The sequence below is a fragment of the Hyla sarda genome, chromosome 1 (genome assembly GCF_029499605.1).
Source record: "Hyla sarda isolate aHylSar1 chromosome 1, aHylSar1.hap1, whole genome shotgun sequence".
Classification (NCBI taxonomy): domain Eukaryota; kingdom Metazoa; phylum Chordata; class Amphibia; order Anura; family Hylidae; genus Hyla; species Hyla sarda.
Window position 1 is genome coordinate 148268413 of NC_079189.1, and position 567289 is coordinate 148835701.

A 567289-nucleotide genomic window follows, 5' to 3' on the forward strand; every position below is an offset into this window, starting at 1 on the left:
ATACCACGTAGGTGTACGTACAGTTTACACTTATGAGAGCTGGACAATGCGCTCTGCTTAAAACTGTATAAGGCTACAGAAACAAAGGTGTAGCTTTGGCTGGCCTTTCACAGTAACTAGGCCACAATTAGTTTTTCAGGGAAAAAACGTACACCACCTATGTATGCACAGGTTACACTTATGAGAGGACAATAAGCTCCCCTACGCAACCTGTATTAGGCACTGTAATCAGGTGACTATGGCTTTTCGTTCCCAGCCTAACTGGCCCCTGTTAGCTTTACAGTTGTTGTACACCCAACTGCAGCAGTACAGAATCGCTGTGTAGTAGAGCCCAGTACAGTATTATTAGACACTAACAGCAGATAACAATGGCTTTTAGTGCTCTGCCTAACTGGCCCCTTTAAGCTTTAGAGTTGCTGTACACCCCACTGCAGCAGTGGAGTCACTGTGTGTTACACCCAAATGTGTACTTTCTCTCTCCCTTCCCTGTCAGTGCTTTTACGCAGTGATTTGGGCTTGTGGTAAATCGCTGTAAAGCTGTTTTTCTGTGCAACACACACAATGCTCTATCTCTCCCTGCAGTGAAACGCTCTCTCTGAAATAAAATGCTGAAGTGACTGGCCGCAAGATGGCTGCCGATTATATAGGGTTGTGTCACCATAGGGGTGGCTGGCTGCTGATTGGCTGCATGCAGCATGTGATGCGGGGTTATCCCGTCTTCCCAGAATTCCTTGTCCCATGTCCTCACATGTGGATCCGCCATTTTAGATGCCCTGGAGCCTGGACCACACTAAATAGAGTTAATGAAGCAATTAGTGTGATCAAATCGTGGCGATATTCGGATTCGTTGCAAAGCAAATTTTTCCTGAGATGCGTAACAAATTCAGATTTGTCAGATTCGATTCACTCATCCCTACTCATGTCCATGCACAATTTTAGTTTTCCTTTTTTAATAATATGCTGAAATTTCTAAAATTCTGCTTTCACATTCTCCTTATGGGATATTGGCCGCAGATTGATGTCAGAAAACTAGATGTTTTTTATTTTAACAAAAGGCTGCAACATAACAAAACGTGAAAAACGTGAAAGGGTCTGAAAACTTTGCGAACACATTGTAATTTCTTTAATGTTGACTGGTAAAAATCATTGCAATATGTATAGTCACTTCTTACCTCCACGGGAACTACAGAGATTAAATTATGAAGCAAATCTAAGCTTTGAGGCCAATTTTATTTCATCTGTATTCCCTATTTTCAGCTCTTCATCTTTCCATCACAATCTGCATCATTATTAGCAACACCAGATTAGTAGCAAAGAATGAAAAGTAAGACATCTGCACTATAGCATTAATATATTCAAAATGTTTTGACTTTCATCTTGCAGGCATTAGCAGCACCAAGCAGCTCTACATAAGGACTGCTACTCACAGCATCATTGTCTTGCAATCGAATAAAAATATTCATAGATATAAAGGTAAAAGAAAAGAAAATTGTAATCACTGACATCCCACATGAACAGTAATAAAGTGGGAAAGATTGTTCATAAATCTGGTACTTTTGCCTATTGTTCTTCTCTACCTTTATTTCTAATTACTGGTACAATTTTAAGGCACTGAGGCAAGCCTCCAGCAGTGTGCTGAAGGTGTGTTTGTGCTGTTATGCCCTCTGGCTTTGCTGCCAGCCTATTCCCTTAGATCAGAGCCAGAAGCTAGACTGCTTTCGAATACCGATCACCTAACCCAGACCTAATCCTTTGAGTTCTCTCTGGCATCTATTCCTTCTGCCAGTTTCGTCTTCTGTTCCTATCTTTTCTTCTGAAGTTGACAACAAAGACATCCTCGGGGCCTTCCTTGATGTAAGACCACTCTTGATGTTTTTACAGTGTGTGTTTTTTTTTGTACCCTAAACTTGTGCTACTTTTATATTCAGCTAGAACAATATTTGTTCACTAGAACATAAAGAGAGATTGTGCCTGTTGCATTGATTTATAGATTTTTTAATTTGTTCGGCTTCATTTCGAGTTTTGTTGTCACGCCCCAGTCTTGTTCACCCATAATGCCTACACTGATCGCAGACTTTGGATTTTTTACCTATTAGCTTGCTTCCTTTATTTACTCTAAATTGGCGTGCCGTGCCATGATTAATTTTAAAAGCCGACTGAACAGGATGTGCATGAATATGGAATTTCTATGAAGCTAGAAACTTTTGAACAGCTCCTGTCCTTTGTGATAGTGAGTTTTAAAAGGGAAATCTCCAAAGAGCTAATTAGCAGACGAATGGATCTCGAGCTTCAACAAAGCTGGAGACATAGCAGATAACTAAAAGGACCTGGCCATGGTTGTTTTATATCAAAGCATGGATAGTGCACTGGAATGTAACCTTAGGCTGCTACCTGACAGGGACAATATTAAAGAAAAGCAAGGCAATGTGGAATTTAGTGACAGCCACATCCCATTCTGCTCTGTAGAGGATTCAGTCACATGCACAATGAGCTAATGATTGGATCTATAATAGTGGGCAGACATGTCTGGTCTCATTATCTGCCATTGATTTATTCTTACATGGATAGATTGTCTTTAAAGCGTTACATGCAAAAATCATATGTTGGTGACAATGTAAAACCTCTGTAAAAGGGAAAATAAATGTAAGATCACTAGAGGGCTGAGTTTTTGGAAAACAGGGGGAATATTATATTGTAATGTTTACATTAAATGACTGAAAATACTGCTACAAAAAACAGACTGAGACCATGTGAACATATTCTGGGCGTGTGTGCAATGCTGTACTGGAGCTGTCTCGGAACCATGGGCAGCACGGGTGGGCCGCCCCTAAAGCTCCCATTGACTTCAACGGGACCTTCAGTGCATAACTGTGTGGAAAACAAGTGACAATCGACACAGGGCTTTCAAAGTAGGCGACTCATGGTTTTTGGCACGGAAAGTGGAGTGGTTTCTGTGCCAAAAATTTTTTTACCATGTAATTATGCCTGGAGGGGGGTTTCCACACAGCTTTTTTTTTTTTTAGAAAATGGTGGCAGCTTTCCATTTAAATTTTTTTTAAGCCAAATACATTGGCTTATATGAAAGACTGTCCAAAAGCAAAAATTGCATAAAAAACTGCAGTACCATTTCCCAGAACATTCTGGGGGACATATTAAAACTACTGTAATTTGTGTTACAGCAATATCACATATATTTTTTTCCTCACATTTTCCCTTGTGCTGCTTTGAAAATATGTAAGAGTTTATTTTCGCGCCGCTTTTGTTTTTGTATTTTTTCAAGCCACTTTTGTTTTGAGTTAGGCATCAGATTGTAAACCTCTGACAATTTTGGTGGGAACAAGCTAATTTCCTCACATATTCCATGAATACACTATTAGTGCCCAGACAAGCAACACCTATGTACATGAAACATGTCTGAAGGCAAAGACATGAGGAAAAAAGGTATAAATATCAGTATTGATCATGATGACTAAAGGGTTAATGGCAGAAATCACTGATGCCAACCTTTTATGGCGGTCCGGCACCTGTTGTCTATGAGTCCAGCACAGCTCCAGCACTCACGTCATTGTAAACCTGCTGCAATGTACAAGAATGTTACTGTGCGCTAATTACAAGGGCCCAGCAACTTACATGTATGTTGTGTGTCCTCTATGAGTTAAATGTGAGTGCCGGTGCAGTGACAGTGTAGTCAGGTAATACAGCCTGGCCGGCAATTTTAACTGAAACAACCATGATGACAGATGGATGTGTTATTGCAATCCTATAAAGAAAAACATAGTCTAAGTCAGAGTTTAAAAAATAGTTTTTTATTATCATTTTAAAAATTTATATGTATATTGCAAATAGAGATGAGCAAATTTTTTTAAAAATTCTATTTGACCGATTCGACGAATTTTCAGAAAAAGTTTGGTTTGGTCCAAATTTATTCGCAGCGAATTGCTATTAAAAACAGCTACTTCTGGCCTACAGAGAGCCTCAATAGGGGTATAGTACACTTTGCCTTGCCGTAACACGCATAGAGAGTGTGCTGTGTTAGTGGCATAATACTGTTATTCAGTATTACATGCAGATTAGAGGCATCGCTATTAGAATCACTGTCGCAGAGCGACACAATGACAGAGCCTGGAGGTGACATCAGTATGAGACCAAATAGTGCCTGAATGACACAGCGTGGAGGTGGCGGCAGTATTTGGAGACCATTTAGTGGGTGAATGACACAGCCTGGAGGTGGCTGAAGCATGAGGAGACCATATAGTGGCTGAATGACCCAGCCTGGAGGTGGCAATGGCCTGACAAGACCATAGGGTCACACAATTGAAAAGATTAAAGATATTTTTTTAACATTTAAGTTGAAGATTTCAAATAGATGAACCTAAAATGTTTTATTTAAAGTGCCAGCAGCATGAGGAGACCACATGGCGGCATTGTGACACAGCCTGGAGGTGGAAGCAGCATGAGGAGACCATAATCTGGCAGAATGACACAGCCTGGATTTGGCGGCAGCAAGAGGAGACCATATAGAAACTGAATGACACAGCCTGGAGTTGGCGGCAGCAAGAGGAGACAATATAGTGTCTAAATGACACAGCCTGGAGTTGGCGGCAGCATTTGGAGACCATATAGTGGCTGAATGACAAAGCCTGTAGGTGGCAGAAGCATGAGGAGACCATATAGTGGCTCAATGACCCAGCCTGGAGGTGGCAACAGCCTGACAAGACCATAGGGTCTAACAACTGAAAAGATTACAAATATTTTTAAACATTTAAATTGAAGATTTCAAATATATGAACCTAAAAAGTTTTATTTAATGTACCAGAAGCATGAGGAGACCACATGGCAGCACAGTGACACAGCCTGGAGGTGGCAGCAGCATGAGTAGATCATAATCTGGCAGAATGACACAGCCTGCAGTTGGTGGCAGCAAGAGGAGACCATATAGTGGCTAAATGACACAGCCTGGAGTTGGCAACAGCAATATGAGATCGTATATTGGCTGAACGACACAGCCTGGAGGTGGTGGAACCATGAGGAGACCATATGGTAGCAGTATGAGACAGCCTGGAGTTGTCATAGATATTGTGGCAGAATGAGACAGCCTGGAGGTGGCATCAGCATGAGGAGAACATATGGTGGCAGTATGAGACAGCCTGTGAAATAACAGTGTTTGTAAGTGGAAATAAGGAGAGGTTCCTGTGTGGGGCTGCCCTTTATAAGGCGAGTAACACTTGCCAAGAAGGAAATTAATAATGCGAGAGTAGGGCCTTACAGGGGAAGTTTTTATCCCCACCGGTTACAATGGACCATACATTGTTCCCTTCCACCCTTTAGAGGGCTTTGCATCACGTCAATACTTGGTGGTGTAGGTATCACATGGTGTTTTTTGCACACATTTCCTTTTGTTTTATCCTAAGAAAAGTTAAGTTTTAGCTAATGCAAAACCTCAATACTTACTTGTAGTATGATGCGGAGGAATTTCTGTAACTGGGGATCAGCACCGTAAATATGTTTTGCACTATCCATATTTGTGAAGTGTTGGTGTGGTACCATGGTCAATCTACTCTGATGCATCAGGCATTGGTGGGTAGAAATCCTGGCTGATCCATGCCTGATTCTTCTTCACAAAGGTCAGTCTCTCCACATTTTTCATGGACAGACAAGTTCTCCTTGAGATTACTATGGCCCCCGCCGCACTAAACACCTGCTCTGATGGCACACTACTGGCCGGGTAGGACAGCTTTTCCAGGACAAACTCTGCTAGTTGCGGCCACAAATCAAGTTTGGCTGCCCAGAAGTCCAGCGGATATTCAAAGTGTGTTGGCTGGGTCATGTCAGGGTATGCCACCACCTGCTGGTTCAGGTCCTGCTTCAGGTCTACCTGCTGCTAATGAGTTGCTTCACTATGTGGGTGAAGAAAGCTACTCATCAGCAACTGTAGACTCAGGCTGCTGCTGATGGAGGTTTGTACTGCTACTGCCACCCCACCCCTCACCAGCAGCCATGGCACTGGAAGGTCAGCACAGAGGGCCTCCCTAGTCAGACCTGCAAGAGAATGGACGATGGCACAGATAGGCATCTGCCAAATGACTACGTAGGATGTCTAAGTAGTAGGTCAGTTTGTCCTCCCTCTCAGTGGGTGTAAAAAAGGCCTCCACTTTGTGCCAGTAGCGAGGGTTCAATAAGGTAGAGAGCCAGAAGTCATCCCGCTGCCAAATGGTTACAATTCAGCGGTCACTACGCAAGCAAGTGAGCATGCATCGTGACTCAGAGGGACTCCCTGCTACCATCTCCAGTGCATACTGCCAAGTTGTGTCTGGGTCCTCTGTCTCATCTTCCTCATAACCCTCTAGCTCCTCTGGCTGCTCCTGCTCCTCCTCTCCTGTCAGATGACTTTAAAAAACACACCCATTTCACGAAACCTAAACCATGCTCCACTGTCCCCCTCCTCTTCCAGTTCAGCCCCCACAGGGCTCATGTGGCCATGAGATATAGGTGTAGCAGTGGAATTACGTTGTTCATCCCGTAATCCTGGCTGCTGATTAAAAATGTGGCTTCCTCAAAGAGCCTGAGCAAACGGCAGGTGTCACGTATGAGCTGCTACTGGTTGACATTGAAGTTACACTGGGGAGTCCCCCAATCCCCTTGGATCATCAAGAACTTGGTGATGGCTTTTCTCTGTTCATACATTCTGTATGTTCGGTCCAACATATGGAGGGTGGAAGTCCAGCATGTGGAAATGTCGCAAACCACATTATGTTGGTGAATACCATTCTGACGCTGCAGCTCAAGGAGGATGTCCTTTGCGGTGTACGAGTGGCTGAAGTGCATGCAAAGTTTCCTTCCCATTGTTAGAATGTCTTGCAGATGGGGGGAACACTTCAGGAACCGTTTGACAACCAGATTGAACATGTGTGCCATGCAGGGCACATTGCTCAGGATTACTTGTCGCAGCGCATGCAAGATGTTCTTCCCGTTGTCGGTCACCATGGATCCCATTTCCAGTTTTCGTGGGGTAAGCCCTGATTCGATTTCTTGATGAATGACTTTTAGCAGTTCCTTCCCTGTGTGACACCGTTCGCCAAGGCAAACTATGTGACATCGCCGTGCCCTGCACACATGGTATGCTGGAGGGGCACTGAGACTTGTCTGTGCAGTGGAGGCTGAAGATACGTTGGAGGATGAGGAGGTGGAGTCGCACACTGTCACAGGACCAACGGCCTGAGAGCGTGGAGGCAGAAGCTGCGTGACCTGTCATAGTTGCTGTTGTGGCTGTGCAGTAACCACATTTACCCAGTGGGCCATAAAGGACATGTATTGTTCCTGACCGTAGTTACAGCTCCACACTTCGGCGCTGCCATGTACTTTGGTACACACTGACAGGCTCAAGGACTGGCCCACCATCTTTTCCACAAAATTGTGCAGGGCTGGTACTGCCTATTTCGCAAAGAAATGACAGCTTGGCACTCTCCACCTTGGCTCGGCACAAGCCATCAGTTCTCTGAAATGTGCAGAGTCCACCAGAGACTGCAGCACCAGCAACTTGGACAGGAGCCCATTCAGCTTCTGCGCTGTTGGATGAGTGGATGCATACTGTTGTGTCTTGGACATGGTTTCACCGATGGATTGTTGGCAGAATGACTGACTCGAATTAGGAGGAGCAGGAGCATCTGGAGTGACAGAAGATGGGTATGACAGACAGTTCCCTTTAGCTGTTGTGGTGGAGCCTTGGCTGGCTGAAACAGGGAGTGGCATACCACTTGGTGATTCAGCAGGCTGGACCATCGCATTGGACTCACAGTCCTCCCAGGCTACTTCATGGTTAACATCCTTCGGATGCTTGATGAAAAACCGCCACACCACCGAGTATCTGATATTTCCCCCAACAGTCTGATTGACTGCTACTACCGCCAACTCCAGGAACCCCTGTTCCACTACCTCACGGGAAGGTAGGCTGCCACAAAGCAGATGGTCTACCCGGGGCACGTTTTGCTCCAGACTTCCCCCTCTCTGCCACCATGCTGACTGCCAGCCATGCTACCACCTTGCTGGCTCAGCTGCTGCCTCACAGGCAACCTGCAACCCTCTTCTCTTGATGATGATGAAGCCGCTTCTGCACCCAGCTCCCAAGTGCGATCGGCTTCATTATCATCAAGTTGTGTCTGCACGTCACTGATGTCCTCAGGTTCCCCAACAGTGTCTGCTTCAGGAGCCTGAACGCTCGCAACACCACCTCCCATGCCACTCTCCTTATCATTACTTGCCCACCTAGCGGAAGAGGTGGCGGATGTCTCCTCCACTTCTTTGCCGGGCAGTAGCTGCTGGCTGTCCTCTAGTAGATCGTCCTCACTAAATAGTGGAGCCGAACCCACAACATACAATACTTCTGTGGGGGAGACAACAGCATAGGACAGACAATGGGAGGACAAGAACTGATCCCGGGCCATGCCAACTGAGGGTTGTGTCTGAGGAACCCACCGACTGTTGACTGGGGGTGTCAGATGTCACTTGAGATGAAGTGGATGACCGAGTTAACCAATACTGGGAGCTCAGGCCTCTTACTGCAACTCCTGCTGCCACTTGCCCCTAGTCTACTGCGACCTCTTCTTGCGCCTGATGAATTTAGGCCTCTGCCACTCCTCTGTGCACATCCTGGCACTACTCTGCCTGACATGATTAGTGCGTATATGAGGGGAGGACAATACGCTCCACTACGCTTTAAACAGTATTTGTCTAGAACAGCAGCAGATGTGTACATTTGGCTTGCCTTTCACAGTAACTAGGCCCTTAGGACTTTAACAGGAACAAAATGGAACACCATGTAGATGTAAATACATGGTATGCACTTATGAGGGGAGTACAATACGCTCCACTACACTTAAAACAATATATGTCAAGAACACCAGCAGGTGTGTACTTCTAGCTGGCCTTTCACAGTAACAAGGCCCTTAAGACTTTAACAGGAACAAACTCATACACCACCTGTGTATGCACAGGTTACGCTTAATAGTGGAAGATACGCTCTGCTACGCAACCTGTATTAGGCACTAATAGCAGGTGATTATGGCTTTTAGTGCTCTACTCACCCTAACTGGCTGGCTACTATTATCTTTTCAGTTGTTGTACACACCAGTGCTGCAGCACACACTTCCTCTCTCAATCTCTCTCTCTCTTCGCTATTAGTGCTTCTAGGATGGATTTGGGCTTGAGGTGAATTGCTGCTGTAAAAATGCTTTTCTGTGCAACACACACTGCTCTCTGTCTCTCTCTCTACAATAAAACACTGATGTGACTTGCCGCAAGATGGTTGCCAATTATATAGGGCTGTGACATCACAGGGGTAGCTGGCTGCTGATAGGCTGCATGCTGCATGTGATTCAGTGTCATCCGGCTTACCCGGCTTGCTGTCTTCCAAGAGTTCCTTGCCCCATGTCCTGACATGTGGAGCAGCCATCTTAGATGCCCTGGAGCCTGGACCACACTAAATGGACTTTTATGAAGCAATTCGTGCGATCGAATCGTGGCGATATTCGTATTTGTTGCGAAGAGAATGTTTCATGACATTCGTAACGAATTAGGATTTGTCAGATTCGATTCGCTCATCCCTAATTGCAACAACTGAGTAAATAACACTATTAGAAACAGAACAAAGAAAAACCCCAACCATCTTTGTGATTTTCATACTAACAAAGAAGCTGGTGTGAAATTTTCGATGTAAAATGGACTCTCACCCTTTGAAAATATCATGCCGAACATGAAATTTACATGACCACGCCCACTTTTGAAAAACCGATGAGCATAGTATAAACCTAGATCATTCTCATGTGAAACCCTTTTGAATATTTAGTATAAACATTTCATGCTAAAGTTTTGGCGTGAAAAAGTTTGGAATATGTCCCCCTTCATGTGTGACACTAGACTGAACCAGTAATGTCAGTAAATTCCTATTAAAATATAACCTTCCTGTAAAACCTTTACTAGTACTCCATGCATATTGATAAAATATAGTGGGGGACATAGACAGAGGTGTCAGTAGAGATCACTGTGGTCAGACTGAAAATAACTATATAACTTCCTCTGTAGCATACAGCAGCTGATAAGTACTAGAAGGATTAAGATTTTAACCTATAAGTAATTCACAAATCTGAACAATTTTCTGGCACTAGTTGATTTAAAAACATTTTTCTTCCACTGGAGAACCCCTTTAATTCACTTCTATACAAATATATTTTATCAATCTGTAGGTACTTCTCATGTGAGTAAGGGCCCTATTACATGGAGTGATAATCAGCCAAATAGGGTGATTGCTCTATGTAATTCAGCCAGCAATAAGCCATTGAATGACTTAGAAAAAATTGTTCCTCAATTACACATCTCCCTGTGTAATAGGGAATGTGTGGCTGACAAACAAATAAAGCAAAGGATCACGCAAATGATCCAGTGATTGTTCATGTGATCATCCAGCACGATAGTCGAGTCTTGTTAAATGTTCTTCAAATGAGTGCTTATCTTTGAAGTCGGAAATTTTTACAGTGGACATTGGGCCATTAAATAGGGCTCTAAGAATGATTAGTACAAAAGGTGTCTACCACAACATACACATCTCAAATAATTTTATGACGATATGTCACATACTATGCAGGTGGCTTGACCAGCTGTTGTCCCCTCAGTCCGGCCAGCCCCTAAGATGACGATAATATGTGATGTAGGTTACTGAGCTCTGATTCGCTGAGCAAGCTGAATGTCACAGCGGTAGGGAATGAGGGCTGGACAGGCCACAGTACATGAAGAAGGTGTGTGAGGAATCATGGGACATGTAGTCTTTAGGAAGCATGCCTATCCTTTGGATAGGGGATAAGATGTCTAGCAGCGGAGTACCCTTTTAAGCCTTACAATTCTATAAAATGATAGCTTATTTTAGTCTTCAAAGTTTCAATAATTCACTTCTTCTCTAGAAATCTGGCGTAGTGGACAACTTCTATGATATTAGGGCTCGTTCACACGGGCAGATCCAAAGCATATAATACGCTGTGGATCCGCCGATGATGGACCCCTACATTGTGCCTCAGATGTGCCTGCTCGGAGCGGCAATTCGATGCTGCGAGCAGACACATTGTGATGTGTGAGTCGTCGCACGCATGAGCAGTATACTCGCACACATTGCAGCTGCTCTCGGCCTAGCCCAGGGAGCAGGGAAAGCGGCCTCGATGTGAGCGAGTACACCGCGTATGCACACGGTGACTCGCACATCACAGCAGTGTGTCTGCTCGTAGCAGCTCCAAGCAGGCAAATCTCGAGGCACACTTTATGGGTGTATCGTGGCGGATCTTGAGTATAAAATATGCTGCAGATCCCTCCGTGTGAACGAGGCCTTAAAGGGTACTCTGCTGCCCTGCTTCCAGAGCTCCGCTCCCCAGCGTCCGGAAGTTTATTGTTCCGAACGCTGTGTGTGGGCTTCCTTGTTCAGGGCCGCCCCTTGTGACGTCACGCCCGCCCCCTTGTGACGTCACGCACGCCCCCTCAACGAAAGCCTATGGGAAGGGGCATGACGGCCGTCGCGCCCCCTTCCCATAGACTTTCGTTGAGGGGGCAGGCGTGATGTCACGAGGGGGTGGGCGTGACGTCACGAAAGGCGGCCCTGAACACGGAAGCCCGCACACAGCGTTCGGAACAATAAACTTCCGGACGCTGGGGAGGGGAGCACCGGAAGCAGGGAGGCGGAGTACCCCTTTAAGGTGTTTTTGTTGTGTTTAAACTGGTGTTCAAATGCAAAGGTCATCAAGATGGAGATACTTTGTAGTTGTCAGTAAATCTGCTTGGTATAAACAAGGAGGCAGATAAATAACACAGTGGGGGAGATTTATCAAAACCTGTGTGGAGGAAGAGTGGTGCAGTTGCCCATAGCAACCAAGCATCAGATTGCTTCTTTCATTTTTAACAAGGCCTCTGCAAAATGTAAGAAGCTATCTGATTGGTTGCTATGGACAACTGGGCAACTTTTCCTTTGCACAAGTTTTTGATAAATCTCTCTCAGTATCATATGAAACTAGTCAGTTATCAAAGTAGTTCAAATTGTTTGATAAATTTGGTGCATCTTTAGCCTGTGTGGTCTACAACTACACCACTTATAGGTTGGCTTAACCCCTTAAGGACTTGGCCCTTTTTCACCTTAAGGACTCGGCCGGTTTTTGCAATTCTGACCACTGTTACTTTAAACATTAATAACTCTGGAATGCTTTAAGTTATCATTCTGATTCCGAGATTGTTTTTTTGTGACATATTCTACTTTAACATAGTGGCAAAATTTTATGGTAACTTGCATCCTTTCTTGGTGAAAAAACCCCAAATTTGATGAAAAAGATGAAAATTTTTCACAAAATGTTCAAACTCGATATTTTTCAGGGACCAGTTCAGTTTTGAAGTGAATTTGAAGGGTCTTTATATTAGAAATACCCCATAAATGACCCCATTATAAAAACTACACCCCCCAAAGTATTCAAAATGACATTCAGTCAATGTTTTAACCCTTTAGGTGTTTCACAGGAATAGCAGCAAAGTGAAGGAGAAAATTAAAAATCTTCATTTTTTACACTAGCATGTTCTTGTAGACCCAATTTTTGAATTTTTGCAAGTGGTAAAAGGAGAACATTTTACTTGTATTTGTAGCCCAATTTCTCTCAAGTAAGCACATACCTCATATGTCTATGTAAAGTGTTCGGCGGGCGCAGTAGAGGGCTCAGAATGGAAGGAGCGACAAGGGGATTTTGGAGAGAACATTTTTCTGAAATGGTTTTTGGGGGGCATATCACCTTTAGGAAGCCCCTAGGGTGTCAAAACAGCAAAAAAAAACACATGGCATACCATTTTGGAAACTAGACCCCTCGGAGAATGTAACATGAAATAAAGTGAGCCTTAATACCCGACAGGTGTTTCATGACTTTTGCAAATGTAAAAAAAAAAAACAATTTTACCTAAAATGCTTGTTTTCCCAAAAATTTTACATTTTAAAAAGGGTAATAGCAGAAAATACCCCCCAAAATTTGAAGCCCAATTTCTCCGGATTCAGAAAACACCCCATATGGGGGTGAAAAGTGTTATGCTGGTGCACTACAGGTCTCAGGAGAGGAGTAGTCACATTTGGCTTTTTGGAAGCAAATTTTGCTCTGGGGGCATGCCGCATTTAGGAAGCCCCTATGGTGCCAGGACAGCAAAAAAAAAACCACATGGCATACTATTTTGGAAACTAGACCCCTCAGGGAGCGTAACAAGGGGTTAAGTGAACCTTTATACCCCCCAGGTGTTTCACGACTTTTGCATATGTAAAAAAAAAATTTTTTTTTTACCTAAAATGCTTGTTTTCCCAAATATTTAACATTTTTAAAAAGGGTAAAAGCAGAAAATACCCCCCAAAATTTGTAACACAATTTCTCCCGAGTACGGCAATACCCCATATGTGACCCTAAACTGTTGCCTTCAAATACGACAAGGCTCCAAAGGGAGAGCGCCATGCCCATTTGAGGCCTAAATTAGGGACTTGCATAGGGGTGGACATAGGGGTATTCTACGCCAGTGATTCCCAAACAGGGTGCCTCCAGCTGTTGTAAAACTCCCAGAATGCCTGGACAGTCAGTGGCTGTCTGGTAATACTGGGATTAGTTGTTTTGCAACAGCTGGAGGCTCCGTTTTGGAAACAGTGGCGTACCAGACGTTTTTCATTTTTATTGAGGAGGAGAGGGGGGCTGTGTAGGGGTATGTGTATATGTAGTGTTTTTTACTTTTTATTTTATTTTGTGTTAGTGTAGTGTAGTGTTTTTAGGGTACAGTCGCACGGGCAGGGGTTCACAGTAGTTTCTCGCTGGCAGTTTGAGCTGCGGCAGAAAATTTGCCACAGCTCAAACTTGCAGCCGGATACTTACTGTAAACCTCCGCCCATGTGAGTGTACCCTGTACATTCACATTGGGGAGGGGGGAACATCCACCTGTTGCAAAACTACAACTCCCAGCATGCGCTGACAGACTGTACATGCTGAGAGTTTTAGTTTTGCAACAGCTGTAGGCACACTGGTTATGTATCACTGAGTTTGTGACCTAACTCAGTGTTTCACAACCAGTGTGCCTTCAGCTGTTGCAAAACTACAACTCTCAGCAGTCACCGACAGCCAACGGGCATGCTGGGAGTTGTAGTTATGCAACCAGCAGATGCACCAATACAACTCCCTGCATGCACTTTAGCTGTTTGTGCAAGCTGGGAGTTGTAGTTATACAACAGCTGAAGGTACGCTTTTCCATAGAAAAAATATGCCTCCAGCTGTTGAAAAACTATAAGTCCCAGCATGCCCATAAGGGAATGCTGGGAGTTGTGGTGGTCTGCCTCCTGCTGTTGCATAACTACAGCTCCCAGCATGCCCTTTTTGCATGCTGGGAGCTGTTGCTAAGCAACAGCAGGAGGCTGTCACTCAGCTCCAACTGCTGCTCCACGCCGCCGCTGCAGGTCAGTCCCTTGCCGCCGCCACCGCTCCTGGGGCCCTGATCCCAACAGGGACGCCGAGGATCTGGATCCCAAGCTGCCGGGGTCCTTTTCCCGCACCTGATCACGTCCTCCGGAAGAGGGGCGGAGCGGGTTGCGGGAGTGACACCTGCAGCAGGTGCCCTGATTGATCGGCCGGTAAACCGGCCGACGAATCAGGGCGATCGTGAGGTGGCATCAGTGCCACCTCACCCCTGCTGGCTATGGCTGTTCGGGGCCGTCAGAGACGGGCCCGATCAGCCAGTAATTCGGGTCACCGGGTTCACTGGAAACCCGACTGACCCGGAATCGCCGCAGATTGCTGGGCTGAATTGTCCAGCGATCTGCGGCCATCGCCGACATGGGGGATCATCATGACCCCCCTGAGCGATATGCCGCGATGCCTGCTGAATGATTTCAGCAGGCATCCGACTCCGGTCCCCAACCGGCTAGCGGTGGGGACCGGAATTCCCACAGGCGTATGGATACGCCCTGCGTCCTTAAGGACTCGGAATGCAGGGTGTATCCATACGCCCTGCGTCCTGAAGAGGTTAAAGGGGTACGCCACTGGAAAACATTTTTTTATTATTCAACTGGTGCCAGAAAGTTAAACATATTTGTAAATTACTTCTATAAAAAAATCTTGATCCTTCCAGTACTTATCAGCTGCTGTATGATCCACAGGAAGTTCTTTTCTTTTTGAATTTCCTTTCTGTCTGGCCATAGTGCTCTCTGCTGACACCTCTGTCCGTGTCAGGAGCTGTCCGGAGCAGGATAGGTTTGCTATGGGGATTTGCTCCTACTCTGGACAGTTCCTAAAATGGACAGAGGTGTCAGCAGAGAGCACTGTGGTCAGACAGAAAGGAAATTCAAAAAGAAAAGAACTTCCTGTGGAGCATATAACAGCTGATCAGTACTGGAAGGATTAAGATGTTTAAATATAAGTAATTTACAAATCTGTTTAACTTTCTGGCACCAGTTGCTTGAAAAAAATGTTTTCCAGTGGAGTACCCATTTAATTTGCACCAGAAACGTGAGCCAAATTTCAGAAGCTATCTTGGCATAGGTTGCCACTTTATAAGCCATGCTCTTTGTCACATGAAAATCATTGAAGTCAATAGGGCAATAGAAGGAAAAAAAAAAGAAAAAAAAAACAGATGACATGAAACATTAATTGTAATCTATACTATCTACTAATTTCTATGGTAGAGAGTTATTCCGAGTGCATTGCTTAATTCTAATGTGCTAAGCCTGGGGGGGGAAAAGAACCCTACACGTTAGATTAAAAAATAAATCAATAACTATCTGAAATAATACTTTAACAAAAAATTGTGTCAAAACGCATGAAATGTGTCATTTTTGTCATGTTTTCTCATTTTTTGTATCCTGCACTTTAAAGATAAAAATACAGAGATTCTCTTGAGAGAAGTTTCCTTGCGCAGGATTATTTTCATTTTCTTGAGTCAAAAGAATGTACTAAGACATAACGTAACTAATGGAAACTGCACCCTTAAAGGGACGTATTTCATTTGTGTCAAATTCATTATATGTTTATTTGTGGATCTCCCTCGACAGTTTTGTTGTGCCAAGAAATAGGGACGTGGCTTAAAGGGGTGCTCCAGTATTTCTTTGTTTGTCTAGCATGCTTGTTGTTCTTTAAGCCCTTTTGTAATTGGCATGTTCTACAGACCTGTTATTTTGCCTGGAACTTAAATCGTTTTTTGTCCTGGGCCTTGTTGTTGTCCACACTCGCGGCCAAGTTTTTTTTTAATCTTTTGGACAAGACGTCAGGTCTGCGGGTGTTGCTGGCATTTTTTTTTCACCAAATGTGGCCAGCCTTTTCCCCTCCCCTGTATTAAATATTCATAATTGGCATTTGCTGATTTTTGCTGATTGGTTGGGAGTTTAGTCCTCTCCCTTCCTCCTTCTTGCTGGCTGCACCAATTGCCGTGTATGTCTGGCGCACTCGAAATTTGGTAGGAGTGTTTCCGCGACTCAGTGGTGGCTCGTCCAATCAGGCTGGTCCTTGTGTGCCTATGTCATTCACTTCTTGCGTGTGATTGGTGTGTCTTTCACTGGGTGTCTTGATTGGTGTGTCTTTCACTGGGTGTCTGATACTTGCCTCTGCGCATTGTTCTGTCATTTGCTTCGATTCTGCCCTTCATTGTGTTCTATAGTGTTGCTCGCGAATATTCGCAATTCGAATATTATTCGCGAATATCGCATATTCGCGAATTTGCGAATTTCGCGAATATAGCGCTATATATTCGTAATTACGAATATTCGTTTTTATTTATTTATTTATTTTTTTTTTCTTCACAGTACACATCACAGTGATCACCCCTCTCTGCTTCCAGCTTGTGTGGTGTAAAGAAGGCTCTAATACTACTGTGTGAGACTGGCGTGTGAAAATTCGCATATGTTAATTTTCGCATATGCGAATGTTCGCATAAGCGATTTTTCGCATATGCTAATATTCACATATGTTAATTTTCGCATACGCGAATATTAGCATATGCAAAAATAAAGCGAGAATATAACGAATATGCGAATATTCGCGAATATATGACGAATATTCGTCCATATATTCGCGAATATTCGCGAATTCGAATATGGCCTATGCCGCTCAACACTAGTGTTCTAGTCTCGTACTAAGGAATGAAATGCACCCAGAAGGCTGAACATACAAAACAGCAGGGCGGGAAAAGGGCGGGCAAAATAGAAAAGGTAGGCAGAACTAGGGCGGACAAAACCAAAACTGGGTGGAAAAACCAAATAACATAAACAGGAAAAAAAAAGAGCAAACAGACTACAAGGCATGCTGGGAGCTGTAGTTTCGGGACCATATGCAAAACGGAAATAAAAGACAAACAACAAATAGAGACTTGGGAACTGAAAGTAAATGAAAGACAACCAAGGGGGGTGCAAACCAAGAAGGGCGCAAGACACAAGGAAACACAAGGCAAGGGTAAGTAGAAAAAGCAGAAAACACATTGGCCACCCTATTCCACCATAGGGGAATAAGTAGGCTCAGGAGAAGGCGAAGAGTTGCACCAAATTCATCATTTAACATATGTTACATATGTGTTTTAAATCATCAACATTTCTAATTATTTGTCTTAAACTTAAAAAAAAAAATGAACCAAATGGTGAACAGGGGTGGAATGAAATCAACATAAAAAAATACAGGGGTCAAAGGTAAAAGTGGTTAAGAAAGTGTGCCCACACAGTTAAATATAGGGCTTATTATAATTATTTTTGGAGCTAAGATGGCGGCTTACAAAAAAATTGTAAAGAAATAAAACTAAACCTATACACAGATGTGTGGCAGGTTGTCAGCTGACAGCTTTCAGATATGTTAATTTTGAGAAGAGGCTGTCCATTAATGCGTGTTTTACACATCACTGTCACACTGATGATAAGTTCATGTTTTGTGCTTGCCAAGTCATTGTGAGATTCCAAATAATAAAGCAATGGGGGGAAATATTTATTTTATAGTAGGTTTTCAATTTGGTGAAATAATGTATATTTAAAGAAAATAACACAGCTAGAATATTCACAGAATTTTCTATTTCAGTAAATCCTTTTTTTTTTTTTTTTTTACAATAAAGCCATGCTCCTGGTTTGCCTACTGTCAGCAATAGCTGCCTCTTGTCATACTTTCCAATTTTTACATATTCTATTCCCTATTTGTTAAAGCTACTGAGTCAGTACAAGTTTAACATTCCTTGAGATGTTTCCGGTATACGTCTTTATTTTTACTGTCACCCATGCCAATCACTCATTATTCCATGACAGTATCAGTTACATACTGGCCAGCTGTTTTTTTATGTAAAATTCACTGCACACATTTCAGTCATTCCTGAACCTGTTTATTAAAATGCCAAGTAAATCACTGACATTTATGATATACTTAGTGGCAGCTACAGTACAGAGATGTAAATAGCTTCCCGTTCTCAATTTACACACAAGCCAAACGCCATGACAGTGAAAGATAGGAAACACAATTCAACAACCAGGTTAACCATATGACCTGTGTAACCTCAGATGTCTAGTCCTAGGATCTTTGTTTAATACACAAGAATTTGTTTTTATATTGTTTTTCCACTATTCTGTCCACTTCTACATGTATGTGATATTATTTTATTTGTACACTCAGAATGACAGAACTGGCAAACATGACTACAAGTTGTCAAGGTTTTGGACACCATTTTTAAGATTAGGGTTTCCCAGTAATGCTGGGTTCAAACGTATGGCAATCTAGCATTGTTGTCATCCAGTGTGCCCCATTTCAACCTATGGGACACCAAGGTAAAACAAATCCAGCTCATTGCATTTGGCTTTTCCATTCAGATTGAATCCAGATGTAGAACAATGAACCTGATCGAAGTTCTATCATTTTAGGAATCAGGACTGCAATCTACATTTACTCACAGCAGCAAAGATTTATCCATAGTCTTCTGGACTACATAGTTATAAACATATTGTGGTGGTCCAGTACAGTAGTTATACTCCTGTACCCTTGCTGCCCTGTCAGGCAGCCTCCCTGCAGTGTCCCCTGGACACCCGACACCTGTCCCCTTATGTATATATATTTTCTGCCATGTGTTATACTGTAAAATGTATATAAGAGTGTTATTGCTTTAAGAAATGTTAAAGGACAACTGTAGTGGAACACTTCTACATATTCCCATGTCCGGGCCTCAAAAATAAACAAAATAAACGTATACATACCTTCCTACGAGCCCCCGATGGTCCAGCACAGGCCTCACGGTCCGGCAGTGCTGACCTCATTCCACTTTCTGGGGATGCCTAGCCCCTAGCCCAGGATCCAGCGGTATACCTTCAGGTCGTATTGAGGATAAACCCCACCCTGGCGTCACAAATACAAGGGGTTAATGCCATCTGCCCCTAGGGTAATTCCATCTGCCCTGCATCACACCCTCTACCACAATATACAAATGTAAAGTAATTTTGAAATATTATGTGCATGAAATTATAACAAATAAAATCAGGCGGGTACTCAGCTAGTAACAAATAAAATCAGATTACTTAAAGAGAAACTGACAGCTAGTTCACCAGAGCTAAACTCAATATATAGGATTATAGTACGGGTGAACAATTTTAAAAAGAAGGGTTACTCGCATTATTTCTGCAGTTCAGGCCTTTTACATTTATGTAGCTATTGCACTCCTGAAAGCAATGGAGGAGGGGAGCTGCTTGCTGAGCTCCACTGCCTTCTCCATATTCACTGCCCAGACTGACCCTCTCATGAATATGCTTATTTATTCATTATCCTGCTGCTGGGGGTGAGCACTCTCCCCTTTGATCTTCCTGTACCCGAGAGGCAGCGGCACCTGTGCTCTGCTCAGCCAGGGAGTGAGGGACACGCTACTGGGCACTTCCCCTGGCTGTAACTTACAATCACAGCCGGTCTAAACGGTGAGGCCTGATGTGATATAAACTTCCTAAAATGTTTTTTTCAACAGTCTCCTTGTTATCATCACAGGCAGGATAACAATGACAGATGACACATACATAAGCATAACACAGGATCCACCATTTACAATAGGTGATGGTCACAGCTTCTCTTCACCCTCTCTTGGCAAAGTAACATCTGCACAGTTCAAAGGGCATGTCTAGAAGCTCTTCTATAGAAGCCAATAAGTTTAAAATATTGAATGTAGAGGACAACATTTTCTTGTCACACATGCTCACCCATGTAGTCATGGTATCGAAATTTCCCTTCCTGGACCGCTGGAAACATGCTCTTCCGCTGCATTTCCAGGTCCTGCAACGCCATGCATGCTACGTGAAGACTACATGTCCCATGATTCCTCAGGCATCTATGTTCTTTGACCCAATCATCCTCCCAGAAATCCTTCCCTTATTCCCTACCACTATGACATTCATCTTGCTCAGTGAATCAGAGCTTAGCAAGCTACTTCACATGTTATCGTCATCTCAGGGGGCTTGTCTGACTGAGTGAACGAGAGCTGGACAAGCCACCTGAGATGACAGTCTACTATGGGGGTCGACAGTAAATTTGTTGCCAAAAGAATTGGCTACTTCTGACCAGGCAGAGGAGGCTAAAAATGATAATACATGCACATGGCAAAGTATACTGACTTTGGATAAAGCTTTTAATGAGGGACAATTTTAATCTAGCAGACAATCCTTTTAAGTCCAGACAATTTTTTTTTATGGTCCATGATTACTATAATCCATGATGTGAAGCATCTATCTAAATGCTGCTATTAGAGCAAAACAGACGCTTAGACAGTATAGGTGGGTATAGGTTGCTCAACACCAGAAAAGGAAAAGAAAAGAATAGAATAGGACCAAACGAGGACTGGCACAGGAGAAAAAGTTGTGTACCTAATACAACCTGAAAAAATCTTTCTCATTTTGGGTGTTGCTGTCCTCTAGTAAGGCCTATGACGTCTACTGTGAATAAAGATGAGTAGGTGTTGTATGAATATGCTGTAGGGCCGAACGTGAGTCCAATTAGGCTAATGGTAAAAAGTGTTTACACAAAATCGCATATAAAATAAAAATAAAATGATGTATAAAATATACCGATATAAAGTATCGATTGTAGACTTAGAACCATCTATAGGGATATGTAGCAAATGCTCACATGCATAAAATCTTCCTTGAGCTGACTGCAGGGCCCTTGCAGTAGCTTTTGCTTATATACAGTTATATACTATAGACTTAGGATACATCAGTATATAATTGTTAAATAGCACAATTAGGAACCAGTATTCACACATACGTTAAATTTGAGCTGCGGAGTACTATAGACTCTAGGACTGTGATCTCTATTACTGCAAAAGTGGGCAATTAAAGGTTTGGACACAGTCTATATACTCAATTGCTGCTTATCCGTTGAAGTAAAAGTCCTGTTTGAAAGGCAAAGTACTTGAGAAGATCTAAGAAGCAGGAGGAAGTTTTCCACTTCTACAGAGTATAATATTACTGAGGTGCTATGCACCTCTCACCAGCTCCAGACGAAGGTCCCCTGGCACTCTCGCAACTTACCCTCTGTGGCTTCTACCAGCTCTAACGTCTGCTGCTGAGATGGGACTGCCGACGAGCCCAGGTAGGGAGAGATTTCTTCTCGTGGTCTGAGTAGGTTGGTAGCAGCAGCTGTGAGCGGCTGTGTTTTCGGTGGTGTCCTTGTGCTCTGTACGTGCTAAGTCTCTGCGGCCGGAGATGTCCGGTATATCTTTCTCGCTGTTAGTGGTAGCAGGGTGGCTCCTTAGTGGTGTATAGGTTCTGGGTTGGGTTAGACGTGTTTTGAGGCGCTCTTGGCCTCTTTTTCAATAGTATATAGTAAATATATATACTACAAGTATATATTAAGTATATAGACTGTGTCCAAACATACAATTGCCTACTTTTTCAGTGATAGAGTTCACTGTCCTAGAGTCTATAGTACTCCGCAGCTCCAATTAACATATGTGTGAATACTGGTTCCTAATTGTGAGATTTAAAAATTATATACCAGTACTGATGTATCCTAAGTCTATATAAGCAAAAGCTACTGCAAGGAAGATTTTATGCATTTGAGCATTTGCTACATATCCTTATAGATGGTTCACAGTCTACAATCAATACTTTATATCGGTATATATTTTATACATCATTTTTATTTATTTTATATGCGATTCTATGTGAATGAACACTTTTTGCTATTACCCTAATTGGACTCACGTTCTGCCCTACAGCATATTCATACAACACCTACTCATCTTTATTCACAGCAGACCTCATAGGCCTTACTAGAGGACAGCGACACCCAATATTATAAAGCTCAGACAGTATAGCTGCCTCCATTATAATGTCCAAAAAATGAATCAAAAATACAAACTCAGAAAATGGAAAAAGATTAGAGAAAAGAATATGGTTGAGTATCTGGCTCTCATCAGTAAAACACATATCTGAAACTAAGGTCAAGTTACACCCTGTGTTATATTCCAGAGCTACATTAACTGATTACTTATGAAAGTTCTTTAAAAGAACTTAAAGGGGTACTCCAGAGAAAAAAAAAGTTAAAAAATGTACTGGAGCCATCTAGTTTACAGATTTGTAAATTACTTCTATTTAAAAGTCTCAATCCTTTAAGTACTTATCAGCTGCTCTGGACAGACACAGCAGCCAGGAGCAGTTAGGTGTGTCTGGCTTCCTGAGTGTGAATCAGGTTTTCCAACAGCCTTTTCCCCCAGGAGGGTGGCAGACTCCTGGCAAGAGCCTCCTGCTATGGACCCACGGCCTTCCACCTCCTGTACTAGGCCGGCGGGGGTCGGGAGTGAGAGAGCTACGGCCGATTCCCAGGACGGGGTCAGAAGATCCAGCAGGCTCTGCAGTAATGTGGAGCCCACTCCCATTGTAGAGGGAGTGGGTATGTTTCAAGAAAAATGAAAAAACGAGGACCGCTATAAAATCATGCGGAACCCTGTGAAGGAGGAAGAAGATAGCCAGGGGGAGGAAGAACGACTGTGTGATACAGAGGAGAAGATGGAGGAAGGTGGTGAGGGAGATGGTGGCAGTGAGTGTGATGAGAGTGAGGGGGATGTGTGTGATACCCTGTGTACCCTTAAGACCTCTGTCACCCTGCCCAAGTCGCCTTACCAACCACGTCAGAGGAAAGCGACAGTAGTGATGGCAGTGACAGCCCGTCTGGAGAATTTCAGCTTTGGCCAGAACCTGGGCCCTGAGGAGAGTCAGAAGAAGAAGGCTGAGGAGCAAGTCATGTTTGTTTTCTCCCCTATCCAGCAGTCTGGGCCACCTGAAAAGTTGGTTCAGACTGCTGGGCCCCCACCCTGCCAGATCCCTTTTCTGCTGTGGAACGGGACCAGCACGGTGGGTACAGTGCTGCATCCAACATGGCCGCGGGTGCTAGAGTAACGCGTCCTGCTGGTAGGGAAGAGCAGGATGGGTTAATGGTGGGTATCTTTGGCGTTGTTATCAGCTATGCGGGGCACTCCCCTGAGAGGGGGGGGGAGTGTCCGGGCACCGGGACCCGATGCTGAGCCCCTGCAGTCAGGCGCAGTGTGTGGCATGGCCTCTGTAGGGATTTCCCCTGTGAGAGAGGGGGGTCCCTGCAAGTCAGTGGCAGGTAGAGGGGCAGAGGTGCGCTTGGAGGGGCAGCCTCGGCCTCGGGATGTGAGGTCTGCAGTGACATCCCGTATGGAGGAGGAATCAGCATCGCCGACAGAGATCCAGCTAAAGCACGTCCTGGCCAGCCCAGAGGTAGTGGGTGAAGCAGCGGCTGATCCCAGAAACACTGCTAATAAAACCAAAAGCAGTGTCATAACAAGGTGTGTGAATGATGGGAGTAGTAGTGCTGTAGATGAGAGGGGTGTATGTGGGAGTGATGGTGGAGTGAATGGGAGGAGTGGTAGAGGAGTGAATGGACAGGGTGGCAGTGGTGCAGATGGGAAGAGTGGTAGTGGAGTGAGTGGGAGTGGTGGTTGTGGATTGAATGGGAGGAGTGGTGGTGGTGCAGATGGGAGGAGTGGTAGTGGAGTGAATGGGTGGGGTGATAGTGGCCGCGGGTGCTAAGTAACGCGTCCTGCTGGTAGGGAAGAGCAGGATGGGTTAATGGTGGATATCTTTGGCGTTGTTATCAGCTCTGCGGGGCACTCCCCTGAGAGGGGGGGGGGAGTGTCCGGGCCCCGGGGCCCGCTGCTGAGCCCGTGCAGTCAGGCGCAGTGTGTGGCGTGGCCGCTGTAGGAATTTCCCCTGTGAGGGAGGGGGGTCCCTGCAAGTCAGTGGCAGGTGGAGCGGCAGAGGTGCGCTTGGAGGGGCAGCCTCGGCCTCGGGATGTGACGTCTGCGGTGACATCCCGTATGGAGGAGGAATCAGCATCGCCGACAGAGATCCAGCTAAAGCACGTCCTGGCCAGCCCAGAGGTAGTGGGTGAAGCAGCGGCTGATCCCAAAAACACTGCTAATAAAACCAAAAGCAATGTCATAACAAGGTGTGTGAATGATGGGAGTAGTAGTGCTGTAGATGAGAGGGGTGTATGTGGGAGTGATGGTGGAGTGAATGGGAGGAGTGGTAATGGAGTGAATGGGAGGAGTGGTAGAGGAGTGAATGGGCGGGGTGGCAGTGGTGCAGATGGGAGGAGTGGTAGTGGAGTGAGTGGGAGTGGTGGTGGTGGATTGAATGGGAGGAGTGGTGGTGGTGCAGATGGGAGGAGTGGTAGTGGAGTGAATGGGTGGGGTGGTAGTGGAATGAGTGGGAATGGTGCAGATGGGAGGAGTGGATAGTGGAGTGAATGAGAGAAGTAGTAGTGGTGTGGATAATAGTGACATTTGTGGCAGTGCAGTTGGTTTAGGTGGGGCCGTAAGGACAGGGTCTGGTCCGGCTGCCCCCTCGGTCGCCAGGAGTTATGCCAGCGTGGCGGCTGGGGGTTCAGTGTGATCTTTACCTCCTGGATTTGGTGACGGTCAGTTGCAACGGCGCCTCCTGGAGGCACTAAAGAAAGGAGAAAGGACGCTCCAGGTAGAGGGAAAGGAGATGGACCTATCTTTCTGGGTGCAGAGACATGGTCTGGGAACATTCCGACAGAGAAATATGGAGACCGTACGGTCCCTGCAGACACGCGGGCAGGAGGAAGGTCGCAGGAATGTGTCCCGTCTGGTCTTGAAAGGCAAAGATGCGTGCCCCCAAAGGGGCAAGGTGGTGGAGCTTCTCTTCCAGATGGGTTTCAGGGCTAGGGACATCTTTGCCCTGATCCACCCTTTCGGCTCCTCTGAGTTTGACGTCAGCTTTGTTAGGCCGGAGGGACTAGATCTCTTCTGGTCAAATTATGAGCTGGTGAAAAACGAGCCCGGATGGCGAGATTTCACTGTAAAAGCGCTATCTCGCCAGAGTATGGTAAAGAAAGTGACTGTTTTGACCCGTAACGAGTCACTTTCTTGTTATGACATTATGACCTGGCTGGGCAGGTACGGGGAGGTGACGGACATCCCCCGGAAGAACTTTGATGAGCACAATATATGGTCTGGGGCCTGGAAGTTTTCCATCTGTCTCAGGCTTTCAGGGAACACGGTCACCGACATTCCTTCGGCCGAATTCCTGGGACGCGACAGGATTCAGATCTTCTACCAGGGGCAGCCGAAGCTGTGTCACAGCTGTGGTGACCCAAACCACTTTAGTGCCAACTGCACTCAGCAGATATGCGCCCTCTGCTGTGGGGTGGGTCACCTGGCGGCCGCCTGTGGGCAGATTCGGTGTAACTTGTGTGGTGACTTAGGTCACCCGTTCAGCCAGTGTCCGCGCTCGTTCTCTAACGCTGTGACCGCCCGACTGGGGAAAGCCTAACGGTTGCCCCAGCGGGGGAGGGGACCAGTGGAGGAGAGGGGGCACCAAAGCCAGTGAAGGAAAAACATAAGACCCCCTCTATTCAGACACTGGCTCAGAAGGAGGTCAGAATAACTCTGAGGCTTTGGGTGAGGCCAAACTGGACGAGGAGATAGGGAGACTGCGTAGGGAAGAAGGTCAAGATGCTCCTTCCTCCAGTCATACCTCTGAATCCGAAACTGTGGATGAGGAGGAGGGCAGACAGTAAATGGTGGCCAGAAAAAGAAGAGGAGCAAGAAGGGTAAGAGTAAGGCGGCACCCCCCTCCTCTTCAGTTGTAGCCTCAGACCATAGAAGGAACAACTCAGTCTCCGACCCTCTGATCGTCCTTTCGAATCGATATGAGGCCCTCGAGGATACTATCTCCCCTCCTTCTCTCGAGGGTCAGGAGGTGGTGTGGCCTCCAGGAGGTGCCGAGCCTCCTTCCTCTGGGGCAGTTTCCTCAGGGGGAGAGGTAACACCAGGTGCCGGAGGTAAAGATCCTGGGATGGATATGTCCCAGAGTTTAAAAAGAAGTAAAGGGTCTTCCTCTGATTAAGATGGGGGTGGAGGGAAGGAGAGGAAGAAGGTTTAAGCAGTGAGGCCATCTAACTCAATCACCCAGGATGGCGGCACTCACCCCGCTGACGCTGGAATCTATTAACTGTGCCAGCATAAAGTCGGATACGGCTAGATTTGCAGCCTTTGATTTTCTCGGCCGTGTTGAAGCCGACATTTTCTCTTTACAAGAGACCAGGTTGTCAGATCTAGCCTCTCCGGTTAAAGCCAGGAGAGAGTGGAGGCACGGTCCCTCCCACTGGTCTCTTGCGTCTGAGCCGTATAGTGGGGTGGCGGTCCTTTTTTCCGCTCCTGTTGAATGCAGATGGGTTGTTGAGCTAGAAATGGGGAGGTGCCTGATCATTGGTCTTCATGAAGGGACAAGAGCTCCGGCTCATTAACGTCTACGCCCCGCAATTTAAGCGGTCCGTAAAGATCTCTTTATGAGGATTAAGCCTTTTCTTTTTACGAGTCGGCAGGTAATCTTTGGAGGGGACTTCAATAATGTCACGAGGTCCCAGGATAGGAGAGGCTCCAATTGTCCACTGACTTGCGATAGTGTGGCACTGATTAGCATAACTAGAGAAGCTCGCCTTGAGGATGCCCACATCCGGAGCCCCTCGGGCCACGCGGGTTTCCCCTATCATCAAGGTAGAATCGGGTTTGATCGGGTGAACCACGAGCACCTCTGGTCTGTCCTCCTGAGATATGGCTTACCAAGTACTTTTGTTAATTGGCTTAAGATCTTGTATGCAGGGTCAGAGAGTATCCCTCTGGGGAACAGGTGGTCTGGCCGCTCTTTTAAGGTGGGGTCCGGAGTCCGTCAGGGTTGTCCTTTGAGCCCGCTTTTATACATTTTTGCGATCGATCCCTTCGTCCGGAGGGTAGATTGTGGGACGTTGGCGGGAGTCGGGATGAGTCTGGCGGAGCTGGATGTCGCCCAGAGAGTGGTGATGATGTCACCTTTTCGTGTCGAGAGAGAGGAGGTCGATGTGGTGATGTCGGAAGTGGACCGCTACTCGGAGGCATCCGAGTCTAAGATCAGCCGGGATAAGTGTGAGAGTCTCTGGCTGGGAGGGGGAGATCCCACATTTGATCTCCCGGACACCCTTCAAGGGCCCCAAGAGTCAGCAAAAGTTTTGGGCATCACTTTCGGCCAGGATGATTATCCCACCAAAAACTGGGATGGTAAACTCCGGGATGCCACTCAGAGGGTGGACCAGTGGAAGGGTTGGTCCATTACCCTCAGGTAAAGGGTACACCTGATCAAATCGTACCTGCTCCCCTTGTTTATCTATCTGGGCAGTGTATGTATCTTGCCAGAGGCTTACTACACTAGGATCTACAGCCTGTTTTTCCAACTGTTATGGGGGAACAGGATGCACCTAGTCAAGAGGGAGGTTACGTACCGCACGAGGAGACTAGGGGGTTTATCTATGGTAAACCCTGTGGTGTTCTTAACAAACACCTTCTTGAAAGCTAACATCTCAAACCTCTGGTCAGAGAGGGCTCCTCCGTGGGTAATCTCCTACAGGGAATGTTTTTGGCCTTTCTTTCAGGAATGGGAGACAGGAGGGTGAGTGAAGGACCTCCGTATGCCACATGGATATCTTCCGGCTTATGCTACCCCGACTCTGAAGGCCATACATCGGTGGGGTCTGGGAGTGTGGGAGATCAGGACCCAGTCAAAGCAGTTCCTTGACAAACGGGTTCTGTTGACCCACTTCCAGAAGCCTCTGGTGCTCAGGGACTGCCCAGGTCGAGATCTGAGGGTGGGGTTGTACCTTTTGAACATGAAAAGGATCCCCCAGAAGTTTTGGGACTTGGCCTGGCGCTGCTTTCAGGGGAAGCTATATGTAAAGGACAATTTGAAGCACAGGAGCTCTGATGACCGGGGATGTCCCCGAGAAGAGTGCGGGGACACGCTGGAAAGCATGGACCACTTCCTGCTTCGTTGTCCTTTTAATATAGGGGTCTACAACCGGGTGGGCGCTTCCATTGGCTGGAGTCAACTTGCCGGCCTTACCTATCCGGAGTGGGCTTATGGGGCATTCAGGACACTGGGTGGCAGAGACCGGGGCACTTTATTTGTAGTCAGCTTAGTAGTTAGGTACTACACAGCGGAAAGTCCTCTCCGAGGTGGAGGTCTGTAGGAACATCACCCGGTGACCTCGGGAAGACCAGGTCTTTGGAGTATGGCAGTCTTGGTACCAGTAGGGCTTCTCTCCTGTGGAGAGGGTTTTCATTTGATGTGCCCAAGGTTCTAGACCTCTTGGGTAGAGTACCCCTGTTTCTGGTTAGGGATAGCAATGTAGGGACAGAGAGAGGGTGAGTGCAAGGTCAGTTTGTTGAAGGGATAACAGTAGGGTTAGTCGTAGGGAAAAGTTAGTTGAGAAAGTTTAAAAAGTAACATCAGGATTGCCATCCTTCTTCCTAGTGGTGGGCTATGCATGTACACCCTAGTCTTTTTGTTTTGTTTTCAGAATATGGATTGCGTAAAGGGCTTACAGGCGACCGAACTTGGGCCTAAGGTGGGTTGTATTGTTTTGTATTTGTATATGATATGTCATGTTATGAAGTTGTATTTGTATAGTTGGTTTGGGTATAGATTAGTTTGGGTAGGGGAATTGGTGGGTTGGTGGATGTTTGGAGGGGCTGGCATGGGTCAGTTATGGACTGGACTGGATATCCATGGACTATGGACTCTGACCCATGTCAAGGTGGGTGGTTGTGTGGGTTGTGGGTTAGTCTAATGTAGAATGTCATGTGTTTTGTAGGTGTATAGTTTGGTTTGTTGGTGTATATAGTTTATGTATGTATTTGCATTTAGGTTATGTATTTGTGTTTTTATATTTGTATTGTATATCTATGTATATAAAACTCAATGGGGGACATGTATCATTTCCAGTGTATAATAGAAGTTTTTTACCCCTCTGCCTCGGCGCAGCTGCATTAAATTTATCATTCTTGTGCAGCTACTTTCTTGAATTGCGTTTAAATTTAGAATTCTCCTCAGAGCATAAATTTACACCGCAGCTCTATTTAGTAGGAGCTTTGTTATTAGTTATTAGTTTTTTTCTTCATTATGTAGAGTTTTAATCTCACAATAATACCACTTTTTGCACCCAGTTATAACACATCAATTATACCAATGTCCTTATTCTTCATTTAACATCTGTGACACCCCTGTGCAAATCACCTCAAATGTACATGGTGCACTCTACCTTATGGGCCTTGTGCGCCCACAGAGCACTTTGCGCCCACATATGTGGTATCTCCGTACTCTGGCTAAATTGTGTCCCAAAAAATGGGGATCTTTTTTCCCATTTACCTCTTGTGAAAATGTAAAGTATGCGGCAACACCAGCATGTCAGTGTAAATAATTTTATTTTTATACACTAACATACTGGTGTAGACTCCAACTGTTCCTTTTCATAATGGGTAAAAGGAGAAAAAGCCCCCCAAAATCTGTAAGACAATTTCTCCCGAGTACGGCGATACCCCATATGTGACCCTAAAATGTTGCCTTGAAATACGACAGGGTTCCAAAGTGAGACCGCCATGCGCATTTGAGGCCTAAATTAGGGTTTTGCATAGGGGTGAACATAGGGGTATTCTATGCCAGTGTTTCCCAAACAGGGTGCTTCCAGCTGTTGCAAAACTCCCAACATGCCTGGACAGTCAATGGCTGTTCGGCAATACTGGGAGTTGTTGTTTTGCAACAGCTGGAGGCTCCATTTTGGAAACAGTGCCGTACCAGACGTTGTTCATATTTATTGGGGAGGGGGGCTGTGTAGCGGTATGTGTATATATAGTTGTTTTTACTTATTTTATTTAAGTGTAGTGTAGTGTTTTTAGGGTACAGTCACACGGGCGGGGGTTGACAGCGAGTTTGCTGCATCTCAATCTTGCAGCACTCCCTGTAAACCTCCGCCCATGTGAGTGTACCCTGTCCATTCACATTGGAGGGAGGGGGGAAACATCCAGCTGTTGCAAAACTACAACTCCGAGCATGCCCTTTGGCTGTCCGTACATGCTGGGAGTTGTAGTTTTGCAACAGCTGGAGGCACACTGGTTGCGAAACACGGAAACAGACTCAGTGTTTCGCAACCAGTGTGCCTTCAGCTGTTGCAAAAACTTCAAATCTCAGCATGCAGTGACAGCAGAGCTAGAACTTGTAGTTATGCAACAGCTGGAGGCATACTGCTACATCTCCCAGCATGCCCTTTGGCAGTCCGTGCATGCTGAGGGTTGTAGTTATGCAACAGCTGAAGGCACACTGGTTGCAAAACACTTGAAAGTTTTTTACTTAACTTAGTGTTTCCAAACCAGTGTGCCTCCAGCTGTTGCACAACTTCAATTCCCAGCATGCATGGTCTGTCAGTACATGCTGGGCGTTATAGTTTGAAGGCACAGCTGGAGGCACACGGGTTGGGAAAAAGAGTTAGGAAACCAACAATGTTTCCCAACTAGTGTGCCTCCAGCTGTTGCAAAACTATAATTCCCAGCATGGCCAGACATGCTGGAAGTTGTATTTCGGCAATATCTGAAGGGTCAGATGTTGACAAACTACAACTCCCAGCATGCTTGGGCAGTCTGGGCATGCTGGGAGTTGTAGTTTTGCAACAGCTGGAGGTCCACAGTTTGTAGACCACTGTATAATGGTCTCCAATCTGTGGTCTTCCAGATGTTACAGAACTACAACTCCCAGCATGCCTCGACAGAGTGGGCATGCTAAGATTTGTAATTTTGGAACATCTGGAAGAGCACAGATTGGAGACCATTATACAGTGGTCTCCAAACTGTGGCCCTCCAGATGTTGCAAAACTACAACTCCCAGCATGCCCGGATGGTCACATGGTAAGATGGCTGGCTATCAGTGATAGCCACCATCTTACCAGGCGCTGGTGAAAAGTATAACGGAAAGCAGTAAATTTTAAAAATAAAAGGAGAATGATCTACAGTGTTAAGTGGATTACAAAGCTATTTTAATGTGACGGAACTTGTTCAATGATAAGTAAGCTATCAAACATTTCCTATGTAAATGTATTAAATTGTTGGATCATAAAATAACAATATCAATATACAAGTGATCTAATGAATAACTGAACTGTAAACAAATATTCTATATGCAAATTATTTTAAAAGTGCTTTGGAATAACCAAGGAGTAAAAATATAAAGCAAACCAAATGAGGAATTGAGATAGGAAAGTTATAACATTCTGGTGGTTCCTTAGTAGAACTTTCCTTCAGAAATAGAAAGGATTGCTACGTGCAGTTAAAGTTGGCTTATATTTATGGGGAAAAAGACGCACTTGCGTCAAAATTTTTGGTGCAAAGGAAAAGAACGCAGGTAATAAATCCATGTGTACTATAGATGTCACTCCAAGGTACCCTGATTCAGCCACATCTGGAGGACATGCTCTACCAAAACGTGAGCAAAAAAATGGGGAAAAAAAAGGGCTTGCGCAAAATTTTGCGCAAAAAAATACACAAAACAGGGGTAAAATCTTTGATACATGTCCCCCAATGTGTGTGTGTGTATGTGTGTATGCTCCAGCATCACGTCCAAACTGCTAAAGATAATAACATGAAACTTGGCACACATGTTACTAATAAGTCAACAACATACATAGCATAGGTGATTTAACCCTTATTCACCCCCATTTGCCAGGGGTGGGGATTATGTTTAAAGTCCCATACAAGTCAATGGGAAATAATTGTTACTGCATAACTTCCAAACGACTGGAGATATTTCGATAATACTTGGTCACATTTTACTTATATGTCCACTTAAAATATAGGATAGAAAATTTAACCCTTAAATACCCCCATTTGTGAGTGTCGGGTTTTTTGTTTAAAGTCCCATGCAAATCAATGGAAAATGTATGTTTCCACATAACTTCCATACAGCTGGAGATATTTCAATACCTGGTACACATATTACGGGTCGGGATAGAAGGTCAGGATAGGAGGTCCGGATATGAGGACAGGATAGGAGGACAGGATAGCAGGATGGGATAGTAGGACGGGATAGGAGGTCGGGATAGGAGGACGGGATAGGAGGACAGGATAGGAGGGACGGGAAAGGAGGGCCGGGATAGGAGGTCGGATAGGAGGTCAGGATAGGAGGTCAGGATAGGAGGACGGGATAGGAGGACGGGATAGGAGGATGGGATTGGAGGTCGGGACAGGAGGTTGAGATAGGAGGTTGGGATAGATGGACTGGATAGGAGGACGGGATGGGAGGTTGGGTTAGGACGTCGGGATAGGAGGTCGTGATAGGAGGTCGAGATAGGAGGTCGAGATAAGAGGTCAGGATAGGAGGTCGAGATAGGAGGTCGAGAGGAGGTCGAGAGAGGAGGACGGTATATGAGGACGGGATAGGAGGTCAGGATTGGAGGACGGGATAGGAGGTCGGGATAGGAGGTCGGGATATGGGGTTGGGATATGACAACAATATATGAGGACGGGATATGAAGTCAAAAGCTTCCTCCTTTGTTTATTTTCCTCCCCAACAAGGATTAGGAAGGAAAAACCGGGCAACGCCGGGTATTAAGCTAATATTATTATATAGTATGAATTGGTTATTTTATTTTATGAGGGGATGGGGATAGGCAGTCGGATCAGATTTAGTTAGCATTTTTATATTACTTAATATATAATTTAATATTGGTTATATTATGGTAGTGTAGATAAAAAAAAAAGTGTGTGTGTATATATAGATATATGTATATATGTGTGTGGGGCAAAAAAATTACTTTTACCAAGTCTGGTTGTTTTTAGTTAAAGCTAAGTAAAGCTATTTTTATGTTTATGTAAAGAATGCGTGGGTATGTGTGTGTGAGTGATAGTATTTTTGATAATTTATGTGTAGGTAATTTATATGTAGGTATAATGTTATGTGTTTTGTTAGTTTAGTTAAGTTGGGCTGGCCAGTTAGGCGGGTTTTGTTGCGTTGTGTTTTGTTATTGCTAGTTAAGCTTGTTTTTCTATTTTGTTAAGTTTTATATATTTATAATAAAAAGAGTGTCAGCAGGGAGCACTATGGTCAGACTGGAAAGAACTACACAACTTTCTCTCGAGCATACAGCTCAGAAAACCAGAAGACCAGAAAAAAACTGTGCTGATTCTTAGAGAGAAAAATGGATGGGCCGGGGGAGAAGGAAGACCCTTGATAACAGGAGAAAGGAGTGGATTTTGTTTAATAAGATGAATGAGAAAGTTTCTTATATTCGCTTGTATTAGTGATCTAAGAAACGTTTGTTGAAATGACAGTGCATATTAACCCCTTAAGGACCAGGCCATTTTATACCTTAAGGACCGGAGCGTTTTTTGCAATTCTGACCACTGTCACTTTAAACATTAATAACTCTGGAATGCTTTTAGTTATCATTCTGATTCCGAGATTGTTTTTTCGTGACATATTCTACTTTAACTTAGTGGTAAAATTTAATGGTAACTTGCATCCTTTCTTGGTGAAAAATCACAAAATTTGATGAAAAAAATGAAAATTTTGCATTTTTCTAACTTTGAAGCTCTCTGCTTGTAAGGAAAATGGATATTCAAAATATATTTTTTTTGGGTTCACATATACAATATGTCTACTTTATGTTTGCATCATAAAATTTATGAGTTTTTACTTTTGCAAGACACCATAGGGCTTCAAAGTTCAGTAGCAATTTTGAAATTTTTCACAAAATTTTCAAACTCACTATTTTTCAGGGACCAGTTCAGTTTTGAAGTGGATTTGAAGGGTCTTCATATTAGAAATACCCCATAAAAGACCCCATTATAAAAACTACACCCCCTAAAGTATTCAAAAAAACATTCAGTAAGTGTATTAACCCTTTAGGTGTTTCACAGGAATAGCAGCAAAGTGAAGGAGAAAATTCAAAATCTTCATTTTTTACACTCGCATGTTCTAGTAGACCCAATTTTTGAATTTTTGCAAGGGATAAAAAGGAGAAAATTTGAAACCCAATTTCTCTCGAGTAAGCACATACCTCATTTGTCTATGTTAATTGTTCGGCGGGCGCAGTAGAGGGCTCAGAAGGGAAGGAGCGACAAATGGTTTTTGGGGGGCATGCCGCATTTAGGAAGCCCCTATGGTGCCAGGACAGCAAAAAAAAAACACATGGCATACCATTTTGGAAACTAGACCCCTCAGGGAACGTAACAAGGGGTAAAGTGAACCTTAATACCCCACAGGTGATTCACGACTTTTGCATATGTAAAAAAAATATATATTTTTTTTACCTAAAATGCTTGGTTTCCCAAAAATTTTACATTTTTAAAAAGGGTAATAGCAGAAATTACCCCCCAAAATTTGAAGCCCAATTTCTCTCGATACAGAAAACACCTCGCATGGGGGTGAAAAGTGCTCTGCTGGTGCACTACAGGTCTCAGAAGAGGAGGAGTCACATTTGGCTTTTTGAAAGCAAATTTTGCTCTGGGGGCATGCCGCATTTAGGAAGCCCCTATGGTGCCAGAACAGCAAAAAAAAAACACATGGCATACCATTTTGGAAACAAGACCCCTCGGGGAACGTAACAAGGTGTAACGTGAACCTTAATGCCCTACAGGTGTTTCACGACTTTTGCATATGTAAAAAAAAAATTTTTTTTTTACCTAAAATGCTTGTTTTCCCAAAATGTTTACATTTTTAAAAAGGGTAATAGCGGAAAATACCCCCCAAAATTTGAAGCCCAATTTCTCCCGATTCAGAAAACACCCCATATGGGGGTGAAAAGTGCTCTGCTGGCGCACTACAGGTCTCAGAAGAGAAGGAGTAACATTTGGCTTTTTAAAAGCAAATTTTGCTCTGGGGGCATGCCGCATTTAGGAAGCCCCTATGGTGCCAGAACAGCAAAAAAAAAACACATGGCATACCATTTTGGAAACTAGACCCCTCGGGGAACGTAACAAGGGGTAATGTGAACCTTAATACCCTACAGGTGTTTCACGACTTTTGCATATGTAAAAAAATATATATTTTTTTTACCTAAAATGCTTGGTTTCCCAAAATTTTTACAATTTTAAAAAGGGTAATAGCAGAAAATACCCACCAAAATTTGAAGCCCAATTTCTCCCGATTCAGAAAACACCCCATATGGGTGTGAAAAGTGCTCTGCTGGCGCACTACAGGTCTCAGAAGAGAAGGAGTCACATTTGGCTTTTTGAAAGCGAATTTTGCTCTGGGGGCATGCCGCATTTAGGAACCCCCTATGGTGCCAGGACAGCAAAAAAAAAACACATGGCATACCATTTTGGAAACTAGACCCCTTGGGGAACGTAACAAGGGGTAATTTGAACCTTAATACCCTACAGGTGTTTCACGACTTTTGCATATGTAAAAAAATATATATTTTTTTTACCTAAAATGCTTGTTTTCCCAAAAATTTTACATTTTTTAAAAGGGTAATAGCAGAAAATACCCCCCAAAATTTGAAGCCCAATTTCTCCCGAGTACGGCGATACCCCATATGTGGCCCTAAACTGTTGCCTTGAAATACGACAGGGCTCCAAAGTGAGAGCGCCATGCGCATTTGAGGCCTAAATTAGGGACTTGCATAGGGGTGGACATAGGGGTATTCTACGCCAGTGATTCCCAAACAGGGTGCCTCCAGCTGTTGTAAAACTCCCAGCATGCCTGGACAGTCAACGGCTATCTGGCAATACTGGGAGTAGTTGTTTTGCAACAGCTGGAGGCTCCGTTTTGGAAACAGTGGCGTACCAGACGTTTTTCATTTTTATTGGGGAGGGGGGTTGTATAGGGGTATGTGTATATGTAGTGTTTTTTACTTTTTATTTTATTTTGTGTTAGTGTAGTGTAGTGTTTTTAGGGTACAGTCGCACGGGCGGGGGTTCACAGTAGTTTCTCGCTGGCAGTTTGAGCTACGGCAGAAAATTTGACGCAGCTCAAACTTGCAGCCGGATACTTACTGTAATCCTCCGCCCATGTGAGTGTACCCTGTACGTTCACATTGGGGGGGGGGGGGGGAACATCCAGCTGTTGCAAAACTACAACTCCCAGCATGTACGGTCTATCAGTGCATGCTGGGAGTTGTAGTTTTGCAACCGCTGGAGGCTCCGTTTTGGAAACAGTGGCGTACCAGACATTTTCATTTTTATTGGGGAGGGGAGGGGGGCTGTGTAGGGGTATGTGTATATGTAGTGTTTTTTACTTTTTATTTTATTGTGTGTTAGTGTAGTGTAGTGTTTTTAGGGTACAGTCACACGGGCGGGGGGTTCACAGTAGTTTCTCGCTGGCAGTTTGAGCTGCTGCAGAAATTTTGCCGCACCTCAAACTTGCAGCCGGATACTAACCGTAATCCTCCGCCCATGTGAGTGTACCCTGTACGTTCACATTGGGGGGGGGACATCCAGCTGTTGCAAAACTACAACTCCCAGCATGTACGGTCTATCAGTGCATGCTGGGAGTTGTAGTTTTGCAACAGCTGGAGGCACACTGGTTGTGAAACACCGAGTTTGGTAACAAACTCAGTGTTTTGCAACCAGTGTGCCTTCAGCTGTTGCAAAAGCTACAACCCCCAGCATGTACGGACAGCGGAAGGGCATGCTGGGTGTTGTAGTTATGCAACAGCTGGAGGCATACTACTTTGGCTGGGGATGCTGGGGATTGTAGTTATGCAATAGCTGGAGACACACTGGTTTACTACTTAACTCAGTGTGCCTTCAGCTGTTGCAAAACTACAACTCTCAGCAGTCACCGACAGCCAACGGGCATGCTGGGAGTTGTAGTTATGCAACCACCAGATGCACTACTACAACTCCCAGCATGCACTTTAGCTGATTGTGCAAGCTGGGAGTTGTAGTTACACAACAGCTGAAGGTACACTTTTCCATAGAAAGAATGTGCCTCCAGCTGTTGCAAAACTACAAGTCCCAGCATGCCCATAAGGGCATGCTGGGAGTTGTGGTGGTCTGCCTCCTGCTGTTGCATAACTACAGCTCCCAGCATGCCCTTTTTGCATGCTGGGAGCTGTTGCTAAGCAACAGCAGGAGGCCTGTCACTCACCTCCAACGATCCTCGCCGCATCAGGTCAGTCCCTCGTCGTCTCCGCCGCCGCCGCTGCTCCTGGGGCCCCGATCCCAACAGGGGCGCCGGGGATCGGGGTCCCCAGCACCCGGGGTGCACGTCCCGCACCCGCTCACGTCCTCCGGAAGAGGGGCGGAGCGGGTTGCGGGAGTGACACCCGCAGCAGGCGCCCTGATTGGTCGGCCGGTAATCCGGCCGACGAATCAGGGCGATCGTGAGGTGGCACCAGTGCCACCTCACCCCTGCTGGCTCTGGCTGTTCGGGGCCGTCTCTGACGGCCCCGATCAGCCAATAATTCCGGGTCACTGGGTCACTGGAGACCCGATTGACCCAGAATCCGCCGCAGATCGCTGGACTGAATTGTCCAGCGATCTGCGGCCATCGCCGACATGGGGGGTCATAATGACCCCCCTGGGCGATATGCCCCGATGCCTGCTGAACGATTTCAGCAGGCATCGGGGACCGGCTCCGCTCCAGATGGTTGCGGGGGGCCGGTAAAACACATGACGTTCTCATACGTCATGTGTCCTTAAGGACTCGGAAATGGAGACGTATGAGAACGTCATGTGTCCTTAAGGGGTTAAATCATATTTACTTAAAGAAAGTTAAAAAAATTTTAAAAGTTGTAAAATAGCTTTAGCGCTAAATTGGTTATTGTTGTAATCACACTGACCCACCTAATAAACATAAAGGCCCAGATTTATCAATCAGCCTGAAACCCTTATTGTCCGGTGAGTCTAACAGTAAGATCCAGCCATGGATCCCGCTGAGGTACCTCTGCCAGAGGTTTCGGATCTACCCTCCATTGTGGTTCATCAGTTGCAGCAGTTAGCCCGTCAACTGCAGCAACTAAGTCAACTGTCCGCCATGATGCAGCAACTATTGACCATGCAGCAGCAGCAATCGCAACCTGCTCCAGCCTCTCCACGTGTTTCTGCAGCTCCTTCCGGATCAAAGCTTCATCTACCTCTTCCCACGAAGTATGATGGAGATCCTAAGTTGTGTAGAGGCTTTGTGACTCAATGCTCCATGCACCTGGAGCTCATGGCGGATGAGTTCCCGATGGAATGACCGAAGGTGGCGTTTGTGGTCAGCCTCTTGTCTGGAAATCCCTCGCCTGGGCTACTCCTCTCTGGGATCACAGATCGCAGATCCTCTAACCTCACAGCCGTCCTAGCTGAATTCCGCAGCGTTTTTGAAGAACCCGCATGGGCCTCTTCTACCAAAACAGCTCTTCTGAACCTAAGTCAAGGCACTTCCTCTGTAGGAAACTATGTTGTTCAGTTTCGCACCCTCGCTTCAGAATTGACATGGAATGACGATGCCTTGTGTGCTACATTTAAAAAAGGATTGTCCAGCAGAATAAAGGACACTCTTGCTGCAATTCCGCTGGCAACTTCATTGATGCCTCTCTGGTACATGAATATCTTCTTCCTGTAACTCGTCTTGCCAAGCCTTTGTTCATCTCTTCTGTCAATGGACAAAATCTGGACTGTAAGGTCCTATTCCGCACAGAGCCTCTCATCATGCAAGTGGGAGTCTTGCATAAGGAAAAAAAAATAATTCTATGTGCTCCCTCACTGTACTTCTCAGCTACTTCTTTGTCTTCCTTGGCTCCAACGTCATTCTCCGCAACTTGACTGGAAATCAGGAGAGATCACTCGCCGGGGACAGAGCTGTCAAAATCTTTGTCTTATGCCAGCCCAGCCAAGAGTAGTTTCTTCCTTTCCTCCTATGCCTGGTCTGCCTTCCCCTTTTCAAGATTATTCAGATGTTTTCTGTGAAAAGCAGGCCGGGACTTTACCTCCACATAGTCCTTACGACTGCCCCATTGATTTACAGCCTGGGACTATGCCTCCACATGGTCGAATTTATCCTTTGTCAGTTCCTGAGACACAAGCCATGGAAAAATATATCCAGGAGAACCTCCAAAAAGGATTTATCCAAAAGTCCTCCTCTCCTGCTGGAGCAGGGTTCTTCTTTGTGGGCAAGAAGGATGGTTCTCTCAGTCCATGTATTGATTATAGGGGTCTCAACAAAATCACAGTCAAAAATCGTTATCCACTTCCTCTGATCTCAGAACTTTTTGATCATCTCCGGGGAGCCAAAGTCTTCTCTAACTTGGATTTATGGGGGAGCTTATAATCTGATTTGAATCCGAGAGGGAGACGAATGGAAGATGGCCTTTAATACCTAGATGGTTTGAGTATCTTGTGATTCCTTTGGCCTTTGCAATGCTCCAGCTGTTTTTCAGGAATTCGTCAATGATATCTTCCGAGATCTTCTCTACACCTGTGGTGTCGTGACATCTTGATCTTCTCTTCCAACTTAGAGGAGCATCGTTCACATATTCATCTGGTTCTTCAGGGCCTCCGGAGGAATCCTCTTTATGCCAAACTGGAGAAATGCCTATTCGAGAAATCTAGTCTTCTGTTTCTCGGTAACATTGTCTCTCATCAAGGCTTGCAGATGGATCCTGAAAAACTGTCCGCAGTTCTGGATTGGCCTCTCCCTACTGGCCTACGGGTATACAACGCTTTCTGGGGTTTGGCAACTATTACCGTCAGTTCATCCCACATTTCTCTTCCTTGGTCGCTCCGATTGTAGCTCTCACCAGAAAGAACTCTAAGTCATGGCCTCTTGAGGCCAAAGAGGCTTTCTCTATCCTAAAGTCTGCGTTTGCTTCTGCTCCCGTGCTTTCAAGACCTGACCTGGACAGACCTTTTGCTTTGGAGGTTGACGCTTTGTCCGTGGGATCTGGTGCCATTCTTACCCAGAAAAATTCCAAGGGTAAGACTGTAACCTGTGGTTTCTTTTCAAAGACCTTCTCACCTGCTGAAAGGAACTACTCCATTGGAGATCGAGAACATCTTGCCATTAAACTAGCCTTAGAGGAGTGGCAAAATTTGCTGAAAGGGTCTTCTCATCCAGTCAGTATTTACTCAAAACACAAGTACAGCGTTTGAATCCAGGCAAGGTGGTCATTGTTCTTTTCCAGATTAAATTTTTTAATTCACTTCCGTCCAGCTAACAAGAATATCAGAGCTGATGTCCTTTCCAGATCCTCTGATGTTGTGGAATTGGACTCCACGCCCAGGCATATTATTCCTCCTGTCCGTCTGATTTTTGCTGCCCCTGTTGATCTTCTGCAAGTACCTCCTGGGAAATCCTTTGTACCCTCCAGACTGAGACGCAAAGTCCTGAAATGGGGTAATTCTTCTTTATTGGCAGGTCCTCCCGGAGTGCGTAAGACTTTACTTTCAATCTTGCAACACTATTGGTGGCCACATCTGGAAGGCGATGTCTCCGAATTTGTCCATTCTTGTCTCACCTGTGCATGTGACAAGACTCCTCGACAGAAGCCTGCAGGACTCTTACAGCCTTTGCCCATTCTGGAAACTCCATGGCCTCACATCGCTATGGATTTTATTACCGATCTTCCACCATCTCATAGTAATATGGTCATCTGGGTCGTAGTTGATCGGTTTTCCAAAATGGCTCACTTCATCCCACTACCTGGTCTTCCATCTGCTTCTCAGCTGGCGAAGTATTTCTTGCAACCAACATATTTTCCATCTGCATGGTCTACCAGAACATATCGTCTCAGACCGCTGAGTTCAGTTTGTATCAAAGTTCTGGCGTGCTCTCTGTTCCTGTCTTGACATCAACCTGGACTTCTCCTCTGCCTATCATCCTCAGTCCAATGGCCAAATGGAGAGGGTGAATCAAATTCTGGAGACTTACTTATGTCATTTTGTCTCCGCTCGTCAGGACGACTGGGTTGATCTTCTCCTTGGGCTGAATTCTCCTACAACCATGAGGATTCTGAATCCACAAGGAATTCCCCGTTCTTTGTTGTTTATGGACATCACCTCCGTCCTTCTCTTCCAGTTTCTGTTTCCATCGGTGTGCCAGCTGTTGATCTTCTGGTCCGCGACTTCTCTTTTATCTGACAACAGACTCAACATTTTTTGTCTCAGGCCTCCTCTGGCATGAAAACCCAGGCCGATAAAAAAAGAAGATCTCCTCCGTCTTTCTCTCCCGGTGATAAAGTATGGTTATCATCCAAGTATATTTGTTTCAAAATTCCCAGTTACAAATTGGGTCCTCGTTTTCCTGGGTCCGTTCGAGGTCCTGAAAAGAATTAACCCAGTCTCATATAAACTCTGTTTGCCTTCTTCACTTCATATTCCAAACTCCTTCCATGTGTCACTCCTCAAGCCTCCGGTAATTAACCGTTTTTCTCAAAAGAACACTACTTCTACTCCCATTTCTGGTTCCTCAGACGTGTTTCAGGTTAAGGAGATCTTAGCCATGAAGACTGTGCATAGTAAAAAATTCTTCTTGGTCAACTGGAAGGGATTTGGTCCTGAGGAGAGAGGCTGGGAGCTCGAGGACAACATCCTGGATCGTGTTCTCCTCAAACGTTTTCTTAGTCCCTAAAGGAGGGGGAGACCATAGGGGGGGGGGGGGTACTGTGATAACTTGCGCTCCGGCCACTCACTCTGGCCATGACCCCCTCTTGTCCCCTGCTTCCTCTCAGCTCCGGCGCACGTGCTCCCCCCTCCTAGGAGCTCTTAGATTTAAAGGGCCAGTGTGCCTGTAATTAGGGTTTGCACCTGAGTCACACTTATAAGTTTCTGCCCCTACCATATACTCCTGCCAGATCTTTGTTTGCCCCATTGCCTTAGTGAAAGCATTATACTGTGTTTCCTTGCCGTGTACCAGACCTTGCATTCCGTGACCTGACCGTGTGCCTTGCCCTCTGCCTACTGACCTTCTGCTATGTTCCTGTTTACGCTCCTGAGCCACCTGCCTTGACCTCTTGCTATCCAGACTACGTCCTGTCTCATCCCTTCTGTACCTCGCATCACCTCAGCTGCCTGTGTGGTCGCGTCGTGCCAGGGGTAGCGACCTGGGTGCCACCTGCCGCAGCAAGACCATCCCGCTTTGCGGCAGGCTCTGGTGAAAACCAGCGGCACCTTAGACTCTGCTCCCTAGTACTGCCTGCATCATCTACCACACAGGTTCAGCGGATCTACTACCTCTCCTGTTCCAGACTACTGTGGTCCAGCGGATTAACCAGAGTTCCAGTCGACTGCGGTGAGTCTAGCATAGGGTTTCAGGCTGATTGGTAAATCTCCCCCAACATGTCATGTTTACTACAAAATGAACCATATTAAAGCAAACCTCCCAAAAGATGCAACATCTTTTGGTTTTGCCCAAAAAATTGCCAAAAAGAGATGTTATTAAAAGGTACTATTAGTCCTACAAAAACAAGCCCTTACATGGCTTTATAGATATAAAAATAAGAGAGTTGTGCCTTTTAAAAGGCGAGGAAAAAAAATGTTTAACACAAAATTGAAAACTGGATGCATCCACAAGGGGTTCACAATTCTGCTGATCACTATGAACAGAAAGATTAACAGCACTGTTTTCAACAAGATTGTGGGTAGACATAACCTAATAGCTTAGGCCCCCACCCATACCATGCAATGTATAGTTACTGTTAGATAAATCACGTTACATAATAAAGTACAGTACAGTACATCAGTGCAACACCTAAACAAACATTGAATCAGCAAGAATGCCTGGATATTAAAGTACTGAAGTTGTAAATGTAGCTGCGGCTTTCATACAAGTAATGATACAATTCACAGCACATCCAGTTTACTATGAAGTTACAGATGGCTTAGAGGCATTATTGATATGGCGGATTAACTCTATGATGACCTAGGGTCCATCACACACAGTAAATATACCTTTTGGTTAGAGTGTCATCAAACAACACAATGGGGGAGATTTATCAAAACCTGTGCAGAGGAAGAGTGGTGTAGTTGCCCATAGCAACCAATCAGATTGCTTCTTTCATTTTCCACAGGCCTCTAAAGAGGCCTGTGGAAAATGAAAGAAGCGATCTGATTGGTTGCTATGGGCAACTACACCACTCTTCCTCTGCACAGGTTTTGATAAATCTCCCCAAATGGCCCTGATTTACTAAGACCGGAGTGCTTATTCTGGAGTGATTTCAATATCACTCGTCTTTTTTTTCAGGCTTATTTACTATTCTGTCGCACATTTCATTTTGTTTTCTGTCGCACATTTTTTTGTGTCGCACTAGTCAATTGTGTCGGACAAACTCTATGCTAAAGAAATTAGTTGAGTCAAAATGGTTTAGACTTGTTTGTTTAATAATGTTTTCATGAATCAAAAGTATTCATGTGTTATAATTTTTCAAACATTACAACAATTATCCTTGTTTATCAGCTTGGGTGTTAAATTGATTTAAACGTAATATTGCAAATGTGTTAAAAAAAATGTAACATTATCAATCACAAAAGCATTCAATATTTTATTCATAAACATGTTAAACTGTACAAAATGTTTTCAGGTTATAAATCAATTTACTTTTATACAAAACACAAGGGAAAACAGTCCCTTGTTAAAAATCCCTCCGATTTTTGAATTTCACTTGGTTTCTTGGCGTGAGGCAAACTCACACTTTTTCTAGAGTGATTTTGGAAGTACTCTGAGTACATTTTGTTTTTTGTCGGGAAAACGCCCATTTTTGCATAAAACACATTTCAGAGTAAAAAATAAAACACTCCGAGTGGTTTCTAAAGTGTCGGTTGTGCGGCGTAAAATTTGGTCGCAGAAATAGTCGCACAGATGTTGAGACTAAAATTTAGGCACAATAACCGAGAAAAATAGTCAGTTGGACTTTAGTAAATCAGGGCCAATGTTTTGAATCTTAGTTGAAATGTAGCCTCAGTAATCTTATATTGCACTTTTACAGTTAAAATCTGTGCAAGAGGCACCTGCTTCCAGTGGCGGATCCAGGGGGGGGGGGGGGGGGGGGGCAATGGAGATTGCTGCCCCTATTACTGAGGAGCAGGTGCTGTCCCCGGCTCCACTGTCCCCTCACCTTTCACACGCTGCTCCAGCTCCTGCTGCCCCTTTAAGAGAGGGAGCTGATGGACGCGGCAACTTAGTCCCTGCTCGTCCGACCCCTCCCCCGGCTGCTCACCGCAGAGCTGAAGAGAAGACACTCAGGCGGCCATCAGAGGTGAGGAGGTCTGTAGTTAGGCCCCAGTGTCCAGGCATGTCAGTCACTACCTGTATACCAGTGACTGCTGTGCCCTCTCTGGCCTACTACATATAGTATATGCAGTATGGGCCAGTCATTGATATACAGTGATGTGTTTCTCAAACAGGGTGCCTCCAGCTGTTGCAAAACTACAACTACCAGCATGCCCAGACAGCCAACCAGAGTTGTAGTTTTGCAACAGCTGGAGGCACCCTAGTTGAGAAACACTGTGGGGCTATATACATCAGCTGTGCTGTACCACTGCCCTGGCTGCTATAAATATATGCATGTATATAGTAGTCAAGGCTACAATTAATGTATATAGCCCCTCAGTATTATGTCACTTTATACCAATGTCTGTGCTGTGTTCTCTGCCCTGCCTGGCCCATATTACGTATATAAAATATATATAGTATGTGTTAGCCAGTTCAGAGGACACACAGCACGTATATAGGGACATAATACTGCAGGACTATAAACATCAGCTTATCTGTGCTGTACCCACTGCATTGGCAGCTATATATAGCCCCGGCAGCTGTATATAGCCCTGCAGTGTTATGTCAGTATATGTCACTGTATGCCAATGTCTGTGCTGTGTTCTCTGCCCTTCCTGGCCCATATTACGTATATGATATATGTAGTATGTGTTAGCCAGTTCAGCACAGACATTCGTATATAGGGACATAATACTGTTGGGCTATATACATCAGCTTCCCTGTGCTGTACTCACTGCCCTGGCAGCTATATTTATGCACATATACATATATATATATATATATATATATATATATATAGTAGCCAGGGTAGTGGGTACAGCACAGCTGATGTATATAGTCCCGCAGTATTATGTCCCTTTTCTCACTGGCCTATACCAGCCTATACATGGGGACCAAAAAAGTGTAAAAAAAAAAAAATGCATAAAAAAAAAATGTGATTTACCCCTTGCCTAATAAAAGTTTGAATCACCCTTTGTTCCCATTTTTTAATGAAATAATGTAAGGAAAACCCTATACATAAACCCTAAACATAGGTGGTAGCGCCACATGCACAAATGTGTGAACTAATAAAATATAATAGTTAGGTTGCACACTGAAAGGTGAAAGCATAAAAAAATATCAAAGTCCAGAAGTGCGTATTTTTGGTCACTTCAATAACTAAAAAAAAAGCAAATCTAAATAAAAATGGTTCTGACAAAAACAGATCACATCACAAAAAATAAGCCCTCATATAGTCCTGTATGCAGAAAAAGAAAAGGGTTATAGGGGTGAGAAGAGGACACTTTAAAGCATACTCATTTAATGCCCCCCTGTCATGTGCCACTCACTTATAATGCCCCCCTGTCTTGTGCCCCTTACTTAAAATGCCCCCTGAGGGTGCAGGACAGGGGGCATTATAACATTACAGGGGCATTATATGTGAGGGGAACATTACAGGGGCATTATATGTGAGGGGCACAGCACAGGGGGGCATTATATGCTAGGGGGACTGGACAGAGGGCATTATTATTATTATGAGGGAGAACAGGGTGGGTCATAGTTATATGTGGGGCACAGGATGGGGCATTATTACTATATATGAGGGGCAGAGAGTATAAGGAATTTCTGGGGTAGTAGGGTTTTTCATTAGCCACAATACATCATGGTATTGTATTCAGAGGGATATTTAGAGCATACAGTGTGTTGTAGTAATATATTCAGAGGTTACAGTGTGTGGTAGTATTATATTCAGGGGGTACAGTGTGAGGCAGTATTATATTCAGGGGGTACAGTGTGTGGCAGTATTATATTCAGGGGGTACAGTGTGTGGCAGTATTATATTCAGGGGTACAGTGTGAGGCAGTATTATATTCAGGGGTACAGTGTGTGGCAGGATTATATTCAGGGGTACAGTGTGTGGCAGTATTATATTCAGGGGTACAGTGCGTGGCAGTATTATATTTAGTGGGTACAGTGTGTGGCAGTATTATATTCAGGGGTACAGTGTGTGGTAGTATTATATTCAGGGGTACAGTGTGTGGCAGTATTATATTTAGTGGGTACAGTGTGTGGCAGTATTATATTCAGGGGTACAGTGTGTGGCAGTATTATATTCAGGGGGTACAGTGTGTGGCAGTATTATATTCAGTGGGTACAGTGTGTGGCAGTATTATATTCAGGGGTACAGTGTGTGGCAGTATTATATTCAGTGGGTACAGTGTGTCAGAATTATATTCAGAGGGTACAGTGTGCCAGAATTATATTCAGAGTGTGTGTGCCAGTATTATTTTCAAAGAATACAGTGTTTGGAAGGTTTCTAATCATACTTTTTTCATATAGAGGATGAGAATCCGCTGACATAGTGAGGAGCCATCTGGACGTCAAGTTCTGCAGTGAGAACATTTAGCTGGACCCGGTGGTATGTACCATCTGAATTAGATAAGGAAAGACTATAGAGAAGACGTCACCTGTAGTCACTGATACCATTGTGTATTGTCCTGACTGTCCCATCACTGGTAAGTTTTGCAGTAATGATGGGTGAAACAACAACTCCCAGCATCTCCTCACCACTACTTAGGTCATACTGGGAGCTGTAGTTTTAAATGGTAAAAACCTCTTTAGCTCTTTCCCATTCTGTGGTAATTGGTATATTTGATTATTATACTGGATACATTTAATAATATTGTAAGTTCCTTAAGCAACACCTTATTTTCTGTCCGCCAACACAAAATTCTCTAATAGTGCCCCTCCCGAGACTAGACTCTGGATCCGCCCCTGCCTGCTGTTACGCCTAGCGCTCCGGGTCCCCGCTCCTCCCCGGAGCGCTCACGGCGTCTTTCTCCCTGCAGCTCCCCGGTCAGTCCCGCTGACCGGGAGCGCTGCTCTGTCATGGCCGTTGGGGATGCGATTCGCACAGCGGGACGCGCCCGCTCGCGAATCGCATCCCAGGTCACTTACCCGTTCCCGTCCCCTGCTGTCATGTGCTGGCGCGCGCGGCTCCGCTCTCTAGGGCGCGCGCGCGCCAGCTCCCTGAGACTTAAAGGGCCAGTGCACCAATGATTGGTGCCTGGCCCAATTAGCTTAATTGGCTTCCACCTGGTCCCTGACTATATCTATCCTCCTCCCATGCACTTCCTTGCCGGATCTTGTTGCCCTTGTGCCTAGTGAAAGCGTTTTGTGTGTTTAAAGCCTGTGTACCAGAACTTCTGCTATCACCCCTGACTACGAACCTTGCCGCCTGCCCCCGACCTTCTGCTACGTCCGACTTTGCTTCTGCCTACTCCCTTGTACCTCGCCTATCTTCAGCAGCCAGAGAGGTGAGCCGTTGCTAGTGGATACGACCTGGTCACTACCGCCGCAGCAAGACCATCCCGCTTTGCGGCGGGCTCTGGTGAAAACCAGTAGTGTCTTAGAACCGGTCCACTAGCACGGTCCACGCAATCCCTCTCTGGCACAGAGGATCCACCTCCTGCCAGCCGGCATCGTGACAGTAGATCCGGCCATGGATCCCGCTGAAGTTCCTCTGCCAGTTGTCGCTGACCTCCCTACGCTGGTCGCCCAGCAAGCTCGTCAGATCGCCCAACAAGATCACCAGCTGTCGTACTTGACCACCATGACACAGCAACTCCAGTCACAACTACAGCAAGTACAGTCACAGCTACAGCAGCAACAACCATCTCCTCCGCCAGCTCCTGCACCCCTTCCGCAGCGAGTGGCCACTCCTAGCCTCCGCCTGTCCTTGCCGGACAAATTTAATGGGGACTCTAAGTTTTGCCGTGGCTTTCTTTCGCAATGTTCCCTGCACTTGGAGATGATGTCGGACCAGTTTCCTACTGAAAGGTCTAAGGTGGCTTTCGTAGTCAGCCTTCTGTCTGGAAAAGCTCTGTCATGGGCCACACCGCTCTGGGACCGCAATGACCCCGTCACTGCCTCTGTACACTCCTTCTTCTCGGAAATTCGAAGTGTCTTTGAGGAACCTGCCCGAGCCTCTTCTGCTGAGACTGCCCTGCTGAACCTGGTCCAGGGTAATTCCTCCGTTGGCGAGTACGCCATACAATTCCGTACTCTTGCCTCTGAACTATCCTGGAATAATGAGGCTCTCTGCGCGACCTTTAAAAAAGGCCTATCCAGCAACATTAAAGATGTTCTGGCCGCACGAGAGACTCCTGCTAACCTGCATGAACTCATTCATCTAGCCACTCGCATTGACATGCGTTTTTCTGAGAGGCATCAAGAGCTCCGCCAGGAAAAAGACTTAGATCTCTGGACACCTCTCCCACAGTCTCCACTGCAATCTGCGCCTAGGCCTCCCGCCGAGGAGGCCATGCAAGTGGATCGGTCTCGCCTGACCCTGGAAGAGAGGAATCGCCGTAAGGAAGAGAATCTTTGTCTGTACTGTGCCAGTACTGAACATTTTTTGGTGGATTGCCCAATCCGTCCTCCACGTCTGGGAACCGCACGCTCGCACCCAGCTCTCGTGGGTGTGGCGTCTCTTGATGCTAAGTCGGCTTCTCCACGTCTCACGGTGCCTGTTCGGATTTCTACTTCAGCCAGCTCTTCCCTCTCAGCCGTGGCCTGCCTGGACTCTGGAGCTTCTGGGAATTTTATTCGGGAGTCCTTAGTGAATAAATTCCGCATTCCGGTGACCCGTCTTGTCAAGCCACTCCACGTTTCCGCGGTCAACGGAGCCAAGTTGGATTGCACCGTGCGTTTCCGCACGGAGCCCCTCCTAATGTGCATCGGACCTCATCACGAGGAAATTGTATTTTTGGTCCTTCCTAATTGCACTTCTGAAGTTCTCCTTGGACTACCCTGGCTTCAACACCATTCCCCAACCCTGGATTGGTCCACTGGGGAGATCAAGAGTTGGGGCCCCTCTTGTTCCAAGGACTGCCTTCAACCGGTTCCCAGTACTCCCTGCCGTGACCCTGTGGTTCCTTCTGTATCCGGTCCCCCTAAGGTCATTAAGGACTCTGCCTGCCACAAGAAATGCCTCTCCCCCCCTCCCAGTCCCATCAGGCAAGCCCCTGTGTCCCCGCATGGCCCTCGTCCTGGTGTCACACTGCCCCGTGCCAGGTCTCGCCCTCTGCCCTCTCTCCCCATTCCTACTCCTGCTGTTCTGCCTGCCGTTGAGGAATCCCTCCATCCTTTCCCGGTGTCCTCATCCCAGGGGAGGCAGTTACCGGATAAAGAGAAGGGGAGACCTAAGGGGGGGGGTACTGTTACGCCTAGCGCTCCGGGTCCCCGCTCCTCCCCGGAGCGCTCACGGCGTCTTTCTCCCTGCAGCTCCCCGGTCAGTCCCGCTGACCGGGAGCGCTGCTCTGTCATGGCCGTTGGGGATGCGATTCGCACAGCGGGACGCGCCCGCTCGCGAATCGCATCCCAGGTCACTTACCCGTTCCCGTCCCCTGCTGTCATGTGCTGGCGCGCGCGGCTCCGCTCTCTAGGGCGCGCGCGCGCCAGCTCCCTGAGACTTAAAGGGCCAGTGCACCAATGATTGGTGCCTGGCCCAATTAGCTTAATTGGCTTCCACCTGGTCCCTGACTATATCTATCCTCCTCCCATGCACTTCCTTGCCGGATCTTGTTGCCCTTGTGCCTAGTGAAAGCGTTTTGTGTGTTTAAAGCCTGTGTACCAGAACTTCTGCTATCACCCCTGACTACGAACCTTGCCGCCTGCCCCCGACCTTCTGCTACGTCCGACTTTGCTTCTACCTACTCCCTTGTACCTCGCCTATCTTCAGCAGCCAGAGAGGTGAGCCGTTGCTAGTGGATACGACCTGGTCACTACCGCCGCAGCAAGACCATCCCGCTTTGCGGCGGGCTCTGGTGAAAACCAGTAGTGTCTTAGAACCGGTCCACTAGCACGGTCCACGCAATCCCTCTCTGGCACAGAGGATCCACCTCCTGCCAGCCGGCATCGTGACACCTGCTTCTCATCTTCTTCTAAATCTGTTAAAGTAGCTGTAGATCTTAAATTAAGCAATGGGTTTTCTGGGTTTTTTGTTTGTTTGTTTGTTTTTGCACTTTCGTTTTTCCTCCTTACCTTTTAAAAATCATAACCCTTTCAATTTTCCACCTAAAAATCCATATTATGGCTTATTTTTTGCGTCACCAATTCTACTTTGCAGTGACATCAGTCATTTTACCCAAAAATTCACGACGAAACGGAAAAAAAATCATTGTGCTACAAAATCGAAGAAAAAACGCCATTTTGTAACTTTTGGGGGCTTCCGTTTCTACGCAGTGCATATTTCGGTAAAAATGACACCTTATCATTATTCTGTAGGTCCATACGGTTAAAATGATACCCTACTTATATAGGTTTGATTTTGTCGCACTTCTGGAAAAAATCATAACTACATGCAGGAAAATGTATACGTTTAAAAATGTCCTCTTCTGAGCCCTATAACTTTTTTATTTTTCCACGTACAGGGCGGTATGAGGGCTCATGATTTTTGTTTTGATCTGACTTTTTGATCACTTTTTATTCATTTTTTAATGGTATAAAAAGTGAGCAAAATACGCTTTTTTGGACTTTGGAATTTTTTTGTGCATACGCCATTGACTGTGCGGTTTAATTAACAATATATTTTTATAGTTCGGACATTTACGCACGCGGCGATACCACATATGTTTATTTATATTTTTATTTACACAGTTTTTTTTTTTTATGGGAAAAGGGGGGTGATTCAAACTTTTATTGGGAAGGGGTTAAATGACCTTTATTAACACTTTTTTTTTTACTTTTTGTTTGCAGTGTTATAGGTCCCATAGGGACCTATAACACTGCACACACTGATCTCCTATGCTGATTACTGGTGTGTATTAACACGCCTGTGATCAGCGTTATCGGCGCTTGACTGCTCCTTCCTGGATCTCGGGGACGGAGCAGTCATTCGTCGATCGGACACCGAGGAGGCAGGTAAGGGCCCTCCCGGTGTCCTGCAAGCTGTTCGGGACGCCACAATTTCACCGCGGCGGTCCCAAACAGCCCGACTGATCAGCCGGGATACTTTCACTTTCGCTTTAGAAGCGGCGGTCAAAGTGAAAGGGTTAATACCGCACATTGCCGCGATCGGCGATGTGTGGTATTAGCCGCGGTCCCGGCCGTTGATGAGCACCGGAACCGACGCGATGTCGCGGGAGCCGGTGCATATCGCGGGAGCCGGCGCAGGACGTAAATATACGTCCTGCGTCGTTAAAGGGTTAAAGGGGTACTCCGGCCCTGAGACATCTTATCCCATATCCAAAGGATAGGGGATAAGATGTCTCACCGCGGGGTCCCGCCGCTGGGGACCCCCGCAATCTTGTATTTGCCACCCACCTGTTTGAGCTGCACGCCATGGTGCCAGCTCACAAACAGCCAGGTGGCAACCTCGGGGCCGGAGTATCAAGACATCACGGCTCCGCCCCTGTGTGATGTCACCCCCTGCCCCCGCTATGAAAGTCTATGGGAGGGGGCATGATGACCGAAATAAACTTCTGTCCCTGCAGTTTAACCCTTACAGCTGTGTTTAGAAGTGACCATGAGCTGTAAGTAGTCTCTCTGTCTCTCTCCAGCAGCACCCTGCAATGATTGTGGGGTGCTGCTTGTTACATTGGTAGCTCCAAGGTCTGCCTCGGTAACTGCCTGCCAGTGTAAAACTGATAGGCAGCATATTACTGCAATGCTTTGGAATACTAACTATTCCAATGCATAAAAAAATGTAAAAAAAGTAAAAAAAGATTAAAATACATTTATTAAATAAATAAATATAATAACTATAATAAAAAATAAAAATATATAAAGTGTAGATTCACACAGAGCTGCCCGTCAGCAGTCATAATAGTGAGCTCCCTGATGCTGCTGGGTAGCTCTGTGTGTCCACTCTTAGCGATGGGTTTCCCGTCGGCAGTCATGAGCGGACACACTGAGCTAACCAGCTGCAACAGTGAGCTCACTCTTGTGAGTGCCGACGGGGCATCTGCAGTGTGAAATACGCTGTGGATGTGCTCCGTGTAACCCTACCGTTTCTGCAGTATGTTAGAGGTATCCATCAGCATCACGTCAAAAAAGTGATGCCAAAATATACTGTAGCAGCTCCATTCATTTCCGAATGAGACTGCTACAGTATACTTTGGCATGCCTTTTTTGACATGACTCCAACAGACACCTCTAAAATACTGCAAAAATGCTGTATGAATGGGAACTATCACCCCACCCTCCCACCTCCAACAAAACAAACAAATCAGCTTTTTCATTTTTTTATTTTTTTTTAAATGCCAAGTCATGGATATATTTGCAATAAGCGAGTGCTTTTTTCCACAACATGACGGATATTTCCGTCAGGAACTTCAACTGTCACAGCTGTGCGACACGGCTAGCCAACACAGGAGCAATCAGAGCGGTCCCTGGTCCAGCTAATACATATTTCTATCTGAGAAAAAAATCTTGCAGTCCACATGGGGTCACTTGTAGGGGTGTGGTACCATTCTGCCAGCTCCGATCTTTTGCATGCATGGAGTAGGGTCCATAATTCGTATAATGATGTCCTGAAAGCCAAAGGGGCTCCTCTCCTTCTGAGTCCAACCAGGTAACCAGATATGGCCTAACTGGGGGTACAGCCCAGCCTTGGATGAACAGCCTAATAAAATATTGGGTGTATTTCCTCCATTTCAGAAGTGATGTACCAAAATGATGTCCCTCAAATAAAGCATTTGTGAAAAAAAGAAATGTACATTTTTTTCCACTGACTTTGAAAAAATTCCAGACACACAATAAGGGCTCAACCTACTCACTATTGCCCTAGGTGAATACTTTAGGGGTGTAGTTTCAAAAATGGGGTCACTTCTGGGGGTTAAGGATTGTTCTGACAGCTAGAATGCTTTGCAAGTTGAAGTGCAGCCAATAATTTATATAATGATATCCTGAAAGCCAAATGGTGCTCCTCTCTTTTTGGGTCCCACCATGTGGCCATGCAAACAGATATGGCCTAAGCGGGGGTATTTCCGAACACGGGACGAACAGTGTAATAAAATTTGGGGTGTATTTCATTCATTTCAAAAGCTATTTTTAAAAATGTATCCGACAAATGATGTGGAAAAAAGCGAATTAAAAAATGTTACACTGACTTATGCTAATAGCATCAACACAAAAAGGCCTAAAAGAATGCACTACTAACCCAAGTAAATACTTTAGGGGATGTAGTTTTTAAAAAGGGGGTCACTTGTGGGGGGGCAGTATGGATCTACCAGCTTCAATTTTTTGCAGGCATGGAGGGGGACCTATAATTTTTATAATGATATCCTGAAATCCAAATAGGGTTCCTTTTATTCCTGGTCCCACCATGTAGCAAAGAAAACAAATATGACCTAAATGGTGGTATTGCGTATACTTCCCTGATTTGAAAAACAGGCTTGGTCTTTAAAGGGGTACTCCGGTGGTTAATTTTTTTGACTATATGGCATCTTCTTTGTAAGTTTTGTTTTTTTGCAATATACATGTGTTATATGTTTTGGCAGCATGTGTGTGTTTTTCTTACCTGTTTGTTGGGCAGGAAGTTCTGTAGTTCAGAGGGTTTTCTTTTACTGTTGTCCACAGTTCTGAGTCTGTTGTGGACAAGATGTCACAGCTTTTTTTTTTTTTCTCTGTCTGCATGAGAAATAAGCCACGCTCCCTTATCTCATCCAGCTGAGTACACAGCTCCTCACCTCCCTCCCCCTGCTCTGTATTCTAAGGACACAGGTCTGCACAGGAGAAGGACCTCACAGAGAAGATAAATGTTATCTGAAGGGGAGGATAAGAAGGTACATGGGCTGGGGATGTATGGACTGCAGGGGAATAAATCTCATACTGGGAATGATCTCTATATGTGAAGGGGGAGGGGGGGACTCCTGAATGACACATGCTGGGAGTTTTAGTCCCTGCTTTGTGTGTATGCTAGTGTTTACAAACCAGTGTGCCTTCAGCTGTTGCAAAACTAAAACTCCCAGCATGCCCTGACAGACTTTGGGCATGCTGGGAGTTGTAGATTTGCAACAGCTGGAGGCACACTGGTTGGGAAACACTGTTCTAGCCTATTCAGCATACACATCATGTTACACCAGTGTTTCCCAACCAGTGTGCCTCCAGCTGTTGCAAAACTACAACTCCTAGCAAGCCAAAAGACTGTCAGGGCATGCCGGGAGTTGCAGTTTTGCAACACCTGGAGGCACCCTGGTTGGGAAACACTGGTGTATGCCCTATAGAAGTGTGGTGAACTACAACCCCCAGGAGACTACAGAGGCAGCATGCTGGTGTTATACCACAGACTGAAGACTCCTGAATGACACATGCTGGGAATTGTAGTCCCTTTTGTGTGTGTATGCCAGTGTTTCCCAACCAAGGCTGATTATATTTGTGTGCTGTGTATAAGGGGGCCGACCCGGAAAAATAGTAGGATGGGTAAAGGGCGGAACCAACAAACAAAAAAAAAAGGAGCCTCCCCAAACCAGCAAGGCATGTGGCATGCTGGGATTTGTATTTGTTTTCAGCACAGCAAGAAACAGGAAATAGAAACAAAGATAGGAAAACAAAGTGGGGGTTAAAAAGACAACAAAGAACGGAAATAGAGTCGCCCAAACAACAAGAATAGAAATGAAACAAAACAAATAGGGTAAGTAAAAAACGGAAAAACACGTTGACCACCGAGTACCCCTTTAGGTGTAGAGGCTTAAAGGGGTTATCCAGGAAAAAACTTTTTTTTATATATCAACTGGCTACAGAAAGTTAAACAGATTTGTAAATTACTTCTATTAAAAAATCTTAATCCTCTAAGTACTTATGAGCTGCTGAAGTTGAGTTGTTCTTTTCTGTCTAAGTGCTCTCTGATGACACATGTCTCGGGAACCACCCAGTTTAGAAGCAAATCCCCATAGCAATCCTCTTCTACTCTGTGCAGTTCCCGAGACAAGCAGAGATGTCAGCAGAGAGAATTGTTGCCAGACAGAAAGCAATAACTCAACTTCAGCAGCTGATAATTATTGAAAGGATTTTTTAATAGAAGTAATTTACAAATCTGTTTAACTTTCTGGAGCCAGTTGATATTAAAATTTTTTTTTTTTTTCCTGGAATACCCCTTTAACTGTCTTGGTCCTTAAGGGGTTAAGACTACCAGCAACTTGCAAGTGTTCAACTTGCATGGAACCTCTGGCAAATCAGTATCCTCATCACTTAGCAGTGGGCAAGTCTCAGGCTACAAATTTTCCGGGAAATTTAAACAGCTATCTTGCTGCCAGACTAACATTGGTGTTATGCTTTAACTTGTTCCCCCCACAAAATATGTACATTTTTAACATTTGATAAGTATAACAATTTAATACCTAACCCCATCCTCGCTGTAAGGAAAAGAGACCGAAGAAATGGACATATGTGAATGAGACCTGATACAGTTTAATTGTCAGTTCACACATCAGATTTGCTGCAGCACATTTTGTTACCCGTTGAAGTCAATGGAAGCAAAATCTAAGGGTGCATTCACACGCTAGTAACTAGCAGCAAGTTTCCCGCTGTGGGAAACCCGCTGTGAGTTACGCTACCATTCCTTTGAATGGGTCAGTGGACAGTCCGCAAATCTGACACTATTGCAGACTGTCTGTGGACCCAATTAAATCAATGGTTGCGTAAACCGCAGCAGGATTCCTACAGGGGAAAACACGCTGCTAGTAATAGCGTGTGAATGCAGCCTTAGGGTGTATTCACAGAGTATCCTGTGTTCAAACATTCACTTTACATTAAAATAGGCAGCCTAGAATCTGCAGCTTTAAATTTGCAGCATCAAATATGTGCAGGATACAGTACGTGTGAATACACCCTAAGGGTGCGTTCCCACCTGGCATATATGCAGCGTACTTCCCTATGCGCAAAATTTGCGGCAGCATCGTGAAATACGCTGAATATTCCTTGCTCACTATACACTCAGGGCTTTCCGGCGGCAGTACACACATAGGACTGCCGCCGGAAAGCCCTGTGTGTATAGTTAGTGAGGAATACGCAGCGCATTTCCTGCTGCTGCCGCAAATTTTGTGCAGTGTTAAATACGCTGCGTATACACCAGGTGGGAATGCGCCCTTAGGGTGTATTCACACGTACTGTATCCTGCACATATTTGATGCTGCAAATTTAGAGCTGCAGATTCTAGGCTGCCTATTTTAATGTAAAGTGAATGATTGAACACAGGATACTGTGGGAATACACCCTAAGGGTTGGTTAACATGTCCTTATCTTTGCTGCAAATTTGCTGTCTATTGACTTTAATGGGTGACTTTAATAACATTAGCTGCTGCAGCAAAAAATAAGACGATGAGAACTGACCCTAATGGTGCGATGACATGTGCATATTTTGTTGCACATCTTCCATAGCTAATTTCGCTACCCATTGGCTACAATGGATAGCAAAATCCGCTTCAGAAGATCTGCAGCAAAAATATGCATGTGTGAACGTACCCTAAAGAGGGAGTCGAGAGAAAGAGTGGAAAATCAGGCAAAGAAGCCATCTAGCCTGTAGTTCTGCAGCATAAAGAACCAGACAGGTTCTCTTTAAATATTTTTATTGTAAAGGGGGAGGGGGGTGATTGCAATACACAAAGAGTGTTTCTTCAGTACAGCTTTTTTTTAAAGCTTCCTAACTGCAATGTATTAACAAAAAAAACTTTATATGACAAATAATTTGCCAACTTCTTTCCACACAATAATTTTCAGCATCACCTATCTATTGAATCCATAATGTTGAATTTTTATTTGTTGTAAAATATTTCAAATGTAGAAATCGAAGGACAGTGTCACAATAGTAGTTATGTGACAAAAGCTGTAAACTAGTGCAGTTTGTGCCAGATAAAAGCAAATCATCCACTGACTGATCTACAGCAGTTATTTGTTTTCATATAAACACACTAGAAAAATATTGTCAGCGAGAACAGAATACAATTCATGTTTCAAAAATGTCTATTCCAGACCATAAATGCCGTGTCCATATACTGAGATTGGGAAAAGTCCGTGTCATGGCAATAAATGAAGGGCACCTTTTGCATTATCTAGGTGGAATGCTTTGCATGGTTTATAAAGCTGCATGGCAAACCTGATATTCCAGTTGTTGCAAGGCAATTTACAATGAATTAAAAATGTATGTATTCTACAGTCCTAGTTTAAACAACGTTACATTTTGGGATTTAAATTAGGAGTGACTGTCAAGAATACAACTTTCATACAAAACATGTTAATATTTGATTAAAATTGAAACTAACAAACCAGGAAATTATCATTTATTACAAATGAAGTCACTTAATAAATGGTGTAGAAATGAGTTGCGGCTGCTATTTTTAGGGCTAATCATTTTATTTCCATGTGAAAGCCGTGCACATTTATTTAATTATAAATCCCTAATCGACATAATTGTATGGCAGCAAGATTGATGCTGACAGTATTTTTTATTTTTGTCACATCTCCTCCAGAGTCCAAGATGTTTCCCTCAGCACCCAGGAAACTATTACTTTTTGAGTTAACTTGGAAACTTCTCCTGTCCTCGTGTGCACTGAAACTTTCTTCAGAAAGACCTTTGCTTTATTAAGCAGGAGTGCAGCTCCGAATCTGGAGAGGTTTTCTTTGTACATCAGACTGACCATAGGGTATTAAAGTTGCAACAAAGCAAAAATACCAGTTCACATGACACAACTATGCTCTGTAATTTATAATTCAGAATTTGTTTTATTTAACAGCCTTAACAATTAAACCAGGTTTTATTTGAAATTCGGAATTTTTGAAATGTTCTTGACCAATTAGTGAGGAGAACAACATTTCAGTTTCACGTCCCTTTTGTTTCCTTACTTTTAATTATGACACCATTTTGTCTTTCTTGACAGTTATTCTTGACATCATCTTGTGGTTATTGTTATTTATATTTTTTAAAGCATTACTGTGACCCAAATGTAGTAGAAAGGGGGCTACAAAAATGTAATTTTCTTTTCCTACCTAACAAAGGTTCATGTAAAAGACATTTTTGTTTTTGTTTATTTTTTAGAATATTTGGTGGTATTTTTATATTTTTCATCTCACTGCCTTTTTTTTCCACCCTGGCCACTAATAATAATAAGCTGACACTTTCTCTTCTATAAAGATCACATTTCATCAGTCTTACAATGAAAGGCAACACCTATATAAATAACCAAGGGTAAACCATTCACAATTGTGAACACAGTTCCTTTCCTCCCCTCCCAACACAGTGATATGTTCACAGGTCACAGAGCATGCCTAGAACACTCTCCCATAGACTCATCTCCAGACTACAGATTCCTATGGTCCAAGTGGCTGCTCTAAATGCTGTTAAAAGCAGATCCAGAAAGATGGCTATCCATATAATCATACAGAAAACAGAATAAACAATATACAATCAGAAAAGAAAAACATATTATTTATCATCTTTTAATTAGTGAAAAAAAGTTGTGATACATTCACTTAACCCCTGAAGGGCTGGGATATTCTTTAAGGGCCTAGGGCGTTACCTGTACATCTTACGGTATCACACTAGGGAGCGCTTCCTGCTCTGTTTTTTTCTAACTGTGGGAACATAGCCTTATACTCAGCGAACCCTGCAATAGATAAAGATACATATTTTAGTCTTTGAATATATAAAGAAACAGTTGGACAACATTTTTAAAGCTTTTTTTTACCTGCAACTCCAAGCTGTATTCAGGGCATTTGCTACATACTGACAATAATATGATTGGTCCATTGTGTAGAACAGAGTATTTCTGGATAACTACAGCTATTACATGTATAGGTGGCATGGTCACCAATGAAGAAAGTCATTGACAGACAAGAAGTAGGCTTTCGACCATGCAGAATGGACTACACAAGTGGAACATGGACAGCACTACGGGAAATTTTATTTTATACTTATACCATTACAGAAAAGTGAATTTAGGTTTTAACTGATTTCTAGTACATTTGCTAAGTTCTGACAAAATGTTGTAAGATCAAATGGCATCCTATTATAGAATAAATTGGAATTGACGAAATAAAAAGGTTAAGAGGTTTTCTTCTGCTGTCAAATTTTATGTATCTTTTTACTTTATTGCACGCTAAATTTCCTGGGCAGTAACATGTCTCTTTAACACTCTGACTTTGTCAAATGTCTCCTACAATATTGTATATGCTTTCCCATGAAGTCTTCATTACAGAACACATTGTTTTAATTTTTATTCTTGGCGAAGCAGAGTTTCCAGATGACTTATTTCCGCTGTGAAAGCTCATTTTTACACAAGGTGCACTTTTTCCTATATTATTGTTTAAACCGAACATTTTAAAATACAGTTAAAATTCAGGTTATTACAGTCATAGAAATACCCCGAGAGAAAAGGTGTAGATAGCCTTAAACTGCTTTCCCTGAAGCCATTAAACAGAAAAGAGGTCACTATGAACAAGTTGCTGCCAATTTTAGAAGGATTTTTATTGTACTTGCTTGTTTATATTATGCTTTTGGTAAACACATTATTTGAGTGTGCCTTCTTGCATTAATAAAGCAGTCAGTGTCCCTTGTGGATAAATCTCAACTTTGCATTCACTCTATCCATAAAGAATATGTATTGAAGGGTTTATAAGTATGTCCTATTCCTATTTTAAATGTGTTTTCTCTCTGCTGAGATTTATATCTGTAAAGTGGATTTTAAACCACTATGCTAGTGACACAAATGCAGCGGGGCCTGTTACTCTGTGTATATCAAGACCTACAGTACCAGGAAATTGATACTGACAGATGGATTTGCAAAATGTATCAAGGTTGTTTGTCTACCCCTACAATACAAAGAGTGTATTATTGCAGGTACAGGCAAGCTAAATGAAGTCTTGACTGTAGTATAAAACAAAAGAAAGATGAAGATAATACCCCTAGCAAAGACTGGTTATTAATAATTATAGAAAAGGTAAATAATTCAGTTGTATCAACTTTATTTTTTGCCAATATTGCATTAGAACAGCTTAGCATTTTAAGTTAATTATGATTGTATGATGTATCATTAATATTTTGGTTAAATATCAGCCAATTTTTGGAAAAATTCGATTTGGACGATTCGCCTAATTTCACGAAAAAATTTAGTTCCGTACGAATTTATTGCGGCAAATCGTTATTAAAAACAGCTATTTCTGGGCTACAGAGAGCCTCAATAGGGGTGTAGAACACTTTGCCTTGCTGTAACACGCATAGGGAATGTGCTGTGTTAGTGAAAGAATACTGTTATTCAGTATGCTATGCAGATTACAGGCATTGCTATTAGAATCACAGCGGCAGAGCATTTGGATGTGGCAGCGGGGCTCGGGAGACGATATGGCGCCACAATTGAAAAGATTAAAGAGATTTTTTTATAAAATTTTTATTTAATATTTTGTAATCCTTGTTTTGAGGACCCATTCTAGTGAGCATCGAGCTGGAGGTCCGCCGCGAGGCGAACTACCACCTGTTCCAGCCCCTGCCTCTCAGCGCCCCTCTCCGATTGTCTTATTCTGTGTGGAACTGCGAATGTTCCATTTAATCAGTTATGGTTCATTTTTATCGTTCCAACCTGTTTCATTGGATTCTTGGGGTAATTCCAGAGGTAATATATGATGGCGACCATAGGGCCTCAATCTTGAAAAGATTACATAGATTTTTTTTTAATTTAAATAGAAGATTTTGAATAGATTCACAAGTTTAACCCCTTAACGACGCAGGACGTATATTTACGTCCTGCGCCGGCTCCCGCGATATGAAGCGGGATTGCGCCGCGATCCCGCATCATATCGCGTCGGTCCCGGCGCTCATCAATGGCTGGGACCCGCGGCTAATACCACACATCGCCGATCACGGCGATGTGCGGTATTAACCCTTTAGAAGCGGCGGTCAAAGCTGACCGCCGCTTCTAAAGCAAAAGTGAAAGTGACCCGGCTGCTCAGTCGGGCTGTTCGTCCCGAACAGCTGGCAGGACCCTTACCTGCCTCCTCGGTGTCCGATCGGCGAATGACTGCTCCGTGCCTGAGATCCAGGAAGGAGCAGTCAAGCGCCGATAACACTGATCACATGCGTGTTAATACACGCCTGTGATCTGTGTAAAAGATCAGTGTGCACAGTGTTATAGGTCCCTATGGGACCTATAACACTGCAAAAAAAATGTAAAAAAAAAAAAAGTGTTAATAAAGGTCATTTAACCCCTTCCCTAATAAAAGTTTGAATCACCCCCCTTTTCCCATAAAAAAAATAAAACAGTGTAAAAAAAAAAATAATAAATAAACATGTGGTATCGCCGTGTGCGTAAATGTCCGAACTATAAAAATATATCATTAATTAAACCGTATGGTCAATGGCGTACGCGCAAAAAAATTCCAAAGTCAAAAAAGTGCATTTTTGTTCACTTTTTATACCATTAAAAAATGAATAAAAATTGATCAAAAAGTCAGATCAAAACAAAAATCATACCAATAAAAACTTCAGATCACGGCGCAAAAAATGAGTCCACATACCGCCCTGTATGTGGAAAAATAAAAAAGTTATAGGGGTCAGAAGATGACATTTTTAAACGTATAAATTTTCCTGCATGTAGTTATGATTTTTTCCAGAAGTGCGACAAAATCAAACCTATATAAGTAGGGTATCATTTTAACCGTATGGACCTACAGAATAATGATAAGGTGTAATTTTTTCCGAAATATGCACTGCGTAGAAACGGAAGCCCCCAAAAGTTACAAAATGACATTTTTTCTTCGATTTTGTCGCACAATGATTTTTTTTTCCATTTCGCCGTGCATTTTTGTGTAAAATGACTAATGTCACTGCAAAGTAGAATTGGCGACGCAAAAAATAAGCCATAATATGGATTTTTTGGTGGAAAATTGAAAGGGTTATGATTTTTAAAAGATAAGGAGGAAAAAACGAAAGTGCAAAAACGGAAAAACCCTGAGTCCTTAAGGGGTTAATGTGCCAGAAGCATAAGGAGATCACATGGCAGCACAATGACAGAGCCTGGTAATTGGAATGAGCAAACTTTAAATCCTTTTTTGAGGACCCATTGGAAGGCAAGTCTGGTGCCAGTAGCTGTGGTAATTCCAGCTCCAATAGTGTATAATTTCTGCAGTGTAAACTATGGCAAAGCTCCTAGATGTATCTTAAAATAGAGCTGGTGGTCCGCCGCAAAGCCAGTTACCGCCTGTCCCAGCCCCTGCCTATCAGCGCACCTCCATGCTCTGAGTGTCCACTTGAAAAGGGAGAGCCTGCAGTACCAGCAACTTGGACAGGAGCACATTCAGCTTCTGTGCCGTTGGATAAGTGGGCGCATACTGCGTTGCTGCAGTGAAAAAGCTTGTACGTGTATCTTAAAATCGAGCTGGCAGTCCTCCACCAGGCGAGTTATGACCTATTCCAGCCCCTGCTACCCTCCCGACTGTGAAACTATGAATGTTTCATTTAATCAGTTATGGGTCATTGTTATTGCTACAACCTGTTTTATTGGACTCTGGTGGTAATTCCGCAGGTAATATATAATGTAAGAGAGAGTGAACTACAGAGAGCACTGTCACTATAAAAACAATCCTTACAAATGCAGAAATTGCAACAATTCCCAGTCTTATTCAGTGACCATAGCTGATGAATTATATATAACTACTGACAGGGTGCTACACAGGTAATATATGATGACAACCATAGGGCCTCACAATTGAAAAGATTGAAGAGATTTTTTTAAATTGAAATTGAAGATTTTGATTAGATTCACAAGTTTAATATCCTGAGTGCCCAAAGCGTTTACTTTGAACTAATACTGTATGACCACAAAACCCAATATAACAAGGAGTCACATGGCAGCACAATGACAGAGCTTAGAGGTGGCAGCAGCCTGACGGGACCGTAGGGCCTCACAATTGAACAGATTAAAGATATTTTTTTTCATTTAAATTGAAGATTTTAAATATATTAACATTTGTAAAGTTTAATTTAATGTGCCAACAGCATGAGGAGACCATATGGAGGCAAAATGACCCAGCCTGGAGGTGGCAGCAGCCTGACAAGACCATAGGGCCTCACAATTGAAAAGATTAAAGATATTTTTTTTTTTATTTAAATTGAAGATTTCAAATAGATCAACATAAAAAGTTTTATTTAACCCCTCAAGGACGCAGCCTATTTGGGCCTTAAAGGAGAACTCCAGACCATAAAAATTGTCCCCCATAGTGCCGGCACTAAAAAAATAAAGATGTACATACCTTCCTCTGCTCTCCCGGGGCCTCCGGTGACCGCCTCCGGTCTCCGCTGCAATCCACTTCCTGGTTGCCTGTGGTCGGATGAATCAGCCAATCACCAGCCGCAGCGCAGTCTGACTCAGCCGGCGATAGGCTGAGCGGCAGTGTGCAAACGCTTCAGGACACAAAATTCTTCACTACACCGGCACTTGCGGCTGGGGCCGAAAACGTCACACTGCCGCTCAGCCTATCGCCGGCCGAGTCGGGCTGCGCTGCGGCTGGTGATTGGCTGATTCATCCGACCACCGGCAACCAGGAAGTGGATTGCGGCGGAAACCGGAGCCGGTTACCGGAGGCCCCGGGGGAGTGGAGGAAGGTATGTACATCTTTATTTTTTTACAGCCGGCACTATGGGGGACAATTATTATTGTCTGGAGTCCTCCTTTAAGGACGCAGACAATTCAATTTTTACGTTTTCGTTTTTTCCTCCTCGCCTTCAAAAAATCATAACTCTTAAATTTTCATCCACAGACTAGTATGAGGGCTAGTTTTTTGCGCGACCAGTTGTCCATTGTAATGCCATCACTCACTTTACCATAAAATGTATGGCACAACCAAAAATACTATTTGTGTGGTGAAATTAAAAAGAAAACCGCAATTTTGCTAATTTTGGAAGGTTTTATTTTCACGCCGTACAATTTACGGTAAAAATTACGTGTTCTTTATTCTTTGGGTCAATACGATTAAAATGATACCCATGTTAACATACTTTTCTATTACAGTTGCGCTTAAAAAAATCGCAAACTTTTTAACCAAATTAGTACGTTTAAAATCCCCCTATTTTAAAGACCTATAACTTTTTCATTTTACCGTATGAGCAGCGGTAAAACCATATTTGCTTATATAGAACTTTTAATCCATTTTTTATTAATTTTTAGGGGAATAAAATGTTATAAAAAAGCATCTATTTTGGATATTTTTTATTTTTACATTCACGTCGTTCACCGTATGGTGTCATTAACATTTTATTTTAATAGTTCAGATATTTACGGACTCGGCTATAGAAAATATGTATATAAAAAAAAATTAACACTTTTTGGGGTGAAATAGGGAAAATGGGACAATTTACGTTTTTATTGGGGGAGGGTTTTTTTCACATGTTTTTTACTTAATTTTTTTACTTTTTTTACTTTTATTTTTACACTTTAATACTCCCCATAGGGGACTATTTATAGCAATAACTCGATTGCTAATACTGTTCAGCACTGTACTGATCAGCATTATCGGTCATCTTCTGCTCTGGTCTGCAGGAAGGCAGATCAGAGCAGAAGACTAGTGTTGAGCGGCATAGGCCATATTCGAATTCGCGAATATTCGCGAATATATGGACGAATATTCGTCATATATTCGCGAATATTCGCATATTCGTTATATTCCCGTTTTATTTTCGCGCATGCGAAAATACGCGCATGCGAAAATTAACATAAGTGGAAATTCGCATATGCGAAAATTAGCATATGCTAATTTTCGCATATGCGAATTTTCACACGCCAGTCTCACACAGTAGTATTACAGCCTTCTTTACACCACACAAGCTGGAAGCAGAGAGGGGTGATCACTGTGATGTGTACTGTGAAGAAAAAAAACAACAAAAAAACGAATATTCGTAATTACGAATATATGGCGCTATATTCGCGAAATTCGCGAATTCGCGAATATACGATATTCGCGAATAATATTCGAATTGCGAATATTCGCGAGCAACACTACAGAAGACGTCAAGAAGGCAGCGGAGCCAGGTGAGGTGACCTCTGTCTGCCGTGCTAGATGATCGGATCGTCGCGGAAGCGATGCGGGCAATCCGATCATCCATTTTAGTGACCGCGATGCTGCAGATGCCATGATCTGTATTGATCACGGCATCTGAACGGTTAATGTCGGACATCCGTGGGATCGCGGATGTCCGCCATTACGGGCGGGTCCCTGGCTGTGATCAGCAGCCGGGACCTGCCACGCATGATCTGGGCATCGCTCCGATGCTCGCGGTTATGCTTAAGACGTAAATGTATGTCCTGGTGCGTTAAGTACCACCTCACCAGGACGTTTTCGTACATTTACATCCTGCATCGTTAAGGGGTTAATGGGCCAGCAGCATGAGGAGATCACATGGCCACGGTGTGTCTGGGTCCTCTGTCTCATCTTCCTCATCACCCTGTAGCTCCACAGTCTGCTCCTCCTCTCCTGTCAGATGACTATAAAAAAAACACCCATTCCACAAAACCTTGCTTGTCCTCAACTGTCCCCCTCACACTCCTCTTCCAATTCAGCTCCCTCAGGGCTCATGTGGCGGTGAGATGTAGGCTCCATGTCTCCAGTGCCCTGACCACCCATCGTTTCCAACACATGTTGTAGGAAATGAAGCAGTGGAATGACGTCATTCATCCAATAATCCTGGTGGCTGACTAATAATATGAGCAAATGGCAGGTGTCCCGTGTGAGCTGCCACTGGTTGACATTGAAGTTACACAGGGGAGTCCCCCTATCCGCTTGGATCATCAAGAAATCCGTGATGGCTTTTCTCTGTTCGTATAGTCGGTCCAACATATGGAGGGGGGAATTCCAACATGTGGAAATGTGGCAAATCAGACTATGTTGGGGATGTTATTCTGATGCTGCAGCTCAAGGAGGGTGTGCTTTATGGTGTACGAGTGACTGAAGTGCATGCAAAGTTTCCTTCCCATTGTTAGGATGTCTTGCAGATGGGGGGGGGACACTTTAGGAACCGCTTGACAACCAGATTAAACACGTGTGCGCATGGCTCAGGCTTCCTTGTCGCAGCGCAGACAAGATGTTCTTCCCATTGTCAGTCACCATGGTTCCCATTTCCAGTTTTTATGGAGTAAGCCATGATTCGATTTCTTGATGAATTACTTTTAGCAGTTCCTCCCCTGTGTGACTCCGTTCGCCAAGGCAAACCATGTAAAGAACAGTGTGACACTGCTGTGCCCTGCACGCATGGTATGCTGGAGGGGCACTGAGTCTTGTCCGTGCAGTGGAGGCTGAGAACACGGTGGAGGATGAGAAGGCGGAGTCGCACAATGTCACTGGACCAATGGCCTGAGAGCGTGGAGGCGGAAGCGGCGTGACCTGTCCAAGTTACTGTTGTGGCTGTGCAGGAACCACATGTTCCCAGTGGGCCATAAAGGACATGTATTGTCCCTGACCATAGTTACAGCTCCACACGTTGGCGCTGCTTTGCACTTTGGTACACACCGACAGGCTCAAGGACTGGCACACCTTCTGTTCCACAAAATTATGCAGGGCTGGTACTGCCTTCTTTGCAAAGAAATGATGGCTTGGGACTCCATCTCGGCTCGGCCCAAGCAATCAGTTCTCTGAGAGGTGCAGAGTCCACCACTTGAAAAGGGAGGGACTGCAGCACCAGCAACTTGGACAGGAGTACATTCAGCTTCTGTGCATTTGGATGAGTGGGCGCATACTGTTGTCTCTTAGACGTGGCTTTGCTGATGGATTGCTGGAGGAATGACTGACTTGAAGTAGGAGGAGCAGGAGCATCTGGAGCGACAGAAGATAGGTATGACACACAGCTCCCTTCAGCTGAGGTGGTGGAGCCTTGGATTGCTCGAGGAATGACTGACTTGAAGTAGGAGGAGCAGGGGCATCTGGAGCGACAGAAGATAGGTATGACACAAAGCTCCCTTCAGCTGAGGTGGTGGAGCCTTGAAACAGGGAGTGGTGTGCCACTGGGTGATGCAGCAGGCTGGACCACCACATCGGAGCTACGGTTCTCCCAGGCCACTTTATGGTGACGCTGCATATGTTGACGCAGGGCCGTGGTGCCAACATTGGGACCCTGGCCACGCTTCACATTCTGCCGACACATCTTGCATGTGGCCAGGTTAACATCCTCTGGATGCTTGATGAAAAACTGCCACACTGAAAAGTAGCTGATCTTCCAACCAACAGTCCGCACTGATTGACTGCTACTGCTGCCGACTCCAGGAACCCCTGTTCCACTACCTCCCTAGTGTTGCTCACAAATATTCGCAATGCTAATTTTATTTGCGAATATCGCATATTCGCAAATTCGCGAATATAGCACTATATATTCGTAATTACGAATATTCGTTTTTTTTTTTGTTTTTTTTCACAGCACACATCACAGTGATCTTCCCTCTCTGCTTCCAGCTTGTGTGGTGTAAAGAAGGCTCTAATACTACTGTGTGAGACTGGCGTGCAAATTTTCGCATATGCGAAAATTTTCATATGCTAATTTTCACATATGCAAATTGTTGCTTATGCTAATTTTGGCATATGCTAATTTTAGCATATGCGAATTTGCGCATATGCGAAAATAAAAAGAGAATATTACGAATATGCTAATTTAGCGAATATATGACGAATATTCGTCCATATATTCGCGAATATTCTCGAATTCGAATATGGCCTATGCCGCTCAACACTATACCTCCCGAGAAGGTAGGCTGCCGCAAAGCAGGTAGTCTACCCCGGGCACGTTTGGCTCCAGACTTTCTGCTTCTGCCACCATGCTGACTGCCAACCATGCTACCACCTTGCTGACTCAGCTGCTGCATCAAGGGCAACCTGAAACCCTCTCCTCCTGATGATGATGAAGCCCCTCGGCACCCAGCTCCCAAGTGCGATCGGCTTCATCATCATTAAGTTATGTCTGCAGATCACTGATGTCCTCCTCAGGTTCCTCAACAGTGTCTGCTTCAGGAGCCTGAATGCTCGCAACACCACCTCCCACGCCACTCTTCTCATCACTACTTGCCCGCCTAGCGGAGGAAGCAGCAGATGTCTCCTCCACTTCTTGGCTGGGCAGTCGCTGCTGACTGTCCTCTACATCATTCTCACTAGACAGTGGAGCTGAACCCACAGCATAAGATACAGTACAGACCAAAGGTTTGGACACACCTTCTCATCCAAAAAGTTTTCTTTATTTTCATGACTATGAAAATTGTAGATTCACACTGAAGGCATCAAAACTATGAATTAACACATGTGGAATTATAGACATAATAAAAAAAAAGTGTGAAACAACTGAAAATATGTCATATTCTAGGTGGAAAGTGTCCCCAAGTGCAGTCACAAAAACCATCCAGAGCTACAAAGAAACTGTCTCACATGCGGACCGCCCCAGGAAAGGAAGACCAAGAGTCAACTCTGCTGTGGAGGATAAGTTCATCCGAGTCACCAGCCTCAGAAATCACAGGTTAACAGCAGCTCAAATTAGAGACCAGGTCAATGCCACACAGAGTTCTAGCAGCAGACACATCTCTAGAACAACTGTCAAGAGGACACTGTGTGAATCAGGCCTTCATGGTAGAATATTTGCTAGGAAACCACTGCTAAGGACAGGCAACAAGCAGAAGAGACTTGTTTGGGCTAAAGAACACAAGAAATGGACATTAGACCAGTGGAAATCTGTGCTTTGCTCTGATGAGTCCACATTTGAGATCTTTGGTTCCAACCACGTGTCTTTGTGCGAAAAGAAAAGATGAACGGATGGACTCTACATGCCTGGTTCCCACCATGAAGCATGGAGGAGGAGGTGTGATGGTGTGGGGGTGCTTTGCTGGTGACACTGTTGGGGATTTATTCAAAATTGAAGGCATACTGAACCAGCATGTCTACCACAGCATCTTGCAGCGGCATGCTATTCCATCCGGTTTACATTTAGTTGGACCATCATTTATTTTTCAACAGGACAAAGACCCCAAACACACCTCCAGGCTGTGTAAGGGCTATTTGACCAAGAAGGAGAGTGATGGGGTGCTGCGCCAGATGACCTGGCCTCCACAGTCACCAGACCTGAATTCAATGAAGGCAAAAGAGCCAACAAGTGCTAAGCATCTCTGGGAATTCCTTCAAGACTGTTGGAAGACCATTTCAGGTGACTACCTCTTGAAGTTCATCAAGAGAATGCCAAGAGTGTGCAAAGCAGTAATGAAAGCAAAAGGTGGCTACTTTGAAGAACCTAGAATATGATATATTTTCAGTTGTTTCACACTTTTTTGTTATGTCTATAACTTTTGGTCTGTACTGTACTTCTGTGAGGGAGTGAACAGCATAGGACAGAGGCAATGGGAGGACAGGGACTGCTCCCGGGCCCTGCCAACTGAGGGTTGTGTCTGAGGAACCCACCAACTGTTGACTGGGGGTGTCAGATGTCACTTGTGATTGTTATGTTCCACCCTCCGGCGTCTCATGCTGGCCGAGAGCGCATTGCCCAGCCCAATCCATCAGTCGGTGGGGCTGGGATTCGCATTGCGGGACGTGCCCGCATGCAAGTCCCAGCCCGTCACTCACCTTGGTCCTCTGCTGTCTACCTTTCTGCTTCTCAGCTCCGGCGTGCATGTCCCCGTCTCCTAGGGTGCGCGCCTGCCGGAGCTTTAAGATTTAAAGGGCCAGTGCACCCATAATTAGTTTTGCACCTGTCACTCACTTATAAATTCCTGCTCCTCCCACACTTTCCTGAGGGATCTTTGTTGCCTCAAGCCATTGAGAAAGCGTTACTGTGATTTGCCTTGCCTTGTTTCTGACCCCTTGTTCTGTAACCTGACCTTGCTCCTGTGCTGCCTGCCTACTGACCTTGTGCTACGTTTCTGACTACGCACCTGTGCCGCCTGCCCTGACCTTCTGCTATCCAGACTACGAGTTTCTTTATCCCTCCAGTGCCTCAAACCTCCTCAGCCGCCTGTGTGGTCAAGTCGTGCCAGGGATAGCGACCAGGGTGCCGCCTGCCGCAGCAAGACGATCCCGTTTTGCGGCGGGCTCTGGTGAAAACCAGCAGCACCTTAGATTCCGCTTCCTGGTATGGCACGCGTCATCTGCCACACAGGTTCAGCGGATCAACTACGTCCGGTGTTCCTGTCTTCCTAACCGTGAGTGTTACAGTGATGAAGTGGATGACCGTGTTAACCAATCAATGACGGTAGATGGGTTGCTGGTCGAGACACGACCGCTAACTGATACCAGGAGCTCAGACCTCTCCCTGTGACCCCTGCTGACACTCGCCCCTAGTCTGCTGCGACTTCTGCCTGATGAATTTAGGCCTCTGCCACTCCTCTGTGCACGTCCTGGCACTTCTCTGCCGGACATACTTGCAAATATATATTGCATATATGAGGAGAGTACAATACACTCCACTACGCTTAAAACAGTATTTGTCTACAACAAATGTGTACAACAAATATGTACTTTTGTCTACAACAAATGTGTACTTTTGGCCGGCCTTTCACAGTATCTAGGCCCTTAAGACTTTAACAGGAAAAAAATGGTAAACCACTTAGATGTACCTATGTGGTATGCATTTATGAGGGGAGGACAATGCACTCCAGTACACTTAAAACAGTATTTGTCTACAACACCAGTAGGTGTGTACTTTTGCCTGGCCTTTCACAGTATCTAGGCCCTTAAGACTTTAACAGGAACAAAATGGTACACCACTTAGTTGTACGCTCAGGTTACACTTAATATGGGACAATATGCTTTTAGTGCTCTGCTCACCCTAACTGGCTGGCTCCTATTAGCTTTTCAGTTGTTGTACACACCAGTGCTGCAGCACACAGTCGCTGTGTACAACACCCAAAATCCACTCTCTCTCTCTCAATCTTACTCCTTTCCCTATTAGTGCTTCTAGGCTGGATTTGGGTTTGATGTGAATCACTGCTGTAAAAAAGCTTTTCTGTGCAACACACACTGCTCTCTGTCCCTCTCTGCAATAGAACGCCGATGTGACTGGAAGGTGAATCACTGCTGGAAAAATGATTTTCTGGGCAACACACACTGCTGTCTGTCCCTCTCTCTGTAATAGAATGCTGAAGTGACTGGCCGCAAGATGACTGCCGACATCACAGGGGTGGCTGGCTGCTGATAGACTGCATGCTGCATGTGATTCAGGGTCATCCCGCCGACCCTTGTTCCCGCCTTCCCAGGATTCTTTGACCCATGTCCTCACGTGTGGATCTGCCATTTTAGATGCCCGGCCCCTGGAGCCTGGACCGCACTAAATGGGGTTTAATGAAGCAATTTGCGGCGATATTCGCATTTGTTCCTGAAATTCGTAACACATTTGGATTCGTCAGATTTGATTCCCTCATCCCTAGTCATAACCTAATGGTGCTGACTGGTCTGGATGCAAGACCTAAGGGATCAAAGCAGACTTATCTCTCACTCCCCTTACAAAGATGTGAACTTAGTTGAAGTTAATCCCCAGGTTTGTGGCATCCAGAAGTGAGAGTAGAGACAAAGTGAGGTCAACAAGCAAGGGTCAGCTACATGAAGTCAGCAAAGGTACCAAGTAAGTATAGGTGAGCAGGATTCATTAACAAACCAAGGGTCGAATCCATAGAATTAGAAGTATCAGCAAGCCTAGGATCAAAACAGTATCAAAGTCAAGCATACAAGATACAAAAGGTGTACAGGTATTTAAATGTTGCCTATCACCAAGCAAAGACTAGCAGAACAGGAAATTGTTTTAAAGGATGCAGGCACTACTACTACTAACTAATAGGCCCTGATTGTCTCAGCAAACTTCTAAGAGTGGGACTGGAGCTTAAAAAGAACCAGATGAAAACTTGGATGTATACTTAAAGGGGTATTCCAGATAGCAAAAAGTATTCATATGTTGATGACCCCTCATGTCCAGACAAGCTGTGTTGTCATATACACTTATTTCATGCAGTGACAGGAATCCTCTGTCCACTTTGTCTCTTCTCCCTCCTCCCCAACTGAGACATAGATCATATGACACTTTGTCCTGGCTTCTAGCGTCATAGCCTTGTAAGCCACTCCCATTTCTGATGACAAGCTCCGACCCCTTTTTAACATCATCCAACCAAGCCACTCCCTTTATATCATAGCTCATCAAGCTATGCTCCTATGACATCATAACAGGAAGTCATGTCTCCTTTAGCTGGTATGGGCATTGAGGCCGGCTGAAAAATTTAGTTTGCAGGAGGAAGGAGCAGAGAGAAAATAGAGCAGTGGGCCAAAGATGAGGGTACATCAGGGAGCAGTGAATGGTGCCAGAAACCAGCCAGGGGGAAAAAGTAAGTTAATTCAACCACCATGTGGAGTACTTTTTTTTTTTTTTAACCCCTTAAGGACCCATGACGTACCGGTACGTCATGAGTCTGCTCCCGATCTATGATGCGGGGCCACGGCGTGTCGGGTCGGGCCCGGGCTCTAACAATGGCTGGGACCCGTGGCTAATAGCGCGCCGCATTGATCGCGGTGCCGCACGCTATTAACCATTTAGACGTGGCGTTCAAAGTTGAACGCCGTGTCTAAAGTGAAAGTGAAAGCATGCCGGTAAGCTCAGGGAGCTGTTTGGGATAGCTGCGGCGAAATCGCAGCATCCTGAACAGCTTACAGGACAGCCGGAGGATCCCTACCTGCCTCCTCGCTGTCCGATCGCCGAATGACTGCTCAGTGCCTGAGATCCAGGCATGAGCAGTCAAGCGGCAGAATCATCGATCACTGGTTCGATCAGTGTGTGCAGTGTTATAGGTCCCTATGGGAGCTATAACACTGCAAAAAAAAAAAGTAAATAAAGATCATATAACCCCTTCCCTATTAAAAATTTGAATCACCCCCCTTTTCCCATAAAAAAGAAAAACACAGTGTAAATAAAATAAACATATATGGTATCGCTGCGTGTGGAAATGTCCAAATTATAAAAATATATTGTTAGTTAAACCGCACGGTCAATGGCGTACGCACAAAAAAAATCCAAAGTCCAAAATAGTGCATTTTTGGTCACTTTTTATATCATGAAAAAATGAATAAAAAGCAATCAATAAGTCCTATCAATGCAAATATGATACTGCTAAAAACTTCAGATCACGGAGCAAAAAATGAGCCCTCATACCGACCCATACACGGAAAAATGAAAAAGTTATAGGGGTCAGAAGATGACAATTTTAAACGTATTCATTTTTCTGCATGTATTTATGATTTTTTCCAGAAGTACAACAAAATCAAACCTATATAAGTAGGATATCGTTTTAATCATATGGACCTACAGAATAAAGATAAGGTGTGATTTTTACCGAAAAATGTACTACGTAGAAACGGAAGCCCCCAAAAGTTACAAAACAGCATTTTTTTTTTTCAATTTTGTCTCACAATGATTTTTGGGCAAAATGACTGACGTCATTACAAAGTAGAATTGGTGGCGCAAACAATAAGCCATCATATGGATTTTTAGGTGCAAAATTGAAAGAGTTATGATTTTTTAAAGGCAAGGAGGAAAAAACGAAAATGCGAAAACGGAAAAACCCTCTGTCCTTAAGGGGTTAAACCTCATAGGGATGAAGCCCATTTTTACCCTAAGGACGAGAGCATTTTTTGCAAATCTGACCTCTGTCACTTTATGCATTCATAACTCTGGCATGCTTTTACTTGTTAATTTGATTCCGTGACAATTCTTGACAATTTAGAAAATTTAGCATTTTTCTAACTTTGAAACTTTCTGCTTGTAAGAAAAATGAACATGACAAATAAATTATATATTGATTCACATATACAATATGTCTACTATATGTTTGCATCATAAAGTAGACATGTTTTTACTTTCACAAAAATTTCGAAATCTGAATTTTTAGGGACCAGTTCAGTTTTGATGTGAATTTGAGGGACTTTATGTTAGAAATCACCCATAATGGACCCCATTATAAAAGGGCCAGATGTTGCAGAACTATAACACCCAGCATGCCTGACTGTCTGAGCATGGTGGGAATTGTAGTTTTGTAACATTTAGAGGTCCACAGTTTGGAGACCACGGTATAGTGGTCTGAAAACTGTGGCCCCTCAGATGTTGCAAAACTACAACTCTCAGCATGCCCAGACTACCCAGGCATGCTGGGAGTTATAGTTCTTTAACATCTGGATTATACAGTGGTCTCCAAACTGTGGACCTCCAGATGTTGCAAAACTATAACTCATAGCATGCCCAGACAGCCAAAGGCACCCAAGGACTTCCATGTGAATTCAAGTAGAGAAAACAGAGATGGTCGCACATCTACATTTTGTATTTTGATCAGCGTAAATTCAAAGACTAACAGGTTGTTAGTATACACTTTGATCAAAAGGTACAAGCCCACTCGCCACGTCAAGGCCACCTATTTAGAGTGGGTCCCTAACGTCCCTAGCATAAAATGGCTTACCACTGGGCGGGACAATGTGGGGACATTGCTTTTGGAGGGGGGGTAGAAGAGCAGCGCCCGTGGGTCACATATGATCAGTCCCCCCCCCCCCCTGCTGACAATTCATTCATGCCTTGATGTGGGGACTGTGGAGTGAGAAGCTGACAGTGAGGGTGGGAGGACTATACTAATGAGCAGGGCGGGGAAAGGGAGAGCTAAAGAGGAAAGAAAAAAAAGCTGGCCACAAACAGGGCTGGGTGGAAACGCAAAACCAGTTGGGCAGGGCACTGAAAGAGGAGACAGGCTACAAGGCATGCTGGGAGCTGTAGTTTCTAAAACAAAGGCAAAACAGAAATAGATGCTACACTACATGGACACACTTGAGCAAAGAAAGGAAAAGAAAGACAAACAAAGAGCAAGCACAAGACCAGAGATAACAAGAAAACTCACCTGTAAGGGTAAGTAGAAACTGAAAAAACACAGTACCCCTTTAAGGACTCAGTCCATTTTCCCCATAAGGACTCCTCCCCTTCTAAAAATCATAATGCGTTCAATTTTGCACCTACAGAACCATATAAGGGCTTGTTTTTTGCGTCACCAATTGTACTTTGTAATGACATCACTTATTTTATAACATAATTTCTGGAGAAACCAAAACAATTAATGGTGGGGTGAAATAAAATAAAAAAAACACCAATTTGCAAATTTTTAGGGCTTCCGTTTCTATGCAGTGATTTTTTGGTAAAAATCATACCTTATCTTTATTCTGTAAGTCCATATGGTTACAAGGATACCTAATTTATGTAGGTTTTATTTTATTTTACTACTTAAAAAAATGATAACTACTTGCACCAAATTGAGTATAATTTTTTATTAAAACATTTTCAAAACAGTTTATACAAAATGTAACAACAGTGGGCTTATGTGAGACAGTTTCTTGTATCTAAAGTATACAAAAAGAATTTGACTTTTTTTCCATCAGCCCGTTAACAAAAGATAAAATAAATAAAAGGAAGCATACATAATACATAAAAAGGCCCCGCATCATAGCGGGTCAGGCCCGGCCGTTGTTACGGCCGGGACCCATGGCTAATAGCGCACGGCACTGATCGCAGTGCGGCGCGCTATTAACCCTTTAGACGCGGCGTTCAACTTTGAAAGTGAAAGTGAAACCATGTCAGTTAGCTTAGATAGCTGTTCGGGATCGCCGCGGCGAAATCGCGGCGTCCCAAACAGCTGCTGGACACGAGGAGGGTCTCCTACCTTGCCTCCTGGTTTCCGATCGCCGAATGACTGCTCAGTGCCTGAGATCCAGGCATGAGCAGTCAAGCGGCAGAATCATCGATCACTGGTTTCCTATGAGAAACCAGTGATCAATGTAAAAGATTAGTGTGTGCAGTGTTATAGGTCCCTATGGGAGCTATAGCACTGCAAAAAAATTTAAGAAAAAAAAGTGAATAAAGATCATTTAACCCCTCCCCTGATAAAAATTTGAATCACCCCCCTTTTCCCATAAAAAAAACAGTGTAAATAAAAATAAAAATAATCATATGTGGTATCGCCGCATGCGGAAATGTTCGAATTATAAAAATATATTGTTAAAGTGCACAGTAAATGGCGTACGCGCAAAAAAATTCCAAAGTCCAATAAGTCCTATCAATGCAAAAATGGTACCGCTAAAAACTTCAGATCACGGCGCAAAAAATGAGCCCTCATACTGCCCCATACCCAGAAATATAAAAAAGTTATAGGGGTCAGAAGAGGACAATTTTAAACGTATAAATTTTCCTGCATGTAGTTATGATTTTTTCCAGAAGTACGACAAAATCCAACCGATAATAGTAGGGTATCATTTTAATCGTATGGACCTACAAAATAAAGATAAGGTGTCATTTTTACCGAAAAATTTACTGTGTGGAAACGGAAGCCCCCAAAAGTTACAAAATGGCGTTTTTTTTCCAATTTTGTCTCACTATGATTTTTTTTTCAGTTTCGCCGTAGATTTATGGGTAAAATGACTGATGTCATTACAAAGTAGAATTGGTGGCACAAAAAATAAGCCATTATATGGATTTTTAGATGCAAAATTGAAAGAGTTATGATTTTTTAAAGGTAATGAGGAAAAAACGAAAATGCAAAAACGGAAAAAACCCTGAGTCCTTAAAGGAGTTCTCCAACTGAAATGTTTTTTCTCCCGCTGTGCCCGGGCTGTAAAACTATACATAATAAACTTTCACTTACCTGCCTACGATCCCCCGTTGTTCCGATATCGCCGTCCCGTTCTCTGGTCCCGGTCTCTTCCACTTCCTGCGGGTCGGTGACTTCACTCTGCGCTCAGCCTATCAGCGGCCGCGACGGGACATTGCTGCAGCCGCTGATAGGCTGAGCGCAGAGTGAAGTCACCGACCCGCAGGAAGTGGGGCCCCATACCTCTTGACAAAGCTACATAGTAGCGAAACATGTCGGGGGGGGGGGCTGAGTAGGGTGTTTTTAAGCATATCAGAGCAGTCCCCGAAAAAACAGGGACGTAATGTAACATGCCAATGCACCCAATCAGTAATTGCAGTGGTTTGCATGTGGCTATAGATCCCCAAACACCGAAGCGCCACACAGAAGGAAGACTGGAGACTGACTACTGACAGCAGTGCAGGAGCAAGGAAGTTGTTCTTTTTCCATTTTTTTTTCTTTTTTAATGAAGCTCTCCCTAAGCAGATGTAAAATGCATTCTGTCTGGATAACCCCTTTACCATCTAGCATCCAGATTACTCCCCTTTTAGATGGCAATAATGTGTTGACCACTGACTGAACTTAATATCCTTCTTTGAATTTCAAGGCAATTTTAGGTTCACTAATCTTCATTGACTACATGTCCTATATATTTTTATACCAGGTGAAGTTGTTTTTTTTTAAATATGTAGTGACAAATCCTTCTAGCCAGGTACATTTTGGCTAGCTACATCCACCATCAGATGGAGTTTACTGCATACTATTTTTCAGTTTATTGTACAAAGTTTGCAAAAAATACATAAGCTGCCCCTAGTGGTGGCTATATGTCTAAACAGGAGATTTGACGCACTAAGTACAAAAAACATAGCTTCTGCTGCTACAAAGATATGTAAATAAATTAAACATCACAAAAAAGGTTTATGGGTGAACATTACTGCATATATATATATATATATATATATATATATATAAACAGTAAATGTTATATTCCCCTGGACACCATAGCAGTTCCTATTCTTTTACTTTAGTAGTTATAACTTAACATTAACTCAAGTTATAATTTAAGTTTTTAAGATTTAAAATGTACCTATCATTATAACTAACATTTTACTTGTCATTGGTATATGTGAGAAGTTGGCATCGGTGGGGGTCTGAGTGCTGAGACCCTACCGTTCGCTAGAATGAACTGGCAGAAGAGAGCGGCTGTACACGCTGTGCCCCTTCATCTAAGTTCTGAACATTTTTAACAAGCAGTATACGGATTAACTATGGATGTCTATAGGACTTCCAGCAATTCCGTATTCTGAAAGTCTCATAGACTTTAACTGTAGCCGTAAACCACTTGCTGAGTGGAGATGAAGAGGAACAGCGTGTGCAGCCACACTGTTCTGTTAAACATTTATTATAATGATAGGTACAGTTGAACAATGTTAGTTGAATAAGATAACCATATATATATATATATATATATAGATATACAGTAGATAGATATACACACTACTGGAAAAATAAAGGGAACACTAAGATAACAAATCCTAGATCTGAATGAATGAACTAATCATATGAAATACTTTCGTCTTTACATAGGTGAATGTGCTGACAACAAAATCATGTAAAAATGATCAATGGAAATCAAATTTATCAACCCATGGAGGTCTGAATATGGAGTCACATTCAAAATCAAAGTGGAAAACCACACTACAGACTGATCCAACTTTGATGTCATGTGCTTAAAACAAGTCAAAATGAGGCTCAGTAGTGTGTGTGGCCTCCACGTGCCCGTATGACCTCCCTACAATGCCTGGGCATGTTCCTGATGAGGTGGACGGATGGTCTCCTGAGAGATGTCCTCCCAGACCTGGACTAAAGCATCTGCCAACTCCTGGACAGTCTGTGGTGTCCATAGCGTTGGTGGATGGAGCGAGACATGATGCCCTAGGTGTGCTCAACCGGATTCCGGTCTGGGGAACGGGTGGGCCAGTCCATAGCATCAATGCCTTCCTCTTGCAGGAACTGCTGACACACTCCAGCCACATGAGGTCTAGCATTGTCTTGCATTAGGAGGCACCCAGGGCCAACCGCATCAGCATATGGTCTCACAAGGGGTCTGAGGATCTCATCTTGCTACCTAATGGCAGTCAGGCTACCTCTGGGAAACACATGGAGGGCTGTGCCCCCCCCCCCCCCTCAAAGAAATGCTACCCCACACCATTACTGACCCGCCACCAAACCGTTCATGCTGGGGGATGTTGCAGGCAGCAGAACATTCTTTACATCATCTCCAGACACTGTCACGTCTATCACATGTGCTCAGTGTGAACCTGCTTTCATCTGTGAGGAGCACAGGGCACCAGTAGCGAATTTGCCAATCTTTGTGTTCTCTGGCAAATGCCAAACATCCTGGACGGTGTTGGGCTGTAATCACAACCTCCACCTGTGGACGTCAGGCCCTCATACCACCCTCATGAAGTCTGTTTCTGACCATCTGAGTGGACACATGCACATTTGTGGCCCGCTGGAGGTTATTTTTTAGGACTCTGGCAGTGCTACTCATGCTCCTCCTTGCACAAAGGCGGGGGTAGCAGTCCTGCTGCTGGGTTGTTGCACCCCTACGGCTTTCTCCACATCTCCTGATGCACTGGCCTGTCTCCTGGTAGTGCCTCCATGCTCTGGAGACTACGCTGACAGACAAAGCAAACTTTCTTGCCACAGCTTGCATTGATGTGCCATCCTGGACGAGCTGCACTACCTGAGCCACTGGTGTGGGTTGTAGACTCCGTCTCATGCTACCACTAGAGTGAAAGCACTGCCAGCATTCAAAAGTGACCAAAACATCAGCCAGGAAGCATAGGGATGGAGAAGTGGTCTGAGGTCACCAGTTGCAGAACCACTCCTTTATTGTGGATGTCTTAATTGCCTATAATTTCCACCTGTTGTCTGTTACATTTTTACAACAGCATGTGAAATTGATTGTCAATCAGTGTTGCTTCCTGAGTGGACAGTGTGATTTCACAGAAGTGTCATTGATTTGGACTTACATTGTGTTGTTTAAGTGTTCCCTTTATTTTTTTTTGGGGCAGTGTATATATAGTTATTCTAAATAATGTTTCCATAAACATATACAACAGATGCAATAGCACAAATTTGAAATTCTTGGATTTCTAGTGCTGTTTGATGTTATTAATATTATACCCTGTACTTTTCATGCTTCCGAACTGTAAAGCTGCATAATTGGCTCATAATGCTGTATGTATTACAATATGCTTTACTGAAAGACCACATGCAGTGTTGCTGGTAGAATATTCAGCCACTGTGGAATACTACTTATTGTTTGTATACAAAACACATTTTAAATCCATTATCTTGATTCCACAATATTGTTTACTGTATACAATGTGTTACTGTACAAAAGAACAATTATTCATACATCTTACTACACTTTTGCTCTTGCAAATTTACAGCTTTGGTTCGCTTTCTATGGCAGAGTTATATCTGGCTTTTTTTCTACTCAGGAAATATAATGAGGGGAAATGAATGAGCTCTGTAGGGAAACCATTGAACCTGGAGACTTAAGGTATACGGATGATTGATGGCTGGAAATTACCATAAAACTACAATCAGGATCAGATTTTAAAATTAATTTTTAAGAAGCCTAAGAGATAGTCTTTGATTTGTAGTCTAGTGGAATGGGTAATGCCTCATTCAGGGTGTAAAGTTTCTCACTATGAAACATTCACTTTTTCTTGATCAGTGGGACTGAGACTAAAATAGAAGCAGAATCTCAAGTATGTCATAATATTGCACTTGGCTTTGTAAAAACTTCAAAAGAACCTGGAATATACATTGCATTACATAATTAGCAAATATAAATATATATATATATACATTTATATATATATATATATATATATATATATGTATCGATACATCAACTGTGTATACTGTCACGTATTCATTTTATTATGTGCACAAAAAAGGATTTCCAACACAAGGGTTTCCAACTCCAAACACACGAAAGTCACATCATGGAACATGGAGTGTGCAAATCTTTACATTTAGGCATCACCTGGCTTGAATTTCCCGGCATCAGATATACCATGTAACACAGTGAAGACAGTCACCATCAAATGGAAAAAATATGGCACAACAGACATTACCAAGAACTGGATGTCCCTCCAAAATTGATAAAACGAGAAGAAAACAGGTCATGGAGGCTTCCAAGAGGTCTACCGCGACATTAAAGAAATAAAAGACATTTCTGGCAAGTACAGGCTGTGTGCTACATGTGACAACAATCTCCCATATTCTTCATGTGAATGGGCTTTGGGGAAGGTTGGTAAGACAGAAGCTTTTCTCACAAAGAAAAACATCCAAAACCAGCTGATGTTTGCCAAAACAAACAGCAAGTCCCTCAAAAGCACATGGGAAAATGTGTTATGGTCTGATGAAACCAAGGTTGAAGTTTTTGGCCACAATTCCAAAAGTTATGTTTGGTGCAAAAGCAACACTGCACAATACCCAAAGAACATCACACCCACAGTGAAGCATGGTGGTGGCAGCATCATGCTGGTGGGCTGTTTTTTCTTTATCCAGAGCTGGGGCCTTAGGAGAGAATTATGAACGGTTCCAAACACCAGGCAATTTTAGCACAAAACCTTCAGACATCCTTTACAAAACTGAAGATGAAGAGGAAGTTCACCTTCCAGCATGACAACGACCTAATGCACACATCCAAAATCCCAAAAACATGGCTTTACCAGAAGAAGATTAACGCTGTGGAATGGCCCAGAAAGAGCACAGACCGTAATCCAATTAAACATCTATGGGGTGATCTGAAGAGGCAATGCACAGGAGATGTCCTCACAATCACTCAGGTTTGGAGAACTTTTGCAAGGAAGAGTAGATAAATATTGCTACTTCAAGATGTGCCATGCTAATAGACTGCTAAAAGCAAAAGGTGCTTCAATACCGTAACACTGCGGGTTGGCAACCACCAGCGTACCATGTGTCCAGGCTCTTACCAGCATCAGGTGACATTCTAGGTGCCCTGTGTTTGCTGTATTTCTTGGAATTCCTGCTCTGATGTGTCCCATGCTACAGTTTCCTCTCTGGCCACAAGGGGCCGTGCGTGAGCACTGGGTGAGTTTTTTAGAGCTAGAGTTCTGAAGAGCTCCCTAGTAGTTCCCGTCCCAATCCCTCACACATATTGCCTGTCTGCCTGCTAATCCTGTCTGCTGTTCCCTGCCTGTATACTGGACCTTGCCTCATCCTCTGGAACCTGTTGTGTCTCTCCTCTTATGAACTTGGACTATCTACCAAGATTCCTGTGCTGCACCTGTAGCCATCTTGGCTAGCTGTTGCCACAGTACCTGCTCTGTTAAAGGGGTACTCCGGTGGAAAACATTTTTTTTAAATGAACTGGTGCCAGAAAGTTGAAAAGATTTGTAAATGACTTATATTAAAAAATCTTAATCCTTCCAGTACTTATTAGCAGCTGTATAATACAGAGGAAATAATTTTCTTTTTGAATTCCTTCTTTCTGTCCACAGTGCTCTGTGCTGATACCTCTGTCCGTGTCAGGAACTGTCCAGAGCAGCATATGTTTGCTATGGGGATTTTCTCCTGCTCTGGACAGTTCCTTCCATGGACAGAGGTGTCAGCAGAAGTGTCAGTCAGCACTGTGGACAGACAGAAAAGAAATCCAAAAAGAAAAGAATTTCCTCTGTAGTATACAGCTGCTAATACATACTGAAAGGATAAAAAAAAATTATAGAAGTCATTTACAAATCTGTTTAACTTTCTGGAGCCAGTTGACTTAAAAGGACCTAAAAATAATTATTTCCACCGGAGTACCCCTTTAAGCCCTTAAGGACCTAGGGCGTACAGGTACGCCCTGGCTCCCTGATACTTAAGGACCCAGGGCATACCTGTACACCCATGGGAATGTCGGTCCTAGCATGCACTGGGCAGGGACCAGAAGGGAATGCCTGCTAAAATCATTCAGCAGGCATCTCCCATGCAAATACCTGGTGCCCCCCCCCCCCTTCCCCCCCCCACCATGTATTGGCACGGGAGATGCTTGCTGAATGATTTCAGCAGGCATTCCCTTCTGTCCACAGTGCTGACTGACACTTTTTTTTTATCCTTTCAAGATGGTCGCCGATCTCAGGACCCCCCCGGTCCTGAGATGGGCGATTTGTGGCGATTCTGGGTTGTTTGGGTCTCACCTCCTCCTATCCCCTGTGAGTGGCCGGTCTGGACTGACTGGCGATTCGCAGGGCAGGTGCATTTCCCCTGCTCTGCCCACTCCTGGAAGTCCAGACAGAGCAGGGGAAGATAGCGGTGACGGCTGCGGGGGCCAGCATGGCAAGGGGACTGGCGGCAGTTACCTGATCACCGGCGGCAGGCACCCGGGACTGGCGCAGGCAAGTGTCAGATGTGGCAGTGAAGATCGCCGTAAAGTGATCTTCACTGCTGCTTCTAGGTGTTTCAAATCTACAACTCCAGGCATGTCGAGACAGCCTTTGACTGCCTGGGCATGCTGGGAGTTGTAGTTTTGCAACATCTGGAGGGCCACAGTTTAGAATCCACTGCACAGTGGTCTCCAAGCTGTGCCCTTCTAGATGTTGCAAAACTACAACTCTCAGCATGCCCAGACAGTTCAGGCATGCTGTGAGTTGTAGTTCTGTAATACGTGGCCCTTCAGATGTTGCAGAACTACAACTCTCAGCATGCCTGGACAGTCTCGGCATGCTGGGAGCTGTAGTTTTGCAACATCTGGAAGGCGACAGTTTGGAGACTACTATACTCCCAGCATGCCCAAACAGCCGAAGGGCATGCTTGGAGTCGAAGTTTTGCAACATCTGGAGGGCTACAGTTTGGAAACCACTATAAAGTGGTCTCCAAACTGTTCTCCTCCAGTTGTTGCATAACTACAACTCCCAACATGCCCTTCGGCTGTTTGGGCATGCTGGGAGTTGTAGTTTTGCAACAACTGGAGGCACACTGGTTGGGAAACATTGTCTGTTACCTAACTCAGTGTTTTGCAACCAGTGTGCTGCCAGCTGTTGCAAACTTCAACTCCCAGCATACACTGACCGTACATGCTGGGAGTTGTAGTTTTGCAACAGCTGGAGGCACACTGGTTGCGAAACACTGAGTTAAGTAACAAACTCTGTGTTTTGCAATGAGTGTTCCTCCAGCTGTTGCATAACTACAACTCCCAGCATGCAAAGGGCATGCTGAGAGTTGCAGTTTTGTGACAGCTGCAGTTTCCCCCCCCCCCCCCCCATGTGAATGTACATTCACACGAGCGGGGGTTTACAGTGAGTTTCTCACTGCAAGTTTGAGATGCTGCAAATTTTCCGCTGCAGCTCAAACTCCCAGCAGGAAATTCCCTGTGTGAATGTACCCTAAAAACACTACACTACACTACACGCCATTGACTTTCCAGGTATGCTGGGAGTTTTGCAACAGCTGGAGGCACCCTGTTTAGTTAACACTGCCATAGGGTAATTTTGGTATTGGAGGAAAGTCTAATTCTTGCATCCAGGTCTGTCCCTATACAAATCCCTAATTTAGACCTCAAATGCACATTTGCGCTCTCACACTTTGGAGCCCTGTCGTATTTCAAGGCAACAGTTTTGGGCCACATATGGGGTATTTCCGCACTCGGGGGAAATTTCCTTACAAATTTTAGGGGGCTTTTTCTCCTTTCACCCCTTATGAAAAGGTAAAAGTGGGGTCTACTCCAGCATGTTATTTTAAAAATATGTAATTTTTTACACTAACATGCCCCATACTTTTCATTTTCACAAGAGGTAAAAGGGAAGACCCAGAAAATTTGAAAAGCAATTTCCCCTGGATACGGAAATATGCTCTGCGGGCGCACAAGGCTCAGGAGTGAAAGCGCTATGAACATTTGAGGGGATTTGCACAGGGGTGGCTGATAGTTACAGCGGTTCTGAAACCCACAAAGGGGTTTAGTAACCCTTACCACCCCACAAGTGTTTGAAGGATTTTCGTAAAAGTTGGACATGAAAGTGAAAATGTTTTCACTAAAATGCTGGTGTTATCCCAAATTTAAAATTTTCACAGGGGGTAATAGGAAAAAAGCCCCCCAAAATGTGTAACACCATTTCCTCTGAGTACATAAATATCCCATGTGTGGACGTAAAGTGCTCTTCGGTGCACTACAATGCTCAGAAGAGAAGGAGCACCATTGGGCTTTTGGAGAGAGAATGTGTCCGGAATCGAAGGCCATGTGTGTTTACAAAGCCCCCATGGTGCCAGAACATTGGACCCCCCCCCAAATGTGACCCCATTTTGGAAACTGCACCCCTCACAGAATGTAATAAGGGGTGCATTAAGCATTTACACCTCACAGGTGTGATTTTTTTTGAACAGTGGTCCATGAAAATGAAAAAAAAAAATTTTCATTTGCACAGCCCATTGTTCCAAAGATCTGTCAAATGCCAGTGGGGTGTAAATGCTCACTGCACCCCTTATTACATTCTGTGTGGGGTGCAGTTTCCGAAATAGGGTCAGATGTGGGGGGTCCACTGTTTTTGCACCATGGCCCCCGACTTCAATTCCAAACAAATTCTCTCTCCAAAAGCCCAATGGCGCTCCTTCTCTCCTGAGCATTGTAGTTCACCGGCAGAGCACTTTGCATCCACATATGGAGTATTTCCATACTTCAAAGAAATGGGGTTAAAAATTTTGGGAGGATTTTTCTCCTATTACCCCTTAAATTTGGGGAAAAAACTGCATTTTGGTGAAAAAATTTTAAAATCAACTTTAATGAAAAGTCGTCAAACACATGTGGGGTGTTAAGGCTCACTGTAACCCTTGTTACATTCCTTGAGGGATGTAGTTTCCAAAATAGTATGCCATGTAAGGTTTTTTATTTTTATTTTTTATTTATTTTTTGCTCTTCTGGCACAATAGGGGCTTTCTAAATATGACATGCCCCCCAAAAACCATTTTAGAAAAACTCACTCTCCAAAATCCCATCGTCGCTCCTTCCCTTCTGAGCCCTCTGTGCACACATTGAAAACTTTACATACACATATGAGAAATTTTCTTACACGAGAGAAATTGGGTTACACATTTTGGGAGATTTCTCTTCTTTTACCTCTTGTAAAAATTCAAAAATTGGGTCTACAAGAAGATGCGAGTGTAAAAAATATTCCTGTGAAACACCTAAAGGGTTAACACACTTACTGAATCTGATTTTGAATACTTTGAGGGGTGCAGTTTTTATAATGTGGTCATTTATGGGGTATTTCTAATATGAAGGCCCCTCAAATCCACTTCAAAACTGAACTTGTCCCTGAAAAATTCAGAACAATTGGAAAATTGCTGCTGAACTTCGAAACCCTCTGATGTCTTCCAAAAGTAAAAACATGTCAATGTTATGATGCAAACATAAAGTAGACATACTGTATATGTGAATCAATGTATTATTTATTTGGGATGCCCATTTTTCTTATGAGCAGAGAGTTTCAAAGTAAAAAAAAATGCCAATTTTTGATTTTTACAGAAATGATTCAAGTATCGATGAAAATTTACCACTAACATGAAGTAGAATATGTCACGAAAAAACAATCTCAGAATCAGAATGAAAAGTAAAAGCATTCCAGAGTTATTAATGCTTAAAGTAACAGTTGTCAGATGTGCAAAAAATGTACTGGAACGTCATGTGTCCGCTCCCGATCTATAACGAGGGGCCATGGCCGGGACCTGTGGCTAATAGCGTGGCTAATTGATCGCGGTGCCGCGCACTATTAACCCTTCAGACGCGGCGTTCAAAAGTTAATCCTTTAGTCGCCGCATCTAAAGTGAAAATAAAACCATGCTGGTTAGCTCAGTGGGCTGTTCGGGATAGCCGCAGCGAAATTGCTGCATCCCGAACAGCTTACAGGACAGCAGGAGGGTCCCTACCTGCCTCGCTGTCCGATCGCCGAATGACTGCTCAGTGCCTGAGATCCAGGCATGAGCAGTCAAGCGGCAAAATCATCGATCACTGGTTTCCTATGAGAAACCAGTGATCAATGTAAAAGATCAGTGTGTGCAGTGTTATAGGTCCCTATGGGAGCTATAACACTGCAAAAAAAAGTGAAAAAAAAAGTGAATAAAGATAATTTAACCCCTTCCCTATTAAAAGTTTGAATCACCCCCCTTTTCCCATAAAAAAAAAAACACAGTGTAAATAAAAATAAAAATAAACATATATGGTATCGCCGCGTGCGGAAATGTCCGAATTATTAAAATATTTAAAAAAATGAATAAAAAGAGATCAATAAGCTATCAATATAAAAATGGTACCGCTAAAAACTTCAGATCACGGTGCAAAAAATGAGCCATCATACCGCCCCATATGCACAAAAATAAAAAAGTTATATGGGGAAGAGGACAATTTTAAACATATTAATTTTCCTGCATGTAGTTATGATTTTTTCCAGAAGTACGACAAAATCAAACCTATATAAGTAGGATTTCATTTTAATCGTATGGACCTACAGAATAAAGATAAGGTGTCAATTTTACCGGAAAATGTACTACGTAGAAACGAAAGCCCCCAAAAGTTACAAAACAGCTTATTTTTTTTCAATTTTGTCTCACAATGATTTTTTTTTCCGTTTCGCCGTAGATCTTTGGGCAAAATGACTGACGTCATTACAAAATAGAATTGGTGGCACAAAAAATAAGCCATCATATGGATTTTTAGGTGCAAAATTTAAAGAGTTATGATTTTTTAACAGCAAGGAGGAAAAAACGAAAATGCAAAAATGGAAAAACCCTCGGTCCTTAACCACTTAAGGACCTAGGGCGTATGGATATGCCTTGACGTCCTGGTACTTAAGGACCCAGGGCGTATCCATACGCCCGTGGGAATTTCGGTCCCCGCCGCGCGCCGGGCGGGGACCGGGCCGGGGTGACTGCTGATATCAATCAGCAGGCACCCCGCGCAAACCCCCCAAACCCCCCAAACCCCGTTGGCAATTGGCGCAAATCGCAAGTGAATTCACACTTGCGATTTGCGCCGATTCCGGGTCATACGGGTCTATGGTGACCCGGAATATAAGGGGGATCGCGGTTGTCTAAGACACCCACGATCCCCCTGTAGACATAGGAGTGAGGTGGCACGGGTGCCACCCCTCCTATCCCTGCTATTGGTCTGCTATTGATCGTCAGAGGCGACAACCAATAGCAGACCGGGGGCGGGGGGTTAACTTTCGTTTTCCCCGTCCTGCCCACCCACAATAGGCGGGGCAGAACGGGGAACCGAAGGGGACCGGGCGCCGACGTCCACTTACCGATCCGGTGGCTGCGGCAACGGTGATCGGCGGGCGGCGTGACGAGCGTCAGAAGAGGACAGCTCCCAGGATTCTACGGAAGCCGGTAAGTTGATCTGGAGAGCTACAGTCTGAGACTGTGGTCTCTAAACTGTAGCCCTCCAGATGTTGCAAAACTACAACTCCCAGCATGCCCAGACAGCTGTTTGGGCATGCTGGAATATGTAGTTTTGCAACAGCTGGAGGGCTGCAGTTTGAGACCACTATACAGTGGTCTCTAAACTATATCCCTCAAGATCTTGCAAAACTACAACTCCTAGCATGCCCACATAGCTGTTTGTTGTCTGGGCATGCTGGGAATTGTAGTTTTGCAACATCTGGAGGTCCACAGTTTGAAGATCACTGTGCACTGGTCTAAAAACTGTAGCTCTCCAGATGTTGCAAAACTACAAATCCCAGCATGCCCAGAAAGCAAACAGCTGTCTCGGCATGCTGGGAGTTGTAGTTGGGTACCTCCAGCTGTTGCATAACTACATCTCCCAGCATGCCCTTCGGTGATTAGTACATGCTGGGAGTTGTAGTTTTGCAACAGCTGGATGCACACTGGTTGGTAAATACTGAGTTAGGTAACAGAACCTAACTGAAGGTTTTCCAACCAGTGTGCCTCCAGCTGTTGCAAAAGTACAACTCCCAGCATGCACGGTCTGTCAGTACATGCCGGGAGTTGTAGTTTTGAAACAGCTGGAGGTTTGCCCCCCCCCATGTGAACGTTCAGGGTACATTCACACGGGCAGGCTTACAGTAGGTTTCCTGCTTCAAGTTTGGACTGCGGCAAATTTTTCAGCGCAAACTCCTAGCGGGAAATTCACCGTAACAGTGAGCATGTACCCTAAAAACACTACACTACACTAACACATAATAAAGGGTAAAACACTACATATACACCACCTTACACTGTCCCCCCCAATAAAAAATAAAAAACGTCTTGTACGGCAGGGTTTCCAAAACAGAGCCTGCAGCTGTTGCAAAACAACAATTCCCAGCATTTCTGGACAGCCACTGACTGTCCAGACATGCTGGGAGTTTAGCAACAGCTGGAGGCACCCTGTTTGGGAATCACTGGTGTAGAATACCCCTATGTCCACCCCTATGCAATCCCTAATTTAGTCCTCAAATGTGCATGGCGCTCTCTCACTTCGGAGCCCTGTCGTATTTCAAGGAAACAGTTTAGGGCCATATATGGGGTATCGCCGTACTCGGGAGAAATTGCACTACAAATTTTGGAGGTCTTTTTTTCCTTTTACCGCTTGTGAAAAGGAAAAGTTGGGGTCTACATCAGCCTGTTAGTTTAAAAAAATTAAAATTTTTACACTAACATACTGGTGTTGCCCCATACTTTTTATTTCCCCAAGCGGTAAAAGGAAAAAAAGACCCCCAAAATTTGTAATGCAATTTCTCCTGAGTACGGAAATACCCCAGATGTGGGCGTAAAATGCTCTGCGGACGCACAACAAGGCTCAGGAATGAGAGCGCACCATGTACATTTGAGGCCTAAATTGGTGATTTGCACAGGGGTGGCTTATTTTGCAGCGGTTCTGACAAACGCAGCGGTTCTGGAAACTACACCCCTCACGGAACGTGACAAGGGGTATAGTGAGCCTGAACACCCCACAGGTGTTTGACGAATTTTCATTAAAGTTGGATGGAAAAATGAAAAAAAAAAAATAATTCACTAAAATGCTGGTGTTACCCTAAATTTTTCATTTTCACAAGGGAAAAAATCCCCCCCCAAATTTGTAACTCCGTCTGTTCTGAGTAAGAACATACCCCATATGGGAATTTAAAGTGCTCTGCGGGCGAACTACAATGCTCAGAAGAGAAGGAGCGCCATTGGGATTTTGTAGAGAAAATCTGTCCGGAATTGAAGGCCACATGTGATTACAAAGCCCCCATAGTGCCAGAACAATGGACTCCGGACACATGTGACCCCATTTTGGAAACTACACCCCTCAGGTAATGTAATAAGGGGTACATTGAGAATTTACGCCGCAGAGGTGTCTGACAGATTTTTGGAACAGTGGTCCGTAAAAATGAAAAATTTAATTTTTCATTTGCACAGCCCACTGTTGCAAAGATCTGTGGGGTGTAAATACTCACTGCACCCCTTATTAAATTCTGTGAGGGGTGTAGTTTCCAAAATGGGGTCACATGTGGGGGGGTCCACTGTTCTGGCACCACGGGGGACTTTGTAAACCCACATGGCCCCTGACTACCATTCCAAACGAATTCTCTTTCCAAAAGCTCAATGGCGCTCCTCCTCTTCTGAGCATTGTAGTTCGCCAGCAGAGCATTTTACGTCCTAACATGGGGTATTTCCATATTCAGTAGAAATGGGGTTACACATTTTGGGGGTCATTTTCTCCTATTACCCCTTGTAAAAATGTAAAATTTAGGGGGAAAACTGCATTTTAGTAAAAAAAAATAATTTTTTTTTCATTTACACATCCAACTTTAACGAAAAGTCGTCAAACACCTGGGGGTGTTAAGGCTCAGCGGACCACTTGTTACGTTCCTTGAGGGGTGTAGTTTCCAAAATAGTATGCCATGTGGGTATTTTTTGCTGTTCTGGCACCACAGGAGCTTCCCAAATGCGACATGCCCCAAAAAAACCATTTCAGCAAAAGCTGCTTTCAAAAAGCCAAATGTGACTCCTTCTCTTCTGAGCATTGTAGTTCACCCGCAAAGCATTTTATGTCCTAACATGGGGTATTTCCATACTCAGAAGAGATGGAGTTACAACTTTGGGGGGGGCATTTTCTTCCATTACCCTTTGTAAAAATGGTAAATTTGGGGGGAAAACTGCACTTTAGTGTGAAATTTCTTTTTTTCCATTTACACATCCGATTTTAACGAAAAGTTGCCAAACACCTGTGGGGTGTTAAGGCTAACTGGACCCCGTGTTACGTGCCTTGAGGGGTGTAGATTCCAAAATGGTATGCCATGTGTTGTTTTCTGCTGTTTTGGCACCACCATAGGGGCTTTCTAAATGTGACATGCCCCCCAAAAACCATTTCAGAAAAATTCACTCTTTAAAATCCCATTGTCGCTCCTTCCCTTCTGTGCCCTCTACTGCGCCCACCGAACTTGACATACACATATGAGGTATTTCCTTACTCGAGAGAAATTGGGTTACAAATTTTGGGGGCTATTACCACTTGTAAAAATTCAAAAACTGGGACTACAAGAACATTCGAGTGTAAAAAATGAAGATTTTGAATTTTCTCCTTCACTTTGCTGCTATTTCTTGTGGGGTATTTCTAATATGGAGGCCCTTTAAATCCACTTCAAAACTGAACTGATCCCTGAAAAATTCCGATTTTGAAAATTTTGGGAAAAATTTGAAAATTGCTGCTGAACTTTGAAGCCCTTTGATGTCTTCCAAAAGTAAAAACATGTAAACTTTATGATGCAAACATAAAGTAGACATATTTTATATGTGAATCAGTGTATAATTTATTTGGAATATCCATTTTCCTTATAAGCAGAGAGCTTCAAAGTTAAAAAAAATGCAACATTTTAAATTTTTTCATCAAATTTTGGAATTTTTCACCAAGACATGATGCAAGTATCGACAAAATGTTACCACTAACATAAAGTAGAATATGTCACGAAAAAACTATCTCAGAATCAGAATGAAAGGTAAAAGCATCCCAGAGTTATTAATGGTTGAAGTGACAGTGGTCAGATGTTCAAAAAATGGCCGGGTCCTTAAGGTATATTTGAGCTGGGTCCTTAAGGGGTTAAAGGGATACTCCCGTGGAAAACTTTTTTTTTTAAATCAACTGGTGCCAGAAAGTTAAACAGATTTGTAAATCACTTCTATTAAAAAAATCTTAATCCTTCCAGTAAAGAAATGCATTCCTCTGATGTCATGACCACAGTGCTCTCTGCTGACCTCTGCTGTCCATTTCAGGAACTGTAAAGAACAGGAGAAAATCTCCATAGCAAACATCTGCTGCTCTGGACAGTTCCTAAAATGGACAACAGAGGTCAGCAGAGAGCACTTTGGTCATGGCATCAGAGGAAATGCATTTCTTTTTTGGATTTCTCTTAGTATACAGCCCCTAAAAATACTGGAAAGATTAAGATTTTTTAATAGAAGTGATTTACAAATCTGTTTAGCTTTCTGGCACCAGTTGATTTAAAAAAAAAAAGTTTTCCACGGCAGTACCCCTTTAAGGTGAAAATGGGCTGAGTCCTTAAGGGCTTAATAAACACCTTAATCATTTCTGTTGTGTCTGACGCTATCTTTAAGTGCCAGTTTTCCCCATTCTGCCTGCTTGACCAGCTGCCACTAGTGACACAGTAGGTCCACACCAATGGGGCATTACAAGCAAACTATTAGTTTATGGGTGTGCAACCAGGATATAGTGTGTTATTCCCCCCCCCCCCCCCCCCCCTTAAAAGTTTGTTTTGCAATTTAATTGTTCCCGTTATTGGTCACATTAATGGTGGAAAAAGATATTATTTTGTGGCAGCCACGGGGTGTTAGTAAGTGTACCTGAACATTATCCTATACACGGTCCGAGGTTGAAGGCAGCTTCTCCTGAGCCAGTCACGATGAGCAAAGAAACACACCGAAGTCCGGTTACAGATAACTGTCTTTACTGGGCAGATGCAGGTGGAATTGCATAGACAACTGGCCTTTGGTGCGAGAGTTCAGCGTAACCCCTTGGGAGCCCTGTTGCCATTCTGAGACTTGTAGTAGTTGAATGAATAAATTCTGGTAGCTACAGTCCTTCCAATGTATTGTAGCTTTCTCTGCAGGGGCATGAATTTCCCACACACAAGTATTTTCTTGCAGGATGACCAAGATAAAGATTAGGGTATAAGTAGGCCTCTCCTTAGAGCACACGGCACACAGCACACCTGAGCCAAGCTGTTGCTCTGGAACCTTGCTGGAACTAGACCAACTAAAGACTGACTAACTACTCCCCTGTACCTCACTATACAGGGGAGACTTTTGGGGTCTCATTGGCAGGCAGAGTCACAAGGGGTTCACTGCAAGATCTAATGGGTTGCTCAATAACATGTTAAACATATTTACATGGAACAGTAATAAAAGAAATTAAAAATATATATTATTCTTACATTACAATATACACATAATTAATATAACAGTAGGACTCCAGTGGGTCCAACGCCAAGAGCTGCCAAGCTGCCCAAGACAGTCCAAAGCCACGGGGCAGCCTCTGGTACTGGGACACCGCAATTTATCTATGTCTCATTTTTTAACATCACAGGGTATTTTAACAGTGTTGTGTAGACTTTTTATATCTCTGAATCTAGTAATTGTTTATGGAACACACTGATTTTAATACAATTATATGTCACAAAGAAACTTAAAGAACAAAAGCTTTGTCAGTACTTGCACCTAAAAATTAAGTGTTAGAATCCGATTTTTTACATGGAGAAACTGTACATCATTGCATAATTATTAAAACTGCCTATCAAAAATATCTATAGCTATTCCTTTTATATGGTTGGTGGAAGTCTATAATGAAGTTATTTTTTCGGCAAATCTCATATGGATTATGTTCAAACATTTCTAATTATACTGTGGCAAATTCATTCATCTGCTTTTCATTAGGTTTTCTTACTCATCTGTTTTACAGGTGCAGCATAATGTTATTCATGGCCCTGTTGGAATTGTATTAATGAGGTAGAGTTGGCTAGTTTCCATTAAGACTTTCTACCAGATTTATATTTATTATGTGATGTTGTTCCAAATGGTCCTTCTTGCTTGGAGAAAAGGATGATAACTCCAGGAAAGGTAAGTCAATAGAAAAATAAGAGCCAATTCTGCAACAGATTAACTGATTTATTATTATACACTGTGGTGTGTTTATTCATGCTCAGAAAAGGCTTATGATAAAATCATTGCTGAAAAAAGTGTGGCTTGTAAATAATGATCTGCTAATTTATCCCAAGAGATAAAAAGAAAATATTACTTTTAAATACAGATTTCCAGGGCCTTCTTACAAGGTAGCCTAGTATACTAAAATGTTTATATTTGCTGGGGGTGATATAAAATCAACAAACAAGTGATACTTAAAGCGTACCCGTCAGATCCAACAAAAAACATGTTTTTAATACCTAATTAGTACCTAATCCTGACCATGTACATCTAATTTTTTTGTGTCTAGCACCTTTATTTATTTTTTTATTATACTTTTAATTTAGCTCACTAGTCTGAATTCCTCAAAGGGAGGGGGCGTGGCCTCACTGTGCAGGTCTCCGCCCCCTCCCTCAGTATGCTGTCTGCTCACATCTCCCCTAGCATTAGCAAAACTACAACTCCCAGCTTGTCCTCACTGACAGTAGCGGGACACAAGCTGACAGTGGGAGGATTTTTCCTACAGCTGTGAGCCCTGCGCTCACAGCTGTCAATCAAGGAAGTGTGTCCATGACATAGGTGATGACGCATGGACACAACAGGACTAGTATGCGTCCAAGTAGGTGGGGGGGCAGTTGTTTGACTGAATTTTCTAATGAAAGCAATTGCAAAACTTATTGTTTATACATGCTTTACAACATATCAAAAGTTTTTGTATCTGATAGTGCCCATTTAACTACCCCAAGCCCTTACAGCTCTCGATCCAGCAACTTCTGCTCCCCAATCACCCCCCCCCCCGCCCGTTCCCCACTGATTCTGAGACTAGACATCTCAGCAGTGAATAGCTGGGTGGGTAGGTCCTGCCCTGACATCGTCATTACCCCCATGGTGGAGTTCCAGCTAAAAGACAATTCAGCCTACTATCAAAAACAAAAAAGGTTTGTCCATAGCGAGAAACCCCTTTAAAGTCTGTGGACACTGTGGACATGGGGAAAATTTTAGGGGATACCTTGACTTTGAGTCTGTAATTTTAACTCATTCATTCATTTTTAACCCCTTAAGTCATGGAGCTTCTAGGATCAGATTCTTTCTTTGTGGATGTGTCATCCCAGTAATGCATGCTGCAAGTAATGCTTCTGTGCGTAGGGGTTTGCTGTGTGAGTTCAGCATTCTTCTACACTTGCAAGCAGACTGTGATTCTCTTCTGCAAATCACCTTTGTTTGCTTTCCTCCCTATCTAGTGGGTGCGAGCTGCCCTCTTTTTATGCTACTCAAACTCTCCACACTCTGAGCTGATGTGTATGACCCCCTCCCCATTATTTGTAACACTGAGAGAAGCGAGAAGGAGAGGAGATGCCCCATCAGAAACACACACAGCTCTTCAGAGTTCTTTTGTTATCTCTTTTAGATAAATAAACTACGAAGATCTCCTCAGTAGCAAAATGCTAACAAGAAGTATCAAAAAGATAAAACACTTATCGTTCACCCAGGGTGCACCAACTTAATACGCTTGACACTCCTTGTTTGCCGGAACATTTTCACCCACATTCGGGCATCCTGCAGCAGAAGTTCCTTCCTCTGACAAAGGAGAACAGCTGAGACCTTGTCAAGTATGTCCTTCATATAAGGATATACTGGCTAATGTCTCAATTTTAACATCAGTGTTGAGGGTTAACCTATGTCATTGTTACATCTACCACAGTAGTGCACCTAATCCCTGTATGTTATTATTCTAATTGTTACACATCCGCACCACTTATCTGGTGTAGGATGTTAATGTGGCACTTTTAGTCTGTTGCAGGCATCCCTCATTGTATGCATTTTTATGCTGGGGATCACCCTTAGCAACAGACCACAAGGGCAGGATCTGCTCCCCCAGTATAAATGCACAACCGCATGTGGGGTTGAGCATCTCCTGCCTGCCAGTTGAGACCATCTCTTTTTTGTTATTTGAGACCGTGTCGAACACTGATGACGTTTTGGAGGTCACGCCTCCTTTCTCAAGTAACCCTAACGTGCGCCCACTACTACATTACATAGAACATCAACTCTCACAAGACATCAATTCTGTAACGATAAATTCACATTAAAATCATACAGACTTAGATCTGCTTTATATAAGGTAACTTTCCAGTTCTATACATTATTAGCAGTAATAAAATGATGTTATCTCACAGAAAAACATTGAAGCTACAAACTTCATTCAGCCCATCCAGACTTAAGGAATTCAAAGTGTCAATCCAATAGACTTCTCTCTGAAGAAGCCTTTTCTTAACCCCTTCTTCTTTGTACCTCTGACCTCCAGGTACAACGGAGGAAGGGGTTAAGAAAAGGCTTCTTCAGAGAGAAGTCTATTGGATTGAAACCTTGAATTCATTAAGTCTGGATGAGCTGAATGAAGTTTGTAACTTCAGTGTTTTTCTGTGAGTTAACATCATTTTATTACTCCTAGTATTCTATAGAACTGGAAACTTACCTTATATTAAGCAGATCTAAGTCTGTATGATGTTAAAGGGGTACTCTGGCCCTAAGACATCTTATCCCCCCGCAAACTCGCATGCAGCACACACCTGTGGGAGCTGCACGCAGCGCTGCAGCCTCTAAGTCTGCCGGGTCATGACTACAGGGCTGGAGTATCATGACTTAACCCCTCCACCGCCATGTGACAACATCACGCCCTGCCCCCACAATTCAAGTTTCTGGGAGGGGGCGTGACAATGGCAGGACCCCCGCGATGAGACATCTTATCCCCTATCCTTTACCCCTAATACCCCTTTACTGTGAATTTCTCTTTACAGAATTGATGTCTCGCGAGAGTTGATGTTGTGTGTAATGTGGTGGTGGGAGCACGTTAGGGATACTTGAGAAAGGAGGCATGACCTCCGAAACGTCATCAGTGTTCGACACAATTTCAGCTATTCTCCTTCGTGAGAGGAAGGAACCTCTGCTGCAGGATGCCCGAATGTGGGTGAAAATGTTCCGGCAAATGAGGAGTGTCAAGCGTATTTAGTTGGTGCACCCTGGGTGAACGATAAGTGTTTTATCTGTTTGAAACATCTTGTTGATATTTATGGACTATGTTCATCTATTTTGAAGAAAGAAAACACTAAAAATGAACTGTGGGGGGGGGGGGGGGGAAGTGTTTTACTATTTGCTATATGAAGTTAATGGAGTGGGAGCCTCTAGTTTTATTCATACTCTAAACACCTGGGTGCAACTAAGTGTTCAACGTTATTTTTCTAGCAAAATGCAAAGACATTTTAATTAGAAACGTACTTGATTTATACACCAAACAGCCCTAGTCTACGGCCATATAGTAAAGAATACCACCATTGAATGACTGAATTATAACATGCAGAAGCTACATAACCCCAATGAAAATCTTTACACAGTATCATCATGCTGCAGACCATAAAAGAGAATACAGCACTAATCAGGTTCAGTCCCAGTCAGAATAAACAACAATTAAGTCCAAAAAGTAGACTTAAAGGGGTACTCCACTGAAAAACATTTTTTTAAATCAACTGGTGCCAGAAAGTTAAACAGATTTGTAAATGACTTCTATTAATCTTAATCCTTCCAGTATTTATCAGTTGCTGTTATGATCCACAGGAAGTTCATTTCTTTTTGAATTTCCTTTCTGCCTGACCACAGTGCTCTCTGCTGACACCTCTGTCCATTTTAGGAAATCTCCAGGAGCGAATCCCCATTGCAAACCTCTCCTGCTCTGGACAGTTCCTAAAATGGCACTGTGGTCAGGCAAAAAGGAAATTCAAAAAGAAAAGAACTTCCTGTGGATCATAACAGCAAATGATAAGTACTGGAAGGATTAATATTTTTTAATAGAAGTGATTTACAAATCTGTTTTACTTTCTGGCACCAGTTGATTAAAACATTTTTTTTCCAGTGCACAGTGCAAGAGTCACTCTTTGCTGCGGCTGTGCCCATTGGCTAATAGAGGGATATAAGTGAGTGCTGAGCCATTATAGGGCATAGGGATAGGGCTTGTAAAATATGAAACAGATTCCTTCTTTAAATAGCTATTACTAAGTAAGAGTTTTGAAGCTGTGTATTGTACCAACTCAAGTCTGTAACAAGTATTAGAACATACGTAAGGGAATTCTCATATTTTTCGCCGTATAAGACGCACTTTTTCTTCCCCAAAACTGTGGGGGAAAAGTTGGTGCGTCTTATAAGGCGAATACACACCTATCGCGGCGGTCCCTGCGGCCTTCAACTGCCGGGACCCGCGGCTAATACAGGACATCACCGATTTCTGCGATGCCCTGTATTAACCCTTCAGACACGGCGATCAAAGCTGACCGCCATGTCTGAAACCAAAATAACACTTACCCGGCTGTCCAGTCGGGCTGTTCGGGACCGTCGCGGTGAAATCGCGGCGTCCCGAACAGCTTACAGGACACCGGGAGGGACCTTACCTGCCTCCTTGGTGTCTGTTCCGTGCCGGGATCCCCTGCATGGCCGGCGCTCTCCTTCGTCATCATCATGTCGTCGCACACGCCATCCTGTCATCCAAAAGGAGCGGCGTGTGTAGCGGCGTCATGGCGGCGACGGAGAGCGAGGATACCGGGCAGCAGAGACATTCCAGAGCGACGGGGACACCCCGGGGACGCTGCGACAGCGATAGCGATGGAGAGCGACATCCAGGGCAGCGGTGACGGGTCCGGAGCGTAAGGGACGCGTGAGTACTAGCTCCTATACCAGTGGTCTTCAACCTGCGGACCTCCAGATGTTGCAAAACTACAACTCTCAGCATGCCCGGACAGCCAACGGCTGTCCAGGCATGCTGGGAGTTGTAGTTTTGCAACATCTGAAGGTCCGCAGGTTGAAGATCACTGTCCTATACTTTACATTGTATTTGGTTCAGAATCTTTATTTACTAGATTTTTATCCTATAAAATTAGGTGCGTCTTATATGTCGGAGTGTCTTATATGACGAAAAATACGGTATATTGCATGCTACGGTGGCATAATACACTGATTCATTTATATACATAACAAGCTGAATAAAAGATTACAAAGTGCAAAAATAAAATCTACTAGTCTTATGGATAGTCTACTCCTATTTATTAAAAATAGTTTTATGCAATGTAACTTATTTATACGCATGCAGGTTAACAGTTAATTGAATTCAATGCATATGCCATATTTTGGTTTGTTTATGACAAATGCGATATGGAAATTGCAGTTGAATTATCTTCCGTGCTATGTGGTTATTCCATTTATTAGTGTCAATGTATATGATCTATCCAAACAATACTTTTATTGCAACTCTCATTATTATTATTGCTGTTATTTTACACTAATTATGCTTCTGTAGTACATTCTAATACTGTGTTGGACAACAACATTACTAAAACATAAGCAAAATCCTCCCGGCATTTTATTTTAGAAACCTGCATTATAAAATTCATTAAAATTTAAGTAATGAATCCAAGTAACTGTGTTTGCACGGAGAGCGACCAAAACATGATCTATTAAGAAGACAACAATTAATTGCATCTGCCACAAGCATTTACTTAACAAGGAACATAGTGAAGGTTCTTGGGTGCAGAATGTTTATTAGTGATATCCAGACATTCATATTCTGAAATCTCTCTCTGGATCAGCCATTGCTGTATTTGTTCACCTCTGTGGCGTAATTATTTATTCTATATCAAAATCATCTAGGATAATGACTTAAATGAGGGCAATATATCTACACATGATAGTATTCATCTACATCTTACATCATGGTTTTAATAATGCAGCGGAAAGCAGTGGTAGCGGCTGAGGAACGGCAGCAAGTGCACTGGTCAATATCTGTGTCACTTTTTGTAAAGCAGCAGGACTTGTAGAGTGGGTAGGAATGGGTTCCCGATGCATTCTGGGTAGGAGCTAATTACATTAATGTCCTGTCAATCATATTTAAATAAGCAGACCAAACTGCTGCTGTTGTGGCGTTAGACTTGGAAAACAATTGGAACTTATTTGTGTGCCATTCTTTTTCTGTACACACTAGATCGCTAATGATGATTGTTTATGGAAAGATGCCTGTCCAATTATTTTTTGAAGAAACACAAGAATGCAGGATGACTGGAAGCATCAGGTTTTTGCCAGAGAATGCCTCAGGTAAGAAGAGAATGGCTAGAGGCTATAAGGAATCACAAGAGACAAGTCAGAGTTGTAAATTGGAAAACTGACATATCTCATCTAATATACTTGCTAACTAGGCCTTTAAATTCCTTGACGTTTAACTAAGTTTGTGCAGAAGTTGAATATTTTCTTTATTGCTCATTGCCTGATGTTTTTTTTAGAACCATTCTTCGCGGCTGATGCTGATTGCGCCTTTTTATGTCTTTTGATGGAGGAAAGCGCACTTTAGATGGTCACTATTTGAGTCTAATGTTCAAAAAGTGGATTAATGAAGGACGCGTGTAATATGTATGTGCATTCATAAAATATAACATGGTAGGAGATGTATACGTCCGTATCAGTCCCACATGAAGACGTAAAATAACTTGAAAGCGATAAACAATTATTAATTTATTCTAGATGGATTTCCCTCTGAAAGCCTGTCACAAGAATTGTTTTATTTATTTTTAGAACATATTGAAAAAATCTGTATTTATAGCATATTGTATATGATGAAAATGGTGTAAATAATAGCAGTGACTAATAAAAACACAACATTAATGTACCCAAGTTATGAGGTAATATGTCCATTATGCATATACAACATATATTGTAACTACATATTCATAATTAAATTGAACATGTGGTATTGTTATGAACAGAAGAAACTGTATATCTATATAATATAGTAAGATATTGATTGCATATGTTTTAATATAATGGTACAATAATAGTAATGTACATTATTAGTATTATTGTTCTTAATACAAATAAAGAGATCCATGACCAAGCAGGCCTATTGGAAAACTAAACTAAGTTCATCTGGAATTACAATGGATGTTTTTCCTTTCTTTGTGGTTCATAGAGAAATCAATGATGCTCAAGGAGATGTGTGTCATCGCTGATGGGAATGACCAGTGTTTTACATTTTAAGTCGGCCCTTTTGTAGTAACTGAGACATTTGGCACCTTAGATATTAGTGAATCACTCATGTTATTAGGTGACAAGCCCTCAGGCATCCAGGGCCTAATGCCCCTGTTTATACATGGCTTATGTCTGGCTGCTAAGACTTACCTTGTGTCAAAGTGGAATCCTTTACAAGTCACAGCATGTAGTAACTGGCAAGCTTATGACATACTCATCGTTGTGAAGCATAACAAAGAAATGTCAATAAGACAATTGTTATTTGTTAAATTAATAGTCAATAGCAGAGATTTGGCTAGATCCTGGACCTCAGAGCTAAAAGTTCTATACAAAATGCACAATTTCTTTGTACAGTTACAGTAAACCTATCTACTGTGTCAATATCAATATAAAATTCACCACTCAGTTGCCTCCCATCAATATGGCGACTCCATACGATTCAAACTGTGGAGGATTACTGTGGTTAGGAACAATGCAGAGCAATATCTGCAGAATGATTTTAAGTATAACAAAAAATACTAACGTTCTCAAAAAGCCCTGTTCAAGAAGAAAAGGGGTATCTGTCAATTGAATATAGTGGTCTAAAATAAGCCCAAGTAAGTCAAATAAAATAAGTACCTCATTCTTTTTTTTGGTATAGTAAATGGTATTTCAGATATATTGGGGTATATATATACATATATGTAAATAATTAAATGTAAGTACACAATTTATATATCACCCTATGAATATAAGGCTATATGACCTCCCGAATAACATATGCATATACAAAAAATTGAGTCATTTACAAAAGAAGTTTTTTTTAAATACATGTAAATCTTTATTGAACACTTATTGATTAAAAAGTAGGAAGGATTCCACCCAGAGGGGGAAGAAAAAACAATGGGTGTCGCTCAGGTTGCCATAAAAATGTCTATGCAGAAATTCATACTGACATCATAGATTGCTAAAAGTACTGTGAAACAAAATCCCAAGGTATAAAATACATATAACATGCTTTTTTGGTATAAAATAAGAAAAAGATAGTAAATACTAATCATGATAACAGTGAAAAGCCCCACTGAACACTTTCGATAACATATTTGATCAGAGTGATTATTAAACCCTCACAACCAGATAGTTCCTATAAAAAATCTTAAACACATTATAGGGAAACAGGTACCATCCTTAATGTCTGGACTAATGTTTTTCTGATTTATGTTCCAACTACACTTATATTAGTTATTTTTTATTAGGTTTGCATTGCTTTTTGAAGGCAAGAATAACAAGATATGCTACATTATCCTGTCCAGTAAAAAACAGACAAAAACATGACAGACCTATTAAGTCAATGGGATCTGTTAAAAGTGTCATTTAGGAGTAGAAAAACATGGCTGCTTTCTTCAAGAAACAGCCCCACTCTTGTTCTCATTTTGTATTGCTGCTCAATTCCATTAAAGCAAATTGAACAGAGTATACTCACAACCTGAGGTCAGGAATGGTCTTTGTTTGAAGAAAGGATAATCCCTTTACAGTGGACCTTTCAGAATAAAAATATGGGGTTAAATAAGTAAAACTAGAAAGGACCTGTCATCAATGTTCTGGACATACCTTTTTTTCTCCATATTCCTTTCCAGTGCTGAGATATAAGCCTTTTTGTTATTATGCAAATGAGGCTCAAAAGCCAAGGGGGTCTTCCCAACCATGGCAAGAGCCCAGGTAAACCTTGCCCATGTCTTCTTTATCAGAGCCCAATGGCTCACTTGCATCCGCCTACCCCATCAAACTGACAACCACTAGAAAGAGAAGACATATGGGTTGGACTTACCAGACCTCTTGCCATAATGGGATATGCCCTCTGGGCTATTGAGCTTAATTTTCATAAAAAGGCTCTCCAAAGAATCTTGCCATAGGAAAGGACTATGTAGATAAAATGGTATTCCCAGAATCCTGACGACTAGCGTCATCTAGCCATTGGCATATTTACATCCCTGTTGTCTTACAATAAGTGATCATGACAGATTATAATGAATGTCATATCAAGAATCCTGTACAGTACTGTACATGATACAGTATTAGCATGAACAGAATCTTATTGTTAGTCACTAACTTAACATTCTACAAGCCAGATGGGCATCCAAAAATATATAATAAAAAATATTTTCTAAGAACTTTTGTCTAAATTTAATAAGTATTTTATTATATAGTAGTCCGTGAAATATTTGCTGCAGCTAATATTATTACAAGATGTCACGTTTGTTGATGCTTTATAACAACCCATGTTATGCTCTTTTACTTGCACAGGGATAATTTTCCTATTTGAATCCAACTTCAGCTACATTATTGTGTTTGAAAAAAACAATGTGTCAGAAATATTACTGCCATCAATTATACGAAAGGAAAAATGTCAACACATCTTTTGTTTGTGAATATGTTTGTTTTTAATATACAAACACGGTTATGCATTAGAAGTCATCTGGGAAAAGGTCTTCTTCTTTCATCAGGTCAAGATAACAAGTACATACACTCCTATATACTCATTATGTATGTACATACTCATTCTTTTTGACCTAATGAAGCCGAATGCTTAGGTCCCAAACGTGTACTAATAAAAAATTAATATGGGCTCACAGGCAATGATGAGATATGTTTTTACTATAACTAGTGTGTTTGAAATTGCATTATAAAGAAAAGCATACCATTTTATAATGGGATAAGTGATCAAAGTATGCATTTTGAAAAATCCTGAAAATGTAGTTCATCTTATGACCTGCACTCTGTAAGAGCATCTCTATGCATCTTATTAGTTATAATGCCAAGACATGTCTGTCAGTAACAGTTTCTGTTCTGCTGTTCACTGGGCGACATCACAAATCCCAGGACCAAAGTAGACTTGCTTTTAATAAAGATTGCCCAACAAAATGTATTGCTTCCAAGGCTTCGCATAGAAAAAGTGCACCGAAACTTGAATGCAAATGTGTATGTCAAAAACCTGGTTTCCTGGTAAATTACTATATAATAAAAATAACACAAATTTCTATCTATTAACATTATTTCACTGACAAATGCAGATTGTGAAGTAATTTCATGTGCAGGTAATATAAAGTTATATCTAAAGAGGATTTTTTTTTGTAATATTAAAAAACTGTATACAGAGAGGGACGATGGTGAAATCTAAAAAATAAAAATCATCCAAGGTACTCTTTATACAGAAGAGACAGAGAAGGCAAGAAAGGAGGAGGAGTGGCCCTATATGTGAAAGATAGCATAAAATCTAACCTAATGCAAGTTAGTGAGGCCAACATAGAGTCAGTTAGGGTTTTCTTGCAGTTTGGTAATCATGCAGTAACTCGTTTAGGTGTTATATATAGACCACCTGGCCAAGTTAAATAATTAGAATTAGTGTTGCTCGCGAATATTCGCAATGCGGATTTTATTCGCGAATATCGCATATTCGCGAATTCGCGAATATTCGCGAATATAGCAGTATATATTCGTAATTACGAATATTTTTTTTTTTTTTTTTTTTAACAGTACACATGACAGTGATCACCCCTCTCTGCTTTCAGCTTGTGTGGTGTAAAGAAGGCTCTAATACTATTGTGTGAGAGTGGTGTGCGAATTTTCGCATATGCGAAAATTTGCATATGCTAATTTTCACACATGCAAATTTTCGCCTATGTTAATTTTCGCATACGCGAATTTTCACATATGCAAAAATAAAACGAGAATATTACCAATATGCGAATATTAGCGAATATATGAAGAATATTCGTCCATATATTCGCGAATATTCGCGAATTCGAATATGGCCTATGCCGCTCAACACTAATTAGAATATCTACTAGTTGAAGAAATAGCTAAAATGACAATGAAAGGCGAAGTTATCATTAGGGGAGACTTCAGTCTTCTGGATATAAACAGGGAAAACAAAAATGGCTAGTTCTGCCAGGAGTACAGATATTCTAAATTCCCTGCTGGCATTATCTCTACAACAAGTGGTTGAGGAGCCAACCCAAAGGGAGGCCATTTGGTATATACAAATGGGGATTTGGTATATGATGTTATTGTAGCCGAAAGCTTGTGATCTAGTGATCACCAGTCAGTGTGGTTTAATATAAGAACAGTGAAGGAGTCACACCACACAAAAACAAAAGTTTTAGATTTTAGAAAAAACTACTTTTCAAAAATGAGATTAGTCATAAATGAGTCCCTATCAGATTACATGGAGTCCAGGAGAAATGGGACCACTTAAAAGACTCATTATTGAAGGCAACAGAAAATTGCATTAGACTTGTCAGTAAAAGCAGAAAAAGGAAGAGACCACTGTCATACTCAGCAGAAATGCCCAAAATCATAAAAAAACAAAAAGCTAGCATTTAGTAATTATAAAACAACCCAGAGCAATGAAGATAGGGAAATCTACAAGACCAGGCAGAAAGAGTCCAAGCAAGTTATAAGAACTTCTAAAGCGCAGGCAAAAGAAAAATTAGCTCAGTCTGTGAAAAAAGGGGATAAGATATTCTTCACGTATATAAATTTAAAAAAAAGGAAATTAAAACAAGGAATAATTCAATTAAAAACAAAGGAAGGAAGGTATGTAAAAGAGAATAAATGGCTAGCCGACTGCCTTAATGACTACTTCTGTTAAATTTTTACAGAAGAAAAAGAAGGAAAAGGACCTCAATTAGGGAGGAAGACTAATGAATCGTTTGATGCATGTGTCTTTAAAGAGGAAGAGGTTCTCTTGTTTGCTGTCTAAAGTGAAGACAACTAAGTCACAGGCCTGATGGGATACACCCAAAATTATTTAAAGAGCTTAGTGGTGAGCTAGCAAAACTGTTAACAGATTTATTTAACCAATCACTGGTAAGAGGAGTCATCCCGGAAGATTGGAAATTAGCAAATGTCGTACCCATTCACAAGAAAGGTAGTAGGGAGTAATCCTGCAACTATAGGCCAGTAAGTCTGACATCAATAGTGGGGAAATGAATGGAAACCCTACTAAAGGATAGGATTGTGGAACATCTAAATTCCCATGGATTGCAAGATGAAAAACAACATGGGTTTACTTCACGGAGATCATGTCAAACAAATATTATAGCATTTTTTGACTGGGTGACTAAAATAATAGATGGCGGAGGGGCAGTAGACATCGCACATCTCAATTTTAGTAAGGCTTTTGACACTGTCCCACATAGAAGACTTATCAATAAACTACAGTCATTGAGCTTGGTCTCCCATATTGTTGAGTGGATTAGACAGAGGCTGAGTGACAGACAAGAGAGATTGTAGTCAATTGAGTATATTCAGAGCAAGGTCTTGTTACCAGTGGGGTACCTCAGGGACCTGCACTGGGACCAATTTTGTTTAATGCCACACTCAGGAATACCCACACTTACACAACTTGGCATGCTATTACTGAGGTTGTTAACCTGTCAAGGACCCATGGACTACTGGTACGTCATGAGTCCACTCCCGTTCTATAACGCGGGGCCACAGCGTCATAGCCGATCGGGCCGGGCCGAGCTATAACATTGAAAAGAAAAAGTAAGAAAAAAGTGAATAAAGATCATTTAACCCCTTCCCTATTAAAAGTTTGAATCACCCCCCTTTTCCCAATAAAAAAAAAAAAGTGTCAATAAAAATAAACATATGTGGTATCGTCGCGTTTGGAAATGTCCGAATAATAAAAATATATCATTAATTAACCCGCACAGTCAATGGCGTACGCGCAAAAAATTCCAAAGTCCAAAATAGTGTATTTTTGGTCACTTTTTATATCAGGAAAAAATGAATAAAAAGCGATCAAAAAGTCAGATCAATGTCACGATGCCGGCTGGCAGGTAGTGGATCCTCTGTGCCAGAGAGGGATTGGCGTGGACCGTGCTAGTGGATCGGTTCTAAGTCACTACTGGTTTTCACCAGAGCCCGCCGCAAAGCGGGATGGTCTTGCTGCGGCGGTAGTGACCAGGTCGTATCCACTAGCAACGGCTCACCTCTCTGGCTGCTGAAGATAGGCGCGGTACAAGGGAGTAGACAGAAGCAAGGTCGGACGTAGCAGAAGGTCGGGGCAGGCAGCAAGGATCGTAGTCAGGGGCAACTGCAGGAGGTCTGGAACACAGGCTAGGAACATACAAGGAAACGCTTTCACTGGCACGATGGCAACAAGATCCGGCAAGGAAGTGCATGGGAGGAGGATAGATATAGTCAGGGACCAGGTGGAAGCCAATTAAGCTAATTGGGCCAGGCACCAATCATTGGTGCACTGGCCCTTTAAGTCTCAGGGAGCTGGCGCGCGCGCACCCTAGAGAGCGGAGCCGCGCGCGCCAGCACATGACAGCAGGGGACGGGAACGGGTAAGTGACCTGGGATGCGATTCGCGAGCGGGCGCGTCCCGCTGTGCGAATCGCATCCCCAACGGCCATGACAGAGCAGCGCTCCCGGTCAGCGGGACTGACCGGGGAGCTGCAGGGAGAAAGACGCCGTGAGCGCTCCGGGGAGGAGCGGGGACCCGGAGCGCTAGGCGTAACAGTACCCCCCCCTTAGGTCTCCCCTTCTCTTTATCCGGTAACTGCCTCCCCTGGGATGAGGACACCGGGAAAGGATGGAGGGATTCCTCAACGGCAGGCAGAACAGCAGGAGTAGGAATGGGGAGAGAGGGCAGAGGGCGAGACCTGGCACGGGGCAGTGTGACACCAGGACGAGGGCCATGCGGGGACACAGGGGCTTGCCTGATGGGACTGGGAGGGGGGGAGAGGCATTTCCTGTGGCAGGCAGAGTCCTTAATGACCTTAGGGGGACCGGATACAGGAGGAACCACAGGGTCACGGCAGGGAGTACTGGGAACCGGTTGAAGGCAGTCCTTGGAACAAGAGGGGCCCCAACTCTTGATCTCCCCAGTGGACCAATCCAGGGTTGGGGAATGGTGTTGAAGCCAGGGTAGTCCAAGGAGAACTTCAGAAGTGCAATTAGGAAGGACCAAAAATACAATTTCCTCGTGATGAGGTCCGATGCACATTAGGAGGGGCTCCGTGCGGAAACGCACGGTGCAATCCAACCTGGCTCCGTTGACCGCGGAAACGTGGAGTGGCTTGACAAGACGGGTCACCGGAATGCGGAATTTATTCACTAAGGACTCCCGAATAAAATTCCCAGAAGCTCCAGAGTCCAGGCAGGCCACGGCTGAGAGGGAAGAGCTGGCTGAAGTAGAAATCCGAACAGGCACCGTGAGACGTGGAGAAGCCGACTTAGCATCAAGAGACGCCACACCCACGAGAGCTGGGTGCGAGCGTGCGTTTCCCAGACGTGGAGGACGGATTGGGCAATCCACCAAAAAATGTTCAGTACTGGCACAGTACAGACAAAGATTCTCTTCCTTACGGCGATTCCTCTCTTCCAGGGTCAGGCGAGACCGATCCACTTGCATGGCCTCCTCGGCGGGAGGCCTAGGCGCAGATTGCAGTGGAGACTGTGGGAGAGGTGTCCAGAGATCTAAGTCTTTTTCCTGGCGGAGCTCTTGATGCCTCTCAGAAAAACGCATGTCAATGCGAGTGGCTAGATGAATGAGTTCATGCAGGTTAGCAGGAGTCTCTCGTGCGGCCAGAACATCTTTAATGTTGCTGGATAGGCCTTTTTTAAAGGTCGCGCAGAGAGCCTCATTATTCCAGGATAGTTCAGAGGCAAGAGTACGGAATTGTATGGCGTACTCGCCAACGGAGGAATTACCCTGGACCAGGTTCAGCAGGGCAGTCTCAGCAGAAGAGGCTCGGGCAGGTTCCTCAAAGACACTTCGAATTTCCGAGAAGAAGGAGTGTACAGAGGCAGTGACGGGGTCATTGCGGTCCCAGAGCGGTGTGGCCCATGACAGAGCTTTTCCAGACAGAAGGCTGACTACGAAAGCCACCTTAGACCTTTCAGTAGGAAACTGGTCCGACATCATCTCCATGTGCAGGGAACATTGCGAAAGAAAGCCACGGCAAAACTTAGAGTCCCCATTAAATTTGTCCGGCAAGGACAGGCGGAGGCTAGGAGTGGCCACTCGCTGCGGAAGGGGTGCAGGAGCTGGCGGAGGAGATGGTTGTTGCTGCTGTAGCTGTGACTGTACTTGCTGTAGTTGTGACTGGAGTTGCTGTGTCATGGTGGTCAAGTACGACAGCTGGTGATCTTGTTGGGCGATCTGACGAGCTTGCTGGGCGACCAGCGTAGGGAGGTCAGCGACAACTGGCAGAGGAACTTCAGCGGGATCCATGGCCGGATCTACTGTCACGATGCCGGCTGGCAGGAGGTGGATCCTCTGTGCCAGAGAGGGATAGCGAGGACCGTGCTAGTGGACCGGTTCTAAGACACTACTGGTTTTCACCAGAGCCCGCCGCAAAGCGGGATGGTCTTGCTGCGGCGGTAGTGACCAGGTCGTATCCACTAGCAACGGCTCACCTCTCTGGCTGCTGAAGATAGGCGCGGTACAAGGGAGTAGACAGAAGCAAGGTCGGACGTAGCAGAAGGTCGGGGCAGGCAGCAAGGATCGTAGTCAGGGGCAACGGCAGGAGGTCTGGAACACAGGCTAGGAACATACAAGGAAACGCTTTCACTGGCACGATGGCAACAAGATCCGGCAAGGAAGTGCATGGGAGGAGGATAGATATAGTCAGGGACCAGGTGGAAGCCAATTAAGCTAATTGGGCCAGGCACCAATCATTGGTGCACTGGCCCTTTAAGTCTCAGGGAGCTGGCGCGCGCGCGCCCTAGAGAGCGGAGCCGCGCGCGCCAGCACATGACAGCAGGGGACGGGAACGGGTAAGTGACCTGGGATGCGATTCGCGAGCGGGCGCGTCCCGCTGTGCGAATCGCATCCCCAACGGCCATGACAGAGCAGCGCTCCCGGTCAGCGGGACTGACCGGGGAGCTGCAGGGAGAAAGACGCCGTGAGCGCTCCGGGGAGGAGCGGGGACCCGGAGCGCTAGGCGTAACAATCAATACAAAAATGGTACCGCTAAAAACTTAAGATCACGGTGCAAAAAATTAGTCATCATACCGCCCCATACGCAGAAAAATAAAAAAGTTATAGGGGTCAGAAAATGACAATTTTAATTGTATACATTTTCCTGCATGTAGTTATGATTTTTTCCAGAAGTATGACAAAATCAAACCTATATAAATAGGGTATCATTTTAATCGTATGGACCTACAGAATAAAGAAAAGGTGTCATTTTTATCGGAAAATGTACTGTGTAGAAAAGGAAGCCCCCAAAATGTACAAAAAGGCGTTTTTTTTCCAATTGTGTCTCACAATTATTATTTTTTCTGTTTCACAGTAGATTTTTGGGTAAAATGACTAACGTCATTACAAAGTAGAATTGGTGGCGCAAAAAATAAACCATCATAGGGATTATTAGGTGCAAAATTGAAAGCGTTAGGATTTTGTAAAGGTAAGGAGGAAAAAACGAAAATGCAAAAACAGGAAAACCCCAGGTCCTTAACCTGATAACGACCATGGACGTCTATGCTCGTCCAATGGCCGTTACCGGGGTATGACGCGAGCCCCCAGCTGATTCTTGTAGCTGGGGGCCGGCGTTAATAGCTGACTTGCGGTGGTCGCCGCGGCTGGCTATTAACCCTTTAGATCGCCGCTGTCAAAGTTGACAGCGGCGTCTAAAGGTGCCTGTATCTCGTCCCTGGTGGTCCAGTGGGGTGGATTGCCCCCCCACAGCGCGATCACGGGGGGGGGGGGGGGGGCTGGGGGGGTGATCCACTACTGAGGTAGCCTGAGGGCTTACCTCTCCTGCTGCGGCGGCTCCGGGGCTCTGAATGATACAGCCTGGCAGAGCCAGGCTTTATCAATCGAGCGCAGAGCACACAGATCATTGTGGTTTTATGAAACCATAATGATCTGTATGAGGAATCTAATGATTCCTCCTAAAAGTCCCCTAAGGAGACTAAAAGTGTAAAAAAAAAAAAAGTTTAAAAAAAGTTTCAAAACACACACATTAACCCCTTCCTTAATAAAAGTTTAATAACTTTTCCCAAATTCCATATTAAAAATATGTAACCATAATTAAAATACACAAATGTGATATCGCCGCGTGTGTAAATGTCCGAACTATAAAAATATATCGTTAATTAAAGCGCACGGTCAATGGCGTACCCGCGAAAAAAATTCCAAAGTCCAAAATAGCATATTTTTGGTCACTTTTCATACCATGAAAAAGGAATAAAAAGCAATCAAGAAGTCCGATCAAAATAAAAATGGTACCGCTTAAAACTTCAGATCACGGCGCAAAAAATTAGCCCTCACACCACCCTGTACGCGGACAAATAAAAAAGTTATAGGGGGTCAGAATATTACATTTTTAAACGTATAAATTTTCCTGCATGTAGTTAACATTTTTTCCAGAAGTACGACAAAATCAAACCTATATAAGTAGGGTATTATTTTAATTTTATGGACCTACAGAATAAAGATAAAGTGTAATTTTTACCGAAAAATGTACAGCGTAGAAACAGAAGGCCCCAAAATTTACAAAATGGTGTTTTTTCTTCAATTTTGTCGCACAATTAATTTTTTTTCCCGTTTTGCCGTAAATGTTTGTGTAAAATGATTGATATCATTACAAAGTAGAATTGGTGGTGCAAAAAAATAAGCCCTCATATGGATTTTTAGGTGCAAAATTGAAAGGGTTATGATTTTTAAAAGGTAAGGAGGAAAAAACAAAAGTGTAAAAACAGAAAAATTCTTTTCAGTTTTTGCACTTTCGTTTTTTCCTCCTTACCTTTTAAAAATCATAACCCTTTCAATTTTCCACCTAAAAATCCATATTATGGCTTATTTTTTGCATCACCAATTCTACTTTGCAGTGGCATTAATCATTTTACCCAAAAATTCATGGCGAAACAGAAATAAAAATTGTGCGACAAAATCGAAGAAAAAACGCCATTTTGTTACTTTTGGGGGCTTCCGTTTCTATGCAGTGCATATTTCGGTAAAAATGACACCTTATCATTGTTCTGTAGGTCCATACGGTTAAAATGATACCCTACTTATATAGGTTTGATTTTGTCGTACTTCTGGAAAAAATCATAACTACATGCAGGAAAATTTATACGTTTAAAAATGTCATCTTCTGACCCCTATAACTTTTAGATTTTTTGCACCGTGATCTGAAGTTTTTTTCGGTATGATTTTTGTTTTGATCGGACTTTTTGATCACTTTTTATTCATTTTTTTTAATGGTATAAAAAGTGACCAAAAATACGCTTTTTTGGACTTTGGAATTTTTTGCACGTATGCCATTGACCGTGCGGTTTAATTAATGATATATTTTTATAGTTCAGACATTTACGCACGCGGCGATACCACATATGTTTATTTTTTTATTTACACTGTTTTATTTTTTTTATGGGAAAAGGGGGGTGATTCAAACTTTTATTAGGGAAGGGGTTAAATGACCTTTATTAACACTTTTTTAATCCTTTTTTGCAGTGTTATAGGTCCCATAGGGACCTATAACACTGCACACACTGATCTTTCATGCTGATCACTGGCGTGTATTAACACGCCTGTGATCAGTGTTATCGGCGCTTGACTGCTCATGCCTGGATCTCAAGCATGGAGCAGTCATTCGTCGATCGGACACCGAGGAGGCAGCTAAGGGCCCTCCCGGTGTCCTGTAAGCTGTTCGGGACGCGGTGGTCCCGAACAGCCCGACTGAGCAGCCGGGATACTTTCACTTCAGACGCGGTGGTCAGTTTTGATCGTCGCGTCTGAAGGGTTAATATAGGGCATCACTGCGATCGGTGTAACCCCATTTCTTCTGAGTAAGAACATACCCCATATGTGGATGTAAAGTGCTCTGTGGGTGCACTACAATGCTCAGAAGAGAGGGAGCGCCATTGGGCTTTTGGAGAGAAAATTTGTTCGGAATTGAAGGCCACGTGTTTTTACAAAGCCCCCATAGTGCCAGAACAATGGACAGTGCCAGAACAATGGCCACACATGTGACCCAATTTTGGAAACTACACCCCTCATGTAATGTAATAAGGGGTACAGTGAGCATTTACACCCCACAGGTGTCTGACAGATTTTTGGAATAGTGGTCTGTTAAAATGAAAAATTTAATTTTTCATTTGCACAGCCCACTGTTCCAAAGATCTGTCAAACCAGTGGGGTGTAAATACTCACTGCACCCCTTATTAAATTCTGTGAGTGGTTTAGTTTCCAAAATGGGGTCACATGTGGGGGGTTCCACTGTTCTGGCACCACGGGGGGCTTTGTAAATGCACACGGCCCCTGAGTTCCATTCCAAAAAAATTTCTTTCCAAAAGCTCAATGGCGCTCCTCCTCTTCTAAGCATTGTAGTGTGCCAGCAGAGCACTTGACATCCAAACATGGGGTATTTCCACACTTTCCAAATGGGGTTACAAATTTTGGGGGTCATTTTCTCCTGTTACCCCTTGTAAAAATGTAAAATTCGGGGAAAAAACTGCATTTTAGTGAAAATTTTTGTTTTTTCATTTACACATCCAACTGTAACGAAAAGTCGTCAAACACCTATGAGGTGTTAAGGCTTACTGTACCCCTTATTACATTCCTTTAGGGGTATAGTTTCCAAAATAGTATGCAATGTGTTTTTTTTTTTTTTGCTGTTCTGGCACCATAGGGACTTCCTAAATGCGACATGCCGCCCAAAAACCATTTCAGAAAAACTCGCTCTCCAAAATCCCATTGTCGCTCCTTCCCTTCTGAGCCCTCTAGTGCACCCGCCAAACACTTGACATACACACATGAGGTATTTCCTTACTCGACAGAAATTGGGTACACATTTTAGGAAGATTTCTCTCCTTTTACCCCTTGTAAAAATTCAAAAACTGGGTCTACAAGAACATGCCAGTGTAAAAAATGAAGATTTTGAATTTTCTTCTTCAATTTGCTGCTATTCCTGTGAAACACCTAAAGGGTTAACAAACCTTTTGAATGTCATTTTGAATACTTTGAGGGGTGCAGTTTTTATAATGGGTTCACTTATGGGATATTTCTAATATGAAATCCCTTCAAATCCACTTCAAAACTGAACTGGTCCCTGAAAATTTTCAATTTTGAAAATGTTGTGAATAATTGGAAAATTGCTGCTATACTGTGAAGCCCTCTGATGTCTTCCTAAAGTAAAAACCTGTCAACTTTATGATGCCAACATAAATTAGACACATTGTATATGTGAATCAATATATAATTTATTTGAAATATTCATTTTCCTTATAAGCAGAGAGCTTCAAATTTAAAAAAAATTCACCATTTTTAATTTTTTCATGAAATTTTGGACTTTTTCACCAAGAAATGATGCAAGTATCGAAAACATTCTTTTACCACTAACATAAAGTAGAATATGTCATGAAAAAATTTTCTCGGAATCAGAATGAAAGGTATAAGCATCCCAAAGTTATTAATGCTTAAAGTGACAGTGGTCAGATGGCCGGGTCCTACACTGAAAATTGGCTGGGTCCTTAAGGGTTTAAAATGTATAAAAAACGATCCAAAATTCCTACCAAAACAAAAATGGTACAAATAAAAACTCTAGATCACGGCACAAAAAAATTTGCCCTTGTTACGCCGAGCGCTCCGGGTCCCTGCTCCTCCCCGGAGTGCTCGCGGCGTTCTCCTCTCTGCAGCGCCTCTCTGACCGGGAGCGCTGCACTGACATTCACGATGGGGATGCGATTCGCATAGCGGGACGCGCCCGCTCGCTAATCGCATCCCAAGCCACTTACTCGTCCCGGTCCCCGGCTGTCATGTTCTGGCACGCGCGGCTCCGCTCTCTAGGGCGCACGCGCGCCAGCTCTCTTAAGATTTAAAGGGCCAGTGCACCAGTGATTGGTGCCTGGCCCAATCAGTCTAAATTAGCTTCCACCTGCTCCCTGTCCATATAACCTCACTTCCCCTTCCCTTCCTTGCCGGATCTTGTTGCCTTGTGCCAGAGAAAGCGTTTAGTGTTGTCCAAAGCCTGTGTTCCAGATCTTCTGCTATCGCCATTGACTACGAACCTTGCCGCCTGCCCCGACCTTCTGCTACGTCTGACCTTGCCTTTGCATAGTCCTTCTGTCCCATGCCTTCTCAGCAGTCAGCGAGGTTGAGCCGTTGCCGGTGGATACGACCTGGTTCCAACCACCGCAGCAAGACCATCCCGCTTTGCGGCGGGCTCTAGTGAAAACCAGTAGCAACCTAGAACCGGTCCACCAACACGGTCCACGCCAATCCCTCGCTGACACTGAGGATCCACATCCAGCTAGCCGAATCATAACAGCCCTCCTACATATTTAGGGGTTATAGGGGTCAAAATAGGACAGTTTTAAAAGTACAAATTTAAGTACAAAAAGTGATAATTTTTTAAAAGAAGTAAAACAAAATCAAACCTATAAAAGTTGGGTTTCATTGTAAAGGTATGGACCTACAGAATAAAATAAGGTGTCATATTTACTGAAAAGTACACTGCGTTGAAACGGAAGCCCCCAAAATTTACAAAAGAGCGTTTCATTTTTTTCAATTTTGTCCCACAAAAAATGTTTTTGTTTGTTTTCGCCATAGATCATTAGGGGGTTAATTTATAAATATGAAGTAATACATTAACATGCACCAAGCAAAGCACTGAATAAAAACATCAAAATGTTATATTGTTCTTTGTATTATGGTTGAACATGTGGAAGAAAAATACACAAACCAGTAATACAGATTTTATTGAGGGTTTTAATCAACAGTAATCCAATATACTGCCTATAGGCAGTACAAATATACCCAATATTTCCCATAAACTCATAAAAAAAAACACTTGCTTTATTAGAAATCCTACACACTTCTTAAAATCAAGTGATATTTCACTCTAGTAGATCTATCCTGAACCCTCCAAGTTTTTACTAAGGGTTCTGTGCTTTTTTAGAATAGAATATGATACTCTGCGAAAATTTTCATTGTTTCAAGGTTATATGATTAATACCCAATATGTGTCTTATTTACTGTTATTAGGACAGGACAGAACATGGGAGTCTATTTTAGCTTTTCAGAGAATATTTGTGGCCACCATGTGATATTTGCCAAGGTACTGCAGTGCCATCATGCTAAAATTGACTTAAATTACATTACAATACATAGAATTTTTATATATACTTACTGTAAATTTTATCTGTTAAACTGTTCAAATAGATTAGCCCCTAAGACGTATTTTCTACAAACTAAATACCGCAAGCTTGATAACCTGTCTTGGTCCTGTAATCCTCCCATACTATAAAGTATCTTTGTCACCGTCCATTGCACCATCTCCAGTTCAGACATGTCCCTCCTATACAAAGGCGCCTAAAACTGGACACAATACTCCATGTGCGGTCTGACTAATGATTTATACAGAGGCAAAACTATGTCCTTGTCACAAGTTTCTATGCCTCTCTTGATACATCCCATAACTTTGTTAATCTTGGCAGAAGCTGCCTGGCACTGATCACAAAAGTTGAGTTTACTGTCAACTAGTATCCCCAAGTCCATTTCAGTAGAAGGTTTACCCAATGTCTTATTATTTAGCAAAAAAATATGTGTTATTAAAAAATCAAGAAACACTTATAGAAGGTTTTAGAATCATCAGAACAGTGAATCATCATAAGTATAGACCTAAGCTAAGTCTGCATGAGTGAAAAAGTAGGTAGATATCTGTCGTTTACAACTACACACAAGAAATGCCTATAGAGAGAGCAGAACCTAGTTATAAAAAAAAACACAACAAATAAGTAAACTGTGTACACTTATGGCCATTTTATTTTTACATTTCCTACTTTTTCTATAAGTTTTACCATAACAATTATAAAGAATAACTCTACACTGAGATGTCACAAGTGACAAGATTGTGTGGAATTAAGAGGCTGTTAATCCAACAAGTTTTCAATGGCCAGAAGCATTGAAGATAGGACACGTAGAAGACAGGCTATAATAATTGCTGTGTGCCCTGAGAGATGCCAGCAAGGCCAAAGCATTTCTGGCTCCATGCTAGCATATATTCTAATTATTAGATGAAAAAACATGTGTAGAGCCTGAGTGTTAATCAGTCTCTCTGAGACTTTAGTTTTATGATCTTAGCAATGATTTACGGAATATCTCTTTTTCCTTTTCTTAAAGCCGCTATCTTGGAATAAAAAGAAATGATTGAAAACTGTTATTATGCAAGATTATTCTAAGAAAGCAAGCTGTGACCTGATTCCCAAAGCATATCACATAAAACAAAAAGAATACATAGCTCAAAGATTAACCATCAATAAAAGGAAAACAAAGGAAGACTCAGACCAGTGTTCGCTACTCTTATTTTGCATCATTGCATCGAGCATTTGAAATGGTTAGTATACACAAATATATTTAAAGAATAATCATTATATGCTGCATATAATGAAGATATTGGGAGGCACAAACATGTCTTAGCAGCACTTATGTATCACCAAACTACTACTTTTCTATTTAATACTTCCACAAGGAATTATCTTGTGTGATTCACCATCAATATGGCAACGATTATCCTGGTTGTGTTCTCTAGTAAATTATCAAAATAAAATGGATGTCTGATGTGTACAGTAGAATCACTACACTAATGAAGAGTCCGGCTTCTTTAGTGCTTGGTGATCAGACAACACTGAAGGGAAGATTTATCAAAACCTGTGTAGAGGAAGAGTTGTGCAGTTGCCCATAGCAACCAATCAGAGTCCTTCTATTATTTTGAATAGGGCCTCTGAAAAATTAAAGAGGCAATCTGATTGGTTGCTATGCCTCTACACAGGTTTTGAGAAATCTCCCTCTAAATGTTTACTTCTGTGATTTCTGGGCACTTAATGCATTTATATGAAATGGGAAGTGAGGTAGTTGCCACGGCACAGCAGTTATGTCCGTGTGATCACTGGTGGGAGGTGGTGTGAGTAAGAACTCCACTCACATTCTTGCAAGTGAAGGAACCATAGGTTTTGGCCATTTCACCCTTTCGTTGCTGCAGTCAATATTCCAAAAATATAAGATAAGCTAAAGTCACATCCTTCAAAAGAAAACAACACACACATGCACACAAACACACATATGTACACACACACACACACACATATATATATATATATATATATATATATATATATATTGTGGCAGTGTGGCAAGGAAAGGGTGTATTTCCCTTGCTAACTCTGGAGAATCCTCCACCTGTGGCCTGATTAATGAGGTATCAGGAAGGGGAAGTGTGTTTAAAAGGAAAGGAAACAGAATAGTTGGGGCTCTCCCTGGGAAACAGCATGTCGCTGTAAGGGGAGAAACACGGACACTGTTGAGGAAGCACACAGCTGGAGCTGTGTGTGGTCCAAGAAATGGTGTGAACTGTGAGCAAAACAGGTTGCAGGGGCACATGTTTTATGCTGGCTGAGGGTAGCTCACCAGTTAGTAGTCAAGGCATGCTTACATGTGTAGTCAGTGACCAGACGGTCTAGGACTTTGGTTTGTTCCTGAGTTATGTTTTGTTTTACCTGCAACCTTGTTAATAAAGCTGGTGAGGTGCCAGACTTGTATGCTGAACGGTTGTCTGGCGAGTCATTGCGAGGAAACGTGTCCCGTGGCAAGTGACCAGGACGATCCCAGAGCTAATCCCCGAGATGGAATGTCACATTATATATATATATATATATATATATATATATACAGTCAGGTCCACCATAAATATTGGGACATTGACACAATTCTAAAATTTTTGGCTCTATACACCACTACAATGGATTTCAAATGAAATGAACAAGATGTGCTATTTTAGGGTAGATGGGATTTTGGTCCCATCTACCCCAAAATAGCACAAATAAAACCTGCAGATAACAGCACAATAAATAACCCAAACCCAATTTTATTGAAAATAAAAACGTTATGGATGTCAGGATATGGCAAAGGAAAGTGATTGTGTATACAGAGATAAGTGAGAGTTTGAGCTCACCAAACTGTCGGAAAATGTTTGTCTCACAACTAACAAGTTCTATGTAAATCCGCAATGAAATAAGCCTCAAAACACATGTATAACACTGCCTTAGAGCTCGAAAACCGTGCCATAGCACTGCTAGGGTCACCTAGGAATGTATTCAAGTAGTTTTAAAGTGGTATTAAAGGGGTATTCTGGCTTTAGACATCTTATCCCCTATCCAAAGATGGCAAGATGCCACGTCTCAGTCTAAAAAAAAAAAACTGCTTTTCTGAGACTGAAGTGCCAGGTGATGCACGGAGTTGGCGTGGGTCCCCTATCCTTAGAGGATAAGATGTCAAAGGCAAAAAAAAAAGTTAATAAAGATCATTTAACCCCTTCCGTAATAAAAGTTTGAATTACCCCCCTTTTCCCATGAAAAAAAACAAACTGTGTAAATAAAAATAAACATATGTGGTATCTCCGCGTGCGTAAATGTCCGAACTATAAAAATATATCATTAATTAAACCGCATGGTTAATGGTGTACATGCAAAAAATTCAAAAGTCCAAAATAGCGTCTTTTTGGTCTCTTTTTATACCATAACAAAATGAATAAAAAGTGATCAAAAAGTCTGATCAAAACCAAAATGCTAAAGTCTGATCAAAACCAAAACGCTAAAAAACTTCAGATCACAGCGCAAAAAATGAGCCCTCATACCGCCCCGTACGTGGAAAAATAAAAAAGTTATAGGGGTCAGAAGATGACAATATTAAACGTATGAATTTTCCTGCACGTATGAGTTTTTTCAGAAGTACGGAAAAATCTAACCTATATAAGTAGGGTATCGTTTCAACTGTATGGACCTACAGAATAAAGAGAAGGTGTCATTTTCACCGAAAATGTACTGCGTAAAGTTACAAAATGGTGTTTTTTCTTCCATCTTGTAGCGCAAATATTATTTTTTTCCGTTTCGCTGTAGATTTTTGGGTAAAATGACTGATTTCATTACAAAGTAGAATTGGTGGTGCAAAAAATAAGCCATCATATGCATTTTTAGGTGCAAAATTGAAAGGGTTATGATTTTTAAAGGGTAAGGAAGAAAAAACTAAAGTGCAAAAACAGAAAAACGCTCCGTCCTTAAGGGTTAAAGGGGTACTTTGGTGAAAAACATTTTTAAATCAACTGGTGCCAGAACATTAAACAGATTTGTAAATGACTTCTATAAAAAAAAAAAAAATCTTAAATAGTAGAGAAATTGTGGCTCAGGGTCTAGAATAATGGTAAATAAATGTATTAATATTTATATATGAATTTACACAATGATAGAAATTTAATATGTGTACCATGACTTACAGGGCCCTTGTGGGTCAGTGGAAACACAAATAGATAAAGGCAATATTCAATCAATATGGCAAAAATACATTGAAAATAAATCTAAATCTAATCTAAAATATGAAAATAAAATAGAATTAATAAAATAAAAAAATGGAAAAAATATAATGTAAGTATTACATGTTTAAAAAATGATCCCAATAAATATAGCAGCAAAAACTAGTAATGAATGAAATCTGTAATGGTAGGTATCTGTTGGTATTGGTAACAGCAATGTCCACAGTAATGGTAAAGTTCTGTTTTTAAAAAAATCAAAGCTCACTATTAGAGACTCGGCCGTCTCAATAGACACAGTGATGCTTTGAAGTAGATACAATGTTAGTGGTGGATACAGTGTTAATAAGTAACAGATGGACTGGAAATGATACAATGTAGCCCCGTTCTCAGAGCAGAGAGCTCCGCAGTCTCACACGTACACAGCGATGTGTGTGGGCTTTAGACAAGGGGACTGCAGCGCCTCAGAATGCCATCACATATATGGTGCCTTATTGGAATGCTAGTCCCGGCTCATATGAAGAATGAGATGGCTGTTAGAGACTCAGCCGCCTCAGAATATACAGCGGTGATATTGTAAGTCCGGTCTTTTAGGAGAGCTGTGGTGGTTTCATTCATTCAGCCCAAGGGCCGGCAATCTCCTCGTGGCTGTGGCGATGTGCACAGAATTTATCTGTGCCTGAGGAATGCCACAATGGGAACAGATAGTTGAATGCTGGATATGGCTGGATAAAGTGGCGATAATAGATTAAAGCTGGACGCGTTTCAAGTCCTATAGCTTCAATTTCAAATTGTTCGTTATGGGTACAATTTTTCATATACACATATTTTATTTTTATTTATTTTGATTATTATTATTTTTACCTTTATCATAATTAGGCTAGGTTCACACTACGTTTTCTCCCATACGGGAGCGCATACGGCAGGGGGGAGCTAAAACCTCACGCTCCCGTATGCCTTCGTATGCGCTCCCGTATGTCATTCATTTCAATGAGCCGGCCGGAGTGAAACGTTCGGTCCGGTCGGCTCATTTTTGCGCCGTATGCGCTTTTACGACCGGACCTAAAACCGTGGTTGACCACAGTTTTAGGTCCGGTTGTAAAAGCGCATACGGCGCAAAAATGAGCCGACCGGACCGAACGTTTCACTCCGGCCGGCTCATTGAAATGAATGACATATGGGAGCGCATACGAAGGCATACGGGAGCGCGAGGTTTTAGCTCCCCCCTGCCGTATGCGCTCCCGTATGGGAGAAAACGTAGTGTGAACCCACCCTTACACTTTCATTCACATTTGTATTTTTATTTCCATGTATAATTATGTTATTCTATTTGATTTTATGTTATAATATTTTATTTTATTCCATTCTACCATATTTTATTTTACTCATCTATTCATATTTTGTGGTTTTCTGCATCTTATCCGATTCCACCCTATTTTTTCCATTTTTTCATTATAGTCCATTTAATTGCAATTCTTCCTTTTTAAGCTCACTTCAGTCATGCATGTCTAAATTATTTTATATGATAAGTGTTGCATTACTCACTATTTATTTATTTTTATTCTAAAGTCTGTATTTAAATCAAATGACTTTTTTTCCAAGTTTTCTACAAAAATCCAATTTTTTCTGCTAATTGGTTGTGACGTCTCCCTAAAAGGGAGGAGCTACTTATATAAATATTATAAATTCAGACACAGATAAATTCTGTGCACATCGCCACAGCCACGAGGAGATTGCCGGCCCTCGGGCTGAAAGAATGGAACCACCACAGCGCTGCTAAAAGACCGGACTTACTACTATCACCGCTGTATATTCTGAGGCGGCTGAGTCTCTAACAGCCATCTCATTCTACATATGAGCCAGGACTAGCATTCCAATAAGGTACCATGTATGTGATTGCATTCTGAGGCACTGCAGTCCCCTTGTCTAAAGCCCACACACATCACTGTCTACGTGTGAGACTGCGGAGTCTGTAACAGCGAGCTCTCTGCTCTGAGAATGGGGCTACATTGTATCATTTCCAGTCCATCTGTTACTTATTAACACTGTATCCACCACTAACATTGTATCTACTTCAAAGCATCACTATGTCTATTGAGACGGCCGAGTCTTGATTTTTTTATTTTTTTTATTTTTAAAAAACAGAACTTTACCATTACTGTGGACATTGCTGTTACAATACCAACGGATACCTACCATTAAAGATTTCATTCATTACTATTTTTATTTTATCTATGCTGCTATATTTATTGGGATAATTTTTTAACCCCTTAAGGACTCAGGGTTTTTCCGTTTTTGCACTTTCGTTTTTTCCTCCTTACCTTTTAAAAATCATAACCCATTCAATTTTCCACCTAAAAATCCATATTATGGCTTATTTTTTGCGTCGCCAATTCTACTTTGCAGTGACATTAGTCATTTTACCCAAACATGCACGGCAAAACGGAAAAAAAATCATTGTGCGACAAAATCGAAGAAAAAAACGCCATTTTGTAACTTTTGGGGGCTTCCGTTTCTACGCAGTGCATATTTCGGTAAAAATTTCACCGTATCATTATTCTGTAGGTCCATACGGTTAAAATGATACCCTACTTATAAAGGTTTGATTTTGTCGCACTTCTGGAAAAAATCATAACTACATGCAGGAAAATTTATACGTTTAAAAATGTCCTCTTCTGACCCCTATAACTTTTTTATTTTTCCACATACAGGGCGGTATGAGGACTAATTTTTTGCATCGTGATCTGAAGTTTTTATCGCTATGATTTTTGTTTTGATCGGACTTTTTGATCACTTTTTATTCATTTTTTAATTGTATAAAAAGTGACCAAAATACGCTTTTTTGGAATTTGGAATTTTTTTGCGCGTACGCCATTGACCGTGCGGTTTAATTAATTAATTAAATATTTTTATAGTTCGGACATTTACGCACGCGGCGATACCACATATGTTTTTTATTTCATTTTTTTTTTTACACTGTTTTATTTTTTTTATGACACATCGGCGATGTGTGGTATTAGCCGCGGGTCCCGGCCGTTGATGAGCGCCGGGACCGACGCGATATGGTGCGGGATCGCGGCGCGGCTTCATATTGTGGGAGCCGGCGCAGGACGTAAATATACGTCCTGCGTCGTTAAGGGGTTAAACATGTGATACTTACATTTTTTACAAACTGGATAGCCACAGATGTGTGGCCTATTATTTGTTCCATTTTTTTATTTTATTAATTCTATTTTATTTTCATATTTTAGATTGTTTTCTTTTCAATGTATTTTTGCCATATTGCTTGAATATTGCCTTTATCTATTTGTGTTTCCACTGACCCACAAGGGCCCTGCAAGTCAAGGTACACATATAAAATTTTATTATTGTGTAAATTCTTATATAAATATTAATACATTTATTTACCATTATTCTAGACCCTGAGCCTCAATTTCTCTACTATTAATTAACAAATCTGTTTAACGTTCTGGCACCAGTTTATAAAAAGAAAAAAAAAAGTTTTTCACCGGAGTCCCCTTTAAAGAGGTTCTCTGGTGGAAAACTATTTTTTTCATATCAACTGGCTCCAGAAAGTTAAAAAGATTTGTAAATTACTTTTATTAAAAAATGTTAATCCTTCCAGAATTTATCAGCTGCTGTATGCTCCAGAGGAAGTTGAGATGTTCTTTTCTGCCTGACCACAGAGCTCTCTGCTGACACCTCTCAGTGTCAGGAACTGTCCAGAGTAGGAGCAAATCTCCATAGCAAACCTCTCCTGCTCCAGACAGTTCCTGGACAGAGGTGTTAGCAGAGAGCACAGTGGTCAGACTCAAAAGAACTAATCAACTTTCTCTGGAGCATACATCAGCTGATAAGTACTGGAAGGATTAAGATTTTTTAATAGAAGTAATTTACAAATCTGTTTAACTTCCTGGCACCAGTTGATTTAGAAAAAATGGTTTCCCACCGGAGTACCCCTTTAACGCCAAAATGAGCTAGGTCCGCATTGAACACTCTCCCTGATGCTACACTGGAGGGTGGATACAGTATCCCTGTTTGTTGACAGATGCCTGTTGGTTTGGAAATGCACACAAAGGTATCAGAAAACACAATGGATTTTTCCAAGCCTTCCAAAAATGTGCCCTTTTTAGGACTTGCAACAGAAGAGGATATTGAAGATGAATAAGCAGAAGACTTTTTGATATTTTTTTAGTTTGAAAAAAATCTACCTTCTTGGCCAGGGCTTGTGTTGCCTCTCCATGTGCTTCTCTTCTGCATCTCCATCAGGATGCCTTACAATATCACCACCTCGCCTACCAACTCCAGTCCCACTGTTGCTATGCTCGGCCATTGCTTTTACCTCCACCAACTCAGCAGCACCCTCCAAAGGCTGATTGTGACACAACTCCTCGTGGCTAATGCTATCCTTCTGCTTAGCACTAGGGCGAAGCAAAGAGAGATGATGGAACAGACAGTCTAGGATAGACAACTGTGTTGTTATTTTATACCCAGGTAAAAATACTTGGTTTGATGAAATTCTGGAGAAAAAAATACACTGCTCAAAAAAATAAAGGGAACACTTAACCCCTTAAGGACGCAGGACGTAAATGTATGTCCTGGTGCGGTGGTACTTAACGCACCAGGACGTACATTTACGTCCTAAGCATAACCGCGGGCATCGGAGCGATGCCCGTGTCATGCGCGGCTGATCCCGGCTGCTGATCGCAGCCAGGGACCCGCCAGCAATGGCCGACGCCCGCGATCTCGCGGGCGTCCGCCATTAACCCCTCAGGTGCCGGGATCAATACAGATCCCGGCATCTGTGGCAGTTCGCGATTTAAATGAACGATCGGATCGCCCGCAGCGCTGCTGCGGGGATCCGATCATTCAGAACGCCGCACGGAGGTCCCCTCTCCTTCCTCCGTGCGGCTCCCGGCATCTCCTGCTCTGGTCTGTGATCGAACAGACCAGAGCAGAAGATGACCGATAATACTGATCTGTTCTATGTCCTATACATAGAACAGATCAGTATTAGCAATCATGGTATTGCTATGAATAGTCCCCTATGGGGACTATTCAAGTGTAAAAAAAAAATGTTAAAAAATGTAAAAGTAAAAGTAAAAAAAAAGTGAAAAATCCCCTCCCCCAATAAAAAAGTAAAACGTCCGTTTTTTCCTATTTTACCCCCAAAAAGCGTAATTTTTTTTTTATAGACATATTTGGTATCGCCGCGTGCGTAAAGTTCCGAACTATTAAAATAAAATGTTAATGATCCCGTACGGTTAACGGCGTGAACGAAAAAAAATCTAAACTCCAAAATTCCTACTTTTTTAATACATTTTATAAAAAAAAATTATAAAAAATGTATTAAAAGTTTTTTATATGCAAATGTTGTATCAAAAAAAAGTACAGATCATGGCGCAAAAAATGAGCCCCCATACCGCCGCTTATATGGAAAAATAAAAAAGTTATAGGTCATCAAAATAAAGGGATTATAAACGTACTAATTTGGTTAAAAAGTTTGTGATTTTTTTTAAGTGCAACAATAATATAAAAGTATATAATAATGGGTATAATTTTAATCGTATTGACCCTCAGAATAAAGAACACATGTCATTTTTACCATAAATTGTACGGCGTGAAAACGAAACCTTCCAAAATTAGCAAAATTGCGTTTTTCGTTTTAATTTCCCCACAAAAATAGTGTTTTTTGGTTGCGCCATACATTTTATGATATAATGAGTGATGTCATTACAAAGGACAACTGGTCGCGCAAAAAACAAGCCCTCATACTAGTCTGTGGATGAAAATATAAAAGAGTTATGATTTTTAGAAGGCGAGGAGGAAAAAATGAAAACGTAAAAATTAAATTGTCTGAGTCCTTAAGGCCAAAAGGGGTTAAACAACACAATGTAACTCCAAGTCAATCACACTGTGAAATCACACTGTCCACTCAGGAAGCAACACTGATCGACATTCAATTTCACATGCTGTTGTGCAAATGGAACAGACAACAGGTAGAAATATAGGAAATTAGCAAGACACCCCAGATAAAGGAGTGGTTCTGCAGGTGGTAACCACAGACCACTTCCCAGTTCCTATGCTTCCTGGCTGAAGTTTTGGTCACTTTTGAAAGCTGGCGGTGCTTTCACACTAGTGGTAGCATGAGACGGAGTCTACAACCCACACAAGAGGTTCAGGTAGTGCAGCTCAACCAGGATGGCACATCAATGCGAGCTGTGGCAACAAGGTTTGCTGTGTCTGTCAGCGTAGTGTCCAGGAGACAGGCCAGTACATCAGGAGATGTGGAGGAGGCTGAAGGAGGGCAACAACCCAGCAGCAGGACCGCTACCTCCGCCTTTGTGCAAGGAGAAGCAGGAGTAGCACTGCCAGAGCCCTGCAAAATGACCTCCAGCAGTCCACAAATGTACATGTGTCCACTCAAACGGTCAGATACAGACTCCATAAGGGTGGTATGAGGGCCCGACGTCCACAGGTGGGGGTTGTGCTTACAGCCCAACACTGTGCAGGACATTTGGCATTTGCCAGAGAACACCAAGATTGGCAAATTTGCCACTGGCACCTTGTGCTCTTCACAGATGAAAGCAGGTTCACACTGAGCACGTGACAAACATGACAGAGTCTGGAGATGCCGTGGAGAACATTCTGCTGCCTGCAACATCCTCCAGCATGACCGGTTTGGCGGTGGGTCAGTAATGGTGTGGGGTGTGGTGTGGGGTGGCATTTCTTTGGGGACCACAGAGCCCTCCATGTGCTTGCCAGAGATAGCCTGACTGCCATTAGGTACTGAGGTGAGATCCTCATACCCCTTGTGAGACCATATGCTGGTGCGGTTGGCCCTAGGTTCCTCCTAATGCAAGACAATGCTAGACCTCATGTGGCTGGAGTGTGTCAGCAGTTCCTGCAAGAGGAAGGCATTGATGATATGGACTGGCCCGCCCGTTCCCCAGACCTGAATCCGATTGAGCTCATCAGGGATATCATGTTTCGGTCCATTCACCAATGCCACGTTGCACCACAGACTGTCCAGGAGTTGGCGGATGCTTTAGTCCAGGTCTGGGAGGACATCCCTCAGGAGACCATCTACCACCTCATCAGGAGCATGCCCAGGCATTGTAGGGACGTCATACGGGCATGTGGAGGCCACACACCCTACTGAGCCTCATTTTGACTTGTTTTAAGGACATTACATCAACGTTGGATCAGCCTGTAGTTTGGTCTTCCACTTTGATTTTGAGTGTGACTCCATATCCAGACCTCCATAGGTTGATAAATTTGATTTCCATTGATCATTTTTACGTGATTTTGTTGTCAGCACATTCAACTATGTAAAGACGAAAGTATTTCACACGATTAGTTCATTCAGATCTAGGATGTGTTATCTTAGTGTTCCCTTTATTTTTTTGAGTAGTGGATAACTGTGCTTTAAATGGCTAATGTGTGTTCACTTTCAATGGTTTTAACTGTGTAGTTATGTTAACCCCTTAAAGGGGTACTCAACCCATAGACATCTTATCCTCTATCCAAAGGATAGGGGATAAGATGTCTGATTGCGGGGGTCCCACTGCTGGGGACCCCTGCGATTTCTCCTGCTGCACCCCTGTACATCAGCAGCCTGGAGCTATGTTTGCTCTGTGGCTAATGAAGGGCGATACAGGGGACGGGGTATCGTGACATAACAGTACCGCCCCCTCGTGATGTCACGGCCCCGCCCCCCTCAATGCAAGTCAATGGGATGGGGCATGGTGACCGTCCCATAGGTTTGCATTGAGGGGACGTCACAATACCCTATCCCCTGTATTGCTCGTCATAAAGCCACAGAGCAAACATTGCTCCAGGCTGTTAATGTACGGGGGGGGTGCAGCTGGAGAGATCGCGGGGGTCCCCAGTGGTGGGACCCCCACAATCAGACATCTTATCCCCTATACTTTGGATAAGGGATAAGGATAAGATGTCTAGGGATGGAGTACCCCTTTAAGGACTCAGGGTTTTTCCATTCTTGCACCTTCGTTTTTTCCTCCTCACCTCCTTAAAAATCATAACGCTTTCAGTATTCCACCTACAGAACCATATGAGGGCTTGTTTTATGCACTACCAATTTAACTTTGTAATGACATCAGTCATTTTACCCCAAAAAATCTATGGCGAAACCTCCAAAAATTATTTGTGGGACAAAATTGAAAGAAATAAATGCCATTGCTGAAAATGTTGGGGTATTCTGCAGGTCCATACGATTAAAATGATACCCAATTTATCTAGGTTTGTTTTTGTTTTACTACTGTTAAAAAATTATAGCTTTTTCCATGGAAATTAGTACGTTTAAAAATGTCATGACCCATTTTTGCTTTGATTGGACTTTCTGATGTCTTTTTATACATTTTTTAGGGTATACAAAGTGAGCAAAAATACGCAATTTTTGATTTTTTTTTTTTTTTTTTTTTTTACATGTACAATGGTCCCTCAACATATGATGGTAATTGGTTCCGGGAGGAACATCATATCTTGAAACCATCATGTGTTGAGTACATATGTCTATGGAAAACTGGTAATTGGTTCCGGAGCCCCGAGACCATCATATGTTGAGTACATATCTCTATGGAAAACTGGTAATTGGTTCCTGAGTCCATGAAATTTCAACCAGGGGCCAGGCCTGAGGTGGGGGCTTTGGGCCAGGGCCGTGGTGAGGGTTTTGGGCCAGGCCTGGTGGGGCTATGGGCCAGGCTTGGTGGGGCTATGGTCCAGGCCTGGTGGGGCTATGGGCCAGGCCTGGTGGGGCTTTGGGCCAGGCCTGGTGGGGCTATGGGCCAGGCCTGGTGGGGCTTTGGGCCAGGCCTGGTGGGGCTATGGGCCAGGCCTGGTGGGGCTATGGGCCAGGCCTGGTGGGGATTTGGGCCAGGCCTGGTGGGGCTATGGGCCAGGCCTGGTGGGGCTTTGGGCCAGGCCTGGTGGGGCTTTGGGCCAGGCCTGGTGGGGCTATGGGCCAGGCCTGGTGGGGCTATGGGCCCGGCCTGGTGGCGCTATGGGCCAGGCCTGGTGGGGCTTTGGGCCAGGCCTGGGGATTTGTGCTGCGCTTAAGAGAGGGGGATTAACGCTACCGCTGCCATGGGGTGAGGGGTTAAGTTAACCCCTCACCCCATGGCAGCAGTAGCGTTAACCCCTCAACCCGCGGCAGTTTTATTGCTGCCATGGGGTGAAGGGTTAAGTTAACCCCTCACCCCATGGCAACGGCGGCGTTAACCCCTCACCCCGTGGCAGCGATAACACTGCCGCTGCCATGGGGTGAGGGGTTAATGTCGCCACTGCCATGGGGTGAGGGGTTAACGCCGCCGCTGCCATGCAAATGAGCACTCACCAGCTCCACGTCTTCCTCTCCCGGCGGCGCTCCTCGACTGAGGCGCAGGCCGGCAACGTCACTGTCATGTGACAATACATTGTCACATGACAGTGAGGATCCACGCGCCACAAAGAGGCTGCACCGGCACCACGGGGGTTAGCTGCACCGGCATGCACCGGTATGTACTGTAAACCTGCTTAATAGCCCAGCGGTAGTCCGGTGGCAGCTGCGGCAGCCAGCGCTACCGGAGGACCGCAAATTTTAATGATGGCCCCAACAAAAAGTATCGTATGTCAATACTGCTTTCAACCTACGATGGCCTCTGAGAGGTCAAGGCCATCGCATCTCGAGGGATTACTGTACCCCATTGACCGTGCGGTTTAATTAACCTGTTAAGGACCCAGGGCATAAACTTACGACCGGTCCCGGTCCGGCTTCACTATGACCCCACATCATATCGCGGTGGGCCCGGCGCCATAGTGAAGCTGGGACCCGCCGCTAATAGCGTGCGGCACTGATTGCGGCTAAAAATTAAAGTAAAAGTGCCCGGCTAGCTCAGGGAGCTGTTCGGGATCGCCGCGGTATAATTGCGGCATCCCGAACAGCTGTAGCACAGGAAGAAGGTCTCTTACCTTTTCCTGCGCTGTCCGATCACCGAATGAATGCTTCAAGCCTGAGATCCAGGCTTGAGCAATCAATCGCCGAAAACACTGATTGATCCATTCCTATGGGGATGCATCAATCAGTGTTAAAGATCAGTAAATGCAATGTTATAGCCCCCTATAGGAGCTATAATATTGCATAAGAAAAGTGTAAAAAAATCATTAACCCTTTCAATTATCCCTTCCCCTAATAAAAGTTTGAATCACCTGGCATTTTCAAGAATAAAAAAAACACAGTGTAAATAAAAATAAACATATGTGGTATCGCCGCGTGCGGAAATGTCCGAATTGTAAAAATATACTGCTTTTTAAACCACACGATTATGGTGTACGTATGAATAAAAAGTGATCAAAAAGTTTGATCAGAACAAAAATGGTACCGCTAAAAACTTCAGATCACGGTGCTAAAAATGAGACCTCATAGCGCCCTGAACACAGAAAAATAAAAAAGTTATAAGGCTCAGAAAATGACAATTTTAAACGTATAAATTTTCCTGCATGTATTCATGATTTTTTTCTGAAGTGATACAAAATCAAACCTATACAAGTAGGGTATCATTTTAACCGTATGGACCTACAGAATAAAGATAAGGTGTCATTTTTGCCGAAAAATGTACTGCGTAAAAACGGAAGCCAGCAAAACCTATAAAATAGTGTTTTTTTCATCAATTTTGTCGCACATTGATTTTTTTCCCCGTTTCACCGTCGATTTTTGGGTAAAATGACTAATGTTATTACAAAGTAGAATTAGTGACGCAAAAAATAAGCCATCATATAGAATTTTAGGTGAAAATTTTAAAGAGTTATGATTTTTTTAAGTTAAGGAGGAAAAATTGAAAATGAAAAAAGGGAAAAAGCCCGGGTCCTTAACCCCTTAAGGACTTAGCCTTTTTTCACCTTAAGGACTCGGCCGTTTTTTGCAATTCTGACCACTGTCACTTTAAACATTAATAACTCTGGGATGCTTTTACTTATCATTCTGATTCCGAGATTGTTTTTTCGTGACATATTCTACGTTAACATAGTGGTAACATTTTATGGTAACTTGCATCCTTTCTTGGTGAAAAATCTCCAAATTTGATGAAAAAAATGAAAATTTTGCATTTTTCTAACTTTGAAGCTCTCTGCTTGTAAGGAAAATGGATATTCAAAATAATTTTTTTTTGGTTCACATATACAATATGTCTACTTTATGTTTGCATCATAAAATTTATGAGTTTTTACTTTTGGAAGACACCAGAGGGCTTCAAAGTTCAGCAGCAATTTTCCAATTTTTCACAAAATTTTCAAACTCGATATTTTTCAGGGACCAGTTCCGTTTTGAAGTGGATTTGAAGGGTCTTCATATTAGAAATACCCCATAAATTACCCCATTATAAAAACTACACCCCCAAAGTATTCAAAATGACATTCAGTCAGTGTTTTATCCCTTTAGGTGTTTCACAGGAATAGCAGCAAAGTGAAGGAGAAAATTCAAAATCTTCATTTTTTACACTCGCATGTTCTTGTTGACCCAATTTTTTAATTTTTGTAAGTTGTAAAAGGAGAAAAGTGTTCGGCGGGCGCAGTAGAGGGCTTAGAAGGGAAGACGCGACAAGGGGATTTTGGAGAGAACATTTTTCTGAAATGGTTTTTGGGGGGCATGTCACCTTTAGGAAGCCCCTAGGGTGTCAAAACAGGAAAAAAAAAAAAAAAAAAAAAACATGGCATACCATTTTGGAATTTAGACCCCTGGGGGAATGTAACATGGGATAAAGTGAGCCTTAATACCCCACAGGTGTTTCATGACTTTTGCAAATGTAAAAAAAAATTTTTTACCTAAAATGCTTGTTTTCCCAAAAATTTTACATTTTTAAAAAGGGTAATAGCAGAAAATACCCCCCCAAAATTTCAAGCCCAATTTCTCCTGATTCAGAAAACACCCCATATGGGGGTGAAAAGTGCCATGCTGGTGCACTACAGGTCTCAGAAGAGGAGTAGTCACATTTGGCTTTTTGGAAGCAAATTTTGCTCTGGGGGCATGCCGCATTTAGGAAGCCCCTATGGGGCAAGGACAGCAAAAAAAAAAACACATGGCATACTATTTTGGAAACTAGACCCCTCGGGGAATGTAACAAGGGGTTAAGTGAACCTTTATACCCCACAGGTGTTTCACGACTTTTGCATATGTAAAAAAAATTTTTTTTTACCTAAAGTGCTTGTTTTCCCAAACATCTTACATTTTTAAAAAAGGGTAAAAGCAGAAAATACCCCCCAAAATTTGTAACACAATTTCTCCTGAGTACGGCAATACCCCATATGTGACCCTAAACTGTTGCCTTGAAATACGACAGGGCTCCAAAGTGAGAGCGCCATGCCCATTTGAGGCCTAAATTAGGGACTTGCATAGGGGTGGACATAGGGGTATTCTACGCCAGTGATTCCCAAACAGGGTGCCTCCAGCTGTTGTAAAACTCCCAGCATGCCTGAACAGTCAGTGGCTGTCTGGTAATACTGGGAGAAGTTGTTTTGCAACAGCTTTAGGCTCCGTTTTGGAAACAGTGGCGTACCAGACGTTTTTCATTTTTATTGGGGAGGGGAGGGGGGGCTGTGTGGGGGTATGTGTGTATGTAGTGTTTTTTACTTTTTATTTTATTTTTTGTTAGTGTAGTGTAGTATTTTTAGGGTACAGTTACACGGGCGGGGGTTCACAGTGGTTTCTCGCTGGCAGTTTGAGCTGCGGCAGAAAATTTGCCGCAGCTCAAACTTGCAGCCGGATACTTACTGTAAACCTCCGCCCATGTGAGTGTACCCTGTACGTTCACATTGGGGAGGGAGGGGGAGACATCTAGCTGTTGCAAAACTACAACTCCCAGCAAGCGCTGACAGACTGTACATGCTGAGAGTTTGTGACCTAACTCAGTGTTTCACAACCAGTGTGCCTCCAGCTGTTGCAAAACTACAACTCCCAGCATGTACGGTGCATGCTGGGAGTTGTAGATTGCAACAGCTGGAGGCATACCGGTTGTGAAAATCTGAGTTAGGTAAAAAAAACTCTGAGTTTCACAACCAGTGTGCCTTCAGCTGTTGCAAAACTACAACTCTCAGCAGTCACCGACAGCCAACGGGCATGCTGGGAGTTGTAGTTATGCAACCAGCAGATGCACCACTACAACTCCCAGCATGCACTTTAGCTGTTTGTGCAAGCTGGGAGTTGTAGTTATACAACAGCTGAAGGTACACTTTTCCATAGAAAAAGTGTGCCTCCATCTGTTGCAAAACTATAAGTTCCAGCATGCCCATAAGGGAATGCTGGGAGTTGTGGTGGTCTGCCTCCTGCTGTTGCATAACTACAGCTCCCAGCATGCCCTTTTTGCATGCTGGGAGCTGTTGCTAAGCAACAGCAGGAGGCTGTCAATCTCCTCCAACTGCTGCTCCACGCCGCCGCACACAGATCAGTCCCTCGTCGTCGCCGCCGCTCCTGGGGCCCCGATCCCAACAGGGACGCTGGGGAGCGGGGTCCCCAGCTGCCGGGGTCCTCTTCCCGCACCCGATCACGTACTCCGGAAGAGGGGCAGAGCGGGTTGCGGGAGCGACACCCGCAGCAGGTGCCCTGATTGGTCAGCCGGTAAACCGGCCGATGAATCAGGGCGATTGTGAGTTGGCACCAGTGCCACCCCACCCCTGCTGGCTATGGCTGTTCGGTGCCGTCAGAGACAGCCCCGATCAGCCAGTAATTCCGGGTCACCGGGTCACTGGAGACCCGATTGACCCGGAATCACCGCAGATCGCTGGGCTGAATTGTCCAGCGATCTGCGGCCATCGCCGACATGGGGGGACATAATGACCCCCCTGGGCGATATGCCGCGATGCCTGCTGAACGATTTCAGCAGGCATCCGGCACCGGTCCCCAACCGGCTAGCGGTGGGGACCGGAATTCCCAAGGGCGTATGTATACGCCCTGCGTCCTTAAGGACTTGGAATGCAGGGCGTATTCATACGCCCTGCGTCCTGAAGAGGTTAAAGGCTTAAAGGGGTACTCCGGTGAAAAACTTTTTTTTTTTAATCAACTGGTGCCAGAAATTTTAACAGATTTGTAAATTACTTATATTAAAAAATATTAATCCTTCCTGTACTTATTAGCTGCTGAATACTACAGCGGAAATTCTTTTCTTTTTGAAACACAGAACTGTCTGCTGACATCATGAGCACAGTGCTCTCTGCTGACATCTCTGTCCATTTTATGAACTGCCCAGAACAGCATATGTTTGCTATGGGGATTTCCTTTTACCCTGGACAGTTCCTAAAATGGACAGAGATGTCAGCAGAGAGCACTGTACTCATGATGTCAGCAGACAGCTCTGTGTTTCAAACGGAAAAGAATTTCCACTGTAGTATTCTGCAGCTAATAAGTACAGGAAGGATTAAGATTTTTTAATAGAAGTAATTTACAAATCTGTTTAACTTTCTGGCACCAGTTGATTTAAAAAAAAAAAAAAGTTTTTCACCGGAGTACCCCTTTAACATTATATTTATATACGTTTACACACGCGGCAATACCACATATGTTTATATTTTTGTTTCCTTTTTCTTTTAAATAGGAAAAGGGGGCTGATTCAAACTTTTTTTAGGGAAAGGGTTAAATCACATTTATTAACTTTTTTTCTCCCCCTTTGTTTTTTTTTTACACATTTATAGCCCCCATAGGGGACTATAACATATGCTATGCCATACATAGCGCTGATCAATGTTATCAGTGCTCTGCTACACAGCCTGGATCTCAGGCACGGAGCAATAGATCGCCAGACAACGGGGAGGAAGGTAGGGAACCTTCTTGCGTCCTCTCAGCTGATCGGGACAGCGCTATTTTACCTTTATTTTTGATGCAGCGATCAACTTTGATTCCCACGTCTAAGGGGTAAATACCGGACATCACCGCGATCGGTGACGTCCGGTATGCCGTTGATAGCCGCGGGTCCTGGCCGTTATCCCCGTTTCATAGCAGGGGAGCGGGCGTAGGGCGTACAGGTATGCCCTGCATCCTTAAGAGGTTAAACCCAGTTTTAAATACTTTTTTCAATTAAACCTAGGAAATACATGTAACTGACACTTGGCTGGAGATGCCCCATTTACTTTAAGAGTTGACACTCTTTGATCACTATGTGTCATTCAATCACGCTTTTTAACCAGTAAACACAGGTAGCTGACACTGAGATGGCGATGTTGCGTTCACTTTCAATGCTGTTAACTACGTTGTTATGTTAACTCCTTAACCCCTTCCCACAGCAGGCCTTATATAAATGTCGGGTTATGCAGCTAGTTCGCGCATCCCGCTGTTTATATAAGGCATTCAGTTAACCCGGCGATGCGCGGCATCGCAAGGGTTAACAGGCAGGAGCCCTGCTGTTACCGGCGGGAGACAACTTCTGCATGACATTACAGGATCTTCTGTGATTGGTCCTGGTCAGCGAGCTCTGTGCTTGGTCCCTGTGGACCTATCACAGTGTCTCACCTGCTTTGCTACAGTAACTCCAGCTCCGATGCAGAAGTAAGAAGATACAGTTTATAAAAGATAAAGAAAAAGTTATAAAAAAAAAGAGCTGTGGTGCCCCTTACCTCTGCTGCTGTCCTCCATCCATCCCTAGTGCTGTAGCCTGTGGATCTGACAGGCTGCAGTGAAGCGCTGCATTGTGACTCATTGTGACTGTCACTGCATATAACAGTGACAGTACAGTTATATAAAAAGTTATATAAAAGTGTTACAGTGTCAGCAGTGCCCCTTGCCCACTAAAGGCTGCCCTCACCCTCTTCTTCCCATTCATTCATTGCATTCATTCATTCATTCACCAGCTGCTGTAGCCTGTGATAGTGAACAGGCTACAGTGACAGTGAAGCACAAATAATAAACATTACTGTCAGTGCCTCTGAAGTGTCTGTCACCCTTTTATCCCATCACCACCTCGTACACCTCCATACTACCCTTTTACGTTTTTACCTAGTCTGTCACTGATTTGTGACAGCAGTGACAGTTCACCGTTGTTTTCATTTCTAGTGGCGCTACAGTTTTGCTTTTTATTTCAGTTTTTCCGTTAGTTACAAAAAAATATTTAAAAAAAGTTAAAAAAAAAAATGAAAAAAAAAAGATATATAACATTAGTTGTAGTGATTTGTCACTGATTTGTGATAGTAGTGATAGTTTGCTTCAGTTTTTTTGTTCCTATTAGCGTTACAGTTTGTGGGTTTCATGCCTTTTTTTCGGTAAAAATATACTTTTTAAATATATATATATATATATATATATATATATATATATATATTAGAGATCAAAAGTTTGGGCACCCCAGGTAAAAATTTGTATTAATGTGCATAAAGAAGCCAAGGAAAGATGGAAAAATCTATAAAAAGGCATCAAATTACAGATTAGACATTCTTATAATATGTCAACAAAAGTTAGGTTTTATTTCCATCATTTATACTTTCAAAATAACAGAAAATGGTGTCTGCAAAAGTTTGGGCACCCTGCAGAGTTAATATCTTGTACTGCCCCCTTTGGCAAGTATCACAGCATGTAAACGCTTTTTGTAGCCAGCCAAGAGTCTTTCAATTCTTGTTTGAGGTATCTTTGCCCATTCTTCCTTACAAAAGTCTTCCAGTTCTTTGAGATTTCTGGGCTGCCTGTCATGCACTGCTCTTTTAAGGTCTATCCATAGATTTTCAATTATGCTGAGGTCAGGAGATTGTGAAGGTGATGGCAAAACCTTCAGTTTACGCCTCTTGATGTAATCCCCCTTGGATTTCGAGGTGTGTTTAGGATCATTATCTATTTGTAGAAGCCATCCTCTCTTTAACTAATTTGCTGAAATTTTATTGAATCCATCTTTCCTTCTACTCGTGAGATGTTCCCTGTGCCACTGGCTGCAATACAACCCCAACGCATGATTGATCCACCCCCATGCTTAACAGTTGGACAGAGGTTCTTTTTTTAAAATTCTGTTCCCCTTCTTCTCCAAACGTACCTTTGCTCATTCCTGACAAAAAGTTAAATTTTTACCTCATCGGTCCACAGAACTTGTTTCCAAAATTCATCAGGCTTGTCTATATGTTCATTTGCAAAGTTCAAATGCTGATTTTTGTGGTGAGGACGTAGAAGAGGTTTTCTTCTGATGACTCTTCCATGAAGACCATATTTGTACAAGTATCTCTTTATAGTGGAAAAGTGTACCACAACTCCAGTGTCTGCCAGATCTTTCTGGAGGGATTGTGCAGTCAAATGTGGGTTTTGAATTGTTTTTCTCACAATCCTTTCTCTCTGATATTTTTCTTGGTCTTCCAGATCTTGCTTTAACTTCCACTGTTCCTGATGCCATTTCTTAATTACATTCCGAACAGAGGATATTGATATCTGAAAACGTTTTGCTATCTTCTTATAGCCTTCTCCAGCTTTGTGAGCGTCAACTATTTTAAGTTTCAGATTTCTAGACAACTGCTTAGAAGAACCAATGGTGTTGATTGTTGGGGCAAGGTCAGATGAGTCTGGGCATTTAAAACCTTGGAGATTGACATCCCCTGGTCTTCCCAGATGATGATTGAGAACAATCCATGACACTGGCAGGCCTCAGCTTTGCAAAGGGGGCAGGGCATGATATTAATTCTGCAGGGTGCCCAAACTTTTGCAAACGCCATTTTTTTGTTTTCTGTTATTTTGAAAGTGTAAATGAAGGAAATAAAATCTAACTTTTGTTGACATATTATAAGAATGTCTAATCTGTAATTTGCCTTTTGGAGATTTTTCCATCTTTTTCCATCTTAATTGGCTACATTAATACAAATTTTTACCTGGGGTGCCCAAACTTTTGATCCCCATTATTTGCGACGTTTCAACCACCTCTCGTGGCCGTCCTCAAGCACTGCAATTCATTTTGGTGATAAATAAAGTCACTATTATTCACTACGCTGGAGTGCTGCTGCGCCTACTTGTTTGCTGTATTTGATTGGGGCTCGAGGACCAGGGCCCATCCACAGCCTGCACCCATTACATTACATCTTCCTTTGAGTGCTGCTCTACCTGCTTCTTCCTATATACAGGGTGGGCCATTTATATGGATACACCTTAATTAAATAGGAATGGTTGGTGATATTAACTTCCTGTTTGTGGCACATTAGTATATGAAAGGGGGGAAACTTTTCAAGATAGGTGGTGACCATGGCGGCCATTTTGAAGTTGGCCATTTTGAATCCAACTTTAGTTTTTTCAATAGGAAGAGGGTCATGTGACACATCAAGCCTATTGGGAATTTCACAAAAAAAACAATGATGTGCTTGGTTTTAACGTAACTTTATTCTTTCATGAGTTATTCACAAGTTTCTGACCACTTATAAAATGTGTTCAATGTGCTGCCCATTGTGTTGGATTGTCAATGGAACCCTCTTCTCCCACTCTTCACTCACTGATAGCAACACCACAGGAGAAATGCTAGCACAGGCTTCCAGTATCCGTAGTTTCAGGTGATGCACATCTCGTATCTTCACAGCATAGACAATTGCTTTCAGATGACCCCAAAGATAAAAGTCTAAGGGGGTCAGATCGGGAGACCTTGGGGGCCATTCAACTGGCCCACGAGGACCAACCCACTTTCCAGGAAACTGTTCATCTAGGAATGCTCGGACCTGACACCCATAATGTGGTTGTGCATCATCTTGCTGGAAAAACTCAGGGAACGTGCCAGCTTCAGTGCATAAAGAGGGAAACACATCATCAAGTAGCAATTTCGCATATCCAGTGGCCTTGAGATTTCCATTGATGAAGAATGGCCCCCACTATCTTTGTACCCCATATACCCCACCATACCATCAATTTTTGTGTTCCAATAGTCTTGGAGGGATCTATCCAATGTGGGTGTCAGACCAATAGCGGAGGTTTTGTTTGTTAACTTCACCATTCACATAAAAGTTTGCCTCATCACTGAACAAAATCTTCTGCGTAAACTGAGGGTCCTGTTCCAATTTTTATTTTGCCCATTCTGCAGCACTTGAAACTACGGATACTGGAAGCCTGTGCTAGCATTTCTCCTGAGGTATTGCTATCAGTGTGTGAAGAGTGGGAGAAGAGGGTTGCATTGACAATCCAACACAATGGGCAGCACATTGAACACATTTTATAAGTGGTCAGAAACTTGTAAATAACTCATGAAAGAATAAAGTTACATTAAAACCAAGCACATCATTGTTTTTCTTGTGAAATTTCCAATGAGTTTGATGTGTCACATGACCCTCTTCCTATTAATATTTGTCACCATTAGGTAGATTCCCCCAGTAGGTAGGTAGAGAATTTCCCAATAGGTGGGTAGGTAGGTAAACCCCCTCCAGTAGGGAAGTAGATAGGTAATTCCCCCACCATAAGGTTGATGCTCCCAGTAGACAGGTAGGGAATCCCAATTGTAGATATTAGTATTAGTTATTAGGTATTAGTTAATTCCTCCTGGTGAGTAGGTAAAGGCCTCTGGTAAACAGATAGGTAATGGCCCCCTGGTTGGTAGATGCAGGTAGTTAGGTAGGTAGATAGATGGTGCAAGTAGGTAAATAATGCAAGTAGTAGGCAGTGACGGCAGGTAGATAGGTACATAGTGCTGGTAGGAAGGTATATTGGCAGGTTTATAGGGCAGGTAGGCATATAGTGCAGGTAGGTATACAACAGGGCAGGAGGGCAGGTAGGCATAAAGTGTAGGTAGGTATGTATATAGGGCAGGTAGGTTATCACCCCCTAACCAACCCTGCTTAAATAAAAAATCCTACTTGCCTTCCCTCTGCTTCAAGGTTGACACTGGGCCCCTTCTGGACTTCTGAGCTTACCCTGCTGATTTCTCTACCCCCACTCCATCTCCACTGCCAGCGTCCTCAAGCTGCTGCCTTATGGTAGCCCCGTCCCTGTCCTGATGCCCTGGTACTTGAAGCACCAGGATGTATATTTATGTCCTGTACATGAAAGGTCTCTTCATGCACAGCAGGTCTGCTGGTAATGGTGGACATCAGCTGGTGTCCGCTATTAACCCTTCAGATACCATGATCAATACTGATTTGAAGGATTATGGGGGGCTTTGTATGGATCATCGGACCACACACGACACGACTATACTATATTTTTACTTGGCATATCAGTATCATACTAGCAGAGTACACAGCAATGCCGGCTACTGTACTAATATGATTATTGCCAGAAGTAGTGGACACAGCTCACCCTTTAGCCCTCACCACAACATGGACAGGACCGGACCCCAGTCCGAGAAAGTAGCAGTAGACAAAAAGGAGTCCAGCGTGGTAGTTCAAGCAATACTTAGAAGTTTATTCAGCAATCAGCCAACATGGAAAACAGGTGACGCGTTTTGGCCAAAGTATGTAGCCTTAGTCGTACAAAATACAGACACAGGTAGATGGTATTTATAGGGGAAGAAGTGGGGCTCCCACCCGAGAATTACCTCAGGTGGTTAACCCCGTCTCTTCCTACCTTACAACCAAGATAACAATAAAAACGCTGGGGAAATAACCTGCAGTGTGAACATATAATACAAAAAACATTTAATAAAATCTTAACATATAAAATGTATACTTGTGTTATCTTAAATTCTTAATGTTACAAGGTCTAGAGACTCTTCTTAAATTCTGTCTTCACGTTGTTAATATAACATGTGAGTATGTCTGATATGATTATTGATATGATTATTATAACTATTGATCCTATTAGATTAAAACTGTGTATGATATCATAGGGGCAGCAGATCTGTCATTATAATTAAATAACCTTAGCATATAATCAATAGTGTTGCTCGCGAATATTCGCAATTCGAATTTTATTCGCGAATATCGCATATTCGCGAATTCGCGAATATTCGCGAATATAGCGCTATATATTCGTAATTACGAATTTTTTTTTTTTTTTTTTTTTTACAGTACACATCACAGTGATCATCCCTCTCTACTTCCAGCTTATGTGGTGTAAGAAGGCTCTAATACTACTGTGTGAGACTGGTGCGCGAATTTTCGCATATGCGAAACTTTGCATATGCTAATTTTCGTATGTGCGAATTTTCGCTTGTGCTATTTTTTCTATATGCAAATTTTCGCATATGGTAATTTTCGCACACGCGAATATTCGCATATGCGAAAATAAAACGAGAATATTACGAATATGCGAATATGACGAATATTCGTCCATATATTCGCGAATATTCGCGAATTCGAATATGGCCTATGCCGCTCAACACTAATAATCAAGCTCAACTGATCCCTGTAGGTCTGGCTTCTCTAACCTCAGTGTCTACATAATACTCATAGGGGGATATTTATCCAAACCTGTCCAGAGGAAAAGTTACTGAGTTGCCCATAGCAACCAATAAAAATGCTTCTTTAATTTTTCAGAGGCCTTTTAACCCCTTAAGGACCAGGCCAATTTTCACTGTAGGACCAGAGCGGTTTTTGCTGATCTGACCTCTTTCACTCTAAGCATTAATAATTCTGGAATGCTTTTACCTATCATTCTGATTCCGAGATAGTTTTTTCATGACATATTCTACTTTATGTTATTGGTAAAATTTTGTCGATACTTGCATCATTTCTTGGTGAAAAATTCCAAAATGTTATGAAAAACTGAAAATTTAGCATTTTTCTAAATTTGAAGCTCTCTGCTTGTAAGGAAAATAAACATTCTAAATAAATAATATTTTGATTTACATATACAATATGTCTACTTTATGTTTGCATCATAAAGTTGACATGTTTTTACTTTTGGAAGACATCAGAGGGCTTCAAAATTCAGCAGCAATTTTCCAATTTTTCACCAAATTTTCAAAATCGGAATTTTTCATGGACCAGTTCAGGTTTGAAGTGGATCTGAAGGGCCTTCATATTAGAAATACCCCACAAATGACCCCATTATAAAAACGGCACCCCTCAAAGTATTCAAAATGACATTCAGTAAGTGTGTTAACCCTTTAAGTGTTTCACAGGAATAGCAGCAAAGTGAAGGAGAAAATTCAAAATCTTCATTTTTTACACTCGCATGTTCTTGTAGACCCAGTTTTTGAGTTTTTACAAGAGGTTAAAGGAAAAAAAATCCTCTCAAAATTTGTAACCCAATTTCTCTTGAGTAAGAAAATACCTCATATGTGTATGTCAAGTGTTCGGCGGGCGCTGTAGAGGGCTCAGAGAAGGAGCGACAATGGGATTTTGGAGAGTGAGTTTTTCTGAAATGGTTTTTGGGGGGCATGTCACATTTAGGAAGCCCCTATGGTGCCAGAACAGCAAAAAAAAAAACACATGGCATACTATTTTGGAAACTACACCCCTCAAGGAATGTAACGAGGGGTACAGGGAGCCTTAACACCTCAAAGGTATTTCACGACTTTTTGTTATAGTCGGATGTGTAAATGAAAAAAAACATTTTTTTCACTAAAATGCAGTTTTTTCCCCAAATTTTACATTTTTAAAAGGGGTAATAGGAGAAAATACCCCCAAAATTTGTAACCCCATTTCTTCTGAGTATGGAAATACCCCATGTGTGGACGTCAAGTGCTCTGCTGGCGCACTACAATGCCCAGAAGAGAAGGAGCCACATTAAGCTTTTGAAAAGGGAATTGGTTTGGAATGGAAGTCAGGGGCCATGTGCGTTTACAAAGGCCCCCGTGGTGCCAGAACAGAGGACCCCCCCACATGTGACCCCATTTTTGAAACTACACCCCTCACATAATTTAATAAGGGGTGCAGTGAGCATTTACACCCCACTGGCGTTTGAAAAATCTTTTGAATAGTGGGCTGTGCAAATGAAAAATTACAATTTTCATTTTCACGGCCCACTGTTCCAAAAATCTGTCAGACCCCTGTGGGGCATAAATGCTCACTGTATCCCTTATTACATTACGTGAGGGGTGTAGTTTCCAAAATGGGGTCACATGTGGGTATTTATTTTTTTGCATTTATGTCAGAACCTCTGTAAAATCAGCAACCCCTGGCTGTCCGGAAATGCTGAGAGTTGTTGTTTTGCTGGAGGCTCTGTTTTGGAAACACTGCCGTACAATATGTTTTTCATTTTTTTTGGGAGGGGGACAGTGTAAGTGGTGTATATGTAGTGTTTTACCCTTTATTTTGTGTTAGTGTAGTGTAGTGTAGTGTTTTTAGGGTACATTCACACTGGCGGCGGTTTACAGTGAGCTTACCACTAGGAGTATGCGTTGCGGCGAAAAATTTGCCGCAGCCCATACTTGAAGCAGGAAACTTACTGTAAACCTGCCCGTGTGAATGTACCCAGGGGGGGGGGGCAAACCTCCAGCTGTTTCAAAACTACAACTCCCAGCATGCACTGACAGACAGTGCATGCTGGGAGTTGTACTTTTGCAACAGCTGGAGGCATACTGGTTGGAAAACCTTCAGTTAGGTTCTGTTACCTAACTCAGTATTTACCAACCAGTGTGCCTCCAGCTGTTGCAAAACTACAACTCCCAGCATGTACTGATCGCCGAAGGGCATGCTGGGAGATGTAGTTATGCAACAGCTGGAGGTACGCATCTACAACTCCCAGCATGCTGAGACAGCTGTTTGCTGTTAGGGCATGCAGGGATTTGCAGTTTTGCAACATCTGGAGGGCTACAATTTAGAGATCTCCAAACTGTGGACCTCCAGCTGTTGCAAAACTACAAATCCCAGCATGCCCTGACAGCACACTGCGGTTTGGGCATGCTAGGAGTTTCAATTTTGCAAAATCTGGAGGGCCACAGTTAGAAATCACTGCCAGTGATCTCCAAACTGGGGCCCTCCAGCTGTTGCAAAACTACAAATCCCTGCATGCCCTAACAGCTGTCTGGGCATGCTGGGAGTTGTAGTTTTGCAACATCTGGAGGGTTACAGTTTAGAGACCACTGTATAGTGGTCTCAAACTGCACCCTCCAGATGTTGCTAGGCAACTTACCGGTTTCCGTCGGATACAGGGAGCCAGCTGCCCGACATCGCCGGACTCTGATCTCCTCCACCGTTGGTCACCCGCAACCTCGCCTGCGGGTTAAGTGGACCTCGGCGTCGATCCTCTGTCGGTTCCCCGTTCGGCCCCGCCTATTGTGGGTGGGCAGAACGGGGAAACCGAAAGTAAAGGCCCCCCGATCTGCTATTGGTGATCTAGACCACCAATAGCAGGGATAGGATGGGTGGCACCCCTGCCACCTCACTCCTATGCCTTCAGGGGGATGGTGGGTGTCTTGGACAACCACGATCCCCGTTATGTTCCGGGTCACCATAGATCTGTATGACCCGGAATAGCAGCAAATCGCAAGTGTGAATTCACTTGCGATTTGCGGCGATCGCTGACATGAGGGGGTCTGATGACCCCCCTGGGCATTAGCGCGGGGTGCCTGCTGATAGATATCAGCAGTCACCCCCATCCAGTCCCCGCCCGGCGTGCGGCAGGGACCGAAATTCCCACGGGCGTACAGATACGCCCTTGGTCCTTAAGTACCAGGGAGCAAAGGCGTACCTGTACGCCCTTGGTCCTTAAGGGGTTCAAAAATGAAATAAACTATCTGATTGGTTGCTATGGGCAACTCAGCAATTTTTCCTCTGGACAGGTTTTTATAAATCTCCACCATACACCCTAAAATAATCACTTTCCTAAAACTCTAAATGCTGAAACAGACACAGAAGAGTCAGTGATTTTTCTTCAGTTTTCCTTCTTGCGTCATTGTTTACACCACAATAGCTCTTATTTTAGAATACAGAGAAAATAATTATGGCAGCTTCTTCAAACCTTATAATCCATATTAAAAGTGCTAGTCTATGTTCACATCATGCTGGGAAAAACCTCTTATTGTATACACCAAAGATCCAAGGCTCTCTTCACCCAAAGAAGGCTAAAAGAGTATCCTTTTGGAACCCATTGTAATAGTACATGTAGTGTACAATAGCACAGTAGTCTATGCAGCTCAGTAGAACATGTTTCAGACTTCTATCATTGGTATACATCGTCAGGGGACCCTCCAGACGTATGCCCCCAATGTGCACTGACAATGTGTTATGGCTTAAGCTTTAATCTGTATACAAAAAGTCACTGCACTCTTGGTCAATACAAAGGAATATACAGTGACCCCCTGACCTACGATGGCCCCGACATACGATCATTTCAACATACAATGGCCTCTCAGAGGCCATCGCATGTTGAAGGCAGCATCAACATACAAAGCTTTTGTATGTCGGGGCCATCACATAAATGGGTATCCGGCAGCGCAGACTGCATCAGCTGCTACTGGATAGCCGTTTACGGTGCCCCGTGTGGTCCGCTGACGATCACTTACCTGTCCTCGGGGCTCCGGCGCGTCCTCTTCGGGATCCTCTGCATCGTCGGCACTCTCCGTCATCGTCATCACATCGCTGCACATGCCAGCCCATCATCCAATAGGAGCGACGTGCCTAGCAACGTGATGGCGGCGACGGAGAGTGAGGATGCCGGGGAAGCAGAGGCCTCGCCGTAGCGGCATGGACATGCTGGGGACGCGGCGACAGCGATGGAAGGCGACATCCAGGGCAGCGGTGACAGTCCGGAGCGGCGGGGACACGTGAGTATAACCTCCAATACCAGTTGTCTTCAACCTGCGGACCTCCAGATGTTGCAAAACTACAACTCCCAGCATGCCCGGATAGCCGTTGGTTGTTGGCTTGGTGTTGTAGTTTTGCAACATCTAGAGGTCCGCAGGATGTAGACCACTGTCCTCTACTTTACATTGCACGGATCCCTCAACATACCATGGTTTCAACAAACGATGGTCCATTTGGAACGGTTTACCATCGTATGTTGAGGGACCACTGTATAATGAAAACTGCATTACTTAACAAGTGAATTAGACTGTTCAGTTGCTTAAAAGTGTATTGTGGTTTTATATAAAGCAGGTCACTGTATTATTCAGTGGCTCTACATGGGGAATAATGTGACACATTTTGAAGACTTTAAGGTGGATTAATCCCAATGTCATTGTATAGTCTAAGAACTAGGGATATAGTAAGTCTATTGAGTGCGTGATACATTGCCATATGTGATTAGAAGGAGTGATAGTAATCTCGTGATGGTCAGTTATGACCACTGACTGCAGTGTGACTTATAGCAGAGGCTGTAAATGCAGTAATGTATTCTATATAAGAGCCTATTCTAAAGATGCATAGCTTTTTACCTATTTAAGGAAAATCCTCTCTCATGATTTGTATTACATTTCCATACCTATTTCTTCTTATTTCTTCTTCCTTTGTGTAGGATTTGCCTGAGGCAGCAAAGATCTGTATGTACCTCATGCTCCCATAAATGCAGGAGAACACTTAGTCTTGTGGGAAATTGTAGCCTGTTTTACAGTGATCTCTGCTATTATGCACACTGTAAAATGTCAACTTGATGGATTGGTAATTCTATGATCAACATATTTCCAACAAAAGGAAATGCTTGTCATATCATCAGGCAAAGTATAACATAAATATTGTACGCCAGACAAAGAAATCAAATTGCAAATCTTTTTAAAAAGCTGGCTAAAAGTGGAGGCATAGAAATACAAACGTTTAATTTATTGAAATCGATGCAATGCAAATGTTATCTGAGGCTCAAGTTCTCAATAATATAATAATGACAGTGATCCTAAACCTGGAATCATATGATAAAATATATTTTGCTTCTTAAGAATGACAGCATAAAATCTTACAAGAGAATACAAGAAAAATAAAATAAAACAAAACTGGTTATTTTAATTTATATGTAATATAGTAATGCATCGATCGTGTCTAAATATTGGTTTAACTTTGCTGGTTACACAGTAAGGTTAAAAAAAGAATTCATGCAACTTATTACATAAAGCATGCAGTACAACAAGAATGTATGGTGGTGACGCGTTTCGGCAGGTAGTACCTGGCCTTACTCATACAATTGTAAGACTGTCATGTAATCCCTTATATGTGGGACTAGTCCAACTATGCCAAAAGAAATCCACCTGTAGTGCTGGACAGGTGAGACGTCCCATCGATATAGGGATTTGACAATGTGAATAGAAGAAAAAACATGTGAAATAAAATCATGTATAATACACAATATACAAATAAAAAATCCAAACTTAGAAAAATAAACAAATAGATGAATATTGTGCTGAATACACATTGTAGTTTGCACATATAGGCACAAATTCATGAGTGTTTTTACCACAGAGTGATTTCACTACAGCAACCAACCACAGCTCAGCTAATAAGCTCTGGTGAAGTGAAAGCTGAGCTGTGATTGGTTACCGTGAGAAAATCACTTCATTTTTTCTCCTACACAGTTTGATAAATCTGGGCCATAATGACTATAGGAGATATACTGAGATATACAGAGATATGTTCAACACACTCTATATATAGAGTGTTAATATAAAGACCTTAACCCCTTAACGACGCAGGACGTATATTTACGTCCTGCGCCGGCTCCCGCGATATGAAGCGGGATCGCGCCGCGATCCCGCATCATATCGCGTCGGTCCCGGCGCTAATCAACAGCCGGGACCCGCGGCTAATACCACACATCGCCGATCGCGGCGATGTGCGGTATTAACCCTTTAGAAGCGGCGGTCAAAGCTGACCGCCGCTTCTAAAGTGAAACTTAAAGTATCCCGGCTGTTCAGTCGGGCTGTTCGGGACCACCGCGGCGTCCCGAACAGCTGATCGGACACCGAGAGGGCTCTTACCTGCCTCCTCGGTGTCCGATCGACGAATGACTGCTCCGTGCCTGAGATCCAGGCAGGAGCAGTCAAGCGCCGATAATGCTGATCACAGGCGTGTTAATACACGCCTGTGATCAGGATGAGAGATCAGTGTGTGCAGTGTTATAGGTCCCTATGGGACCTATAACACTGCAAAAAAAAAGTTTAAAAAAAAGTGTTAATAAAGGTCATTTAACCCCTTCCCTAATAAAAGTTTGAATCACCCCCCTTTTCCCATAAAAAAAAATAAAACGGTGTAAAAAAATAAATAAATAAACATATGTGGTATCGCCGCGTGCGTAAATGTCCGAACTATAAAAATATATCATTAATTAAGCCGTACGGTCAATGGCATACGCGCAAAAAAATTCCAAAGTCCAAAAAAGCGTATTTTGGTCACTTTTTATACCATTAAAAAATGAATAAAAAGTGATCAAAAACTCCGATCAAAACAAAAATCATACCGATAAAAACTTCAGATCACGGCGCAAAAAATTAGTCTTCATACCGCCCTGTACGTGGAAAAATAAAAAAGTTATAGGGGTCAGAAGATGACATTTTTAAACGTATAAATTTTCCTGCATGTAGTTATGATTTTTTCCAGAAGTGCGACAAAATCAAACCTATATAAGTAGGGTATCATTTTAACCCTATGGACATACAGAATAATGATAAGGTGTAATTTTTACCGAAATATGCACTGCGTAGAAACAGAAGCCCCCAAAAGTTACAAAATTGCGTTTTTTTTTCGATTTTGTCGCACAATGATTTTTTTTTCCATTTCGCCGTGCATTTTTGGGTAAAATGACTAATGTCACTGCAAAGTAGAATTGGCGACGCAAAAAATAAGCCATAATATGGATTTTTAGGTGGAAAATTGAAAGGGTTATGATTTTTAAAAGGTAAGGAGGAAAAAACGAAAGTGCAAAAACGGAAAAACCCTGAGTCCTTAAGGGGTTAATATATCTCCACTGTGCTTAGATTAAAACCAATAATCGATGTAGATAACCAACAATAAAAAGCACAAGTGGTTTTACAATATCCCAGTACTGTGCAACCATTAATATGGGAAAAAAAGCAACATGTCTTATATGAACAATATCAAATATATAATATATATCAAAATTAGAACAAAAAAAAAATCACAATGCACAGCATATTGCAGTGTGAACGGGTCCTTAAATCTAAATGAATAGACCTGAGCAATCCTTGCGGTGCAGAGCGGCTTAGATATGTATTCCCATTTAAAAGGAGCATGACAACATAGATGAAAGGTATCGCAAAATTAATACTATTATAAATGAAATTGGAACAAATGGGCAGATAAGCTGAAATGTTTGTGAAATACGTGATCAGAGAGCTGGATGAATGATAGAGGTCTGAACAGGAGGCAAAGGACAAAGTGAATTGGGAGAAAACATATAATAGCTAAAATATAATCAATATTAACCCCCTAGTAATCCAAAACACTTCCCTATCTAAGAGCTTCTGTTTATGATTACCCCCAAGAGTTGGTGCATTAACTCTCTCTATACCTTGGAGCTTGAGAGTAGATGTGTTGCCAGCATGTTCTTCAGCACAATGTCATAAGACCATTGAGATATGTTTTGAGTTAAAGTGTGCAACATCAGATAGATGCTTACGCACTCTAATCTTTAATGGGTTAGTAGTGCACCCAACATACTGAGTCTGACAGGTTTCACATGATATTTAAAAAATAACAAAAGGAGTGTTGCAGTTCACATATTGTCTCATATTATAAGTCTTACCCGTGGAGTAAAACTTAAATTGAGTGCCCTTGGCCATGATCCCACAGAAAATAAATTTTTTATGTCCACACTTACCATATTTATCGGGGTATACCCCGCACCGGCCAATAACACGCACCCTCATTTTACCAAGGATATTTGGGTAAAAAAAGTTTTTTACCCAAATATCCTTGGTAAAATGAGAGTGCGTGTGTGTGCATGCGTATACCCTGATGCACTGTTTCTGACCCCGCAGAAGCCCCCAGGAAAGGGAGGGGGAGAGAGGCCGTCGCTGCCCGCTTCTCTCCTCCTGCCTTTCCTGGGGTCTAGAGTCCTGCTGCCGCCACTTCTCTCTCTCTGGCTATCGACGCCGCTGCCCCATTGCCGGCGCCACTTCTCTCCCGCTTGCTATCTGCGCCGCTGCCCACTCTCTCCCCATGACTATCGGTGCCGGCACCCCATTGCCGGCGCCGATAGCCAGGGGGAGAGAAGGGGCAGCGGCACCCATTGCCGGCACCGCTGCCCCGTTCCCTCCTCCATCCCCGGTTGTATAATTACCTGTTGCCGGGGTCGGGTCCGCGCTGCTTCAGGCCTCCAGTGTGCGTCCACTGCGTCGTTGCTATGCACTGCACGGCGCGGCGCAATGACGAGTGACGTCATTGCGTCTTGCAGCGCATAGCAACGACGCAGGGGACGCACACCGGAGGCCTGAAGCAGCGCGGACCCGACCCCGGCAACAGGTAATTATACAACCGGGGATGGGGGAGGCAACGGGGCAGCGGCTCCGGCAATGGGTGCCGCTGCCCCTTCTCTCCCCTGGCTATCGGCGCCGGCACCGAAAGTTAGGGGGAGAGAACGGGCAGTGGCGCAGATAGCCAGCAGGAGAGAAGCAGCGGCAGCAGGGCTCTAGACCCCAGGACAGGCAGGGGCAGAGAAGCCGGCAGCGATGGCAGGTCTCTGCAAAGCCGCTGCAGTTCATTGATTTAAAGCGGCCGCTTTAAATCATTGAACTGCAGCGGCTTATCGGCGTATAACACGCAGATAGACTTTAGGCAAAAAATTTGAGCCTAAAAAGTGCGTGTTATACGGTATATTATCCGATTCCTGGGACATTGAGCCACGTTGGCTGGGTCCAATTTGTTTGGAAAAGGGTGGGCGAGATGCTTTGGCCAATTGTAGGGGCACATCTAGAAATACATTTATAACCGGACTTAAAGGAGTAGTCCGGCAACCACTTTTTTATTTTATCTGGTCCGGCAAAAAAAAAAAATAAATTAACTTTTTCTTGCCAGCCTACACGCCCCCGATGCTCCGGTACAGGTGTTCGGTCGCCGGGCTGTTTGCTTCTTACTTCCTGTTAACCCGGCATGTCACACAGAGCTTCAGCCTATCACCGGCCGAGGCGGGACATCGCTGCATACTATCTACCCAAGAACATAGCCTCTCATTAAGGGATGCTATGCCAGCCACAATAGGAAGGAGGGGGAGGAAATGTATTTTTGTGTGTTTTGGGAAGGGAATGGAAAATGGGTATAACGGGGTCTGGAGGAAGTAAATACTCCACCTGTTTATGAGAAAAAAAACATTAGACACCCCTAAATGAATAAGCTTCTCCAATTCCCCTCTAAATTCATTAGTGGGATTTTTGGACAAGGGTCTGTATGTACTGGAATCATCTAACATGCATTTGTTTAACTTATAATATAGACCCTTGTCCAAAACCACGATAGCCCCACCCTTGTCCGCCTGGTGGAATATTACATCATCCATCTTCCCAAGCTGTTTGAGGGCTTTCCTCTCATTAGCTGTCAAATTCTGGTGAAAGGAATTACCAACATCCTCCAAAATAGTTCTTGATAATAACATCAAATCACATTCAACACACTCCTGAAACCAGTCCAGAGTGGAAGTACGGGACATGATGGAGTAAAAGGTGGGATTAGGAGTGTTAAAAACAGGTAATTGAGTAACCACAGATTTGTCTGCCATACGTTGGAAAAGTGAAGTCAAAGGCTCCATCGGATTCCAAATTAATATCACATAATGTCAGAGCTATTATGCTGCAAATCATTTATATTAGAATCATGGTTAAAGGGGTACTCCGGTGAAAACCTTTTTTCTTTTAAATCAACTGGAGGCAGAAAGTTAAACATATTTGTAAATTACTTCTATTAAAAAATCTTAATCCTTCCAGTACTTATTAGCTGCTGAATGCTACAGAGGAAATTCATTTCTTTTTGGAACACTGATGACATCACGAGCACAGTGCTCTCTGCTGACATCTCTGTCCATTTTAGCAACCATGCATAGAAGATGTATGCTAAGGGCAGCATGGTGGCTCAGTGGTTAGCAATGCTGCCTTGCAATGCTGGGGACTTGGGTTCAAATCCCACTAAGGACAACAATAGATAAAGTGTTATTATTATTATAATAATGTTAGCAAAGAGAACTGTGCTCGTGATGTCATCAGAGAGCATTCCAAAAAGAAAAGAATTTCCTCTGTAGTATTCAGCAGCTAATAAGTACAGGAAGGATAAAGATTTTTAATAGAAGTAATTTACAAATATGTTTAACTTTCTGCCACCAGTTGATTTAAAAGAAAAAAGGTTTTCACCGGAGTACCCCTTTAAGGACTCTTTCCGTTTTTGCATTTTCATTTTTTCCTCATCACCTTCTAAAAATCATAACGCTTTAAATTTTGCAAATAAAATTCCATATGATGGCTTATTTTTTGTGCCACCAATTCTACTTTGCAGTGACATTAGTCATTTTACCAAAAAATCCACGGCAAAATGGAAAAAAAATTCATTGTGTGACAAAATTGAAGAAAAAATTTCATTTTGTAAATTTTGAGGGCTTCCGTTTCTACGCAGTGCATTTATTGATAAAAATGACACCTTATCTTTATTCTGTAGGTCCATATGGTTAAAATGATACCCTAGTTATATAGGTTTGATTTTGTAGTACTTCTGAAAAAAATCATAACTACATGCAGGAAAATCTATACGTTTAACCCCTTAAGGACTCAGGGTTTTTCCGTTTTTGCACTTTCGTTTTTTCCTCCTTACCTTTTAAAAATCATAACCCTTTCAATTTTCCACCTAAAAATCCATATTATGGCTTATTTTTTGCGTCGCCAATTCTACTTTGCAGTGACATTAGTCATTTTACCCAAAAATGTGCCGTGTTCTGAAGTTTTTATCGGTATGATTTTTGTTTTGATCGGACTTTTTGATCACTTTTTATTAATTTTTTAATGGTATAAAAAGTGACCAAAATACGCTTTTTTTGATTTTGGAATTTTTTTGCACGTACGCCATTGACCGTGCGGTTTAATTAATGGTATATTTTTATAGTTTGGACATTTACGCACGCGGCGATACCACATATGTTTATTTTATTTTTTTACACTGTTATTTTTTTTATGGGAAAAGGGGGGTGATTCAAACTTTTATTAGGGAAGGGGTTAAATGACCTTTAGTAACACTTTTTTTTTAAATTTTTTTGCAGATCACACACTGATCTTTAACACAGATTACAGGCGTGTATTAACACGCCTGTGATCAGTGTTATCGGCGCTTGACTGCTCCTGCCTGGATCTCAGGCACGGAGCAGTCATTCGCCGATCGGACACCGAGGAGGCAGGTAAGGGCCCTCCCGGTTTCTGGTCAGCTGTTCGGGACGCCGAGATTTCACTGCAGCGGTCCCGAACAGCCCGACTGAGCAGCCGGGTCACTTTCACTTTCACTTTAGAAGTGGCGCCGCTTCTAAAGGGTTAATACCGCACATCGCCGCGATCGTTGATGAGCGCCGGGACCGCCGCGATATGATGCGGGATCGCGGCGCGATCCCGCTTCATATTGCGGGAGCCGGCGCAGGACGTAAATATACGTCCTGCGTCGTTAAGGGGTTAAAATTGTCATCTTCTGACCCCTATAACTTTTTTATTTTTCCGCGTACAGGCCGGTATGAGGGCTCATTTTTGGCGCCGTTTTTATTGGTACCATTTTTGTATTGATCTGATTTTTTGATCACTTTTTATTCATTTTTTTATGATATAAAAAGTGACCAAAAATACGCTATGTTGGACTTTGGAATTTTTTTTTTGAGCGTACGCCATTGACTGTGCGGTTTAATTAACAATATATTTTTATAGTTCGGACATTTACACATGCGGCGATACCACATGTTTATTTTAATTTACACAGTTTTTTTATGGGAAAAGGGGGGTGATTCAAACTTTTATTAGGGAAGGGGTTAAATGATCTTTATAAACTTTTTTTTCACTTTTTCTTTTTTACAGTGTTATAGCTCCCATAGGGACCTATAACACTACACACACTGATCTTTTACCCTGATCCCTGCAAAGCCATAGCTTTGCATGGATCAGCGAGATAGGGTCTTGATTGCTCAAGCCTGTAGCTCAGGCTTGGAGCAATCAAATGCTGATCGGACGTGATGGAGCAAGGTAAGGGGGTCTCCGCTCGCATTCTAGTTGATCGGGACATCACGATTTTATCGCGATGTCCCGATCAGCCCAACTGAGTTGCCGGGAAGCGTTAACTTTCACTTTCAGACGCGGCGGTCAATTTTGATCGCCGTGTCTGAAGGGTTAATAGCGCGCAGCAGAACGATCGGTGCCGCGCGCTATTAGCCCAGGGTCCCGGCTATGACTAGCAGCCAGGACCGACCCGCTGTGACCCCGTTTTAAACACTGGGACCGGGCTCAGGACGTACAGGTATGCCCTGAGTCCTTAAGAGGTTAAACATACTAATTTTGGTGCATGCAGTTTTAATTTTTTTACAGATGTAAAATAAATAAAACCTACATAAATTTGGTATCACTGTAACCGTATGGACCTACAGAATAAAGATGAGGTGTCATGGTCTCATGAAGTAGGTACGCCCTACAAAACAGCTGTCGCACTGTTTGCATTTGCTCTGGAGTCCGTGCCTCCTGCTGCAGCATGATATATGATGTGATTAAAAAACAGTATTTTTGGTGTTTGGTATTTTTTTTTTACATTTACGCCATTTTCCGTGCAGGATCATAAACATTATATTTTAACCCCTTAAGGACCGAGGGTTTTTCCGTTTTTGCATTTTCGTTTTTTCCTCCTTGCCTTTAAAAAATCATAACTCTTTCAATTTTGCACCTAAAAATCCATATGATGGCTTATTTTTGCACCACAAATTCTACTTTGTAATGATGTCAGTCATTCTGCCCAAAAATTAACGGCGAAACAGAAAAAAAAATCATTGTGAGACAAAATTGAAAAAAACACTGTTTTGTAACTTTTGGGGGCTTCTGTTTCTACGTAGTACATTTTTCGGTAAAAATGACACCTTATCTTTATTCTGTAGGTCCATACGATTAAAATGATACCCTAGTTATATAGGTTTGATTTTGTCGTACTTATCATAACTACATGCAGGAAAATTTATACGTTTAAAATTGTCATCTTCTGACCCCTATAACTTTTTTATTTTTGCGCGTATGGGGCGGTATGAGGGCTCATTTTTTGTACCGTGATCTTAAGTTTTTAGTGGTACCATTTTTGCATTGATAGGACTTATTGATCGCTTTTTATTCCTTTTTTCATGATATAAAAAGTGACCAAAAATGCACTATTTTGGACTTTGGAATTTTTTTGCGCATACGCCATTGACCGTGCGGTTTAATTAACATTATATTTTTATAATTCGGACATTTCCGCACGCGGCGATACCATATATGTTTATTTTTGTTTACACTGTGTTTTTTTATGGGAAAAGGGGAGTGATTCAAACTTTTAATAGGGAAGGGGTTAAATGATCTTTATTCACTTTTTTTTTCACTTTTTTTGCAGTATTATAGCTCCCATAGGGACCTATAACACTGCACACACTGATCTATTACATTGATCACTAGTTGCTCATAGTAAACCAGTGATTGATGATTCTGCCACTTGACTGCTCATGCCTCGATCTCAGGCACTGAGCAGTCATTCGGCAATCGATTCGGCGAGGAGGCAGGTAGGGACCCTCCTGCTGTCCTGTAAGCTGTTCGGGATGCCACGATTTCGCCACGGCTATCCCGAACAGCCCACTGAACTTTGAACGCCGCATCTAAAGGGTTAATAGCGTGCGCTATTAGCCACAGGTCCCGGCCATTGTTAGAGGCCCGGCCCGACCCGGTATGACCTGCATGGCCCCGCGTTATAGATCGGGAGCGGACACATGACGTTCCAGTACGTCATGTGTCCTTAAGGGGTTAATAGTTTAGACATTTATGCACGCTGTGATACCAAATATGTATTTTTTTTTTTTTTTTTTTTTTTTTGTAAAATGGGAAAATAAGGGTCATTTTATTTATTTTTTTTTATTAGGGGAGGGGGTTTCACATAATTTTTTTTTACACTTTTTAAGACCTCATAGGGGACTTTTATATGCAATTATTAGATTGCATTACTGTATAATGTTAATACAGTATGATCGACTATCCACTGATCTTGCTTAGCTAAGCCCAGGCTACATCAGTGAATCGGCGATTGGCAGAAGGAGGTAGGAAAGGGGACCCTCCTCCGCCATTTTAGCTCATGGAAACCCTGCAATCACGTCACAGGGGTTCCGTGAGCTCCACTGAGCTACTGGCAAGTTTCATTTTCACTTTCATTTTAGTTGAGTGCCTCTGTACCCCCTTCCAGCATGTTCCATTTTATTAACTGGTGCCCAAAACTGAACAGCATATTCCAGGTCATACCAATGCTTTATAAAGGGGTAGTATTATATCCATGTCACTCCACTCCAAATCTGGACTGTAGAGTGCTTTACCACACGGAGTCTCTTCCTTTGCAGGTTGGAGTCTCGCATAAGGAAAGGATTGAATTCTTTGTGCTTTCACATTGTACTTCACAGATACTTCTTGGTCTTCCTTGGCTCCAGCACAATTCCCCGCAGCTTGACTGGAAATCTGGAGAGATCACCCGCAGGGGACAGTGTTGTCAAAATCGTTGTCTAGAATCGTTCCAGCTTAAAATTGTTTATACCGTTCCTCCTATGCCTGGTTTGCCCTTACCTTATCAGGATTTTTCTAATGTTTTCTGCAAAAAACAGGCCGAGACTTTGCCTCCGTATCTTCCTTACGACTGCCCCATTGATTTACTGCCTGGGACTATGCCACCTCGTGGTAGAATTTATCCTTTGTCTGTCCCGGAGACTCAAGCCATGCAAAAATACATCCAAGATAATCTCCAAAAGGGATTTATCCGAAAATCCTCTTCTCCAGCCTGAGCCGGATTCTTCTTTGTAAGCAAGAAGGATGGTTCTCTCCTTCCATGTATCGGCTACAGAGGTCTCAACAAAATCATGGTCAAGAATCGTTATCCTCTTTTTTTGATCTCAGAACTTTTTGATCGTCTTCGGGGGGCCAAATTCTTCTCCAAACTGGATTTACGTGGAGCCTATAATTTAATTTGAATTCGAGAGGGGGACGAATGGAAAACTTCTTTCAACACCAGAGATAGACATTTCGAGTACCTCGTGATGCCTTTCGGTCTTAGCAATGCTCCTATCTTCCGCGAACTTCTCTATAACTGTGTTGTCGTTTACCTTGATGATATTTTGATCTATTCAAACTTGGAGGAGCATCGTACCCATGTTTGTCTGGTCGTTCCACGCCTCCAGAGGAATCATCTTTATGCCAAACTGGAGAAATGCCATTTCGAGAAATCCAGCCTTCCCTTTCTCGGATATATTGTCTCTCTTCAAGGTCTGCAAATGGATCCAGTAAAACTGTCTGTGGTATTGGAGTGGCCTCTTCCTACCGGTCTTTGGGCAATTCAACGTTTCTTGGGAACTATTATCGTCAGTTCATCCCACATTTCTCTTTTGTGGTTGCTCCCATTGTGGCCCTCACCAAAAAGAATGCTAACCTTAAGTTGTGGCTAACCCTAAGTTGGAGTGGGTGCCAAGTTGTGGCTAACCCTAAGTTGGAGTGGGTGCCATCCTTACCCAGAAAGGGGCCAAGGGTAGGACAGTGACCTGTGGATTCTTTCCTAAAACCTTCTCGCCAGCAGAGAGGAACTACTCCATTGGAAATCGTGAACTGCTTGCTATAAAACTTGCCTTAGAAGAGTGGTGACATTTGTTGGAAGGATCTCCTCATCCGATCAGCATCTATTCAGATCACAAAAATCTCCTGTACCTTCAGTCTGCTCAACGCTTGAATCCTCGTCAGGCAAGGTGGTCGTTGTTTTCCAGATTAAATTTTTTCATTAATTTCCGTCCAGCTAACAAGAATATCAGAGCTGATGCCCTCTCCAGATCTTCTGACGTTGTGGGTTTGGATCCTACACCAAGACATATTATCCCTCCTGATCGTCTGATTTCAGCAGCTCCTGACGATCTTCTACAGGTAACTATTGGTAAAACTTTTGTACCAGTCAGATTGAAACGCAAAGTCCTAAACTGGGGTAATTCTTCTTTATTGGCTGGCCATCCTGGAGTACGTAAGACTCTTCTTTTAATCTCCTGGCACTATTGGTGGCCTCGTCTGGAACATGAAGTTTCTGAATTTGTACGTTCCTGTGTCACTTGTGCTCGAGACAAGACTCCTCGACTGAGACCCGCAGGACTCTTGCAGCCGTTGACCATTCCTCAGACTCCATGGACTCACATTGCTATGGACTTTATTACCGATCTTCCACCATCACATAATAACACATGTTCCACTTCCCGGTCTCCCATCAGCTCCACAAGTGGCAAAGCACTTCTTAATTCATATCTTCCGACTTCATGGTCTTCCAGAAAATATTGTCTCGGATTGCGTAGTTCAGTTTGTGTTCAAATTCTCGCGAGCTCTCTGTTCCTGCCTTGGCATCAGTTTGGATTTCTCCTCTGCCAACCACCCCCAGTCCAATGGCCAGGTGGAGAGAGTAAATCAAATCTTGGAGACCTATTTACGTCATTTTGTTTCAGCTCGTCTGGACGACTGGGTTGATCTTCTTCCCTGGGCCGAATTTTCCTACAATCATAAAGATTCTGAATCCACAAAGACATCTCCATTTTTCATTTTTTTTGGTCATCATCCCCGGTCTCCTCTTCCAATTCCAGTTTCTTCCAGTGTCCCAGCCGTGGATGAACTTGTCCGAGATTTCTCTTCCATTTGGCGACAGACTCGGCAGTCATTATCTTCCTCCTCCCGCATGAAAGCCCAAGCAGACAAGAAAAGAAGACTTCCTCCATCCTTCTTTCCTGGCGATAGAGTGTGGTTATCTTCTAAGTACATTCGCTTCAGAATCCCAAGTTACAAATTAGGTCCTCGATTCCTAGGTCCATTCGAGGTCTTCCAAACAATCAATCCAGTTTCATGCAAACTCCGTTTACCACCTTCTCTACGCATTCCTAACTCCTTTCATGTATCTCTCCTCAAACCTTTGGTTATCAACCGTTTCTCTGAAAGAAAAAATTCTGCTCCCACTCCTGTCTCCAGTTCTTCAGATATTTTTCAAGTTAAAGAGATCCTGGCCTCTAAAACGGTATGTGGCAGAAATTTTTTTTGGGTGGATTGGAAGGGATTTGGTCCTGAGCAGAGGTCTTGGAAGCCCGAAGAGAACATCTTGGACCGTAATCTCCTCAAGAAATTTTTGTCCCACAAGAGGAGGGGGAGACCAAAGGGGGGGGTACTGTGAGGCATGGCGCTCCAGCCAGACATACCGGCCGTTAGCGCACCTCCCCGTCATTGTCCACCGCCGGTGGGGCTGGGATTCACATTGCGGGAAGTGCCCGCTTGCGAGTCCCAGCCCGTCACTCACCTCCATCCCTGTTCTCTGTGCCTCAGCTCCGGCGAGCATGCCCCCACCACCTAGTGCGCGCAGAGCTTTGAAATTTAAAGGGCCAGTGCGCCCGTAATTAGTTTCACACCTGCACCTCTCTTATAAGTTTCAGCCCCTTCCTATTGCCCTTGCCGGATCTTTGTTTGCCCTAGTGCCTTAGAGAAAGCAGTCTTACAAGTGTTCCTTGCCGTGTACCAGACCTTGCATTCCGTGACCTGAATGTGTTCATAGCCGCCTGCCTACTGACCTTCTGCTTCCCTACTGACTACGCAGCAAGTCCATCCCGCTTTGTTGCGGGCTCTGGTGAAAACCAGTGGCACCTTAGACTCCGCTCCCTGGTACGGCACGCGTCATCCGCCCCACAGGATCAGTGGATCTACTACATCTCCTGCTCCCAACCACCGTGGAAGTACGGATCTAATACCTACCTTCTGGGTACCCGCCGTCTGCAGTGTCTAACACTTACATGGTGTTTTTTACTTTTCAATTATTATGAATGATGCAATCATTACTGACTACCATACTCTACATAAATTGTGTTCTATATATAAAGATCAACATAATCTTTTTTGTATTGTATGTACTATAGTAGTTAAATGATAGTCATTATTACTTTTAGTTGAGGAAATATTAAACAAAGACATCTTTTTGTGGTGATGATTTTTAAATTCTTTATTCATAAAATATATCCTATTGCAAACTAGAGTAAGATTTCAGTCTACCTGTTTGTCTTTAATATTTCGCTGTGTATATATACTTTTTACTTTCATTCTAGATTTTTCCATCTCACCAGAAGCCCAAGTAGCTCTAGGCAAATTTCTTGTCACCGGCCTGAGGGTGCCATCAGATGAAGCAGCTTTTCTATCTTGCGGTGGAAATTTTTTTTTCTTACTTTTAGTGTCTAAGTGACAGCTTTCTGGTTTTGTGATCTTTTTTTTAAAGTTCTTTTTTGTCTGCAAGCCATGTTACAAAGACAAAAAATATGGACTAAAGATTCACTCAAATTTATGAACAAAGAATAATTGCTAATTTTAGATGTACCTATTTGATTTTTTGCTCTTATTTATGTTACTTATGAACACACACATTAACCCCTTCAGGACGGAGCCCATTTTGGCCTTAAGGACCGGAGCGTTTTTTGCACATCTGACCACTGTCACTTTAAACATTAATAACTCTGGAATGCTTTTAGTTATCATTCTGATTCCGAGATTGTTTTTTCGTGACATATTCTACTTTAACATAGTGGTACATTTTTGTCGATACTTGCATCCTTTCTTGGTGAAAAATCCGTAAATTTGATGAAAAATTAGAAAATTTTGCATTTTTCTAACTTTGAAGCTCTCTGCTTGTAAGGAAAATGGATATTACGAATACATTTTTTTTTGGTTCACATATACAATATGTCTACTTTATGTTTGCATCATAAAATTGACGTGTTTTTACTTTTGGAAGACACCAGAGGGCTTCAAAGTTCAGGAGCAATTTTCCGATTTTTCACAAAATTTTCAAACTCAGTATTTTTCAGGGACCAGTTCAGGTTTGAAGTGGATTTGAAGGGTCTTCATATTAGAAATACCCCATAAATGACCCCATTATAAAAACTACACCCCCCAAAGTATTCAAAATGACATTCAGTCAGCGTTTTAACCCTTTAGGTGTTTCACACGAATAGCAGCAAAGTGAAGGAGAAAATTCACAATCTTCATTTTTTACACTTACATGTTCTTGTAGACCCAATTTTAGAATTTTTACAAGGGGTAAAAGGACAAAATTTTTACTTGTATTTGTAGCCCAATTTCCCTCGAGTAAGCACATACCTCATATGTCTATGTAAAGTGTTCGGCGGGCGCTGTAGAGGCTCAGAAGGGAAGGAGCGACAAGGGGATTTTGGAGAGTACGTTTTTCTGAAATGGTTTTTGGGGGGCATGTCACCTTTAGGAAGCCCTTATGGTGCCAGAACAGCAAAAAAAAAACACATGGCATACCATTTTGGAAACTAGACCCCTCGGGGAATGTAACATGGGATAAAGTGAACTTTAATACGCCACAGGTGTTTCACGACTTTTGCAAATGTAAAAAAAAATAATAATTTTTACCTAAAATGCTTGTTTTCCCAAAAAATTGTTATTTTTAAAAAGGGTAATAGCAGAAAATACCCCTAAAAATTTGACGCCCAATTTCTCCCGATTCAGAAAACACCCCATATGGGGGTGAAAAGTGCTCTGCTGGCGCACTACAGGTCTCGGAAGAGAAGGAGTCACATTTGGCTTTTTGAATGCAAATTTTGCTCTGGGGGCATGCCGCATTTAGGAAGCCCCTATGGTGCCAGGACAGCAAAAAAAAAAACACATGGCATACCATTTTGGAAACTAGACCCCTCGGGGAACGTAACAAGGGGTTAAGTGAACCTTTATACCCCACAGGTGTTTCACGACTTTTGCATATGTAAAAAAAAATTTTTTTTTTTACCTAAAATGCTTGTTTTCCCAAAAATTTTACATTTTTAAAAAGGGTAAAAGCAGAAAATACCCCCCAAAATTTGTAATACAATTTCTCCCGAGTACGGCGATACCTCATATGTGACCCTAAACTGTTGCCTTGAAATACGACAGGGCTCCAAAGTGAGAGCGCCATGCGCATTTCAGACCTAAATTAGGGATTGCATAGGGGTGGACATAGGGGTATTCTACGCCAGTGATTCCCAAACAGGGTGCCTCCAGCTGTTGCAAAACTCCCAGCATGCCTGGACAGTCAACGGCTGTCCGACAATACTGGGAGTTGTTTTGCAACAGCTGGAGGCTCCGTTCTGGAAACAGTGGCGTACCAGACGTTTTTCATTTTTATTGGGGAGGGGAGGGGGGCTGTGTAGGGGTATGTGTATATGTAGTGTTTTTTACTTTTTATTTTATTTTGTGTTAGTGTAGTGTAGTGTTTTTAGGGTACAGTCGCACGGGCGGGGGTTCACAGTAGGTTCTCGCTGGCAGTTTGAGCAGCGGCAGAAAATTTGCCTCAGCTCAAACTTGCAGCCGGATACTTACTGTAATCCTCCGCCCATGTGAGGGTACCCTGTACGTTCACATTGGGGGGGGGGGAACATCCAGCTGTTGCAAAACTACAACTCCCAGCATGTACGGTCTATCAGTGCATGCTGGGAGTTGTAGTTTTGCAACAGCTGGAGACACACAGGTTGTGAAACACAGAGTTTGGCAACAAACTCAGTGTTTTGCAACCAGTGTGCCTTCAGCTGTTGCAAAAGCTACAACTCCCAGCATGTAGGGTCTATAAGTGCATGCTGGGAGTTGTAGTTTTGCAACAGCTGGAGGCTCCGTTTTGGAAACGGTGGCGTACCAGACGTTTTTCATTTTTATTGTAGGGGTATGTGTATATGTAGTGTTTTTTTACTTTTTATTTTATTGTGTGTTAGTGTAGTGTAGTGTTCATACTTACTGTAATCCTCCGCCCATGTGAGTGTACCCTGTTGGGGGGGACATCCAGCTGTTGCATAACTACAACTCCCAGCATGCCCGTTGGCTGTCGGTGACTGCTGAGAGTTGCAGTTTTGCAACAACTGTAGGCACACTGGTTATGTATCACTGAGTTTGTGACCTAACTCAGTGTTTCACAACCAGTGTGCCTCCAGCTGTTGCAAAACTACAACTCTCAGCATGTACGGTGCATGGTGTACGGTGACTGCTGAGAGTTGTAGTTTGCAACAGCTGGAGGCACACCGGTCGTGAAACACTGAGTTAGGTAAAAAAAAACTCTGAGTTTCACAACCAGTGTGCCTTCAGCTGTTGCAAAACTACAACTCTCAGCAGTCACCGACAGACAACGGGCATGCTGGGAGTTGTAGTTATGCAACCAGCAGATGCACCACTACAACTCCCAGCATGCACTTTAGCTGTTTGTGCAAGCTGGGAGTTGTAGTTATACAACAGCTGAAGGTACACTTTTCCATAGAAAGAATGTGCCTCCAGCTGTTGCAAAACCATAAGTCCCAGCATGCCCATAAGGGAATGCTGGGAGTTGTGGTGGTCTGCCTCCTGCTGTTGCATAACTACAGCTCCCAGCATGCCCTTTTTGCATGCTGGGAGCTGTTGCTAAGCAACAGCAGGAGGCTGTCACTCACCTCTAACGATCCAGACGCTGCAGGTCAGTCCCGCCGCCGCCGCTGCTCCTGGGGCCCCGATCCCAACATTAACGCCGGGGATCGGGGTCCCCAGCACCCGGGGTGCACGTCCCGCACCCGCTCACGTCCTCCAGAAGAGGGGCGGAGCGGGTGCGGGAGTGACACCCGCAGCAGGCGCCCTGATTGGTCGGCCGGTAATCCGGCCGACAAATCAGGGCGATCGTGAGGAGGCACCAGTGCCACCTCACCCCTGCAGGCTCTGGCTGTTCGGGGCCGTCAGAGACGGCCCCGAACAGCCAGTAATTCCGGGTCATCGGGTCACTGGAGACCTGATTGACCCGGAATCGCCGCAGATCGCTGGACTGAATTGTCCAGCGATCTGCGGCGATCGCCGACATGGGGGGCATAATGACCCCCCTGGGCGATATGCCGGGATGCCTGCTGAACGATTTCAGCAGGCATCCGGCTCCGGTCCCCAACCGGCTAGTGGTGGGGGCTGGAATTCCCACGGGCGTATGGATACGCCCTCGGTCCTTAAGGACTCGGGATGCAGGGCGTATCCATACGCCCTATGTCCTGAAGAGGTTAAAAATGTAAAAGCTGAGAGATGAGCCTATGCAATAAATCTGATCTTTTGGGCTTATACTTTGAATAGGGTGGCAGCAAGAATGTTCCACCGCTACTACTCCAATCTAAAAAGGACACATGGCACCAGGAGTGATCACTTACCACTTGTCCTGTGGACAAGAGTCTGCTAAATTCTTTGAGAATCTCCCCCAATGTGTATTTATTTCAACCTAAAAATGGGGTGGTGGGTGCTGAGGTCAGAAAGGGGGTTGGCTAGTAATACAAGCCCCCTGATTGTTCTGGGCATTGCCACAGCAACGCAGAAACATCAGCCAACCTCAGAAGGATTTAACCCTTCAGCTGGAACCAGATCCATTCATTACACACATGATGAAAGAATCACAATGCGTAATGAGAAAAATGCAGGGGAAAAATTGCTACATAAAAAAGTCTATACCAATACACACTATTTTGGGGAAAAAACAACACAAAAACTGCATCATGAATGAGAAAAAAATAAGGTAGGTTTTCTATGTGATGGACGTATGTCTTTTTTCGACCATACTAACTGTGTAACTATGTGGTCTTTTTTTTTTTTTCAAGCACCCTGCCACATGAGGGGCCACCGGACCTTTACAAATCTTAGAGCGTCTAGAGAGAGATAGACAATCGATCTCCTCTATCGTTTCCTCATCCTCAATACCACACCATTCATTTGTGTCATCTAGCTCAATATTATCCTCATCACAATCCTCAGACACAGGTTCAACATGAACAATTTTAGCTGGCTTCTTAGAACTCCCTGAAGATACATTAGTTGATACAACAGGCATATCAATTCCCCCCAGAGACAAATTGGCAGGTTTACATTTTTGGGAATCGGAAAATACCTGTGCACCCAAGTGGCAGCCACGATGACCACTTGGACACGGACACTTGGCACAGGTACTGATGAAATGAGTATCCTCTCCACAATAGAAACACAGGCCGTTGAGATAACTGAACCTTTTACGTTTTTTTGGAGTAGATATATAGTCAAGCTGCATGGGTTCCTCCTCAGACACCAGTTGATGATTGGAAAAAGAAGATGAGACAGGCAAAAATGGAGAGACAGAGGAGGAACAACATTCTCGTCTGCGTTCACGCAAACGTCTATCCAAACATACCGCTAAAGACATAGCTTGGTCTAAGGTGTCAGGAGAGGGGTAGGTCACCTGTATGTTCTTTAAGATGTCAAAAAACGCAAGTCTGAACTGGCAAATCAAAGCTGGGATGTTCCATTTGGAAGCCACACACCACTTCGTAAAATCTGCGCAATATTCTTCGACAGATCTACGTCTCTGTTTTAATGTACGCAGCTGAGACTCAGCATATGCAGCTCGGTCAGTTTCTACATAGAGAAGACCCAAACCAGCAAACAGAGAGTCCACAGAGGACAACTCAGGGGCATCAGGATCAAGAGAAAATACCCACTGTCTGGGACCTCCTTGCAAAAGAGACATAATAATACCCACTTTTTGGGCCTCAGTACCAGACGAATGGGGTCTTAACCAAAAGTATAGCTTGCAACTTTCAAAAAAGATTTTAAAAGCTTTCCGGTTCCCTAAAAAACACTCAGGAAGACTAATTTGAGGTTCCAAAGGAGCTGAAAGAGAAGTAGGAACAATTGAATGTGAAGACTCAAGCACCAAGATTCTCGACAACAATCTCTATTTCAGCTGCTCCTGATATTCAAGCCTCTCAATCAAGTCCTGGTTTATTCTAGACTGAGATTGAGATGACTCTTGTTGCTGTACCTTCTCAGCTAAACCCTGGACCAACTGAGTTAGGTTTACATCTGACCAACAAGAGCTGTCATGGGGTCCATGACTAACAACAAAACAGATGCAGTAGTTGTGCTTGTCATATTGTCACGTCTGGGCAGGGAAGGAGTGCACACTATTCTCGCCCACTCCCCTGTCCCTGCCTACTTACGTACCTGCCCTAAACGACAGGTCCGTAACCACAGTGACAGTTCCTTCCTAAATAAGTGAGGGACAGTCAAATAGTCAAAACAATAAACTACAAACTGACTGTTACGCCTAGCGCTCCGGGTCCCCGCTCCTCCCCGGAGCGCTCACGGCGTCTGTCTCCCCGCAGCGCCCCGGTCAGTCCCGCTGACCGGGAGCGCTGCACTGTCATGGTCGTCGGGGATGCGATTCGCACAGCGGGACGCGCCCGCTCGCGATTCGCATCCCAGGTCACTTACCCGTCCCGGTCCCCTGCTGTCATGTGCTGGCGCGCGCGGCTCCGCTCTCTAGGGCGCGCACGCGCCAGCTCTCTGAGACTTAAAGGGCCAGTGCACCAATGATTGGTGCCTGGCCCAATTAGCTTAATTGGCTCCCACCTGCTCCCAGACTTTATCTGCTCACTGCCCCTGCACTGCCTTGCCGGATCTTGTTGCCTTAGTGCCTAGAGAAAGCGTTACTGTGTTTGTCCTTACTGTGTACTTGACCTCCTGCTATTGCCATATTGACTACGATTCTTGCTGCCTGCCCCGACCTTCTGCTACGTCCGACCCTGCTCTTGTCTACTCCCTTGTACCGCGCCTATCTTCAGCAGTCAGAGAGGTTGAGCCGTTGCTAGTGGATACGACCTGGTTGCTACCGCCGCTGCAAGACCATCCCGCTTTGCGGCGGGCTCTGGTGAAAACCAGTAGCAGCTTAGAACCGGTCCACTAGCACGGTCCCCGCCTATCCCTCTCTGGCACAGAGGATCCACCTCCAGCCTGCCGAATCGTGACACTGACAAAAGGTTGGGAAAGGCTGGAGGTACACGACTAACAGAAAACAAACCTAAACACGCACACACAAAAATACATAGTCAGAGGGCCGAGTCTAAACCTGGAGAGCACGAAAACAGTAACAGAGTATCAAAGGGAAGTCAAAAGCCAAGCCAAAAGTCACAAAACCAGAATAAACAGAATGAGCACAGAGATAGCTAGGTAAGTTACTAAGAACTATCACAAGCAGAGAATGACTGAAAAGGGCCTCCTTATATATGCCTGAGCAGCAACCAGGAGGACTCTAATTGGCTCAGCAAGCTTAACAATACCCAGGAGCACAGAGGTGTCATCCCAGCAACCAAAACAAACAACAGGGCTAGAAATCATTAACCCTATGGGTTCTGGCAGAACCAGTCATCACAGATGTTTTGGTCACTTTTGAATGCTGGTGGTGCTTTCACTCTAGTGGTAGCATGAGTTTACAACCCACACAAATGGCTCAGATAGTGCAGCTTATCCAGGATGGCACATCAATACGAGCTGTGGAAAGGTTTGCTGTCTGTCAGCGTAGTGTCCAGAGCATGGAGGTGCTACCAGGAGACAGGCCAGTACATCAGGAGACATGGAGGAAGCCGTAGGAGGGCAACAACCCAGCAGCAGTACCGCTACCTCTGTGCAAGGAGGAGCACTGCCAGAGCCCTGCAAAATGACCTCCAGCAGGCCAAAAATGTGCATGTGTCCAGGAGTTGGAGGATGCTTTAGTCCAGGTCTGGGAGGACATCCCTCAGGAGACCATCCGCCACCTCATCAGAAGCATGCCCAGGCGTTGAAGGGAGGTCATGAAGGCACGTGGAGGCCACACACACCACTGAGCCTCATTTTGACTTGTTTTAAGGACATTACATCAAAGTTGGATCAGCCTTTAGTGTGGTTTTCCACTTTGATTTTGAATGTGACTCCATATCCAGACTCCATGGGTTGATAAATTTGATTTCCATTGATAATTTTTGTGTGATTTTGTTGTCAGCAAATTTAATTATGTAAAGACGAGAGTATTTCATACGATTAGTTCATTCATTCAGATCTAGGATGTGTTATCTTAGTGTTCCCTTTATTTTTTTGAGCATTGTATTTTTCCAGTGATGGAGCTATGTCAAGGTTGTTTTTGCAGCATGAGAGGACATTTTATATTGGTAACATATAACCTTTTGATCATTTTCTATTTCATATTTATGTGGTAAGATGAACAAAAAACAGCATTTTTTACCACATTCACTGTTCAGGTTAAATAATATGATCATTTTATAAACTTGGTTGAAATAATGGTGTTACCATTAGTGCGTAGTTTTATTTATTGTTTTACTTAAATATTAAAATGCATAACAAGGAAAAAAAAAAAAAAATATATATATATATATATATATATATATATATATATGTACATATATTGATAAAATTACTTTTCTTTCTGTCCCACTAGAGCACTTGACCATGCGAAAGGCTCATATAGTTATGCTGGCAGGATTCCTATTAGGTGCTGACACAAAGTAACAGTTGTACAAAAAAAAGAAGACCTGGGGGCCTTCACTAGGCCCCTGCCTACTATAATAGCTTATCAGCACCATGTGGTTATGCCAGTGGGGCTAATCTACCCACTTTTGTTGTTTGTGTTTTGTTTTTGTTGTTTTTTTTTTTTTGTGGAGTTGAAAATGATCGTTATATAGTTCACGTCGTTATGGATTTTGCAACGCCAATTTTGTGTACTTTTTTCCAGATTAAAACATTTTATAATGGGAGAAGGGCATTTTTTACTTACTTGCCAATTTTTCTATAAACATAATTTATCTTTGACTTTTTTAGTCTATTAAGAGACTTCTGTATTGTAGCGATATAGAGAGCCCCTTTCTCTGTAAACCACATTGCTAATAAGTGCAGTAACTAAAGGTCCATGCACACTATGGAATTTCGGAACAGAGAAATTCCCCTCGGAAATTCCAGTGTTGTAAAGTTTCATTGCTGTTGTAGAGTTTCATTGATGTGATTTTGCTGCACACACAGAATTTCTGGAAATCTCTGTCTCTGAATTTCACCTGAATTAACATTCTTTCAGCCGAATACAGAGTGGAATGCAATGCCAGCAGTGAGGATTGGTAATGTCCGTGCAGTCCTTGCACTGAATAATTCAGTTGGCGCTGGCCAGCTTCAGGATCTCATAGTGCTCATAAACCCAAAGGGCTCAACCATACTGCGGACATTCCGCCAGCAGACTTTCACTGAAGAATTCTGCTTGCAGCAGAGCCCTATTGTTTTCAAAATGATTCAGCTGCTCTGTTCAGACTGCAAAATCACCAAGTGGAATTTCACCAGCGGAAAGTGCTTCTTCATATTCATTCCTTGGGTGGATTTCCCCCAGGACTTCATTGTCATCTATGAAGACGGCAATTTCCATATAATCCTACCGCCAAAGTCCCTGGCGGGACCCCCTGAAAGCGGACAATAAGCAAGCGTAATTCCGTTGGGTAAATGCATGTAGTGCGGAAGAGCCATAAGGGTTAAAGCGTTACTGTCGTTACAAAACAACTTTTTTCTTTTTAATACTTCCTTAAAAACTAAGCATTTTCCTAAAATTCTTCATTAAAAAATGTAATTGCTAAAGATGTTAAAGGGGTTATCCACCATAAGGTGATTTTAGTACGTACCTGCCAGGCAGTAATGGACATGCTTAGGAAGGATCTGTGCTTGTCTTGGGGCTAAATGGCTTTGTTGTGAGATTACCATAATACTGTGACTAGCTTTTTGTGAACTGGTATTTCCTGTTTGAATTTCCTTCTTTGCCTACAAATCCCGGAATTCCATTTTCCTCCCTCCCACACATCAGCCACCCCACCCATTGAAACATAAATGAGCTGCATCCATTCAAAAGACCTGTGGTGTTTAATTAGGGAGCTTACAGCTGTTGCAAAAATACAATTAGTTGCAGATTGATCTCTCTCCCACCAAGCGATCGCTCCACCCATTGATGAAGACCAGTTCCCTGTCATCAGCTGAATAGTGAGTCGGGTCACGGCCACATTGCAACTTGGGAAAAATCTGAGACAACAGTCATTTTGTGTGCTGTTAAAAATAAATATTGGGGTAAAAATCACATATGACACTATATTATTTCCTTTTTTTTTTATTATTATTATTATTATTATTATTATTTATTTGGGATTTGACATCTACAGTAAACCAAAAAAGGAAAACAAACCGCAGCAAAACAAGACCTTTTAAGTTACTACCATGCGTTCCGAAACAGAATCCAACATTCATAAAATCACATCCAAATACTAACATTTCTCCTTCCATAATCCAATACTCTCTCTCTCTTCCCAGCCATGGCTCGAGTACAGCTCAAGTGATAGTACGGAAGTGCATTGGGATAATCAAAGATTTCCCCGAACTTCCGACATTTGAACTATCATGCCATATATTTTTTTTTAATACTCCAATTTTCCACTTAGATCGCTCTGATCTCTGCTATTTTCTTTATCCAGTAGTCCCAAATATTACAATTGCTATCATGTAATGTTGAGCTCTCTAGATTGTCCAATCTTAACCTTTCCACTGTGCACACATAGCATAAGGAGTTTAAAATTTCTATTATCTTTGGGGCATGGGGTAACTTCTAATTTCTTGCCAAATTGTCACGATTCGGCTGGCTGGAGGTGGATTCTCTGTGCCAGAGAGGGATTGGCGTGGACCGTGTCGGTGGACCGGTTCTAAGAGCCCGCCGCAAAGCGGGATGGTCTTGCAGCGGCGGTAGCAATCAGGTCGTATCCACCGGCAACGGCTCAACCTCTCTGACTGCTGAGATAAGCACGGTACAAGGGAGTAGACAAAAGCAAGGTCGGACATAGCAGAAGGTCAGGGCAGGCAGCAAGGATCGTAGTCAGGGGCAACGGCAGGAGGTCTGGAACACAGGCTAGGAACACACAAGGAAACGCTTTCACTGGCACAATGGCAACAAGATCCGGCAAGGGAGTGCAGGGGAAGTGAGGTATAAATAGGGAAGTGCACAGGTGAAGGTACTGATTAAAACCCATGCGCCAATCGGTGGCACAGCGGCCCTTTAAATCGCAAAGACCCGGCGCGCACGCGCCCTAGGGAGCGGTGCCGCGAGCGCTGGGACAGCACAGACGGGGCGCGAGTCTGGTAAGTGGATCGGGATGCGCATCGCGAGCGGGCGCGTCCCGCATCGCGAATCCCATCCCGGCTGGGAACATTATCGCAGCGCACCCGGTCAGCAGGTCTGACCGGGGCGCTGCGAATGGGAGAACGCTGTGAGCGCTCCGGGGAGGAGCGGGGACCCGGAGCGCTCGGTGTAACACTAATGCTGTATGCACCACTGATAATAAATGAAAACGTATTATTCTGTCCTTATAATGAAGTGCTTCTAATCCTACATTTAATAGAGCCACCTCAAGGCCACATTTTATTTGTTTCATTAATATAGTGTTTAACAGAATATATATTTCTTCCAAAATAACTGTATTGATGGACAAGTCCACCACATATGAATGAGTGGGCACTGTTCCTTCATACACCTCCAGCACAGAGCCCCACTGTTATTATTGGGATACATTTTTGCTATACGCAGTGGTGTAAGGTACCAATAGTACATCAACTTACAAGAGCTTTCCAAATGTGAAACACAATGAGATAAACTTGTGGGTAAAACATATATTTTAGCCCAACACTAGGGGGGGAATATGCATACCTAAATCTTTTTCCCATTTTGCCTGAAAGCTTGGGCTTGGGCCCTGAAAGGTAAGCTGGCAGGCTTAATATGCTTTGAAAATGGCGTCACTGCCTCCTTTTTCAAACAGTGTTTCAGGTGCTTGTGTCTCATCCTTATATGACCCTAAAAGATGTTGAATCTGTAGATATTTAAAAAAGTCATGTGGTGATAATTTGTATTTCTGAGAGATATGTTCAAATGATAGTAGAAGGACTTTATTGCTTAAAGGGAACCAATCATCAGATTTTACCCTATAAAATGCTTGGGGCTTACAGCTTGCCTCCCTCCTCCCATTGCATGTGTGCTCAGTCACGCTGGAGGGTATCTGGGAGGAAGTTGTGAGTCGACCGAATGCTGCCGTAATTGCCCACTGGCCCCTGTTTTGCTTATCAAGCACAGGTAGGATTAGCGTAGGTCCCGCACCATCTTGAGAAACCTCGGCATTGGTGTGCGGGCTCTGGTGTGTCCTTCATATAAGGATACACTGGCGAATGTCTCAATTTTAACATCAGTGTTGAGGGATAGCCAATGTCATTGTTTACATCTACCACAGTAGTGCACCCATATTCCTGTATTGTTGTTACGCCTAGCGCTCCGGGTCCCCGCTCCTCCCCGGAGCGCGTACGGCGTCTCTCTCTCCGCAGCGCCCCGGTCGGTCCCGCTGACCGGGAGCGCTGCACTGTCATGGCCGTCGGGGATGCGATTCGCACAGCGGGACGCGCCCGCTCGCGAATCGCATCCCAGGTCACTTACCCGTTCCCGTCCCCTGCTGTCATGTGCTGGCGCGCGCGGCTCCGCTCTCTAGGGCGCGCGCGCGCCAGCTCCCTGAGACTTAAAGGGCCAGTGCACCAATGATTGGTGCCTGGCCCAATTAGCTTAATTGGCTTCCACCTGGTCCCTGACTATATCTGACCTCCTCCCATGCACTCCCTTGCCGGATCTTGTTGCCCTTGTGCCTAGTGAAAGCGTTTTGTGTGTCCAAAGCCTGTGTACCAGAACTTCTGCTATCCACCCTGACTACGAACCTTGCTGCCTGCCCCGACCTTCTGCTACGTCCGACCTTGCTTCTGTCTACTCCCTTGTACCGCGCCTATCTTCAGCAGCCAGAGAGGTTGAGCCGTTGCTAGTGGATACGACCTGGTCACTACCGCCGCAGCAAGACCATCCCGCTTTGCGGCGGGCTCTGGTGAAAACCTGTAGTGACTTAGAACCGGTCCACTAGCACGGTCCACGCCAATCCCTCTCTGGCACAGAGGATCCACCTCCTGCCAGCCGGCATCGTGACAGTAGATCCGGCCATGGATCCCGCTGAAGTTCCTCTGCCTTATATCTCTGATATCACCACGGTGGTCGCCCAGCAATCCCGACAGATCGCCCATCTAACCCACCAGCTGTCGGAAGTGTCCACCATTGTGCAGCAACTTCAGTCGCAACTTCTGCAGCAATCATCTCCTCCGCCAGCTCCTGCACCCCTTCCGCAGCGAGTGGCCACTCCTAGCCTCCGCCTGTCCTTGCCGGACAAATTTAATGGGGACTCTAAGTTTTGCCGTGGCTTTCTTTCGCAATGTTCCCTGCACTTGGAGATGATGTCGGACCAGTTTCCTACTGAAAGGCCTATCCAGCAACATTAAAGATGTTCTGGCCGCACGAGATACTCCTGCTAATCTGCATGAACTCATTCATCTAGCCACTCGCATTGACATGCGTTTTTCTGAGAGGCATCAAGAGCTCCGCCAGGAAAAAGACTTAGATCTCTGGACACCTCTCCCACAGTCTCCATTGCAATCTGCGCCTAGGCCTCCCGCCGAGGAGGCCATGCAAGTGGATCGGTCTCGCCTGACCCTGGAAGAGAGGAATCGCCGTAAGGAAGAGAATCTTTGTCTGTACTGTGCCAGTACCGAACATTTTTTGGTGGATTGCCCTATCCGTCCTCCACGTCTGGGAAACGCACGCTCGCACCCAGCTCTCGTGGGTGTGGCGTCTCTTGATGCTAAGTCGGCTTCTCCACGTCTCACGGTGCCTGTACGGATTTCTTCTTCAGCCAGCTCTTCCCTCTCAGCCGTGGCCTGCCTGGACTCTGGTGCCTCTGGGAATTTTATTCGGGAGTCCTTGGTGAATAAATTCCGCATCCCGGTGACCCGTCTTGTCAAGCCACTCCACATTTCCGCGGTCAACGGAGCCAGGTTGGATTGCACCGTGCGTTTCCGCACGGAGCCCCTCCTAATGTGCATCGGACCTCATCATGAGAAAATTGAGTTTTTGGTCCTCTCCAATTGTACTTCTGAAATTCTCCTTGGACTACCCTGGCTTCAACACCATTCCCCAACCCTGGATTGGTCCTCAGGGGAGATCAAGAGCTGGGGTACCTCTTGCTTCAAGGACTGCCTTAAACCGGTTCCCAGTACTCCCTGCCGTGACCCTGTGGTTCCTCCTGTATCCGGTCTCCCTAAGGTCGTTATGGACTCTGCCCGCCTTAAGAAGTGCCTCTCCCCCCCTCCCAGTCCAGTCAGGCAAGCCTCGGTGCCTCCTCGTGGCCCTCGTCCTGGTGTCACACTGCCCCGTGCCAGGCCTCGCCCTCTGCCCTCCCTCCCCATTCCCACTCCTGCTGTACTGCCTGCCGTTGAGGAATCCCTCCATCCTTTCCCGGTGTCCTCATCCCAGGGGGGGCAGTTACCGGACAAAGAGAAGGGGAGACCTAAGGGGGGGTACTGTTACGCCTAGCGCTCCGGGTCCCCGCTCCTCCCCGGAGCGCGTACGGCGTCTCTCTCTCCGCAGCGCCCCGGTCGGTCCCGCTGACCGGGAGCGCTGCACTGTCATGGCCGTCGGGGATGCGATTCGCACAGCGGGACGCGCCCGCTCGCGAATCGCATCCCAGGTCACTTACCCGTTCCCGTCCCCTGCTGTCATGTGCTGGCGCGCGCGGCTCCGCTCTCTAGGGCGCGCGCGCGCCAGCTCCCTGAGACTTAAAGGGCCAGTGCACCAATGATTGGTGCCTGGCCCAATTAGCTTAATTGGCTTCCACCTGGTCCCTGACTATATCTGACCTCCTCCCATGCACTCCCTTGCCGGATCTTGTTGCCCTTGTGCCTAGTGAAAGCGTTTTGTGTGTCCAAAGCCTGTGTACCAGAACTTCTGCTATCCACCCTGACTACGAACCTTGCTGCCTGCCCCGACCTTCTGCTACGTCCGACCTTGCTTCTGTCTACTCCCTTGTACCGCGCCTATCTTCAGCAGCCAGAGAGGTTGAGCCGTTGCTAGTGGATACGACCTGGTCACTACCGCCGCAGCAAGACCATCCCGCTTTGCGGCGGGCTCTGGTGAAAACCTGTAGTGACTTAGAACCGGTCCACTAGCACGGTCCACGCCAATCCCTCTCTGGCACAGAGGATCCACCTCCTGCCAGCCGGCATCGTGACAATTGTATTCTAATTGTTACACATCCACACCGTTTATCTGGTGTAGGATTCTATTGTGGCACTTGTAGTCCGCTGCAGGCATCCTCCATTGTATGCATTTTTATGCTGGGGATCGCCCTTAGCAACGGACTACAAGGGCAGGATCTGCTCCCCCAGTATAAATGCACAACCGCATCTGGGCTCGAGCACCTCCAGCCATTTGAGACCACGTTTTTTGTTGTTTGTTTAAAGCGTTATATAGGATAAAATTGTTGTCCTCACCATCCCCGGGGGACGCTCCTGCCTCCAAGGATGGTGAAGATATGAAGTTATAAACTAGTCACCGCCGCTGCCGTAAGTAGTCCCCTGGACAGGGAACTCCACTCACCTATTCCCGTTCTTCGGCCGGCAGCGACGCCCCCTCCGCTTGATTGATGGGCCACGTCATTGTTCCGCTCACTGAACAGACAAAGCAGAGCGATGATGCTGCTCATCAATCAAGCGGAGGGGGCGTCGCTGCCGGCCAAAGAACGGGAGTAAGTGAGAAGAGCTCCCCGCCCAGGGGACTACTTATGGCGGCGGCAGTGACTAGTTTATAACTTCATATCTTCACCATCCCTGGGGGTAGGAGTGTCCCCCGGGAATGGTGAAAATAAATATTTTACCCTATTTAACGCTTAAGCGTTATATAGGGTAAAATCTGATGATTGGTTCCCTTTAAGTGGGCAATTTTAGTAATTCCATTTTTTGTCCAAAGGGAAAAATTTGTGCCTGGCAGTGAGTCCTGAATCAATTTTATAGGGATGTTATCATGTTTAATGAAATTTATGATGTGTTTTGATAGGGCATACAGCCAAATTTTCATGCTTACTTTAGCTGTTGGGCTCCTTGTAGGAATTGTTTGTTTGTTGAGTGAGATTTGACATAGGGCTATATTTAGAGATGGGGAGCTGGTTAGGTATGCTTCTGGTTAGGTACCCTATATTGATTAATACTGATTGTCTTGGAGAAGGACTTAATTTTATTCCAAAGTATGTGAGTGAATCATTCAACCATTTGAAAGGAAATTTTGTCATCAGTTTGTGGAATACCCCTTTAACACCTTGAGGGCATAGCGTTTTTCCGTTTTTGCACTTTAGTTCTTTACTCCTTTTAAAAATCACCTTTTAAAAATCATAACCCTTTAAATTTTGCACCTAAAAATCCATATGATGGCTTATTTTTTGCACCACCAATTCTACTTTGTAATGGCATCAGTCATTTTACCCAAAAATCTACGGCGAAACGGAAAAAAAAGTCATTGTGCGACAAAATGGAAGAAAAAGCGCAATTTTTTCTGTTTCTACGCAGCACATTTTTCAGAAAAAATTACACCTTATCTTTATTCTGTAGGTCCATACGATTAAAATGATACCCTACTTATGTCACGATGCCGGCTGGCAGGAGGTGGATCCTCTGTGCCAGAGAGGGATGGCGTGGACCGTGCTAGTGGACCGGTTCTAAGTCACTACTGGTATTCACCAGAGCCCGCCGCAAAGCGGGATGGTCTTGCTGCGGCGGTAGTGACCAGGTCGTATCCACTAGCAACGGCTCAACCTCTCTGACTGCTGAAGATAGGCGCGGTACAAGGGAGTAGACAGAAGCAAGGTCGGACGTAGCAGAAGGTCGGGGCAGGCAGCAAGGATCGTAGTCAGGGGCAACGGCAGGAGGTCTGGAACACAGGCTAGGAACAAACAAGGGAACACTTTCACTAGGCACAAGGGCAACAAGATCCGGCAAGGGAGTGCAGGGGAAGTGAGGTATATATATGGAGTGCACAGGTGAACACACTAATTAGAACCACTGCGCCAATCAGCGGCGCAGTGGCCCTTTAAATCGCAGAGACCCGGCGCGCGCGCCCTAGGGAGCGGGGCCGCGCGCGCCGGGACAGGACCGACGGAGAGCGAGTCAGGTACGGGAGCCGGGGTGCGCATCGCGAGCGGGCGCCACCCGCATCGCGAATCGCATCCCGGCTGGAGGCAGTATCGCAGCGCACCCGGTCAGTGGATCTGACCGGGGCGCTGCAGTAACGAGGATGAGGTGAGCGCTCCGGGGAGGAACGGGGACCCGGAGCGCTCGGCGTAACAGTACCCCCCCCCTTGGGTCTCCCCCTCTTCTTGGGGCCAAAGAACCTGAGGACCAAAAACTCAATTTTTTCGTGATGAGGTCCGATGCACATTAGGAGGGGTTCCGTGCGGTAACGCACGGCACAGTCCAATCTTTCATTGTTAACACAATTGATGTAGAGGGGTCTGGCGAGACTGGTCACAGGGACGTTGAACCTGTTGATAAGAGATGCCAAAAAAAAATTTCCTGCAGATCCGGAATCCAATAAGGCCATAGTAGAGAAGGAGAAGGTAGAGGAAGATATCCGCACAGGCACAGTAAGACGTGGAGAAGCAGAGTTGACATCAAGAACTGTGTCACCTTTGTGCGGAGTCAGCGTACGTCTTTCCAGGCGGGGAGGACGGATAGGACAATCCTTCAGGAAGTGTTCGGTACCGGCATAGTACAGGCAAAGATTCTCCATGCGGCGTCGTGTCCTCTCTTGAGGTGTCAAGCGAGACCGGTCAACTTGCATAGCCTCCACGGCGGGAGGCACAGGAACGGATTGCAGAGGACCAGAGGAGAGAGGAGCCGGGGGGAAAAAACGCCTCGTGCGAACAAAGTCCATACCCAGGCGGAGCTCCAGACGCCATCCGGAAGAACGCATGTCAATGCGAGTGGCAAGATGAATGAGTTCATGTAGGTTAGCAGGAGTTTCTCGTGCGGCCAGAACATCTTTAATGTTGCTGGATAGGCCTTTTTTAAAGGTCGCGCAGAGGACCTCACTATTCCAGGACAACTCGGAAGCAAGAGCACGGAACTGAATGGCGTACTCGCCAACGGAAGAAACACCCTGGGCCAGGTTCAGCAGGGCAGTCTCGGCAGAAGAAGCTCGGGCAGGCTCCTCGAAGACACCACGGACCTCAACGAAGAAGGACTGGACTGTGGCTGTGGCAGGATCATTGCGGTCCCAGAGCGGTGTGGCCCAAGACAAGGCCTTTCCAGAAAGGAGACCACGGCAGAGTCTAGAGTCCCCATCAAATTTGTCCGGCAGGGACAAGCAGGGGTTAGGAGCGGCCGGACGCTGCGGAGGAGTTGCAGGAGCCGGCGGAGGAGATGGTTGTTGCAGTTGCAGCTGCTGTGTCAGTGACAGCAGCTGCTGTAACTGTGACTGCAGTTGCTGTGTCACGGTGGTCAAGTATGCCAGCTGGTGACTTCGTTGGGTGATCATTAGGGAAATGTCGGCAAGACTTGACAGCGGCACCTCAGCGGAATCCATGGCCGGATCTACTGTCACGATGCCGGCTGGCAGGAGGTGGATCCTCTGTGCCAGAGAGGGATGGCGTGGACTGTGCTAGTGGACCGGTTCTAAGTCACTACTGGTATTCACCAGAGCCCGCCGCAAAGCGGGATGGTCTTGCTGCGGCGGTAGTGACCAGGTCGTATCCACTAGCAACGGCTCAACCTCTCTGACTGCTGAAGATAGGCGCGGTACAAGGGAGTAGACAGAAGCAAGGTCGGACGTAGCAGAAGGTCGGGGCAGGCAGCAAGGATCGTAGTCAGGGGCAACGGCAGGAGGTCTGGAACACAGGCTAGGAACAAACAAGGGAACGCTTTCACTAGGCACAAGGGCAACAAGATCCGGCAAGGGAGTGCAGGGGAAGTGAGGTATATATATGGAGTGCACAGGTGAACACACTAATTAGAACCACTGCGCCAATCAGCGGCGCAGTGGCCCTTTAAATCGCAGAGACCCGGCGCGCGCGCGCCCTAGGGAGCGGGGCCGCGCGCGCCGGGACAGGACCGACGGAGAGCGAGTCAGGTACGGGAGCCGGGGTGCGCATCGTGAGCGGGCGCCACCCGCATCGCGAATCGCATCCCGGCTGGAGGCAGTATCGCAGCGCACCCGGTCAGTGGATCTGACCGGGGCGCTGCAGTAACGAGGATGAGGCGAGCGCTCCGGGGAGGAACGGGGACCCGGAGCGCTCGGCGTAACAACTTATATAGGTTTGATTTTTTATCAAAATATAACTACATGCAGGAAAAGTTATACGTTTAAAATTGTCCTCTTTTGACCCCTATAACTTTTTTATTGTTCCATGTATGGGGCGGTATGAGGGCTCATTTTTGCGCCGTGATCTGAAGTTTTTTGTTTTGATCTGACTTTTTGATCACTTTTTATTCATTTTTTTAATGTTATAAAAAGTGACCAAAAATACGCTATTTTGGGCTTTGGATTTTTTTTGCGTGTACGCCATTGACCGTGCAGTTTGATCAACAATATATTTTAATAGTTCAGACATTTCTGCACGTGGCGATACCACATATGTTTATTTTTATTTACACTGGTTTTTTTTATGGGTAAATGGGGGTGATTCAAACTTTTATTAGGGAAGGGATTAAATGATCTTTATTAACTTTTTTGTTCACTTTTTTTTTTGCAGTGTTATAGCTCCCATAGGGGGCTATAACACTGCATACATTGATCTTTTACACAGATCACTGCAAAGCCATAGCTTTGCATTGATCAGAGTTATCGGCGGTTGATTGCTCAAGCCTGGATTTCAGGCTTGCAGCAATCAATCACCGTTCAGACGAGCAGGAGGCAGGTAAGGCACCCTCCTGCTGCGTCCTAGCTGATCGGGACATCACGATTTTATTGTAATGTCCCCATCAGCCCGACTGAGCTGCCGGGATGCTTTCACTTTAGTTTTAGACGTGGCAATCAACTTTGATCGCCGCGTCTAAAGAGTTAATGCCGGACATATGCCAGAACGGCGATGTCCGGCATTAGCCACGGCTCCTGAGCTCGCTTCATTACCCTCCTGTGCTGCAGAAACAGGTTTAGGGTAAATATATATATATATATATACATATATATATATACGGGTATAGGGTAAAGGAGGTTTCAAATAATAAATGGCCAAAAGGGGTCTCTGTCTTTTTAATTTTGCAAACAAACCCTGCAAATCCAGCCTTTTTGGTCCATCAAAGAAAAAAAGAAACGGACCAAAATATCTGAGGGGAGGGGGGAGGGAGTTGTGGTTATCTCCATTCTGTGCCTCAGAGCACAGACAAGATACAGACAGCCTGCTGTCTTTAAGAAGAGAAGCATTTACATGCACAGTGATAAGTAATGCAAGGTGCTAAACTATTATTTATATGCAAAATCTCTTTCGTCATTTTATAAAAAAAATTCTTGTGCATTTCCACCATATAGGTTCCACATGGCTGCTGTTAGGTTATAAAAAGCATGCACTTTGGTCACAATGCTGTGAAACTGTAAACATGTTTATTTTTTAACACAAAATGCAGGTTTTTCTTCTGTCCTTGCACCATATAGTTTCACATGGCTGCATTAGAGTTATATAGAGCATGCATTTAGGTAGAAATCTTTGCAAATGTAAACATATTTGTGCAGACCTCATGATAGGGGAGCGGGAGGGGGGAAAAGGGGAGCTTATCATACTCCATGGGAAATGCATCCAGCCTCTCAGAGAAATTCTGAAAGATTCATCACAGTAAGATATAGATCAGGTATTTTACATATTAACCCCTTAACCTCCCTGGCGGTATGATTCTTTCTGGAAATTTGTACCAAAAGCGGTACAATTTTTTGCACTGAATTTCACATCTCTTCCCCACCCATTTCACATCTCCCCCATCCCATTTCCCCTCCCTTGTCACATTCCCCCTCTCCCTTGTCACATCCCCCTGTCACATTCTCCCCCCTCCTTGTCACATTCTTCCCCCCTTGTCACATTCCCCCCCTTGTCACATTCCCCCCCTTGTCACATTCCCCCCCTTGTCACATTCTCCCCCTTCATGTCACATTCCCCCTCCCCTGTCACATTCCCCCCCCTTGTCACATTCCCCCCCTTGTCACATTCCCCTCCCTTGTCACATTCCCCCCTTGTCACATTCTCCCCCTTCATGTCACATTCCCCCTCCCCTGTCATATTCCCCCCCCCTTGTCACATTCCCCCCCTTGTCACCCCCCCCCCTTGTCACATTCCCCCCCTTGTCACATTCTCCCCCTTCATGTCACATTCCCCCTCCCCTGTCACATTCCCCCCTCTTGTCACATTCCCCCCCCCTTGTCACATTCCCCCCCTTGTCACATTCTCCCCCTTCATGTCACATTCCCCCTCCCCTGTCACATTCCCCCCCTTGTCACATTCTCCCCCTCCCCTGTCACATTCCCCCCTCTTGTCACATTCCCCCCCTGTCGTCACATTCCCCCCTGTCACATTCCCCCCCCCCTTCATGTCACATTCCCAGCCGCTTGTCACATCCCCCCCTCTGTCACATTCCCCCTCCCCTGTCACATTCCCCCCCTGTCGTCACATTCCCCCCCTGTCACATTTCCCCCCCCCTTCATGTCACATTCTCAGCCCCTTGTCACATCCCCCCCTCTGTCACATTCCCCCTTTGTCACATTATTCCCCCCCCCCTTGTCACCTTATCCTGCAGCAGAATACACTAGGTTTGCCGGCAGATTTCAAACCTAGTGTATTTGCTGCAGAACAAGCCCTTTCCCCTTCAGCCAATCACAGGCTTTACACCACTGCGGCCTGTGATTGGCTGAAAAGTGAAAGGTCCTGTAAGATGAATAGAGCAGGGACCAGAGCGCACGGAGGGGAACGACATCTTCAGGGACCGGGACTAGGTGAGCAAAAGTTTTTTTTATTTTACTACTTTTTCCTTTTACATTTAGCTCAGTGTTTTTCTAACAGGGTGCCTCCAGCTGTTGTAAAACTACTACTCCCAGCATGCCCGGACAGCCTTTGGCTGTTCGGGCATGCTGAGAGTTGTAGTTTTGCAACAGCTGGAGGCCCCCTGGTAGGGAAACACTGACTTATAGTATTTTTCTTTACCTGCTCTGGCCGGCCCCCGCAACGGGAGCCGACCAGAGCAGATAATCGCAAGTTTTCCCGGGGGCCGCATCGCTATATCGCACTGCTTTTGCGATATATCGTGCAGCCCGGCCGGGAACTCTGCAATTCTACCCCGAGCGTGACTCGGGGTTACCGATCCTGGCAGGGAAAATTAACCCCGAGTCACGCTCGGGAATACCGCTCAGGAGGTTAAGGACGCAGGACATACAGGTGCGCCCTGACGTCCTGGTACTTAAGGACTCAGGGTGTACCTGTACAACTTGTTCCCGTTTAGCAGGTTTAAACCAATTTCGTCAACGGAGAATGGGTTAAATCCGGTGGGTCCCGGTTGCTACGGGCAGCAAGGAGCAACAGCTAATGCCGGGCATTGGCCCGATCGGCGATGCCCGGCATTAGCCGTTGCTCCTTGCTGCCCGTAGCAACCGGGACCCACCGGATTTAACCCGTTCTCCGCTGACGCATTAAACCTTTAGACGCCGCATTCAAAGTTGATCATGGCATCTAAAACGAAAGTGAAAGAATTCCGGCAGCTCAGCGGAGCTGATCAAGACTATCCCAACAAAATCGCGATGTCCTGATCAGCTTACTGGAAGACGAGAGCGTCCTTACCTTCCGCTCTGTTGTCCGATCGGCGATCTGCTGCTCCATGCCTCAGCAGGCAGGAGCAGCAGAGCAATGGTAACACTGATAAATGCTATGCTATGGAATAGCATTGATCAGATTATGCAATCAGAAGATTGCATGTTGTAGCCCCCTATGGGGGGGGGGGGGGTGAAAAAAAAAGTGTAAAAATAAAAGTTAATTAACTCATTCCCTATTAAAAGTTTAAATCACCCCCCTTTTCCCATTTTTTTAATAAAATAATGTTAAAAAGGATAAAAATAATTATATGTGGTATCGCCGCATGCGTTACCATATGTCCAAACTATTAAAATACAAGGTTAGCCAAACTGTACGGTCGATGGCGTACACGTAAAAAAAATATCAATGTTGCATTTTTGGTCACTTCATATACCATAAAAATATTAATAAAAAGCGATCAAAAAGTCCCATAAAAACAAATATGGTACCGATAAAAACTACAGACCCGGGGCCCAAAAAATTAGCCCTCATATAGCCCCATATGCAGAAAAAGAAAAAACTTATAGGGGTCAGAAGATGACAATTTTAAACATACTAATTTTGGTGCATGTAGTTATAATTTTTTCAATGTAGTAACATAAATAAAACCTACATAAATTTGGTATCCCTGTATCTGTATGAACTTACAGAATAAAGATAAGGTGTTATTTTTACCGAAACGTGCACAGCCTAGAAATGGAAGCCCTAAAAAGTAGCACTTTTATTTTTTTCATTTCACCCCACACGTAATTCTTTTTTGTTTTGCTGCAGACTATGTTTTTAAGTTTGAATCACCCCCCTTTTCCCATAAAAAAAAACTGTGTACATAAAAATAAACATAAACATATGTGGTATCGCCGCGTGTATAAATGTCCAAACTATAAAAATATATAGTTAATTAAACCTCACGGTCAATGGCGTACACGTAAAAAGATTCCAAAGTCCAAAAAAGCGTATTTTAGGTCACTTTTTATACCATTAAAAAAATAATAAAAAGTGATCCCACATACCGCCCTGTACGTGGAAAACTAAAAAAGTTATAGGGGTCAGAAGAGGACATTTTTAAACGTATACATTTTCCTGCATGTAGTTATAATTTTTTCCAGAAGTACGACAAAATTAAACCTGTAAAAGTAGGGTACCATTTTAACTGTATGGACCTACAGAATAATGATAAGCTGTCATTTTTAGCGAAATATGCACTGCGTAGAAACAGAAGCCCCCAAAAATTGCAAAATGGCGTTTTTTCTTCGATTTTGTCGCACAATTATATTTTTTCCCGTTTCGCCGTGGATTTTTGGGTAAAATGACTAATGTCACTGCAAAGTAGAATTGGGGACGCAAAAAAAAAGCCATAATATGGATTTTTAGGTGGAAAATTGAAAGGGTTATGATTTTTAAAAGGTACGGAGGAAAAACTAAAATGCAAAAACTGAAAAGCCCTGCTTAAGGTGTTAAGGTGAAAATGAGTCCTTAAGGGGTTAACACATGAATATTATTATGCATACAGGTCTTAGGGCACATCACCATACGGGCTTAAAGGAGTAGTGCAGTGAAAAAATTACTTATCCTCTATCCAAAGGATAGGAGATAAGTTATAGATCACGGGGGTCCGACCACTGGGACCCCCCGCGATCTCCTGAATGAGGCTCAAGAAGTCTGTCGGAAGCCCGCAGGAAGCCGCAGCCAACACACCCCCTCCATGTATCTCTATGGGATACATGGAGGGGGCGTGTTGGCCGGCATCTCCCATAGAGATACATGGAGGGGGTGTGTGTCGGCCGCGGCTTCCTGCGGGCTTCCAGCAGACTGTTCAGGAGATCGTGGTGGGGTTCCAGCATTCGGACTCCCCGCAATCTATAACTTATCCACTATCCCTTGAGTGTGTTATTTTTCACCACAGAACTACTTCAAGCATTTTCTTAAATTTTATTACTAATGACAGTAACACTTAAAATAGCGGAAGCAGAAAGTTCTGCTGATCCTGGCTCCTAGCGCAAAAGTTTTGTCCGTGCTGAGCTTATTCCTCAGTGCCCTAAAAAAAAGGTGCACACAGCGGATTGAAGATGACTGATGCAGGCATATTTTGGGAGATTTATCAAAATTTGTGCAAAGGAAAGGCTGACCAGTTGTCTCAAGCAATCAATCAGATTGCTTCTTTTATTTTTTAGAGGCATTTAAAAAAATTATAGAAGCAATATGGTCAATTTGGCCAAATTTTCCTTCGCACAGGTTTTCATAAATCTCTCCAACTGACTTTTGTACATGGTTAAAAAGCATCCCTTTTGCTGTTGTAATGGATGATAACTTAGAATAAAATAAAGGGAGGAATTAATTTATAATTAATGCACCAATGCAGAGTGGCACAACTGTGCAAACGTTTTGAAAAAAAAAAAAAAAATTGTGCTAAACTAGAATTTTCACAAGATTTTTGCACAAAGATGAAAAGTTTGTAGTTTTGCTAATCTGCACTGGTGCAGGGAATTATGAATTCACCCCATAATCTTCATTTTTTGGGTCCCATTGCTATATTTTTTTTTTAAATGTAAATGTAAAATTCTATACATGATAAACCAGTCTTTAAAATAGTGACAATAGTTCATTTTACTAAAGCCTTACACATGTTTTGTCAGAGTTTATAAACACTGCTAAAAACACTATGGCAAATGCTTGAAATTGAACACATTTCAAGTAATTTTAGTGTATTTTTTAAAGTAATATATATAACCTATATCCAGAGCATGCTGAGCCCAAAATGCCACTGTTACGTTATGCGCTCCGGCCATACACGCTGGCCGTGAGCGCATGGTCCCGTTACCTGCTGCTGCCAGTAGGGCTGGAATTCGCATCGCGGGACGCGCCTGCATGCGAATCCCAGCCCGTCACTCACCTGGTGCTTCTTCTGCTCCCGCCTCTGCTTCTCTCCTCCGGCGCGCGTGTCGCCGTCCCCTAGGCCGCCTCCACGCCAGAGCTTTAAGATTTAAAGGGCAAGTGCGCCCATTAGTGAAGTAACACCTGGGGCTCATTGATAAATTCCTCCACCTCGCACACTTCTTTGCTGCCCTAGTGCCTGAGAGAAAGTGTTCCTGAGAGTTGACTTGCCATGTATAATACCCTTTGCTCCGTGACCTTGCTCCTTTGCCGCCTGCCTACTGGCCACTTCCTACGCCACTGTGCCGCCAACCCTGACCTTCTGCTATCCTGACCATGAGTTGCCTTATCCCACCTGTGCCTGTAATCTCCTTAGCTGCCTGTCTGGTCGAGCCGTGCCAGGGGTAGCGACCTGGGTGCCGCCTGCCACAGCAATTCCATCCTGCTTTGCAGCGGGCTCTGGTGAAAACCAGCGGCACTTTAGACTCCGCTCCCTGCTATGGTCCGAGTCATCTACCACACAGGTCCAGCAGATCCACAATCATCAGTGTTCCAGCCTACTGAAACGTGAGTGTTACATTAAGATCCGGACATGGATCCCGCTGAGGTACCCCTGCCTGAAGTCGTGGATCTTCCCTCCATTGTGGTACATCAGTCACAGCAATTGGCGCGACAGGCGCAGCAACTTACCCAACTGTCTGCTATGATGCAACAGCTATTGGCCTTGCAACAACAAAAGCAGCAGGCACCACAACCTGGCCCACTCCTACCACCAGTTCCTGCAGTGTCTTCTGGCTCAAAGCTATGTCTGCCTTTACCTTCTAAATATGATGGTGATTCCAAGTTGTGCAGAGGCTTCGTCACACAGTGTTTCATGCACTTGGAGCTCATGTCTGAACATTTTCCGACGGAACATGCAAAGGTGGCCTTTGTCATTAGCCTACTGTCCAGAAAAGCCCTGGCCTGGGCTGCACCCCTTTGGGACCGTGGTGATCCGGTATCCTCCAATTTGTCAGCTTTCTTGGCAGAATTTTGCAATGTTTTTGACAAACCCACACGTGCCTCTTCTGCTGAGACGGCTTTGGGGAACCTCTGTCAAGGGAATTCTTCTGTTGGTGACTATTTTTCTAGCCAGGAGCACTTCCTCAAGGACTGTATAGTTCGCCCACAGTGTCTGGGAAAAGCCCACACCTAGGGTACGTGGGAGAGGCATCCCTGGGTGTGAATATTACCTCTCCACACTAAGCTATTTCTGTACATGTCTTTGCTTCAGCCAAGTCTTCCTTCAGTGCTATAGCATTTTTGGATTCTGGATCAGCAGGTGACTTTATTGATGCTTCTTTGGTCCACAAGTATCATCTTCCTGTCACTTGGCTCGACTGTCTACGTGGTGCCAAGGTTTTCTCCAAGTTGGACTTAGGTGGAGCGTATAACCTCATTCGTATTCGCAAGGGAGATGAATGGAAAACGGCCTTCAATACTCATGATGGGCATTTTGAGTATCTCGTAGTGCCTTTTGGTCTCTGCGATGCTCCAGCCATTTTTCAAGAGTTTGTCAATGATATCTTCCATGATGTTCTCAACACCTGTGTTGTCGTATACCTAGATGACATTGTACTCATGTTAGTCTGGTTCTTCAGCGACTACGGAAGAACCATCTCTACGCTAAACTGCAGAAATGCCTGCTCGAGAAGTCTAGTCTTCCGTTTCTTCGCTACATTGTCTCTCATCGGGGCCTGCAGATGGATCCAGATAAATTGTCTGCAGTATTGGATTGGCCTCATCCTTCAGGCCTACCTGCTATTCAACCCTTTCTGGGATTCGCTAACTATTATCGTCAATTTATCCCACATTTTTCCTTCTTGGTTGCTCTAATCGTGGCCCTCACTGAGAAGACTTCTAATCCTTAGTCTTGGCCTCAGAAGGCTGAAGAGGCCTTCTCCCATTTAAAGTTTGTGTTTGCCTGCTGTGCTTACAAGACCAGATCCGGAGAGGCCCTTTGCTTTGGAGGTTGATGCCTCATCTGTTGGAGCAGGTGCCGTTCTTACTCAGAAAAACACCAAGGGCAAGACTGTAACCTTCTCTCCTGCTGAGAGGAATTACTCCATTGGAGATCGTGAACTCCTCGCTATCAAGCTAGCCTTGGAGAAATGGTGACATTTATTGGAGGGTTCTTCTCAGCCGGTCAGCATCTACTCGGACCATAAGAATCTTCTATACCTTCAGTCTGCTCAGTGTTTGAACCCCTGCCAGGCAAGGTGGTCACTGTTCTTTTCTAGGTTCAACTTCTTTATCCTCTTCCATCCGACAGATAAGAACATCAGGGAAGATGCTCTCTCCAGGTCCTCTGATGTCATTGGTTTGGAATCCACGCCTAGGCATATTATTCCGCCTGACCATTTGATTCCTGCCGCTCCTGCTGAAATTCAGCAAGTTCCTCTGGGAAAATCCTTTGTGCAAGACGCAATGTACCGAAATGGGGTCATTCTTCTTTGACAGCAGGTCATCCTGGTATACGTAAGACTCTACTTCTAATCTCCCGGCACTACTGGTGGCCCCATCTTGAACGTGATGTTTCTGATTTTGTTCGTTCCTGTGAAACTTGTGCCTGTGACAAAACTCCTCGACAGAGACCTGCAGGACTCTTACAGCCTTTACCCATTCTGGAGACTCCCTGGTCCCATATCGCCATGGATTTCATCACCGATTTGCCGCATCTCATAATAACACTGTCATTTGGGTCGTTGTAGATCGGTTTTCCAAGATGGCTCATTTTATTCCTCTACCAGGTCTTTCTTCTGCCCCACAGCTAGCGAAGTACTTCTTGTTGCATGTCTTTCATTTATATGGTCTTCCTCAGCATATCGTTTTGGATCCTGGTGTGCAGTTTGTCTCTAAGTTCTGGCGAGCCCTTTATAACCGTCTGGACATCAATCTGGACTTCTCCTCGGTCTACCATCCTCAGTCCAACGGTCAGGTGGAGAGGGTTAATCAAATTCTTGAGACTTATCTTCGGCATTTTGTTTCAGCTCACCAAGACGATTGGGTCGACCTTCTCCCCTGGGCTAATTTCTCATATAATCATAAGGATTCCGAGTCCAAGAGGTCGTCTTCCTTTTTCGTTGTCTACGGACTCCATCTCCATTTTCTTCTTCCAGTTTCCTCCGGTGTGTCTGCTGTTGATGAGCTGGTCTGTGACTTCTCCACCATCTGGCAACAGACCCGCCTCATTATCCCAGGCATCTTTGCGCATGAAGGCGCAAGCTGATAAGAGTAGAAGACCTCCTCCATCCTTCTCTCCTGGTGACATGGTGTGGCTTTCATCCAAGTACATCTGCTTCAAGATACCCTGTTACAAGCTTGGTCCTCGCTACCTTGGTCCCTTCCAGATTGTACGAAAAATTAATCCTGTCTCCTACAAACTCTGTCTACCTGCTAGGTTACATATTCCCAATTCCTTCCACGTCTCTCTCCTCAAGCCTCTTGTCATAAACCGGTTTTCTCAAAAGAATCTTGTCCCCACACCTGTCGCCAGCTCTTCTGACATCTACAATGTTAAAGAGATTCTTACTACTAAAACCTTGAGAGGTAAACTATTTTTTCTGGTCGATTGGGAGGGTTATGGTTACGGAGAGATCTTGGGAGCCTGAGGAGAATATCCTGGACTGTGACCGTCTCAGGAGTTTTCTGAATTGTAAAAGGAGGGGGAGACCAAAGGGGAGGCACTGTTACATTATGCGCTCCGGCCACACACGCTGGTCGTGAGCGCATGGTCCTGTTACCTGCTGCTGCCGGCGGGGCTGGGATTCGCATTGAATGTGAATCTCCCAGCCCGTCACTCACCTGGTGCTTCTTCTGCTCCCGCCTCTGCCTCTCTGCTCCGGTGCGTGTGTCCCCGTCCCCTAGGGCGCGCGTGCGCCGGAGCTTTAAGATTTAAAGGGCCAATACGCCCATTAGTGAAGTAACACTTGTGACTCATTGATAAATTCCTCCACCTCCACTTGCTATGTTCCTGACTACGCTACTGTGCCGCCAGCCCTGACCTTCTGCTATCCTGACCATGAGTTGCCTTATCCCACCTATGCCTCAAATCTCCTCAGTCGCCTGTGTGGTCGAGCCATGCCAGGGGTAGCGACCTAGGTGCCGCCTGCCACAGCAAGTCCATCCCGCTTTGCGGTGGGCTCTGGTGAAAACCAGCAGCACCTTACACTCTGCTTCCTGGTACGGTCCGAGTCATCTACCACACAGGTCCAGTGGATCCACTATCATCAGTGTTCCAGTCTACTGAAACTTGAGTGTTATAGCCACAAAGACAATCAGCTTCCTAACCTTAACCCATTAAGCCCATTTTGACCTTGAGGACAAAGTCAAGTTTAATATTAGCATTTTCATGTTTTCATCCTTCAGCCATAACTCTTAAATTTTTCCATCTATATACCCATATTATGATGGCTTGTGGTTTGCATGACCAATTGTACTTTGTAATAACACCTTCAATTTTGCACTTAAAGTGTACCTATCAGCTCCCACAAAAAAAACAACAAAAAAAAAACAACAACAATATTAGTACCTAATCCTGACCATGCACATCTAATTATTATGCATATATGACTCATGGACAAACTGATGCTGCTGCAGGATTGGTTAGAGTCCCAGTAGGTATGGGGACCCCTAGTTTTGGGATTTTCAGGAGTCATTTTCTTATTAAATATAAAAAAAAATTAACAACCATATTACAAAAGATCTTTCATTTTCATCAGTAACAACATATAACATATTTTTTTTTTATTCAGACAGTGCCCATTTAACAGTAAAACTGAAATATTCTATATTTCTTATTCTGTGGGTCAATACAACTAAAATGATAAGTCAAACTTTTTTAACAAAAATAACTATGTTAATTTCCCTACAATGACCCCTTATAACTCTCATATTTTTTTCATATACATGGCTGTATGAGGGCTTACATGTTGCACTGTGATCTGTAGTTTTTATCCGTATTACCTTTTTTATTTATCTATTATTATTTTTTACTTGTACAATGGGAAAAGGGGGTGTTTTCATTTTTTATTGGGGAAGGGCTTATTCACATAAAAAAAAAAAAAACTTTTATTTACTTTTTTTTACATTATAAAGTCCCTACAGGGCAGAGCTTTGCAAACTAAGTGCCGCAACACACTAGTGTGTCAGCGTTCACGCCCAGGTGTGTCAAGGGACTGTCCGCTCATGCATCAGTAGCAGCCCTTGTCAAAAGGCACTGTTCTAAAGTGGCTGCGGCCCGAGCTGCTTATCTTGGCAGGCAGGCAGCCGGCCCCCGCAGCGGCCAATTTAAATCAGTGAGCTGAGCTGCGGTGGCTGCCGTGACTGACAAGTGACGCCCCTGATGTCGCTCCGAGGAGCCGTGCAGGAGGACATCACTGGTCAGTGAACTGATTGCACACAGATGAAAGTGCGAGCAGCCCAGACTCCTGAGTGCTCCAGGCCTGGTATAAAAACAAAACAGCAGGGGAATCAGAGTGAGGATGAGAAAAAGATGTGGCATTGAAGGGGGGGGGGGGGGATCAGTTTGGGAAGGAGGGGGGAAAGTTGTTGCTCAGGGATTGATGAAGGGCAAAGGGATTAAAATGTCATGGGGGAAACATGGGGAATGATGTGGCATGGGGAGGATCAGAGGGGGAGGGAATGAGGCGGCATAGAGGCTGAAAAATGGGGGAATGAAATAGCCCCGGTTGGATAGCATCTGCATTTCTAATGCTAATACTGATATCACACCATACATCGTAGGACACACAATATGATACGTGCAATTGGTGGTACTGCGAAGGGTGTGTCACCAAACTATGCATGTCTAGAATTGGGGTCACCAACAAGGAAAATTTGGAAAGCTGTGACATAGGGGACTACTTATAGCAATCTTTTGATTGCTATTTCTGTTCAGTGCTAGGCATAGCACTGATCCATGATATCGCTATCTACTTCTATAGTCTGCCAGAAGGCTTTGGAGCAGGTGAGCTGAGCTTCGGCTGCCATCTTGACTCATTGGACCCCTGTGACTGTGCTGCGTACGTTCTGATGAGTCTCTTAGAGCCCCGTAATACTTCAGATGCTGTGATCAGTATTGAGCATGGCATCTGAAGGGTAAATGACAGGCATCAGTGTGATTGCTGATGTCCGCCATTACCGGTGGGACCCACGGTCTATGAAGCGAGCACATGTACATCATAATGTGTCAAGTACCGAGCAGCCAGGGTGTACAGGTAAGTCCTGCATCCTCTAAGATATTGATATGTGCTTGTATAATTTCATGGCTGCATAGTGCTCATTCACACAGCAGAAAATCGACCCAGAAAATTCTGGGTAGACATTCTATGTGTGAAATGCGGTGACAGAAACAGTCAATGCTAGGCCCGCACCGACATTCACCATCTTCATAGATGGCAAAGCACTCCAAACAGGGGTCAAGTCCTGGGTAAAAAAGTGTGGGAACTCACTCCAAATTTCCACTTAAAGGGGTACTAGTCATCTTATACCCTATCCAATGGATAGGGGATAAAATGTCTGATCCCGGGGGTTCTGACGCTGGGGACCCCCTCGTTCTCCCTGCTGCACCCGGCATTCCTTTAGAGCATTGGGTGCAGTGCCAGAAGCTTGTGATGTCACGGTCATGGTCCCACAATGCAAGTCTATGGGAGGGGGCGTGATGGGCGTCACGCCCCCTCCCATAGACTTGCATTGAGGGGGCATTACTGTGATGTCACAAGCCTCTGCCATGCATCACCAGTCATCGGGCATGGAGCGAAGCTTTCTCTGTGCACTGGATATCTGGGGTGCCACAGCCGAGATCACAGTGGCCCCCAGCAGCGGGACCCCACAATCTGACATCTTATCCCCTATACTTTGGTAAGGGGTTTGCAGAAAACATTGCAGCTAGAGGGTAGCTGGGAATCAGTAAGAAAGTATAAAACATGCCAGACCCGCATTATGCTTTTTTCTTATTTTGCCGTTAATTCACCCTTCAGTGGGTTTTCTTTTTTTCTTTTTTATTTATTTTATTTTTTTTGCGAAGGGCTAGTTTTCCAAAATCACAGCATGTTGAGGGTGTGGTGTTTTTGCAGGAATTCTTGGTGTTTTTCTTCCCATAGACTTCTATGGGAAGATAACAACACCAAAAAAGGCAAAGTGGACTTCAAATTAGCATTATTTCCCTGCTGTGTTTTCTCCTCCCCCAACTCTTTATTAAAAATCATTGAGACAAATGATGAAAGAATCACATGGCTTTTAATAAAAAAGACACAGAACCTCATTCCTGTGGTGACTACAATTATCATCTCTTGGCTACATTAATGTTATTTCACATATTTTGTCATTAGTTTTCTCTTTTCCTGAAGAAACCCTTTAACAGCAGAGAACTTCTTTTAGGGTACGTTCCCACACGGCGTATTTTGCTGCGTATTTGCTGCGTATTTGCTGCGTATTTGGTGCTGCGTATTTTCCTACCCATTGACTTCAACAGAGAAAATAAAATACGCAGCAGCAAATACGCAGCAAATACGCCGTGTGGGAATGTACCCTTTAACAGGAATAGTTACGCTAGTAAATACTACTGACACCAACAAAACAACTTTCAACTTTGTTGTCTCATTGTTCAGAAGCTTCTTTTCACAGAATTACCCACTTGGCAACACTTGAATTTGATCATATAAGTTAATAATGAGCTCTGTGAAAAGGTGCATTGTGGTATAGATTTAGTGGCCTTCAGTATCATAGGGTAATGGTGAAACATCTAGCGATCATGTCCCATTGCAAACCTACTTCAAACTCTGCTGAGAGATATTTATTTTGTTTGCCAAAGGCATAAAAAGCTTTGGTTTATCTGTGGGAATATACACAATGCATTATTGAAGTCTAAACGTAGTTTGGACCTAGTTTTTGGAACTATCTGTATGAAGAACTGCGGTGATCAAGGGAGATACCTGAAGGTAGCACTGTCACATTACATATGTATGTATTTTGAGTTATCTACTTCAATAACAGGATTAAAGATTCCTAGGATATTAAATTCAGATATAAAAAGGTGTGTGAGAAAGGACATAACAAGGAAAAGACTGAACAACTACTTTCTAAGAAGTTCTACTATACTTTGCTTCAAGTTCCTTTACCCTGTGAGACCTGAATGCCAAAGCGTGGTACGGGCATATTTCTAATGCCAAGCCCACTACTGAGAACTAGGGTTTTGTGACAATTTTCTTATAGTAAAGGATTAGTCAAGTTGTGTGTGGCTTTAACAAGAACAAACAAGAAAATAGTAAAGAAGCAAATTTAAGTGAAGATATGTGATGAGCAAAACAATATGATAAACATTATAGCTTCATAAAATGCAAACATGAAATTAAAATATTATACATTGTAGTATGTGTAATAAAAAGCTACACAATCCTTGGTTAGGTGAACACTGTCGGAATCAAACTATTTAAAGGTTGTACATCTTGGCAAAACAGTAACCTTTGTAAATTGTATCTCCTTTTTAGAGAAATCATGGCTTATAAAAAGACCACTATCATCCAGAACATAATCCTGTCCGGCTGCAGCATCATCTTTGTCCCAGTTGAAGCACAGGCTGGGACAAAGTCCAGGAAGTGAGGGTGGGGCTAACATTTCTCTATGCTCACTCCTGTCCTGTCTGTTATACCCCTGTCTGAAAACAGTGAGGAGTTGGGTTACAGAGCAGCCTGCGGTGACTGTATGAAGAGATCCAGCACAGCACAGCAGACTCAGGAAGAAAGTGAATGCACGGTGAGTGAAGACGGGCTCAGTTCTTGCCTCAAACATTCTTCTTCTTGAGCAGTGAGCAGCAGAACAGGGGAGTTTGTGAGCCAAATTAAGAAGCTAGAAACACAAAAAAGACATTACTTTTTTTTTTTTACATTTTCTCTGATATGACAAGTAGAAATTAAAAGGGTTATCTAAGAATAGAAAAACAGAGCTTATTTTAGAGCTGGGCGGTATGACCAAAAATGTGTATCACGGTATTTTTTAAAATGATGGCGGAATCACGGTATTTAACGGTATTTGGGGGGGGGGGGGCTTGTTATGTGTCAGAACATCAGGGTTTCCCCAACCAGTGTGCCTCCAGCTGTAGCTAAACTACAACTCCCAGCATGCCTGGACAGCCTGCATAGTTTTGCAACAGCTGGAGGCCCACTGGTTGGGGAAACAGCGTTGTACTGTATACTCCCCCACTGCTGTCTATCACAGCTCTGCACTACAGGGGATGAGGAGTCAGGGCAGTGAAAATCTCTCCATTCACCCCATCCTGCCCCTTTCCATTCACCCTCCTGCACCCATTAACCCCCCTACACCCATTAACCCCATCCTGTCCCTCATTCCATTAACCCCCCTGCTTCTATTACCCCCCTGCACCCATTAACCCCCCTGATCCTTTCATTTATCCTATCCTGCCCCTTATTCCATTACCCCCTCTGCTTCCATTAACCCCCTCCTCCTCACCTGTGCGCTGATGCGGCTGCTGGGAAGTGCCCCTGTCATCAGTGCAGTAACGTGGGCGCTTCCCGCCCGGACACAGGATCCTCTCTGGTGGAAGCGTTCAGCGCAGGATGCTGACGCTTACGCCAGGAGCGAATTTGAAATTTTGATCTAAAGTGCCCACTGCGCTATTATGAGCCACAGCCTCTTTAGAACAGTGAGCAGCAGCGGCGCAGCTCACGTGCGTTGTGTGAGGGGGCCCACCGCAGGCGGTCTGTCCGCCCCTGAAGCGCTCGCTCTCCTCGGTCCTGCGGCGTGCACTAGGGGCCTCAGGAGCGGGCGCCGGAACTAGACGAAATGCGGCGCAAAGCTTTGCCTTACGCCGCAGGACCAAGGGGAGCGGGCGCTTGTTATGAACACTCCCTGAAGTAGGCAAAGAGAGGGGAGAGGTGGACTGGAGCAGGGAGCCGGCTCGGGGCTCCGGGAAACATCAGAGCCAGGGGATGCAGTTTCTGCGCTTTCCCCTGACTCTGATTGCAGAGAGGAGCCGGCCTGAAACTGCAGGGGGAGCGGGGATGAGGAGTCTCATCCTGCTCTCCCCTGACAGAGCAGAGCCGTGGGCTCTGTAATTTATTCAAGGGTGGGGTATAGTGGTATGGGGCAAAATTCATACCGTCGGAGAAAAAAAAAACGGTATCCGGTATGAACCGGTATACCGCCCAGCCCCAGCTTATTTCTTTCAAAAAACACTTACTTCTGTATCCAGGTTGGGTGTGGTTCTGCAGCTTAGTTCCATTGAAGTAAATAGAGCCAAGTTCAAATACCACACACAACCTGGGGACAGACGTGGAGCTGTTTTAGAAAGAAATTAGCTCTGTTTTTCTAGTTCTGGATAACCCCTTTAAAGGGGTCATACACCATAAGGTGATTTTAGTATGTACCTGTCAGACAGCAATGGACATGCTTCGGAAGGATCTGCGCTTGTCTTGGGGCTAAGTGGCTATGTTGTGAGATTACAACTAGCTTTTTGTGAACTGGTATTTCCTGTTTGAGTTTTCTCCTTTTGCCTACAAATCTCATAATTTTATTTTCCTCCCTCCCACACATCAGCCACCACACCCATTGAGACATAAATGAGCGGCATCCATTCAAAAGAGCTGTGGTTTTCAATCAGGGTGCCTACAGCTGTTATATTAGTTGCAGATTGATCTCTCTCCCACCAAGCGATCCCTCCACCCATTGAAGCAGACAGGCTCCCTGTTATCAGCTGACTAGTGAGTCAGGTGTCGGCCGCATTGCAACCTGGGAAAAATCTGAGTCATTTTGTATGCTGACAAAAATGAATCTTGGGGTGAAAATCACATAAGAATTGTGAGAAAACCAGTGGAGTTGTGACCGGGGTGCGGGGGGTGCGGACCGCACCGGGTGACACCAGGCTGATGGGGTGACACCACTCTGCCAGCACCCCCACCCCCATGATGGGGGTGCTATTTCTGGGGGGGGGGAGGTGTTGCTGGTGGATGATGGGGTGCTATTGTTGGTGGATGATGAGGCTGCACCCCATCATCCCCCAGCACCCCCCAGCAGTAGCACCACCATCATCCAGAAGGGGAAGGGGGGTGCTGGTGGATGATGGGGGTGCTATTTCTGGGGGGAGGTGTTGCTGGTCACGGGGGATGATGGGGGTGCTATTTCTGGGGGGGGGGGGTGTTGCTGGTGGATGATAAGGCTGCACCCCATCATCCACCAGCACCCCCCCAGCAGTAGCACCACCATCATGCACCAGCACCCGCCCCCCCAGCAGTAGCACTCAACCAGCACCCCCCAGCAGTAGCACCCCCCAGAAGTAACACCCCCATCATTCACCAGCACCCTCCCCCAGCCGTAGCACCCCCATAATCCAGCAGCTGATTCTATTACCATAGGGGGAATGGGGGGGGGGTGCTGGTGGATGATGGGGGTGCCATTTCTGGGGGGGAGGTGTTGCTGGTGGATGATGAGGCAGCACCCCATCATCCACCAGCCCCCCCCCCCCAGCAGTAGCACCACCATCAACCAGAAGGGGGGGGGTGCTGGTGGATGATGGGGGTGCTATTGCTGGTGGATGATGAGGCTGTACCCCATCATCCACCAGCACCCCCCAGCAGTAGCACCGCCATCATCCACCGGGGGGAGGGAGGGTGCTGGTGGATGATGGGGGTGCTATTTCTGGGGGGGTAGGTGTTGCTGGTGGATGATGAGGCTGCACCCCATCATCCACCAGCACCCCCCAGCAGTAGCACCACCATCATCCAGCAGGGGGGGGGTGCTGGTGGATGATGGGGGTGCTATTTCTGGGGGGAGGTGTTGCTGGTCATGGTGGATGATGGGGGTGCTATTTCTGGGGGGAGGTGTTGCTGGTGGATGATGATTCTGCCCCTCCCCCTCTTGTCATATTCCCCCCTCTTGTCACATTCTGCTCCCCCTTGTTACATATTCCCCCCCCCCTTGTCACATATTCCCCCTCCCCCCCTTGTCACATATTCCCCCACCCCCCTTGTCACACATTCCCCCTCCCCCCTTGTCACATATTCCCCTCCCCCATCCCTTGTCACATATTCCCCCTCCCCCCCTTTGTCACATATTCCCCCTCCCCCCTTTGTCACATATTCCCCCTCCCCCCTTATCACATATTCCCCTCCCCCCCTTGTCACATATTCCCCCTCCCCCCTTGTCACATATTCCCCCTCCCCCCTTATCACATATTCCCCCTCCCCCTTGTCACATTCTGCCCCCTTGTTACATCTTGTCCCCCCTTGTTACATATTGACCCCCCTTGTTACATACCCCCCCTTGTTACATACCCCCCCTTGTTACATATCCCCCCCCCTTGTTACATATTCCCCCCTTGTCACATTCTGCTCCCCCTGTCACATATTCCCCCCCTTGTCACATTCTGCCCCCCCTGTCACAATCTGCCCCCCTGTCACATTCCCCCTTTCCCCCCCCTTCAACATTCTTCCCCCTCCACTCATTGTCACATATTCCCGTCACATTCCTCCTCCCCGGCAGCACACACTCTAGGTTTGTGTGTGTTTGCAGACCTTTGAGGACTTTTACCTTTCAGCCAATCACTGGCTTGACATGTGACACCGCTGCGGCCAGTGATTGGCTGAAGGTAAAGGTCCTACAGCTTGTATAGAGACACCGGGACCGCACGGAGGTGTACAGATGCAGGGATCGGTAAGAGGTGAGCATAATGTTTTTATTATTTTTAATCCCTGCGCCCTTTACTTAGATCAGTGTTTCTCTACCAGCTTTTGGCTGTCCGGGCATGCTGGGAGTTGTAGTTTCATAACAGCTGGAGGCACCCTGGTTGGGAAACACAGACTTTTAATATTAACATTTCTTTTTATCTGCCCTGGCCGGCCCGTGCTGCAGCCACACACGGGATCCGCCCGGGCAGATAATCGCAAATTTTCCCGGGGGGCCATATTGATATATGGCAAAAAAGCAAAAATCGCGATTCGATTGTTTTTGCGATATATCGTGCAGCCCTAGTGTATACTAGTTTATTATATTTAGAGGATACAGTGTCTGGCAGGTTTATAATAATAATTATTATTTTCATATAGAGGATGAGAATGCGCTGACATAGTGAGGAGCCGTCTGGGCGTCACATTCTGCAGAGAGAACATTTAGCTGGACCAGGCGGTATGTTCCATCTGAATTAGATAAGGAAAGACTATAGAGAAGACGTCACCTGTAGTCACTGATATCATTGTGTATTCTCCTTACTATAGAGAAGACCTCACCTGTAATCACTGATATCATTGTGTATTCTCCTCACTATAGAGAAGACGTCACCTGTAGTCACTGATATTATTGTGTATTCTCCTCACTATAGAGGAGACGTCACCTGTAGTCACTGATATCATTGTGTATTCTCACTATAGAGAAGACATCACTTGTAATCACTGATATCATTGTGTATTCTCCTCACTATAGAGAAGATGTCACCTGTAGTCACTGATATTGTGTATTCTCCTCACTATAGAGAAGACGTCACCTGTAGTCACTGATCTCATTCTGTATTCTCCTCACTATAGAGAAGACGTCACCTGTAATCACTGATATCATCGTGTATTCTCCTCACTATAGAGAAGATGTCACCTGTAGTCACTGATATTATTGTGTATTGTCCTCACTATAGAGAAGACGTCACCTGTAGTCACTTATATTATTGTGTATTCTCCTCACTATAGAGAAGACGTCACCTGTAGTCACTGATATCATTCTGTATTCTCCTTACTATAGAGAAGACGTCACCTGTAGTCACTGATATCATTGTGTATTCTCCTCACTATAGAGAAGACGTCACCTGTAGTCACTGATATCATTGTGTATTCTCCTCACTATAGAGAAGACGTCACCTGTAGTCACTGATATCATTGTGTATTCTCCTCACTATAGAGAAGACGTCACCTGTAGTCACCGATATTATTGTGTATTCTCCTCACTATAGAGAAGACGTCACCTGTAGTCACTGATATTATTGTGTGTTCTCCTCATTATGTCCTATCAGAGCTATAGTCACTTGTAAGTTCTGCAGTTAAGATGAGTGAAACTTAACTCCCAGCATAACCTCACCACTGCTTAAAGGGGTACTCAGCTGCAAATCATTTTCTTTTGAATCAACTGGTGCCAGAAAGTTAAACAGGTTTGTAAATTACTTACTTGAAGGATTCAGATTTTAACTTCCTGGCGCCAGTTGATTCAAAAGAAAATAATTTCCAGTGGAGTACCCATGGGAGTTGTAGTTTTAAATGGTGAAAACCTCTTTAGCTCTTTTCCTTTCTGTGGCAATTGGTATATTTAATTATTATACTGGAATTTTTCACAATGCACTACACCAGTGGCATCCGTCACAACAGGCTAAAAACTTTATTATGTGGAGGGGGGGGGGTAGGTATGGGGGTGACACCATTTTCTACCGCAATGGGTGACACCAACCCTAGCAACGCCACTGGAGAAAACCATCACACACAGGTACAGACACTATATTATGAATGACACTAACTTTACAGCCCCTGTAGCATAGTCAAATAAAAAAAATTCTTGGAATACCCCTTTCTATATTTTTTTTTTTTTCGTTTTTTTTTTTTTTTATTATAAAGATTGCATTTAAAACGTTTGTGTGTGCATAGTGACACAGAGTGTACAAAGGGACTTTATCCAAAAGAATTACAGCACTTAACTTTAACAATATACCTCTGGTTTGATGGCATGATACACAATTGTCTAATATATGATTATTTTGTTTACAGATGTCTGCAACTTATGGCACCAATCTTTCTTTTCGTCAATACAGCGTATTGGTGTTAAATTTGGGTCTGTTAACTTAGCTTACCATCAACCACTTATTATTCTACACCAGTTGTTTCCCAACCAGTGTGCCTCCAGCTGTTGCACAACTACAACTCCCAGTATGCCCGGACAGCCTACGGCTGCAACAGCTGGAGGCACACCGTTTGGGAAACACTGTTCACATCAATTTATAAATTTAAAAAAAGATTAGGTAGGTGTCCAGTTTCTGACATACTGTATATGCAAATATAATATTAGCTTATATTTACTGCACAAAAGTTTTATTTTGTATAACTTAATGCAAGTCCAGCAGGTATATAGTTCAGCCCCATACATAGCAATTATCAGGAGTATCATAATTTATTTAACAGCACATTTAGAGATGTCTCTGCAAACTTTTTCCCAGTTATAACCATCTGCGGAGTGTCCTGCAGATGGGTATTTTTCTAACATATTGACTTTTAATTTTATTCTTGCAATGTTGATTTAAAAGTGCCCCACGGGAGTGAAGCTGTAGGGTATTATGTGATGAGCTGTAGGTATGAAAACAAAAATATAAAAAAAAAAAAAAAAAAAACAACACCACACTTCGGGGCATATCTTTCTAGCTTTGAAGATTTCATTCAGCATTTCATCTATTTTACACTGACCCTGCCAATCTTCCGTGCAATTTCTCTCAGATCTTGCCAAGAAAAAAATATAAGTGGCGTAAAAATAATAAAGCGTAGAGCTCATTGCTTGTCTTCCTCTCTGAGAGTCAGCCAATATGCATCATATTTATCAGTACACGACTATGGACAGCGACAGATAAGTAACTTCATCATTAATGTGCACATTGCATACACACTCTGGGTGACACATTTTAATTGCTAGGGAAAGCTGGAAGAATGTGATCTCGCTGTATTTCCAGGCACCCAGGCAAGTTGTTTAATCTGTAAAGAAGGGTAACCTGCTACTGTGTAAATTGAAAAATCCAGCTAAGCTATGAGAGCATAGGTGGAACAAGCAGCTCCTGAGATTTGCTATAAAAGCCCTACATGCCTCCCCCCTCCCCCCCCAATGCTGATAAATTGTGTGCAACCATGTGAACCTATCGTATGGAGTATGAGCTATATACATAATACGTATTCCACACGTTTTAAATGAGAAATACTAATCAGTATTAAAGGAGTACTGTTGCAGAAATGAACTTATCCTCTATCGACAGCAGTTGGACCCCCCTGCTTTCTCCTGAACGGGACCGCAGGGGTCCTAGCAGTCGGATCCCCCATGATCAGCTACTTATCCCATATCCTGTGGATAGGGGATAAATTCATTTTGGTCCCTGTACTCCTTTAAAACAGCTTAACCCCCCCAAAGGGGTATTCCAGGATTTGTTTTTTTATTTGACTATGCTACAGGGGCTGTAAAGTTAGTGTAGTTCATAATATAGTGTCTGTACCTGTGTGTAACGGTTCTCTCACAATTCTTCTGTGATTTTCCCCCCAATATTTACTTTTAACAGCATACAAAATGACTGTTGTCTCAGATTTTGCCCAGGTTGCAATGTGGCCAGGACCCAACATCACTGGTCAGCTGATGACAGGGAGCCTGTCTGCTTCAATGGGTGGAGGGATCGCTTGGTGGGAGAGAGATCAATCTGCAACTAATGCAACAGCTGTGTCACGATGCCGGCTGGCAGAAGGTGGATCCTCTGTGCCAGAGAGGGATTGGCGTGGACCGTGCCAGTGGACCGGTTCTAAGTCATTACTGGTGTTCACCAGAGCCCGCCGCAAAGCGGGATGGTCTTGCTGCGGCGGTAGTGACCAGGTCGTATCCACTAGCAACGGCTCAACCTCTCTGACTGCTGAAGATAGGCGCGGTACAAGGGAGTAGACAGAAGCAAGGTCGGACGTAGCAGAAGGTCGGGGCAGGCAGCAAGGATCGTAGTCAGGGGCAACGGCAGGAGGTCTGGAACACAGGCTAGGAACACACAAGGAAACGCTTTCACTGGCACAATGGCAACAAGATCCGGCGAGGGAGTGCAGGGGAAGTGAGGTATACATAGGGAGTGCACAGGTGAACACACTAATTAGAACCACTGCGCCAATCAGCGGCGCAGTGGCCCTTTAAATCGCAGAGACCCGGCGCGCGCACGCCCTAGGGAGCGGGGCCGCGCGCGCCGGGACAGGACCGACGGAGAGCGAGTCAGGTACGGGAGCCGGGGTGCGCATCGCGAGCGGGCGCCACCCGCATCGCGAATCGCATCCCGGCTGGAGGCAGGATCGCAGCGCACCGGGTCAGTGGATCTGACCGGAGCGCTGCAATAGCAAGAGTGTAGCGAGCGCTCCGGGGAGGAGCGGGGACCCGGAGCGCTCGGCGTAACAGTACCCCCCCCCCCTTGGGTCTCCCCCTCTTCTTAGAGCCTGAGAACCTGAGGACCAGACTTTTGTCTAGGATATTGTCCTCAGGTTCCCAGGATCTCTCTTCAGGACCACAGCCCTCCCAATCGACCAAAAAAAAGGTTTTCCCTCTGACCCTCTTGGAGGCCAGTATCTCCTTCACGGAGAAGATGTCCGAGGAGCCGGAAACAGGAGTGGGAGAAACAAGTTTGGGAGAGAAACGGTTGATGATGAGTGGTTTAAGAAGAGAAACGTGAAAGGCATTAGGAATACGAAGAGAAGGAGGAAGAAGAAGTTTGTAAGAGACAGGATTAATCTGGCACAAAATTTTGAAAGGACCAAGATAGCGTGGTCCCAATTTGTAGCTGGGAACACGGAAGCGGACATATTTAGCGGAGAGCCATACCTTGTCTCCGGGAGAAAAAATGGGGGGAGCTCTTCTTTTCTTATCAGCAAACTTCTTCATGCGTGATGAAGCCTGTAAGAGAGAATTTTGGGTCTCTTTCCATATGGTGGAAAGATCACGAGTTATTTCATCCACAGCGGGCAAACCAGAGGGCAAGGGAGTAGGGAGGGGGGGAAGAGGGTGACGGCCGTACACCACGAAAAATGGGGATTTGGAAGAAGACTCAGAGACTCTGAAGTTATACGAGAATTCGGCCCATGGTAGAAGATCTGCCCAGTCATCCTGGCGGGAGGAAACAAAATGCCGTAAATAATCACCCAGGACCTGGTTAACTCTTTCTACTTGCCCATTGGACTGAGGATGATAAGCAGAAGAAAAGTTTAATTTAATCTTGAGTTGTTTACAGAGAGCCCTCCAGAATTTTGACACGAATTGGACACCTCTATCCGAGACGATCTGCGTGGGCAACCCGTGAAGACGAAAAATGTGTACAAAAAATTGTTTTGCCAACTGAGGCGCTGAAGGAAGACCAGGAAGAGGAATGAAATGTGCCATCTTGGAAAATCGATCAACGACCACCCAAACAACAGTGTTGCCACGGGATGGGGGTAAGTCTGTAATAAAGTCCATACCAATCAGAGACCAAGGCTGTTCGGGGATAGGCAGAGGATGAAGAAGACCAGCGGGCTTCTGGCGAGGAGTCTTATCCCGGGCACAGACAGTGCAGGCCCGCACAAAATCAACAACATCCGTCTCCAGAGTCGGCCACCAATAGAAACGAGAGATGAGTTGCACGGATTTCTTGAAGCCCGCATGGCCTGCGAGATGGGAGGAGTGACCCCATTTGAGGATTCCGAGGCGTTGGCGTGGAGAGACGAAGGTCTTCCCTGGAGGAGTTTGCCTGATGGAGGCTGGAGAAGTGGAGATCAGGCAGTCAGGAGGAATGATGTGTTGCGGAGAGAGCTCTACTTCCGAGGCGTCCGAGGAACGAGAGAGAGCATCGGCCATAATGTTCTTATCGGCAGGGCGAAAGTGAATTTCAAAATTAAACAGGGCAATGAACAGAGACCACCTGGCCTGGCGAGGATTCAGCCGTTGGGCAGACTGGAGATAGGAGAGATTCTTGTGATCGGTGTAAATAATAACTGGAAATTTTGATCCCTCCAGCAGATGCCTCCATTCCTCAAGTGCTAATTTAATGGCCAGTAGCTCTCGATCCCCAATGGAGTAGTTCCTCTCCGCCGGAGAAAAGGTCCTAGAAAAAAAACCACAAGTAACAGCATGCCCGGAAGAATTTTTTTGTAGAAGAACCGCTCCAGCTCCTACTGAGGAGGCATCAACCTCCAATAGGAAGGGTTTAGATGGGTCGGGTCTGGAGAGCACGGGAGCAGAAGAAAAGGCAGCCTTGAGCCGTTTAAAGGCGTCTTCCGCTTGAGGAGGCCATGACTTAGGATTGGCATTCTTTTTGGTTAAGGCCACGATAGGGGCCACAATGGTGGAAAAATGAGGAATAAATTGTCTGTAATAATTGGCGAACCCCAAAAAACGTTGGATAGCACGGAGTCCGGAGGGGCGTGGCCAATCTAAGACGGCAGAGAGTTTGTCTGGATCCATTTGTAGTCCCCGGCCAGAGACCAAGTATCCTAGGAAAGGAAGAGATTGACATTCAAACAGACATTTCTCCATTTTGGCATAAAGTTGATTGTCACAAAGTCTCTGAAGAACCATGCGGACATGTTGGCGGTGTTCTTCTAGGTTGGCAGAAAAAATCAGAATATCGTCCAGATACACAACAACACAGGAATATAAGAGATCACGAAAAATTTCATTAACAATGTCTTGGAAGACGGCAGGAGCGTTGCACAGGCCAAAGGGCATGACCAGATACTCAAAGTGTCCATCTCTAGTGTTAAATGCCGTTTTCCATTCATCCCCCTCCCTGATGCGGATGAGATTATAAGCACCTCTTAAGTCCAGTTTGGTAAAGATGTGGGCACCTTGGAGGCGATCAAAGAGTTCAGAGATAAGAGGTAGAGGATAGCGGTTCTTTACCGTGATTTTATTAAGACCGCGGTAGTCAATGCAAGGACGTAGGGAGCCATCTTTTTTGGACACAAAGAAAAATCCAGCTCCGGCAGGAGAGGAGGATTTGTGGATAAAGCCCTTTTTTTAATTTTCCTGGATGTACTCAGACATAGCAAGAGTCTCTGGGGCGGACAGAGGATAAATTCTGCCCCGGGGTGGAGTAGTGCCCGGGAGGAGGTCAATAGGACAGTCATAAGGCCTGTGAGGAGGAAGAGTCTCAGCTTGTTTTTTGCAAAATACATCAGCAAAGTCCATATAGGCCTTAGGAAGACCGGTTACAGGGGGAACCACAGGGTCACGGCAGGGAGTACTGGGAACCGGTTTAAGGCAGTCCTTGAAACAAGAGGTACCCCAACTCTTGATCTCCCCTGTGGACCAATCCAGGGTTGGGGAATGGTGTTGAAGCCAGGGTAGTCCAAGGAGAATTTCAGAAGTGCAATTGGGGAGGACCAAAAACTCAATTTTTTCGTGATGAGGTCCGATGCACATTAGGAGGGGCTCCGTGCGAAAACGTATGGTACAGTCCAATCTTTCATTGTTAACACAATTGATGTAGAGGGGTCTGGCGAGACTGGTCACCGGGATGTTGAACCTGTTGATGAGAGAGGCCAAGATAAAATTTCCTGCAGATCCGGAATCCAAGAAGGCCATAGTAGAGAAGGAGAAGGTAGAGGCAGATATCCGCACAGGCACAGTAAGACGTGGAGAAGCAGAGTTGACATCAAGGACAGTCTCACCTTTGTGCGGAGTCAGCGTACGTCTTTCCAGGCGGGGAGGACGGATAGGACAATCCTTCAGGAAGTGTTCGGTACCGGCACAGTACAGGCAGAGATTCTCCATGCGGCGTCGTGTCCTCTCTTGAGGTGTCAGGCGAGACCGGTCAACTTGCATAGCCTCCACGGCGGGAGGCACAGGAACGGATTGCAGAGGACCAGAGGAGAGAGGAGCCGGGGAGAAAAAACGCCTCGTGCGAACAAAGTCCATATCCTGGCGGAGCTCCTGACGCCTTTCGGAAAAACGCATGTCAATGCGAGTGGCTAGATGAATGAGTTCATGTAGGTTAGCAGGGATTTCTCGTGCGGCCAGAACATCTTTAATGTTGCTGGATAGGCCTTTTTTAAAGGTCGCGCAGAGGGCCTCATTATTCCAGGATAGTTCTGAAGCAAGAGTACGGAATTGTACGGCGTACTCGCCAACGGAAGAATTACCCTGGACCAGGTTCAACAGGGCAGTCTCAGCAGAAGAGGCTCGGGCAGGTTCCTCAAAGACACTTCGAATTTCCGAGAAGAAGGAGTGTACGGAGGCAGTGACGGGGTCATTGCGGTCCCAGAGCGGTGTGGCCCATGACAGAGCTTTTCCAGACAGAAGGCTGACTACGAAAGCCACCTTAGACCTTTCAGTAGGAAACTGGTCCGACATCATCTCCAAGTGCAGGGAACATTGAGAAAGAAAGCCACGGCAAAATTTAGAGTCCCCATCAAATTTATCCGGCAAGGATAGTCGTAGGCCTGAAGCGGCCACTCGCTGCGGAGGAGGTGCAGGAGCTGGCGGAGGAGATGATTGCTGAAGCTGAGGTAGTAGCTGCTGTAGCATCACGGTCAGTTGAGACAGCTGGTGGCCTTGTTGCGCTATCTGTTGTGACTGCTGGGCGACCACCGTGGTGAGGTCGGCGACAACTGGCAGAGGAACTTCAGCGGGATCCATGGCCGGATCTACTGTCACGATTCGGCTGGCTGGAGGTGGATCCTCTGTGCCAGAGAGGGATTGGCGTGGACCGTGCCAGTGGACCGGTTCTAAGTCACTACTGGTGTTCACCAGAGCCCGCCGCAAAGCGGGATGGTCTTGCTGCGGCGGTAGTGACCAGGTCATATCCACTAGCAATGGCTCAACCTCTCTGACTGCTGAAGATAGGCGCGGTACAAGGGAGTAGACAGAAGCAAGGTCGGACGTAGCAGAAGGTCGGGGCAGGCAGCAAGGATCGTAGTCAGGGGCAACGGCAGGAGGTCTGGAACACAGGCTAGGAACACACAAGGAAACGCTTTCACTGGCACAATGGCAACAAGATCCGGCGAGGGAGTGCAGGGGAAGTGAGGTATACATAGGGAGTGCACAGGTGAACACACTAATTAGAACCACTGCGCCAATCAGCGGCGCAGTGGCCCTTTAAATCGCAGAGACCCGGCGCGCGCGCGCCCTAGGGAGCGGGGCCGCGCGCGCCGGGACAGGACCGACGGAGAGCGAGTCAGGTACGGGAGCCGGGGTGCGCATCGCGAGCGGGCGCCACCCGCATCGCGAATCGCATCCCGGCTGGAGGCAGGATCGCAGCGCACCGGGTCAGTGGATCTGACCGGAGCGCTGCAATAGCGAGAGTGTAGCGAGCGCTCCGGGGAGGAGCGGGGACCCGGAGCGCTCGGCGTAACAAGCTGTAGGCACCCTGATTGAAAACCACAGGTCTTTTGAATGGGTGCAGCTCATTTATGTTTCAATGGGTGGGGTGGCTGATGTGTGGGAGGGAGGAACATGGAATTATGGGATTTGTAGGCAAAGAAGGAAACTCAAACAGGAAATACCTGTTCACATAAAGCTAGCCAGAGTGTTATGGTAATCTCACAACATAGCCATTTAGCCTCAAGACAAGTGCAGATCCTTCCTAAGCATGTCCATCACTGTCTGGCAGGTACGTACTAAAATCACCTTATGGTGGATAACCCGTTTAAGGACACAGCCTATTTTGGGCTGGAGGACACAGGAAATTTTCATTTATGTGTTTTCATTTATTTTTATTTTTTCAGCTACACACCCATATGCTTGTTTTTTCTTTTTGCTCCATCAATTGTTCTTTGTAATGACACCTTTAATTTTACCATAAAATTCATGGCGCAACCAAAACTTTTTTTTATTAATGGTGGAAAATTGATAAGAAACCCAGAGTTTTGCAACTTTTGTGGGTTTTTGTTTTACACAGTACACTTTATGGGAAAACTGACATGTTCTATTTATTCTGTGGGTCAATGCACCTAAAATGATATCGATCTTTACATGCTTTTCTCTTATTCTAGTGCTTTAAAAAAAAAAAAAAATTTAACAAAATTAGTTCGTAAACTTTTTTCCTCTTGTGACCCCTATAACTTTTTAATTTTCCTGTTCATAGGGCTGTATCAGGGTTTATTTTCTGTGATCTGTAGTTTCATTGGTACTTTTGCATATATGTAACTTTTTGATTGCTTTTTAATTTTTTGTGATGTGACCAGCCATTTTTGGACTCTTTTTTACGTTTATTTCCGCACGCGGTGATACCAAATATGTTGATTGATTTGTATTTTTTCTTTTCATTTTTTGAAAAATGGGAAAAGAGGTTAACAAAAATGTTTATTGGTGGAGGGGCTTATTCACTTTTATGAAAACTTTTTTTTTTTTTTACACTTTTTTAGTCACAACAGGGGACCATTTTTTGCAATCTTTAGATTGCAGATACCGATCATTTCTATGGAGCACAGTCCCCAGGACATGTAACTATAAAACCGGGGACAGGGAGGGAATTGGGCAGCAGCGGCAGGACTCTGGCCCTGCAGAAGTCGCTGCAGTTCAATGATTTAAAGCGCCAGCTTTAAATAATTGAACTGCATCGGCTTCTGCAGGGCCAGAAACAGTTTATCGGTGTACAACACACAGATAGGGGGAGATTTATCAAAATCTGTCCAGAGGAAAAGTTGCTGAGTTGCCCATAACAACCAATCAGATCGCTTCTTTAATTTTTCAGAGGCTTTTTCAAAAATGAAAGAAGCGATCTGATTGGTTGCTATGGACAAGTCAGCAACTTTTCCTCTGGAAAGGTTTTGATAAATCTCCCCCATAGGCTTTTTAGCCTAAAAAAAGTGTGTTATACGCCGATAACTACGGTAAAACGAAACTTTTACACAATGTATATCATTTTAAAGGGGTGGAAAACTTTATTTATTTATTTTTTAAATCAACTGGTGCCAGAAAGTTAAACAGATTTGTAAATTACTTCTATTAAAAAATCTTAATCCTTCCAGTACTTATTAGCTGCTGAATACTACAGAGGAAATTATTTTCTTTTTGGAACACAGTGCTCTCTGCTGACATCATGACCACAGTGCTCTCTGCTGACATCTCTGTCCATTTTAAGAACTGTCCAGAGTAGGAGAAAATCCCCATAGCAAACATATGCTGTTCTGGACAGTTCCTAAAATGGACAGAGATGTCAGCAGAGAGCATTGTGCTTGTGATGTCAGCAGAGAGCTCTGTGTTCCAAAAAGAAAACCATTTCCTCTGTATTATACAGACCCTAAAAAGTACTGGAAAGATTAAGATTTTTTAATAGAAGTAATTTACAAATCTGTTTAACTTTCTGGCACCAGTTGATTTAAAAAAAAAAAAAAAGTATATTTACGTCCTCCGCCGGCTCCCGCAATATGCCGCGGGGTCACGCGGTGTCCCCGCGGCATATCGGGTCGGTCCCGGCGGTTATCAACGGCCGGGACCCGTGGCTAATACAGGACATCACCGATCGCGGTGATGCCTTGTATTAACCCTTCTGAAGTGAAAGTGACCCGGCTGCTCAGTCGGGCTGTTCGGGACCGCCGCAGTGAAATCGCAGCATCCCGAACAGCTTACAGGACACAGGGAGGGCCCTTACCTGCCTCCTCGTGCCTGAGATCCAGGCAGGAGCAGTCAAGCGCCAATAACACTGATCACAGGCATGGTAATACACGCCAGTGATCAGCATAGGAGATCAGTGTGTGCAGTGTTATAGGTCCCTATGGGAGCTATAACACTGCAAAAAAAAAGTTAAAAAAAAGTGTTAATAAAGGTAATTTAACCCCTTCCCTAATAAAAGTTTGAATCACCCCCCTTTTCCCTTAAAAAAAATAAAACAGTGTAAATAAAAATAAAAATAAACATATGTGGTATCGCCGCGTGTGTAAATATCCGAACTATAAAAATATATTGTTAATTAAACCGCACGGTCAATGGCGTACACGTAAAAAAAATTCCAAAGTCCAAAAAAGAGTATTTTTGGTCACTTTTTATACCATTAAAAAATTAATAAAACGTGATCAAAAAGTCCGATCAAAACAAAAATTGTACCGATAAAAACTTCAGATCACGGGACAAAAAATGAGTCCTCATACCGCCCTGTACGTGGAAAAATAAAAAAGTTATAGGGGTCAGAAGATGACATTTTTACGCGTATAAATTTTCCTGCATGTAGTTATGATTTTTTCCAGTAGTACGACAAAATCAAACCTATATAAGTAGGGTATCATTTTAACCGTTTGGACCTACAGAATAATGATAAGGTGTCATTTTTACCGAAATATGCACTGCGTAGAAACGGAAGCCCCAAAAGTTACAAAATGGTGTTTTTTCTTCGATTTTGTCGCACAATGATTTTTTTCCCGTTTCGCTGTGAAGTTTTGGGTAAAATGACTGATGTCACTGCAAAGTAGAATTGGTGACGCAAAAAATAAGCCATAATATGGATTTTTAGGTGGAAAATTGAAAGGGTTATGATTTTTAAAAGGTTAGGAGTAAAAAACTAAAGTGCAAAAACTGAAAAACCCTCAGTCCTTAAGGGGTTAAATGTATAGACCTACAAAATTTTGATTATGTGTCATTTTTACCAAAAAGTGCACTGCATAAAAATGAAAGCCCCCAAAAGTAGCTTTTTTTTTTATTTATTTGAGAGTTGCTGGGAGATGTAGTTTTGCAACATCTGGAGGTCCACAGGTTGAAGACCACTGCTTTATGATGTTCTACTTGTGGGTCATACTGGAGAGATGCAGCTGTAAGATAATAGACCTTTACTTATAGTAGTGTTTCCCAACCAGGGTGCATCCAGCTGTTGCAAAACTACAACTCCCAGCATGCCCGGACGAAGGTTTTCCGGGCATGCTGAGAGTTGTAGTTTAGCAACAGCTGGAGGCACCCTGGTTAGGAAACACTGACTTATACTAAACGCCAGTGTTCCACAACCGTCGCAACACTACAACTGGCTACATGGGAGTCTGAGTTGTAGTTTTGGAGCCACACGATATATAAGGAAACTGTGTAGTGCATCATATACACAATGCGGTACCGCATCTAGAACGTGCTGCGGCTTTATGCTTCCGTCAATCACTGCGCTGCGCTGATTGGAGGTGACGTCATAGCTGCTGATTCGCTGATCAGGTGACAATGGGGGTGGAATGTTGGGCCACGCGGGTTGCCATAGATACCATATACACACGTTGGTTGTTACGTAGCTGGCGGAGCCGCACAGGGTATCAGGTATGTCGGACATCTCCGGGCACAAGCGATATGTTACAGATGCCAGAAAGTGTGACAACCTGTGACTTTATGGTGGGGGTGGCTCTGTATGGAGGGGCATCCTATGGGTGGCATACAGCCAAGGGACACACTGTGGCGGGCATACTATAGAGGGGAGTTACTGTGGTGACTCTATATGTGGGGCATACAGTAGGTGGCACTATGTAGAGGAGCACACTGGCTGCACTGTGTGAAGTACTGTAGGTGGAGAACACTTAGGCTGGCACCTTATGGAGAAGCACCCAACTATGTTTGGCCCTACACACATGAGCTGCTGATGATCTTCATTCACTTCAAGTTCTGCAGCAACCAATAAATAAAAGTAAGGACATAACAATTGTGCAGTAGGGCACCACCCTGGCATGACCACGGGCACCATCAGCAAGTACAGTATGATCCTCCTCCATACTATATTATAGGCAGCCCACCCTCCCATCTAGTATATAGCACCATGAGCCTACGGGATGGCATAAAAGTCTGGCAATGCCCGTGCCAAACATTAAACATGGCGCAGTTATAGGCAGTCTTGTGCTACTTATTTTCTCATAACCCCAAATAGACAGACATTGTGACATATAGTACCACTCCCAACTTAGCCGTGATCTCAGTAGTGTTGCTCGCGAATATTCGCAATTTGAATTTTATTTGCGAATATTCGCGAATATAGCACTATATATTTGAAATTACAAATATTCGCTTTTATATTTTTTTCACAGTACACATCACAGTGATCACCCCTCTCTGCTTCCAGCTTGTGTGGTGTAAGAAGGCTCTAATACTACTGTGTGAGACCGCCGGGCGAATATTCGCATAATCAAATATTCGCGAATATTGGTCCCTCCCTTCTGCTGATTCTATCAAGTTACACTGGTATACTTGCTATAAAGTGCATACATTTTCGCATATGTCAATTTTCGCATATGTCAATTTACGCATATGCGAAAAAAACTGAATATTACGAATATGTGAATTTAGCGAATATATGAAGAATATTCGCCCATATATTCGCAAAATATTGCGAATTCAAATATGGCCTATGCCGCTCAACACTAGTGATCTGCAACCTGGTTCACATCTATACCACAGCAGTACGCTAGGTGATACGCCAAAACGGTACCTAAACGTATGCTCTACTATACCAATAGACTTCCATTATGCCAACTTAGCCAAAAGTATGTCACTTTTGGCTACATTTTGTCCCCTGTACGATTGTCTATGATGGTGCGGTATAGAAAAGGTCTGCTCACACCACTTTTCTGTACCACAAAAAAAAACATCAACAAAAGTTTACTTTTCTTTTTTGCTCCATAAGGGTCTATTCACACGCACAGTATTCTGCGCAGATTTGATGTGCAGGATTTCAAGCTGTATTCAGTCATTCAGTTTACATTGAAATCTGCAGCAGAAAATCCTGCGCATCAAATCTGCGCAGAATACTGTACGTGTGAATAGACCCTAATGGTGTATTAGTGATGTATGGTGTGGCATAGTTCTCCTGTAAGTACCGTATTTATCGGGGTATACCATGCACCGGCCTATAAAGTTTTTTACCCAAATATCCATGGTAAAATGAGGGGGTGTGTGCGCGTGTATACCCCGATACCACCCCAGGAAAGGCAGGGGGAGAGAGGCCGTCGCTGCCCGCTTCTCTCCCCCTGCCTTTCCTGGGGTCTAGAGCGCTGCTGCCGGCCCTTCTCTCCCCCTGGCTATCGGCGCCGCTGCCCGTTCTGTCCCCCTGACTATCGGTACCGGCGCCCCATTGCCGGCGCTGATAGCCAGGGGGAGAGAAGCGGCGCCGACAGCCAGGGGGAGAGAAGGGGCAGCGGCACCCATTGCCGGCGCCGCTGCCCCGTTGCCTCCCCCCATCCCCGGTGACATAATTACCTGGGTCGGGTCCGCGCTGCTCCAGGCCTCCGGCGTGCGTCCCCTGCGTCGTTGCTATGCACGGCGCGGCGCACTGACGTCATGCGCAGCGCCGTGCAGCGCATAGCAACGACGAACGGGTCGCACGCCGGAGGCCTACAGCAGCGCGGACCCGACCCAGGTAATTATGCCACGGGGATGGGGGGAGGCAACGGGGCAGCGGCGCCGGCAATGGGTGCCGCTGCCCCTTCTCTCCCCCTGGCTATCGGCGCCGGTACCGATAGTCAGGGGGACAGAACGGGCAGCGGCGCCGATAGCCAGGGGGAGAGAAGGGGCAGCGGCACCCATTGCCGGCGCCGCTGCCCCGTTGCCTCCCCCCATCCCCGTGGCATAATTACCTGGGTCGGGTCCGCGCTGCTGTAGGCCTCCGGCGTGTGACCCGTTCGTCGTTGCTATGCGCTGCACGGCGCTGCGCATGACGTCAGGCTGGCTATCGGCGCCGGTACCGATAGTCAGGGGGACAGAACGGGCAGCGGCGCCGATAGCCAGGGGGTGAGAAGGGCCGGCAGCAGGGCTCTAGACCCCAGGGAAGGCAGGGGGAGAGAAGCGGGCAGCGACGGCCTCTCTCCCCCTGCCTTTCCTGGGGCAGTATCGGCGTATAACACGCACATAGACTTTAGGCTAAAAATTTTAGCTTAAAAAGTGCGTGTTATACGCCGATAAATACGGTATGTATATGTTTATAAAGTATTGTTTTTTTTTTTTAACCGCTGGTTTTACAGTTTTTACATAGTTTTTCGTATTAGCAAAAAAATAAATAAATAAAATTACGTTTAAATGTATGCAAACGTGTGCAATCGTTTACGAACTTCTACCACAAAAAAATATACAATAAAAATATTAAAGGGGTACTCCGGTGGAAAAAGTTTTTTTATTTTATTTTTTTATTTTTTTTTTATCAACTGGTGCCAGAAAGTTAAACTGATTTGTAAATTGCTTCTATAAAAAAAATCTTAATCCTTCCAGTACTTATTAGCTGCTGAATACTACAGAGGAAATTATTTTCTTTTTGGAACACAGAGCTCTGTGCTGACATCATGACCACAGTGCTCTCTGCTGACATCTCTGTCCATTTTAAGAACTGTCCAGAGTAACAGAAAATCCCCGTAGAAAACATATGCTGCTCTGGACACTTCCTATAATGGACAGAGATGTTAGCAGAGAGCACTGTGGTCATGATGTCAGCAGAGAGCTGTCTGTTCCAAAAAGAAATGAATTTCCTCTGTAGTATTCAGCAGCTAATAAGTGCTGGAAGGATTGTGATTTTTTTAATAGAAGTAATTTACAAATCTGTTTAACTTTCTGGCACCAGTTGATCTAAAAATTCCACCGGTGTACCCCTTTAAGCCAAATTGGTCTTGTTTCGTTACATATGTTTGTGGTAAATAACAAATGTGTCTGTGTGGTATATATGTAAACTTACCCTAAGAATGGTGTTTTATATGACAGTCTTAGGGTGTGTTCCAATTGTGTTTTTTTGTTTCCTTTTATTATATATATTATTAGATGCTTAAAGCGTACCTGTCAGATCCCACAAAAATAAAAAAAATACCAAATCTTGACCATGTACATCTAATTTTTATGCCTCCATAACTTATATTTATGATAAAATCCCTCTTTTTATTAGTTCACAGTGTTAGAAATCCTCTCAGGTGAAGGGGGCGTGTCCTCCCATGTGATGGTGGGAGGTGTTGGTGTGTCTGCTCATGCAACCTTGTCCCTGAGTCATCTCTTGTCCATGACTCATAGACAAGCCTAATGCTGCTTCAGGACTTGTTAAAGGGGTTCTCCGGTGGAAAACTTTTTTAAATTTTTTTTTTTTAAATCAACTGGTGCCAGAAAGTTAAACAGATTTGTAAATTACTTCTATTAAAAAAAATTAGTACTATTAGCTGCTGAATACTACAGAGGAAATTTTTTTCTTTTTGGAACACAGAGATCTGTGCTGACATCATGACCACAGTGCTCTCTGCTTACATCTCTGTCCATTTTAGGAACTGTCTAGATCAGCATATGTTTTCTATGGGGAGTTTCTCCTACTCTGGACAGTTCTTAAAATGGGCAGAGATGTCAGCAGAGAGCACTGTGTTCATGATGTCAGCAGAGAGCTCTGTGTTCCAAAAAGAAAATAATTTCCTCAGTAGTATTCAGCAGCTAATAAGTACTGGAAGGATTAAGATTTTGTAATAGAAGTAATTTACAAATCTGTTTAACAAAGTTTTCCACCAGAGTACCCCTTTAAAGAATGGCAATGTTTCTCTGTTGTATGAAGATGAGGTAAATAGTTAGATTCTGTTCACCTCCAGATGAGATTCAGTGTAAGTTATAGCAGCAGCTTGAACTTTCATGCACATTGTGAATAAAGGGGTTATTTCAAAATTACAAGTTATCCCCTATTCACCCCTTGTCAGGATCCGGAGTGGTATGCGGGTAGGCACAGATAGTGGATCCTCTATGTCAGTGAGGTAATGGCATGGGCCGTACCAGGGGAACGGAATCTAAGGGGTTACTGGTTTTCACCAGAGCCCGCCACAACGCGGGATGGACTTGCAGCGGCAGGTAACCGCCAGGTCGTTCCATCCGATAGCGACTCAACCTCACTGACTGCTGAGTCAGGCGCGGTACAGAAGGACTAGGCAAAAGGCAAGGTCAGACGTAGCAGAAGGTCAGGGCAGGCAGCAACAGTTCGTAGTCAAGGGCAACAGCAAGGGTCTGGATACACAGGCAAAGGACACACAGGAACGCTTTCACTGGCACAAGGCAACAAGATCCAGCAGGGACAGGAAGGGGAAGTGGGTTTTTATAGTGTTGGGAGTGCTTGGAACTAATTGGGCCAGGCACCAATTAATGGTGCACTGGTCCTTTAAATCTGGGAGACCCGGCGCGCGAGCCCTAGAGAGCGGGGCCGGCCCTGCCAGGACTGAGCAGGAGGACAGGGCAGGTGAGAGACATGGGCGCGATCCGAGAGCGGGCACATCCCGTGCCTCGGATCGCGTCCCCTCCGGTGACATGGGAGCAGCGCTCGTGGTAAGCTGTGCCGACCGGAGCGCTGCATGTAGAGGCACGCCGTGAGCGCTCCGGGGAGGCAGCGGGACCCGGAGCGCTCGGCGTGACACCCCTATTCACCCAATGGAGGATAACTAGCTGATCGACGAGGGTCTAACTCCACCAATCACAAGAACAAAGTTTACAATGTCTCCTAAGTAGATGGATCATCTGCACTCAGTCATCTTTATGTGACTTCTGAACACAGCCAAGTTTAGTGCTCAGCATCGTTGGGTAGTCCCTTAGAGAGTTAATGGAAGGGTAGCCAAGCATGCATGCTGGCACTCCATACAGTCAGGGAAAATGTAACCTTCCTTCTTAAGAGTGAGGTCCCCTGACAGCTACGTATCCCCTTCCTTTTATCTTGGAATAAACCTCTTAACAGTTGGTTCACAATGTGTTTTATGTCTTTGTTTTACTGGTTTCCATTTCATTTCTTTTTTTTTTTTGTATTTTTATCATGGTATTGTATAAAGCAAAATAAGTATAGTTTGTAATCTGTTTTCACCAAATAAAGTCACTAAATTTTATGTAAAAACAACTTAAAGGGGTACTCTGCCCCTAGACATCTTTGGATAGGGGATAAGATGTCTGATTGCGGGGGTCCCGCCATTGGGGACCCCAGGGATCTCCCTGCTGCACATGGCGTTCGTTTAGATGGACGTCACGCCCTCCCACAGAGACTTGCATTGAGGGGGCGTGGCCGTGATGTCACGAGCGGGCATGGCCATGATGTCACAAGCCTCCGCCCCACATCGCCAGTCATCCGGCATGGAGCGAAGTTTGCCCGTGCACTGGATGTCTGGGGTACTGCAGCCGAGATCGCGGGGGTCCCCTGCGGCGGCAGGACCCCCGTGATCAGACATGTTTTCACCTATCCTTTAGATGGGGGATAAGATGCCTTAGGGCCGGAGTACCCTTTTAAGGGCAGTTTCACACAGGCATATTATGGATGCATTTTTACGTCCATAGTATGGCCAAAAGCTCTAGCCCTGACTGCTGGTCTATAACCCACACTGATGCATAATCTTGGTAATATACCTGTTTTTATGTGCGATTATAGAATAAATACTGTAAATACTAACAATTTGTTCCATTTCAGAAGAAATGAGCATATTACCACCTATGCAGAGGCAAATCCCTCAAGGGTTTCCAAACCTTGTTCAGCCAAGATCACTTCCTACATCACCAAGGAAACTACAACAGAATAGGTATGTTTCAGTTGTATTAATTGTGTGTTTATTTTATTAACTTTTATTGTAGTTTGAAATACAGTAAAGTTCAATAGGTTTTGTTTTTCATTCTTTTTATAACCTCAACATTATTTTTATTTGAAATTGCGAGTGACTGGCTGAGAAGACATGTGTAACTTTAAAAAAATAAATTCTTCTTTAAGGAAAAGAATTGTTAAAGGGGTACTCCCACCCTAGACATCCTATCCCCTATCCAAAGGATAGGGGATAAGATGTCTGATCTCGGGGGTCCCGCCGCTGGGGACCCCCGCAGTATTGCATGCGGCACCCACCTGTTTTTTGTGCGGAAGCGCTGGAGGGTCTGAGTCGCGACTACGGGAACGGAAGTCCGTGATGTCAGGACTCCGCCCCCGTGTGATGTCACGCCCGTCCCCTCAATGCAAGTATATTACACACTGCGTGTGTAATTATCTGAACTAATAAATGATTGCATTCCTGGTCAGCGTAAACTCATGTGGCAGATTTTTGATCACATGACATCCCTGAAAATTATTTAATAAAAAGTGATCAAAAAGCCAAAACTACACAAAAGTGATATCTTTAGAAACTAAAGCTCATGGCACACAAAATAAACAATAACACAGCTCTGTAGATGAAAAAAAAAAAGTTATAGGGGTTAAAACAAACATTTTATTTATTTTTTAAATGAAGTTGGCATGTCAGTTTTCATGTTTTGTAAACTCCTGAAAAATTATTGGCATACAACATTTTGCAATTCCATATTTTTTTCAAGCTTGCTATACATATAATTTTTTTTTGGCTTTATAATACATTATAAAATAAAATTAAAGGGGTATTCCAGGAATTTTTTTTATTTAACTATGCTACAGGGGCTGTAAAGTTAGTGTAGGTCATAATATAGTGTCTGTACCTGTGTGTGACGGTTTTCTCACAGTTCTGTGATTTTTACCCCAATATTTATTTTTAACAGCATACAAATGACTGTTGTCTCAGATTTTTCCCAGGTTGCAATGCGGGCGAGACCTGACTCACTAGTCATCTGATGACAGGGAGCCTGTCTACTTCAATGGGTGGAGGGATCAATCTGCAACTAATGCAACAGCTGTAGGCACCCTGATTGAAAACCACAGGTCTTTTGAATGGATGCAGCTCATTTATGTTTCAATGGGTGGGGTGGCTGATGTGTGGGAGGGAGGAAAATGGAATTATGGGATTTGTAGTCCAAAAAAGAACAGTGAAACAGGAAATACCAGTTCACAAAAAGCTAGCCACAGTGTTATGGTAATCTCACAAGATAGCCAGTTAGCCCCAAGACAAGCGCAGATCCTTCCTAAGCATGTCCATTGCTGTCTGACAGGTACGTACTAAAATCACTTTATGGTGGATAACCCCTTTAAGTACGCCAATTAAATGTACAACTTGTCTCTCAAAAAATAAGCCAACTTTGTCAGTGGAAAAATGACAAAGTTATGGGTCTTAGAATGTGAGGAGGAAGAAAATGTAAGCCACTAATCAAACTTCAGGGGGCCTTTAAGAGATAAAAGTATTCCATTTTTGCTGATGTGACATGGGATAGATTCTATTTTGGTTTACAAATGCACAGTGATGTGGGTTCTGTAATGCAGCCTGCATATTTCCCATGAATCCTCTGGCTGAGGATCAGATGGTTGATCCCTCTAGCTTGTCATCTTATCATGCTGCCAGTACTGGAGTTCATCCAGTTGAGCTTATTAGACTTATTGGGGTCAATTCACACTACATGCAGTTTTGATGTTTTTTTTTTTATTCATAATGCATTTGTTTGAGAAAGGTTTCTATGGGGCAAAAGTAATTTGACTTATTATTACAATTGAGATGTTTTATGAAGATTTGGAGTCTTTAGACTGTGTTTACTTCACTGTGTTCACTAAATTTTACAGCATTTTTCAAATTTTTATTGCATTTTGGCATTTTAGTTTCTACTAGAGATGAGCGAACTTACAGTAAATTTGATTTGTCACGAACTTCTCGGCGTGGTAATTGATGACTTATCCTGCATAAATTAGTTCAGCTTTTAGGTGCTCCCGTGGGCTGGAAAAGGTGGATACAGTCTTAGGAGACTCTTTCCTAGGACTGTATCCATCTTTTCCAGCCCTCCGGAGCACCTGAAAGCTGAACTAATTTATGCAGGATAAGTCACCAACTGCCGAGCCGAGAAGTTTGTGACGAATCAAATTTACTGTAAGTTCGCTCATCTCTAGTTTCTACTGCTATTTTTAAAGACAGTCATAGAAAGAAGTTTTTTTTTTAGCATGATTTGCACAAATGCGTTAAAATAGCAACCTTTTTTGTCGCAATTTTGTGAAAATCAACACCAAAAATTTTTTATATACATGGGCCACCAATTGTGCAAGTTCTCCCACTTAAAGGGTACCTCTCATCAAATAAACTTTTGATATATTTTAGATTAATGAATGTTGAATAACTTTCCAATAGTATGTTAATGAAAAATATGCTTCTTTCTATTGTATTTTTCCCGATCAGTCCTGTCAGCAAGCATTTCTGACTCATGCTGGAGTCCTAAACACTCAGAGCTGCCAGCCTGCTTTGTTCACAGCCAAACAGGCTGTGAACAAAGCAGGTTGGCAGCTCTGAGTGTTCTCCTTTGTGAACAAAGCAGACTGGCAGCTGGTAGTGTTTAGGACTCCAGCATGAGTCTGAAATGCTTGCTGCCAGGACTGGTAGGGAGACCCCTAGTGGTAATTTCTTCAAAGTGGAAAATTAAATAGAAAGAAGCATATTTTTTAATAACATGCAATTGTAATGTTATTCTGCATACATTAATCTATAATTTATCAAAAGTTTTTTTGATGAGAGGTACCCTTTAAAAAGATAAGAGAGGCCTGTAATTTTCAGCATAGGTATACCTCAATAATACTTTGTTATATACCCTTTGTTGGCAATGACAGAGGTCTTCACAAGGTTTTCACACACTGTTGCAGGTATTTTGGCCCATTCCTCCACACAGATCTCCTCTAGAGCAGTGATGTTGTGGGGCTGTTGCTGGGCAACACACACTTTCAACTCCTTCCAAAGGTTTTCTATGGGGTTGAGATCTGGAGACTGGCTAGGCCACTCCAGGATCTTGAAGTGCTTTTTACGAAGCCACTCCTTTATTGCCACTCCTTCGTGTGTTTGGGATCATTGTTATGCTGAAAGACCTAGCCACACTTAATCTTCAATGCCCTTGCTGATGGAAAGAGGTTTTCACTCAAAATCTCACAATACATGGCCCCATTCATTTTTTCCTTTACACGGATCAGTCGTCCTGGTCCCTTTGCTGAAAAACAGCCCCAAAGCATGATGTTTCCACCCCCATATGTCACAGTAGGTATGGTGTTCTTTGGATGCAACTGAGCATTCTTTCTCCTCCAAACATGACAAGTTGAGTTTTTACCAAAAAGTTCTATTTTGGTTTCATCTGACCATATGGCATTCTCCCAATACTTTTCTGGATCATCCAAATGCTCTCTAGCAAACATCAGACGGGCCCGGACATGTACTGGCTTAAGCAGGGGGACACGTCTGGCACTGCATGATATGAGCCCCTGCCGGTGTAGTGTGTTCCTGATGGTAGCCTTTCTTGCTTTGGTCCCAGCTCTCTGCAGGTCATTCACTAGGTCCTCCCGTGTTGTTCTGGGATTTTTGCTCACCAGAACATTTTGACACCACAGGGGGAGATCTTGCGTAGAGCCCCAGATCAAGGGAGATTATTAGTGGTCTTGTATGTCTTCCATTTTCTAATAATTGCTCCCACAGTTGATTTCTTCACACCAAGCTGCTTGCCTATTGCAGATTCAGTCTTCCCAGCCTAGTGAAGGTCTGCAATTTTGTTTCTGGTGTCCTTCGACAGCTCTTTGGTCTTGGCCATAGTGGAGTTTGGAGTGTGACTGAGGTTGTGGACAGGTGTATTTTATACTGATAACAAGTTCAAATAGGTTCGATTAATACAGGTGAGAGGACAGAGTGGAGGACAGAGGAGACTCTTAAAGAAGAAGTTACAGGTCGGTGAGCGCCAGAAATCATGCTTGTTTGTAGGTGACCAAATACTTATTTTGCCGAGGAATTTACCAATTAATTCATTAGAAATCCTACAGTGTGGTTTCCTGTATTCTTTCCCCCCATTCTGTCTCTCATAGTTGAGGTATACCTATGATGAAAATTACAGGCCTCTCTCATCTTTTAAAGTGGGAAAACTTGCACAATTGGTAGCTTACTAAATACTTTTCCCCCCACTGTATGCTACAAAAATGCAATGTGTGAACACAGCCTAAGGGGAGGTATATATCTACTATATATCCTGATCCCATAGAAATAGCAGATAGAGCTGGGAGGGGAGGGATATTGTAGACATCTTGATATATTGATTGTAGTGTGCAGGAAGGCAGACCCAGAATTGACATTCCCAGGATCTATACATGCCTCATATCTTGTGGATTTCAGTTGCTATTAGCAGCCAGGATCCACAATCGGTCCGATGCTCGGCATTAACCCTTTAGACACCACGATCAAAGTTGATAGTGGCGTCTAAAACAGGTAAAAAAGATTCCTAGGTAGCTCAGGGAGCTGATCGGGATCACCACAGCAAAATCAAGTGGCCTCAATCAGCTGAGAATGTCCCTACATGCCTCTGTCCCATCCAATCGGGGCTCTTGTATGGCAGGCAGCCTCAGCAGCCTATAGTAATGGAGCGCTGATAACGCTGATTTAAAAAAAGTCCCATAAAAACAAAAATGGTAAAAATAAAAACAGATCATAGCACAAAAAATTACCCTCACACAGCCCCGTATATGGAAAAATAAAAGAAGAGGAAAATATGAAAGTGCAAAAAAAAAAAATCCTGATGTCCTTAACCTCTTAAGGACCCAGGACGTACTAGAACGTCCTGGCACCCTGGGCTTTCAGGACCCAGGACGTACTAGTACGTTCTGGTGTTTCTCCGGTCTCTGCCGCGCCCCGGACAGAGATCGGAAGCGGATGCCTGCTGAAATGCTTCAGCAGGCATCCAGGGCAAACACCGAGGGGGGCCATGTAGGGGATCTGCGGCGATACCGGGTTGATCGGGTCTGTGGGACCCGACCGCCCGGTAATTTTGCATGATCCCGGCTGTCACAGACAGCCAGGACCATGCTAAAGTATAGGAGCGAGGTGGCAAGCCGGCCACCTCCTCCTATACCCTGCGATCCGTCGGTTAACTAACCGACAATTGCAGGGGGAGGGGGGCGGTCACTTCCTCCCGCCTTGCCCGGCCCCTGGATGTCCGGAGAGGACGGGAGGAAGACCGGAGGACGCGGCGGGGGACGGGGGAGTGCTGGGTACCAGCCCCGGTACTTACCTCGTCCCTGAAGACCTGGATCCCAGCGATGAATATGGCGGCGGCGGCGACAGGTGAGTTCCTCTTCAGCCGCGGTCGGGCCCTTTACAGCAATGCACGTCGCCGTAAAGCGACATGCATTGCTGTAATGGGACCCTGTAAACTACAACTCCCAGCATGCCCAGACAGCCCTTGGCTGGGAGTTGCAGTTTTGCAACATCTGGAGGTCCACAGTTTGGAGACCACTGTGCCCTTCCAGATGTTTCAAAACTACACATCTTCAGCATGCCCTTACTGTCCAGGCATGCTGGGAATTGTAGTTCTGTAACATCTGGCCCTTCAGATGTTGCAGAACTACAACTCCCAGCATGCCTGGACAGTAAGGGCATACTGGGAGTTGTAGTTTTGCAACATCTGCAGGGGTACAGCTTGGACACCACTACACAGTGGTCCCTAAACTGTTCTCCTCCAGCTGTTGCCTAACCACAACTCCCAATATGCCCTTCGGCTGCCTGGGCATGCTGGGAGTTGTGGTTTTGCAACAACTGGAGGCACACTGGTTGTGAAACATTGTCTGTTTCCTAACTCAGTGTTTCGCAACCCGTGTGCCTCCAGCTGTTGCAAAACTATAACTACCAGCATGCACTGATAGACCGTGCATGCTGGGAGTTGTAGTTTTGCAACAGCTGGAGGTTCCCCCCCCCCCCCCCTGTGAATGTACAGGGTACATTCACATGGGCAGGGGGCTTACAGTGAATATCAGGCTGCAAGTTTGCGATGCAGCAAATTTTGCGCGACAGCTCAAACTCGCAGCGGGAAACTCGCTGTAATCCCCCGCCCGTGTGACTGTACCCTAAAAACACTACACTACACTAACAGAAAATAAAATAAGTAAAAAACACTACATATACACATACCCCTACACAGCCCCCCTCCCCTCCCCAATAAAAATGAAAAACGTCTGGTACGCCACTGTTTCCAAAATGGAGCCTCCAGCTTTTGCAAAACAGCCGTTGACTGTCCAAGCATGCTGGGAGTTTTGCAACAGCTGGAGGCACCCTGTTTGGGAATCGCTGGCGTAGAATACCCCTATGTCCACTCCTGTGCAAATCCCTAATTCAGACCTCAAATGCACATGGCACTCTCACTTCGGAGCCCTGTCGTATTTCAAGGCAACAGTTTAGGGCCACATATGGGGTATCGCCGTACTCGGGAGAAATTGCCTAACAAATTTTGGGGGGCTTTTTCTCCTTTCACCCCTTATGAAAAGGGGAAGTTGGGGTCTACACCAGCATGTTAGTGTAAAAAAAAAAATTTTTACACTAACATGCTGGTGTTGCACTATACTTTTCATTTTGACAAGAGGTTAAAGGGAAAAAAGCCCCCCAAAATTTGTATTGCAGTTTCTCCCGACTACGGAGATACCCCATATGTGGGCGTAAAGTGCTCTGGGGGCGCACAACAAGGCCCAGAAGGGAGAGTGCACCATGTACACTTGAGGTGATTTGCACAGGGGTGGCTGATTGTTACAGCGGTTTTGACAAACGCAAAAAAAAAAAAAACCCACATGTGACCCCATTTCGGAAACTACACCCCTCACGGAATGTAATGAGGGGTGCAGTGAGAATTTACACCCCACTGGTGTCTGACAGATCTTTGGAACAGTGGGCTGTGCAAATAAAAAATTTTGTACAGCCCACTGTTCCAAAGATCTGACAGACACCAGTGGGGGTAAATGCTCACTGTACCCCTTGTTACTTTCCTTAAGGGGTCTAGTTTCCAAAATGGTATGCCTTGTGGGGGTTATTTTGCTGTCCTGGCAAATGCGACATGCCCCCCGAGCAAAATTTGCTCTCAAAAAGCCAAATATGACTCCTTCTCTTCTGAGCATTGTAGTTTGCCCGTAGTGCACTTCAGGTCCACTTATGGGGTACCTCCATACTCAGAAGAGATGGGGTTACAAATTTTGGGGGTATTTTCTGCTATTAACCCTTGCATAAATGTGAAATTTGGGGGGGGGGGAACACATTTTAGTGAAATTTTTTTTTCTTTCTTTAACGTATGCAAAAGTCGTGAAACCCCTGTGGGGTATTAAGGCTCACTTAATTCCTTGTTACGTTCCTCAAGGGGTCTAGTTTCCAAAATGGTGTGCCATGTGTTTTTTTTTTTTTTGCTGTCCTGGCACCATAGGGGCTTCCTAAATGCGACATGCCCCCGAGCAAAATTTGCTCTCAAAAAGCCAAATATGACTCCGTCTCTTCTGAGCATTGTAGTTCGCCCGTAGTGCACTTCAGGTCAACTTATGGGGTACCTCCATACTCAGAAGAGATGGGGTTTCAAATTTTGGGGGGTATTTTCTGCTATTAACCCTTGCAAAAATGTGAAATTTGGGGGGAAACACATTTTAGTGAAAAAATAATAATTTTTTTTTAAAATATGCAAAAGTTGTGAAACCCCTAAGGGGTATTAAGGCTCACTTTATTCCTTGTTACGTTCCTCAAGGGGTCTAGTTTTCAAAATGGTATGCCATGTGTTTTTTTTTTTTTTTTGCTGTCCTGGCACCATAGGGGCTTCCTAAATGCGACATGCCCCCGAGCAAAATTTGCTCTCAAAAAGCCAAATATGACTCCGTCTCTTCTGAGCATTGTAGTTCGCCCGTAGTGCACTTCAGGTCAACTTATGGGGTACCTCCATACTCAGAAGAGATGGGGTTTCAAATTTTGGGGGGTATTTTCTGCTATTAACCCTTGCAAAAATGTGAAATTTGGGGGGAAACACATTTTAGTGAAAAAATAATAATTTTTTTTTAAAATATGCAAAAGTTGTGAAACCCCTAAGGGGTATTAAGGCTCACTTTATTCCTTGTTACGTTCCTCAAGGGGTCTAGTTTTCAAAATGGTATGCCATGTGTTTTTTTTTTTTTTGCTGTCCTGGCACCATAGGGGCTTCCTAAATGCGACATGCCCCCGAGCAAAATTTGCTCTCAAAAAGCCAAATATGACTCCGTCTCTTCTGAGCATTGTAGTTCGCCCGTAGTGCACTTCAGGTCAACTTATGGGGTACCTCCATACTCAGAAGAGATGGGGTTTCAAATTTTGGGGGGTATTTTCTGCTATTAACCCTTGCAAAAATGTGAAATTTGGGGGGAAACACATTTTAGTGAAAAAATAATAATTTTTTTTTAAAATATGCAAAAGTTGTGAAACCCCTAAGGGGTATTAAGGCTCACTTTATTCCTTGTTACGTTCCTCAAGGGGTCTAGTTTTCAAAATGGTATGCCATGTGTTTTTTTTTTTTTTGCTGTTCTGGCACCATAGGGGCTTCCTAAATGCAACATGCCCCCCAAAAACCATTTCTGAAAAACATACTCTGAGCCCTCTACTGCACCTGCCGAACACTTTACATAGACATATGAGGTATGTGCTTACTCGAGAGAAATTGGGCTACAAGTATAAATTTTCTCCTTTTACCCCTTGTAAAAATTAAAAAATTGGGTCTACAAGAAAATGCGAGTGTAAAAAATGAAGATTGTGAATTTTCTCCTTCACTTTGCTGCTATTCCTGTGAAACACCTAAAGGGTTAAAACACTTACTAAATGTCACTTTGAATACTTTGGGGGGTGCAGTTTTTATAATGTTGTCTTTTGTGGGGTATTTCTAATATGAAGACCCTTCAAATCCACTTCAAACCTGAACTGGTCCCTGAAAAATAGTGAGTTTGAAAATTTTGTGAAAAATTGGAAAATTGCTGCTGAACTTTGAAGCCCTCTGGTGTCTTCCAAAAGTAAAAACACGTCAATTTTATGATGCAAACATAAAGTAGACATATTGTATATGTGAATAAAATAAAAAAAATATTTGGAATATCCATTTTCCTTACAAGCAGAGAGCTTCAAAGTTAGAAAAATGCTAAATTTTCAAATTTTTCATCAAATTTTGGGATTTTTCACCAAGAAAGGATGCAAGTTACCACAAAATTTTACCACTTTGTTAAAGTAGAATATGTCACGAAAAAACTATCTCGGAATCAGAATGATAACTAAAAGCATTCCAGAGTTATTAATGTTTAAAGTGACAGTGGTCAGATGTTCAAAAAATGGCCGGGTCCTAAGGTGTAAAATGGCTGGGTCCTTAAGGGGTTAAGGACACAGCCCAATTTGACCTTAATGGGGTACTCCTTTGAAAACATCTTATATCCTATTCAAATGATAGGGGATAAGATGTTGGATTTCGTGGGTCCCAGAGACAGAGATGTCAGCAGAGAGCACCGTGCTCATGATGTCAGCAGACAGCACTGTGTTTCAAAAAGAAAATAATTTCTGCTGTAGTATTCAGCAGCTAATAAGTACAGGAAGGATTAAGATTTTTTAATAGAAGTAATTTACAAATCTGTTTAACTTTCTGGCACCAGTTGATAAAAAAAAAAAATTCACTGGAGTACCGTTTTAACCTCTTGGGGACGCAGGGCGTATGCCTACGTCCTGCATCCCGATCCTTAACCTTAACTTTAACATCCCGATCCTTAAGGACCAAGGACGTACTGGTACGTCCTTGGTCCTGCTCTCGTGATATAACGCGGGGTACACTGTAACCCCGCATCATATCACGGCGGGCCCGGCATCATAGTGAAGCCGGGACCCGCCACTAATAGCGTGCAGTGCCGATTGCGGCGCCGCGCGCTATTAACCCTTTAGCCGCGCGCTCAGAGCTGAGCCGCGCGGCTAAAACCGAAAGTGAAAGCTGACGGTTAACTCAGTGGGCTGTTCGGGATAGCCGCGGCGAAATCGCGGCATCCCGAACAGCTTACAGGACAGCGGGAGGGCCCCTACCTGCCTCCTCGCTGTCCGATCTCCGAATGACTGCTCAGTGCCTGAGATCCAGGCATGAGCAGTCATGCGGCAGAATCGTAGATCACTGGTTTCCTATGAGAAACCAGTGATCAATGATGAAGATCAGTGTGTGCAGTGTTATAGGTCCCTATAAAAAAAGTGAAAAAAAAAGTGAATGAATATCATTTAACCCCTCCCCTATTAAAAGTTTGAATCACCCCCCTTTTCCCATAAAAAAAAAAAACTGTGTAAATAAAAATAAAATTAAACATATATGGTATCACCGCGTGCGGAAATGTCCGAATTATAAAAATATATCATTAATTAAACCGCTCGGTCAATGGCCTGCGCGCAAAAAAATTCCAAAGTCCAAAATAGTGCATTTTTGGTCACTTTTTATATCATTTAAAAATGAATGAAAAGCGATCAATAAGTCCTATCAATGCAAAAATGGTACCGTTAAAAACTTCAGATCACGGCGCAAAAAATGAGCCCTCATACACGGAAAAATAAAAAAGTTATAGGGGTCCGAAGATGACAATTTTAAACGTATTAATTTTCCTGCATGTAGTTATGATTTTTTCCAGAAGTACGACAAAATCAAACCTATATAAGTAGGGTATCATTTTAATCGTATGGACCTACAGAATAAAGATACAGTGTCATTTTTACCGAAAAATGTACTACGTAGAAACGGAAGCCCCCAAAAGTTACAAAACGGCGTTTTTTTTTTCAATTTTGTCGCACAATGATTTTTTTTTTCGTTTCACCGTAGATTTTTGGGCAAAATGACTGATGTCATTACAAAGTAGAATTGGTGGCGCAAAAAATAAGCCATCATATGGCTTTTTAGGTGCAAAATTGAAAGAGTTATGATTTTTTAAAGGCAAGGAGCAAAAAACGAAAATGCAAAAACGGAAAACCCCCGGTCCTTAAGGGGTTAAGGACTTAGGACGTACCTGTACGCCCTGAACCCGGTCCCGGTGTTTAAAACGGGGTCACGCCGTGACCCCGCATCACACCGGGTCGGTCCCGGCTGCTATCCATAGCCGGGACCCTGGGCTAACAGCGCGCGGCACCGATCGTTGTGCCATGTGCTATTACCCCTTCAGACGCGGCGGTAAAAGTTGACCGCCGCGTCTGAAAGTGAAAGTAAACGCTTCCCAGCAGCCCAGTCGGGCTGATCGGGACATCGCGATAAAATGGCGATGTTCCAATCAGCTGGGACGCAGGCGGAGGTCTCCTTACCTGTCTCCGCGGCGTCCGATCGGGGTTTGATTGCGCCAAGCCTGAGCTACAGACTTGAGCAATCGAGCCCCTATCTCACTGATCCGTGCAAAGCTATGGCTTTGCAGGGATCAGCATAAGAGATCAGTGTGTGCAGTGTTATAGGTCCCTATGGGAGCTATAGCACTGCAAAAAAAAAGTGAAAAAAAAAAGTTAACAAAGGTCATTTAACCCCTTCCCTAATAAAAGTTTGAATCACCCCCCTTTTCCCATAAAAAAAAAAAAAAAACTGTGTAAATAAAAATAAATATAAACATGTGGTATCGCCGGGTGCGTAAATGTCCGAACTATAAAAATATATCGTTAATTAAATCGCATGGTCAATGGCGTACGCGCAAAAAAATTCCAAAGTCCAAAACAGCGTATTTTTTTGTCACTTTTTATATCATGAAAAAATGAATAAAAAGCGATCAAAAAGTCCAATCAATACAAAAACGGTACCGATAAAAACTTCAGAACACGGTGCAAAAATGAGCCCTCAAAGCGGCCGTATGCGGAAAAATAAAAAAGTTATAGGGGTTAGAAGATGAGAATTTTTAACATAGAAATTTTCCTGCATGTAGTTATGATTTTTTTCCGAAATACGACAATATCCAACCTATATAAGTAGGGTATTATTTTAACCATATGGTCTTACAGAATAAAGAAAAGGTGTTGTTTTTACCTAAAAATGCACTGCGTAGAAACGGAAGCCCCCAAAAGTTACAAAATGAAATTTTTTCTTCAATTTTGTCGCACAATTAATTTTTTTTCCGTTTCACCGTGGATTTTTGGGTAAAATGACTAATGTCACAACAAAGTAGAATTGGTGGCGCAAAGCCATCATATGGAATTTTATGTGCAAAATTAAAAGCGTTATGATTTTTAGAAGGTGATGAGGAAAAAAATGAAAACGGAAAAACGCTGAGTCCTTAACCCCTTAACGACACAGGACGTATATTTACGTCCTGCGTCGGTTCCCGCGATAGGAAGCGGGGTCACGCTGCGACCCCGCATCACATCGCGTCAGTCCCGGAGCTCATCAACGGCCGGGACCGCGGCTAATACCACACAACGCCGTGTGCGGTATTAACCCTTTAGAAGCGGCGGTCAAAGCTGACTGCCGCTTCTAAAGTGAAAGTGAAACTATCCCGGCTAGTCAGTCGGGCTGTTCAGGACCGCCGCGGTGAAATCGCGGCGTCCCGAACAGCTTAAAGGAAATCCGGGTGGGCCCTTACCTGCCTCCTCGGTGTCCGATCGACGAATGACTGCTCCGTGCCTGAGATCCAGACAGGAGCAGTCAAGCGCCGATAACACTGATCACAGGCGTGTTAATACACGCCAGTGATCAGCATGAGAGATCAGTGTGTGCAGTGTTATAGGTTAAAAAAGCGTTAATAAAGGTCATTTAACCCCTTCCCTAATAAAAGTTTGAATCACCCCCCTTTTCCCATAAAAAAAATAAAACAGTGTAAAGAAAAAAAAAATAAACATATGTGGTATCGCCGCGTGCGTAAATGTCCACACTATAAAAATTTTTGGGTAAAATGACTAATGTCACTGCAAAGTAGAATTGGTGACACAAAACATAAGCCATAATATGGATTTTTAGGTGGAAAATTGAAAGGGCTATGATTTTTAAAAGGTAAGGAGGAAAAAACGAAAGTGCAAAAACTGAAAAACCTGAGTCCTTAAGGGGTTAAGTACACAGTCAAGTTTTATTTTTGCATTTAGTTTTTTTCCTCCTGGCCTTCTAAGAGCCATAACTGCAGACCCATACGAGGGCTCGTTGTTTGCTCAACTCATTGTACTTTGTTATGCCACCTTTAGTTTTACCATAAAATGTGTGGCACAACCAAAAAAATATTATTAGTGGCGGGAAACTGGCAGGTGACTGCAATTTGCAAATTTTGGGGGGTTTAGTTTCTATGTAGTGCACTTTATGGTAAAACTGACATGTTCTTTTTATACTGTGTCTCAACACAATTAAAATGATAAATATGTTTACATGCTTTTCTGTTATTGCACTGCTTGAAAAAAAAAAAAACTAACTTTTTTAACAAAGAAGCATGTTTAAAATTTCCCTATTCTGATCCCTTATAACTTTCTTTTTTTTTTTCGTTGTAATCTGTAGTTTTTGGAGCCATGATCTGCATTTTTTTTTTGGCGTAAATGTAACTTTGTGGTCACTTTTTATTCCTTTTTATCTGGGATGTGATGTAACAAAAACATTAACATTATATTTTAACACCTTAAGGATCACAGTATTTTTTTCATTTTTGCACTTTTCATATTTTCCACCTCACCTTCTAAAAATCAGAACGCTTTCAATTTTCCACCTACAGACCCATATGAGGGCTTGTTTTTTGCACCACCAATTTTACTTTGTAATTGTTTCAATTATTTCACCACCATATGTTCCACCTATGGTGAAACAAAAAAATAATAATCTTTGTGGGGCAAAATTGAAAAAAATGCCATTTTGTAACTTTTGGTGGCTTCCGATTCTACACAATGCACTTTTCGCTTTTTGTTAATTTTTGTAGAGTATACAAAGTGACCAAAAAATGCGCAATTTATTTTACATGTACGCCATTGACTGTGCGGTTTAATTCATTACTTATATTTTTATAGTTTGGACATTTAGGAGGAACTTTTTCACAATAAATAATACTTTTTTTTCAGTCCCCATATGAGACTATTAATAACAATAATTAGATTGCTTTAACTGTTCAGTGCAATGCATAGGCATAGCAATGATCAGTGATATCGGCGATCTACTTGTATAGTCTGCCAGCAGGCAGAACCTACAAGAAGATCCCAGGAGCGGCCCTGGAAAGTGAGCCAAGCTCTGGTTGCCATCCCTCTTGATATTTCAGATGCTGTGATCAGTATTGATCACAGCATCTAAAGGGTTAAAGATGGACATCAGAATAATCGATAATGTCTGCCATTAGCTGTGGAACCCCGGCTGCTGATAACAGCTGGGACACGCGGTCTAAGAAGCAAGCACAGCTACTCGCTCATACATGTACATCCTGGTGCGCAAAGTGCCAGCCAGGGCAAACAGGTATGTCCTGCATCCTCTTAAAGGTTAACAGGGTTATCTAGGATTAGAAAAACAAAGCTCACTTCATTAAAAACCAGCACCATTCCAGTTCTCAGGATGTGTGTGGGATGGCATCTCAGTTACATTGCAGTGACTAGTGCAAATAGCTCTTTTTTTCCTGTTTCTAGATAATTCTTTTAACATACATGTTTTTTTTTTAATCTTTATAAGCCTAAACAGGCAAACTCTACCTTTAACGCCTTAAGGACTTAGGACGTATGAGTGCGTCCTAAGTCCGGTCCCTGTCTATAACGCGGGATCATAGCAGGATGGTCCCGGCGCCTATTCACAGCCGGGACCCGCGGCTAATAGCGCGCGGCCGCGATCGTTCGGCCACGTGCTATCAACCCTTTCAATGCGGCGCTCAAATCTGAGCGCCGCATCGAAAGTGAAAGTAAATGCTTCCCGGCTGCTCAGTCGGGCTGATCGGGGTCATCGCGATAAAATTGCGATGCCCCGATCAGCTACCCGGAGAGAAGAAGGTCCCTACCTTCTCCCGTCCGTGTCCCGACTCTGATTGAAAATTCCAAAGTCCAAAATAGCGCATTTTGGATCACTTTTTATACCCCAAAAAGTGAATAAAAAGGGATCAAAAAGTCTGATCAGAACAAAAATGGTACCGCTAAAAACTTCAGATCACGGCGCAAAAAATGAGCCCTCATAGCGCCCTGAACACAGAAAAATAAAAGTTATAGGGCTCAGAAAATGACAATTTTAAACGTATAAATTTTCCTACATGTATTTATGATTTTTTTCTGAAGTACGACAAAATCAAACCTATACAAGTAGGGTATCATTTTAACCATATGGACCTACAGAATAAAGATAAGGTGTCATTTTTACCGAAAAATGTACTGTGTAGAAACGGAAGCCCCCAAAATTTACAAAATGGCATTTTTTCTTCAAGTTTGTCGCACAATGAATTTTTTTTTCGTTTCACCGTGGATTTCTCGGTAAAATGACTAATGTCACTGTAAAGTAGAATTGGTGGCACAAAAAATAAGCCATAATACAGATTTTTAGGTGCAAAATTGAAAGGGTTATGATTTTTTAAAGGCAAGGAGGAAAAAACGAAAATGCAAAAACGTGAAATCGCCCAGTCCTTAAGGGGTTAAAATGTGTACATAATATACTATAAAAATTTTACAAAATGACAAATTAATGACTATTTTCTTAATTGTGATGCCTAAGAGGTAAAATAAAATCTTTTAATGCTCTTAGTACAAAAGAACATTTACTGAAAAACAAATGTAGTTTTACTTGAATGTTATTTAAATAATCTTGATCAACTTGTATATGGATTGGAGAGGGTTAATCCTAAACCTGTATTAGTGCTTCATATGCAAAACCTTTTAATGAAATAAAACTAATTGAAAACTATTGTGACCTTATTAGAAAATGGGATGTATGATCTATGGAAATATCTTAATGATAATGAATCCTGTAAAGCTGTACAAAAAGCAGCGCGGAAACAGGTTTTTCCCAGAAATAAAATAAGCTCTGCAAAATTTAAACCTGTTTTTTTTACACCTGGATAGATTTTAATAACAACGTCTAATGAAGACAAAACATTTGCCGTAAATTTTATTTATTTTATTTATGTGAAGCACAGCACTGCAGAACATTATGCATTTCTACTACTCTTTTCTCTGTCTTTATTTTAATTCAGGATTCACTTGATCAGGGACAGAGATGTCAAAGATCATCATCGGCAGAAGAATATCAAAGAGCTGTCGAAAGAGGAAACGGCTATGTAAGTTTGCTTTACATTTGATGTGTGTTTTTTGGAAGCGTACTGAAGGCGATAGAGATGTATCAGATATGTCGGAATCTACTCGCTGTTAACTGTAATACTCAGCCAGTAACTCACAAAAGTGATATTAAAATGTTTATTTATATCTTTGCCGTCATGGTTTCAGTTGATAACAAAATCTATTTTGACAAAATGTATATATTTGAATTATAGTTATATTCTTAAGCTTTCTTTGTAAGCTGTCCAAATTGTAAGTCTTTCTCGGTGCATAATATAGAGGTACGTGGACATTCAGAACACGCATCTTTGTGAAATATATAAAAATGCACTGTGAGTGCTGAATTTTAACCCCTTAAGGTGTTGAAGTACTTGCACAGGTGATATTAGTGTAGTTTTAATAAGTTATTAAGTTTTTTTGGTTGTACTTTTGTTACATTGTAATTACAACATGAGATTATGTTATCTGGAATGGTATGCATGAAGGAGAAAAAAGTTGTTTTTCCCTAGTTTATTGTAAATTCAAGCCTAGCAAATAAAACATATTTTTGTTTTGCCTACTTTTTTTATTTTCATTATTATTAATGTAAATAGTTTTGCCTCTACCTATGTCAGTCAGGTCTTCATTCCGTTCAAGTTCTTTCGAATTTTCTTTCAGTTTTTGTTGCTATTAACCATACACTGCACCTGTTGAGCAAGACATTGGGTTCTGCATCTCATCATATACTTAGTGCAGCCACAGAGATTTTATAATTCTTCATAAAAAGGTTAAAAAAGTTCTAATGAAGTCCTGCACATTATGTACAACTTCACTTTCTAAACTCTGTAAAAGAAACTTTCATATTTAATGGGAAATCATGAATTATTCCATTTATTATCCTCATCCTCCTTTCAAAGACATGATCTGGATAAAAGGCGGGGTGAATAATTTAGAAAAAAAATGAAATGCATTTTTAATGTGAAGGTGCAAACTACAGATTCTCATGACTATTAGCGAGTGCAGAGGAAACAGAATTTTACTTGCAAAACCTCATCAAACCTTAAATTACATGACATACTTCTGTAATAAAATACAGAAGAAAGAAAAAGTTTTTTTTTGCACAAGTTGTTTTTATTAATCTTGTAAAGTTGGAAAGTTTTGTGTTTCTACAATACAATTCCAATTATCCCACTCACACTTTAAGTGTATTTTTCCAATTCAATAAAAATCTCATGGAGTTGTTTGTCTCATTTCCAGTATATAATCAGGAACCCTTAGTCCCAATGGTGCCATTAAAGATTGAATGTTGCCGTATGCTGAACAAGTTTCATTTTCAATATGCAAGAAATAAATCAGCCTGATGCTTTGTGAGGGCTTACGAGAAATCCAATGGTGTACCCACAAACATACGCGACATAGAGTTTGTGTAACTTTTTTATTATAAACTTATAATCACCTTTGTAATTCTCCTAACATTACACTCTTCCACCTTTCATTGTAATTAATTCAGTATTTAGGCTCATGCATATTACTAAGGCTGGGTTTACATATGTACGGCATCTGGCATATTTGAACTAAATCTCGACACAACTGATGCCGCAACTGATGACAATATGGGACGCTGGATGATTGTGAACTTCCCCATTCAAATTAATCGGTTCTAGCATCAGTTTCCCTATGGTGCACGCCGGAGGCAAACTATGCCGGACGCCTGATATATGTGAACCCAGCCTAACAGAGCCATATTGTAATACAGCACCCCTGACCCCATACTTTTTGTGTTTCTAATTTTATACAATATGCAGTTTGGAATATTTCATTGCATTACACTCATGAAGGCACCATACCTTGTAAATAGATTTATGATTATTTTCGTAACCTTTCATAAAGTTTTTGCAGCTTTACTTTTGTGAAACAGAACTCCTCATCCCCTACATGGGTTATATAAAAAAATTATTTGCTGTCTACCCACATCCACCACCAGAGGGAGCTTTAAGTAGATTCTCCCCCAAACAGCATTTATCACCTATCTACAGGATCAATGTGTGATTTCTGGGAGGGTCAAAAATGGTGGGGAAGTGTGCCTAAATGAGAGTCATACACTTTAGAGATACTAAATGTTGACAAACCCCTCTAAGGACTTACTGCATAATGTTATACACTGAACTCAATAAAGATAGTATGCAGTAAACCTCTAAGTATGCAGCAGACCTCGAAGCTCCCCTGATGTTATATTTGAAACCAGCATGTTAGTTGTGTGTATCCTTTATGCCATGTCATGGCTGGCAAATTTGTTCCAGAAAAATGGCACAAATGTTTAAAAAGTTTGGTGCAATTCTTACTCATCTTAGCTATAGCTTTTTCATGCAATTCTGTTTAAGACTACCATTACAAAACAAAGTTAAAGGAAAACTGTCAGCCAGTTCACCCACAGTAAACTAAATATACTGAGTGATAGTGTTGGTGAAGTGGAGTCCAACGAGGGGTCACTTACTTTAGTGTGTGCCCTGGCCACTGAGTTCTGTTTGTTCTTTCTGTAGTAGCGCTTTGAAGGCGGTCCCCCGGAGTCCATATTTCTTAGGGTCCCGGAGGAAGGGGCTTAAGCCCACCCCCACGTGGTTTGCATATTCATTTTCTTCAAATGCCCCGGAGCGCATCGCTCTGTCTGCAGAGTGCATGTGCTTGAAGATTTGACGCAGCTCTCATGTCCTAATGACGTTAGAGCTGTGCGTCCCTGGACAGCACTCTGCATAGTGTAATTGTTAATGCCCCGGGCCCTCGCTACAGAAGTTGGGAGTAGCGAGGGCCCGGGGCATGCACAGTTATACTGTGCAGAGCGCTGTCTGGGGACGAACAGCTCTCATGTCATCAGGACGTGAGAGCTGCGTCACATCTTCAAGCGCATGCGCTCTGCAGACAGAGCCCTGCGCTCCGGGGGCATGTGAAGAAAATGAATATGCAAACCACGTGGGCAGGTTTAGGCCCCTTCCTCCGGGACTCAAAGAAATATGGACACCGGGGGACCACCTTTAAAGCGCTACTACAGAGAGAACAAACAGAACTTTATCGGAGGAGAGCTCAATGGCTAGGGCACAACCTAAAGTAAGTGACCCCTCGTTGGACTCCGGTTCACCCACTTTATCACCCAGTATATTCGGTTTAGTGTGGGTGAACTGGCTGACAGATTTTCTTTAACTGATATTAACTCACAGGGTTGCTAGCAAGTTCAGAGGGGCGTGGCCATGACATCACAATCACGGCCGTCCGCTCCAAGCGTTCTGAACAAAATGTTCAGAACGCTGGGGCATGGGACTTTCATTTTAAAGGGGATCTGTCATATGGTTTTGTTCTTTGCATCAGGTAGGGGTTAAAATCAGCTTCATAGTCACACCTTTAGATATGAGAACTTCTGCTTGTGAGTCAAGCTATTTTTTTTTTCATATATGCAGATTAGCAATAAGTGTCCACAGGGCGGGGCCAATCACCTCAAATGTCTTAAGGTGATGGTTTCATCCTGTGGGCACTTACTACTAATCTGCATACATAAAAAACATTAATTATTCAATTCACAAGCAGAAGTTCCCAAATATAAAGGTATGATCCTCAATGGATCGTTGACTTATTACATTTCGTGAAACCATCTGACAAATTTCCTTTGAGTGGATCAAGTAGAAATACAATACTGTATTATTCCAAAAAAAAAAAAACATGTATTAAACTTTTGTAGGCATTAAGAAGATTGTCTGTTTATCTTTTGTTTGCTTCGAGAATGGGCATTAGTCCAGAATCAAAATAATTCACTGCAAAAAAAAAACAACATTTAATTATTTAGTTTAGTTACGTAAATCAAAAATACATGTGAAAGTAACACCATTTTTTAATATATATTATCAGAGAATTTATATTTCTCTTCTTATCAGGCACCTTTCTTGTTTCCTTCCTTTCCTAAACTTATCATTTACTCTGCTTAACCCCTTAAGGACTCAGCATTCTTCAGTTTTTGCATTTTTGTTTTTTCCTTCTTACCTTTTAAAAATCATAACCCTTTAAATTTTCCACCTAAAAATCCATATTATGGCTTATTTTTTGCACCAACAATTGTACTTTTCAGTGGCATTAGTCATTTTACCCAAAAATTCACGGCCAAACAAAAAAAAAATCATTGTGTGACAATATTGAAGAAAAAACGCCATTTTGTAACTTTTGAGGGCTTCCGTTTTTATGCAGTAAATTTTTCGGTAAAAATGACACCCTATCTTTATTCTGTAGGTCTATACGGTTAAATTGATACCCTAATTATATAGGTTTGATTTTGTCGTACTTCTGGAAAAAATCATAACTACATGCAGGAAAATGTATACGTTTAAAAATGTTGTATTCTGACCCCTATAAATTTTTTTATTTTCCTGCATATGGGGCGGTATGAGGGCTCATTTGTTTGCAACATGATCTGAAGTTTTTATGGGTACCATTTTTGTTTTGATCTAAATTTTTGATCGCTTTTTATAAATTTTTCAATGGTATAAAAAGTGACCAAAAATACGCTATTTTGGACTTTGGAATTTTTTACGTGTACGCCATTGACTGTGCGGTTTAATTAATTATATATTTTTATAGTACGGTCATTTACGCACGCGGCAATACCACATATGTTTATTTTTATTTAATGGAAAAAGGGGGGTGATTCTGACATTTATTAGGGAAGGGATTAAATCACATTTATTAACACTTTATTTTCATGCCATAGGGGGCTATAACATTGCACACATTGATTTCCTACACTGATCACTGCCATGAATTAACAAGGCATTGATCAGTTTTATCGCCGCTAGACTGCTCCTGCCTGGATCTTAGGCAGGGAGCAGTCATTTGGCGATTGGACACACAGGAGGCAGGTAGGGATCGTGTCCTGCAAGCTGTTCGGGACGCTGCAATTTCACATGGGCGGTCCCGAACAGCCCGACTGAGCCGCTGGGATGGTTTTGGTTTCACTTCAGATGTGGCGGTCAAGTTTGATCGCAGCGTCTGCAGGTTTAATACTGTGCATCACCGCGATCAGTGATGTCCGGTATTAAATCCATCTTCAGTCGATCAATAGGGAAGGAAGGGGCATGCCAGGAGAGAAACAGAGGCAGGGAGACAGAGAGAAAGAGAGCCTCCAGTCTGTGTGTGTGTGTGTGTGTGTGTGTGTATGTGCAGCAGAGACATTGTGATTGCTGTGTCCAGCCACTACCTCTGGGCAACTGAAAATTCACTGTTTAAACTGCTATATTACAAGTATAATAAGGATTTATGTAGCCTATTGCTATACAGTATTCTGAACTAATCTCAGTATACCTTGAGATATTCATAATTTGAAATTCCAAGCACTATACTATGGCATATATTTATCAACAAATGACACAGAAAAGAACAACCAATAAGATTCTTTTCTCTTTTCATTAAGCCACATCAAAAATTGAGGGCTATAATCTTATTGGCTACTTTGGAAAACTCCTTCACATTCGCCCTGAATTACTAAGAGTGTTGTGTAGGTTTCTTTGTGGGTTTTAATTCCCTACAAATTTTTTCCCACAGTATTTACTAAGCTTTCCCTACATTTTTCACTTTTCCCTACATTTTGCTTTTTTTACACCTGCTCTGATCTGTCGGGTTCCCCCCCACATTTTATGTGGAAACCTTAGTAAATATTTGGGGTTTTTGTGAAAATTTCGGGAAAACGCGCTCCTTTTCTGTGACCACGCCCCCTTTCCCTGACAGACACTCCCCTTTTTTGGGTTTTCTCAGTAAAATGGATAGTTGGTTGGGTTTTTCATTTCTGGCGCAGACAGAATTCTGGCGCAATGAGACAGAATTCTGGTGCAAATTCCGGCGCAGACAGATTTTCTGGTGCAATGCACCAGAATCTGGCGCACAACCCGACAAAACATGTTGGGTTTACGATAGTAAATCAGGGCCATTGTCTTTCCAGTTCCTGTATGTGTAATTCTTCATTGTATTACTAATACATATAGTAATATTAACAATCCAATTGTATATAAACCTAAGGGTATGTTCACTTGGGCAAAAACTCCCCAAAAAGGTGCATCAAAAAGTGATAAAAAAGTATCTGGTTCTCAAAAAAGTTGTGACGTGTCATTTTTCAGAGCAGTTCTGCCTGGAAGTTCACATTGAAATCAATTGGAGCTTGAAAAAAACGCCTGGAAAGCCAGATAAAATACTTGTTTGAAACATAAGGTTATGTGTCTTGGGTAAGATAATGAGTCTTGGGTAATTCTTGGGTTATTGCAGTGTCAGGAGGTACCTCAAACCACCGTCACAAGATCATATACTATTCAGTATGTGCACAAAGGTCTACGCACTCCAGTCAACAAATAAAAGGAAACCCCAATGGAAACCAACTAAACAGAAGCTAAATTCCACTTGTTTTGCCTCCTTCGGGTAATAAGGATCTATGGATACATTTGCTATTTGTTTAGTTAGATTTTCTTACACACAGTGCAAACTTACCGTACACCATATCCATGGTATAAATCTAGCCTTATATGCCTTCCTGGAAAACTGATAAATGCCATACCTTGCATAGAGGTTGGTTACAACAGATGATTATTAACCATGAACACCATTCTCTTCTCTCACTTTACCAGTCACGAGCCCAATGATGAATTAGCGAAAAAGGATTACATTGGCACTCACCCTATTATAACGTAGCCTGTATTACTCCATTAAAATAGCCTGCCTATCAGGAACAGACGACTGTTGCTGAAGCCAAAATGGGAACAGTTTTACGGTCTCCCGCTGTTTTACGTTCTGTTGCCCTCTTAGTACCAGCTGCGGCCGGAGTTGTCTTTTTCCAGTTGGCTGGCTATTTTTCATAAAGTAATAAAGGCTACGTTTTAATTGGGTGTGTGCCAATGTAATCTTTTTTCACTACTTCTCAGTTGATGGACATTTTGACTTGTTTTAGCATTTGAGCACCCCCTATATTCACTTTTTTGGCCACTTGAGGTGTAGCGTCCTATGCATTTTGATTGCTTAAACTCAGTCTCTATTATATTATGTGCCTAGTGCTCACAATGATTTTTCTCCTTATATGCAAGTGGCAAGGAATGACATAACTAGTTCCAACCTAAATTCAATGCAAAACAAAGACAGGGCCCTCACCAAACCACATGCATTGGTCTCAACTAGACTATCCTGGCTCAAGCTCTTATTAGATCACCAGGGATCAAGCTAAGATTTGAACGACAGGCCACAACTGGAAAACAGATCAGGTATTTGCCATAGAGATAAACCACTACCCTGACTACTAAATGTTGTTTTCATTGTGAAACTGAGAAAAATGCCTGGAAGTGTTAGTAAATCAGTTTCATGGACTAAAACATAAAATCCATGGCCTTTTCTACCAACTTAGATGATGATGCCTTTTCTGTTGTTAATGGTGGATGGAGGAAGGCTTGATAAATAATGCATTTGTGCCAAGGGCAGTTTTTTCCCCTGCAATTATGACAGTAAATTGTCCTATATACTTGTATTCTATTCTTTTCACTAAACCTTTTTAACTCCATAAAATGAATTGCAATCTTCTGTACTGGGGTTACAGGTCTATCACATTTGTGGTTACCACAAGGAAATGGGAATTTATACTGAAGTCAGTGTACCCTTCATAGGAAACTACAGTCTAAGAATATGTCTAGTGCTTTAAGGATGGAGTGATTTTTCATTTTTGCACTTTCATTTTTTCTTCGCCTTTAAAGTGGTTCTCCGGTGCTTACACATCTTGTCCCCTATCCAAAGCATAGGGGATAAGATGCCTGATCGCGGGAGTCCCGCCGCTGGGGACCCCCGTGACCATGCACGCGGCACCCAGTTTGTAATCAGTCCCTGGAGCGCGTTCGCTCCGGGTCTGATTACGGGCGACCACCGGGCCGGCGGCGTGTGACGTCATGCCTCCGCCCCTTTGTGACATCACGCTCCGCCCCTCAATGCAAGCCTACGAGAGGGGGCGTGATAGCTATCACACCCCCTCCCGTAGGCTTGCATTGAGGGGCGGAGCGTGACGTCACACGGTGGCGGAGGCGTGACGTCACACGCCGCCGGCCCGGTGGTCGCCCGTAATCAGACCTGGAGCGAACACGCTCCGGGGACTGATTACAAATGAAGTGCTGCGTGCAAGATCCCGGGAGAGGGGATAAGATGTGTAAGCACTGGAGAACCTCTTTAACATCCATAACTCAAAATTTTCCACCAGCAGGATTTTTTTATAGGCTTGTTTTATACGGGACTAATTTTAATTTGTAATGACCTCACTTATTTTACCACGAAAGGGGGGTTCTTTTTTATGCAGTTTTTTCTTGACACTTTATTTTTATTCTGTAGGTCCATACAATTACAATGATACCCAACTCATATAGGTTTTGTTAGATTTTAATTATTTCGAACAAATTCAAACTTTTCCCAAGAAAATAAGTATGGGTAAAATTGCCCTACTCTAACCCCCATAACTTTTAATTTTTTCGTATATAGGGTTGTTTCAAAGCTCATTTTTGTGCCATGGTATCATTTTTGTTTAGATGGAACTTATTGATTATTTTTTATTCATTTTTTACTGATATATGAAGTGACCAAAAATCATCAATTCTGAAGTTTTTTCTTTTTTTTTTTTTTTGCTTTCTTTTACCTCATTTACAGTTTGGTTTAATTAACATTATATTTTAATAGTTCTGAAATTTCTGCACACAGTGATACCATATAAATATATATATATATATATATGTATATATATATTTTTTTTTTCTCACAAAAAAGTATTGCACTCACACATGTTTTGCTATACACATGTTTATTCCCTTTGTGTGTATTGGAACTAAACCAAGAAAGGGAGGGAAAAAAGCAAATTGGACATAATGTCACACCAAACTCCAAAAACCTTAACTTAATATTTGCACACCCTTTGGGAAAAAAAAAACTGAAATCAGTTGCTTCCTATAACCATCAATAAGCTTCTTACACCTCTCAGCCGCAATGTTGGACCACTCTTCCTTTGCAAACTGCTCCAGGTCTCTCTTATTGGAAGGGCGCCTTTTCCCAACAGCAATTTTAAGATCTCTCCACAGGTGTTCCATGGGATTTAGATCTGGACTCATTGCTGGCCACTACAGAACTCTCCAGCGCTTTGTTGTCATCTATTTCTGGGGGCTTTTTGACATATGGGGTAATTTGGGGTAATTGTCCTGCTGGAAGACGCAAGATCTCGGACGCAAACCCAGCTTTCTGACACTGGGCTGTACAGTGCAACCCAAAATCTGTTGGTTATCCTCAGATTTCATGATGCCTTGCACACATTCAAGGCACCCAGTGCAAGAGGCAGCAAAACAACCCCAAAACATCATTGAACCTCCACCATATTTCACTGTAGGTACTGTGTTCTTTTCTTTGTAGGCCTCATTCCATTCATGGTAAGCAGTAGAATGATGTGCTTTACCAAAAAGCTCTATCTTGGTCTCATCTGTCCAAAAGGCGTTTTCCCAGAAGGATTTTGGCTTACTCCAGTTCATTTTGGCAAAATGTAGTCTTGCTTTTTTTATGTCTCTGTGTCAGGAGTGGGGTCCTCCTGTGTCTCCTGCCATAGCGTTTCATTTCATTTAAATGTCAACGGATAGTTTGCATTGACACTGATGCTCCCAGAGCCTGCTGGACAGCTTGAATATCTTAGGAACTTGTTTGGGGCTGCTTATCCACCATCCGTACTATCCTGCGTTGATACCTTTCATCAATTTTTCTCATCCGGGAAATTAGCTACAGTGCCATGGGTTGCAAACTTCTTGATAATGTTGCGCACTGTGGACAAAGGCAAATCTAGATCTCTGGAGATGGACTTTATAACTTTGAGATTGTTGATATTTTTCCACAATTTGGGTTCTCAAGTCCTCAGACAGTTCTCTTCTCCTCTTTCTGTTGTCCATGCTTAGAGTGGCACACACAGAAAGACACTACAAAGACTAAGTGAACCTCTCTCATTTTTATCTGCTTTCAGGTGTGATTTTTATATTGCCCACACCTGTTACTTGCCCCAGGTGAGTTTAAAGGAGCATCACATGCTTGAAACAATCTTATTTTTCCACAATTTTGGAAGGGTGCCAATAATTTTGTCCTGCCCATTTTTGGAGTTTGGTGTGAAATTATGTCCAATTAGCTTTTTTTCCTCCCTTTTTTGGGCCTGCATGTCTGTGTCTGTTTTCTTTGCTTGCTGTTGCCACTGCTTGTTGATGTCACTGTTCTGATATTTTTCTACAATGGTCTCTCAACTTTCAATGGCCTCAGATTATAATATTTTCTTACAATAATCTTTACTGGACCATTGTAACTTGAAGCCTACATACAATGCTATGGACAGTCCAGATCTGCAAAATATGTCAATGGCTGAAAAAACTGACCAGTCAGAATGGGCATTTCAGTGGTAAAAGACCTGTATTTCTGAAGTGCATGCACTGTCTGGCTGTCTGGTAGCGCCTCCATATGGTTCAGGGAAATAAAATAGTAGCATAGTTCATAAGGTTGAAAAAAGACCCATCAAGAGTCCATCAAGATCAACCTATATCCCTAATGAGTCTCTACTGAGTTTATCTAGTACTACATGTTCTATACTGTCCCTTACACATGCCAGGATTAGCTGCTCCTTTGGACACCAAGTAAGGGCGGCTCCATTTTACTTTTTTAGGACATTGCGTGTACTGTACAGGACTCTGAAGAAGCTCCTGTCCTCTACATCAGTGATTTACAGCTCCCAGCAGCTCTTTCTTACTTTTCTATGTAAGGATTTGCTTTACCTGTATTAGCTATCTACTTTTTTTTCTTTAACCCGATAACGACCATGGACATCTATACTCGTCCAATGACCGTTACCGGGGTATGACGCGGGCTCCCGACTCGAGCCCGCGTCATACCGGCCAGCCCCCAGCTGATTTCTGTAGCTGGGGGCTGGCGTTAATAGCCGACATGCGGCGATCGCCGCGGCCGGCTATTAACCCTTTAGATCGCCGCTGTCAAAGTTGACAGCGGCGTCTAAAGGTGCCTGTATTAAGTCCCTGGTGGTCCAGTGGGGTGTATCGCTCCCCCCGCAGCGCGATCGCGGGGGAGCGATCCACTACTGAGGTAGCCTGAGGGCTTACCTCTCCTGCTGCGGTGGCTCCGGCTCTATGAATGATAAAGCCTGGCAGGGCCAGGCTTTATCAATCGAGCACAGAGCACGCAGATCATTGTGGTTTTATGAAACCACAATGATCTATATGAGGAATCTAATGATTCCTCCTAAAAGTCCCCTAAGGGGACTAAAAGTGTAAATAAAAAAAGTTTAAAAACACACACATTAACCCCTTCCTTATTAAAAGTTTAAATCACCCCCCTTTTCCCAAATTCCATATTAAAAATATGTAACCATAATAAAAATAAACATATGTGGTATCGCCGCGGGCTAAATTGTCTGAACTATAAAAATATATAATTAATTAAACCGCACGGTCAATGGCGTACACGCAAAAAAATTCCAAAGTCCAAAATAGCGTATTTTTGGTCACTTTTCATACCATAAAAAAATGAATAAAAAGCGATCAAGAAGTCCAATCGAAATAAAAATGGTACCGATTAAAACTTCAGATCACGGCGCAAAAAATTAGCCCTCAAACCACCCTGTACGTGAAAAAATAAAAAAGTTATAGGGGTCAGAAAAGGACAATTTTAAATGTATAAATTTTCCTGCATGTAGTTATGATTTTTTCCAGAAGTACGACGAAATCAAACCTATATAAGTAGAGGATCATTTTAATCGTATGGACCTACAGAATAAAGATAAAGTGTAATTTTTACCGAAAAATTTACTGCCTAGAAACAGAAGCCCCCAAAATTTACTAAATGGTGTTTTTTCTTCAATTTTGTCGCACAATGATTTTTTTTTCCGTTTCGCCATAAATGTTTGTGTAAAATGACTGATGTCATTCCAAAGTAGAATTGGTGGCACAAAACATAAGCCCTCATATGGATTTTTAGGTGCAAAATTGAAAGGGTTATGATTTTTAAAAGGTAAGGAGGAAAAAACGAAAGTGTAAAAACTGAAAAATGCTTGGTCCTTAAAGGGTTAATCATCAATTTTTCCTATTTTTGGATGATATTTTAGGAAATTTAGAACTAATTACCAGGTTTATATAGAGTTATGGTCTCAACATACAATGGTCATCCTGGAACCAATTAATATTGGTACTCGAGGGATCCCTGTATATAGAGTATGATTTTCTTCTTTAGAAGCTGCAGTTTTATATGTTTTCCAGTAGATGCCCCCAGAGACCAGTCAACCTTTCCACTGCTTGACATGAAACCTCTGACACTTTCCTGTCCTGATGAAAATATTGATCATAGATTTGTTCTGATCAGTCTTAGATTATGCTTTTTATAATATATTGGGAAAAGTCCTGATAGTCTATGTAAGTTGTTTTGTATGATTACAAAATAAACAGACATATGACAACATGCCACCCTAGATGCGGCAGAGCTGAATTTGCATTAACCATTTTTTTACTCATCCCTATAATAACCTGCTAGAGTTAACTACATTAAGGGTTAATATATGGTTAATATTACAATGAATGGTGCCAAATGACAAACATGGCTCCATTATATTGGCTCATTAAACTTTCTTATATTCATAGGTCATCGAATATAATTATATTAATGTCTTTATATTGATTTCACATGAGCTGAACCTAAGCTTAATAGTATATATATATATATATATATATATATATATATATATATAATATATATATATGGATGCATGTTTTTGTTCTACAATATTAGACAATAATTACGATAATATATGGAATGACAGCTGTGCATTGAATTGTACACATCATGTGTCATGTAAAATATCTCTTATCTATCCATTTATGTATCTATGCCTATTATAATAAATATGGTATAACTACATTAATATAGAGATTTGTTTCAGCTCTCTATAGACTGGATGCTTCACATATAACATGGGACACATTATGGCTGGGCGGTATACCGGTTCATACCGAATACCGAAATTTTTGTGCTGCACGATATGAATTTTAACCCATACCACAATACCGGTTCGGCCCCTCCCCCTCGGGAATGAATCAGCCCATTGCTGCGCTGCCCCCACATCGGGGAACTAATCATATGTGACCTGAGAGCGCTGTTCTGCCCCCCCCCCAATTAATTATTAGCCCAGCCCAGCGCTGTCCCCATCAGGGTACTACTCACATATGTCACCCGCATGCGCTGCCCTCCTCCTGTTTGTTGCGGACACCGGCGCTGACACTCTATACCAGTGGTCTCCAACCTGCGGACCTCCAGATGTTGCAAAACTACAACTCCCAGCATGCCCGGACAGCCGCTGACCACAGTGCTCTCTGCTGACAGTTCCTAAACTGGACAGAGGTGTCAGCAGATAGCACTGTGGTCAGACTGAAAAGAAATTCAAAAAGAACATTGTTTTGTAATGTACTTTCGGCCCTGTTTTGTTTTCTTTGACCATTTCTTGTTGTAAAAATGTTCTCAAATACCAATAAAAAGAATTTAAACCAAAAAGAACTTCCTCTGGAGCATACAGCAGCTGATAAGTACTGGAAGGATTACGATTTTTAAATAGAAGTAATTTACAAATTTGTTTAACTTTCTAGCAGCAGTTGAGTTAAAAAAAAAAAAAGTTTTCCAGGGGAGTACCCCATTAATGCAGTTTGAAGAGTCAGGGCTCAGTTCCGAAGATTCCTCAGCAATCAGACAATTATCCCGTATCCCGTGGATAGGAAATATGTTTTTAGGGGCTTTCATACCCCTTTAATAAGTTCAGAGCTCACCAATCACAAGAATGGGGATCCCCCGAGTAAATGGAGTGGACCGGTGATTATAACCCTGGAATAAACCCTTTCTACCTCATAAGACAATGATAATACAAGTAGATCATTTTCAGATTCCTTCTATGAGGATACAGGTAGTGTTCTGCAGTCCAGAGCTATACTAAACAGGTGAAACATTTCACTAACAATTTCTGCGTAACCATCCAGAACTTTGACTCATCTGCATATCCATTGCCTAAATTTATGTTCATGTGCTGGTGTGAACAAGGTTTTCCTTTAGGCCATTACACGGGAAGCTACTGGGTTGCAAAGAAATACTGTTTTTTTTTTTCCTGTGTTGTCTGCTTTGAAAAAGTGACTGGCGGCACCAAATCATTAATGGTGCTGTCACGGGATTGTGCAGGTGCTTGGAAAGGATCTCTCTATTGTGCTCCAAGGGAATTGGAGCAGGGACTTCAGTGCTTTCAAGTTTGTCATATTACAGCATAATAGAAGAGTGTCTTCAGTTGGGAACTATAGTAGACTTAATCTTATCTAAGGATGTATCTATCTCACATTCATAAACATGTCAGCAATGGCTCCCCCTTTATATATAGAGTGAACAGTAAGCTTAATATAACTGGGCCTAAGTTCAATTGGGAGCTGTTTACGGTCATTGCTTCTGTATTGTGAACCATATACAATATATTAGAGTAATCGGTCATATAAAGTGTAATATTAATTATAATCCTTATTAGTCCATCATATATAGATTAATGTGAAACTATCACTGCACCATGAGCTACAAAAACAAAAAGAAAGGCAACGCAGAGTCATTGTTTATCTCGGTTTCCACTGAATCTTCTTTCATTTTTTTTCCAGGATAGCCCGATTTATGATACTGTATATACTCGAGTATAAGCCGACCCGAATGTAAGGCGAGGCCCCTAATTTCACCCCAAAAATCCAGGAAAAGTTATTGACTCGACTATAAGCCTAGGGTGGGAAATACATCATCCCCACATGTCATCATCCCCCCCTGTCATCATCTCCCCCCCCCTGTCATCATCCAGACCCCCGTCATTAACAGCCCCGTCATCATCACCCTGTCATCATCCCCCTTGTCATCATCATCATCCCCTCCCTTCATCATCACCGCCTGTCAATCCCTTCATCAGTGGTCTTCAACCTGCAGACCTCCAGATGTTGCAAAAGTACAACTCCCAGCATGCCCAGACAGCCATCGGCTGTCTGGGCATGCTGGGTGTTGTAGTTTTGAAACATCTGGAGGTCTGCAGGTTGAAGACCACTGCAGCCTTCGTCATCATCCAGACCCCCCTTTAGTTTTCTACTCACCTCCCCTCGGTGGGAAGGAAGGGTGAGCTGTTCAGGGCCATCTATACTGCAGGGACCGTCCGGTGGGAAGGGTTAGTCTTTCCAGGCTGTCCATCTTCACCGGGAGGCCCTCGTCTCCGCTCTTGGCCATCACCGGACTAGTGACGTTGCCTTGATGATGACGCACAGCAACGTCCGTCCCTGCGCATGAACGTCCCTGTGCGTCCCTGTGCCCTCCCCACTGGATGGTCCCTGCAGCATAGATGGCCCGGACCAGCTCACTCTTCCTTCCCACCGAGGGTAGGTGAGTAGAAAACTAAAGGGGGGTCTAGATGATGACGAAGGCCTCAGTGGTCTTCAATCTGCGGACCTCCAGATGTTTCAAAACTACAACTCCCAGCAGCCGATGGCTGTCCGGGCATGCTAGGAGTTGTAGTTTTGCAACATCTGGAGGTCCGCAGGTTGAAGACCACTGAGAAGGGATTGACAGGCGGAGAGTTCACTCGAGTATAATCCGAGGGGGGCGTTTTCAGCTCAAAATATCGTGATGAAAAACCCGGCTTATACTCGAGTATATATGGTAGTTATTTACAGTATTCCCCTACAGTGTAGCAGATTAATGTGCTCAATTCTCAACAACTTTTGTTTGCTTATGTTTTTTTTTACAAAATTGTTCTTTTTGGGAAAAAGATGTTCAGAATTGAGCTGAGGGAGTGTACACAATCCCAGAATGTCCCATGTTTCACTCCACTGTGATAGATAGCTCGTCCAGTAGCATGGTGTGGCTTCCTGTGGCATCCTGCTTTTTTGGTTATCTATAGTATTATATAGTTAAACAACTGTTACACTTCTAGTGTCTGGTTTAGAAAACTCACACAAAAAAATTCTAGATTACAATTTTTTTAAAATTGTATACAGTGACCCCTCGACTTATGATGGCCCCGACATATGATCATTTCAACATATGATGGCCTCTCAGAGCCCATCGTATGTTGAAGGCAGCATCGACATATGATGCTGCTGTGTGTCGGGGCCATCGTACAAACAGCTATCTGACAGCCCTGACAACTTCAGCAAATGACAGATAGTTGTCTAATATGCCCCATTCTGCCTCCTGTTACTCACATGCTGTCCTGCTAACTCACGGAGGCTTCCACTATAAGCTCTGTGTAAGCCCCGCCCCCCCCCAGTGCAGCCATAGCCAATATGCTGCAGGCATCCAATGAGCTGCCCTCCCCTTCCTTTCCTATAGAGCTGTAGTCGGCAGGATCATAATGGAGGACAGTCTGTCCCCCCTGAAGGTATTTAAAGAACTGTACAGTACTGTATGCGATGTCACACATCACATACAATACATATACACACTATACACCCCATACATCAATGTTTCCCTATCAGTGTGCCTCCAGCTGTTGCAAAACTATAACTCACAGCATGCCCAGACAGTCAATGGCTGTACATGCATGCTGGGAGTTGTAGTTGTGCAACAGCTGGAGTCACCCTGGTTTGTGAAACACTCCCCTTACACTCCACATACAATGGTCATCCCAGAACCAATTAGCAGTTTCCCATAGAGATATGTACTCGACATACGATGGTTTCAACATATGATGGTTCTCCTGGAACCAATTAATATCATATGTTGAGGGACCACTGTATTTGTATACCCTTTTCAGATTCTATTCATGAAGATGATCAATAGATCGATAGATAGACAGTGATATATAATTATGCAGAATAATCCCTGGCTTCTAAAGTTAAATGGTTCTTAACTTTTCCACAATCTTTGTACAAGTACAATAGTTTAAGTAAGCATGAAATGAAAATGAAATGTCCTGCTCTTATCAGGCACCTTTCCTCCTACCCCCAGCTCCTCATTCACTCTAAAAAACGTCTGAAACTCCATCTCGATCAGGTTACATGCTCCATATAGGTGTTTATGAAGAGGGCAGCAGAAATGTTAGATGCAGAGTGAGACAGAGGCAGAGAGAGAGAGAGAGAAAGAGAGACATATAGAGACATGGCTGTGAGGCTAGTAAAGCTTTTTGACCCCCCCCCCCAGTGGCTGATTCACAGTTTAAACCGGATTCACATGTGCCTGAAGATCTGGTATAGTTTTGTTCTAGTGTTGTTGCAGCATTTAATCCGGCACAGCCATGCCAGAGGCAACTATGCTGGATCATTGTAGGTCTGCCTCCATGCCCCGTTTTACTCTATGCCCCATTTCAGCCTACAGGTCACTGGATGGGATGTCAGATGCATTACATCCAGCTTGTTGCATCTGCTTTTCTCATCAGGGGTGGCTTCAGGTCACTCTACATAGAGAAACCTGTTCATACACTGCTTAATACTTCTTTATAATGTCCTCAACGCTGTCACGATGCCGGCTGGCAGGTAGTGGATCCTCTGTGCCAGAGAGGGATTGGCGTGGACCGTGCTAGAGGATCGGTTCTAAGTCACTACTGGTTTTCACCAGAGCCCGCCGCAAAGCGGGATGGTCTTGCTGCGGCGGTAGTGACCAGGTCGTATCCCCTAGCAACGGCTCAACCTCTCTGGCTGCTGAAGATAGGCGCGGTACAAGGGAGTAGACAGAAGCAAGGTCGGACGTAGCAGAAGGTCGGGGCAGGCAGCAAGGATCGTAGTCAGGGGCAACGGCAGGAGGTCTGGAACACAGGCTAGGAACACACAAGGAAACGCTTTCACTGGCACTAAGGCAACAAGATCCGGCGAGGGAGTGAAGGGGAAGTGAGGTGATATAGGGAAGTGCACAGGTGTAAACACTAATTGGAACCACTGCGCCAATCAGCGGCGCAGTGGCCCTTTAAATCGCAAAGACCCGGCGCGCGCGCGCCCTAGGGAGCGGGGCCGCGCGCGCCGGGACAGAACTGACGGAGAGCGAGTCAGGTACGGGAGCCGGGGTGCGCATCGCGAGCGGGCGCTACCCGCATCGCGAATCGCATCCCGGCCAGAGGCGGTATCGCAGCGCCCCGGGTCCGTGGAACCGACCGGAGCGCTGCAGTGAGAGGAGTGTAGCGAGCGCTCCTGGGAGGAGCGGGGACCCGGAGCGCTCGGCGTAACAGTACCCCCCCCCTTGGGTCTCCCCCTCTTCTTGGAGCCTGAGAACCTGAGGACCAGACTTTTGTCCAGGATATTGTCCTCAGGTTCCCAGGACCTCTCTTCTGGACCACAACCCTCCCAATCCACTAAAAAGAAGGTTTTCCCTCTGACCTTTTTAGATGCTAAAATTTCTTTGACGGAGAAGATGTCCGAGGAGCCGGAGACAGGAGTGGGGGGAACAGATTTGGGAGAGAAACGGTTAATGATAAGTGGTTTAAGAAGAGAAACATGAAAGGCATTAGGAATACGAAGAGAAGGAGGGAGAAGAAGTTTGTAAGAGACAGGATTAATCTGGCGCAAAATCTTGAAAGGACCAAGATAGCGTGGTCCCAACTTATAGCTAGGGACACGGAAGCGGACATATTTGGCGGAGAGCCATACCTTGTCTCCAGGGGAAAAAATGGGAGGAGCTCTTCTTTTCTTATCCGCGAATCTCTTCATGCGTGAAGAAGCCTGTAAGAGAGAATTTTGGGTCTCTCTCCATATGATGGAGAGATCACGAGAAATTTCATCCACAGCGGGCAGACCAGAGGGCAAGGGGGTAGGGAGGGGGGGAAGAGGGTGACGGCCGTACACCACGAAAAACGGGGATTTGGAGGAAGATTCAGAGATTCTGAAATTATACGAGAATTCGGCCCAAGGTAGAAGATCTGCCCAGTCATCCTGGCGGGAGGAAACAAAATGTCGTAAATAGTCACCCAAGATCTGGTTAATTCTTTCTACTTGTCCATTGGATTGAGGATGGTATGCAGAAGAAAAATTTAATTTAATCTTGAGTTGTTTACAGAGAGCCCTCCAGAATTTAGACACAAATTGGACGCCTCTATCCGAGACGATCTGCGTAGGCAACCCGTGAAGACGAAAAATGTGTACAAAAAATTGTTTAGCCAACTGAGGCGCTGAAGGAAGACCAGGAAGAGGGATGAAATGTGCCATTTTGGAGAATCGATCAACGACCACCCAAATAACAGTGTTGCCATGGGATGGGGGTAAGTCAGTAATAAAATCCATACCAATCAGAGACCAAGGTTGTTCGGGAACAGGCAGAGGAAGAAGAAAACCAGCGGGCTTCTGGCGAGGAGTCTTATCCCGGGCACAGATAGTGCAGGCTCGCACAAAGTCCACCACATCAGTCTCTAGAGTCGGCCACCAATAGAAGCGAGAGATGAGTTGCACAGATTTCTTGATGCCCGCATGACCTGCGAGATGGGAGGAGTGACCCCATTTGAGGATTCCGAGGCGTTGGCGTGGAGAAACAAAGGTCTTTCCTGGTGGAGTTTGCCTGATGGAGGCTGGAGAAGTGGAAATCAGGCAGTCAGGAGGAATGATGTGTTGAGGAGAGAGTTCAATTTCAGAAGCATCTGAGGAACGAGAGAGAGCATCGGCCCTAATGTTCTTATCAGCAGGCCGAAAGTGAATTTCAAAATTAAATCGGGCAAAGAACAGAGACCACCTGGCCTGACGAGGATTCAGCCGTTGGGCAGACTCGAGGTATGAGAGGTTCTTGTGATCGGTGTAAATAATAACTGGAAATCTTGATCCCTCCAGCAGATGCCTCCATTCCTCAAGTGCTAATTTAATGGCTAGAAGCTCTCGATCCCCGATGGAGTAGTTCCTCTCCGCCGGAGAGAAGGTCCTAGAAAAAAACCCACAAGTAACAGCATGCCCGGAAGAGTTTTTTTGTAGAAGGACAGCTCCAGCTCCCACTGAGGAGGCATCAACCTCCAATAGGAAGGGTTTAGATGGGTCAGGTCTGGAGAGCACGGGAGCCGAAGAGAAGGCGGACTTGAGTCGTTTAAAGGCGTCTTCCGCTTGAGGAGGCCAAGACTTGGGATCGGCATTTTTTTTGGTTAAAGCCACAATAGGAGCCACAATGGTAGAAAAATGTGGAATAAATTGCCTGTAATAATTGGCGAACCCCAAAAAACGTTGGATGGCACGGAGTCCGGAGGGGCGTGGCCAATCTAAGACGGCAGAGAGTTTATCTGGATCCATTTGTAGTCCCTGGCCAGAGACCAAGTATCCTAGAAAAGGAAGAGATTGGCATTCAAACAGACATTTCTCAATTTTAGCATAGAGTTGATTGTCACGAAGTCTCTGAAGAACCATACGGACATGCTGGCGGTGTTCTTCTAGATTGGCCGAAAAAATTAGGATATCATCAAGATATACAACAACACAGGAGTATAACAGATCACGAAAAATTTCATTAACAAAGTCTTGGAAGACAGCAGGGGCGTTGCACAGGCCAAAGGGCATGACCAGATACTCAAAGTGTCCATCTCTGGTGTTAAATGCTGTTTTCCACTCATCCCCCTCTCTGATGCGGATGAGGTTATAGGCGCCTCTTAAGTCCAATTTAGTAAAGATGTGGGCACCTTGGAGGCGATCAAAGAGTTCAGAGATGAGGGGTAAGGGGTAGCGGTTCTTAACCGTGATTTTATTAAGTCCGCGGTAGTCAATGCAAGGACGTAGAGAGCCATCTTTTTTGGACACAAAGAAAAATCCGGCTCCGGCAGGAGAGGAGGATTTACGGATAAAGCCCTTTTTTAGATTCTCCTGGACGTATTCAGACATGGCAAGAGTCTCTGGGGCAGAGAGAGGATAAATTCTGCCCCGGGGTGGAGTAGTGCCCGGGAGGAGGTCGATAGGACAATCATAAGGCCTGTGAGGAGGTAGAGTCTCCGCTTGTTTTTTGCAGAAAACATCCGCGAAGTCCATATAGGCCTTAGGGAGACCGGTTACTGGAGGAAGCACAGAGTTACGGCAAGGGTTACTGGGAACCGGTTTTAGACAGTCCTTGGAACAAGAGGGCCCCCAACTCTTGATCTCCCCAGTGGACCAATCCAGGGTTGGGGAATGAAGTTGAAGCCAGGGAAGTCCAAGGAGAATTTCCGAGGTGCAATTGGGGAGGACCAAAAGTTCAATCCTCTCGTGATGAGATCCGATGCTCATTAGAAGGGGCTCCGTGCGGAAACGTATGGAACAGTCCAATCTTTCATTGTTTATACAATTGATGTAAAGGGGTCTGGTGAGACTGGTCACTGGGATGTTGAACCTGTTGACGAGAGAGGCCAAAATAAAATTTCCTGCAGATCCAGAGTCTAAGAAGGCCACAGAAGAGAAGGAGAAGGCAGAGGCAGACATCCGCACAGGCACAGTAAGACGTGGGGAAGCAGAGTGGACATCAAGGATTGTCTCACCTTTGTGCGGAGTCAGGGTACGTCTTTCCAGGCGGGGAGGGCGGATAGGACAATCCCTCAGGAAGTGTTCGGTACTAGCACAGTACAGGCAGAGGTTCTCCATGCGGCGTCGTGTCCTCTCTTGAGATGTCAGGCGAGACCGGTCGACCTGCATAGCCTCCACGGCGGGAGGCACAGGAACAGATTGCAGGGAACCAGAGGAGAGGGGAGCCGAGGAGAAGAAACGCCTCGTGCGAACAGAGTCCATATCTTGGCGGAGCTCCTGACGCCTTTCGGAAAAACGCATGTCAATGCGAGTGGCTAGGTGAATAAGTTCATGAAGATTAGCAGGCATTTCTCGTGCGGCCAGAACATCTTTAATGTTGCTGGATAGGCCTTTTTTAAAGGTCGCGCAGAGGGCCTCATTGTTCCAGGATAATTCAGAAGCAAGAGTACGGAATTGTACGGCATACTCGCCAACGGAAGAATTACCCTGGACCAGGTTCAACAGGGCAGTCTCAGCAGAAGAGGCTCGGGCAGGTTCCTCAAAGACACTTCGAATTTCCGAGAAGAAGGAGTGTACAGAGGCAGTGACGGGGTCATTGCGGTCCCAGAGCGGTGTGGCCCAAGCTAGGGCTTTTCCAGACAGCAGGCTGACTACGAAAGCCACCTTAGACCTTTCAGTGGGGAACTGGTCCGACATCATCTCCAAGTGTAATGAACATTGGGAAAGGAAGCCACGGCAAAGCTTAGAGTCCCCATCAAATTTATCCGGCAAGGATAGTCGTAGTCCAGAAGCGGCCACTCGCTGCGGAGGAGGTACAGGAGCTGGCGGAGGAGATGGTTGCTGGAGCTGTGGTAGTAACTGTTGTAGCATAACAGTCAGTTGAGACAGCTGCTGGCCTTGTTGCGCAATCTGTTGTGACTGCTGGGCGACCACCGTGGTGAGGTCAGCGACAACTGGCAGAGGAACTTCAGCGGGATCCATGGCCGGATCTACTGTCACGATGCCGGCTGGCAGGTAGTGGATCCTCTGTGCCAGAGAGGGATTGGCGTGGACCGTGCTAGAGGATCGGTTCTAAGTCACTACTGGTTTTCACCAGAGCCCGCCGCAAAGCGGGATGGTCTTGCTGCGGCGGTAGTGACCAGGTCGTATCCCCTAGCAACGGCTCAACCTCTCTGGCTGCTGAAGATAGGCGCGGTACAAGGGAGTAGACAGAAGCAAGGTCGGACGTAGCAGAAGGTCGGGGCAGGCAGCAAGGATCGTAGTCAGGGGCAACGGCAGGAGGTCTGGAACACAGGCTAGGAACACACAAGGAAACGCTTTCACTGGCACTAAGGCAACAAGATCCGGCGAGGGAGTGAAGGGGAAGTGAGGTGATATAGGGAAGTGCACAGGTGTAAACACTAATTGGAACCACTGCGCCAATCAGCGGCGCAGTGGCCCTTTAAATCGCAAAGACCCGGCGCGCGCGCGCCCTAGGGAGCGGGGCCGCGCGCGCCGGGACAGAACTGACGGAGAGCGAGTCAGGTACGGGAGCCGGGGTGCGCATCGCGAGCGGGCGCTACCCGCATCGCGAATCGCATCCCGGCCAGAGGCGGTATCGCAGCGCCCCGGGTCCGTGGAACCGACCGGAGCGCTGCAGTGAGAGGAGTGTAGCGAGCGCTCCTGGGAGGAGCGGGGACCCGGAGCGCTCGGCGTAACAAACGCTGCTACATCACCTAAGGGTGTGTAATAGAGATGTATGGGAGCAGGATGTTATCTTCTGTGTGTATGAAATGTATAGGGGGCCCATAGTGGCTTGTCTCAAACCTCTAGCTTAGGGACAGCTTAAAATTAAAGATGGAGCCTGCAGTAGGGAAAACTGGTGAAAATTCCATATTCAAGTTTTATGGCTAGAAATACTGTTATTCTTTACCTACATCTTATAGCTTATCTGGAAAAGTTGGTTAAAAGGTAAATAAAGTCATATTGATACATAATATTTATTATTTTTTTTAATAATTTGATGTAAACAGGTATATTGCAATAAAATCATTTATACATTCCATTTAAGGGTAGGACACATGTGCCTTATTTTGCTGCATATTTTCCTACCCATTGATGCCAATGGGTAGCAAAATCAGCTGCAGAAAATATACAGCAAAATACGGCATGTGTGACCCTACACCCTGAATGTATCATCTGTTCTCCATTTCTAACACTAATTTGTTAATTTGTAGAATCAGGATAATAAAAACCCTTTTCATTTCTTAATCCAAACATTATGGCTAGAAATACTGTTATTCTTTACCTACATCTTATAGCTTATCTGGAAAAGTTTTTATTATTTTGCTGCATATTTTCCTACCCATTGATGCCAATGGGTAGCAAAATCAGCTGCAGAAAATATACAGCAAAATACGGCATGTGTGACCCTACACCCTGAATGTATCATCTGTTCTCCATTTCTAACACTAATTTGTTAATTTGTAGAATCAGGATAATAAAAACCCTTTTCATTTCTTAATCCAAACATTATGGCTAGAAATACTGTTATTCTTTACCTACATCTTATAGCTTATCTGGAAAAGTTGGTTAAAAGGTAAATAAAGTCATATTGATACATAATATTTATTATTTTTTTTAATAATTTGATGTAAACAGGTATATTGCAATAAAATCATTTATACATTCCATTTAAGGGTAGGTCACATGTGCCTTATTTTGCTGCATATTTTCCTACCCATTGATGCCAATGGGTAGCAAAATCAGCTGCAGAAAATATACAGCAAAATACGGCATGTGTGACCCTACACCCTGAATGTATCATCTGTTCTCCATTTCTAACACTAATTTGTTAATTTGTAGAATCAGGATAATAAAAACCCTTTTCATTTCTTAATCCAAACATTATGTAATTTTGTTTATTTCTCAGGTTGTTTAATAAGTGTACAGAAAAATTTGAATTTAAATTGGTTGTAAAATGAAATAGTCAGCAAGTCCATTAATCTAATCCTGGGTCAAACAAGATTCAGAAGCCCCAGACCTCCTTTATTTACTTCTTTACTAAGTGATAACCTTTATGAGCCTTTCTAGTCAATTATTAATGCTAGAACTATATTTTCTATGAAGATTAATGATACATTGTACACAGTGGTAACATTCCTTTTGTGAAATAAAATCATCTGGAAAAGAATATTGCCTGGAATCCAGTGGAGGAGAAATGTCTTATTATCCTGCAGTGGCCAGGTGGAGTCACCACAGCCTCAGACAAACATGTCCTGGAGCATGTGAGAACGTGCCAGCATCTGGGTTCCCCGCTTACCGTATATACTCGAGTGTAAGCCGACCCGAATATAAGCCGAGGCCCCTAATTTTACCCCAAAAACCCAGGAAAAGTTATTGACTCGACTATAAGCCTAGGGTGGGAAATACATCATCCCCCATGTAATCATCCAGACCCCCGTCATCATCACCGCCTGTCAATCCCTTCATCAGTGGTCTTCAACCTGCGGACCTCCAGAGGTTGCAAAACTACAACTCCCAGCATGCCCGGACAGCCATTGGCTGTCCGGGCATGGTGGGTGTTGTAGTTTTGAAACCTCTGGAGGTCCGCAGGTTGAAGACCACTGCGGCCTTCATCATTATCCAGCCCCCCCCCCCCTTTTGTCCTTTTGTTTTGTACTCACCTCCCCTTGGCGGGAAGTTAGGGTGAGCTGGTCCGGGCCATCTATGCTGCAGGGACCGTCCGGTGGGGAGGATTAGTCGTTGCGGGCTGTCCATTTTCACCGGGGATGCCTCTTCTCCGTGCTTCAGGCCCGGCCTTGGACTAGTGACGCTGCCTTGACGACGATGCACAGCGACGTTGCGCATGAACGTCCCTGTGCATCGTCATCAAGGTAACGTCACATACTGGGAGTTGTAGTTTTGCAACTTCTGGAGGTCCGCAGGTTGAAGACCACTGATGAAGGGATTGACAGGCAGAGAGTTCACTCGAGATGAAAAACTCGGCTTATACTCGAGTATATACGGTATGTTGTTTATAAGAAGTTGTGTCGGTACTTCTCTCCAAGTGTGCTCATAGAAACCACTCAAGAGCTGGCTAATGATAAATGTGCAACACAATGCTCAATTACACCACATACATACTGCACAGCTAAACACAGCAAAACACTTGGCACATGACTCCAATGAATGAACAGTAATGTGGAGTGTAATGTACAGAACAGGTAGAAATGAAGGGGCTGTTTAATTATTTGTTTTCTTCTTTGTGCAGTTATCAGAATTCATTCAAGCACAGCATCTGCATAGAAATGCTGCGCCAAGGCTATCACAAGTCTTTCTCAGAACTCTTTACTCTGATTCACAAGTGGAATGCCTTAAGGGATGCTGCAGGGCCTGGGTCAGCCATATGGCAGCAAAAACCCTTGGAGGAGCAGCACGAGAAACTGGATCAACTTCAACATTTCCTGACCAGGGCTGAGGCAGCCCAACGATCAGGTAAGAGGGGGGATTCTGGGTAACAGAGCAGCAGGAGCTGAAGCATTGAGAGCCTGAGGCGAGGATTCTAAATTGTTTCATCTTTGAGTTCGAGACATTACTACAATTTAGCACATATCAGCTTTACTCTTATCAGCCATATAGCAAGATAAGTACTAGATCATAAAGTATAGTTAAAAAGGAAAGTCTGGCATCAAACTATGTCTCTCTAATCCTTTAAAAAGAGAATCAGGCAGAGAAAGGGGTGCATGTATTTTAACATCTCTTCTGGGAATATTGTTGTTTTATATGCACGAGTAGTCTGCTGGGAAGCTTATGTATGCATAGCATTCAGGCAGTGTCATTTTTTTGTTCTGGCACTCTGCAGCATTAAGCAATATTGCAGTGCCATCATGTACTTCCAATATAGACCGTGCAAAGGTAATGAAATAAAATCCAGGTAAAGCAATAAGCAGCCTAGCCAAATGAAATGCTATTCTAACCTAATATTCTGACTTTACTTTTCTATTAAATATTAAAATATGTATTTATTGTGTATGATATGAATGTAATATGCACAATGGCTTTACTCATGGCTATCATTTCTAGGTCTTTAGTCTAATTTTAACATTTGTCTGACCAGTATGGAGAAATCTAAAAATTAAATTGCATACATTATTTTCTTTCTAGGTGTATGTATATTGAAATTTATGATAATTTTATACTATGCAAAGCATATATATATATATATATATATATATGCATGTGTGTTTTATAATGTACATAGTTTATTAACACTCACTATACACCATAGTGACCATAGTTTATTAACACTCACTATACACCATACATTACACTGTTTTGTATTATTACTGTGTTTTTTAAGGAATTATTGAACACTTGACATCACCAAAGGAAATGTTCAAAAATGTTGTATCATTTAAAATTCAGTTTTGGCCTTCAGGACACTTTTTTTTTTTTCCCCATTTATTCATTCATTCATTTATTTGTTCATTTTAAATCTCTGTATTACAACTTTTATAATAATGGACCACATTTTATAATATATTGTAATGTTATTATATATTTTGTTGTTGTTGTTGTTGTTGTTGGGAGAGGGAGACACTGGAAAAACAACAATTCTGCCACTATCTTTAAGGTTTAGTTTTTATAGCATTGTGCAGTATACATTACATTTACTTTAGGTTGTCATGGCGATACCAGTTTATTTAGTTTGTTTCATGTTTTACTCACAACAACACTTTTCCAAAAAGTTACTTGTTTTGTGTCTCTACATTCCAAAAGCCATAACTTTTTTTTATTTTTTTCATCAACCTTAATTTTTTTAACTTTTTGGGAAGCAGGTTGAAGAAAAACAGCATTGCTGACTTTTTTATGTTTGTGCAATGTGTGGGATAAATAGCATGGTAATGTTATTCTTTCAATAACTGTAATAATATATTGCAATATTTCTTTTTTTAAACTTTCAGGAGGTCTATTAGGACCTGCCACTTACAGATGGGGAAATGCATTGACACCATTAGGGTCACCAATTGCAGGGTCACCAATGGGATGACAAAAAAAACTCCTTCCTCTTGATAATCACAGAGATGCTGTGGTCAGCAGGCATCTAAGGGGTAACTTGCCAGTATAACCTAAGTATATGATCCCAGCTTTTAGAGTGGGGTATAAGCTGCATAGTAAAGCTGTAGGTGGTGTTGCATGCACATTTTCTGTCGTACGACATCACTGTGACATACTTATATGTAAGTAAGGAAGTAAGAAGGGAACCTCTTCCTGTAAGTGGACATATATCAGATGGAGATATTTCCTACTGGTCCTGATGATCATTTGAGCACATCATCTATAAACACATTATCACTGTGAGAATCACTGTTGACAGCTACACTCATGTAGTAACAGCCTTTATAAGAAAACTTTCAATCCCTGCAGTTTACCATGCTTAGTGTTAAAAGGGGTACTCCACTGGCCAATGTTCGGGAGTAAATGTTCTGAACACTATTTTCGCACTGCGGGGGTCGGCCAAGCCCCTTGTGACAACACGGCCACGCCCTCTCAAGTATATGGGAGGGAGCGTGACGGCGTGAACATTTACTTCCAAACCTTGGCCAGTGGAGTACCCCTTTAATAATTTAATACCCCTTCAATGATGACCAAAGGACAGGCTCCATTTCTTGCATTATTAAAGGGGTTATCCAGTAATAGAAAAACAGAGCTTATTTCTTTCAAATCCGCTTCCCATCTGTCTCCAGGATGGGTGTGGTATTTCAACTTGGCTCCAGAACCATATCCAACCTTGAAATAGACGGGGAACATTTTTTGAAAAAAATTAGCTTTGTTTATCTATTCCTGGATAACCCCTTTAACGTAAACTGTAGTAGTCATATTAATTCCGGACTTACTCATATACTATAAGTGGCAGAGTGATGTTTTATCGTTTTATGTTTTACCAAATGCTCCTTTTTAGGCAGCCATCTTATGAACACAAGAGCCACACAAGGATGCAAGAAGGTGGTCAACATCTTTAAGTGTGAATCCCAAACTTTGAAACTCTGGTGTTGAAATGTATTTCATCACAGCCTGGGGGCTAACAACTACCCATAGAGCTGTCCTGTAATGTAAGGGTATATATTAGGTATGCCATAACAGATTATTATGCATAACAAAATGCATTTGCTTAATGCATTGGCATTCAGGAATAATCTAGTATATTACACCCAAAAATAAGTTTAAAGGGGTATTCCGGTGGAAAACTATTTTTTTTCTATATATATATATATATATATATATATATATATCAACTGGCTCCAGAAAGATAAACAGATTTATAAATTACTTATGTTAAAAAAAAATCTTAATCCTTCCAGTACTTATCAGCTGGTGTATACTACAGAGAAAGTTGAGTTGTTCTTTTCTGTCTGATCACAGTGCTCTCTGCTGACACCTGTGTTTGTGTCAGGAAATGTCCAAAGTAAGGGCAAATCCCCATGGCAAACCTCTCCTGCTCTGGACAGTTCTTGACATGGACAGAGGTGTCAGCAGAAAGTACTGTGTTCAGACAGAAAAGAACGATACAACTTCCTCTGTAGTATATAGCAGCTGATAAGTACTGGAAGGATTAAGATTTTTTTACTAGAAGTAATTTACAAATCTGTTTAACTTTCTAACACCAGTTGATTTGGAAAAAAATTATTTTCCACCAGAGTACCCCTTTAAAGAAAGGGTTGTTCAGCATTTGTTCATCTTTTTTTAAAGGGACTGAATTAAGAGGGAATATTCACGTGCCCAATTTCTCACTGCTGCCATTCCAATGATTACAAGGTCTCAGCTACCACTTCCTGGCCCTCTCTTTACAGACAGGAAAAGCTTGCTTGCCACTAGTCACTTCTGTAACTCTGAGATTTTGGATGGTGTGCCAATCTCATCGAAGGGAAAAAAAGGAAGTGTGTCCAGCACTTATCTTCACAGTTAAAAATAAAGCGTATCTGAAAGCCTGCAAAAAGCGCAGCAGACCCAGTTTTCAGTCTGCTTAAAAAAACGAGTACGGTAAGAAATTTAGTCAACCTGAGACACTAGCTGACTCTGGGCGGCTCATTTAAATCAATGGGGTACAGCGTGGATCTGACAGAGATTTTGTAGGAGGCCTAGATGTGAATGCACGCTCAGGCTGGAATTCCACTGAGCATTTTTTTTGCAAAAATAAATAAAAATGTAAAAAATTTCAATTTTCCCGCACAGAGTGTTAATTCAGTGAAAAAACGCAGCGACCAGATGTTAGCTGCAAGTCAATAGTAAAGTGCAAAATGCCAGATCCACTTTCAGTTTGGCATTTTTTTAAATCCTTTTGGCGTTTTGCAGCAATTTTGGGCTCTGGTTTTTCAAAATGCCCAACAAAACCTAGTTTGGCGTTTTTTCCACAGAAATCGTGGTGTTTTCCTCCCAAGAAAAACGCCATATTGATTTTAACTTTTACGTTTTTGCCGGTGGTTTTTATTCTTTTTTGGACTTTATCGATCCAAAAAAGTGATGGAGATACCTTTTTTATGAAAATTTCGTAGGGTACCATTAAAAAAAATTATCAAAAAGATACAGTAGTGATGGAAAAAAATTGTATTTAACAAAATCTATCTTTTTTAATAACGAAATTTTTATAAAATTTTAAACAGGGATCAATTTATGTGGGCGGACAGGGCAATACAAATTTAGCCGACAATTATAAAAATGTAGTGTGTGCGTGTTTTTCGCTTTTTTTTTCAACATTTTTTAGGTAATACTTCTACTCCCAGCATGGAACACTCTGTTCCATGATGGGATTAGTAGTACCTGTACTAATTGACAGATCGCCCCAGGTCCGTTGCGATCCTCCTGTATAATTTATAAAATGGGCCGACCACTCTTCTATGGTACCCTGCACTGCCATATATATACACCTATTCTAGAGCTGGGCGGTATGACCAAAAATGTGTATCACAGTATTTTTTTAAATTTTGGCGGTATCACGGTATTTAACGGTATTGGGGGGGGGGGCTTGTTAAAGTGTCAGAACATCAGGGTTTCCCCAACCAGTGTGCCTCCAGCTGTAGCAAAACTACAACTCCCAGCATGCCTGGACAGCCTGCGGCTGTCTGGGCATGCTCATCCCCGCTTTCAGTTTGTCTTGAGCCCGCGGCATACCGGCCGCCCCCCCAGCTGATTCCTGTAGCTGGGAGCCAGCGTTAATAGCCAACATGCGGCGATTGCTGCGGGCGGCTTTTAACCCTTTAGATAGCCGCTGTCAAAGTTGACAACGGCGTTTAAAGAGACATTTAAATGCTCCCTAGTGGTCCAGTAGGGTGGATTGCCCCCCTGCAGCGCGATCGTGGGGGGCGATCCACTTCTGAGGTAGCCGGAGTTCTTACCTCTTCCTCCGGGTCTGCTGCTGCGCAGTGAATGATAAAGCCTGGCGAACGCAGAGCACACGGATCAATATGGTTCTATGGAACCATATTGATCTGAATGAGGAATCAAATGATTCCTCCTAAAAGTCCCCTAAGGGGACTAAAAGTGTAAAAAAAAAAAAAAAACACATTAACCCCTTCCTTATTAAAAGTTGAAATCACCCCCCTTTTCCCAAATTCCATCTAAAAAATATTTAACCATAATAAAAATAAACATATGTGATATCTCCGCGTGCGTAAATGTCCGAACTATAAAAATATATCATTAATTAAACAGCACAGTCAATGGTGTACGCACAAAGAAATTCCAAAGACCAAAATAGCTTACTTTTGGTCATCATGAAAAAATTTATAAAAAGCGATCCAAAAAGTCCGATCAATACAAAAATGGTACCGCTAAAAACTTCAGATCATGGCGCAAAATATGACCACCCTGTACACCTAAAAATAAAAAAGTTATAGGGGTCAGAAGATGACAATTTTAAACGTATTAATTTTCCTGCATGATTTTTTCCAGAAATAAGACAAAATCAAACCTATATAAGTAGGGTATCATTTTTAACGTATGGACCTAAAGAATAAAGATAAGGTGTCATTTTAACGAAAAATTTACTGCGTAGAAGTGAAAGCCCCCAAACTTACAAAATTGTGTTTTTTCTTCAATTTTGTCTCACAATGATTTATTTTTTGCTTTAACCATAGATTTTTAGGTAAAATGACTAATGTTTTAAAAGGTGAGGAGGAAAAAAAGAAAGTGCAAAAATGGAAAAACCCTGCATCCTTAAGGGTTAAAACTCTACACCAAATTTATACCTAAAAATCTGCATATGATTTTGAAACACGTTGCAAATCAACACATATTTTAAATGTTCATTCCTAAAACTTGAAAAAGTCAAACTTGTTTTAGTAAATATTCCTGGGCAATCAGCATAAAAAAGGTTTTGTTGCTGGTGGACTTGTAAAGATGCTTCAATACAACTGGTATCCCCTGATATACATTTTGGGGGGAGATTTATCAAAGCCTGTAGAGAGGAAAAGTTGACCAGTTGCCCATAGCAACCAATCAAATTGCTTCTTTTATTTTTAATGAGGCCTCTGAAAAATAAAAGAAGCGATCTGATTGGTTGCTATGGGCGACTGTTCAACTTTTGAAAAATCTCCCCCTTTATCTCTAAGATACCTGGCTAATGGTTCTAAAGGAATATTGTACAGAAGGAGCAATAGTAAGCACCCCAACATGCCCTCTTGTCAAGTGTTAGAGAGTCTGCTGGTTTGTGTTTAGATTTAGTAAATATTTTTTTAGGGTAGAGTCACATGTAGCAGGAAATCCACTCCGCAGCGGGAAATCCTCTGCAGATTCTGCTACAAGCAGACACACATAGCTATGCCGCTGCAGCCCTTTGTTTGCAGTAAGGTTTGGAGATGGATCTAAATGCCACAGCCACGTCAGCACATTGAGCCTGCCTCCAAACCTTACTGCAGGGCTGCGGCGGGATAGCCCTGTGTGTCTGCTTGTAGCAGGACCTGCAATGTATGTCCCTACCCTAAAAAATTAAAAGTAAAATAAAAAAGCTGATTTTTCACTATGGACATCAATTCACAGGTTACGTGCGACTGTGACTTGCTTGCGACTTCTCTGCAATGTGGTGTTTTTGTTAGAAGCCAAGTCTGAAATGTGTCACCGCTGAGCCCTAACCTAAGCGTTATCTAAAGCCACGTTGCTGATATTAGTGACAGCTGATCTCCCAGCTGTGGTGAATTGTAAAAATGTCTGCAAGTCTGTTCACCAATGTTAAAGCGGTACTCCACTGGAAAAAAAATTTTAAATCAATTGGTGCCATAAAGTTAAACAGATTTGTAAATTACTTCTATTAAAAAAATCTTAATCCTTCCAGTACTTATCAGCTGCTGTATTCTCCACAGGAAGTTCTTTTCTTTTTGAATTTCCTTTCTGCCTGACCACAGTGCTCTCTGCTGACACCTCTGTCTATTTTAGGAACTGTCCAGAGTAGAAGCAAATCCCCATAGAAAACCTATCCTGCTCTGGATAGTTCCTAAAATGAACAGAGGTTTCAGCAGAGTTCACTGTGGTCAGGGAGAAAGGAAATTCAAAAAGAAAAGAACTTCCTGTGGATCATAGCAGAAGCTGATAAGTACTGTAAGATTTTTAACAACAAAACTTTCTGGCACTAGTTGATTAAAAAATTTTTTTGGAGTATCCCTTTAAGGCTACAATCACATCATGATTTTGCCATACTGTTTTGAATAATTATTATTATTTTTTTTTTGGAAAACATTTAGCTCAAAAACTGACAAAACTGTATGCAATTCGTGTGCTCATAAAGTTTGCATTGACTACAATGTAATAAAAACTATAATTTTACAAAACACTTTGTAAACAAAAAAAGGACAGAACAGGATGCAAAACTGTGGTAGACTACAGTTTTGTGCATGGGGGAAAAAACTTACACAATCTGGTACATATTTTTGTGTACATTTTTATATGGGTGGTCAGTGCATAAGGCAAGCAATACGGTTGTATGCTTTTCAAATACAAAACTGATTCAAAACAGTATGGTAAAATTGTGATGTGAATGCACCCTTAAAGGGGTACTCTCGTTTTTTTTTTTTTTTTAATCAACTGGTGCCAGAAAGTTAAACAGATTTGTAAATCACTTGTATTAAAAAATCTTAATCCTTCCAGTACTTTTTTAGGGGCTGTATACTAAAGAGAAATCCAAAAAAGAAATGCATTTCCTCTGATGTCATGACCATGGTGCTCTCTGCTGACCTCTGCTGTCCATTTTAGGAACTGTCCAGTGCAAGAGAAAATCCCCATAGCAACCAGTTGATTTAAAAAAAAAAAAAAAAAGTTTTCCACGGGAGTACCCATTTAAGATGCAAGCTCTAATATAGGTCTGTAGATTGGAACTTAACCCCTTAAGGACCAAGCCCATTTTGACCTTTAAAGGGGTATTTCACCCCTAGACATCTTATCCCCTATCCAAAGCATACTGGATAAGATGTCTGATATCGGGGGTCCCGACTTCTGGGGAACCCAGCAATCTCCCTGCTGCACCCGGCGTTCATTTAGAGTGTCAGAGGCAGCGCTGGAGGCTCGTGAAGTCACGGGCATGCCCACTTGTGATGTCATGGCCACACCCCTCAATGCAAGTCTATGGGAGGGGGCGTGACGACCATCACGCCCCCTCCGATAGACTTGCATTGAGGGGGCGTGGACGTGACATCATGAGCCTCTGCCCCGCATCGCTAGTCATCCAACACGGAGCGAAGTTCGCTTTGTGTACTAGATGTCTGGGGTGCCGCAGCAGAGTTCGCAGGGGTCCCCAGTGGCGGGATCCCTGCGTTCAGACATCTTATCCCCTATCCTTTGGATAGGGGATAAGATGTCTAGGGGCAGAGTACCCCTTTAAGGACCATGGCAATTTTATTTTTGTGTTTTTGTTTTTTCCTCCTCGCCTTCTAAAACCCATATGAGGGCTTGTTTTTTGCATGACCAATTGTACAGGGTGGGCCATTTATATGGATACACCTTAATAAAATGGGAATGGTTGGTGATATTAACTTCCTTTTTGTGGCACATTAGTATATGTGAGGGGGGAAACTTTTCAAGATGGGTGGTGACCATGGCGGACATTTTGAAGTCGGCCATTTTGAATCCAACTTTTTTTTTTCAATAGGAAGAGGGTCATGTGACACATGAAAAACAATGATGTGCTTGGTTTTAACGTAACTTTATTCTTTCATGAGTTATTTACAAGTTTCTGACCACTTATAAAATGTGTTCAATGTGCTGCCCATTGTGTTGGATTGTCAATGCAACCCTCTTCTCCCACTCTTCACACACTGATAGCAACCCCGCAGGAGAAATGCTAGCACAGGCTTCCAGTATCCGTAGTTTCAGGTGCTGCACATCTCGTATCTTCACAGCATAGACAATTGCCTTCAGATGACCCCAAAGATAAAAGTCTAAGGGTACAAAGATAGTGGGGCCATTCTTCATCAATGGAAACCTCAAGGCCACTGGATATGCGAAATTGCTACATGATGATGTGTTTCCCTCTTTATGCACTAAAGCTGGCACGTTCCCTGAGTTTTTCCAGCAAGATGGTACACCACCACATTATGGGTGTCCGGTCCTAGCATTCCTAGATGAACGGTTTCCTGGAAAGTGGATTGATCGTCGTGGGCCAGTTGAATGGCTCCGAAGGTCTCCCAATCTGGCCCCCTTAGACTTTTATCTTTGGGGTCATCTGAAGGCAATTGTCTATGCTGTGAAGATACAAGATGTGCAGCACCTGAAACTACGGATACTGGAAGCCTGTGCTAGCATTTCTCCTGCGGTGTTGCTATCAGTGTGTGAAGAGTGGGAGAAGAGGGTTGCATTGACAATCCAGCACAATGGGCAGCACATTGAACACATTTTATAAGTGGTCAGAAACTTGTAAATAACTCATGAAAGAATAAAGTTACGTTAAAACCAAGCACATCATTGTTTTTCTTGTGAAATTCCCAATATGTTTGATGCGTCACATGACCCTCTTCCTATTGAAAAAACAAAAGTTGGATTCAAAATGACCGACTTCAAAATGGCCACCATGGTCACCACCCATCTTGAAAAGTTTCCCCCCTCACATATACTAATGTGCCACAAACAGGAAGTTAATATCACCAACCATTCCCATTTTATTAAGGTGTATGCATAAAAATGGCCCACCCTGTAGACTCACGATGTGTGATACATTACATGCAAGCCCACCAAAACTAACAAAATCACTTCACGACACCATTTCTCACGTCAGAAGTAGCTGTGGCATCCAGAGGCTATGTTACGTGTAAGTGTAGGATTTACTTTGGCATTGGCTCAGTTTCTTCTGCTGTTTCCATCTTGACTAATATTGTACATAGTAAATGAGGACAATCTGTAACCTTACATTGGATATTTGGAATATAAAAAGATGGACAGATGTTAAAATCAATAAACAGTAAAATAAAACAGAACGGGGGAAATTTTATAGCAATGAAGTGACAGCAAAAACATTCTTTCACCAAGAGTTTTAATTGCCATACAATGTAAGCTTTAATATTAATATTTCATAACTTACTGCTATACTAGTAAAGTATGCATTGTAAAGCAGATTTCTACAGTTGTAGTTAATTTTTTTCTGTGCGGTGTAACATTGTGACTTTTTGAAAATTAGCAAATGATAAATGAGTGACCTCTACATCCAAAATCGTCTACCAAGACCAGTTTGGAAAAAGCACTTAACTAGTAGAAAAAGACCAGAAGAAGGTAAAAAAGAAATGAAAAATTCCCTCTATTATCATTATAGACTCTTACTCTTTTATCGACTACTTTTACTATAGTACTTACTAGACATGTTTCAAACCTATCTCAACCTCCTCCTCAGTAGATGTATATATCCATAAGTTGTTAGTGTCCTCATTTGTATGTGTGTTCAGGACATACTCATTATAACCTGGACCAGACCTTGACCACAATGGTCCTGATTTACTAAGAGTGGAGTGTAGGTTTATTTGTGGGTTTTAGTTCCCTACAATTGTTTTCCACAGTATTTACTAAGGTTTCCCTACATTTTCCACTTTCCCTACATTTTGCTTTTTTTACACATGCTCTGATCTGTCGGGTTTTCCTCCTCCATTACATTTTCTGTGGAAACCTTAGTATATATGCTGGGTTTTTGTGAAAATGTCGGGAACATGCCCCTTTTAGTTGACCAAGCCCCCTATTTCCGACGGCCATGCCCCTTTTTCGAGTTTTCCATGTAAAATGGAGTTAGTTTTTTTTTGTTGTTGTTTTTTTTTGTTGTTGTTTTTTTAACCCCTTAAGGACTCTGGGTTTTTCTGTCTTTGCACTTTCATTTTTTTCTCATTACCTTTAAAAAAATCATAATTCTTTAAATTTTGCACCTAAAAATGTATATGATGGCTTATTTTTTGAGCCACCAATTCTACTTTGTACTGACATCAGTCATTTTACCCAAAAATCTACTGTGAAACAGAAAAAAAATTATTGTGCAACAAAATTGAAGAAAAAACGCCATCTTGTAACTTTTGGGGGCTTGCGTTTCTACACAGTACATTTTTCTTTATTCTTTAGGTCCATACAGTTAAAATGATACCCTACTTATATAGGTCTGATTTTGTCGTACTTCTGGAAAAAATCATAATACATGCAGGAAAATTTGTACGTTTAAAATTGTTATCTTCTGACCCCTATAATTTTATTTTTCTGCTTACGGGGCGGTATGAGGGCTCATTTTTTGTGCTGTGATGTTTTTAGCGGTACCATTTTTGTATTGATCGGACTTTTTGATCGCTTTCTATTAAATTTTTCATGATATACAAAGTGACCAAAAATACGTTATTTTGGACTTCTTAATTTTTTTGCGTATACGTCATTGACCTTGCAGTTTAATTAACGATATATTTTTATAATTCAGACATTTCCGCACGCGAACAGCCGACAGAGCTAGCCGGGGATACTTTACTTTCACTTTAGACGCGGCAATTGTTAAGCATTTAAGTATGGTCAAGCATGTGCGCTACTTGTCCAAGTCTGTGGGGCTGATGGAAAAATCTGACCACTTTGGAGTGGCCTCAGAAACCTCCAAGCAAGTCAGTACTGGTAACAGTTTTAACCGGTTGGCGTCTAAGGACCAGCCGGCTCGTTCTGAGATGGCAACCGTTGTATTACACGTCATACCGGCCGGCCTCCAGCTGATTCCTGTAGCTGGGGGCCGGCGTTAATAGCCAACATGCGGCCGCAGCCGGCTATTAACCCTTCAGATCGCCGCTGTCAAAGTTGACAGGGGCGTCTAAAGGGACATTTGAACCAACCCTGGTGGTCCAGTGGGGTGGAAGCCCCCCCCGCAGCGCGATCGTGGGGGAGGGGGTGCGATCCACTGCTGAGGTAGCCGGAGGGCTTACCTCTCGTCCTATGTCGGCTGCTGTGCTGTGAATGATAAAGCCTGGCAGCCTGTGCAGAGCACACAGATCAGTGTGGTTCTATGAAACCACATTGATCTGTATGATGAGTCTAATGATTCCTCCCAAAAGTCCCCAAAAGTCCCCTAAAAAAAGTTGAATAAAAAGTTCAAAATCAACACCCATTAAAGGGGTACTAAGCCCCTAGACATCTTATCCCCTATCCAAAGGATAGGGGATAAGATGTCAGATCGCCGTGGTCCCGCTGCTGGGGACCCCGGGGATCGCTGCTGCAGCACCCCGCTATCATTACTGCGCAGAGCGAGATCGCTCTGCACGTAATGACGGGCAATACAGGGGCCGGAGCATCGTTCCGTCACGGCTCCGCCCCTCGTGATGTCACGGCTCCGCCCCCGTCAATACAAGTCTATGGGAGGGGGTGTGGCGGTCGTCACGCCCCCTTCCATAGACTTGCATTAAGGCCCCTGTATCGCCCGTCATTACGCACAGAGCGAACTCGCTCTGTGCAGTAATGATGGCGGGGTGCCGCAGCAGCGATCACCGGGGTCCCCAGCAGCGGGACCGCGGCGATCTGACATCTTATCCCCTATCCTTTTGATAGGGGATAAGATGCCAGGGGCGGAGTACCCCTTTAACCCCTTCCTTATGAAAAATTTGAATCACCCCCCTTTTCCCAAGTCCCATAAAAAAATATGTTACCATAATAAAAATAAACATATGTGGTATCGCCGCATGCATAAATGTCCGAACTCTAAAAAGATATCGTTAATTAAACCGCACGGTCAATGGCGTACGTCCAAAGTCCAAAATAGTGTATTTTTGGTAACATTTTATATCATGGAAAAAATGAATAAAAAGCGATCAAAAAGTCAGATCAATACAAAAATGGTATTGCTAAAAACTTCAGATCACGGCGCAAAAAAAATTAGCCCACATACTGGGTCGGGCCCGGCCTCTAACAACGACAGGGACCCGTGGCTAATAGTGCGCAGCACTGATCGCGGTGCCAAGTGCTATTAAACCTTTAGACGTGGTCTTCAAAGTTGATTGCCGCATCTAAAGTGAAAGTAAAGAGCCCCCGGCTAGCTCAGTGGGATGTTCGGGCCCGCCACGGCGAACCAAACAGCTGGAGGACACAAGGAGGGTGCCTACCTTCCTCCTGTATGTCCAATCGCCGAATCACCAATTTTGTCACACAATTTTAATTTTTTTTCCGTTTCGCCGTAGGTTTTTGGGTAAAATGACTGATGTCATTACAAAGTAGAATTGGTGGTGCAAAAAATAAACCATCATATGGATTTTTAGGTGCAAAATTTTAAGATTAATGATTTTTTACGGGTAAGGAGGAAAAAACGAAAGCGCAAAAACAGAAAAACCCTTAAGGGGTTAAACGTATTAATTTTCGTACATGTAGTTATGCAGCAAAAAAAGTTTGTACATACAATATTAATAAATACCAATACCAGTACTAAAATACTAATACTAAAGAATATATTCAATGTTGTTGTCCCTAGCATATAAGGTAAAATTGTCATTGTCCAGTGTTGTCAAATTGTAAATGAACTCCCAAAAAAACAGAAGCTGTTAATATATGGAGAAATATCTCTACAATTGCAGATGTCAAAAAACAACATCTAATGTACAATATGCTAGATATAGAATAATTATTGTGCTTTTAATATCATCTATAATAATATCCATTGATCACTATGTATTAACATGACTTTACAGCTAGTGAGTTGTATAATTCAATTGTTTAAAAAAACAATGTGGGTGGAAAGGAGCCTGGTGCCACATTGGGTCATGTGTTAGAAATGACTGCTAGCATGTGCTAGATGTTCACAATGTATAGGGGGGTTGTTGTGTGGGGTAATTTCATTACCCATATTCAGTGCTTGAGGACATGCTTTGTGGCACTAAATGGGTTATGTAAAATGAATAGATTGAGAAACAGTTGGTCATCTTATTGATTTATCTTGCTTGTCACAGCTGCACACCAGACTAAATGTCTAGTCACATTACTAGTATACAAATGGATTTATCATATCATATATCCTATAGTATATTACATTGACATTATTTTTCTTGTGAGCGTGCTATTTCTGGCCTAAAACATATTATTTCTATGTTTTTTTCACAAATAGTTGAGAAATAGGATATTGGGTTTGGATAGAAGTAACTAAATAGATACCTGCTGTTCATGCCCCAGAACTGTGACAAACTGAAACATCTGTTTGTTTCTTAATAGAGTTTATTCTATTCTGTTGGTAGAAAAATCCCAGAAATTAGGTTAAATAATTAACCTTTAGTGCTTGTCGTGTCATCTCACCCTTTTATTTATGGTGCTTATATTAAGAGAATAACATTATTAACTTCTTTTATATCAAATTATATAGACTTCTGCTCCTCAATCTCATTTAGTATGGACCAATTGAAATTACATTCATTCATTCTTTTTTACTCTTCACCCATCAGCTTCTTTATTACTAGCATTATAATAAAAGAGATTGGGTATATTGTGATCAATGAGAAACAAATTATGAAGTCAAGATAGTATGAAGATATGATAGAAACAATTCTGCGCAAGATAACTAGATGATTATACCGCAATATAATATGTGGACATTGATATTAGCAGGTAATTTTGGACGAATTGTAAAGCAGTTTAAAAGTTAAAAAAAACATGTCCATAAAATTAGCAGTGACTGCCATAAAACATTGCAATAAAACATGTTATCTGCAAGGCACTCATATTTGTAATTATGACTGCCTATTTTTATATTTGCCAAAAATAGTAATTTCAAATGTTATTTCAATGTGGGAACCTCTTTAAAAAATAAATCCTAGGATAGCCTTACTTCTATTCTCATGTCAAAGAAACAAATTCTATATTCTGTCCAACAGTTGTTGCCTATTTTACTTGCCCTAATACCAGGCATCTTAAGCAGGCTCAGGATTCCATCCCTTCTGTATCTCGCCTGGGTCCAAGAAACCTCAAGGTTCTAGGGAACCCTGGTTAGAAAACACTGATCTAAATCTTGTAATGCTGTTGTGAATTTAGGGATTTTTTGGGGTTGTTGACATCCGATTCATGAAGGCCACACCTCACAACTTAGAGGAATTCTGCTTTGTGGCAAACAGGACACCTTTAGATGTCTTCAGGAGTCCATAACTTGAGCAATAGGGATGTAATTTTTATACTATGGCTGTTTGTTGTGTAAAGCCATATTTACAAAAGTAGATAAATAAATTTAATGCCAGTGGTCCACTCTCTCCGGCATACTGCTCTTCTTGGTGGCACAGTCCACAGTCAGGGGTTTTCTTCACTCACATGGCATAGTCCATGTCCATGTTTCTGATCCTGGCTCCTCGCTGGCTTCTGAACCTGTGCTGCTTGCCCTGATAAGTTGGCCTGCCTTCCTGACCATCAACTACACATGCACTCTGCCAACCCAGACCATAGTCTGTACTCAGATTCCCCTCTGACTCCTTGGTGCTTTGCATTTGTGTTTCTTGGCCTGCATGGTTAGCTGCCAGCTGTACCAGGACCACTCCTAGAGTTAGCTTCCTCATGGCGGTTTGTAGTGAAACCAACATTTCTGTAGGGGGTTAAAGGGTAAAATAATGATTACCACTTAGACAATGCACCTCAGAACTTATCCAAAGACAAACTTGTTAGGTGGCACAGTGGGTCCTTTCCCATTGTCCTTTACAATTACTTTGTAGTAAAGGAAGAAGGGAGCAAACAATGTGCCAACATAACTGTTATTTAAGGTAAAAGATCAATGACATCATAACAGTGACAAAAGACGCCTGTGCCACAACTCTGAGCTATGTTTACCATCAGTAATACAATCAGTGGGGCTTTAGTTAAATGTAGATGATTAATCCTTTCCTACATTCTAAAGTCATTGATATCTGTATATCTGTATAGTTTGGAAATTTTTAATGTTTTACTAAAATCATAGCAATTCATTATAGTTATTTGCTGTCCAATATACAAGGAAACAGAGGATCCACACTGCGTGAAAGCTTTTGTAGTCCAATCTTTAGCAAGGTAGTTAAAATCATATCAGTTTTAGGAAGACTCATACTTGATATCATACTTCATATCTCCTTTAAAAAGGTTAATGTCTGTACAATCCCATCTGGCACTTTAGATTTGAAAGATCGCTCACTGGGAGAAATTGTCGAGTAATTAAGTCTCACTCGATAAACACTGCAATTCCTCCAAGAGATTTCATAGGGACATTCATTTTCTAAATTGGAAGATTTCAAGGTTTCTCTTTAACAGTGAAAAAAAGCACATGTACACGAATAAATATGAGATACAACAATATAATTGACAAAAGTCATGCAGTATATGTGCATATGTACCTACTGTAATTGGTAATCTGCAGTGTTGGTGACCTTATGATCCTGACTTCATTTTTCTTTAATTCTCCATCTCTTTACTCTTGTTTTTTTTACATAGTATGTTTTTTTGATTATAATTGGAACAATTGGAAGTTGTGCAGTTAAATATACTGTACTATTCTCTGTAAACTAGGGCATCTAAAGTTTTTCCTACTGGGACCTCACATTGTGATGCTTGGGCATCGCTAGTGGTAGAAGTCCATGGCAAAATGAAAACCAGATACTCTGCACATAGCTATTTCAGGCTAGCTATAGCCTGACTGCAGTTCTTATTGATGGAGAAATAAACTCCAACATCACTGCTATAGGTAACATATCGCCACCATACTAATGCAGACAGATTTTTAAGGGACTAAAGATGCACAGCAAGAGTTAAAGCCATTAATATTTATCTGTTGGAAATTTTACCTGTGTGATCCCTGCCAATCAGAATGCAGGGACAATGTTTCCTTTAATTATTTACATTGGCACAATTGCATCCCCTTCATTGTGTTTGTCTGTTGAGATCCCTGAGGGCAGAACCCCCCCCCTCCCCCCTCCAATTAAACGTTTATGTTCTATCCATTTGAGAGGTGATACATTTTGAGTTGTCAGGTAACCCCTTTGAAAGGGTTTTTTGCAGCAAAATTTATAGATGTCCCATCCTCGTGATAAGTCATAGATATCAAAATGGTGGGGTCCCAAAACTAAGTAACCCCACTGATCAGCTGTTTTCCAAAGCCACAGAGCTAGCTTTCAGGGTTCTTGTCCTTCCCCTGCTCCACTTGCTTTTCATTACACCTCAGCTACACCTCAGCTGATACTAACAAGCAGCTCCAAGTTTCCCTGGCCACCTGCTGATCATCCATGCCTTTTCCTGCTGGGTCCTGGCTATTTAAGCTGCATTAGTCCAGACTATCTCAGCACTTGCATGGTATCTGATCTGTGATTTCCAAGCATGTTTCTGTGTTCCTGATTTTAATTTCCAATATGACCTGAGCCTGGCTGACATTTTCTCTGGATCCTGATCCTGGTTCTTACATTGCTGCTTTCCAGTATCCAGCAGCTATTCCTAAGTACCCATTTTGGCTACTGACTCCTGATTATGTGTTTAACCAAGTCCCTGAATTCCACTATTGTTTGTTCTTTATGTTTTATTTATTTATTTATTTTTTAATAAAGGTGTGATTTGTACTGCATCTGGTTCTGTGATTTTTGATACCAGTATTCCTAGAAAACTGAGCTGGAACAAACAGGTCAGTAGATTGTATTGTGGCTAGCTGGGTTATTGCAGATTAGCTCCCATTGTAGTGAATTTGTTGATATTATTGACATTCCTATTGTATCACCACCGTTCCTTTCAGATTATAAACTTGCAAACAATAGTATGCCACTTGTGCTTAGAAGCCTATTGTATAGCACTGCAAGAAATGTTGGCAGATGAGAAAAATTATTATTCAGTTATACATCAAATTCTATTGGTTTGGTAGTGACTCTTGTTAGTGGTTGTGACCAGTGAAGGAGACCAAGAAATCATAGACAGGCTAGAATATTAGATAATAGATAGAGGAAAGTGCACAAACTTGTAGATTATTTTAGTATGAAATGATTGTGAATATACAATACAATATAGTGTGTATGAAAATCCCAGTTACCCTTCAAACCCCCAGGACACAATATGTGTATTTATTTTACTTGTGTGTTAAAAGAAAATGGAGTTTTTCCTTTTTGTGACATTGTCAGAGAGGGTCATCCTTTGTCCAAAGACATTGTGCTGCAGTGGTTATCTGTGCAATCCTCATTGTTATTCATAGACCGGATTGTCACTCGGAGGTCACATAAGTTCATTCAATCAAAGCTTAGCCTATAACAATATTCAGCCTTGGGTCACTTTCCCCTCATGAGACCTCTCTGGGTCCAGTACCTGGAGTATTTTGCATAATATCATAAAATACTTTTTTCCTAAGTGCTACATGTAATGTTTTCTCTGGTTAAAATACTTCTCACTTATTCTTCACAATGCTTTGTCTTTAGGCATGTTTAGCATTGCTGTCTTGTAGCCAAACAGTTGGGGAGATTTATCAAGACCTGTCCAGAGGAAAAGTTGCTGAGTTGCCCATAGCAACCAATCAGATCACTTCTTTCATTTTTAAAAAAGCCTGTGAAAAATGAAAGAAGGGATCTGATTGGTTGCTATGGGCAACTCAGCAACTTTTCCTCTGGACAGAATTTGATAAATCTCCCTCAGTGTGTTTCCATGTATTCATTATATCTACTTGTAAAATCTTGTATATGAATTCTTGTATATCATTTTACCATTATTCTTTTTTAATTAAATTATTATAATTTTTTATTAAAGGGAATATGTCAGCTTTTGGATATGACCCGAGCTGCTGACAGTGTTATAAGGCAGCTTGAGCACTAAGCTCTGTGCAGGTGCACGATTTCCACAGAACTTAGTGCTGAAAGCCGAGCCCTGTTTGTCAGTCAAGCAGGCAGAGGGTGGGGAAATGGAAAGGCGTTCCAGCCTGGGACATTTTGTGGCCTTGGGAACACCTCTTATGGGAAAAAAATATTTTTCTCTATATATACAAAACAGCACCATTACCTATACTGCTGCATTTAAATAGGCACTGCTATTTCAACAAACTTTGCATAGGTCAATAGTACAAACAAAATAATACAAACTCCCCCCTCCTGTTGCTCAAGTCATCTCTGAAAAGCAGCTCAGCTTTTTCTTGTGTTTGCAAGACAAGCTATACAAGTCTATAAAGGGCGGAGCTTCACCCAACTCTTTGAGAACTTCAAATTATAGATGAAGCCTGCAGAGCAGAAATCTGCATTAACTGTAGTTGAAATCTACCCCAGCTCAGAGGTGGTGTACATTTCAGAAAAGGCACACAGGGCAGCCTTAGATGCAACAGGATTTATGTAGAGGTGTGGACCTCTACAAAAATCCTGTATGCCCATGCACTGACAGGGAAAAAATTCTGACCAGCATGTAAGGTGCTTGAGGTTTTTTGGCACCATAGGGGCTTCCTAAATGTGACATGCCCCCCCCCCCCCCCCAAAAAAAAACCATTTCAGAAAAACTCACTCTCCAAAATCCCATTGTCACTCCTTCCCTTCTTAGCCCTCTAGTGCTCCCACAGAGCACCTGACATACACATATGAGATATTTCCTTACTTGAGAGAAATTGATTTACAAATTTTAGGGGCATTTCTCTCCTTTTACCCCTTGTAAAAATTCAAAAACTGGGTCTACAAAAACATGCGAGTGTAAAAAATGAAGATTTTGAATTTTCTCCTTCACTTTGCTGCTATTCCTATGAAACACCTAAAGGGTTAACACACTTACTGAATGTCATTTTGAATACTTTGAGGGGTGCAGTTTTTATAATGGGGTCATGAAAAATTCAGATTTAAAAAATTTTGGGGAAAATTACTGCTGAACTTTGAAGCCCTCTGATGTCTTCCAAAAGTAAAAACATGTCAACATTATGATGCAAAAATAAAGTAGACATTTTGTATGTGTGAATCAATATATAATTTATTTGGGATGTCCATTTTCCTAATAAGCAGAGAGCACCAAGAAATGATGCAAGTATCAACGAAAATGTACCACTAACATAAAGTAGAATATGTATATGTTACGAAAAAACTATCTTGGAGTCATAATTAAAAGTAAAAGCATCCGAGAGTTGTTAATGCTTAAAGTGACAGTGGTCAGATTTGCAAAAAAGGGCTGTGTCCTTAAGGTGAAAATGAGCTGCGTCCTTAAGAGGTTGAGTGATAAATGGGTGAACGTGTTTTTGGAAGTTTCCAATTATTTACAGTTGTTTTCCTGGTGGCTGTAAAAATATGCGTGCAAACCCATCTAATGTATCTTGACTTCAATATATAGTATCGCTAGTGCTGGTTATGTGGGAAAACAGTGATCTGCTGACTTTTTGACATATTATTACAATATTAAATTGTATAGCCACAATCACCTGTAAATTGTAGATGCAAGATCTACGTGAAATTGTACTCATTTCATTTGAACAAAACAACAGATAAATAGAATTAAGTTTGTAAAATAAAATTGTAAAAACAGCTAAACAAAACACATTTTTTATGAAAACATTTTATTTATTAACAGGATACCCCCAGATATATACTTATTTTATGATTCCATATGAAGCTGAGGATCGCATAAAAAACAAAATAAATGAATGAGAATTAAATGGTAACATGTATGAACCTGACAATAGTGCACCCTAAATTGCAACATGTCCTGCGAAAAAACAAAACCTATGAAGGTGCCATAAATGTATAAATCATCAGATAAAGTAATAATACCTGAGCAGCAAAGGACCATGAATGTAGAGTTTTTCTTTTTAAAGTAATTGACCACAATTACCTCAAAAGTGAGCAAGAACCCCATAAGAGGCACCTGTCAACAGATATATATACTTACAGAGTGAAAGCATAAAAGTCAGGTATAATTTAACACCGAGCAGCTTATCTCTTCACCTGTCATTTGGTGACACATCCAAGGGTACCAATAGTAAGAGTCATAAACAAAAAAAAGTTGTGCCCTATTATTTGTAAAGGAAACACTGTATGGTCAATTAGCTTTTTGGTTATCAGGCAAGTATATAATAAAGCATTTAGGCCAATATGTCATCAACATATTTCTGTTAGTGTCAGGCCTGTATAGGTAGAGGTCATACTTTTCAACAGTCTTTTTTTCCCCTTATGACTGCCATATAAACTGGACCTTTGAACAAAGGGAAAGCTTGCATAACAAACAAATCTCCAAAATGTTTTGGGGACATTGGGGGCAGAGAAATGGTGTGGCATCTTGCATTTTAGGGGTCATATGTTAAAATGAGTGATGTTGGTGTACACATTATAAGTCATGGCCTCCATCAGATGCATTTAGATCTATTAGACCATAGATCCGTCACAGCATCATGGCTTCCATTCTTGTATGCAGAGACTCAGATATAAGTTTTAGTTTGCATTGTTAGACAGTTGTGTATAAAATACGTATTTTGCTACCTGATACCTTAAAGCAGCTTAGCTGAAATTATTTAAACTACACTTTTAAGCTCCGAATGTTAAACACAATAATTGTAATGGTATCTATAATCATTCATAATGTTCATCCCATTTTTTTATCTTGAGACTCTTGTTTTTCAGAATTACATTTGCCAGTGGGTATCTGCACATTGGCATCTCTGTCCATATCTGACATCTGCTCCATGTAGCTCAAAGCAGTGCTCATTAGCCTTGATACTTAACAGATAATCTGTTTAATTTCTTTTTATTGAAAAGCAACCAGTGAGGAAAAGTACATGCAGCTTATGTGTTCCTCTTTAGGTGGCCAAAGATGTTTGCCTGTTTCAATCTGTGTACAACAGTAAATATATAGTCCACCTAGAGTCATTAAAAGTCTTTGAAGCACAAATGCACTGTTGTAAAAGTTATATAGTCAGTTGACCTTTAGTCTCAAATAGGTATTCAGCAATACAAATTATTTGCGAATAATTGTGTCTTGACGACTGAAATGATAATATTTTTGAACACAACCAGTTCTCCTGTGTGGCATGAAGCATGGCAGAGAATCAGAGAAAGTGGAAAGATGTCACAGCCTACATCTTCGATACGGCTTCTCTGGTCAGCCTTAAATAAATAGCGTAATGAAGTTAGAGATGATAGCATTTAGTGACCTAACATCTGGCCTGATACAGTGTGCCAAGAATCGAGGGCACACAATCAATGTTTACAGCTTCATTTAATGGACAAATTGGAGCCCTGTTGCTCTCCCTGCAGATGTCTCATGACTTTCATGTCTTCTTAAAAGCTACCATGAGTGCTTTGACATCAGGATTTTACTCAATAGGACACATTTTGCTTTTTGCTCACAGCTTCATATTTCAGTCACCCTAATAGCTGTGAAGCTCAAAACACTTTTTGTCAAATCTTGGGTAAGGTGTGGGGGCATCATGGCATGACGTATATGGCACAGGTCTTATTATATGTTTTGCATTTAGATTTGTTTTTCTTTTTTTAAAGAAGTATTAGAATCCATGCAGTTCACAAATCAGCCACATCATGTTTTTCAGTATATACTATACAGAACCTATATAAATTCATAGAAAGTGATATAATAATAATATATATTCTGCTAATTATAGTTCAGAATGTTGTCTGAGCAGGTAATTAGTCAGTATTGAAAGTTAAAGGGGTACTTCACCCCTAGACATCTCCATGGAATAGGGAATAATGTCTGATAGCGGGGGTCCCACCGCTGGGGACTCCTGCGATCTCCCTGCTGCACCTGGCATTCGTTTAGAGCGTCAGGTGCAGCATCGGAGGTTTGTGACGTCACAGCCACGCGCCCTCAATGCAAGTCTTTAGGAGGGTGCATGGCGACCGCCACGCCCCCTCGCATAGACTTGTATTGAGGGGGCGTGCCTGTGACGTCACGGTGGAGCGTGACCGTGACGTCACGAGCCACCACCCCGCATCACCAGTCATCTGGCTCGGAGTAAAATTTGTTCTGTGCACCAGATGTCTGGGGTGCCACAGCCGAGATCGCGGGGGTCCCATGCGTCGGGACCCCCGCGATCCGACATCTTATCCCCTATCCTTTGGAGTACCCCTTTAATGTTTTTACCTTTTTAAAGCTAAATTTCTGAATGTTTCCATACATATTTATATGAAATGTAGAATATGATACCACAACTTATGATAACAAACTTGTAGAGTGTAAATATAGTTTAATGAGTGTATTTATTATACATGGAAGAAAAGGCAAATATAAAATTGTAATAATCTGGCACAGGCTGGTGTAGACTTGTCGACCAAAGTAGGCTACAAAAATAAAACTAGGTGCAGGTTATGGCATTGGTCTAGGGGCAATACACCGAGAAATAATCTGCTACACGAGGATGGGATGAGAAAATCCCATACTGGAAAGTAGCTGCTAAAAAATTCCCAGGTCAAGCAGAATCTTATGTGAGACCATTGTTGATAATGGATAGTAAATGTGAGCTTCAAACATGGAGCAACTTACGACTAGGCAATAAGATCCTATAACCTCATAAAGGCAAGTTCTGTTGGAAATAAAATTGCATAACCAGGGGCATGAAAAAGAATCCAGCAGCTGCTTGCTGTCACATAAATGGCATGCAAAATTACAGATTCCCCTGGGTATAGATGTGATTAAATGTGATGCCTGTGTTAGAGTTCCACTATGTAGAAATCACTGATCAATGATCAAATTAATATGATTAAGAAATGTTTTTGCTTAAATACACCAAATTATTCATGGATACTTCAAATGGACATTTGTTTTTGGTGTGTTACACACCTTGTATAACATTCTTTATTAAAAACAAATTTCAAGAGTTTGTAAATTAATGAATTCCGTTCTTTCATTGTATTATAGTACCTGCATGAATACCATAACTGTATATATATGTGCATAAATATTAGTAATATGTATATACTTATACAATCAGAAAACAATTTATATAGTTTTATAGGGGATATATTTTCTGAGTACTATAGTGTGGGGTAGGTTCATACTGCATTCCTTTTTTTTTTTTTTGCTTTTTAATCACGTTTTGAAAGAAAGAAAAATAATTATTGAATTGGTACTGCAAAATTGCAGTCAGTTTAGTGTGAAACACCACGTTTTTGCTATGTTGTTGTTGGCAACATTGTTTTTACACGTGAAACTCCTTTTTAAATGTTTTGCTGCATTGCAAAACCATGGCACTTTGCGGTGAAATTGCATGATATTTTGCAGTAAAATTTTTCCGACTTTGAAATCTGTGAATCCTCATAGTAAATAGAGTGGAATCCTGCGAATTGAAAACAACATTTCACACTAATAAAAACACAAACTTGCATACTTGCAATATTTTCAGCCCTTTTTATGCTGATTATGGACAAAAATGCACATCTAAAATAAAATACGTTGACAAATTATTTACGCAGTGTGTTAAGAGATTATGTTAAATTTTCAGTATAGCCCAGATTTTTTGGTTTTCAAATAAATAATCTAGGATTTTCTTTTCTCATCCTGACATATTTTTTAGCTGTCCAATTTCATTGTGCCATTTTCTGCCAGTGTGCCCCATTTTACGTCAAACTGTGCCAATTACATCACTAAGGTGAAAGACCAATTTAAATGGGCGCTCTCATTAAAATAAACTTTTAATATGACACTCCTTATCTAAAACAAAACAAAAAATAATATATTTGTGTTAAAAAATTGTAATTTTTTTTTTACTTTTTAATGCCGGCCACTAGGTGTCTCCCTACTGGTCAAGACTGCATTTTTTATCCCAGCGTGCGCACTGAGTACTGAGTTTGGACTTCTACTAGCCGAACAGAAATCCAGACTCAGGAAATGTAGTCTGGAAATAGCTCGCTCTCTGCCTGTATATCAAACAGCACACGCCCAATTTGCATAGCCCCCTGCCTCCTGATACACTGAGCCCAGGGAGCATAGTATAGATGAAGAAGGGCGAGAAGTGAGCCCTGGCAGGCTTCAGATGACGTTGCACCTGCCGGGCCACGCCCCTTTCCTTCCTCACACAAGCCCCGGAGACTGAGCAGGTTGACAGGCCTGATTTAAGGTAGAAAGGGATATTGATAGATGAGTCAGGGACAGATATTGGAGGGGTTTAGACAGATTACTTTGAGAGGTACTCTTTAAAGTTAGTCAGACAAGTACAATCATCATGCACCAAAAGCTCTAGGAAAACTTAAATTAGCTGTATCAGAAATGCATAAAATACCAAGACCACACTCCCTTTTTGCTTTTTTGAGCAGAATTGTCTAGGTAAGTGCAAAACCAGAAACCAATGGAAAGTTGTGAACATGTTTGAAATGCTAAAAACAACAATAAATTGTCAGTTTTTCCATTAGTAAATCTGGGCCATTATGTTCATATGCATGACATAAAGGCACTGCAATTCTAAGCATATAAAAATACAGTTGTGACTCACTGGCCCAGATGTATTAAAGTGGTTATCCAGGAAAAGAAAAAAACTGCTACTTTCTTTCAAAAACCACTCCCCGTCTGTCTCCAGGTGGGATGTGGTTCTGCAGCCAAATTACATTGAAGTGAATGGAGCCAAGTTGTAAAACCTCACCCAACTTGGAGACAGACATGGGGCTGTTTTTGAAAGAAATTAGCAGTGTTTTTCAATAACCCCTTTAATATGGGGCAATAAGGGCTATTTAATGCAAATTGTCACAGAATAGTAAATCTGGGACATTGTATTTTCTATTGCGCATTAGGTAAACAGTTTTTAGCTCTGTAAATAGACAAACACATCCTTATATATACAAATGGTTATTTTTGTCTTTCATAGGCTACTATGAAGAGGTCTACAAGAATCAACTTGCACTGGCCCAGTGCTTCAAGAAGCTGGATGACCAGTGGCTTTCAGACCACTTTTACGAATGCTGCTTTCAGACAGCTAAGAAAATAAAAATTGATGGAGGGAGAAAAGAAGCTGAGGCTCATGCAAACCTTGCTGTGGTAGCTGAAGAACATGGTAAGAAAATTATTTAAATAAATTCTGTTGTAAAAGAAAATAGTGTTTTATGTGAATCCATTTATGAAACATTTACCTATGCCCACACAATATAAGCATAGATTTCTTGTCACTTTTTTCTCAACTGAGCGCCGAGCAGGGTAGTGAATCACCAGACTCACCATGTCTAACTACTGTCATACTGCCCAGAGCAGGAGAGGTTTGCTATAGGGATTTTCTCCTGCTCTGAATAGTTTCCCACATAGACAGAGGTGTCAGCAGAGAGCACTGTGGTCAGACAGAAAATAACTGCACAACTTCCTATACAGCATACAGCAGCTGATAAGTACTGGAAGGATTAAGATTTTTTAAATAGAAGTAATTTTCAAATATGTTTAAAGGGGTACTCCGCTGCTCAGCGTTTGGAACAAAAAGAGCCCGCGCTGGGAGCTCTTGTCCATTTTCACCAGGGGGGCCTCTTCTCCACGCTTCGGGCTCGGTGTGTGATGTTGCCTTGACGACGACACACAGGGACGTTGCGCATGAACGTCCTTGTGCGTCGCCGTCAAGGCAACGTCACTACTCCAGGGCCGGGCCCGAAGCGCGGAGAAGAGGCCCCCCCGGTGAAAATGGACAGCCCGCGACGACTAATCCTCCCCACCGGACGGTCCCTGCAGCATAGATGGCCCGGACCAGCTCACCCTAACTTCCCGCCAAGGGGAGGTGAGTGCAAAACAAAAGGGGGGCTTGCTGGGAGTTGTAGCTTTGCAACATCTGGAGGTCCGCAGGTTGAAGACCACTGATGAAGGGATTGACAGGCGGTGATGATGAAGGGGGGGTGGATGATGACGGGGGTCTGGGTTATTACATGGGGGGATGATGTATTTCCCACACTAGGCTTATAGTCGAGTCAATAACTTTTCCTGGGTTTTTGGGGTGAAATTAGGGGCCTCGGCTTATATTCGGGTCGGTTTATACTCAAGTATATACTGTACATTATTAATATGGTCAGGTTTAAACTTTTGTGCTACTGTAGCAAACATCCAATTTCAGTTACAATGGACACACAGTTTTTTCTTTGCATTGCTTTTTATGCTTGACTACTACATTTTGTTTGCCTGTTATAACTAACTTTTTCTCTGAAATACCACATTCTTTATCTTTTTGCTATTTTACTTATTTAAGAAGGGTTTGCAGTCTTTCCTGAATGTTTTATGATGTTCTCGGTGTTTTCAATTACATTATAATTTGTGCTTTTCTCAGGTACTCCTGATATAGAAACGTGTACTTCTTTCTTAGATGTCAGCTACAGCTCTGAGCTTCTAAAAAATATCCAAATTGCCTAAAGATACTTTAAAATTAGAATAGGAAAATCATGACATGAACTTAAATCTTTGGCCAAAAGTATGAACAGAAACTTGACCCTTAGATGTTCTTTTTTTACACAGTTTTTCTATGGAATTTTATTCATTTCATACATATAATTTAAGATAGTATAATGAGAAATATAGTAATTTGGATAATGAAACATTAATTATTTGGTTGGGAGGTAATTCAATGGATATAGTAAAGTTTTAATAATCCAATGGGGACCAGCTCATTTGGTTTTCAGTGCCAGTCAGTCTGATATCATTGAGGACAATGTTTTTCACAGAAATATGATCCCAAAGTTTTAAACCAGGGCTTAAAGGAGTACTCCACTAGCCAGCATTCGGATCATTTCGTTCCGAATGCTGTACGCACGCTGTGGGGGTCGACCACGCCCCCTTGTGATGACATCACAGGCCACTCCCCTCAATGCAAGTCTATGGAAGGGGGTGTGACAGCCGCCAAGCCCCCTTGCATGTAGTGGCGTGGCCTTGACCACAGCACACGCACAGCGATGGTACCTAAATGTTTCGAATGCTGGCGAGTGGAGTACTCCTTTAACAAATTTGTTAAAGGGGTACTCCAGTGCTTACACGTCTTATCCCCTATCCAAAGGATAGGGGATAAGATGGCTGATAGCGGGAGTCCCGCCGCTGGGGACCCCAGTGATCTTGCACGCGGCACCCCGTTTGTAATCAGTCCCCGGACCGAGCATGCTTTGGATAGGGGATAAGATGTGTAAGCACCGGAGTACCCCTTTAAAAAGTTAGGGTCCATGATCAGCCGATATGCACCCGAGGGACGATGGCTATGAATGATGTATTTGTGTGTATATTCACAGGGGGGAATTTATCATTATGTGTCTATTGTAGACACCGTTCTACCCCTTTACACTCTTGTCTATTGTACACTCTTGCTCAGAATTTACTAAGGCTGTGCACTCCTTTGATAAATCTTGTGCAAATATAGAATCGCCCCCCCCCCCCCCTCGCTCTACCGTACACTCCTTCTCTACCTCACAGGAAAAGTGAACGTAGGGATTTTGTTCTATTGCTTTGAGGTCGGATTCCATTGAGGTTTTTTGTCCATCAGCAAAAAGCGCTAGAAAAACTGTCCCAGCTTTTTCCTGTGTTTTGTCAGTTTTTTTGCGTTTTTTACTTACATTTTTGCTGGTGTGTGGAAACAAAAAAATGTTCTAAACTTTTTGTTGTTTTTTTTTCTTCAAATAAATTTTGATTTGGTGGATGAACAGCGTTTTTTTTAAAATGTCAATAAAAGGGTTAACGAGGGCTGTGGAGGAGTGTTTTTTTAAATAAATTTTTTTTCAATGTGTTGTGTTTTTTATAATTGAATTTTCAGGCTTAGTAGTGGAAGGCGCCTTGTAGACAATCCATTACTAAGCCGGGGCTTAGCGTTAGCCCCCAAATCAGCTAGCGCTAACCTCCAATTATTACCCCAGTACCCACTGCCACAGGGGTGCCGGAAAGAGCCGGTACCAACAGGCCCGAAGCGTCAAAAATGGCGCTCCTGGGCCTAGGTGGTAACAGGCTGGCGTTATTTAGGCTGGGGAGGGCCAGTAACAATGGTCCTCGCCCACCCTGGTAATGTCAGGCTGTTGCTGCTTGGTTGGTATCTGGCTGATACTGAAAAAATTAGGGAACCACACACATTTTTTAAAAATGTATTTATTTATAAAAAAAAAAAAAGCAGCAACAGCCTGACGTTACCAGGGTGGGCGTGGACCATTGTTACTGGCCCTAAATAACGCCAGTCTTTTACCGCCTAGGCCCAGGAGGGCCATTTTTGACGCTCAAGGCCTGTTGGTACCGGCTCTTCCAGGCGCCCCTGTAGCAGTGGGTACCGGGCTAATAATTGGGTGTTAGCGCTAGCTGATTTTGGGGCTAACACTAAGCCCTGGTAATGGATTCCGTCTTTCCGTCTATAAGATGGCTTCCACTACTAAACCTGAAAATTTAATGATAAAAAACATGACACATTAATAAAAAAAATTGATAAAAAAAAAATCACTCCCCCCCCCCCCCCACAGCCCTCATTAATCATTTTATTGAAATAAAAAAAAAAAAACGCTGGTCATCGTCGCAGTCCACCGAATCTGATGTATTCACATATCTGAAATGAGAAGAAAAGAAAAACAAGAAATATGGGTTAGTACATTTTTTGCACTCTCCAGTGGTTGCTAAACTACAACTCCCATCATGGGGGGTAGTAGTTAAGCAACAGCTGGAGTCAAGCAACAGATCTGTCCCTCTGCCCTTGGACTACTACTCCTATCATGGGACAGAGTCTGCCCCATGATGGGAATAGTTGTAGTACCGCAGCGCTGCTGAGGGATGGCACTTGCACATCCCCCGGCTGCGGGACTTTTAGGACTACTATTCCCATCATGGACAAACTCTGTCCATGATGGGAGTTGTAGTCCAGGGGCTGAGGTGCAGATCGCATCGGGTCATTCTGCAGAGACCTGCTTCAATCCGCATTTAAGTTAGGAAGCCGGGCGGTACATGCGTCTACATCGCGCTGCCCACGACATAATTCATAATCGCCACCGGGAGACGGGAGCTCTGATTGGTCAATAGCTATTCTCCAATCAGAGCTCTCCCGGCGGGGATTATGAATTATGTAAGTGTATATAGAAGCCGCGGGCAGCGCGATGTAGACGCATGTACCGCTCGGCTTGCTAACTTAAATGCGGATCGCAGCAGATCATTCTCTGGAGATCCGCTGCGATCCGCATTTATTAACTATACAAAGCGGCGGTACATGCGTCTACATTGCGGCTTCTATATATAGCTGTGATAATTCATAATCGCCGCCGCCAGAACATGGGAGCTTGATTGGAGTATAGCTATTGACAAATCAGAGCTCCCCTCTCCTGGCGGCGGTGATTATGAATTATGACAGTGTATATAGAAGCCGCAGTGTAGACGCATGTACCGCTGCTTTGTATAGTTAATAAATGTGGATCGCAGCGGATCTTCAGAGAATGATCTGCTGCGATCTACAATTAAGTTAGCAAGCCGGGCGGTACATGCGTCTACATCGCGCTGTGATCTACATTGCGGCTTCTATATACACTGACATAATTCATAATCCCCGCCGCCGGAACACGGGAACTCTGATTGGAGAATACCTATTGACCAATCAGAGCTCTCCTCTCCTGGCAGGGATTATGAATTATGTCAGTGTATATAGAAGCTGCGGGCAGCGCGATGTAGACGCATGTACCGCCCGGCTTGTTAACTTACATGCGGGTCTCTGCAGAATGACCCGGTGCGATCTGCACCTCAGCCCCTGGACTACAACTCCCATCATGGACAGAGTCTGTCCATGATGGGAGTAGTAGTCCTATAAAGTCCCGCAGCCGGGGGATGTGCAAGTGCCATCTCTCAGCGCTTCAGTACTGCAACTACTCCCATCATGGGACAGACTCATGATAGGAGTAGTAGTCCAAGGACAGAGGGGCAGATTGCAGCAGATCATTCTCCAGAGACCTGCTGCGATCCGCATTTATTAACTATACAAGCCAGCGGTACATGCGGCTACACTGCACTGCCCACCAGCTCCTATATACAGTTCTTATAATTCATAATCCCCGCCAGGAGCAGGGAGCTCTGATTGGTGGATAGCTATTGACCAATCAGAGCTCCTGTATCTCGGCGGCGGGGATTATGAATTATGACAGTGTATACAGGAGCCGCGGGCAGCGCAGTGTAGGCGCATGTGCCGCCGACTTTTTAAGTTAATAAATGCGGATCGCAGCGGGTCTCTGCAGTCTGTGCAGAATGACCTGCTGCGATCTGCACCTCAGCCCCTGGACTACAACTCCCATCATGGGCAGAGGCTGTCAATGATGGAAGTAGCAGTCCTTAATGTCCCAAAATAGACACTTCGATACGTGTCCTCCGAGGTGGTGTATATTTGTGCAAGAAAAGTGCTTTTGCGCATTTTTTTTGCGTAAAAAAAACCCCGCAGTTAATAAATTCGATTCTACAGTAGAAAGTGCTCTATGGTAAACTTATTCGTAGTAATGGTTATGAAGAATTCTATCAGCTTTTGCGCAAAAAACCTCCTGCGCAAATTTTTGCGTTAAAAAATACACAAAAAAAGCTCTATATACAATAATAAATTCCCCCCACAGTGTTTATATAGGTTATGATGCATAATACATACATGTGACAGGGATGTATATGGCTACATGGGGACAAATATCTGGCATATTAATGTTCCTGTACAATGTGTCCTGTACTGAGATACAGTGATCACCGGGTTTATATAGATATAGATAGCTAGTTAGTACTACTTACCCGGAAGCGAGCAATGGCTATTAAAGGAGGAGAGTGAGGCTGTGACAACTGTAAATGGACGGGCTGACAAGATCGCAGGAGCCAGTGAAAAACTTCTAGATGCAGTAGTGACCGGTCCTCTGGTATTTGTTGAGGCCTGTTTTAAAAGTTCTGTTCCTCCCTATTGAAGGATTGGTGTTATAGCAGAATTACTGAATCTTTGGACTGTGAAAATTATAAACCATTGGAACCCTTCAGAAGTCATTTTGATCTGTTTTAAAACAGATTTTTCCTAGTTGTCATATTGCTTTTGGTAACAGAAGGTTCTAAGCTAATGTGGACAAAGCCTAATTCTGCATAAAAAGCTTTTACCTTTATTCTTATACTTGGCCCACTGCATTTCTTCTTTAAAGGGGACCTGTCGCCAGCAATTATAAGGTTAAATTGCGCCCATGGTCAGTGCTTACAATTAGGATAAGTATCATATTTTTTGTGTGCATATATTCTATTCATGTACTTAAAGCGTACCCGTCTGATCCAACAAAATTTTTTTTTTTAATATATCACTCAGTACCTAATCCTGACCATGTACATCTAATTTTTATGTGTCTAGCACCTTTATTTATTTATTTATTACACTTTTAGTTTAGCTCACTAGTCTGAATTCCTCTCAAAGGGAGGGGGTGTGGCCTCACTGTGCAGGTCTCCGCCCCCTTCCTCAGTATGCTGTCTGATCACATCTCCCCTAGCATTAGCAAAACTACAACTCCCAGCTTGTCCTCACTGACAGTAGCGGAACACAAGCTGACAGTGGGAGAATTTTTCCTTCAGCTGTGAGCCCTGCGCTCACAGCTGTCAATCAAGGAAATGTGTCCATGACATAGGTGATGATGCATGGACACAGCAGGACTAGTATGTGTCCAAGCAGGGGGAGGGGGGGCAGTTGTCTGACTGGCTTTTTCAGTATGAAATACTGAACATTTTCTAATGAAAGCTATTGCAAAACCTATTGCTTTTGCCTGCTTTACACCATATCAAAAGTTTTTGTATCTGACAGTGCCCATTTAAAAAAACACAGAATTTTTACAAATATTTAAATAAGGCAGAAGTGCCTGAGGGCATTAGACAGCATTGCAAGTGTACTGACGACTCAACTGACGACCCATCTTTGCCTCTCCTCCACACCTGGCTTACTTGCACCCTGTCTTACTTGCACCATCTGTCACTTCCACAGCCACTAAGCTGTCTTATTTTTTTGTGTACATGTGTGATCTATCCATTCCCCAATTACATTGGGAAGCACGAAAGGAGAGAACAGCTTAGTAGCTGTCAGTCACAGGTGGGTGGGCAGGTGTTTGCAGGTCAGGGGTGCAGAGTAGAGGCAGAGATAAGTTGGAATTGTCTGAATATAGTCTTTGCACTTAGAACTTGCTGTGAAACGTCCCCTGGGCACTTTTGTCTAATTTCCATATTTTTTATGCATATTTGTAATAAAAAAATGCTGTTTTTATCGTTGCATGGACAGAATATGGACACAAAAAGACGTCTGATGCTAATAGTAAGCCCTATCTGAACATAAGCTTCTTTTAACTTGTTAATTGCTCTTTTACACCCTGAACATATAAAATCATTGGGTGATTCTGATTTACATTGTTCTTTAGACTGCATAGTATATGGAAAAACAACCACCGCTGTTATCTGTAGAAAGTGAAGAAGGTGGTAATAGACAGATAGGCAAATGTGGAGACAAAATAATTTCACCTCATGGCAAATTGACATTTCAGTTTGATGCTAGCCATGAGACTTGAATTCTTGACAGTTTAATGCAGCCTAAAACAAATGTGTCATCACTTTCATGCTGCTCGAGAAACAAGTCATTAGGGTGGTCCCTGAAGAGGCTTCTCTCTGGTCCACCAGCCTTGATTGATAGATCTCTCCCTGTATGGTTTAGCAAAAGATTTAGCAAACAAGGCCAGCGGGGCAGCCCGATGCCTCTAAGACTCCTGGTTCATGCCGCATGAAAGTGATGACAAATTAAAAGCTACAGACATCTTTGAATGTATTATTTTTATTGTTGCATTGTACATTTATTAATTATTCTTTTTATGCTTAAAAATGTTGCTAATGTCCTCTTATGCAGCCTACATATAGTGCAGACTGCTCTGTCTCTTTCAAACTGATATTCCTCAAAGCAGCTGCCTGACGGCTCAGTCTCCGGCCCCAATCTTTCTCTCCTGAACATTCTTCTAAGCTGATTTATGACCAGATCAAAGGTCAGCCTAGCTCTGGTCATAAATCAGGATTGATGTATCCAGTCATACTGGATATTTTAGTGTAAAAAATTTCAAGTGCAGCGCCAAGTAGAAGTACCTATTTTCTGAGTGCGAGCCTGCGTTCCTGCAATATGAGATTATTATTGTGTATCTCCAATGTAAGGTGAAATAAAGTTATTTGTAGTGCAAACCTACAATATTAATGTCTACCGAAATCTTTGTTTACCATTGTACAGTTTTCAATTATAACATTATTGTTGGATGAAATGTTCATGATATATCTCTTATATTTATGCATACACAGTTTTGGGTATTAATACTTAGCCCAGTAAATAAGAAATGTAGTACAAAAATATTTCAGAAGTCCAGTGCATAAACATTACCCTTCCTTTGCTAGCTTTTATGTATATATGAATTAGTAGCGGTAGTGTATTGATTATTATGCAAATTCTGACAATTAAAATGCAGACAAAACCTTACGGCTATATTAAATTAGTGTTACATTAAGATAAGTTGTAGATCATGAATAAAGAGTATGGAAAGTGCCCTGATGAAAGGCAATAACAAGAGATTACCTTTTTATGTACAACAATAATGTGATGGCGTAAAAAAATTGTTCTAGTATTGTCTTTCCTTCTTGTGTAATCGTTATTAATGTTACATTATAAGGTATAAATTAAACCTACTTCATGTAAATGTCCAGTCCAACTAAAAAAGAGTGTATGACCTAAAATTTTGTTTTGTTTTTAAGTGAAACCAAATAGACAAGTTTTAGTTTTTTTCATATTTGTTTTTATTTTCTGATTGTAAATAAAGTATTACACTTTTTTGTACATGAGTATGAGGGCAGTCATATTGCCAGAGCTGCTGTTAATAGCAGTTGAGGTATTTACTTTACAGCAGTACACAAAAGGGGACATTTATCATTGTTTGCTTTGGTAAGTGAGTTCTGTGGGCATTTTTTTTTGCTTTGGTTTTGCTTATGTATTTATCGTATCACAGGGGGTTGATAAATTTGACTCACATAAGCAAAAAACAATAAACTACTTTAAAATGCAATTTTAAAGTAAAAACCATAAATAACTTCAGAACACCTCTGGGAAACCCCACCTCCTCTCCTCTGTGTTTATTCAAAGTTTTTACTACTTTTTTTCCCCCTAAATATACTAAACAATTTTTTGTCTTTTTTTTTTTTTTTCTTCTCATTTCAGATCTGTATATGCAGACGACTTCTTTGTCTTCAGTGGACCAGTAGATGACCAGTGTTTTATTTTAATTTTTTTATTAATAAAATGCTTAAAGAGGGCTTGTAGGTGGAGTGTTTTTTTGGGAATCATTTTTTTTAAACGTCTTTTTTTTTAAATTCCGTTTACTTTACTTTCTTAGTAGTGGAAGCCGTCTTACAGACATAACTCATTACTAAGCTGAGGCTTAGTGATAGCCTCAAAAACAGCTGGCATTGTTGAGGCTGGGGAGGGCCAGTAACAATGGTCCTCGCCCACCCTGGTAACGTCAGGCTGTTGCTGCTTAGTTGGTATATGGCTGAGAATGAAAATAGGGGGTTCCCCCTATTTTCATTCTCAACCAGATACCAACCAAGCAGCAACAGCCTGATGTTACCAGGGTGGGCGAGCACTTGTTACTGGCCCTCCCCAGCCTGTTACCATCTTGGCCCAGGAGGGCCATTTTTACACATTTTACCGGCTCTTCCCGACACCCCTGTGACGGTGGGTCTAGGGATAATAATCGGGGGGTTAGCGCTAGCTGTTTTTGTTGCTAACTCTAAGCCCTGGCTTAGTAATGGATTCCGTCTACAAGACAGCTTCCACTATTAAGACTGTAAAGTAAATAAAAAAATGTAAAAACACATTTAAAAACTTTTATTCCGAAAAACACTCCCCCACAAAACCTCGTTACCATTTTATTAATATTAAAAAAATATAAAAAATATAATCTTTGTAGTCCTCCGAAGTAGTCCTCTGCATATACTGATCTGAAATGATAAGAAAAAAAACACAAAAATATGTCTGGGAATGATGGGTGTTTTTTAATTTAGCAACAGTGAGCCTCCATTTAAGCAACATCTGGAGTCTCGCTGTTCCTAAACTACAACTCCCATGATAGGAGTTATAGTTGAGGAACAGCGAGACTAGCAACAGCTGGAGGTGCCCTGTTTTGGAACAGTAAGACTCCAGTAAAACTCCAGCTGTTACTAAACTACAACTACCATGATGTGAGTTGTGGTTTAGCAATATCTGTAGACATCCCATTTCTAAACTACAACGTCCATGATGGGAGTTGTAGTTTAGAAAAAGCTGGAGGCACCCTGGTGGTAAAATGCCAGCCACATCTACCACTAGCCCGCTAGCTGTTGTAAAACTACAACTCCCAGCATGCCCTTACAGTGAGGACATGCTGGGAGTTGTAGTGGCAACTGTTGGGAGGGTGGTTCATACAGGCCAGTGGCCAGGGCAGCGGAGCCAGCCGGCTCCCAGAAATATGAAACTACACTGTAATTTCATATTTCCCGGGCGGTGCCGTGATTGGCCAGTTGTTTTTGGCCAATCATGGCACCGCCCGGGAAATATGAACCTACAGTTTAGTTTCATATTTCTAGGAGCCCTCTGCAGCCCTGGCCCCTTATCTCATCTCCCCAGTAATATTAACCCGCTGCTGCCGCCCATCTCCCCCTGCCGCTGCCGCCCATCTCTCCCTTCCGCCGCCGCTCATCTCCCCCTTGCCACCGCCGCTCATCTCCCCCCTCCCACCGCCGCTCATCTCCCCCCGGCCGCCGCCTCTCATCTCACCCTGCCGCCGCTCAACTGCCCCCCCCCGTCGCTACACATCTCACCCTGCTCCGCCACTCATCTCCCCCTACCGCCGCTCATCTCCTCCCCCCGGCCGTGGCACATCTGCTGCCGCCGCTTGTCTAACCCTACCGCTGCTGCTCATCTCCCCGCCGCCGCCATTCATCTCCCCGTCGCTGCCGCTCATCTCCCCCCCCCGCCACACGTCTCCCCCTGCCGCTGGGGGGAGATGTGCGGTGGCCGGGGTAGTGGGGGTGTTGGAGATGTGCGGCGGCCGGAGCAGGAAATGTTTCATTTTTTGCTTACAGCGAAAAGTCACACATGCGACTTTTTGTTCGACTTTTGTAAGCAAAAAAGAGCTCTAAGTCCCTTGATAAATCTCCCCCAAAGTCTTGAAAACTGTCTGGACCAACTGTTTTGATCATGCACTATAACTTCTGCAAAAGACACTATGTAGAAAGGGGAGGAGAAGAGATGTGACAATTATAATGAATAGTGGATCTGGTGTTCGCTATTAACAGTGGATATAAGAAGTCCACACACTATTTTTAAAATGCCAGGCTCTTGTGATGTTAAAGAATGAGACAATGATAAATCATGTCAGAACTTTTTCTACTTTTAATTTGACCTATAACATGAACAATTTAATTGCATGATAAACTAAAAACTGAAAAACACACTATAATTGTGCACATACTCTTATTATCACAAATTATATTTAGCTGTTCTAGTAGGATTTTCCTGACATTTGCTTAGTTGTATCTCAAAGCAAAAGCCATGGTCCACAGAGAGCTTCCAAAGCACCAGAGGACTCTCATTGTTGAAAGATATCAGAGTCAGGAGAAGGGTACAAAAGAAATTTCAAATCATCAGATATACCATGAAACACAGTGAAGACAGCCATTATCAAGTGTACAAAATATGGCACAACAGAGACATTACCAAAGCTGGATCTATCTCCAAAATTGATGAAAATACAAAAAGGTCAGAAAGGCTTCCAAGAAGCTTATTGCAACATTAAAGGAACTGCAGGAATTTCTGGCAAGTACAGGCTGTGTGCTACATTTGGCAACAATCTCCCATATTCTTCATGTTAATGGGCTGTGAGGTAGGGTGGCAAGACAGAAGCATTTTTTTTTACAAAGAAAAATATCCAAACTCAGCTGAGGTTTGTAAAAACAAACATCAGGCCCTTCAAAAGCACCTGGGAAAATGTGATCTAAAATTTTTGACCATAATATTAAAAGGTATTTTTGGCGTAAAGAGAACACTGCACAAAGAACACCATGCCCATAGTGAAGTATGATAGTGGCAGCACTATGTTTTAGGTTGTTTTTTACCCCAAAGCACGGGGCCTTAGTCAGGGTAGATGTTATGAACAGTTTCAAATGTGCAATTTTGGCACAAAATCTTTCTCTTAGAAAGATGAAGAGGAAGTTCACCTTTCAGCACAACAATTACCCAAAGCACACATCCAAATCAACAAAATCATAGTTTCACCAGAAGAAGAATAGCCCAGACCTTAATCCAATTGAACATCTGTGGGGTGATCTGAAGAGGCTGTGCCCAGGAGATGTCCTTGCAATCTCAGATATTTGCACCGCTTTTGCAAAGAAGAGTGGGCAAATATTGTCACATCAAGATGTGTCTGTTGTGATTGCTGGTATAAAATCAAAAGGTGTTTCCACAAAGTATTAGTTTGTGTGCACACTAATGCAGCCAGGTTTTAGTGTGTTAGTTTTCTTTCTTTCCCCATCAAAGATTACCACCAATATTAGTATACAAGGATCAAAAAATAGACAGCCACTTCAGTGATTGAATAATACTGCCACAATGTTACTAAATAGAAAACACTATACCTAGTGAAAAAATACCCCCTAAGGCTTGTTTTTGACTTTTTTTTTTTTTTCTGGCAGTTTTTGGAAAACTGCCACTGCAGTTTTTGAACCAAAGTCAAAAGCGAATCCATAAGGGAGGAAAAGTGTAAGTCCTTCCTTTATATGTCCTTTTCCTTTTTAATACATTTCTGGCTTTGGCTCAAAAACTGCAGTGGCAGTTTTCCAAAAACTGCCAGAAAAAAAAGTTCACTTAGCCATACAGTGACCTTATAGAGGCAGATACCAGTATTACACATGTGCTCTGTAGACCATATAAGTGCAGCTACATCCAGTGATGCATAGGTGACATCAGATTCGTTCTCTTTCCTTTTCTTCTTCATCCACCCAAGACTGCTTGTAGATTTCTTCCTCAACTCATCTCAGCAGAATCTGTCAAATAAACATCTTAGGCTCCCTATTTTTTCAACTAATATTGGTAATAATGTCTTCCTTGATAGGTAGGTCCCCCAGTAGGTAGATAGGTGCAGCCATTAGGTATATTGGTGTCCCTAGTAGATAGAAGCTCCCTGTAGTTAGGAAATAATAGGCAATAGGTAAAAATCCATACGTAGATGGAGCCACAGGGGACACTGGCTGAGCCTGTACCTCACTTATAATAACTGTGTTAAATAAATTCTTCATAACCCTGAAAAAACATTGCATACTCTCCATACTAACGTAATGCCCCCAAAAAATACCAACACAGAAGAGGTGTTGGACCCATCTGTCTTCTGCTGCCCTTCCACTGCTCCGGCAAGAGGAGGTTTGGAATACTTCCAAACAGTAGCCATCCTGCTTGCTGTGATAGGCCTTTACCATCAAGGGAAGGGTAAGGATTGGAAATGATCATAGAAAGGCTAATTTTAGATTAAAGAGCTATTCCTATCTAATGAAGTTATCCCCTATCTATAGAATAGGGGTTAAAGGGGTTAACCACCATAAAGTGATTTTAGAACGTACCTGCCAGACAGTAATGGACATGCTTAGGAAGATTTTGTGCTTGTCTCAGGGCTAAATGGCTATGTTGTTGCTGATCTTTTTGTGAACTGGCTATTTCCTGTTGGAGTTTGTTCCCTCAAACTAAAAGTCCCATAATTCCTTGTTTGTAAATGTGAAAACCTGTATGCTGTTAAAAATAAACATTGGAGAAAAAAATCTGAAAAATTACGAGACCAAATGAAACACAGGTTCAGACACTATATTATGAACTACTCTAACTTTACAGCCCCTGCAGCATGGCCCAAAAAAAAAAAAAAACAGAATACCCCTTTAATCTCATTGATAGGGGGTTAGGCTCATTGATGGGGATTTGACTGCTAGGACCCCTACAAATCACAAGAATTAAAACAAAATTTTCTTTAATATTTTGTGCATTAAATGTAGCAGTGTTTGGATAACTGTCCTTCTAAGTTAGATCTGTTATTGAGCTTGTCCTGGATTATTTTAAACAGAAAATGCTAAAATAAAATTTTCGATATTGGGAAAATGTGTTTCCTCCTTTAGTTCTGCTCTGGTATTGTATTTTGTATTATATTTTCGATCTCTTTCCCTCTCCATATAAAAGCTCTGCACTGGTAACCTATTAGTTTTTCATCTTTAGGCTAAGTTTCTACTTGTTTTTTTGTGCTGCGTTTTTTGTGTAGAAAAAAACGCATGAAAAAACGCCAGTGCAATTTCCTGCGTCTGGCGTTTTTTCTGGCGTTTTTATTTGTGTGGAAATTGCACCTTGGCAGTTTTTTTTGATACCCAAAATTTGTTGGCTACCAAAAAATAAATAAAAAAAGGATGCAGCAGTGATGGCAAAAATTTTATTAAACGAAATGTATATATTTTATTACAAAATTGTTATTATTTTTTAATAAAGTGTGTGTTTCACTTTTTTTTCAAAATTTTTAAATTTTTTTAGGTAATACTACTACTCCCAGCATGGAACAGACTGTTCCATGATGGGAGTAGTAGTACCTGTACTATTGACATATCGCCCTGGGTGTCAGTCCTGACACCCGATGCGATCATCCATAATATAGCAGAGATGCGGCTCTATACAGAGCTCACATCTCTGCACTATATTCCGGCTGGTGATGTGAATAGAACATCATTCATATTTCCCACCCAGAGCTGTGATTGGCCGGATGGTTGCAGCCAATCACAGCTCTGAGGGAAATATGAATGAGGGAGTGGCCAGAGTACAGAGCAGAGATGCGACCGCTGAATACAGCCGCTCTGCATCTATAGACAGGACGATCACAGCGGGTGTCAGTAGTGATACCCGCTGTGATCTTTCCTAAAATGCAAGTACTACTACTACTCCCAACATGGAGCACACTCTGCTCCATGCTGGGAGCTGTAGTACCTGCATTAATAGACAGATCGCAGCGAGTGTAACTTCTGACACCCACTGCGATCTGTCTATTAATGCACCTACTACAGCTCCCAGCATGAAGCAGAGTGTGCTCCATGTTGGGAGTAGTAGTGCCTGCAGTAAGGGAAAGATCACAGCAGATGTCACTACTATAATGTATAGATGCGGCCGCTCTTCTATGGTCCCCTGCACTGACATATATATACACATATCCCTATTTCCCACAGAGAGCTGTGATTGGCTGGAACCATCTGGCCAATCTCAGCTCTCTGCGGGAAATAAGAATAGGTATATATATATATATATATATATATATATATATATATACGTCAGTGCAGGGGACCATAGAAGAGCGCCTGCCGCATCTATAAATTATACAGGATACTTTGTTATCCTCCCCTTCAGATAACACTCTTATGTTCTCTGTCTTCTTTCAGTGCAGACCTGCGTCCTCAGAAGACAGAGCAGGGGGAAGGGAGATGAGGAGCTGTGTACATCCTCTCTCTCCCCCTGCTCTGGCTTCTTTCTCTCATGCAGACCTCCGTCCTCCGGAAGGGGGAGATGAGGTGGAGTGGTTTCTTTATCTCATGCAGACCTCCGTCCTCCGGGAGGGGGAAATGAGGGGGCATGGCTTCTTTCTCTCATGCAGACCTCCGTCCTCTGGGAGGGGGAGATGAGGGGGCGTGGTTTCTTTCTCTCATGCAGACCTCCGTCCTCCGGGAGGGGGAAATGAGGGGGCATGGCTTCTTTCTATCATGCAAACCTCCGTCCTCTGAGAGGGGAAATGAGTGGGCGTGGCTTCTTTCTCTCATGCAAACTTGCGTCCTCCGGGCTCTGAAAGAACAGAGAAAAAAAAAGCCCTGACGCGTTGTCCACATCCTAATCCTAACATAGCCGACGCTGTGGAGGACAGTAAGAGATCCAACGCCGAACTACAAAACTTCCCGGCCCACAAACAGGTAAGAAAAAAAGACACATGCTACACAAACATATAATACATGCCAATTGTAAAAAACATGAAGATTAAAAGAAGATATATATAGCCAAAAATCTTAACCACCGGAGTACCCTTTTAAGTTTGCTCATCCGAGATAGAGCTCTTTCTTTTTATTTTTTTTACTTTTTTGCTTTAGTGTTAAATATATATATAAGGGCCAGTGTTAGATATGTATTCATTAGATTAATTTAATTAATTATGTTTACCTCTTTGTGGTATCCATCAAAATTTTAAAAATTTATAAAAATTTTAAATAAATTTTAAATAAAAATAAAATAACAATTTTAAAAACTAGAGGAGAGCAGGTATCTTTGTTTAACCCCTTAAGGACGCAGGACGTAAATGTACGTCCTGGTGAGGTGGTACTTGTTACGCCGAGCGCTCCGGGTCCCCGCTCCTCCCCGGAGCGCTCGCTTCACTCCCTCCGCTGCAGCGCTCCGGTCACGTCCTCTGACCCGGGGCGCTGCGATCCTGCTGCCAGCCGGGATGCGATTCGCGATGCGGGTAGCGCCCGCTCGCGATGCGCACCCCGGCTCCCCTACCTGACTCGCTCCCCGTCTGTTCTGTCCCGGCGCGCGCGGCCCCGCTCCCTAGGGCGCGCGCGCGCCGGGTCTCTGCGATTTAAAGGGCCACTGCGCCGCTGATTGGCGCAGTGGTTCCAATTAGGGTTTTCACCTGTGCACTTCCCTATATTACCTCACTTCCCTTGCACTCCCTTGCCGGATCTTGTTGCCTTAGTGCCAGTGAAAGCGTTCCTTGTGTGTTCCTTGCCTGTGTTTCCAGACCTTCTGCCGTTGCCCCTGACTACGATCCTTGCTGCCTGCCCCGACCTTCTGCTACGTCCGACCTTGCTTCTGCCTACTCCCTTGTACCGCGCCTATCTTCAGCAGCCAGAGAGGTGAGCCGTTGCTAGTGGATACGACCTGGTCACTACCGCCGCAGCAAGACCATCCCGCTTTGCGGCGGGCTCTGGTGAAAACCAGTAGTGGCTTAGAACCGGTCCACTAGCACGGTCCACGCCAATCCCTCTCTGGCACAGAGGGTCCACTACCTGCCAGCCGGCATCGTGACAGTAGATCCGGCCATGGATCCCGCTGAAGTTCCTCTGCCAGTTGTCGCTGACCTCACCACGGTGGTCGCCCAGCAGTCACAACAGATAGCGCAACAAGGCCAACAGCTGTCTCAACTGACCGTTATGCTACAACAGTTGCTACCACAGCTTCAGCAGTCATCTCCTCCGCCAGCTCCTGCACCTCCTCCGCAGCGAGTGGCCGCTCCTGGGATACGCTTATCCTTGCCGGATAAATTTGATGGGGACTCTAAGTTTTGCCGTGGCTTTCTTTCCCAATGTTCCCTGCATCTGGAGATGATGTCGGACCTGTTTCCCACTGAAAGGTCTAAGGTGGCTTTCGTAGTCAGTCTTCTGTCCGGAAAAGCCCTGTCATGGGCCACACCGCTCTGGGACCGCAATGACCCCGTCACTGCCTCTGTACACTCCTTCTTCTCGGAAATCCGAAGTGTCTTTGAGGAACCTGCCCGAGCCTCTTCTGCTGAGACTGCCCTGTTGAACCTGGTCCAGGGTAATTCTTCCGTTGGCGAGTATGCCGTACAATTCCGTACACTTGCTTCAGAATTGTCCTGGAATAATGAGGCCCTCTGCGCGACCTTCAAAAAAGGCCTATCCAGCAACATTAAAGATGTTCTGGCCGCACAAGAAATTCCTGCTAATCTACATGAACTTATTCACCTAGCCACTCGCATTGACATGCGTTTTTCTGAAAGGCGTCAGGAACTCCGCCAAGATATGGACTCTGTTCGCACGAGGCGTTTCGTCTCCTCGGCTCCTCTCTCCTCTGGTCCCCTGCAATCTGTTCCTGTGCCTCCCGCCGTGGAGGCTATGCAGGTCGACCGGTCTCGCCTGACACCTCAAGAGAGGACACGACGCCGTATGGAGAACCTCTGCCTGTACTGTGCTAGTACCGAACACTTCCTGAGGGATTGTCCTATCCGTCCTCCCCGCCTGGAAAGACGTACGCTGACTCCGCACAAAGGTGAGACAGTCCTTGATGTCTACTCTGCTTCTCCACGTCTTACTGTGCCTGTGCGGATGTCTGCCTCTGCCTTCTCCTTCTCTACAGTGGCCTTCTTGGACTCTGGATCTGCAGGAAATTTTATTTTGGCCTCTCTCGTCAACAGGTTCAACATCCCAGTGACCAGTCTCGCCAGACCCCTCTACATCAATTGTGTAAATAATGAAAGATTGGACTGTACCATACGTTTCCGCACGGAGCCCCTTCTTATGAGCATCGGATCTCATCATGAGAGGATTGAACTTTTGGTCCTCCCCAATTGCACCTCGGAGATTCTCCTTGGACTTCCCTGGCTTCAACTTCATTCCCCAACCCTGGATTGGTCCACTGGGGAGATCAAGAGTTGGGGGTCCTCTTGTTCCAAGAACTGTCTAAAACCGGTTCCCAGTAACCCTTGCCGTAACTCTGTGGTTCCTCCAGTAACCGGTCTCCCTAAGGCCTATATGGACTTCGCGGATGTTTTCTGCAAAAAACAAGCTGAGACTCTACCTCCTCACAGGCCTTATGATTGCCCTATCGACCTCCTCCCGGGTACTACTCCACCCCGGGGCAGAATTTATCCTCTCTCTGCCCCAGAGACTCTTGCCATGTCCGAATACGTCCAGGAGAATCTAAAAAAGGGCTTTATCCGTAAATCCTCCTCTCCTGCCGGAGCCGGATTTTTCTTTGTGTCCAAAAAAGATGGCTCCCTACGTCCTTGCATTGACTACCGCGGTCTTAATAAAATCACGGTTAAGAACCGCTACCCCTTACCCCTCATCTCTGAACTCTTTGATCGCCTCCAAGGTGCCCACATCTTCACTAAATTGGACTTAAGAGGCGCCTATAACCTCATCCGCATCAGAGAGGGGGACGAGTGGAAAACGGCATTTAACACCAGAGATGGACACTTTGAGTATCTGGTCATGCCCTTTGGACTGTGCAATGCCCCTGCCGTCTTCCAAGACTTTGTCAATGAAATTTTTCGTGATCTGTTATACTCCTGTGTTGTGGTATATCTGGACGATATCCTAATTTTTTCTGCCAATTTAGAAGAACACCGCCAGCATGTCCGTATGGTTCTTCAGAGACTTCGTGACAACCAACTCTATGCCAAAATTGAGAAATGTCTGTTTGAATGCCAATCTCTTCCTTTTCTAGGATATTTGGTCTCTGGCCAGGGACTACAGATGGATCCAGACAAACTCTCTGCCGTCTTAAATTGGCCACGCCCCTCCGGACTCCGTGCTATCCAACGCTTTTTGGGGTTCGCCAATTATTACAGGCAATTTATTCCACATTTTTCTACCATTGTGGCTCCTATCGTGGCTTTAACCAAGAAAAATGCTGATCCCAAGTCCTGGCCTCCTCAAGCAGAAGACTCCTTTAAACGACTCAAGTCTGCCTTTTCTTCGGCTCCCGTGCTCTCCAGACCTGACCCTTCCAAACCCTTCCTATTGGAGGTTGATGCCTCCTCAGTAGGAGCTGGAGCTGTTCTTCTACAAAAAAATCCTTCCGGGCATGCTGTCACTTGTGGTTTTTTCTCTAGGACCTTCTCTCCAGCGGAGAGGAACTACTCCATCGGGGATCGAGAGCTTCTAGCCATTAAATTAGCACTTGAGGAATGGAGGCATCTGCTGGAGGGATCAAGATTTCCTGTTATTATCTACACCGACCACAAGAACCTCTCCTACCTCCAGTCGGCCCAACGGCTGAATCCTCGCCAGGCCCGGTGGTCTCTGTTCTTTGCCCGATTTAATTTTGAGATTCACTTTCGTCCTGCCGATAAGAACATTAGGGCCGATGCTCTCTCTCGTTCCTCGGATGCCTCAGAAGTTGATCTCCCTCCGCAACACATCATTCCACCTGACTGCCTGATCTCCACTTCTCCTGCCTCCATCAGGCAGACTCCTCCAGGAAAGACCTTTGTTTCTCCACGCCAACGCCTCGGAATCCTCAAATGGGGTCACTCCTCCCATCTCGCAGGTCATGCGGGCATCAAGAAATCTGTGCAACTCATCTCCCGCTTCTATTGGTGGCCGACTCTGGAGACGGATGTTGGGGACTTTGTGCGAGCCTGCACTATCTGTGCCCGGGATAAGACTCCTCGCCAGAAGCCCGCTGGTTTTCTTCATCCTCTGCCTGTCCCCGAACAGCCTTGGTCTCTGATTGGTATGGATTTTATTACTGATTTACCCCCTTCCCGTGGCAACACCGTTATTTGGGTGGTCGTTGATCGATTCTCCAAAATGGCACATTTCATCCCTCTTCCTGGTCTTCCTTCTGCGCCTCAGTTGGCTAAACAATTTTTTGTACACATTTTTCGTCTTCACGGGTTGCCTACGCAGATTGTCTCGGATAGAGGGGTCCAATTCGTGTCTAAATTCTGGAGGGCTCTCTGTAAACAACTCAAGATTAAATTAAATTTTTCCTCTGCATATCATCCCCAGTCCAATGGACAAGTAGAAAGAATTAACCAGATCCTGGGTGATTATTTGCGACATTTTGTTTCCTCCCGCCAGGATGACTGGGCAGATCTCCTTCCATGGGCCGAATTTTCGTATAACTTCAGGGTCTCTGAATCTTCCTCCAAATCCCCATTTTTCGTGGTGTACGGCCGTCACCCTCTTCCCCCCCTCCCTACCCCCTTGCCCTCTGGTCTGCCCGCTGTGGATGAAATTTCTCGTGACCTTTCCATTATATGGAGAGAGACCCAAAATTCTCTCTTACAGGCTTCTTCACGCATGAAGAGGTTCGCGGATAAGAAAAGAAGAGCTCCCCCCGTTTTTTCCCCTGGAGACAAGGTATGGCTCTCCGCTAAATATGTCCGCTTCCGTGTCCCTAGCTACAAGTTGGGACCACGCTATCTTGGTCCTTTCAAAATTTTGTGTCAAATTAATCCTGTCTCTTATAAACTTCTTCTTCCTCCTTCTCTTCGTATCCCTAATGCCTTTCACGTCTCTCTTCTCAAACCACTCATCCTCAACCGTTTTTCTCCCAAATCTGTTCCTCCCACTCCTGTTTCCGGCTCCTCGGACGTCTTCTCGGTCAAGGAAATTTTGGCTGCCAAAAAGGTCAGAGGGAAAAATTTTTTTTTAGTAGACTGGGAGGGTTGTGGTCCTGAAGAGAGATCCTGGGAACCTGAGGACAACATCCTTGACAAAAGTCTGCTCCTCAGGTTCTCAGGCTCCAAGAAGAGGGGGAGACCCAAGGGGGGGGGTACTGTTACGCCGAGCGCTCCGGGTCCCCGCTCCTCCCCGGAGCGCTCGCTTCACTCCCTCCGCTGCAGCGCTCCGGTCACGTCCTCTGACCCGGGGCGCTGCGATCCTGCTGCCAGCCGGGATGCGATTCGCGATGCGGGTAGCGCCCGCTCGCGATGCGCACCCCGGCTCCCCTACCTGACTCGCTCCCCGTCTGTTCTGTCCCGGCGCGCGCGGCCCCGCTCCCTAGGGCGCGCGCGCGCCGGGTCTCTGCGATTTAAAGGGCCACTGCGCCGCTGATTGGCGCAGTGGTTCCAATTAGGGTTTTCACCTGTGCACTTCCCTATATTACCTCACTTCCCTTGCACTCCCTTGCCGGATCTTGTTGCCTTAGTGCCAGTGAAAGCGTTCCTTGTGTGTTCCTTGCCTGTGTTTCCAGACCTTCTGCCGTTGCCCCTGACTACGATCCTTGCTGCCTGCCCCGACCTTCTGCTACGTCCGACCTTGCTTCTGCCTACTCCCTTGTACCGCGCCTATCTTCAGCAGCCAGAGAGGTGAGCCGTTGCTAGTGGATACGACCTGGTCACTACCGCCGCAGCAAGACCATCCCGCTTTGCGGCGGGCTCTGGTGAAAACCAGTAGTGGCTTAGAACCGGTCCACTAGCACGGTCCACGCCAATCCCTCTCTGGCACAGAGGGTCCACTACCTGCCAGCCGGCATCGTGACAGTACTTAACGCACCAGGACGTACATTTACGTCCTAAGCATAACCGCGGGCATCGGAGCGATGCCCGTGTCATGCGCGGCTGATCCCGGCTGCTGATCGCAGCCAGGGACCCGCCGGCAATGGCCGACGCCCGAGATCTCGCGGGCGTCCGCCATTAACCCCTCAGGTGCCGGGATCAATACAGATCCCGGCATCTGCGGCAGTTCGCGATTAAAATGAACGATCGGATCGCCCGCAGCGCTGCTGCGGGGATCCGATCATTCATAACGCCGCACGGAGGTCCCCTCTCCTTCCTCCGTGCGGCTCCCGGCGTCTCCTGCTCTGGTCTGTGATCGAGCAGACCAGAGCAGGAGATCACCGAAAACACTGATCTGTTCTATGTCCTATACATAGAACAGATCAGTATTAGCAATCATGGTATTGCTATGAATAGTCCCCTATGGGGACTATTCAAGTGTAAAAAAAAATGTAAAAGTAAAAGTAAAAAAAAAGTGAAAAATCCCCTCCCCCAATAAAAAAGTAAAACGTCCGTTTTTTCCTATTTTACCCCCAAAAAGCGTAAAAAACATTTTTTATAGACATATTTGGTATCGCCGCGTGCGTAAATGTCCGAACTATTAAAATAAAATGTTAATGATCCTGTACGGTGAACGGCGTGAACGAAAAAAAATTTAAAAAGTACAAAATTCCTACTTTTTTAATACATTTTATTAAAAAAAAAAATTATTAAAAATGTATTAAAAGTTTTTTATATGCAAATGTGGTATAAACAAAAAGTACAGATCATGGCGCAAAAAATGAGCCCCCAAACCGCCGCTTATAAGGAAAAATAAAAAAGTTATAGGTCATCAAAATAAAGGGATTATAAACGTACTGTTACGCCGAGCGCTCCGGGTCCCCGCTCCTCCCCGGAGCGCTCGCTTCACTCCCTCCGCTGCAGCGCCCCGGTCACGTCCTCTGACCCGGGGCGCTGCGATCCCGCTGCCAGCCGGGATGCGATTCGCGATGCGGGTAGCGCCCGCTCGCGATGCGCACCCCGGCTCCCCTACCTGACTCGCTCCCCGTCTGTTCTGTCCCGGCGCGCGCGGCCCCGCTCCCTAGGGCGCGCGCGCGCCGGGTCTCTGCGATTTAAAGGGCCACTGCGCCGCTGATTGGCGCAGTGGTTCCAATTAGGGTTTTCACCTGTGCACTTCCCTATATTACCTCACTTCCCTTGCACTCCCTTGCCGGATCTTGTTGCCTTAGTGCCAGTGAAAGCGTTCCTTGTGTGTTCCTTGCCAGTGTTTCCAGACCTTCTGCCGTTGCCCCTGACTACGATCCTTGCTGCCTGCCCCGACCTTCTTCTACGTCCGACCTTGCTTCTGCCTACTCCCTTGTACCGCGCCTATCTTCAGCAGCCAGAGAGGTGAGCCGTTGCTAGTGGATACGACCTGGTCACTACCGCCGCAGCAAGACCATCCCGCTTTGCGGCGGGCTCTGGTGAAAACCAGTAGTGGCTTAGAACCGGTCCACTAGCACGGTCCACGCCAATCCCTCTCTGGCACAGAGGGTCCACTACCTGCCAGCCGGCATCGTGACAGTAGATCCGGCCATGGATCCCGCTGAAGTTCCTCTGCCAGTTGTCGCTGACCTCACCACGGTGGTCGCCCAGCAGTCACAACAGATAGCGCAACAAGGCCAACAGCTGTCTCAACTGACCGTTATGCTACAACAGTTGCTACCACAGCTTCAGCAGTCATCTCCTCCGCCAGCTCCTGCACCTCCTCCGCAGCGAGTGGCCGCTCCTGGGATACGCTTATCCTTGCCGGATAAATTTGATGGGGACTCTAAGTTTTGCCGTGGCTTTCTTTCCCAATGTTCCCTGCATCTGGAGATGATGTCGGACCTGTTTCCCACTGGAAGGTCTAAGGTGGCTTTCGTAGTCAGTCTTCTGTCCGGAAAAGCCCTGTCATGGGCCACACCGCTCTGGGACCGCAATGACCCCGTCACTGCCTCTGTACACTCCTTCTTCTCGGAAATCCGAAGTGTCTTTGAGGAACCTGCCCGAGCCTCTTCTGCTGAGACTGCCCTGTTGAACCTGGTCCAGGGTAATTCTTCCGTTGGCGAGTATGCCGTACAATTCCGTACACTTGCTTCAGAATTGTCCTGGAATAATGAGGCCCTCTGCGCGACCTTCAAAAAAGGCCTATCCAGCAACATTAAAGATGTTCTGGCCGCACGAGAAATTCCTGCTAATCTACATGAACTTATTCACCTAGCCACTCGCATTGACATGCGTTTTTCTGAAAGGCGTCAGGAACTCCGCCAAGATATGGACTCTGTTCGCACGAGGCGTTTCGTCTCCTCGGCTCCTCTCTCCTCTGGTCCCCTGCAATCTGTTCCTGTGCCTCCCGCCGTGGAGGCTATGCAGGTCGACCGGTCTCGCCTGACACCTCAAGAGAGGACACGACGCCGTATGGAGAACCTCTGCCTGTACTGTGCTAGTACCGAACACTTCCTGAGGGATTGTCCTATCCGTCCTCCCCGCCTGGAAAGACGTACGCTGACTCCGCACAAAGGTGAGACAGTCCTTGATGTCTACTCTGCTTCTCCACGTCTTACTGTGCCTGTGCGGATGTCTGCCTCTGCCTTCTCCTTCTCTACAGTGGCCTTCTTGGACTCTGGATCTGCAGGAAATTTTATTTTGGCCTCTCTCGTCAACAGGTTCAACATCCCAGTGACCAGTCTCGCCAGACCCCTCTACATCAATTGTGTAAATAATGAAAGATTGGACTGTACCATACGTTTCCGCACGGAGCCCCTTCTTATGAGCATCGGATCTCATCATGAGAGGATTGAACTTTTGGTCCTTCCCAATTGCACCTCGGAGATTCTCCTTGGACTTCCCTGGCTTCAACTTCATTCCCCAACCCTGGATTGGTCCACTGGGGAGATCAAGAGTTGGGGGTCCTCTTGTTCCAAGAACTGTCTAAAACCGGTTCCCAGTAACCCTTGCCGTAACTCTGTGGTTCCTCCAGTAACCGGTCTCCCTAAGGCCTATATGGACTTCGCGGATGTTTTCTGCAAAAAACAAGCTGAGACTCTACCTCCTCACAGGCCTTATGATTGCCCTATCGACCTCCTCCCGGGTACTACTCCACCCCGGGGCAGAATTTATCCTCTCTCTGCCCCAGAGACTCTTGCCATGTCCGAATACGTCCAGGAGAATCTAAAAAAGGGCTTTATCCGTAAATCCTCCTCTCCTGCCGGAGCCGGATTTTTCTTTGTGTCCAAAAAAGATGGCTCCCTACGTCCTTGCATTGACTACCGCGGTCTTAATAAAATCACGGTTAAGAACCGCTACCCCTTACCCCTCATCTCTGAACTCTTTGATCGCCTCCAAGGTGCCCACATCTTCACTAAATTGGACTTAAGAGGCGCCTATAACCTCATCCGCATCAGAGAGGGGGACGAGTGGAAAACGGCATTTAACACCAGAGATGGACACTTTGAGTATCTGGTCATGCCCTTTGGACTGTGCAATGCCCCTGCCGTCTTCCAAGACTTTGTCAATGAAATTTTTCGTGATCTGTTATACTCCTGTGTTGTGGTATATCTGGACGATATCCTAATTTTTTCTGCCAATCTAGAAGAACACCGCCAGCATGTCCGTATGGTTCTTCAGAGACTTCGTGACAACCAACTCTATGCCAAAATTGAGAAATGTCTGTTTGAATGCCAATCTCTTCCTTTTCTAGGATATTTGGTCTCTGGCCAGGGACTACAGATGGATCCAGACAAACTCTCTGCCGTCTTAAATTGGCCACGCCCCTCCGGACTCCGTGCTATCCAACGCTTTTTGGGGTTCGCCAATTATTACAGGCAATTTATTCCACATTTTTCTACCATTGTGGCTCCTATCGTGGCTTTAACCAAAAAAAATGCTGATCCCAAGTCCTGGCCTCCTCAAGCAGAAGACTCCTTTAAACGACTCAAGTCTGCCTTTTCTTCGGCTCCCGTGCTCTCCAGACCTGACCCTTCCAAACCCTTCCTATTGGAGGTTGATGCCTCCTCAGTAGGAGCTGGAGCTGTTCTTCTACAAAAAAATTCTTCCGGGCATGCTGTCACTTGTGGTTTTTTCTCTAGGACCTTCTCTCCAGCGGAGAGGAACTACTCCATCGGGGATCGAGAGCTTCTAGCCATTAAATTAGCACTTGAGGAATGGAGGCATCTGCTGGAGGGATCAAGATTTCCTGTTATTATCTACACCGACCACAAGAACCTCTCCTACCTCCAGTCGGCCCAACGGCTGAATCCTCGCCAGGCCCGGTGGTCTCTGTTCTTTGCCCGATTTAATTTTGAGATTCACTTTCGTCCTGCCGATAAGAACATTAGGGCCGATGCTCTCTCTCGTTCCTCGGATGCCTCAGAAGTTGATCTCCCTCCGCAACACATCATTCCACCTGACTGCCTGATCTCCACTTCTCCTGCCTCCATCAGGCAGACTCCTCCAGGAAAGACCTTTGTTTCTCCACGCCAACGCCTCGGAATCCTCAAATGGGGTCACTCCTCCCATCTTGCAGGTCATGCGGGCATCAAGAAATCTGTGCAACTCATCTCCCGCTTCTATTGGTGGCCGACTCTGGAGACGGATGTTGGGGACTTTGTGCGAGCCTGCACTATCTGTGCCCGGGATAAGACTCCTCGCCAGAAGCCCGCTGGTTTTCTTCATCCTCTGCCTGTCCCCGAACAGCCTTGGTCTCTGATTGGTATGGATTTTATTACTGATTTACCCCCTTCCCGTGGCAACACCGTTATTTGGGTGGTCGTTGATCGATTCTCCAAAATGGCACATTTCATCCCTCTTCCTGGTCTTCCTTCTGCGCCTCAGTTGGCTAAACAATTTTTTGTACACATTTTTCGTCTTCACGGGTTGCCTACGCAGATTGTCTCGGATAGAGGGGTCCAATTCGTGTCTAAATTCTGGAGGGCTCTCTGTAAACAACTCAAGATTAAATTAAATTTTTCCTCTGCATATCATCCCCAGTCCAATGGACAAGTAGAAAGAATTAACCAGATCCTGGGTGATTATTTGCGACATTTTGTTTCCTCCCGCCAAGATGACTGGGCAGATCTCCTTCCATGGGCCGAATTCTCGTATAACTTCAGGGTCTCTGAATCTTCCTCCAAATCCCCATTTTTTGTGGTGTACGGCCGTCACCCTCTTCCCCCCCTCCCTACCCCCTTGCCCTCTGGTCTGCCCGCTGTGGATGAAATTTCTCGTGACCTTTCCATTATATGGAGAGAGACCCAAAATTCTCTCTTACAGGCTTCTTCACGCATGAAGAGGTTCGCGGATAAGAAAAGAAGAGCTCCCCCCGTTTTTTCCCCTGGAGACAAGGTATGGCTCTCCGCTAAATATGTCCGCTTCCGTGTCCCTAGCTACAAGTTGGGACCACGCTATCTTGGTCCTTTCAAAATTTTGTGTCAAATTAATCCTGTCTCTTATAAACTTCTTCTTCCTCCTTCTCTTCGTATCCCTAATGCCTTTCACGTCTCTCTTCTCAAACCACTCATCCTCAACCGTTTTTCTCCCAAATCTGTTCCTCCCACTCCTGTTTCCGGCTCCTCGGACGTCTTCTCGGTCAAAGAAATTTTGGCTGCCAAAAAGGTCAGAGGGAAAAATTTTTTTTTAGTAGACTGGGAGGGTTGTGGTCCTGAAGAGAGATCCTGGGAACCTGAGGACAACATCCTTGACAAAAGTCTGCTCCTCAGGTTCTCAGGCTCCAAGAAGAGGGGGAGACCCAAGGGGGGGGGTACTGTTACGCCGAGCGCTCCGGGTCCCCGCTCCTCCCCGGAGCGCTCGCTTCACTCCCTCCGCTGCAGCGCCCCGGTCACGTCCTCTGACCCGGGGCGCTGCGATCCCGCTGCCAGCCGGGATGCGATTCGCGATGCGGGTAGCGCCCGCTCGCGATGCGCACCCCGGCTCCCCTACCTGACTCGCTCCCCGTCTGTTCTGTCCCGGCGCGCGCGGCCCCGCTCCCTAGGGCGCGCGCGCGCCGGGTCTCTGCGATTTAAAGGGCCACTGCGCCGCTGATTGGCGCAGTGGTTCCAATTAGGGTTTTCACCTGTGCACTTCCCTATATTACCTCACTTCCCTTGCACTCCCTTGCCGGATCTTGTTGCCTTAGTGCCAGTGAAAGCGTTCCTTGTGTGTTCCTTGCCAGTGTTTCCAGACCTTCTGCCGTTGCCCCTGACTACGATCCTTGCTGCCTGCCCCGACCTTCTTCTACGTCCGACCTTGCTTCTGCCTACTCCCTTGTACCGCGCCTATCTTCAGCAGCCAGAGAGGTGAGCCGTTGCTAGTGGATACGACCTGGTCACTACCGCCGCAGCAAGACCATCCCGCTTTGCGGCGGGCTCTGGTGAAAACCAGTAGTGGCTTAGAACCGGTCCACTAGCACGGTCCACGCCAATCCCTCTCTGGCACAGAGGGTCCACTACCTGCCAGCCGGCATCGTGACACGTACTAATTTGGTTAAAAGTTTGTGATTTTTTTTAAGCGCAACAATAATATAAAAGTTCGTAATAATGGGTATCATTTTAATCGTATTGACCCTCAGAATAAAGAACACATGTCATTTTTACCAGAAATTGTACGGCGTGAAAACAAAACCTTCCAAAATTAGCAAAATTGCGTTTTTCGTTTTAATTTCCCCACAAAAATAGTGTATTTTGGTTGCGCCATACATTTTATGATATAATGAGTGATGTCATTACAAAGGACAACTGGTCGCGCAAAAAACAAGCCCTCATACTAGTCTGTGGATGAAAATATAAAAGAGTTATGATTTTTAGAAGGCGAGGAGGAAAAAATGAAAACGTAAAAATTAAATTGTGTGAGTCCTTAAGGCCAAAATGGGCTGAGTCCTTAAGGGGTTAAAAGAGCCCGTCTCCTGGAATAAGTATCCCTGTCAAATAGACAATTATTCAGCTGACAGCTATCACCCAGTTACATGCACCTTTGACTTTGCTGAACATATGTTTGCTGTAATATCCACATATAAATGTAAAGTTTTTGTCATACAGCATTATGAGCTGCATAGATGCAACATCTTATTGGCTGTAGAAGGATTGCATTTTTTTGTTTTGCTTAATTCCTCTGTTATGTTGTATTGGGTACCACCTAATGCATACAAGTTGGCACACGCCACCATTCTTTTGCTTTATTTGATTATAATTTTTTATATTTTAACTTTTTTACACTAAATTAAATAAAAAAATTCTTAAAAGCAAAAGCAAAAATCTAATACCAAAGGCATGAAACCTGGGTATAACAATGGAGGATATTATTCTGACTGATTGGAATAGAGCAGTTTAATAGAAGAAATGTTTAGTAACATAAATTGCCGGACCTTAGTTTCAGCCAAGAATGAGTTAGGTCAAGTGAGATTGAATAAAAAAACTTGAATGTACATTGGACACGACGGCTTAATATTATCATGCAGCTGGTTTTGCATATTACTATCCCTTCTATTTGGAGACTGTGTATCAACTTTGTTGTAAAGAACTCTTAGGCCCAGATTTATCAAAGAATGTCTACAGTAGAGCTATTTTCCCATGTTTATTTGGGTGGTGGGTGTGACTAGCGTGCATCTTATGTATCAAGAAGGTGCAGCAGGATGATGAATTTTGTGCAGCTCTGCTGTGGTGGTAAAAGCTCTACCACATACACTTTTTCTAGACACTTGTGAGGGAGGGAAGTAGACACTTTCCTGAGTCCTGAATTTGGCAGGTTAGGTGTTTTTACTGACTTTCACAGAGCTGCCTGGACATTTTTACTTACATTTTAGATGCTACAATCAAATTTGATTGCAGTGTCTAAGGGGTTAAAGCCAGGCATCACCTTGATCAGTGATTTCTGGCAGTAGAGATGGGTCCTGGTGGCAGATAGCCACCAGGACCATCCAGCTATGACCCTAACTCAGCTCCTGAGCATGTGTCATAGAAGGGGTTAAAGGGGTTAAATTGTGGAAGGTAGAAATTATTCTCACGCCTACTGGTAGGTGGTGTAGCTTTGCGCCTAAAAAAGTACCTTTGCGCACAAAATAGCGACTTTTGACAAAAGTCGCAAATGATAAATACGTGACCACTGCATGGTCAAAAAGAAAAAGTTCTACGGGTAGGCAAAAAGAGGGAAACTGTCTGTATCAAAAGACGCATAAAAGTCTCAAAATATGCTGCTTGCACCTGAACTGCGCCTGAACATAGACAAAAAAAATGCGCTAAAAGCAATGATAAATCTCCCCCTTAGAGTAAACAATATTTGAGTCTAAAGCTCTTTACATTATATGTATGAGAAATTATGGCTAAAGTTCCAACTTGCATTCTACAGAACATATTGGAGTAACTGCTGTTTACAACAAATACTCTGGTTTCTACTTATCCCTCTGACTAGAAAAATGTTCCTGTCTGGAAGTGTCACATTATTTTCTTAGGATTGTTTCTTCACTTTCACTTCCACTGGCTACAAAAATGCACATGCTTATAGGGAAGAAGATAATTAGCTGCCTGCAAGATTGCTGATACCAGGCAGTCGGCAGGTCAGCCAGTACATCGTGCAATTTGTGACACAATAAATTACTCCAACAACACCGGAAGCAGTCTTTGAACCTAATTAACATCCCACCAGATTAATGTCAGGTCCCTACAAGCAGTGCTTTACAAGGATACCTTATTTATTTAATTATGGGTGAGTATATAATGCCGTCCCTGCTCCAGCAATGAAACCTTTAATTGTGCCAGCTTTTATTCTTAAGTGGGGTAACGCATCTTTTCCTCTCTCTCTCTCTCTCTTCTCTTCTTTCCCTGCGTTTTGACTAATCAATGCAATGCTGAATGAGTTCATTTTAGTACACTCAATCATGGCTCTAATGTTTGTAGCTCACGGGCGCAGGCATCAGTAATGTAAGAATGTTATATGGCTTTAGTTTGGGCCATTTCATTAAATATTCATGACATCAAAAAATGTGCATCAAAATAGCGTCTGGAAGAATTACATTTATGTGCCTGCTTTTATGGCAGCTTCCCATTTAAACCCATTTGTGTTAATATCAGTCTTTGCAGCGGGAAAATAATGCAGCTGATGAAGCCATATGCATGTTCCTCTATCTAAAGCTTGGTCAGTACTTACAACTTGCATATATTAAATGAATATAAGTGTGATTCTCGGATATCTTAAAGCATATAAAGTATGTTAATAGAGACAAGATCCCTATGTACTAGAAGAGATTTCAGTTCCTAGGGAAATTTGCTTTCATGCATATTTAACCCTTACCATTATGTTGGACCTATGTGTATGATCTACAGTAAATTTACAAAATTAGAAACTAAGCCATGGTTTTTTTTCCTGAAAAAAAAAACCTTTTGTGAATGTAATCTATTTTAGCATCTAAATAATATGCCTATTATTAGCTGTGAGATATCAGTACATTGGATACATATTCAAAGACAGATGAGATTTTGTACCTGAATTTTTTTTATACCATACAATATGTTTTATGTATTTTATAGATGGCACTTACCAAACCTTTTTACACAATTGCCTTAAGTTCAATAAAATGTTAATGGTGCCTGATTTTGTAGCAGAGTAACAGTGATGGTTATACCAATAGCAAACAAAATCTATGTATGCATATAATGACATCCATTGTCATAGGAACAGTGGTCAACAATAAGCCAGTTGGCTGCCAGCACTACAACACTTACACCACCTAGGAACATCATTATCAAACACCCTCCAACAAGATTCACACCCCCTGAGCCTCCAAGTCAAAGTCTAAAGAGGATCTTTGGTCAGCATAAAAAAAATATTTTGTAGCCTTGGGTGCCATAACAGTATTTTTATTTTATTGCTACACCCCCCAGTTTCCAAGTTATAGGATTTTACTATTTGGTTAATCATCTGCACTACCTTGAATAGTTCAATTAGTTTTTTTCAAAAAGAGTTGTGAATGAGGGGCTTAGGAGGTTGTAGGCCTTATTTGCACTTTCTCCGCCACATATTCACACTTCCTGAACCTAATACATCCCCCTCAGCCTCATATTCACACCCCACTGAGCCCAGCATTCACATCTCCTCAGCACCATACTCATACAAGTTTTCAAACAGACAAACTTTATTAGAATAATAACAAAATAATTATGGTACAAGAAGAAAGAAAAGGTAAGCATCCATCTGAGCAAATATCAAGCAATTAAGTGAAGTCTGAACCAATATAACAAACAGATACATATTCAGGAAAAAGCAGCCTAATATTGCATTCAAGATGGCCACAACATCTGACCAAAATTATGAGGCAACAGGACAGTGGTTCCCGATTTAGCACAACCACGGAAATATAAGGGGGACATAGGGGTACATAGTATGCATTATGAAGTACTTTGAGGGCAGTCTCAGTTAAAGAAACCTGACAGCTGCCTTTACTCAGTAATGTTCAAGATTCCTGCCAATGTTCTAGTGTATGGGTAACTTTTTTATCTGTGTTCTATTGAGTCATCAAAGGGAGTTTTACATCAGTTGGAGAGGAGTTCAGCATGTCATACAAATGTCAGGCAATTTTAGATGGGGGAAGAGTAGTTATAGCAAAGAGCTTGTACAAACAGGCTCCAGGTACCAAACTTCTTTATTACTGAGAACAAATAAGGCCAAATCACAAAATCAAAAGCCTCCTCAATATAGAGACCCAAGATTTCTGTAGGGGTGTCTGTGTAGTTGCAATAGCGAAGACAAAGAGAAATCCTGCACCCACCGCAGCAGCCGTTGGACCCTAAATGTTGCGGTGAATGCAGGATATCTCTTTGTCGTCGCTATTGCAGTTTATGATTGATGTTTATTAATGTTATCCTAGCACCGCTGTGGCTAATCATCCTGGTCTCCTACAGCGTGAATCCTTGGTCCGTAGTGGTATTAGCTGCTGAATCGAATGTTAACAGTGCCGCGTCTACCTATCTTCTGAATCGTATGTGTCTGTATAGATAACAACTTCCAAGATTTTTCAAATGTTTTCTGGAGCTTGTCAGCCAGAGAAGAACCCCACTTGGTCCTAGCCAACTAACCCGCCAGGATAGAAGAGAATTTTTGGTAATATGAAGCTGGGATCCCACCGGGTTCTTAATGAGTTGTATATGCTTTAAAACTATTGCAACTTCTGCTGTGCCAGGTGAATTCAAAACATCCCTACTCTCCTGGGAGAGTTATGTGCAGATAACAGGTAGAAATATCTTAGTGAAGCACAGAAGTAATATATGATGCTATAGTACTCGTGAAACATCTGTGTATTTTATCCGGATATCAACTGGTGAGACCAGGTTAATTTGGATCTTGTGGACCCCATTTATCAATTGCCGACATCTCAACATATTTGCTAACTGCCTATTTGGTTTGTTAGCCCATTTGTAATATGTTGTTTTTTTTCCATCGGAAACTTCACTTCACCTTTAATTTTGGTACGAACATCAAGTTTAGTGAGGAGGGCTTCATTCAGCCTCCAACTAAATGGGGATTGCAGTCTCGTGTTTAGGTTGAACTCTACCAGGACCATGTCATGGTTGTAGTAAGGGCAAACTATATGTGTATGGCATAAAGAAAATGGAACATTGTAGCAGTAGGGGTAAGGACAAAATCAATGCAAGAGTAGTACCTATGTGTCGAATAGTTATAAGTATAACCCCATTGGGTCCCATTGTGTTTTTGCCATGTGTCAACAAGTTAAAGGTCCTTAAAGCTGCTTGACTGTTAGGCCTAGGTGCACCTCAGTGGAACAGTGAAGGATCTTTCCAATTTTCCATGAATCACCAACTTAGTCACCGCACTAAAATAAATGATTATTAGAGGCAACAATCTGACACATCAAATGAAAGAACACAAGTGGCTCCTCATAAAGGGATTATCATAAGAGACGTGCCACTCAGATAAATGCTGTTACTACAAAAATACTTCCTGATTGGTTTTTCCACTGATCAGCACAGGAAGTGCAGCTCAGTCATTTAGAAATAAAAATCCTAAATATGAGAAACATAAATTTCCTATGTTTGTTTGTGGTACAGCCACCGACATCCATTGGTATCCAGGAAAGAGGTAGTGGTGGCAGAATGTCACGCCTTACCAGCTCAACTCCACCAGGTTACATAAGGTCCGAGGTTCGACCTATGAAGTGTCTTCTTTATTTTTGCTTTGTATAGTATCTCCATGTGCAGCATAACTAGGCACAGCCACATTCATAGTTCCATAACTGTGGTTGAATACACATTGAAGAAGCTGCAGAACCTTTGTTCTGCTGATTATTGGGATTCCCAGGAGTTGGGCACCTAAATGTTTGCCATGAATTACAGTAAATGCCCCTACCCCACAAACCCCTAAATATTTATTTCATTTTGTATTATTGTAGAAATCATTAAATTGTGTCTTTAATTTTGTACATAATGAATGGTTAATTTAACATACATATAAATGTAACATGCAGATTTATTAAAAACATTTTAACATTTACTTTTCTTTGATTTTAATGTTACTGTATATGGATTGCAGCTTTTTAATATGCCTTTTTATGACTATGTAAAGATTACACATACTACCGCTCTGTAGTCCAGAGTGATGATATTTATACACGTCTTATATATTGTAGGTCAGTTGGAGAAGGCTGTTGAACATTATGAGGCATTCTATCATCTGACAGTAGGCCGGATATGGAAGGATGAGACAGGCCGCACTCACAATTCACTGGCCTGCGAGAACCTCTGGAGAATATATACATTGCTATCAGACAAAATGCTAGAGAATAAAGAATGGCAACAGGCCATCAAAACTCTAATAAAAGCACTTGATATGGCAAGAGAAGGTAGGTGGAAAATAACGCTCTCACATATATTTTTTAATGTACTTTTCTTCTTTTGCCCATGAGTAAACTAAATGCTGTGGAATGTTAAGCTAGGTGATCATTTCCTTCCATTTTCAGAGACAAATACCATCAATATATTTACTTTTCTGTAAAACAGGTTTCATTGTGTGAAATTTGGAGTTTTAAACAGAAATTTATGAAGTGTATTTTGTTCTGCTTTGCAAAAAAAAAGGTGTTTTTCTTTAGAGGTAAATATGTTATCACTTAGTGCTCTGTGCCGTAGTGTTAAACACAGTTTTTGTTCTTTTTTGTGTTTTGTAAACAGTTGAAATATATGTTATCTGTTTAAGGTAAAGGTCAGAACTAAATTGTCTTCAAAAAAGCTTTTAGTGCACCTAAGCATAGTTACATTGTCACTCACATGGTCCTAGAAAACTGAAGAAAATAAATGCTTTATGTTACAATTGGATCAATGCTAAACTGAGGCAGAAAGTCATTCTTTTAAAGAGTACCTCTCATGATCTTGTTAAATTTTATAATCCTCCCAGTTCAAGGCCCCATCATGATAAACCACCACCTGCCTTTATTTTTATAATTTTTTAGTTTTTTTTAGTATTGCTCTGTATTTTCTTCTCTGTCTCAGTTAGATTCACAGACTGGGAAGGTGCATTAGTTAGCAGGCGTGACATCATCTGAAGCCATACAGGGGAGAACTTCCTCCCTCACTCTGCTTCACACAGCCCAGAGCAGTACAGTGTGTGAGGTGAGCTATGATTGGATAAGACTGCACCCCCCCCCCCCCCCCTCAGCATTTCCTGAGTTTGGACTTCTGCCAGGCCAGCAGGAGTCCAAAGTCTGTGCAAAAGATGAGGGAAAATGTGCTCTGGACAAGTAGCGAGACACCCAGTGGCAGCTTTTTTAAGCACAAATAAAACATAGAAAACTTCATTTTATTTAAACAAAATCAAACAAATCAGAAGCCATTTGAAGTGACAAATCATAGTAAAAGATAAGACAGGAACCAGAGACAAAGCTCAAAGTCCAGAGGATAATAATAATGGTGAACATACAGTGGCTAAATGTTGGACAGAAATAAGGCCAATTATAATCTTGCCTCATCAAAAATGTTGTAGCAGTAGCATTCGCAAGCAGCTTGAGGAGATGGACATTAGAGTGGAAACACTTGTATATATCTTGTAATATGGATTGTGACATGAAAAAGCAACACAATATAAAAAAATATGTTTTAAGTGTACCTGAGATTAAAAAGAAATTGTCATACAATTTTAAAAACAAAATGCTCCAGGCTTACTCTTTTACTGGTGCCATGAATTTGGGCATTAAACTTACCACCTCTAGATGTCCCCATACTGGCCAGAATGAATTAGTCTGTGCCGGCCTCGTCATCTGTGACTTGGCTGCAAGATATATAATGGGCACAAAAGTTCTTTCTCCCGGCCTGTCTCTGACAAGAGCAAGCTTCAGGAGCAGGCAAAGCGAGTCAATGTGGCTCAGAGCGTGATTGTTAGAAGTCAGTGCATGATATGGAAAGGCAAGCTCAGTGCTTGCTCTCGAACATTCCCCTTCCTATAGTGTGGATCTCAGGAAGCAGGAACAGGCAAACTGAGCTGTTTTGCTGACATGAACAAAGTCAAAACACCAAAAATTTACCCAAAATTTTGCGGCCTACACCAGAGATCGGGAATTTGGGAAAGCAGGGAAAGCAGGGGTAAATGCCGGAAGACTTTACACACTTTGACAAACACTGCTACATGGGACCTGGTGCACATATGCCTGTGGGGAGTTCCTGGCGGAGTTGCACGCGGTGAGTGATGTTATCGCAAGTGCCCTACAGGGATGCCGACGTCCTGCGCAGCGTGTGCGATGGTGTCACTTATAGCGCACACCTCCGCCAGGAAGTCCCCACAGGCATATGTGCACCGGGTCCCATGTAGCAGTGTTTGTCAAAGTGTGTAAAGTCTTCCTGCATTTACCCCTGCTTTCCCTAAGCAGGGCTAAATGCCTGAAGAAATCACCTGCCCGGTGACCGGAACTGCATGTCCTGGGCGTCGGGCGATACAAATTCCCGATCTCTCGTGTGGGCCGCAAAATTTCGGGTAAATTTTTGGTGTTTTGACTTTGTTCATGTCAGCAAAACAGCTCAGTTTGCCTGTTCCTGCTTCCTGAGATCCACACTATAGGAAGGGGAATGTCCGAGAGTGCTAAGGTTACCTAATGTGGGGAAACTGTGCTAAGGCTACCTAATGATGGGAAGCTGTGCTACCTAATGTGGGAAAACTGTGCTGCGCTACCTAATGTGGGGAAACTGCTACGGCTACCTAATGTGGGGAATCTATGCTAAGGCTACCTAATGTGGGGAATCTGTTCTAAGGCTACCTAATGTGGGGAATCTGTGCTAAGGCTACCTAATGTGGGGAATCTGTGCTAAGGCTACCTAATGTGGGGAATCTGGGCTAAGGCTTCCTAATGTGGGGAATCTTTGCTAAGGCTACCTAATGCGAGGAAACTGTGCTACGGCTACCTAATGTGGGGAATATGTGCTGTGGCTACCTTATGGGGGGAAACTGTGCTGCGGCTACCTAATGTGGGGAAACCATGCTACCTAATGTGGGGAAACTGCTGCCTACCTAATGCTCCCCCCCCCCAACAGCAGCAACCCCATCATCCATCAGCTCATGCTATTACCACAGGGGGGTAGGGGGAATGGGGCAGGGGTGTTGCTGGTGGATGATTGGGGTGCTACTGCTGGTGGGGGTGTTGCTGGTGGATGATGAGGGGGGCATGATGGGGGCATTATATGTGAGGAGCGCATGATGGGGGCATTATATGTGAGGGTCGCATGCGGCCCAGCCTCACCAGCCACTACCTCCAGTGGCCCCCAGATTATTTGAGTTTGAGACCCCTGCTCTGTGACACGCTTCCGGCTCACACAGCAGGCTGAGAGCACAGCTTGTCCTGCCCACACTTTCTATATTTTGCCTCAGGACCAAGACACACTAACAACAGCTGCAGGGACAAGGCAATGTTCTAGACAGTGGAGGGGAACTTAGTGGTAAGAAGTATAGAGCATTTTTTCACCCAACAATATGCACAGTTTTAATCAATGTATCTTACAAAAATGCATATAACATTATTGGGCCCCATGTACTATGGCTTTTCCGAGTAGACTTTGTAGGATTTTTTGTGTCATATGTGTGGTGCTAAAATTTCTGACAAAAAATCCGAAAGACCCTACTAACTCTCCACTTTATTCAGAAAACTCTAGAAAGAGGCGTGACCATAAGAGAAAAGGGGCATGTCTTAAAAAAAAAAAGCTCTGGAAAACCTGAGAGCTCAGAGCATGTGTAAAATGAACAAAACATTGGGAAAGTGCCCAAGACAAGATACAATAGTAAATACCATGGAAAAATACCGGAAACAAAAACCCACAAAAAGAACTACACTCCACTTTTAGTAAATGAGGGCCATTATCTACATAATATAAACTTTTTTTTTTTTTTTTGCAAAGGACATTATCTACGGTATTTAATTAGATATTCAGCATTTAGCAAGGAAAGAATATTCATTGTATAGTGACAAGTTATACAATTTTCCAAATTATGTTTTCATTTCTTAATAAAGGACATGGACAAAGGTCGTTCTTGTGAGATAGTCTCTTTAAGAGATGTGTTATCCTTTTCAGTTAAGTTCCCACCTACTTATTTTCTTTCAGGGTGTGATAAAAAAATGGAAGGTGAAGCAGCATATCGATTGGGATTGGCTCATATTACATCTGAAAATCCTCAAATTGCAATGAAGGTAAGTACAACTGTGTTGTCTACTTGTGTGAAGTATTTTTAGATACCGTATTTCTCATAGAACACTGATCAGTATAATGCTTAGGAATACAGTCATACACTTCATGCCAGCAGCAGAAGAACAAAGTAAAAAAAAAACATAATGTGAAGCCAAGTAAACGACTTTTTTAACAAGTTTACAAGTGGCTCAATAGACATGAACATGAACACTAAAATATTTCTACCAAAGGAAATCAGATTATTTAAATAGGCATTGTACATGAGTGGGCCTCTAAGACTATACATTTGCTGCTTGTTTGAGATGCCTACTGCAAAAGGCTGTGTTCTTATATAAAGGTTTAATTGCATTTTTGTGATCTATTCTTGACTGCTTCAGGTACTGGATCATTATGCATGGCAAAGGGACACCCGACATGTCATTATCTATTGTTTTTGAATCCATGCTGGATTTTATTTGTATCTAACTGCTTTTGTGGCTTGTGCCTGTTGCTGAGCAGAAGGGACGGTCCTCTCAGCCAATCACGGGGCAAGACGGGACCACGTCTCCCGACTGTCTTTGAGGGTGGGGGCCAGATGTCATCGGGGAGAATCGGCTGAGCCAGCATGCAGAGGTGAGAGCCAGATCTCATACAGAAGATCGCAGGGAGGTCCCAGCAGTCGTATCACCCCCAATCAGACACTTAGGATAAATAACCCTTTTGAGGAACCATTTACCTCTGTGCTGGTGATATTGCTCTTGTCACTTGATGTGTCTATGCCCTCTGTCTTGTTGGTTGGGGTAGTCAGCATATAGTTTGCTACCTTGGTCTGCTACTACATTGCTCTTGTCTCTGTCTTGTCTGTGTGTTTCTATATGATTCTGTTGGCCAACATATGTGATTGTTGTCTATTAGAGGTTTGCATGAATCAGTTTGAGCACTATATTCCTGTCATTTGCAATCAGTTGCTAACTCCTCCTGGAAGTTGTGTACAATTGTGTTGGTCAGCATAAGTGATTGTGGCCTATTACTAGATAGTTGCTCACTCTTCCAGCCATACTTATGGAATGATTGCTCGATTATCCTGCTGGTACTACTGCTCCTGTTTGTCACATTTATCCTAGTGAGTAGTTATTTATTCATATGAGCTTAAATGTATTCTTTGTTGATGCTTGTTCCTGCTGATGTCCGCTATTAACCCTTTAGATGCCGTGATGAATACTGATCACAGGAACTTTGCAGTTGGGGTCTACGTGAGACTCATTGAACCACTTGTAGCGAGACTGCGGGAATCCGAGTGTCATGAGTCAAGATGGTGTCCGGAGCTGCTTTACCTGCTTTACGGCCACTAGTCTGGCAGACTATACAAGTAGATCGCTGACTGTACTGATCAGTGCTATTTCCAATGCATAACAGTAAAAGCAATCCAAAGATTGCTATAAATAAAAAGATTTGTAAAAATATAAATAAGCCCCTCCCTAATAAAATACAAATCACCCACTTTTCCCATTTTACAAAAAATGAAATAAAATTAAAAATAAACATATTTGGCATTACAATCTGTAGAAATGTGTGAACTATTTAAATTTAATGTTACTAAACCTCTGCGGTAAACAGTGTAAATGTAAAAAAAAAAAAAGCAGTGTATAAAGAAAAAAGAAAAAAAGTTATAGAGATCAGAATAGCACAATTTTAAGCATACTCATTTTCTTACAAATTGTAGTACAGTAATAGACAGTATTGACCCACAGAATAAAGAGAACATGCTAGTTTTACCGCAAAGTGTACTGTGTAAAAACATCATTTTTGGTTTTGTCCTACATTATATGGTAAAATGAAAGGTGACATCACAAAGTACAATTGGTCATGCAAAAATAACCCCTCATTTGGCTCAGTGGATGGAAAAACAAAAAGAGTTATGGTTCCTTAAAGTTGAGGATGAAAAACAAAAAGACAAAAATTTTAACTTGGCTGTGCCTCAATGCCCAAATGGTCTGTGTCCTTAACGGGTTAAAGGAATACACCGGTGGAAACAAGTGGAAAACACATTTTTTCAAATCAACTGGTGCCAGAAAGTTAAACAGATTTGTAAATTACTTATTTTTCAAAATCTGAAGCCTTCCTGTACTTATCAGCTTCTGTATACTATAGAGAACATTTCCAGTCTGACCACAGTGCTCTCTGCTGACACCTCTGTCTGTGTCAGGAACTGCCCAGATTAGAAGCATAGCCCCATAGAAAACCTCTCCTGCTCTGCACAGTTCCTGACACAGACAGAAGTGACATCAGAGAGCACTGTGATCAGACTGGAAAGAACTTCACAAATTTCTCTGTAGTATATCTGTAGTATACAGCAGCTGATAAGTACTGGAAGGGTTAAGATTTTTAAATAGAAGTCATTTACAAATCTGTTTACCTTTCTGGCACCAGTTGATTTGAAAAAAAAAAAATAATAATAATAATAATAATTCCACCGGAGTTCCCCTTTAACCCCTTAAGGACCACGGACGTATGAGTGCGTTCCTTCGCCCTGGGTCTTAAGGACCAGGGACGTACTCATATGTCCCAGCGAATTTCGCATCCCGTCGCGCGCCGGGCGGGTTGCAAAACCGGACGCCTGCTGAAATCATTCAGCAGGAGTCCCAGGCAAACGCCGACCCGCACATGTCCCGGGACCCCCACATGTCGACGATGGCCGCAGATTGTCCGCGAAATCGCGTGGGCGATCTGCGGTGATTCCGGTCATTCGGGTCAGTGATGACCCGATGACCTGGAAATAAATGGTGATCGGCGATGTACAATACACCGCCAATCACCTACCGTTGCTGGGGAGCGGTGACAATACTGTCACCGCCCCAGCAATGCTGCTATTGGCCGGCGATCGTCCAGCCAATAGCAGAGCGGCAGAGGAGGGGTTAACGTCTCCTTCCTGCTGCTGTACCCGCTCTCTGCATTCAGTCAGCGGGTGCCGCAGTGAGGAGAAGCCGTGGATCCCCCCTCGGAGCCGGAGCCCCCTCAGGAGCCGTTATAATAGGGAGAGCAGTGTATAGGGACAGGTAGGAGTAATACATTTACAAAAGTGAAAAAAAAGTTTAAAAAAAAGTACCCCCTCCCCCGACCCCCTAATAGGTCCCCAAGGGTCCTATTAGGGTCTGATCCCTGACCCCGGGTCCTATTAGGGGTTCAGGGAGCTGTGTGTGCCACCCCCTTTTTTTTCTGCCTGCAGCGTTTTTTTTTTTTTAACCCCCCCCCCCCCTGACCCCCTAATAGGTCCCCCAGGGTCCTTTTAGGTTCTGATCCCTTACCCCGGGTCCTATAAGGGGTTCAGGGAGCTGCGTGCGCCACCCTTTTTTTTTTTGGCCGCAGCGTTCCCCCCCCCCAATTATAACACACCGTTATATAAAGTAGTACACCAAGCACCACATACACACTTCGCCGTCCCCCCTGCGTGAAGCTCTATAAACTCTGCGAGAGTACCTCCGGGTACACTTGCAAGTTTAGAGTATATGAGGGACGAGATTCCCGTATTGAACCCCCAGAATGTCCCCCCACTCTGGGTGTTAGCGCGAAACTCGTTTGGGACCTTGTGCACCCATTGCTGGATAAGGGTTTCCACGTATACGTGGATAACTTTTATACCAGCATCCCTCTGTTCTAACCCCTTTCCGCCAGATCCACGTCCGCTTGTGGGACCGTGCGGAAAAACCAGAGAGGCCTCCCTCTAAATTTGGTCAAGATGCCTATTCCCAAGGGTGAGTCCCGTGCTCTGACCCATGATAACCTGTTGTTGGTGAAGTATAAAAATAAGAGGGATGTCCTTATACTCACCACTATTCATGGGAATGGCAGCACCCCTGTCCCTGTGCGAGTTACCGTGGGACCGGTCCTCAAACCCGATTGTATTCTGGACTACAATCGGTATATGGGGGAAGTTGATCTCTCAGATCAAGTCCTCAAGCCATACAACACCATGCGGAAAATACGGGCATGGTACAAAAAAGTTGTGGTCTACATGGTACAGGTTGCCATGTACAACGCTTTTGTACTATCCCAGTACGCTGGCAACATTCCTCCAGTACCAAGAAGAAGTCCTAAGGTTCCTGATCTTTGGCGACCGGGAAAGATCAGGCCGGACTTCCCAAGGTTCTGGAGTTATAGGCGCCATGATCGTCCCCGGCCAGCACTTTCCAGGTGTGATCCCCCCCACTGGAAAGAAGGGACGAACCCAGAAAAAATGCAGAGTGTGTTTCAGGAAGGGGATGCGCAAGGACACCACATATCAATGCGACACTTGCCCAGATAATCCGGGCCTCTGCATAGGCTACTTCAGGGAGTATCACACTTCCATGGAGCACTAAATTTTCCCTTTTCATTAGAATTTTCCATAATTTGACCAATGTACCAAGTCCAGAGTACATTTCAAAATTTAATCCCCATAAAATCACTAAATTGCCCCCAAAAAACTGAAAAAAAAACCCCAAACCTGATAAGACCTCTGGGGGTGTTTTTTCAAAAATGGGTCATAGGTCACTGAGTCACTATCATCGGGGACTTTTTATGTTGCCTCAAATGCGCAGCGCTCTCTCTCCACCTGAGCAGGTGCGCATTTGAGGCAACAGGTTAGGGACGGCCACACACATCACATTCCCAGAATGATGACTCAGAGTATAGGGTTTGGGGCGGGCATATTGTTTTTAGTTTTGGCTATGCTCTGGGTCATCATTCTGGGAACATATCCTGTTTTATTATGTTTTATAATTTTCTGGCCCACTGTACACCATATTACGGGCCTCTGTACCCCACCTGTCTACCCCAGTTAGGGCCCGTTGTCCCCCATAGTGTTCCCCTATTTTAGGGCTCAGCGCTCCTTGAGGGGGGGGGGGTCCCACATCCTGGCTCCATATCAAGCTCAAGGTCCCTGACTGCACTCCCACTCAAGCAAGACCTGCTGTGCACTCAAGCCTAAATCATCAAAAAATAAGGTATGTGCTTACTCCAAAGAAATGTATTTACAAATTGTGGGGTGTCTTTTCTGCTATTAACCCTTGTAAAAATGTAAAATTTGGGGGGAAACACACACTTTAGTGATTTTTGTTTTTGTTTTTTACATATGCAAAAGTGGTGAAATCCCTGTGGGGTATTAAGGCTTACTTTACCCCTTGTTACATTCCTCAAGGGGTCTAGTTTCCAAAATGGTATGGCATGTGGGGGGTATTTTGCTGTCCTGGCACCATAGAGGCTTCCTAAATGCGACATGTCCCCCCCCCCCCCCCCATTTCAGCAAAGTTTGCAAATGTGACTCCTTCTCTTCTGAGCATTGTGGCGCTCCTGCAGGGCACTTGACGTCCACTTATGGGGTACCTCCATACTCAGAAGAGATGGGGTTACAAATTTTGGGGGGTCTTTTCTACTATTAACCCTTGCAAAAATGTAAAATTTTCCCCAAATTTTTGTGAAAAAACATTTTTTTACATATGCAAAAGTCGTGAAATCCCTGGGGGGTATTAAGGTTCACTTTACACCTTGTTACGTTCCCCAAGGGGTCTAGTTTCCAAAATATAATGCCATGTGGTTTTTTTTTTTTTTGCTGTCCTGGCACCATAGGGGCTTCCTAAATGCGGCATGCCCCCAGAGCAAAATTTGCTTCCAAAAAGCCAAATGTGACTACTCCTCTTCTAAGACCTGTAGTGCGCCAGCAGAGCACTTTTCACCCCCATATGGGGTGTTTTCTGAATCGGGAGAAATTGGGCTTCAAATTTTGGGGGGTATTTTCTGCTTTAACCCTTTGTAAAAATGTAAAATTTTGGGGAAAACAAGCATTTTAGGTAACTTTTTTTTTTTTACATGTGCAAAAGTCGTGAAACCCCTGTGGGGTATTAAGGTTTACTTTACCCCTTGTTACGTTCCCCAAGGGGTCTAGTTTCCACAATGTGATGCCATGTGTTTTTTTTTTGCTGTCCTGGCACCATAGGGGCTTCCTAAATGCGGCATGCCCCCAGAGCAAAATTTGCTTCCAAAAAGCCAAATGTGACTACTCCTCTTCTGAGACCTGTAGTGTGCCAGCAGAGCACTTTTCACCCCATATGGGGTGTTTTCTGAATCGGGAGAAATTGGGCTTCAAATTTGGGGGGGGTATTTTCTGCTTTAACCCTTTGTAAAAATTAAAAACTTTTGGGAAAACAAGCATTTTATGTAAAAAAAAAAAATTTTTTTTACATTTGCAAAAGTCATGAAACACCTGTGGGGTATTAAGGCTCACTTAATTCCTTGTTACGTTCCCCGAGGGGTGAAGTTTCCAAAATGGTATGCCATGTTTTTTTTTTTTGCTGTTCTGGCACCCTAGGGGCTTCCTAAAGGTGACATGCCCCCCAAAAACCATTTCAGAAAAATGTTCTCTCCAAAATCTCCTTGTCGCTCCTTCCCTTCTGAGCCCTCTACTGCACCCGCTGAACAATTTACATAGACATATGAGGTATGTGCTTACTCGAGAGGAATTGGGCTACAAATACCAGTAAAAATTTTCTCCTTTTACCCCTTGCAAAAAATCAAAAATTGGGTCTACAAGAACATGCGAGTGTAAAAAATGAAGATTTTGAATTCTCTCCTTCACTTTGCTGCTATTCCTGTGAAACACCTAAAGGGTTAAAACACTTACTGAATGTCATTTTGAATACTTTGGGGGGTGTAGTTTTTATAATGGGGTAATTTATGGGGTATTTCTAATATGAAGACCCTTCAAATCCACTTCAAAACTGAACTGGTCCCTGAAAAATAGTGAGTTTGAAAATTTTGGGAACTTTGAAGCCCTCTTGTGTCTTCCAAAAGTAATTACTCATCAATTTTAAGATGCAGACATAAAGTAGACATATTGTATATGTGATCCAAAAAATTTTTTTATTTTGAATATCCATTTTCCTTACAAGCAGAGAGCTTTAAAGTTAGAAAAATGCAAAATTTTCATTTTTTCATAAAATTTTGGGATTTTTCACCATGAAAGGATGCAAGTTGCCACAAAATTTTACCACTATGTTAAAGTAGAATATGTCATAAAAAAACTATCTCGGAATCAGAATGATAACTAAAAGCATTCCAGAGTTATTAATGTTTAAAGTGACAGTGGTCAGATGTGCAAAAAAACGCTCTGGTCCTAAGGTGTAAAATGGCCTGGTCCTTAAGGGGTTAAATATTTAACATGATAGTACTATTATGTTATTGTTTGTATTCATGCTGTGACTATTCAAGGAGCTCCTCTGATGTTTTTCTCACTGTATGTTTTTCAACATTTGTTTCCATTTGAAAAATATCAAACAAACCAAAAAAAAAAAAAAAGAGCTAATACTGACAGAAAGTAGTCAGGAAAATCTAACACTACAACACAATTTCAGTCCCAAACATATCAGATTTTTGGGAAAATTATAGTGTTACTTTATTATTTAAAGCATATGATTTTAAGTAGAACACAACACATTTTATCACAATGAATCTTGTTATATCATTGTTCCTCCCAGTAAAAATGTAAAACACTAAAGTACTAAAACACTAAGGTACTGAAGAGAAAAGCTGAAAATACCGTATGTGACTTGATTGACAGAAAACTACTTAAGTTCGAAGACACTGTGCTCTGGTGCTGGAGAGTTTAATAACGTCTTGGTAGATGACTTGCCAAGAAAAGGGGTTTTATGATTAACAGAAGCCGCTAAAAAATATGTTGGTGAAAAGCCGAGCAAGGAGCGCAATGCCTATTCTATATTGTAACAAAATGAGAATAATATTTTGTCTTACGCTTTTAAAAAGGGCCTTTAAGTTCTCTGTCCACACACAGATTTTCACCTTTGTAAGGGTACAGGATAAAATATTATCAGGTACATTACGCTGCATGTTGTGCCACAAAATGTAATCCACTAATGTGCAAGTCAGCTTGTGGTCGTGATATTTATATCACAGTATTATAGAGTGTGACAGCATGTGGAGTGCTCTTGAGTTGGTAGATTTATGTTCAACATTAATTTATTGTACACAGTTTTACAACACTATCTACAACACACCAGCTAAAGTACTCTTCAATGTAGCCTAGTCAATTACTGTTGTAGTTCAATCCAGTAAATGTTAGAAAGAGGTTTAGAAATCCACAGATATCCACAGATTTCTTTACATAGAATTTGTGTAGTAGGATCTGCAGACAAGTGACAAAGAACTACATAATGTGACAGAAAATCTCTACAACGTGTGATTTACGGTAGGTAAACACAAGAATCCATTGTAAAGCTATAGCACTACTCACAAAATGTAGTTTTGTATTTTATGTATTTAGACGAGAGAAGAGATTGAGCTACAACGATTGATCATTTGTGGCCATGAATGAATGTACATTAGATTAAGATAAGCATTCAGTAACTCCTACATTAGATTGTTTGGATAAAGGATCTAAATTCAGTGTCTATAAGGCTAATGGAACCAGTAACTACAGTTAGGTGCAAATTATTTTATTTTTTTTTATAATCCCTTAAAAAATTTTAGTACCCAGGGTTTTTTCACTTTTGCACTTTTATTTTTTCCTCCTCACCTTCTAAAATCATAGCACTTTAAATTTTCCATCTACAGACCTATATGAGGGCTTTTTTTTATGCGCTACCAATTTTACTTTGTAATGACTTCAGTCATTTCACCACAAAATCTACAACTAAACAAAAATTTAATTATTTGTGGGACAAAATTGAAAAAAAAATTACATTTCATAATTTTTGGCAGCTTCCGTTTCTACACAGTGCACTTTTCTGTATAAATGACACACAATCTTTATTCTGTAGGTCCATATGGTTAAAATGATACCCAACCTATATAGGTTTGATTATGTTTTTCTTCTTTTTAAAATTTTTAACTTTTTGCACAAAAATGAGTAAGTTTTAAATTGTCCTCTTCTGACCCCTATAACTTTTTTATTCTTCCTTATACAGGAATGTGTGAGGGCTCATTTTTGCACTGTGATCTGTAGTTTTTATGGGTACCTCTTTTGTTTTGATGGGACTTTTTATAAAAATTTTTAGATATATAAAGTGACCAAAAATATGCAATTTTGGCCTTTGATATTTTTTACATATATGCCATTGACCATGCGGTTTAATTAACATTATATTTTTAAATTTAGGACATTTACACACGTGGCGATGCCACATATGTTTTTTTCTTGCTTTAAATTTTCACATTTTAAATTATCACATACATTGTTTAATGCTTTGCCATAGCATAGCAATGATCAGTGTTACCGGTGCTCGATTCCTCCAGCCTGCCATGACTGGAGAATCTTAGCACATTTTTTTGAGCTTTAAAAAGCTCTGTATCATACCTTTCCCTTGCTCACATTGTGTGAGCTCCTGGCAGGAGAAAGTTGGCATTCCCCAGCAGGCGCAACATCACAGAAGCCTGCGAGAGCTGTGCCTTGCCATGCCCCGCACCCACTTCCTGAATTTGGTCTCCTGCCAGGCTGGTAGGAGACCAAACTAACTGTTTGACTTGCAACAGGGAACAGAACAGAGCCACCTAGTGGCCGTTTTTTAGTCACATTAAAAACATATAAAGGTTGAGAATTTTAACATCACGTAAATAGCAACATGTCTTATAATTACATAAGGAACAATATATTAAAAGTTTATTTTGGTGACAGGTACTCTTAAATTTTAGATGCCGCAATCAACTTTGATCCCCATGATCCCCATCCCCAGGTTAATGTCCCCCCAGGCGCATATCATAAGCCATCATTAGATGGTTTACATACATCAATGTAATGCTATTGCATTAGATTGATCTATGTTTTCGATAAAGGGATACTCCGCCAAAAAACATAAGATGCGGGGGATAAGATGTCCGATCGCGGGGGTCCCGCCGCTGGCCGATCTCAGGCACGGCACCCCAGTCATCCTGGTGACTACAGCCACCACACCCCCTCCATTCATGTCTATGGGAAGAGGCGTGATACTTCGACGGGGATGTTTTCCGGCGGAGTACCCCTTTAACCAATCGTCCAACGAGGACCAGGAAGAACGGGTAAGCCCCCGTTCTTCTCCAGCAACCTATGTGCAGACTGCGATTACATCGTGGGCCCGCATCATATTCCCCTCGCCCTATCCACTGTTAAGGACCAGTGGATGGAGGATCAATTTATATCAATTGGTCAGGACTGTAACCACTAAATCCTAAATTTACCATCCAGCAAATTATATAAAACTTAACTTTTAATGTCTCATAAGGATTAAAAACGTTTCCACCAATTCACTCTTGGTAGATAGTATCTCACTGCAAGACTGTGCTACGTTTTAACGTATTGAAAGGTCTCGTGGTCCACTTTCAACCTAACTGTTGTCTTTAGAGTGATGGTGGAATTTTTTAAATTACTGACACATACGTTTCACCACACCAGTGGCTTTGTCAAGGACTAGGGGCAAATGGCATCCAAACAAGCCTGTCCTGGGTCTTTATAACCTCCTGTTGTGATGTCACAGATTTCTTTGCCCAATCAGCAACGATGTTACCAAGTAATTAATTCTATTGGTCAATTTTTGATTGACAGCAAGAGTCCACACTCTTGCCGTCATTTGCACCTATCCATTTCTCCCATAATGCAATTCTTTAGGTCCCGTGATAGATTGACAGCTAATCTCACCAATTGTAAATCACACCGTCTACTCCTACAAGTTATTGGGGTAGACTCCCATGATGTGCCTGCGCTGACAAGGATGCACAAGCTGTTTGTGGTTAGATACGGAAGTGAGCAGTGTTGCGCAAGTCTGCGCAGTAGTAAGCTGCGCAAGCTATTAGCTGTAGCGTGTATCTGCGCAGTAATAAGCTGTGCGAACTGTTTGTAAATGCCCTTGTGCCATTATTATCCGATTTGGCAAAAGGGGATCAGAGGGAGGGGGGAATAATGGCACAAGGGCATTAAGATGGAGGTGGGGGGGATATTGGCAAAAGGGTATCAGAGGGAGGGGGGGTATCAGAGGCACAGGGGGATCAAAATGGAGGGGGGGGATAAATGTTACCCCCCTCCTTCTTAATCCCACTGTGCCATTATTCCCCCCTCCCCCTGATCCCCTTTTGCCATTATCCCCCCCCCCCATATCCTAATGCCACTCTTTTTTTTCTCTTTTTTTTAAACATTACTCAGCTGGTATACAGCGCCCCGGAGTCCCATTTGGCAGGCTGCACTGATGGGTGACATCCTCCTGCGCTGTGTAGCACCTCTGCACAACATCAGGGGACGTCACGCAACGTCAGGGGACGTCACACGTCTGCCTGTCAACCACGCAGCTCCTGTAAAGTAGCCGCAACCGGAGCTTCGGCCGCAGTACTTTACAGAGAGCTGCCGCGGCCATTCACCGATCTGCGCTGACAAATACTGGCCAATGCATGGCCGGTATTTGTCAGCGCACTGGCGTACCCACACACAACCCGTGGCGTACTCCTAGGGGTATGCGTACCACCGGTTGAGAACCCCTGTTCTAAAAGAGTAAAATGGAGCCTTACTTGGTGTCCAAAGGAGCAGCTAACCGTGGCACAGGTAAAGAGTAGTACAGAACATGTTATACCTCCCTGTACTGTAGTGAAAATTCAGTGCAAGCGCTTCAGTAATACAGGTGTTTTACCAGTGAATGCCCATTCTGATTGGTCTTCCAGCCATTGACATGTTTTGCAGATCTGGACTGTCCGTAGCATTGTATGTTGAGTATGGTTTCAAGTTACAACGGTCCAGAAAAGACCACTGTATGTTGAGGCCATTGTAATTGAAGGATCACTGTATTTCCTAATCATAGATTTATATTCTGTAAATTGTGTTCTGTCTTTCCTCCCTGAATTGTTGTTGTGTCCAGGTTTTGGAGCACAAGTAGATGTGAAGGTTCTGCTTTATATGTATTCTTCTAACCCATTAAGGACCAAGCCCATTTTCACCTTAGGACCAGAGCGTTTTTTGCACATCTGACCACTGTCACTTTAAGCATTAATAACTCTGGTTTGCTTTTACTTTTCATTCTGATTCCAAAATTGTTTTTTCGTGACATAGTCTACTTTATGTTAGTGGTAAATTTTCGTTGATACTTGTATCATTTCTTGGTAAAAAATTCCAAAATTTTATGAAAAAGTAGAAAATTTTGCATTTTTTGTAATTTTGAAGCTCTCTGCTTATAAGGAAAATAGACATACCAAATACATTTTATATTGATTCACATATACAATATGTCTACTTTATGTTTGCATCATAAAGTTGACATGTTTTTACTTTTGGAAGACATCAGAGGGCTTAAAAGTTCAGCAGCAATTTTCCAATTGTTCAAAAAAATTTCAAAATCTGAATTTTGCAGGAACCAGTTCAGTTTTGAAGTGGGTTTGAAGGGCCTTCATATTAGAAATACCCCACAAATGACCCCATTATAGAAACATCAGTAAGTGTGTTTACCCTTTAGGTGTTTCACAGGAATAGCAGCAAAGTGAAGGAGAAAATTCAAAATCTAAATTTTTTACACTCGCATGTTCTTGTAGACCCAGTTTTTTAATTTTTACAAGCGGTGATAGGAAAAAAAGCCCCAAAAATACCTCATATGTGTTTGTCAAGTGTTCGGCGGGCGCAGTAGAGGGCTAGTAAAGGGAAGGAGCGATAATGGGATTTGGGGAGTGAATTTTGCTGAAATGGTTTTTGGGGGGCATGTCACATTTAGAAAGCCCCTATTGTGCCAAAACAGCAAAAAAAACACATGGCATGCTATTTTGGAAATTAAACCCCTCAAGGCATGTAACAAGGGGTACAGTGAGCCTCAACACCCCACAGGTGTTTGACGACTTTTCGTTAAAATCGGATGTGTAAATGGAAAATAAATTTTTTCACTAAAGTGCAGTTTTTTCCCCAAATTTACTATTTTTACAAAGGGTAATGGGAGAAAATGCCCCCCAAAATGTGTAACCCCATCTCTTCTGAGTATGGAAATACCCCATGTTAGGACGTAAAATGCTCTTTGGGCAAACTACAATGCTCAGAAGAGAAGGAGTCACATTTGGCTTTTGGAAAGCAAATTTAGTTGAAATGGTTTTTGGGGGGCATGTCGCATTTAGGAAGCCCCTATGGTACCAGAACAGCAAAAAAAAAAAACAAAAAAAAAACACATGGCATACTATTTTGGAAACTTCACCCCTCAAGGAACATAACAAGGGGTACAGTGAGCCTCAACACCCCACAGGTGTTTGATGACTTTTTGTTAAAGTCAGATCTGTAAATGAAAATGCAGTTTTTTCCCCCAAATTTTTTATTTTTACAAGGGGTAATAGGAGAAAATGCCCCTCAAAATTTTTTAACCCCATTTCTTCTGAGTATGGAAATACCCCATGTGTGGACGTCAAGTGCTCTGCTGGCAAACTACAATGCTCACAGAATTTAATGAGGGGTGCAGTGAGCATTTACACCCCACTGGCATTTGACAGATCTTTGGAGCAGTGGGCTTTGCAAATAAAAAATTACATTTTTCATTTTCACGGACCACTGTTCCAAAATTATGTCAGACACCTGTGGGGAGTAAATGCTCACTGCACCCCTTATTAAATTCTGTGTGGGGTGTACTTTCTAAAATGGGGTCACATGTGGGGGGGGGTCCATTGTTATGGCACTATGGAGGCTTTGTAAACACACGTGGCCTTCAGTTCCAGACAAATGTTCTCTCCAAAAGCCCAATGGCGCTCCTTCTCTTCTTAGCATTGTAGTTCACCCGCAGAGCACTTTACATCCACATATGGGGTAAGTTCTTACTCAGAAGAAATTGGGTTACAAATTTTGGGGGTCTTTTTTCCTATTTTCCCTTGTGAAAATGAAAAATTTAGGGTAAAACCAGCATTTTAGTAAAAAAATGTTTTTTCTTTTTCATTTTCCCATCCAACTTGAATGAAAATTCGTCAAACACCTGTGGGGTGTTAAGGCTCACTATACCCCTTGTTACGTTCTGTGATGGGTGTAGTTTCCAAAATGGGGTCACACGTGGGTATTTATTTTTTTGCGTGTATGTCAGAACCGCTGTAAAATCAGCCAGCCCTGAGCAAATCACCAATTTAGGCCTCAAATATACATAGTGCGCTATTACTCGTGAGCCCTGTTGTGCGTCCGCAGAGCATTTTACGCCCACATATTTCACACCCACATATTTTAGTACTCAGGAGAAATTGCGTTACAAATTTGGGGGTCTTTTTTTCCTTTTACTGCTTGCGAAAATAGAGGCAAAAAATTGTGGAAAAGAGGCAACACCAGCATGTTAGTGTAAATTTTTTTTATTTTTTTACACTAACAGGCTGGTGTAGATCCCAACTTATGAGCAGCCGGGACCTGCCGTGCATGACCCGAGCATCGCACTGATTCTCGCGTTTATATATAGGACGTAAACCTAAATGCGTTAAGTACATTTACGTCCTGCGTCATAAAGGGGTTAAAGAATCCAAATCTGTTATCATTAAAAACTTCTATTTCAATGTCTAAGTTAGCTGGTGGCTGTTAGCCCTTTCGCATTTCGCAATACCCTAATTGATTGTACCGACCTCATCTTTGATAATATTAGCCCATACCAGTATCCCAACTCCACCATGCTGGAGTCTGAATCGAAGTAGAACTCTGTGACTGTTACTGACCCAGCAAAGGGCCTATTCATCTGGACTGTCAAGAGTCACTCTCATCTCATCAGTTTATACAACCTTAGAAAAATCTTTCTTCAGATATTTCTTGGGCCAGTCTTGATGTTTCAACTTATATGTGTCTTGTTCAGTGGTGATCAGGTTTCAGTCCTCCTCCCCTTGGACATGTCTCTAAGCCAGTGTTTCCCAACCTTTTTCGCGTCGGGGCACACCTCAGGGAAAAAAAATTTCCACGGGGCACCCTTACCGTGGTTGACGAGCAAAAGAAAGGGAAAAAACTGTAAAAAACGCAATGCACAATATCTATTTATCAGTGGGTATGTAGTTTAAAGTGCTGCTTTATACAGCAACTCACAAATGATGTCTTCTCTAATTTGCATCGTTGCCTTCTCTTCTCCATCTGGTCCGGGCCATCATCACTATTTCTTCCACACACAATTATTCACCGTTAAACCTGCAAAACAAACCTATTAGGCTCCGCACTTTTTTTTTTTACCTCGGTGACAGAGGGTTGTAGAAGAGTGTACAGAGGGGTGTAGAGGGGTGTACAGAGGGATATAGAGGAGTCTACATGGGTGACAAAGGGGTGTAGAGGAGTGTACAGAGGGGTGTAGAGGAGTGTACAGAGGGGTGTAGAAAAGTGTACATGGATGACAGAGGGGTGTAGAGGAGTGTACATGGGTGACAGCGGTGTAGAGGAGTGTACATGGGTGACAGAGGGGTGTAGAGGAGTGTACATGGGTGACAGGGGTGTAGACAAGTGTACATGGGTGACAGAGGGGTGTAGAGGAGTGTACATGGGTGACAGAGGGATGTAGAGAAGTTTACATGGGTGACAGAGGGGTGTAGAAAAGTGTACATGGGTGACAGATGGGTGTACATGGGTGACAGATGGGTGTAGAGGAGTGTACATGGGTGACAGATGGATGTACATGGGTGACAGAGGGGTATAGAGGAGTGTACATGGGTGACAGAGGGGTGTAGAGGAGTGTACATGGGTGACAGAGGGGTGTAGAGGAGTGTACATGGGTGATAGATGGGTGTACATGGGTGACAGAGGGGTGTAGAGGAGTGTACCGAGGGGTGTAGGGAGGTGTACAAGGGTGACAGATGGGTGAAGAAGAGTGAACATGGGTGACAGGGGCATAGGGGGTGACAGAGGGGTGGACAGGGCTGACAGAGGGGTGAATAGGGGGTGGACATGGGTGACAAGGATGGAAGGGGTGACAGAGGGTTGGATGGGGGGGTGGACATGGATGACAGGAGGGTGGAAATGGGAGACGGGGTCAGAGGGGTGGACAAGGGTGACAAAGGGGTAAAAGAGGGACAGGAGTGACAGAGAGGGGTGGAATGGGGTGACAAAGGGACAGATGGGTGAACAGGAGGGTGGACATGGGTGACAGGGTAGACTACGGGGGTAGACTACGGGGGTAAACATGAGTGACAGGGATGGACAGGGAGTGGACAAGACGGACATGGATGACCGGAGGGTGGACATGGGTGAGAGGGGGGGTGGACATGGGTGACAGGAATGATAGGAGGGTGGACATGTGTGAGGAGGGGTTGGACATGAGTGACGGGGGGTGGACATGAGTGACGGGGGTGGACATGAGTGACAGGGGGTGGACATGGGTGACAGGGGGGTGGACATGGGTGAAAGGGATGGACACTGAGGTGGACAAGGCGCGGACATGGATGACAGGTCGGATGGACATTAGTGACGGGGGTAGAGGGTGGACCTTGGTGACGGTGGTAGGGGGGGGGGGGTTGGACAAGGTTGAGAAGATGTAACAGAGGGGTGGAAAGGGTACGGTACCTTAAGCAAGCCGGCCCGCACAGCTTGCAGTTCCACGGCAGGCACGGGACTTTGGCGCAGATGCAGCTCGTTCCGCCCCAGGGCACCATTCTCTGCTCACTGCGCTGCAAGGGAGAGGGGGACGCAGGGGGACGCTGTGTGCGCAGTGCGTATGCAGGCTTCCCTTCCCCCCTGCGCCATCAGTCATAAGCGCGCTGGCCGGGGCAGGACATTTAAAAAAAATAACTGCAAAATCCCACGGCACCACAGGCAGTGCCGAATGGCACACACGTGTGCCGCGGCACCGCGGTTGGGAATCACTGCTCTAAGCACTGAACACCTTGTAATATTGGCCACTCCAGGTAGGTTGCAGCTTTCAAATATAACAGTACTGGAGTATAATGGTTAGTGGTAAGTTGATGTTTGATTCCTCTTAACTCTTTGCCAGTTAATTTGTGTCCTTGTTTCTGTTGACCACTTACAACAAAACATTTGATGGTTCGGTGATCACACCCAGTTTGGTAGCAATTTCATGAGTTCTACATTCCTGTGTTACATATTTACAGTTTTTGACTTGACCTGAGTCAGTTAAACCTCTTTTTTAAGCCCATTTTGCCTGAGAAAGCTCCCTAATAAGCTGCTCCCTATTTTGACATAGGGTGTTGATCTCCTTAGGCCACACCCTCCCACATTACACAAATACACATCACCTGATATACTTAAAGGGGTATTCCAGGAAAAAAACTTTTTTTATATATCAACTGGCTCCAGAAAGTTAAACAGATTTGTAAATTATTTCTATTAAAAAAATCTTAATCCTTTCAGTACTTATGAGCTTCTGAAGTTAAGGTTGTTTTTTTCTGTCTAAGTCCTCTCTGATGACACATGTCTCAGGAAACGCCCAGTCTTGAAGCAAATCCCCATAGCAAACCTTTTATAAACTGGGCGTTTCCCGAGACACGTGTCATCAGAGAGGACTTAGACAGAAAAGAACAACCTTAACTTCAGATGCTCAGAAGTACTGAAAGGATTAAGATTTTTTAATAGAAGTAATTTACAAATCTGTTTAACTTTCTGGAGCCAGTTGATATACAGTGACCCCCCGACCTACGATGGCCCCGACATATGATGAAATCGACATACGATGGCCTCTCAGAGGCCATCGCATGTCGATGTCAGCATCGACATACGATGCTTTTTTATGTCGGGGCCATCGCATTAAGTGCTATCCTGCCGCGCCAAATGCTTAAGCTGCTGCCGGATAGCAGCTTAATGTTCCCCGTGTGGTGCGGTAAGTATTACTTACCCCTCCACGATGCTCCGGGGTGCCCTCCGGATCCAGCACTGGTCTTCCGGTGTCTTCTCGGCCCTCTCCGATGACGTCAATACGCTGCTGCGCACGTCATCCAATAGGAATGGCGTATGCAGCGGCATAATGACGTCGGTACGCAGGCCCAGTAAGGCCGTGCGAAAGAAAGCAGAGGAACGGAGAAGACAGCAGAGGACCGGAGAAGACAGCAGAGGACCGGAGAAGACAGCGGAGGACCGGAGAAGACAGTGGAGAGCCCAGCGGAGGCCCGGGGACACCATCTTGAGCGGCGGGGACAGGTGAGTACAGCTTCCTATACTGTACATTGCACGAATCCCTCAACATACGATGGATTCGACAAACGATGGCTCGTTTGGAACGAATTACCATCGTATGTTGAGGGACCACTGTATACAAAAAAGTTTTTTCCTGGATAACCCCTTTAAATCCAATAAGCATTCAAGTTGATACAGTTTGGAGTTGGACAGTATGTAGAAAATTATGATATGGTCAAAATACTGACTTGCCTAATGATTGTTCATGCAGTGCACAGTTTGGGATTTGTATATATGATGTATATATTAGGAATCGACCGATTATCGGTTTGGCCGATATTCACGATTTTGGGCATTATCGGTATCGGCAATTACGTGCCGTTAATCCGATAATGCCCTGCCCCCACCGCTCCACCCACCGCACCGTGACCGCCCCCCACGACCCACCGCACCGCGTCGCACCCCCCACCGCACCGCCCTGGCCCCATTGCCTCTCCCATCCCCGGTTTTATAATGACCTGTTCCCGGGGTCCACGCTACTTCTGGCTCCTGCTGCATCCTGCGTTACGCTGTGCGCAATGACGAGTGACGTCCTCAACGCGCCATCCCCGTCAGTGCGCACAGTGACAGCTCAGGAGGACGCCACCGGAGCCAGATGTAGAGTGGGCCCCGGGCCCCGGGAACAGTTAATTATAAAACCGGGGATGGGGGAGGCATTGGGGCTGGGGGGTGCTATGCGGTGGGGGGTGCGGTGCGGTGCAGCGGTGGGGGGCGTGGTGCGGTGCGGCGTGGGGGGGGGGCAGTCTCGGTGGCGGTGATAGGACTCAGGAGGACCCCTAGACAGGTAGGGGGAGAGAAGCGGGTAGCGGCGGCGGCCTATGGCACCGCAAAAGCTGCTGCGGTTCATTGATTTAATGCGTGTCGCGGGGGGGGGATAAATAGCCGATAACTTATACCGGAATGTCAGTTATCGGCTATCGGCCCTAACCTCAACAGATTATCGGTATCGGCCCTAAAAAATCGATATCGGCCGATCCCTAGTGTATAAGTGTGTGGCATACATACTGTATGTAACATATGTGTGTATATATATTTTTATGTGCGCGTAGCTTATAGAAGATATATGTGCATGTACTTGTGTAGCATATCTGTGATGGTGCAACATCTTGCACAATTTCTGCTGTTTCTGATTGAGGAAGAAACCTGCTGTTGAAAATCTTAATTTCTCCCTGCTCTCATTGGTTCTTTCCCTAATATAGTCATGGCCGCAAATGTTGGCACTCCTGAAATTTTTGTTAGTAAAAATACAGTTAAATATGTCAGGTACAATCTCCTTCTAGCCACTCCCTTATATCTTAAAGATTCTAGCAAGGGGGAGGGCAGATTATTTCAACCCTGCTATGAATAAAAAGCAGTATGTCAAAAGCAGCAGCATAGCCATAGAAGTACACAAACAGTAAATGGAAGGAAATTTCATTTAGGAAACAAATGAACAATGACCAACATCAGTGCAAAGATGTCCATATCTTTTAATGACACAGAAAAGTCTTTCATTAGTGTTCGTAGCTATGTATGGGTCTTCTACACATCACATTAACTTCATGTATCTCTTATTTCCTTTTTTCTTTTGTTAAAGCAAACTGTTTGCTAAAAGGAAAGTAAAGGGAATTTCCAGAGATTCTTGCAGTGCACATTGGATTAAACCACAAAAGTTGTATTGTTGTTTAGTCTTTGTTTTGGTGAATTAACTTTGTGTTCATAACCTTTATGCAGAGTTAACAGATTGTGAATCAAAAATGTGTAATGTCTTTGGACAGATTTGTTCAGATGGAAATAAACAACAAAGAACAGTACAACCAGCAGGTCATTCTCTGTGATTTGTCTCAGTGTTTGTGTGTAGTAAATGCCCTTTTATAGCGAAGTTTGTGACTATTTATAAGAATGTACTTTTTTCCTCAAATGTTATGTTTGACACATTCACAAGTCTCATATTGCAACAAAAAGATTTTATAAATAAATAAATAAAATACCAGCACTGTATGTAAAATAAATATAGTTTATTTTATTCAAGGTAAATGAGTAAAAAACAGGATGGGTCAATGTGAGGCTTGCTTGGTCGATGACACTTTAATTGGTGTAGACAGTATCACTATAAGAAATGGTTTAGAAATAGTGTAAATATACAGCATTAAAGGAGAGGAGCGCATGTACTAATATGTAACAATAGGGGTGCATGTTACATACCTATCAGTTAGATGCGGTTATGGAAGTTGCTGATGTCCCTATCAGGGATCCTCTATACAGGAGGAGGTGAAACAAACGTGTGCTGGCCTGAATGAAGAAAATAAATGTGAATACTACGTTTATTCACATAATGTTATATGCAAAAGAAGGGAAGGATGATGGTGTCTATCCCACCACTGCAAAAATTGTACCTGTTGCTGTCGCAGAGGAGTAACACAAACAGCAACGGACAAGGGACCTTCTCCTCTATTTAGTGGTTGCAATGTTCTGCAGTGGGATAGTTCCTAAAAGACAATGGATATTTTTAACCCCTTAAGGACTCAGCCCATTTTGGCCTTAAGGACTCAGACAATAACATTTTTACGTTTTCATTTTTTCCTCCTCGCCTTCTAAAAATCATAACTCTTTTATATTTTCATCCACAGACTAGTATGAGGGCTTGTTTTTTGCGTGACCAGTTGTCCTTTGTAATGACATCCCTCATTATATCATAAAATGTATGGCGCAACCAAAAAACACTATTTTTGTGGGGAAATTAAAACGAAAAACGCAATTTTGCTAATTTTGGAAGGTTTTGTTTTCATGTCGTACAATTTATGGTAAAAATTACGTGTGTTCTTTATTCTGAGGGTCAATACGATTAAAATGACACCCATTATTACATACTTTTATATTATTGTTGCGCTTAAAAAAAATCACAAACTTTTTAACCAAATTAGTACGTTTATAATCCCTTTATTTTGATGACCTCTAACTTTTTTATTTTTCCGTATAAGCGGGGGTATGGAGGCTCATTTTTTGCGCCATGATCTGTACTTTTTTTTGATACTATATTTGCATTTAAAAAACTTTTATTACATTTTTTATAATTTTTTTTTAATAAAATGTTTTAAAAAAGTAGAAATTTTGTACTTTTTTTTTTTTTTTCGTTCACGCCGTTAACCGTACGGGATCATTAACATTTTATTTTAATAGTTCGGACATTTACGCACGCGGCGATACCAAATATGTCTATAAAAAAAATTTGTTACGCTTTTTGGGGGTAAAATAGCAAAAAACGGACGTTTTACTTTTTTATTGGGGGAGGGGATTTTTCACTTTTTTTTTACTTTTACTTTTACATTTTTTTACATTTTTTTTTACACTTGAATAGTCCCCATAGGGGACTATTCATAGCAATACCATGATTGCTAATACTGATCTGTTCTATGTATAGGACATAGAACAGATCAGTATTATCGGTCATCTCCTGCTCTGGTCTGCTCGATCACAGACCAGAGCAGGAGACGCCGGGAGCCGCACGGAGGAAGGTGAGGGGACCTCCGTGCGGCGTTATGAATGATCGGATCCCCGCAGCAGCGCTGCGGGCGATCCGATCATTCATTCAAATCGCGAACTGCCGCAGATGCCGGGATCTGTATTGATCCCGGCACCTGAGGGGTTAATGGCGGACGCCCGCGAGATCGCGGGCATCGGCCATTGCCGGCGGGTCCCTGGCTACGATCAGCAGCCGGGATCAGCCGCGCATGACACGGGCATCGCTCCGATGCCCGCGGTTATGCTTAGGACGTAAATGTACGTCCTGGTGCGTTAAGTACCACCGCACCAGGACGTACATTTACGTCCTGCGTCCTTAAGGGGTTAAAGAGAATAAGGAACAAAAAAAAAAAAGTACTACCTAATGGGGGTCAGGTGTTACGAATATAATAGTTATCCTTCTCACCTAATAGTTTTTAAGCAGTATATAATTGGATTTCATAAGTTGAGTTCTGTTTGGTAAGGTGCAATGTGCTGCTGGGTATGCCTTTTAAAAGAACAAGATGAAAAAATGTATTACAGTATGGAAATTAGTATACTGATATGCCTGCTGAGCACACGTAGTATCTATGTGCAGGTGAAATAGTCTGCCGTAGTACAGTTATTTCTTTCAGTGAGCGCGTAGCTTTTTTAGTTGCTATGAATGTGTGCCGCTTCACTGTTAAATTTCCCTGTGATCTATTGTCTATGTGTACGCAACAGAACAGGTATCGATGTTAAAGTACAGGTACCTACTGTTGTTAATTTTGGGTCTGTAGTATCCTTAAGATTGGGTCTTCTGCTTTCCTGATATGGAGCGGTCTGGGAGACAGCCCTGGCCAGCGACATCTCTACCAGAAACCGTTCCTGCTGTATGATATGAAACAGGTGATGAAATCTTCGCTGTGTAAGTGATGTCACTACAGGTACTCAAGTGGACCAAAAAGCTACGACGCATTTCGAAAATCTTCTGTTCTCTTCGTCTGGGAGTGCCAAAGCTGAATAAACTTAGTATTCACATTTATTTTCTTCATTCAGGCCAGCACATGTTTGTTTCACCTCCTCCTGTATAGAGGATCCCTGACAGGGACATCAGCAACTTACATAACCGCATCTAACCTATTGTTACACATTATTAAACATTTTACTGTCTACACCAATTGAAGTGTCACCGACCAAGCAAGCCCTGCATCGACCCCTCCTGTTTTTTACTCCTTTACCTTGAATAAAATAAAAAATATTTATTTTACATACAGCACTCGAATTCTATTTATTTATTTATTTAGTTAGCCTGGTGTTACACTCTAATTTTATTGGAGTCAAACCCCATTTTATGGATAACAGGGTTCCATAACAAATACCTAGCAGCTCTTTTTTATTTCCTTTTGTGTAACACATACGGGAAGCGCTGGTATAATTTTTTTTTTTTTTTTAAATAAATATGTAAGTGAAAAGCTACCTATGACTTTATTCTGTACTTGCCAAGTTTTAGAACCGAGCACCAAGGCGCAAACTTTGGGACATAAGCGCCACTGCCTTTTTAAGGCCGCATCCCTGCGATATCTGGCACCAAGCTGTTAACAGGTGATCTTTTAAGTCCTGTAAGTTTCAAGGTGAGGCCTCCATGCATCAGTCTTGTTTTTCCTTTGCACAGATGCTCAGCTGGATCAGTATCTGGAAATTTTGAGGCTGAAACAACACTTTAAACTCCTTTCCCAAACATTCCTAAATTAGTTTTATAGTGCAACAGGGCACATTATCCTATTTAAATGGCAGTAATTTCTTCAAAATCTAGATTAAATCTAGGACCGAAGGTTTCCCATCAGAACTTTTCCCAGAGCTTCACACTACCTCCTTCGGCTCGCCTTCTTCCCTATTCTGGTGACATCTTTTCATAAGACCATCCACAGAATGTAAAAGAAAATATGGTTCACCAGACTCGGCCCCCTTCTTCCACTGGTCCATGGTCTAGGCCTAATGCTGCTAACATGCCCATTGTTGTTGCTTTTTATGCTGGCTGCTTATGCTTATGCTACTACTCATGTTCATCACTGAGGGTACTTATAACCTTGTTGCCAGTTGTCTAGCCAACACAGTTTAGCCCTCAATAAATTCACGCAGATGCTTTGGCTTTCATCCCAAGTCCCAACATATCAACTTCAAGAACTGACTAAATGATATATCTCTCCCCGTGACAGGTTCCATTGCTTCAAGATAATCAGTGTTATTCACTTAACCTCTCAGTTGTTTTAATGTTATGGCTGATGTTATGGCTGGTGTGTATGTATGCAAGAATGTAGAACTAGACATGAGTGTGCTCTAATACTACTGCTATCACTGTTGTCCCTCTCTTCATCCCTTTTCTACAGTTTTCTTTTGTTTATCCCCATCATATTACAACCTGTACAATAAAGCTCCTTCTGCTTTCCAGTCATTCTTTGTGTCTAACCGCTTCTGATGTCTGCAGCTACTGCAAAGACAGGAGATAGTAAAAAGTGGCATGGATGGAGGGTTATTAGGTTCTATAATATGTAAGTGTACCTATGCATGACATGTTCCCTCCACTTTGAAAAGAAAATGTACCCTAGCATACTGCTTACAGTTTGTCTGGTGATGCAGCATCTGGTGCCAAGGAAATTGGGAGGTTTCTGTCACGCTCCGCGCTCCAGTACACCCAAAATTATTGTGTTCACCTGACAGCATTCTATAAAGTCCATGCACCTCCCTCACTTCCCTGCCAGATCTTCAGTGCCCATAGCCTGAGATTAAGTGTTCCATATTGCCTGTTAGCCTTACCCGTGTATCCAGACCTTCCCGGTACGTTAATAGACTTTGCATCTTTGCCGCCTGCCTCCACCTTCTGCTACGTTTGACTACACTACTGCCTTATCCTTCGGTACCTCGCCTAGCCCAGTTACCTGTGTGGTCGAGCCGTGTCGGGAGTAGCGACCTGGGTGTCGCCTGCAGCAGCAAGCCCATCCTGCCTTGCGGCGGGCTCTGGTGAAGACCAGCGGCACCTTAGACTCTGCTCCCCGATACTGTCCGAGTCATCGGCCACACAGGGTAGAGGATCCACATCCAGCTTTGTTACAGTTCCTGAGCTTTCCAAGAATTTGACATGGCACCAAGGAGACATGACAACTGATGAGAGGTTTCCCGTATTCCCCAAAGGCTTTTAAAGGGGTTGAAAATGTGTTTTTTTTTTTTTTTTACAGATTTGATGAGTAATTTGCACCTGTATTATAAAGCCAAGCCCAGAAGTGGACACTAACACAGGATAAATGTAATAGAAATATATAGATTGTGCATTTACAACTGTTTATTTTTTTTGGCAAAATGCTGTTGTGGATACTGGCCAATATTGCATGTGTCAATAAGGCCTAAATAGTCAAAACAGTAGGTGCTATCTATATCCAAGAACAATCCACTCTCAACCAAATATTGAGTGGTTGTGCATTTCTTCTGCCTACTCAGACAATTGTTCATGTTAATACCTTCCATTTTGATAGATTGCCTTCTTCAGCAAGCTATTGGTGAATCAGCTTTTACGTCAGTTCTCTCAGCATTGCAAATTTGCTTATCTGAAAGATAAGCATAAGTATTCGCTAAGGACTGCCCAGGTTTTCCTTCTTTAATTCTACTGTTCTTGTGCCAACTTTATGTTTGCCAAATTAGCATCTGTGCAATTGCCACTGTTCTTAAAAGGGTATTCCATTATTATTATTTTTTTTATTTGACTGTGCTACAGGGGTTGTAAATTTAGTGTAGTTCATAATATAGTGTCCATACCTGTGTGTGACAGTGGTCTCACAATTCTTCTGTGATTATCACCCAAATATTTATTTTTAACAGCATATGAAACTACTCATGTCTCAGGATTTTCCAGGTTGCAGTGCATCGAGACCTGACATCACTAGTGAGTCTATCCTGCTTCAATTTTGCAACAGCTGTAGGCCTCCTGGTTAGGCTCCCTGGTTAGAAAACACTGTGTTTCAGTGGATGGGGTGGCTGATGTGTGGGAAGAAGGAAAGTGATCTCAAACTTTCAAGCATGGAACTGTGGGATGTGTAATTTAGAGAACAAAATGCAACAAGAAATGCCTAGTTCTGTCAGGTAAGTACTAAAATCACATTATGGTGGATAAACCCTTTAACCCCTTAACGACGCAGGACGTATATTTACGTCCTGCGCCGGCTCCCGCGATATGAAGCGGGATCGCGCCACGATCCTGCATCATATCGCGTCGGTCCCGACGCTCATCAACAGTCGAGACCCGCGGCTAATACCACACATCGCCGATCGCGGCGATGTGCGGTATTAACCCTTTAGAAGCGGCGGTCAAAGCTGACCGCCACTTCTAAAGTGAAACTGAAAGTGAAACTGAAACTGTTCGGGACCGCCGCGGTGAAATCGCGGCGTCCCGAACAGCTGACCGAACACCGGGAGGGCCCTTACCTGCCTCCTCGGTGTCCGATCAACGAATGACTGCTCTGTGCCTGAGATCCAGGCAGGAGCAGTCAAGCGCCGATAATGCTGATCACAGGTGTGTTAATACACGCCAGTGATCAGCATTGGAGATCAGTGTGTGCAGTGTTATAGGTCCCTATGGGACCTATAACACTGCAAAAAAATTTTTTTTAAAAAGTGTTAATAAAGGTCATTTAACCCCTTCCCTAATAAAAGTTTGAATCACCCCCCTTTTCCCATAAAAAAAATAAAACAGTGTAAAAAAAAATAAAATAAACATATGTGGTATCGCCACGTGCGTAAATGTCCGAACTATAAAAATATATCATTAATTAAACCGCACGGTCAATGGCGTACGCGCAAAAAAATTCCAAAGTCCAAAAAAGCGTATTTTGGTCACTTTTTATACCATTAAAAAAATGAATAAAAAGTGATCAAAAAGTCCAATCAAAACAAAAATCATACCGATAAAAACTTCAGATCACGGCGCAAAACAATGAGTCCTCAAACCGCCCTGTACATGGAAAAATAAAAAAGTTATAGGGGTCAGAAGATGACATTTTTAAACGTATAAATTTTCCTGCATGTAGTTATGATTTTTTCCAGAAGTGCGACAAAATCAAACCTATATAAGTAGGGTATCATTTTAACCGTATGGACCAACAGAATAATGATAAGGTGTAATTTTTACCGAAATATGCACTGCGTAGAAACGGAAGCCCCCAAAAGTTACAAAATGGCGTTTTTTTTTTTTCGATTTTGTCGCACAATAATTTTTTTTTCCGTTTCACCGTGCATTTTTGGGTAAAATGACTAATGTCACTGCAAAGTAGAATTGGCGACGCAAAAAATAAGCCATAATATGGATTTTTAGGTGGAAAATTGAAAGGGTTATGATTTTTAAAAGGTAAGGAGGAAAAAATGAAAGTGCAAAAACGGAAAAACCCTGAGTCCTTAAGGGGTTAAAGCCCTGGTATTGGAGTATCCACAGATGTAATATTGTGAGATATTAGAAAAGCTAAGGTAAAGGGTGTGTTTGTTTCTGGCTCTGGCAATAGCTCCAGCCCGTCCTGTTTAGCTGTGGCATGCCTGTCGCCGTGACAGTGCCCAGGCCAATCAGGAGGCTTGGACAACTGGCTAATCGTTTCCAGCCGTAGCATCCAGACCCTCCTAAACTGAAATTTGGCATTATGAGTTTTAGACTTTTAGGCTATCATAAGCATTAGACCCCTTGGTTCCCACTATTTTGCTAAGAAGAAAGCATCTTTCTTGTTTTACTAGAGAAAATCACCTGCACTAACCTGTCATACAGGTTTGTAGTGCGGATGACACTGATCAAAATGATACCCCATCCCAATCAGTCTCTGCATTCCCCCATTGTACACCTTTTTTGTGGCATGCTATTAGCTGCTTAGGGCATGGGCGGCGTCCTGGCTTGCGTCACTGTGTCAGAGAAAGAGCGAGCAGGGAGGGCAGAATTTGCATATTAATGAATATTAATGAGCCAGGCATAGTGGAGACCCAGCAGTGGTGACACCACTGTGCCAAGGGAAGCAAGTGAAGCGGTGCTCGTGCCCCAAGCAGCTAATTAGCATACTACAAAAAAGGATTATAATGGCGGAACCAGTGACGGATCAGGATGAGGTAAATATCCTTTTGATCAGTATCACCAATACCTGTGTAACAGGTTAGTGCGGGTGATATTGATGACAGATTTCCCTTCATTTCTCTTTAGTACTACTTTAGTACTGTGCCTTCTAATCTAATACAAAGTATAAACCAGTCTTCAGCTTATGTTTATATGTGACAGTTTTGTTGCAGATATTCAGAATCGGGCTGGTAGAAGTTTTTTTTTTTCATTTATATATTTTTATTTAACATTTTTCAAACAAAACAAAATAAATCAACATAGACAATAAACGTCAAGGAAAAGGTAAAATAATATAACAGCAGCATGAGGAGTATCCAATCTGTAAATTCACAATCTGAAGAGGAAGTCAAATAAGGCATATAAGGTACAGGACAACAACAGAGAGATGTAGTGTAATAAAGAGACATGTAGTGAAAAACAAGACAAAGCAGCCTTTTGTACATTAACTCACAAACCCTCCCCCCATACAAGCGAATGGATCATTACCCCGGACCATAGGGCCATACTCAGTACCATAACCCCTCCTCCAACTCTCAGGGGATTCAGTAGGGCAGAACAATGCAAGAATGAATTTAGTGAACCAGCTTAGTCATCAGGTAAGCTGAGCGCCCCGAGAGAACCTCATAGAGCCTCCAAACTGTTCCACGGGGTGTACCGGAATGGGCGAACAATATCCGCCATCCCCCGAGAGTCGAAGTGAGTTACAAGAAAAGATTTCCTTTTTTTTTTTTAAAAACGTCACGATGACGTTCTGCATCCAACCTTTCCACCCCTAGAAAAACCTTGAGTTGAGAAACCAGCATTGACAAATCTGTTGAGTCTAACCATTTGGCAAAAAGTAAAGGAATTTTCCTCCTGTCCCCCTCGTCCCCCTCCGGCGGGCGTAATTGGTGGGACAAAAAGGACTGTGGTGTGAAAGGGAGAGTCACCTGCCAATAATCCCAAATATAGGTCTGTATCAGTCACCAATAATTTGCCGTGGCCATGCACTCCCAGACCCCATGGTAAAGATTCGTAAGTGGGGCCCTTCATTTAGGGCAACTTGTAATCCTGTCAGGGAAGGAGGGGGAAGGCAGAATGTTAAAACCATAGAAGGCCGCATGTGCCATCTTAAAATAGGTTTCCCTCCACCTTTCAATTATAACATTCCTACGTACCTCCTCCCAACCTGCCAGAATGGTATCTGTGATGTCATCATCTCAGGTCCACCTCTCCCATGTTCGAAAAATCCATTTAGGGTCCACTTTCAAAAAATGGTTGTGAAAAGCCAGATAAAGGGCCGAGATTGATGTTCTCCTAGTTTATGTGGGCCGCATCCAAAAAAGGGAGTAGTAACGCCGGCCCTTGAATTCTGGAAGTGTGAAGTGAGCGAATGTCAATACGTCTCCACATTAGGCGCAGTATAGTTCCCCCACATTAGGTGCAGTATAGTTCCCCACATTAGGTTGGCAGTATAGTTCCCCACATTAGGTTGGCAGTATAGTTCCCCACATTAGGTGCAGTATAGTTCCCCACATTAAGTGCAGTATGGATCCCCACATAAGGTGCAGTATAGTTCCCCACATTAGGTGCAGTATAGTTCCCCCACATTAGGTTGGCAGTATAGTTCCCCACATTAGGTTGGCAGTATAGTTCCCCACATTAGGTTGGCAGTATAGTTCCCCACATTAGGTGCAGTATAGTTCCCCACAATAGATACAGTATAGTTCCCCGCAAATTAGGTGCAGTACAGTTCCCCACACATTAGGTGCAGTACAGTTCCCCGCACATTAGGTGCAGTATAGTTCCCCCACATTAGGTGCAGTATAGTTCCCCACATTAGGTGCAGTATAGTTTCCCCACATTAGGTGCAGTATAGTTCCCCACATTAGGTGCAGTATGTTCCCCCACAGACATACATCCTCCAGCCATATACAGTGTATGGCTGGAGGCTGTATGCCTGTGTACTGCCCCACTTCAGTGCCCTGACCACCACTCCTCCGGTCCGGCCATAGCAGTAGGTCCCGGGACCGGAGGAGCGGTGGTCTGAGCATCAAAGCTGACGTGCCACTGGTCACTTACCATGCTGGCCAGCGCGCGTCTTCCCCCTCCATGTTCCGCTCCTCAGCGCCTCCGTCGCTATAGGTTTACGCACGGGACGTCAGAGACGTCTCGACGTGCGCTATCTCCCGCCGGCCCCTGTGTTTTTTAACTTAACGCGGGGCTGCTGAGAGTTGACGGGGGTATCCCTGTGTCCCAAAAGATGTCCTTAATAGTGATGGGGGGATCCGCCCCTGTAGGGCAAGCACCGGCTCTGCTCGGGCCGCAAAAATATTCATTGCAGGCCGCATGTTTGACACCCATGTCTTAGAGGGAAATTCATTAAGCCATGCCAATGACTCAAATGCCCAAATGTTGCTTATTTTTGCTCATATGTACTCTGCCTGTGCCAAGGGGTTGTAAACAAGGGATAAATTAGGGGAGACTTACGTGAGACTTTCAGGCCAGCTTGTGGAATCTAAAGTTTCAAAAAATATATGCCAGCTCCTAGCTGGCTTATATTTATAATTAATAATAACATTTCACTGATTATTCAAACAAGAGGAGTGAGGGCCCTGCTCGCCAGAGCTTACAGTCTATGAGAGAGCTTTCAGTCTACCTCTGCACTGGGCACAGGGGCAGCCATGGTACTGCTGGATTTACTTTTAATAAATCAAGCAAACTGTATATGGGTGAAACTTTACTGACATTTAGCATACCAAAGCGTGCCACAGTAAGTAAATCTCCCCATTAGTCTTTCCTTTTTACATGTCCATCTATGATTTTTCCTGGCTTTGTATAAAAACCTGAACATATAAACCCATCCTTATATAAATTGCAGTTAATGAATTCATATATTAAACTATTCTTCACTGAAAATGTAGTTATGGTTAACCCCTCTCATGAAAAATTATATTTCTGAATCCATCAATATCACGTGCATATGTGAAAGATCACCAACCATGTGCAACTTGTCATACCAAATAGTAAGAAAAAAAAAAAAAAAAACTATCACAACTACCAAAGTCTATTTCTAAATGCAATAGTTATATTAACATTAAAATGCCTCATTTTCCTAAACATTTCCTAAAACCCAACTTTTAAATAGCACTAGATTTGCAAAACCCTATGTATGATTCATGCAGTGATGTTATTTTATTGTAATAGTATATATTTCTTAGCTGCTAGAACTGTTTCAAATATAATTACTGTGGTCCTGATCAGAAGTATGCACTTTTCATTTCCATTTAGCGATAGATGCATAGAGAGATGAAAACGTTGCTCCGTCTCCCACGGGAGTGCTAGTTATCATTACTCTTACAATACTGCTCAGGCACCGTTTGTTTCATGGTAATGTGCTGTTTATCACCAGCCTTTGTGACATGCTAAAAGGTCCTGCCACACAGCCAGAGACTTATGGGATGTAAACTCAGGGGTCTCAGCAGTAGTTTTCCAGCCTCACATTACAGTTTTCATCTTCTTTATCCTTTTGTGCTAAAGCCGACCTCAGGCAGTTTCCTTCTAGGGGAATCCAAGGGGAGCAGCTGTTGTGAAAGATTTCATTTCCTCCTGTGGTTGTTCATTTCTGCAGTTTTCCATTGCCTTCTGCCCTCCCTCCGACGCGTCTTTATGCATATCAACTTTTTTATTGGGATTTACTCAAACACCTTATTCATAATAAGAAAGCATATGTTAAAAGGTGCAGCGCAGCGAGGTCACTGAACATTCTGTGTCTAATTGTTTACATTTTCCTGCCTCCGCTGATTTTGTATATATATATATATATATATATATATATATATATATATATATATATACATACAGTCATGGCCGTAAATGTTGGCACCCCTGACATTTTTTTAAGAAAATGAAATATTTCTTACAGAAAAGTATTGCAGTAACACATGTTTTGCTATACACATGTGTATTCCCTTTGTGTGTAATGGAACTAAACCAAAAAAGATAGGAAAAAAAAGCAAATTGGACATAATGTCACACCAAACTCCAAAAATGGGATGAACAAAATTATTGGCACCCTTAACTTAACCCCTTAAGGACCAGGCCATTTTACACCTTAGGACCAGAGCGTTTTTTGCACATCTGACCACTGTCACTTTAAGCATTAATAACTCTAAGATGCTTTTACCGAATATTCTTATTCTGAGATTGTTTTTTTGTGACATATTCTACTTTATTTTGGTGGTAAATTTTCGGCGTTACTTGCATCCTTTTTTTGTGAAAAAATCCAAAATTTCATGAACATTTTGAAAATTTAGCATTTTTCTAACTTTGAAGCTCTCTGCTTGTAAGGAAAATGGATATTCCAAATAAATTATATTTTTATTCACAAATAAAATATGTCCACTTTATGTTGGCATCATAAAATAGACATATTTTACTTTTTTGAAAAAATTAGAGTGCTTCAAAGTAGAGCAGCAATTTTCAAAAATGTCATGAAAATTGCAAAATCTGAAGGGACAGATGTTACAGAACTACAACTCCCAGCATGCCTGGGCAGTCTAGGCATGCTGAGAGTTTTAGTTTGGCAACATCTGGAGGGCTACAGTTTGAGCACCACTGTAACAGTAACTGTTACTTTCAGTTTCATTTCTCCCCCCCCACCGTCGATTCCCTACCTGAGCTGGGATCTCCGGTGAATATCTGCGATGATTGCCAGGCCCCACGAGTCTTCTCCTCCAGGTACCGGCCTCCATGTTCTCCCCCCGTTCTGCCTGACATCCAGGGGTGGGCAGAACGGGGGGTTTCCATGGCAACCCACCGTCCTGCTCTGCCATTGGTCAGAATCAGTTCTGACCAATGGCAGGGGATGGGAGGAGATCGCAGCATTGCAACCTCACTCCTACCCTGCAGGATGCTGGGGCCTGTCACTCACAGGTCCGAGCATCCCTATTTTCCGGGTGATCGGGTCACCAGAGACCCGATCAGCCCCGAATACGAGAAAATCGCATGTCTGAATTGACATGCGATTTTCTGCGATCGCCGACATGCGGGGGTCCCGGGACCCCCCCTCGGCATTTGCACGGCATGCCTACTGAAAGATTTCAGCAGACATGCCGTTCCGATCTCTGCCCGGCGCGTGGCAGAGACCGGAAATACAACAGGACGTTCTCTAACGTCCTTGGGCATAAAAGCCCAGGTAGCGGAGACGTTCCAGAACGTCCTGTGTCCTAAAGAGGTCAATATTTGGTTGCACACTCTTTGGAGAAAATAACTGAAATCAGTCGCTTCCTATAACTATCAATAAACTTCTTACGAGCTCAGCCAGAATGTTGGACCACTCTTCCTTTGCAAACTGCTCCAGGTCTCTCTTATTGGAAGGGCGCCTTTTCCCAACAGCAATTTTAAGATCTCTCCACAGGTGTTCAATGGGATTTAGATCTGGACTCATTGCTGGCCATTTCAGAACTCTCCAGCGCTTTGTTGCCATCCATTTCTGGGGGCTTTTTGACATATGTTTGGGTCATTGTCCTGCTGTAAGACCCAAGATCTCGGATGCAAACCCAGCTTTCTGACACTGGACTTTACAGTGCAACCCAAAATCCATTGATAATCCTCAGATTTCATGATGCCTTGCACACATTCAAGGCACCCAGTGCCAGAGGCAGCAAAACAACCCCAAAACATAATTGAACCTCCACCATATTTCACTGTAGGTACTGTGTTCTTTTCTTTGTAGGCCTCATTCTGTTTTCGGTAAACAGTAGAATGATGTGCTTTACCGGAAGGATTTTGGCTTACTCAAGTTCATTTTGGAAAAATGTAGTCTTTCTTTTTTGTGTCTCTGTGTCAGCAGTGGGGTCCTCCTGGGTCTCCTGCCATAGCGTTTCATTTCATTTAAATGTCGACGGATAGTTCGCGCTGACACTGATGCTCCCTGAGCCTGCAGGACAGCTTGAATATATTTGGAACTTGTTTGGGGCTGCTTATCCACTATCTGGACTATCCTGCGTTGACACCTTTCATCAATTTTTCTCTTCCGTCCACGCCCAGGGAGATTAGCTACAGTGCCATGGGTTGCAAACTTCTTGATAATGTTGCGCACTGTGGACAAAGTAAAATCTAGATCTCTGGAGATGGACTTGTAACCTTGAGATTGTTGATATTTTTCCACAATTTTGGTTCTCAAGTCCTCAGACAGGTCTATTCTCTTTTTGTTGTCCATGCTTAGTGTGGCACACACAGATACACAATGCAAAGACTAAGTTAGCTTCTCTCCTTTGTATCTGTTTTCAGGTGTGATTTTTATATTCTCCACACCTGTTACTTGCCCCAGATGAGTTTTGAAAGGGTGCCAATAATTTTGTCCTGCAATTTTTGGAGTTTGATGTGACATTATGTCCAATTTGCTTTTTTTTCCTCCTTTTTTGGTTCAGTTCCAATACACACAAGGGGAATAAACATGTGTATAGCAAAGCATGTGTTACTGCAATCCTTTCCTGGGAGAAATATTTCATTTTCTTGAAAAATGTCAGGAGTGTCAACATTTACGGCCATGACTGTGTGTATATATATATATATATATATATTGCCAAATACTTTTTTTTTTATGTTAACTAAATCTACTCTGTCTGCATAAATGTTCTCATGATTTTTCAAGTGAAAATGCACATTTTTATATACTTAACAATAGGTGCTTTAAAACGTACAGTAATTATCTGGAAGAACACAAAAAGACATAACTCAAGAAAGTTCAGATATATGTCAACACATTTTACCCTAAACAGACATAAAAACTTAATATTAATAACCTAATATTGTTATTAATATGTTGTGATGATAATATTCTGATTGGTTATCATGGGCAATTTTTCCTACTTTTCTTTGCTGTAGTTTTAAAATGTTACACCTATTAAAAACAAATTTTTGACATGTCAATCAGACATGTTAAAAGTTTTTGATTGAAGCGGGTCTCACTCCTGAGACCTTCTACGAACGTGAGTTTTTGGGCGGTGAAGCGGCCAGCATTTTCAATCTGCTCCCTGGACCGCCAAGAGATCCATACATTTCTCTGCATAGAAGTTTATGCAGAGGATCTCTTGGATGGCCAAAAGATAAATCCTCACTACTCACTAGTTCAGATCTTTTTGTCTAATCATAGTTATTTAGCGATAAGAGGGATCTAGATCTATGAAGATAAATCAATAGTTTTATCTTTGATCTTTAGTTACAATGACCAATTATCATTGCAATCATCTGGAAACAATCAAATCACAATGATAATTTTCCAGTGTAAACAATTGTGAAGCATTATATAATTGTCTCTATGTATTTATGATAGCAGCACCCATATATATATATATATATATATATATATATATATATATATATATCAATTATTTCCTTTGTGTTCAGGTCAGATATGATTAATCTGTAGTAGTGTTAATTCCAGTGACATCCAAAATAAAAATAAAAAAAAATCCCCATTGTTATACAAGTACTTATATAGTCTACTTCTCTTAAGTTTTTTTGTTTTTTGTTTAGTTTCATATTAGCCATTTCTAGATGAGTTATCACCAAAATAACCACCAAGCATTATTATTTTTTTTTTTAAATCAACTGGTGCCAGAAAGTTAAACAGATTTGAAAATACAGAGGAAATTCTTTTCTTTTTGGGTTTCTTTTCTGTCACAACCACAGTGCTCTCTGCTGACACCTCTTTCCATTTTAGGAACTGTTCAGAGCAGCATATATTTGCTATGGGGATTTTCTCCTGCTCTGGACAGTTTCTGACATGGACAGAGGTGTCAGCATAGAGCACAGTGGTCGTGACAGAAAAGAAATTAAAACAAATAAAGAATTTCCTCTGTAGTATACAGCAGCTGAAAAGTACTGGAAAGATTACAATTTTTTTAATAGAAGTAATTTACAAATCTGTTTAACTTTCTGGCATCAGTTGATTTAAAAAAAAATGTTTTCCACCGGAGTACCTCTTTAATCCACCCCAGTGCCCTATTACAGAACATACCGCTAGCCATGGCCCCTTTTTCTGGGCCAAAAGCTTAAAACTTTTACTTGTCTGATAGGTGTCACCTGAATAGTGTAGAATAATAGTAAATTAGATGTATCTGCTGTTTACCAAACTTTAGCACACAAAAATACAAAAATGCGGAACGTGCAATAGTAAATTTCCCCCAGAGGCTCTATAGTGGACCAAGGACTGGGGCACGACATTCCAGTGTAAAAAATAAATATAAGCCTGTGCTACTACAATGTTACAGTAGGCTATATATTAAAATTGTTTATAAAATGTTAGAATATAAAATAAATAAACTGAGCTAAGTTAGCACAGAAAACATTGTATTACCTAAACAAATTAAAAAACTTTATGTATTAAATAGACATGTTGGTTGAGACTCATTATTTTAGATCGCCCCAGAGGTGTTCCATTAGGCTCAAGTCAGGGCTCTGACTGAGCCACTTAGACATCTTATCCCCTATCCAAAGGATAGGGGATAAGATGTCTGATCGCGGGAGTCCCCAGCCATCCGGTGCATGGAGCAAACTTCGCTCCATGCTGGATGACTGGTGATGCCAGGCAGAGGCTCGAAATGTCATGGTCACGCCCCGCTTGTGACATCACAGCAACACCCCCTCAAGGGAGGGGGCATGACAGCCGCCATGCCCCCTCCTATAGACGTGCATTGTGGGGGCGCGGCCGTGACGTCAAGAGATGGGCATGACCGTGACGTCAAGAGCCTCCGGAGCTGCACGCGACACTCTAGCCGAACGCCGGGTGCAGCAGGGAGATCGCGGGGGTCCCCAGTGATCAAACATCTTATCCCCTATCCTTTGGGTAGGGATAAGATGTCTAGGGGCGGAGTCCACCTTTAAGGACATTTACAGAGTTGTTGCAAATCCACAACTGTGTTATCACCTGTCTTATCAAGGCCCTTCTGCCCCTGATTACTTAGTTTGTTAGGGGTGACCATCTTATTGGAAAAGCTGTGGTTGTTCCAGACTTTTCATTTAACCCCTTATGGACGCAGCTCATTTTCACCTTAAAGACTCGGCCCTCTTTTTTGCAAATCTGACCACTGTCACTTTAAGCATTAATAACTGGGATGCTTTTACTTTTCATTCTGATTCCGAGATTGTTTTTTCGTGACATATTATACTTTATGGTAGTGGTAAATTTTAGAAAATGTAGCATTTTTTTTACTTTGAAACTTTCTGCTTTTAAGGAAAATGGATATCCCAAATAAATTATATATTGATTCACATATACAATGGGGGATATTTATCAAACCTCTCTGTCCCGTATCAATATAGACCAAACCACAGAGGGTTAGCGCTGCGGAATCTGTAGGCGCTATATAAATAAATTATTATTATTATTATTGTACGCCTAATTTATCCAAAGGCGCACGGCTCTTGATAAATTCTGTGCACAGACTTTGTGATCTATGCTTTAGACTGTATTTAAACTTGCTCCAGCATGGTCTGACATTTCGTCGTACTTTCAGCCGATGCGACTTGTCGCTGAAAAGTCGCTTTTGATAAATTCAGCACCAATGCATTTTCCAATGCATTTCCGTCTAAAATAGACTAGAATGCATCATGTTCTAGAATCTTCTAGAGCATCATATTTAGACTGCGACTTTCTGTGCGACAAATTAAGACAGGAAAAAACAGTCTAAATCCTTTGATAAATCTCCCCCTATATGTCTATTTTATGTTGGCATCATAAAGTTTATATGTTTTTACTTTTGGAATACATCAGAGGGCTTCAAAGTTCAGCAGCAATTTTCCAATTTTTCACAAAATTTTCAAAATTAGAATTTTTCAGGGACCAGTTCAAATTTGAAGTGGATTTGAGGGGCCTTCATATTATACATACCCCATAAATGACCCCATTATAAAAACTGCACCCCTCAAAGTATTGAAAATGACATTTATAAAGTGTGTTTACCCTTTAGGTGTTTTACAGGATTAGCAGCAAATTGAAGGAGAAAATTCTAAATCTTCATGTATTACACTCGCATGTTCTTGTAGACCCAGTTTTTGAATTTTTACAAGGGGTAAAAGGAGAGAAATCACCCTAAAATTTGTAACCCAATTTCTCTTGAGTAAGGAAATATCTCATATATGTATGTCAAGTACTCTGTCGGTGCACTAGAGGGGTCAGAAGGGAAGGAGCAACAATGGGATTTTGGAGAGTGAGTTTTTCTGAAATGGTTTTTGGGGAGCATATCACATTTAGGAGGCCCCAATGGTGAAAGAACAGCAAAAAAAAAAAAAAAATGGCATACTATTTTGGAAACTACACCCCTCATGGAACGTAACAAGGGGTCCAGTGAGCCTTAACACCCCACAGGTGTTTAACAACTTTTCGTTAAATTTGGATGTGTAAATGAATTTTTATTTTCACTAAAATGCTGGCTTTTGCCCAAATTTTACATTTTTACAAAGGGTAATAGGAGAAAATGTCCCCAAAATTTGTAACCCCATCTCTTCTGATTATGGAAATACCCCATGTGTGGAAGTCAAATGCACTGAGAGCACACTACAATGCTCAGAAGAGAAGGAGTCACATTTTGCTTTTGGAAAGCAAGTTTTGCTGAAATGTTTTTTTTGTTTTTTTTTTTGGGGGGGGGGGGGGGGGCATATCACATTTAGGAAGCCCCTATGGTGCCAGAACAGCAAAAAAGATGCACATGGCATACTGTTTTGGAAACTACACCCCTCAAGGAACGGAACAAGGGGTACAGTGAGCCTTAACACCACACAGGTGTTTGACAACTATATTTGTAACCCCATTTCCTCTGAGTATGGAAATACCCCATGTGTGGACATCAAGCGCTCTGCTGGCGCACTACAATGCTCAGTAGAGAAGGAGCGCCTTTGAGCTTTTGGACAGAGAATTTGGTTGGAATAGAAGTCGGGGGCCTTGTGCGTTTACAAAGTCCCCCGTGGTGCCAGAACTGTGCCCCCCCCCATATGTGACCCCATTGTGGAAACTACACACCTCACAGAATTTAATAAGGGGTGTAGTGAGCATTTACACCCCACTGGCGTTTGACAGATCTTTGGAACAGTGGGCTGTGCAAATGAAAAATTACATTTTTCATTTTCATGGACCACTGTTCCAAAAATCTGTCAGACACCTGTGGGACGTAAATGCTCACTATACCGCTTATTATATTACGTGAGGGGTGTAGTTTCCAAAATGGGGTCACATGTGGGGGGGTCCATTGTCCTGGCACTATGGGGGCTTTGTAAACACACCTGGCCTTCAATTCTGGAAACATTTTCTCTCCAAAAGCCCAATGGCGCTCCTTCTCTTCTGAGCATTGTGGTTCGCCCGCAGAGCACTTTACATCCACATATGGGATATGTTCTTACCCAGAACATTTTTCCTATGTTCCCTTGTGAAAATGATAAATTTAGGGTAACACCAGCATTTTAGTTAAAAACATTTTTCCCATCCAACTTTACCGATAATTTGTCAAACACCTGTGGGGTGTTAAGGCTCACTATACCCCTTGTTACGTTCCTCGAGGGGTTTAGTTTCCAAAATGGGGTCACACGTGGGTATTTAGTTTTTTTGCATCAGAATTTTTTTGTGTCAGAATCACTAAAATCAGCCACCCCTATGCAAATCACAAATTTAGGCCTCAAATGTACATAGTGCGCTCTCACTGCTGAGCCTTGTTGTGCTTCTACAGAGCATTTTACACCCACATATGGGGTATTTTCATACTCAGGAGAAATTGCGTTACAAATTTTGGGGGTATTTTTTTCCTTTTACCTCTTGTGAAAATAAAAAGTATGAGGCAACACCAGCATGTTAGTGTTAACTTTTTTTTTTTTTTTTTTTTACACTAACAGGCTCGTATAGACCCCAACTTTTCCTTTTTATAAGGGGTAAATGGAGAAAAAACTTGGAACGCAATTGCTACCGGGTACGGTAATACCCCAAATGTGGCCCTAAGCTGTTTCCTTGAAATACGACAGGGCTCCGAAATGAGAGAGCGCGATGCGCATTTGAGGTCTAAATTAGGGATTGAATAGGGGTGGACATAGGGGTATTCTACGCCAGCAATTCTACGCCAACTGTTGTGTGGGCATGCTGGGAGTTGTAGTTTTGCAAGATCTAGAGGGCCACAGTTTAGAGACCACTGCACAGTGATCTCCAAACTGTAGCCCTCCAGCTGTTGCAAAACTACAAATCACAGCATGCCGAAACAGCTGTCTGGGCATGCTGGGAGTTGTAGTTTTGCAACATCTGGAGGGCTACAGTTTAGAGACCACTGTACAGTGGTCTCCAAACTGTAGCCCTTCAAATGTTGCTAGGCAGCAACTCACCGGCTTCCGTAGTCAGCAGGTTCACCGAATGCCGCACAAGGGAGAGGATCGCCACCAATTGCCGACGGTAAGGGACCTTCACCGCCGGTCACACCACAGTTTCCCCCTTCTTCCCTGACTACCGTGGGTGGGCAGGACGAGGTAGCTGAACTTTAACCCCCCCCTGCCCCCGATCGGCTATTGGTCAGTCGCTTCTGACCAACCAATAGCAGGGTTAGGAGGGTTGGCACGCATGATCATAATTGTTTTTCTTTTTTGCCTCTGTTGCACCGTATATGAGATATGTACTGAGTATGTTTGGTGCACTGGGTGCAATCCCTATCCTCTGTGGGCATCACTAGTCCCGCCCAGCACATTCAGTCAGAATGCGTCCTAATAAATTGACATAACCTTTCTCAGCAGCAAGCACGGGATGTCACTGCACATAGCAGCAATAACACTGCTAAAGAAGGTTATGCATATTTAAAGGGATACTCCAGTGGAAAAAATTTATTTTAAATCAACTGGTGCCAGAAAGTTAAACAGATTTGTAAATTACTTCTATAAAAAAAAAATCTTAATCCTTCCAGTACAGAGAAAGTTATATTCTTTTTCAATTTATTTACTGTCTGTCCGCAGTGCTTTTTGCTGACACCTCTGTCCAAAGGAATTGTCCAGAGTAGGAGCAAATCCCTATAGCAAACCTATCCTGACAGTTCCTGACATGGACAGAGTTATCAGCAGAGAGCACTGTGGACAGACAGAAAATAAAAAAAGAAAAGAACTTTCTCTGTAGTATACAGAAGCTGATAAGTACTGGAAGGATTAAGATTTTTTAATAGAAGTACTTCACAAATCTGTAATAAGGTCATGCTAGTCTTTCATAGGTCTAGGAAGAGTGTAATAAGGTCATTCTAGTCTCTCATAGGTCTAGGAAGAGTGTAATAAGGTCATGCTAGTCTCCCATAGGTCTAGGTAGAGTGTAATAAGGTCATGTTAGTCTCTCTGTTGAACCTCCTTGAAAAATACTGAAGTTGGTGCATTTAGAAAAGGCTGGTCCTGGTTATCTAGTCTATTTATATGCTTATACAGTGTTTTGCAAACAGTGTTTCTCCAGCTGTTGCAATACTACAACTCCCAGCATGCTGGAAGTTGTAGTTTGGCAACAGCTGGAGGCACACTGTTTGGAAAGCACTTCTCTAATACATCTGTTCCGCGTCTTAATTGTAATCTGTCACCAGATTTGTGCTTCTCTATTTGAAGGCATCAAACACCCGCTCAGACACTCAATTTCTTTTTTCTTCCGATGCTGTACTTTTTGTAAAAATGAAAGTTTATAACCTCAGAATACAGAGCGAGCACGCACTCTATAGTCATCAATATGTGTGTAATTGACAGTTTTCTGTCTATATACAGTATTAACAGAAAGCTACCAGTCATTGGAGTCTCTGTTAGGGCCTGTCCACACCGCTGAAACACTGCTGAAATTCATCTTGTCCACTTTGAATTAAATCCACTGCTCTTTTTCAGAAATGTGTGGATTTTTTATAAAATGAAAGTTCTGCTGAAATGGTGCAGAATTGCAGTGGATAGTGGATATTCTCCTGTAGAAATTTAACACAGAAATCTGGTTGTGGCCCAAAAAAAAAGTACTGCCCATTTTCAACCATTTGCATACCAGACCAGACAGTGTAAGAATGAGAAGACAGTGCTGACAGAGACCCAGATAGACAACAGAGATGGCAAGGAAGAGGTTATATAACAAAATGGGGGAGATTAATTAAACCTGTGCAGAAGAAAAGTAAAAGAGTTCCCAGTAGCAACCACTTTTCTTGAAGAATTATCCTGGTCAGAACCTTCTATTGACATCAATGGGGCATTGATTCCACAAGTATTCCAGGCAGAATTTCCACAGGAAATTTGGCTCCAATCTGCTTCAAATTACTTGTGTGGTACAGTTTTTGCCTGAAAAAGTAAAGGAAATTCAGTAAGTAAATTCAACAGTGTGGACGAGCCCTTAGGGCCCATTCACACAGCAGAATTTCCAAGTAGAATCCAGCTTAAGGGTAGGGTCACACAATACGTATACGCTGTGGACCCGAAAAATACGCTGCTGATCTGCCAGTGACCCAACCCTTGGTGTGCCTCCAGCTGTTCCCCCTGCTCGTACCGGCAATCCATCACTCCGAGCAGTAACACAGAGTGAGTCGCTGTGCGAGTCACCGCATGCATGCGCAGTGTACTCAGACATCGTGGCCACACCACGATGTCTGTGAGTAGACTGTGAGCGCGGCGACTCGGAGACCCGTGTGACTGCTTGGAGCAGCGGATTGCTGCTGCGAGCAGGGGGGAACAGCTGGAGGCACTCTAAAGATCGAGTCACCGGCAGATCCGCAGCATAAACTACGCCGTGGATCCGTGTTGTGTGTCCCTACCCTTAAATGGGTACTCCGCCCCTATACATCTTATCCCCTATCCAAAGGATAGGGGATAAGATGTCCGATCGTGGTGGTCCCGCTGCTAGTGACCCCCGGGATCTTGGCTGCAGCACCGCTGTGTCAGTACTGCACAGAGCAAGCTCGCTCTGTGCGTAATGACGGGCGATGCAGGGGCTGGAGAATCATGACGTCACAGCTCCACCCCTCGTGACGTCACGGCCCATCCCCTAATGCAAGTCTATGGGAGGGGGCAAGACGGCCGCCATGCCCCCTCCCATAGACTTGTATTGAGGGGGTGGGTCGTGACATCATAAGGGGGTCGGAGCCGTGATGTCACGATGCTCCGGCCCCTGTATTGCCCGTCATTACGCACAGAGCGAGCTTGCTCTGTGCAGTACTGACAGCGGGGTGCTGCAGCCGAGATCCCGGGGTTCCCCAGCGGCGGGACCCCCGTGATCTGACATCTTATCCCCTATCCTTTACATAGGGGATAAGATGTCTAGGGGTGGAGTACCCCCTTAAAATTCCGCTTAGAAATCCGCTGCGGAAATAAAAGTAAAAAAAAACCTCTGGCCTCTGGAGAAAGAATTAATATGTTGATGGGGTGGAATTCATCATTGTAGGTGTAAGTGAAGCATTTTCCTCCACCTTTATTTTGTGTGCTGCTAATGTGTAGTTGCACCAAATTTATGTAATGGTCGCAGGGCATTTTATACATTTTGTGCAGGCACACATTTCCTGGAATTTCTCTAGTTTGTTTGCTGTGCAAAATTTTCAACTTTTTTATCCAAACGTGGCAAAATCGTTGCCAATCTATCAGCCATTATTTTCGACATCAGCTTGAGATCAGCATTTATCAAAGAGATGGGTCTATAGCCTCCTGGCTAAAGAGGGTCTTTCCCAGGCTTAGGTAGGGCTTTTATGTATGCAGTATTGGAAGAGGCCGGGATGGGGGCACCAGAAAGGTAGGAGTTGAACAAAGAGAGCAGAGTAGGGGCTATTTCCAGAGAAAGGATTTAGTAAAACTTCTCCTTTTAGATCGGTTGGCCAAGAAGTCCCTTTCCTCTGCTGAAAGAGAGGGTAGAGATCCTGGTGTGAGCCAGGGCTTAGACGTCGCCCTCTGTCCTTCAGAGCAGGAATAGAGATTTTTGAAATAATGTGAGAGTATGTCAGTAATTCGCTTGGGATCCCCATGCACCGTGTTAGTGGCATCTTTCAGAGTCGTAATGTTAGAAGGATGGACATATGTCTTTTTTTGACCGTACTAACTATAAGGAGGGGAAACTCCCTTGGTGAATCTCGTCAATAGCCGCCTCTGTTTATTGCTGAACCGTAAGAGGGTGGCATCAAAATTAGACCATTTTAAATTGTCGCGCCTCAAGCCAATTGTCATAGGATGACTTGGCTGCAATCAAATTCCTCTTAGTGACCTCAGTCGGCATGGCAACAAAAGATGTATAAGCTTGCTGAAAGGAAGTACCTAGTAATTTAAGTAGGGAGGAGAGCTTCTTTAGGGAAGAGGTGTAGGCAAGAATGCTACCTCTCAAGACGGCCTTTGCAGTATCCCCAAAAAAATGAGGGTCGGATACATGGGCAGCATTATCAGTGGAGAATTCCCACCACCAGCCCTTCAATAATGCCTGGAACTGTTCGTCTCTGGCAAGCTGGAGGGGAATCTCCAAAGAAAATCTCTACCTCTGGGAATAAAGTCAGTCAGGTGAAGGAGCAGGGGGGCATGGTCAGAAATTACTAGATCTTCTATAGAGACATGGTCAACCCTATGAAGTAAAGAGTCATTCACAAAACAATAGTCCAGTTTCGACCAGGAGTCATGTGAATCGGAGTAGTGACTAAAGTCTCATTCCTCGGGGTGAAGAGCCCTTCAGGTGTCAGTCAGTCCAAGTCGGGTCGCCCAAGGACTTAATAAGGTGTCAGGAAGTCGAGGTACAGGTTGGGAAGGTCTGTTACTACGCCTGTCTTCGCCATGGTGCATAACCATATTAAAGTCACCAGCAACCACCTTGTGGGGGGGAACAACCAGGGACATTCTACCAGTTATATCCCCCAAAAAGCAATCCTGCCCAGAATTAGGGCCATAAACATTAGATATTCCATCTAATCTGAAGTTGTTTTGATAAGGACACTAAAAAAAAACACCCAACGGTATTAGTAGAAACCGACAAAACGTCATAGAAAAAGGATTTGTGGAGGGACAAAATAAAAGGGAGCCAGACAATCAGTAACAGAGAACTGAAAAAAGAAACAAATCCACCACACCCTCCCCTTAAACCTAACCCTTAACGCAATCCCTTTCCCAAATAGGGCGAGCCCCCCACCATCCTCTCAGGATGGTGGTTCTGATTCCGGGTTGGTGAGGTGGCATCTCTGCATGGAGAGGAGCGGAGGAGCATCTTCAGGAGATCGGAAGGTGCCTATGGAGCCATCTGGGAAGAACACCCGATTGGCGGGTAGATGAGGGCAAAATGAACGCCTCTGCGGTGCAAGGAAGTACACAAGGGAGAAAGCAATTTATGTCTGCTGGTTACCTCTTCAGAAAAATCCCCGAAAATGAGAAGTTTGGCACCATCCACCATCTGATCTTCCCTCCGGCGTTGGAACGCCCACAAGATAGCTGATTTATCCTGAAAGTCCAGGTATTTAGTGATCTATTGCAGGTTTGGAGGCCTGGGAAGACGGCATGTTCCGGTCCTCCTCTGAGATCAGATCCAAGCTGGTGTGCCCGTTCTACCTTGCAGGGTCGTGGCAGTCCCAGCAGCTTGGGAAGCACGTATTCACACAGGTGAAGGAGGTATGTGGCAGGGACTGACTCCGGCACTCCCACGATTCTGAGGTTACTACGGCGGGACCTGTTTTTTAGGTTCTCCACCTTGCCCCATAAACGTTTTCATTCCCCCTCCAGGGTAGATATGTATGCGAGCACCCGCTTACTCATCATTATCCTCAGTGGAGCGAACACGGTCCAACACGGCCGTGAGGCAGGCGCCATTTTGGGTCTTTGTGTGTTGCAGCTCCTGTAGCGTGGCCTGCATGGTGGCCACTATGGACTCCTGTACCCTCGGGACTATGCGATCAGCCGCCGCCGCTGCCAGGGCTACATAGTCTGTGCCAGACATCTCCACACGGTCATCTCCTTGCTGGAAAGCGAGGGGGTTGGAGACGTGGCTCAGCTGGAGGCTGGAGAGGATGCCATGCTGGATCGGCCACTTCTGCTCCTGGGCGCGGTCCCTCCGTCCACTACTTGTTTTCTTTTATTCCCCATCTGGACCAGGTATCGTTCTATACACCACTGCAGCACAGCAGAGGTGTGCAGCAAGTTAATCGGGTGTAGATTGCAGGTATGGTGGGCTATTAGGCCAAGAGGGCTGAGAAGCTAGTGTTCCATGCATCCTCACAATTTTTATGTTTGGCATTTTCCTTGCAGGGCCTCCGTCTCAGTGACCCACTTTTTTGCCACCTCTGGTTGGCCTGTTTCTCTGTTCCCACTGTGCATTCCTCGTGTTACACTTTGTATTTTGGACTTCGGTCCATTTTGCCTACTTGATGCACATGCTGTTTGTTACTTTTTATGCTTCTTGAAAAATAAAAATGTTAATGAGAAAAAAAAAGGTAAGTCCGGGCTGGTATATTTTTGCGACCTTTTGGAGGAATTTGCGCAAAATTTGCTACTTAAAAAAAAAGTCTCAGTTGATCAATTCATTACCACTACAAAAGACTATCCTTAACAGCTGGTCTGTACACAAGTTTAAAAAAAAAGTTTAAACCATAAAGTCCCAAAAAAATGCCTGAGACACTGTGCAGCACCAACCGTGAGACAAATATAAACACATAAACAGCTCTAAAGACAATGATAAATCTGCCCTATGTTCCTTCCCCCCTAGTTTTTCAAGATGTTTATTGCTTTTCGTTTCTTTTTTTTTTTTCACCCATTGATAGCTCAATAAATTGTCCAAAATTCTGGGATGAATAAATAGAATCTGTCTTACTTGCCTCTAGCAGCCAGTTAAAGCTTAGCTTTTTTTAAAATAAACTGCTCTTCTAAAATGAAAGCTGCACTGTGATTGTTTTTTGTGGGCAGGTTAGACAGTTTTGCTTTTGGACAGTTTTTATGTATTCCCCCGATAGCCTTTATAGCTGTCCCATTCTCATTGCCAACATACGTAGGACACATTACTGTACATTCAGACTTTGCTGGGCTTGTTTTTAGTCTGTAACCATGGAGACGCATAGGTCTTGAGCAGGGCCGGCATTAGGGGGGGGCAACCCAGGCAATTGCCTAGGGCCCCCATCCCCCAGGGGGCCCCCTGCCGGCTGCTCAGTAGGGGGGGGCAACTGTTTTAAAGTGTCCGCAGCGCCGGCTGCTTGTTAAAGATAAGCAACCAGGCAGCGGTCACTAAAACCGTGACCAGCGGCAGAGGCGGACACTTCTGCTTCTGCGGCGGGTTTTGTGGGCTGTGTGAATAATATGACGAGTGACGTGTCCTGCCGGGTCCTCTATGCTGCGTCAGGGACGTCACTCCTCATTTCCTGCAGCGCCGGTGTAGTGAAAAAAACTGTGTCGTGAAGCGTTCTGTGTCTGACTGCAGGAAATGAGGAGTGACGTCCCTAACGCAGCATAGAGGACTCGGCAGTAGACGTCACTCGTCATATTATCCCCAGAGCCCACAAGACCCGCCACATTACCTGAGCCTGCGGAGCTCGGCCAGGTAAGGAAATGTGAAAAATAGAAAAAGTAGGGGGGGTAGGGGAGAGGGGAACATACTGATAACCTAATGGGGAGGGGACTGCAACCTAATGTGGGGGGAACATACTGCCAACCTAATGGGGGGGGGGAGACTGCAGCCTAATGTGGGGGAACATACTGCCAACCTTATGGGGGGGGGGGGAACTGCAACCTAATGTGGGGGGAACATACTGCCAACCTAATGGGTGGGGGACTATACTGCCAGCCTAATGTGGGGGAACATAGTGCACACCTAAATGGGGGGGGGGGACTGCAACCTAATGTGGGGGAACATACTGCCTACCTAATGGAGGGGGGGACTGCAACCTAATGTGGGGGAACTATACTGCCAGCCAAATGTGGGGGAACATACTGCACCTAATGTGGGGAAACTATACTGCCTACCTAATGTGGGGGAACATACTGCCAACCTAATGGGGGGGGGACTGCAACCTAATGTGGGGGAACATATTGCCTACCTAATGGGGGGGGGCTGCAACCTAATGTGGGGGAACATACTGCCTACCTAATGTGGGGAAACTATACTGCCTACCTAATGTGGGGGAACATACCGCACCTAATGTGGGGAAACTATACTGCCTACCTAATGGAGGGGAACATACTGCCAACCTAATGGGGGAGAACTGCAACCTAATGTGGGGGAACATACTACCTACCTAATGTGGGGGAACATACTGCCAACCTAATGTGGGGGAACATACTGCCTACCTAATGTGGGGGAACACATTGCCAACCTAATGTGGGGGAACATACTGCCAATCTAATGTGGGGCATCTATACTGCCAACCTAATGTGGGGAAGCTATACTGTCTACCTAATATGGGGGAACATACTGCCAACTTAATGTGGGGGAACTATACTGCCAACCTTATGTGGGGGAACTATACTGCCAATCTAATGTGGGGGAACTATACTGTGTACCTAATGTGGGGAAGTACAATCTAATGTGGGGAAACTACAACCTAATGTGGGGGAACTGTACTGCCAACCTAATGTGGGGGAACTACAACCTAATGTGGGGGGGGGGGGAACTATACTGCCAACCTAATGTGTGGGGAACTATACTGCAAACCTAATATGGGGGAACATACTGCCAACCTAATTAGGGGGAACTGCAACCAAATGTGGGGGAACTTTACTGCCAACCTAATGTGGGGGAACTATACTGTCTACCTAATGTGGGGGAACATACTGCCAACTTAATGTGGGGAACTATACTGCCAATCTAATGTGGGGGAACATACTGCCAACCTAATATGGGGGAACTACAACCTAATGTGGGGGGAACTATACTGCCAACCTAATGTGGGGAACTATACTTTCAACCTAATGTGGGGGAACTATACTGCCAACCTAATGTGGGGGGAACTATACTGCCAACCTAATGTGGGGGAACTATACTGCCTATCTAATGTGGGGGAAACTATACTGCCAACCTAATGTGGGGGAACTATACAAAAATATAAAATTGTATTATTCTGATCCCTATAACTCTTTTATTTTTCTGTATATGGGGATGTATGAGGTCATTTTTTGCGCTGTGATTTGTAGTTTTTATCGGTACCATTTTTGTTTTGATGAGACTTTTCAATTGCTTTTTTAGATATTTTTTATGGTATTTGAAGTGACCAAAAATGTGCAAATCGGGTTTGTGCACTATTACGACTTTTGGGGCCCCTCTTTTCATTTTGCCTAGGGCCACGCTAAGCCTAAAACCTGCCCTGGTCTTGAGGGTACATTCACCTGTTCAGGATCTGCTGCAGATTTCAAGCCATGTTCAATCATTTAGTTACATTGATATCTGCATCATCAGATCTGCAGCAGATCCAGTACATGTGAATGTACCCACATAGGAGAATATGAAGCAAAACTATAGGACATTTACAAAGCTGCTTACATTTACATAAAATTGGTTGTAAGACTGAGCAAAGAAAAAGTTGTCAGCGCATGCTTAAAATCTATATCTAATGTATATACATTTACAAGCAAATTACATGTATTTGGGGCAGATACATGCATATGCACTGCATACATTGTAAAGACCTAATGGGGCCATTTTAATGCAGTTACATTGGTTTCCATGATGTATGCCATATTGATCAAGCCTGCCCTTTCAGTTTCTCAACCATGACATTTTTCATATTAATTGGAAAAGAAACATAGTTTTAGTATGTGCAACTAATTTATTAATATTATCAGCTAAGTGCATGTAGGGTTTGTTACAGTTAAGCTGCAGCACCATGTTCCTCAAATGGCATGCCCCATCCTGTGGACATTGGTGCGCTTTATTGTACCACTCAGCGGTACAACAGGATTAATAAATGTGCCCCACTGTCTCAGAACAACCATATTGCTAGTTACTTGTCATTTTGAAGATTAACTACTAATGAATTCCCATAATCACACAGTCTCCATCGCAAAAACATTATTGTTATTAAATGTAGTAGTAGTATTATTTACAAAATGAATGATTGTGTCCAATTACATGTTTCCTCAAAAGAATCCAAATAGAAGAAAATGATCTCATACAAAGCACTGTTTGCCTTAAAGCAATCTGTCATTGTGTAATGATGCATTTACCATATTATTTTTATTTGAAAGCATTTTATTGGGTGTAGTTACAGCATAGCATGGTCTAGGCCTGTCACCGGGCAAGCAATTATACACTGAAAGGCAATATGTTATTACTCTATATTTGAAGAGGGTTTTATTGTTTGTGCCCGCAGTATAATCTAGGCCTATGTGCTCTGACTTGCACTTATAGTATATGGTAAGTCACATCACCAATACATCTTTCTGTGTAAACTTCCATGCATTTTAATATATGAAATCATAATTGTTTCTTATTTATTGTCTTATTGTTTACCTTTATTTTGTTTCTATCTCAGATTATTTTCAGCTGGTACTGTTAGCATTTCCTTTAGCTCACTATTCTGGGTGTTAGCCCCTCGAAATAGCATTGTTAATTGGAAGCTATGGATTAAATGCTGTGTGTGAATGAACTCTGTCATCTTGATTTACCTTTTACTGATGCTATTAAGAAACACAGGGCTTCATTACTTTCTTACAGCTCAATACTTGGAAAGTTTGTGCACATTTTACAGCATTCTCATTAATTATTGAGAAATATTTAATGTCTCAATGCCCACTTCACATTCAATTTGAAACAGAACTTGCGGTGTCGCTCACTGTTTGCGTGCCATTATGTTTAACAAATGTGCCTTAGATTACAATAAAACTCTACTTCACATTGTGTCTTCCCATGCAAGGTGTCATTAGATTCTAACTAATTATTAGGGAAAAACGGAAAGCATTAGCATTTTATGGCAAGAAAAATGCGCCGCCTGCTTATTACCAATACAAAATGGCAACTTTAAATAGATGACAGTCAGAAGTCCTGCCTAAAATTAACCCACGTTAAAAACAATTACACTCGCCCAGAAAATCTAAAGATTTAGGATTCCTATAAAGAGCTAATCAGACATTTAATTACACTAATATCTTCCCATTTTATTACATGATTATTTTTATTGTTATTTTACCATTTCCCCCCCTAACAGACTACAAGCTGCATTAAAGTTTAACTAAACTGTCATATTAATAGTACTTTGGTTTTTCACATAGCTCTTTTATGGTAGCAAGCATACAGTAATTTATTTTTAGCCGTTGCTGTATTCCTGCTGCACAGCATAGACTAAAAATACAATACAGTTATATATTCACGTTATTGTAAATTACTCATTTGAAAAAAAAATATGATTTTACCTACAGTAGCACAGAAGTGACAGAATATCCTGCTGCAAATATCAGGCTGATAAAAGCTGCCTAGGCGTGTGTGATCACAGTCCTGCCAAGGCAGTACATGTCTGCTAAGTGTGCTCGTGCATACTTACCTCTGTCGATTTCTTTTTGTTTCCTCCCTTTGTTCATTTCTTCTCCACATTTGCTCCTTCTGTCTTCTGTGTGACAGTTTGGCCCTTTACATCCTACAGCACATCAACATGTAGAATCCTTGAGATGAAGAGCCTCATTTTCCTCTCTCAGCCAGCCTCAGTACCATCCTATGCTTCTCACCGCTCGACTCTCTGCTCCGCACTGGCTTGTTTTGTCAATAACCATTTATTTGTTGCTGGAAAAGTAGAAGCCATTACATCTGACCTCCCTGTTTCATCAATTATGGATAGATTATTGGATGTGAACATCTGCAGAAGCTCGCTGTGGAACTCACCTCCTGGCTGGGATTAGATAAAGTATTAAACTGTTGTTTATTGTCAGGCCAAAACTCTACTGGGAAGTCAAGGGATTGCGGCTCTTGCAAACCCCTATCAGCAGGCACCTAACATTGTTTAGTATTGCTACGGTTTCCCACTAGGTCTTGGCCATCTATTATTTACACTTATTACTAGTTGTTATGACATAGTTGATAAAAGCTCTTGGCAGGAATCACATTTCCTGTCTTTGTCACAACTGTCAGAAAGAAAGAAGTAAACCATAAATTTCCTGTAGCATTTCTGGTTTTGGGTAGTATATGAAGAGTAGAGACATGTATGTCTCAGTTCATGGTAAATATATGCTTCTCCATATACTAGTTAATATCGCCAATCTGCTATGCACGTTCAGCTGGCTGGAGTGAGGGGGGTTTGATAAATTGCTTCAGACACGTATATATTTTTTTATTATAAGAGATGGTCGAAAAGCAAATAAATAATATATTGCTCTTCTCTGTATTACTTTTATTCAGTGATTTCCCATGTATATTGTGTGTCATTTGGTAGGGAATGCACATCATAACACAGCTTTCTCTTTTCTTGGTATTATTATATTTGTTATATGAAATACTTATTTTGTATTTTCAGCATGTCTTAGCTAATATTAAAAGTGTGTATATACACACATAGATGTTTGTATTCATAAATGCAGGTTGATGTTGGGGAAACTCAATGAAAATGATTCAGAGTATTTTATTGTGAAAATGTATCTTTTATGACATTGAAGAAAGGTTAGGGTTTTTTGTTTTTTTTTCCGCTTTATTTGGAGAAACATTCTTCAGTATGACTTGTAACTCAAAAATTACTTTTTTCTTCATTTTATGAGACACAGCCTCACTGGGTATTGATATTACACCTCTTATTATTTTCATAAATATGAAATTTCCTTTTAATAGATATTTGCGACGTAAATGTATAAGGAGTTCTTTGAGCATGCCACACATGTGCCCAGGCACAATATACAGCTATCATAGTACTTTTTCCTGTATTACTTTTTGGCAGTTTTGATTGTTTTTCTATTAGCTTCTATTTGAGTGTATTCTGTGTTTGCATCAAGCCAGAGAACCAACTATTTTTCTAACCCCCCCCCCCCCCCCCCTAATGACCACAATACATGTTTTGTAGCCCTGCATTGGTCTTTGCAAAATATCATGGGAGCTGAGCTGTTGCATGACAGAAAGGCTTCTGGTCTACCAGCAGAGAAACCTGCAATCCTTGTTGTTAAACCCCTTAGGTGCCATGGTTAAATTGTGATTATGGCATCAAAGTAGCTTCTGGGCATCTGTCACACCCTTTGCACTCAAGCAAGAAAATCACTGGAAAGTGAATGAGTTCCCATGGCAGCAAAGGGGCCTAATAAAGGAACCCAGGTATGCCATGCATTGCGCAAACTCATCTCTATCTCTGGCAGGGCTGGATTGGTTGCCTGTCAGTTTTATGTGGACAAAATAATGCACTGTACTGTATTTTTTGAGCAATCGGGAGATAGCATGTCAAAGTCCCATTGTGGGACTAATAAAAAGTAAAGTAAAGTTTTGCTAAATTGAATTTTATTATATAAAAAAATTAAAGCATAAAAAAAATTGTCAGCAGTGCACATCCTTTAGGATCAACTGTACAATTGCTTAATTATTTATTACACTCACCCAATGCCAGAGAAATTTAAAAAAAACTTTGCCGGAATTGTTGTTGTTTTGTTCAACTGCCTGCCATATAAACTATAAATAAAGTGATCAACAAGTCGTATGGACCCCCAAATGGTGCCACTTATAGTTGGTCCTCTCATTTTCTCCGGTTGTGCAACCCGAACACTGAAGGCCCTAACCGACATGACTCTGTTAACCGGTTGGAATAGCAGTGCAAGAAATGGAAACCAGGGGATTGCTTCCGCTGGCACTGACACTCCACTTACTGAATAACTAAGGTAACAATAATTTAATTGAAGTGTACAATACAAGGTGCGTTGAAGATGTATTTCTTGACAAAAAGGGGTACTTCACTGGAAAAATTTTCTTTTGAATCAACTGGTGCCAGAAACTTAAACAGATTTGTAAATTACTTTATTGCTAATTACTTAATTGCTACAGAGGAAGTTTCAATTTCATTTCTGTCTGACCACAGTGCTCTCTGATGACACCTCTGTCCATTTTAGGAACTGTCCAGAGTAGGAGCAAATTCCCATAGCAAACCTCTCTTGCCTTGGACAGTTCCTGACATGGACAGAGGTGTCAGCAGAGAGCACTGTGGTCAGACAGAAAGGAAATTAAAAAATAAAATAACTTCCTCTGTAGTATACAGTAGCTGATAAGTACTGGAAGGATTTGGATTTTTTAATGGAAGTAATTTACAAATCTTGTTTAACTTTCTGGCACCAGTTGATTTAAAAGAAAATGAGGGGCATTTATCAACCCTTTTACCCGAGTTTTTCTGTGTAAATTTTTTGCAAAAAATTTGCTACTGCTACACCGTGACTTTTCGTGCGACAATCATCTATACGGTACGTGGGTTTGAAAACTTTACTTGGTTTAGTCAGGTATTTATTAACTGCGACAGTCGCAGCTGCGCAATAAATAGTCGCAACGGCCGTAAAAATTGACTAAATTTACTCCAGCTCCAACATGGAGCAGGAAAAGCTACTGCCGCCCGGGCTCCGACATACTTTCTCCCCGCTACCCTCACTTTGCTACAGGGACACTGCAGTGATTTACATCCCCCCCTCTCACCTGCCAGCGCCACACAACTACCATCTGTCTGCTAACTGTGGCAAGACTACAAGTCCCAGCATGCCCTTACAGTGAGGACACGCTGGGAGTTGTAGTCTTGTTGCAGCGGGAGCTGAGCGGCACGGGCGGGAGACAAGGGGGGGGGGATATCAGTGTCCCCATCATTATTAAGTGAGGGTAGCGGGGAAGCCGTATGAGGAGCCCAGGCGGCTGCACTGTAATGTGAGCCCCGGCTCCTTATAACATATACCGGCGCGGCAAACTCCAAAATCCCCTGCTGTCATTTCACATTTCCCACTGGGTCCTGTGATTGGCCAGGACCAGCAACCAATCACAGGACCCCACCGGAACAGTGACATAGCATTAGGGGATATAGGAGTCTGTCAGGGGGGGGGGGGGGGGGGGGGGCGTCAGCACATGGATGGGTGAGTGTGTGTGTCTGTCTCTCTGTCTGTCTCTATCTCTGTCTGTGTGTCTCTGTCTGTGTGTGACTGTCTGTGTGTGACTCTGTGTGTGTGTTTGTGTGTGTGTGACTGTGTGTGTGTGACTGTGTGTGACTCTGTGTGTGTGTGTGCCCGGGCTCCCTTTGCAGGACTACAACTCCCAGCATGCCCTTACTGTAAGGACATGCTCGGAGTTGTAGTTGTGCAGTGCAGGCGAATGACAAGCTTGTCCCCTTCCCCCAGCTGCAGGACTACAACTCCCAGCATGTCCTTACTGTAAGGGCATGCTGGGAGTTGTAGTCCTGCAGCTGGGGGCAGGGGACAAGCTTGTCACCTGCCCACACATCTCCTGCACCACACCACTACAACTCCCAGCATGTCCTTACTGTAAGGGCATGCTGGGAGTTGTAGTCGTGCGGGGCGTGAGATGTGCGAGCAGGTGATAATAAATGTACTAACCCATTTTTTTTTCTTCTCATTTCAGATCCATGTATCATGTGGACTCCTTCGGATTCGGTGGACTACTTCGATGACCAGCGTTTTTCTTTGTTTGATTTTAATAAAATGGTTAACGAGGGCTTGTGGGGGAGTGTTTTTTGTAATAACATTTTATATAAACCTGTTGTGTTTTTTCCTTACTTTACTTGACAGGCTTAGTAGTGGAAGCTGGAGTCCATTACTAAGCTGGGCTTTAGTCACAAAAACAGCTTACGTTAACCCCCAATTATTACCCCGATACCCACCACCACAGGGGTACCGGGAAGAGCCGGTACCAACAGGCCCGGAGCATCAAAAATGGTGCTCCTGGGCCTTGGCGGTAACAGCCTGGCGTTATTTAGGCTTGGGAGAGCCAGTAACAATGGTCCTCGCCCATGGTAACGTCAGGCTGTTACTGTTTGGTTGGTATTTGGCTGAGAATAAAAATAGGGGGGACCCTATGCGTTTTTTTTTTAAATAAATAATTAAATATAAAAAAAAAAAACACATAGGGTCCCCCCCTATTTTTAGCCTGACGTTACCAGGGTGGGCGAGGACCATTGTTACTGGCCCTCCCAAGCCTAAATAACGCCAGCCTGTTACCGCCTAGGCCCAGGAGTGCCCTTTTTGACGCTCCGGGCCTGTTGGTACCGGCTCTTCCCGGCACCCCTGTGGTGTTGGGTACTCGGGTAATAATTCGGGGTTAGCGCTAGCTGTTTTTGTGGCTAATGCTAAGCCTGGCTTAGTAATGGACTCCGTCTGTAAGACAGCTTCCACTACTAAGCCTGTCCAGTAAGTAAAAAAAAAAAAAACAACAGGTTTAAAAAAAATTTATTACAAAAAAACATTCCCCCACAAGTCCTCGTTAACCATTTTATTAACATCAAGCAAAGAAAAACGCTGGTCGTCGAAGTAGTCCACTGAATCCGAAGGAGTCCACAGGACACACAGATCTGTAGAAAAAGTAACAAAAAAAAAATGAGTAAGTACATTTAGGGAGAAAAAACAGTGTTAAAAAAATTTAATAAACACACACACACACACATATATATATATATATATATATATATAGATATATACATATATATATAGATATATATATATGTATATATATATATATATATATATATATATATATGCAAAAAAAATTCAAAGCTGCATAGTGGTGTTCTGTAGTGATTTTTTGGTTTTTGCTTATGTGTGCTAAAAAAATGGTATTTTAAAGTGATTTCTTGGTTTTTGCTCATGTAAGCCAAATTTATCAACCCCCTGTGATAGTATGATAAATATGTCATACATAAGCAAAAAAATAGCAAGAAAAAAATTACTACAGAACTTGCTTACCAAAGCAACGATGATAAATGTCCCCCATTTGTTTTCCAGTGGGGTACCCCTTTAACTTTAAAACATTTTGTCTTGTACAAATTAGTAAATCGGAAGATATGTTTTTAAAGTTACAGAAGTTATATTTAATAGTCAGTTAGTAGTGTGGTTGATCTAGGGAAATTAATCCCCCTGTTTTTATTTCTGGCACTTATTCAAAGTATTCTTATTGGTGCAGAAAACTCAGTGTGGGCCCTGTATAAAAATAAGTTTAAAGAGAATGTAGTTTCCCAGGGTGACCCATCAGGTGGCTCCTTTATGTTTATTTGCAACCACTTTTAAAAATGTTATGTGAAATGTGCAACAACTCCACCTCTTCCTATACATCTCAGCCATTGTGTTTAAAGGGGAACTCCAGTGAAAAAAATGTTTTAAATCAACTGGTGTCAGAAAGTTAAACAGATTTTTTAATTACTTCTATAAATCCTTCCAGTATATATCAGCTGCTGTATACTACTGATGAAGTTGAGTTCTTCTTTTCTGTCTGTCCACAGTACTCTGTTTATGTCAGGAACTGTCCAGAGCAGGATAGGTTTGCTATAGGGATTTTCTCCTACTCTGGACATTTCCCAACATGGACAGTGGTGTCAGAAGAGAGCACTGTGGTCAGACAGAAAAGCACAACTCAACTTCCTCTCCAGTATACAGCAACTGATAAGTACTGGAAGGATTAAGATTTTTAAATGGAAGTAATTTACAAATCTGTTTAACTTTCTTAATCCAGTTGATATGAAAATAATTGTTTTCCACCAGAGTACCTCTTTAAATCAGAGTCTTATAGTGAGTGTCAGTGACCTGTGCATATAGTATACAGATACCTATGCAAATATTGTTCCATTTGGACTTCATAGTCTTAATTTCTTAGTTGAAGACAGTATGTTCTAAGTCAAGTTGTGTGAAGAGCCGCTGCACTCATGAATTTTTTTTTCTGTAATATTAATAATAATCAGCATGGTTTTGGGTGGGATAGGTCATGCCATAATAACCTCATTAGTCACTTTAAGGAAGTAAGCTGAAATTTTGATCAAGGTACTGCACAAGATGTGACCTACTTAGACTGCGCATAATCTCTTGATGCAGTGGAGTACAGCAGATAGGGTATCAGTTTCAGCATAAGCAGCAAAGGGTGGTCATTAATAATATGATTATATTATTCAGATTGGTCTGGTATGTTAAGTGAATTAGCATACAGTTCAGCATTGAAATGCAACTTGAAAACCAGGAATGCCCGTTAGGTGAACATTTTGTATAAGTGTGATGAACTATTGTGGGGCTTTATGTGGTATATTACATTAGCCGTCCTCCTCATGGGAACATTTCAGTTCCAGAGATAATTACATTTTATTGGTGAGGAGTTATACCATTAAAATGCCCAGTGGCAAAGAAAACCTTATGATACACTCTTTAAAGTATTGGTCATGCTTCAAGACGTGTTTAAGAGAAATACTTTAATGGTAGGTTTAGTACAGAAAGTCAGTGCAACATATGTTATCAGAATAAAAGCGTGTTGGATTTTACTTGGGAGTGCCGCCTATTCTTTTCTTTTGGTGTATGGGTTATTAGAATAATGGTACCATGAAGTTTAAAAAAATGAAAATATGCAAAAATAATAATAGTCAATGCTAAGACTTTTAGGGTCATATATATATATATATATATATATGTTACAGGGTTACTGGATCCAGATGCTGAACAGAAATATACATTACATTGCCTGTGCTTGGCTATTAGAGGAAAGCTAAAGAAAACTAGACCTGAATGACACAGCCTTTTGTTTGAGGGTTTTCGTAGACAGACCGCAGGTTTTTTTTTTGGGCATTTTCTTTTTTGGGAAACTGCCACTGCAGTTTTTGAGCCAAAGCCAGAAGTGAACCCAGTAGGAAGGAAAAGTATAAGTCCTTCCTTTTATATTTCCTTTATGAAAGATGGCAGTTCACCCCCCCCCCCCCCCCCCCAAAAAAAAAAAAAAAAAAAAAACAGCAAAAGACCTGTGTGGAAACCTAGCCTGAACCTAGCAGCTTAGATCAACCTTATTATTTCCATTCTGGGATTGGTGATAAGCTTCAGACCAGACATCTGTGTCATTGCTTATGTCATGGAAAACAATAGGATCTTATGAGTAGTAACCTAACTCCTTTATTATAGGGGATGAATTGCTGCTTACTGTACACATGGTGAGAATTACCAGGAGAAATCCCATATTTATGGTTAGTGTACATGGTACCTGTGTGTATGTTGGTACCTCCTCCAGAGTGTACCTGGTGTTTGATTTTTTTTTTATAACCAGTGTGATTTTGTTACATTACCCTAACGTGATTTTAACACTCTCATTGCTGGTATTGAGCCATTGAAAGCCCCCTCCATGGTGCACAGCTGTTTCTCATTCTCTCCATTTCAGGGGGATGGACCAGAGCTCTTAGGCTGGGTTCACACTGTGGAATTACTGGGCAGAATTTCTGCCTGAGATCAAGCTGGCGGTGCTAGGACAGAGCAGACTGCATTGCTGCCCCCCATAGACTGCAATGCATTTCTGGGTGGATCTTTTGGGAGATCTACTCAGAAATGCATTGGCGGTCCTAGTGCCGCCAGCTCGATCTCCGGCAGAAATTCTGCCCAGAAATTCCACAGTGTGAACCTAGCCCTACTCCTCTCTCTTCTTTGCCATTATAAAAACCTGTGTCAAGGAAGAATGATGCAGCTGCCTATAGCAACCAGTAAGATTGCTTCTTTCATTTTTAACAAAAAATGAAAGGAGCAATCCAAGTTTTCTCATTTTGAATAATCTATATGCTGGTAGATGGGCAGATGATTTACATTGTACAGTACTGTAGATGGCATGTGGAGGGAGAAGGAGACACAACCTCACTCATCACAAAGTGACGTCATTGTGTCACTTGCTGTAGTGTGAAAACACCTTTAGGGTGCGCTCACACGTTAGTAACTAGCAGCAGGTTTCCCGCTGCAGGAAATCTGCCACTAGTTACCCTATCATTCATTTGAAAGTGTCCGCGGACTGTCCGCAATAGTGTCAGATCTACAGACTTCCAGCAGACCAATTCAAATGAATGGTAGGATAAATCATAGTGGATTTCCCACAGCAGGAAACCCTCTGCTAGTTACTAGTGAGTGATAGCACCCTAAAGTATTGCCTAGGGTACTGAAAAATAACAGCTGGGCGTAACCCAAAATTTAAGTTTATTGAAATACAATGAAATGACAAAAGTGTGTATTTACAATTATTATTGTATATTAGTTATAGAAGTTAGTAAATGGCATTATTCACTGATTTTTGTCAGGCCATATGTTCTCTTCTCCCCAAATACTGTCTATGCACATTCACATAATTGAACTGAAACTAATGCAGATCTTGTCACTCTCAGCCTTTCTCTGCAAATTCATTTGATAGCCTATACTGCACAATACAAATAGATAATGGGGGAGATTTATCAAAACCTGTCCAGAGGAAAAGTTGACTAGTTGCCCATAGCAACCAATCAGATAGTGTTTTTCATTTTGCAGAGGCCTTGTTAAAAATGAAAGAGGCGATCTGATTGGTTGCTATTGGCAACTGGGCAACATTTCCTCTGGACAGGTTTTGATAAATTAACCCCCAAATTAGCTTTATTTTGAAGATTATATAATCTTAAAAGTTTTGGTTCTTAGTAATCCACAGTATCTTTAAAGTAAGAGTGAATGCGTATGTGCAGCTAGTTGGTTGAAATATTGGTTTGAAATAGTCTGGTTTATATTATAAAAATACCTAAAGGAAAACTGTCAGCCTGTTCTCCCACACTAGACCCAATAGATTGGGTTATAGTGTGGGTGAACAGGATTCCATAGTGGGGTCACTCACCTAAATTGGTCCAGTAGGGCCTGAGATATCATCCTTGGAAATTCCCTGGCTCTATTGAGGGAAATGCGCAGTGGAAGCTCCTCCCCTCCCCCGCCCTACTAGCCACTTTTATCTCCCTCTGTCACCTACTAGTCCCGCCTCCACTATTTGCATATTCATAGTCTTCAACTCCCCGTCCTAGTGACGTGGAGTCACCAGTCAGAGCGCATGTGCTGAAAGATTTAATCATGTGAGAGCAAGGGAAAACATTCTGGAGCATGCGCTCTGCCGAGAGAACACTGTGCTCACGTGACTGGTAACTCCACGTCACTAGGACATGGAGTTGAAGACTATGAATAATCAAATAGCTGAGGCGGGACTAATAGGTGAGCGGGGGAGGAGGGGCTCCGCTTTGACTGCGCATTTCCCTCATTACAGCCAGGGAACTTCTGAGGATGTTATCTCAGGACCCACTGGACCAATTTAGGTAAGTGACCCCTCTATGGAATCCTGTTCATCCACACTATAACGCAGTGTATTGGGTTTAGTGTGTGTGAACAGGTTGACAGTTTTGCTTTAAAAAAAGTTTCCTTCTTTCTTTTTATCTGAATTGAACCAACCTAAGCAGCAATCCATATTACACATCTCTACGATAGCTACAGGCACTGTCTGTATTTTGCATACAATTTTAAGGCTCTATCACACTGTGGAGTCTTTTGGCAAACATAATTGCATTTACATTTTTAACCTGTTAAGGACAAAGGGCTTATGGGTACGCCCTTGCGTCCTGGTACTTAAGGACCAAGGCCGTACCTGTACTTAAGTACCAAGGGCATACCTGTATGCCCTGGTCCCATTACTGGTGTTTAAAGTACACTCATGGGCTGAGCGTGCTTTAAACCTGGTGGGTCCCGACTGTTATATGCAGCCAGGACCCACTGTTAATCACGGGCATCAACCGATCTGTCGGATGCCTGGCATTAACCCTTTAGACGCTGCGATCAAAGTTGATTGCGGCATCTAAAATCAAAGTAAAACAATCCCGGCAGCTAAGCAGATTGGGACATCGCGATGTCCCAATCAGCCGAGAGGTCAGCAGGAGGGCCCTTACCTGCCCCCTCGCTGTCCGATCAGTGATCCTCTGCTGCCTCCAGCCTTTGCAGGCTGGAGCAGCAGAGCACCGATAACAATGATCAATGCTGAGCCAAAAAAAAGTTGATCATGACCTTTGCAGCAAAATTGCAGGGTCCTCATCAGCTGATACGATGGGTAGAGCGTCCCTATCTGCCTCTGTGCTACGCCAATAACACTGATCAATGATATGCTATTGTATAGCATTATTCAGTGCTTACAGTCAAAAGATTTCAGGTAATAGTGGGAAAAAAATAGTGGAAAAAAAGTCAAAAAAGTGTAATTAAATATGAATCACCCCTCTTTCCCATTTTTCAAATAAATAATGTAAACAAAAATAAATGTAAAACATACTTGTGGACATTAATGTACAAACTATTAAAATATAACATTAATGAAAATAGAAATCCAAAAATCCTCACTTTTGATCACTTCATATACCATAAAAGAAAACGGTCAAAAAGTTCCACCAAAATAAAAATGATACCCATAAATACTAAATATCACGGTGCAAAAAATGAGCCCCCATACAGCCCTGTATACAGAAAATTTTAAGCATACTCATTTTCTTACAAAAAGTTATAATTTTCTAAAAGTTGTAAGGTAAAACAAAACCTTTATAAATTGGGTATTGTTGTTATTATATTGACTTACAGAATAAACATAAAATTAATCATTTTGATGAAAAGTGAATTATGGATTTTAGAAGGTGAGGAGAAATAAATGAAAACACAAAATGAAAGATCACCTTAACCCCTTAAGGACCAAGAGTTTTTCCATTTTTGCACTTCAGTTTTTTCCTCCTTACCTTTAAAAAATCATTACCCTTTCAATTTTGCACCTAAAAATCCATATGATGGCTTTTTTTTTTTGCCTCACCAATTCTATTTTGTAATGACATCAGTCATTTTACCCAAAAATCTACAGCAAAACGGATTTAAAAAAAATCATTGTGCGACACAATTGAAAAAAAAAAATGTTGTCACTTTTTAGCATTTTTGTTTTGATCTGACTTTTTGATCGCTTTTTATTCATTTTTTTATCGAATAAGAAGTGACCAAAAATACACAATTTTGGACTTTGAATTTTTTTTACATATACGCCATTGACTGTGCAGTTTAATTAACAATATATTTTTATAGTTTGGACATTTACGCACGCGGTAATACCATATATGTTTATTTATTTCTTTACACAGTTAATTTTTTTTAAATGGGAAAGGGGGGTGATTCAGACTTTTATTAGTGAAGGGGTAAACTCACAGTTATTAAAGGGGTACACAGGTGGAAAACTTTATTTTTTTTTAAATCAACTGGTGCCAGAAAGTTAAACAGGTTTGTAAACTACTTCTATTAAAAAATCTTAATCCTTCCAGTACTTATTAGCTGCTAAATACTACAGAGGAAATTATTTTCTTTTTGGAACACAGTGCTTTCTGCTGACATCACGAGCACACTGTTCTCTGCTGACATCTCTGTCCATTTTAGGAACTAACCAGAGCAGCATATGTTTGCTATGGGATTTTCTCCTACTCTGGACAGTTCTTAAAATGGACAGAGATGTCAGCAAAGAGCACTGTGCTTGTGATGTCAGCAGAGAGCTCTGTGTTCCAAAAAGAAAAGAATTTCCTCTGTAGTATTCAGCAGCTAATAAGTACTGGAAGGATTAAGATTTTTAATAGAAGTAATTTACAAATCTGTTTAACTTTCTGGCACCAGTTGTTGATTTAAAAAAAAAAGTTTTCCACCGGAGTACCCCTTTTACTCTTTTTTTTACTCTTTTTTTTTTGCAATGTTATAGCCCCCATTGCCAGAACTGTTCAATGCTATGCCATAGCATAACATTGATCAGTGTTGTCTGCACTTGATTTCTCAAGCCTGGATCTCAGGCTTGGAGTAATCAAACGCCGATCGAACAGCATGGAGCCAGGTAGGGAGCCTCCTGCTGCCCTCTCAGCTGTTTGGGACATTGTGATTTCACCGCGGCGGTCCCAAACAGCTCCGCTGAGCTAACTGGCAGCATATTCTTCTACTTTAGACGCCGCAATCAACTTTGATCGCGGCATCTAAAGGGTTAATACCAGGCATCAGGCCGATCAGCGATGTCCGGTATTAGCTATGGGTCCCGGTTGTTGATAGCAACCGGGACCACGCATATACGAAGCGCGCTCAGCTTCTGAGCATGCTTCACAGATTGGGAGCCGGCCACAGACGTAAATATTTTTTAAAGGGGAACTCCGTGGAAAAGAAATATGTTTTCAAATCAACTGGTGCCATAAAGTTAAACAGATTTGTTAATTACTTTAAACCATTCTAGTACTTATCAGCTGCTGTATATTACAGATATACTTCAGAGAAATTTGTGAAGTTATTTCCAGTCTGACAACAGTGCTCTCTTGTAAACGCTTTTTGTAGCCAGCCAAGAGTCTTTCAATTCTTGTTTGAGGTATCTTTGCCCATTCTTCCTTACAAAAGTCTTCCAGTTCTTTGAGATTTCTGGGCTGTCTGTCACGCACTGCTCTTTTAAAGGGGTTGTGCGCTGCCCTGACTTTCGGAGCTCTGCTCACAGCATTACTCCGAATGAACTGTGTGCATGCTTCCGCGTTCGCAGCCGCCGGGCGTGACGCCCGGCCCCTAGCGACATCTCGCCCACCCCCTCGTGACGTCTCGCCCGCCCCCTCAACGAAAATCTATGGGAAGGGGACGCGACCGCTGTCACGCCCCCTTCCCATAGATTTTGGTAGAGGGGGCGGACGTGACGTCACGAGGGGGCGGGTGAGACGTCACGAGGGGGCGGGTGTCAGGCCCAAGGCCTGATTATGGAAACATACATGTGTTTTTATTGTATCTGTGTATAACCTAAGACCTGGGGGTGAGAGGTCATTCAGACTGTGGGTTTGTGTATTGCATTTTATTGGGGGTCTGGCTGTTTGTTTGTATCTCCTTTGAAGTCAGAGGCTCTTTTAAAGCAGCAGGATGTAAGGACACTCTGGTCCCATCATATAATCAACCAGATAAGAGGGCCAGGAACAGAGATGCCCCCCCTGGTGGGATCAGAGGGGAGGGGGGAATGGAGTCTCCCTCCAAAAAGGCAGATATATAATATTTTAACAATGCTAGACTCAGGGTGTTCAAGGCTGTGGCCTAAGCTAACAAGATCATCCTAAGAACAGCTGGAACTCACTCTCATGGACTGCTATATCATCATGCTGTAAGAACTTCATCTTTTGTTTTCTGAACTTGTCTTGCTAAACTCTTTTATATATTGTTATACCTGGATGTCAGTTGTTTCTGTATTTTTATATAGTCAGCACTGTGATACCTTTTATCAGATTAAATGTTTAATTAATCAGCTCTGGTTTTTGATCTCTAAATATATGAGCTCACCTTTCTAAAGGCAGCTCTGGTAGAAACACGTTTATCTAAGGGTTAATTTGGTGACTTGCTGGGACTAGTAGTGTATACCCAGAGGTCTGGTGGCCTTAACCCTTGCACCATCACACTCTCTCTAATGTCTTGGCTGGACCGATAGGGTGTGATCGTGAAAGCGGGCGAGGGGCCGGGCGTGATGTCACACCCGGCGGCCGCGAACATGGAAGCCCACACACAGCGTTCAGAGTAATGAACTTTCGGACGCTGTGAGCGGAGCTCCGAAAATTAGGGCAGCGCACAATCCCTTTAAGGTCTATCCATAAATTTTCAATTATGTTGAGGTCAGGAGATTGTGAAGGCCATGGCAAAACCCCCCTATGGGAGGGGGCATGACATCTGTCACACCCCCTCCATAGGCTTGCATTGAGGGGGCAGAGTGTGACATCACACGAGGGCGGAGCTGTGACGTCACTATGCTCCGTCCCCGTGATCGCCAGTAATCAGACCCGGAGCGAGCACGCTCCGGGGGCTGATTCTAATGGGGTGCGGCATGGAAGATCATGGGGGTCCCCAGGGGCGGGACCCCTGCGATCAGGCATCTTATCCCCTATCCTTTGGATAGGGGATAACATGTCTAGGCGCCGGAGTACCCCTTTAACTTCAGCTTTTTTTCACAGTTAGCATCCAAAATTTGCTTAAATTTTATTGAATCCATTTTTCCTTCTACTCGTGAGATGTTCCCTGTTCCACTGGCTGCAATACAAGCCCAAAGCATGCTTGATCCACCCCCATGCTTAACAGTTGGACAGAGGTTCTTTTCATTAAATTCTGTTTCCCTTCTTCTCCAAACGTACCTTTGCTCATCTGTCCACAGAACTTGTTTCCAAAATGCATCAGGCTTGTCTATATGTTCATTTGCAAAGTTCAAACGCTGATTTTTGTGGTAAGGACGTAGAAGAGGTTTTCGTCTGATGACTCTTCCATGAAGACCATATTTGTAAAAATATCTCTTTTTAGTCGAATAGTATACCACAACTCCAGTGTCTTTCAGATCTTTCTGGGGGGATTGTGCAGTCAAACGTGGGTTTTGAATTGTTTTTCTCAGAATCCTGCGAGCTGTTCTGTCTGATATTTTTCTTGGTCTTCCAGATCTTGCTTTAACTTCCACTGTTCCTGATGACTACCATTTCTTAATTACATTCCGAACAGAGGATATTGATATCTGAAAACGTTTTGCTATCTTCTTATAGCCTTCTCCAGCTTTGTGAGCGTCAACTATTTTCAGTTTCAGATTTCTAGACAACTGCTTAGAAGAACCCATGGTGCTGATTGTTGGGACAAGTTCAGATGAGTCTGGGCATTTAAAACCTTTGAGATTGACATCACCTGGTCTTCCCAGATGATGAATGAGAACAATCCATGACACTGGCAGGTCACAGCTTTGCAAAAGGGGCAGTGCATGCTATAAATTCTGCAGGGTGCCCAAACTTTTGCAGATGCCATTTTTTTTTGTTTTCTGTTATTTTGAAAGTGTAAATGTGTAAATGATGGAAATTAAATCTAACTTTTGTTGACATATTATAAGAATGTCTAATCTGTAATTTGATGCCTTTTGGAGATTTTTCCATCTTTCCTTGGCTTCTTTATGGGCATTAATACAAATTTTTACCTGGGGTGCCCAAACTTATGATCCCCACTGTACACGGCTTAGTGCTGAAGGCCAAACTCTCTACATCAATTATGCAGGGAAAAATTAGTGGGGAAATGAGGTGACATGAATGCTGTAGCTCAGCTACAGCCCTTTACATTTCTTGACCTTAAAAATAAAACATGATTTTATACCTTTGCAAACAGCCATCAGATAAGAGACAGGTATCATTTGTATTATCTACCTATCTCAACTATCTGCAGCTCTGAGCATAACATTGAGATGATAGATTTCCTATGGGACACAGTGAATCAATGTACTTGTTTCCCATAATTTCCAATGAGATTTTTTCTGAAACCATACAAGCCTACAGCTTTACTTTTCCAGTTTAATGAGTTTAAACACAGCTTTCATGTAGACTCCTGTTTAAAATAACGGATGCATAGAAAGACAAGTATACACATCTGTATACAGGTTTACCAAGTTGGTTCAGATTGTCTTTAACAAAAATTCATTTTTCATTTTGCAGCACAGCATCCTTATGCCAGATTTTATTAACCCACATACTGTGTTCAGTGCCACATAGGGAGAGAGTTTTTGTAGATCATTTGGAAATAAGAAGAAGGCACACTTTATAGGGTATACCTGGGTTTCTTGTGGCTACTTTTAATTAAGATAAATTATAGACAGCACCACATTTATTATATGCATTGAGAGATCTTGTATCATTTTTAAATAAATTGGCATTCAAACTATTAGCATATACAAATGTGTATCATCAAACGACTACAGACAACTACCTCCAGCTTCAACATATTCCTCCGTTGCAGTGTCTCAGCATGTTGCTCAGCACATTTCAGCAGCACATGTCAGAAGTCATTAGCTTGGCATCACTTTGACTAATGTTCCAGTTGATTGTCTGAATCCTGCCCTGGATCTGTAACTGCAGCAGGAGCATTCTTACTGCTCAAGAACTATGAAATGACTAAGCCGATTGTCAATGCTAGAAACCAAAGAAATCTATTTCTAATAATCTTTGACAATATTTCCCTTTTTCAACTAAAGGGGAATTTATTTTTATGTTATGCTTATGGGTAATACTATGTGTATGTATTGGATTGCACATCTAACTGGTGTGGTATTCAACATATCGTATTATACTAATGTACTATTCAGTTGCCATTGCAATGACTTTTAGTGCCTAATTGTGTGTAAAAGTAGCATGCGTAGTATTGCTTTACTAAAAGCCTCAAAACTTTAAAGTGTACCTGTCACTTTAAAAAACTTTTGACATGTCCTAAAGACAAGTTTGGCCTCCTTTCCATAGTGCATCTTAGGCTAAGTTTCCACTTGTTTTTTTTCTGGCAGTTTTTGGAAAACTGCCATTGCAGTTTTTGAGCCAAATTCTGAAGGGGATCCATAAGGGAGGAGAAGTGTAAGTCCTTCCTTTATATGTCTTATTCCTTTTGAATACACTTCTGGCTTTGGCTCAAAAACTGCAGTGGCAGTTTTCCAAAAACTGCTAGAAAAAAAACCAAGTGGAAACTTAGCCTTAGTGCCACCTCTTCTCCATACATACACTTGCACCATCCATATGATGTACAAAAAAATATTTCATTCATTAGACCAGGCCACCTGTTTCTGTTGGTTTATGGTCATCAGATATCAGCAATATGAGTAGAGGATTAGACGGAATCGTGGTCAATACTAGAGTTCTCTACAGTTAGCAGAAAAGCAGTGATGTGCTTGATCAAGGCAGAGAGCACAACAATCTCGCAAGGAGGAAATGCTAAGAATAGGTTAATATTGGAAGTTCAGTCAAGCCAATGAAGAGTGGAACACCCAGAACGCAAGAGCAGGAGCCTAGTTAATGATTTCAGAAAGAAGTTAGGGCTCGTTCACACGGCCGTCGGCCCCCATAAATTCATGCCCGTTATGCAGTCCGTTCGATACTTTTGCAAATGGGTTGCAAACGGCTGTAAAAGGATTCCATTGATGTCAATGGGAATTTTTTACAGTCCTTTGTCACCCGTTTGCTTCATATTCCGTTTTTTTATTTGCCGGAGAAAAGACGTGTGCAGTATTTTTTTCTCCGTCAAAAAAAAAACGGATCAAAAACGGATATAATACCTTTAACATTGAAGTCTATGGGAAACGGATGAGCCTTTAATGCCATCCGTTTGCATCTGCTTTTTCAATCCGTTTTTTGATCCGTTTTTCTTCTGAGCATGCTCAGAACAAAAAACTATATTTTTTTTGTTTATTAACTGAACAATAATCAATGCAAACAGATAACATCCTTAAAGTAAAAGGGCCCTTGAGCAGTACTGTTCTACTTAACTGAGACACAGCTCACACAGTATAAATATTTGTCAGAATTTGATAAAAATGTTAAATAACTTTACTCTTCCATATACTACTTCATGACTGGCTTCATGACATTACAATTTTATTACTATTTTATTATTAAACAGTAGATACGTAAATGCACAGTTTTACGATAACATCATGGGGAACATTTATCATTGTTGCTTTGGTAAGCGAGTTCTGTAGGCATTTTTTTTCCCTTTGGTTTTGCTTATGTGTGACATATTTTTCATACTATCACAGGGGGTCGATAAATTTTGCTTACATAAGCAAAAAACAATAAAACCTCTTTGGAATACCATTTTCTTAGCACACATAAGCAAACAAAATGTATGTGTGTTTATTACCACTTTTTCCCCCTAAATATGCTAACCCATTTTTTATTTCTCTTTCCATTTCAGATCTGTCTATCCTGTGGGCTACTTCAGATTTGATAGACTACGATGACCAGCGTTTTTTGTTTAATATTAACAACATTCGGTTACAAGGGCTTGTGGGGGAGTGTTTTTTAAATGTGTTTATTTTTTTTTATTTACGTTACTGGCTTATTAGTGGAAGCGGCCTTATAAATGGAGTCCATTACTAAGCCAGGCTTAACGTTAGCCCCAAAAACAGCTAGTGCTAACCCCCAATTATTACCCCGGTACCCACACCACAGGGGTGCCAGGAAGAGCCGGTACCAACAGGCTCGGAGCATCAAAAATGGCGCTCCTGGGCCTAGGCGGTAACAGGCTGGCATTATATAGGCTGGGGAGGGCCAGTAACAATGGTCCTCACCCACCCTGGTAACGTCAGGCTGAGACAAAAAATATAGGGAACCCCACAGGTTTTTTCATAAATAATTAGATATTAAAAAAAACACATAGGGTTTCCCCTATTTTTATTCTCAGCCAGATGCCAACCAAGCAGCAACAGCCTGACGTTACCAGAGTGGGTGAGGACCATTGTTACAGGCCCTCCCCAACCTAAATAACGCCAGCCTGATACCGCCTAGGCTCAGGAGGGCAATATTTGTTACTCCGGGCCTGTTGGTAGCGGCTCTTCCTGGCACCCCTGTGGTGGTGGGTACCGGGGTAATAATCGGGGTTTAGGGCTAGCTGTTTTTGGTGCTAACGCTAAGCCCTGGCTTAGTAATGGATTTTGTCCAAAAAACAGCTTCCACTACTAAGCCTGTAAAGTAAATAAAAAATAAAACATGTTTAAAAAATGTTTACTCCAAAAAACAGTTCCTCACAAGCCCTCGTTAACCATTTTATTAACATAAAGAAAAAGAAAAAAAACACTGGTCATCGTCGTAGTCCACAGGATACACGGATCTGAAGTGAGAAGGAAAAAATGGAAAATAGGTTAGTACATTTATTGTAACCCACCCGCACATTTCCCACCCGCACCGCACCGCATGACTACAACTCCCAGCATGCCCTTACAGTAAGAACATAATGGGAGTTGTAGTCATGCAGCAGGGCTGGGGGAGATGTGCAAGCGGGTGACGAGCTTGTCACCTGCCCCCACTGCATGACTAAAACTCCCAGCATGCCCTTACAGTAAGGACATGCTGGGAGTTGTAGTAATGCGTCATGGGCGGGTGACAAGCTTGTCATGCGCCCACCCATCTAACACACTCCCCCCGTGCCGCACAACTACAATTCCCAGCATGCCCTTACAATAAGGACATGCTGGGAGTTGTAGTAGTGTTGTGTGGACGGGTGACAAGCTTGTCACTCTCCTGTACATCTCCTACCTGCTCGTCCCACCGTGCCTGCGAAAATGAAAGTAAAAAAAGTTGCACATAAAGTCTCACGTGCGACTTTTTGTGCGACTTTATGAAAATGCTGTCATACGCAAGTTTGTAAGCCAGGTCTGACCTTGCTTACACTTTTTGAAGGGGGTTTGCGACTTTTGTTTGCTTATGTGCGACTTTCGTAATGATAATTCCTGGACCACTGCAAAATCAAAACTGAAAATTGCTTAGGTAGGGCAGATTGGTATTTTTTGCTTACCCACAAAAGTCGCACAAAAAATTGCTTAGGTGCACATGCGACTTTTTGTGTGACTTTTGCAAGCAAAAAAAGCTTCTTAAATCCCTAGATAAATCTCCCTCCATATGTTTATGTAAAATTTCTTCTCAATGATATACTGTATTTTAATTCTATAATTTTTTTTATTTTCCACAGTACCTTACTACTTACATGGAAATCTCTAAAGAGCTTGAAGATAATGTTGGACTAGGAAAAGCATACAAAGCAATGGCAAAAGCTCTGGAAAGGTAAGTTAGCACTCGAATGTCTTGCTGTCACTGCCAATTTATTCAACTGTGAATGACTTGAATTGCTGGAGATCTGTCACTTCCCATTTACTGGCTCTTTACGTCTTAAGCACTGCCCTTTTTGAGTGACCCTTTCAGTCTAAATTATTTGAAACAAATACAGTTTAAAAGGGCAGAGTAAGACGGCATCAAAGCTTTTCTTGTCCTGTGCTTTTATATGTTTGCTGTATTTGTAAAGATATCTGTTCTATAAATGTTACTAAACTATATCAGTTTTATAAATTTTTGAAACAGATGCATTGAAATATTATTAGGGTTTTAGCAATATTTTTTACAAAAAAAGAGTTAATACTTATGTTTATTTTACAGTTTCCAAATCACATTAATGTCCATATCAAGATGAGAAACTGTAAATACACTCACTGATAAAAAAAAAAAAATGCACCCAGACATAAATATCCGAATGCTGCAAAGTCCAGCATGCAGTTATGTCCAGCATGCAGATATCTAATAATTACAGGTGTGGTCTGATAACTCACTGGGTCTTGTCACAAAAGGGCACAAAAATGCTTTTCTCGCTGCCCTATAAAAGGCTCTTTAAGAGTGCGTTCACACGCTATTACTAGCAGACGGTTTCCGCAGCGGGAATCCCGCTGCGAGTTACGCAACCATTGATTTAGATGGGTCCACAGACAGTCCACAATAGTGTCAGATTTGCAAGTGAATGGTAGCGTAACTCGCAGCGGGTTTCCCGCAGCGGAAAACTCGCTGTTACTTACTAGCGTGTGAACGCACCCTAAGGCACTGTTTGATTAGTGTACCTTTTGGTAAGAGATCAATGACTGCTAGACATGCCTTTACAATGCACTTTAAGGCATTTTGCTCAGTTGACAGACTTTAAAGGGGTATTTCAGGAAAAAACATTTTTTTTATATCAACTGGCTCCAGAAAGTTAAAAAATTTGTTAATTACTTCTATAAAAAAAATCTTAATCCTTTCAACAATTTTCAGCTGCTGAAGTTGAGTTGTTGTTTTCTGTCTGGCAACAATGCTCTCTGCTGACATCTCTGCTTGTCTCGGGAACTGTACAGAGTAGAAGAGGTTTGCTATGGGGATTTGCTTCTAAACTGGGCGGTTCCCGAGACAAGTGTCATCAGAGAGCACTTAGACAGAAAATAACAACTCAACTTCAGCAGCTCATAAGTACTAAAAAGATTAAGATTTTTTAATAGAAGTAATTAACAAATCTGTTTAACTTTCTGGAGCCAGTTGAGATATAAAAAAAAGTTTTTTCCTGGATAACCCCTTTAAGACAGGGTACATGATTGAATTGCCTGCCAACCAAGTTGTTAGGATCTGTTGAGAGCCGTGGTTACATGAGGGCACTCACACACAGCGAAAAGGCTCTAGATGGCCCAAATAGACCACCAGTAGAGAGAATTGTTTGATTTGCCAAAAAGCATGAGCAGCTTCCACAGTTTCCGTTTCCATTATCCAGACACAGGTGCACCTTCATTAAAGGAGTACTCCGCTGGAAAACTATTTTTTTCTTTAATCAACTGGTGCCAGAAAGTTAAACAGATATGTAATGATAAGGAGAATATTTAAACTAAATGTAAGACATTTTGTAAATTTATTAAAAAAGGAAAAACGAGAAAGCCAGAAAAAAACTTCTCGGTAAAAGACATATGAAAGCCTTTATTTTTTGATATGTTGTAGTACTTATGTACTACAACATATCTCTAATATACTTTTATTTTATTTTTTTTCATTAAAAAGGTTTAATTTACATTTAAAAACCGGTTACTAAAGAAGGACTGATTTTGGAGTGGCAATCAGTCCTTTTTCAGTTAGGCTGCACTCTCTCCCTGCCTGTCAATCAGACAGGCGGGAGCGAGCGCATTGGCTCCCCAGCCACTCCTCCCGCACATCGCCGCCGCCTCGTTGCCGCCACTGTCCCTGCACGCCCGCTGCCGGACTCTGCAGTAACTGCAAGTGTAATGAGGGAACGGGATATGCGGGGCGGGTGGGAGGAGGGAACGGGCTAGTGCCGTAGCGGGGGGGGGGGGGGGAACGGGCTAGCAAAGAAAATATAAATAAGATGGTGGGAGCTACCCTTTAACTTATTTGTCCTCAATTATAAGCATCATGTCTGGAGAAAACCGGGCACTGTTCATTACCTGCCAAATATCAACTCTACAGTGAAGCATGGTAGGGGCAGCATTATACTTTAGGGTGTTTTTCAGCAGCTGGGACAGGGAGACTGGTCAGGGTTGAGGGAAAGCTGAATGGAGCAATGTACAGAGATATTTTTTTTATGAAAGCCTGATCTAGAGTGTTCAGTCCTCATCTTCTAACAAGACAATGACCCTAAAAACACAACCAAGACAGGAGTGGCTTAAGGACAGCTGTAAATGTCCTTCAGTGGCCCAGCCGTAACCATGCCTTGGAACCTATTGAACATCTCTGGAGAGAACTGAAAATAGCTTCCACCAACAGTCCCCATTCAACTTGAAAAAGCTTGAGAGGATCTGCAGAGTAGAATGGCAGAAAATCCCCAAATCTAATTGTGAAAACTTTGTGGCATCTTACACAAAAAGGCTGGAGGCTGTAATCGCTGCCATGTGATTCAGCTAAGAAGTGAGTGAATGATCCAAAGTCAATGCAATATTTTAGTTTTTCCTTTTCAATAAATTAACAAAGATTTCTAAAAAAAAGTTTTCACTTTGTCTTTATGGAGTATTGAGTGCAGAAGAATTATGTCAAACCTTTTTTATATAACAATATTTTTAACATAACAAAATGTTTAACCCCTTAATGACAAAGGACGTATATTTACGCTCCCGCGGCTAATACAGGACAGCAACGATCGCGGTGATGCCCTGTATTAACCCTTCAGACGCGGCGGTCAAAGCTGACCGCCGCGTCTGAAGTGAAAGTATCCCAGCTGCTCAGTCGGGCTGTTCGGGACAGCCGCAGTGAAATCGCGGCGTCCCGAACAGCTTACAGGACACCGGGAGGGCCCTTACCTGCCTCCTCAGTGTCCGATCGGCGAATGATTGCTCCGTGCCTGAGATCCAGGCAGGAGCAGTCAAGCGCCGATAACACTGATCACAGGCGTGTTAATACATGCCAGTGATCAGCAGAAGAGATCAGTGTGTGCAGTGTTATAGGCCCCTATGGGAGCTATAACACTGCAAAAAAAAGTACAAAAAAGTGTTAATAAAGGTCATTTAGCCCCTTCCCTAATAAAAGTTTGAATCACCCCCTTTTTCCCATAAAAAAATAAAACAGTGTAAATAAAAATAAACATATGTGGTATCGCCGCGTGCGTAAATGTCCAAACTATAAAAATATATAGTTAATTAAACCACACGGTCAATGGCGTACACGTAAAAAAATTCCAAAGTACAAAAAAGTGTATTTTTGGTCACTTTTTATACCATTAAAAAATGAATAAAAAGTGATCAAAAAGTCCAATCAAAACAAAAATGGTACCGATAAAAACTTCAGATCACGGCGCAAGAAATGAGCCCTCATACCGCCCTGTACGTGGAAAAATAAAAGTTATAGGGGTCAGAAGATGACATTTTTAAACGTATACATTTTCCTGCATGTAGTTATGATTTTTTCCAGAAGTACGACAATATCCAACCTATATAAGTAGGGTACCATTTTAACCGTATAGACCTACAGAATAATGATAAGGTGTAATTTTTACCGAAATATGCACTGCATAGAAACGGAAGCCCCCAGAAGTTACAAAATGACGTTTTTTCTTCGATTTTGCCGCACGATGATTTTTTTTTTCGTTTCGCCGTGAATTTTTGGGTAAAATGACTAATGTCACTGCAAAGTAGAATTGGTGACGCACAAAATAAGCCATAATATGGATTTTTAGGTGGAAAATTGAAAGGGTTATGATTTTTAAAAGGTAAGGAGGAAAAAACGAAAATGCAAAAACTGAAAAACCCTGCGTCCTTAAGGGGTTAATGGTTTTTGAAACTACTGGAGATAAAGTCACTCCCATACTCCAATCCTGGTGTGTTGGTGTGTGTTTTGGAGTCCTGAACCTGAACTCACAGATGTGTTAGCACTGCCAGAAAGCAGCAGAGAGGAGTTGCTCTGCAGAAGATCAGCTTGTCTGTGATATGTTGGATACTGAAAGACTGACTTTGAAACTGAATGTGCCAAGTATTTGGTTAGAAGAACTGATCTGAAGAAAGTTTAAGTTTCTGTTTATAGCGCATGCTGCAAGTGGAACTTATCGCTGTATGCTAATAATTACAATAAACCCAAGATTACTGAACTGTGACGCTACCTGTTTGGGTTTGTTTGCTTGCTGGCAAGACTGTTTGAAGGGTCTCGTTCTACATAAAAAATAACAATATATCTGAGAATAAATTTTTTCCCTTAATAAATTGGGTTGCCCAGTGATGTATGTTTGTTAGTGTGACATTACTCTGTGATGGTTATCTATTAAAATGAAACAAGTGTAATTCAGATTAGTTCTTTAAACCAGATAAAAGCTATTTATTTTTGATACATTTCTCTTCTCATTGATTCCATTTACCTTAATACTTTCATCTCCAGCTTCCAAACTTATAGCATCAGCAAGAATCCCCTTTGTGGTAGTTTCATCCCTGTTCTATTTGACTTCTCCATTCTGAGTAAATGATTAGGTTTTCATGCATTGGTTCAACCAAAACCTATGTTCACTCAACCACATCCTTTATTGATTACTTCTACAGCAAACAGTAGGCCAAGTGTGATATACATAATTGGACAGTTGTCAGGGGATATGGGTGTTTAAAGTACCGTTTGCCCATCTGGAAACTGGAATCACCTTGGTAGATAAATATCGTGTGATTTTTCTTTCTTTTCCTGTGGATCAAATAGTGCTGCTATATGTTTTAACTCTCTGAGGTCTGGTTGAATGAATTTGGTGATTATAACCCATAATATGCTCTCTAGGCTGCACCTGTGCACTGCACGCGGAGAACTGGGAAAAGAGGAATTAATATTTGTCTAACACTGTAACCCTGCTCTTATCCTCAATAAATCCTTTGCTGTTCTTTCGTAAGATTGTGTTGGCTTTCCGTAATAAGAGCTTTTCTTTGCTGATATATCATTACTGAGCAAATCTTTTGGACACCATCGACTTGCTATCTATATTTTGTTGCAGATATTTATTTTGTCTTCAGAACTAGAAAATAGCAAAAAGTGGATTTCTAATCACTCGTGTTTCACAAATTCTTACATTGAGCCTTTTTATTAGGTGGGTTATTAAAAGAATTATATGGATTAGTCCACTATTCCTTCAACAAGTGCAACACTAAGGCTTAAGCTAGTTTCAGATAAGTTTAATGTGGATGCATTTCTACATCCATAGTATCACACCACATGTCCTGGTACAACCGCAGATCTGTTGTACTACTCTGAATGTATGATAGAGATTTCTGATGTTGTGACCTTGAGTGATTAGACCTCGACTTACAGCTGTAATACAGGCAAAGACATGCAGCTGTTATACACCATGTTACTCTGAGGCTATGTTTTCATGATGGAATGTTCACACGGAGAATCTCCGTGCGGACATTTTGGACACTGTAGGGTGCTGGCATAATTTGCCAGTGCTAGGTTCACACAGGAATGCGCCATCTCATAGATGGCTATGCATTCCATGCGGATTTCGAACAAAGAATGAACGTGTTCATTCTTTGTGTGGACACAGAAAATTGAATTTCCGTGCCAGAAACATCTGGCATGGAAATTCCGCCATGTACACACCACAGATGAATCCCATTGAATTCAACAGGACTCTGCTGCAGCGGAATCTCCATGCCCGATTCCAATGCGTAATCCGGCACGGAAAATCTACCGTGTGAACCCTGCCTTACTGGTTGATTTTAACCATTAAGCTACACCATTGAGTTATGGACTGCAGCTGTCACTAGTTAATATTGCTTCAAAAAGTCTTAGTGTAGCCGCCAATTTGGATAGACACCAACCAGCCATAACATTAAAGACTGATTATTTATGAAATACCCTTGACATTCCCTGCTATTCAGGGAAATGTACATAGGGTTTGTTGATGGTTCCCCTGGTTATTGGTTTGTCACTTTGATGTAATTGCTTTCTACTTTTACTGGTGCATTGTTAGGTTTTCTACATGCTTACTTGTAGTGTCTTTCATCCATTACCTTCTCTTGCACTTTTTCCTGTTAGATGGTAGTCCACAGTCGTATTGATTTTTTAGATGAATGTCAGACTTCGCACTTTATAGCCATTTTCTAAATGTATTAAATTTACAAGATGCCTTTGGAGTTGCACTCAATGGCCCAGATTTTTCAAACTGTTGGAGACAAAAACTGGAGTGATTTGCTCATAACAACCAATCACAGCTCAGCTTCCAATTTACCAGAGCGTATTAAGATATGAAAGCTGAGCTGTGATTGGTTTTCGTGGACAAGTCGCTCCAGTTTTGGTTTCTGACAGGTAATAAATCTGGCCTGATATTTTTTTCCTGCTGTGAGCAAGGGGTTCTCATCTTTTTATTACATCTTTTTCTGTTGCTTTTCAAAAGATCATTTATGAAGTTCTTGTTTTTATAATTTTGTATTTAAAAAAATAGTTTTTAATGTCCAAGTACACACTTGCCGTTTCTTTTATATACTGTCTAAATACTAACCAATGTATACTGGAGACACCCATCAATACACCTGCTGTTTTGGAGATGCTCTAACTCAGTTGTCAAGTCAACAGAATTTGCCCCTTGTAAAAGCTGCTCAAATCCTCTGGGTACAGTCACACGTAAAGAATCTGCGGCAGATCTGATGCTGCAGATTTCAGTGCAACTAAATGAAGAACTAGGGGAGATGTATCAAAACCTGTGTAGATGAAAAGTTGACCAGTTACCTACAGCAACCAATCAGATTGCTTCCTTCATTTTTAAAAAGGTCTCTGAAAAATAAAAGATCAGAAAAATATCTGATTGGTTGCTACGATCCACTGGTCAACTTTTCCTCTGCAAAGGTCTTGATAAATCCCCCCCTGAATGTTCACCTGCTACCTCTATCTCACCCCTAGACAGGTGCCATTGTAATGAGAGAAGCAATATTATTCACTTCTCATTGCCATTTGTTTTAATGTTATGATTAATCTTTGTATGTACACTGCTCCAGGCCCCTGACAAATGAATGGAGCGTGTGCCATTCACAGCAGACTCTATCTGAGAGCTGGGCCCCTTTTCTGCAGATCACTGGGGATGCCAGTGGTTGGACCTCTGCAATCAGATACATATCCCCTATTCTGTGGATATGGGATAAGATAATTTTCACCAGACACATTCTTTTATATAGCCCGATCTACAGCCTCCTTTCCTAAAGAAAACCAAGAAACTTTAATTGTGGCCCTACCCAAATCTGAGAAACCACCCACAATTCAACAAAGTTTTAGTTCCATCTTGTAATTAAATTCTGATTCAAAAATATATGCGAGTATCCTAGCCTAGCTTCATTCAGCTTATAAATATCGACCAGGTGGGATTTGTGCACAACCTAAATATATTGCCTTATATTATTTCTCAAAACATCCCAACTGTAGTATTATTCTTAAATGCCGAAATTGGTCATTTGGTCAAAAACTGGGTTTGAAGGGGAAATGATGCTATCTATAAAGCCCTTATATTTTAACCCCACTGACAAAGTCTTTGTAAATGGAACCCTCTCCACTGATTTTATTTTTGCAAACAGAACTCAGGGTTGCCCCTTAACTCCTTGGGGACCAAGCCCTTTTTGACCTTAAGGACCAGAGCATTTTTTGCAATTCTGACCGCTGTCACTTTAAGCATTAATAACTCTGGGATGCTTGTAATTATGAATTTGATTCAGAGATTGTTTTTCGTGCCATATTCTACTTTATGTTAGTAGTAAATTTTTGTCGATACTTGCATCATTTCTTGGTGAACAATTCCCAAATTTCATGAAAAATTTGAAATGTTAGCATTTTTATAACTTTGAAGCTCTCTGCTTGTAAGGAAAATAGAAATACCAAATAAATTATATATTGATTCATACAAAATCCAAGAAACACAGCACCAGTCAGGTCACGGATCTTTAAAAAGCTGGGTTGTCTTTATTGTCCCAAAATCAGAGCAACATTTCGGCAGTAGAAGCCTTTATCAAGCATGCTTGATAAAGGCTACTACTGACGAAACGCTGCTCTGATTTTGGGACAATAAAGACAACCCAGCTTTTTAAAGATCCGTGACCTGACTGGTGCTGTGTCTCTTGGATTTTGTGTACAATTTTCCTGAGCTGGCGGCCTGGGCAAGCACAGGCACAGAGGTCGAACCCCGGTGCTGTCTCACACATCTCTTCTACTTCTATATTGATTCATATATACAATTTGTCTACTTTGTGTTGGCATCATAAAGTTGACATGTTTTTACTTTTTGAAGACATCAGAGGGTTTCAAAGTATAGCAGCAATTTTGAAAGTAAATTTCAATATCTGAATTTTTCAGGGACCAGTTCAGTTTTGAAGTGAATTTGAGGGTCTTTATGTTAGAAAGACCCCATAATGGACCCCATTATGAAAACTTCACCCCTCAACTTATTCAAAATGACATTCAGAAAGTTTGTTAACCCTTAAGGTGTTTCACAGGAATAGCAGCAAAGTGGTGGCAAAAATTCAAAATCTTCAATTTTTACACTAACATGTTCTTGTAGACCCATATTTTTAATTTTTACAAGGGGTAAAAGGAGAAAAAGCCCCCCAAAATTTGTAACCCAATTTCTCTCGAGTAAGCAAATACTTCATATGTGGATGTAAAGTGCTCTGTGGGTGGGAAGGAGCGACATTGGGCTTTTGGAAAGCAAATTTTGCTGAAATGGTTTTTGGGGGGCATGTCTCATATAGGAAGCCCCTGTGGTGCCAGAACAGCAAAAAACACCCGACATGGCACACTATTTGGGAAACTACACCCCTCAAGGAATATAACAAGGGGTACAGTGAGCCTTAACACCCCACAGGTATTGACAACTTTGTGTTGAAATTGGATATGAAAATGTAAAAAGTATATTTTTTTTACTAAAATGCTGATATTACTCAACATTTTTCATTTTTACAAGGGGTAATAGGTGAAAATGTCCCCCAAAATTTGTAACCCCATTTCTCTCGAGTCGGAAATAACTCATGTGGATGTAAAGTGCTCTGTGGGTGCACTACAATGTTCAGAAGGGAAGGAGCGACAATGGAATTTTGGAGAAAGTATTTGGTTGGAATAGAAGTCTGGGGCCATGTGCGTTTACAAAGCCCCCGTGGTGCCAGAACAGTGAACCCCCCCCCCCCACATGTGACCCCATGTCCGAAACTACACCCCTCACGGAACGTATCAAGGGGTGCAGTGAGCATTTACACCCCACTGGTGTTTGACAGATCTTTGTAACAGTGGGCTGTGCAACTGAAAAATTTAATTTTTTATTTTCACGGACCACTGTTCCAAAAATCTGTTAGACACCTGTGGGGCATAAATGCTCACTATACCCCTTGTTATGTTCCATGAGGGGTGTAGTGTCCGAAATGGGGTCACATGTGGGTATTAATACTGTACGTCAGTTTTCCCCAAACAGGGTGCCTCAAGCTGTTGTAAAACTCCCAACATTCCTGGACAGTCAATGTCCGGCAATACTGGGAGTTGTTATTTTGCAACAGCTGGAGGCTTCGTTTTGGAAAAACTGACGTACAAGAAGTTTTAAATTTGTATTGGGGGGCAACAGTGTAAGTGTGTAGTGTATATGTAGTGTTTTACTCTTTATATAGGGTTAGTGTTGTGTAGAGAAGTGTAGTGTTGTGTTTTTAGGGTACATTCACACGGCCGGGGTTTACATGCCCATGCCCATGCAAACGCCCATGCAAACTCCCCGCCCATGCAAATTCCCAGCATGCACAGACAGACTGTGCATGCTGGAAGTTGTAGTTATGCAACAGCTAGAGGCACACTGGCTGGGATTGGGAAACACTGAGCTAGGTAACAGACTACCCACTGTCTGTTTCCTAACTCAGTGTTTCCCAACCCATGTGCCTCCAGCTGTTGCACAACTACAACTCCCAGCATGCATGGTCTGTCAGTGCATGCTGGGAATTATAGTTCTGCAACAGCAGACAATGTTTCCCAACCAGTGTGCCTCCAGTTGTTGCAAAACTACAACTCCCAGCATTCCCAGACAGCCGAAGGGCATGTTAGGAGTTGTGGTTATGCAATAACTGGAGGAGAACAGTTTGGAGACCACTATGTAGTGGTCTCCAAACTGTAGCCCTCCGGATGTTGCAAAATTTGAACGCCAAGTATTTCCAGACTTTCCAGGCATGCCAGAAGTTGTAGTTCAGCAACATCTGAAGGGCCAGATGTTGCCGAACTACAACTCCTAGCCTGCCTGGACACTTACGGCATGCTTTGAATTGACATCTGAAGTGCTACAGTTTGGACAGCCAAAGGCTGTCTGGGCATGCTGGGAGTTGTAGTTTTGAAACTCCTAGAAGCAGCAGTGAAGATCACTTTACAGCGATCTTCACTGCTGCCTCTGAAGCTGCGGCTGACTCCACTTGCCTTCTGGTCCTCCCCTGCTCCACTCACCGGTCCTTGGTCCCCGCGTGCCCAAGGTACCTGCCACCGGTCCCCACGTGCCCAAGGTACCTGCCTCCATCTTCCCCCGCTCTGTTCCGGCTACCAGGGGTGGGCAGAGCGGGGGAACTCAACTGTCACCCCTCGCCCCTGCTCTGCGATTCGACGGTCATTCCTGATCGGCCAATCGCAGGGGATAGTAGGAGGTGGCACCCCTGCCACCTCACTCCTATCCTTTAGGATGATCGGGGCTGTCTCTGTCAGCTCTGATCATCCCTATTTTCTGATCAGCCCGGAATCGCCGCAAATTGCCGATCTGAATTGATCGGCGATTTGCGGCGATCGCCCAAATGGGGGGGGGTCTCAGGCATTGTCACGGGATGCCTGCTGAATGAATTCAGCAGGCATCCCACTCCGGTCCCCGCATAGCCGGGGCAGGGTGTGACATCATGGGGGGGCAGTTTGTTTCAAACGCTGAGCAGCGAAGTACCCTTTTAATCTTCCCTAATTTTTATATTTTCTTTGGAACGCTAAGCATACCTTTTAAGATGAAATTTAGGTATCCTCGGCATTTATACTAACAAATGTATACCAGGAGCACCCCTTAATACCTACTGTTTTGGAGATGCTCTGACCCAGTTGTCAGCCCCTTATGAAAACTGCTCAGATCCTTAGAGTACAATTACGTGTACAGGATCTGCTGCAGATCTGATTCTGAAGATTTCAATGTAAATAAATGAAGAACTGACTGTTCACTTGATACCTATATCCCACCCGTAAACAGGTGCCATTGTAATAAGTCAATTTTATTTACCTGACAATGGTTTTAATGTTATGACTGACCTTTGTACATACACTGCTGCAGGCCCAAGCTGCAAAACAAAAACACATATATTAACCTGGATTGGACAGAAATTGACCCCAAGGTGTAATCCTCGACTTCAGGCCCTGACACAGTTTACTGATAGGTAAAATGTAACTTGATACTGTTATAAGCATTGTGTTCTTTAATTTTCATATACATATTTGAAATATCAATCTCTCTTTCATTACAGCCAAGGAAAAATTGTTGAGAGCATTAAGTACCTGGAAAATTTTATAGAGGTTGCCAAAACTAGTAAATTAGGCCAAAGCCTTGCAGAGACATGCATCTGCCTTGGAGACATTTTTAATGCACGAGTAAGTACTGACTGCTTTTATATAAGTGATTTTCTCTTGTCACTGGTTGGGAGTGTGTGGGGTTTAGAAAAAAAAGGGAACATGGATTTCCACTGACCAATTTATGCCAGACATGCATCAGAAATTGGCATAAATTATGACACAAATAATGAGGCAGGTAAGTTACTAGCTAATAGGCTTAAAGTGTACCTGTCATTAAATGTATATTTGTAATATGCATTGGTTAAAAACGTGTATATTTTTGGCTGAAAAAAACCTGAGAGGTATTCAGACTAGGTGCATGTTCATTGCTCTTTCCGCTTATCCTATATGCTTTTGTGGTGTACCAGTGCATTTATAGTTTCCTTGTATGTTTGCAGTTCCCCATGTGGCTAATTATCCCTTATACTTGGCTCAATGTAATTGTATCCCATTTGTATGCCTGACTCTATTTGCACATCTTCTGAATATACAGCTCCTCTTGTCCTCCCATTTTTTCCTGTGCCACCATTTTTTTGCCATTTTATATGTATTTTATCTGTTTTTATAACAAATTTTCAATAAAGTGATATTTGTTTTTCTAAATTTAATTCTCTGGTCTTTGATAGTTTGGTGTTGATAACTCTCCATTTTGCTAAGAAAACCCCAAAGGGGGCGTGGTCACTGGGGAAAGGGGGCGTGGTCTCCAAAAAGGGGCAGGTTCCCGACATTTTCACAAAAACCCAACATATTTACTAAGGTTTCCACAGAACATGTGGTCGATTTCAGCTGAGGAAAACCCGACAGATCAGAGCATATGTTAAAAAAAAGCAAAGTGGAAACTGTAGGGAAACATTAGTAAATACCGTGGAAAAAAATTGTAGGGAATTAAAACCCACAAAGAAACCTACACTCCACTCTTATTAAATGAGAGCCACTGTGTTTGAACATAGCTAAATACTACATGTAAACCCAACCATAGTCTTTAGGCCAAATTAACATCGTTGTGTCCACAGCCTGCAAGTTTAACAGCAAATTCATATTTCACATATATCCTTCACAAAAAATATTTAATTGAATGGAAATAACTGAGTTTAAACATTTATGTTTTCTATAATTTATATGTAAATGTTTTGGTCTTTATATAAATAGCTCAATTTTATATTCTACTAGCTGAGTACCCGGCGTTGCCCGGTTTTTCCTTCCTAATCCTTGTTGGGGAGGAAAATAAACAAAGGAGGAAGCTTTTGACTTCATATCCCGTCCTCATATATTGTTGTCATATCCCGACCTCCTATCCCGTCATCCTATCCCGTCCTCCTATCCCGTCCTCCTATCCCATCCTCCTTTCCCATCCTCATATCTCGACCTCCTTTCCCGTCCTCCTTTCCGGTCCTCCTTTCCCATCCTCCTTTCCTGTCCTCCTATCCCATCCTCCTATCCTGTCCTCCTATCCCGTCCTCCTTTCCCATCCTCCTATCCCGTCCTCCTATCCCGTCCTCCTTTCCCGTCCTCCTTTCCCGTCCTCATATCTCGACCTCCTTTCCCGTCCTCCTTTCCCGTCCTCCTATCTCAACCTCCTTTCCCGTCCTCCTATCCCGTCCTCCTTTCCCGTGCTCTTTTCCTGTCCTCATATCTCAACCTCCTTTCCCGTCCTCTTATCTCAACCTCCTTTCCCGTCCTCCTATCTCGACCTCCTTTCCCGTCCTCTTTTCCCGTCCTCCTATCCCATCCTCCTATCCCGTCCTCCTATCCAGTCCATCTACCCCGTCCTCCTATTCCATCCTCCTATCCCGACCTCCTATCCCGACCTCCTATCCCGTCCTCCTATCCCGTCCTCCTATCACGACCTTGTATCCCGTCCTCCTATCCCATCCTCCTATCACAACCTCCTATCCCGTCCTCATATCTCGACCTCCTATCCTGTCCTCCTATCTTGACCTCCTATCCCGTCCTTCTATCCCGACCTCCTATCCCGACCTCCTATCCAGTCCTCCTATCCCGTCCTCCTATCGCGTCCTCCTTTCGTGTCCTCCTATCCCCACCTCCTATCCCGACCTCCTATCCCGGTCCTCCTATCCCGGTCCTTCTATCGCGTCCTCCTATCCTGTCCTCCTATCCCGTCCTCTTATCCCGACCTCCTATCCCGTCCTCCTATCCCGGCCTCCTATCCTGACCTCCTATCCTTTCCTCCTATCCCAACCTGTAATATGTGTACCAGTTATTGAAATATGTCCAGCCGTACATACATTTCCCATTGATTTGCATGGGACTTTAAACAAAAACCCCGACCCTCACAAATAGGGGTAGTTAAGGGTTAAATTAACTATCCTATATTTTAAGTGGACATATAAGTAACATGTGACCAAGTATTATCGAAATATCTCAAGCCGTTTGGAAGTTATGCAGTAACATATATTTCCCATTGACTTGTATGGGACTTTAAACATAAACCCCGCCCCTGGCAAATGGGGTTGAGTAAGGGTTAAATTACCTATCCTATGTTTGTTGTTGACATATAAGTAACATGTGTGCCAAGTTTCATGTTAATATCTTTAGCCGTTTGGACGTGATGCTGGAACATACACACATACATACACACACACATTGATTTTTATATATATAGATTTATATTGTGAATTAAGTGTTTTTTTTGTTTGTTTGTTTGTTTTTTTTGCTAAATCTGGATAGTGTGTGTATTTAGCAGGTTATGAACACACTGAGAGCTAATGCACCGTGTGCATCTGCCAGCCATTTGTGCTGCAGAAGTAGTAGTATTTGTGACTTCTTTGTGTCATTTAATTCCCAGGAGGGAAAAGTGTCTTTGAAAAAAAGTGCACATACTGCTCTCCTGTTGGTTTAAATGGAAGAGTCACTCTTTGCAGTCTGCAGCCTGACAGCTGGTTAGAGTGTGCTAATTGCCGGTTGTGATTATGGAAAGATTAGCCCGTGCTGATGGCATCCTGCTTGCTGGAGATCCCAACTAGGAAAGGTTTCAGGATCATGATCCAAGGCTGACTTTTGACACAGTATGGGGGAGGACCTGTGATGTCTAAAACTCAAGTGAAAGCAGAAGCAGCTAAAGTTTGTGACATATGGTGCATAATATGGATCTTTAGAGGAGCTAAGTTATTTCACCAATTCTCGCTATTCTTAATCCATTAAAATGACCAGTGGGAAAGAAAAAATCTTTTGATATCTATAGATAAAAAGGGAAATCTCATTAAGTAAGCCAGGGCTGGAATCTCCAACATATTACAGCCTCTGTATATGTGCGCAGCCCCCCTTCAGGCTGCTGAATGTGACAGGCCTTTAAATAATCTGCACACTGTTTTTGCCATAATGCACTATACAGTACAGTTCTCTTTTCTCTTTTAGCATATAGTTTGCCAACAAACATGTAGTACCGAAAGGCTATGGGCAGCCTCCCATTATTTTCAATGCCATTCTCCTGCACAGTTGCACAGTGTACACTGACTTTTCGGACTCTGCCTAAAGAATCATCATGTCCATTTTTTGGGGGATAAATCTGCTCGTATATGCATTATATTTATGAAGACAAGGCAGTCCAAGCACATTCTGTAGTTTGAACGTAGCCTTACTCCTTCATCTGAAAGCCTTAATGTTAGTAGGCTTTTATATTTCTTTTGTGTATGTTGTAGCTGATCTTTACCATGGCATAAAAATGGTGGCAGAGGCACCAAAATTGCTGCTTTCCTAATTCTGGTAGGTAAACCCAGCCTAATAATAGTAATTTAACTTGGTTTTGGCATTTTATGGATACATATTGTTCTTGTCTTTCAGTTATATAAATGAGAAATAAACCAATTTAATGACATTCACATCCCAGCTTTGTAGCATGCCGCTAAGAAAATATTTACTATTTATGTTATCTGTATTTATAAAACTACTGTATGGTTAACTTGTAGGTAAATATTTTTTTGCACTGTTTATATGGGGAATGTGTCTGTTTACTGATTTAGGATTGAGAAATCATTGCATAGTATGTGAATACATTTTCTGTGAAATAGGAAAACTGCATATGAAATAGAAAAAGTGCATATTATATTGGAGGTGACAGGAAGCATACCTCTTTAAATCCAAGCATACCTCTTTACCCCTGGCACGGCTAGAACACACAGGCGGCTGAGTAATTCGAGGCACAGGAGTAATAAGGCAGCTTGTGTTCAGGATAGCAGAAGGTCAGGGCAGGCGGCACAGTAGCGTAGTCATTAACGTAGCAAATGGTCAGTAGGCAGGCGGCAAAGAAGCATGGTCAGGTCACGGAGCAAAGGATATAATACACGGCAAGACAATCACAGGAATGCTTTCTCTCAGGCTCTAGGGTAACAAAGATCTGGCAGGGAAGTGTGGGAGGTGGAGGAATTTATCAATGAGCCACCGGTGTTACTTCACTAATGGGCGCAATGGCCCTTTCAATCTTTAAGCTCCGGCGCGCACCCTAGGGGACGGGGACACGCACGGGGACGGGGGCAGGAGAAGCACCAGGTGAGTGACGGGCTGGGATTTGCATGCAGGCGTGTCCCGCGATGCGAATCCCAGCCCCGCCAGCAACAGCAGGTAAAGGGACCATGCGCTCACGGCCAGCATGTGCGGCCGGAGCGCATAACGTAACAATTGCTTAGCCACATTGCTGTGCAGCTTGAAGGAGACAGTCCATGGCAGATTAAAGTAGAAAGGTACTGAATGGATTCATTTGGTGAGGAAGCTAAATGTAGGAAAAAGGGTGAATGTTCCAGGAGAATTTGGGAGAAAATGCAAACCTTTTTCTTGTTCTGGTTTGTAAATTTGTAAATCATCTGTGGAAAAATATTTTTCTGAATGTTTTATATGAGATGGAAAAATGTAATATAGAAATAAATGTAAAAAAAGGGGAAAGGTGGTGCACCACATTGCATGGTACACATGGAGAAGATTCCCACTGCAATTGCAAACCACGTCTTTCTGGTTTGCTGTATCATTGTAATATGAAATAAACACAGTTTATGGGTGCACAGCAAGTGATTTGAGCATACTTATTTCCATACAGCGGCACATTAAGGGTATGTTCACATGTGGATGACATGCTGTGGATCTGATGCTGCTGGTTTAATCAATATAAATGAATTGCTGAAATACACAGCCTCAAACCCGCAGCATGAAATTTACAGCATAAAATCTGCAGAGTGAAATCCGAAGTGGATTAAGCATGTGTGAACGTACCCTAAAGGCCAAACTGTTTCAAATAATTGGCAGTTCAATGTTTCATTGTAGTTTAACACCCCCCTTTCTCCCCAAAAATCTATAGTATTCTGTGATTTTTAGAAGACACAGTATTCTCTATGACATTGCTTCTATTTGCTAAGTTAAACAGCTAAGGAATAACTAAAACATCATCTGGGCCCACTAGTAACATTTGTACATAAAAGCAACATGCACAGTTTTGTTTTAACACAAAGAACTACTCTTCTTTTATAAGATAATAACGTTGTTGTGGGTTTCCTTTTAGGGGAACTATGAAAAAGCATGCCAGTATTTTTCCCAAGCTTATGAGACTGCAGTCAATCTCGGTGAAATACCACTGATAGAGGAGGCACAGGTTCATTTCGGCATTGCAAAGGCACACCAGATGATGCAGACCGTGAGCAGACACACAGAGGCTGCAGATTATGTTAGCATGGAGTACCTGCTGGCATGGAAAAAGAACAGAAGTGACATGTTCAATGACCCAGCAAAAGTTGGTAAGACTGCTTATAAAACACAAATAGCCTTATTTCTTTTATCAGTGCATTTAGCTAGAATAGTTTTTTTTCCCATTGTTGATTCTAAACAGGGAGTAATGTATTTATCTATATCAGTTAGTCTGTTTATCTATAAATCTATTTACACAGCCATAACATTAAAACCGATGAAACACCTGTATAGGGGTGGGATATAGTAAGCAGCAAATGAACAGTTCATTCTTCACAATGATTTGTGGGAAGCAGGAGAATTGGGCAACTGTAAGGATATGAATAACTTTGACAATGGCCAAATTCTGATAGCTAGACAACAAGCTCATCTCCATAAGGGGTGTCCGTAGTATATGTCATGATCACGGCAGATGGAGGACAGTAACGGGACACGGCAGGAGGACAGCAGGTGGTGGATCCTCTGGGCCTGTGTGAATGTTGACATGAGCCATGCCAGGGAGCGGAGTCTAAGGTGCCACTGGTTTTCACCAGAGCCCGCTGCAAAGAGGGATGGTCTTGCTGCGGCACCCAGGTGGCAACCCCTGGCATGACTCATCCACACAGGTAGTTGGGGGGGGGGGGGCGTGGCACGGAAGGACATTGGCAGGATGAAGCAGATGGTGGAAGGTCAGGGCCGGTACACAGGTACAGTTTAGGTAGGGAAACAGGGAACAGGTACACAGTAGCGAGACACAGGACTTCACTATGGCATAAACAACCAAAGATCCGGCAGGGAAGCAAGGGAGGAGCAGGAATATATGGACCAGGGGACAGGTGTAACCACTTTAATTAATTGGGCACTAGCCCTTTATGAAACAGAGCTCGGCGCGCGCGCGTGCCCTAGAGGGCGAAGGCACGCGCATCGGAGCTGCGAGGACAGGTACACAGTGAGGCAGTGGCTGCGGAAGGTGAGTGACGGGCTGGGATTCGCAAAATCATCTACACTGTTCCTTTGGCCATCTTATGAAATCAGAGAGATCACACTAGATGAATATAGTTATCTTGTGCATTTAATTTTAAAATACATAGCATGGTAACTGTGAGCATGCATCTCTTTGACCATTTCAGCCATATCCATTATTTACAGATGTATGAATTCCTACAGCCTTACAGTATTTATTGGCAAGTATTACTAGTATTGTTGTAGGAAGTTTAGGTATTTTTGCATTGGCTGTGCATACATGGTGTTGTCATAGATTGGCACCAAGTAGCAATAGTTCCACAGCAAAATTGTAGGCCACAAAAAATTAAGAAAAAAGACCATTGAATATAATACATAAAAGTTGCCTTCGAAAAGCTGCTCATTTCAGCCAACCATTGTTTAAAAACTGTATGTAAACATATATTCACGATGATCAATGGCAGACTACACTCCTAAAACATTGAAATTGTCACAGTTTCCATGACCAATCAATGTAATGCGAAGCTGTCAGTGTACATGGAATGGAGACTAGAGGGATCAGGCTACTGTACAGTATGCCACCCCACACCATAATCGCATGTATAGGACCAGTAGGATCACAAGAGGCATCACCCTATGATATTGTACTGACTTGATCCGATTTCTGAAGTATCATGTGTGTGAAAAAATTTGCTTTTGATGTGATTTTTTACAGCTCCTCCCACATGCCATAAATTGAAGATAAGTGCTTAAAATTTTGATCATTTTCAATGCCCACTACCTTCAAGATTTTCATAGCCTGCTTACAATTTCAGTGTTTTCTTTTAGTTTTTTGGCTGTGGTTGAAATTAAAAGGGTACTGCATGATCCATCAAATGTATCTGATCATTTATAATTTTTTGCAAGCCCAAGGTGGGTGCATGTGTTTTCTTTTGTAATAGTCACCCTTGATCAACCATTTTAGTCCTGGATTTTTCAGGTGGAATTGTTTCTACCAGTAATGCAATGGACGACTGCCCTCATTCCTGTTCAAAATCTCTTGTGTATGTGCAGTTTAAGTTACAACACTAACTGAAAGTTCCTTAGTACTACATATCTGAGCAGCCTCACTCAGAGCTTAGGTTACCATATGTGATGCCAAACGTGCTCAAATGGAGTAATATACATTAGCTCTAATAAGCAGTTTACACATATTCTCTGTTAACAGTAACTAAATAGACTTTGCTATCTAATGTATAATTCAGATTTTGGTGATTATCAGACAAATTACTTTGTAGGTAGCATTCTGGCTCAGTAGTTTTACTTCCATAAGGTAACACTATACCCACACCTATGTTAAATTAGGTGAAAGGGCTCCGTGGTTAGGATCCTGGGTTACAGATTGACCTAGGACAAACTCCCAAGTACTCAGACAGTCCAAAATATGTAATGTGTGAATTGGTTTCTGAGCAATTGTTCTATGAGTGAAATAGGAAAGGTATAGGGGTATTCTGGAATACTAAAAATTCTCTCCTAGTGCACGAGTCCGTAACTTTTGAAAATGATTCATCTTGGCAGTGAAGGCCCTCTCAGTCAATCCCTGGGTGTCCAAACAGGCCATCATTGCCGAGACTAGTCTGTATCACAAGTAGCAAGCAGCCAGAGTGTTCAGCAGGACACCATAAGACTTCACAGGGGGACCCCCAGGGGAGCAAGGTAAGTGAGAATATGTTTGTTTTTTCACTGCGTTCCTCTGTCCAATAGGAGAGATTTTTTTTAGTATCCAGAAAACCACCTTAAAGGTCTGTGTGTTCCAGTTATCTATAAACATAGAATGTGTTGGCAGATAAGAACCATTTGGCCCATCTAGTCTGCCCAATAAACTGAATCCTATCAATAGTCCCTGACCCTATCTTATGTAAAGATATGCTTATCCCATGCATGCTTAAACTCCTTCACTTTATTTGCAGCTACCACTTCTGCAGTAAGGCTATTCCATGCATTCACTACTCTCTCAGTAAAGTAATAATTCCTGATATTACTTTTAAACCTTTGCCCCTCTAATTTAAAACTATGTCCTCTTGTAGTAGTTTTCCTTCTTTTAAATATGCTCTCCTACTGTGTTGATTCCCTTTATGTATTTAAAAGTTTATATTATATCCTCTCTGTTTCTTCTTTCTTCCAAGCTATACATGTTAAGGTCCTTTAGCCTTTCCTGGTAAGTTTTATCCTGCAATCCATGTACTAGTTTAGTAGCTCTTCTCTGAACTCTCTCTAGAGTTTCTATATCCTTCTGGAGATTTGGTCTCCAGTACTGCGCACAATACTCCAAGTGAGGCCTCACCATTGTTCTGTACAGCGGCATGAGCACTTCTCTCTTTCTACTGCTTATACCTCTCCCTATACATCCAAGCATTCTGCTAGCATTTCCTGCTGCTCTATTACATTGTCTGCCTACCTTTAATTCTTCTGAAATAATTACTCCTAAATCCCTTTCCTCAGATACTGAGGTCAGGACTGTGTCAAATATTCTATATCCTGCCCGAGGATTTTTACACGCCAGGTTCATTATCTTGCACTTTTCCACATTAAATTTCAGTTGCCAGAGTTCTGACCATTCTTCCAGTTTGCTTAAATCCTTTTCCATTTGGTGTATCCCTCCAGGAACATCAACCCTGTTACATATCTTTGTGTCATCAGCAAAAAGACATACCTTACCATCGAGACCTTCTGTAATATCACTAATGAAGATATTAAACAAAATTGGTCCCAGAACAGATCCCTGAGGTATCCCACTGGTGACAAGACCTTGCTCTGAATATTCTCCATTGACTACAACCCTCTGTTGTCTGTCACTCAGCCACTGCCTAATCCACTCAACAATATGGGAGTCCAAGCTCAATGACTGTAGTTTATTGATATGTATTCTATGTGGGACAGTGTCAAAATCCTTACTAAAATCTAGATATGCGATGTCTACTGCCCCTCCGCCATCTATTATTTTAGTCACCCAATCAAAAAAATCAATAAGATTTGTTTGAAATGATCTCCCTGAAGTAAACCCATGTTGTTTTTCATCTTGTAATTAATGGGATTTTAGATGTTCCACAATCCTATCCTTTAGTTGGGTTTCCATTAATTTCCCCACTATTGATGTCAGACTAACTGGCCTATAGTTGCTTGATTCCTCCCTACTACCTTTCTTGTTAATGGGCACAACATTTGCTAATTTCCAATCTTTCAGGACGACTCCTGTTACCAGTGATTGGTTAAATAAATCTGTTAACAGTTTTGCTAGTTCAACGCTAAGTTCTTTTAATAATTTTGGGTTTATCCCATCAAGCCCCTGTGACTTATTTGTCTTCACTTTAGACAGCAAATGTAAAACCTCTTCCTCTGTAAAGACACATGCATCAAACAATTGATTAGTCTTCCTCCTTAATTGAGGTCCTTTTCCTTCTTTTTCTTCTGTAAAAATTTAACAGAAGTATTCATTAAAGCATTAAGCTACCCCTTTATTCTCTTCTACATTCCTTCCTTCCTTTGTTTTTAATTTAGTTATTCCTTGTTTTAATTTCATTTATATATCTGAAGAATGTCTTATTCCCTTTTTTCACAGACTAAGCTAGTTTTTCTTCTGCCTGCTCTTTAGAAGTTCTTATAACTTGCTTGGCCTCTTTCTGCCTAATCTTGTAGATTTCCTTATCTTTATTGCTCTGGGTTTTATTATATTTACTAAATGCTAGCTTTTTGTATTTTTATGATTTTGGTTACCTCTGCTGAGTGCCACAGTGGTCTCTTCCTTTTTCTGCTTTTACTGACAAGTCTAATGCAATTTTCGGTTGCCTTCAATAATGCATCTTTTATGTAGTCCCATTTCTTCTGGACTCCATGTAATCTGTTCTAGTCTGATAGGGACTCATTTATGACTAATCTCAATTTTGAAAAGTAGTTTTTTCTAAAATCTAAAACTTTTGTTTTTGTGTGGTGTGACTCCTTCTCTGTTCTTATATTAAACCACAATAACATCATTTACCAAGTCTTCATTTGTGAATACCAAATCCAAAATGGCTTCCCTTTGGGTTGGCTCCTCAACCAATTGTTGTAGAGATAATCCCTGTGGGTAATTCAGAATATCTTACTCCTGACAGAACTAGCTATTTTGGTTTTCCAGTTTACATCCGGAAGATTGAAGTCTCCCATAATTTTAACTTCTCCTTTCATTGTCATTTTAGCTATTTCTTCAACTAGTAGATCATCTAATTCTTTAACTTGGCCAGGTGGTCTATATATCACACATACACGAGTTACTGCATGATTACCAAACTGCAACTTAACCCAAACTGACTCTATGTTTGTCTCACTAACTTGTATTAGGTTAGATTGTATGCAATCTTTCACACACAGGGCCACTCCTCCCCCTTTCTTGCCTTCTCTGTCTCTTCTGTATAAAGAGTACCCTGGTATGGTTATGTCCCAGTCTTTACTTTCATTAAACCTGTCTCAGTAACAGCCACTTAATCTGTACAATGGTATGAAAAATATTCAAGTTATATAGGAAATATACAGTATGTTATTTTTTACTTGCATTAGAACTACTAGCATGGTCACTAACAGAAAAAGTAAATTACAGCTGGAAAAGACATATAATAGGGAAGTATCTACGGGGAAATGCACAGCTGCAGGTTGCAATGTGTTTTATTATTATTTGATTACAGAAAAGTGGTTTTGCAAATGGAGTTAGACTTTAGTGCTATAGAATACAGAATTCTAGAGAGCTCTGAGTTTCCTACTGTGTGCAGTGTTCCTACTGGGTTCATTTCTAGGTTGACAATGCTTACATGCACAATGCAAGCTCTAGAGTTTGGTTTCGGAGAATTTGACTGGCTTACACAGAACCCTGACATTTATAAGGGGTATTCTGCCCAGAGACATTTTCTCCCCTATCCAAAAGGATAGGGGTTAAGATATCTGATTGCGGGAGGGGGGGTTCCCGCTGCTTGGACCCCCCACGATTTTTTGGGCCCAGCATGGCTGAGCTACATTTCGGGCGGCTGTGGTTGTCACGCCCCTCCATTAATGTCTATGGGAGATATTTGGTGGGGGCGTGATGACTGTGGCCTGTAATCCGGCTTGTAAACCGGAACAGAATTTGCTCCGTGCATACCGAATATGGGATGCTGGGTCAGATCAGCTGATTACAAAGCATTTCCCTTTTGGGATGCCCAGCAGTCATCTTTAACTTTGGAGAATCTTGGCAGTAAGCATTACACAGTGCCTATTTAAATGAATATGATGTCTGTGTAATGAAGAACAGGACAGGTCCTCCAGAGTGAGAGATTCTCTTTTGTATTCATTCAAAAAGAAATTAGGATCCTTACTATTCTCTAGGTAAACATTCTCTTCTGAGCAACCAGATTTACTGACAGCCCCATAAAGGTAGTGGAATGGAATCAGTCTGCATGACTAAGAAGAACGCTGTTCTATGCCACAAATGTCAAGCAGGCAGAGTCTTCTTCTTCTTCACTGCACTGAGTTCTGTGCAATGGGAGCTTTCCTGGCCCCAGAAAGACTGCTAGCGTTGTTAGTTGTAGCTGAGCGGAGAGGCCAGGAAAGCTCCCAAGAAGAATGTACAGGCATGTAGGCAGCATGACCAAGACCTGAAGTATGATTCTACTCCTCTCCTTGATGTCTTGTTTGGGCTTTCAGCTATTTTGGTAGCTCAAAGTCACTGATAGATTCCTTATAACTCAAAATTCCATAATAGAATATATAAAAATGTGTTTTGAAAACTGGACAACCATTTTTACCTATAACACCTTGAAGATGGATTTAAACACTGATTGTATGGTAGGATTATTTCACATGAACGGGGTTCCAGATTTTGTAAGTAAGCTAAGTCTTCTAAGGCCTTTAAGAAGAGTAGGGGAGAATTGGAGACTTTATACAGATCATCAACCTCATGTATTACCTTTGGGATATGCTTAAAGGAAAACTGTCATTTGTGTCACCCACACTAACATCTGGGACAGGTGTGTAGTGCAGGTGACACTGATTATAGCCATACTTACCTGTCCCTGTTCCATGGTCCCATTGTACCGCTATTTCCCTCTGTATCTTCCTTTCCAGCAGCAGACTTAGGGCATGGGTGGAGCTTCCTGACTTAACTGCTGCTGTTTTTCTGCTGTTCCTGCTGCAAACAGGCCTGGAAAAACAACAGCAGTTACATCAGGAAGCTCCACCCATGTCCCAAGCCCACTGCCAAAATGGAAGATACAGGAAGATAGCGGTACAACGAGGCCATGGGTGGCAGGTAAATATCATTATCATCAGTATCACCCACACTACACATCTGTACCAACAGGTTAGTGCGGGTGACACTGATGACAGTTTTCCTTTAAACACTGACTACAAGCTATCTTTCTATCCCATAAATAGTTTCCAATCTCTACAACTGTGTTCATGAATTTCAGATAAGAAAGGTCTGCTAAAAAAAAAAAAATAAGGGAGCAGGAAACAAACACATAATTCGGTTATTTTTTTTTTTTAACATAACTTAGGTATATATTTAGATTTATTATTCTAGTTAGTGCCAATGAAATTGTGTGGATAAGTATATGGACCAATTGTGTGGATAAGTATATGGACCTTATGGAGTTTCTTTATCAGTGAAGCTCAAATTGTTTGTAAAATAAAAAATTAAAATTCTTGGTTTTATGAGCAAACTTTGTCTTCAAGTAGATAAGATTTGCCACCAGATACCCTGACATATTGCTCTGTGTGATACATATGGCTAGTAAATTGGTACAGCACTTTCTTCTCACTAGCCATAGTCAACTTATTGATTTATAGCTGGCATTCATCTTGGTTAAATGATAAGAAAGGTAGAAGACTGTCTGGACAAGGGATGCAGTAGATACATTACAACACAGCACTATATCTTCCCAAATAAGACCACTTTTAAAATACTGCTGACATAAATTCCATGTCTCCACCAAATGAATAAATAATGCTGCATTGACATATTAATCACATACATGGAATATACTGCACATCTTTTATTAGACAGTCCTGTTTTCTAAATTGGAAAGTAGTTTTTCATGTTTCCTATTTTCCTGAAAATAGAATTTGTAATTACCCAATCATAATGTCTCATTGGGTGTATAAAGGTTACAGGTGCTGGCACCTTTTCTTTTTAATAGAGCAAATAAATGAAATGCTTGCCAAATTTCAAAGTGATATAGAATTTAGATTAGCTAGAAATATGTGAGTAACAAGATACTTAAATCAAGTGCACATACATAGGATGAGTAATAAGTTAAGTAGGTAGAAATGTAAAGATGGGAAATACACCTTGACTCCTGGCAGCTCCCTCAAAACTCCTTTCTCTTTAGCATACTCTAGCATGCGTTTGTCTTTATTTCTTTAAAGGGGTACTCCAGTGAAAAACATTAAACAGATTTGTAAATTACTTCTATTTAGAAATGTTAATCCTCCCAGTACTTATCAGCTTCTGTATGCTCCACAGGAAGTTCTTTTCTGTTTAAATAAGTTTTTTGTCTGACCAGTGCTCTCTGCTGACACCCTTTGTCTGTCTCAGGAACTGATCCCCATTGCAAATCCCCATAGCAAACAAATCCTGCTCTTGACAGTTCCTGAGACAGATAGAGGTGTCATCAGAGAGCACTGTGGTCAGACTGAAAATAAATTTAAAAAGAAAAGAACTTCCTCTGGAGCATACAGCAGCTGATAAGTACTGAAAGGATTAAGATTTTTAAGTAGAAGTAATTTACAAATCTGTTTTACGTGCTTGCACCAGTTGATTTAAAAAAAATAAATGTTTGTTACCGGAGTACTCCTTTAAGGTATTTCTGTCATTTAAAACAACTTTTGACATGTTGCCCAGACATGTCAAAAGTTGAGCTCGCACCAGGTCTCACTCCTGAGACGAGCTGCGTTCACATGTTATAAGCCGGTGAAGAGCACAGCAATGCACACCTCACTTCCTGGCTGTCAGTCAAATCTGACCTTTTCTCTGCATAAGTCTATGCAGTGGAAATTTCTTATATGCCAGTTGACCAGGCTTCTAACTCGCAATTGTATCGGGTCTCAGGAACAAGACCTGGTGCGAGCTCAACTTTTGATATGTCTGTGCAACATGTGAAAAGTTGTTTTAAATTACCGTATCACTTTAACGCCTTTTCACTGCAGCAATCCTTGGCAATGTGTTTTTGTATTTATCATAATAGCCATAGCTTCAGTAGTTTTCCATCATCAGTTATACTTTTTGCGGGGAAAGTTCTGTTTGTAATAGCACTATTTATTTGACAATAATCTGTTAAAATAAATGAAAGTATGGAGTATTAATGATATACTAACTTTAGTCTGTGAGGCTGTACATATATAGTGTTTGTTATGCTAACATTTTAAAAAATTGCATTGCATCACCATATTCTGACACCCATAAATGTTTTTGATTCTTTCATTGATGGACCTGTTTCAAGGCTTGTGTTTGCAATATGATCTGTAGTTTGTTTTAGTACTAGTTTGGGGTACGTAAAAATTTTGATTCTATTTTTTGGTGCGAGGCAGGTTGACCCAAAGCAGCATATCTTTGTAGTGATAGGCCATCGGTTAAGGGTGGTGGGACTCTTCTCAAGGATGTATCTGACATGGCATTATATCTGTTGAATGTGCTACTTGTTTCTGATAGAGGGCATGAGGGTGCCAACTACCAATGGTTCTTCTATATACAGAGAGCAGATACTATTTGTCCTGAACTGGAGAAACAGGTTTGGGTTTGAGGGAGTAGGTGGGTGGGTTGTAGGGTTAAAGATTGTTTTGTAAAACTGTTATCTGTGTGTTATGTAATTAAATGGTAATAACTGAATGTACACCAATGTATGATTCCATATTGCCTTTATTATATTTCAGGAGCTGATTTCAATAAAGAAAAAAACATTATTAATAAAAGAAAATGACAATATATAACATATGTATACACAGATATTTGACATGCTTTGTCTACTGTACGCATGAACAAGTAGATTTGATCATGTTCAGGTATAATGCCTACAGGTCACCGATATATGTCTTCACTTTTATATTACACAAGCACAAGTTAGATACATTGTTATTTTGCTACCACTGTACAAAATTCCATAGTGCTTTTTAAGTGTCATACAATTATTATTAGTAAAGTTTTTTCTCTAATGCCCACACGCTAGAATATTTATCATTATGCTATTATTACTCTTCCATTCAAATTCTTGTTTTTGTACATATATATTTATAAATAAAGGCTGAATATGACTTACGAATGCTCAAACTTTTGATTGACGTCAGCTGATGCTGCCAGGGTGTACAGACAGTATGGAGTGGAAAGCAGAGGGTTAAAGAGCTGCATTTGAGCACTATACAGTTGACTTGTTATGTAGGGAGAGATTGGCTAATGACTTGTAGGTACTCAGCACTCGGGTCTCTCAGGTGGCTTCATTCGACCAGTTTCAGCAGAATGATGAAAAGATTGAGATAAAATAAACTGACAGTTGCTACTCATCGCAAGCAGCAAGCAGTACCCCAGCAGCTGAGACCCTAGGAGCCCTCTTTCTTAAACAAAGGCTTTTTGCGCTGCAGTAAGCAATGAACTCCAAAATAAATAAATAAATATATAAGGATTGAACAGATTGGCAGCTGGTGGCCGAGGGAGGAGGGAAAGTTTGGAAACTGGGATACACAGTGATTGTTGGCTAATTAGAAGCCATCCCCACCTACTTAATAGCAGACCATTAAGCAGAATACAGGGTTTCCTTTCTTGCTTTCAGTGTTGCTCATGACATTATGCCCTAATCAATGCCCACCCACTGGCTTCCTCAGTGCCTACAAATGAATATATTGCAGTTCAAGAATGTGATAATTGACTTAGGACAGAAACAACCATGGCTGGGGTAAACTCACTCCATTTCCGAAGAACATACTAGTGCCATACTTGAAAAGCCCAAATGCTAAATCAGTATCTTTTAATGACAAGTGGCAGATAGGGAGCAGCCGATAGAAAAGAGGCTGTGCAGCATAGGATTCAGCCCAAAAGAAAGACCTGTGAGTTTTATAGATTGAGGCTGATAAAAACAAAAAAATCTTAAGTCTTCAGTACCCTATGACATTTCTCCTGAGACTGTTTATTGTTGGGCTCCTACTGAGAAGGAAAGTAAAGCTGTATGGGCTATGAGCTGTTATTCTTTTTTAGTCTTAAAGACATTTTAACATCTTGCTTATTTTTTATTTGTTGAAGAGGAAATTTAAGATGTCCAAAGTTGTGTTCAGACATAGAATAACACAAATGAATGCTTATAACAATAGTGAATATTTTGTGATTTCATTAAAAAAAAATTCTTCCAAAGAAATCTTGTGGTTTCATTAAATATATTTGAATTCGTTTCCCAATACTTTCTTGCTAGGAGAGCTGTCCTGGCACCATGTAGATTCACTAATATGCACAGTATAACCTCCGCTGGCAGGCGGGGGAATAACAGTTCAGAGTTCAGCTCTATAGGTGTTTGGTGGTGCTACACAATGGCAGGTCAAATTGCAACACAACAGGAGAAGAAAATCATCGGAGCACTCACCTCAGACACTGAAAACGTAGTGCAAAGAACCTTTATTTTCATAAATCCAAGTTGGATACAGTAGCAGGGAGGAGGAGATGTTAAGCTGCGGGTGGGCTACACCGATGGGGACGGTCCGTTATTAGCGCTTCGTCAGGCCCCTCAAGTCGGCGTGTTACAGCCAGGTAAATGCAAAAGACAAAAGGAGGGGTTACAATCCAACACCAATAGAAACAACTGTGTTCAAATTAACTCCGTGAGTGCTGGTGAAAAACAACTAAAACCAAAGTGTCTTTAAATACCAAGTCTGAAAATGGAGCAGCGCAACGAGTGGGAGACAAACATATGGAGGAGTAAATCATAATAGTGCACTTAATTCATTACAATCATTTAATCCCAGTGGTCCCATTGCATTGCAACGGATTATCCACCTGGCTTCTTTTTTCATTAGCATTTGATTTTTGTTTTTTCCTCCATATGGTTGTTCAACCCTTTCCAGTCCTGCGAATCTAAGGGGTTCTGGGTCTCCATTGTGGAAATTCATCATATGTTCTATTAGATGGGTTGATCCCTTCTTAGTTTTTATAGAATACATATGTTCCCCAACCCTATGAAATAAGGGGCGAATCGTCTTCCCTATGTAAAAAAAAAGCCGCAATCGTTTTTCTATAATAATTCATTGCAATTTTTAAGATTCATTAGGAAACATTAGTGTTAACTTCCAATGGATAAAAATCTAGCTGCATAGTTGCTGTCTATCGGTTGATTGGGCGAAATAACCATTTGCGTCAGCTATCCCAAGATTCCAGTCCACAAATGTAAATGAATTGAGATGTATACACACTATTTCAGTGCAATATTAATGTTAAGGGCACACTGACAGGCTGCCCTTTTTCTTTCAAAGACAGTGCCCTCCTTGTCTCCACTTTGGGTGTGTTATTCCAACTTGGCTCCATTCACTTCAATGGAACTGAGCTGCAGAACCACAGCCAAACTGGAGACAAACAGGGAGAGGTCTTTGAAAGGAAAAAAGGCCTTTTTTTATTCCTGGAATACCGCTTTAATACCTTTATAAAATAAGATGATGACATAATACATTATACATGCACTATACACAGATAAGTCTCTGCATGCTGCTCCCCTGTTTCTCTTGGTCACTGCGGTAGGGACTATAGTGTATCACTTCCTGAAAACTGTATTAATCTATGACATTTCTCTGTCAGTTAATCTTTATTCATTTCACCTGCCATAAAACACAAACCCTACAGCAACATCTATACACACAATATAGTTTTGGGGGAAAGTGGCTGTGGACAGGCTGGGCCACCCAACCCCTTTGACTTTGGACCACTGCCAAGGATGTTGTATTGAAGTGGTGCACTGAAATGAAAATCTGGTCCGAAACTGAAAATTTAGAAAGTACTTGGCCAAACACCGAAACTGACCCAATTCTACAACTCATAGCATTTAGTACAAAAAACAGGGTTCTGCAACCTGTGATTCTTTTAGCTGGTGCAGCAGTATAAATTGTAGCAGGCAATAACAACTATCAGCAATGCATAAGGGGCAGTAACACAATAAAGTGCATTTACTGCTATAGTACAGCCTTTGGCTGTTAGGACATGCTGGGAATTGTATTCCTACACCAGCTGCAGAGTCACAGGTTGCAGATCACTATAGAAGTACATGCACAATGTTTATGTTAGGCTCACCGCAGTCGACTGGAACTCGAGAGGTAGTAGATCCGCTGGACTGCAGTAGTCTGGAACACGAGAGGTAGTAGATCCACTGGACCTGTGTGGCAGATGACGCGGGCCGTGCCAGGGAGCGGAGTCTAAGGTGCCGCTGGTTTTCACCAGAACCCGCCGCAAAGCACGATGGTCTTTCTACGGCACCCAGGTCGCTACCCCTGGCACGACTCGACCACGCAGGCGGCTGAGGTGAAGCGAGACACAGAAGGGATGAGACAGGATGTAGTCAGGATAGCAGGAGGTCAGGGCAGGTGGCACAGTTGCATGGTCAGGAACGTAGCAGTGGATCAATAGGCAGGCAGCAAGGAACACGGCCAGGTCACGAAATGCAATGTCAGGAACACGAGAAGACAACACAGGAAATTTTCCCTTATGTTAATATCCGAAGTTCTTTATCTACCCTTTATTACCAGTAGCATTGCTAGAGAGGGGAGGGGGGGCGTATCGCATCGGACGACTCCCTGACTGGCCGGCCTGGCACTAAATAGCTGCACTCCAACTATCCAGAAACCACCCATCCACCCTCACAGAAATAAAAAAAAATATTAAAAACATACTATGCTGCACCTTGAATTTCCGTACTCTGGAGGCTTTTTTGTTTAATTTTGAGCCCGCATTTTGTGACGTTGGTGGGCAGAGTCTTGTGTCGCTGCGCTGAGGCCATAGTTTACATCAGGAAGGAAGACCGCGCAGCACGAACAGGCACATAAACAATAGTGAAGCCACAAAAAAAAAAAAAAAAAAACGGCTCGGTACGTTGCCCTCTCCAAAATGTGCATGAAGTTGTATTACTATGGATGTTTCTTTTTTTTAAGGAAAAATTTTTGTGGCACATATGGGTTATTTATGTAGTCTGTAAAAATTCTTACATTATTATTTTGTGTCTTATTCTATTTTAACACAACATTCCTTTTAAAGTGTTGTGGGTGCACCACCATGTACGTGCAGTGTGTATTTTCAACCTTAAAATTTATAGAGTTATTAGTTATATAATTAATTTATTCTATGATTAACATTAACCCCTTCACGACGAGCGACGTACATGTACGGCGCCGCGAAGTGTAACTTGGCGCGCGGCGACGTACATGTACGTTGCGGGGTTTCGGGAGCGCCGCGTCACTAGTAGCGATGATCGGGCCGGAATGACTGCTGTTATGTAACAGCAGGCATCCCATCACATTGCCGAGGGGGGTCCTGAGACCCCCCCCCCCATTACCGCAAATCGCAGGTCAATTCAGACCTGCGATCTGCGCGATTCCGGGTCATACGGGTCACCGGTGACCCGGAAAACAACAGGGATCAGGGGTGTCCGAGACACCCTCAATCCCCCTGAAGGGATAGGAGTTTGGTGGCAGGGGTGCCACCCCTCCTATCCCTGCTATTGGTCAGCCGAGCGACTGACCGTTAGCAGACCGGGGGAGGGGGGGTTAAAGTTCGGTTCCCCCGCTTTGCCCACCTATCGGTGTCCGGGCAAAACGGGGGAACTGTCCAGGGAAGGTCGGCGCCGATGGTCCCTTACCTGGATCCCGGATCTCGGAGCGCGATCCTCCATGCAGGGATCCCCCACGTGCGGCGGCGGTAGCAATACATCCGGGTCCTGCTAGGTGAGTTGTTGCCTAGCAACATCCGGAGGGCCACAGTTTACAGTGGTCTCTAAACCGTGGCCCTCCAGATGTTGCAAAACTACAACTCCCAGCATGCCCAGACAGCTGTTTGCTGTGTGGGCATGCTGGGACTTTTAGTTTTGCAATATTTAGAGGGGTTCAGGTTGTAGATCACTAAGTGGTCTCAAACTGTAGCCCTCCAGATGTTGCAAAACTACAACTCTCAGCATGGCCAGACAGCAGTTTGCTGTCTGGGCATGCTGCAAGTTGTAGTTTTGCAACATCTGGAGGGCCACAGTTTTGAGACCACTGGACAGTGATTTACAACCCGAACCCCTCTAAATCTTGCAAAACTACAACTCCCAGCATTCAGGAACAGCATAAGGCTGTCTTAGTATGTTGGAAGTTGTACTTGTGTGCCTCCAGCCGTTGCAGAACTACATCTCCCAGCATGCCCTTCCGCACTCAGTACATGCTAGGAATTGTAGTTTTGCAACAGCTGGAGGCACACTGGTTGGAAAATACTGAGTTAGGTCATAGAACCTAACTCAAGGTTTTCCAGCCAGTGTGCCTCCAGCTGTTGTAAAACTACAACTCCCAGCATGCATGGTCTGTCAGTGCATGCTGGGAGTTGTAGTTTTGACCACCCCTCCCATGTGAATGTACAGGCTACATTCACACTGCGGCAGATTACAGTGAGTTCCCCGCTTCAAATTTGAGCTTCGGCAAATTTTCCGCCGCAGCTCAAACTCCTAGCGGGAGACTCAGTGTAATCTGCCTCCAGTGTGAATGTAACCTAAAAACACTACACTAACATAAAATAAAGAGTAAAACTCTACATATACACACGTACACTGCCCCCCCACCACCCCCCTTCCCCAATAAAAATGAAAAGCGTATTGTACGGCAGTGTTTCTAAGATGGAGCCTCCAGCTGTTGCAAAACAAAAACTCCCAGCATTTCTGAACAGCAATTGACTGTCCAAGCATGCTAGGAGTTTTACAACAGCTGGAGGCACCCTGTTTGGGAATCACTGGCATAGAATACCCCTATGTCCACCCCTATGCAAGTCCCTAATTCAGAACTCAAATGCGCATGGCGCTCTCTCACTTTGGAGCCCTGTCGTATTTCAAGGCAACAGTATAGGGTCACATATGGGGTATCGCCGTACTCGGGAGAAATTGCCTAACAAATTTTGGGGGGCTTTTTCTCCTTTTACCCCTTATGAAAAGGAACAGTTGGGGTCTACACCAGCATGTTAGTGTAAGAAAATAAAAAATTTTACACTAACATGCTGGTGTTGCCCTATACTTTTCCTTTTCACAAGGGGTAAAAGGGAAAAACGCCCCCCAAAATTTGTAACGCAATTTCTCCCGAGTACGGAGATACCCGATATGTGGGCGCAAAGTCCTCTGGGGGCGCACAACAAGGCCCAGAAGGGAGAGTGTGCCATGTACATTTGAGGTGATTTGCACAGGGGTGGCTGATTGTTACAGCGGTTCTGACAAACGCAAAAAAAAAACACACCCACATGTGACCCCATTTTGGAAACTACACCCCTCACAGAATGTAATGAGGGGAGCAGTGAGAATTTACACCCCACAGGTGTCTGACGGATCTTTGGAACAGTGGCCCGTGAAAATGAAAAATTTTGCACAGCCCACTGTTCCAAAGATCTGTCAGACACCAGTGGGGGGTAAATGCTCCATTAACAAATTTCAGAAATGTGCTTTGGAATAAGCAAAAATCAAAAAGTCGCAGCATGTATAGAAAAGTCTAAATGGAGCATGATAAATCTCTGTCATAGTTTTGTTTTGTTTTACTACTCAAATCAATGAATAAAAAACGTATAAATGCTTTGTGTATCAATACGCTGACCTCCTAAAACTTTTTATTTTTCTGTCTACAAAACTGTGCTCATTTTTCAAGCAGTGATCTGTAGATTTTCTTGGCACCATGGGATTGGACTTTTCAATCACTTTTTATTCCATTTTTTCTGGGATGTGGGGTGACCAGAAATCAGAAATTCTGTCATTGGGCATTTTTTCTTTGCTTACGGCATTCAACATGCAGGGTTAATAATGTTATATGTTATAGTTTGGACATTTCTGCATTCAGCTATACCAATTATGTTAAAGTTTTCTTTGGAGTTTCGAAGGTCTCTTGTTGTTTACAATGGGCACATGACAACTGATCGTCCCCCTAGACCAGTCAAATAACCATCTAGATGCAACAGTTGCTATTGACCATGAGATCTACATGGTTAAATGACTGCCATTTGGGTAATGTCCAATAATGGCCACTGACAGTGAGTGTTTGCTGGTGATAGCAGCCAGAACCTGCTGTGTATAGAGCAGACTTAGTTTCTCAGCCTGCCCCATATTTACCCTTCGGGTGCATAACCTACAGGAAAGTTATGTGTAGGGTTAAAGGAAATCTGTCATCAGTGTCACCCGCACTACCCTGTCATACAGGCTTGTACTGCTGGTGATACTGATCAAAATGATACGGCGTCCCGAACCGTATTTCCTCTTTTTCGGTATATGCAAATTAGGTTCTTGGGGCATGAGTGGAGCTATGTACCAAGCTCAGGGTACTCTGATGTCATCTTCGCCAGGCGGACGCTCCACCCGGCTCATCCATATTCACAATCCCCCTCCCTGCTTGCTCGGCCGTGCTACGGTACACCCGGAACCGGAGTTCTGCTGAGATCGGCTCCCGGCAAAGATGATATCAGAGTGCCCAGAGATCAGTTCGTAGCTCTGCCCATGCCCTAAGGACCTAATTAGCATTTACAGAAAAAGAGGAATTACGGTGAAACCATGTGACCGTTCGGGATGCCGTAAGTATCATTTTGATCAGCATCACCCACACTACAAGCCTGTATGAGAGCTTAGTGCAGGTGATACTGATGACAGATTCCCTTTAAAGTTGATGTTTTGTATATGCATGACATTAACAAGTTGTTCTGGCTTTATGACTAGATCAGAACAGCTTCAATTATTTGGCTCTTGTGGGGTGTTCTCAGTATCTAGTGCAGTGGTTCCCAAAAAAAAGAGAAGGGCGGGGGATTAAACAGCCGCAATGCACAACATCAATTTTTTTCCAAAGTAAAATTTTTACTGACTCCTTGCTCCTGTTAAACAGCTCGGCAACCCCCTGCCTCAGTGTTTGTGTTTGCGCATGAAAATAATTTGAATAAAGACTGAACTGATCGGTATTGGTGAGTCGCCAATGTTTAATTTCTATCTTTAAGTTTTGCCTTTGTGATATCTTTACCACTACAATAGAGCACCACCGATATACCATACAAGTGTGCAGTTAGTCCCTCGGAGTAGCGAAGCCCTCCTGAAGTGCAGTTACCCCCATGAGAGCTGAAGTGCCAGACTATATCTACTTTTGAACATTTTTATTTTATTGAAATAATTCAGCATAACTATGAAACAAGTCAGCATAAACAATGAGCCCTAACTGATGGCAGTTGAGGGCAATTAGACAGGTGCACTTGTGACACAAAACGATATCAGGGATAAGGAGAAAACGGTCAAACATGAATTGACATGGGACATGGTATGAGGGCGATCCGTGTGTCCCAGGACATACTCATTGTTTCTCAATCAGCACTCTGTCATTTCTGTTCCAGTGGCTATAAAAAAATATCCTAGGGAAGAAGGGGAAGGAGAGAGAGAAGGGAGTGGTAGGAGGAAAGAGAGTCAAGAGGATGGAGGGAGTAATAGACGGTAGGTAGGACAGAAGGGGCATCAGGTATGGTAGATCTGGTGCACAACATCAATTTATCTGTTGGCTATGTAGATTACAGTGCTGCTTTATACAGCAACTCACAAGTGATGTCTTTTCAAATCAGCGTCATTCCCTTTTCTGGGTCATCATAACAATTTCTTCCAGCCACAATTCTTCACCGATAAACCTGCAAAACAAACCTTTTAGGCTCTGCACTTTTCCTGCATCAGACTCCAGATGAATACATGGGCGTATAGGTGGAAAGGGGTAACAGAGGGCTGTAGAATAGTGTATATGGGTGACAGGTGTGTAGACGGGTGTACATGAGTGACAGATGGTTGCAGAAGAGTGTACATGGGTGAAGGGGCAAATTGGTGTAAAGGGGTAACAGAGGGGTGTAGAAGAGTGTACATGGCTGACAGGGGGGCGTAGGGGTTACAGAGGGGGGTACATGGGTAACAGGGGTGTTGGGGGTGTAGAGGAATGAACATAGGTGACAGAGGGGTGTACATGGGTGACAGATGGGTGTAGAAGAGTGTACATGAGTGGCAGAGGGGTGTACATGGGTAACAGGGGTGTTGGGGGTGTAGAGGAGTGTACATGGGTGACAGGGGTGTTGAGGGGTGTACATGGGTGACAGGGCGTGGGGGGTTAAAGGGGTGGACAGGAATGATAAGGAGGTAACAGAGGGGTGGTATGATAGAGGGGTGAATAGTAGGGGTTGGGCATTGGTGATAAGGGGGTAGACTGGGGCGTGGTCAGAGGGGTGGTGAACATGGGTGACAGGGGCGGACAAGGTGGACATGGATGACAGGAAAGTGGACAAGGGTGAAAGGGAGTAACAGAGGGGTGACAAAGGGGGTGGACAGGGGTGACAGAGAGAAGAGAGTGCAGTACCTTAATTAAGCTGAGCTGTTTTTCACTGTCCTTCTGATGGGGGCCGGGAAGATGGTCCTGGGGCTGGGAGGATGGTTCTGGGTCCGAGAGGATGGTCCAGGGGCTGGGAAGCTGGTCCTGGGGCCGGAAAGATGGTCCTGGGGCCGGGAGGATGGTCAGTCCTGGGACCAGGAGGATGAATGGTCCTGGGGCCGGAAAGATGGCCCACAATCTCCATTGCATATATACCCTTCCCGGCCTGCACGCTTGTGACTCACTCATGGCGCCACAGGGGGAGGGGGGGTGCTGTGTGCGCAGTACGCACGTTTACTCAATGCGCTGGCTTCCCTTGCCCCCTGCGCCACCGTGATTCACAGGCACGCAGGCCGGGCGGGGGATTTAAAAGAAAAACCCTGGTTGGGAATCACTGATCTAGTGGTTAGCTACCAAAAGTATTGTTGCAGACCAAGATCATCTTAATGGCAGTAGCCTTTTTCAACAGGATTATGTGCCCTGACACACTACAAAAATTGTTCAAGGATAATTTGAGAAACACAACAAAGAATTTAACCTGATATTCTCCCAAATGATCCTTTAGGGCCTATTCACACGTACAGTATTCTGCACAGATTTGATGCACAGGATTTCAAGCTCTTTTCATTCATTCAGTTTACATTGAAATCTGCAGCAGAAAATCCAGCGCATCAAATCTGCACAGAATACTGTATGTGTGAATAGACCATTAAGGATCTGCTGAGAGATGTAGATAAGAAAGATGTAGGCACATACAGGTGCTGCTGCCGCTAGTATGTTGTAATTCTTACCCCAGTGCTGGATTCACAGCAGCACTGCTTATGACCACTGTATAATATCCTCTATACTTTTGCTGCTGCTTCTTTATCTCAAGGCTGATCTTGTAGATTGGCACTTATTTTCCAAGTCTATTGCATGGCTATTGAAATGATAGCTATATTGTTTATGCGAACAAAGGATGAGTTGGCCAGCACTATTGATTCCAAACTATTATATGGACCTGGCTTACAGGTGCAGGCTGCTAGGCTAAATATACAGCAACAGAAGAATACAGCAGCACACTGCTAGCACAAAGATATAGATAAAACATGAGTATATAGATACAACATGAGAAGCTATTCAGCTATAGTGCAGTAAATGAAAGTATACAATTGTGAAGTAATGAAATAGTGAGGTACTTAGCTTGCAATTTGGCAGCCAAATAGCTTGGACCGTCCCACCACGGTAAGGTGACCTCATTTTGGGACGGACCCTACACTATGAATATGCCTCTGTGTGAATAGATCAGCAGGCATTGCAGGATCTGAAACATCCAAGACACCTTATATACACCTGATAGAGGTGGGTGGGGTGCAAGAGCTAACATGGAGGTAGCCACTCCCCCATATGTGTAATACAACCAAAGGATGAGTTGGCCAGCACTATTGATTCCAAACTATTATATGGACCTGGCTTACAGGTGCAGGCTGCTGGGCTAAATATACAGCAACAGAAGAATACAGCAGCACACTGCTAGCACAAAGATATAGATAAAGCATGAGTATATAGATACAACATGAGAAGCTATTCAGGTATAGTGCAGTAAATGAAAGTATACAATTGTGAAGTAATGAAATAGTGAGGTACTTAGCTTGCAATTTGGCGGCCAGGTCCATATAATAGTTTGGAATCAATAGTGCTGGGGGGAGTGGCTACCTCCATGTTGGCTCTTGCACCCCACCCACCTCTATCAGGTGTATATAAGGTGTCTTGGATGTTTCAGATCCTGCAATGCCTGCTGATCTATTCACACAGAGGCATATTCATAGTGTAGGGTCTGTCCCAAAATGAGGTCACCTTACCGTGGTGGGACGGTCCAAGCTATTTGGCCACCAAATTGCAAGCTAAGTACCTCACTATTTCATTACTTCACAATTGTATACTTTCATTTACTGCACTATAGCTGAAAAGCTTTTCATGTTGTATCTATATACTCATGTTTTATCTATATCTTTGTGCTAGCAGTGTGCTGCTGTATTCTTCTGTTGCTGTATATTGTTTATTCGGCTCTTTGCTTGAATCAGTCATCAATCTCAAATCCCTTATAACATGGGGAGGTCTGTAGCTGACTCCTGATTATATTTTCATTGGTCACAATGACCCGATACCCAAATTATACAGTGTAGTATCGACATATTCATCCGAAAACCACCCCTTGTAATAGAGCCCTTAGCTACAACTGCATCTGTGCCTCCCTCTCTCTACTGCTGACCCCTCCTACCCCTTATCCACCATAAAAGCCTGTGGGCAAAACCTCTCTGTGAAGCTGAAACTTTGTCTTCTCACTACTCCCTGTGTACTTTCTGGATTTTATCAGTGAATTTAAATTAAGTGACCAGGGCAAGATGCCAGGGGAGGATAAGAAAAAAAAGATGTCTTTCTCTAATAAGATATGTAAAATATTTTCTTACTTCTGCTTACTGTTGACTCACAGAAAGTTGTTTATGATTGTAGGTAAACTTTAAATAACCAGGATGATCCTTTCAAAGATGGATTAAAGAAATGTAGTGTTTTTCTTTAAAAAAAAGAAAAGTATATTCATTCTCTCTGATAGACTATGATAAGCTTCTGAATAAATGTTACACTTAAGTAAAGCTGAACTTGTTTCTGAATATTGGTGGTGGTTAGCTCTAGGCAAACACAGTTACTTTGCTTCCCTTAGGGCATTTGATCATTGGTGTACTTAACTCTAGCCATTCTTGAAATCTGGCCTGAAGTCAGAAGAGTTCCAGTAAAATTTCAGTAATGCAATATCATCATTGCTAAAGTACACTGTGCTGCCCAGCCTCAGCATGCCTTAATACCTGATTAAAATTACATCTTTTCAATAAAATTCCATCACTGCCCCTATTCAGACCACTAGATTCTACAGCTAGAGGCTTTAATCAAGCAAAGATCTATAAGTGACCAGCTTGACCAGAATGTGGGATTTTAAAGTTTTTTTTTTAAATGTATTTTAGATGTAATAGACTGTAAAGTTCATTTTCCGTTATCTGAATTAAAATACTATAAAATAAGTGTTGCTTTGCTGGCAGAAATATGGCCTACTGGGATGGTAATTTGCCACATAATTTCCGGCTTTAAATAGAACAGATTGATAAAAACTACAAATACTGGAGACAGACTCTTACCAACCTATACCAGAAAAGTGTTTCTTCCACCTATATTTATACACATATCGATTTATAGTAACAGCCTTTTATACTTTAGACCAGCCTTTTAGTCCAGGACCTAAGGGTCTAAAATCTACAAAAATCAGAGCATTGTAATCAAGAATGATCTAATGGTCTATAGTTTCCAAGTTCCAAACAAAAGCAACACAGATATATTTCACCAATATTAGATGTCACAACAAAGTATTTGTAAAGTTAATCAACACTAAACCTATAATACTTTACTGCGCATACTTTCTGACTCATGTATTTGTGTCGATAGATGAGTTGTTTAAAGTTAAAGAGGTAAGAAAGCATGGAGAAAAAACATTAGAGGAAAGTGGTACTCAAAAAGAATTTAAAAAAAAGAATAGTCACCTTTTTTGTTGGCTTCCGGTTCCCACTGCTCCCCACTTCCGCTAACACATTGACTCTTCTAGAAATTCCTGCTCAAACAATCACTGAAATCTTGTTACGCCAAGCGCTCCGGGTCCCTGCTCCTCCCCGGAGCGCTCGCGGCGTTCTTCAGCGTGCAGCGCGCCGGTCAGACCCGCTGACCGGGAGCGCTGCTCTGCTATCACCGGCAGGGATGCGATCCGCGTAGCGGGATGCGCCCGCGGGTTGCATCCCAATCCTCTCACCTGCCCTGTCCTCCTGCTGTCCTGTCCCGGCACGTGCGGCCCCGCTCTCTAGGGCGCATGCGCGCGCCGGCTCTCTGAAATTTAAAGGGCCAGTACACCACTAATTGGTGCCTGGCCCAATCAGTACTAATCACTTCCTACACTATAAAAACCCACTTCCCCTTCCTGTCCTTGCCGGATCTTGTTGCCTTAGTGCCCTGAGAAAGCATTTTGTGTGTATCCCTAGCCTGTGTATCCAGACCCTTTGCCGTTGCCCCTGACTACGAACCTTGCCGCCTGCCTTGACCTTTTGCTATGTCCGACCTTGACTTCGCCTTTTCCTTGTGTACCACGCCTGTCTCAGCTATCAGTGAGGTTGAGTCGCTATCAAGGGATACGACCTGGGAGTTGCCGCCGCAGCAAGTCCATCCCGCTTTGCGGCGGGCTCTGGTGAAAACCAGTAACTTCTTAGAACCAGTCCCCTGGTACGGCCCACGTCATCGCCTCACTGACACAGAGGATCCACTACCTGCATCCTAACCGTTTACCAGTCCGGTTCCTGACACATCTCTTGCAGGGCCTACATGTCAGGGGAACCATGGAGCACTTGCCATCTGGCATTGTGGGAATTTCAGCTTTGAGGAATCAGGGCAGCTCATGATGCTTTTTAAAGCAACACCCCACTCATTTATCGCCCTGCTCCCACCATTCCTTTACATCTTTTTCCTTGCTGATACACCACTATAATTTTTTTTTTCATTTTACCTTTTTACTTGCCTAATGCTGCTCAAGCTCAGACTCTCTCTCGCTGTTTCATTGCCTTCCACCAGTACTGGATGACATTAACACGCTTTATAGTCTTAATGAAATCTTTTTTCTGTAAGAGATGTGGTTAGATAATTGAAAATGTGCCAGTAAAGAGAATCCTCTGATGACATCATCCAGGAAGAAATTACTGTTTCATACTTCCCATAGATATATTTCCAAGACATAGTTTTATTTAATAACTATTGTGAGAATGAAGGGGCACCATATTGGCTTAGCATTGCATTCCCTATTGAGTTTACCCCTGCACAGTGACACTTGAGTGGGGCTGTTCTGCAGTTCCTTTTACAGCCAGATGGCTGGAGGGGCAGTGCAGAGGAATTCAACCATACACCTTTAAAACACAGCTTCCCTAGTACCTTCTTTTAATCTGTGCCTTGGGCAAGGATAAACCATAATAATGAAAGGTGTTATAACTTAGACTTTTATGGCCTATGCTTAGGAAAGGACATTTATATTTGATCCATGGTCTTCTGACCAAAAGGACCCCTTCAGTTCAACCCTTCATTGTTTTAACAGTCCATCAAAGTCCCAGTAAACCCTTACAGGGCACTCTAAGAAGTTTACAAACTATTTCTGCTTTGGATAATTTTTTTGTGACAAAAAAAGAAAACGTAACCGTTTTCCTATATAACAACCTTCACTGTATTTTAAGTGCTGCACAATTGTTGGTAAACAATATGATATAATACTAAAACAAAGACTGCCATAATAAATTCAGCTAGTGATAATAAATATTCAGCTACAGGTAATTATCAGATTTAATAGCATTTTTCAGTGCGAGCCTTTACTTGACATGCAGAAAATGCTATTACATTACCCTGCATAGATACATTGTTATGACATGCAATAACTACTTGAATATAAAGGGGATTAATAATTTAAAAGGTGTTAACAAATTAGGGCCATCATTAAAACTAGACTTTGAAGCACTCTGTAGAAAAATCAGTCCAAGATAGTGCTGAGCTCTTATGATAAAGAATTACTGCATTAATTCTGCAAAGTGAACTTATTGCTCCTATTCGTCTCCAGGTCCCTGGAGCATTAAGAGACAGAAAGAATGATATGATCACTGTATTTCTCTGCACAACACCTCGCATATTTTCATCACCAGTTCACAGCTGTACTTGACTATGCCGAGAAAGGAATCAGATATGCACGTCATGTGTCTTTTGTATTTCTTCTGTCTTCTGACGTGCAATTATTGTTTGCTTTGTCATATCAAAAAGAATGCAAGAGAATCTAATGTTGTGTTGTCATCTCAGTGTGTGTAGTTATAGATGTTGTTTGCTTGCTTTTAAGATCTCTAAAATTTAGAATCCTTTCTTAAATTCATCTTCAAACAGTCCTATATGTCTCCTAATGCACGAATACCTTGTGAATATAAAAGGCTTTACTTTCCTTTACTACAGTGTTATGAAACATCTTTGCCGACATTGACAGAAATGTATCCTGCATAAAAAAAATATGTATAATTGGCTTAATCTGAATAGATTCAACATCACAGCATACTTTACAAAACAAACATTTCAGGTCAATTTCTCAGTAACAGCGTCTATGCTTTAACCCCTTAAGGACATAGCTTTTTTCCGTTTTTGCACTTTCGTTTTTTCCTCCTTACCTTTTAAAAATCATAACCCTTTCAATTTTGCACTTAAAAATCCATATGGTGGCTTATTTTTTGCACCACCATTTCTACTTTGTAATGACTTCAGTCATTTTACCCAAAAATCTACGGCAAATGGAAAAAATAATAATTGTGCGAAAAAATAGAAGAAAAAACGCCATTTTGTAAATTTTGTGGGCTTCTATTTTTACGCAGTACATTTTTCATTAAAAATGACACCTTATCTTTATTCTGTAGGTCCATAAGATTAAAATGATACCCTACTTATATAGGTTTGATTTTTTATTACTTCGGGAAAAAATCATAATTATATGCAGGAAAATTATAGGTTTAAAATTGTCCTTTCTGACCCCTATAACTTTTTTATTGTTCCATGTACAGGGCGATATGAGGGCTAATTTTTGGCGCCGTGATCTGAAGTTTTTATGGGTACCATTTTTGTTTTGTTTGGACTTTTTGATCGCTTTTTATTCATTTTTTTTATGTTAGAAAAGGTGACCAAAAATACGCTATTTTGGAGTTTGGAATTTTTTTGCACATACGCCATTGACCATGCAGTTTAATTAATGATATATTTTTATAGTTCGGATATTCACGCACGCGGCGATACCACATATTTTTATTTTTATTTACACAGTTTTTTTTATATGAAAAGAGGGGTGATTCAAACTTTAATTAGGGAAGGGATTAAATGATCTTTATTCACTTTTTTTGTTCATATTTTTTTTGCAGTGTTATAGCTCCCATAGGGGGCTATAACACTGCACACACTGATCTTTTTCACAGATCACTGCAAAGCCATAGCTTTGCATTGATCAGTGTTATTGGTGGTTGATTGCTCAAGCCTGGATTTCAGGCTTGCAGCAATCAATCGCCGTTTCGGATGCGCAGGGGCAGGTAAGCCACCCTCCTGCTGTGTCCATGCTGATGGACATCGCGATTTTATCGCGATGTCCCGATCAGCCCGATTGAGCTGCAGGGATGCTTTTACTTTCACTTTTAGACGCAGCGATCAACTTTGATCGCTGTGTCTAAAGAGTTAATGCCGGACATATGATCGGCGATGTCCGGCATTAGCCACTCCTGAGCTCCTGAGCTCGCTTCATAACCCTCCTGTGCCGCAGCACATGGTATGCCCGGCGTTCTGCGGCAAGGGGTTAAAGGATTTTCTATCATACACTACTCAACATTAAAATTGCAACACCATAAAGAATATAGTCGTGGAATTATGGAAATCACAGAATCAATAGACATTAAATGATAATAAAAATCATAGAAAATAGAAACAAAATATTAAAAAAACATCCTGATTTATGTAGCATCAAGTATGGCAAAAGTTCATGCCCTGGCATGCTATCAATGAGGTTATTATTGGAGTAATGTTCTGCCATGCTGAATGTACTTTGACATGCAAATCATCAAGATCCACTGCTGGCAGCTCCCTTGCCTTTGCTGACCGCCATGGTAGGCCACACAGGCTGCTCACAGTAGCCTAAGCAACATGCAGCCTTGCATTACCACAGTTAAAAATGGCACCTGGGACACGGCCAAGTAAATGTAACACCGTGCTGTTAGTGCTCTTTGGAATGAATACTAAAGGGGTTCAGCTGCTATACATTATGACACTCAACATCATAATCCTGGGAGTAGGACTGATGTGACTTTCCTCCATGAAAGCCTCTTCATGGCATTGCCCATGTAGTCTCCAGACCAATCTGTGGCTATGATTGCATGAAAGACAAAAGTGGGGAAGAGGATAGACCTCCATTCTAGCCTCCATGGCCTTTAAGATCAGTGGCGGAGAAGTCAGTGGAACACCTGTAGCTGGACATGCGGCTTGTAGCTCATTGTCATATGAGCACCTTCTGATGGTTTGTGTAGACACTTTTGAGGCGCTAGACTTGGTATGTGACATCCAGTTTCACTTTCAGTACAGAATGGATTACCACCCACCATTCTAATTGGATGATTCATCCGTGCAGGGGTTCACCTCTGTGCACATCTTGCTGTTATTCTAGTTTGTCTTCCAACCACTGGGATTCACTGCTGACATATCGGCCTACACGTGTAGCGATCTACCAGAGTGATAAGGTTTTTCAGCTCAACATCAACTTGCTTTTCTATATCACTGAAGCCCAACCATGTGCCACAGATTGGTCACTTCTATAAGGAGCAAGGAACCTGCAGTAATGGTGGACATTAGCGAGTATGCTGATGCCCACCATTAACTCTTCAGAAGCAGAGATCAATACTGATGATGACATCTGAACCATAACAGGGATTAGTGAGACTTAACGGGCCACCCGTGGTGTAATTGTGGGGGTCCAAAGAGCGAAGATGGTGACCAGAGGTCTCCTCACCTGCCTCCTGCCGCTCTGCTGCAGTCTTCTTCTTTTGTCTGCCTTCTGGCAGATCAAACAAGTAGATTGCAGATGGTATTGATAAGTGCAGTGTCCCTTATGGGGGCATAAAAAACAAGTCATTTTAAATGTGAATTAGCCCTTCTCCCAATCAAAATGAAAATTCCTATTTTAAACAAAAAGTGTAAAAAAATAAATCAAGATATTTGGTATTGCCGCAAACGCTGCCTCTGCATCCTTACAGTGGGGAAAAAAAGTACCGTATTTTTCGCCCTATAGGACGCTCCAGCATATAAGACGCACCCAATTTTATTTGAAGAAAATCTAGAATACAATGTAAAGTATAGGTCACAGTGATCTTCAACCAGCGTACCTCCAGATGTTGCAAAACTACAACTCCCAGCATGCCCGGACAGCCTTTAGCTGTCCGGGCATGCCAGGAGTTGTAGTTTTGCAACATCTGGATGTCCGCAGGTTGAAGACCACTGGTATAGGAGGTAATACTCACGTGTCCCCGCTGCTCCGGACCCGTCACCGCTCGTCACCGCTGCCCTGGATGTCGCCCTCCATCGCTGTGATGTCCCCGTCACTCCGTTACGTCTCTGCTGCCCGGTATCCTCGCTCTCCGTCGCCGCCATCACATCGCTACTCACGCCGCAACGCGCGGCGCTCCTATCGGATGACGGGGCGGCGTGCGGGACGAAGTGATGACGACTAAGGAGAGCGCCGGCCATGCAGGGGATCCCGATGCGGAGCAGACACCGAGGAGGCAGGTAAGGTCCCTCCCGGTGCAGCAGGGTTAGTGTCATTTTCGCTTCAGACGCGGCGGTCAGCTTTGATCGCCGCGTCTGAAGGGTTAATACAGGGAATCACCATGATCTGTGATGTCCTGTATTAGCCGCGGGTCCCAGCCGTTGATGGCCGTAGGGACCACCGCGATAGGTGTGTATTCGCCGTATAAGACGCACCAACTTTCCCCCCCCCCCCCCGGTATTTAGCCAGCCACCAATTGTGCGAGGCCTGTAATTTTCATCATAGGTATACCTCAACTATGAGAGCCATAATGAGAAAAAAAATCCATACAATGACATTGTCTGACTTTTAACCCCTTAAGGACTCAGGGTTTTTCCGTTTTTGCACTTTCGTTTTTTCCTCCTTACCTTTTAAAAATCATAACCCTTTCAATTTTCCACCTAAAAATCCATATTATGGCTTATTTTTTGCATCGCCAATTCTACTTTGCAGTGACATTAGTCATTTTATCCCAAAATGCACGGCGAAACGGAAAAGAAAATCATTGTGCGACAAAATCGAAAAAAAAACGCCATTTTGTAACTTTTGGGGGCTTCCGTTTCTACGCAGTGCATATTTCGGTAAAAATGACACCTTATCATTATTCTGTAGGTCCATACGGTTAAAATGATACCCTACTTATATAGGTTTGATTTTGTCGCACTTCTGGAAAAAATCATAACTACATGCAGGAAAATTTATACGTTTAAAAATGTCATCTTCTGACCCCTATAACTTTTTTATTTTTCCACGTACAGGGCGGTATGAGGACTCATTTTTTGTGCCGTGATCTGAAGTTTTTATCGGTATGATTTTTGTTTTGATCTGACTTTTTGATCACTTTTTATTCCTTTTTTAATGGTATAAAAAGTGACCAAAATACGCTTTTTTGGACATTGGAATTTTTTTGCGCGTACACCATTGACCGTGCAGTTTAATTAATGATATATTTTTATAGTTCGGACATTTACGCACGCGGCGATACCACATATGTTTTTTTTTTTTTTTACACTGTTTTATTTTTTTTATGGGAAAAGGGGGATGATTCAAACTTTTATTAGGGAAGGGGTTAAATGACCTTTATTAGCACTTTTTTTACATTTTTTTTTTGCAGTGTTATAGGTCCCATAGGGACCTATAACACTGCACACACTGATCTTTTACACAGATCACAGGCGTGTATTAACACGCCTGTGATCAGTGTTATCGGCGCTGGATCTCAGGCACGGAGCAGTCATTCGCCGATCGGACACCGAGGGGGCAGGTAAGGGCCCTCCCGGTGTCCGGTCAGCTGTTCGGGATGCCGCGATTTCACCGCGGCGGTCCCGAACAGCCCGACTGAGCAGCCGGGTCACTTTCACTTTCCCTTTAGAAGCGGCGGTCAGCTTTGACCGCCGCTTCTAAAGGGTTAATATCGCACATCGCCGCGATTGGCAATGTGTGGTATTAGCCGCGGGTCCCGGCCGTTGATGAGCGCCGGGACCGACGCGATATGATGCGGAATCGCGGCGCGATCCCGCTTCATATCGCGGGAGCCGGCGCAGGACGTAAATATACGTCCTGCGTCGTTAAGGGGTTAAAGAATTTATTTGCAAATTATGGTGGGAAATAAGTATTTGGTCAATAACAAAAGTTCTCAATTATATATATATATATATATATATATATATATATATTGTTATATACCCTTTGTTGGCAATGACAGAGGTCAAACATTTTCTGTAAGTCTTCACATGGTTTTCACAAGGTTTTGCTGATATTTTAACCCATTCCTCCATGCAGATCTCCTCTAGAGCAGTGCTGTTTTGGGGCTGTCACTGGGCAACACAGACTTTCAACTCCCTCCAAAGGTTTTCTATGGGGTTAAGATCTGGAGACTGGGTAGGCCACTCCAGGACCTTGAAATGCTTCTTGCGAAGCCACTCCTTTGTTTCCCGGGGCGGTGTGTTTGGGATCATTGTCATGCTGAAAGACCTAGCCATATTTCATCTTCAATGCCCTTGCTGATGGAAGGAGGTTTTCTCTCAAAATCTCACAATACATGGCCCCATTCATTCGTTCCTTTACATGAATCATTTGTCCTGGTCCTTTTGCTGAAAAACAACCCCAAAGCAACCTCCATGCTTCACAGTAGGTATGGTATGTAGGTATGCAACTCAGTATTCTTTCTCCTCCAAACACGACGAGTTTAGTTTTTACCAAAAAGTTCTACTTTGGTTTCATCTGACCACATGACATCCTCCCAATCCTCTTCTGCATCATCCAAATGCTCTCTAGCAAACTTCAGACAGGCCCGGACATGTACTGGCTTAAGCAGTGGGCTACGTCTGGCACTGCATGATTTGAGTCCCTGGTGGCATAGTGTGCTACTGATGGTAGCCTTTGTTGCTTTGGTCCCAGCTCTCTGAAGGTCATTCACTAGGTCCCCCCGTGTGGTTCTTGTGATCATTTTGACACCACGGGGTGAGATCTTGTGTGGAGGCCCAGGTCAAAGGAGATTATCAGTGGTTTTTTGTATGTGCTCCATTTTCTAATAATTGCTCCCACAGTTGATTTCTTTACACAAAACTGCTTACTTATTGCAGATTCAGTCTTCCCAGCCTGGTGCAGGTCTACAATTTTGTTTCTGGTGTCCTTCAACAACTCTTTGGTCTTGGCCATAGTGGGGTTTGGAGTGTGACTGTTTGAGGTTGTGTACAGGTGTCTTTTATACTGACAACAAGTTCAAACAGGTACCATTAATACAGGTAAGGAGTGGAGGACACAGGAGACTCCCAAAAGAAAAAGTTACAGGTCTGTGAGAGACAGAAATCTTGCTTGTTTGTGGGTGACAAAATATTTATTTTCCACCGTAATTTGCACTTTCATTTTTTCCTTACCTTTAAAAAATCATAACTCTTTAAATTTTGCAACTAAAAATTCATATGATGGCCTATTTTTTTGCGCCACCAATTCTACTTTGTAATGACATCAGTAATTTTACCCAAAAATCTAGACAAAACCGGAACAAAAATCATTGTGCGACAAAATTGAAGAAAAAACTGCATTTTGTAACTTTCGGGGGCTTCCGTTTCTACGCAGTACATTTTTCGGTAAAAACGACACCTTTATTCTGTATGTCCATACATTTAAAATGATTACCCTACTTATATAGGTTTGATTTTGTCGTATTTCTGGAAAAAATCATAACTACATGCAGGAAAATGTATACGTTTAAAATTGTAATCTTCTGATCCCTATAACTTTTTTATTTTTCTGCGTACGGGGTGGTATGATATGAGGGCTCAGTTTTGGGGCTATAACACTGCACACCCTGATCTTTTACATTGATCTTTGTTATCCCATAGGATAACATAGATCAGTGATTCTGCCGCTTGACTGCTCATGCCTGGATCTCAGGCACTGAGCAGTCATTCGGCAATCGGACACCTTGAGGCAGGTAGGGGGACCCTCCTCGTGTCCTACAGCTGTTCGGGACACCACGATTTCACCACAGCGGTTTTGAACAGCCCACTGAGCTAGCCGTTGGTAGTTTAGTTTCACTAAAGTTTCTCAACTTTGAACGCCGCTTCTAAAGAGTTAATAGCGCACGGCATTGCGATCATAGTTAGAGGCCGGACCCCGCATTATAGAAAGGGAGCGGACACAGGGCGTACAGGTACACCCTTGGTCCTTAACAGGTTAAGTGGGAGAACTTGCACAATTGGTGGCAGACTAAATACTTTTCCCCCCCCACTATACCTGCAATTAAGCCGATGCAGACTGGGACCAGTGCTGCAGCATTTTATTTCCAATTGTGATTTGATAAAAAATAAAAAAATCCCTCCAATTCCGTCCACTTTAGTGCTATGCCATTTAAATTGCCCTACTTTGTCTATTTTTTATTTATTTTTTTAAACCAGAATATACCTTTAACCCCTTAAGACGTCCTGGTACTTAAGGGCACAAGGTGTACCTGTACGCCCGTGGGAATTTCGGTCCCCGCCGGGCGGAGACCGGACCGGGATGACTGCTGTTATCTATCAACAGGCATCCCGTGCCAATGCCCACGGGGGTCCTGAGACCCCCCCCATGTCGACGATCGCCGCATATCGCCGGTGAATTCACTTCGACAATTTGCTGTGATTCCAGGTCATACGGGTCTCCGGTGACCCGGAAAATAAGGGGGGGCGGGGTTGTCCAAAACACCCACGATTCCCCTGAAGGGATAGGAGTGAGGTGGCAGGGGTGCCACCCCTCCTATCCCTGCTATTAGTCGGTCAGAAGCGACCGATCAATAGCAGATCGGGGGCGGGGGGGGTTAAAATTCGGTTCCCCCATTCCGCCTACCCATAGTAGTCTGGGTAGAACGTGGGAACCGACGGTGACTGGTGCCGGAAGTCCACTTACCATCTGTGGCGGGCAGCAGAGGACGGCGATGTGGCTCCCTGGTGCGGCGATCCTATGGAAGCCGGTGAATAGTTGCCTAGCAACATCTGGAGGGCTACAGTTTGGAGATCACTGTGCAGTGGCCCTCTAGATCTTGCAAAACTACAACTCCCAGATTGCCCACACAGCAGTTTGCTGTCTGGGCATGCTGGAATTTGTAGTTTTGCAACATCTGGAAGGCCATAGTTTGGAGATCACTGTGCAGAGGTTTGCCCCCCTATGTGAATGTACAGAGTAGACTCACACGGGCGGGTTTTCAGTGAGTTTCCTGCTTCAAGTTTGAGCTGCGGCAAATTTTTTGCTGCATCTCAAACTCCTAGCGGGAAACTCACCGTAAACCGCCGCCAGTGCGAATGTACCCTAAAAACACTACACTACACTAGCACATAATAAAGGGTAAAACACTACATATACACCCTCTTACACTGTTCTCTCCCCCCCCCCCCCCCCCCAATAAAAATGAAAACATATCGTATGGCAGTGTTTCCAAAACGGAGCCTCCAGCTGTTGCAAAACAACAACTCCCAGCATTTCCGGACAGCCACTGACTGTCCAGGCATGCTGGGAGTTTAGCAACAGCTGGAGGCACCCTGTTTGGGAATCACTGGCGTAGAATAACCCTATGTCCACCCCTATGCAATCCCTAATCCAGTTCTCAAATGCGCATGGCGCTCTCTCAATTTGGAGCCCTGTCGTATTTCAAGGAAACAGTTTAGGGCCACATATGGGGTATTTCTGTACTCGGGAGCAATTGCACTACAAATTTGGGGGGGCTTTTTCTCCTTTTACCCCTTATGAAAAGGAAAATTTGAGGTCTACACCAGCCTGTTAGTGTAAAAAAAAAAAATTACACTATCATGCTGTGTTGCACCATACTTTTTATTTTCACAAGAGATAAAAGGAAAAAAAGACCCCCAAAATTTGTAACGCAATTTCTCCTGAGTACGGAATACCCCATATGTGGGTGTAAAATGCTCTGCGGACGCACAACAAGGCTCAGGAGTGAGAGCGCAATATGTACATTTGAGGCCTAAATTGGTGATTTGCACAGGGGTGGCTGATTTTACAGCGGTAAATGCAAAAAAATAAATGCCCACGTGCGACCCCATTTTGGAAACTACACCCCTCACGGAACGTAACAAGGGGTTTAGTGAGCATTAACACCCCACAGGTGTTTGACAAATTTCCGTTAAAGTTGGATGGGAAAATGAAAAAAAAAAATTTTTGCACTAAAATGCTGGTGTTACCCAAAATTTTTCATTTTCACAAGGGAAAATAGGAAAAAAGCCCCCTAAAATTGTAAGAACATACCCCATATGTGGATGTAAAGTGCTCTACGGGTGCACTACAGTGCTCAGAAGAGAAGGAGCGCCATTGGGCTTCTGGAGAGATAATTTGTCTGGAATTGAAGGCCACGTGTGTTTACAAAGCCCCCATATTGTGAGAACAATGGACCCCCCCCCCCACATGTGACCCCATTTTGGAAACTAAACCCCTCACGTAATGTTATAAGGGGTACAGTGAGTATTTACGCCCCACTGGTGTCTGACAAATTTTTGGAACAGTGGTCCGTGAAAATGGAAAGTGTCATTTTTCATTTGCACAGCCCACTGTTCCAAAGATCTGTCAAACGCCAGTGGGGTGTAAATGCTCACTGTGCCCCTTTATAAATTCTGTGAGGGTGAAGTTTCCAAAATGGGGTCACATGTGGGGGGGGGGTCCACTGCTCTGGCACCACAGGGGCTTTGTAAACGCACATGGCCCCTGACTTCCATTCCACACAAATTCTCTCTCCAAAAGCTCAATAGCGCTCCTCCTCTTCTGAGCATTGTAGTGCGCCAGCAGAGCACTTGACGTCCACACATGGTGTATTTCCATACTCAGAAGAAATGGGGTTACAAATTTAAGGGGGCATTTTCTGCTGAACATTTAGTAAAAGTACTGCTGGAAATAAAACTTTGTATGACAGCAGTATGCATTCTGTTCACCTCAAGAAAGGATTCTGGTTGGATAATTTACCCTTTATTAAAAAACTGTTCTGATCCTTTCCAATATATTAGAGAATGTGATAAAGCCAAAAAACAAGGTTGGATAAATGTGAATACCCAGGCTAGATATTGGACAGGGCCAGGGTGATGGGGAATAATAAGAGTAGAGAGTAACTAAATCTTCACATAGTGTGGTACTAAAATACAGTAAACAGTTTTCAAAATCAGGGCTATTATACACAAGTATATTATGGTATTGTTTGAGGATGATATTCTAGCAAGGATCTTGTAGGGGGGTGCAAAGTAGTAGATCTACCGTAATCGGATAGAATATGGTTAGAAAATATAGAGAGGTATCAAAAACATGGCTAGGACTTGCATACATGTAAGTATGTAGATATGCATATCATACCACAGAGTTCAATCATAGACAAACATACTTGATTACGAAGTACTGGAATTGCAGCACAAAAAATGTGGTTTACAATATTGTGTCCCGGGATTGTGATTTGGTATATGTAGGATTCACTAGTAAACACCTGAGGATTCGGATTTCTGAACATTTAAGGGCTATAGCACAAGCAAGACAAAGGAATGTTTCTATGGCATCTAGACACTTTATTAAAGGGGTACTTTGGCCCTAATACATCTTATCCCCTTTCCAATTTAGAGTTAAAGTCTGGAATTATAAGGAAATTGTACTGTAACCATGTTAGGATGTCCTGGAAAAATATTTGCTTGTTGATGTAGTATTGCTGGATTGCCGTGTTACTGGAGTCACAAAGTATGTGGCAATTGGGAGTGTTTCTGCGGTCTAGTAGTAGAGTGCCTGTTACAGTGAATATTTAATATCCATATAAGTATGCTTTATAACTGATATGTGATTTGTGTTTTTAATAATGTCTAATGTTTTTAGTTGGAGGTGTGTAACTTTTAGTGGGGTCGATCGGACTCACAGCTGTGAGTGATGATGTGACCTAAATAACATCCCAGGTATCAACGGAATTTTAGCCATGATTAAGACTGCATAGCCACAGTTGAAACACATTGATTTCCTATGGTTTCTGTGAAATGATGGATTTTAGTGTGACCCAATAATACATGCTGGATGTTTTTTTTTTTTTACTTAATATGAAATAAATAAACCCCAAAGAAGTGACCCCATTTTGGACAGTACTCTTTTTATGGTATTCGTCTAGGCATATAATAACTAATCCTTTCAGTATTTATCAGCTGCTTTGTGCTACAGAGGAAGTCAGAAACTGTCCAGAGCAGGAGCAAAGCCCCATAGCAAACCTCTCCTGCTCCAGACAGTTCCTGACGTGGACAGAGGTGTCAGCAGAGAGCACTGTGGTCAGACAGAAAATAACTATACAATTTCCTCTGTAGTATACAGGAGCTGATATATACTGGAAGAATAAACTTTTTTAAATAGAAGTAATTTACAAATCTACTTTCTGGTACCAGTTGATTAGAAAATAAATGTTTTCACCAGAGTACCCCTTTAACCTCTTAAGGACCCATGACGTATGCGTACGTCATGAGTCCCGGTCCTGCGATATAATGCGGGGTCACACGGTGACCCCGCATCATATCGCAGCGGGCCTGGCGTCATAGTGAAGCCGGGACCCGCCTCTAATAGCGCGCGGCACTGATCGCTGTGCCGCGCTATTAACCCTTTAGCCGCGCGCTCAAAGCTGAGCCGCGCGGCTAAAAACTAAAGTAAAATGTGCCGGCTAGCTCAGGGAGCTGTTCGGGATCGCCGCGGTATAATCGCGGCATCCCAAACAGCTGTAGCACAGGAGGAGGTCTTCTTACCTTCTCCTGTGCTGTCCGATAGCCGAATGAATGCTTCAAGCCTGAGATCCAGGCTTGAGCATTCAATCGCCGAAAACACTGATTGATCCATTCCTATGGAGATGGATCAATCAGTGTAAAAGATCAGTACATGCAATGTTATAGCCCCCTATAAGAGCTATAATATTGCATAAGAAAAGTGTAAAAAAATCATTAACCCTTTCAATTATCCCTTCCCCTAATAAAAGTTTGAATCACCCGGCATTTCCAAAAACAAAAAAAACATTATGTAAATAATAATAAAAATAAACATATGTGGTATCGCCGCATGCGGAAATGTACGCCTTATAAAAATATACCGCTTTTTAAACCGCTCGTTCGATGGCGTACGCGCAAAAAAATTCCAAAGTCCAAAATAGCGCATTTTTGATCACTTTTTATACCACAAAAAAGTGAATAAAAAGTGATCAAAAAGTCTGATCAGAAGAAAAATGGTACCGCTAAAAACTTCAGATGATGGCGCAAAAAATTAGTCCTCAAAGCGCCCTGAACACAGAAAAATAAAAAAGTTATAGGGGTCAGAAGATGACCATTTTAAACGTATAAATTTTCCTGCATGTATTCATGATTTTTTTCGGAAGTGATACAAATTCAAACCTATACAAGTAGGGTATCATTTTAACCGTATGGACCTACAGAATAAAGATAAGGTATCATTTTTGACAAAAAATGTACTGCGTAAAAACAGAAGCCCCCAAAACTTACAAAATAGTGTTTTTTCATCAATTTTGTCGCACATTGATTTTTTTTCCCGTTTCACCGTAGATTTTTGGGTAAAATGACTAATGTCATTACAAAGTAGAATTAGTGACGCAAAAATTAAGCCATTATATATAATTTTAGGTGAAAATTATTAAGAGTTATGATTTTCTAAAGTTAAGGAGGAAAAATTGAAAATGGAAAAACGGAAAAAGCCCGGGTCCTTAAGGGGTTAAAGAATGGGATGCTGATATAGAAGTTATCCACGGAGAAGTGGTAACTCTAGTCCAGCAGTAGGTGCACCAATTCCTGAAGTCCTTCCCTTAATAAACTCTAAACCTTTGGGTGTACCCTAATGTACGGTCCCACAGCTTGTATATTTGAATTCTATACCTTGCTCTCTTACTGGAATTTTTTAATTTATCAGGCACTTTTCAATGTAAATGCACTTTTCTGGAGTATTTGCTTGTCCAGACTTTGAACTAAAGTGATCAAGGATTGCCCTAATTTTCCATAGGCAGTTTTACATGGGTTCATCTTGGAGTATACACAATACATTACATAGTCTTAGATTTGCAATAAATCAGGGTATTGTATAACATATCCAAGTTGTAGTATTATTACCTAATCTTTGACTTCTTCACAAGTTCTATCAGGTATAAATGTACACCCTAGTCCCGCTCCTGTTATATGAAGCTTTAAACCTGATGAATTACCATTGCTATCAACCCAATCAATTAGGCCGATGTACAGCATTTACCCTTTAGAAGCCATAATAAATGTTGATTGTGCCATCTAAAATGGGCAAAAAGCATTCCCGGCAAGTTCAGGAAGGACTACTAAGGCAAAATCACAGGGTCCCCATCATCTGAGAAGACAGAGCCCTGCATCAAAAAAGCACCGATAACACTGATCAATGCTGTGCTCTGCTGCAGTAACACATTTTTAAAAGTAGTAAAATAAAATAAAACCTATGTAAATTTGGTATTGTTTTAATCCCATGGACCTACAGAATAAAGATAATGTATTACTTTACCTAAAAGTGCACTGCATAAAAACGGAAGCCCTTAGAAGTCGCAATATGGCATTTTTTTTTCTTTTTTTTCTTTTTTTAAGTTTTGCCCCACAAATAATTTTTTATTTGTTTCACCGTAAATTTTGTGATAAAATAAGTAATGCCATTGCAAAGTACAATTGGTGGTGCAAAAAGCAAGCCCTCATATGGGTCTTAAGGTGGAAAATTGAAAGCATTATGGCTAGAAGAGGAGGAGGAAAAAATTAAAGATGCTAAGATAAAAAATCCAAATGACCTCAAGGGGTTAAGAATCAGTACCTCATAGGATGAAATTCACTTCAAATGAGTGGCAAAATCCATGCCAAAATGTGTGTATAACATATGGATTCTGGCATGGATGTGTAGCATTATTGCTGCAGATTCACTGCAAAACCCATGCCAGAAAATATAAAAGTTGTAGTGTGTGGCTTTATGCAGTGTGTGGGCCATTGATAAATATTAATAAATAAATATTCTCCAAATGTCTCCCAATGGGCAGCAGTAAGTAAGCAGTCTATATACAAAGCCTCTTATCACTTTTGTTCTTGCCTATATGTTTAGCCCTGTTATAATGAAAATGGAATATAACAATTTTCTAGCATTAAAAACAGTAGTAATTAAAAATCTAAATGCATCTAAAATCTATTTGTTTTCCCCAATAAAAGAAGTGCATTTTTTTGTGTACGAAAGGGAGGCTTTGATGAATAACCTCTCCAGCTTTTGTTTTATATCATATTGCAAATCATGTTCAGTGTTTAACCACTAGGCAGCACACCATTAATTCAAATGACAGCCGTGTTGTAGAGTCCACCCAGGCAACTAATTGCGAAAGTATCTCAAAAGTGATATATACCGCAACATTTCTATACACAGTGGCATAACCATCACGCTGGTATAAATGTAGAGGAAAACAACTTCTATATGGTTTGTCAACTTTGTATACTTTTACTCAAGAAAACATACTACTTCTTTTCACTTGCTACCCTGGGACATAAAACTATGTAAATCCAAGTTCCAACTAGTTATTTCAGCTATAAAGACAAAAAAAGTTTTTTTCCCTGCCCATAGCTAACAAATAGTATAATATATCAAATGCTTTTGGTTATTGTGCTACGGTACAAAATAAATAAGTAAAAGTCTCCTTCTAAAACATTACACATGGCATTGGGTCATATTCTGTTAAAATTGGGAGTGGCATTTCTGCCATGTCACATTGTGGAGAGAGAATTATTTGGCATGGCCAGCCATAGCTTAATCCTGAACAGAAAAAAATCTACCTGGATTAGGGTAATATCTGCTGTTATGTGCCTAGGGCTAAATGGAAGTGGTGTCAACAACCCTCCAGCTAAAGTAAGCTCCATAGGCAAGTAATAATAATTACACATTAAAAATCATTGTTTTAAAAGTTTTTGTCTGAGACATTACTACACTGAAGTAACTAATCAGAATATCCTTAAATAAAATATAAATCTAAACACGACTATCGATTAAATATATTTTGGATACTTTTTGTAATGAGAATACAGCCTTTTTGTCACCGCATTGAACATTGGGATTGAACATTATAGACCTAGGCTTATATCAAAAGACTTTTTGAGCTTTGTTTTCACTGCATGAGCACTCTTCATGTGAGAGGTTATTGTTGGAAAATAATGCCACATTATTCATTTTTGATGTATGCATTCATATGTGGTTGTCAGCTCAAAAGTTTAGACAACCTTTTGAAACTTAGCATTGTTATGATATAATTATAATCAATAAACTCAAGGAAAACCAATATCAATCTCATGAAATAAAAAAGAGAAAGTAAAAATAGAGGGACCTCATAGATACCACATTCTACCTAACCAATTCATGTATCAGTTGTGGAGTAAGTAGATTGGAATTAGTTTCATCAATCATAAAACATGATTAGGCACCTACAGCACTTTAACCCCTTAAGAACTCGGCCCATTTGGGCCTTAAGGACTCTTTTATATTTTCATCCACAGACTAGTATGAGGGCTTGTTTTTTGGGGGACCAGTTGTCCGTTGTACTGCCATCACTCACTTTACCATAAAATGTATTACGCAACCAAAAAAAATACTATTTGTGTGAGGAAATTAAAAAGAAAATGGCAATTTTGCTAATTTTGGAAGGTTTCGTTTTCACTCCGCACAATTTACGGTTAAAATAACATGTGTTCTTTATTCTTTGGGTCAATATGATTAAAATGATACCCATGATAACATACTTTTCTATTACCCTTGCGCTTAAAAAAAAATCGCAAACTGTTTAACCAAATTAGTACATTTAAAATCCCCCTATTTTGAAGACCTATAACTTTTTCATTTTTCCTTAAAAGCGGCATGAGGGCTTATAATATGAGGGCTCATTTTTTGCGCCGTGATCTGTACTTTTTATTGATGCCATATTTGCTTATATAAAACTTTTAATACATTTTTATTATTTTTTTTTGGAATAAAATGTTATAAAAAAAAACAGCTATTGTGGACTTTTTTTTTTTAACATTCACGCCGTTCACCGTACGGTATTATTAACATTTTATTTTAATAGTTGGGATATTTATGCACGCGGCTCGATCGCAGAACAGTGCAGAAGACCTGTGGAAGGCAGCAGAGGCAGGTGAGGGAACATCCGGCTGCCATGCCGGATGACCGGATCGCCGCGGCAGTGCTGCGGGCGATCCGATCATCCATTCAAAGTACCACACGCCGCAGATGCCGTGATCTGTATTGATCACAGCTTCTGAGGGGTTAATGGCGATCTCGGATGTCCGCCATTACCGGCGGGTCCCTGGCTGCTATCAGCAGCCGGGACCTGCCGCACATGACCCGAGCATCGCTCCGATGCTCACGGTTATGTATATGACGTAAATGTACATCCTGGTGCGTCAAGTACCAGCTCACCAGGATGTACATTTACGTCTGGCATTGTTAAGGGGTTAAAGGAGCTGTTTAGCTTGCATGGCATATATATATTGGCATCATCGCCACTGAATCAACTTATGACTTTATGTAGTTCCACAATATGGATCATAGCAAACATAACCAAAATTCAATAATCAATTTTTAATGGCTCAGGAAGGAGTTACCACATGTATTTCCTAGGATCAATATTAACAGAACATCTTTATAGTTTTGTTACTAAACTCCTAAAGAAGGTTCAAAATGTCTGTTGAGGTGTTTGTTCTCTGACGAGGATTCCAGCATATTATGGTTATTGTACCCACCAGGTATGAATATGTGATATAGTACTTGATATATTGCCAGTGGACTATGTTGGGGCTTGTAATTGGGACTGTGTATATTGGAGGATGGACCTCTTCTGTTTTAATAAGTTTCTTCTTGTTGTCTTCTAATTTATATTACAATATTCAAGTTGAATATATGTTTAATATATTAATTTTTTTGTGCTATTCCTTAAGGTTAGATTTATTGAGAAAGTTGTAGTACTGCATAGCAAAAAATTTGGCTATGTAGGATTCTGGGAAAGATGAATGACAGCCTACATGGAATAACTACAGTATATAATAGTCGTATATGGATATACCTAAGTAATGGCTTAAGAGAATTTACAACAACTTGAAAGAACAGGTCAATTAGAGGATTAATATTTACAAAGTATATTCTTTTATTTTAGGTGAAATGTTTTTAACAGTTTCTTCTAGTTATCTAAAATTAGACAGACTGCCATGATTTTGTGTTTATGTGAGAAAATGCAAATGAATACATTTTCAGAACAGAGATTCACAATATGTTTGCACTGTATTAATAAATAGATCTAGGAATATTCACAGTTGCAGAAGATGAGTGTCTGATCTTACGGTACGCTGTGACCTGTCAACTCAAGTGATTGTGTAATTGAAAGACGTGGTGAATGGTTATGAATTCCCATGGAAAGCCACAAGCTAGGAAAAGTCATAAGAATAAGGACTATTTTCCAAAATTTAATTATTTGCCAAAAAAAGGACCAACCAATAATATTCCCTGTGCATGACAGCTACACTACTGTTGGGTAGAGTTTTCTAAAGACCAGCATTTTATATGCCAGTCTGAAGTAAAAATGCACTTTTTTTGATGCCCTTAATTTATTAACCGCTCCTCCGCCGGCTCCCGCGATATGCCGCGGGGTCATGCGGTGTCCCTGCGTCATATCGGGTCGGTCCCAGCGGCTATCAACGGCCTGGACCCGCGGCTAATACAGGAAATCAGCGATTGCGGTTATGCCCTGTATTAACCCTTCAGACGCGGCGATCAAAGCTCAAAGCTGACCGCCGCGTCTGAAATGAAAGTGAAAGTAACCCGGCTGCTCAGTCGGGCCGTTCGGGACCGCCGCGGTGAAATTACCTGCCTCCTCGGTGTCCGATCGACGAATGACTGCTCCATGCCTGAGATCCAGGCAGGAGCAGTCAAGCGCCAATAACACTGATCACAGGCGTGTTAATACACGCCAGTGATCAGCATGAGAGATCAGTGTGTGCAGGGTTATAGGTCCCTATCGGAGCTATAACACTGCAAAAAAAAAGTTAAAAAAAGTGTTAATAAAGGTCATTTAACCCCTTCCCTAATAAAAGTTTGAATCACCCCCCTTTTCCCATAAAAAAAAATAAAACTGTGTAAATAAAAATAAACATATATGGTATCGCCACGTGCGTAAATGTCCAAATTATAAAAATATATCGTTAATAAAAAACCACACGGTCAATGGCGTACACGTAAAAAAAAAAATCCAAAGTCCAAAAAATCGTATTTTTGGTCACTTTTTATACCATAAAAAATTGATCAAAAAGTCTGATCAAAACAAAAATGGTACCGATAAAAACTTCTGACCACGGCGCAAAAAATGAGTCCTCATACCGCGCTGTACGTGGAAAAATAAAAAAGTTATAGTGGTCAAAAGAGGACATTTTTAAACGTATACATTTTCCTGCATGTAGTTATGATTTTTTTCCAAAGTACGACAATATCCAACCTAAATAAGTAGGGTATCATTTTAACTGTATGGACCTACAGAATAACGATAAGGTGTCATTTTTACAGAAATATGCACTGTGTAGAAACGGAAGCCCCAAAAGGTACAAAATGGCGTTTTTTCTTTGATTTTGTCGCACAATGATTTTTTTTCCCGTTTCGCCGTGAATTTTTGGGTAAAATGACTAATGTCACTGCAAAGTAGAATTGGTGATGCAAAAAATAAGCCATATTTTGGGATTTTTTGGTGGAAAATGGAAAGGGTTATGATTTTTAAAAGGTAAGGAGGAAAAAGCGAAAGTGCAAAAACTGAAAAACCCTGCGTCCTTAAGGGGTTAGGAGGCGCAGGTTACATAAAAAATTTGGTGCATCTTTGAATCTGTGTATGCCCCAATCTAAGCAAGATAAAAGCTATTATAATTCATGGCAGTTTTCTGGCATGAATTATAGGAAATGTGGGAGGCTACCCCCTCTTGCTAATCCCCACCCACTTTGTAGAAAAGATATGTGACAATATTTGCACAAAATACTGCTTGTGAAAACATTTGCAACCTTTGTACTTTAGAAATTGGTGTACATGGTTTAATAAATTCCTATTTTTTTAACTACTATTCCTAATAATTACTATTATGGTGATGGTATATTTTGTAGTGTTTTGCATTCATTGGGGCAAATTCCTAGATCTCATAGAAGTTGAATGTGTAAAGACTTTTTATGTAAAATTCACATAAACACGAGAATGTTGTATAAAATCTACAAATGTATTGTGTCTAGTTTTTTTATACATAAATATATACTCAGTGTAAGGGTTTGTTTTTCTTGTCTTAAAGAACAAATACATAGTTTGCAGCACTAAAATATCTTTGAATACTAAGACATTATCAGTTTGTTCTTTTGTACACATCTTGTTTCAGTAAAGAAATAAATAGTGTATTGTTTATAATGTGTTGACTGCTGTTTTTGAGCCTTTTATTTTTATATGTTTTCAGATGCTGTAGTTAAATTATAATAACAAAGATAAGCAAAGCAACTTCAGAAAACCATAGGAATTTACTATGAAATGTATAACTGTTATGAGTTATATTTGAATCCAGAATGAATCAAACCCAATAAATACCCCTAGACAGATGTGAGTTGATAATCTTTAGTATGTTCCATTAACTGAAGATTACTACATTAGTTTAAGAACAATTGTGGACATTTATCAACGGGTTTAGTCAGGTTTTCTTTACTATAATTGTCGCAAAATTGTCGCAACTGCGACTACGCGATTTTTCGTGAGACATTTTGACTGGAAAGCGAGAAAAGCAAGTTTTCCAAAAATGAACTACGTAGTAATAATTTTAAAATGGACTATGGGTAGTCAGGTATTTATTAACTGCGACAGTCGCAACTGCGCAGAAAAAGCCGCAACAGGGTTAAAAATTGACTCAATTTACTCCAGTTCAAACATGGAGCAGAAAAAGCTACTACCAAAGTAAAAAAGGAAAAATTGCTTACGTGAATAAAATTATCAACAGGCTGAAACCAGTTGATAAATAAGTCACACATAAGCAAAAAAAAGTAAGGAAAAATTACTAAAAAAAAGAATACATAAGCAAACATTGATAAATGTCCCTCATTATTCTTTAGGAAGCCAAGAAATCTTTCCCTGTATTCTCTAGTTAGCAAAGAAATGCTTGCAACTAGGAGAGGTGATTGTATTCAATGTAAGATTATCGGGCCCCAAAGTCAACCAGTATTTTTTTTAAATGTTTCAGAACGTAATAAGAAAAATGTTATACTTTCAAAAACTTCCCTGTCATAATCCTTATTTTAACCCCCTAAGGACTCTTTTTAAAAAAGACAATTTTATTTTAACTTTTTTTGTTTTTTCCTCCTTGCCTTCTAAAAATCATAACTCTTTTATATTTTTAACCACAGACTAGTATGGGGGCTTCTTTTTTGCGCGACCAGTTGTCCTTCATAATGTCCTCACTCATTTTACCATTAAAGGTACGGCGCAACCCCCAAAAATACTATTTGTGAGGGGAAATTGATAAGAAAACCGCAATTTTGCAAATTTTGAAAGGTTTGGTTTCCATGCGGTACAATATACGGTAAAATCGACATGCTTTCTTTATTCTGTGGGTCAATACGATTAAAATGATACCCATCATTACATACTTTTCTATTATTATACCGCTTTAAAAAAATCGATCGCAAACTTTTTAACCAAATTAGTGCATTTAAAATCTCTCTATTTTGCTGACCTTTAACTTTTAAATTTTTCCGTATAAGCGGCAGTATGAGGGCTCATTTTTTGCGCCGTGATCCTTATTTTTTTTTATACCACATTTGCATATATAAAACTTTTAATACATTTTTTATCAATTTTTTTAATAAAATGTTATAAAAAAAGCATCACTTTTGGACTTTACGTTCACGTCATTCACCGTATGGGATAATTAACATTGTATTTTAATAGTTCGGATATTTACTCACGTGGCGATATCAAATATGTTTATTAAAAACATTTTTTTACACTTTTTTGGGGTAAAATGGGGAAAAACAGACAATTTAAATTTTTATTGGGGGGAGGGGATTTTTCAAATTCTTTTTTTTTTTTTAAACTTTTGTTACTTTTATTTTTACACTTTAACCTGTTAAGGACCCAGGGCATACCTGTACGCCCTGAGTTGGCTCCCAATCTATAACGCGGGGCTATTAACCCTTTAGACGCGGCGTTCAAAGTTGAATGAAAGTGAAACCATGCCAGTTAGCTCAGGGAGCTGTTCAGGATAGCCGCGGTGAAATCGTGGCATCCCGAACAGCTTACAGAACAGCTGAAGGGTCCCTACCATGCTAAAATGAAAGTGAAACCATGCCGGTTAGCTCAGGGAGCTGTTTGGGATAGCCGCGGTGAAATCGCGGCATCCCGAACAGCTTACAGGACAGCGGGAGGGCCCCTACCTGCCTCCTCGCTGTCCGATCGCCGAATGACTGCTCAGTGCCTGAGATCCAGGCATGAGCAGTCAAGCGGCAGAATCATCGATCACTGGTTTCTTATGAGAAACCAGTGATTAATGTGAAAGATCAGTGTGTGCAGTGTTATAGGTCCCTATGGGAGCTATAACACTGCAAAAAAAAAGTGGAAAAAAAAGTGAATAAATATCATTTAACCCCTTCCCTATTAAAAGTTTGAATCACCCCCCTTTTCCCATAAAAAAAACCAGTGTAAATAAAAATAAACATATGTTGTATCGCCACGTGCGGAAATGTCTGAATTATTAAAATATATCATTAATTAAACCGCACGGTCAATGGCGTGCACGCAAAAAAATTCCAAAGTCCAAAATAGTGCATTTTTGGTCACTTTTTATTTCATGAAAAAATGAATAAAAAGCGATCAATAAGTCCTATCAATGCAAAAATGGTACCGCTAAAAAATTCAGATCATGGCGCAAAAAATTAGCCCTCATACCGCCCCATACGCGGAAAAATAAAAAAGTTATAGGGGTCAGAAGATGACAATTTTAAACGTATACATTTTCCTGCATGTAGTTTAGATTTTTTTCCAGAAGTACGACAAATTCAAACCTACATAAGTAGGGTATCATTTTAACCGTATGGACCTACAGAATAAAAAGAAGGTGTCATTTTTACCGAAAAATGTACTGTGCAGTAAAGTGACTGATGTCATTAGAAAGTATAATTGGTGGCGCAAAAAATAAGCCATCATATGGATTTTTAGGTGAAAGATTGAAAGAGTTATGATTTTTTAAAGGTAAGGAGGAAAAAAACGAAAATGCAAAAATGGAAAAACCCCGGGCGTGGCAATATCAAATATGTTTATTAAAAAAATGTTTTACACTTTTTTGGGGTAATATGGGGAAAAACTGACAATTTACATTTTTATTGGGGGGAGGGGATTTTTCCAAATTTTTTTTTTTACTTTTGTTACTTTTATTTTTACACTTTAATAGTCCCCATAGGAGACTATTTATAGCAATCATCTGATTGCTAATACTGTTCAGTGCTATGCATAGGGCATAGCACTGATCAGTGTTATCAGCTGCTCTGGTCTGCTTGATCTCAGACCAGAGCAGAAGACGTCGGGAGACAGACGGAGGCAGGTGAGGGGACCTCCATCCGCCATTACAGATGATCGGATCACGGCAGCACTGCGGGCGATCCAGTCATCCACATTAAGTGCCGTACTTCTGGAGATCCGTGATCTGTATTGATCACGGCATCTGAGAGGTTAATGGCAGACATCTGCGCGACCTGCCGCGTATGACCCGAGCATCGGGTTATGTATAGTAACATGGGGGGACATTTATCATTTATTTTCGCTAAAAAGTCGCACGTGCGCCTACTCTCTTTTCTGCGACTTTTTGCTTGTGCAGTGTCCTAAGGAAAAAATAAAAATCTTGCTTACCAAAGCAAAAAGTGATTTTTGACTTGCAGTGGTCAGAGATTTATCAAGTGCGAAAGTCGCAAAAAAGTCGCATCGCATGAAAAAAGCTACTAAATTTACTCCAGCTCAGACATGGAGCAGAAAAAGCCACTACCAAAGCAAAAAAAGAAAAATTTCTTACATGAAAGAAATTTATCAACAGGCTGAAAGCAGTTGATAAATAAGCCGCGCATAAGCAAAAAAAATTGTAAGAAAAAAATTACTAAAATAAGGAATACACAAGCAAACATTGATAAATGTCCCCCATAGTTCATAAGGTTGAAAAAAGACCAGAGTCCATCAAGTTCAACCTATAACTCTAATGAGTCCCTACCGAGTTGAGTTGATCCAGAGGAAGGCAAAAAAAAAAACTCATACTACAGGTAAAAATTCCTTCCCGACTCCAAATATGGCAGTCAGAATAAATCCCTGGATCAACGTTCTGTTCCTATAAATCTAGTATACATAACCAGCGATGTTATTATTCTCCAAAAATGCATCCAGACAGCTTTTTGAACTCTTTTCCAGAGTTCACCATGGCCAGCAGAGAATTCCACAGTCTCACTGCTCTTACAGTAAAGAACCCCCGTCTGTGCTGGTGTAGAAACCTTCTTTCCTCTAAACATAGAGGATGCCCCCTTGTTATAGATACAGTCCTGGATATAAATAGATCATGGGAGAAATCTCTGTACTGTCCCCTGATATATTTATACATAGTTATTAGGTCGCCCCTAAGTCTTCTTTTTTCTAAACTAAATAACCTTAATTCTGATAATCTTTCTGAGTACTCTAGTCCTCCCATTACCCTGGTTGCCCGTCTTTGAACCCTCTCCAGCTCCACTATATCTTTCTTGTACACTGATGCCCAGTACTGTACACAGTATTCTATGTGTGGTCTGACTAGTGATTTGTACAGCGGTAGAATTATTTCCTTGTCGTGGGCATCTATGCCCCTATTGATGCACCCCATGATTTTATTTGCCTTGGCAGCAGCTGCCTGACACTGGTCACTACAGCTAAATTTACTGTTAACTAATACTCTCAAGTCCTTTTCCACGTCAGTCGTCCCAAGTGTTCTCCCATTTAACACATAATCCCAGTCCGGATTTTTTTTCCCCATGTGCATTACCTTACATTTATCAGTGTTAAACCTCATCTGCCACTTCCCAGCCCAAACTTCCAACCTATCCAGATCCATTTATAACAGTGCACTGTCCTCTATTGTGTTCACTGCTTTACAGAGTTTAGTATCATCTGCAAAGATTGCTATTTTACTATTCAACCCCTCTACAAGGTCATTAATGAATAAATAAAATTAAATAGGACAGGACCCAAGACAGACCCCTGTTGTAGTTCACTAGTAATAGTCACCAAATCAGAATAAGTACCATTAATAACCACCATCTGTTTCCTATCACTGAGCCAGTTACTTACCCACTTACACACAGTCTCCCCCAGCCCAATCCTTCTCATTTTATGCACCAACCTTTTATGTGGAACCGTATCAAATGCTTTGGAAAAATGCAGATATACGACATCCAGCGATTGCCCCTGGTCCAGTCTGGAGATCACCTCCTCATAAAAGCTGATCAGGTTAGTTTGACAGGACGGATCCCTCATAAAGCCATGTTGATATGGAGTCATACATTTATTTTTATCAAGATACTCCAAAATAGCATCTCCTAGAAAACCCTCAAACAATTTACATACCACGGAGGTTAAACTAACAGGTCTAAAATTCCCAGGGTCACCTTTTGGCCTCTTTTTAAATAGGGCACCACATTTGCCATGCCCCAGTCTTGGGGAACCTTCCCTGTCACTATAGAGTCCCTGAATATGTAAAATAGGGGTCTGCTTCTACATTCCTTTAGAACACGGCCAGGAATGCCATCTGGACCTGGCGATTTGTCTATTGATTTTTTGTATATGGCGTAAATGTACGTCCTGGTGCGTTAAGTACCACCTCACCAGGACGTACATTTACGTCCTGCGTCGTTAAGGGGTTATATAACTCATCTACAGTTGCAAGAAAAAGTATGTGAACCCTTTGGAATTATATGGATTTCTGCACAAATTGGTTATAAAATGGGGTCTGATCTTCATCTAAGTCACAACAATAGACAATCACAGTCTGCTAAAACTAATAACACAAAGAATTAAATGTTACTATGTTTTTATTGAACACACCATGTAAACATTCACAGTGCAGGTGGAAAAAGTATGTGAACCTTTAGACTAATGACATCTCCAGGAACTAATTGGAGTGAGGTGTCAACCAACTGGAGTCCAATCAATGAGATGAGATTGGAGGTGTTGGTACAGCTGCCCTGCAGCTGTAACCCACCAGTTCTAGGGCAGCTGTAACCCACCAGTTCTAGGTTTGCTTTTCACACAAAGCATTGCCTGATGTGAGTGATGCCTCGCACAAAAGAGCTCTCAGAAGACCTACATAAAGCTGGAAAGGGTTATAATAGTATCTTCAAAAGCCTTTCTGTTCATCAGTCCACAGTAAGACAAATTTTACAAGTAAGACAAGTTTAGCACTGCTGCTATTCTCCCTAGGAGTGGCCATCCTGTAAAGATTACTGCAAGAGCACAGCGCAGACTGCTCAATGAGGTGAAGAAGAATCCTAGAGTGTCTGCTAAAGACCTACAAAAGTCTCTGGCATATGCTAACATCCCTGTTAGCGAATCTACGATACGTAAAACACTAAACAAGAATGGATTTCATGGGAGGATACCACAGAGGAAACCACTGTTCTCCAAACAAAAAACATTGCTGCACGTTTACAGTTTGCACAGGAGCACCTGGATGTTTCACAGCAGTACTGGCAAAATATTCTGTGAACAGATTAAACCAAAGTTGAGTTGTTTGGAAGAAACACACAACGCTATGTGTGGAGAAAAAGAGGCACAGCACACCAACATCAAAACCTCATCCCAACTGTGAAGTATGGTGGTGGGGGCATCATGGTTTGGGGCTGCTTTGCTGCGCCAGGGCCTGGACGGATTGCTATCATCGAAGGAAAAATAATTCCCAAGTTTTTCAAGCCATTTTGCAGGAGAACTTAAGGCCATCTGTCCACCAGCTGAAGCCCAACAGAAAATGGGTGTTGCAACAGGACCATGACCCAAAGCATAGAAGTAAATCAACAACAGAATGGCTTAAACAGAAGAAAATACGCCTTCTGGAGTGGCCCAGTCAGAATCCTGACCTCAACCCAATTGACATGCTGTGGCATGACCTCAAGAAAGAGATTCACACCAGACATCCCAAGAATATTGCTAAACTGAAACTGTTCTTTAAAGAGGAATGGTCAAGAATTACTCCTGACCGTTGTGCATGTCTGATCTGCAACTACAGAAAACGTTTGGTTGAAGTTATTGCTGCCAAAGGAGGTTCAACCAGTTATTAAATCCAAGGGTTCACATACTTTTCCACCTGCACTGTGAATGTTTACATGGTGTGTTCAATAAAAATATGGTAACATTTAATTCTTTGTGTGTTATTAGTTTAAGCAGACTGTGGTTGTCTATTGTTGTGACTTAGATGAAGATCAGATCACACCTTATGACCAATTTGTGCAGAAATGCATATCATTCCAAATGGTTCACATACTTTTTCTTGCAACTGTATATGTTTATGGTTAGGATGCTGGTCCTCAGGTCTTAAATCCCAGAATTTTACATAGGTTCAAAGTACATTATAATTATGCTTGGAACAGATATGTTCTGGAACTTATATTATCTGCTTAGAAAACTCCTATGAGGAATGTTATTCTTTATTTTATTCCCTGTAACAGCTTTGCATTTATGTATGTCATTTTGATTGCATCATTGTTATAAAATGTTTAAGGACTGAACTCTTTTATTGCATATTCTAAGCACTGCCTAGCTGTGTTAACCCTTTCAAATGCCAGTGTGATAAAAGTTAAATGATAACTGTTGCTTCAAAGAAGGAAGAGATACAGCAAAAGCCTGGTTTGTGTACCAGCAAGATGAGTCAGTTTGCCTCCTACAGATGATCCATACTGTTCCTGAAAGGTAAATCAAGGCATTTCTCACATTACCTATTGACCAGAGAAACAGTAAATCCCAGTGGTCTTACTTTGGTTTGTCCACTGTACGGCAGAATAATCTTCCCCTCCCCTTAATCTCTCAGCAACACCAGAAAAGTGCAGTGCCAAGTGTAACCCTTTCCCCACTGTGCTGCTGCTGTTTCCTTAATATTTGTTTACATAGCAGCTTACAAAGCCAGTGCATCAGCAAACTCTTCTCTCCTAAGGTATAAAATGTAATGCTTTATGGATAAAAATCCCTGTGTCCTTTATGAATTAAATAGACTAAGGCATCTTGTGGGCTTTGAGAACGAGTGGTGGAAACAAGTAGTTCTCTGTGGATTTGTGGACTGGTTTTTAACCACTTATTTTAAGCTAATTCAAAAGGTAGATATAAGATATGTGGAAGCTGATTAACCCTTTATAGTCACTTACAAGTCTCCTGTTTAGTGAGTGTTGATATTAACTTTATCTTTGTATTTTTAAGTAAATACAGAACAACTACTAAAATATTGCAACTCATATATAACTTACTCATAATGTTAGAAGGATATTCATGACTATTGGATGCTTTAAAGACACAATCAAAATGTAACTTTATGTAACATCCACACCCCCTTTCTAGTAAAGCACACACACGTTACACATTGTAAAATGCTGTCCCCACCCATCTGCTGTCCCAGACCATCATGTGCGCTAATGAGCCCTGTATTTCTGGAGGGGGTTTAATCACCATACTATATACAGGAATGGGATCAGAACCCCCCCCCCTTCCCCAGCCTGTCAATGGTATCTTACTTTTTATAGAGAGACGAGAGATCCTCTTTAAATATAAAATTGAGATTGAAGAGGAAATAAGGAAATAACATTTTACTGAAGCTGACTGATTCTTTGTACAATTATGAAATTCCATTATGTTACCATTATTATTATAGTATAGAATTAAGATGTGTCAAGCATTTCTTGTTATCCAAAAACAGTAGCTATAAGAGGAATTTGGAACTGCAAAAACCAAAGTCAGGTATACATGGAGACCAAGGGCAATGTTTACATCTCAATGCTGCGTGATGTTGCCTCAGTTCAAGTTAAGTTTTACTGTCAGGTTTAATTTGTGCTGTTTCACTGAAACCCCTTCTGTCCCTGATCAATGAGCCATTTAGTGGCATTCTGTATATAGAATTGCTATTATGAAGATCTTATTGTATTTCACCAAACCATCTTGTCATTGGAGATTTCAACTGAGCCAGCTTAGCACCTGTTATATAAATGAGGGCTTAGTTTGTGTAGCTTGCATCTAAAAGTCATTCCAAAGCCTTTATTTCACTGCATCACATCTACACAGATCTGTATTGATTTTCTCTCCAACTGTTTTTGGCAATTATATTTATTTGTGGGATTTGCATCAAAATTGCAAATAATAGGATGTTCAAGTGCTCTTATAGTAACACACGAGGTAAATATATCCTCTGATACAAAAATCAATGAGATCAGGTTGTTGGTTGCTTTTTAAAAAGGGTTTGGGAAAAGAATCTTACACATGTATTTATGTCACGATTCCGGCTGGCAGGTAGTGGATCCTCTGTGTCAGCGAGGGATTGGCGGGGACCGTGCTAGTGGACCGGTTCTAAGAGGCTACTGGTTTTCACCAGAGCCCGCCGCAAAGCGGGATGGTCTTGCTGCGGCAGTAGCAACCAGGTCGTATCCACTAGCAACGGCTCTACCTCGCTGACTGCTGAGAAGGCGTGGGACAGAAGGACTAGGCAGAGGCAAGGTCAGACGTAGCAGAAGGTCGGGGGCAGGCGGCAAGGTTCGTAGTCAGGATGGGTAGCAGAAGTTCAGGTACACAGGCTTTGGACACACTAAACGCTTTCACTGGCACAAGGCAACAAGATCCGGCAAGGGAGTGCAAGGGAGGAGACTAGATATAGCCAGGGAACAGGTGGGAACCAATTAAGCTAATTGGGCCAGGCACCAATCATTGGTGCACTGGCCCTTTAAGTCTCAGAGAGCTGGCGCGCGCGCGCCCTAGAGAGCGGAGCCGCGCGCGCCAGCAGATGACAGCAGGGGACCGGGACGGGTAAGTGACCTGGGATGCGATTCGCGAGCGGGCGCGTCCCGCTGTGCGCATCGCATCCCCGACGGCCATGACAGTGCAGCGCTCCCGGTCAGCGGGACTGACCGGGGCGCTGCGGGGAGAGAGACGCCGTGAGCGCTCCGGGGAGGAGCGGGGACCCGGAGCGCCAGGCGTAACAGTACCCCCCCCCCCCTTAGGTCTCCCCTTTTCTTTGACCGGCAACTGCCTCCCCTGGGATGAGGACACCGGGAAAAAATGGAGGGTTTCCTCAACGGCAGGCAGTACAGCAGGAGTGGGAATGGGGAGGGAGGGCAGAGGGCGAAGCCTGGCACGGGGCAGTGTGACACCAGGACGGGGGCCATGAGGAGGCACAGAGGTTTGCCTGACGGGACTGGGAGGGGGGGAGAGGCACTTCCTATGGCAGGCAGAGTCCCAGTTCTTTATCTCCCCGGTGGTCCAATCAAGGGTGGGGGAATGAAGCCGGAGCCATGGCAGACCGAGGAGGACCTCAGAGGTACAACTGGGGAGAATGAAGAACTCAATCCTTTCGTGGTGGGGTCCGATAGACATCAGGAGGGGTTCTGTGCGGTATCGCACGGTGCAGTCCAATCTGGCTCCGTTGACCGCGGAAATGTAGAGCGGTTTGGCGAGACGGGACACCGGGATGCTGAATTTATTAACAAAGGACTCCACAATAAAATTCCCGGAGGCACCAGAGTCCAAGCAGGCCACGGCTGAGAGGGAGGAGTTGGCTGTAGGAGAAATCCGCACGGGCACCGTGAGACGTGGAGAAGAAGACTTAGAACCAAGAGATGCCACACCCACGTGAGCTGGGTGCGTGCGTGCGTTTCCCAGGCGTGGAGGACGGATAGGGCAATCCACCAAGAAATGCTCGGTACTGGCACAGTACAGACAGAGATTTTCTTCTCTACGGCGATTCCTCTCTTCCTGGGTCAGGCGAGACCGATCCACTTGCATGGCCTCCTCGGCGGGAGGCCCAGGCATAGACTGCAAAGGATGCTGTGGGAGAGGTGCCCAGAGATCTAAGTCTTTTTCCTGGCGGAGCTCTTGGTGTCGCTCAGAAAAACGCATGTCAATGCGGGTAGCTAGATGGATGAGTTCTTGGAGGTTGGCAGGAATTTCTCGTGCGGCCAGCACATCCTTGATGCGACTGGATAGGCCTTTTTTAAAGGTCGCGCAGAGAGCCTCATTATTCCAGGATAGTTCAGAAGCAAAAGTACGGAATTGTATGGCGTACTCGCCAACGGAAGAATTACCCTGGACCAGGTTCAGCAAGGCAGTCTCAGCAGAAGAGGCTCGGGCAGGTTCCTCAAAGACACTTCGGACTTCAGCAAAGAAGGACTGGACTGTGGCTGTGGCAGGATCATTGCGGTCCCAGAGCGGTGTGGCCCAAGACAAGGCCTTTCCTGAAAGAAGGCTCACTACGAACGCCACCTTAGACCGTTCTGTAGGAAACAAGTCTGACAACATCTCCATATGCAGGGAACACTGAGACAAAAATCCACGGCAGAGTCTGGAGTCCCCATCAAATTTGTCCGGCAGGGACAAGCGGAGGTTAGGAGCGGCCACTCGCTGCGGAGGAGGTGCAGGAGCTGGCGGAGGAGATGGTTGCTGCTGTAGCAGAGGCAGAATTTGCTGTAACATGGCGGTCAACTGCGACAGCTGCTGTCCTTGTTGGGCAATCTGCTGCGATTGCTGAGCGACCACCGTGGGAAGATCAGCGAGACTTGGCAGCGGCACCTCAGCGGGATCCATGGCCGGATCTACTGTCACGATTCCGGCTGGCAGGTAGTGGATCCTCTGTGTCAGCGAGGGATTGGCGGGGACCGTGCTAGTGGACCGGTTCTAAGAGGCTACTGGTTTTCACCAGAGCCCGCCGCAAAGCGGGATGGTCTTGCTGCGGCAGTAGCAACCAGGTCGTATCCACTAGCAACGGCTCTACCTCGCTGACTGCTGAGAAGGCGTGGGACAGAAGGACTAGGCAGAGGCAAGGTCAGACGTAGCAGAAGGTCGGGGGCAGGCGGCAAGGTTCGTAGTCAGGATGGGTAGCAGAAGTTCAGGTACACAGGCTTTGGACACACTAAACGCTTTCACTGGCACAAGGCAACAAGATCCGGCAAGGGAGTGCAAGGGAGGAGACTAGATATAGCCAGGGAACAGGTGGGAACCAATTAAGCTAATTGGGCCAGGCACCAATCATTGGTGCACTGGCCCTTTAAGTCTCAGAGAGCTGGCGCGCGCGCGCCCTAGAGAGCGGAGCCGCGCGCGCCAGCAGATGACAGCAGGGGACCGGGACGGGTAAGTGACCTGGGATGCGATTCGCGAGCGGGCGCGTCCCGCTGTGCGAATCGCATCCCCGACGGCCATGACAGTGCAGCGCTCCCGGTCAGCGGGACTGACCGGGGCGCTGCGGGGAGAGAGACGCCGTGAGCGCTCCGGGGAGGAGCGGGGACCCGGAGCGCCAGGCGTAACAATTTATATAAACCTCAACTGCTTCAAATTATTTATATGAGAAGTGCATTGTACAAGTTTTTTGTCTTTGTAGTTTTTTTCTCCCTTAAAGGGTTAATCTACCTTAAATCATCTCTGGATTTATCACAATGACATGCCAGGAGATGTATAGGAGATGTACTGGTGGTGTCTTTGAACTCTTTAACCCTGAACCACTTAAGGGAGAGGTTCCTGTAACTTTGACATATCCATTCGAAAGACTCCATCTATATTAAAAGCTTATAATATTTATCATGAAAGATAGACCTATGTTTTATGTAGTCAATATGGAAAGCACTAGTTTCAACCACTAGTACAGTTTGCAGGTAAAATGTTAATTATTTTCATCTTTTCTTTGTAAGCTACACCTCATAGTAAAGATTTCCACCCCCAAAAAAATGCTTGTGCATTAGTAAATAAAAAGTTGAAGCAGGACAAACTTCCTAGCATCCCGGAATTAGGAGAGCTTGCACCTGGCCAATTAACCCCTATGTCCCCCCCCCGCCCACACACTCGAACCATCACTTTCCGTTCAGGCTATACTGACACACTTCCAAATTTCTCTGTCTATACATGTGGGTGGCTCGGGTAGTCGTGGAGACCGGAGTCTGGAGATGGCGATGATTGCGGGGTACACCGACAGACTTACTTGCTTCCTGCCTATTGCCCTTCCTTCCACTTTCCTTCTTCCCCCCTCTCTACGTTCTTCCCTTCTCATCTTCCTCCTCTTGTCACACACCTCAGCTTTATGTCCCCATAGTCCTCAAGTCATGAATTAGCTACCCTTAGAGATGGCCAGTTCTCATTTGCGAGACTCCCTAGACTGTATTGCTATGTTAAGAATTGCTGGTCATACGTTGTTATTGGGGTGTCTGATACACCATTGCTTATTGACACCATTGGCCATTATTTGTGCTAGTTTTACACCGCATGCTGTCTTGTTTGGATAATGGTTGCTACCTAGACATGCGATTGTTATCACTTGACGTGTGAACTATGTTGATATTTCAATAAAAACTTTATTTGAAAAAAAAAAGTTGAAGCAGTAGATAAAGTTTCATTTTGTTACACAGATATTAGCATTCTTTTGTTGAAAGTAATGTCACTCGGGCCTCACACAGTGGCTATACCAGTCATGGTGAGTGACGTTTAAAGTTCTATGCAGCATCACAAGAAACTGAGGAAACACTGATTTCCACACTTGCCAGATCCTGGGGTTGATGTATGAGGCACCTGGGACCTGACAGGTCGCATTGGCCATTTTTCAATACTTTTTAGGTTGCATTGGCCATTTTTCAATACTGATTACAAGAATACAGCCATAAGTAGATTGGTTACTTCCATTTTTTTTTAAAATTGTTTAAAATGGTGTAAAATTACAAAAGAATTTATACTTACCTCACTTATTTTCTGTCACTCCTGCTCAAATACTTTCTGGATCTACATACTTCCCGGACGCTCTTGACACAGACATATGACCACTGCAGACAATGATTGGCTGTAGCAGGTCACCCTTCTGGCCAGTGATTGACTGCTGTGGACACATGTCTTTGTCAAGAGGGACCAAGAGGTATACAGGCCACAAGGGCCAATGAACCATGGAAGTGGCAATTGCAGGTGATCTATAAGTTCGATACAACACATTTTATTATGTTACATCATTCTTGGTCATTTAAGTGGCCAGACAACCCTTTTAAAACTTTTTATATGTTATTTATTAGGCCAATGCAAGAACTTTTATAATATGGTGATGACCACGGCCACCCGCAGCCTAGCCCAGCTGGCGTTCTGAAGTAAATGTACAGAACACCAGGGTTCTGGGCAGAAGGTCTGCCGATCAGACATCTTATCCCCTATCCTTTGCAAAGGGGATAAGATATCTAGGGGCGGAGTACCCCTTTAACTTTCCTGGCAACTACAAAAGCTAATCTTGGGACCTAGTTCAAAAGTGAAAATCAGTGCATTGCCTATTGTCTATAGATTTCCCATGGTATGATGGGTGGGTCTCATAAAAAGAGTTACATTTAGCAAAATATTGCAAGAATTAAACCTCAGATGGACCCTCAAACAAGAGATAACTCTTGTTATAGGCACCAGCATAGATAAAATGACTATTTCTTCTTTTTTTTTTTGTAAAACTGTTTATTTATAATTTATTTGAAAAGAACATTTTCATTCATTTACAGACCAAAAAAAAAATGAAGCAAAGAGAAGTATCCCAATGCAGATTAACAAATAAACTCAAATGAGGACTTGGTAGTTTAGTCAATCCTAAAATAAATCTATATAATTACTATTTCTAAAGATGTTCCACCACCATGTGATTCACAAAATAATGTAACGGCTCATCAGCTCAAGACAAGCTCAGGTCATGTTTTGTGATGAGCAGCTCTCCTCTCTCTCTCTCTCTCTCTCTCTCCTAGACAGATGTGATAGAAAAGGAATGCTCTGTCTTTGAATATTAGATCACAAACAGCTGTCAAGTACACTGAATTTAAAAGTTGGATTTTTCAGCTTGGGCGATGAACATGCGGGTCATGATGCAGCCATTTCTATCTCTGAGAAACTTTCTCAGAGTTCATAAGTTTGTGTAGAGACAAATTAAGGTATTTATTAGGTGTTACCTATTATAGTAGTAACTTTTCCCATTGTATTCTATGTATTCGACTTGATGAATCAATAAATTGGTCAACAAAGGTGGTTTAAATTTTTTGCTTATCTAATAGCTGACTATAGTAGCATTAAAATCACCGCCTATTTAGGTTCTTCTTCTCCAGCTGTTGCAAAACTACAAATCCCAGCATGCAGGAATGGTGGGAGTTGTAGTTTTGCAACAGCTGAAGGACACTGTTAGGAAAACACTAATCTAAAGCTAAGGTAGGGCAATATATATAAAGGGATACTCCGCTGGGAAACACTTTTTTTTAATCAACTGGTGCCAGAAGTAATTTGTAAATTACTTCTATTTAAAAATCTTAATTCTTCCAGTAATTATCAGCTGCTGTATTCAGCACAGGAAGTTCTTTTCTTTTTGAATTTCAGCTCTCTGCTGACACCTCTGTCCACATCGGGAACTATCCAGAGCAGGATAGGTTTGCTATGGGGATTTGCTCCTGCTCTGGACAGTCCCTGATATAGACAGAGGTGTCAGCAGAAAGAACTGTGGTGACAGAAATTCAAAAAGTATACAGTAGCTGATAAGTACTGGAAGGGTTAAGATTTCTAAATAGAAGTCATTTACAAATCTGTTTAACTATCTGGAGCCAGTTGATTTAAAAAAAAAAAATTTCCACCTTCAAAGCTACAATGGGGCCTTTGTTATTGGCTCCATAACAACATTATACAATGTGCACATATTTAACATCACTATGGACAGGAGAACTAGAGGATTCATTTTTGTGGTAAATATTATTAAATGAATAAACAGCAATAAAATATAGCATGAAAAATCTGGAAAAACTGTATTTATTTTTTCTTGATTTCTGAACACTTTTTACTAAAATAAATAATAAGAAATATCAATGTGTCCTGCAAAAAAATATTTGGAGTAGACAAAAACAAACAACTCTAGAACTTTAGAAGTCAGCTTTTCAAATGGGGCCATTTTGCTTGGCCCAAAACACCCTGGTGTTGAATGGATTAAACAGTAACTGACAGCTTTGGTACCCCACAAATAGATATCTTTTTCATTGTCCTGTCAGCACAGTCCTAGAGCAGTAACCTTAATTTTTCTGCTAAAAAAGCTATATGAGGGCTTGTTTTTGTGAAATTAGGTGTGTTTTATTGCCACTATTTTGGGGCACATATATGGTGTAATGTATTGCATATTTTGTTTTTACAGTGTTCGGCATCCAGTAAAAATAGCACGGTAAATGTATTCCCAGGATTAATATGATTATCATATGCCATATCTATATACTTTTTACTAGTGGTGCACAATAAATACAATTAAAATACTTTTTAATGGAAAAAAAAAAAACTTCAAGATGTGAATGTTTTCCCCTAACTCACTGCCTGTAAGACCTGGATGGCCCCATAACCTTAAATTATGAGTCCGCCCAGGTCATGTGACACAATGCTGAGAGAGAAAGCACTAAACGCACACTTCTCCTGGCTCTTTCTCAGACCCTGACAGATCAAAACTTATTACATGTCTCTCTTTCTCTACGACATATACATTTGTTTGTGACATTTCCAATTTAAATAATATAAATAGTTTTTCCATCATTATGGCCTGTAAAATTTTTATTTTCCTGTCAAGTATGTAACTGAATAAGGTTAGAATTTTTACAGGACAACTTGTAGTTTTCATTGGTAACATTTTGGGGTACATTCAATGTTTTTTTATCATTTTTAATTCACGGATGGGGGAGGGGAGGGGGGTTGTTAGACAAAAAATGCCAAATATGAGTTTTATGGGTTTTTTTTCTTCTTTTTATGGCATTTACTGTGTGGAGTAAAAAACCATGATAACCTTATTCTTTGGGTCAGTGCAGTTAAGGTGATATTACCTTTTTATCATTTTCCACTTTTACCATTAATGTACTATAAAAACATGTTCCTCTTTGTGTTTAGTCGCAGTCTAAATACGCGCAACTTTTTTGTGACTTTTGCTTTAGAGGATTTTTAGTACATGATGCATTCAAGACTATTTTAGATGGAAAAATGCATTGGTGCTGAATTTATCAATAGCAACTTTTCGATGAAAAGTCTCATCATGCGAAAGTACGTTGAAATGTCAGACCATGCTAAAGCAGGTTTAAATACAGTCTAAACCATAGATCCAGAAGTCCGTGGGCAGAATTTATCAAGAGCCGTGCAACTTTTGATGAATTAGGCACACAATAGAATGGCTTTACCCTCTGTAGGTTGGCCTATATTGATGCGGGAAATAGACAGCTTTGATAAACTCAAATTTTATGTGATGAATAACATGATGATTTTATATTGTGGGCTATAACATATGTGAGATATCAATTGTGATTATTATTATTTTTTCTTAGTCCCAGTAGAGTACTTGAAAGGGCCAATGGACTAACAGAGGACACCCACTCTAGCTGAAACCACTTAAATGTCACGGTCAGTTCTATTTCAATGAAGTAGGCCTACGGGTTTCAAAACTACATATCTTTTCGAAAAATTACCAAAGAAGATTCATAGAACGTTTCTATATTTTTTAGTTAGACTTACACTGAAAGGAGTTGTTTCTCCTTTCAATGTGATAAAACTCTAATAAGATAAAGCTCCAGTGCACATGCCCAGAGCTTGCTATGCTTCTGGGCCAGCACAAGACTTGCGGCATAGCCGAAGAGAATTCCACAGTACGCAGGCTGTCAATCACATCCATGTTGGCGTGTTTAGAACAGGAGGGGCATGATTACAGCCCTATGTTCGGTGACTACTTGCAAATGCCGCACCGTCCAGGGAACTACTTACGGCTGATTTTCATACAGTTTGGGGGGCGTTTTATAACTGGATTTTATGAAGATAAGATTTATCAGAAACAACTACAGAAACATGGAAGGAATATTTCTTTAATGCTCTATGAAGTGGTTTTAATGGTTACAGGGGGTAAAATGTAATGCTTTGTTCCCTTTAATGGCTCTTCAACCTGGCTTATAGAAGGAGGTCCATAATAAGACATATGGAATACGGTTGTCTTCATGGGACATCTCTTTTTAGAGATAACATCAGAGTATACTCAAAGTTCCAAGAGTTGTTAAGCAGATAACCTCTGCTTTTAGCATAGGAATTCTACTGATCTATATATATCCAGTTCTATATAAAGTAGAAATATACTGAAGGCTGTTCAAAGGTATTAAGTAAATTATCCTACATGAATACTAGGTATTGCTTAATCAATGGAAAATATACTTTGCCTTGGGCTCCAGCATAGCTAGCTCATTACCCTGATTTAACTGATGTAAACATATATTTAATACATTTTTAGCCATATTGGTTTGTGTATCTCAGCTGCTGTGGCTAGGTTAAAGTAGATGTGTTCAGATTCTGACAATGCATAGCTTATGTAGCTAATGGAATAGTAGCCTGCAGGATCTGCTTGTATATGTACCATAATGTAATCAACGCTTGTGATGATATTTAAAAGTAATATCTCTAGCTTTACTCAGCAACATATAATTCAGCAAGATAAAGCTTTAGAACGGAACCCTCTGCAGGCTACATTAATGTTTTGTAATCTTAGTTTCCCCTTTCTATACTTATAACCAGAAGAGTATGGACTGAAAGACTTGCTCAATGCACACAGCTGCACTTTTAGAGTACAATTATACACAGAAAAATAGGTTTTTAATGGCACTATGCTCTTAAAATTTGTTTACCTTAGGTCAGGACTTGCATCAGCACCTGACAAAGCTAGGCAGATGCAGAAGCAAGCTATGCTTAAGGAAACCAATAGCTTCTATTGGTTATTGCGCTGTTCAGAGTAATTAAAGTGTATATGAGGTAATGACATAGGCAGGGTGCCCATTCTATATTCAGGCTGTACAGTGCCCATAGAAACAAACTTTTAAATGTGGATAAGGTGTTCACAGGACCAGGATATTCCTGAACACATCTTAAATGGTCAGGCAAAGGTTAGGTCTTGTATCATTAATAAGAGGTTTAAATTAGCCCATGTGGCTTTATAAGGCCTCAAGACGTTCTCCCACCTTAACTAACAAAATGATTGAGTGCCTGAAATGTTTTTTAATTCTTACTTATATGGGGCATGGAGCTGCACGCATACCTTCTACTGAATGATGATCACCCCTTAAATTCATTCTCATTGGCATGTAGTCATTCTTAAACATCATTATTCTGCACAAGAAATAATTGACCTATGTTGCCCCGTTCCAATACACAGAGTGATAACATTATATGTTTGTTTATACATTAGTTAAAATGTGTATTTTTGTCCCTATTGCAGCTATTGTCTGTGTGTCTCTGTGAGGAGACCAAATAGAGGAAGTATGGGCCCACAAGCAGGGCTCTGTGCACTGAGAACAAGCAGGGCTCTGTACACTGAGGTCAAGCAGGGCTCTGTGCACTGAGAACAAGCAGGGCCCTGTGCACTGAGGACAAGCAGGGCTCTGTACACTGAGGACAAGCAGGGCTCTGTACACTGAGGGCAAGTAGGGCTCTGTACACTGAGGACAAGAAGGGCTCTGTACACTGAGGACAAGCAGGGCTCTGTGGAGTGAGGACAAGCAGGGCTCTGTACACTGAGGACAAGCAGGGCCCTGTGCACTGAGGACAAGCAGAGCCCTGTGCAGTGAGGCTCTGTGACATTCTCCCACCTCACACAGCAGGATGATTGACAAGCCAGGAGCCTGCACAGAGCCCTGCTTCTCCCTCCTACACTTCCTGTATCTGGTCTCCTCATAGAGACACACAGGAAATAGCTGCGCAGACAGCAAGTTTTCAACCAAAAAATATACACATTTTATAGCCAATATATATTGCAAATATACACATAATGGTATTATCTACATTATATAAAAAGTTTTTGCTAACGTCAGGTACCTGTTTAAATATTTGCATTTATATGCTGCGTGTAATGCACCTGATACCACCTACAAATTGCTGCTACATTTTGTGTTTTATTTTTTATTCTATGTTATATACAATTGTTAAACATGTGAAAATATTTTGAAAAAAGAGGGAGCCCACATAAATATAAAATTGTGTATTCTTAAAACATTAAACATCTTAGCAGTTATGAAAGTGTATCCTAATGATATCTGTTTATATACTTTTTCTTTCCTGTCCTATGTATAGGCCTAAAAGTGACCATACACATAAGATAGCTGTTGACTAAACATTTGTGTAGCCAACAGCTGTCTCTCCAGACCATCCTTATGACATGCACACTAAGCTAGGCTAGTGTGTTCTACCTCCCCAAGAACAAACAAGGTTGGGCAGTTGAAATCCAACATCCTTAGATGGCTGCCCCATACATTACATGGTTGGCTGGTCCCACCAAAATCAGTAAGTTCAGCCGACGTATATTTAATGTGTATGGCTAGTTTTAGTTCTGCTTATCATTTCTGTCAAATGTGTAGGAAACCATAGCCCCCATCCCTGTACTTCCCTAATTCCCGTGATCCAGTGCAGATTGTGTGCATGCACATGGTACAGTATAAATTAATGCTTCATATGGCAGGAAAAAGACTTGTTGGCTTTGAGAATAGTCTTGATATGTAGGAAATCTTTTATGATAAATGTAACACTGTGACAGATATGTTTGAAATATTTAACCATACTAACAATAATTTATATTGTGTCTTTGCAGCCAGCCTAACTCCTATTAAAGCTGATTCATCAAAATCTGTTGCAGATGAAGATAGAGCTGAAGACCCTTTAAAAAACTCTGATGTAAGCGAGAATTTGTAACACCCTAATAGAACTTGTGGCTCAGAATGGTTTATCTTATTATCTCACCTACTTATTCTTGTGTAGTTAATGGTCTTGTAAACTATATTTAAAAATAAAAAAATTATCAATTTATTTGGCAATATGAACTTTTGTTTGCTATGAAATGGGGTTGTCACCAACACAATCTCTTTAAGACTTCTCAGAATGCTGTACAGTAATGAAAAATTGTTATCAATCTATTGTACATTGGTTACATTTATATTTCCTCAGCTTTAATGGTATGTGTTTTGTTAGTACATGTTCCTGAACTTGACCAAGCATCAGAATAAAATAAAAAAAATCTGGGGCTGGGTAACATACTAAAACTGTTCCAAGAAAAGAGTACAAAAGTGGAAAATGCTGCACACACCTTTTTGATACATCCTACGCAAAACAGTTTATTTGTTTTTTTTTTTTGGGAGAGGAGTGTCTTTCCAACTTAAAAAAATGTATCACCCTAGCCACATGGGAATAAGTGTCAGATCACTGGAGGTCAGACCACTGGGACCCACTGCGATCTCAAGAACGGGAACCTGAGTCTTCTGGAGCAGCAGGTTACACTTGGGTTAGGCCTCTGCCTTCGTTGAATGAGTGCCGTAGGTAGCCGACTACAGAGCTTGTCCATCTCTGGTAATAGGGGATAGGTGTAGTAATGCCTCTTTAAATAATTTCTTCTTTTACATGTTCAGAAATTTTTGTTTCAAGCTTTTGCAGTATTTTGCATTAAACTGCTTTATTGTTAGTCATATTATTTTAACTGTCCATCTGAACTAGAGGCCAAATTCTTGTACAGTCCAATCACCATGTATTATCTATTTAATTATAACATTAACTCATAGTGTTTGGCTGGGTACTGTAATAGGTAATTCTATTGGCATTTTCTGACTGTCATATTTTATTATATAGATTTCTTTACTCCTACAATTTATAAAATAGATTTGAAAACAAATTGTTGTGTGTGTGAATACACATTACATACATACATACAAGGGCACAAAGTGCGCTTAAAGCGTGTTACTGTTTTTATCTTTTTACCTTCTGTTATTTTGTATCCTGCACTATTCCAATAAATGGTGAATATTTTCTTAAGAGCAACCTGAGCTGCACTGGACTCTATTTTTTTCTTTTATTATAGCCTGCTGTGCGGTGTTGGGCAGCACCGGTCTGTGTAGTGTGTTCTGGGTGAGCTGGTTGAACTTTGTACAGTTGTTTTACTTAACAGTTGTTAAATTGTATTCTAATGTCATAGACCTCAGGTCAGTTTAATTTTTACACCTGAAAAATAAGCAGTTAAAGATCATCCATAAGCTCCATACCAGGTATGGAGCTGCAGGTCCCTGCAGATAGGATTTAGGGCGATTAAATTCACCATGGTTGTTTAAGTGCCTTTTTTAACAGCTGGAGAATCAAACTGATGGTGCTAAACTGCAGCAGCACGCCTCCCCAACCTACCCTGATTTGCAAGATTGATGTACAGGGCTCGGCTCCCAGCACTATGTCAGTCAGTCAAAGCAGGGCAGAAGGCAGCACCACCAGTTTGACTCTTTAGTTGTTAACAAAAGAGGCACTTTTATAACTTAATAAGCAGTGATCTGCAAAACTAAGGGTATGGGTTATTTTATCACCCTAGCACCTATCTGCCATCATCTGCAGCTCTGCACCCAGTAAACAGCATGCAGATTCCTTTTAAAGGGATTATCTGGTCGGAGGGGGAGTTGAAATGTTTATTATGTAATGTTTTGTAATGTTGGTCACAAATGTTTGTAAAATAAAAAAAAAAATAAACCTTTACTTATCTTGCCGAAGTAGGACATTGCTGGGGCCAGTAATTGGCTGAGCGTCAGTATAACACTCAACGTCTCAACGTCACTCTGGGCCCAAGCATCATGCTTTTTAACATTTAGAAGATCGCAGCCTAATGGAAAAAACAGGACAATCTTAAAAAAAAAAAAAAAATTCTCTCTTGCCGGATAATCAAGACTTTCATGACTAAAACTATCCTGAAATGAAAAATGTAACAACTCTGTATCCAAATATAAAGTGTCATTTTTGTGTCAAATACCGTACTTATTTTCATTAATGGAAAAATTAGATCAGGTGTAAGAATTAGACAAATAGTATATATTCTGGGAAATAGAAAGACAAAGAAATTAATTTCCTGCAGCCTACAAAATTAGTGTTATCTCTGACCTTTCCCAGCTTGCTGTGCTGCCCGAGACATGCGTGTGCATTCATCATTACGCAGATCTACAGCTTGTGTTGTCAGGTTGTGCTGTGCTGCAATGGGCGGGGTGATCGATGTGTGGGAAAGAAATAATTCACATCCCAACTTGAAATAAAGGATCCTGGGGATTGTAGTCTAAGGAAGACCACAGAAACAGGAAGTAGCCAGTTCCCAAAAACAAGACAGCAGCATGATGGGGGACACAGGGCACAGCCATTTACCACCAACACAAGCACAGATCCTTGGTAAGCATGTCCATTACTGAATAACACTTAATTACTAATGTCATCTTATGTTAGATAATCCTTTAAAACTTCACACATTTTCTATTAGTTGTTGCAGCATTTTTTATTGAGGAAAACACAAATACATCTGAACTATCTGTATTAAAGGGGTACTCTGCTGGAAAAAATTTTTTATTAAATCAACTGATGCCAGAAAGTTAGCAGTACTTATCCAGTACTTATCAGCTGCTGTATACTGCAGAGGAAGTTCTTTTCTTTTTTAATTTCTTTTCTGTCTGACCACAGTGCTCTCTGTTGACACTTCTGTCCATGTCAGGAACTGTCCGTAGCAGGATAGGTTTGCTATGGGGATTTGTTCTTACTCTGGACAGTTTCTAAAATGGACAGAGGTGTCAGCAGAGAACACTGTGGTCAGACAGAAAGGAAATACAAAAATAAAAGAACTTCCTCTGCAGTAAACAGCAGCTGATAAGTACTGGAAGGGTTAAGATTTTTAAATACAAGAAATTTACAAATCTGTTTAACTTTCTGGCACCAGTTGATTTAGAAAAAAATAATGTTTTCCAGCAGAGTACCCCTTTAACACCTTTTCAAAATGATTCTAAAATCAAAATGAAAAATATTTAAATAAAGAAATCTTACTATTTAATACATTTTATGACCTGACCTCTGTAAAGCATTAGACAATTCTTATTGTGAAGAAAAGCAAACTAGCAACTTATCATGACAGAATAAGTAGAGTGTATGCAGTCTGACAATTATCTCTGTACGTATTCACACACCTGCCCTGAACTAAGCAGAGAGAGCAGGAAGAACAAGAACATGAAAGTGCATGTACAACAGAGCTGACAGGAGTGAAACGGCACACTGTCTGAATCCAGTACGGAAAAGTGGGAAAATATGAATTCTGAGAATTACACAGTAAATGACTAATGAAGTATCTGTAAAGTATGTAATCAGTGTTCAGCTATTGCTTGCTGCACTACACAAGCCCTTGTCCTATAGATTTCTAGTTATTGCGTTACGCTGATTTCTTTGACTATCATGACACGGTATGACTGCCATTATTTAAAAAAAAATCAGGATTTTGCATTTCTGGATTGTAAGAAAAAACTGAGCAACCTGAGACTGACTCTTGTTTTCGATTTAGGATTATGTCTTCAGAGAAGACGGGTATGTTTATTAATTTATGTGCTTTTGGGTTGTTCACTGTACGAATACCTTTCAGATGGATGTTGTGTATAAAACATTAAGTAACAAACAGAGGTATTGAGAAAAAAAGCAACTCCACAACACAGGTTCTCATATATGAAAACTGGTGCAAACAAAATATGAGATTTCTGCCAGTATTAAATATTTAAATAGATGTAGTCATCTTCGAACCTGCCTGTACTTTCCATTTCATTCATTCTAACTATAGTATATAGTGTGAAGGGAAAATTGATAAGAATGGCTTTTGTTTAGTCTTGCACCTTTTCCAATTATAATCTTTACAAAAGCAAACAACAAAACTGTAAAATACAGGGGCATACAAAAGATTTTGTCATGTTTGGTAGTGAAAATGCTAAGTGCACTGGCATGCAAATAGATACCCTCATAATATTGGTTATGCCAAAATACTGTACAGTGCTTATTGATAATTTTGCCATACTATACCATGTATATAGATATCATTCTGTACAAGTAAATATTAACACTATACAGTGTGAAAATAAAACTCCATAGTGTCATCCAGAGTTTTTCTATTTTCAGAAATATTAGAGTGTTCCCATCAAGCATCTATATTTTATTGTAGGCTATGTTGGCATTACTGCTCTACCATGCTGGGGGTTTAAGGCAGTCAGCATTGTAAGTCCCATTCAGATAGATTTCTAGGTATACAAAAGAAGTGGGAAAAATAATGAAACCAGATTCATCAGTCCGTGTCATGTTTTCATACGTCCATTGTCAATGTTTTTTGGTCTTTGCACCACTGAACACACTGTTTGACAGATCGGGGGTCAACAAAGATAAAGATATTGCAGCTCTGCCATGGATATTATCTGTGTGCAGTACACCCCTGACAGTTTTCACTGATACTGGTAACCTTAAACTTGGTTTCAGCTCAGCAGAATATGAGGGGTCTTAGTTTTGTGGGTTTTTCACTACAAAACAATAAAGTGCTCTTCTATCCCTCATGTCAAGCCTGTATTTTTGACCACAGCTACTTCTGTCTGCAAATGTTTATCCAATCTTTTGAATACTGAAATATGATAAAGGAAACAGTAGACCTTGACACATTCTTTAATTTCTCAACCCAGGTCAGAGTCCCCCACTGAAGCGCACCGACAATCTTTCTCCTTTAGAATTCTGTCAAGTCTGACATGTCACACCCCACATTTAAAACAGCACAAGCACGGCAGAAGCAATCAAGTTTATCAACAGTCATATAAGATACATTACTCAAAATAAAAGGGGGTATTACTGGTGATGGAAGGTGTATCACAGAGAATTCAACCTAACTATGTCACTATAGGGGTGTTCTAAATATTTTGTCAAAAATCTATATTTATTGTTATATCACACTGTGTACATAGTGAGAAAGACATACATCTGGATTATAATGTGCAAGTGTACTGGCATCTATATGAAATTAATAATTTGGATAGCTAGAATGTTGTCTAGTGGGGGGGGGGTGGATTTTCTTCAGTTTTTTAGGAGTTTTTTATTCCACTTTTTAGTGGTTGGAGTTATTCTTTTTTCATATTGTATAAAAAATGTGCTCCGATGAACAGTACCATCATAGGCATTACAGCCAACATAATTAACAGTTTTAGAAAATTGTTAATTAATGTGGACTAAATGCCTGTGATGCACAATAGCATTGGCAAAGTAACCCCAATTAAAATTATAGCAGCAACATGTAGCGAAGTATCTGTATTGCTTTAGGTGTACATCTCTGATAGTGTAGGGTACTAAATGGTACTAAAGCATACTATAATATTTTTACTGATACAGATGCCTACATTCTCACCTTAATTTTCCACAGTCATTGTTACAGAATATAATTCTGGCTCCCTGCAGCCACCACATGGGGGAGCTCACTATATACAAATATATCTATACAGCATTAAAAGGGGTATGCCATAAACATGCCATAGATGGGATTTTTACCTTTGGCATTCAACCTATCCTGACAGTTTTTTGGTCTGGTCCTTTAGAGCTGTAAAACAGCCATGTTATGGCTCAAAAAAGGAGCCAAAATAGCATGTGTGAACATAGCCAAACTGCATTTAAGCATGTTTTTGCTAAACATACATTTATCCTACCACAAAAAATCAAGAGGAAATAAAATAAGAGCCGACTAAATCAACCATGTCATCTTTTTCTGCCAACAATCATGTATGTTTTTATGTTTTAAATATACTGATGCCAGTTGTGCATAAAACAATATATTAATAGGTTTTCTATGATTTTCACTTTTTTCAGCCCTTAAACACTTAGCATTTCTTTTACTAATCTAGGTAGAAAAGGACAACTGTTGAGCTGTTCATTTAAATATCCTAGGCTTCTGCATTGTGAAAGGTCAATCCTGTGGTGTCAGTGGATGACATTTCTCAGCCAACCTCTAGAAAGGGCACCTTGAAAGCTATGTAATTAACGTGCACTGACATCCTGGCGAGCTTGTGCTTGTACACAGAAGACAACACTCAGAGCTGCAGTATAAAGTATGAGGGAGTGAAAAAGAAGCCATTTAGGCCACTGTTAACATAGTCCAATGTACTACATTGGACTTACCTTGTAGTACAGATAACCAAGAAGCTATTGTTAATGATCATAGATAATAGAGATGAGCGAATTTCTGAAAAATTTGATTCGGCCGATTCGCCAAATTTTCCGGAGATATTCGGTTTGGTTTGAATTTATGTGTGCCGAATCGCTATTAAAAAAGGGCTATTTCTGGCCTACAGAGAGGCTCAATAGGGGTGTAGAACACTTTGCCTTGTTCTAACACGCATAGGGAGTGTGCTGTGTTAGTGAAATAATACTGTTATTCAGTATGACATGCAGATTACAGGCATTGCTATTAGAATCACTACCGCAGAGTGTCTGGATGTGGCAGAGTTTTTATGTAATTTTTATTGAATTTAATTTGAATGTATTTACATTTTTTGATAACCCATTCTGGTGATCATCGAGCTGGCGGTCCTCAGCCAGGCAAGATACCACCTGTTCCAGACCCTGCCTCTCAGCGCCCCCCTGACTGTGAAAGTGGGAATGTTTCATTTAATCAGTTATGGTCCATTGTTATTGCTCCAAGCTGTTTCATTGGATTCTTCTGATAATTCCACAGGTAATATGACGTTGATGACCATAGGGCCTCAGTCTTGCAAAGATTACATTGATTTTTTTAAATTTAAATTGAAGATTTATATTAGATTCAAAAGTTTAATGTCCAAGTTTTTACTTTGAACTAATACTGTATGACCACAAAACCCAATCTAACAAGGAATCACATGACATGCACAATGACCGAGCCTAGAGGTGGCAGCAGAATGACACAGCCTGGAATTGGTGGCAGCAAGAGGAGACCATATAGTGGCTGAATGACACAGCCTGGAGTTGGCAGCAGCATGAGGAGACCATAGGGCCTCACAATCCCTAAGATTAAAAGATACATTTTCAATTTTAAATTGAAGATTTATGGTAGCTAGTGCTACCATTAAAAATGTTTAGATAATGTCCCAGCAGCATGAGGAGATGATAGGGCCTCACAATCCCTAAGCTTAAAAGATAAATTTTCAAATTTAAATTGAAGATTTATGGTAGCTAGTGCTACCATAAAAATGTTTAGGTAATGTCCCAGCAGCATGAGGAGACCATAGGGCTTCACAATCCCTAAGACTAAAAGATGAATATTTAAATGAAAGATTTATGGTGACTATTTCTACCATAAAATGTTTTAGGTAATGTCCCATCTGCATGAGTAGACCATATAGTGGGTGATTGACACAGCCAGGAGCTGGCGGCAGCATGAGGAGACAGTAGGGCTTCACAATCCCTAAGATTAAAAGAGTAATTTTCTCATTTAAATTGAAGATTTATGGAAGCTTGTGCTACCATTAAAATTTTTAGGTAATGCCCCAGCAGCATAAGGAGACCATATAGTGGGTGAGTGACACATCCTGGAGGTGGCAGAAACATGAGGAGACCATATAGTGGCTGAATGGCATAGCCTGGAGTTGTCGGCAGCATGAGGAGACCATACGGTGGCTGAATGGCACAGCCTGGAGTTGGTGGCAGTATGAGGAGACCAAATAGTGGCTGAATGACACAGCCTGGAGGTGGCAGAAGCATGAGGAGACCATATAGTGGCTGAATGGCACAGCCTGGAATTGGCGGCAGCATGAGGAGACCATAGGGCCTCACAATCCCTAAGCTTAAAAGATGAATTTAATTTAATTTGAAGATTTATGGTAGCTTGTGCTACCATACATTTTTTTAGGTAATGTCCCAGCAGCATAAGGAGACCATATAGTGGCTGAATGACACAGCATGGGGGTGGCAGAAGAAGGAGGAGACCATATAGTGGCTTAATGGCACAGCTTGGAGTTGGCGGCAGCATGAGGAGAACATATAGTGGCTGAATGACACAGTGTGAAGGAGGTGGCAGCATGAGGAGACCATATAGTGGCTGAATGGCACAGCTTGGAGTTGACAGCAGCATGAGAACAAATAGATGCTGAATGACACAGCGTGGGGGTGGCTGCAGCGTGAGCAGACCATATGGTGGCTAAATGGCACAGCCTGGAGTTGGCGGCAGCATGAGAAGAACATATAGTGGCTGAATGGCACAGCCTGGAGTTGGCGGCAGCATGAGGAGAACATATAGTGGCTGAATGGCACAGCGTGGAGTTGGCGGCAGCATGAGAAGACCATATAGTGGCTAAATCACACAGCCTGGAGTTGGCGGAAGCATGAGGAGACCATAGGGCCTCACAATCCCAAAGATTAAAAGATTAATTTTCAAATTTAAATTAAAGATTTATGGTAGCTAGTGCTACCATAAAAATGTTTAGGTAATGTTCCAGCAGCATTAGGAGACCATAGGACCGCACCATCCCTAAGCTTAAAAGAAGAATTTCCAAATTTAAATTGAAGATTTATGGTAGATAGTGCTGCCATAAAAAAGGGTTAGTTAAAGTCCCAGCAGCATGAGGAGACCATAGGGCTTCACAATCCCTAAGATTAAAAGAGGAATTTTCAAATATAAATTGAAGATTTATGGTAGTTAGTGCTACCATAAAATTTTTTAGGTAATGTCCCAGCAGCATAAGGAGAACATATAGTGGCTGAATGGCACAGCCTGGTGTTGGTGGCAGCATGAGGAGACCATATAGTGGCAGAATGACAGCATGGAGGTGGCTGCAGCATGAGGAGACCATATAGTGGCTGAATGGCACAGCCTGGAGTTGGCGGCAGCATGAGGAGAACATATAGTGGCTGAATGGCACAGCGTGGAGTTGGCGGCAGCATGAGAAGACCATATAGTGGCTAAATCACACAGCCTGGAGTTGACGGCAGCATGAGGAGAACATATGGTGGCTGAATGACACAGCGTGGAGGTGGCGGCAGCATGAGGAGACCATATAGTGGCTGAATGGCACAGGCTGGTGTTGGCGGCAGCATGAGGAGACCATATAGTGGCAGAATGACAGCATGGAGGTGGCTGCAGCATGAGGAGACCATATAGTGGCTGAATGATACAGCCTGGAGTTGGCGGCAGCATGAGGAGAACATATAGTGGCTGAATGGCACAGCGTGGAGTTGGCGGCAGCATGAGAAGACCATAATCCCAAAGATTAAAAGATACATTTTCAAATTTAAATTAAAGATTTATAGTAGCTAGTGCTACTATAAAAATGTTTAGGTAATGTTCCAGCAGCATTAGGAGACCATAGGACCGCACCATCCCTAAGCTTAAAAGAAGAATTTCCAAATTTAAATTGAAGATTTATGGTAGATAGTGCTGCCATAAAAATGTTTAGTTAAAGTCCCAGCAGCATGAGGAGACCATAGGGCTTCACAATCCCTAAGATTAAAAGAGGAATTTTCAAATATAAATTGAAGATTTATGGTAGTTAGTGCTACCATAAAAATTTTTAGGTAATGTCCCAGCAGCATAAGGAGAACATATAGTGGCTGAATGGCACAGCCTGGAGTTGGCGGCAGCATGAGGAGAACATATGGTGGCTGAATGACACAGCGTGGAGGTGGCGGCAGCATGAGGAGACCATATAGTGGCTGAATGGCACAGCCCAGTGTTGGCGGCAGCATGAGGAGACCATATAGTGGCAGAATGACAGCATGGAGTTGGCTGCATCATGAGGAGACCATATAGTGGCTGAATGATACAGCCTGGAGTTGGCGGCAGCATGAGGAGACCATAGGGCCTCACAATCCCTAAGATTAAAAGATCTATTTTAAAATTTAAATTGAAGATTAATGATAGCTAGTGCTAACATAAACATGTTTAGATAATGTCCCAGCAGCATGAGGAGACCATAGGTCCTCACAATCCCTAAGCTCAAAAGATGAATTTTCTCATTTAAATTGAAGATTTATGGTAGCTAGTGCTACCATAAAAATGTGTAGGTAATGTCCCAGCAGCATGAGGAGACCATAGGGCTTCACAATCCCTAAGATTAAAAGAGGAATTTTCAAATATAAATTGAAGATTTATGGTAGTTAGTGCTACCATAATTTTTTTTAGGTAATGTCCCAGCAGCATAAGGAGAACATATAGTGGCTGAATGGCACAGCCTGGAGTTGGCGGCAGCATGAGGAGAACATATGGTGGCTGAATGACACAGCGTGGAGGTGGCGGCAGCATGAGGAGACCATATAGTGGCTGAATGGCACAGCCTGGTGTTGGCGGCAGCATGAGGAGACCATATAGTGGCAGAATGACAGCATGGAGGTGGCTGCAGCATGAAGAGACCATGTAGTGGCTGAATGATACAGCCTGGAGTTGGCGGCAGCATGAGGAGACCATAGGGCCTCACAATCCCTAAGATTAAAAGATCTATTTTAAAATTTAAATTGAAGATTTATGGTAGCTAGTGCTAACATAAACATGTTTAGATAATGTCCCAGCAGCATGAGGAGACCATAGGTCCTCACAATCCCTAAGCTCAAAAGATGAATTTTCTCATTTAAATTGAAGATTTATGGTAGCTAGTGCTACCATAAAAATGTTTAGGTAATGTCCCAGCAGCATGAGGAGACCAAATAGTGGGTGAATGACACAGCCTGGAGGTGGCGGAACCATGAGGAGACCATATAGTGGCTGATTGGCACAGCCTGGAGTTGTCGGCAGCATGAGGAGACCATATAGTGGCTGAATGGCACAGCCTGGAGTTGGTGGCAGCATGAGGAGGTCATATAGTGGCTGAATGACACAGCCTGAAGGTGGCAGAAGCAGGAGGAGACCATAGGGCCTTACAATCCCTACAATTAAAAGATGAATTCCAAATTTAAATTGAAGATTTATGGTAGCTAGTGCTACCATAAAAATGTTTAGGTAATGTCTCAGCAGCATGAGGAGACAATAGGGCCTCACAATCCCTAAGATTAAAAGATGAATTTTCAAATTTAAATTGAAGATTTATGGTAGCTAGTGCTGCCATAAAAATGTTTAGTTAACATCCCAGCAGCATGAGGAGACCATAGGGCTTTACAATCCCTAAGATTAAAAGATGAATTTTCTAATGTAAATTGAAGATTTATGGTAGCTAGTGCTACCATAAAAATGTTTAGGTAATGTCCCAGCAGCATGAGGAGACAAATAGGGCCTCACAATCCCTAAGCTTAAAAGATTAATTTTCAAATTTAAATCAAAGATTTATGATAACTAGTGCTACCATAACATTTTTTAGGTAATGTCCCAGCAGCATAAGGAGACCATAAAGTGGCTGAATGACACAGCCTGGGGGTGGCAGAAGAATGTGGAGACCATATAGTGGCTGAATGGCACATCTTGGAGTTGGCGGCAGCATGAGAAGAACATATAGTGGCGGAATGACACAGTGTGAAGGAGGTGGCAGCATGAGGAAACCATATAGTGGCTGAATGGCACAGCCTGGAGTTGGTGGCAGAATGAGGAGAACATATAGTGGCTGACACAGCGGGGAGGTGGCAGCATTATGAGGAGTCCATATAGTGGCTGAATGGCACAGCCTGGAGTTGACAGCAGCATGAGAACATATAGTGGCTGAATGACACAGCGTGGCGGTGGCGGCAGCGTGAGCAGGCAATATAGTGGCTGAATGGCACAGCCTGGAGGTGGCAGCAGCATGAGGAGACCATAGGGCCTCACAATCCCTAAGATTAAAAGATGAATTTTCAAATTGAGATGTAAGATTTATGGTAGCTAGTGCTATCATAAAATGTTTAGGTAATGTCCCAGCAGCATTAGGAGACCATAGGACCACACCATCCCTAAGCATAAAAGATGAATTTTCAAATTTAAATTGAAGATTTATGGTAGCTAGTGCTGCCATAAAAATGTTTAGTTAAAGTCCCAGCAGCATGAGGAGACCATAGGGCTTCACAATCCCTAAGATTAAAAGATTAATATTGAAATGTAAATTGAAGATTTATGGTAGCTATTGCTACCATAAAAATTTTAGGTAATGTCCCAGCAGCATGAGTAGACCATATGGTGGCTGAATGACAAAGCCTGGAGCTGACTGCAGCATGAGGAGACCATATAGTGGCTGAATGACATAGTCTGGAGGTGGTGGAAGCATGAGGAGACCATATAGTGGCTGAATGGCACAGCCTGGAGATGGCGGCAGAATGAGTAGAACATATAGTGGCTTAATGACACAGCGTGGAGGTGGCGGGTGCAAGATGAGACCATATAGTGGCTGAAAGGCACAGCCTGGAATTGGCAGCAATATGAGGAGACCATAGGGCCTCACAATCCCTTCAATTAACCCCTTAAGGACCAGGCCAAATTTCACTGTAGGGCCAGAGCGTTTTTTTGCACATCTGACCACTTTCACTTTAAGCATTAATAACTCTGGGATGCTTTTACCTATCATTCTGATTCCGAGATAGTTTTTTCGTGACATATTCTACTTTATGTTATTGGTAAAAATTTTGTCTATACTTGCATCGTTTCTTAGTGAAAAATCCCAAAATTTGATGAAAAAATAGAAAATTAAACATTTTTATAACTTTGAAGCTCTATGCTTGTAAGGAAAATAGACATTCTAAATAAATTATATTTTGATTCACAAATACAATATGTCTACTTTATGTGTGCATCATAAAATTGACATGTTTTTACTTTTGGAAGACATCAGAGGGCTTCAAAGTTCAGCGTCAATTTTACAATCTTTCACAAAATGTTCAAAATCAGAATTTTTCATGGACCAGTTCAGGTTTGAAGTGGATTTGAAGGGCTTTCTTATTAGAAATACCCCACAAATGACCCCATTATAAAAACTGCACCCCTCAAAGTATTCAAAATGACATTCAGCAACCTGTTTCACAGGAATTGCAGCAAAGTGAAGGAGAAAATTCAAAATCTTCATTTTTTACACTTGAATGTTCTTGTTGACCCAGTTTTTGCATTTTACAAGGGGTAATAGGAGAAAAATCCTCTCAAAATTTGTAACCCAATTTCTCTTGAGTAATGAAATACCTCATATGTGTATGTCAAGTGTTCGGCGGGTGCAGTAGAGGGCTCAGAAGGGAAGGAGCGACAATGGGATTTTGGAAAGTGAATTTTGCTGAAATGGTTTTTGGAGGGCATGTCACATTTAGGAAGCCCCTCTGGTGCCAGAACAGCAGAAACCGCCGACATGGCATACCATTTTGGAAACTGCACCCCTCAAGGCACATAACAAGGGGTCCATTGAGCCTTTAAACCCCACAGGTGATTGAGCACTTTTCATTAAAGTCGGATGTGTAAATAAAAAAAAAAATGTTTTCACTAAAGTGCAGTTTTTTCTCCAAATTTACCATTTTTATAAAGGGTAATGGGAGAAAATGCCCCCCAAAATTTGTAACCCCATCTCTTCTGAGTATGGAAATACCCCATGTTAGGACGTAAAATGCTCTGCGGGCGAACTACAATGCTCAGAAGAGAAGGAGTCACATTTGGCTTTTGGAAAGAAATGGTTTTGGGGGGGCATGTCGCATTTAGGAAGCCCCTATGGTGCCAGAACAGCAAAAATACCCATATGGCATACTATTTTGGAAACTACACCCCTCAAGGAACGTAACAAGGGGTACAGTGAGCCTTAACACCTCACAGGTATTTCACGACTTTTTGTTAAAGTTGGATGTGTAAATGAAAAAAAAAATGTTTTCACTAAAATGCAGTTTTTTCCCCAAATTTAACATTTTTACAAGGGGTAATAGGAGAAAATTACCCCCAAAATTTGTAACCCCATTTCTTCTGAGTATGGACATACCCCATGTGTGGACGTCAAGTGCTCTGCGGTCGAACTACAATGCTCAGAAGAGGAGGAGCGCCATTGAGCTTTTGAAGAGTGAATTTGTTTGGAATGGAAGTCAGGGGCCATGTGCGTTTACAGGCTTCCTTGTCGCAGCGCAGACAAGATGTTCTTCTCGTTGTTAGTCACCATGGTTCCCATTTCCAGTTTTCATGGAGTAAGCCATGAATCAATTTCTTGATGAATGACTTTTAGCAGTTTCTCCCCTGTGTGACTCCGTTCTCCAAGGCAATCAATGTGATGAACAGTAGGACACCGCCTTGCCCTGCACTAATGGTATGCTGGAGGGGCACTGAGACTTGTCCATGCAGTGGAGGCTGAGGACACAGTGAAGGATGAGGAGGCGGAGTCGCACACTGTCGCAGGACCAATGGCCTGAGAGTGTGGAGGCGGAAGCGGCGTGATCTGTCCAAGTTGCTGTTGTGGCTATGCAGGAACCACATTCACCCAGCGGGCTGTAAAAGACATGTTTTGTCCCTGACCGTAGTTACAGCTGGCCGTGCACTTCTGTACACTTTGGTAGAGTGGGGTGGTGGGTGTTAATACCAGTACCCGGTGACGAAGGTGGGTGAAAGAAGGAGAACTTGGCATCAGATGTGTGGCATCAGGCGGGTGGCAGGATCAGAATAGTAGCTGAGGCAGGTAGGCAGAAGAAAGCGGTCTCTTTTGTAAAAGTAAGATATATTAGTAAGCGCTATATGGGACTGAATGCACAAATAATATTTATTTGGTTAATTGTATAGATGCGTACCTGTATATTGTTGCAAATGGAGTGCCACATGTATAGGATAAAAATGGTATATGCTTCGATATAAAGACTATGAATAAAAGCACAGGAGGGGAAAAAAAAAGATGTCGTGAATAATACCTAAAAAAATATATCTTCCAACATGTATAAAAAACTTGACTGAATAAGGGTATACCTGTACTTATATTAGATAATAAATGCTTATGCGCAGCTTGGATGCTGTGTAATTCTATAGTCCATGTAGATAAAGCATGTACTGAAAGAAAGGAAAAAGCAGGGTCCTATTGAAACAGGTAACCTATTTACAGTCCTTTAGGATCTATTTATCTGTCTTTATGTACTTGCGGTTTTTGATGCAAATCTTGTGCGGTAGGAAATCATCAAAATTGCTAGATGAGAGAGGAAGCTTGTGTCCAGGATGATGGGATTTAATGGGAGAATGCCCCGGCCGGACGTCAAGTGCGTGCGCTTGCGTACTTAATGTGAGAGGATGAAGTTGCCATCTTAGATGAGGGAAAGCAGCCTATGGTTCACAATAGAAGTAAGGGCAACAGAACTAGGTGAAAGGCCTGTCAAGTAAGTATCGCTGAGCGGCCACAGCAGTCCCACTGCAATTCTGGTGTCTGCTCTATCACCTGACCACCACGGGGACCCGCAGTCTGTCAGGATCCAAACATCCAACACTTGGATGGGGGCGGCACAGCAGTCTTACATCTCGGATCAGGAGTGCAGGTCTCATCATGCACTTAAGGGGACAGTGGCTCCAAATTAGCGAAACCGTAGGTTGGCCTCACCTTTGACATATGGACAGTTCCCAACAAAATTAAGTTTAAGTACACAAAAAAGTATTGGCCTTACTATGTATATACTCCAGGACAGAAAAAAACAAATTATATTTATATAATAAAAATATATATGAAATCATTGTTTTGGTGGTATAATTCTTTGGTCCCTGCTGTAATCTGTGGAAAAAGGAAAGGAAAAGAAATCATTAGATAATGGAAAATTAAAAGCCTATTAAATATACAAACACAGTAAACCGTAGGATATTGTCATAATCAAATTAAGTATATAGGTCAGAAAGGACATTGAAATCAACATTGAGGCCATTAGGGCGCAGTGATAGTAACTCGTAGATCCAGCGGAGTTTGCAGCGTCTTAATAAAGCGGTGAGATCTCCACCTCTGTCCAGAATGGGTAAACATGGTCAATTAGCATAAAGCGTAAATCACGCTCAGTATGACACTTTTCGCTAAAATGACTGGATACAGGTAAATCCATCAATTTTTTGTGGATTGTGTACCTGTGCTGGTTTAAACGGGTGTCTCACCTACACAAAGTTTACAAGGACACATAAGCACATAGATCACATATTTCGAAGTACAGGTAAGATAGTGTTTGAGCTTATATTCCTTCATAGTCATGGGATGCTTGAAAATAGGGCTATTCAACATACCGTATATACTCGAGTATAAGCCGAACCGAATATAAGCCGAGGCCCCTAATTTCACCCCAAAAACCCAGGAAAAGTTATTGACTCGACTATAAGCCTAGGGTGGGAAATACATCATCCCCCCTGTCATCATCCAGACCCCCATCATTAACTACCCCTCATCATCCCCCTGTCATCATCATCCCCTTCATCATCACCGCCTGTCAATTCCTTCATCAGTGGTCTTCAACCTGCTGACCTCCAAATGTTGCAAAACTACAACTCCCAGCATGCCCGGTAGTTGTAGTTTTGCAATATCTGGAGGTCCGCAGGTTGAAGACCACTGAGGCCTTCGTCATCACCCAGACCCCCTTTTGTTTTTTACTCACCTCACTCATCTGGAGGTCCGCAGGTTGAAGACCACTGAGAAGGGATGGACAGGCGGAGAGTTCACTCGAGTATAAGCCGAGGGGGGCGTTTTCAGCACGAAAAATCGTGCTAAAAAACTCGGCTTATACTCGAGTATATACGGTAAGATGACAATTAATGCACACACGCAACATGGACAGCTGCATTTACGTTAAATGGATAAATATTGTTGTGAAGCACCTTTTCCCATATATATGTCAGATTTCACAAGCTTGTCCCTGAGGTTTCTTGGTCTACGATAAGACATAAGTGGAGGATTGGAAAATTCAGGGATCTCAGGGTAACTTCTGGAGAGAATAGACCAATGTTTGCGAGATTTTATCAGACATATTGCAAAAGGTGGAAACAAAAGCCATTCTGGGATTAAACCCAGTGTGTGTTTTAGTAGGTTGATGAACTAAAGTGTGTCTATCAAGTGTCATAACCTGCTTTACTTTCTTGAAGTAGATCTGTGGGATAACCACATTTGGAAAAGCCATCTATCATAAGGTTCAGGGTGGGTTCCACAGAATGCGTTGAGCTAATGATGTGTTTTTCACACATCATTTGGCTTTTCGGCAAGGGTCTCGCCATGGATCAAGGATGGCAGCTTTTGAAATGTAAAATGGAGTTGCTGTCAGCAGGTTTGACATAGAGTGTTGTATTAAAATGGTTGTTGTCAATGGTAACCAGAGTATCTAAAAACTGTACTGAGGTAGTGAAATATGATAAAGTAAACTTAATGTTGGGGGTCAACTTCATTCAAAAACAAAACAATGTGCAGCTATCTGTTTCTGTACAGTCTCTTCTTTAGCGTAGGTTGATGATGATCTCCTATACCCTTGGAGTAGTGTTGCTCACGAATATTCGCAATTCGAATATTATTCGCGAATATCGCATATTCGCGAATTCGCGAATTTCGCGAATATAGCGCTATATATTCGTAATTACGAATATTCGTTTTTTTTTTCACAGTACACCTCACAGTGATCATCCCTCTCTGCTTCCAGCTTGTGTGGTGTAAAGAAGGCTGTAATACTACTGTGTGAGACTGTCGTGCGAAAATTCGCATATGCGAAAATTAGCATATGATAATGTTCGCATATGCGAATATTCACAAGTGCTAATTTTGGCGTGCGCGAATATTCGCAAATGCGAAAATAAAACAAGACTATAACGAATATGCGAATATTCGCGAATATATGACGAATATTCGTCCATATATTCGCGAATATTCGCGAATTCGAATATGGCCTATGCCGCTCAACACTACCTTGGAGTTAAAAGAGTTTAACAGCCAATAGGTTTCAGTCCTCTAGGCTAATTGAGACAATGTTAAAATTAGGAGTATCAATCCTCCAAGTAAAGTAAACATTAAATATTTATTAGACAAAACAAATTAGCCAGGTTCATATGCACTATAACACAAGAACAGTGTGGGTGAACAATTCAGTAGGGCCCTTACAGGAGTACTAACGACTACAAGGCTATATATAGATTAAAACCATGGTGAAGCAATAATACAATAATACAAATATTAAATATGATTGTCACGATGCCGGCTGGCAGGTGGTGGATCCTCTGTGCCAGAGAGGGATTGGCGTGGACCGTGCTAGAGGATCGGTTCTAAGTCACTACTGGTTTTCACCAGAGCCCGCCGCAAAGCGGGATGGTCTTGCTGCGGCGGTAGTGACCAGGTCGTATCCCCTAGCAACGGCTCAACCTCTCTGGCTGCTGAAGATAGGCGCGGTACAAGGGAGTAGACAGAAGCAAGGTCGGACGTAGCAGAAGGTCGGGGCAGGCAGCAAGGATCGTAGTCAGGGGCAACGGCAGAAGGTCTGGAATCACAGGCAAGGAACACACAAGGAACGCTTTCACTGGCACTAGGGCAACAAGATCCGGCGAGGGAGTGAAGGGGAAGTGAGGTGATATAGGGAAGTGCACAGGTGTAAACACTAATTGGAACCACTGCACCAATCAGCGGTGCAGTGGCCCTTTAAATCGCAAAGACCCGGCGCGCGCGCGCCCTAGGGAGCGGGGCCGCGCGCGCCGGGAAAGAACTGACGGGGAGCGAGTCAGGTACGGGAGCCGGGGTGCGCATCGCGAGCGGGCGCTACCCGCATCGCGAATCGCATCCCGGCCGGAGGTGGTAACGCAGCGCCCCGGGTCCGTGGAACCGACCGGGGCGCTGCAGTGAGGGAAGTGTAGCGAGCGCTCCGGGGAGGAGCGGGGACCCGGAGCGCTCGGCGTAACAGTACCCCCCCCCTTGGGTCTCCCCCTCTTCTTGGGGCCTGAGAACCTGAGGATCAGACTTTTGTCCAGGATATTGTCCTCAGGTTCCCAGGACCTCTCTTCTGGACCACAACCCTCCCAATCCACTAAAAAAAAAGTTTTTCCTCTGACCTTTTTAGAGGCTAAGATCTCTTTGACAGAGAAGATGTCCGAGGAGCCGGAAACAGGAGTGGGAGGAACAGATTTAGGAGAAAAACGGTTGAGGATGAGAGGTTTAAGAAGAGAGACGTGAAAGGCATTAGGGATACGAAGAGAAGGAGGAAGAAGAAGTTTGTAAGAGACAGGATTAATTTGACACAAAACTTTAAAAGGACCAAGATAGCGTGGTCCCAACTTATAGCTCGGGACACGGAAACGGACATATTTAGCGGAGAGCCATACCTTGTCTCCAGGGGAAAAAATGGGAGGAGCTCTTCTTTTCTTATCTGCGAATCTCTTCATGCGAGAAGAAGCCTGTAAGAGAGAATTTTGGGTCTCTTTCCATATGGTGGAAAGATCACGAGAAATTTCATCCACAGCGGGCAGACCAGAGGGCAAGGGGGTAGGGAGGGGGGGAAGAGGGTGACGGCCGTACACCACGAAAAACGGAGATTTGGAGGAAGATTCAGAGATTCTGAAATTATACGAGAATTCGGCCCAAGGTAGAAGATCTGCCCAGTCATCCTGGCGGGAGGAAACAAAATGTCGTAAATAGTCACCCAAGATCTGGTTAATTCTCTCTACTTGTCCATTGGATTGAGGATGGTATGCAGAAGAAAAATTTAATTTAATCTTGAGTTGTTTACAGAGAGCCCTCCAGAATTTAGACACAAATTGGACGCCTCTATCCGAGACGATCTGTGTAGGCAACCCGTGAAGACGAAAAATGTGTACAAAAAATTGTTTAGCCAACTGAGGCGCTGAAGGAAGACCAGGAAGAGGGATGAAATGTGCCATTTTGGAGAATCGATCAACGACCACCCAAATAACAGTGTTGCCATGGGATGGGGGTAAGTCAGTAATAAAATCCATACCAATCAGAGACCAAGGTTGTTCGGGGACAGGTAGAGGATGAAGAAAACCAGCGGGCTTCTGGCGAGGAGTCTTATCCCGGGCACAGATAGTGCAGGCTCGCACAAAGTCCACCACATCAGTCTCTAGAGTCGGCCACCAATAGAAGCGAGAGATGAGTTGCACAGATTTCTTAATGCCCGCATGACCTGCGAGATGGGAGGAGTGACCCCATTTGAGGATCCCAAGGCGTTGGCGTGGAGAAACAAAGGTCTTTCCTGGAGGAGTTTGCCTGATGGAGGCTGGAGAAGTGGAAATCAGGCAGTCAGGAGGAATGATGTGTTGAGGAGAGAGTTCAATTTCAGAGGCATCTGAGGAACGAGAGAGAGCATCGGCCCTAATGTTCTTATCAGCAGGCCGAAAGTGAATTTCAAAATTAAATCGGGCAAAGAACAGAGACCACCTGGCCTGACGAGGATTCAGCCGTTGGGCAGACTGGAGGTAGGAGAGGTTCTTGTGATCGGTGTAAATAATAACTGGAAATCTTGATCCCTCCAGCAGATGCCTCCATTCCTCAAGTGCTAATTTAATGGCTAGAAGCTCTCGATCCCCGATGGAGTAGTTCCTCTCCGCCGGAGAGAAGGTCCTGGAAAAAAAACCACAAGTAACAGCATGCCCGGAAGAGTTTTTTTGTAGAAGGACAGCTCCAGCTCCCACTGAGGAGGCATCAACCTCCAATAGGAAGGGTTTAGATGGGTCAGGTCTGGAGAGCACGGGAGCCGAAGAAAAGGCAGACTTGAGTCGTTTAAAGGCGTCTTCCGCTTGAGGAGGCCAAGACTTGGGATCGGCATTTTTTTTTGTTAAAGCCACAATAGGAGCCACAATGGTAGAAAAATGTGGAATAAATTGCCTGTAATAATTGGCGAACCCCAAAAAACGTTGGATGGCACGGAGTCCGGAGGGGCGTGGCCAATCTAAGACGGCAGAGAGTTTATCTGGGTCCATTTGTAGTCCCTGGCCAGAGACCAAGTATCCTAGAAAAGGAAGAGATTGGCATTCAAACAGACATTTCTCTATTTTGGCATAGAGTTGATTATCACGAAGTCTCTGAAGAACCATACGGACATGCTGGCGGTGTTCTTCAAGATTGGCAGAAAAAATCAGGATATCGTCCAGATATACAACAACACAGGAGTATAGGAGATCACGAAAAATTTCATTAACAAAGTCTTGGAAGACGGCAGGGGCGTTGCATAGACCAAAGGGCATGACCAGATACTCAAAGTGTCCATCTCTGGTGTTAAATGCCGTTTTCCATTCATCCCCCTCTCTGATGCGGATGAGATTATAAGCACCTCTTAAGTCCAGTTTGGTAAAAATATGGGCACCTTGGAGACGATCAAAGAGTTCAGAGATGAGGGGTAGGGGGTAGCGGTTCTTAACCGTGATTTTATTAAGACCGCGGTAGTCAATGCAAGGACGTAGAGAGCCATCTTTTTTGGACACAAAGAAAAATCCGGCTCCGGCAGGAGAGGAGGATTTACGGATAAAGCCCTTTTTTAAATTTTCTTGGACGTATTCAGACATGGCAAGAGTCTCTGGGACGGACAGAGGATAGATTCTGCCCCGGGGTGGAGTAGTGCCCGGGAGGAGGTCAATGGGACAATCATAAGGCCTGTGAGGAGGTAGAGTCTCAGCTTGTTTTTTGCAAAAAACGTCCGCAAAGTCCATATAGGCCTTAGGGAGACCGGTTACATGAGGAAGCACAGGGACACGGCAAGGTTTACTGGGAACCGGTTTTAAGCAGTCCTTGGAACAAGAGGGCCCCCAACTCTTGATCTCCCCAGTGGACCAATCCAGGATTGGGGAATGGAGTTGAAGCCAGGGAAGTCCAAGAAGGATTTCAGAAGTGCAATTGGGGAGGACCAACAGTTCAATCCTCTCGTGATGAGATCCGATGCACATTAGAAGGGGCTCCGTGCGGAAACGTATAGTACAGTCCAATCTTTCATTGTTTACACAATTGATGTAGAGGGGTCTGGCGAGACTGGTCACCGGGATGTTGAACCTGTTGACGAGAGAGGCCAAGATAAAATTTCCTGCAGATCCAGAGTCCAAGAAGGCCACAGCAGAGAAGGAGAAGGCAGAGGCTGACATCCGCACAGGCACAGTAAGACGTGGAGAAGCAGAGTAGACATCAAGGACTGTCTCACCTTTGTGCGGAGTCAGCGGACGTCTTTCCAGGCGGGGAGGACGGATAGGACAATCCTTCAGGAAGTGTTCGGTACTAGCACAGTACAGGCAGAGATTCTCCATGCGGCGTCGTGTCCTCTCTTGGGGTGTCAGGCGAGACCGGTCGACCTGCATAGCCTCCACGGCGGGAGGCACAGGAACAGGTTGCAGGGGACCAGAGGAGAGAGGAGCCGGGGAGAAGAAACGCCTCGTGCGAACAGAGTCCATATCCTGGCGGAGCTCCTGACGCCGTTCGGAAAAACGCATGTCAATGCGAGTGGCTAGGTGAATGAGTTCATGTAGATTAGCAGGGATTTCTCGTGCGGCCAGAACATCTTTAATGTTGCTGGATAGGCCTTTTTTAAAGGTCGCGCAGAGTGCCTCATTATTCCAGGATAATTCTGAAGCAAGGGTACGGAACTGTACGGCATACTCGCCAACGGAAGAATTACCCTGGACCAGGTTCAACAGGGCAGTCTCAGCAGAAGAGGCTCGGGCAGGTTCCTCAAAGACACTTCGAATTTCCGAGAAGAAGGAGTGTACAGAGGCAGTGACGGGGTCATTGCGGTCCCAGAGCGGTGTGGCCCAAGCCAGGGCTTTTCCAGACAGCAGGCTGACTACGAAAGCCACCTTAGACCTTTCAGTGGGGAACTGGTCCGACATCATCTCCAAGTGTAATGAACATTGGGAAAGAAAGCCACGGCAAAACTTAGAGTCCCCATCAAATTTATCCGGCAAGGATAGTCGTATTCCAGAAGCGGCCACTCGCTGCGGAGGAGGTACAGGAGCTGGCGGAGGAGATGATTGCTGGAGCTGTGGTAGTAACTGTTGTAGCATAACAGTCAGTTGAGACAGCTGTTGGCCTTGTTGCGCAATCTGTTGTGACTGCTGGGCGACCACCGTGGTGAGGTCAGCGACAACTGGCAGAGGAACTTCAGCGGGATCCATGGCCGGATCTACTGTCACGATGCCGGCTGGCAGGTGGTGGATCCTCTGTGCCAGAGAGGGATTGGCGTGGACCGTGCTAGAGGATCGGTTCTAAGTCACTACTGGTTTTCACCAGAGCCCGCCGCAAAGCGGGATGGTCTTGCTGCGGCGGTAGTGACCAGGTCGTATCCCCTAGCAACGGCTCAACCTCTCTGGCTGCTGAAGATAGGCGCGGTACAAGGGAGTAGACAGAAGCAAGGTCGGACGTAGCAGAAGGTCGGGGCAGGCAGCAAGGATCGTAGTCAGGGGCAACGGCAGAAGGTCTGGAATCACAGGCAAGGAACACACAAGGAACGCTTTCACTGGCACTAGGGCAACAAGATCCGGCGAGGGAGTGAAGGGGAAGTGAGGTGATATAGGGAAGTGCACAGGTGTAAACACTAATTGGAACCACTGCACCAATCAGCGGTGCAGTGGCCCTTTAAATCGCAAAGACCCGGCGCGCGCGCGCCCTAGGGAGCGGGGCCGCGCGCGCCGGGAAAGAACTGACGGGGAGCGAGTCAGGTACGGGAGCCGGGGTGCGCATCGCGAGCGGGCGCTACCCGCATCGCGAATCGCATCCCGGCCGGAGGTGGTAACGCAGCGCCCCGGGTCCGTGGAACCGACCGGGGCGCTGCAGTGAGGGAAGTGTAGCGAGCGCTCCGGGGAGGAGCGGGGACCCGGAGCGCTCGGCGTAACAATGATAACAGAGTTCAAGAATAATAATCTACACTATTGGTAAATCCAGTATAAAAACTATGCACAATTTCAATAATCAAGAAATTACTGTCTTGGTGGTATCACTAGATCATAATTCAGTTGATAACTGCATGCTTGGTATGCAGATATGGTTGGGTACCAAGGATGTTTAAGCATTTAGTAATTAAAATTCATAATAGTAGAAAATAAACCTCAAGTGTGTCAATAAAGTTCATTAGATAAAAGTTTGATTATACTAATGTTCATGCAAAGGCACTTATCGGCACTTATTTCTGATGTGCATTTAAGTAAAAAGAGATATCTGTGATCAGTGGTGTTAATACACCTATTACCTCTTATCCTCTTTGTTTTACTGCATCTTCTCCTGTGGACTGTTGGGAGGCCGGGGTGCGCAACACAAGCGTTCTCTTCTGGAGTGAATGCTCCGGTGGGGTTTTAAGCAAACTGAGCAACACGGGTACACGTGCACTTCGTTATAGCTGAATGCATACATCCAGTGTGATGTGGATGTAGAAGACTTCAATGCCTCATGGGTTGCTGGCAAGAACACATCTTTATGGCCTGGAGCATGAGGACTTTGCAGAAATGAGACCAATAGAGTAGTTGTTTAATTTTAACATCAAACTTAACACTTACCGTTATCGTATAGGACTGCCATTTTCGCATTAGCTAATGTTATTGTTCATGAGTCCACCGTCAGAAGGACACTAAACAGCAAGGGTCTGCATTGCAGGATTGCAAGGAGAAAGCTGCAACGCTCCAACAAGAACATTACTGCCCATCTGCACCTTGATAGGGATCACTTAAATAAGCCAGAAGGCCAATCAAACAATGTACTGTATTGTGGACATATGAAGCCAAAATAAAGCTATTTGGAAGAGATGAGAAGTGTTATATTTAGAGAAAGGAAAACACTGCATTCCAGGATAAAATCCTCAAACCAACTATGAAATACAGTGGTGGTGGTGGTGGCATTTTACGAAAGAATTATTAAAGAATAAAGTTCTAACCTTAATCAAATTGGAAAATCGTGGAAGAAACTAAAGCGAGAAATTCATGGAAGGAAACCCACTAATATAAAGCTTTTTTGTACAGAGCAATAGGCTAACATTCCTCCAAGCCGATGTGCAAGACTAAACAACAATTACCAAAGACATTCGGATGTAGCTATAGTGATATGAAATCATCTTCTTCATTAAATAAATGATCGAGTCTAGTATTTGTTACTCCTTTGTTTGATTTCGTTCTCTTAATCTACTTTTGTGAAAGTGTGATGTAGCTTTAGGTCAAATTAACCTGAAAATATAGAAAATTCTGAAGGCTTCACAAACTTTCACACACCACTGTATATCAAAGCATGATGCTAATAAGGTGCACACAAAACTTAAAACTTTTTCAAGGCAGGAATCAAAGGTTGCCTGCCTTAAATGCATCAGAATTTTGTGTATATTGGATTAAATAAAGAAGAAGGTTTAAAGGACATCTGCAGCAAAAAGACAACGTATCCCCTATCCACAGGATAAGGCATAAGTGTCTGATCGTGGGGGGGTCCGACCACTGGGACCGGCAACTGGGACCCCCGCGATCTCCTGCACACTATGTGAGCAGCTAATGTGTGTAACCCCTCCATACCCCCTCCCCATAAAGTTCTATAGGAGAGGTGGGGAGGCAAGAATGCTGCCTCCCCGCCTCTCCCATAGAGATACATGGAGGAGGCGTTTCGGCTGTGGCATCATGCTGCGGCCGGCATGCCTCCTGCACGGGAGAGCCGCGGCAGAGCCATGGCCCCGTGCAGGAGATCGAGGGGGTCCCAGCGGTCAGACCCCCTGCGATCAGACACATATCCCCTATCCTGTGGATAGGGAATAAGTTGTCTTTTGCTGCAGATGTCCTTTAATAGAATGCTGGATTTTTTTTTTGTGGTGAGCATTTAACTTTTCATTATAGTCTTTGGGCAGTGTTTGGCTCCATGTGAACAATGTATAGTGCTGTACTAATGCTGGCTTTATGTGAACAATGTATAGTGCTGTAATAGTGCTGGCTCCATGTGAACAATATACAGTGCTGTGCTAGTGCTGGCACCATGTGAACAATGTATAGTGCTGTACTAGTGATGGCACCATGTGAACAATGTATAATGCTGTAATAGTGCTGGCTCCATGTGAACAATGTACAGTGCTGTACTAGTGCTGGCACCATGTGAACAATATATAGTGCTGTACTAGTGCTGGCTCCATGTGAACAATGTATAGTGCTGTACTAGTGCTGGCTTCATGTGAACAATGTACAGTGCTGTACTAGTGCTGGCACCATGTGAACAATGTATAGTGCTGTAATAGTGCTGGCTCCATGTGAACAATGTACAGTGCTGTGCTAGTGCTGGCACCATGTGAACAATGTATAGTGCTGTACTAGTGATGGCACCATGTGAACAATGTATAGTGCTGTAATAGTGCTGGCTCCATGTGAACAATGTACAGTGCTTTACTAGTGCTGGCACCATGTGAACAATATATAGTGCTGTACTAGTGCTGGCTCCATGTGAACAATGTATAGTGCTGTACTAGTGCTGGCTTCATGTGAACAATGTACAGTGCTGTACTAGTGCTGGCACCATGTGAACAATGTATAGTGCAGTACTAGTGCTGGCTCCATGTGAACAATGTATAGTGATGTACTAGTGCTGGCACTATGTGAACAATGTATAGTGCTGTACTAGTGCTGGCTTCATGTGAACAATGTACAGTGCTGTACTAGTGCTGGCACCATGTGAACAATGTATAGCGCTGTACTAGTGCTGGCACCATGTGAACAATGTATAGTGCTGTACTAGTGCTGGCTCCATGTGAACAATGTATAGTGTTGTACTAGTGCTGGCACTATGTGAACAATGTATAGTGCTGTACTAGTGCTGGCTCCATGTGAACAATGTATAGTGCTGTACTAGTGCTGGCTCCATGTGAACAATGTACAGTGCTGTACTAGTTCTGGCTCCATGTGAACAATATATAGTGCTGTACTAGTGCTGGCTCCATGTGAACAATGTACAGTGCTGTACTAGTGCTGGCTTCATGTGAACAATGTACAGTGCTGTAATACTGCTGGCTTCATGTGAACAATGTACAGTGCTGTACTAGTGCTGGCTCCATGTGAACAATGTACAGTGCTGTAATACTGCTGGCTCCATGTGAACAATGTATAGTGCTGTACTAGTGCTGGCTCCATGTGAACAATGTACAGTGCTGTACTAGTGCTGGCTTCATGTGAACAATGTACAGTGCTGTAATACTGCTGGCTCCATGTGAACAATGTATAGTGCTGTACTAGTGCTAGCTCCATGTGAACAATGTACAGTGCTGTAATACTGCTGGCTCCATGTGAACAATGTATAGTGCTGTACTATTGCTGGCACCATGTGAACAATGTATAGTGCTGTACTAGTGCTGGCACCATGTGAACAATGTATAGTGCTGTACTAGTGCTGGCACCATGTGAACAATGTATAGTGCTGTACTAGTGCTGGCTCCATGTGAACAATGTACAATGCTGTACTAGTGCTGGCTCCATGTGAACAATGTATAGGGCTGTACTAGTGCTGGCATCATGTGAACAATGTATAGTGCTGTACTAGTGGTGGCACCATGTGAACAATGTACAGTGCTGTACTAGTGCTGGCACCATGTGAACAATGTATAGTGCTGTACTAGTGCTGGCACCATGTGAACAATGTATAGTGCTGTACTAGTGCTGGCTCCATGTGAACAATGTATAGTGCTGTACTAGTGCTGGCACCATTTGAACAATGTATAGTGCTGTACTAGTGCTGGCTCCATGTGAACAATGTATATTTCTGTACTAGTGCTGGCACCATGTGAACAATGTATAGTGCTGTACTAGTGCTGGCACCATGTGAACAATGTATAGTGCTGTACTAGTGCTGGCTCCATGTGAACAATGTATAGTGCTTTACTAGTGCTGGCTCTATGTGAACAATGTATAGTGCTGCACTAGTGCTGGCTCCATGTGAACAATGTATAGTGCTGTACTAGTGCTGGCACCATGTGAACAATGTATAGTGCTGTACTAGTGCGGGCTCCATGTGAGCAATGTATAGTGCTGTACTAGTGCTGGCACCATGGGATCAATGTATAGTGCTGTACTAGTGCTGGCTCCATGTGAACAATGTACAGTGTTGTACTAGTGCCGGCTCCATGTGAACAATGTATAGTGCTGTACTAGTGCTGGCTCCATGTGAACCATGTATAGTGCTGTACTAGTGCTGGCTCCATGTGAACAATGTATAGTGCTGTACTATTGCTGGCTCCATGTGAACAATGTATAGTGCTGTACTAGTGCTGGCACCATATGAACAATGTATAGTGGTGTACTAGTGCTGGCACCATGTGAACAATGTATAGTGCTGTACTAGTGCTGGCACCATGTGAACAATGTATAGTGCTGCACTAGTGGTGGCTCCATGTGAACGATGTATAGTGCTGTACTAGTTCTGGCTCCATGTGAACAATGTATAGTGCTGTACTAGTGCTGGCTCCATGTGAACAATGTATAGTGCTGTACTAGTGCTGGCACCATATGAACAATGTATAGTGCTGTACTAGTGCTGGCACCATATGAACAATGTATAGTGCTGTACTAGTGCTGGCTCCATGTGAACAATGTACAGTGCTGTACTAATGCTGGCTCCATGTTAACAATGTATAGTGCTGTACTAGTGCTGGCTCCATGTGAACAATGTATAGTGCTGTACTAGTGCTGGCTCCATGTGAACAATGTATAGTACTATACTAGTGCTGGCACCACGTGAACAATGTATAGTGCTGTACTAGTGCTGGCTCCATGTGAACAATGTACAGTGCTGTACTAGTGCTGGCTCCATGTGAACAATGTCTAGTGCTCTACTAGTGCTGGCTCCATGTGAACAATGTCTAGTGCTGTACTAGTGCTGGCACCATGTGAACAATGCATAGTGCTGTACTAGTGCTGGCTCCATGTGAACAATGTCTAGTGCTCTACTAGTGCTGGCTCCATGTGAACAATGTATAGTGCTGTACTAGTGCTGGCTCCATGTGAACAATGTATAGTGCTGTACTAGTGCTGGCTCCATGTGAACAATGTCTAGTGCTGTACTAGTGCTGGCTCCATGTGAACAATGTCTAGTGCTGTACTAGTGCTGGCACCATGTGAACAATGTATAGTGCTGTACTAGTGCTGGCTCCATGTGAACAATGTATAGTTCTGTACTAGTGCTGGCACCATGTGAACAATGTATAGTGCTGTACTAGTGCTGGCACCATGTGAACAATGTATAGTGCTGTACTAGTGCTGGCTCCATGTGAACAATGTATAGTGCTGTACTAGTGCTTGCTGCATGTGAACAATGTATAGTGATGAACTAGTGCTGGCACCATGTGAACAATGTATAGTGCTGTACTAGTGCTGGCTCCATGTGAACAATGTATAGTGATGTACTAGTGCTGGCCCCATGTGAACAATGTATAGTGCAGTACTAGTGCTGGCTCCATGTGAACAATGTATATTTCTGTACTAGTGCTGGCACCATGTGAACAATGTATAGTGCTGTACTAGTGCTGGCACCATGTGAACAATGTACAGTGCTGTACTAGTGCTGGCTCCATGTGAACAATGTATAGTGCTGTACTAGTGCTGGCATCATGTGAACAATGTATAGTGCTGTACTAGTGCTGGCACCATGCGAACAATGTACAGTGCTGTACTAGTGCTGGCTCCATGTGAACAATGTATAGTGCTTTACTAGTGCTGGCTCCATGTGAACAATGTACAGTGCTGCACTAGTGCTGGCACCATAAGAACAATGTATAGTGCTGTACTAGTGCTGGCACCATGTGAACAATGTATAATGCTGTACTAGTGCTGGCTCCATGTGAACAATGTATAGTGCTGCACTAGTGCTGGCACCATGTGAACAATGTATAGTGCTGTACTAGTGCTGGCTCCATGTGAACAATGTACAGTGCTGCACTAGTGCTGGCACCATATGAACAATGTATAGTGCTGTACTAGTGCTGGCTCCATGTGAACAATGTATAGTGCGGTACTTGTGTGGGCACCATGTGAACAATGTATAGTGCGGTACTAGTGCTGGCTCCATGTGAACAATGTATAGTGCTGTACTAGTGCTGGCACCATGTGAACAATGTATAGTGCGGTACTAGTGCACGCACCATGTGAACAATGTATAGTGCTGTACTAGTGCTGGCTCCATGTGAACAATGTATATTTCTGTACTAGTGCTGGCACCATGTGAACAATGTATAGTGCTGTACTAGTGCTGGCCCCATGTGAACAATGTACAGTGCTGTACCAGTGCTGGCACCATGTGAACAATGTACAGTGCTGTACTAGTTCTGGCTCCATGTGAACAATGTATAGTGCTGTACTAGTGCTGGCACCATGTGAACAATGTATAGTGCTGTACTAGTGCTGGCACCATGTGAACAATGTACAGTGCTGTACTAGTGCTGGCACCATGTGAACAATTTATAGTGCTGTACTAGTGCTGGCACCATGTGAACAATGTACAGTGTTGTACTAGTTCTGGCTCCATGTGAACAATGTATAGTGCTGTACTAGTGCTGGCTCCATGTGAACAATGTATAGTGCTGTACTAGTGCTGGCCCCATGTGAACAATGTATAGTGCTGTACTAGTTCTGGCACCATGTGAACAATGTATAGTGCTGTACTAGTGCTGGCACCATATGAACAATGTATAGTGCTGTACTAGTGCTGGCACCATGTGAACAATGTATAGTGCTGTACTAGTGCTGGCACCATGTGAACAATGTATAGTGCTGTACTAGTTCTGGCTCCATGTGAACAATGTATAGTGCTGTACTAGTGCTGACACCATGTGAACAATGTATAGTGCTGTACTAGTGCTGGCACCATGTGAACAATGTACAGTGCTGTACTAGTGCTGGCACCATGTGAACAATGTACAGTGCTGTACTAGTGCTGGCACCATGTGAACAATGTATAGTGCGGTACTAGTGCTGGCTCCATGTGAACAATGTATAGTGCTGTACTAGTGCTGGCTCCATGTGAACAATGTATAGTGCTGTACTAGTGCTGGCACCATGTGAACAAATTATAGTGCGGTACTAGTGCGGGCACCATGTGAACAATGTATAGTGCGGTACTAGTGCTGGCTCCATGTGAACAATGTATAGTGCTGTACTAGTGCTGGCACCATGTGAACAATGTATAGTGCGGTACTAGTGCTCGCACCATGTGAACAATGTATAGTGCTGTACTAGTGCTGTCTCCATGTTAACAATGTATATTTCTGTACTAGTGCTGGCACCATGTGAACAATGTATAGTGCTGTACTAGTGCTGGCCCCATGTGAACAATGTACAGTGCTGTACTAGTGCTGGCACCATGTGAACAATGTACAGTGCTGTACTAGTTCTGGCTCCATGTGAACAATGTATAGTGCTGTACTAGTGCTGGCACCATGTGAACAATGTATAGTGCTGTACTAGTGCTGGCACCATGTGAACAATGTACAGTGCTGTACTAGTGCTGGCACCATGTGAACAATTTATAGTGCTGTACTAGTGCTGGCACCATGTGAACAATGTACAGTGTTGTACTAGTTCTGGCTCCATGTGAACAATGTATAGTGCTGTACTAGTGCTGGCACCATGTGAACAATGTACAGTGCTGTACTAGTTCTGGCTCCATGTGAACAATGTATAGTGCTGTACTAGTGCTGGCACCATGTGAACAATGTATAGTGCTGTACTAGTGCTGGCACCATGTGAACAATGTACAGTGCTGTACTAGTGCTGGCACCATGTGAACAATTTATAGTGCTGTACTAGTGCTGGCACCATGTGAACAATGTACAGTGTTGTACTAGTTCTGGCTCCATGTGAACAATGTATAGTGCTGTACTAGTGCTGGCTCCATGTGAACAATGTATAGTGCTGTACTAGTGCTGGCCCCATGTGAACAATGTATAGTGCTGTACTAGTGCTGGCACCATGTGAACAATGTATAGTGCTGTACTAGTGCTGGCACCATGTGAACAATATATAGTGCTTTACTAGTGCTGGCTCCATGTGAACAATGTACAGTGCTGCACTAGTGCTGGCACCATATGAACAATGTATAGTGCTGTACTAGTGCTGGCTCCATGTGAACAATGTATAGTGCTGTACTAGTGCTGGCTCCATGTGAACAATGTATAGTGCTGCACTAGTGCTGGCACCATGTGAACAATGTATAGTGCTTTACTAGTGCTGGCTCCATGTGAACAATGTACAGTGCTGCACTAGTGCTGGCACCATATGAACAATGTATAGTGCTGTACTAGTGCTGGCACCATGTGAACAATGTATAGTGCTGTACTAGTGCTGGCTCCATGTGAACAATGTATAGTGCTGCACTAGTGCTGGCACCATGTGAACAATGTATAGTGCTGTACTAGTGCTGGCACCATGTGAACAATGTATAGTGCTTTACTAGTGCTGGCTCCATGTGAACAATGTACAGTGCTGCACTAGTGCTGGCACCATATGAACAATGTATAGTGCTGTACTAGTGCTGGCTCCATGTGAACAATGTATAGTGCTGTACTAGTGCTGGCTCCATGTGAACAATGTATAGTGCTGCACTAGTGCTGGCACCATGTGAACAATGTATAGTGCTTTACTAGTGCTGGCTCCATGTGAACAATGTACAGTGCTGCACTAGTGCTGGCACCATATGAACAATGTATAGTGCTGTACTAGTGCTGGCACCATGTGAACAATGTATAGTGCTGTACTAGTGCTGGCTCCATGTGAACAATGTATAGTGCTGCACTAGTGCTGGCACCATGTGAACAATGTATAGTGCTGTACTAGTGCTGGCACCATGTGAACAATGTATAGTGCTGTACTAGTGCTGGCTCCATGTGAACAATGTACAGTGCTGCACTAGTGCTGGCACCATATGAACAATGTATAGTGCTGTACTAGTGCTGGCACCATGTGAACAATGTACAGTGCTGTACTAGTTCTGGCTCCATGTGAACAATGTATAGTGCTTTACTAGTGCTGGCTCTATGTGAACAATGTACAGTGCTGCACTAGTGCTGGCACCATATGAACAATGTATAGTGCTGTACTAGTGCTGGCTCCATGTGAACAATGTATAGTGCTGCACTAGTGCTGGCACCATGTGAACAATGTATAGTGCTGTACTAGTGCTGGCTCCATGTGAACAATGTATAGTGCTGTACTAGTGCTGGCTCCATGTGAACAATGTACAGTGCTGCACTAGTGCTGGCACCATATGAACAATGTATAGTGCTGTACTAGTGCTGGCTCCATGTGAACAATGTATAGTGCGGTACTTGTGTGGGCACCATGTGAACAATGTATAGTGCGGTACTAGTGCTGGCTCCATGTGAACAATGTATAGTGCTGTACTAGTGCTGGCACCATGTGAACAATGTATAGTGCGGTACTAGTGCTCGCACCATGTGAACAATGTATAGTGCTGTACTAGTGCTGGCTCCATGTGAACAATGTATATTTCTGTACTAGTGCTGGCACCATGTGAACAATGTATAGTGCTGTACTAGTGCTGGCCCCATGTGAACAATGTATAGTGCTGTACTAGTGCTGGCACCATGTGAACAATGTACAGTGCTGTACTAATTCTGGCTCCATGTGAACAATGTATAGTGCTGTACTAGTGCTGGCACCATGTGAACAATGTATAGTGCTGTACTAGTGCTGGCACCATGTGAACAATGTACAGTGCTGTACTAGTGCTGGCTCCATGTGAACAATGTATAGTGCTGTACTAGTGCTGGCACCATGTGAACAATGTATAGTGCTGTACTAGTGCTGACTCCATGTGAACAATGTATAGTGCGGTACTAGTGCTGGCACCATGTGAACAATGTATAGTGCGGTACTAGTGCTGGCCCCATGTGAACAATGTATAGTGCAGTACTAGTGCTGGCACCATGTGAACAATGTATAGTGCAGTACTAGTGCTGGCACCATGTGAACAATGTATAGTGCTCTACTAGTGCTGGCACCATGTGAACAATGTATAGTGCTATACTAGTTCTGGCCCCATGTGAACAATGTATAGTGCTGTACTAGTGCTGGCACCATATGAACAATGTATAGTGCTCTACTAGTGCTGGCACCATGTGAACAATGTATAGTGCTGTACTAGTGCTGGCACCATGTGAACAATGTACAGTGCTGTACTAGTTCTAGCTCCATGTGAACAATGTATAGTGCTGTACTAGTGCTGGCTCCATGTGAACAATGTATAGTGCTGTACTAGTGCTGGCACCATGCGAACAATGTACAGTGCTGTACTAGTGCTGGCTCCATGTGAACAATATATAGTGCTGTACTAGTGCTGGCTCCATGTGAACAATGTATAGTGCTGTACTAGTGCTGGCTCCATGTGAACAATGTACAATGCTGCACTAGTGCTGGCACCATGTGAACAATGTATAGTGCTGTACTAGTGGTGGCTCCATGTGAACAATGTACAGTGCTGTACTAGTGCTGGCACTATGTGAACAATGTACAGTGCAGTACTAGTGCTGGCACCATGTGAACAATGTATATTTCTGTACTAGTGCTGGCTCCATGTGAACAATGTATAGTGCTGTACTAGTGCTGGCACCATGTGAACAATGTATACTGCTGTACTAGTGCTGGCTTCATGTGAACAATGTACAGTGCTGTACTAGTGCTGGCACTATGTGAACAATGTATAGTGCTGTACTAGTGCTGGCACCATGTGAACAATGTATAGTGCTGTACTAGTGCTGGCTTCATGTGAACAATGTACAGTGCTGTACTAGTGCTGGCACTATGTGAACAATGTATAGTGCTGTACTAGTGCTGGCTCCATGTGAACAATGTATAGTGCTGTACTAGTGCTGGCTCCATGTGAACAATGTATAGTGCTGTACTAGTGCTGGCTCCATGTGAACAATGTATAGTGCTGTACTAGTGCTGGCACCATGTGAACAATGTATATTTCTGTACTAGTGCTGGCTCCATGTGAACAATGTATAGTGCTGTACTAGTGCTGGCTCCATGTGAACAATGTATAGTGCTGTACTAGTGCTGGCTTCATGTGAACAATGTACAGTGCTGTACTAGTGCTGGCACTATGTGAACAATGTATAGTGCTGTACTAGTGCTGGCACTATGTGAACAATGTATAGTGCGGTACTAGTGCTGGCACTATGTGAACAATGTATAGTGCTGTACTAGTGCTGGCACCATGTGAACAATGTATAGTGCTGTACTAGTGCTGGCTCCATGTGAACAATGTACAGTGCTGTACTAGTGCTGGCACCATGTGAACAATGTATAGTGCTGTACTAGTGCTGGCACCATGGGAACAATGTATAGTGCTGTACTAATGCTGGCACCATGTGAACAATGTATAGTGCTGTACTAGTGCTGGCTTCATGTGAACAATGTACAGTGCTGTACTAGTGCTGGCACTATGTGAACAATGTATAGTGCTGTACTAGTGCTGGCTCCATGTGAACAATGTATAGTGCTGTACTAGTGCTGGCACCATGTGAACAATGTACAGTGCTGTACTAGTGCTGGCACCATGTGAACAATTTATAGTGCTGTACTAGTGCTGGCACCATGTGAACAATGTACAGTGTTGTACTAGTTCTGGCTCCATGTGAACAATGTATAGTGTTGTACTAGTGCTGGCACCATGTGAACAATGTACAGTGCTGTACTAGTTCTGGCTCCATGTGAACAATGTATAGTGCTGTACTAGTGCTGGCACCATGTGAACAATGTATAGTGCTGTACTAGTGCTGGCACCATGTGAACAATGTACAGTGCTGTACTAGTGCTGGCACCATGTGAACAATTTATAGTGCTGTACTAGTGCTGGCACCATGTGAACAATGTACAGTGTTGTACTAGTTCTGGCTCCATGTGAACAATGTATAGTGCTGTACTAGTGCTGGCTCCATGTGAACAATGTATAGTGCTGTACTAGTGCTGGCCCCATGTGAACAATGTATAGTGCTGTACTAGTGCTGGCACCATGTGAACAATGTATAGTGCTGTACTAGTGCTGGCACCATATGAACAATGTATAGTGCTGTACTAGTGCTGGCACCATGTGAACAATGTATAGTGCTGTACTAGTGCTGGCACCATGTGAACAATGTACAGTGCTGTACTAGTTCTGGCTCCATGTTAACAATGTATAGTGCTGTACTAGTGCTGACACCATGTGAACAATGTATAGTGCTGTACTAGTGCTGGCACCATGTGAACAATGTACAGTGCTGTACTAGTGCTGGCACCATGTGAACAAATTATAGTGCGGTACTAGTGCTGGCACCATGTGAACAATGTATAGTGCGGTACTAGTGCTGGCTCCATGTGAACAATGTATAGTGCTGTACTAGTGCTGGCACCATGTGAACAATGTATAGTGCTGTACTAGTGCTGGCACCATGTGAACAATGTATAGTGCGGTACTAGTGCTGGCACCATGTGAACAATGTATAGTGCTGTACTAGTGCTGGCTCCATGTGAACAATGTATATTTCTGTACTAGTGCTGGCACCATGTGAACAATGTATAATGCTGTACTAGTGCTGGCACCATGTGAACAATGTACAGTGCTGTACTAGTGCTGGCTCCATGTGAACAATGTATAGTGCTGTACTAGTGCTGGCACCATGTGAACAATGTATAGTGCTGTACTAGTGCTGGCACCATGTGAACAATGTACAGTGCTGTACTGGTGCTGGCACCATGTGAACAATGTATAGTGCTGTACTAATGCTGGCACCATGTGAACAATGTACAGTGCTGTAGTAGTTCTGGCTCCATGTGAACAATGTATAGTGCTGTACTAGTGCTGGCTCCGTGTGAACAATGTATAGTGCTGTACTAGTGCTGGCACCATGCGAACAATGTACAGTGCTGTAGTAGTTCTGGCTCCATGTGAACAATGTATAGTGCTGTACTAGTGCTGGCTCCGTGTGAACAATGTATAGTGCTGTACTAGTGCTGGCACCATGTGAACAATGTATAGTGCTGTACTAGTGCTGGCTCCATGTGAACAATGTATAGTGCTGTACTAGTTCTGGCACCATGTGAACAATGTATAGTGCTTTACTAGTGCTGGCTCCATGTGAACAATGTACAGTGCTGCACTAGTGCTGGCACCATATGAACAATGTATAGTGCTGTACTAGTGCTGGCTCCATGTGAACAATGTATAGTGCTGTACTAGTGCTGGCTCCATGTGAACAATGTATAGTGCTGCACTAGTGCTGGCACCATGTGAACAATGTATAGTGCTTTACTAGTGCTGGCTCCATGTGAACAATGTACAGTGCTGCACTAGTGCTGGCACCATATGAACAATGTATAGTGCTGTACTAGTGCTGGCACCATGTGAACAATGTATAGTGCTGTACTAGTGCTGGCTCCATGTGAACAATGTATAGTGCTGCACTAGTGCTGGCACCATGTGAACAATGTATAGTGCTGTACTAGTGCTGGCACCATGTGAACAATGTATAGTGCTTTACTAGTGCTGGCTCCATGTGAACAATGTACAGTGCTGCACTAGTGCTGGCTCCATGTGAACAATGTATAGTGCTGTACTAGTGCTGGCACCATGTGAACAATGTATAGTGCTGTACTAGTGCTGGCTCCATGTGAACAATGTATAGTGCTGTACTAGTGCTGGCTCCATGTGAACAATGTATAGTGCTGCACTAGTGCTGGCACCATGTGAACAATGTATAGTGCTTTACTAGTGCTGGCTCCATGTGAACAATGTACAGTGCTGCACTAGTGCTGGCACCATATGAACAATGTATAGTGCTGTACTAGTGCCGGCACCATGTGAACAATGTATAGTGCTGTACTAGTGCTGGCTCCATGTGAACAATGTATAGTGCTGCACTAGTGCTGGCACCATGTGAACAATGTATAGTGCTGTACTAGTGCTGGCACCATGTGAACAATGTATAGTGCTGTACTAGTGCTGGCTCCATGTGAACAATGTACAGTGCTGCACTAGTGCTGGCACCATATGAACAATGTATAGTGCTGTACTAGTGCTGGCACCATGTGAACAATGTACAGTGCTGTACTAGTTCTGGCTCCATGTGAACAATGTATAGTGCTGTACTAGTGCTGGCACCATATGAACAATGTATAGTGCTGTACTAGTGCTGGCTCCATGTGAACAATGTATAGTGCTGCACTAGTGCTGGCACCATATGAACAATGTATAGTGCTGTACTAGTGCTGGCTCCATGTGAACAATGTATAGTGCTGCACTAGTGCTGGCACCATGTGAACAATGTATAGTGCTGTACTAGTGCTGGCTCCATGTGAACAATGTATAGTGCTGTACTAGTGCTGGCTCCATGTGAACAATGTACAGTGCTGCACTAGTGCTGGCACCATATGAACAATGTATAGTGCTGTACTAGTGCTGGCTCCATGTGAACAATGTATAGTGCGGTACTTGTGTGGGCACCATGTGAACAATGTATAGTACGGTACTAGTGCTGGCTCCATGTGAACAATGTATAGTGCTGTACTAGTGCTGGCACCATGTGAACAATGTATAGTGCGGTACTAGTGCTCGCACCATGTGAACAATGTATAGTGCTGTACTAGTGCTGGCTCCATGTGAACAATGTATATTTCTGTACTAGTGCTGGCACCATGTGAACAATGTATAGTGCTGTACTAGTGCTGGCCCCATGTGAACAATGTATAGTGCTGTACTAGTGCTGGCACCATGTGAACAATGTACAGTGCTGTACTAATTCTGGCTCCATGTGAACAATGTATAGTGCTGTACTAGTGCTGGCACCATGTGAACAATGTATAGTGCTGTACTAGTGCTGGCACCATGTGAACAATGTACAGTGCTGTACTAGTGCTGGCACCATGTGAACAATGTATAGTGCTGTACTAGTTCTGGCTCCATGTGAACAATGTATAGTGCTGTACTAGTGCTGGCTCCATGTGAACAATGTATAGTGCTGTACTAGTGCTGGCACCATGTGAACAATGTATAGTGCTGTACTAGTGCTGACTCCATGTGAACAATGTATAGTGCGGTACTAGTGCTGGCACCATGTGAACAATGTATAGTGCGGTACTAGTGCTGGCCCCATGTGAACAATGTATAGTGCAGTACTAGTGCTGGCACCATGTGAACAATGTATAGTGCAGTACTAGTGCTGGCACCATGTGAACAATGTATAGTGCTCTACTAGTGCTGGCACCATGTGAACAATGTATAGTGCTGTACTAGTTCTGGCCCCATGTGAACAATGTATAGTGCTGTACTAGTGCTGGCACCATATGAACAATGTATAGTGCTCTACTAGTGCTGGCACCATGTGAACAATGTATAGTGCTGTACTAGTGCTGGCACCATGTGAACAATGTATAGTGCTTTACTAGTGCTGGCTCCATGTGAACAATGTATAGTGCGGTACTTGTGTGGGCACCATGTGAACAATGTATAGTGCTGTACTAGTTCTGGCTCCATGTGAACAATGTATAGTGCTGCACTAGTGCTGGCTCCATGTGAACAATGTATAGTGCTGTACTAGTGCTGGCACCATGTGAACAATGTATAGTGCTGTACTAGTGCTGGCTCCATGTGAACAATGTATAGTGCTGTACTAGTGCTGGCTCCATGTGAACAATGTATAGTGCTGCACTAGTGCTGGCACCATGTGAACAATGTATAGTGCTTTACTAGTGCTGGCTCCATGTGAACAATGTACAGTGCTGCACTAGTGCTGGCACCATATGAACAATGTATAGTGCTGTACTAGTGCTGGCACCATGTGAACAATGTATAGTGCTGTACTAGTGCTGGCTCCATGTGAACAATGTATAGTGCTGCACTAGTGCTGGCACCATGTGAACAATGTATAGTGCTGTACTAGTGCTGGCACCATGTGAACAATGTATAGTGCTGTACTAGTGCTGGCTCCATGTGAACAATGTACAGTGCTGCACTAGTGCTGGCACCATATGAACAATGTATAGTGCTGTACTAGTGCTGGCACCATGTGAACAATGTACAGTGCTGTACTAGTTCTGGCTCCATGTGAACAATGTATAGTGCTGTACTAGTGCTGGCACCATATGAACAATGTATAGTGCTGTACTAGTGCTGGCTCCATGTGAACAATGTATAGTGCTGCACTAGTGCTGGCACCATATGAACAATGTATAGTGCTGTACTAGTGCTGGCTCCATGTGAACAATGTATAGTGCTGCACTAGTGCTGGCACCATGTGAACAATGTATAGTGCTGTACTAGTGCTGGCTCCATGTGAACAATGTATAGTGCTGTACTAGTGCTGGCTCCATGTGAACAATGTACAGTGCTGCACTAGTGCTGGCACCATATGAACAATGTATAGTGCTGTACTAGTGCTGGCTCCATGTGAACAATGTATAGTGCGGTACTTGTGTGGGCACCATGTGAACAATGTATAGTGCGGTACTAGTGCTGGCTCCATGTGAACAATGTATAGTGCTGTACTAGTGCTGGCACCATGTGAACAATGTATAGTGCGGTACTAGTGCTCGCACCATGTGAACAATGTATAGTGCTGTACTAGTGCTGGCTCCATGTGAACAATGTATATTTCTGTACTAGTGCTGGCACCATGTGAACAATGTATAGTGCTGTACTAGTGCTGGCCCCATGTGAACAATGTATAGTGCTGTACTAGTGCTGGCACCATGTGAACAATGTATAGTGCTGTACTAATTCTGGCTCCATGTGAACAATGTATAGTGCTGTACTAGTGCTGGCACCATGTGAACAATGTATAGTGCTGTACTAGTGCTGGCACCATGTGAACAATGTACAGTGCTGTACTAGTGCTGGCACCATGTGAACAATGTATAGTGCTGTACTAGTTCTGGCTCCATGTGAACAATGTATAGTGCTGTACTAGTGCTGGCTCCATGTGAACAATGTATAGTGCTGTACTAGTGCTGGCACCATGTGAACAATGTATAGTGCTGTACTAGTGCTGACTCCATGTGAACAATGTATAGTGCGGTACTAGTGCTGGCACCATGTGAACAATGTATAGTGCGGTACTAGTGCTGGCCCCATGTGAACAATGTATAGTGCAGTACTAGTGCTGGCACCATGTGAACAATGTATAGTGCAGTACTAGTGCTGGCACCATGTGAACAATGTATAGTGCTCTACTAGTGCTGGCACCATGTGAACAATGTATAGTGCTGTACTAGTTCTGGCCCCATGTGAACAATGTATAGTGCTGTACTAGTGCTGGCACCATATGAACAATGTATAGTGCTCTACTAGTGCTGGCACCATGTGAACAATGTATAGTGCTGTACTAGTGCTGGCACCATGTGAACAATGTACAGTGCTGTACTAGTTCTAGCTCCATGTGAACAATGTATAGTGCTGTACTAGTGCTGGCTCCATGTGAACAATGTATAGTGCTGTACTAGTGCTGGCACCATGCGAACAATGTACAGTGCTGTACTAGTGCTGGCTCCATGTGAACAATATATAGTGCTGTACTAGTGCTGGCTCCATGTGAACAATGTATAGTGCTGTACTAGTGCTGGCTCCATGTGAACAATGTACAATGCTGCACTAGTGCTGGCTCCATGTGAACAATGTATAGTGCTGTACTAGTGGTGGCTCCATGTGAACAATGTACAGTGCTGTACTAGTGCTGGCACTATGTGAACAATGTACAGTGCAGTACTAGTGCTGGCACCATGTGAACAATGTATATTTCTGTACTAGTGCTGGCTCCATGTGAACAATGTATAGTGCTGTACTAGTGCTGGCACCATGTGAACAATGTATAGTGCTGTACTAGTGCTGGCTTCATGTGAACAATGTACAGTGCTGTACTAGTGCTGGCACTATGTGAACAATGTATAGTGCTGTACTAGTGCTGGCACCATGTGAACAATGTATAGTGCTGTACTAGTGCTGGCTTCATGTGAACAATGTACAGTGCTGTACTAGTGCTGGCACTATGTGAACAATGTATAGTGCTGTACTAGTGCTGGCTCCATGTGAACAATGTATAGTGCTGTACTAGTGCTGGCTCCATGTGAACAATGTATAGTGCTGTACTAGTGCTGGCACCATGTGAACAATGTACAGTGTTGTACTAGTTCTGGCTCCATGTGAACAATGTATAGTGCTGTACTAGTGCTGGCTCCATGTGAACAATGTATAGTGCTGTACTAGTGCTGGCCCCATGTGAACAATGTATAGTGCTGTACTAGTGCTGGCACCATGTGAACAATGTATAGTGCTGTACTAGTGCTGGCACCATATGAACAATGTATAGTGCTGTACTAGTGCTGGCACCATGTGAACAATGTATAGTGCTGTACTAGTGCTGGCACCATGTGAACAATGTATAGTGCTGTACTAGTTCTGGCTCGATGTGAACAATGTATAGTGCTGTACTAGTGCTGACACCATGTGAACAATGTATAGTGCTGTACTAGTGCTGGCACCATGTGAACAATGTACAGTGCTGTACTAGTGCTGGCACCATGTGAACAAATTATAGTGCGGTACTAGTGCTGGCACCATGTGAACAATGTATAGTGCGGTACTAGTGCTGGCTCCATGTGAACAATGTATAGTGCTGTACTAGTGCTGGCACCATGTGAACAATGTATAGTGCTGTACTAGTGCTGGCACCATGTGAACATATTATAGTGCGGTACTAGTGCTGGCACCATGTGAACAATGTATAGTGCGGTACTAGTGCTGGCTCCATGTGAACAATGTATAGTGCTGTACTAGTGCTGGCACCATGTGAACAATGTATAGTGCGGTACTAGTGCTCGCACCATGTGAACAATGTATAGTGCTGTACTAGTGCTGTCTCCATGTTAACAATGTATATTTCAGTACTAGTGCTGGCACCATGTGAACAATGTATAGTGCTGTACTAGTGCTGGCCCCATGTGAACAATGTACAGTGCTGTACTAGTGCTGGCACCATGTGAACAATGTACAGTGCTGTACTAGTTCTGGCTCCATGTGAACAATGTATAGTGCTGTACTAGTGCTGGCACCATGTGAACAATGTATAGTGCTGTACTAGTGCTGGCACCATGTGAACAATGTACAGTGCTGTACTAGTGCTGGCACCATGTGAACAATTCATAGTGCTGTACTAGTGCTGGCACCATGTGAACAATGTACAGTGTTGTACTAGTTCTGGCTCCATGTGAACAATGTATAGTGCTGTACTAGTGCTGGCACCATGTGAACAATGTACAGTGCTGTACTAGTTCTGGCTCCATGTGAACAATGTATAGTGCTGTACTAGTGCTGGCACCATGTGAACAATGTATAGTGCTGTACTAGTGCTGGCACCATGTGAACAATGTACAGTGCTGTACTAGTGCTGGCACCATGTGAACAATTTATAGTGCTGTACTAGTGCTGGCACCATGTGAACAATGTACAGTGTTGTACTAGTTCTGGCTCCATGTGAACAATGTATAGTGCTGTACTAGTGCTGGCTCCATGTGAACAATGTATAGTGCTGTACTAGTGCTGGCCCAATGTGAACAATGTACAGTGCTGTACTAGTGCTGGCACCATGTGAACAATGTACAGTGCTGTACTACTTCTGGCTCCATGTGAACAATGTATAGTGCTGTACTAGTGCTGGCACCATGTGAACAATGTATAGTGCTGTACTAGTGCTGGCTCCATGTGAACAATGTATAGTGCTGTACTAGTGCTGGCCCCATGTGAACAATGTATAGTGCTGTACTAGTGCTGGCACCATGTGAACAATGTATAGTGCTGTACTAGTGCTGGCACCATATGAACAATGTATAGTGCTGTACTAGTGCTGGCACCATGTGAACAATGTATAGTGCTGTACTAGTGCTGGCACCATGTGAACAATGTACAGTGCTGTACTAGTTCTGGCTCCATGTGAACAATGTATAGTGCTGTACTAGTGCTGACACCATGTGAACAATGTATAGTGCTGTACTAGTGCTGGCACCATGTGAACAATGTACAGTGCTGTACTAGTGCTGGCACCATGTGAACAAATTATAGTGCGGTACTAGTGCTGGCACCATGTGAACAATGTATAGTGCTGTACTAGTGCTGGCTTCATGTGAACAATGTACAGTGCTGTACTAGTGCTGGCACTATGTGAACAATGTATAGTGCTGTACTAGTGCTGGCTCCATGTGAACAATGTATAGTGCTGTACTAGTGCTGGCTCCATGTGAACAATGTATAGTGCTGTACTAGTGCTGGCTCCATGTGAACAATGTATAGTGCTGTACTAGTGCTGGCTTCATGTGAACAATGTACAGTGCTGTACTAGTGCTGGCACTATGTGAACAATGTATAGTGCTGTACTAGTGCTGGCACTATGTGAACAATGTATAGTGCGGTACTAGTGCTGGCACTATGTGAACAATGTATAGTGCTGTACTAGTGCTGGCACCATGTGAACAATGTATAGTGCTGTACTAGTGCTGGCACCATGGGAACAATGTATAGTGCTGTACTAATGCTGGCACCATGTGAACAATGTATAGTGCTGTACTAGTGCTGGCTTCATGTGAACAATGTACAGTGCTGTACTAGTGCTGGCACTATGTGAACAATGTATAGTGCTGTACTAGTGCTGGCTCCATGTGAACAATGTATAGTGCTGTACTAGTGCTGGCTCCATGTGAACAATGTACAGTGCTGCACTAGTGCTGGCACCATATGAACAATGTATAGTGCTGTACTAGTGCTGGCTCCATGTGAACAATGTATAGTGCGGTACTTGTGTGGGCACCATGTGAACAATGTATAGTGCGGTACTAGTGCTGGCTCCATGTGAACAATGTATAGTGCTGTACTAGTGCTGGCACCATGTGAACAATGTATAGTGCGGTACTAGTGCTCGCACCATGTGAACAATGTATAGTGCTGTACTAGTGCTGGCTCCATGTGAACAATGTATATTTCTGTACTAGTGCTGGCACCATGTGAACAATGTATAGTGCTGTACTAGTGCTGGCCCCATGTGAACAATGTACAGTGCTGTACTAGTGCTGGCACCATGTGAACAATGTACAGTGCTGTACTAGTTCTGGCTCCATGTGAACAATGTATAGTGCTGTACTAGTGCTGGCACCATGTGAACAATGTATAGTGCTGTACTAGTGCTGGCACCATGTGAACAATGTACAGTGCTGTACTAGTGCTGGCACCATGTGAACAATTTATAGTGCTGTACTAGTGCTGGCACCATGTGAACAATGTACAGTGTTGTACTAGTTCTGGCTCCATGTGAACAATGTATAGTGCTGTACTAGTGCTGGCTCCATGTGAACAATGTATAGTGCTGTACTAGTGCTGGCCCCATGTGAACAATGTATAGTGCTGTACTAGTGCTGGCACCATGTGAACAATGTATAGTGCTGTACTAGTGCTGGCACCATATGAACAATGTATAGTGCTGTACTAGTGCTGGCACCATGTGAACAATGTATAGTGCTGTACTAGTGCTGGCACCATGTGAACAATGTATAGTGCTGTACTAGTTCTGGCTCCATGTGAACAATGTATAGTGCTGTACTAGTGCTGACACCATGTGAACAATGTATAGTGCTGTACTAGTGCTGGCACCATGTGAACAATGTACAGTGCTGTACTAGTGCTGGCACCATGTGAACAAATTATAGTGCGGTACTAGTGCTGGCACCATGTGAACAATGTATAGTGCGGTACTAGTGCTGGCTCCATGTGAACAATGTATAGTGCTGTACTAGTGCTGGCACCATGTGAACAATGTATAGTGCTGTACTAGTGCTGGCACCATGTGAACAAATTATAGTGCGGTACTAGTGCTGGCACCATGTGAACAATGTATAGTGCGGTACTAGTGCTGGCTCCATGTGAACAATGTATAGTGCTGTACTAGTGCTGGCACCATGTGAACAATGTATAGTGCGGTACTAGTGCTCGCACCATGTGAACAATGTATAGTGCTGTACTAGTGCTGTCTCCATGTTAACAATGTATATTTCTGTACTAGTGCTGGCACCATGTGAACAATGTATAGTGCTGTACTAGTGCTGGCCCCATGTGAACAATGTACAGTGCTGTACTAGTGCTGGCACCATGTGAACAATGTACAGTGATGTACTAGTTCTGGCTCCATGTGAACAATGTATAGTGCTGTACTAGTGCTGGCACCATGTGAACAATGTATAGTGCTGTACTAGTGCTGGCACCATGTGAACAATGTACAGTGCTGTACTAGTGCTGGCACCATGTGAACAATTCATAGTGCTGTACTAGTGCTGGCACCATGTGAACAATGTACAGTGTTGTACTAGTTCTGGCTCCATGTGAACAATGTATAGTGCTGTACTAGTGCTGGCACCATGTGAACAATGTACAGTGCTGTACTAGTTCTGGCTCCATGTGAACAATGTATAGTGCTGTACTAGTGCTGGCACCATGTGAACAATGTATAGTGCTGTACTAGTGCTGGCACCATGTGAACAATGTACAGTGCTGTACTAGTGCTGGCACCATGTGAACAATTTATAGTGCTGTACTAGTGCTGGCACCGTGTAAACAATGTACAGTGTTGTACTAGTTCTGGCTCCATGTGAACAATGTATAGTGCTGTACTAGTGCTGGCTCCATGTGAACAATGTATAGTGCTGTACTAGTGCTGGCCCCATGTGAACAATGTACAGTGCTGTACTAGTGCTGGCACCATGTGAACAATGTACAGTGCTGTACTAGTTCTGGCTCCATGTGAACAATGTATAGTGCTGTACTAGTGCTGGCACCATGTGAACAATGTATAGTGCTGTACTAGTGCTGGCCCCATGTGAACAATGTATAGTGCTGTACTAGTGCTGGCACCATGTGAACAATGTATAGTGCTGTACTAGTGCTGGCACCATATGAACAATGTATAGTGCTGTACTAGTGCTGGCACCATGTGAACAATGTATAGTGCTGTACTAGTGCTGGCACCATGTGAACAATGTACAGTGCTGTACTAGTTCTGGCTCCATGTGAACAATGTATAGTGCTGTACTAGTGCTGACACCATGTGAACAATGTATAGTGCTGTACTAGTGCTGGCACCATGTGAACAATGTACAGTGCTGTACTAGTGCTGGCACCATGTGAACAAATTATAGTGCGGTACTAGTGCTGGCACCATGTGAACAATGTATAGTGCGGTACTAGTGCTGGCTCCATGTGAACAATGTATAGTGCTGTACTAGTGCTGGCACCATGTGAACAATGTATAGTGCTGTACTAGTGCTGGCACCATGTGAACAATGTATAGTGCGGTACTAGTGCTGGCACCATGTGAACAATGTATAGTGCTGTACTAGTGCTGGCTCCATGTGAACAATGTATATTTCTGTACTAGTGCTGGCACCATGTGAACAATGTATAATGCTGTACTAGTGCTGGCACCATGTGAACAATGTACAGTGCTGTACTAGTGCTGGCTCCATGTGAACAATGTATAGTGCTGTACTAGTGCTGGCACCATGTGAACAATGTATAGTGCTGTACTAGTGCTGGCACCATGCGAACAATGTACAGTGCTGTAGTAGTTCTGGCTCCATGTGAACAATGTATAGTGCTGTACTAGTGCTGGCTCCGTGTGAACAATGTATAGTGCTGTACTAGTGCTGGCACCATGTGAACAATGTATAGTGCTGTACTAGTGCTGGCTCCATGTGAACAATGTATAGTGCTGTACTAGTGCTGGCACCATGTGAACAATGTATAGTGCTTTACTAGTGCTGGCTCCATGTGAACAATGTACAGTGCTGCACTAGTGCTGGCACCATATGAACAATGTATAGTGCTGTACTAGTGCTGGCTCCATGTGAACAATGTATAGTGCTGTACTAGTGCTGGCTCCATGTGAACAATGTATAGTGCTGCACTAGTGCTGGCACCATGTGAACAATGTATAGTGCTTTACTAGTGCTGGCTCCATGTGAACAATGTACAGTGCTGCACTAGTGCTGGCACCATATGAACAATGTATAGTGCTGTACTAGTGCTGGCACCATGTGAACAATGTATAGTGCTGTACTAGTGCTGGCTCCATGTGAACAATGTATAGTGCTGCACTAGTGCTGGCACCATGTGAACAATGTATAGTGCTGTACTAGTGCTGGCACCATGTGAACAATGTATAGTGCTGTACTAGTGCTGGCTCCATGTGAACAATGTACAGTGCTGCACTAGTGCTGGCACCATATGAACAATGTATAGTGCTGTACTAGTGCTGGCACCATGTGAACAATGTATAGTGCTGTACTAGTTCTGGCTCCATGTGAACAATGTATAGTGCTTTACTAGTGCTGGCTCTATGTGAACAATGTACAGTGCTGCACTAGTGCTGGCACCATATGAACAATGTATAGTGCTGTACTAGTGCTGGCACCATGTGAACAATGTATAGTGCTGTACTAGTGCTGGCTCCATGTGAACAATGTATAGTGCTGCACTAGTGCTGGCACCATGTGAACAATGTATAGTGCTGTACTAGTGCTGGCTCCATGTGAACAATGTACAGTGCTGCACTAGTGCTGGCACCATATGAACAATGTATAGTGCTGTACTAGTGCTGGCTCCATGTGAACAATGTATAGTGCGGTACTTGTGTGGGCACCATGTGAACAATGTATAGTGCGGTACTAGTGCTGGCTCCATGTGAACAATGTATAGTGCTGTACTAGTGCTGGCACCATGTGAACAATGTATAGTGCGGTACTAGTGCTCGCACCATGTGAACAATGTATAGTGCTGTACTAGTGCTGGCTCCATGTGAACAATGTATATTTCTGTACTAGTGCTGGCACCATGTGAACAATGTATAGTGCTGTACTAGTGCTGGCACCATATGAACAATGTATAGTGCTGTACTAGTGCTGGCACCATGTGAACAATGTATAGTGCTGTACTAGTGCTGGCTCCATGTGAACAATGTATAGTGCTGCACTAGTGCTGGCACCATGTGAACAATGTATAGTGCTGTACTAGTGCTGGCTCCATGTGAACAATGTACAGTGCTGCACTAGTGCTGGCACCATATGAACAATGTATAGTGCTGTACTAGTGCTGGCTCCATGTGAACAATGTATAGTGCGGTACTTGTGTGGGCACCATGTGAACAATGTATAGTGCGGTACTAGTGCTGGCTCCATGTGAACAATGTATAGTGCTGTACTAGTGCTGGCACCATGTGAACAATGTATAGTGCGGTACTAGTGCTCGCACCATGTGAACAATGTATAGTGCTGTACTAGTGCTGGCTCCATGTGAACAATGTATATTTCTGTACAAGTGCTGGCACCATGTGAACAATGAATAGTGCTGTACTAGTGCTGGCCCCATGTGAACAATGTATAGTGCTGTACTAGTGCTGGCACCATGTGAACAATGTACAGTGCTGTACTAATTCTGGCTCCATGTGAACAATGTATAGTGCTGTACTAGTGCTGGCACCATGTGAACAATGTATAGTGCTGTACTAGTGCTGGCACCATGTGAACAATGTACAGTGCTGTACTAGTGCTGGCACCATGTGAACAATGTATAGTGCTGTACTAGTTCTGGCTCCATGTGAACAATGTATAGTGCTGTACTAGTGCTGGCACCATGTGAACAATGTATAGTGCTGTACTGGTGCTGGCTCCATGTGAACAATGTATAGTGCTGTACTAGTGCTGGCCCCATGTGAACAATGTATAGTGCTGTACTAGTGCTGGCACCATGTGAACAATGTATAGTGCTGTACTAGTGCTGACTCCATGTGAACAATGTATAGTGCGGTACTAGTGCTGGCACCATGTGAACAATGTATAGTGCGGTACTAGTGCTGGCCCCATGTGAACAATGTATAGTGCTGTACTAGTGCTGGCACCATGTGAACAATGTATAGTGCTCTACTAGTGCTGGCCCCATGTGAACAATGTATAGTGCAGTACTAGTGCTGGCACCATGTGAACAATGAATAGTGCTGTACTAGTGCTGGCTCCATGTGAACAATGTACAGTGCTGTACTAGTTCTGGCCCCATGTGAACAATGTATAGTGCTGTACTAGTGCTGGCACCATATGAACAATGTATAGTGCTGTACTAGTGCTGGCACCATGTGAACAATGTATAGTGCTGTACTAGTGCTGGCACCATGTGAACAATGTATAGTGCTGTACTAGTTCTAGCTCCATGTGAACAATGTATAGTGCTGTACTAGTGCTGGCTCCATGTGAACAATGTATAGTGCTGTACTAGTGCTGGCACCATGCGAACAATGTACAGTGCTGTACTAGTGCTGGCTCCATGTGAACAATATATAGTGCTGTACTAGTGCTGGCTCCATGTGAACAATGTATAGTGCTGTACTAGTGCTGGCTCCATGTGAACAATGTACAATGCTGCACTAGTGCTGGCTCCATGTGAACAATGTATAGTGCTGTACTAGTGCTGGCTCCATGTGAACAATGTATAGTGCTGTACTAGTGCTGGCTCCATGTGAACAATGTATAGTGCTGTACTAGTGCTGGCACCATGTGAACAATGTATATTTCTGTACTAGTGCTGGCTCCATGTGAACAATGTATAGTGCTGTACTAGTGCTGGCTCCATGTGAACAATGTATAGTGCTGTACTAGCGCTGGCTTCATGTGAACAATGTACAGTGCTGTACTAGTGCTGGCACTATGTGAACAATGTATAGTGCTGTACTAGTGCTGGCTCCATGTGAACAATGTATAGTGCTGTACTAGTGCTGGCTCCATGTGAACAATGTATAGTCCTGTACTATTGCTGGCTCCATGTGAACAATGTATAGTGCTGTACTAGTGCTGACTCCATGTGAACAATGTATAGTGCGGTACTAGTGCTGGCACCATGTGAACAATGTATAGTGCGGTACTAGTGCTGGCCCCATGTGAACAATGTATAGTGCTGTACTAGTGCTGGCACCATGTGAACAATGTATAGTGCTCTACTAGTGCTGGCCCCATGTGAACAATGTATAGTGCAGTACTAGTGCTGGCACCATGTGAACAATGAATAGTGCTGTACTACTGCTGGCTCCATGTGAACAATGTACAGTGCTGTACTAGTTCTGGCCCCATGTGAACAATGTATAGTGCTGTACTAGTGCTGGCACCATATGAACAATGTATAGTGCTGTACTAGTGCTGGCACCATGTGAACAATGTATAGTGCTGTACTAGTGCTGGCACCATGTGAACAATGTACAGTACTGTACTAGTTCTAGCTCCATGTGAACAATGTATAGTGCTGTACTAGTGCTGGCTCCATGTGAACAATGTATAGTGCTGTACTAGTGCTGGCACCATGCGAACAATGTACAGTGCTGTACTAGTGCTGGCTCCATGTGAACAATATATAGTGCTGTACTAGTGCTGGCTCCATGTGAACAATGTATAGTGCTGTACTAGTGCTGGCTCCATGTGAACAATGTACAATGCTGCACTAGTGCTGGCTCCATGTGAACAATGTATAGTGCTGTACTAGTGCTGGCTCCATGTGAACAATGTATAGTGCTGTACTAGTGCTGGCTCCATGTGAACAATGTATAGTGCTGTACTAGTGCTGGCTCCATGTGAACAATGTATAGTGCTGTACTAGTGCTGGCTCCATGTGAACAATGTATAGTGCTGTACTAGTGCTGGCTCCATGTGAACAATGTATAGTGCTGTACTAGTGCTGGCACCATGTGAACAATGTATATTTCTGTACTAGTGCTGGCTCCATGTGAACAATGTATAGTGCTGTACTAGTGCTGGCTCCATGTGAACAATGTATAGTGCTGTACTAGTGCTGACTTCATGTGAACAATGTACAGTGCTGTACTAGTGCTGGCACTATGTGAACAATGTATAGTGATGTACTAGTGCTGGCACCATGTGAACAATGTATAGTGCTGTACTAGTGCTGGCTTCATGTGAACAATGTACAGTGCTGTACTAGTGCTGGCACTATGTGAACAATGTATAGTGCTGTACTAGTGCTGGCTCCATGTGAACAATGTATAGTGCTGTACTAGTGCTGGCTCCATGTGAACAATGTATAGTGCTGTACTAGTGCTGGCTCCATGTGAACAATGTATAGTGCTGTACTAGTGCTGGCACCATGTGAACAATGTATATTTCTGTACTAGTGCTGGCTCCATGTGAACAATGTATAGTGCTGTACTAGTGCTGGCTCCATGTGAACAATGTATAGTGCTGTACTAGTGCTGGCTCCATGTGAACAATGTATAGTGCTGTACTAGTGCTGGCTTCATGTGAACAATGTACAGTGCTGTACTAGTGCTGGCACTATGTGAACAATGTATAGTGCTGTACTAGTGCTGGCACCATGTGAACAATGTATAGTGCTGTACTAGTGCTGGCTTCATGTGAACAATGTATAGTGCTGTACTAGTGCTGGCTCCATGTGAACAATGTATAGTGCTGTACTAGTGCTGGCACCATGTGAACAATGTATATTTCTGTACTAGTGCTGGCTCCATGTGAACAATGTATAGTGCTGTACTAGTGCTGGCTCCATGTGAACAATGTACAGTGCTGTACTAGTGCTGGCTTCATGTGAACAATGTACAGTGCTGTACTAGTGCTGGCTCCATGTGAACAATGTACAGTGCTGTAATACTGCTGGCTCCATGTGAACAATGTATAGTGCTGTTCTAGTGCTGGCACCATAAGAACAATGTATAGTGCTGTACTAGTGCTGGCACCATGTGAACAATGTATAGTGCTGTACTAGTGCTGGCTCCATGTGAACAATGTACAGTGCTGTACTAGTGCTGGCTCCATGTGAACAATGTACAGTGCTGTACTAGTGCTGGCTCCATGTGAACAATGTACAGTGCTGTACTAGTGCTGGCTTCATGTGAACAATGTACAGTGCTGTAATACTGCTGGCTCCATGTGAACAATGTATAGTGCTGTACTAGTGCTGGCTCCATGTGAACAATGTACAGTGCTGTACTAGTGCTGGCTCCATGTGAACAATGTATAGTGCTGTACTATTGCTGGCACCATGTGAACAATGTATAGTGCTGTACTAGTGCTGGCACCATGTGAACAATGTATAGTGCTGTACTAGTGCTGGCACCATGTGAACAATGTATAGTGCTGTACTAGTGCTGGCTCCATGTGAACAATGTACAATGCTGTACTAGTGCTGGCTCCATGTGAACAATGTATAGGGCTGTACTAGTGCTGGCATCATGTGAACAATGTATAGTGCTGTACTAGTGGTGGCACCATGTGAACAATGTACAGTGCTGTACTAGTGCTGGCACCATGTGAACAATGTATAGTGCTGTACTAGTGCTGGCACCATGTGAACAATGTATAGTGCTGTACTAGTGCTGGCTCCATGTGAACAATGTATAGTGCTGTACTAGTGCTGACTTCATGTGAACAATGTACAGTGCTGTACTAGTGCTGGCACTATGTGAACAATGTATAGTGATGTACTAGTGCTGGCACCATGTGAACAATGTATAGTGCTGTACTAGTGCTGGCTTCATGTGAACAATGTACAGTGCTGTACTAGTGCTGGCACTATGTGAACAATGTATAGTGCTGTACTAGTGCTGGCTCCATGTGAACAATGTATAGTGCTGTACTAGTGCTGGCTCCATGTGAACAATGTATAGTGCTGTACTAGTGCTGGCTCCATGTGAACAATGTATAGTGCTGTACTAGTGCTGGCACCATGTGAACAATGTATATTTCTGTACTAGTGCTGGCTCCATGTGAACAATGTATAGTGCTGTACTAGTGCTGGCTCCATGTGAACAATGTATAGTGCTGTACTAGTGCTGGCTCCATGTGAACAATGTATAGTGCTGTACTAGTGCTGGCTTCATGTGAACAATGTACAGTGCTGTACTAGTGCTGGCACTATGTGAACAATGTATAGTGCTGTACTAGTGCTGGCACCATGTGAACAATGTATAGTGCTGTACTAGTGCTGGCTTCATGTGAACAATGTATAGTGCTGTACTAGTGCTGGCTCCATGTGAACAATGTATAGTGCTGTACTAGTGCTGGCACCATGTGAACAATGTATATTTCTGTACTAGTGCTGGCTCCATGTGAACAATGTATAGTGCTGTACTAGTGCTGGCTCCATGTGAACAATGTACAGTGCTGTACTAGTGCTGGCTTCATGTGAACAATGTACAGTGCTGTACTAGTGCTGGCTCCATGTGAACAATGTACAGTGCTGTAATACTGCTGGCTCCATGTGAACAATGTATAGTGCTGTTCTAGTGCTGGCACCATAAGAACAATGTATAGTGCTGTACTAGTGCTGGCACCATGTGAACAATGTATATTTCTGTACTAGTGCTGGCTCCATGTGAACAATGTATAGTGCTGTACTAGTGCTGGCTCCATGTGAACAATGTACAGTGCTGTACTAGTGCTGGCTCCATGTGAACAATGTACAGTGCTGTACTAGTGCTGGCCCCATGTGAACAATGTATAGTGCTGTACTAGTGCTGGCACCATGTGAACAATGTATAGTGCTCTACTAGTGCTGGCCCCATGTGAACAATGTATAGTGCAGTACTAGTGCTGGCACCATGTGAACAATGAATAGTGCTGTACTAGTGCTGGCTCCATGTGAACAATGTACAGTGCTGTACTAGTTCTGGCCCCATGTGAACAATGTATAGTGCTGTACTAGTGCTGGCACCATATGAACAATGTATAGTGCTGTACTAGTGCTGGCACCATGTGAACAATGTATAGTGCTGTACTAGTGCTGGCACCATGTGAACAATGTATAGTGCTGTACTAGTTCTAGCTCCATGTGAACAATGTATAGTGCTGTACTAGTGCTGGCTCCATGTGAACAATGTATAGTGCTGTACTAGTGCTGGCACCATGCGAACAATGTACAGTGCTGTACTAGTGCTGGCTCCATGTGAACAATATATAGTGCTGTACTAGTGCTGGCTCCATGTGAACAATGTATAGTGCTGTACTAGTGCTGGCTCCATGTGAACAATGTACAATGCTGCACTAGTGCTGGCTCCATGTGAACAATGTATAGTGCTGTACTAGTGCTGGCTCCATGTGAACAATGTATAGTGCTGTACTAGTGCTGGCTCCATGTGAACAATGTATAGTGCTGTACTAGTGCTGGCACCATGTGAACAATGTATATTTCTGTACTAGTGCTGGCTCCATGTGAACAATGTATAGTGCTGTACTAGTGCTGGCTCCATGTGAACAATGTATAGTGCTGTACTAGTGCTGGCTTCATGTGAACAATGTACAGTGCTGTACTAGTGCTGGCACTATGTGAACAATGTATAGTGCTGTACTAGTGCTGGCTCCATGTGAACAATGTATAGTGCTGTACTAGTGCTGGCTCCATGTGAACAATGTATAGTCCTGTACTATTGCTGGCTCCATGTGAACAATGTATAGTGCTGTACTAGTGCTGACTCCATGTGAACAATGTATAGTGTGGTACTAGTGCTGGCACCATGTGAACAATGTATAGTGCGGTACTAGTGCTGGCCCCATGTGAACAATGTATAGTGCTGTACTAGTGCTGGCACCATGTGAACAATGTATAGTGCTCTACTAGTGCTGGCCCCATGTGAACAATGTATAGTGCAGTACTAGTGCTGGCACCATGTGAACAATGAATAGTGCTGTACTAGTGCTGGCTCCATGTGAACAATGTACAGTGCTGTACTAGTTCTGGCCCCATGTGAACAATGTATAGTGCTGTACTAGTGCTGGCACCATATGAACAATGTATAGTGCTGTACTAGTGCTGGCACCATGTGAACAATGTATAGTGCTGTACTAGTGCTGGCACCATGTGAACAATGTACAGTACTGTACTAGTTCTAGCTCCATGTGAACAATGTATAGTGCTGTACTAGTGCTGGCTCCATGTGAACAATGTATAGTGCTGTACTAGTGCTGGCACCATGCGAACAATGTACAGTGCTGTACTAGTGCTGGCTCCATGTGAACAATATATAGTGCTGTACTAGTGCTGGCTCCATGTGAACAATGTATAGTGCTGTACTAGTGCTGGCTCCATGTGAACAATGTACAATGCTGCACTAGTGCTGGCTCCATGTGAACAATGTATAGTGCTGTACTAGTGCTGGCTCCATGTGAACAATGTATAGTGCTGTACTAGTGCTGGCTCCATGTGAACAATGTATAGTGCTGTACTAGTGCTGGCTCCATGTGAACAATGTATAGTGCTGTACTAGTGCTGGCTCCATGTGAACAATGTATAGTGCTGTACTAGTGCTGGCACCATGTGAACAATGTATATTTCTGTACTAGTGCTGGCTCCATGTGAACAATGTATAGTGCTGTACTAGTGCTGGCTCCATGTGAACAATGTATAGTGCTGTACTAGTGCTGACTTCATGTGAACAATGTACAGTGCTGTACTAGTGCTGGCACTATGTGAACAATGTATAGTGATGTACTAGTGCTGGCACCATGTGAACAATGTATAGTGCTGTACTAGTGCTGGCTTCATGTGAACAATGTACAGTGCTGTACTAGTGCTGGCACTATGTGAACAATGTATAGTGCTGTACTAGTGCTGGCTCCATGTGAACAATGTATAGTGCTGTACTAGTGCTGGCTCCATGTGAACAATGTATAGTGCTGTACTAGTGCTGGCACCATGTGAACAATGTATAGTGCTGTACTAGTGCTGGCTCCATGTGAACAATGTATAGTGCTGTACTAGTGCTGGCACCATGTGAACAATGTATATTTCTGTACTAGTGCTGGCTCCATGTGAACAATGTATAGTGCTGTACTAGTGCTGGCTCCATGTGAACAATGTATAGTGCTGTACTAGTGCTGGCTCCATGTGAACAATGTATAGTGCTGTACTAGTGCTGGCTTCATGTGAACAATGTACAGTGCTGTACTAGTGCTGGCACTATGTGAACAATGTATAGTGCTGTACTAGTGCTGGCACCATGTGAACAATGTATAGTGCTGTACTAGTGCTGGCTTCATGTGAACAATGTATAGTGCTGTACTAGTGCTGGCTCCATGTGAACAATGTATAGTGCTGTACTAGTGCTGGCACCATGTGAACAATGTATATTTCTGTACTAGTGCTGGCTCCATGTGAACAATGTATAGTGCTGTACTAGTGCTGGCTCCATGTGAACAATGTACAGTGCTGTACTAGTGCTGGCTTCATGTGAACAATGTACAGTGCTGTACTAGTGCTGGCTCCATGTGAACAATGTACAGTGCTGTAATACTGCTGGCTCCATGTGAACAATGTATAGTGCTGTTCTAGTGCTGGCACCATAAGAACAATGTATAGTGCTGTACTAGTGCTGGCACCATGTGAACAATGTATAGTGCTGTACTAGTGCTGGCTCCATGTGAACAATGTACAGTGCTGTACTAGTGCTGGCTCCATGTGAACAATGTACAGTGCTGTACTAGTGCTGGCTCCATGTGAACAATGTACAGTGCTGTACTAGTGCTGGCTTCATGTGAACAATGTACAGTGCTGTAATACTGCTGGCTCCATGTGAACAATGTATAGTGCTGTACTAGTGCTGGCTCCATGTGAACAATGTACAGTGCTGTACTAGTGCTGGCTCCATGTGAACAATGTATAGTGCTGTACTATTGCTGGCACCATGTGAACAATGTATAGTGCTGTACTAGTGCTGGCACCATGTGAACAATGTATAGTGCTGTACTAGTGCTGGCACCATGTGAACAATGTATAGTGCTGTACTAGTGCTGGCTCCATGTGAACAATGTACAATGCTGTACTAGTGCTGGCTCCATGTGAACAATGTATAGGGCTGTACTAGTGCTGGCATCATGTGAACAATGTATAGTGCTGTACTAGTGGTGGCACCATGTGAACAATGTACAGTGCTGTACTAGTGCTGGCACCATGTGAACAATGTATAGTGCTGTACTAGTGCTGGCACCATGTGAACAATGTATAGTGCTGTACTAGTGCTGGCTCCATGTGAACAATGTATAGTGCTGTACTAGTGCTGACTTCATGTGAACAATGTACAGTGCTGTACTAGTGCTGGCACTATGTGAACAATGTATAGTGATGTACTAGTGCTGGCACCATGTGAACAATGTATAGTGCTGTACTAGTGCTGGCTTCATGTGAACAATGTACAGTGCTGTACTAGTGCTGGCACTATGTGAACAATGTATAGTGCTGTACTAGTGCTGGCTCCATGTGAACAATGTATAGTGCTGTACTAGTGCTGGCTCCATGTGAACAATGTATAGTGCTGTACTAGTGCTGGCTCCATGTGAACAATGTATAGTGCTGTACTAGTGCTGGCACCATGTGAACAATGTATATTTCTGTACTAGTGCTGGCTCCATGTGAACAATGTATAGTGCTGTACTAGTGCTGGCTCCATGTGAACAATGTATAGTGCTGTACTAGTGCTGGCTCCATGTGAACAATGTATAGTGCTGTACTAGTGCTGGCTTCATGTGAACAATGTACAGTGCTGTACTAGTGCTGGCACTATGTGAACAATGTACAGTGCTGTACTAGTGCTGGCACCATGTGAACAATGTATAGTGCTGTACTAGTGCTGGCTTCATGTGAACAATGTATAGTGCTGTACTAGTGCTGGCTCCATGTGAACAATGTATAGTGCTGTACTAGTGCTGGCACCATGTGAACAATGTATATTTCTGTACTAGTGCTGGCTCCATGTGAACAATGTATAGTGCTGTACTAGTGCTGGCTCCATGTGAACAATGTACAGTGCTGTACTAGTGCTGGCTTCATGTGAACAATGTACAGTGCTGTACTAGTGCTGGCTCCATGTGAACAATGTACAGTGCTGTAATACTGCTGGCTCCATGTGAACAATGTATAGTGCTGTTCTAGTGCTGGCACCATAAGAACAATGTATAGTGCTGTACTATTGCTGGCACCATGTGAACAATGTATATTTCTGTACTAGTGCTGGCTCCATGTGAACAATGTATAGTGCTGTACTAGTGCTGGCTCCATGTGAACAATGTACAGTGCTGTACTAGTGCTGGCTTCATGTGAACAATGTACAGTGCTGTACTAGTGCTGGCTCCATGTGAACAATGTACAGTGCTGTAATACTGCTGGCTTCATGTGAACAATCTACAGTGCTGTACTAGTGCTGGCTTCATGTGAACAATGTACAGTGCTGTACTAGTGCTGGCTCCATGTGAACAATGTACAGTGCTGTAATACTGCTGGCTCCATGTGAACAATGTATAGTGCTGTTCTAGTGCTGGCACCATAAGAACAATGTATAGTGCTGTACTAGTGCTGGCACCATGTGAACAATGTATATTTCTGTACTAGTGCTGGCTCCATGTGAACAATGTATAGTGCTGTACTAGTGCTGGCTCCATGTGAACAATGTACAGTGCTGTACTAGTGCTGGCTTCATGTGAACAATGTACAGTGCTGTACTAGTGCTGGTTCCATGTGAACAATGTATAGTGCTGTAATACTGCTGGCTCCATGTGAACAATGTATAGTGCTGTTCTAGTGCTGGCACCATAAGAACAATGTATAGTGCTGTACTAGTGCTGGCTCCATGTGAACAATGTATAGTGCTGTTCTAGTGCTGGCACCATGTGAACAATGTATAGTGCTGTACTAGTGCTGGCTCCATGTGAACAATGTACAGTGCTGTACTAGTGCTGGCTCCATGTGAACAATGTATAGTGCTGTACTAGTGCTGGCTCCATGTGAACAATGTACAGTGCTGTACTAGTGCTGGCTCCATGTGAACAATGTACAGTGCTGTACTAGTGCTGGCTTCATGTGAACAATGTACAGTGCTGTAATACTGCTGGCTCCATGTGAACAATGTATAGTGCTGTACTTGTGCTGGCTCCATGTGAACAATGTACAGTGCTGTACTAGTGCTGGCTCCATGTGAACAATGTATAGTGCTGTACTATTGCTGGCACCATGTGAACAATGTATAGTGCTGTACTAGTGCTGGCACCATGTGAACAATGTATAGTGCTGTACTAGTGCTGGCACCATGTGAACAATGTATAGTGCTGTACTAGTGCTGGCTCCATGTGAACAATGTACAATGCTGTACTAGTGCTGGCTCCATGTGAACAATGTATAGGGCTGTACTAGTGCTGGCATCATGTGAACAATGTATAGTGCTGTACTAGTGGTGGCACCATGTGAACAATGTACAGTGCTGTACTAGTGCTGGCACCATGTGAACAATGTATAGTGCTGTACTAGTGCTGGCACCATGTGAACAATGTATAGTGCTGTACTAGTGCTGGCTCCATGTGAACAATGTATAGTGCTGTACTAGTGCTGGCACCATGTGAACAATGTATAGTGCTGTACTAGTGCTGGCTCCATGTGAACAATGTACAGTGCTGTACTAGTGCTGGCACCATGTGAACAATGTATAGTGCTGTACTAGTGCTGGCACCATGTGAACAATGTATAGTGCTTTACTAGTGCTGGCTCTATGTGAACAATGTATAGTGCTGCACTAGTGCTGGCTCCATGTGAACAATGTATAGTGCTGTACTAGTGCTGGCACCATGTGAACAATGTATAGTGCTGTACTAGTGCGGGCTCCATGTGAGCAATGTATAGTGCTGTACTAGTGCTGGCACCATGGGATCAATGTATAGTGCTGTACTAGTGCTGGCTCCATGTGAACAATATACAGTGTTGTACTAGTGCTGGCTCCATGTGAACAATGTATAGTGCTGTACTAGTGCTGGCTCCATGTGAACCATGTATAGTGCTGTACTAGTGCTGGCTCCATGTGAACAATGTATAGTGCTGTACTATTGCTGGCTCCATGTGAACAATGTATAGTGCTGTACTAGTGCTGGCACCATATGAACAATGTATAGTGGTTTACTAGTGCTGGCACCATGTGAACAATGTATAGTGCTGTACTAGTGCTGGCACCATGTGAACAATGTATAGTGCTGCACTAGTGGTGGCACCATGTGAACAATGTATAGTGCTGTACTAGTTCTGGCTCCATGTGAACAATGTATAGTGCTGTACTAGTGCTGGCTCAATGTGAACAATGTATAGTGCTGTACTAGTGCTGGCACCATATGAACAATGTATAGTGCTGTACTAGTGCTGGCACCATATGAACAATGTATAGTGCTGTACTAGTGCTGGCTCCATGTGAACAATGTACAGTGCTGTACTAATGCTGGCTCCATGTTAACAATGTATAGTGCTGTACTAGTGCTGGCTCCATGTGAACAATGTATAGTGCTGTACTAGTGCTGGCTCCATGTGAACAATGTATAGTACTATACTAGTGCTGGCACCATCGTGAACAATGTATAGTGCTGTACTAGTGCTGGCTCCATGTGAACAATGTACAGTGCTGTACTAGTGCTGGCTCCATGTGAACAATGTCTAGTGCTCTACTAGTGCTGGCTCCATGTGAACAATGTCTAGTGCTGTACTAGTGCTGGCACCATGTGAACAATGCATAGTGCTGTACTAGTGCTGGCTCCATGTGAACAATGTATAGTGCTGTACTAGTGCTGGCTCCATGTGAACAATGTATAGTGCTGTACTAGTGCTGGCACCATGTGAACAATATATAGTGCTGTACTAGTGCTGGCTCCATGTGAACAATGTCTAGTGCTGTACTAGTGCTGGCACCATGTGAACAATGTATAGTGCTGTACTAGTGCTGGCTCCATGTGAACAATGTATAGTTCTGTACTAGTGCTGGCACCATGTGAACAATGTATAGTGCTGTACTAGTGCTGGCACCATGTGAACAATGTATAGTGCTGTACTAGTGCTGGCTCCATGTGAACAATGTATAGTGCTGTACTAGTGCTTGCTGCATGTGAACAATGTATAGTGATGAACTAGTGCTGGCACCATGTGAACAATGTATAGTGCTGTACTAGTGCTGGCTCCATGTGAACAATGTATAGTGCTGTACTAGTGCTGGCTCCATGTGAACAATGTATAGTGATGTACTAGTGCTGGCCCCATGTGAACAATGTATAGTGCAGTACTAGTGCTGGCTCCATGTGAACAATGTATATTTCTGTACTAGTGCTGGCACCATGTGAACAATGTATAGTGCTGTACTAGTGCTGGCACCATGTGAACAATGTACAGTGCTGTACTAGTGCTGGCTCCATGTGAACAATGTATAGTGCTGTACTAGTGCTGGCACCATGTGAACAATGTATAGTGCTGTACTAGTGCTGGCACCATGTGAACAATGTATAGTGCTGTACTAGTGCTGGCACCATGTGAACAATGTATAGTGCTGTACTAGTGCTGGCACCATGCGAACAATGTACAGTGCTGTACTAGTGCTGGCTCCATGTGAACAATGTATAGTGCTTTACTAGTGCTGGCTCCATGTGAACAATGTACAGTGCTGCACTAGTGCTGGCACCATAAGAACAATGTATAGTGCTGTACTAGTGCTGGCACCATGTGAACAATGTATAATGCTGTACTAGTGCTGGCTCCATGTGAACAATGTATAGTGCTGCACTAGTGCTGGCACCATGTGAACAATGTATAGTGCTGTACTAGTGCTGGCTCCATGTGAACAATGTACAGTGCTGCACTAGTGCTGGCACCATATGAACAATGTATAGTGCTGTACTAGTGCTGGCTCCATGTGAACAATGTATAGTGCGGTACTTGTGTGGGCACCATGTGAACAATGTATAGTGCGGTACTAGTGCTGGCTCCATGTGAACAATGTATAGTGCTGTACTAGTGCTGGCACCATGTGAACAATGTATAGTGCGGTACTAGTGCTCGCACCATGTGAACAATGTATAGTGCTGTACTAGTGCTGGCTCCATGTGAACAATGTATATTTCTGTACTAGTGCTGGCACCATGTGAACAATGTATAGTGCTGTACTAGTGCTGGCACCATGTGAACAATGTACAGTGCTGTACTAGTGCTGGCACCATGTGAACAAATTATAGTGCGGTACTAGTGCTGGCACCATGTGAACAATGTATAGTGCGGTACTAGTGCTGGCTCCATGTGAACAATGTATAGTGCTGTACTAGTGCTGGCACCATGTGAACAATGTATAGTGCTGTACTAGTGCTGGCACCATGTGAACAATGTATAGTGCCGGTACTAGTGCTGGCACCATGTGAACAATGTATAGTGCGGTACTAGTGCTGGCCCCATGTGAACAATGTATAGTGCTGTACTAGTGCTGGCACCATGTGAACAATGTATAGTGCTCTACTAGTGCTGGCACCATGTGAACAATGTATAGTGCTGTACTAGTTCTGGCCCCATGTGAACAATGTATAGTGCTGTACTAGTGCTGGCACCATATGAACAATGTATAGTGCTGTACTAGTGCTGGCACCATGTGAACAATGTATAGTGCTGTACTAGTGCTGGCACCATGTGAACAATGTACAGTGCTGTACTAGTTCTAGCTCCATGTGAACAATGTATAGTGCTGTACTAGTGCTGGCTCCATGTGAACAATGTATAGTGCTGTACTAGTGCTGGCACCATGCGAACAATGTACAGTGCTGTACTAGTGCTGGCTCCATGTGAACAATATATAGTGCTGTACTAGTGCTGGCTCCATGTGAACAATGTATAGTGCTGTACTAGTGCTGGCTCCATGTGAACAATGTACAATGCTGCACTAGTGCTGGCTCCATGTGAACAATGTATAGTGCTGTACTAGTGCTGGCACCATGTGAACAATGTATAGTGCTGTACTAGTGCTGGCTCCATGTGAACAATGTATAGTGCTGTACTAGTGCTGGCTCCATGTGAACAATTTATAGTGCTGTACTAGTGCTGGCACCATGTGAACAATGTATATTTCTGTACTAGTGCTGGCTCCATGTGAACAATGTATAGTGCTGTACTAGTGCTGGCTCCATGTGAACAATGTATAGTGCTGTACTAGTGCTGGCTTCATGTGAACAATGTACAGTGCTGTACTAGTGCTGGCACTATGTGAACAATGTATAGTGATGTACTAGTGCTGGCACCATGTGAACAATGTATAGTGCTGTACTAGTGCTGGCTTCATGTGAACAATGTACAGTGCTGTACTAGTGCTGGCACTATGTGAACAATGTATAGTGCTGTACTAGTGCTGGCTCCATGTGAACAATGTATAGTGCTGTACTAGTGCTGGCTCCATGTGAACAATGTATAGTGCTGTACTAGTGCTGGCTTCATGTGAACAATGTACAGTGCTGTACTAGTGCTGGCACTATGTGAACAATGTATAGTGCTGTACTAGTGCTGGCACCATGTGAACAATGTATAGTGCTGTACTAGTGCTGGCTTCATGTGAACAATGTACAGTGCTGTACTAGTGCTGGCACTAGGTGAACAATGTATAGTGCTGTACTAGTGCTGGCTCCATGTGAACAATGTATAGTGCTGTACTAGTGCTGGCTCCATGTGAACAATGTATAGTGCTGTACTAGTGCTGGCTCCATGTGAACAATGTATAGTGCTGTACTAGTGCTGGCACCATGTGAACAATGTATATTTCTGTACTAGTGCTGGCTCCATGTGAACAATGTATAGTGCTGTACTAGTGCTGGCTCCATGTGAACAATGTATAGTGCTGTACTAGTGCTGGCACCATGTGAACAATGTATAGTGCTGTACTAGTGCTGGCACCATGTGAACAATGTATAGTGCTGTACTAGTGCTGGCTTCATGTGAACAATGTACAGTGCTGTACTAGTGCTGGCTCCATGTGAACAATGTACAGTGCTGTAATACTGCTGGCTCCATGTGAACAATGTATAGTGCTGTACTAGTGCTGGCACCATGTGAACAATGTACAGTGCTGTACTAGTGCTGGCTTCATGTGAACAATGTACAGTGCTGTAATACTGCTGGCTCCATGTGAACAATGTATAGTGCTGTACTAGTGCTGGCTCCATGTGAACAATGTACAGTGCTGTACTAATGCTGGCTCCATGTGAACAATGTATAGTGCTGTACTATTGCTGGCACCATGTGAACAATGTATAGTGCTGTACTAGTGCTGGCACCATGTGAACAATGTATAGTGCTGTACTAGTGCTGGCACCATGTGAACAATGTATAGTGCTGTACTAGTGCTGGCTCCATGTGAACAATGTACAATGCTGTACTAGTGCTGGCTCCATGTGAACAATGTATAGGGCTGTACTAGTGCTGGCACTATGTGAACAATGTATAGTGCTGTACTAGTGGTGGCACCATGTGAACAATGTACAGTGCTGTACTAGTGCTGGCACCATGTGAACAAATTATAGTGCGGTACTAGTGCTGGCACCATGTGAACAATGTATAGTGCAGTACTAGTGCTGGCTCCATGTGAACAATGTATAGTGCTGTACTAGTGCTGGCACCATGTGAACAATGTATAGTGCTGTACTAGTGCTGGCACCATGTGAACAATGTATAGTGCGGTACTAGTGCTGGCACCATGTGAACAATGTATAGTGCGGTACTAGTGCTGGCCCCATGTGAACAATGTATAGTGCTGTACTAGTGCTGGCACCATGTGAACAATGTATAGTGCTCTACTAGTGCTGGCACCATGTGAACAATGTATAGTGCTGTACTAGTTCTGGCCCCATGTGAACAATGTATAGTGCTGTACTAGTGCTGGCACCATATGAACAATGTATAGTGCTGTACTAGTGCTGGCACCATGTGAACAATGTATAGTGCTGTACTAGTGCTGGCACCATATGAACAATGTATAGTGCTGTACTAGTGCTGGCTCCATGTGAACAATGTATAGTGCTGTACTAGTGCTGGCACCATGCGAACAATGTACAGTGCTGTACTAGTGCTGGCTCCATGTGAACAATATATAGTGCTGTACTAGTGCTGGCTCCATGTGAACAATGTATAGTGCTGTACTAGTGCTGGCTCCATGTGAACAATGTACAATGCTGCACTAGTGCTGGCTCCATGTGAACAATGTATAGTGCTGTACTAGTGCTGGCACCATGTGAACAATGTATAGTGCTGTACTAGTGATGGCTCCATGTGAACAATGTATAGTGCTGTACTAGTGCTGGCTCCATGTGAACAATTTATAGTGCTGTACTAGTGCTGGCACCATGTGAACAATGTATATTTCTGTACTAGTGCTGGCTCCATGTGAACAATGTATAGTGCTGTACTAGTGCTGGCTCCATGTGAACAATGTATAGTGCTGTACTAGTGCTGGCTTCATGTGAACAATGTACAGTGCTGTACTAGTGCTGGCACTATGTGAACAATGTATAGTGATGTACTAGTGCTGGCACCATGTGAACAATGTATAGTGCTGTACTAGTGCTGGCTTCATGTGAACAATGTACAGTGCTGTACTAGTGCTGGCACTATGTGAACAATGTATAGTGCTGTACTAGTGCTGGCTCCATGTGAACAATGTATAGTGCTGTACTAGTGCTGGCTCCATGTGAACAATGTATAGTGCTGTACTAGTGCTGGCTTCATGTGAACAATGTACAGTGCTGTACTAGTGCTGGCACTATGTGAACAATGTATAGTGCTGTACTAGTGCTGGCACCATGTGAACAATGTATAGTGCTGTACTAGTGCTGGCTTCATGTGAACAATGTACAGTGCTGTACTAGTGCTGGCACTAGGTGAACAATGTATAGTGCTGTACTAGTGCTGGCTCCATGTGAACAATGTATAGTGCTGTACTAGTGCTGGCTCCATGTGAACAATGTATAGTGCTGTACTAGTGCTGGCTCCATGTGAACAATGTATAGTGCTGTACTAGTGCTGGCACATGTGAACAATGTATATTTCTGTACTAGTGCTGGCTCCATGTGAACAATGTATAGTGCTGTACTAGTGCTGGCTCCATGTGAACAATGTATAGTGCTGTACTAGTGCTGGCACCATGTGAACAATGTATAGTGCTGTACTAGTGCTGGCACCATGTGAACAATGTATAGTGCTGTACTAGTGCTGGCTTCATGTGAACAATGTACAGTGCTGTACTAGTGCTGGCTCCATGTGAACAATGTACAGTGCTGTAATACTGCTGGCTCCATGTGAACAATGTATAGTGCTGTACTAGTGCTGGCACCATGTGAACAATGTACAGTGCTGCACTAGTGCTGGCTTCATGTGAACAATGTACAGTGCTGTAATACTGCTGGCTCCATGTGAACAATGTATAGTGCTGTACTAGTGCTGGCTCCATGTGAACAATGTACAGTGCTGTACTAATGCTGGCTCCATGTGAACAATGTATAGTGCTGTACTATTGCTGGCACCATGTGAACAATGTATAGTGCTGTACTAGTGCTGGCACCATGTGAACAATGTATAGTGCTGTACTAGTGCTGGCACCATGTGAACAATGTATAGTGCTGTACTAGTGCTGGCTCCATGTGAACAATGTACAATGCTGTACTAGTGCTGGCTCCATGTGAACAATGTATAGGGCTGTACTAGTGCTGGCACTATGTGAACAATGTATAGTGCTGTACTAGTGGTGGCACCATGTGAACAATGTACAGTGCTGTACTAGTGCTGGCACCATGTGAACAATGTATAGTGCTGTACTAGTGCTGGCACCATGTGAACAATGTATAGTGCTGTACTAGTGCTGGCTCCATGTGAACAATGTATAGTGCTGTACTAGTGCTGACACCATGTGAACAATGTATAGTGCTGTACTAGTGCTGGCTCCATGTGAACAATGTATAGTGCTTTACTAGTGCTGGCTCTATGTGAACAATGTATAGTGCTGCACTAGTGCTGGCTCCATGTGAACAATGTATAGTGCTGTACTAGTGCTGGCACCATGTGAACAATGTATAGTGCTGTACTAGTGCGGGCTCCATGTGAGCAATGTATAGTGCTGTACTAGTGCTGGCACCATGGGATCAATGTATAGTGCTGTACTAGTGCTGGCTCCATGTGAACAATACACAGTGTTGTACTAGTGCTGGCTCCATGTGAACAATGTATAGTGCTGTACTAGTGCTGGCTCCATGTGAACCATGTATAGTGCTGTACTAGTGCTGGCTCCATGTGAACAATGTATAGTGCTGTACTATTGCTGGCTCCATGTGAACAATGTATAGTGCTGTACTAGTGCTGGCACCATATGAACAATGTATAGTGGTTTACTAGTGCTGGCACCATGTGAACAATGTATAGTGCTGTACTAGTGCTGGCACCATGTGAACAATGTATAGTGCTGCACTAGTGGTGGCTCCATGTGAACGATGTATAGTGCTGTACTAGTTCTGGCTCCATGTGAACAATGTATAGTGCTGTACTAGTGCTGGCTCAATGTGAACAATGTATAGTGCTGTACTAGTGCTGGCACCATATGAACAATGTATAGTGCTGTACTAGTGCTGGCACCATATGAACAATGTATAGTGCTGTACTAGTGCTGGCTCCATGTGAACAATGTACAGTGCTGTACTAATGCTGGCTCCATGTTAACAATGTATAGTGCTGTACTAGTGCTGGCTGCATGTGAACAATGTATAGTGCTGTACTAGTGCTGGCTCCATGTGAACAATGTATAGTACTATACTAGTGCTGGCACCACGTGAACAATGTATAGTGCTGTACTAGTGCTGGCTCCATGTGAACAATGTACAGTGCTGTACTAGTGCTGGCTCCATGTGAACAATGTCTAGTGCTCTACTAGTGCTGGCTCCATGTGAACAATGTCTAGTGCTGTACTAGTGCTGGCACCATGTGAACAATGCATAGTGCTGTACTAGTGCTGGCACCATATGAACAATGTATAGTGCTGTACTAGTGCTGGCATCATGTGAACAATGTATAGTGCTGTACTAGTGATGGCACCATGTGAACAATGTATAGTGCTGTACTAGTGATGGCACCATGTGAACAATGTATAGTGCTGTACTAGTGCTGGCTCCATGTGAACAATGTATAGTGCTGTACTAGTGCTGGCACCATGTGAACAATATATAGTGCTGTACTAGTGCTGGCTCCATGTGAACAATGTCTAGTGCTGTACTAGTGCTGGCACCATGTGAACAATGTATAGTGCTGTACTAGTGCTGGCTCCATGTGAACAATGTATAGTTCTGTACTAGTGCTGGCACCATGTGAACAATGTATAGTGCTGTACTAGTGCTGGCACCATGTGAACAATGTATAGTGCTGTACTAGTGCTGGCTCCATGTGAACAATGTATAGTGCTGTACTAGTGCTTGCTGCATGTGAACAATGTATAGTGATGAACTAGTGCTGGCACCATGTGAACAATGTATAGTGCTGTACTAGTGCTGGCTCCATGTGAACAATGTATAGTGCTGTACTAGTGCTGGCTCCATGTGAACAATGTATAGTGATGTACTAGTGCTGGCCCCATGTGAACAATGTATAGTGCAGTACTAGTGCTGGCTCCATGTGAACAATGTATATTTCTGTACTAGTGCTGGCACCATGTGAACAATGTATAGTGCTGTACTAGTGCTGGCACCATGTGAACAATGTACAGTGCTGTACTAGTGCTGGCTCCATGTGAACAATGTATAGTGCTGTACTAGTGCTGGCACCATGTGAACAATGTATAGTGCTGTACTAGTGCTGGCACCATGCGAACAATGTACAGTGCTGTACTAGTGCTGGCTCCATGTGAACAATGTATAGTGCTTTACTAGTGCTGGCTCCATGTGAACAATGTACAGTGCTGCACTAGTGCTGGCACCATAAGAACAATGTATAGTGCTGTACTAGTGCTGGCACCATGTGAACAATGTATAATGCTGTACTAGTGCTGGATCCATGTGAACAATGTATAGTGCTGCACTAGTGCTGGCACCATGTGAACAATGTATAGTGCTGTACTAGTGCTGGCTCCATGTGAACAATGTACAGTGCTGCACTAGTGCTGGCACCATATGAACAATGTATAGTGCTGTACTAGTGCTGGCTCCATGTGAACAATGTATAGTGCGGTACTTGTGTGGGCACCATGTGAACAATGTATAGTGCGGTACTAGTGCTGGCTCCATTTGAACAATGTATAGTGCTGTACTAGTGCTGGCACCATGTGAACAATGTATAGTGCGGTACTAGTGCTCGCACCATGTGAACAATGTATAGTGCTGTACTAGTGCTGGCTTCATGTGAACAATGTATATTTCTGTACTAGTGCTGGCACCATGTGAACAATGTATAGTGCTGTACTAGTGCTGGCCCCATGTGAACAATGTACAGTGCTGTACTAGTGCTGGCACCATGTGAACAATGTACAGTGCTGTACTAGTTCTGGCTCCATGTGAACAATGTATAGTGCTGTACTAGTGCTGGCACCATGTGAACAATGTATAGTGCTGTACTAGTGCTGGCACCATGTGAACAATGTACAGTGCTGTACTAGTGCTGGCACCATGTGAACAATTTATAGTGCTGTACTAGTGCTGGCACCATGTGAACAATGTACAGTGTTGTACTAGTTCTGGCTCCATGTGAACAATGTATAGTGCTGTACTAGTGCTGGCTCCATGTGAACAATGTATAGTGCTGTACTAGTGCTGGCCCCATGTGAACAATGTATAGTGCTGTACTAGTGCTGGCACCATGTGAACAATGTATAGTGCTGTACTAGTGCTGGCACCATATGAACAATGTATAGTGCTGTACTAGTGCTGGCACCATGTGAACAATGTATAGTGCTGTACTAGTGCTGGCACCATGTGAACAATGTATAGTGCTGTACTAGTTCTGGCTCCATGTGAACAATGTATAGTGCTGTACTAGTGCTGACACCATGTGAACAATGTATAGTGCTGTACTAGTGCTGGCACCATGTGAACAATGTACAGTGCTGTACTAGTGCTGGCACCATGTGAACAAATTATAGTGCGGTACTAGTGCTGGCACCATGTGAACAATGTATAGTGCGGTACTAGTGCTGGCTCCATGTGAACAATGTATAGTGCTGTACTAGTGCTGGCACCATGTGAACAATGTATAGTGCTGTACTAGTGCTGGCACCATGTGAACAAATTATAGTGCGGTACTAGTGCTGGCACCATGTGAACAATGTATAGTGCGGTACTAGTGCTGGCTCCATGTGAACAATGTATAGTGCTGTACTAGTGCTGGCACCATGTGAACAATGTATAGTGCGGTACTAGTGCTCGCACCATGTGAACAATGTATAGTGCTGTACTAGTGCTGTCTCCATGTTAACAATGTATATTTCTGTACTAGTGCTGGCACCATGTGAACAATGTATAGTGCTGTACTAGTGCTGGCCCCATGTGAACAATGTACAGTGCTGTACTAGTGCTGGCACCATGTGAACAATGTACAGTGCTGTACTAGTTCTGGCTCCATGTGAACAATGTATAGTGCTGTACTAGTGCTGGCACCATGTGAACAATGTATAGTGCTGTACTAGTGCTGGCACCATGTGAACAATGTACAGTGCTGTACTAGTGCTGGCACCATGTGAACAATTTATAGTGCTGTACTAGTGCTGGCACCATGTGAACAATGTACAGTGCTGTACTAGTTCTGGCTCCATGTGAACAATGTATAGTGCTGTACTAGTGCTGGCACCATGTGAACAATGTATAGTGCTGTACTAGTGCTGGCACCATGTGAACAATGTACAGTGCTGTACTAGTGCTGGCACCATGTGAACAATTTATAGTGCTGTACTAGTGCTGGCACCATGTGAACAATGTACAGTGTTGTACTAGTTCTGGCTCCATGTGAACAATGTATAGTGCTGTACTAGTGCTGGCTCCATGTGAACAATGTATAGTGCTGTACTAGTGCTGGCCCCATGTGAACAATGTATAGTGCTGTACTAGTGCTGGCACCATGTGAACAATGTATAGTGCTGTACTAGTGCTGGCACCATATGAACAATGTATAGTGCTGTACTAGTGCTGGCACCATGTGAACAATGTATAGTGCTGTACTAGTGCTGGCACCATGTGAACAATGTACAGTGCTGTACTAGTTCTGGCTCCATGTGAACAATGTATAGTGCTGTACTAGTGCGGACACCATGTGAACAATGTATAGTGCTGTACTAGTGCTGGCACCATGTGAACAATGTACAGTGCTGTACTAGTGCTGGCACCATGTGAACAAATTATAGTGCGGTACTAGTGCTGGCACCATGTGAACAATGTATAGTGCGGTACTAGTGCTGGCTCCATGTGAACAATGTATAGTGCTGTACTAGTGCTGGCACCATGTGAACAATATATAGTGCTGTACTAGTGCTGGCACCATGTGAACAATGTATAGTGCTGTACTAGTGCTGGCACCATGTGAACAATGTATAGTGTTGTACTAGTGCTGGCACCATGTGAACAATGTATAGTGCTGTACTAGTGCTGGCACCATGTGAACAATGTATAGTGAGGTACTAGTGCTGGCACCATGTGAACAATGTATAGTGCTGTACTAGTGCTGGCTCCATGTGAACAATGTATATTTCTGTACTAGTGCTGGCACCATGTGAACAATGTATAATGCTGTACTAGTGCTGGCACCATGTGAACAATGTACAGTGCTGTACTAGTGCTGGCTCCATGTGAACAATGTATAGTGCTGTACTAGTGCTGGCACCATGTGAACAATGTATAGTGCTGTACTAGTGCTGGCACCATGTGAACAATGTACAGTGCTGTACTGGTGCTGGCACCATGTGAACAATGTATAGTGCTGTACTAATGCTGGCACCATGTGAACAATGTACAGTGCTGTAGTAGTTCTGGCTCCATGTGAACAATGTATAGTGCTGTACTAGTGCTGGCTCCATGTGAACAATGTATAGTGCTGTACTAGTGCTGGCACCATGCGAACAATGTACAGTGCTGTAGTAGTTCTGGCTCCATTTGAACAATGTATAGTGCTGTACTAGTGCTGGCTCCGTGTGAACAATGTATAGTGCTGTACTAGTGCTGGCACCATGTGAACAATGTATAGTGCTGTACTAGTGCTGGCTCCATGTGAACAATGTATAGTGCTGTACTAGTGCTGGCACCATGTGAACAATGTATAGTGCTTTACTAGTGCTGGCTCCATGTGAACAATGTACAGTGCTGCACTAGTGCTGGCACCATATGAACAATGTATAGTGCTGTACTAGTGCTGGCTCCATGTGAACAATGTATAGTGCTGTACTAGTGCTGGCTCCATGTGAACAATGTATAGTGCTGCACTAGTGCTGGCACCATGTGAACAATGTATAGTGCTTTACTAGTGCTGGCTCCATGTGAACAATGTACAGTGCTGCACTAGTGCTGGCACCATATGAACAATGTATAGTGCTGTACTAGTGCTGGCACCATGTGAACAATGTATAGTGCTGTACTAGTGCTGGCTCCATGTGAACAATGTATAGTGCTGCACTAGTGCTGGCACCATGTGAACAATGTATAGTGCTGTACTAGTGCTGGCACCATGTGAACAATGTACAGTGCTGTACTGGTGCTGGCACCATGTGAACAATGTATAGTGCTGTACTAATGCTGGCACCATGTGAACAATGTACAGTGCTGTAGTAGTTCTGGCTCCATGTGAACAATGTATAGTGCTGTACTAGTGCTGGCTCCATGTGAACAATGTATAGTGCTGTACTAGTGCTGGCACCATGCGAACAATGTACAGTGCTGTAGTAGTTCTGGCTCCATGTGAACAATGTATAGTGCTGTACTAGTGCTGGCTCCGTGTGAACAATGTATAGTGCTGTACTAGTGCTGGCACCATGTGAACAATGTATAGTGCTGTACTAGTGCTGGCTCCATGTGAACAATGTATAGTGCTGTACTAGTGCTGGCACCATGTGAACAATGTATAGTGCTTTACTAGTGCTGGCTCCATGTGAACAATGTACAGTGCTGCACTAGTGCTGGCACCATATGAACAATGTATAGTGCTGTACTAGTGCTGGCTCCATGTGAACAATGTATAGTGCTGTACTAGTGCTGGCTCCATGTGAACAATGTATAGTGCTGCACTAGTGCTGGCACCATGTGAACAATGTATAGTGCTTTACTAGTGCTGGCTCCATGTGAACAATATACAGTGCTGCACTAGTGCTGGCACCATATGAACAATGTATAGTGCTTTACTAGTGCTGGCACCATGTGAACAATGTATAGTGCTGTACTAGTGCTGGCTCCATGTGAACAATGTATAGTGCTGCACTAGTGCTGGCACCATGTGAACAATGTATAGTGCTGTACTAGTGCTGGCACCATGTGAACAATGTATAGTGCTGTACTAGTGCTGGCTCCATGTGAACAATGTACAGTGCTGCACTAGTGCTGGCACCATATGAACAATGTATAGTGCTGTACTAGTGCTGGCACCATGTGAACAATGTACAGTGCTGTACTAGTGCTGGCTCCATGTGAACAATGTATAGTGCTGTACTAGTGCTGGCCCCATGTGAACAATGTACAGTGCTGTACTAGTTCTGGCTCCATGTGAACAATGTATAGTGCTTTACTAGTGCTGGCTCCATGTGAACAATGTACAGTGCTGCACTAGTGCTGGCACCATATGAACAATGTATAGTGCTGTACTAGTGCTGGCACCATGTGAACAATGTATAGTGCTGTACTAGTGCTGGCTCCATGTGAACAATGTATAGTGCTGCACTAGTGCTGGCACCATGTGAACAATGTATAGTGCTGTACTAGTGCTGGCTCCATGTGAACAATGTACAGTGCTGCACTAGTGCTGGCACCATATGAACAATGTATAGTGCTGTACTAGTGCTGGCTCCATGTGAACAATGTATAGTGCGGTACTTGTGTGGGCACCATGTGAACAATGTATAGTGCTGTACTAGTGCTGGCACCATATGAACAATGTATAGTGCTGTACTAGTGCTGGCACCATGTGAACAATGTATAGTGCGGTACTAGTGCTGGCTCCATGTGAACAATGTATAGTGCTGTACTAGTGCTGGCACCATGTGAACAATGTATAGTGCGGTACTAGTGCTCGCACCATGTGAACAATGTATAGTGCTGTACTAGTGCTGGCTCCATGTGAACAATGTATATTTCTGTACTAGTGCTGGCACCATGTGAACAATGTATAGTGCTGTACTAGTGCTGGCCCCATGTGAACAATGTACAGTGCTGTACTAGTGCTGGCACCATGTGAACAATGTACAGTGCTGTACTAATTCTGGCTCCATGTGAACAATGTATAGTGCTATACTAGTGCTGGCACCATGTGAACAATGTATAGTGCTGTACTAGTGCTGGCACCATGTGAACAATGTACAGTGCTGTACTAGTGCTGGCACCATGTGAACAATGTATAGTGCTGTACTAGTGCTGGCACCATGTGAACAATCTACAGTGCTGTACTAGTTCTGGGTCCATGTGAACAATGTATAGTGCTGTACTAGTGCTGGCTCCATGTGAACAATGTATAGTGCTGTACTAGTGCTGGCCCCATGTGAACAATGTATAGTGCTGTACTAGTGCTGGCACCATGTGAACAATGTATAGTGCTGTACTAGTGCTGACTCCATGTGAACAATGTATAGTGCGGTACTAGTGCTGGCACCATGTGAACAATGTATAGTGCGGTACTAGTGCTGGCCCCATGTGAACAATGTATAGTGCAGTACTAGTGCTGGCACCATGTGAACAATGTATAGTGCTCTACTAGTGCTGGCACCATGTGAACAATGTATAGTGCTGTACTAGTTCTGGCCCCATGTGAACAATGTATAGTGCTGTACTAGTGCTGGCACCATATGAACAATGTATAGTGCTGTACTAGTGCTGGCACCATGTGAACAATGTATAGTGCTGTACTAGTGCTGGCACCATGTGAACAATGTACAGTGCTGTACTAGTTCTAGCTCCATGTGAACAATGTATAGTGCTGTACTAGTGCTGGCTCCATGTGAACAATGTATAGTGCTGTACTAGTGCTGGCACCATGCGAACAATGTACAGTGCTGTACTAGTGCTGGCTCCATGTGAACAATATATAGTGCTGTACTAGTGCTGGCTCCATGTGAACAATGTATAGTGCTGTACTAGTGCTGGCTCCATGTGAACAATGTACAATGCTGCACTAGTGCTGGCTCCATGTGAACAATGTATAGTGCTGTACTAGTGCTGGCTCCATGTGAACAATATATAGTGCTGCACTAGTGCTGGCACCATGTGAACAATGTATAGTGCTGTACTAGTGCTGGCACCATGTGAACAATGTATAGTGCTGTACTAGTGCTGGCTCCATGTGAACAATGTATAGTGCTGCACTAGTGCTGGCACCATGTGAACAATGTATAGTGCTGTACTAGTGCTGGCTCCATGTTTACAATGTATAATGCTGTACTAGTGCTGGCTCCATGTGAACAATGTATAGTGCTGTACTAGTGCTGGCTCCATGTGAACAATGTATAGTGCTGTACTAGTGCTGGCTCCATGTGAACAATGTATAGTGCTGTACTAATGCTGGCTCCATGTGAACAATGTATAGTGCTGTACTAGTGCTGGCTCCATGTGAACAATGTATAGTGCTGTACTAGTGCTGGCACCATGTGAACAATGTATAGTGCTGTACTAGTGCTGGCTCCATGTGAACAATGTATAGTGCTGTACTAGTGCTGACACCATGTGAACAATGTATAGTGCTGTACTAGTGCTGGCACCATGTGAACAATGTACAGTGCTGTACTAGTGCTGGCACCATGTGAACAATGTATAGTGCGGTACTAGTGCTGGCACCATGTGAACAATGTATAGTGCGGTACTAGTGCTGGCTCCATGTGAACAATGTATAGTGCTGTACTAGTGCTGGCACCATGTGAACAATGTATAGTGCGGTACTAGTGCTGGCACCATGTGAACAATGTATAGTGCTGTACTAGTGCTGGCTCCATGTGAACAATGTATATTTCTGTACTAGTGCTGGCACCATGTGAACAATGTATAGTGCTGTACTAGTGCTGGCACCATGTTAACAATGTACAGTGCTGTACTAGTGCTGGCTCCATGTGAACAATGTATAGTGCTGTACTAGTGCTGGCACCATGTGAACAATGTATAGTGCTGTACTAGTGCTGGCACCATGTGAACAATGTACAGTGCTGTACTAGTGCTGGCACCATGTGAACAATGTATAGTGCTGAACTAGTGCTGGCTCCATGTGAACAATATACAGTGCTGTAGTAGTTCTGGCTCCATGTGAACAATGTATAGTGCTGTACTAGTGCTGGCTCCATGTGAACAATGTATAGTGCTGTACTAGTGCTGGCCCCATGTGAACAATGTACAGTGCTGTACTAGTGCTGGCACCATGTGAACAATGTACAGTGCTGCACTAGTGGTGGCTCCATGTGAACAATGTACAGTGCTGTACTAGTGCTGGCACCATGTGAACAATGTACAGTGCTGTACTAGCGCTGGCACCATGTGAACAATGTATACACAAGAAAAAAGAAAGATAGCCGGCACAACAGCCTAATACACGGGTGCACACTGCCATGGCATCAGAGTATACAAAAAAGAGGATTGCAGCTGCACACATTGGTCAAAAAAATTGAGGCTCTTAGCGCACTTTTTGATCAAAACGTGTCCCCCATCCACCACGGGGAGGTGGCCTCATTTAGGATGGGAACCTAGCACAAATTCTGAGCCTAACACTCAACTATCCACTCACCTCTGCTGGGCATATAGCCTCTGACTGGGTGACATGCTGGATCCATTTAAAACTCCACCTGTGAGAAAGGGGGAGGGGTGCACAGCTAAACAGGGTGCCATTACCCCCTGAATTGTACACACAAGAAAAAAGAAAGATAGCCGGCACAACAGCCTAATACACGGGTGCACACTGCCATGGCATCAGAGTATACAAAAAAAGAGGATTGCAGCAGCACACATTGGTCAAAAAAATTGAGGCTCTTAGCGCACTTTTTGATCAAAACGTGTCCCCCATCCACCACGGGGAGGTGGCCTCATTTAGGGTGGGAACCTAGCACAAAAGTGCGCTAAGAGCCTCAATTTTTTTGACCAATGTGTGCTGCTGCAATCCTCTTTTTTTGTATGTGAACAATGTATAGTGCTGTACTAGTGCTGGCACTATGTGAACAATGTATAGTGCTGTACTAGTGCTGGCACCATGTGAACAATGTACAGTGCTGTACTAGTTCTGGCTCCATGTGAACAATGTATAGTGCTGTACTAGTGCTGGCTCCATGTGAACAATGTATAGTGCTGTACTAGTGCTGGCCCCATGTGAACAATGTATAGTGCTGTACTAGTGCTGGCACCATGTGAACAATGTATAGTGCTGTACTAGTGCTGGCCCCATGTGAACAATGTATAGTGCAGTACTAGTGCTGGCACCATGTGAACAATGTATAGTGCTGTACTAGTTCTGGCCCCATGTGAACAATGTATAGTGCTGTACTAGTGCTGGCACCATATGAACAATGTATAGTGCTGTACTAGTGCTGGCTCCATGTGAACAATGTATAGTGCTGTACTAGTGCAGGCACCATGTGAACAATGTATAGTGCTGTACTAGTGGTGGCTCCATGTGAACAATGTATAGTGCTGTACTAGTGCTGGCACCATGTGAACAATGTACAGTGCTGTACTAGTGCTGGCACCATGTGAACAATGTATAGTGCTGTACTAGTGCTGGCCCCATGTGAACAATGTATAGTGCAGTACTAGTGCTGGCACCATGTGAACAATGTACAGTGCTATACTAGTGCTGGCCCCATGTGAACAATGTATAGTGCAGTACTAGTGCTGGCACCATGTGAACAATGTACAGTGCTGTACTAGTTCTGGCCCCATGTGAACAATGTATAGTGCTGTACTAGTGCTGGCACCATATGAACAATGTATAGTGCTGTACTAGTGCTGGCTCCATGTGAACAATGTATAGTGCTGTACTAGTGCAGGCACCATGTGAACAATGTATAGTGCTGTACTAGTGGTGGCTCCATGTGAACAATGTATAGTGCTGTACTAGTGCTGGCACCATGTGAACAATGTACAGTGCTGTACTAGTTCTGGCTCCATGTGAACAATGTATAGTGCTGTACTAGTGCTGGCTCCATGTGAACAATGTATAGTGCTGTACTAGTGCTGGCACCATGCGAACAATGTACAGTGCTGTACTAGTACTGGCTCCATGTGAACAATGTATAGTGCTGTACTAGTGCTGGCTCCATGTGAACAATGTATAGTGCTGTACTAGTGCTGGCTCCATGTGAACAATGTATAGTGCTGTACTAGTGCTGGCTCCATGTGAACAATGTATAGTGCTGCACTAGTGCTGGCACCATGTGAACAATGTATAGTGCTGTACTAGTGCTGGCACCATGTGAACAATGTATAGTGCGGTACTAGTGCTGGCCCCATGTGAACAATGTATAGTGCTGTACTAGTGCTGGCTCCATGTGAACAATGTACAGTGCTGTACTAGTGCTGGCTCCATGTGAACAATGTATAGTGCTGCACTAGTGCTGGCACCATGTGAACAATGTATAGTGCTGTACTAGTGCTGGCTCCATGTGAACAATGTACAGTGCTGCACTAGTGCTGGCACCATATGAACAATGTATAGTGCTGTAATAGTGCTGGCACCATGTGAACAATGTATAGTGCTGTACTAGTGCTGGCTCCATGTGAACAATGTATAGTGCTGTACTAGTGCTGGCTCCATTTGAACAATGTATAGTGCTGTACTAGTGCTGGCTCCATGTGAACAATGTATAGTGCTGTACTAGTGCTGGCTCCATGTGAACAATGTATAGTGCTGTACTAGTGCTGGCCCCATGTGAACAATGTATAGTGCTGTACTAGTGCTGGCTCCATGTGAACAATGTATAGTGCTGTACTAGTGCTGGCTCCATGTGAACAATGTATAGTGCTGTACTAGTGCTGGCACCATGTGAACAATGTATAGTGCTGTACTAGTGCTGGCTCCATGTGAACAATGTATAGTGCAGTACTAGTGCTGGCACCATGTGAACAATGTATAATGCTGTACTAGTGCTGGCTCCATGTGAACAATGTATAGTGCAGTACTAGTGCTGGCACCATGTTAACAATGTATAGTGCTGTACTAGTGCTGGCCCCATGTGAACAATGTATAGTGCTGTACTAGTGCTGGCTCCATGTGAACAATGTATAGTGCTGTACTAGTGCTGGCACCATGTGAACAATGTATAGTGCTGTACTAGTGCTGGCACCATGTGAACAATGTATAGTGCTGTACTAGTGCTGGCACCATGTGAACATTGTATAGTGCTGCACTAGTGCTGGCACCATGTGAACAATGTATAGTGCTGTACTAGTGCTGGCACCATGTGAACATTGTATAGTGCTGTACTAGTGCTGGCACCATGTGAACAATGTACAGTTCTGTACTAGTGCTGGCACCATGTGAACAATGTATAGTGCTGCACTAGTGCTGGCCCCATGTGAACAATGTATAGTGCTGTACTAATGCTGGCTCCATGTGAACAATGTATAGTGCTGTACTAGTGCTGGCTCCATGTGAACAATGTATAGTGCTGTACTAGTGCTGGCACCATGTGAACAATATATAGTGCGGTACTAGTGCTGGCTCCATGTGAACAATGTATAGTGCTGTACTAGTGCTGGCCCCATGTGAGCAATGTACAGTGCTGCACTAGTGCTGGCTCCATGTGAACAATGTATAGTGCTGTACTAGTGCTGGCACCATGTGAACATTGTATAGTGCTGTACTAGTGCTGGCACCATGTGAACAATGTATAGTGCTGTACTAGTGCTGGCTCCATGTGAACAATGTATAGTGCTGTACTAGTGCTGGCTCCATGTGAACAATGTATAGTGCTGTACTAGTGCTGGCACCATGTGAACAATGTATAGTGCTGTACTAGTGCTGGCCCCATATGAACAATGTACAGTGCTGTACTAGTGCTGGCTCCATGTGAACAATGTATAGTGCTGTACTAGTGCTGGCATCATGTGAACAATGTATAGTGCGGTACTAGTGCTGGCACCATGTGAACAATGTATAGTGCTGTACTAGTGCTGGCACCATGTGATCAATGTATAGTGCTGTACTAGTGCTTGCCCCATGTGATCAATGTACAGTGCTGTACTAATTCTGGCTCCATGTGAACAATGTATAGTGCTGTACTAGTGCTGGCACCATGTGAACAATGTATAGTGCTGTACTAGTGCTGGCACCATGTGAACAATGTATAGTGCTGTACTAGTGCTGGCATCATGTGAACAATGTATAGTGCGGTACTAGTGCTGGCACCATGTGAACAATGTATAGTGCTGTTCTAGTGCTTGCCCCATGTGATCAATGTATAGTGCTGTACTAGTGCTGGCACCATGTGAACAATGTATAGTGCTGTACTAGTGCTTGCCCATGTGATCAATGTACAGTGCTGTACTAGTGCTGGCTCCATGTGAACAATGTATAGTGCTGTACTAGTGCTGGCTCCATGTGAACAATGTATAGTACTGTACTAGTGCAGGCACCATGTGAACAATGTATAGTGCTGTACTAGTGCTGGCACCATGTGAACAATGTATAGTGCTGTACTAGTGCTGGCACCATGTGAACAATGTATAGTGCTGTACTAGTGCTGGCACCATGTGAACAATGTATAGTGCTGTACTAGTGCTGGCACCATGTGAACAATGTATAGTGCTGTACTAGTGCTGGCTCCATGTGAACAATGTATAGTGCTGTACTAGTGCTGGCACCATGTGAACAATGTATAGTGCTGTACTAGTGCTGGCTCCATGTGAACAATGTATAGTGCTGTACTAGTGCTGGCACCATGTGAACAATGTATAGTGCAGTACTAGTGCTGGCACCACGTGAACAATGTACAGTGCTGTACTAGTGCTGGCACCATGTGAACAATGTATAGTGCTGTACTAGTGCTGGCACCATGTGAACAATGTATAGTGCTGTACTAGTGCTGGCTCCATGTGAACAATGTATAGTGCTGTACTAGTGCTGGCACCATGTGAACAATGTATAGTGCTGTACTAGTGCTGGCACCATGTGAACAATGTATAGTGCTGTACTAGTGCTGGCACCATGTGAACAATATATAGTGCTGTACTAGTGCTGGCACCATGTGAACAATGTATAGTGCTGTACTAGTGCTGGCACCATGTGAACAATGTATAGTGCTGTACTAGTGCTGGCACCATGTGAACAATGTATAGTGCTGTACTAGTGCTGGCACCATGTGAACAATATATAGTGCTGTACTAGTGCTGGCACCATGTGAACAATGTATAGTGCTGTACTAGTGCTGGCACCATGTGAACAATGTATAGTGCTGTACTAGTGCTGGCTCCATGTGAACAATATACAGTGCTGTACTAGTTCTGGCCCCATGTGAACAATGTATAGTGCTGTACTAGTGCTGGCACCATGTGAACAATATATAGTGCTATACTAGTGCTGGCACCATGTGAACAATGTATAGTGCTGTACTAGTGCTGGCTCCATGTGAACAATGTATAGTGCTGTACTAGTGCTGGCACCATGTGAACAATGTACAGTGCTGTACTAGTGCTGGCTCCATGTGAACAATGTACAGTGCTGTACTAGTGCTGGCTCCATGTGAACAATGTACAGTGCTGTACTAGTGCTGGCACCATGTGAACAATGTATAGTGCTGTGCTAGTGCTGGCACCATGTGAACAATGTATAGTGCTGTACTAGTGCTGGCACCATGTGAACAATGTATAGTGCTGTACTAGTGCTGGCATCATGTGAACAATGTATAGTGCGGTACTAGTGCTGGCACCATGTGAACAATGTATAGTGCTGTACTAGTGCTTGCCCCATGTGATCAATGTATAGTGCTGTACTAGTGCTGGCACCATGTGAACAATGTATAGTGCTGTACTAGTGCTTGCCCATGTGATCAATGTACAGTGCTGTACTAGTGCTGGCTCCATGTGAACAATGTATAGTGCTGTACTAGTGCTGGCTCCATGTGAACAATGTATAGTACTGTACTAGTGCAGGCACCATGTGAACAATGTATAGTGCTGTACTAGTGCTGGCACCATGTGAACAATGTACAGTGCTGTACTAGTGCTGGCACCATGTGAACAATGTATAGTGCTGTACTAGTGCTGGCACCATGTGAACAATGTATAGTGCTGTACTAGTGCTGGCACCATGTGAACAATGTATAGTGCTGTACTAGTGCTGGCACCATGTGAACAATGTATAGTGCTGTACTAGTGCTGGCTCCATGTGAACAATGTATAGTGCTGTACTAGTGCTGGCACCATGTGAACAATGTATAGTGCTGTACTAGTGCTGGCTCCATGTGAACAATGTATAGTGCTGTACTAGTGCTGGCACCATGTGAACAATGTATAGTGCAGTACTAGTGCTGGCACCACGTGAACAATGTACAGTGCTGTACTAGTGCTGGCACCATGTGAACAATGTATAGTGCTGTACTAGTGCTGGCACCATGTGAACAATGTATAGTGCTGTACTAGTGCTGGCTCCATGTGAACAATGTATAGTGCTGTACTAGTGCTGGCACCATGTGAACAATGTATAGTGCTGTACTAGTGCTGGCACCATGTGAACAATGTATAGTGCTGTACTAGTGCTGGCACCATGTGAACAATATATAGTGCTGTACTAGTGCTGGCACCATGTGAACAATGTATAGTGCTGTACTAGTGCTGGCACCATGTGAACAATGTATAGTGCTGTACTAGTGCTGGCACCATGTGAACAATGTATAGTGCTGTACTAGTGCTGGCACCATGTGAACAATATATAGTGCTGTACTAGTGCTGGCACCATGTGAACAATGTATAGTGCTGTACTAGTGCTGGCACCATGTGAACAATGTATAGTGCTGTACTAGTGCTGGCTCCATGTGAACAATATACAGTGCTGTACTAGTTCTGGCCCCATGTGAACAATGTATAGTGCTGTACTAGTGCTGGCACCATGTGAACAATATATAGTGCTGTACTAGTGCTGGCACCATGTGAACAATGTATAGTGCTGTACTAGTGCTGGCTCCATGTGAACAATGTATAGTGCTGTACTAGTGCTGGCACCATGTGAACAATGTACAGTGCTGTACTAGTGCTGGCTCCATGTGAACAATGTACAGTGCTGTACTAGTGCTTGCTCCATGTGAACAATGTACAGTGCTGTACTAGTGCTGGCACCATGTGAACAATGTATAGTGCTGTGCTAGTGCTGGCACCATGTGAACAATGTATAGTGCTGTACTAGTGCTGGCACCATGTGAACAATGTACAGTGCTGTACTAGTGGTGGCTCCATGTGAACAATGTATAGTGCGGTAATAGTGCTGGCTCCATGTGAACAATGTATAGTGCTGTACTAGTGCTGGCTCCATGTGAACAATGTATAGTGCTGTACTAGTGCTGGCACCATGTGAACAATGTATAGTGCTGTACTAGTGCTGGCTCCATGTGAACAATGTATAGTGCTGCACTAGTGCTGGCTCCATGTGAACAATGTATAGTGCTGTACTAGTGCTGGCACCATGTGAACAATGTACAGTGCTGCACTAGTGCTGGCACCATGTGAACAATGTATAGTGCTGTACTAGTGCTGGCACCATGTGAACAATGTATAGTGCTGTACTAGTGCTGGCACCATGTGAACAATGTATAGTGCTGTACTAGTGCTGGCTCCATGTGAACAATGTATAGTGCTGTACTAGTGCTGGCACCATGTGAACAATGTACAGTGCTGTACTAGTGCTGGCACCATGTGAACAATGTATAGTGCTGTACTAGTGCTGGCACCATGTGAACAATGTATAGTGCTGTACTAGTGCAGGCACCATGTGAACAATGTATAGTGCTGTACTAGTGCAGGCACCATGTGAACAATGTATAGTGCTGTACTAGTGCTGGCACCATGTGAACAATGTATAGTGATGTACAGAGATTTTTACTTACTGATGGTTTTCATTGCATTTTTGAAAATTCTAGAATATTAATGGAGCATTTAATAATAAAGGTTTAAGCAGAAGGTCACACGAGGTGATGTTGTTTTTTTCCTTTGTGCGTTCATGATTGTAAATGTGGCGTACAATCCTGAGCATTGTCTTCAGTCAGTGTTACTGATCATCAGGTAAGTGATTTAATAAATGAGACATAAATGACTAACCTTTTAGTGTAGTTAATTTTTCCATGTGCATTTACATTTTTTCTCTGACAAACATAATTACACAGTGAGAAGAATACAAAATGGAGTACAGATGGCAACGTGCCATATGGATCATTTTCTAGCATGCTAAATCTGAACCATCACTTCCTCTTCATTTCATTTACTTTCTTTACTAAAGCAGTTTAGTGTTCCAGGCTAGACGAAGTCTTAGAAACAAAGGACAGCACCTCCTATACTTGTCTTTTTATTACAAATAGGAAATAGCAAGAACTGTCACCGGGAAAATAGAATCAATATATGTACATCGAATCAGGAGGTCTGGATACACATGGGAACAGAAACCAGCTCTCAGATGTATGGATTGCTATTGTCATTGATTGATGTTATCACATATGGCCAGGTTTGAATCAATCCTTGCAATGGTCATATTTACTGTGAGTCTCCTATTGTAGATAAGAAAGAAATAGAGGAAGAAACTGTACGGAATCATTCAGAAATACAGCACATTTTACTACTTCAGGAGCTTATAGTCAAGAAAAGGCTTAATTTCTTAATATTGGTAGGTTCACACTGTGATTTCAAAATGCATTCTTTATACTCTTTAAAGGGTATATATATATATATATATATATATATATGTGTGTGTGTGTGTGTGAAGGCTAATTTATTAGCCTGTATTTATGGGAGGGGCGGGGAGTCCCTATAAGAACCAGCGGCCGTACCTGACCTTGACGCCGCGGGTTCTTCACGTCCCACCCAACCCTCCCTCAATTTTATATATACTCTATGATTATCATTATACATCAAGGTATGCCCTCTATTTTCTCAGGTGTACTCGTACACGGCAGTATATGGCACAACACTAACTGCCTTAATAGGTTACATGGTTTAGTAGGGAACAGGAATTAGTAAGAGGTTCAGTAAGGTAGGCTCGCTATACTAATGAGCACCGGCCACAAATATATATATATATATATATATATATATATATATATATATATATATATATATATATATATATATATAAAGTGTAATGAAATGGAGTTAGCAGCAGACACAAAACACATTGTGATCCTAGCCTAAGGGATAATGTAAGGGACTGTGAAGCTAAGTAAATGAAGAGATACATTGATCTATATAGAATATGTCTTTGACTACAATTGAATAAGTATATCCTTAAAATGGGAAATTATTAAAGAGGATTATTGACTCTCAGCAGGGACATAATCTATAGCATTCGGTAGCCCTATATACCTTAATATATATATATTGTGTAAATAATGCTACATGTCTAGTCAATAAATAGCTTTTCTATCCAGACTCATATCCCTTCTGTGTATTTCAGCAGGTCCTTGCTAATGTGCTGTACAATTCCCTTGCCAGACAGATCTTTGTCAGATACTAAAAGAATAGGTTAAAAATGTGCACAGATGGTAAGCTTGTTTATGAAATTTCCCACCGACCCCCTCATTGTCACAGTATTCTAATATTGCACAGTTCCCTAACATTCTGAGGAGAATCGATGGCATATATATGGCATAAGTTTCTCCATTAAGCCATGGCGCTATATTTAGAAATAGGCAAATGTTTCATTCCATTAATGCACAGGTGATATGTAATGCCAAGCATGTAATTACCAATGTTGTTGCTAAATGTCCTGAGCCTTGACATGACTCCTTCATCATTCAAGACTCTACTGTTACCTAGTATTTGGAGGGATGACATTCTGCAACTGATTTGCTTTTGTGGAAAAAAAATATGTTAATGCTATGCAGAAGTATGTATGTAAAGGGCTTAAAGTTATCGAGCGGAAAGAGTTAAACTCCCGATTTTGGAAAGACTTCAAACTCCTGCTAATGAACATCTGGGAAGATGGGTTGTGTGTGGCTGCCGGATCCATTTACTTGGATGGTGTTGAATTTTGCTGCAGAGCCAGCAAGTGTCTTTATGGCAAACTGAAGTGATGCTCTAGTGGAATGTTTTTTATTTCTAATTTAGGGCTCATATAATTTGTTCACATAAAGCAGGGGTCTCAAACTCCCGGCCCACGGAACGAAATTTTGCGGCCTGCACCAGGGATCTGGAATTTGTATCGCCCGACGCCCGGGACATGCAGTTCCGGGTGCCGGGCAGGTGTTTTCCTCAGGCATTTAGCCATGCTTTGGGCAAAAGCAGGGCTAAATGCCGGAAGACTTCACACACTTCAGCAAACACTGCTACATGGGACCTGGTGCACATATGACGGGGCAACCAGTCTTGTCCCATCACTAAACTGCTCCTTACATCTGCCTGCGGGGACTGCCTGGTGGAGGTGCACGCGGTGAGTGATGTCATCGCAAGCGCCGTGCAGGGACGCCGACATCCTGTGCAGCGTGTGCGATGACGTCACTTATAGCACGCACCTCTGCCAGAAAGTCCCTGCAGCTAGATGTAAGTATGGCAGTCCAGGTTTGGAATCTGTGCCACGGCTACCTAATGTGGGGAATCTGTGCTAAGGCTACCTAATGTGGGGAATCTGTGCAATGGCTACCTAATGTGGGGAATCTGTGCTGCACTACCTAATGTGGGGAATCTGTGCTGCGCCACCTAATGTGGGGAATCTATGCTAAGACTACCTAATGTGCGGAAACTGTGCTAAGGCTACCTAATGTGGGGAATCTGTGCTACGGCTACCTAATGTGGGGAATCTATGAAAAGGCTACCTAATGTGGGGAATCTGTGCTAAGGCTACCTAATGTGGGGAAACTGTACTAAGGCTACCTAATGTAGGGAATCTGCTAAGGCTACCTAATGTGGGGAATCTGTGCTAAGGTTACCTAATGTGGGTAATCTATGCTAAGGCCACATAATGTGCGGAATCTATTCTAAGGCTACCTAATGTGGGGAATCTGTGCTAAGGCTACCTAATGTGGGGAAACTGTACTAAGGCTACCTAATGTTGGGAATCTACACTAATGTCACCTAATGTGCG

General features: G+C 43.1%; 1 protein-coding gene and 2 long non-coding RNA genes across 9 annotated transcripts; 2 read left to right on the top strand and 1 right to left on the bottom strand.

Annotated features, from left to right (window-relative positions):
- Positions 1-94155: 94155 nt before the first annotated feature.
- LOC130302679 (uncharacterized) lies at positions 94156-117704 on the top strand. The gene is made up of 3 exons (XR_008852853.1): positions 94156-94305; positions 100391-100500; positions 117554-117704. It is a non-coding gene; the product is annotated as an uncharacterized LOC130302679 (long non-coding RNA).
- Positions 117705-212009: 94305 nt separating this feature from the next.
- Positions 212010-479234, top strand: TTC29 (tetratricopeptide repeat domain 29). Of its 7 annotated transcripts, XR_008890045.1 has the most exons (12): positions 212010-212118; positions 218228-218336; positions 234566-234649; positions 260376-260599; positions 286302-286487; positions 321116-321328; positions 325062-325147; positions 396155-396246; positions 407928-408051; positions 413519-413750; positions 458635-458774; positions 479020-479234. XR_008890045.1 is itself a non-coding variant. In XM_056562838.1 (11 exons), exons 2-11 carry the CDS (start codon positions 218233-218235, stop codon positions 479118-479120), a joined length of 1446 nt encoding a protein of 481 aa, XP_056418813.1. In that variant the 5' UTR covers positions 212010-212118; positions 218228-218232; the 3' UTR covers positions 479121-479234. The 7 variants fall into 7 exon arrangements, 6 of the variants coding, with proteins under 6 accessions (XP_056418813.1, XP_056418818.1, XP_056418819.1 ...); XM_056562838.1 differs by lacking the exon at positions 458635-458774; XM_056562843.1 differs by lacking the exons at positions 458635-458774; positions 479020-479234 and adding an exon at positions 431728-431803.
- LOC130359300 (uncharacterized) lies at positions 355578-376565 on the bottom strand. The gene is made up of 3 exons (XR_008890055.1): positions 376231-376565; positions 366924-367102; positions 355578-356499 (listed from the first exon to the last, which is right to left on the bottom strand). It is a non-coding gene; the product is annotated as an uncharacterized LOC130359300 (long non-coding RNA).
- Positions 479235-567289: the final 88055 nt, after the last annotated feature.

Bases quoted from the DNA above. Each gene is read 5' to 3' on its own strand.
- TTC29 (XM_056562838.1), top strand. From the start codon at position 218,233: ATGAGCATATTACCACCTATGCAGAGGCAAATCCCTCAAGGGTTTCCA. The intron at 218,337-234,565 runs GTATGTTTCAGT...ATTTTAATTCAG, and splicing joins AGGAAACTACAACAGAATAG to GATTCACTTGATCAGGGACA. The intron at 408,052-413,518 runs GTAAGTACTGAC...GTTTCCTTTTAG, and splicing joins GAGACATTTTTAATGCACGA to GGGAACTATGAAAAAGCATG.